This window comes from Struthio camelus, chromosome 13 (assembly GCF_040807025.1).
Source record: "Struthio camelus isolate bStrCam1 chromosome 13, bStrCam1.hap1, whole genome shotgun sequence".
In the NCBI taxonomy this organism is placed as follows: Eukaryota; Metazoa; Chordata; class Aves; order Struthioniformes; family Struthionidae; genus Struthio; species Struthio camelus.
The window spans coordinates 20,828,815-21,396,369 of NC_090954.1; the positions used below are offsets into that span (position 1 = coordinate 20,828,815).

At 47.3% G+C, this 567,555-nt stretch overlaps 14 protein-coding genes, 2 long non-coding RNA genes and 1 other non-coding gene across 56 annotated transcripts; 8 read left to right on the forward strand and 9 right to left on the reverse strand.

Annotated features, from left to right (window-relative positions):
* Positions 1 to 80,484: 80,484 nt before the first annotated feature.
* On the forward strand, positions 80,485 to 200,499 carry CTNNA1 (catenin alpha 1). The gene is made up of 18 exons (XM_068959782.1): positions 80,485 to 80,653; positions 97,512 to 97,618; positions 99,740 to 99,935; positions 107,866 to 108,032; positions 108,816 to 108,935; positions 110,759 to 111,025; positions 113,711 to 113,914; positions 150,185 to 150,265; positions 151,077 to 151,229; positions 164,888 to 164,980; positions 176,047 to 176,203; positions 181,386 to 181,586; positions 182,851 to 183,002; positions 186,284 to 186,394; positions 187,903 to 188,084; positions 188,875 to 188,980; positions 195,499 to 195,633; positions 199,211 to 200,499. The coding sequence occupies exons 2-18, from the start codon at positions 97,514 to 97,516 to the stop codon at positions 199,496 to 199,498; spliced, it is 2,718 nt and encodes a 905-aa protein (XP_068815883.1). The 5' UTR covers positions 80,485 to 80,653; positions 97,512 to 97,513; the 3' UTR covers positions 199,499 to 200,499.
* LRRTM2 (leucine rich repeat transmembrane neuronal 2) lies at positions 138,662 to 141,813 on the reverse strand. Of its 3 annotated transcripts, none has more exons than XM_009690224.2 (2): positions 141,696 to 141,813; positions 138,662 to 140,933 (listed from the first exon to the last, which is right to left on the reverse strand). In XM_009690224.2, exons 1-2 carry the CDS (start codon positions 141,723 to 141,725, stop codon positions 139,815 to 139,817), a joined length of 1,149 nt encoding a protein of 382 aa, XP_009688519.1. In that variant the 5' UTR covers positions 141,726 to 141,813; the 3' UTR covers positions 138,662 to 139,814. The 3 variants fall into 3 exon arrangements, 2 of the variants coding, with proteins under 2 accessions (XP_009688519.1, XP_009688518.1); XM_009690223.2 differs by having other exon boundaries at positions 138,662 to 141,361; positions 141,696 to 141,778; XR_696370.2 differs by having other exon boundaries at positions 139,955 to 140,044; positions 141,696 to 141,785.
* Positions 200,500 to 207,771: 7,272 nt separating the features above from the next.
* On the reverse strand, positions 207,772 to 324,561 carry SIL1 (SIL1 nucleotide exchange factor). 11 transcript variants are annotated; one of them, XM_068959139.1, is made up of 11 exons: positions 324,459 to 324,547; positions 316,490 to 316,596; positions 292,933 to 293,047; positions 289,470 to 289,605; positions 258,737 to 258,857; positions 257,347 to 257,443; positions 253,665 to 253,856; positions 248,567 to 248,688; positions 213,029 to 213,125; positions 210,592 to 210,756; positions 207,772 to 208,289 (listed from the first exon to the last, which is right to left on the reverse strand). In XM_068959139.1, the coding sequence occupies exons 3-11, from the start codon at positions 293,041 to 293,043 to the stop codon at positions 207,933 to 207,935; spliced, it is 1,398 nt and encodes a 465-aa protein (XP_068815240.1). In that variant the 5' UTR covers positions 293,044 to 293,047; positions 316,490 to 316,596; positions 324,459 to 324,547; the 3' UTR covers positions 207,772 to 207,932. The 11 variants fall into 11 exon arrangements, with proteins under 11 accessions (XP_068815240.1, XP_068815241.1, XP_068815242.1 ...); XM_068959140.1 differs by having other exon boundaries at positions 324,446 to 324,466; XM_068959141.1 differs by lacking the exon at positions 324,459 to 324,547 and adding an exon at positions 320,501 to 320,621.
* A 26,156-nt stretch (positions 324,562 to 350,717) lies between these two features.
* Positions 350,718 to 352,720, forward strand: LOC104154032 (uncharacterized). The gene is made up of 3 exons (XR_011143939.1): positions 350,718 to 350,877; positions 351,365 to 351,473; positions 352,349 to 352,720. It is a non-coding gene; the product is annotated as an uncharacterized lncRNA (long non-coding RNA).
* On the forward strand, positions 351,972 to 352,175 carry LOC138069201 (small nucleolar RNA SNORA74). Its single transcript, XR_011144016.1, has one exon. It is a non-coding gene; the product is annotated as a small nucleolar RNA SNORA74 (small nucleolar RNA).
* A 3,100-nt stretch (positions 352,721 to 355,820) lies between the features above and the next one.
* MATR3 (matrin 3) lies at positions 355,821 to 384,767 on the forward strand. Of its 7 annotated transcripts, none has more exons than XM_068959969.1 (15): positions 355,894 to 355,974; positions 365,546 to 366,606; positions 371,089 to 371,150; positions 371,782 to 371,823; positions 372,167 to 372,270; positions 373,554 to 373,606; positions 374,092 to 374,217; positions 374,869 to 374,994; positions 375,239 to 375,409; positions 376,741 to 376,872; positions 378,326 to 378,369; positions 378,837 to 379,227; positions 380,907 to 381,300; positions 381,943 to 382,064; positions 383,701 to 384,767. In XM_068959969.1, the coding sequence occupies exons 2-15, from the start codon at positions 365,716 to 365,718 to the stop codon at positions 383,749 to 383,751; spliced, it is 2,709 nt and encodes a 902-aa protein (XP_068816070.1). In that variant the 5' UTR covers positions 355,894 to 355,974; positions 365,546 to 365,715; the 3' UTR covers positions 383,752 to 384,767. The 7 variants fall into 7 exon arrangements, with proteins under 7 accessions (XP_068816073.1, XP_068816070.1, XP_068816068.1 ...); XM_068959967.1 differs by lacking the exon at positions 355,894 to 355,974 and adding an exon at positions 356,791 to 357,069; XM_068959968.1 differs by lacking the exon at positions 355,894 to 355,974 and adding an exon at positions 356,812 to 356,924.
* Positions 384,768 to 389,642: 4,875 nt separating this feature from the next.
* PAIP2 (poly(A) binding protein interacting protein 2) lies at positions 389,643 to 399,670 on the forward strand. Of its 2 annotated transcripts, XM_068960228.1 has the most exons (5): positions 389,656 to 389,825; positions 393,608 to 393,718; positions 394,494 to 394,653; positions 397,138 to 397,317; positions 398,598 to 399,670. In XM_068960228.1, exons 3-5 carry the CDS (start codon positions 394,516 to 394,518, stop codon positions 398,652 to 398,654), a joined length of 375 nt encoding a protein of 124 aa, XP_068816329.1. In that variant the 5' UTR covers positions 389,656 to 389,825; positions 393,608 to 393,718; positions 394,494 to 394,515; the 3' UTR covers positions 398,655 to 399,670. The 2 variants fall into 2 exon arrangements, with proteins under 2 accessions (XP_068816330.1, XP_068816329.1); XM_068960229.1 differs by lacking the exon at positions 393,608 to 393,718 and having other exon boundaries at positions 389,643 to 389,825.
* Positions 399,671 to 401,833: 2,163 nt separating this feature from the next.
* Positions 401,834 to 409,555, reverse strand: SLC23A1 (solute carrier family 23 member 1). Of its 12 annotated transcripts, none has more exons than XM_068960215.1 (15): positions 409,296 to 409,555; positions 408,609 to 408,686; positions 408,398 to 408,508; positions 408,151 to 408,288; positions 407,967 to 408,055; positions 407,775 to 407,837; positions 407,476 to 407,657; positions 406,611 to 406,731; positions 406,218 to 406,374; positions 405,827 to 405,974; positions 405,412 to 405,517; positions 404,778 to 404,907; positions 403,854 to 403,997; positions 403,046 to 403,141; positions 401,834 to 402,312 (listed from the first exon to the last, which is right to left on the reverse strand). In XM_068960215.1, exons 1-15 carry the CDS (start codon positions 409,417 to 409,419, stop codon positions 402,065 to 402,067), a joined length of 1,935 nt encoding a protein of 644 aa, XP_068816316.1. In that variant the 5' UTR covers positions 409,420 to 409,555; the 3' UTR covers positions 401,834 to 402,064. The 12 variants fall into 12 exon arrangements, 11 of the variants coding, with proteins under 11 accessions (XP_068816316.1, XP_068816318.1, XP_068816317.1 ...); XM_068960217.1 differs by having other exon boundaries at positions 405,827 to 405,922; positions 407,469 to 407,657; XM_068960216.1 differs by having other exon boundaries at positions 405,827 to 405,922; positions 407,775 to 407,842; positions 408,151 to 408,308.
* An 874-nt stretch (positions 409,556 to 410,429) lies between these two features.
* MZB1 (marginal zone B and B1 cell specific protein) lies at positions 410,430 to 412,386 on the reverse strand. Of its 2 annotated transcripts, XM_068960227.1 has the most exons (5): positions 412,058 to 412,325; positions 411,322 to 411,443; positions 410,954 to 411,058; positions 410,639 to 410,752; positions 410,430 to 410,608 (listed from the first exon to the last, which is right to left on the reverse strand). In XM_068960227.1, the coding sequence occupies exons 1-5, from the start codon at positions 412,253 to 412,255 to the stop codon at positions 410,575 to 410,577; spliced, it is 573 nt and encodes a 190-aa protein (XP_068816328.1). In that variant the 5' UTR covers positions 412,256 to 412,325; the 3' UTR covers positions 410,430 to 410,574. The 2 variants fall into 2 exon arrangements, with proteins under 2 accessions (XP_068816328.1, XP_068816327.1); XM_068960226.1 differs by having other exon boundaries at positions 410,430 to 410,752; positions 412,058 to 412,386.
* A 2,159-nt stretch (positions 412,387 to 414,545) lies between these two features.
* PROB1 (proline rich basic protein 1) lies at positions 414,546 to 418,620 on the reverse strand. The gene has a single exon (XM_068959539.1). The coding sequence runs from the start codon at positions 418,556 to 418,558 to the stop codon at positions 414,665 to 414,667; it is 3,894 nt and encodes a 1,297-aa protein (XP_068815640.1). The 5' UTR covers positions 418,559 to 418,620; the 3' UTR covers positions 414,546 to 414,664.
* Positions 418,621 to 421,707: 3,087 nt separating this feature from the next.
* Positions 421,708 to 427,167, reverse strand: SPATA24 (spermatogenesis associated 24). 3 transcript variants are annotated; one of them, XM_068959543.1, is made up of 6 exons: positions 426,386 to 427,167; positions 425,932 to 425,997; positions 425,129 to 425,259; positions 424,182 to 424,252; positions 422,898 to 423,000; positions 421,708 to 422,224 (listed from the first exon to the last, which is right to left on the reverse strand). In XM_068959543.1, exons 1-6 carry the CDS (start codon positions 426,446 to 426,448, stop codon positions 422,134 to 422,136), a joined length of 525 nt encoding a protein of 174 aa, XP_068815644.1. In that variant the 5' UTR covers positions 426,449 to 427,167; the 3' UTR covers positions 421,708 to 422,133. The 3 variants fall into 3 exon arrangements, with proteins under 3 accessions (XP_068815644.1, XP_068815642.1, XP_068815643.1); XM_068959541.1 differs by having other exon boundaries at positions 422,768 to 423,000; XM_068959542.1 differs by lacking the exon at positions 425,932 to 425,997 and having other exon boundaries at positions 422,768 to 423,000.
* Positions 427,168 to 428,054: 887 nt separating this feature from the next.
* Positions 428,055 to 443,923, reverse strand: DNAJC18 (DnaJ heat shock protein family (Hsp40) member C18). The gene is made up of 7 exons (XM_068959540.1): positions 443,807 to 443,923; positions 443,484 to 443,629; positions 442,170 to 442,355; positions 438,930 to 439,042; positions 437,455 to 437,564; positions 435,235 to 435,407; positions 428,055 to 430,828 (listed from the first exon to the last, which is right to left on the reverse strand). The coding sequence occupies exons 1-7, from the start codon at positions 443,842 to 443,844 to the stop codon at positions 430,704 to 430,706; spliced, it is 891 nt and encodes a 296-aa protein (XP_068815641.1). The 5' UTR covers positions 443,845 to 443,923; the 3' UTR covers positions 428,055 to 430,703.
* Positions 443,924 to 444,089: 166 nt separating this feature from the next.
* On the forward strand, positions 444,090 to 481,498 carry SMIM33 (small integral membrane protein 33). 7 transcript variants are annotated; one of them, XM_068960234.1, is made up of 4 exons: positions 444,147 to 444,767; positions 457,644 to 457,724; positions 475,212 to 475,429; positions 478,104 to 478,542. In XM_068960234.1, exon 4 carries the CDS (start codon positions 478,120 to 478,122, stop codon positions 478,540 to 478,542), a length of 423 nt encoding a protein of 140 aa, XP_068816335.1. In that variant the 5' UTR covers positions 444,147 to 444,767; positions 457,644 to 457,724; positions 475,212 to 475,429; positions 478,104 to 478,119. The 7 variants fall into 7 exon arrangements, with proteins under 7 accessions (XP_068816332.1, XP_068816335.1, XP_068816336.1 ...); XM_068960232.1 differs by lacking the exons at positions 444,147 to 444,767; positions 475,212 to 475,429 and adding exons at positions 453,678 to 454,157; positions 457,490 to 457,549; XM_068960231.1 differs by lacking the exon at positions 475,212 to 475,429 and having other exon boundaries at positions 444,090 to 444,767; positions 478,104 to 481,498.
* ECSCR (endothelial cell surface expressed chemotaxis and apoptosis regulator) lies at positions 447,957 to 473,298 on the reverse strand. The gene is made up of 11 exons (XM_009690211.2): positions 472,422 to 473,298; positions 459,442 to 459,483; positions 458,729 to 458,779; positions 456,407 to 456,526; positions 455,807 to 455,854; positions 453,624 to 453,671; positions 452,955 to 453,053; positions 451,591 to 451,689; positions 450,733 to 450,769; positions 449,156 to 449,255; positions 447,957 to 448,617 (listed from the first exon to the last, which is right to left on the reverse strand). Exons 1-11 carry the CDS (start codon positions 472,477 to 472,479, stop codon positions 448,609 to 448,611), a joined length of 711 nt encoding a protein of 236 aa, XP_009688506.1. The 5' UTR covers positions 472,480 to 473,298; the 3' UTR covers positions 447,957 to 448,608.
* On the forward strand, positions 479,109 to 503,233 carry PCDH12 (protocadherin 12). Its single transcript, XM_009690210.2, has 5 exons — positions 479,109 to 479,213; positions 489,158 to 492,409; positions 493,144 to 493,238; positions 495,450 to 495,601; positions 500,987 to 503,233. Exons 2-5 carry the CDS (start codon positions 489,449 to 489,451, stop codon positions 501,349 to 501,351), a joined length of 3,573 nt encoding a protein of 1,190 aa, XP_009688505.1. The 5' UTR covers positions 479,109 to 479,213; positions 489,158 to 489,448; the 3' UTR covers positions 501,352 to 503,233.
* On the reverse strand, positions 498,813 to 521,054 carry DELE1 (DAP3 binding cell death enhancer 1). The gene is made up of 13 exons (XM_068960110.1): positions 521,000 to 521,054; positions 520,626 to 520,861; positions 520,324 to 520,450; positions 519,802 to 519,945; positions 513,074 to 513,129; positions 511,409 to 511,502; positions 510,578 to 510,720; positions 509,647 to 509,805; positions 508,642 to 508,881; positions 507,738 to 507,830; positions 505,393 to 505,549; positions 504,923 to 505,128; positions 498,813 to 501,363 (listed from the first exon to the last, which is right to left on the reverse strand). The coding sequence occupies exons 1-9, from the start codon at positions 521,052 to 521,054 to the stop codon at positions 508,861 to 508,863; spliced, it is 1,035 nt and encodes a 344-aa protein (XP_068816211.1). The 3' UTR covers positions 498,813 to 501,363; positions 504,923 to 505,128; positions 505,393 to 505,549; positions 507,738 to 507,830; positions 508,642 to 508,860.
* A 295-nt stretch (positions 521,055 to 521,349) lies between these two features.
* On the forward strand, positions 521,350 to 541,648 carry LOC104154025 (uncharacterized). Its single transcript, XR_696368.2, has 3 exons — positions 521,350 to 528,865; positions 534,720 to 534,844; positions 535,586 to 541,648. It is a non-coding gene; the product is annotated as an uncharacterized lncRNA (long non-coding RNA).
* The last annotated feature ends 25,907 nt before the right edge of the window (positions 541,649 to 567,555 follow it).

Below are 567,555 nucleotides of genomic sequence, written 5' to 3' on the forward strand. Positions count from 1 at the left end.
GACCCGAAAGGCTGCTCCTCTCTCTGGTGCTCTCTGGCAGCAGGATCGAGCCCTTGCTTCCCCAAGCGCTCAGCGGCAGGAGGCTGGTGCCCCCGTGCTCCCCGACCTCTGTCTTACACGCAGTCCGGCTGGAGGGGAGGCTGCTTTCCGGAGCGCCGAGCACGGCTGCTCTGGGCTTGACCTGCGCCGCTCGCAGCTAATTTAGCAGAGCTCCCCGGCGCATCCTTCACCATGACATTCCCACGGCACACGTGGGCCGGGGGGGTGCGGGCTTTCCTTGCCAGCACCCTTTCCAGCCCTTGCTGTCTGCAGCGAGGAAAGGGGAGCCGAGACTCCGCTTCCCTACGACGGACGGCGAGGACAGCGGGAGGGAGGCACAGCCCAACAGCACGAGCCGAAGGGAAGAGCGGCAGGAAACCGCGGTGGAGCAGCAGGCCAGGAGCCGGCCCCGTGGGCCAGCAGGGCTCCGGCGGCGAAGGCAGCGGGCTAGCCTCAGTGCTGGTGGCTATGCACTTGCACCGCCGGGCTAAGAAGGCAGGATGCCTACAAGCCTTATGTCAACAGGCAGCCAACAGCTTTAGACTGCTCTTAAAAATTAGGCTTGAAATTGCATTAAACACAATTCTAACCTTGGCATAGTCAGCTATGGCAAAGCATAATACACCTGTGTGCAAAGCCGTGCGCTGCCTCCGTTCCCTGCCGAGGCTGGTCCCCGCGACCAGGTCCTCTCTGTCCTTTGCTCGGTCCAGTGGACCGCTGGCTCTCTGCACCGAGCCAGAAGCTGACTGTGCTGCCAGCTCCCCCGCAGCGCTGCTTGTCCACCTTAAATTGCGTGTCGGGGCAATCCCCTGCCCAAAGCTCCCCTGTTGCTTCACCCGTCTGCCTCGGCACCTCTGCCCGACTCCTGGCCTCGTAACCCCTCTCCTCAGCCCTCTCTGCCTCGGGTGCATCAACCCTGAGAAAAAGCCGAGAGCAGAGGAGGGAGGAGCTGGGAGCCACCAGGAAGGCTGTCTGCAGGCACCTAGCTGGGACGGTGCGTGCACGTCTGCCTCTCTTAACGTTGGACTCCTGGAGTCATCTCCAGCTCTAACTTGATACTTGCATCATCTTTCAGGAGCACTTTTGTCTTTGCACTTTTCTGTTAGGGCCAGTGTTTATGAGGCAAACACTGCTATTTGTCCCAGCGCCTGATTCTGGGTGTTTCCTGGAGAGAAAGACGACAGCATGGCGGGAGGGAGGGGACTGCATACGCCACCGGGCTGCCTGGGCACAACCGCCCCGGTACAAGCCTGCGGGCGTTTGTCAACAAGTAATTACGTGGTTTCTGTGTGCAAATGTACAACTCACAGGGGAAATAGCTACAGAGTCCAGGACGGCTCCTCTTCTCCCTTTCCCCCAGGAACAGCGTGGCCCAGCCTGAAGGCAGCGCTGCTGCCAGCCCCCGTGGGTCGCGGGCACCACAGCGATCTAAAGCAGCAGCCTGCAGAAGCTGTCGTTACAGGGACTTACCTAAACACAGCATGGTTTTAATGCCTTGGACAAACTGAAAGAGGAGAAGATCTGGGCGGAGGGAGGACAGAGAGCCATCTCTGTTTTCCTGCCCTCGCAGAAACGAGCCTCCCTCCGAACACCCACAAAGCCAACAAAGAGCGCGTCTTTCTCCCTTTCCCCACTTCGCCCCGCACCACTGAAAGACCGCTTGTTTCAAGCAGAGCGTTCCCATAGCCCCCGGCCGCTGCTCTAAAGAGATGCCCAGCGCGAGTGAGCAACAGCAGCACGTATTTTGTTGCCAGCTGCTGGCAAGGCTCGTGTCAGGATGTGTACGCTCAGCTGCCTCGCTTGGGACTGCAGCTGTGCACCCCATCGCCCGCTGAGCTCCCGGGCTTCGCTCCCCCCTCGCCCACGTTCGTGCGAGGAACAACACGCCAGCCCTGCTGTGCAGCACCACAGGACGATGCTCCTTCTGCTTCCTTAGTGCTCAGTTGCTACTGTCAAGCTCCTTTTTACTTCTGCATGAATATTACTTTGACTGGACCAACCTGGCATGTATTTTGACCTGGCAATAGTAAATCAAAGCGGACTGCCACCAGGACTGCGGGTGTTAATCCCTGCCTGGAAGATGCGCAGGCAGCAGAGTTCCTGTAAATGGCATTTTACTGCTTCAGCATTTGCATGGGGGTGGATAGGAAGAACCTGGAGAGCCGGGGAGGAAGGTAGATACTTTGGGTGTACTCATGCCTAGGATTCAAAACAGTCGCATCTCTCAGAGGGGCAGCTTTGGCCTCCGAGGCTTGAAGGGCACCAGTTGCAAACTTGGAAATGTTTGTTATAAACCTCTACATGGCTGTTGCAGGATGATATGCCATAAGAAAATATTGTCTATCCTGTCCCAGATCAAGGCAGCGGCGGATCAGATGAGCCCTGACTCTGATCCAGCTGGCAATGCCTCTGATTGCCCCAGTCTGCAGCATGCAGCGGGTGTGAGAGGTTCACACCCCGCACACGACTCACTCGTTTGTCCTGTGGGACTCCGACACCGAATAGCTTTGGTACTGAACCTGCCTTGAGATGCTACTTTAAGACATATTATGCAGCAAGTTGGCTACACAGGGCAAAAGATGGCAAGGGACAGAAGCAGCAGCCAACCTCCGCCCCAACCCTGAAGCCCTCAGCCACGCAGTGTTAGTGAAATCTGGGGTCTCACCACAGACAGAAAAGCCTGGCACTGATGGACAGGGTGGGTGGCCCAGCTCTCAGCAGCCCCCGTCACCCGCTGTCACCCAGTTGTGCCACACACCATTTGTATCGCCAGCGCGGCTCGCTTATCGTCCTCACAGCAACGGGTCTTCCCTGAAGCTGGTCAAATGAGGTCAGCAGAGTAATTAGCCATTTCGGACCACTGGCCATCCTCCCGTCCCACAGGCCTGCATCACACCTTTGGCATGGTTCATTTCAACACCTTTCGTTCTCCCTGGTGGTACTGGAGACGCAGGAGCACAGGCTCCCATTTTCATGGAAGGACACACATGGGAAGGGCTTGGCCAAATTCGTTCCTGCTGAGACTTTGATCTTCTCGGCCTCTGCAGGTAGACCAAACAGTGGGCCTTGTGTGTGTGCGAGGGGCCTGTAGGATTGGTCCTCGCTTGCGGTAAGAAAAAAGCAAGTCCCAGGCACCATGTTCCCGGTATTTCAGTGTCTCGACTGCTGACGGCCTATCAGGAGGTACCTTACGCACACAGACCTGCTGTGCTCAAAGCAAGCAGGACACGCTGTGAAAGACAGAGCGTTTTTAACCTAACCTACGTCGAAGCAAACAGGCACCCAACGCACAGCTAAGAATATCAAACGAGCAGGGGACGGCAATGAGTGATAAATACCTGACAGAGAGAAATAGCAACGCTGCCTCCTTCCCTTAGCACGAAACAGGAGCGGCACCAGCTGAGTTTCCAATCCGGAGCTGCACTTCCAATTCCTGAAAGGTAAAAGCATCATATGGGAGGGCAGTCCATGAGCAGAGCAGGCACTTAGGTGTAGCAATAATGTAAGTCTTCCTCCAGGACTTAGGGACCGCAATTGCTTTTGCTTTGAGAGATTTCTTGCTTTTCAAGGAGAAATTGGCTTGGACAGGATCTCTGCCAGCCTTTGCTCGTGCATGGCTGCCTGGTGATCTATTATATATGGTTTTTCTTCTGGCTTTCTGTCTGATGGAGGCTACAGTGAATTTTCTGAACATACCTAGGGAAATGCTGCTTTTCCTTTGGCAGCCTGCACTGGCTTCTGCCTAGAAAAATTGTAAGAATCCAAACCTGACACTTTCACACACTGCAAAAAGCAGGTTTTTACAGTAGCCCTGCACCCCACTGACGTGGGGTGGCCAAACCTTGCTCCTCTGGAGGGACAGTGAAGGCCGCCTCCTCTCCCAGCCCAGCCAAGCCCTCGCGAAGCAAAGCTCTTCCCCAGAGGACGAGCGTGGTCCCCGAGCGTTCGGCACCCGGGCACACCTCCCTGCCGCAGCCCGGTGGGACCCTGCATGCCCCCGCTCAGCCCGCCACGGGCACGAGCAGGTGGCGCAGCCCACCCCCTGGGGGTAGCCCCTGGCAAACTTCTCGCCCTCGTGAATATTAATTGGCATCTCGAAGAGGCATCTATTTCATCTCCAACTATTGTGTTTTTTTGACATATTTATGAGTCCTCTGTCTCATTAATCTGGTAAGTATTCATAAGACATTCCTTTCATGCTAGAATAGCTGAGGGCAAAAGCCTCTATCTATCTATTCTGTGCCGAGCAACCTTTCTCAAGAGTCAACTGGATGAAAGGTTTTCACCTTTTAAAATTCTTAATAGAGTTTTCCCAGCAATATGTCTTATATATTTTAGAAAAAGCCAACTTCCTCTTTATGGCATGCCTAAGGTTCATTTCTTTTATTACCTTGACAAGATAACATTCAACTCCTCTTTCAATGCGTTCCTTTCTTTCCACAGCCCACATAACCCTCACACTATATTCTAGCTGAATAGTGATCTGTCATGGTAACAGCCTTATGGGAGGGTCTTTAAAAACTCAAAACAAAACACAACACAAAAGGTAGCCTGTGTTTTCCCTGTAACACATTCAAAGTGGTTTCGTGCTCAAATTGCCTTTGTTGCAATCAACCTTGATGCATTGGTGTTAGTGGGTGCGTTGCTGACCTCTCCCATATTTGAATCCACCTTGCTGTGCTAAAACTGTCATTTTTGAATGGGCACCCTTCCTTTCCACCACAAAGCAAGGCAGTGTTTTCCTCCTACCTCTAGCCGGTATTATTGCTGCTTTGGGTCAGCTCATATATCTCTCCATTGCTATTTGCTCAGCGGTAGTGAGCCCAGCTGCACGAAGCCTACCTGCAGCCACGGCAGAGAGAAGAGCTTTCCAAAGGCACAGGGGCAGCGACAGGGCTGTATGAGGCAAGCTCAGGCCCCGTTCCTGGCCCTGCCGAAGATGCCACCTGGGGCTTGTCCCAACGTCTCTGAACCTCATGAGCCCCAGCTGTAAAATGCGCTCATGCTGCTTCTCTTCCCCTCCCATTTCTTGTGTGCCTGTTTATATTGAAACTTTGCAAGTCACAGATTTCTGCCTAACGCAGGGCCACGAGACACCTCGGTGCCGGTTCCCTTTGCACTCGCCCAGCTCTTCTGGGATATGAAGTTCCTCCCCACCAGGTCCAACAGTACAGCACCTCCAGCGAGATGAAATTGGGCCCAGCTCTCTCCAAGCTGCCAAGGGGTTGTCAGGTGTCCCAACCAAAGGAGCCCTGGGGAGGGATGGAGCGAGGACAACGGAGGCAACAGGGGGAAGCGAGTTGAGAGAGCACTAGAAAGAGAGGCAGGACATACAGTGAAGTGCTTTGCAACACCCAGGTAGGTCTGGGGGGACAAGGGAGCACCCAGCAGCTCCAGCGCCAGGATGGACGCGGAGAGAGGACCAGGGCTGAGCTGATCTCCTGGCTGCACTGGAGCTGCCTGCACAGCTTCCAAGGGCATCAGGGTGACGTCAGGAAGTTTTTGGCATCTGGCCTTACCCGGTGGTCTGCGGCTATTTCTAGGTGTAAACTCTGCTCCATGCTTGAAGAGGAGCAGTATGAACCACAGGAAGACGACTTCTTACAGCCACTAGCTCCTCTGGGAGCTGCAGACCAAACTCCAGGGTCAGAATCAGGCCTGGGAAGGAGAAGACCAGCGAGTCTGCGTCTGCATGCGCTATGCGAACTTCTCAGTGTTTTATTGATAGAAACAGCCTGCCCATCTATTACTCTTCATGCCAGGATGGCCAAGTGCTTGTTTCCAGGGCTCTATAAATAATAATAACTGCTGAGGTCTGAGCTGATTCCCCACGTGAGGCTCCTTTCCATTAGAGCACTCTTTAGTAATTGCTTTTCATTAACTTTTTCAGGGGTCTTTTTAGCACCGTATCTAAATCAATATTGTAATTAAAACAAAAATATTTCAGAAAAGCCAAGGATAGGGAAAAACAGGGAAGCAATTATAGGAAACCTTCAAGCATTAGCAACGAAAAAGAAATAAAAGTATAAAAACCTTCAAAACCCCATTTGAAACGCTTACAAAAACATTTCGGTGCGGCAAATGGCTTTTTAAAGCATTCCCTTTTGGTTGGGCTGCATGGAGTTTGTATTTCATGCTATTTCATTGCAAATTGCACCGAATCAAATAAGGACTATTTCTCCCGGGTGTCTTCCCTCTGTTCCTCACTGCGAGCACATGTGCGTGCACAATTGCGAGGCATGCTGCGTACACGCGCGGACACGCACAGGCAGGTACTCATGCGCAGAGGTGTGGGTGCATGCTTTCTTTCCCCAAAGATTAAACCTGAGCCCAGCCACTCCTGAGAGCCAAAGGAGTCCACCTTTCCTCTTCCCTCGCTTCATCTGTCTGATCACCTCTGGTCTCTGACTTCGGACAAAACCGGAGGCCTGAAACAGCCTAAAAAGGTCCAGCTGAGAAGAAGCTGGCTGGAATTTGTGAAGAAAGAGCCCAGTGGTTCAGATAAGATCACAGCGCCAAACGGGATCCACGCGCAAGCCACAAGGCCAGCCGTCCTGTCACTGGTTTCCATGGCTTTATTGCTACCACGTATTTGCAGTTTGATCTCACGGCTGCTTTACAGCCAGCCTCAATTAGAGCCACAACATTATATTTCCCCTTCTGACACGCTGCAACTGCCCAAATAAAGAAAAGTGCCACTCTGTAAAACCCTACCCAATTATCTGATCAAGCAGAGAGAGCAAAAGCACAGAAAACAGATGGGGCTGGTGATGGCTTGAGAAGTCAATCTGTTTGTCTACTAATTATTTAATGTACGAGACAATTTCAATACTTAACCCCCTTGATCCCAGGAGTTGCTTTTCTGCTAAGTATGGGAGTCAGGCAACACATTCCTCATTAGCATTTAGTACTAGGAGCTCTGGATTAGCCAGCATTGAAGTTTTGAATAAAAAATGAACAAGAGTCAGACAGCTTATTCATCATCCATGAGGAAGATGTCAAGTTTGGATATCCCAGCCATTATCATAATTGCCAGCGATAGTCACCCATAAATGCACATCCAGCAACATTAGTCTCCTGTTGCCACTGCCCAAGCGATTTGCTCTACCCACCTTTCCCCTTTCCCTTGCAGTGCTCAGAAATCACAGCACCCATCACGCCCTCCACCTCCACAGAGGAGCACGCAACCCCTTGGCTCCACCTAATTCCCGTTGGCAAAGAGAAACCAGCAGGCCAGAGTTACTCCCACTGCCTTTAGGAAGTCACACTAGCGACAAATCCAGCCAGGTATTCAAAACCCATAGAGGAAGCAGTCAAGTTTACTGGTTAATCATAAAATCACACAATCCAAAATCTTGGTGCTAGGAGGAATTACCATGCCCAGAGCTGAAGCAGGAAGCTAGCACAGAGATTTCAAAGCAGCCTCCCAGAGTTAAGCACCCAAATCCCGCTGAGTTTACTTTGCCTTCGAACAAAGTGCAGCTCACTGCTTTGAGCTCTCCCAGCTGCCTCAGAAAGCCCTGGAGCAGCAGAGCTCTGCTCCCAGGGAGGCCTGCCGGTCGCCCAGCCCCATGACGTGAGGGGTGTATCCGAGGGGCATCTGGCTGCCAGGAGGCATTCTGGCACGAGGGGCATCTCTTCCTATGCAGAGCAGAGAGGACGTGTGGTTCCTACCATGACAGCAGCACCTCACCAGCTGGAAGCCAGAAGAGCAGGCAGACAGGCAGGCAAGGCGTGAACTGCTACTGGATGTGTGCATCCTCCTCACGATCTCACCTTGGCTGATCATCTCTCTTATTGCTAGTTTTTGATCGCCTCTACCCATCAGCTGCTCATTTATGACAAGCCAAATCATTGCTGTCTCCAGACCCTCCATGTGGGCTGGGGCCTGAGGCACAAGTACTCCTGGCCACGTGGAAGGCCCTGAAACACCCTGTGCAGTGAGTGGGTGCTCATTGCAACACACCTACACAGCAGCACCCCTGCTCCCAGTGCCCTGGCAGACAGAGCCATAATGGGGGCCAGTCTGCTCTGCAGATGCTGTTGGCCAGCATGTCTGAATGCTCCAACCCTATCTATAAAGTGTTGGCCTGGGAGGAGCCTTAGATTAAGCAATACAACACAAATCTTAGATGCAGTGATAAATAGGGCATGCAATAAATTAAAGCTATTTTGCCTGAAGGACGAAAGTAAGGTTCGATAGCCCCTCGGGTGAAATAGCTGTGATATTGGAAACTGGCAGTCTCTACAACCTGGCAGCTCTGTCCTACCTAGCACTTATCCTCTCCATGCCTCAACAGCCTGTGCTCTATCTAACTTTGGATGCTCTTGCCACTCTAGAGTAACTGTTACATGGGCTTTAATGGCATGTGAAAGGCAGGATCAGGACACAAGCGTTTGGAGATTCACAGGCACCTTCTTCCCCTAGCAGTGCTAAGAAGAAATACAAGATTTAAATAAACCATGAAAAAAGGCTGGGAATGAGCGTGTTGGCTGACTTGCACTGCAAGGTGCAAATAGAGCCTATCCATTAATAATACAGCTTACATGTGGCTTCTTGCATGAGATAAGTGGGGGGTTGCCAGGATCCTTGGCCTCTCTTCCTAGATCTGTTACAATCTTGGACATCAACGTGCAACTTGGCCACCCTGACAGCATTCAGCTCGTGCTGCCAGGGCAGAATAACCACCCGGGAGCGTCCCCCCCACCCATGGTGTGGCAGGTGGTGGGTGTGCAGCCCAAAGGCTGCCAGCTTCAGAGATAGCTTACTGGGAAAGGCTGAGCTAGGTGCCTACAACGGGTGCTCTCCATTTCCGAACCTGCTGCTTGAAGGCCTGGCTGGTTAGCGGGGACAGGGAGCTGCGGCCTGGAGCAGGCAGCACATTGAGGGGAGAAAGTTGAGGAGAGAGGACACGGGGCCCTGAGAGCCTAGAGGTCTTCAAGGTGAGGAGCAGCTAGTGGCCTGGCCAGCAAGCTCCTTCCAGGGAGTAGGAACCAGGGCCAGGGCAGAGCAGGCCCCACAGCTCCGGCTGGGGATTGCTGCAGAAAATGCAGCCTCCATGTATCTGGCAGTGCCTGCTCCCCTGCCTCCAGCTGAGTTCAAGGTGAAATGGGAGCAATTCAAGGGACAATGGAAAAAGCTGCAAAGTGCAAGGTGTGAAAACACTCCTGCTCTCTCTGACCCCTCTTCTTCTAGTGCTTTTCTGATTTCCCGCTACTGTGCTAGCCAGTTTTCATGCCAGCCTGACTTTCCTCGGGGATTTGAAAGAAACTGTGTTTTTCAAGAAGAATCTCTCCCTCTCGACCCCCATTGACAAGGAGAGCGTCCTTTGGGGAAGAGCTGAGCTCAGTTTCAGCATGGGCAGAACGTCTCCCCCGGGAGCGCGCAAGCTCTGTCCCACACCTGGGGACAGACACACACAGGAGGACACACATTCACCTCCTCGGCAAAACCTGGCAGCCCCATTCACCTGCCTGGCTGGAACAGCCCTTCCTCTTCCCCCATTGCCTTCCCCTCTTTCTGCTCTCTGTCCTTGTGCCAGGGCTGTTTCTCCACGGAGATCCCCAACAGGCACCGGTTTGCTTATCTCCCCTTCCTGCAGAGCTGGCCTGAAGGTGCAGCTTGTTGAGCTGCCTCGGAGCCAGGGAAGCAGCAGGTCTCAGAGAAGACGTGAGCTCAACCAACTACCACCCCCCAGGCAGGGAGCACAGCAGCAGAAGCGTGCAACGGGCCATTTTTATGATGACCCATAATTTTCTAGTACCCCCAGCGCTAACTCTTCCTGTTAGCTTTATAGCGACAGTATAATGTAAATCTCTATTATATTATTTATCATCCTGCCTGTGTTTCACTGCCTATGTGGCAAGCTTTGCAGGCGGGCACCTGTCACAGCGATAGGCTGTGTCAAACAGCAAGTCACCAGCAGAGCGGGGTTGGGCTCTGACCTCGTGCTACTTCTGAGGGAAGGCTGGAAACTGTTGCCATGATGAACCTGGCCTCCTTGACAGCTTCAAGAAGCCTCCTGAGGGTTCGGCCCGCTGCTGAAGGGGCAGCAGCAGGAGTAGGCACGCTCCTCCCATGCTGGCCTTCACAGAATCACAGAATGGCCAAGGTTGGAAGGCATGTCTGGAGATCATCTAGTCCAACCCCCCTGCTCAAGCACGATCATCTAGAGCACGTTGCACAGGATCATGCACACTGCACAGGCGAGTCCTCTCCTCCAGAGAAGGATACTCCACAGCCTCTCTGGGCAACCTGCTCCAGTGCTCTGTCACCTTCACAGTCAATAAGTTTCTCCTCATGTTGAGATGGAACTGCCTGTGTTTCAGTTTGTGCCCGTTGCCTCTTGTCCAGTCGCTGGGCACCACGGAGAAGAGTCCGGCTGCATCCTCTCGACACCCTCCCTTCAGATACTTGTACACATTGATGAGATCCCCTCTCAGTCTTCTCTTCTCCAGGCTCAACAGGCCCAGCTCTTTCCTCATAGGAGAGATGCTCCAGTCCCCTACTCATCTTCATAGCCCTCCGCTGGACTCGCTCCAGGAGCTCCATATTTCTCCTACATTGAGGAGCCCAGAAGTGGACACAATACTCCAGGTGTGACCTCACCAGGGCTGAGGAGAGGGGCAGGATCACCTCCCTCCACCTGCTGGCAACACTCTGCCTAATGCACCCCAGGATCCCATTGGCCTTCTTGGCCACAAGGGCACACTGCTGGCTCGTGTTTAACTTGTTGGCCACCAGGACTCCCAGGTCCTTCTTGGCAGAGCTGCTTTCCAGCAGGTCAACCCCCAGCCTGTCCTGGTGCCTGGGGTTATTTCTCCCTAGGTGCAGGACCCTGCACTTGTCTTTGTGGAGCTTCAGGAGGTTCCTCTCGGCCCAGCTCTCCAGCCTGTCCAGGTCCCTCTGAATGGCAGCACAGCCCTCTGGTGTGTCAGCCACTCCCCCCAGTTTAGCATCATCAGCAAACTTGCTGAGGGTGAGAACGCAGGAACGGTCTGGACGGCGCTGGACCTGCGTGTTGGATGAGTGCACAGCAGAGCCTTTCCCAGGCAATTCTTTCCCATTTTCTTGCCCTCGCTGAGCAGACCTGCTGGCCACACTACTGAAGTATGCTGAGCTCTAGGACACCCCTACACAAAACCTCAGCTCCCGCACTCCTGCAATATCTTCGTATCTTGCATTTAAAAGAAAAACGTTTCTTTGCCTCTTGCATATCCCAAAAAAGCTCAAAAATGCAAGAGAAGTGGCGCTCACCTGAGGCTGCAGCCAGTGCTCATAACCATGGAGAGAAGTCCTGCTCATCCAAACACTGCCACCCTCATGAAAGGCAGCAGGGAGAGCTATGTGAGCCCGTGCGGGCTGTGGTGGAGGCTCTGCGTCACCGGACTCGGATTTAGCCTGTGCAGGAAGGGCTGCAAGTGCCCCAGGAGTAACCCTCCACCAAGAAGAGCAGCCTTTGGTCTAGGGGCTGCATCCCATCCCACAGCTCCAGGATGCCTGTGCTCAGTTCCCCGGTTTGGGCTGCCTCTGGCACACCCAGTGCCAACCAGACCCCTGCCCCTCGCCCAGCCCACGGCCAGAAACGCTGAGGCACAGAGGAAAAACGCCTCGTGCATTCCCAAGTCTCCCCTGCATGTTGAGAGGAGCTATAACACGTCTGAGCCCAGCATCGCCCTGCTGCCGCAGCAGAAGCCGGCAGGGAACAGCTAACGTGAGCTATCAGCTGGCAGGCAGCGTCTTCTCCTCCTGAATACCAAACGGGGTCCCCGATCCGTGCGGGTTTGGAGGGACGGATTAGGCTTATGCTGATTTGATCTAGGCGGTGCATATGAAACCCTTGCTTCCTTTCTCCTGTGTTTTATTAAACTCAGCATATGGTTTTTATGAGAAAAGATAATTACAGGAGAAAAGGTCACTGTTATCTCTGCTCCATTATTAGGGGTCACCCCAGCTGTTTATTGCATCTCGCCTTAGCTGACCCAAACCTAGGCAGTTAGGAGAAAAGCTCAGAGATGCCTTGAGCGTATCAAAAACATTTGGGCTCTCCTTGCCCGGGCTCTGTCTGCCACTCAGTTTACACATTTCACAAATATTTTATCCCTCTGACCCCCCCCACAGGCTTCATTTTAAAAGGCTACCAGGCAAGGTCCTCTCCAGCCCGGGCCCTGGCGAGCGTGGCCGGAAGTCTGGCAGGCGGCTTTTCAGCCGTGCTGTTCTGACCTTAGCAACCTGAACCGGAAAGCAGCTCCTTTCTCCCTGATTTATGACCCCAGGATTTGAAAGGGTTCCCAGCCAAGCTCGTCAAGGGGAAGGGCAGTGCAGGAACAACGGGCTAGCCCAGGACTCGGGCAGAGCAGCTCAGCTCCTCGTCGCGTTACGGATATCGCCGATGAGGGCACGCTGCTGCGCGCCCGAGCTAGCGCAGGTCCAAAGCGGCCAAGAAACAGCACGAGCTCCCACCCGGAGCAGCCACCCAGCTCGTGCCCAGCCTCTAGGGTGAAGCCCCTGTGGACGGCCGTGCCCTGTCCCAGACGCAGGGCAGCTATCCTGGTCGCCTGCCACGGCGCCTAGCTGATACGCTGCGACACCGCCGGGCCCTCGGCAGCCCCGATCCCACACCTCAGCCGTGACCTTGTGCGCCAACCCGGCTTAGACCCCGCCGTGGTCAGAGCTCTCCACCTCCCAGGGACGTTATCAAGGAAAAGCCCCTCCAGACGCGGGCCGCGCGCTACCAGCTGGCAAAATCCAAAGGGAAGGAGCGCGGCCCCGGACGAGGGGCGCCGGGAGGCCGCCGGGCCGTCTCCCGGCCCTGCCCGCAGCCTGGCGCGGGGAGCAGCCGGCCGGCCACCGTGCTGCTGAGCGACGGTCGCCCTTTCGGAGCGGCCGGGGTGCAGCTCAACACCCGCCAGCTCGCCGCTCCCTTTGCGCCGGAGGCAGCGGGAGCCCCGAACGGGCTCGGCGCAGCCAGCTTGCAGCGCCGCCGCACCTCGGCCGCCTCCGCCGGCAGGCGAACCGGGCCTGAGGCTCTCCGGCAAAGCCCGGGCTAAGAGCTGCCTCTCGTCGTGCCGTCGTGTTGCCGGCTCCCTGCAGAGTCCCCGTGCTCCGGCTGGCCCCTGCCCTGTGCAAGATGCTGCTCGACAGCCGCGCTTACAGCTCTTCCAGCAGAGGATGGATTCCTGCACAGCTGAGCCGTGCCAGGAGGAGCAACGCTGAGAAGTGGGGTATCGCACCTGGGGGTCAGAGCGAGTCTCTCTCAGCCCTCCCTGGCAGAGCCTTGCAAACCTTGCTCGTCCTGCCCCGGCCACATAAGCTTTCGCTGTCCCGGTTGCTGAGGGCCCTGCAGGTATCTGTGCTGCCGCTGTAAGAGAAGCCGCCCGGGAGACCCGGAGGGGCAAGGGAGGCGTCCCGCGGCTGCCGCTCCGGGCGGCGTTCGCGTGGCCCTCGGTGGGCTGCCGGCCAGCGCCCCCAGCCTGCCTGCCCACCCGCAAACCACCTCCTGCGAGGGCATGGCTGTTTTGGGCACCGCTCCTCCCAGCCCTGCCTCTCCCGCGTGGAGGCAAGCGGAGCAGCAAGGAGCGATATAAAAGGGAAACGGAGTTTCTTTTTCGTCCCTGCTTTTCTCTTGCTGCTCCGTGGTCGGGGATTCGTGCCAGGGGCCTGGCTGCATTCCCTCCTCCCCTTCGTCCGGCTGTTCCTCTCTGCTGCCGCTCCTGAGGGGCTGCAGCTGAACGCTGGCGGATGGCTGCTGTGTCGGAGGCTCTTTCCCCAGCTCCCTCTCTCCCCCACACGCTCCCTTTTCTCCTCTGATCCAGCAGACCAGATTTCAGGCAGGTGAAAATTGATTTGCAATGAACTGGTGCCCTGCCAAAGCCTGACTCATCCATTCACTCCGCATATACCCCCCCCCCGCTGCTCCTAAACCAGCAGCGACCGAGCGGAGAGTGAGCGTAGCAAGAGAGCACAGAAACTCGGAGGTTTCAAAAGGGAGGGGAACAAAAAACCTGATGCAAAAGCAAGTCGCGAAGCCGGACTGATGAGAAGTCACAAGGCGCAACAGAGAACATCAAGGATTTACACAGCAGAAGGCAAGAAACAAAGGTGAAAATTAGGAACCGAAACCCACTAAGCAAGAGAATAGCATGAGACGGCGCGACTGGGGAAAGCAAGGCGTGATCCGACCCAGACCTAGAGCCGCGGGACATTACAGAAAAGTTACAGGCGCCTGGGCTCCCGCAGAGCTCGGAGCCCAGCCGCGTTTCCTCGTTTCCCCAGCAGCACGCCACAGGGCGCGCGGGGACACGCCAGCGGGCTGGGAACGGGGGCACGAAGGCATTTACGTTCAAGCATAACTCACGCCGGCTAGTCCCAGCGCAGCCCCCGAGGGCGACGGTGATTCGTCACCCAGGACAAGGAACAGCAGCTAGAGCTAGAGCCGCCGCCGCTCGCAGCCGCTGGCCCTGTCTCTGCGGCTGATTGGCACCAGCCTTTGGACCTTGCTCCTCTTGCTCGTTGGCTGTAACAGCTCGTTATTGTCTCTCCCGACGCTGGCTGGCTTTCCCGCTGCTCCCTGGGCGAGGGATTTGACGGCATAATTTTGTTGCCGTTGATTGATGGGGAACGGTTGGAACTCGCAAAGCCGCGTCCCTGCGCTTGAACCTCTGTCAGCAGGTCTCCCCCTTGGCGCATGGCCAGGCCCACCGCACGGGCCAAAACCCGCTCTCCGACTCCTCCCCTCCCCGCGAGCCCCCCGGCTGCCAGTGCTCCGACAGCCATGGCACGGGCTGGATTCAGCGCCTGCCAGCTACCAGCCCCAGGACTTCTGCAAGAGCAGGAGAAAGCTCTTGTTCTCTTGTTTCTGGGAGAACCCCCTGCCCAGATCTTCTCCCTCACGTCTTGGGGAACGAGGCTGCAGAGCCAGCATCGCTTTCCCAGAGGTAGACAGGGAAATGCTCTCCAGCAAGGAGAACACAGGCCAGGGCACCAGCCTCAAAGCCTTCAGGCTTCATCCTGGCCCAAAGGAAGTTCCCAGTGCCTCTCTGCCCATCATTCAAACACAGAAAGGTCATTAGCTCCTTTACATAGACCAGTCTGGGATGAAGCTTAAATGAATCTTGTCCAAGCTTTTCAACATGCTCCCAGACATTTTTGGGTGCTGCCCAGCAGAACATGCAGTACGGGTATCTGAATGGGGAGAAGGGCCTTTCCAGACTCAGTCCCATCTCTACCTCAATCCAAATGTGCTTGGCTCCATGTTTCTGCTCTTCCCTGCCCCTCCTCAGCTCAAGGCTGAGGACCGCTTCACTTTGCATAGCCTCCACCCGCAGAACACGCTGAAAGTATTATGGGTCCAGAGATGGCCCAGATCAGACACACATGGGTGCAAGTGAGAAGGATCCCCGAGACCAGTCTCAGGGTGCCTGAGGGTAGAGGGCATATGCCAAGGAGGGAATTGCAGACCTGCATAAGGGGGTTGGGACAGTGCCATAGGGCACCTGGTGAAGGAGAGGTGGAGGAGATGTCAGGAATGGCAAGTGGGCAACAGTTGAGGTCAGGTGCATAGCTGGAGAGCTGGGAGCCAGCAGGGCAGGAAGCTAAGAAACTAGAGTCAAATCACCCTCTAAGCCAACGCAAAGGTGTGAAATCTGCTGAGGATTTACACACTCTTCAAAAAGCCTCTGGAGGCTGATGAGGGATAGGATAGGAGCTGTTCTACTGGACTTGGAGACCAGAAGCTGTAGCAGGCTGACAAAGATGTGAGCTTTAGAGACAGGACAGATAACTGTCCCCAGGGAGGAAAGAGAGGGAGAGGAACCGAACACCACTGCTGTGGTACGGCTTCCCCAGCCTGCTCCGAGGACATAAATGGCTCGTGACCGCATACATCCCCTGACACGCAGCAGCTTCTGTCTGCACTGTCTGGCTCTCCGTAAGTTCAGAGCAGCTTCATTTCAAATACACCTCCAGATGATCAGCATTCAAAGTCGGGCAAAGAAAAAACAGAAATCTGACTCTGAGGAGTTAATACACCCACACTGCTCTGCAAAAAAGATAGTCCCTCAACAGGCCTGTTCCAAATAATTCAAGTTCTTCAGAAAGCAGGTCAGCAGCACTGAGTAATAAGTTCATTATAATCTAATAAAGTTCATTAGTCCTTGAAAAGCCTGAAATGCAAAAGCGATATTACCGACGAAATCACCCTCTGGTGGGATCATTTCTGGGTGGGGAAAAAAGGATTTGAGATAAAAGGAAATAAAAATAGGCAGTAAGAATTTGAAATAGGAGAAGACTTTGCTGGGAGAATTGGAAACAACTAAAGTATATCTAAAGAGTATTGCAGGCTTTTCGCCTGCAATAAAAGTGCTGGGCCTCACACATGAAAGAGAAACGCAGCTATTAATACCAGGGCAGTCAGGACAGCGGCTCGCTTGTAAGGGCTTGCATAGCCAGCGCTCTTCGGAGAACAGTCTGAAAAAGAAAAATCTCTGCACAAGTGATAATAAAAGCCCTTAAATTCACTGTCAGCAGGGTTTCAGTTTGAAGAAAAAGGAGCCAATCAGCTTATTGTGTAAAGTGTGATTCAGTCCCCAGCCTCGCAGGGACATCTGTATTCAGGTCCCCCGCGCACACACATTGCTCCTGCAAAGTCAACAAGAGCAAGGAAACAAAGCAAACAAATCCCGCGGAGCCGAGGCCGTGAGCGGGTGTAAGCGCCGCTGGCCGCTCCGACAGCTCGTCTGGCCCAGCCAGGCCTCCCTCCGCCATCCCCTGCGCTCCCTCATCATCTCATCCAAGCCCAGTTGTTGCATGCACTTCCAAGACACCAATAACCCTGTGCCCGTGTATTTGCAGACAGGGCTGACGTGTACAAAGTCATACATATGCATGTGTTCGCAGGATGGGACCTGCTCTTGCAACAGCTTTGGGGCAGCAACCAAGTTGCACCTTGTGCTGTGTAATAATAAAATAGGACATGCAAACAGCTCCTCCTTGTCACAGCACACCTCCGCTACATGGCACGAGGAGTTGCCAAGCTCTCCGGGGTCGCAAGAGGCTGCATTCAAACACAGCTACTGAATAAGTGTAATTCACAGTCCTGCTTTTCCTGGATCCAAATAAGAAACAGGCAACGAGCTCTGAACAAGGCTCATTTCTTACAGGGCTTTTCTTCCCAAGCTGGCAGAGCCAAAAAGCTGCTCGGAATCGTGGAAGGCACTCGAGTGCCGTGGGGTCCCCTCCGCAGAGCTGCGTGGTCCCACGGCACAGCTCCCCACGCGGACACTACACTGCCACCGTTCCTCGCACGGTTCTGGAAAGGAGGGGGTAGGACAGGACCACACGCATCTCACAACGTGGTCAGCTAACCCACAGGGCTAGCTACATGAATAAATCTGTATTAATGAGAGCTCGGGACAGTGAAGATAAGGGCTGGCACGCAAATAAGAAGGTTAGGAAGACGTGTCCTCTACCGCAGGTTCTGATCCACTGGGATTTTGCACTCTGCAGAAAAACTAGTCTGTCCAAATTTGGACATGTCAGCAGCATGTCCAATTGGGGATGCCCAGCAGCTTTGAGAGTGAGCTGGTGAGAGTCATGGGGACAGAAGAAGGGAAGCTGGGCTGCTCCTCCTGAGGAAGGAGAGCAGGGGCTGGCAGTAAGACCTTCCCGGCAGAGCTGCCACCTTGCTGCTCCCAGGGACCCTGTGACACCCTATCACCTGCCTGGCCGGACCAAGGCACAGGGGGAGAGTGGCTGCTGCTGGACCTTGCCCAAGGCAAGGTCCAGCAGAGCAGAAATTTGTCCTCCTGTAAGGAAGAGCCAGAGCCAGACAGAGACGCTCCCACCGCTGCTCTTCCTCTGTTCTGAGTGTCTTGTGCTTGTCCTCAGCGAATGAGGATCAGACACCCAGAAGAAGAGCAGCAATTTCTCCAGCATATATTGAGTAATTTTTTCCTCTTTTTCCCCGGAAAAGACAGCGATCACCATCCTTAACACCATCTAAACAATGGCCAAACAGGTTACAAAAACTCCCTTTGTTTGAAAGAAGCAAGGAAAAGGAATGTTAAAATAAAGACTTCACTTGAGATTTCATGCTTCAAGTCTTTCAACTATTTTTCCTCCTTTTCCTGTGTCGCTAATGAAAGCGCAACACATTTTTTGAAAAGAATTGTCTGCAGTTGCAGACAGCCTTTCACTAGATGCTGAACTTGGACAAGCCCACAGACTTGCTGCCCCACCCGTGACTGCAGTCTGGGGGACACAAAAGGCTTCCCAGCACCCTATAGTGAACTGAAGGACTGTAGGATAAAGTTGTGCCACTGAAAAAAAACAGAAAAGATCAAGCTCTGAACAACCTGCAGGATATGAAGCCCCAGGCATTCCTCGTGCTGTATAACGCCAGGGTCCTGCTAACCCCAAGGTCTCTGCAGCCACTGAAATAAAAATAGCAGCCATACCAGCTGTGGCCTCGTGGTCTATAGCATCCTTCTGCACAGGGCTGAAGCTACCAGAGGGTGGAAGAGCAATAAGACTCCTATGGGATTCATGGGAACAGTTAAGGTACAGCTATGTTTTAGGCCAAAACAGTTTGTCTGAGCCATTATACATTAAAGTATTGATAAGTGATATTTGAAATTCTGAAGAGTTTTCTCTCGATATGAACAGAGCCTTGTGCAGCATTACTATCCACTGGGGATGCTGAGATACTGAGGAAAGCTTCAGAGCTTCAGCTTTCACAGGTAGCATTCAGTATTGAGAAGTGATTTATAGTCAGCACACAGGAGTGAAAACTCTTTCCATATACAGCACTATTTTGCTGTGCAGCTATAATTGTATATTACATTGAACTGCCCTTGCTACATATTGAAGGGCAGAGGAAATGAAAAGCCATATCACATTTTTTCTGACATTCCCCACATCTTATATCCTGCTGGTGTCACGTCAGGACCACGTGCTGCAACGTCCACATGGCACTGGGAAGCCCAAGCACTTTTTACAGATCAAATTGACCCACGACAGCTAACATCTCCTCGTTTGCTTTGCCATTGGGATCACACCACACCGATAAGATAAAGTGAATTTCCTTGGGGATACAGACACATCTGTCTGGCTAAACAAAAAAAAAAAGAAAAAAGGAAAAAAAAAATCAATGGCAGCATATCCCCCCTGCTGGCCCCACTGATTTCACAAGTGGGTGTAATGAGTTGATGCACAGCCCTGAGGGCAGAGATGTGCACAAGGGAGGACTAGAGTCATTCAGCTCTCCCAGGAGCATGGCTGTAGTCCTTTTCCTTAAAGAGGCAAGGCTGTGGTGGGCAGGGAACAGTCCCAATGGGATGGCATCGTTCCTTCTGTATTTGTTCCCTGGGCAGAGGACGTGTGCTCTTTTCCCCTCCATGGGTTTTACTTTCAAAATAAAGCAGAGAGGGAGAACAAAAACTCCTTATGGAGGAGAGACTAGATGGCGAGAGTTTCCAAAGCTGATCTCAGGCTCCCCTTGCTGCCTTACCGCATCTCCTGCGGAGATCTCTGCTCTTACATTCTGCACCTTGTCTGAAAAACAAAGCGGAGCAGGACCCGAGCTGGGCTGCCAGCATCCGTCCCTCCGCCATTACAGGGGAGGCATGGTGGCCACGGCTCCCTCCAGCCTGGGCACACAGGTGCAGCGTCACTTGGTCCTTCCATCCTCCTGGGTCTTGCAAGATGCTGGAAGATGGGGTCAAACTAGTAGGATGGCAGACCAGGAGAGGTGCTGAGGACACAGCACAGAGAAAGGGAGAGTGAAGCAGGAGATACTGTTTCCTCGGTTTTTCACAGGAAAAGACATGCAAAATCCCACGTGGTCAACCCAATTGTAGAGGAGGGGTGACTGCTACCTTTGTAAGTACTTCTGGCAGGAGGACTTTGGTGTCCTGACCACCATGTTGCTCAGTATTTTTTGGCGCTTCCCGGGCTCCAGCTTAGGGATACCTCCTTGCAGTTACCAAAATACTGAATCCCCTTATGGAGCTGGAGTGAGAGATACCACAATATTATTACCAGAAATCTTTGGTAACACTCCAGAGGGCATGTTTTTGTGCTTGCTAGAGCCAACCCTGGTGATGTTCAGTGTCGAGGACATTGCATCAGGCTTGTTCCTCACCAGGGGTAATTTGTCTCAATCAGACACGGAGGAGAAAAATAAAGATCTGAAGGAAGAACACTACAATCTATTCAAGCTACAGGAGAACATATTGGGAAAAAGCTTGTGGTAATGACCCTAAAGATTGATTCTCTTAACCAACATTGTGATGGGCTGCAAATTAAAGCTAAAGGGATAGGGAAAAGACTGCAATGATTGGAATATATTGTGAAGCTGAGAGGAAAATATGAAGTACCAGAGAAAAAATTATAATTAGAGTGGCTCAGATTCTGTGTTTAGTGACACTGTGAAAATTCAGAATAATTCCAGATCAATGAGTTGTATTTCTTCCAAGGTATCCCAGCATCCTGAATTCAGCAGCCCTGGCTGGTTCACAGATGTCTTAATGGGCAAGGGAGGAAGTTCTATTTCTCTGTCATTTGCTGAGGTTCAAGTATCAGTGGTATCCAGAAGAATTCAGAACCAACCCATCTCCTAGCGGCAATTAGGAATTTGTCAAAACTGGAAAGTTCTGTGGAGATATTGGTTAAGTCCACCTAGAAACCAGGCAGGTTTGACAGTTGTCTTTGAAACAGATTCCCTGGCCTCCAAGGGCCCATAGTGCCAGGGCTAGAACTGAATTTCACTCCTATCTATGGAAAGGAATAATATGGTGTTTTTACAAGTCAGAACAAATCTAAATTCCAGAACAGAAAAAAAAAATCTCAAAGGGCATGACTGATGCCTTCACAGACATCTGCTCTCAGAGCAGCTCTGTAGCTCCTTACAGGAAACACATCCTACACGGCACATGAGCATGACATGGCCCCTTTCTTTACAAGGGATGCAAAACCCAGTTTGGAACTGCTCATCAAAAGATGTTAAGGGGCAAACACAACTTCTTCCAACCTAAATATAGCCCCAGACTGTACAAATCTAGAGTTAAAGGAGAAGAATATCTAAAGGTCCAGGAGTGGGATCTGAAGAACAAGAGGACAGGAGATACAGACTCAGCATGAAATTCTTGTGTCTTTGAAGTTGACAGAAGTTTGGTCTTTGACTTCAACAAAGTGAGGATTTCACAGGTGTCTATAAACAGATCTGAAGCAGCTCTTAAAAAAAGGGGAAACATGGACAACATAGTTATGTTATATCCTGGTTTAGTTCCCAGGAAATGGGCAGTGGCATTCATGAGGCCAGCAGACGGAGCTGGACCCATGCCTGAGCCAGCCAAAGCAGCTCCCACTGCTGCACATACCCTGGTGCAACACAAGGCATGATCACCATCTGTGACATTTGTGCTACTTCCAGCACTTTCCAATGACTAAGGATCACATTTAAGTTGTGGGTTCTCTGGCTACATTCATCAGCAAGGAAGCTCTCTTCAGCAGTGTTATGCCACCCAGTCCAGGGGACACCATGCAGTTGGCAAACAGGTGACAGGCTGGAGGGCAGCATCCCACAGCAGAGAGGGGCCATCCTTCAAGTCCAGTCTTGGTCATGGGGACATGGCAGGGACGCTTGGCGCTAGGTTTGTAGCACTGAAATGCCTGCTCAGCTATGAGATAAGAGATTGAGTAAGGTCGAGAGCAGAGGTGGGAAACACTGAATGCTTGCAGATCTGACCACAGGTGGGCAGCACTGCAAAGTACTCAGCAAAATCCCCACTTGGCCCTGAGAAAACACACAGGCTGCTGTGAGAAAGCACAGCCTCATACAGGCTGCCGGACCCAGTTTGGAGATAGCATTTCAAAATCTGAGAAAAGGTGTTCTCCTAGTACAGCCAGATTGTAGGTGAAAGATTTCTCGGAAGTGGGCACTTAAATTTTTGCATTGATTCTCCAAACTGGAGAGATTTGGCAGAGTCTACATTAGGATCTTTTGCTGCTGTAGTAACAACAGGTATGTGTGCAGAAGTAGAGGGAGAATTTTATCTGTCATTATGATATTGGCAGAAATTCTTGCACGTTTAAACCAGCAATAAGTGCTTCTAGTACAGCTTATGTCAGAGAGGACTGGCATAAGCCATGGAACAAAAATGCCTCCAGCTGGTGTAAGGTGAATCTATGCCAGGAGGGCTTGCAGGTCTAGCACTACCTTGTCTAGCATGGATGATGCTTTTGTTGTGAGTAGGACAGATGTGGCATGTCACATCAAATTAGTATGAAGCCAAAACACTCATACAGACCTGCCTGAGTGGTGACTTGCAACAAGATTGTGAAGGATTCTAGAGCCTGGAAACTACCATAGAAATGATCCCACTGCCGCCTGCTTGAAGGAGAGCAGAGCAACAGGATGCAACTGGATTTTTAATCATGTATCTAGGGGCTGTTGCTTTCCTGGAGCTCCATCTTGTTTCCCAGTGGGCAGAGCTACGGATGCATCACCCAGCCCTTCAGCCAAAATAATCTTTTTTCCAACAAAGTTTCCAGGGACTGAGATCTTGGCTTTCTGCACTGATATTTCTTCCTCAAAACTTTCCAGTACCAAAGGAGTTACAGTAATGAGATATAGTCTTTCCATGGCTCTTCAGCTCCAGGCAACAGGAAAGAGACATTTACAGTTTGAGATCAATAATAAATTTGAGATGAAAGGAAAAAAGTCTCACAGTACCAAAATGCTGGACCAGATGGCAGTCTGCAGAGATCCTGTGCAGAATGGGAGAAAGCACAGTCCAGCAGCTATGGCAGTAGCCTGGGGATCCTGAAACCCAGCTCCGCTAACAACTGTCTTCTGCAATGAGTACATTCATCAGGTAACAGCATCCCTGGCCTTGAGGAGCAGTGTCTCACCTCTGAGTAAGCGCCACCAGCAGGGGATACTGTTCTTCCTGGCTTTGCATACCTCTGTTTACTTAGTTTAGTAACAGTTTAAGAGTGATTTGAAGGTTAAAAGCAGCACCTTTTCTAGTACCTTTGTTGCAAGCAGTCATGTTCCCTGGTGTTGGGCAGGAGTGACTCTGCTTGGAGATGCTGTCCATAGGACCAGGAAGGTAGCGTAGGACTATCCTGGGCTCATACCCTGCTTTTCTAGATCCTTTTGAACTTCAGTGCTTGAGAAGAATCTGAGCTCTGCTGAGAAATTGCCAACAGATGCTGCCACTTGCTTGTCTGAACACCCATAGGCCAGAGAGAAAAGCCAGTCCCAGCATAGGAGCAGTGTGGATAGAGAGCCTGCCCCAGCCTTTGGGCTGTCTGCTCCCAGGATGACAGGCAAAGCAAAGTCAGGAATTGCCCAGGTGCTCCTGCAGAAGACTGATGGTACTGCTGCCACAACAGAAGCTACCCGCACAAGGGGATGGGACAGGCACAGACTTTCCCAGCAGCTCTGACCCCAGCCTCTCAACAGTCCTGACATACCAACCACTTTGCAGGAGGATACCACGAGCCTTGGAGTCTGCCCCATGCCCAGGGCCAGCAGTGCCACATTGACTAGAGCCCAAAGAGCCAAACAGGGAGCCAGCTGCTCAAATATCCCGGGGGCATTTCATTGCAATAGCAAGCCTCTACAGACAGCACAGTAGAAAACACATCCCTTGCTTTATAACTCCTGGTGTACAGCCAACACTTGGCCTCAGATTCTCTTATGTTCTTCACACTCTTCAATTTTGTTTTCCATGTTCAGGACCAAAACTGATTTGATGTATTATACCCCTTTGCATTATGCTACTAAGGAACATCTTCCCCCACCCTTACTCTCTGCCTTACCTGCTTGGATTTTTTAAACACTGCCTTTTATTTGCATTTTTCAAAGAGTAATAACATTTCTCAAACACTAACAAACTCAAGACTAAGTAGTATTTGTAGCAGGTAGGTTGTCCTAGAGATGGGTTTCTGCAAGAAAGAGGGGGACCTTGTTAGATCTGGGCAATTGGTCAAGGAGCTTGAATTTTTATTGCTGTTTTCCATCTCTACCCTCCCTCCCTGAAGGAATTCAGCAGCTTTTAGTAACAGTGCTGGACCTAGCAATCAGGAGCAAGTTTTAGAGGTCCAGGTTAGAGGCAAGGAGAGCACCTGTGCCTGGAGCTACCACAAGGCAAATGACTAATGACAACATTTCACACCCCTTTGCCACCTGCAACACAGGAGCTCAACACACCTCCCAAACACTCATTGCAACACCCCTCTGTGCTAGGTGTTGTGAGCCCCACTTCACAGACAGCTTAACAGGGGTGCAGAGAGGTGAAACAGCTGGACAAAGGTCCCTTGATGAGTTGGGAACAGAGCCTGGGACTGAATGGCTTGCCATATGTTGTGTTGACCACTAGATCACACAGTTGCCTTACACCTCCATCTTGAACCTCAGTTTATCACTTTGCCTGTGCTAGTTCACACTCAGCACAGAGCATTTTATAGGGTTGAAAACAGTGAAGAAAGAGTGAGCATTTAAAGTAGGAAACAGTGTGGGAGTTTGATGTGAAGGCAGGAACGGAGCGGTGTCAGGATTCATGACTCCACCATAATTGCAGCAGAACAATATCGCCTCTTGGAAGAATAAACACCAGTGGAGTTTGGACCCCCGTTAGCCACGTGCCTCCAAAAGCGCTCCTGCGTTTTGTGAGCCCCGCTGCAGAGCCTGGAGGTCTCTGCTGCATCACACAGATGTTTACAGGCCACATGGGAGGGCAGCAATGCCCAGGCGCAGGCCCCCTCTGCAAGGGCTGGCAGCAGACCAGCTGCCTCTCCCACCACAAGCCAAGAGCTTAACACGGGCACACATTGTGCCAACAGCTGGCACCACCACAGCAAACCAAGGAGAAAAAGTCAGTCCACTGGCCTGAGTGACATCAAACAAGTGACAAATCACTCATCTTTGCACAAATGGCTAGCATACAAGGTCAAACCAGACCACTACCAGCCCCAAGAGCTTCTCTGCAAGGGACTCCAGCCTTTCTGAGACACTTTGCGTACAGCCCAGGACATAGACGCATATAAAGTGACCTGCAAAGAGCCAGCCCCTCAGCAGCACTCCTGTGAGGGCCAGACATCGCTTGCAAAGCTTTCCTGGAGGGGCCGTGGTCAGCAGTGGAGGAACCACGCCACCAGCCCCAACAGCTCCTGCTCTGGCTGGGAGGCAACAAAGAGCCAGGGGTCTCAGCCAGGGTCTCCCCTCCAGATACATTCCTGAGCTAGCCTACCTTCAGGTGCCAGCCCAATTTTGGGGCAGATGCTAAATAGCTTCCACAGAGATAGGGTTGTTGGCTCCCTTCATCTCGCCTCACTGACCTCCCCATCCCTGCAGGGCTGCTTGGTCACAGCCTCCCAGGGCTCACCTTGGGGCCTGGCCCACTCAGGGCCTCTGTGGACCATCCACAGCAACCCTGAGATGACCAGCACGGCTTGGGGTCCTAAGATCCCTTGTGGCCTCAGAAACCTCCCATGATACTTAGAGCCAACACACACAGGAACAGCAGCCACATTGCTCAGATCTGCATCAGATGGACTAAAGCCCTGGCAGCAGCCAGGAGAACAGTAGCCCAAGGAGCACATCATATCAGTTCTGACAACTGAGCAACCTGGCCACCACATCCAAGCACAGCTCTGAGGGCTGGTATTGGGACAGCCAGGACCAGGGATTTGTTTTTGAAGGCATGGAAAGCTTCCTACCAGAGCTTGCCCTTGAGGAGGCACTTGGTAAGGATCTGTGCAACTGAAGTACACACACTAGCAACAAACTTTTATTAACCAGTGACTCAGTCCTGGAGTTTGTTTATCCTAGTACTTAACACAACAGCAAAAGCTGAATTTCTGCTACTCAGTTCTAATGCCGTATACAGAGGCAAACTCTGTCCCAAGAGCCGAGGAGCCACATCGGATGTGCGCAGAAAACCCACCACAATAAAATAGTCTCAGATCTGGCCTCTACTCACAGGAAGGGAAAGGACATTTGACCTGGCAGGCTCCTACCACCCCTGCCTATAGCACCAGTGCTGACAGAGCTGTTCTGCACACTGTCCTTTTCCCCATCACCCAATTGCCCTCCCCCGAGGTAGAGGAACAGAAGAATCATAACATTTCTGTTATAAAAGTGTCAAATATCATTTGGCCACCGGAATGAACAGGATGGAGTATTTGGACAAATGGAAAAGGTTTTTTGATTTTTGTTTTGCACTGCTGCAGGACACGGACCCCGTGCTGTTGGTGGAGGAGCTCCCTAGGCACAAGCCAGCCCTTCGCCTCCGACTTCATCTCCCTGCAGAGGCCAGCCAAGAGATCTTGTAATCCCCTAATGGACGGCTCAGCATAAGTGCCTTTGAAAGCACAATACAAAGCAGGAAGCAGAGGCAAATTCTTATTCCATGCCTGTGCTCTCATCTGTGCCAACATGTTAACAGCCTCACTACAGCTAGGTGACAAGGCTGGAAATCCCAGCATGGCCCATACTGGCAGCCACTGTCTCAGCCAGCTCAGAGCTGGGATTATACACGCTCACTGGCACAAAAACAGATTTTGTTGTAAGTGACCAGGAGTCCAATTACCCCACTCCAATTAGCATAAGATTTCAGACAGATGCCCCTTGCAGGGCTGACAAATGGAGCTAAGGTTAAAGAGAAAGAGGGCACCAAGGTTGGCCTTGGTTACACCCACACAACCTCACCCAGCCCCGAGTGCAAAGGAAAAATGGATGGAGCAAATTAGCAGCTGTGGATATGCAGCATGAATGCAATGAACCTGATCATGTCAAGCTTGGCACTTCTAGATTGTATTAGAAGACAATAATTCCACTTGGCATTGTTTGCTGAGGAGAACAGAGCCAAACTTCTGGAAAAATCTGCAAATAAGCCCTGAAGGCAGGACTTTGCAAAAGTGTCCGTGACATAGGAGCAAACCTCCCATGATTTTAAGATGCTCCTTGCCCCCTGAAATGATTACATGCTCTCCAAATCCCTAGCCCATCATTTGCAGGTGCATTAGCAATAATCAAGCATGCAAAGCTATGAAAATTCAGTCTCTTCCTACTTACTGCATCAGATCATCACTTGAGCAGGGACTGCGCCTTCCTTTGAGCCAAGCCCTACGCTTTGTCCCAAACATTACCCTATTTAACCACCACTTGTGTTTCAAGACTGCCCTGAAGCTTATTATTTCTTTATAATTTGTACTCTGCCACACATTAAAATATGTGCCTGCAAACCTTAGGATGTCACAGAGGACATCAAGGCAGTGACATAAAGGAGGGAGCCTGCCAGCCTGTCAATACTGAGCCTAACTCATTATTTATGTGTGCTCACTCTGGAGCCTCCTCAGACACAGGGAGAATCTTAATGCCACATCCAGGGACACAGCCTTCGTTAGAGGGGGCTTACTGCACTGCCAATGCAAACTCCCGCAGACAATAGGTTTGTTACTAAATATGAGCTTATTATATGATTGCAGGTTGCCACAATAAGTCAGAGAGCCAAAAACAGATATTCATGCAGGGGGAGCAGACCCAACAAACCAAAAAAATTAGTGTCCAATCTAGGACATAATGTACCAGCACTCGGATCTGATCAACACCCCTTTTGCCTGCGTGAGATGTGCTGCTGTGAGAAGGTCTCAGCTCCCTTGGGCAGAAGTGCCCAGTGGTGTGAGCAGCTTACGTTTCACTGGCCACCTTTGTCTCAGTTCATCTCGCTCTTTCTGATTTAAATAGCGATTTACAGCTCTAAGCAGGTATTTGAAGCAATTCGAGTACTGTTATCTATGGAAAAGAGTAATCCCAAAGCATTCTCCTCTGGAAAAAAGGACAGATTTTCTTTATTAAGTCAGAATCATACTTTGGACTTGCTTCTACATTGTGTTTTATGTTTTCCAAGCACTGCATAGGATTAGCTAATTAATACTTAGTATTATCCTCACAGATGGGGAAAGCTTCTAAGAACTTAAGGTAAAATATTTTAGCAATACAGATTTGTGCCAACCTAAATTTACACTCCTAAACATAATGCGATTAGGAACAAAAAAAACAGAGTTGGAGTAATAATACATATCCTATTCATGCATATGCTGGGTTTTCTTTTGGCCTTTAAGAGTCCCATTTTCCAGCTATGCTATACAGTGAGAAGAGGTTTAGACTCATTCTTTTTCAGTTTAATAGAAGCGGAGATTCTCAGTCACAGGTAAAGGACCTTGCAAGAGCTGCAAAACAGTAAGTGACACACGGCAAAGGACTGGTCACCTACTGCAGCCCCCTCTGCAGAGGGGACTCAGGCAAGGCAACCCCCAGCACAGTTGGGCAGGTCTGGGTGCTCGCCCTTTGCATTCCCCAGCTCACTATTCAAGGTAACCCATTTCACACAGGGGTCTCAACACAAAGGCATGTCATGGAGGTGTGGACAGGGACGAGCTCAGCCCTCCGGGGCACTCCGTACCATGATCCAGCACCTGGTGCCTGCTGCAGCCTTGCAAGTTACCTCCTCACAGAGCAGCTTCTGAATCCCACACACTCGTGACTGGGAAGGAATAAAGAGTATATGGTTGTCTGTGCCTTTGAGGCATTATCTACAAATCAAATACACCTCCAGGCAGGCTGGGACACACTGCTGGTGAGCCTAATTCACACCTTTCCACCAGCATCTTCCTCCAACCAGAACAGCACCTTGCTTAGAGTATGAAGCCAAAGCATTTGCATTTCCAACTAATGCTGCCCGGGTGGCAAGACTCCTCCTTGCTACAAGTGCCCACCTGTGCCACTGTCACTGGCCAGTCAGCTACCAAAACAGCCAGCAGTGAGACCGCTCCGTACAGCAGAGGTGCCAGGCGAAAGCAACTCAGCCACGGATGATTCCCAGATGGCCAACCTCCCCCTCCCCAGCTCCAGACTTCAAGATTAAAATATTTTCCTGCTCAAAGCAGGCTGAAAAGTCAAAATAGAGGGCTCTCTGAAAAAGAATCCATACCAGGTCGTTAAATGATTTGTTTTGAAATACTTGTTTTCACAGCAGCCTTTTCAACTATTAAAGCCTGTAACCAGATATCTGCTGAAAATAGAGATTAACACAGATTTTGATGGTTCCTTCAAAATGAAAAAGTTTGCATTCAAAAATGTAAAAATAACATGCAAATTCAAAGTTGCAGCCAACTGAGGCTGGCCCTGTGGTGGGTATTTGGACAGATGATCTCCAGAGATCCTTCCAGCCTAAGTTACTCCACATTCCTAAGCAGACTATTTAAAAGCATTTTCAAATATTTAAGACCTTTCTCAGAAAGAGCTTTTTGGTAAACTGTTGAATCTCAACCATAAAAAAGCATTTCACTTGAACTCCATTCAGCTCAGAGTAGGCTCTGCAACTTTATATGCTCACAGCTCAAGTCAAACTCAACAGCAACTTGCTCCCTAGTTTGGCAGCTCAATTTTTGGGGCTGAATTTTAGACTTCTGTATGTTTTATGTGCAATTTGGCTAGCACAGGATAGAAAAAAGCCCAAGTACAGTGAGGATGGCAGCACACTAAGGTGATTTAAGACTTGGCTGGCTCTCCAGACATGCTTTTCAGCATACACACTCCAGTCCACAGGCCCTAGCTGCTCTGGTATTTGCACCATCTGGCACTTGTGTCTTGCCCAGCCTCCTGTTAGCAAGTGGCCTGAGCTGAGACAGCAGCACTCAGCTCCACAGAAGTTAGTCTCCGAATCAAAAATCTCCCCACCCCGCATCTCCTGCATGCATGCGGCATTTTGAAGGCCCCAACTCCAAGCCTGTCCTAGCTGAAGCATACAGTATCACTTTTTTGTCTACTACATAGATACATGAATCACTGCTGTCCTTTCAGGCTCTATTTCTGGCTCCCAACATGCACAACCAGATCAATAGTTAGTTTGTCAACATCCCCTTTTTTCTTTCCCAGAACATCATCCTGGTTATTTGTGGGCAAAGACAAGCTCACAGTGCTGCAGCTCACCTGCCACCCAGCTGGACCAGCTCAGAGGAGCCTCTCTTCAATCTCTCATGGCAACACAGCTCCAAGGCCATTTGCTTTACAGATGTTTTGTTTATGGGGAGATGCAGCTTGTACAGTTTTGGGGGTCAAGGCCAGGAGGAAGCATGGATGGAGGGAGAGCTGCTCATCGCCCTTGGCCTGGTGTGTTTGCTTGGCACAGCCAGCTTGAAGGGCAGCAAGCAGCCTGCTGTGTCCCATCAGGAGTTAGCAAAAACAACTCACCTATGCTATGGCGTGTTATTTGCCAGCATTTATTGTTCCCTGTGAAAAATCAGCAATCTAGCAAGAGCTAGAAAGAACCAAAGAACCAAACTCTCTGGGGACTTCACTGGAGAATTGCCTAAGCAAGCACTGGAGAATTACCTAAGCAAGGCCATGGGAAGGCCTCCTTGCCCACCCTGGGTCTGGCTAACACCAATGGGCCATGACTCTGGAGAAGTCTGGTCCCTCTCACCACCTGGCAGGGGCTCCCATCACTAGTTCAGTCCTTCTGCCCTATCCCAGCTGAGAAGGGAGCATCCCCTTGGCTGCAGCCCCCAGCTCCCCACCAGACCCCAAAGCCTACACACAGCACAGGCTCACACGCACCACTGAGCCATGCCCTGGCATCCAGCTCACACCAAGCATCACGCAAGGACCTGTCATGCCACGTTCAGGAAGGGGCTGTTGGGACAGTCATATGGGGACCAGTAGCAAAGACCAGAATTTGAGTCTAGCCATCATCAGTTTCTGCCTAGGCCAGGGGAAAAATGAGGCTGCTCTGTGCTGTGACAGCCTGGCTAAGTTTTGCCCATGCAGTTTCCCTCCCTGGTTGGGCCAGGTACACATCTCCTTTCCCCAGGGCGTTTCCAACAAAGCAGCTACAGCTTTTATTCTGGGCAAGGAAAGATGATCCTCTGAGCAAAAGCTTCCTGCAGACTTCCCAGCTGTGCAGGATTATCATCTCAGTTACACCTTAAAATAGACTAGAGAATTTGCCTTATTCACTTTGTGGGGAGACAGCAATAATTAGAACAAAGAGGAGACTGAACTTAGCTGTGATATGAACTTCAGTGGGGAAAGATCACATTGGCAGGAAAATCAATTCACTGCGAAAAGGGAAAAGAAAAAAAAAATCAAGCTGCAAGGCTGGAGCTGCTTCAATAAGACTAGCAGCATGTTCAGCTGAATTAAGGCCCCCCAATTAGACAGCTCAGATTAAACAAAGACTGGCAGAAGATCTGCTCGCAAAAAAATCTGACCTAAATAAAGCATTCTTCCTATTTTTTGCCGAGATGACATTAGTGTGAAGAGCAGCTGCAGCCCAGAGAACCACCCAGAGCCCGTGCAAGGAGGAGCAACATGACTTCGGCTCAGACCGAAGCCAAGCAGGGTCCCATCCTGCTCTTACCACCTGCCAAGGCAGCCCTGAGCTCAGTGGAAGGGCCAGACTTGCACAGAGTCATTAGGTGCGAAGCCCCTGAAAGAGTTAACACACCACACTGCTGAGACCAACAGCAGGAGTGTTAATTCAGACCTCTCTTGTTTGTAATCTAGAAGATTTAATTTTAGAAATTACAGCTCATCATGAATTACTCACTGAACCTAGAAAAAAAGAAGTCCTTTCATGACAACAGACTGAAAGAAAGAAGTACAAACACTCCTGCCGGTAACTTATCAAAAACAGCAGGAAATGAGAGCCAGCCCATCCAGAGAAGAGAACCACCACATCCAAAGCAATCAAATGCCAGGGTCAGGGTGAACCGCCCGGAGCAGCAATAGTCCTGGGCACCAGACACCGCTCCTCAACTCAACAAGACTCTGCCCAACTATGACCAGCTCACTAAGGGTATGGTGCATGCTTTAGCATAGGGCACGGGGAGGCAGCTGCTGCTCACAGCTTCCTAGCAGAGGGGATGAGGAGGGCAACTGTTAAAGGACTCCGTGAAGACATCACCATCCAGCCATGAATTTGCTTGTCAGCCAGAAGTTCGAGAAAACAAGGCAATGTGGAAAGCACCAGGGCAGAGCGCCAAGCTGTGACAGAGCTGGTCTCACCAGCGTGGAGACATGGCCATTAGGTCCACTCACCCCACACAGCCGTATAAAGTGTTTGTGAGCTCCAGGCCATACTGTGCAAGGAAGGGGATGCCCAGCAGCAACCAGATAAATCACAGGCCCAGGTAGCACTGGCTGAGGCATGAGTAGTTTGCTTGCACTTTCAGGCTGCCAGATGCCCCAAGTGTAGCCCTGTTGCCAACTTCAGCCACACGAGCCCTGGGAAGCCAGGCTAGCTGCCACCACCGCAGGGGACAGGGCTGGGGAGCCTCTGTGCAGGACACGGCCTGCTAGACTGAACCATCCAGCACCTCGCTGCCCTCAGGTCTGCCCAGCTCTTCCCGGCTCCCTCTCTGCCCCCATTCTTCCGGAGAGGAAAACTTAGTCTCACCTAAAGAGCAGAAAAGCCTAACGTCAGCTTTAGATCAGATGGGCAGAGTATCCCCAAAACCTGCACTACAGGCACAGTTAGGAATTGCTAGGAGCCGCTTGGTGAGGGGTGGGTATTTGGCTGGTCCCGGCTCTGTCACAGGGAACTCTGGTACAGGAAAAAACCTGTACCCTGGTTTTTCTGCTTCAAAACACCTTTTCTCCCTGCAGCACGCACAAAGGCTTAGGCAGCAAGGCCTGATTTCCCTCAGAGCCTCAAATCCTTCTGCCAGTGTGTGGGAGTCAGGAGCTTTGAGAAATAATCAGCGATGAGCAGCTAGCTGGGAAATTAGAGTACAATGGAGTTATGATTTAGAAGACAGACATGTAAGCTCCTCTCAGCCTCCTGTCATACCGCAGTGCCCCAGCCAGCTGCAGCACAAAGCCCTTCAGAGGCCGGACGTGAGCGGTGCAAGCAGGGCCGGATCCTTGCCTGGTGCAAATCAGCATCCCCCCTGCTGCTTGCAGGAGTCCTCTGCCACAGCGGACAGCCAGTGAGCCCAGCAAATCCCCCGAGCGGAGCAACTTGGCCTGTGAGCGCTTGCAACCTGGGAGCGGGTTTCTGCAGAAGAGCTGCTGCTGTGCTTGAGCCGTGGGGCTTTGCAGGGGGCCATCACACAGGTAAGCTGCCCCCACGTAGCTCTGCTGTGGCAGCTTGGTCCTGCCGTGCCATTCCTGGAGCAGAGCCCATCAGACCCGCAGTGGTTCAGGGACACAAGTACCTGGAGGCCAGCAGTGTCCTGCCAAGCGGGTGCTTGGGTATCACAGAGGTGCATTGCCATGCACCACCTTACACATCTGTTCTACACAGGAGACTGTTGGGGTGGAGCCACCCACCCCACCATCACCTTCATATCCATCTGATTGCATTTGCAACCTTTGGGAAGCAAGACCGGACCAGATCTCAGAGAGAAGCAACCGAGACCCAAACTGCTGCCAGAGCAGCCAGGAAAGCCAGCCTCAGGCTGCGATCGCCACCTTCCCTTGGGAAGCTGCCTGCCAGTGCAAAGCCCCTCATCTCTGCAGCTGTAGCACAGGGAAAGTCATATTTGTAGAGTGCCTTCAGGGCCCCGAAACCTCTAAGTACTGCATTTAGCTGAGTTCTTGCTTTTAGAAGAGCATCATTTGGCTTCGTAACGGTATTTATGAAGACCATTACATTTGTTTCTGCAGTGCATTTTAAAAAGGCAGAACTTACTCCAGACTTTGCAGCCCACCTTGCCCCTCTCTGGTGAGCACATAGCCACAGGGATCTCCTGACATTGTTTCCAGGGCCACACTCCGTCTTTATTTATGCCCTTGGCACCCCCAGGAAATTATAGAGCATTATTCAACAACCTTGTCCTGACCCAGTTGTCAGACTCCAAGACAACACTGGCCACACATGCAGCAGTCACTGTAACAAACAGTTATGCTTTCATTCATTGCCTCCACCATTGCTCGGTGCCTAGAAACCCCCTGCCTCAGCTTCCAGCCCGCCTCCAAACAAGCATCAGAATAAACACCCCCCTCCCCACCACTGCAGACCGCCATCTGCATTCCCAGTCCAAGATTCAACTAAAGCAAACATTTGCTGTCATCCGGTCAGACAGAATTGCAATACATGGCACACTGGATCCAGTTGGAGGTAGAACAACTCCTGTTGAGGAGGAGGGTCTCCCTGGGCACGTGCTCTAAACACCAGTTCAGAGCAGCTTTTGAGTTAGTGTTTAAACTCAAAGTGTTATTTACATAAGCAGCTAAATGGCACTGCCGGCCTCTGAGGCCTCCAGAAGTTCACCAGAAGGTAAAGCCTTGTGAGTTAGATAATCTGATAAGATACCCAGCCAGTGGTTAGTACCAGCCTTGCATGTCCCAGACCCTCAGCCTCCTGCTCCCGAGGAGGAAGCTGCACCACGAGGGCACCCAGCCCCACTGAAAGCCTTCCCAGCCAGCACAGAGCAACAGCGCAGCCTTCCCTCCCACCTGCATCCCATTTTTATACTCTAATTTTTGCAAAATGATAAGTTTAATTTGAAAGGGCATAATTCTTAATTTATGTGTTGTCATGAACAAAGACAGCAAAAGTAGGTCACTTCATTATCTGCTGCCTGAGTATTTCACCAAGAAGCCAAGACATAAAGCTAAACAAAATCATCACCTAAGGTTCTGGATTCATTTGTAAAAAAAATATTATGGTTATTTTTCTACTTGCTTGATTTGCACATCTTGGATTGCAGAGCATATTTAGTTCAGCTTTATAGCATGCATTTATTGTGACTGTCATATTCGATAATGCTGCCTATAGTCAAAGAGCAATCTTTCACGGATACAGTGTCTCAATTTATAATTCACTATTGTACAAATTCTTGAAGCTGTGATAAGTCAGACAACAAGAAAAAAGCCTAAAACATCTCTGTGCAAATAAACATGTCACTGCATGAATGAACACCTTCCAGAGAAAGGTACAGGCCACATTCATTTCTCGCTTCATACTTGTGCGGCCAGTAGAAAGGCATGAGGGATGGAGGAGTTCAACCTGGGGAGCAATGCCCACACCCCACTAGTCGGGGCCCGAGTTTCGGGAGATGCTGCCAGGGCAGGGAGAACAGCCCCAGAGGGACAGGGGCTGCTCCTTAAAGGAGCCTGCCTGACCTGCTCACTCACCCCTACCACCGCAACATCACACCATTATAGCACACACATCCCCACTTCCTAATAGCAGCCAGGAAAATTTGCCCACAGAGGCTAACAAAGCAGAAAGGCGTCCCACTGCTTCTGCATTTTGAAGACAAGCACACCAAAACTTTAGAAATGACCTAGCTATGCCTGGAGGCATAGCAAGGACCTGGCAAGAGCCCCACCTGCCCAAGCCCTGCAGCTCCCATGGGGAACAGGGACTCAGGCCCCGCTGCCTCAGGTAGTAGCAGAGCAACTCAGTTGCCAGAGCTCCAAGTGCCCCAAGGGGTCTTAATCACCCCAGCCAGCCCTACCTGGGACCCCCACACCTTTACCCAAGGACCCAGGAGCCCCACTTAAGCTCCTAGCCTAGACTGCATTGCAGTTGCACCTGTGCACAGCCCCATCCTCTGCTGTCCTGGCTCACTGATGAGTCTCCTGGGGGACTCCAGGCATGCTGTAGGCAGCTTCCTTTCCAGTACCCACCTCTCCTAGGGCCTTGTCTCCAGTCCCATCTCCTGCTGTTCCAGAGACTAGTGATTGCCATCACCGCACTGCTCAGATGCTGCAGGACTGTGCCCATGCAGTAAGCGGGCTGCCAGGACCACCCCAGCTCGACTACCTTTACAGAGCAGCCCTACCCTTATTGCTTCCTAGGGAGCTAGCTCAAACTAGGAGTGGGGGGCAGGGGCCCAGGCCTGAGCTTAAATAAAGCTGGAGGTCCCAGGTGAAGCTAGTCAGGGTAATTAAAACTCAATCCCTAGCAGCTGCTCTTTGCTCAGAGTTGTCGTTTTGCTGCAGCAGGCAGGGGCTCTGCATCCCTATGTGCCCAGAGGGGACCTCTGGGTGGGAGGGTGGCTGTTGGCTCCTGTACTCAGGAGCTACTGCTCTCCCTGTTGTGGCTCCTGGTCCTAGTGTCTATAGATGTGTCTGAGAGGTGGGCACAGCAGCCTGATCCCTCATTGTCCAGAGTTGAAACCTGGCTGGGTTGTGGCGTGGCTCCCACCTGGGCCACCAAAGCAGCCTTCCTCTGAGCGTCAGGCAGTGCAGCAACAAGGAAGAGGGGGAAGCTGATCCAAACCCAGCCCGGGATGGGGTCAGGAGAAGCAGGCTCCCAGAGCTGGGCGTTTGGAAGTGTATCTAGCTCTGCCTGCTGAGATGTACCTTCAGACACGTGCTCGGAGCTCTCGCCTGTTGGCAGAATCACGTCTGCAAAGGACAGGTTCCCCTTCCTCGCCAAGCAAAAGACTGCATCTCCACCTTGACCAGGATTAGCACCCAGCCCCTGGAGCCGAGCAATGTGGGGAGAATTGCAGTTCCTCCCTCTTTTCCCTTGGTAGGATTGTCTTTCTTGTGGCTAGGGAGAAAACTTCAAAATGTAACCTAAAAAAGCCTTAGAGGTTCAGAGGAGTAGGAAGGAAAAAGCAATTTTTATATTCCTTTTCAAGCAAAATTCATGATTATTGAAGGTTGCGTTCGTGTATTTTGAAGAGCTGACAACATTTGTGCTTTCTCAGAGCGCCATGTTTCCTGAAAGGCCTTCCAGCAAGAACAACAGAGAGTAAATCACAGGCCACCACTGAAATTAAGTGTGCTACGTGTTTTTGAGTGGGATCAGACGACGCAGTCGCCCCTGAGAGCACAGACCTGGCTCAGTGCCTTGGGAGACCCTCTTGATTCCTGTGCCCGGGCTAACAGCTTCCTTTTTAATCAGTCCTATGTGCCTGGTGGAGACCAGGCTTGACAGTCCCTTGCAGACTTGCAATTCTATTAGTTTTAGCAGGAGAGAAACATGTTCAGTCCTTGTGCCTGGTCTTAGAGCTGGAGGAGTGACAGAGTGGTGAGCTAAACAAGGTCTCACTGAAGGTTTAGCATCTACAACTGGTGTTAAAGAACCGGAAACTCCTCTGCGTGATTCTGCGCTCACTGCTATTCCTGGCAAAGGAGATCTCCTCCTCCTATTTCATCCTCTCCTGTCTGCTGGCCAAGCCACATTACGTTTGCACTTCATTCCCTGAGTGCCTGTGCCGAAGAGCAGAGATTAACCCCCTTCTCCCAGCCAGTCCTTACATTGCCTCACAACCACAGGACGGTGGTTTTGGAGGCTGAGCTTAAGCATAAGAGCAAAGTATCTCCTGCAGACAAGCGGCAAGTGTAAGCAGGGTCGCTTGCTCTGCGGCACTGGCGTACGGCAGGCAGCAGCCCAGCCTCCTCCTTCCCCAGCAGCTCGCATGGAAAAGGCAAGCGCTACCCCAAAGCAGCAGGAGCCGTCACAGAGCGTTTGGGAGGAACTGGCATGAGCCATTTACCTAATCACCAAGTGCAGTCGTTTCTGTGACCAGAGGCCTAACTGAGGCGTTATGCCAGAGAAGCACATGCAACAGGCAGGGTAGTGCTTGCACAATGCCAGCTCCCCAAGCTGTTCACTGGATCTCCTGGCACTGAAGTGGTTAACAGATCAGTCAACCTGACCAGACCCTTTGCACATGCAATTAATTTGTGGGAGTGAGACAAGGGAAAATTAAACTCTGCACCCAGGCAATCAATTCCACAGCCACTCAGCTGATAGCGAAAGAATGCCTAGAGGTAAATGCTTCGCGGCCGGAAGGGAGAAGGATTAGCCAGTGACACAAAGCCCTAATCGTGTTTATCTCTCCCAGCCCCTGAGCTATTCCAAGCTCCTGTAGCCGCCAGGAGACCCTCACTCAGCTACAGAAACTGCTCAGCAGGTCCTGCAAGAGCAAACCCAAGCGATTTACATGAGCATTCCCAGTTAATTCTGACTCTGGAGCATGGCACACTCGAGCAGACTGTGGCAGATTGTTTGCAATCAGTCAGTAAAGGGAAAAAAACAACATATTGAATAATTTCAGTTAGCAAGCACAATTGAGGAAATTGCGACATTCTCAGACAACAAGAGGCTAAATTCTTCGAGTACGTTGTGAATTATTGCCATAGCTTCAAGCTAGGAAGCCACCCGGACATCTCCTCCTTCTGCCAAGTAGCAATTGTGCCGTACATTGTGGCACACGCTGCGGTTTTTCCTTCTCCAGCGCTTGTTCTGACATCTATTGTCTTTGGTGGAAAGATTCCCATTCACTTTGAAGCTCTGAGCCAACTGCACCTTGTTGTTATTCTCCAGTTGCGAAAGCTTTTTGCCTGGGCACAGTCTGACTGAGCTCCGCCTGCCAAGCAGATCGGTAAATAAACTGCCGCCATAGGCAAGCCAGCTGTCCTCTGAGACCAACCCCAAGAAGCCCCCAAGTCTATGAGAATCTGTGCCTTCCACTTCGTCTTCATTGGACCTGCATTCCCTTAATACCCCTGAGAGATCATTTGAAAGAGGTTTCATAGCTTTCATGCAAGCCGGCCCATTAGCAGAGGAGAGACAGCCATCCTTTTTAAGCAACTGCTGCAGTGACGATCTGGCACAGCAAAAGACCCTATTGCTCAGACTCATAAAGGATAACCTGCAATCATTTTTTTTCCTGTAAGACATTAATTTCATTTCCAGAGGGCAGAATCCTGAACAATGCTGAGCACTTGCATTTTTTATAACAGATTGACCAATCTATAGAAATTAAATAAGACTGAACTGTTCTCCTTTTGCCCACTGACATATGAAATGGTTTTGCCTGAGGATTAGGGTGCAGAGGTGGGAAACATCTTTATCTGCTAATGATCCTGTGAATTATACATGTTTAGTATTCATGCGTCTGAAGAAGAGGCAAACATAGCCATTTTCTGTGGAATGACCTTTACCAGCAGCCAATACATTTACATTTAATTTAGAATTGCAATTATTAGGTCAACTTGGGAGCAAGTGGAACTTATATTTACTGAGAAGGAGGGAGAAAAATTGGTCTTTCTGTTTTCATCCAGTAAAATGCTATTTTTCTCTTAAAAAACACTCAAATACAATCTCTAGCAAGGAGCATCCCAGATGCATTTGAACAGCATTACTTGTGTATTTTGGCTGGATAAAGCTCTGCTCAATGGGGACCGCAGGTTTGATCCGGTGCCCACTGAAATCAATAGCAGGCTTTGCACTGGCTTCAGTGGGTATTGATCAACGGGCTTTCCATTAGTGACTGCTGTGCGTTGGATGATAGCAAAGGAAAGACCATATGGCCGAGGGGCTGCATCTCTATTTGGAAGCCGGGGTTATAGCCTTGGCTCTGGGGCTGGCCTTCTGGAGAGAGGCATTCCACATCCCAGTTTATTTAGGCAGCAATTTCACAGAGGCTAGGACCATTCCTATCCTTGTCCATAGAGTTACTAGCACCGAGGGGTTTGGTTTTAATGTCTGTCACTGACCTGGGGAGTTAGCAGCTGCGTGGGATGATCTGTGGGCAAACCTGGGGGCTGCCAGCTTTCCCGTTCTGACACGAACTGCCTCCCTTCCTGCTCTCTCCGGCTCATCAAAGGTGGTAGCGACACTGCAGCTCACGACAACAAAAGGAGGGCCAGGATCTGAGCGGATCATTTTAGGAGAGAACAGCCCTTCTTCTCCTTGATTAGGTTGCTTCAACTCAGTGTATTTGCCCTGGACCTTATTCTTTTCTGTCCTGTGCTGTGGGCAGCTGCTAGCAGAGTTGTAGGCCCATCTTTCCATGGGTATAAAACACTGTACTGGATGCAGGGCTCAGCAGAGTCAGGACGGTGGCTTGATGCATGGTGTAAGTCTCCTAGACACAGCTTAGCCTGCAGCTGTGCAAAGTGCAGAAGAGTGACAACGAACAGGCAGACCCGGCTCCTCTGTAGGCTGGCTCCCCACAGCCACGGTCCAGGTGAGCCATGCAGAAGGCAGAGTCCAGGTAGGGGCCAAGAGCCCAGCGCTCTGTCCTTGTCCCAGCTCCGGCTTTCTCTGTGAGCTTGAGCAAGCCACTTCACTCAAAACCTCCCTCGAGCTTCCCAGGGTCCCCTGGAGACATATCCCTGCTCTGTTGGAAAACGCTGACTTACTTTCTTTTATTCTCAGCTTCTCTTCTACCAAAATGAAGACAGCAAATCATCTACTGATCATCTGGAGGTGAGTAACTGAGTGAATGAGTAAATGAGAAAGAACGAAAGTGAATGAGTAAGATGAGTAAGTGGACAACCATGGCAGAAAACTGAGAGGGAGTCTCTTCTGTCTCATATGCTGTCTTGCTCAGCCCTATATTTCAAATCCATGCTCTGTCCCCAGTAACCTAGGACCCCCTTGTTTAGGTTGCACAGGGTCAGCTAGGGCACAGTTTGTATGTAGAAAGACTTCCTAGGGTCCAGCAAGGAAACATCCCATCCTTCCATTCACATGTGCCACGGGCCAGTTCAGACCAACCCCCAGCAAGACCGGCAGTGGAACTGCACAAGCAGCATCTAGAAGATGCTACTGAGAAAGTAGCTCCTAATGTGCTAAATTGGAACCCACCAAACAAAGTGGCATCTGCGCCGTGTGTTCAGTAGTCACACTTTGACCAAAGACATGCTACGACCAGTGGCAAGTTTTCAGCTGTGACCAGAAGATGGTGGTGACTGTTCTGCCTCCCCGCTGCCCACAGGAGGAAGCCCCTTCCCATTCCCAGCCCATCCGCAGGAACCACAGTGGCAGCTGCTGGGCTGGGCTCCACAGGGACACTGGCTTGTTGCCTTAGTCCACCAGGAAAAGCAGCAAGGTGAGCTGAGGTGTCTGTGGGTGAGAGGAACAAGGTGATGCTAATTGCTTCCAGGTCTGCACACAGCCAATTTCTGCTTGGTGAATTCACAGCACAGGCATTAGGAGAGGAGCCCACACTTTGAACTGCTCCATGGTAACCCCGTGCTGGGGAAGCTCTTGGTCCTTCATTAATGCTGTATTCAAAAGCTGCCGGCACTGCATGTGCAGCTATGAGTCAGAGCTGAGACTGGGTACGAAACCAGGAGGAAACTAAGGGCCTGAGACTAAGGGACCTTCCCTTCAGCGTGGGAGGGGAATGCATGAAGGTCCTCGCAGTCCAAGCCTGAAGGGAATGTTTTGAGAGGCGATGGGGAAACACGTGATGAGGACCGTGCACGGCCACACTGCGTCTGAAGCAGGAGCCAACGCCAAGGGTTGCTGCCTTGTGCACACTGCTCCGCTGCCACTTTAGCAAGAAAAGAGACCCCAGGGAAAATAGCATACAGTCATTTATACCTCTTGTGTCTGTCCTTTGTTCAGATGCCCCTTTTGCAAACATCTTTCCTTCTGTTCTTTTCCAGTCCAGCTCTCAGCCTCCCTTCTGCTAAACCCATATGAAGGCCCCGAGAGCTTCATCTTAGAGAGACCAACAGCCTTAGACTGCAGCTAGTGCTGAGAGATGAGACAGGACCTGGTCCCACCACAGCTGAAGGAGGCTTCAGGATGGATTAAATGCCCCATTCATACTGCACTTATCAGAGGGGACTGATAGTGCTAATCTGAACAAACGGTATTCATCACACAGAACAAACACAAGGGGACACGAATTACAGCCTCCAAGAGGCACAGCTGAAAGAGCAAAATGCAGCAGGCGACGCTGTTCAGGAGAAATGATAACACAGCCAAATCACCCGAGTTATTACCCTGAGCACAAAGATAATTAGGCAGGGACCCTATGGAAAGAGCATTGGTGGGCTCCGGAGAAAGCCAGCCACCCCTGGCAGCTTGGCAGGGCTGTTCAGGGATGCAGGCAGCCGCTGGAGGGACCCAGCAACAGAGGCATCTGGCCCTGGGCCACATCCCTCCTGTCCTGTCGAGGAAGTCTTCATCCTCCCAGTCGTCGTGCATGCGAGCACAGTTTGTCCAGGGAAGTCTCTCGTGGATAGACCATCTGCTTTTAGAGAAGGCTGACTCGCTTTTTCCTCTGCGCTGCAGGAGGCAGCAGGGCTTGCCTCTGACTGAGCTCGTGAGACAGCATGGACAAAAATACTGGGGTCTTCCTGATGTCCAGTTCTTCCAAAAAACCCTTTCTGTACATTCAGCCAGGTTTGACCCATTACTAGCTACATAGACGTTCACATGGAGTTTATTAGGGTAACCTTTGTGAAGCATTTGGAGATACCTGTAATAATTTATGAAAGCTCAGTCTTGACCGGGTTTTTGCAGGTATTACTCTGTGCATGGACTAAGTTAATGTAGTAGCCAGACTGCCAGGAAATAGGGAGGGCTCCTAGGCTAAGACTATTTTCTTAGTTCTGTTAACCCACCCCCACACAAAGCTCACCCAAACCAACTCCCTACTCTCATCAATTTGAATGAGATGGGAGGAGGCTGTCTAGAGGGACAGTCCGAGGTCTACAGCTAGGAGCAAGGAGGTCTGTGTGAGACACCAGGTAAGGCCTAAAGGTGTGTAGTGCTCAGTTTGTAAAATTTTACTCCTTAGTTTTTGTGCCTTCTGTGTGGACTGAACAATGCCTCGGCTTGAGAAGCTGCTTGGGGTCACTGTAATCTCCTTGTCACGCTCTCCTGTAAGAAGGAACCACTGATGCCCTGATCCAGGCAGCCGTGCTGGGTAAGCATACGTGCCATAGCCGGGGGCTGGCCAAAGAACAGGAGAATGGCAGGAGTCTGCAGAAAAAGGTTCAATTGCGGAGCACAGAGCAGGGTCAGAGCCGCAGGGAGCCCAGCAGCAGTGACAACTTCTCCCAGTTTAGCATGCTGGCTAAGTACTCATTTACAGGGTACTGGGATGCTACAGCCGCTCCAGACTGGCCTTGGGAGCGAGACACAGCACAGCACGTTCTTGGCACAGCGTCCTTTTCTTCAGTTGCCAGTGTGTCTGCTTCATAACCACGTGCCATAACCCGCGCCCCTGCCCATGCCGCTGAGAAGCTGCCTTCTGTTTGTCGTGCCGCAAAGACAGCCTGAGCCTTTGGGACGCGTTCAGGTTTCGCCCCGGCCTCCACCTCTCTTTGTACACAGCCAGTCTGCAGCGTGGCTTGTCACAGCCACAAGCTGCAGGACCTGGGCAAACACAGCCCTCCTGCTGCCCTCCCCAGCCCTGCCTTCTTGCGCTTCCTCAGCCTCCCGCATCCTAGCCCGCGCCGTACGTCACCGCTTGGCATTTCGCTCGCTTCTCCATCTCACCCTGCCGAGCCAGGCCCTGGCAGGGTGCCACACGTGCTGACAGCAGCACTAGCCCGGAGGCCGGGCTCCCCAGCTCAGAGCGACACATCCCTGCTGAGGCCCAGGAAAGCCCTGGCAGATGGCCCAGGAAAGTGGAACAGGGGGGAATTTGGCTGCACAACACGGTGGTCAACTTCAGTTTGGGGCAAAAGCTATAGGGTCGGCACAGCTCGGCCAGGAGGGGAAAACCTCACAGAGGAGGCACAAGCAAAACCAGAACACCTCACAGGATGGCTCTAACTAGCCCTACCTAATCTTACACCTCTTGGATCAGTCATAGGGGACTGCTAGTGGGGTTTTACCACACAGTCCACATCAGCAGAGCACTTATAGAGTGCAGTGTAAGAAAAAGCTCATGAAAGCAAAGTCATGACTTTGCCTGCAAATTATAAAACCCCTTGAGTGGACAGCATTTGTTAATGTTAAAAGTCACCAGAAGTCTGTCCCGTCCTTGCTAATCTGTTTCTACGGAAGCTGTCCTGGGGGAGGCAGTGGCTGATGAACACTGGCAAAGGTTCCTCTGAGCACACAGTTTCTGCAGAAATAAATCACGACCCCTCCCGTGGCCGACTCCAAGCACGCTGCTGCCCCGTGCTGTGCACCGGGAGCAGAAGGCGCTCACAGACTGGTCATGCAGCAGCACTCCACGCCAGTCGGCTGTGTTAACTGGCAGGCAGACCTCTGCTCTGCACGTGACAAGACCCTCCGATTGCTTTTCTGTTATGCAGCCACCAGCGTTTGATGAGCAGATCAGCTCTGCTCACTTCGAGCAGCTCCTTCCAGCAGCGGCTGGGAACACCAACTCTCCTTTGCCAGACCTCCCAAACGCGAGCTGTCAACACACTGCCCGAGCAGAGAAGCAAGCAACAGCTTCCAGCTGCTCGCTGAGACCCTGCAGGGTGTGCAGGGAGGGTTAGGGACGGTGGCAGGATCATCGTGTCATTGCAGCCAATTTTATGTCCTCCAAAACTGATGCAATGTTTTTAAAACCAACGTCCAAGGTGGACCTCAGCGTGAGGTTGCCCCTTCGTCGAGTTCCTCCTGCTAAACTGGGGAGTTAGAGGAGGAGGATGCATCAGAGCTGGCAAAGGCTGCAGCCTGGGGATCAGCATATCTGAAACTAAACAAAACTTCTCTTCAGTGCTGGTCATCAGGGCCTGAAAGCTTTCCACCCTCAAAGCCTGAGAACAGGGGGCACAGCAGTACAGGCTGAAAAGAAGGGGAGCTATGGACAACATCACAGAGAGGCTAGACACATGGGATTATCGAAGGAGGCAGTCGGTGAGGCTCATGGAGTGACACTTCGCACCTTTGGCCTCAGTACTCATTGAAACACCAGCAAGGAGGCCAATACCCACAGCTCCCTTTGCAAGGCTGCAGCAGATCCTGAGCACCAGCCACATTTCAGGGGAGCACCAGAAGCCAGCAATGATGTCTGGAGGGAGGAGGTACAGCAAAAGGACAGGTTCCTCTTGCTTTCTCTCTAAAAGCGCTTTCTAGACTGCAAAGCAGGGCCAAGGCACGCGCCCCTGCTCCTCACACCTTTTCAGCATGCAGATAGACCTTCCTGCTGGAGTCGTGTGAAAGGAGCGGTGGGAGGTAAGAAAACCAGAGAAGCCCAGCAGCCAAACCTCCCCAGCACATCTCGTTTGCAGTGAAGCTGCTGCAAACCTCTCTTCCACTTTCAGAAGCTGCCCTTTGTACTTTTGCGCTTCACCTCGTTCTGAAGTTTAAGTAACGGTAGAGCTAATGCCAAGAAATGAGCGGCCTGTTCTGTACTTCCCACCAGCACGCATGGGCTCAATGTTCCCTTAATCACCAGTAGTTCCCCACTCATTGTGAGGAAACAGGAGGCCACAGCTATAGCAAAAGGTTTTATTGAAGTGCAGAAGAAAAGAAGCGAACAATCTACACAAGGCAATAATGTGGCACCCTGTGACCCCAAACTAGCAAGCAGAAAGAATTACATTTCAGCTGATATCTAATTCACACACAAAAGACAAACCCACCATAGCCTGTGCAACCCCATGAGACAAAATACCCCTTGCAGATTAGCAGCCCCCTCATGCCGTAAACCTAAAGAATTGTCTGTTGTATTTATTTCTAAGCGCTGCAACACGTCAACAGAGTAAGTTCCACTGCAGTTTGATAATCACAAAGCACCACAAGCAGTTTCTCATTAAAATCACCGTGCGTGCCATGGATGGGAGCACATGAAGCACATAGCGCATCCCCCAGTTTCCTTTGCCTCCCTTGGCTCAGGGCTCATATGGTTTATACGGATGCCTTGGAGCTTCTTGACTCAGTTAAGAAGATTACCAGCTTTTAGGGGCTATTCTGAACTAAGATATTTACCTCTAGCTCTGCAGATGTTTGCAGTGCTCAACAGGCCGTAAAGATACATCCAGTTCTTGCAATGCTGGAATCCAAATGATATTGGAGGCAGGACTAGCCTGCCTTCAGCCCTATAGATATGTACTCTGCCAGCACGCCGCAACAGCTAGCAGGGAAACTGAGTATGTCCCTAAATGCTGTCTCAGTACAGCCTTATAAGAACAGCATCACCACTTTCTGTGAGTTCTTCAGAGACCCTGTGGGGCAGGGCAGCACCAGTGCTGTGTGTTACCTGCGTGTACGTTACCATGGCCTGCACAGCCAGCAGCACCACACCTTTCTGGGCTGACCGAAAGCCCTCCAGCATCCCTCTGAACAGCTGCCCTCCCTATAGTCAGCGGGACTGCAATGGGGAATCGAGACCCACGTGTCCATGGGTCTAATCACTGCCCCAACGCACAGGAACTGGGCTGTGCACTGGGCTGGCAAAGCTGCTTGCAATGGCAGGCGAAGACAGCTTCTGCCTTGGGTCATCAAAGGCGGAGAGGTGTCCTGCAGGCTCCATAGCCCCGTTTCTGAGAGGGCCTTGTGCCGGCAGGGCAGGGAACGGGGGTCAGCCCCCGAGATCCTAGGACGCCTCGCCAACGCCAGGAAACACGGTGACGAAGCCAGGGAGAGAGCTGGGCACGCGCCAAAGCCATCGCGGTCAGCAGAAGGGCGCTTTTCACTCCCTGAATCCAGAAGCACGCAGCGCTCACCTGCCTGTAGAGCTGAAGCTCGCTGGGGCAGCGGGTGGGTTTTGTACAGCCTCGAGCGCGACGGAGGCTGGAGCCCGGCTGCGGCGCCGCGTGCTGCTCCGGCCGCTGCGCTAAAGCCACGCACGACCCGTTCTCCTGAAGGCCGCTTCCCAGTACTGAATATGTCCTTTTCTGCCTATAAATCACATCAAGGTAAACAATACAAAGTTTATACGCGCTCAGCTGGACGATCCACCCCCCCCAGCCCCGACAGCGCAACACTGCTAACGCGACGGCAAACGGCCCACCCGTACGGAGCGGGCGCTGCAGAAAGAGGCACGCGCTGCAAACCGCCAGCGCTTCCCCTCCATCGCCCCGGCCCCCCAAGCCCCCGGCGGCGGCCCAGGCACAGGCTCGCTGAATCCATCCCATGCCTCGGCCCCGGCCGGCCCTTTTTGCTGGGGAGAGCGACTCCCCGTTGCGGCAGGACACTGAAGGGTCCATCCCGCTCGGCGCCGGCTTGAGCCGGGCTGCCAGGGGCCGATTCAGCGGGAATTGCGCGGGGAGGGGAGCGGCGTAGGAAATTGCACGGGGCAGGCAGCGAAAGGCAGCTTTCTCTTTCAGCGAGTTTCTAGGCCGATCTGTCCTGGCCCTTCTTGTTGTTTACAAGGCGGAAAATAGTGGCTCCTTTTCTCCCCGAGGCCCTTTAAAGAGGCTCCCGGCCGCCCTGGAGACGGGTCGAGGCTTTTGCAACCCTCCGAGCCCCCTCCGGCGCGCTGCGGGCGCCCTGCCGGCCCCCCACGCCGGCACCTCACGGCGCCCCCCGAAACGGGGCGCGAGGCGCAAACCCCCCCGGCGTCGCCCACCCCGTTTCCCTCCGCCACGAGCGGCCGGCGCGGGGCCGGCTTCCCCTGCTCGTGGATCCGGCCGGAGCCCCCCTCCAAAACAAAGGGGCGCCCCGAGGTGGTGCCGCCCCGGCCCCGCTCACCGCCGCCGCCGGCCCACCGTGGGCAGGGCGCCCTCGCCCCCGCCGGCCGCCTCGCCAGCCGCGGCCTCCCCCTTCCTCGGCTGGCGAGGCCTAATGGCGGCGCAGCGGCCACGGCCGCCCTCACAACCGGGGCAGAAAAATCCTCGCCCAGCAAGCCTCGTAATGTCGTTGTTGGAGGAGTTTCCTGTTTCCTCCAGGAAGACACAAGCCCCGGGCGCTGCTAGCTGTGCGGGTTACCCCCGATTCCCTCCCACGGTCCCTCCGAAATGCTGCGAGTTCGCTGGTCACGGCACCTCGACAAAGAGGGGCGGTTGAGGCAGGCGAGCGGCTCCGTGTCCGCGCAGCCGGGGAGAGGCGGGAGCGAGGCGCGGCGGCCGCGGCGGCCCGGCCGGCCGGCCGGCGGAGCCCTAGGGACGTCTCCGTCTCGCGTCGGAAAGCCCAAGCGGAGGGTAACGGCCTTAACGTAGCGGTGAGGTTGGCGGCACTGAAGGGGAAAGAAAGCGCGTTTGAATATAATCTTAAAGGATGTGTGACTGACAGTCAGGAAAATAAAGACGACTGCGTCCCAGAGAGATGGCTGATACTGTCACAGAGGCGTGGAAGGGTCCCCGGAGGGAGCTGGCATGAGGACAGATGTGAGCGCTCGGTTATATGGTTATATCGCTGACCTTCATCACCAGCCTTGGATGGAGCCGGGCCCGGTCCTCAGCCCCGGACCCCTCCGCCGGCCCCGCTCCCTTGGCTCCGCGAGCGGCGTTGCACCGGTTTTTACACGCGCTACACAACACAGCTCCTTCGTGCTTTACGCCATAAAAAAGTATAGCACAGAAATTAAGCCGGTGACGTGACTGAAATGGTAAAGGGATTGTTCTCCTAAAAGATGCAGCATAAACTTTCCTGGTAGGAAAAGATTTCTGTGGGAAGCTAGTGACAGCCACGAGCGCGAAAAGCCCCTCTGGGGATGACTGCCCCACCGCCAGCCCTGATGGTCCAGCGCCTTCCCCCCCACCCCTACCTCCAGGCCAGGGCCTTCTGGTGGGACGTCCCCAAGGCCCTTCACGTGCTAGAATAAGACTGCGAGGGAAGAAAAGACCACATTTTATACATACATAGGGATGGTGATTCTTACCTAGCTGCTTGCTGTCTGAGATGCGTCATCTTGTTGCACAGAAAGTGTATCTCCATGGTGAGAAGGTGGACGTTACTGTCACAGTGTCATGAGATCAGAGAGAGGGTATCATGCCTACTCACCTGAGCAGGAAAGGGAAGAGCAGCCATCAGCAGGTCCTGCTCAAATAGGCTCTGGAGACGTGGGTGCCTGGGTGATCTGCTAGGAGGCTCCAACTCTTAGTTATGCCCAAGCATTTAAGCATGTAGGAGACTTCTGACTGAACCTTTAATGTCCTTTCAGACACGGAACTGGCTGAGTTTCTCATTCACAAGAGGAGCTTTTAAGAGAAAAATATGCTATTTTTACTACTTCCTCAGCTTTGAGCAGAGATTCAAGTACTGCAATAAATGTGCATCTCTGCTTAACTCTTCTTTCTGAGAGCAGCAAAGTCTCTGGCTTGTGCTTTCCCCTGCTAATTGAAAAGAGATGAAGGCAGGCTGAGATGCTCCCTGGCAGCTTCTCCATCACGGCATGTGCACCAGAGATCATTGGCTCCTGAGGCCTCAGCCTGCCCTCTCTGAAATCTCTCTTCCTACCTGAGATTGCAGCCCAGGGGCTGGTGGCACCTGCTCATCTGTCAGGACCGGGCTAGGCCACAAATCCTTGGCTGCTGGCATCTTGTCCAGCTCCTGGCAAATCTGCGGGTCCTGCTTGCAGAACTTGAACCCGAGCTGTGGTGGTCGCGGGGTGCAATCAGCCAGGCCGACCACCTTCCCAAGGAAACAGGCAGCGGCATTAGCCTCAGAGCAGACGTCCCTGAGGAAGAGGAGCAAGCACAGTGTGTCTGACTAGGCCACGTGAGGAAGGTGCAGAGTGCCCCAGGATGCCCATCCCAGCTCCTCTTCCACCCTTGTTCCTCCCCCTCTCCCCCTCTGCACAGGTTACCCACTTTCACTGCCTGTATCACCCGGGAGCCGGGAGCTGAGTGTAGCTGGAGCCACTCAGATGAGGGGAGTGTAGGACTGAGCCACCCTTTTCCTGAGGATGAATATTCACAGGGGGGCTATAATACTGCAGTCACCTCTACAGAGATGCGTAAATGCACACACGCACAGCACAAATAACCAAGGTCTTTTTCTTGTTTTGGGCCGATCCTGGTATTGCCCGGAAATGCAGGCTGGGGCAACGGGGAGGAATTGCGGCACAGTCCCACCTTACTGCACTTTTGCTTTCTCGTAGCCGGTTGCTTCTCTTGCTGCAGCTCCTCTTTGCTCCTTACCTCTCTCCTGACGCTGGCAAGTCACTCAGCCTCGAGGAGCACGGGCCCATTTCCCTCTCCCTCCTTGCTGGCTGCGATGGGTATGTTGCGGTGACACTTCCCTCAGCAGGCACGGGTCTCCCTCAGCATAAAGCTCTGGAGTAAGAAATAGCCACAGATATTTTGGGGCTATGCAGAGGTCTTTCTCCAGGAGGCAGCTCAGCCCCAGGTCCAGGTGCCCAGCCTTGGTGCCGAGGGCTCTCTTGGCCTGCGCTGGTGGCAGTAAGTCATGCAGCACAGGGGGACAGGCTTCGCCCTGCTCTGCGGAGCACCCGAGCCCCCTGCGCCCCTCTGCCACACATAACTTGCCTTTGGCCCTGCTGTCCTGGAGGGGATGCAGGGCAGATGTCCAGCATCACCTTGCCCACTCTGTGGGTTCTCAAATGTTGTAACCGCTCATCATGACCACTGAGATACCCAAGGGGCAGGGCGTCACCTCTGCTCTCCATTTTCCTTGGCTGAGAGCCCTGCAGCAAATGGGAGCCGGGACGCTTTGCTACCGATACGCAACAAAACTGCCTGTAAATTTGTCTCAATTAGCCAGCAAGCAGAGAGAGTGCACCATGCATCAAACAGGACTGGAGCCCAGAGCCACCGCTCTGCTCCACTGCCTTCCTGGAGGCTGGGGCGGCCCAGGTATGACAGATGCCAGCCCACCACCACCCAGATTGGCACAGCGTGGGTCTCTCCCCCTCCTGCCGGCCCCTGCACGCAAATTTGTACCCACACTTCCCTGCTCACCTGGCGCAAGGACGGCACATTTGATCTCTGCGCTTTCATTCTCCGCTTAGTGGGAATGTACGTACCTGCGCGAGGGCTAATTGAAAGAAACATCAGAACAAGGGACAGGCAACTGAAAGCAGCACACTGCTATTTAATCATCCTGCCTGACAAAGACACACTCGCTTGAATCCATTTCTGGAATCTTATTTTAAAGCTCATGGCAGCGCTGAAAAGGTTATTGAAGCTGTTTGGACACAGTCCCACAGGGGCATTTATCTGAAGAGCTCTTTTCTGTAATCCGTGTGCGATGCCAGCACCTTTATCTCAAGTCCTCTATGATCAAATCAGCTACTACAGCTGAGTAAAAGTTTGTCATCTTGCTGCCGAAAGCCATCTCGCAGGATGGCCAAGCTGAGTATCAGCAGCTCTATGTCTTGCACGGGTCATTCCTTTGCGCCTGTGATGTCCTGACAGGGTAGCCGATTCCCTTTAGATGCCATCAGAAACCTAGCTACGATTGGGACGGCAGATGAAAGTGCCAAGAAACAGCTTTACAACATCTTGAAGGCTTTTTATTGCTATTAACTTGACTGTTGCTCTCATTTCTATCAATCTAAATTCAGAGCGGCTCCAGGGATTTCTGGAACGCCACTTTGGATTTTGGCCTGGTGTTAAACATGGGTTTGAAACATTCGCCCTTTCTGCTGTGCTTTGGAGAGAGTATTTTTATAAGCAAATGACCCGACAGTCTCCTGTGAAGCACATCAAAGCTGACTTCAGTGTATTTTTGACTAGGCCAGTAGCCAGCCTGCTAGACTGCAGCTGCAAACCGCTCCATGCCTCCGTTACCCGTTACAGAGCAGCCACGAGGCCACCTATTCTATGGCAGCGGCAGGGGCCTTAGAGAGATTAGATTGCAAAGTGCATCAAGAAGCAGAGCTGAAAAGCTCTCTTGCTGCAAAGAACTAGTGGTTTTCAGCAAAGTACTCAACAAAGGAATTGCCATGATTTCATGAAGGAGTGAGGAAACGTTACAGGAGGAGAAAGGTCTGGGTGAGATAAAGGAAGGGTGAATTCTAACCTGGAGAATGGGGTCACACGTCCAGGCTGATATGAGTCTCTTATCTGGGATGGGAGGAGAACGGGAACACCTCTGTCTTACAAATAATATCCCAATGCATTTAAGAAAGGAGGAAATGTCACAATATCAAATAATCCATGGACTGACCTAGACACAGCAGGGAGTTTTTAGCAGGAGTCGTCGGCTTGAGGCTCTAGTTCTCAGGATCACCGTAATTCAGCACTCACACAGTGCTAAGAGCACGCAAGCATTTTCCTCCGGATTTCTCATCAGTGTTTTAGCCAGGGCAGCTCTGCCAGCAGAGGTGGTAGTGGGAGCTGTAGCGTAGTGAGGTGCTGGTGGGAGAGCTCATGCTGGGTAGACCTGCACAAATGGGACTGATCTGATGCCAAGGTAGATATGCTGCTTTCCACCAGTAGAGCTGTACTGAGGCTGCTACAAGGTGGGACATGCTGGTGGACCTTCCTGAGTGGGAGCACCCACAGCCAGGCCTGGAAGGGGAGGAGCAAAGGAGGAGCCATGCTGATACCTGTCCCTAGGCTCCAAGTTCAGCCGTTACTGCAGTATGGGGCTAACACTGCAAGATGCTGAGTATTTTCTGGAAAATCCTTAGTCAAATATTCATTCCTTGTGCTAAAGCCACCAGATGCCAGAAGGGAAACATAGCTGCAAGCTTTGTTTCAGCAAATATTCCATGGTCCTAAATATTTTCTTACAGTTGTTGGGACTTCAGTTGTCTTTCCAAAGCAGAGTAAAAAGTGGCACTGGCAGCGCTGAACTCCCAGGATCAGCCTGGGGCATGTTGTACCAATCCCTGCTGAAGCATAAATAGGAGCCTAGAAGGACCAAGCTTTGCTCTTCAGGAGGACAGACCATGTTCTTCCTCCCAGAACATTCTCACAAGCGGCCTGTGTTCAGCTAAGCACCACAAGATGTTCTGCAAAGAAGGGTTTACCAAACCTGCTCAGCTGGACCCAAAAGCACCTGTGACTTGCCTGGCTCCTCTAAAAAGGCTAATTAGCCCTCTGGCAGTGCTGGTTCCTCCTCTGGAAGGAGTTACGGAGCCTGTGGGAAGCCACAAGGAGGCTCTTAAAAACCTTTTGCGGAGTTCATTGAAGTCGATGGAAAGAAGCCCAGCATCTGCAAGGAACCATGGATGCAGCTGCAATTGCAAAGACAAAAATACACGTAGGAAGGGCCGTTCCTCTCTGAACTCCTATTTCAACAGCCAGTGCCCTAGCAGAGGGTGCCAAGCTGGCAGGGAAAGTCTTTGTTTCCCTGTGGGCAAAACAACGTCCTGGAGCTGCCCGCGGGGCTGGCTGCTCCACAGCTCCTCCATCTCTGTGAGTCACACGTGGCTCAGAGGACCGAGCCCGATGCCAATGCGCCCATTACTGTGTCCACCTCTAATATCTGCTGGCTCTAAGGTCTCCCACCCAAGCATGTGCTCCTGCCAAGACAACGTGACAGAAAATATATATCAATTTAAAAGCTTTTAAAAACCCAAACAAACCCCCAAACTATTCATCTCCTTAAATACACTGATTGGAATAGCTCCAGCTGGGCCATTAGCTCAGGTAAGTTCTCCACTCTCCAGACATGTTGCTTTTCTGCCTCATAAAAATAAATACATTAAAAATATGTATTTACTCCTGAAAGTGGCTCAGCAGCATTGAGCATCCCTGGAGTGATGCGTTTTGCTCCGCACACCCGGAAGCTTCCCGCAGAAAAACTTATTTTAAATTAAAAAAATAAAAGAGATAAAGGGTTTAATTCTGTTGGTGTGCTCTTAACCCTTGTCTACCACTCAGCGCTAGACTCCAGCCGCTCAGAAAAGCCTCTCTGTCTTCGTGTATGTTAAACACTGTGCTTGTTGGTGATGATTCGGCTAAAGAGATCTCCAAGGGCCTGTACGCTATCCCAACTAAAAGAATTTCTTCTTGACAAACTGTGTTGAAAGAACATCACTGGGCTGCCAAAGGCGAGCACTGCAAAATGGCGAAATGTCAGAATTAGGGGGTCCCTCCAGCATCATCCAGCCCTTCACGCACGGCTGCTCTTCCTGCCACGTTGCGAAGGACTTGCCGCATTTCCAGAGGGCCATGGCCCCGCGAAGCAAAGCGTGCTGTTTAGCGAACATCGCTTCAGTATCGCGTTTTCTTACTGCCCCATGCGGGCGCTGTGCTCTAAGAGCGAGGGTATTGATTTGCGCCTGGGCTGCCACGTGGCGCTCGTCGTTACTCTCTGAGCGCTCCTCACACATCGCACTTATTTTCCCCGCTGCCTTGCGATGCGCTGAGGCGTTATCATCTCCCTTTTGCAGGTGGGGAACTGAGGGGCAGAGATTAAGGGGGAAAGCATCAACTGATATTGCGTGCCCAGTCTGAGATGTCTAGGAGCGGATCTGTCCGGCAGGCTGTGCCCTCCCCGGGCTCTGCGGCCTTTCCTCGTCGAGCACCGGCCGCGCGGCCTGGGACACGCATCCCTCACAAGCAGAAGTCGTCTCCACGAGCAAGCCCAAAGAATCGCTGCTCCCCGCTCGGGGGACAACTGCTTTTAAGAGGCAAATCCCCCCCGGGGTGATGCGGGGACGACAGCTCCTCAGTATCCCTCTGGGGCTGGCAGAGATTTGCGGCCGGGGGCCAAGGCCCTGCTCGCCCTTTGCTTCTTGCGCTGCCACCCTCCCTCCCTCGGTGGCTCCTTCTCAGGTCACCCATGAACAGGGACATTTCACGCTCAGTGCCTGCCGAGGGTTCGGGGAGGCCGGGTGAGCGTCGCCCCGGGGCTCCTCCGTTTCCCTCAGCCTCGCTTGCACGGGGAGTTTCGTTTCAGCCACATCGTGAGCACGAAAAACACATCTCCGAGGGAAAGACGTGGAAAGCCGAGGGGGCGTGCGCGGGCGTGCAGGTCCCCCGCAGCCGGACCCCCCGCGGCACACAGCCAGCATCTCCTGCCTCGCAGAAGAGGCAACAGGCCCCTCGCACCAAGCCTGGCATCGTTCGAAGCAAACGGCGGGGACCTCCAGGCCGTCCAGCCAGCCCAGAAAGCGCGAGAGACGCTCGTCCGCTCAGGACTGAGAGCTAATAAAGGGGAGGGATCAGACGGATAAACCGGCAATTTAACTAGGTCTCTCGGTGCTACAGAGATACTATTAGCAACTGATTGTATGCAGGCATTGTAGAAAAGAAATAATCTTCTTATGATTTGAGTTTTAACCACCGCTTTGGGTTTCGTGAAAGCAGATAGAGATTCAAAGGAGCATAACCAGCAGGGCTTATTGTCGGTTTTCTGGGTTAGCTGGGAAGAAGGATATTTTCTCACAAGTAGCTGCTCCAAAGCCGCCAGCCCGGACCCCTGGCAGCCACGCGAACCAGCCGTGCCCTCTTGCTCCCTGTTGCTTTTTATCTTGTCGTGGCTTCATCAGAGGAGCAACAAGATCTGACTCCCAAGCAGAACTACAAAAATAAGGCGAAGCAGTGACTCGCGCCTTTGGGATGACTCATGAAATTACTAATAAGCTGCAGCTTTTCCGTCTTTTGGACGGAGCCAAAGGCCGTTCCTGACCCTTCGTGGCCATAAATGGTCTCGCGGCCCTTCTGGGAGGAAAGGGCACGTCGCCGGAGCCCGCGCCCCGCGCTGTCCGGAGCTGGGCGCAGGGCTTTTCACCGCCTGCCGCTCGACGGCACGCAGCGGCCGTGCCCTGCCGCGAAACGTGGCGCCGAGGCGATGCCTGGGAACGCCGTTGCTTGGGCGAAGCTCTCGCCGCGGCCCTGGGCGCCCGGGGGCTGCGGCGCTGCGGCTCGGGGCCGGTTTCCCAGTTGGTGCTTTTGGGGTCTCCTTTCTCTGCTTGTTTTTCGTGAGCCCCGGCTGGTGCCCGGGCAGCGGCGCTCCTCCCGGCGTTTCCCAGGCACGGATTCAGCCCTCTCCTTCAGCAGCGACTCCTGAAACATGAACTTTGGCTTGTTTTCCCCCAGGCTGCCCGGCCGTTTTATCCCGCGGCAGCTCGGTGGCCGCCTTAGCCCAGGAAGGCAGAGCCGCGGCTCCTGCTCCCCGCGCTAAGGAGCGAGTTGGGAGGTAATCGGTTCGGAGGGGCCTCGCGGACCTCGCTGCTAACGATGCTGCGGAGAGGCCGGCTTTTCAGGTGCGTAAGCCGTGGGCTGTCTGCTTAAACGCGCCTGACGCTCGGTAATGCAGAGGGAGGTTTCTCGCCGAGTCCCCTCTTCCCCCAGCAGCCCCGGGGCCTCGGATTTCGTGCAGGTTATCGGACAACGCCTTTTCCTGGGACAGGACCTTTGAGGGGGTGTAATGCAGCCAAAAAAGACAGCAAAACACGTGAGCCTGTATAACTTCTTCTTGACCATCAATCGAGGTGGCTGGCCCGGAGCATCTCCTCCGTTGGAGCGGAGACGCTGCAGCCACCTGGAAGCGAAGGGATTTAAGCGCAGGCAATGCGTGCAATGAAACGCTCCCCCGCGCCTCGACTAGGCGAGGTAGGACGCTGGGAGACCCAGCGGATCGCCACTGCTGGTGCAAATTAGTAGAGGATGGAGCAAGAGTGACCACAAGTAGCATTTTTATTTCAGGTCGTCCGTTCTCAGTGGTTTATTTTATGGGGCTCGTAAGGGCTGCAGCTTAGCTGCGGTCGTGTTTCCAAATTAGGCAGATTAAAGCAAAGGTTTAGCCTCTGGCTTTTGTGCCCTGATTTAGCCCTGTCGTTACAGGGTAGCGAGACTCAAGCAGACAGCCAGGGAGTTTCGTAGGTTTGCGGCCAAGCGGCGGCCGGTCCCGGCGCTCGAGACCTCACCGGCTGCGCGGAAATCGCCGCTGGCGCGGCGGGATCGCGCCAGCGCCTGGCAGCAAACGTTCATCTCCCCGCCGGGGCGAAGAGGCATCACTGCGCGCTCACGTCCTGCATGAATTGCGTTAGACGCTGGCAGAAAATAAGGAGCTCTGAAGAGCTGGCACCGGAGAGGCAGGCTGGCGCTGCCCGGGGAAGCGAGGCCGGTTTTACGCTCTCCGTCGGAAACAGCCGAAACACTGAGTCGTCCCCCCTTTGCTGTCTCTCCCGTCACACCTCCCTTCCCCGGGGGCTGCCAAATGCACCAGGGGGCCGCGGACAGCCCTGCAGACGGGGGGAAGCGGAGGCTGGGAGCTCACCTGGTCTGGAGCGCCCCGGCTGAGGGGTCTGGGGGCCGGACGCCCTCCTGGACGGTCAGCGATGGGAATATGGGAATTTTGTGCAGTGGATTTTTCCAGCCCTTTCCCAAAAGGGACCTCACTGCCAGTTCAAAAATATAGTTTCCAAGCAAGACATTCTTCACCTTGCCTTCGGGCATGGCTCCGGCTTCGATTAGTCCACCGAGCCTCCTGGCGTCTTCTCTGGCGTCCCTCCACGGCTCCGTGGCTGATCTGCTCCCAAGGGCACGGCCCGCCGCAGCCGCCAGGGCAGAAGTTACACAAACTCGTTCTCCTTTTACCTCTGCGTGATTGATTGTCTCCCTGATGTTTGGAGACGAATGATTAATTCCTGGTGGGACGCCGGGCTCCGCACAGGGGTTAGTCCGGGCGGGAACCGCAGTGAAGTAGTTGAAGAGTGGGAAAATTGCGGCTGATGGAGGAAGCTGCAGCTGCACCGGCGAACGATGGCACCATCCTCTTGTTTAGAAAAGGTATTGAAACCTTTTGTACCGCATTTAGTTTGATAGCTGCGCGATGGATTAAGCAAAGCCCTTTACACCTGGCATTTAATAAGGGCCTGTCTGAGTCTTTCCTTCATAATAAAATACCAGGCTCTTGGTAGAAGATAACCAGGGAAAAATAAGGTCTCATTTGTTTTATTGCCTAAATTTTCCTTCCTCCCGGATACTTCGTCCCGCGCCGCTATGGGGGTTGCTTTCCGACCACTTCTCACGGCTGCGACGTGTTGCCTGTACTGAGCCTCGCTCCTTCCGCTCCTCTCCCTTTGCTCATCCTTAATCTGTTTTTCCGCAGGGAAAAAATAGGCAAAGGGGGAGCAGAAGGAACAGGGGAAGGTGTTGGGAATGAGCAACATTGCCAAAAATGGGTATTATTTTTGAACTTTTCCCTTTCCTCGACAAAATTGGAAACGGCAAAAAGCCGAGCATTCATCTCAAAATTGCTCGTTTCCAAAGAAAAGGCCATTTCCGAAAGGAAAATGAAGCTAATTCGGAAACGGCCCCCCCTGGGCGTGCGTGTGGCTGTTCCCGGCCCGCGGCCCCGGGACGCCGGGAGGGGACGGGCGGCCGGCTGCGACGCGGGGCCCCGCGGCGGCGCTGCAGGCGGGCGCCCGGCGCTCGCTCTCGCCGCCGGCACCTTGCAGAGCCGCCGGGGCCGAAGGCCTTCGCTGTTTGACCCGGCTTTGCGGCCAGGCCAGATGGCTGATGCTAATAAGCCCGACACACTGAGCCCGAATTAATATTTCAGAGAAAGTTGTCGAAACGACTCGCTAGCGGCTTGACACCCGTCGCCTGCGGCTAACTCGTTCGAAGTGCTTCAGCGAGCAAACCGCGACGGGCCGAGACCCGTCGGGCTGGGCAGCGCCGGGGCGCCGGCAGCAGCCGAGCCGCGGTCCCGGGACGTGCGGCGCCGGCGGCCCCGGGGCAGGGCAGCCTCGCGCCCCGTCTCGTGACGCCAGCTGCGCACCTCGCGCCCGCCAGTCCGGACGTGCCGGCTCCGCTTCCCGCCGCAGCGCTGGCTGCCTCGAGGCACCGCTGCTTTTCCTGGGGACTGTCCTGGCCTGGCCAGTTGTGCCGGGTCTAGGTGTGTTTTTGGCGAGCGCTGGTCAGCTCTTGAAGGATCAAAGCCCCCGCCCGGCCGCTCCCTGCCAGCAGCTTCTTTAGCGCTAACGAGCTCCCAGCTCGGGCTTTGCCGCGGCTCTGACGAGCTCTTGGGCGGTCTCGCAGGTGTCTCGCGAAGCCTGGGCTTCACCCGGTTTCTAAGAAGCCACCGTCTTTCCGCGGCCGCTTGCCGGTTCTTCGGGCGCGTTTCGCTTCGCCTTGGCGGCGCCGGGGGCCGCAGCCCGGCTTCGTCGCGGGCGAGCGCAAACGCTCGGGGCGCCTCCGTCCTGCCTGCCGCCCTGGCCGCCGCCTCCGCGTCCTCGTCCCGTGGCCCCGCGGGTCTCCAAACCCCCTTCCGCCTTCAGCTGCTCCAGCCCGGTGGCCTGCGCTGGCTCTGTCTCGCTGCCCCGTCCCGGCCAGGCCGCAGCCCCGGGGCCACGGGGAGGCGCGAGGAGGCCCCGGGTGCCGGCGCGGGGCTGGGGAGGGCCAGGCCGCGCGGAGGGACGGGGGACGGGGACCGCCAGCGCTGGGCTCGGGAGCCCACCGCCCAGGCAGCCACCTTGGCGCGGGAGCCGGGGGCCGCACGCGGCTCGGACGGGGACGCCGGCAGGGCGCCAACGGCCAGCTCGGCTGCCGGCGGCGGGAGGAAGGAGCCGGCGGCGGGCTGCGCCGCCGGGGCCCGCAGGAGTGGCACCGGAGAGGGGCGCAAGTGAGCGGAAGCGGCGCCTGGAGCGAGTCGTTAGCCTCGCGCGGCCGCTCGCCGCGGCGGGAGCAACCCGGGGCGAAAAGCATGGGGCGATTGTCCGGCTGAGCCTGGGAACAGAAGGTTTCCAAGCGATCCGGGCTCCCTGGGACACTAAGACGAATCCCTTGCTGCCTGTTTTGACGTCACCCTTTCCGCCCGTTTCGGTTTTCCCGCTGAGGGAGGTAAAGTCCCCAGCTCACAGCCAAGCTGTGGTCTAATTTCAGTAGAAAACAGCAGGATTATAAAGCGGGGTGCTGCCCGGGCTCCGGAGCCGGCCGCGGGCGCCGGCGGGGACCCCAGCGGCCGGCGTTGCCCCCAGCCGCCTTGCGGGCGGAAGCAGCCCACGAAGAGGCGCTGGCCGTTTGCCTTGTGCCCCGTTTCCGTCGGAGAGGAGGCGGGCCGTGCCGCGCGCGCGGGGACCTGCGCTCGAGCCGGCTCCGAGCCCGGCTGCAGCGGGCCAGGAGCTCCCACGCGGACCCTTTTGGGGGCCAGCCCTTGGAAGAGAGCCGCTCTGGCTGCCAGTTTGGGCTCAGGTTCCCCGCGCTGCGGCATACAGCCCTCGCCCAGGGCAGAAGGCTTCGTCCCCTCCTTACCAAACTCCTCCGAGCAGCGCGTGGTGTTTACTTGGGTTTGATTTTCATTTTTGTAGCAGGATTAATCTCTTGCCTCCCCTTCTCTGAGCTCAGCCCAAAGCAAACCGGCCGACCGATGAGGCTCGGAGGCCTTACTGGAAGCTGCTGCCTCCAGTAGCACGACACTCAGCTCGCTCTAAGCAGCAGGTTGAGCTGCCGCGCCTGGCAATGGGACCGCCGAGTCCCAGGCCCGGGATGGCCTCAGGACGGCAGGCGGGTGCCAAGCTCCACCGAGCTGACCCCCCACTGCAGGCGCTGCGCTGGGCTGGGGCGGCTGCAGCCCTGAAACCTGGTGGCACGGGACCGCCGGCAGCGATGGTCCTGCCAACTGCAACCCGAACGGTCGCCCTGTCCCTGGCTGCCTTCCTTCTCTTCGTGGGAAAGCGGAGAGGTTGCTCCGTGTTCTTGCACGTCTGCGAGGTCTAAACCCACCCCTCTTACTTGAGGCCAGTGGACGAGGGGAGCTGGAGAGGAGGCTGCACCCTGAATGCGCCAAACCTCAGCTCTTTCACCTTCGCGTGCTTCCGCGTCCAGGCGCCTGTGGCCAGACCTTTCTCCTCTCCCAGGCTATTCCGGCTGGCACTAAAACCACGTGAACAATTCATATTGATTTCAGCCGGGCAGACTGCAGCCCTGAAGCAGGAGTCAACATCGCCTGGAAGCGGCGGTAACAGCCGGCAGCCCTGGAGCGCAACACCTCCCCTCGTAGCCCTCCGCCTCCGGCAGCAACGCACAACCTGAAATGCCCGCTCGGAAGTAAAGCCAAAGTAACAAGAGGAAGGTTTTCCAAACTGTACTTCAACCATTCTCCGTTACTTGCGGAAAGCGAGCTGGGCCCGGTCTGGGGACTTGCACGTTTAGGACCTGCTGCAAGGGCAGACTGGCAGCGTGAGTTCGCGTGGCGTCTGCACGGACTGGCCGGGTATCGGCATCGGGGCATTAGTCCTATCTGCCTAACAGACCTTCCTCGAGCAAGCCATTGAGCTGTGCTGTGCCTCAGTTTCCCTGTCTGTTAAGATGGGCATAAAGTTATTTATTCACCCTTGCCAGGTATGTCTAGGATGTCTGCGTGAAAATGCATGGTACCATTACAGTGAGAAGACTCGGCCACATCTTTCCCCAAGGTGTCTTCTTTGAGTTCTGGTATGTACCCAAAAATCAGGGAACTTTGCAAATCCTGCTGTATATTTGGACTTCAGTGCAACCCAAGATCCCCTTCGAAGTCAGGACCTGCTCATGCAAGACGCGCGTGGAGAGCCCCATCCCCAGCACGCCGTTTCGGCTGCCTGGAGAAGGGAGGCACGAGGCAGACTTGGGCCTTGGGGCAGCAAAGCTGCAGCGGGCGCCTGGAGGGGACCGGGCTGCCGCGCACGGGAGATGGTGTCCCCGTGCGAAGGACGACTGGTCCCACCACGGCGCCCAGGCGCCAGGGCTGGTCCCGCTGGGGAAAGCAACGACGGCGCCGCTGCGCGGCGATGCGCGCCCCGGCTTGCGGAGCTGCCGTGTCCTCACGCGGGCGGGAGCCGGGCGGCGGGGTCAGCGCCCTGTAGCGCTCACGGGCCCGGTTTGAAACCTCATATAGTTTATTTTCAGCTTTATGACTTTTTTTTTTTTTTTCCAGAAGTCATGGGCCAGTTTGATGGTCTGGAGCCAGGTCGCGCTGCGGAAGAGCGGAGGCAGGGCAGCCGGGCCGGCAGCCCGCGGTGCCGCCGGCCCTCGGTCCGAGCGGCGCTGGGGCCCGTGCGCCTCTTTTCGCTTCGCTGGCTTCTTATGAAGTCGTCTCTGCCGCGTTCAAGGCAGCGAAAAGCGCTGCAGGCGTACGAAGGATTCTCCACGCAACGCTGATAAGCTGAAGGCTCGTTATCATCCGGCACAGCGATTATCTTTACTTGATGAAGGCTCGTGTGTGCCCAGTTTGCGATTGAGAGTTTCCCCTTCTCAAGTTGAGACTACTTCGTTCCTTGACTCCTGGTTACAGCGCAAGATATCAGACGCTGCCGGCCTCCGCCGCGGCTGATTTATACCGTTAAGAATCATTTATTCGCAATTAACATGAGCCTTGAGGGCTTTGGCAAACGGGCTGGATTAGCGACCAGTAAAACACTTGCTTTTTCGTGAGCAGCGACAGCAGGGCAGGACGCAGCGCAGAGGGGCGCGCGCCGGCGCTGCCTGAGGTCCGGCGGCGAACGCCGGAGGGGCCGGGCTGGGCGAACGGGCGCCGCCACGGGCTCGGCTCCGGGGACCCCGGCGGCCTCTGGCCCGGCGGGCTCCCCCCGCCCCGGCTCCCCTCCATCCGCAGCCCGTCGCCCTCGGGACCTCGGCCTTGCAGCTTAGGTCGCCGGTGCAAACCTCCGCTAGCAGCTTACTGTGCACGACTGAAATAATCACCAGGGGGGTCGCGCGGTTGGCAAAACCCCCCGCTCGCGGCCCCCTTCACAGCTGCTCGGGGTCCTGCAGAGCGACGGGGCAAAGCCAGCCCGGTTCGCCGTGGCAGGTCGCTTCGACGCCCTCTTAAAACCTTACCGTAGCCGAATACGGGGGATTGAGGACGAGAATACCCCAAATCCCGATATCAACAGGCAGCGCCGCCTGCGTTTCGAAAAACCGATAAGGCAAAACGGGACGAAGGGCGACGCTAGGGAAGGCGTCCTGGTGGAGCAGACCCAGCGGGCGCCTTGTTCCCAGTGAGCAGCTTTACCTCCAGTTTTATCAGCCCGGTTTGGGCTGGGTGACACCCGGCCAGGCCAGGCGCAGAGCCCAGGCCTCGCTCGCCTCCCGCCAGGCCGCCGCCGAGCTCTCTGCGCCCGGGTTTCTGGGGGCGCCTCGTGCCCTGGGGCGGGGAGCGAAGGGTCCCCGGCGGCGGCGGGCGCTCTGCAGCAGGCACCGAGCACGCTTCAAACCGGAGATAAGTTAGAGCAGGATCCATGAACGGGGTTGAACATTTCCCCTTATTAAAAGCCAGAGCGATTTGGGAGGGTGTCTAAGGGGCGCGGGGGCGCCCGAGGCCAGGCCGGCCCCGCAAAATAGGGGATTGTCACCGGGGCGCAGGGCAGCTTCTGCCTCCGAATAGCCCTCCCTGGGTTACCGCAGCGTCCCAAGCTTGGCAAAGAGCAGTGGCTTCGCAGATCGCGTAGCCGGGAGTTATTTGTGGTGTTCAGGTTAGATTTCCCCTTAGGTACCAGTTACCCGACCCCGAGCCGGGCAGCGGGGCCCAGCGCATCTGGGGGACGCCTGCGCTTCCTCGCCAGTCGCACCGTCTCTGATGCCTCGTCCAGACTTTCCTGTTGCTGGAAGGCCAGTTTTTAAGGTTTTTTTTTTTTTTCCTCCTTGTGCCAGTTAAACACAGGATTTCGGAAGTCCCGCCAAGGAGGCTGCCGGGGCCCCCCGGGCAGAGCGCCGCTGCGAGTGCCCGGGGCCGTTCCTCACGGCCTTGGGACGAGCCTGCAGCGCGGCCCCGGCTTCCCCTTGCCCAACGGGCAGCTTTCCTTGGATACCCAAGGGCAAAACCCCCGCCTGCTGCCAGCAAACCTCCTGTACGCTTCGTCTGCACAAACAGTTAAGCTTATTCTTTTCCTCGGGTACTGAAGCCGGGAAAAGCTTTCTTTTTTTTCCCCCCCCCTATTGTCGTGCACCCAGAAGAGCTTTGTTGTTGCCAATCGCGCCGCTTCCTCTCTTTATCTGCACAAATAAATTGCGTTTTGGCAGGGAGGTTGTCATTTCCGGACTTCTACGGAGCGCTGCGGCCCAGGCCCTGCGCGGCAGCGGAGACGGCGGCCCGCGGGGCTCGGCAGCCGAGGGCCGGCCAGAGCCCTCCCGTAGGCCAGCGGCGGAGCGGCGGGGGGCCGGGGCTGCCGCGCGGCGGCTCCGGAGGCAGCCGAGCTGGAGGCGAGGCGAGGCAGGCCGCCGGCCCGCTGCCCTCCTCGCCGCCGCCTTCGGCCTTGCAAGCCAGGGCTGCTGGTCCTCCAGCGCCACAGCGAGCCGCGGCTCAATTGATCTATCTCTTCAAGCCGCTGCCTAGCAACAGGTGGAAGCGCTCCCCCGGCGCTGCTCGCGCACAGGCGAGGTTGGCCAAATCGCGCTTTAAGAGACCAAAAGCAGCTGCCTCTCGCCCCTCCGGATGTGACAGCGGAGTTAATGACTTGTCCCCAGCTGGCAGCTGGGGTGAAAAACTCCCGGCGTGTGTTTACCCACCGGCGGCTGAGCGCGAGGCCCGGGAGCCGGCCCAGCCCGGACCGCCGACCAGGGAGAGGAGCGTGGTGATTTATGGCCTCAAACGAGCCAGGGCGCTCGTGCGGCGCCCGCCGGGCTCTGCCGCGCTGCCGGCAGCCCCCAAAGCCCCGCGGGGTCGAGGGAGGTATTCGCAGGGCCACCGCCTTCCCCGTGCCGCTCCGGCCCGCCCGCCGTCGGGCGCGGCGCCGGCGGGCGGCGGATGGGGCCGGCGTCGGCCGCCCGTGCCCTTCGCCCGGCCGCGGGGGCGCGCCAGCCGCGGGAGCCGGCAGTGCGGGGTAAGCGGGCGAGCGAGCCCGCAAGCGCGACCTCTGCTAGCTGCAGCTGAGCCAGTATTTGTCCTTTCGAAGCCTGTTTGTTTTGCTGCTTAGGCCGCCCGGCGGAAACCTCAAAATCTGTGTCAAAGCCGTTTGCGTCTGCTCTAATCAGGAAGCCCGAGGACGCTGCAACGCCGTTTTGAGCCCGTCAGCGTTGTCCTCCCTCCAGGCTGCCGAGCTGGAAGCAAACCTAGCAGAAAAAGCCCAGCCAGGAGAAAAACCAAATCACGTCCTGCCCGTTTCCAGGCAAACGGCCCGAGGTCGAGCGCGCGGCGCGTGCCCGCCGGTCGCGCCAGCCTGCCGGCGTGTCCCCGCGGGAAGCAGGGGGCTGCGCGGGGCACGCGGGGCGCAGCCAGCCGAGACGCTCGGTGAAAAGGGAAAAGGTCTCTTTTCAAGGAAAACGCCCGCCGTGTTGGGCAGAGGGCTCCTCTGCACACGCATCCGTGGCCACATCTTCCTGTTTTTTGGTCTACCAAGAGAAATAGGACGTGTTCCCGGGGCCAGGGACACCTGGCTGCCTGTGCGGACAGCCACGTCTTTCTCTGGTCTCCAAGAGCCGCCCAGCCTTGAGGAGGCAGTCAGCAAGCACATGGAGGTTTTGTACGTTCCTTTACCCAAAATTCAGATGTAATTCAGATGGTCTCCCAGCATGGTATCTGGTCCTCAGCAGCATCCTGGAGGGGATGCACAGGGAGCAAGTGAGGGTCTCCTTCCATGTGTGTCACCCCAATTTCACATAACTGATGCTCTGGAGATTTCTGGAGCTGGGGTTGCAAGGAGAACCCAGGTCTCTGTGGGCGTTAACGATCCTTTTCTCTCCCCAAATTTTTCCAATCTCTTCTGAGCCCACTGATGCTTTTTGACTTCCAGAAATCTTGTGGCCATGCGTTCCACAATTTAATGATGGACTACATGGAAAAAGCCCTTCCTTCGCTCAAGGTCCCCGATGTGACTGTGAATCAGGTCTCTTTAGCAGGACGGGGAGGGCTGGGGTAAGGGGCTTTTTTTCCTTGGCCAAGTCCATCTCTCGCAGCCCGGAGAGGCCGGGCTCCCCTCGAGGCCTCTGTTGGGCTTAGCCACCTGCCATAGCGGTGTCCTTGAAGGCTGTGCCAATGAAGTCTCTTGAGAGTTAGGTGGCAATCACTTTTCTCCTTCTTCTTCTGCATTAAGGCAACACCTGAGAAATGGCAAGGCTTTATATGAAAAAGCGGTGTGAGACACAGCAGAAGCTCGGCAAGATGTGCGGGGAAGCTCTTGGGCTATCGGGGAGCCATGCTCCAGCCTTTCCTCTGCCAAGCCAAAGGCGGCTCCGTCCTGCAGCCAAACAGTGCTTTTCTCCGGTAGCAAAGCGAGCGGCTGGTGTGGTTTGGGCAGACGCAGGCATTTTTCCCAAGGAGGTTTCTCGCGGCTGGTGGGGAGTGGGCAGGTGGTGAATGATGCCTGGGCTCCACCAAGCAGCTACATCTGTTGGTGCTTGTTATGGTACAACCAGGCAAGTGATTAGAGTGCTGTGAAAATTAACATCCTGTCCTTGCACCGTCAAGGGAAGGTGGTTTTTCTTGCTGCTGGTTCCAGCTCTTGGCAGCGCTGTCACCTGTGCCTTGGCGGCGACGGCACGCACAGGGGACCTGCATCTCGCCCAGCCTCAGCGAAGGCAGCCGAGGGCGAGTTTCACCTGCTGCCAGGCAGCCGTAAGAGGATGGAGCTGCTGGGACACAAATCCGCCAGGCTCTGCTACTCACTGACTCCTTTGATGTTGCTTTAAAGTGATTGAAGCAGAGCTACAATATCTTTGCCTGCTGCCATCCTGGGGGGGCCGAGCCCTGCCACGTGGATCCTGACCTTCCCTGCCTTCAGCACCGGTGTCCCTGGCCAGGCGTGGTGTGGCCAGGCCACACCGAGCTGTTGGAGCAGCGTCCCTGCCTGGCCCTGTACGCTGCGAGTGTGAGTTGGCCTGGGAAACTGCTAATTAACTTCAGTCTCATAAAGAAGCAATCTCCTTTTATATTTTAGGTTAAAAGCTATTGGAACACTTTATAAGCTCATATTAAACTCCCCACTCTTTGTTGATCTAAGAAAACCAAACCTGGGATATTTGAAGAAATGTTCAAAATGTTGAAATGGCTAAAAAAAAAAAAAGGAACCGCTGAATGGAAAGAAAATAGGGACATGATCTCTGCTGGTGGTACGCTCATTACTGAGGAGGTGGGGATCAAAGCCCTCTTGCACATCCTGCGTTTCCCATCTTGGCGGATAATCCAGCTATAGGTTACAATTTGAGTTTGCCGAGGCCGTGTGAAAGGAAGGCAAATTTATCATTCATTCTGCTGCTGTAAGAAGCAGCCAAATGCACAGATTTGTCCTTTACCCGGTTGCCCCATCTAAGAAGGAAAAGGTGACAACTCGAGTCACTGGTGAAGGCACTCCAAGCAGCCCAAGACCTGCTGGAGACCCCGGGTGTGTTACCAGCCCCAACTCCATGCCTCAGTCCCAGATAACGTATGCCAGAAATCTGTGGAGTTCAGGTCACCAGGAAGAAAGCAGAAGTTATCAAGTCCTCATTTTCCACACGACTTTGCTGGAGGGACGTCTCCAGTTCTTTTACCTCGAGCGAGCTGGGCGAGAGGAGGAGGAGGAGGCTGAAGCGAGGAAAGGAACAACGGTTTCATTTGCATCCGGGAAGGAAAACACCATCCTATCCCCAGACTCTCGGAGATGTATTTGGATTGACAAGTACTGCCGTGCAGAAGCTGCTACTGTATATGATTTAGCTGCCCCTCACGTGTGAAGCCTGCAGAAGGCGCTGGGCTTATCGTGAGCAAGAAGTGCAGCCCCCCGCAATTGGGATTGCAGTGGGGGCTGAAGAGGAAGAGGGAAAACAGGGTTGCAGAGCCCAGTGAACCCCTTCAAGGGAACAACTCCGGGACCTGCAGACACTGAAGTCTTAGAAATGTGGTGTCCTCGCTAGCAAGGTCAACGAACCGTAGCAGTGCGCTGAGCTCATTGCTCAAAAAGTAGCTAGTGCCTCCATAAAGCCTCTTGACAGGACACTAATTCCCTCAGGTTATCAGACCTGGCTTCCTCTGATTACAGGTGGTTTTTATTTGGTGCCTGGATAATTTGAACCTATAGAATTATTAATTGTGACCTTAATCTGATCATTCCTTTGTTCCATTTTTAATTAGCTTAGTAAAACCGAAGTAATTTAACCTGGTAATATACTTGCTTAAGTGCACATCTGATTGCATATCCTTTTTATATGTGTCAAAAGTACCGAGGACTGGCTTACTCCATCAAACTGCAACGCCGGGGCATGACCTCTGAGGCAACCTCAAGTAACATTATGAGCAGAGCTTTGCAAGTTGCCTGGCTCTGCTCCTGAGCAGATGAATAGCTGAGCCCTTCACGGGTCTGTTAAACCTGCGTTACAGTTGGCGGCAGGAGCCACGGGGCGGAGAGGGCCATGGCACCAGGCAGAGGGTGACAAATTAATGAATTTCTTAGGTGCTGGCTGCTCTGCACTAGCTCTCGGTGCTGTCTCAGCCCTGCTGGTGCGGCAGGTCGGAGAGCAGCAGGCCGGTGTAGCTCCGTTGACCTGCGGTGCTGCCAGCTGCGTCCCTGGCACAGGTCCCTGCTCTTCCAGGGAGCTCGGGCTCTGCTCCCCTCCGGTTTGGTGGCTGCCCAGCCTCCTTGCAGCTCCTTTGGGAGTGTTTCATACAGGCTGACATGGGGAACTAACCCTTCACTATGTGCTTGCTGTAACCCCGGGAACGTGTCATTGAGAATCAGTCTTTTGTACGCAGCCCGAGGGACTACTACTAGGAACTCCACTGCTACCCCTGAGCTGAGGGAGCTCAAACCTGTACAACTCTCTGGACTATTAGTTGGTGGAGATTTGCAAGCAGATGGACGGTTTGGCGTTATCTGCTCTAAACGTTCTTAGCGATGCTCATGGGAAACTTTTATCCTGCTATCTTGGAAGGAAGCTCAAGCTGCTAGCAGAGGGCATGGGGCTAGTCAGCCCTGACGGCATTGCAGACTTGCCAACGCCAAGACGTCCCCTGGGCAGCAGGAGCCAAGGATTTTATAGCCTTTGACATTGACATCCAAGGACTGTTTTATGGTCCAAGGGATGAGATTCCTCCAGTCTAAGACCTTGCTGCGTTCCTGGCTATCCTGGGTAACGTAAAGTAAAGCGTTTCTCTGGTTCCCCCATCTGTAGGAAGGGAATAACGGTACAGACCTCCTTGGTTGAGTTCTTAGAGGTCTGTGGGTTTGGAATGGGTTTACTAGTGCTGTTCCCAATTTCTCTACGTTTAGAGTCATATGGAGTTTCAAATGGCTTCTGCAAATGTAATGAGGTACTGTGGCGCTCTGCCTGCCCTAAAAATGTGCACCGCTGCTCTGCACTGCAAAGTATCCATTGCGCTATCCCCCCAGGGCTGTATGCACGGCTGGTGGCAACTGGTGACGCCGATACAGCTACGGCGGTTTAGAGGAGTCACATCGCTGGAGATGAGTATGCGTGGCACAAATGTGTTTTTTAAACATAAAGAGTATTTGCATAGGAGAGCAGCACTGATTTGATAAGAAGTATTTTTGTTTTGCCTCTTTTTCCCCTCCTGATTGCGTTGCAAACCCTTGCAGGAGCACTTGTGCTGGTTCGAGAGTGCCTTACTCGGATTAGCTGAAATGGGCCCAGAGCCGCTGAAGCTGGATTGCAGCAAGGCTAGCATAAGTGGAGACAAGTGTCTGCGCAGGTTTACTGAAATCAGCCTGCAATCACACCTTAAGCTAAATGGCACAGCCCTCTCCTGAGGGCAGAGGTAAGGGGATCATTAGGCACGAGGGGGGCTAATGGAACAGAACCACTTTCCCACCGTGTTTTTCACTCTCTCCAGCTTCATTGCCTCGTTTGCAGCAGGGCAGCTCCACATCCGTTCTCTTGGGACCAAATTTAACCGGAGCTGTCTTTAATCACCAGTCTCATTAATCCCTAATATTCTATCTGCAGACCCCGCTAACACATGGAGAGTTGCGCAGGAGGACGGTGCTTAGGTGGGGAAGGCTTAAGGAACAGCTTAATCCTGGCGGAGAGCCAAACCAGCAGTTCCTCGGCTGGTGCCAAGCGCCGTGACCCTGCTGCTTTCCCTGCAGGACGTGGCCCAAAATCCCCGCGGTGCCAGAGAGCCCTGGCAGAGGCTGCGGAGGAAGGACAAGAAACCTTGAGAAGCTGGAGCAGGGAACGCTCGCCCGGCGACGGGGCAGAGCCCTTGTCGGAAATGCGCTCAAAGGCCTTGTGCCGGGGAGGGATGCTGCGCTGCGCTCGCGGCACGCGAAGGGCACGGCGGCAGAGGGAGCTGGGAGATTGCCATGGTTACAGGCACTTTTCTGATCATCCTTGGGGTTTTTTTTTTTTTGCCGCTGCTCAGAGTGCTGCATTGCAAAGCAGCCAAACGGACGGTGCCGGCACTTCCCACCCCTGCAAAAGGCCCTGCTTCAGGCCGAGTCCTCGCCGACAGGGAGGACGCGGCCCCTTTTTTCTCGCTGAAGCGTGGCCTAAGTCAGCGGCTCGCTGACAAGACGGCGGCCCGTGGCACGGCCCGAGCGGCGAGCGGGGACGAAGAACAAGGCAACGGCACCCTGCGCCCGCTCCGCCGTGGCCCTGCAGGGTGAGGAAGGGGCCGCGCTACGGAGCTGCCTCCCCTGCCGCTCGGTGTCCACGTTGCTGCCCGCCAGCCCGGCCTCCAAGTCACAAGGAGGGCATCTCGGGGGCTTGCCAAGGGCCTGTCCCCACCGGTGCGGGGTGACGCAGCGAGGCAGCGAGGCAGCGAGGCAGCGAGCAGGAGTCCCCCGGCTGCACGTCCCGCGAGGCCGGGCGAGGACTCACGCGCGGGCAGCGCAGAGGCCCGGCACCCGCGCACGGGGCTGGGAGCCGGCGTGCCGCCATCCCCTGGGCACGCCTGCGGGCTCAGCCGGGCGCCGGCGGTAGGTCGCACCCGCTCAGGCCAGTTTGCAGCCAGGGAGACGGCAGCTGGCGGGATCGCCCTTTCTTCCTCCCGCCCGGCAGGGACAGACGGCATGAGGGCGGCGTTTCCCAGCTCGGCTTCATCGCCGCCAGCTTGCTGGCGGCCGCTGTGACGTCTCGGAGAGCCCGACGGTGCCAGCTGTCTCGGCAGGGCCTGGGCAGTCCCTTGTGGGCTCAGGTGCCGGCGTTGCCGCCCTGGCACCCCGTCAGCTCCCTTGTCCTCTGCTAAATTAGATAAGTGAAGCATCTCCGCTCGTTTTCTCACCCGCCCCTCCTCGTCCTTCTCCCCGCGTCCCCGCTTGCTGGCGAGCACCAGGCAAGACCCACGAGGAGCGCAGCAAGAGAGAGAACCTGCTCAGCCATAACTAGCAGCTGGTCTTCCAAGCCACCCAGAGTTACCAAAACCCGGCAGCCCCGAGCCCCCTCCAGCCCCTGCCCAGCAGTCATCGACGTCTGTCCGTCCTGCAAAAGGTCTCTCACCTTTGCCCCTTTCCTCTCTTCTTGCTGCTCACCGAGTCATTCTTCAGCTCGGGCCGCAGTCTCGTCGGGACGGGGGCTGCCTTGCGTTTGCTCTCGGAAGGGCTGTGCGCGGCCCTCCGCCGCGCCAGTGATAACACCCGACGGGCAGCGATTCGACCTCGGGGCGGCTGGTGCTCCCTCACCACGGCCCGCTGCCGCACGGCCCGCTCCCCACGCTGCTAATTCGCGGGGCGCTGGGTCCCGGGCAAATTGCACCTGTTCCAAAACATTTAACGCGGGCAGGAAAAAGGCGAGCTTCGGCGGACGATCCTTCTGTGCAGGCTCTCCCCCAGGCTCCCTCCCGAAAGCTGTTACATCCCGGAGAGCATCCCTGCGCCGCGGCCTTCCGCTCGGCTGCGACGGCCCCGGCGGGCCGCAGGCGCCCCGGCGCCTTTCCCCAGGCTCCCAGTTGCAAGAGGCGGGTTGGGGCTGCTCCTGCCAGGCGGGAGCCCGCGTTTGGTCGCCCAGAAAAGGCTCCGTTCTGTAAGGAGGAGAAATTCGTGGCCGCTGCGCGGCCCTGTTGCATGCAACGCCCTGGGACCGGCTCCTCGCTTCAGCCCTCGGCGGAGGAGCCGCCTCTGCGGCGCTGGCCCCCGGGAGGCAGGAGCAGGCGCGTGTCCCCGGTCCCACGGGATCCCTCCGCCCTGTTGTTTCTGTGCCTTTGACTGTGGCTCGTTTCCAGGGAGGAGTGACAGCTCTGAGCCTCCAGGACTTTTTAACCGGCTCTTCCTGTTGCCGATTCCTGCAAACCACAATAGTGGGAGGTTTCTGTTCCTGCTCTTCTTCCCTAATGCAATCATTTCCATGACGTCAACAATTGTTTAAGCGGAGCGTCCCCTGACATGATGTCAGGGTAAACTGTGTGGCAAAATTACAGCCATCTGCATTCCTGCCGCCTCTTCTTGCTGCTCTCCAGAGCGTTTGCAACACTTATCAGTCCCCCGGAGCGCCTGAGCGGGTGGAGCGTAACCCCTCACCAGCGTCGGACACGTCCCTCCGTGCTCTGGGCTGCACCAGCCCTGTCCGAGGGGCAGCCCAAGCTCTTGGTGTCATCTGAAGCGCCTGACATCGCTGCCTGCACCTGCCCTCTCCGGAGCACTGCCACCTACAGATACTGCCAACCAGCTGGCAAATATTCCCTCAGGTTCCCTAAAGCCAATATTTCCTTGGAAAGATGCAAAAATAAAGCAATTGCCAGGGATGTAGACTTTCTTTCTTTCGGGTTTGGTCTCATACAGCTGTACGCACAACCCAGGTGAGACCCTGCCTCCCACCCCCAGTGGCCCATTGGCCCCTTGCAGCACCCGTGAGCTGGGCTGGGAGGAGGCCATCCGTCCTGCCAACGTTTTAAAGCGGTGTAACGGACCCAAGGTAACTCGATGCACATATAGCCTTGTCCCAGAACTGGCATTTCTCTAAATTTGGGTAAGCCACGTTACAAAGTGGGTTGAGATCAACAGGGAAAGGAGGGGAGAGGAGACATGTTCTCTTCACTCTGCAACTTAAAACTAGATGGACAGGTTGAAACAGAGAGATGAGACTGAAGCTCCCATTTGCCGCATTTGTGCCAAACGTGTAGAAAAACATCCTGTGTCACGACCAAGTTTCTGGAGGTTCAGGAACCGCCCCTCAGAGGCACGGGAGAGCCTTACAGGTATCAAGCAGGCGTTGACACAGGCAGCCGGCAGGATACTTTGTAAGTCCGCGTTGTAAGCTTTTTTCTCTGGTACAGGAAAGAGAAGAGACCAGCGGATGAACGTGCCGGCTGTGGTGCTGCAGTACGAGAGCGCCTGCTGTTTTCCCCTGCTTGAGAAGGATCCTGGTGAAGGGATTTATTCAGGCCCTGCTAGGACAACCTACGGGCTGCAGTTCGAGAGCCGCACAGCCACCGTTTGAATAGCCGCCCGACCGCACGCGGCTGCTGCCTCCCCGCTGCCCTCGTGGCAGGGCTGGATGCGCAGGCAGAGGCTGGCAGGCACGGCGGGGACGCGAGCGGCCCCGGGGCCCCGAGGATGCCACCCCGCACGCTCACCCCGGCGCCTGCGGGGTGGAGGACCCAAGCCTGCCCCGGCTGGGCGATCCGCAGCGTGCAGGATTGCCGACGGTGTTAGCGGCACCTGACACCCCCGAGGATTTGTCTGGAGCGCTGCTCTCCTCCCAACGCTGCGGTGCACCCGGGGGAAACGTCACCCAGTCCTCCCCCAGCCCGGGGCAGGAGGACAGCGCTGGCTGAAGACCGGACCCGCGGCCTCTTTCCCATGCAGACAAGCTCAAAGACGAGGAGGAAATGTGATTTTTTTTTTTTCCCCTGATGATTTTCTTCCCAGTAATCTCAGGTGTTATTTGTAACGGCAGCAGATACTGCGCCCTCAGACAAAATCTGCTTTTCAAGTGATGATGTCCCTTCTTATAATAAATGCTGCCAACTCCTAGAAGCGATAGCTCACAAACAATGAGCCGGAGGACAACAGAGACGCCAGGTAGAATAGATCTTCCACTGTACAGCAACAAATCAAATTTAGGGAGAAAGAATTTGAAAACAAATTACCAGCAAGATATTTCAAGCTGGCAGCAATTTGGAGCAACTTAGGGCTGCCTGGTAAGAATTGTATTCCTTTTATTTCCCTGTCAATAGCAGCTACCTTATAAGATTGGTTTCTCGTTGATAATTCTCTTGTCTGAAACCGAAACTCAGGAGTATACTTAAGGTGATAACTCTCTCTTTGATCACACTTTGATGGCGATACTTTTCACTCTGACAACAGGATTTCATCCTTCGGATGAAGCTTTGGTGCCTGAATAGCTGCACAATTGCAAAATTTCCAGCCACGGTGAGAAGGCCCTGCAGCATGGTGCATGTTTCCAGCAAGGTATCTTGATCCTGAGAGCTTGAACTTGGAGCCAAGAGGATCTGAGCTCTGGCTCCCTGTCTGCTGTCTACTTCTGCGAGTGGCACCAGCCTACCCTGCCTCAGTTTCCCTGCTTGTACACTGGGGTGAAAAGCGCTCGTATGTATTTCTTTCTTCATGGGAGCGCTGACAAGAGGCAATTAGTATCTTCTAGTAATATCTTCCAGCGCTGCTGCAGCTGGGAAATCTCCCCCTTGTAGGTCTCCAGCAGTCCACTGAGCCACTTAGCCCGAGCATCCAACTAAAGGCTTGCCTCGTGGGGAACGTGATGCTGTATGTACTAATTACAGAGGCACATCATTAATATTCATCAGGAAGCACAAAGGGGACACAGCGGTGAGGTATGCCTTGGGGGGAGAGGGGTGAGGAAGGAGCTCCGTAGTGCTGACGTGCCCCAAGCAGCAGGAGGCATAAAGAGAGTGTGCTAGTCTGTAATTTGCCTGCAATTTCTCCTTGGGAAGCAATGAAAGTTTACGACTAGCTGTGGCAATGCCCATGTATCTCTTCCAGAAAGCGTCAGATAAAAATAGGCCGGAATTACACAGAGAAAAAGAGAATTTTGACATTCTTTAGAAACCTCTTTGCATCCAAGCGTGCCCAGCGTTTTTGGCCAAGTGCTTAACAAGAGGGACATAGTGTGCAGCTGGCGGCCACTCCTCTCCTTGTGCTTGGAGCCAGCTTTTACCCTGCTTAAGCTTTGTGCAAGGCTCCCGTTCGAGTTTCAGGGGTGTGACAGAGGAGGTTGGTGCCCTGAATGCAGGGTTATGTGCTGTCAGTGGGACATCGGTTTCCTCCACCGACTTCTGCCCCATGTCTGGCATTTGGGGCTAACTTCTTCCTCAGGAAGGAGGCAAGCCTCAATCCAGTAAAGGTTCAATTTTGTAGGTTAACTTGGGGTCCTCTAATAACTTAAAATAAATCGGTGTTTGTTTCGCACCGCACCCGCCCTGGGTAAAGAAAACAATCTGTGATGTTTATTTATTCGAGTGATGCCTCAGAAGCTAAAATCTTCTTATCTATTCTCCATGGATATGGAATACCTCAGTGATCTAACAACTGCTCAGTTTAAAAGTAAGGACTTCTTTTCCTGGTGCCCTTGGCTAAACTTTCCTTTCCTGCATAGTCCCACATCTCCGGGAACCGCATTTCAATAGTGCTGTATGACCTTAATCTTCACAGCATTTTAGGATCTTTCCAGATGGAAAGTGCCGTGGAACTGTAAAACCTTATTAATTAAAGGCAAATAGATGCAGTGTGTGGAGGTCAGTGACTCATGCAGTAGGACTCTTAGGCTTCTGCTATGCATTGCCTCAGGACTTTTTTTTGAATGTTCCCTTCTCTGAGGCTGTGACAGTTTTTTATAGAAAGGCTGCGTGAACTTGAGGTGAATGCTAACTGCTCTAGCAATGCTGTTTGCTAATCGGTAAAGCAGCAGCTAGTGAACCTAGTTCATGCCGAGCATTTTGGGACAGCATGATAATTTCTGCTCATTACGTTTTCTGCCTGTTTTTTCAGGCTGACTGTGCCATCGGAAGCAGGGGAGGATGCTGCTGGGGGCCCTCGTCTCCCGTGCTTGTGGTTGCACCAGCATTATAGATGGCTTCTGCGCCCCGGGCGCTCTCTTTCCGGAGGCCCGAGGAGCGCTCAGCAGCTGAGGGAGAGCCAGTCTGCTTAGGTTAGGATCCAGTGCTTGCTTGAGAAGGAATTGTGGCATGTTTCTCGTAGACCATTTTTACTTTGAGGGCAGCACGGGCAGCACTGGTGAACAGTGTAGTTGTAAGTAGGGGATCAGCGAGTCACACTGTGAGGACAAGCATCCCGCGGCTGCAGCCCTGCGGGACATACGGGCTGTGCCGGCCCTGCAGACCCCGGAGGAGAAGAGAGAGGTCCAGTCCCAGGCCTAGCAGCGCCAGCAGGAGCCCCCTGCGTAGGTGCAGATGCACTGGCAAATCCGCTGTCTTCCTGGTTGTGGTTTGTTTAATCGAAGGTGTTTTAACTACACCTGAGAAGAGGTAGCTGCAGTCCCACCAGAAACATTTTTCTGGCAGAATGTACCAGGGTTTCCATCGTGCTAAAGCTGTCCTGAGGCATATGTAGCCCTAGGACACTTGGATTCTCTTCCTGGTTACACAAAAGTTGATGCATAACTGGATCTTGGGCAAGTTACTTGTTCTTTCTCTATCTGAACCCCTAAGAGAAATGCTGATGCTTCCCTACCGGATGGGAATGCTGACCCTGATGCTGGGGAGCACCTCAGGACATCATGCTGTGGCATGCAGGAGATGTCGTCAGATGTCCCAGACCCTGCATTGTGCCACTCCGTGCTACATTGTTGGCGTTATCAGAGCCAGCAGCTGCTAAAACCAGTCCTTAGAGGACCCCTGTGCTTCAGGGTAGCCCTCACACGCAAAGCAAAGCACACGCAGCTGAGATGTTCCTACCTGTATCCCTTCTGCCAGCAGGCAGGGATGGGGCGCCAAAGCAGGGAAGGGGAGAGGTGATAAGGCTGTGACTTGTAAGCCCCCGCTGCAGCTCGTGCAGCCTGAGGCACTGGGGGGGCCGCCCCGCAGCTGTGCTCGCTGCAAGGCAGGAGATCCGCCTGCAGAAAGCTTCCGTTCCCTGATATTTGGACCCTGAGATTCCTTTATCTTATTTGTATTTGTTCTCTTACTATGGGTTCCCCAGCACGCAGCCAGCCTCTACTGCAGTGATTTCTGCCCCCTGCCAATGACACTGCTCTTCATCTTTTCCACTTACCTTCCTCATTCCTTTTATCTCCTGCCCTCTGGGATTCCATCTTAATTTTCCCATTACCGTCTCTCACCACAGCAGTCCTATCTCAATAGTCCTTACTTCTGCTTCAACCCTGAGTCAGCCTCACAAATAACAAAACTAAAATGCCTCTATTAAAATATAAAAAGATCAAATATGCATTCCAAAACAAGGCAGGCATGCACGTATGCATGGCGTACCTATTTTATTTTCAGCATTGTTGTCCCAGAAATAGAAAATCCAATTCCTGCCAAAAGTACAGCATTTAGACCCGGTGTGTGCTGGGAAGAACAAAAAACATGGTCATGCCAGGTGCTATATGAACCAACCACCTCCTTGGCTGGCATATAAGTCTCCCCCAGGTTACAATAGCAAAAGGGCAACTTTTCTACAGCGACTACACCTGAACTAGTATCTTTAAGTGGCAATATCAGGGATTGCCCTTCCGCATACTGCTGACTAACACAGACATGCTGCCCAAGGTGTGCAATCACAAACCACTTTGTACCCTTACGGACTAGGCGCAGAGTTGCCGTCACAGAGCGAAGAATGAAAGCATTTGTTTGTTTTGTGTGCTTAACAACATACACGCAGCACCACTGTAACAGTCTCCCCTCATTGCTTGTCCTTTTCCCTGGTTTACGTTTGGTTTTCATCCAGCAAAAAGGGAAACTTTTTAAAACCAGGAAAATGGGATTACAAAACCACAGACACTGTTAAAAGGGAGATTCAGGGTCAGGTGGAAAACTTCTAATTCATTTCAAAAAAGGGACTGGTTTTCAGGTTGCCAGCACAGCCTGATGCTGTCTTAATGACAGTCACTGGATTGGAAGTGTTAGCTACTGTTCCGGGTGCCTGTCTAAACAACACCTTGCATTTCTGTCTCCTTGACAGAGCCTGCTACCGTGTTCCAGACAGAGCTGTTAATTAAGAGACAAAGTCCAATCTAAGCCTAGCCGACTCTGTTTTTACATAATTTTGTTTTTTATTTGCTGAGTCTTTTAACTTGATGATCCATGAACTGACGGAGCTGCCAGCTAATTTTCTACTTTTTGCTTCGCGTTTCAACAGTGCGGTACAGAAAGTGCGATTCTCCAGAACGCCAGGCCTTCTACCTTTGAGTTTGTAGTTTGAAAAGGGATTTTTTTTTTTTTAATCTGACATTTTGCCCTGAAAGGATGTGAGACGTGCAAAACTGCTGAATGTGGAAGCCACCACAGGAGGCCAAGGCATGATATTAAACGGAGTAATGAAAGAAAGCAAGCTATTGAAGTGTAAACTCAATTTTATTGAGAGTATGCTGCAGATCAGAAATGAGTAGTTTGAATCCCTGGTGCAACTGACACCAAAATATTAATGGTTTGGTACAAGCAGGAAATACAAAAATCTTTAAAAAAATCCATGTTTTCTCTGCACTTATAGAGAGGAGCATCTGTTTAAAAAGTCTGTTTGCTGAGACACTGAATACTCTATATTATTTTAATAACTTATATCTCAGCCAGCATCATAATTACAGACTTCACTTTCTTTCGATTAACTTCTCTCATAACAGGGCTGGACTCTTGATCCCTATTTTCTTTACGGATTGTAAAACAATGGCACTATGCTTATTTCTCTGGCTTGCTAACCTCTTGGATTAAACCGGTGGGGAGAACAAAATGCAATCTAAGATGCTGCAGGCCACAGTCCGTCTTCCCGCAGGACAGGCTTGTAGCGGCAGGGCAAAAATAGGAAGCATGGTCTTGCTGACTTTACGGAGCCAAGACCTGGAAGAAAATCATAGTCCTAAAGCATTGCATTCCTCCGCGATGGCACTAGCCTGATTGCACGGCCCCTGGAGAGCCAGCATGGGTTGCTTTGTCTACCTTAACTAGATTAGATAGCTCCAGTATATACTCTTTGCTAGGCTTTCCCAGTCTCTCTAGATTTTGACTAATATCAAAGGAAGGAGCAAGTAGATTCAGGCATCTTAGAAATGTTGGCAAATGAGTCACGAAACATATTGACTTTATTTGACTGGTTTTGCAATCCAGTACAAGCACAAGTTCTGTGGAGACCTTTGTATTAAAAGTAATCTCAAAGTGTACTACAAAAAAAACCCCCAAGTCGTTGGGTATAGAATGAAAGCGGCCAGTTCCTCACACAAGAGACTCAGTGACACTTTGAAAAAAGAAACCTTTGAAATAAATTACTGTGTAAAGACAACTTCCAGATCTACAGATTGACCTCAATTCGATTAATGTTAAGTTTCTAAAATCTCCTCCTTTTCTGATGGAGGCTCTGGCATTTGGATTCCAGGAGACATTTAAAATAGCATACATCCGTTTCTGAAATCTCCCACACTTGCATTATCACAGCTTGACAGCCCTTTTATGTCATGGATTTCCCCTATTGCTTTTCCTCTGTATGCTTGTTATTAGAGACATTTGCATGAAAACAAGACATTTTTTGAAAAGCGACAACTCTCAGAAATGTTAAGATACAACATTAGGTTTTCATAAGAAAACAGCAATTTATAAAACCCAAGAGGAACCGAGCTGTCATTTTTTCCCTTTTCCCAGCGAAGCTGATATCACGTATCCACCCGTTTCCAATAGATTTGCTACCTTGTATCTTGCGATAGCCCGGAAGACTAAAGGCTGTATCAGACTTTGGTTAGGGACCATCAGCGGGGTCCGTATGGCATGGTCTGTATCTCCATTTCTGATTTACACAAATCAGATGTCGAAAGATTAATTATAGCTCGTTAATATCCCAGTCAACGGACACGGCATGGATTTTGAACGTCTCTGCGATTTCCCGTCGTAAACCTGGGGGACTACGCAGTTCTTCTAAGTTTCACTGATGGCAGCTAGAAGATTTTTGATTCCTGGAAGTGTTTTGACCTAAAACGTTCATTTTACCTTAGAAGGAAGTTGACCAAAGGTGCCAGAAGTATGGGCCAGTGGGGGAGGAACACAAGAAGCAGCTGGGAAACCTGCCCTTTTGCCCTGTGCTGCTAGGAAAGGCTGTGGTTTCGAGCAAGTTCACGCTTCCGGCGTGCAGAAATCACAGCGAGCGCGAGGCGGGCTGGTTGTGCAACCACTGAAACCAAAAAAGCGGAAGACCGGTTTAAACCCCACGGCCTGGCCACTGAGAAACCGCAGCGATACCGCTGCAGGCCCGTAGCGGAGCCGGCAGGGCCGCAAACCGCGCGGCGCCCGGCGGGCAGCGCAGCGGGGGGAGGGCTGGGGGCGCCCTGCTTGGGGTCCCGGCAGCGCCCGAGGAGCGGGGTCGGGGCACGAGGACGGCTCCGTTCGGGGGGGGGCTGGCAGAGGCCTGAGGCGGGGACAGGCCGCCCGCAGCCCCCTCGGCCCCGGGCGCGGCCGTTGGGGCCCTCACATGCGGCCGTTGGGGCTCGCGCGTGGCTGTTGGGGCCCTCGCGCGCGGCTGTTGGGGCCCCTCGCACGCGGCCGTCGGGGCCCTCGCGCGCGGCCGTCGGGGCCCAGGCGTGGCCATTGGGCCCTCGCGTGTGGCCACTGGGGGCCGGGCGCGCAGCCGTTGGGGCCCTTGCACAGCCGTTAGGCCCCTCGCGCGCGGCCGTTGGGGCTTGGGCGCGGCCGTTGGGGCCCTCGCGGGCGGCCATTCGGGCACGGGCACGGCCGCTGGGGCTCGGGCGCAGCCGTTGGGGCCCTCGGGCACGGCCGCTGGGCCCCTTGCGCGGCCGCTGGGGTTCGGGCGCGGCCGTCGGGCCCCTTGCACGGCCGTTGGGGCTCGGGCGCAGCCGTTGGGCCCCTTGCACGGCCGTTGGGGCTCGGGCGCAGCCGTTGGGCCCCTCGCGCGGCCGGCGGGCCCCTCGCGCGCGCGCGCGGCCGCTGGGGCCGGCGCCCAGCGCCTCACCTGGCGGCGGGCGGTGCCGCCAAGGGCGGCAGGGGCGGCGCGCGGCAGCGGGCGGGCGGCGCCGGGAAGAGCCGGCCGGACCCGTGCGGGGCGGGGAGGCGGGAGGTGCCCGGAAGAGCCGATTTCCTCTCTCCGGCTCGGGACGGGAGCGGCGTCGAGCGAGACAAAGCGGCCGCGGCGGCTCCGGGCCCGGGATCCAGCGGCGGGTGCCCCCCTCCTCCCCTCCCGGTAACTTCGGCGGCGGCGCTGCCCGCTCCCCTGCCCTCCCCCCGCCCCGCTCCTCCGACTTGGGAAACTTTTCGCGGCGCCGCGGCCGGGCCTGGCCGCGCCGAGCCGGGCCGGGCCGGGCTGGGCTGGGCGAGCTCGGCCGGGGCCCAGGCCCGGCTCTGGCCCCCGCGACGGGCGGCCGGGAGGGGCCCCCGGGCGGCGGTGGGGGCTGGCGGCGGGGCCCGGCGCCCCGTGGCGGCCCCGTCCCGGCGCGGGCGGCGGCGGCGGCCCGGAGCGCGGAGCGGAGGGGAGGGAGCGCGGCCCGGCCCGGCCCTGCCCGCCTGGCTTCCGGGCGCCGCGGAGCGGAGCGGAGCGGGCCGCGCCGCCTCCCCGCCGGCGGCGGGGCGTGGGCCGGGGCTGCCTGCCGGGCCGCGGCGGGGCTCCGCGTGGCTGCGCCCGGGCGGTGCGGCCCTGCCCGGCACCGGGGCGGGGGCAGAGCCAGCTGCCGGGCGCGGCGGGGGCGGGAGGCTCCTGTGGGGAGAGCGGCCAGGCGGCGGGTGGCTTTTTTGGGCACGAGTAGATTAATGTTATCTTGCTGTTCAAAGAAGAGCTCTCTGCTTCCAGCAGCAGTACGGATCGGGCTGGAAGACTGTCAGCCGCAGTTACCGGACTGGTTCGGGTGGGAGCAGGGATTTTGCTTTAATAAAAAAAACGCACCAAAAAAAAACTTTCCACAGCTGCTGGGCACGGCTAGGTGAACCTGTCCGGTCCCTGCCATGGCAGCAGTCAGGTACAGGCATCTTCTACGTGGTTCCCCAGGCAACTATTTGCAGAGTTGAATCTTGCTGCTTGGCATGGGTTACCGAAAGCGTTGCTTGATTGCTTCAGTTTTGTGATGAGTTGATTTTTTTTTTGGTTGTTGGTTTTTTGGGGTTTGGTGCTGACAACACTGGTATGCTCTTCCTTCTCTGTTCTACCTGCAGATTTTTTTGTGATGCAGCTAAAACAAGCTTATGCAGTTCTCCCCCAAACTGGTGTTTGTGTTTGAATACGTAAAGTGCAACTTCTCTTCATCCCAGAACACCCCGTTTCCCTTAACTTAGCCATGTCACATTTTTTGATAGCCACCTATAATGCCATAAGACAAGTACCCTTTCTCTGCTGACCAGAAGTTTCATGCCACTTCTTACATCTAAACAATAGAGAGACTGCATCAATGCTTTCAGTCACTGTTTTATCCTCAACTCTCATCCCTGCAGCCTGTGGGCTACTGACTAATACATATTGGCCTGCTATTCTTGGTTAGTCCCTTTCACATTAGTTCAATGGGTGTGAAATATTTTAGGCTGAAAATACGTGGAGGACAAAAAAGTATGTTAGTCTCTTATATTTAGGCAAGAATTAGATGTGGTCGAAGCTTACTTCCCTGTTCCTCTCACGTTGGTCTGCCTGCCTTACCCGCAAGGCAGTGTGTATGTTATCGCTATGTCAGCGTGAGTGATCAATAATCCACTTGCCTCGTCTGAGTTATGCGCGTCCATTATTGTGTTCTCATTCCAGCATTCACAATTATGACTCAAGGCATGTTTATGGTTATTTCTATTGAAATAGTCTAGGATCTCCCTGCAGTCTTTTGTCGGTCCTGTTGTACTTCTTGTTTTGTTTTGTTTTTGGTTGTATTTTTTGTTTTGTTTTTAAACTGCATTGTGAGTAGGGAAGTGGGGGCGGTAGGAGAGGCTCTGCTAACTGTAGCTTTGATTCTAACCTACATCCTTAGTCATGCTGGCTAGATCAGACTTACAGCACTTTCAAACCCAGCTGAAGGTGCTAGTTTATTTTCAGCTCTTGGGCTAGTTTGTGGGGATGTTAGTCTGGGTTTCAATGTAGGTGAAAGGCTAAGCTTACTTTGCAGTATATGTGTGGTCTTTCAGGTACAAGGCAGATTGCCACGTATCTGTCTGGAGCACGCTAAGCTGTTTGGTTTGCCTTTGTGTGCTCAGGCAGCGTTAAGTGTTTAGAAGACTTGTTTCTCTCTTCCTGCTGAACTGAATCTTCTTGCTTGAAAGGGCATTATTTTAAGTTGAGTCATTTTCTGTTTTTTTCTTTAGTGGAAAACAGTTTTGAAAACATAAAGGAAATATCTTTGGCTCTTCTTAAGAGAAACAGATGAAAGTTCAGTTTTTGTTTTAGAAACACTTTGCTGTAATGTATTTGATAATAAACAAAATGCCGTCAGGTTTTTTTTTTTTGTCAGCTGGCTCTAATAATAGGTGTCTGCATCAGAGATTAAAGGTTTACCCACGGTGACAGGGAGGAGTACACTAGGTCAAGATTAGAAATACTGCACCCAAACTGATGACTTTAAATACCAAAGCAAATATTTACCTCTGATAAAATTTTCAAACTTTGTAAAGCATCAGCCTTTGAGATGGTGTTAAAACGTGTATAATGGCAAGTGTTAATATGCAGTTTATTCGTAGGACTTCCGTTAGTCAGATCAAGTTAACTGAAAGCTATAAAAGAAAAGTAATTTGTGTATTTCAGCTTCATAAATTTCTTCCTTCTGCAGCTGTAAGATCCAGAAACTGATCTTGCAAAAGAGTCCGCCTTAGTAGAGATATTTATGAGCTGAAAATAAGCTTTAGTAGAACTTTGGCCTGTGTGGAAGTTATACATACTGTTGCTCTATAATATCCTTTCTTATGAAAAGAATTAGTTAAACTCACAAAAATATTTAGCAGAGAACCCGATCTACTAAGCATAGATATTAAGGTTAGTCTAGAGCGAGGACATACATGGCTGAGATAGTCCGTTGAAGGACTTGCAGCTTCTGTTTTACTGGCATCTCTTGACTGTACGGGATGCTAAACGAAATGTGATGAATAAAAGAGGACTGACTTTTTAAGGACGGCAGCCTGTTGAGGTAAAGTAAGGCAAAGTTGTCTAACATAATGATAAATACCTGTTGTTGTTGTTTTCTGCTACTGTGCCTTAACTGGAAATCACTTACATTCTTCCTCTGCGAAACTTTAATGTATATAACCTTGAGAATTTGGATTTTTTACTACTCCGGGAATGCACCCTAATTTAGTTTTATAGCTCATCTGGAATAGCTCCACTCGGTGTGTTTATAGCTCGTGGATTGGTTTAACAGGGTTGCAGCTTTAGAGCAAGTACAGATGTTTGATAATTACTCCTTCATAGTGTTTTAATCCAGTGTATGAAACTTAAAACCTACCCACAAAATTGTTTACTAATACATCTTATTGGAGGAACTAAACTGAAAAGACAAGCAGTTGAGAATGAGCTGCTGCACTACAAAGCAACATGGAAAAACTGACCTCAGTGCAAATATATTTTACTCTATTGAGGTAAACATATCCCAGGAAGAATACAGTCCCTGCAACTGTAAGTGAGATCTCTCTCCTTGAATAATTGAGCCTTGTTATCTTCCATTTAGGGGAAGAGTGGGTGTTTTCCTGTCTGTGCTGGGCTAGTAGAGATTCTCCTATTAGCAAATCTGATACTTAAACAGGAGATATTATGAATCATATTTAAAGTGCCAGCTACCTTTTCTCTAAACGTGGATTACATATTTTTGTTAATCCCAGATGTACTACATAAAGCCTCTGGTAGTCCTTCTATATATGTTAATAAATAGCTCTGGTGGAATTAGAGAGGAATAACCATTTTTCCATGCTTTGTAGAGTGACAGAAACTTATTAAATACATAGGTCTTAACTACCACAGTTGTGCAAAGGGAAGTTCTCCCCAAATCTACTGATGTTCCCTTGCTTCTGTTGTAATTCTTCTAATTTATAAGACAACTGCTTGATTAATCATTTAAACTCATCAGAATCTCTTTGAAAGGCTTACTTTTTCTACTTATAAATGCTTAAGTTTAAAGAAAAATTAAGGTTGAGGTGACAGTTATCGGGATAGAGAGTGGAACAGTATCTGAGAACCTGAAACCAAGCTGGGTGTCAAATGGTTCCCCAATAATCTATTTTAATATTTTAAATGACCCAGAATGAGGAGGAGCATTGATGCACATTATAATCTACATGACAGTTCAACTCTAATTCTGCAAAGGCATTGAGGGGTTTGAGAGTAAATAAACTAGGGAACAAGTAGCAATGTGGCAGGTAGAACTTCACTGTTGATAGTATAAGATGCAGCTTAAGCTCTCAGCGTGCCTTTTTCGAAGAAACGTTCGGCTTTCTGAGCTGTCCATGTCCTGTTATGGAGCAGATCTGTGCGTCCGTCTGTATACTTTAGGATGGATTTCTGGTCAGTGCAGAGCCGAGGTCAGGGAGTAAATGATATGTTAGTGTAAGTTAGGATAGAAGATACTCCAAGACCATTGGTGCACCCTGCTCTGGAATAGCCTACAACAGCTATTGGGGAGGGGGGGAAAAAAAAAGTTCTGTGAAATTAGAGAGCTTGTGGATAGCTGATGAAAGGTCTGCAGAATCAGATTTTGTTTTTTTCCTCTCTCCCGGAGACTAACTGGAGGAAACTAGGAATACCTAAATAGGAAGGAGTAGACACATATGTAAAAGTGACTAGGCACTTCTCTCCTTTCTGTTGTCCAGCATAAGAGCCAGAGAGCATTTAGGAAAATGGCAAGTTTGCTCCTTTTCAGTTAACAAAATGAAGCATGTCGATAAGAAGTCATGCTACTAGAAACCTTGATAGTATGTGGTCTGTGTTCTTCCCCCCCCCCACCCCCCCAATTTAGGTTGCAGAGAGGTTTTCATTCGTTCTTTTATTCTGGATACTTTTATGGATGATATCCGTGTAGATCAAAGGCTATAAGGTAGGATTCTTCTTGCCATATCTATTTCTGCAGGATAGAGACACAGCCAAAACCAACTGTTCAAATAGTCTATACAAGGGATGCACTAGCAATAATAACTTGACATACCCCAAAGGGTCCGTTTAATTTTTTTCATGTAAAAGAGGATGAACTGTGTGCCTGCAAAATGGTATTTAACCTGCATAACACTGAGCAAGTCAGGATTAATCTTTATAAAGTGCTTTTGAGGTCTCCAGCTAAAGCTATAGAAAATTAAGTATTTTTATTGAGCTGAATAATCCAATTCAGAAAAGGTGGTGGAGAAGAGCAGAAGATAAGATTGGTGATATGCTCACTGAGAAGCAAGAAGATGCAAGTAGGCTTTACTCCTGCTTAAACTTGCCTAATAAAAACTTGCAAGCTGCTTGTTCTGTACCTGCTTTCTTGCAAGTATATTATTGTACTGTAAACTTGAGAAAAGTGTTTTCTTTAGTGTGACTTAAATCTAGACTCTTACTACTCAATGTTGAAGAGTTGCGTAAGATTTTGGATAATTCATAAAACAGTATTTCATGATGAATTCTGGACGTGTATGCAAGTGAAAAGTGCTGTATAAACTTAGCATACACTTTACCATTTGTTGTGAAATAAAGTTCCAGTTCAACCAATACCTGATGTCCAGGTGTTTGTGAATCTCGGTATCTTAAAATTAAATGATCCCTTAAATAAAGGGATGAGAAGTCAGAACAGTGAACTGGATGGAAATAGGGAGGGAGGTCCATCCAGCCTAGTGTCCTGTCTCCATGACCCCTTGTCAGGAGGCTTGATTGTACTTCTCCCATCACCTTCTTGTTAGTCTAGTCCTTGTCTGAGGCCTAAAGCTGTGAGACCTTCTCCTGGCCTTGGCCAAGCTGGCTGTTAACACCAGGAGGAGGAAGTACGACAGGAGAGGGACCCCAGGTACAATAGAGGACCCTACTTCCATTGTCACGCATGGACCAGTATCTGCTGTCTCCTTTGCCTTTGAGGAGTGATGGATGCTGTTGGGTAGTCTTTGGTGTCCCCCCACTGGTTCCCTGTTCATAGTTTTTGAGGCTTACCCCCTTTCTTTTCAGCTTGTTTTTCCTTGCAGTCATTTGCCTCTCTTCTCTCTGCGTGCTTTTCCCACCTCCCTAGTCCTTTTTCTTGGGTGGTGGGAGTGTATAAAGCCATCTCTAATAGGGAAAGCAGCAGGAACAGTAAGCAGTGGTGAAAGCCTTGAGCAAAACATAAGAAAAGGCCAAACAAGTAGCATTACTTCCCCACAGTGCTCTGCCAATCTCCTCCAGCTTAAGAACTTCTGAGCCAGGAGTTCTAGCTCTGCTTTTAATAGCCTTTGACAGACTCCTGTGAGTTTGTCCAGTTACTTTCATGGCCAGTGACCAGCGCTTGGTGAAGTGCTATTCAGCTTTTGACACTAGCAGTCTCTTCTGCAGGTGCAGAGAGTCTGTCACTTGATTGTATTCAATAGGCTCAGTTCAATGACTTTATTCCATTCAAATTGACAAACCTGACTGAGAGTTGAAAAGCTTCATACAAACTACAAGTGAAATGAATAACGTGACGTATTTTCCGAGAGACTAAAAAATGAGGATCTGGATTAGATGGATGAAAAGGTCTGGAACGGTTTAAGTTTCTATACAAAATAGGGCCTTGTAGTTCCTGCTATTTAGTACTTCTTGGAAGATGCGTTTAATTACAGACCGCTGCTGTTGCATCTAAAAACACATTTTGTAACTAACGTTAAACAATACATCGTGAAAATAGAGATGTGAGGAAGGCTTTTGGGAAAATAGGCATCGCCCTTATTTGTTAGTCCATGGCCCTTCCACTGCTGGTGAGATCTTTAATCAAAATGTTCTTATTTTTGTCCTGATACCAAAAAAAAAAAAAAGAGTGAAACGTGATTGTTTTTGTTTTCCTAGCTGCGCTTAGAGAGAAAAAAAATCAAAGAAATAGGATGCAACAAACAGTAGCCAAAAAAAAAAAAGCTACTAATTAGTGGCAAAACAGAGCAAGAGAAATTAATTGTACAGCGTTAAAAGCTTATAACCTAAAAAACAAGTACTAAATTAATTCCCAGTCTGTATGCATCAGTATTTTGTGTCAGGTGTTTAAAATTATTTAGCTTGTAAGCATAATCAAATTGTCTTAACCAATTCTTAACAGAATATTATGGGCCTAATACAAAGTTCGTTGTTACCAGTGAAAGACGGCATTCGTCAGAACCGGAGAATGAGACCGTCAGTGTAAAGCCAATTAAACAGCATTTCTTGGCTTGTCTGTTCTTTCTTCCTTATCACTATCTAGTTTCCTGTTCTTGGGGTGAGAAGTAGGGAGTGAGAGGAAGTACATTTGCACATGTATGCATGCACAATTTTTTGGGGGTGTTTAATCTGGTATAAATTGGTGTCCAGGCCGTATACGGCCAAGTTATCAGCGTAAAAATCCTGTTTTCTCCTTTTTCTAACAAGAAGAACTAAGCACCGACTCCTTCTTCTTGAACCTTCTAATTACTTTCTATTGCCTTTTTAGGAAATATGGGTGAGTGGTGATGGTGGGGGTGTGTGTGGTGGTGTTTTTTTTTTTTTTTAATTCAATTTATTTTAATCGTACCTCCATGTTTTAAGGTGGTGTTTCTCAAATTTCTTGGCCAGATGGGTCCTTGCTAGCTCCGATTCTGATGGAGCACTATACCCTTAGCAAATCTGTACTTGCTAATTCTGGAAAGGTGGTTATGGCTTTGCAGATAACTGGTGCGCATCCACAAGTTAATTGCACCTTTGGTTTTAAAGTTATTTTCCTTTTTGAAGAAACTGCAACATTGTCATCAGTCTGTCCCCTCTGTTTTCTCGGCTAGCATCCTCAGCTTTGTGGCAGTTTGTGGGGAGGGGAAGGTTAAAACACCTTACCTCACACACTCTGATGGATAAATTTAAAAGCTACTTAACTCTTCCCACTAACCCTTATGCGTTACATTCCTGTTGACTCTTTTTCCTGAGGTTTGCTTTTGTGTTTCTCCTTCTTCACTAGTAGTGTATGTTGGTAGAGCTGCAAGTTGAAGGTTGTCTGAAGGCATGCAGCGACGGTGCGGTTCTTTTTCCTATATAACTCATATATATACTCATTGCTTGTATTTAAAAGATGTTGTGAAGGCTGCTCTTTGCGTGAAGTGAAATTCTTGGCCTTCTCACTTTTGACTTTTTTTTTTTTAAATAGTTGCTTTATTCTTTTTTAGATAAGACTGTCAGACTGTTCCTGAATGAAAGTAGAGGGCTGGAAAAAGAATTCTAAATAACTTTTTCTAATAACTTTAGAAAACGCTTCACTCTGAGGAACCCTTGAGCCCATGTTCTCCTCTTTTGCTTCAGCGGATACGCTTCTTTTAGTAGCTTATGCAATTCAAAAGAACTATCTGGTTTTTCACTCTTTTAATGTGATTGAATCTTTTTTCTTGTTATATAGTCTTTAATTGATACTGTACTAGGCGTGCAACTGAGAAAGAATGAGATATTTAACCTCTGTTAATACATACTGACCACTTCATCATTGTTTCAGCAAATTGTCTTTTATCAAACCTCTAATTATAGTGCTCTCTCATTCGTCAAAATATGACTGTCAGCTCAAAGAACTCCGGTATCTGTGCATTTCTGTTTAAAAATGGTCAGTGAAGGTCTAGATTTAGGAGATGTGGTCAGCTAAAGAAACTGCAGGGTATTGCATAACAACCTACCAATTTAGGAATGAAAATGTGGTTTGAGTGGGGTCAGATCCTGGTTATTTCTGACTGTATAGCTTAAACTGCCCTTTTTATTGCACATTGAGTGCTGAAGAAGATCAGAGCGAAAATGCCCAGGTTTTTTTTGCCCTTTATTGCCAGCAATCACATTTTCTTGCAAGCTAAGCAAGAATCGGTTTTGCAACACTGGTAAATTCTTGTACCAACTGATAAAACAGACTAATTTATAACAAACTCTTTTATTTCAGGAATATTTGCAGTAAAATCAATTTGTTGAAAGGTTGCCCCTTTCTGCTTATGTATTCATTGCTAACTTGAGTTTGGTAATTCAATTCTGCGTTAGCATAATTTGAGGTTTGAAGAGCCATGCTCTGTAGCCACAGCCTAGTTACTCTATCTTCCCTTACAGCGTGCATCCCTGGAGCCTGAAATGTGTACTGTGGTTCTGTAAGTGGCAGTAAGCTAAGCTGTTCTTGGATGTTGTTTTGAGCCTCAAGGGTAGGAAGACACCGTGAGGTTAGCAGGGTTCTCAGTAGTTGATTAAAAGTGGCCCAGCAGAGGTAGTCTCACCTGGGCTCTGAAGCGCCCCCCCCGCCTCAGCCGGGCTGAGCCCACTTGTTTTGTTTGAAGCTGTCACCGGTTTAAGCTTAAATGTGAGAAATGTGGCTGTGAGAGGGCTGGAGCTTGGGGGTTGGACGTTATCTTCACTGTTTATTGTTCCTCTTGCTGCTGTTGTCTTAAAATGCAGGCGTGTTGCCTTTCAGCTGGATGATGAGAATGCTGCACTCCAGAGAGCAGACGGCTAAAATATGTCAGTTCAAAATCTAGTGATTAGTCCCTTTGGTGGTGTTAGTACCGCCGGTTTTAGGCATAAAATGCACCAGTCTTGTTGTGAAGACAAAATGAGTGGTTTTATTATTTGTAGTAAAAGCTCGCCTGAAATACTTCTCATGACATGCCATCTCCCTTTGCCCAATTTGAAATCTTGCAGCTAGAACGTTAAAATCATCTTCGTTATGTAGGATATGTATATCCGATGTATGTTTATAGTTTAGAAAAAGCACGTGCATCTGGTAAAGCATTGTCTTGATACCCCACCAGTTTTTCTTGTGTGTAGTTACAGTCCTGCTTGAATTTTGTTGGAAGCTGGTAACTGTGCAGAAATAAATGGGAGGCTTGTTCTGACATACCATAATCTCCATCTGGACAGTTAAATGGATACAAGCATGAGTTTGGTTCTTGCATCCTTTTAGGATATCATCCATGAATTGAAGCCTTAACGTGGCATCAATAAACCACAAATTGCTCGTGCTTGCTGTGATTTGGCTTGCCACGCACCTCCACTCTAGCTCTTTTGAGGCAAAACATTCATGCCAAAATAAGATGATCAAAGCATAATGCTTGTGTAACTGAAGGCAGGAGGCTGCTGTTAGCAGTGGCTTCTCTGAAAATGTTTCATTTGTTGTGAAATTACTGCAGTGATCCCAAGAACACTATGCTAAAGTTGTTTCCCCAAAGTATGCCTTCCATCCTTCTAATGATGGCTAGACCGAAACGAAGACTTGACAAACCTATTTAAAACAAAATAGTTTTCTTTTTATGTTTTACTTTTGTGCTGTGTTTTTACAAAATGTGTTCTCTTTGGAAATGAAAGCAAGTTACTTGTATCTACAATAGAACATCATTTAAGTAGGGGTTAGGAGCTATCTCATACTCCTTTGAAAAGTGTGGAGTATATTAATTTGGTCACGTGTCACGCATGGTTTCATGGGACAAGGCATGGTATATGAAGGTCTTCATTCCAGAAGGAAATAGGTAGCAGGCTTTTTATGGGAGACCGCTAGCTTTGGTAACAAGTCTCAGTGTAATAGCGCAGCTGGCAAAACATAACTCCCATGTAAGAAGAGAAACGAGTTATAAACTTCATTGCTTTCTGTAGGGACACCAGATTAGATTGCATTTCTTAACAGCAGAATCTAAAGATGTGCTAAATAAAAGGATAAATAAAGAAGCATTTGTTTATTGCTGTCAGCAGAATGCTTTCTGACCGGCGGTTTCAGGTTACTCCGTACAGGCCTTCTACAGCAGCAGAGAGAAAAACCTATAAAGACAGACTCTGAGCATTTGATCTGAATGGTAATTGTTCCACCCTTGAAACGGGTGAGAAACATGCTTATCTGAACGTGAATTTTATTCTTTTAGTTTGGCTGGTTACTACAGCCTGTATAGAAGTATTTGGGAGAGCTGAATGCACGCAGGTGACATATTTTAATAATTCAAGAATATGATCCATGCATTATCTGTAATTTGTATTTATGTTTAAGATTGTGACTCCTGAATACTAAAACTTTCTAAGGAAAAACTTCCTTGCATTTATGGTGGAGAAGAAGATTTGGTAGCTGAGCAGAAGTTTAAGATTGAAAGTTGTGTTAGAAGAGGGTGACCAGCTATTTTTAGCTGCATAGACTTGACATTAAATCAAAACTGCCTAAATCCTTTCTGAAAAGCATCATTTATGCCAAACACCCTTGACTAGCAGCTGTTCAACCATTAAGTACTTCTTTAGTTGTGGAACAAGGCTAATAAATTAATTTGGGAGCTGTGAAGGGAAAGAGCAAAGAATGAAAATGGTTCTTTCTGAGTACTCTTAGTTATATGGAAAACAGTCTTGAACTGTCAGTAGAACATAACCAAACCCCTGAACGTGCAGATGAACTGGGCTTAAAATGCAATGTCCCTTAGACATCTTCAGAACAAAATGTTCAGAAGGTTCATACTTAGTGTGTTAGATACCCAGTCTTTCTGTTCTGCCTTGTTCTCCTCCTTCAGCAGGGTTAAAAAGTCCCTGCAGATTATCAGATGGGTTAGGGACCTAGGTTAAGAAAAGAAAACAAGAGAGTCTTCTCAGGAGTAGATACGTGTGGTTCATTTTCTGTCTGGAAGATAAAACTGAATCATCTTGTCATGAATTCCACCGTATTCCGTGCTCATGCCTTGGATGGTGGAATAAGGGATACATTCATTGCATTTGCACAGAGTATCGGAAGACAGTCTGCAAGTGTGTTACAGGACGGAATTATAATTCGAAAGAGCTGTGACTACTTAGAGAAATACAAGAAGAAAAAATAGGCTGCCAAATAATGCAGTCAAATACATATTAACTGTGCCTGAGCAAAATCAGCTGCACTAAATGGGCAACAACTAGCTGGGTAGCAGGAAGGGAGTTAATATGGAAGATGTTCTCCCAGATATATACTAAGTATTATGTTCAAAATGTTTTTGTACAGTACTCTTGTTTGTTTTTGAATACTATGATGCTCAAGTTCAGCATGCAGTGTATTGTGGTTGGCCCCCCACTGCGATACTAAGACCATTGGTTGAATACCACTTTTCCTCAAGCATACCAAAAGAGAACGGCAAGTGTAGTTAAAGGCTTTTAGAAAGCAGCCTGTCAGGATAGTTAAAATTTGAAGACTGGTCAAAGATGGTATGTTAAAAGACTGTTGCAAAGAGGGAATGTTATTGTTTGCTGCAGATAACATGAGGTGGTGGGCTTAAGTTGTAGCACAGGAGACCAGCAGTTCGATCTTCCGCTGTGTCTAAGTGAAAGAGGTTGGATCCAGTCCAGCTAGGGAGACTGAGATCTCCTGGTACAGAAGAGGTTGAACTTACTGTACTGTTCAGCAGGGCCAAAGAGAAAGGGAGTGTGCATGGGAGTGGAACTTGGGAAAACAGGACCATGCGCACTAGACCTCTCAGTGATACTGTAACTTGGGTGGTGCGTAGAGCTCATTGTTGAAATAGTGGCTCCTTCATGGGTTGAAAAATCTTGGAGGCCTTCAGGATGCTTCTGTAAGGAAACAATATAAATGCATTCTTATACGTACCAAAGTCTAGAAATTATTTGCATGCCAGTATTCGGGAAGAGCGCGTGTCTTAAGTTATTCTTAAAACCTTGAAGTACCAGTTTTTGAAAACACTACGGTCTTTAGTTGCTCTTTTCAGAAAGACCACTGTATGCATATCACCTTCAGTGCATTCAAGGTATGTCAGCTATTTCTGGGTGGTATGCAAATGCAGCCGCAGCAGCTTAATGCATCCTGCTGCTCAGATAAGGAGCTGCTGCTAGCTGTATCCTAACCTCTGCTCAAAAAGCCTGGGAAGTGTCTAGGGGTGCAGTTTCATGGCAGAGCTGACTTTAGTCGGGGCTGCTGCCATCCCACCCTCTTCCCTGTGCAGTCTCATCTCCCTCTTCAGGAAAGCGCACTGCCAAGGGAACTGCTATGGTTACTGCATTACTCAGAGACCATTTTAGTTCCCTAAACCATATCAGGTAAGTGCCAATGTTGGTGTCAGTTTGAGGCAGGTTTTTGGCAGGGGAAGGAGTGGTAGGACTGCAGCAACGCTTTCTTAAATTAGTTTAAAGTATAATGGAAACCTGTTCTTAATCTTTAGGTGTTGATGGGACTTTGATTTGTTGTAGAAAGCAGAAGGTAGGTTGTCCTGGAGTAGCAGGTTTTTCCTGCTTACAGAGCTGCTAGTTGGCTGGAACCTATGAAGTTTCTGGAAACAAAAGAGGACTCTGAAAATGACTTCTTTAAACTCAAATTCTTCCCCATGCTCCTCATGTTGGGTTTTAGCATGCTTACGAGAACAAGCTATAACTGCCTTACTTTGGAATGCCTGCTGAAGTAATCGGCACCGTCACAACCAGTGTGATAACCGCAAGAGCTCAGAGTTAACCTGCTGCACTGAGTGTGGCTTAACGTTGCAGCCTCGCATGTCTAACAGTTGGATAGGCTGAAAGGACGTTCCCACTCTTTGCAGCGGCTTCACTTGACACTGCAGTTTCAGTGGGCACAACTTAGGTGAAACAACAAACTTTACCCTGTCTTTTCGCTTGAATGCCTTTGGTGACAATGCTGGCTTAGCAGCCATCTTCTCTCACCGTTGGTGCTTCTGCTAGTGGAAGTATTTGTGGTAGCATGGTGAACCAGATGGAGATCTGATCCCACCATGCAAAAATGGATTTTTTTTCCCTCCAGGCAATTCAGTTCTCCCCCATCTGGTTAATCATTCAGCCATGAGAAAAGCTGTGCCAGTGCAAAGGGGGTGTGATGTGAAGATGGGAATGAGCTCCTAGAGGAGTGTAGGAGGATGAGCATGGGTTTCTAAGCAGCTTTGCTGCTGATTATGAAACCGCAGTCTGGGCAAATGCAACTTCTTGAGTGGTGGTGTCTTGCTATATATTCCAGCACTTTAGATTCAGCGTTGCCAGCTCTCTTCCGCTTTTTGGTATATGCTGGTTTGTCCTTGAAATTCCTGCTGCAAGTACATGTACTGCAATATGTACAGTTCGTTGTAATTCTGTGCTGTGGAAAACCTGTTTCTGGATGAGATCGTTTCAAAGACGTGGGATAATCCAATGTTATACTGGCCTTCATTTGGGTCCATCTTTCTGAAGAATGTCATCACTCTTTATTACGTGTTACAGTTAATGAGGTTGCCAGGGGAATCATTTCATGCTCTCAGAGAGAGAACAATTAATCACTCTGCTGCAAAATCCTCTGACTTTGTTTACTAGATGTTATCATATTTAATTCAGTGAGGTAAAAACTTGAACAGTCACAAGAATAAAACAAGTGTCAGAATTAGAGATTTCTTATCTTGAGAAAGCAGCCCTGCTTTAACTTGGCCCTGAGAGTCACTTTTATCCCCTAAACCCACCCAATTCACATTTGCATTTGTAAGTTATCCTATTTTTGTATTCTTCAAAAGCATTTAATTGAATAAACATTATATTCAATGCAGTGTACAAATGATATCCAAGTCATTGCCGCTAAACAATATACTTGATATCGAACCACGTTTTCAAGGTAAACTTCAATAAAGTTCATATTAAATAGTCTCACAGACCATTACTTTTGGCCGGGTTAGAAGATTTGTGAACTATCATATTAACAAGTTAGTGGTTGAATTGCTTTCATTATCCTACCAGTACAACAAAACGCATCTTTTTACAGTCTTCTCCACAGCCCTGTACTTTGTCTCTATAAGAGGCATAACAACACTAAATATGTAGAAATAACTTTCAGCTATAAACTAGGTGGGTTTTCCAGATATCTGTGGGTAGATCTCAGAAGCCATAAGGCTTTCAACATATTTTTATCGGCTACTTACGTAGCCGGCGCTTAAACCAGCTACTCAAGAGGGAATAAAACAGTGAAATAACTTGCTCAGAGCAGGACAACTCTCACAAGAGTTACAAGAGTAACTGGTAAGCGCTAGCCCTGGTGCAAGAGTGAGGAAGAGGAGTCCATGCCTCCTGCAGCAAATCAGCGGTCAGCTGGCCGCCCTGTTGGGGACTGCCGCCTGGCATGCCTTCTGCTGCTAGAATTGGAACCATTCATTTCCATTTTTAAGCTTTTGATTTAAAACCATCAGAAATATTGTATGCTAAAAGATTCTACTTGTTTTTCTTTTATAAGCTTTCAGCTTTTTCAAGTTTTCTTTAGTCTTCAGCAGCGTGGGCATTGTGAGCATGGGAGTGAGGGGAATGACAAAAGGGCAAAAGTGTATTTTCACACTTTTCACCCTTTTTCACACTTTTAGGGCAAACGTGTGTTTTAGTACTGTCTCAAGTACTTAATCTGTTGCGTTGTATTGTATCCTTTGAGAAAGCATAAGGCTCTGATGATGCTGGAACATTACACCTGGTGAAGGTGCTAGTGATCAAAGCCAGGTGATGTTAAGCCCCGCTTTGTCAGACTTCTCTCAGTCCTGAGCTTCTCAAGTGCCTCAGAGTGTGGGTGGTGGTGGTGGCTGTTGTTTTTTAAGGGAAGGAGGGAACCACGTCTGTGCTGTTTCTGCATGTTTGAGTTCAGTTGTCAGTGTCGGAGTATAAAGTGGTCAGTTGTTGGTGTGTGTTGCGAACAGCATTTGTTACTAACCTTAGTGGCTTGCATCCTGCTTCTCAAAAATAATGGAAGACTGGGCTTATCTAGCAGTGTAGGGGTATCTGGTGCTGCTAGAGCATCTGTAAGATGCCATTCAGACAACGCCCTGTCCAGAGTAAGTTTTAAAAAATATCAGCTACTAAGCTTTTGAAAGAGCTCTGACAGCAATTGCTTAGGTGGGAAGGAGACCTTAAACTTCTCTTCTTGACTTCCTTGGAGATTCAAAGTTACAGACTTGTGCCCAGTGTAATCTTGCATTTTGAGGACAACCCTTAGCATGAAAAGCTGGAATAAAAGCAATACAAACTGATTCTGTGGACTTGTAAATATTTTAAATCCTGTTTTGTTTTTTTTCCTCTGAAATTGCAGGTCTAATCATCTGGCTATTTCTTGGTTGCGCTATTCAGTATCCTGGTGTTAATCTAAAGATCTGTTTTAGTTGATTCTTCAAACTTTTTTAGACTATTGGTTTCAAAATCAAAACTATTTTAGCTTCTAACAGATTTCTTCATGTCAATCTGCTTTTTGTTCCTATGTAAATGTTAAGGGAAAGCGGAATAGATATGTAAGTCGTTAAATACGAACCAGCTCGGTATTCTGGCTTTATAAGACATACATTCCGTTATTTTACCTCTGTACTTCCGAAAGTTGAATTGGAATAGACTGGTAGCTCAAATTACTTGAGTTAAAACCCAGCTCTGTGTTTGACAGAGTACTTAAAGTAGTGGCTTGCGGTGGAGCTGAGTAATGCTTGAGAAAACAGGGCATTTTTTCCTGTCTTTGAAGCTCAGAGGTTCCCTCCTTCTCCCCCAAGGCTGCATGCCGTCTCTCAAAGCCCAGCTCTGGCAGCGCAGGAGAGCCAGCCCAGCTTGCAGTCAGCAGAAACCTGGAAGAGTTTAGCCCCTTTCCCTCTGTGCTTCATGGCTGAAGTGCCCACATTGCCCATGAGGTCCTTTTTCATTGCTTGGGAACCAGCCGGGAATAGATTAAGCGTTACCTACGTACTTCCTTGTTCTGAATAAGTGTCCCAACGCCTTGATTGGCATCTGATAGACTATTGCAGCTTTCGGATAGTTTGTTTCTTTGTTTATTTTTTTTTTTAAATTTCCTAACAGAGCCATGCAGATAATGTCTGTATATTTTATAGAAAGCACTTTTTTTATATTTATTATCACAAGTTAAACAAAAACTGTTATTTCCAGAAACTGTGTAAACTTAAATTATGCAAAACAGCTGTGTTCTGTGTTTTGTATTCTCTGGTTTCGTTTTGGTTTTTCACACAAAGTCCAATCGGGTTCCTTGAAACAAAGTTATATTAATATATCTCTCTTTTTCTTCTTCCTTTAGAAATGACTACTGTTACTGCAGGCAATGTTAACTTCAAATGGGACCCCAAAAGCTTGGAGATAAGAACACTGGCAGTTGAAAGACTACTTGAGCCTCTTGTCACACAGGTAAAAACCAAACAACCCCCACAACATAAGATTATTACCTACTTTGATAAATTATTTCAATTAAATAACTTTCAGAGCTTAAATTCTGCAAGTAAAAACACTACAGAGCTAGTGATGGCAAGTATGTAAACAAGCCATTTTTTGTTCATCTTTTATTTTAACAGTGTTATTGGGCCCAGCTCTAGAGAGCTTGTGCTTTTTCAGCTCCTGATAAGACACAGTATTTCACTTCTGCAGAAGTGGATTTAAGAACTTATGTTTCGTTGCTGATAGGTTGTTTCTCACCTGTATTTTAAGGGCTGTACTACTTGCTTGCCTTCTCTTTTAAAAAGTTGTGTTATATGTCATTTACAAACTGTGATATTCAGGAATTCTTAGGGTTTGGTTCTTATGTGACAAAAGCCCTTGCAGTGAAGCCATTAGTACTTGCTACAAGTAAGCTCTCATAAATTTTCTTGGAGATTGCCTGCTAGAACATAGAGTTCCCTTTGGAGAGAGCTCCAGATAAATGGTGACATGTCTGATACATTGTTGTGTTCGTTATAAGGCAGTGAAGCAACATTTTTCTATTTGCTATGAAGAGTGCAACATGTCTAGAGCAGCCAATAGTTAGGAGACGTCCACAAGAGAAGTATGCTTTTGTGGCATCGGTTACAGTTGTAGTATATCTTTTAAAAGAAGATGTACGTGTCTCTCTCTTTCTTTTAATTCCTGCCTATGCTTTATGCTAGCTTTATGTGTTTAAAAAAAAAAAACACAACACCACCCTTTTTCTGCATGGTGTGTGTTGCCCAGTGAAATGTACTTAAGAACGTAGGAAAGGCTAGAATAAGTCTTCTAAATATAACCTATATGTATTGAGCATTTTGAAGATTCTTGGAGGAGACTCTTACAAGCTGCTTAAAGTGCATTGGAGAGAGCTAACTTAGTTTTCTAGCATAGTTGCCCTGAGGTATGGAATTTTTAAATTGACAGTATGAACCAGACACCACTCTTGCAAAGTGAGAACTGTAAATGGTCAAGTTCGTTTCCAGTATTAACATCCTTTTAATCACCAGGCCACAGATATTTCCCCTGAAATAACTTGCCATTTTTTCCCTTCAGGTGCATAGATGAGCAGTGGTTTGTCCTACTGTACAACTTTGAAGTTATTGATGGAATCTTTCCTTCAAAGAAGTTGTCCTAATAGACATACTTGTTTTTAGGACCTTTTGGTCGAAGCTTAGGACCTGTCACTTATTCCTCAAGTAGCACAACTGCCTGTAATGGCAATCCTAAATTTTGTGAATGATGTGACTGGCAAAATATCTAGAGAAAGGCTGGATACGTTGCCTTGTTGCAACTACTTCTGTATTTGTAATGCGTGATGAGCTGAGACTACCAGCTGCAAATGCTCCCCATTAAAAGACAGTGATATTCCCTGCTGAGGGTTTTCCTGCTCAGGATAACTGGTGGTCAGCTGGCCTGTGGTGACTGGCCGCTAACAGGGTTTTGGACTAAACCATGAATAGTTGTAAATATTTGTTGGTTGCAGGAGGATTGTGAGAGTTCAGTTTGGGTTGTTTTATGGAAACACTGGGCTCTAGGAAGTGCTTTGCTTTGCATTTAGGACATTGGCTGTTATATTCGCTGTTTTTGGACTGAAAAGAAGCTGTGTTGCTAGATTTCTGTAGATAATCACGTCAAGCCTGTTTTGTGTCTTTTATGTCCAAAGTCATTAGCTATCACAAGCTAATTATCCTAAACTGCAATTCTTCTTATGGTGGTGCTAAATAGCTCTGGCCTATTACTGGGATTGCAGTTTATCAATACACAAATACATCTCAATTTTTAACATCAAGTTTTCAGGTCTGTGCTGCTAAGAAAAATCTCTGGGCAGTTTAGCTGTGTTTATAATGCTTATATAATGAATCAAGAAGCACAGTAATGTTTAAAGAGACATAAAAAATATTTGAGTTGTTTGCCATCAGTTTAAAGTATTTCTTGCCTTTGGAACTGGCAATAGTGCAGGCTTTGCGAGCATGCTGTCTGGAAAAAATGCGTGCATGTTGTCCAACTGTCCAATTGATGAACTTCTCATTTGTTTTGTGTTTTGTTTTTTTCCTCCATCTGCACCTTCAGGTTACAACCTTGGTTAATACTAGTAACAAGGGCCCCTCTAATAAAAAAAGAGGGCGTTCTAAAAAGGCCCATGTTTTGGCTGCTTCAGTTGAACAAGCAACAGAGAATTTCCTGGAGAAAGGAGACAAAATTGCAAAAGAGAGTCAGTTTCTTAAAGAGGAGCTAGTAGCGGCTGTGGAAGATGTTCGCAAGCAAGGTAAGAGAGATGTATTTCATAGCTTTTACAACTATAAATTCTCATAGTAAATAGAACTACTCCCATGTCCCTTAGTTATTGTTCCTAATGACTGTGTGTTCTTCCTTATTTGTGTAGATTTTTGTATTGCCTCAGTGCGTTCTCTTAGCAAAGATGTTAACTGGGCAGATTAGGAAATAAGATGTCCCAAGAAGAGATTCAGAAGAGAGAGACAGGCTGATTCTTTTAAGGTCATTTAAAGCTCAGTTTAAGCTAAAAAGTAAACTCCTCCTCCATCCAAACACGATATGTAAACATGTCTCAAATATTTGTCAATAACTTGTTCGAAATTTGGATTATATTTAAAACAGCATTGTCAGAGGAAGAGCTGAGTATCCTTGACTGAGCTAGGTGTTTTGAATATGCCAAGTAGAAAAAGCAATAAACAGAATGCATGGATCTTGGTGAAATCTTCTATGCTTTCTCTGCTACGTCTAATCTTGGAGAAGACCTGTGAGAAAAGCCTGTGGAGCTGACTTACTGTAAAACTTGAACCAGTAAATGTTGTTGCTCATAAATCATTTATCATTCTTCCACTCATGAGCCTTTTCTATGCTTCAATGAAACCCAGTCAACTGGTATTAATGGTGGCTGCTGCAGGAAAAAAGGAAAAACTCATTAGCATTAATTACTTGTTTGTAGCTGAAATTGCACAGTGCTGAAATATTAGTTAAAAATGGTTCTAAGTTCAGGAATAGCGTGGTTGACAGACCAAAGAAACATAAGGCTGCCATGTAAGGGGCTGAGCTGACTTAAATTAAGAACAATAACAACAACCGACAACAAAGATCCCTTTGACTTCAAGGCCTTCAATTCTTGACGCTTGCTTGATTACTACTCAGCACTGAGGATCAGAGTTCAACTGTGACTATTTTCAAGTGACTCTTAGTGGTATTTACGAGTGAGGAGCTGTACTCAATCCTCAAGATTGTGAAATTCCTAAGGTTGTCAATTAGCTGAATTTGTAGTTGCATGTTACAGTGAGAAGCTGATAGGAAAGAAAAGACTGATAGAAAAGCTTTAGTACAACACTTTCATTTGTTTCTTATTGTTGAAATCAAGTGGAGACTATACCGGCTTGTTGCCAAAACTTCCCCTGCCCTGTAGATCTTTGACGGAAGAAGTAGGATTCATAGCTGAAAGGTTCAAGAGTGAAATAACTTCCACCTTAACGTTGTTTCACTTCTTCTGTACTACTTACAACTTGCATGAAATCTGGAACCTAGAGATGATAACTATATCCATTTTCTGAATGCGAGAGTAGACTTAACTGATTCACCCGAATACAATTGGCACACGCTGCCTTTTGTGGCAATGCAATCGCAGGATGGCTAGGCTGCTGGGACAGCGCGACCAGTGGGTAGAAGCCTGTATGTCTGTCACGGTGTGAATATTTAGTCAGATTTAGCGGTGGAGCAGCCCTTCCTAAGGGGAGAAGAGGAGGAGAGGAAGAAAATGTGGAGGTAATTAGAAGCAACTGGTGGAAAATGAGATACAACAGACTAGAGGGAAGGGTTATTGCCAATACCCAGGGATCTGTTTTGGGAGGATTGCTGTTTTCAGCAGTGCTAATGCCAGTGAGGAGATGCAAAGTTGCAAAGTACACAGTTATATTCTGCGAACTTCAGGAGTGTTTCCAGTGCTGTGGTAGACCAGCTGAATTCATGAACTGGGGAAATGGCAGTGTAATATAGAGCCTAGTCATGTGTTTAGCAAAACTTCCTGCTATTTGTGCATTTATCTGCAAAAGTGAAGAGGAAATTCTGGCTGCCTTGGTTAGCAGGAGGATGGTTGTGAATGGCCAGCAACTATGTGGCTGTGAAGGCAGCAGGGGAATTAGAGATGGACAGCACAGTGTATTTTCCTGTCTTCTGCTGAACAGAATTAATAATGCATCTATTTAGAGTAGCGAGAGGTTTAGTTACCATGATAAAAAGAGATGAATGAATGCAGACAGAGATTGTGATGATGATTAGCACAACAGCTAACTTGTCTCATCAGAGAAAATTGAAAGTGTGTCTGGCTAAATGGCAGAGCTCAGAGGGTTGTGGTCAGTGGCACAGAGTCTGGTTGGAGGCCTGTAGCTAACGATGTCCCCCAGGGGTCAGTCCTGGGTCCAGTCTTGTTCAATGTATTCATCAGTGACCTGGAGGAAGGGACAGAGTGCCCCCTCAGCAAGTTTGCTGATGATGCTAAACTGGGGGGAGTGGCTGACACACCAGAGGGCTGTGCTGCCATTCAGAGGGACCTGGACAGGCTGGAGAGCTGGGCCGAGAGGAACCTCCTGAAGCTCCACAAAGACAAGTGCAGGGTCCTGCACCTAGGGAGGAATAACCCCATGCACCAGGACAGGCTGGGGGTTGACCTGCTGGAAAGCAGCTCTGCCGAGAAGGACCTGGGAGTCCTGGTGGACAACAAGTTAAACGTGAGCCAGCAGTGTGCCCTTGTGGCCAAGAAGGCCAATGGTATCCCGGGGTGCATTAGGCAGAGTGTTGCCAGCAGGTGGAGGGAGGTGATCCTGCCCCTCTCCTCAGCCCTGGTGAGGTCACACCTGGAGTATTGTGTCCACTTCTGGGCTCCCCAGGACAAGAGAGATATGGCGCTACTGGAGAGAGTCCAGCGGAGGGCTATGAAGATGAGTAGGGGACTGGAGCATCTCTCCTATGAGGAAAGACTGCGAGAGCTGGGCCTGTTGAGCCTGGAGAAGAGAAGACTGAGAGGGGATCTCATCAATGTGTACAAGTATCTGAAGGGAGGGTGTCGAGAGGATGCAGCCGGACTCTTCTCCGTGGTGCCCAGCGACAGGACAAGAGGCAACGGGCACAAACTGAAACACAGGAAGCTGCATCTCAACATGAGGAGAAACTTATTGACTGTGAAGGTGACAGAGCACTGGAGCAGGTTGCCCAGAGAGGCTGTGGAGTCTCCATCCTTGGAGAAGGATCCTTATTCAGAAGCCGTCTGGATGCAATCCTGGGTTACCCTGTTTGAGCAGGGGGGTTGGACTAGTTGATCTCCAGAGGTCCCTTGCAACCTCAACCGTTCCGTGATTTTGTCTGTGTGTGTTTGTGGTTTTAGCCAGGCCAAAGCCTATTGAGAGGGTACATGATTTTTGTGAGTGCACTTATTTGTAAAAATCTTATTTGTTGGCATAAAAACGAAGTGAAAACAGCTATTTAGAATGAAGGATAGTATGGCTACGTATTAAATCAGTATAAGTGCATCATTTAAGTGTTTCTGATTTTAGAATGAAAAAATAAAAAATAAAACCACAACTTGCTTTCAGTATTAGTAATAATTTATTAATCATTAATAATTGATATGTAAATATCTTGATATTAAATCTATTGTGAAATATCCTAAAGTAGGCTTTCTGGCCCTTTAAGGCTTTGGACTCTTGACTTCTGCTGGTTCAAAAAAGGGACAAGATTTATCTTATCTTACTACTCCCTTCCTATAAGCACGCCCTCCAGCTTTATGTAGGGCTTTGCTTTCTTCTGCCGCATTGGAGATTGGTTGTACCCTGAAGCCTTTAGCTGTTTTGGTACTGTGAGAAGTATTTTGCGACTGAACTGTTTTCTTACCCACGTGCTTGACGTTGAGACTGACTGCAAAGTCTGGGGTCGAGAAGAAACTTTCCTTCAGGTCAGATGGACAAGGGCAGCTATTTTCTATTCCTGTTCTCTTCAAGTATGACCATAGTTCACTTCCTGGATATATCTGTATACTGGTCTGAAGACCCAAGGTATTAGCTGTGTTCTTACTGTTGCATTTCTTCCCGTGGGACACTTACCATAAGGGATGAAAAATTAAAGCTTAAAATTAAAAAGCGTAAACCGATGTGTGGGGGTTGAGGTGAGAAAATGAATGGTTTTATGGATCCCGTGGATTTAGGGTGTGTTTCATGGTGACCTCTAGTTCCAGGGAGTGGACCTGCTAATACACCACTATCTCTTTCAGTCCTATGCTTCTGTGAATAAAGTTGTCTAAAACTGAACAAAAGAGCAAATTATAAAAGGAGAAAAAAGCTTTTCAGCTGTACTTTATACATGTGATGCATTTCTTAAGGATTTCAAAGGAACATAAGAAAGCCGGTTTCTTGAGTAACAAAGTTAAACACCGCATTCTTCTTGGAAAGCTCAGATTAAAATTCTGCTGTGATTAATTAGTGATTCTCACTTGCTTCCCCGCAAGAAAAAAGTTTTAGGAGTGTACCACTTACAAGTAGTCCCCTGTCTCAGACTTGGGAGCTTTGAAAAGCCCCACCTAGGGGAACTCTTGGTGAGCTGGTGAGTGTTACTACCCAGCAGATGGGTGTAACTGCAGGCAAGATTAAGGAATCCATTAATGGAAGCTTTTGTTTCCATAACTATCAACTCCCATGTTGATAAGGCAAAAGGAAATCCAGAACAGGGTCTTGAGTAAAGAAGTGGCAAATGTCTGCCAGAGCGCAGTAGAAACCTTATCTTTTACAGCAGAAAGCTGTAAAGCTTTGCAGCGTGCTCTCACTCTCGGATCGGACACTGAGGGTGGCAGTAGTGGGAAGATAGAAGGACTTATGTATCTGAGATGATATAGCCTTTAAACTCTGCTTTCATCCTTACCTTCATTTAATGGGGAATAGCCAGCCGTTAGGGAAATCTGATATGGTATTATGAGCAGAGGGAAGTATGGCCTGGGTAAGAATGGACGATGAATTGTAAAATCACTGAATGGGAGCACTGCTATGTGAGGTAACCAAAGCAAGGTGTAATTGGTGCATGCCCAAATATTTGTGAGGTCAGTAAAAATGACTCTTTAAAATGCTGACAAAGCATATGCGAGAAGTGGCACGCTCATGGAGTTCTTCGCATTTCTGATATATCCCTCAAGTGAAGCAGCCTGGACACAGGCTTTAAACTGGAAGGTGCTGATCAGTAGGAGATGATAGATGCATGGGCACAAATTTATGCCTTGAAAAATTGCACCTGTGCCTGTGTGCGTCCTGAATGCATGTTGGTTGTCTTTGCATTGCCTGTGCCAAACTCCTCTACCATTTTCTAGTAAGGTGTTCATATAAAGAAAATCTCTTTTGTCGTGGTCATCGTTTACCACGCTGCTGCGGAGGGTTAATAGTGCTGTCTGAAACTGCTGTCAGACCCCGTGGGCATAGTGACAATGCGATTAGAAAACGGTAATTTTCTTTTGATGGACTAAAATCTTAGTATTTCTGAAATGAGCTTTGTTCCATTAGTTTTAATTGAATTCTTAGTGTTTTATTGATAAGATTGTAATATGGCTACTTTTGCCTTTTTTTCTTGACTCTATTTTTTTTCCCCTGTGCATTATCTAGTGGAAATCTGAGGTTATATGAATAATTTGTCTTTCCAATATAGGAAGTCATACCCGTTGTGTACTCAGAGTCACATAGTCTGACCCTTTTGCGCGGTAACTTTTGAAATTCCGCTGGCTAGCTGACTTTGTTACCTCTGGTTCAAATCTGAAAAGGTTATATGGGCTCAACTCTCATCTCCTAATGCGTGCACATAATGCAGTAACCGTGCGCTTAAGCTGGGGCAGAGTTCCTTGTTTCCCTTGGTATCTTTGAATCTAGTTGAAGTTACCATACAGCGTTGCTTTTTCTTTCTAAAAGCAGTCTGAAAACTAGTTTTCTTTAATTTGCAGAAAAATATGTATGCAACAACTTTAAATGTAATCTTCTATTATGAGAAGCTGGTTGTCTTTTAACATTTTGACATGCTGTTTGAAGCTTACAGAATTTTTTTTAAAACCTCTCACTAAAATAAAAAAGAGATTTTGAGATTCAAACAAAGCGAGTGGCCACCTCTGAGTTGTCTTGGGTAGGAAAGTAATGAAAACAACGCTGCTCTACTTCAGAGGTTTAGGAAGCGAGAATTTCACGTTTATTTAAACGAAGGAGGGAGCGTATGTCATGAACCTTGTTTCTGGCGTGTGTCTTAAATGCTGATATTGTTAATTTTTTATAGCTTGTAATGAAATTAATTTCGCTATTGTTCGTCTCTTACAGAAGGAACAAGGAAGAGTCATGTCAATTATAACTTGGCACTTACGGCTTTTATAGTCTCATTGCTGGTTGCAGGTATTTGGCATCAGAATAGGTGCTCTTTCATCCATTCGGGAAGCTAAGACTTCTAGCGCTCATTAAATTAATGAGTCATGTTCCTCAAAAAGTTGTGTAAGGGTTAGTTTGATATTTAGAGTTGGTCTGTACTTGCACGGAAACCTTTCTGTTACGTGTTGCAGTGCTGAAGTAGCAACTTCTTTACCTCAATATTATATGTCATTCGTCATTCTTACTATTTAAGATGACGGAGGAGTGTGGCACATGAGGGAGCATTTGAACAAAACTGAGAGTCTTAACGTGGTTTCTTGGACGGGCGAGCGACTGTGTTTGAGCTATGTTCCTCTATGAAGCTGTTGAACGTGTGGGTATTAATCTTCCAGAGTAAGGTATTAATTGCTTAGTGGCAGGCGTGTGAATGATTAATCTCTGTCTCTTCAATTGCAGGTGATTTTTGAGCAGCTAAAGTACACTTCCTAGACTGGGGATGTGTCGTACTGGGTTACTTGGCTGTGGGAGTAGGCAAGGCATTGGCAGGGCGCTGCTGCTTCATCGTTTTGGGATTTAGGTGCGAATCTAGCCCAGCTCCATTTGCTAGTGGATCACTGGGAGTTATTGTCAGCTTCTGCTTGTGAAGTGCTATTTGAAATTCTTTTCTTATCTGTGAGACGTGTGCTATTTGTGTTTTGGCATTTGGCCTTGCAGACACTTTTTCGTACAGGTTTGGGAAGCCCCTGACACAGCAGTTTAGTCATAAGAGTTCTTGTATGCTTTCTGGTCATCTCCACTAAGCCACAAATCTTTGGCCTTGAGTACCTTCCGTTTTCTAAACTAAATTCTAGCTGTTCACCAAACGTTTTTGATGTACAGAGAAATCGAAGAACAACAATCTCGATTCCAAAACCTGTTCCTGTGTAAGAAATGTGGTACTGAAAGCAAAATGCTACTTCAGAAAGGGAAAAAATCCAGAATTTGCTGCTCTGAGTATATGCGGAAATTATTCTTAGGCTTTCTGAATGCCTTCTGGATGAATTTCTCTAATTGTTTAAAGTGACCTTTGCCTTCCATAGCTAACCAATTGCGTTGTTACCATGTGAAATCCAGATTCTCTCCTCCTACAGATGCTGACCCCCAGGCTATAAAATGTTCAAGTATTTCAGTAGACAGTGCATTGCCTTGTGTGCAAGCGGCTGAGTTGTATAGCTGGTTTTTTTGTAGCCCTTCACACCTGTAAAGGATACAATCGGCATGAAATCTAGCTGGCTCGTTGATCAGAGTTGTTTTACTCTCTGATGAATTTGTGGCACTTCCTTATATGTCTGTAGTACTTTCTGCTGCTTTTTACTTAATTGTCACACACCCAGGAATTGAAGCTTTCACTTAATTTTTAAAACTATTGTAGTCTTACATAGAAGGGAGTGAAACTTCTCCATAGTTGTATTTAAATATTTATATGAAATAACTAGAGACTGCGGTCTTGCATTTCATAGCAATGCCATGCTGTATTCGCCTCTCCAGGGGCAAATGTGTCAGATACAATTCTGACATATTGAAATACCTGTATAATTTGAAATAAAGACCAAAGTATCAATTCAAAGTCGTCGTTGTTGTTTCCCCCGAGCCCCCTCTCCCGCAATGCCATGTGATAAAAATACTTAAAGGCGGCTATATGTAATCTTAATTACTGGTTGTGTTTAGGCAAATGTATTTTGTTTTCAAGACTTACGACTGGCTTATCTAGGAATCCTTAGAACCCCTTCAGAAATGATGTGGGACATTAAAGTAATCCAGTCTTCTCCTCCTGTGCAGGTGACTTGATGAAGAGTGCTTCTGGGGAGTTTGCAGATGACCCCTGCTCTTCGGTGAAGCGCGGGAACATGGTCCGAGCAGCCCGTGCCCTCCTCTCTGCTGTTACCCGATTGCTTATTTTGGCTGACATGGCAGATGTCTACAAGCTGCTTGTTCAACTTAAAGTAGTAAGTGTAGTTCTTGTCCGTAACTCACTTTCCAGTGCCCAACATGCTAGGCTTACTGTCAAATGGTCTTTGTTTTATGCATGTGTGCTGACCCCAGCATACATGCTGCCAGCAGCTCGCTTGCAGAGGAGGACTTTTTCCGTTAGCAGAATGCGTGTATCTGATGTTCATCAGTTGTTTTTACCCTGTCACTTGCTTTTGACAGTGTTGCACTTTATTCTGAACTTTTAGTATTGAAACTAGATGTACTGTGATCTACAAACTGCATGTGTTAACCTGCTTTCTTAAGGAAGAAATTTGGTTTTCTTATTAGTACTTGCTTACAGCTGGTAGGTGTGCCTAGTTGCTAGTAGAAATGAGTAGCTTCACTTGACTAAATAAAGTGGATAGGGAATATTTGAAGAAGCTTTTTTATGAGGAGGCGGGCGAGTAATTAGTACAGAATTTGAAGTGAAATGAGGCTATGTGCTAGGCCCACTTAGCAGTGGAGATTTGAGGGATCTCCCTTCCTCCTCTATGGCTACTGCCTCAGGTCCACGAGGCCTCTGGGCTCTTTTGTGCTCTTTCAAACACGTGTAATTGGCTGTCTCTGTAGCTGGTGAGCGTGAAGTAGTAGCGAAGCCTAAAGTACCATTAGCCTTTGAAGTGCATCTTTCCAAAAAAATAAAAGGGAAAAGGGGAAGATTGCTTTCTGTCTGCTATAAAGTATATCTTAAATTATTTTATCTGAATTGTAAACTGGATTACTTGGGAAAAAAAATATATGAATGTATACTCTTCTAGGTGGAAGAAGGCATCCTGAAATTAAGGAATGCTGGCACGGAACAGGATTTGGGTATACAATACAAAGCCCTCAAACCAGAAGTCGATAAACTTAATATAATGGCAGCCAAAAGACAACAGGTATAGTGATGGCAGCACTTTGTTCTGTATACTGTTTCTCTTTTTTTTTTTTTTTTTTTTTCCTCTTTCAAAATAAGAATGTAAGGTAGGCTTGCTAAATTTTTAGGGGTACCAGGTGCTACTAGTAACTTTCTTGCTGCTGAGTAATTTGTGTTGCACTCAACAGTGTTGAGGAAATTGAACTAATCTTGCACTCTAAGCAGAAACTGTTCAGCTGTAGTATACTGCTTCTGATACAGTACATTATTAGTAAAAACACATTATTTATACAGCACATGTAACTTGGCAGCACTAAGCAGTGTGGCTTTAGTAGCTTAATGGGATGCTGCTTCTGTAGAAGTGCATCGGTGCATCTCAGAACTCACTTTCCCAATTTTGAAGCAGTGTTGGCGTGGGTAAAGAAAGAATGAGACATGAGCGAGTACCTCGTGCTCTCACTGCTAGGCCACACGGCCTTTATGGTTCACGCAGATGTGCTATACAGTGCGTTTAAACAATTTAAACAGGGAACAAAAGTCACTGCTGATGGTAAAATTACAACTGTTTCTGAGAAGTGAGTACCAATGCAGCATGGCTGGTTAGTCTTGCACAGAAATGCCCATTTGGGAAGGGATTTACCGTCCTTTTTGTTAGGTGTATGTGCTGTATTTTTATAGCTAGTGGTTAATCTTAAATTGCATGTAAAATTTGTTTGCTTCAATGCCACTGTTGTGACTCATTCTTATGTAGGTAAGTTTTAAACAAAAAGCAGAGGTGTGGGCAGTGTGATTTATCTGAAATAGTGTAATCCTGTAGAGCTTTTTTTTCTTTTATTCTGCTGATCTGTACAAACTGAAACTGCTAATGTACCTCTGACGCTGCCTGTTTTTGTATGGATTCATCTTTGAAAATAAACAGGGTACATTTTTAAAAGATTGCCAGTTGTTTATGTATCTAAAATCTGATGGTAGTAGAGGGGAGTAAGGTTGTGTTGGCAATGCAGTAAACGCTCTTAAACTGCTTGTAATTCCCTTCATTGAATTGCTCCATATAGAACAAGTATTTGGGTTTCTTACTAAAGATCTCTGTGCCAGTTGCACAAATTAATTGAATTAATCACTTGTGAAATAGAACCAATAGACTAATATGCCAAAGGTTGTTAGTGATTGCCTTCCCCTCCTTCCCCCCCCCCCCACCCCAGTTAAATGAAGCTTGTCACTTATGTCTAGGCACCTTAAAGCATGTTTTACATAAGACAGTGACAACTTAGATGGATCTTGTGTTGTTTTTTTTTTTTCGTGTGTGTTACTTGATTTACAAAACACAGTTGTTCCCAGGGGAAGCCTCCTGCATTTAGTCTAGTTGTTCATTTGATAGTTAAAAATCAGCTTGGTTTTTCAGTCACCTAAAAATGTAAAAACATCCTATTCTGAGGAGCTGAGATTCCTTGTAACTCTGTAGGCGTAAAGCAAACTTGAGAAGGGGAAAAAACGGAGGAAGAAAAATGTGCTTGCAACTTCTGCATCCTCCTGATTTACAGGTATTACCTGCTCTCAGAATGCTAGTCCTCTACTGTGGCAAGAGGTAAACGTCCTACCTCAGATTTTGAAACGTGAAGTTGTGAACTGCCCTTCAGAGTGTGTGTGTTATCTTTATGAGCTGTTGTGTTCTGAAGTTAGCTGAGCTCTTAAGAATAGAGATGTGGGAAAGCTCAAGGCTGCATTAGATTTGAGCGTTTTAGGCAAAGAACTCTTCCCCTCTTTTGAGGGTGCAGGGGGATAGCATATGGCTATAAAATGTGGGAAATATTCTCAAATGCTTCTTTTTTTAAATTTTCCTGATAGGAACTGAAAGATGTGGGTCACCGTGATCAAATGGCAGCAGCCAGAGGAATTCTGCAGAAGAACGTTCCGATTCTTTACACTGCTTCGCAGGCCTGTCTGCAGCACCCCGATGTAGCCGCCTATAAAGCGAACAGGGACTTGATCTACAAACAGCTTCAGCAAGCGGTCACTGGCATCTCAAATGCAGCTCAGGCAACTGCCTCAGATGATGCTGCTCAACAGCAAGGTGGAGGTGGAGAACTGGCCTATGCTCTAAACAACTTTGACGTAAGTTTTGAATCTGCACATAAAAAGTGGTAACTCCAAGTTTCAGTCACGTGGTTTACTAGCAATGCCTGGCTTTTAAATACTACCTGAGAGGTTTTTTTTTTTTTTTTTCTATTGAAACAAAACAAGTGCCAGGTGGCTCAGGCTTTTGGTTTTAAAAAAATATATGTTTCCAAAATGAGACTGATAGTATCATTCCTTTCTGTATTCTCTCAGTGACCGAGAGTTGTCAAATTAAACCAGCTCCAAAATAGCAGTTACTCTGCTCTCCAATAGGTGCAAGCCCTTGGTTTATTTGGAATTGATTATTTCATAATGTAGTCTAGTTGGTGACAGAAATGACTTATTAAAAGTGAATAATGTACTTGGAATTGTCCAGGCTACCTATTGGGAGGAACACGAGGTGGGAGGTTTAATATGATCTTTGGTTGGGAATGAAGTCATTTCAAACAGATGTGTTGCACTGATCTGTCAAATACTTTATCTTACATTCAGTAGGTAACTGAGGATAGCCATGCATCTTCAATGAGAATGCTTTGCTTTTGAAGCAAGCATTCTGTGTCTACCGCTGATTCAATCTCTGAATTTTAAACAACTTGGCACTAACATGCTTCTGAAACTTTGTTTAGTGTAAACATTTTCTGAATGAGAGTTTACTTCTGTTTTTGCCAGGTATTGTTCACTCTCCTTTTTGTTCTTAAGACGCTAGGTCCCCTATGTTACTTTGTCCGTCATGTTTCTTGACTTCTTTTACCCTCTCCTGAATGGAAAAATGCTGTTGACTTCTCCCTGTGCCCTGTCTGAAGTGTTTCTACAGGAACTCCTGGGTAATAAGAGAATGTCGTGATTAGCTTGATCTTTTACTATAGTTTCTGTTTGAAGCTTATTTTTCTTAAATTCCATTGGTTATGTGTTTAGCTACATAAATTTTAAGCATGTGCATCTGCTTAGCCCTCAAAGGCTCAGAGGTTCAGGCAGGTGTCCGTGGAACGGGAAGGCAGTCTCAGTACACAACGTTAAGCGCTGGCTTTGGTGTTTAAACTGGAAGAAACAATTCAGGCAAGCTCATGCATTGGCTAATCTAGGCCATTTCATCATTTAATATGGTGTCTAATCTATGGCCATATTTTACTATGTGAACTCTACAATACGTGGCCAGAGGTGTGTTGGGTTTTTTGTTTGTTTTTTTTTTGCTTTGTGTCTTGTCTTTTTGAGTGTTGCCGTTCACATGGAGCTTTTGAGCTTTTGCTGTTATCTGTGAAGCTCCCTCATAGTGGCGTGGCTTGTTCAGCAGGCCAGCCTGCGTGGGCACGGTGTGATAGCTTGGTCTGCTTGTCCTTGCCAAAAGAGTTAGACAAAGCAAATACGTTGAATTGTTTTGCAGGTGTTGTTCCTGCACCTCCTCTCCTGTTAACATTCAAGTATTACTGGACTCTTGTGAGAGAGGTTCCCAGCTCCCTCCACCACTTTCCCCAATGCCCCAATGTTTTTACTGGGATGGTTAAATATTAGAGTGGCTACCCGAGGATATCAAGCTAGTCGTTACCTCTGCATCTCTTTCATACAGCGGGGTTTTGGAATTGTAGCATGTTACACCTGTATTTGAGTCTTCATGGCTCAAAAGTTCCAGCAAAAATAGGGAGAATATTGGAAGAATATGCGCTGTATTTTAAACTGGCTGTGAATGCTGCGTAGTTCATTAGGGAGACCAATTGTGCCATCTGGGAAGGGAAGTAGTGGTTGGGACATTAACGTGAAGTTAGCTGGTGTACAAACTGACTGTGAAAACTACTATTTCAAAAGTTTGGGACCTCTTTTATAAAGAGTTAGCAACATCCTCCTTCTCTCCTTGGCGTGGGGAGGGGGGAGCCAAAACCTAAACAAACTACCAAACCTTGAAATGGCTAAATCCTTTTCCATGATAAATTGCAGAAGCTATTTAAATAAACCACTGGAAAATCCTCTGAAAGTGTTGTATACTGCACAGTTTCTTCCTGCAAAATTTTTGTGGGTGGTATTATTGGCCCCTTGAAATTCCTCAGAATTGCTGATTCAGCCTTAACTCTCAGTATGACCTGTGTCTACTCACACACTCTGCTAAGATAAACCTGTGATGTTTTTCTGCCTTGAAGAAATTGATTTCTGTGCTATTTTAAACATTCATTCTGACGTTTCACTCAAAATTTTTGAGAATACCGTTGTATTTACCTTCATAAATGCATAATGGTAGAGAGAGACAAAGACTGGAAAAACTAGGACAACAGAGCATTATGTATCAGGCTGATTTTGGATGTTTGTTTTTCTTCGTGATGCAGTAATTATATTTGACAACTTAAATAGTTAAGGCATGTCCAGATTGACATATAGTTAAGAGGGAGTTCCATACTTTGAACCTTATTTATGCTGGCACATTTGATTTTGCCATTTATGTAATGAGACTTCTTGTGGCCAAGTTTTGCTTAGCTGTCAAAGCAGCATAAGAAATGACTAGCAACTTAATCTGTTGGGAAACCTTTTAGTAATTTTACTAAACTGCTCAAGAAAATCGGCCTCAGTGCCAAAACTGTGTTTTGTTTTCGTTTATGCCTAACCAAGGGTTTGCTGTAAATGTTGGTCTTTTTGATGACCTAACAGTAACTAACTTCTGAGTTCAGTTGCTAATTTCTAAAACCTTTCTTTTACTAGAAACAAATTATTGTGGATCCATCAACCTTCAGCGAAGAACGTTTTAGGCCTTCCCTGGAAGAGCGCCTGGAGAGCATCATTAGTGGAGCAGCCTTAATGGCTGATTCATCCTGCACACGTGATGACCGAAGGGAACGTATCGTTGCCGAGTGTAATGCAGTGCGACAGGCCTTGCAGGATCTGCTTTCAGAATACATGGGGAACGTGAGTATCTCCCGTTATGTCTATTTAGTTTTTCTGTTTTTAACTTTGTGTGATTATCTAAAATGTGAAATCAAAGCTGTGTGTCTTGAAGCTGGTTTGTCCTGTTCCTGAACAGAATTTGAACAACAAGCTGTTGTCCCAAAAGGTATGTCAGAAGGCCAGCATGGAAGCAGGATCAAACGTTTAAATCGTCCATGGTACTTATCCTAAAACTGGTCTCTGTTCTTCAGAGAAACTGTTATCATCGAAATGAGTAATCCGTCAGTACTGTGTTTTAAGTTTGTCCCTTAAATTTTGTATAGGAATTATATAGAATTATATAGTCTGTCTTTTACCTGAGTTTTTATAAGGTAACTCTGCTTATGGAAAATTACCGCTTTGTCACTTATTTTGAAGCTTAGAAACTTTAAATGCATGACCTTTTTTGCTAAAGGCATAGATTTTCAGAATCAGGTTCCTTACTGTTGCTACTCCATTTGAACAAAAGCGGTGTACAAAGTTAAACCTTAAATGTTTAGTAAGTCCTGAAAACAGCTTGGTATAAATATTGGACTCGGAGCAGTCCTCTTCCAGGGTTTAGGCAACCTATATTTAATATATATGCCGTACTCAAAGCTCAAGAGTGTTTCTATAGTTGCAGTGCCATGCACGTAAGCCCCTGCATTTGAGGGCACCGTGATGCCTTATTGCACTTCTTGTTTTGACCCTGTCGTCTCTTTATTTTTAGCCCAGTGGACTTTAACCTGAATAACTTTTGCTGTGTTGAGAGATGAACTGGGATACCATAAGATTTAGAATATATCTTTCAACTTAAATACTGTAGAAGTGAATAAATACCAGGTGAAAAGTTGCAGGAAGGGCAACAGCTTAGCAAAGCCAACTAAAAGGATGGCCGCACCATGGCAAGTAAAACGGGACGAAGACGTCCTAATGGGATGAGAGGAAGTGTTGTTTAAACTTTTGAGCGTGTTTGAGGTAAAATTTAGCTCAGAAATACTGTCCTTAGACAGTAGGGTTTATTCAGGAACGTTGCGATATTACGTTCCCTTAACTTCAAATATGTTCTCTTTTGGTCAAAACTACTTCAACTTGAAGTAAAAATGGTCCCGAGGCTGCCAGGTGTGAATTAGGGTGGTGTAATTTAGAGAACAGAGGCATGCAGTGAATTATAGATAGATAAATAAGAATTTCTGTTTACCAGTAAAAGACAAGGACAGAGTAATTGAACAGAAGTGGAAGACAAGTCCTGTGTAACCTGCAGGCTGAGCTAGGTACCTCGTGTAGTTTGTCTTAATTGCTTGTGAAAGCAGCTTGCTCTCAGCACTGACATTATATAGAACTTAGGGCTGCAGCCTGGAAGCAAACCACTCAGTTGTCCTCTAGAATTCCTTTCGGATCGGGATGTTTTATTAGAATATGATGCATGTATAATAATTGCTCAAACAAATGGGCTGCTGGATTGGATGAATCCCTATTAGCATGATTGAGAATAAAACATCTACTAAATGCTGATTAAAAATGTGAAAGAGGTAGATGCTCAGTCTTGCACCTAAGAGATTTTCTTGTGTTTTTCTCATTGATAGTTGGTCAACACCTATGTAAGATTTCAGAGCTTTGAATCCCTTTTGCCTGAATGCATATCTTACTCCTCTAGCTGTATACTGTTGTCTCTGATATGCAAGCTGAAGTAATCACCCTGAGCTGAAAATAACGTATTCCCTCTGTTATCTCTTTTAACACATTGTGAAATTAGTGAAGCATATTGAATTTTTAAAGTCACTGCTATGTTATGATTGTAGACAGTGTAGTCGGGAAAATGAGATTAGAAATTCAGGGAAATGGAGTGGAAAAAGCAATTGATAAATTATGGCGAAAATATGGGATGGTGGGTAAAAAGTCTATTCGGAAGACAGAAAAATCTCAAAATGATTAAACTGAAGAATGGATAATAGCCAGGGACCTAAACAGTGAAAAAGGATTGATATGTGTACAAGAAAGGTGGGGATGTGCTGACTTACAGTGTGGTAGAGGAAGCATTATATCATGTATATGTAGGATATACCCACAGCTACAGAATCCAGCCTTCTCCTGTTGTGCTTTTCTCCAACCTCCCCTTGAAGAGGGAGATGAACCAGGCATTAAATCTGTTAATCGCACAGTACTTGCAGTGCATCATAAATCTCGTTCGAGTGCTAGAATAAGAGGTATTTATTGGCCAAGTGTAAAAATCCAAACAGAAGATTGGATGAGGAACGTGCTGAAAAGGTTGAAGCGCTGGCATGTCTTGAGGCAGATCCCTTCTTAGTTTTGAATGCCTTCTGTTTTAGTGACTTCCTCTAGCTTCTGTATGTGTGATTTCTTTGTTTGTTTGTTTGTTTGTTTTTTCCCCTCCATATCTGTGGCAAAAGAAAAACTTTTACCTACATAGTTTATAACTCAAAATCTAGTGGTTTGGACCCACAGATTAACTGTCTTTTGGCCTGTCGCTAAGGGACAGCATTGCAGACCGTCTTGCAACGTGCGGTAGAAGTTTCTATCTGAACATTGTTTTCAGTAATAAAGATCCTGAATTGTAGGGTCTCTTGACCCGTGCATCTGCTGGCATAGTGATGAACCCTGTGATTGTATCACTAAAAGGAGAGCAAGAGTTGCTTGTTCAGTAGTTCATTACAAAACTCTGCGTCCCCTTTTCTTAGATTCCTGTGCGTTTTATTCCCTTCCCCATCTGACACACCTCTCACCGTTTTCAGAACAGAAGAGTAGCCAGGCTTGGTCAGACTGAATGATGTAAACTTCATCTAGTATTTTATTACCTAGTCTCTTGGTTTATAAGCCACACGCAGAAAATAGGTTTTCTTTTTAAACCGGTGTTGCAGATCCCTCCCTGATTCAAATACCCAATGTGAGTCTCTATATGGGAGTGATTTGGTTACAGCGTGTAAGCTTTCTTTTTATTGGTAGTGCTGGACGGCAGAGCAAGCATGGGAAGGCTGAACAAAATTCATTATCGATCCCGTCTAACATTGTAAAAGCAGAGTAGTCCAAGGTCTTGAACCTGAGATCAACTGCCTAGAATGCAATAAATTGACCACATCAGTCACAGCAAAGTTTGTAGCATGACTTATCTATGGCAAGATTTAGATGTTTGTGCGATGTTGCATTTGGGCGTGCTTGGTGTGCGTTTTACTAATTAAACGAACAAATTTCAACGCATATTTGAGTTTTGTTGGGCATTGATATCGGGCTTTGTTCTGTCCTCTTCTCCTATCTCAAAGGGTCAACTTCCATGATATTCAAGATTAAGTTTAATCTAACAAAGAATTTATGAAAACTAGGTTCCCGAGTTCAGCAACGTAACAAAATTTAACAAAAACTACCTTTTTGTCTGACTTGATAATCTAACGTAGGTAAACGTTGACTCGTTACAATTTGCCCCAGAGCAAATCCATGAAGTGGCGTATTTTTGGACAATACTTCCAATTTATCCCGATTTTGCCTTCACACAAGCAAATAGTATAATACCTTTCTCAGTACGGTGGGTGGATACAATTCTTGCCGACTTCTTTCCTTCGTGTACTGTACCAGTCTACTCTGCCTCAGTTTTATACATGTAGTTTTTATTGCCGTTAAATAATCTAAACTAGTTGAAGTGGATGCATGAAAAAAATAGTGGGTAAATAGAGCTGAAGCGTTTCTGCGTTTCTAAGCCAAAGTACAGAATGGAGAGGTTTTTTTAAAAAATAAAAATAAAAAAATCCTACAAACGTTAAGCCATAACACACTGTGTACTTTGGGTATAACTCTCCATGATGTTATTGCTGTAGAACTGGAACAGCTTGATGTTATCTGCTTTGTTAATCAGAATAAACATAGGAGATCGTGCTTTTTGAGATTGGGGTTTAGCAGGTTAGAAAGCAGGCTGCAGGACGTGAGCTGGAATCTAAAACACAAGTTTTCAGTCTGTGCTCAGTTTGACTACATTGAACTTGCAGAAGATATCAATTTGCTGTGCCAGTTTATCTGATTGACATGTAAGTCTGGAAAGAAAGGCTTCCTTAAGCTTTTGAAAATCTGTTTTGTTACTTGATGCCAATGCCCTAAGGGATTGGGACAGTTAGGTTTCTTTCCATAAATGTTGTTTTGGAGGCATGCAACAGTGATCAGAGGTGTCCAGCTTTATTTAGTGTGCACAGCAGCATAGAAAAAGCTCTCATTTTCAGATATATTCTGTATCCTACCAATTTCTAATGCCTATAACCTAGCCTTTCATACACGCGGAGGTACCTAAGACTTTGTACTACCATAAACGCTGTCAAAAAATCTGGATTGGCTGGTGTGCAATGCAAACCCAAAGCTCGTTTGTGTACAACATGCTCTTGTAAAATAAAATCCCTTGTTACTACGCTTGGAAATAATAAATCACGTTACATAAAGTGGCTTGACAGGTCCTATTTCAATGGGAATTTTAGTGCTTTCATATTAATATTCTGACTGGGTCCACGACTGTCTGGATTGCATTAGAGGTGCTTGGCAGCTAGCGCAGAGAAACCATTTGGGGCCAGCTTTAGAGCAGGCAGGCCAGGCACAGATTATTTCAACTGATTTTCCCAGTTTGCATCCTGTGTTTGGCCTCAGGTGGTTGAGTACTGTGGTTGGGTGGGGGGGGGCGCGGTTGTGTTTCTTCTAATACCAGTTTTTAATCTGATTTACAAGTTGCGTAGCCTACCTCAGAGGTGACTGAAGCAGTTGAATCCAAAACACATCAGGACCTATTGGAGTGTTACGTGGTACTGCACTGCCTAATAGGAGCTCTTGCGTTACTGGACAGTGGTCTTGGCTCTCTGAATATATGATGTACGTCTCCAAATTTCTGGGGTTGGTCCTCCTAGTCTCATAATTTGGTAAACACTTGGAGCTGTACTATTCTGAGCAAGTAAGCTTTTTTAGATATTGCTTGCTCTAGTATGCCTTCTTTTCCCAAGTTTCCTTGAGCATCTCTGTGGTACTTGAAAATGAATGAGCGAGGAAGTACTTAGGTTACGTCTCCCGTTTCTTTTGGGAGAAGTAATTCTGTATTCAGAACTACCGGCGAAGGATGTTTTTATTCCCGACGCACGTGTCAGGCGCAGCCTGGAGAAGTGTTCTGAGTTTGTCCATTAATAATGGTGACCCGTGACTTTGCATCCCCATCGGGGATCCAAGCGCAGAAGGGAACGCACGTAAATTTTCACGGGACTGTTAAACTTATTTACAGCGAGTACCTATGTCTTTGAAATGGGATTTTGCACAGCCCTTTTAATGAAAGCGACTGTTTCTTGGAAATATATATGAATTAAAACGGCAGACTGATCTGTATTTATCTCTGCACTGATTAAAAAAAAAAAAAAACGTAGTGGAGAGACCTTCTGCTTTCGGATAACGTGCCCTCCCTTTTCTGATACTGTGTTTCTGTCAGTTGGAGATGCTTGGATACAGAAGTGAAGGACACGGGGAAAATCCACCTGGGCTTTCAAACTGTCATGGGCTGTGCTGCTCACTGAAGAGAGCAACGCTGTATTAAGCTGGGCACTAATTTCCATAGACGTTATCAATTTGTCAAAGCTACCGCTTTTAAAAACATTAAATTGCTGAAGTAATGCACTCTAAGTGGTTAATGCTTACGGGGCGACCCACAGTAAATAATTCAGCACGCTTTGAGTAAAGCCAAATGAATATTATTAGAATTTAAAACTGTATCAATTGGGCATTTGGGGGCTGTAGAAACTAGCTGACAGTTGCTTAGCCACAGAACATCATCCTGGTTTTGGACTTAGTGGGGGTGTGTTTTTAGAAGACCTTCTAGGAAGTTTTATTTCTTAGGCAGTAATACAAAGCCTGTGGAAATAAATGGAAGCCAATCCGTGCAAAACTTGCCGTGCCTTGTCGAGCGTTGGGTTTTAAAGCTTTCCAAATCTCCCTGTCATCCCAGTGGAGCGCATCCCAACGCACGGCCGGAGATGCTGGTTTAGAGGTGACAAACGCAGCTGCGATGATGAGGGCGCTCGGCCACGGAGGGGAGGGAGAGCGACCCAGGAGCATTGAAACAAATCTTGTCAGTCCTGTCGCCGTTCGTCACGGTTGGCGGTAAATCCTAGCGCAGCCCGTCTCGGCTGAGGCTAGGATTTCGTTTAAAGATGTAGCACGATTTGAAAGTCCCAAAATACTTTGCCAAGCCCAGGGCAGCCTTTCCGCTCTGCAGTGCCTTTAATAAAGAAGAGTATGGCTGCCTTAATTCCCACTTAGGGAAACCCAGCGAAGCACAGCTCTCCTCCCTGAAGTCTAGTTTAGGAATGGGCTCAGCAGTCCCTTTAAATCCTACATCATTTCCTTAGGCCTATACCAGCGTTTTTATGCTAAACAAGAAGCAATAACTTTTAAACTTGAAAGATTTGACGGGAGGTGGGATTTAGTCTAAAGAGTCTTACTTAGCTGTGCTCCATTTGAGCCTTTCCACGCTTTTCAGGATTTTTGTTGCAGATTTTTACCGCATGTCAAAGAGCAAAGGTCGCTGCCCTCGTGCGAAACGCTTACGCGATGAGCGTGAACGTGTGCGTAGCAGAAACGAACTCTCTAATGCTCTCCTTAAACATGAGAGTCGCATACTGAGCGTACCTTGTGCAACAGCGAAGGCTTCCATCCTGCTTGATCTCTCCTTCCCTTCCCACCCCTTCTATTTTTTTAATGATGAAACATCTCCTTTTCATTTTTTGTTAGATGTATGGTATCCAATGTTAACGCCTATATTGTATTTTCTAGTATTACATTGTGAATCCAGACTTTTAATTTAATAGTGGCTAAAGGACGTTGAAGGTTTGTGGAAGACAGACCTGAAATAATAAGCTGCATGCCCTCGTTTGGGAAATGACATCTGGCATTTTGTAGCATTTTTGTTTTTGTTGAGCCGCAAAACATTTTGCGTGAATATGCCAGAATGTTGCAAATAGAGTCTGCTTCAAAATTCTGTATCTTGTGACATAATCTGTTGGAACTCCAGCATCTGGTAGGAAAATGCTTGGACTTTGCATGCTGGCGTTAAGATTATTTGGTCACCCCCTAACGAAGCTCCGTTTGGTGATACTCGAGTACGCTCTCAAAACCAAAATCAAGGCGTATGGATGGAAGAGGGCATGTAAGTTTGCACAGTGGTTAGTGATCTGTAGCTAAACAGCGTTTTAGCCTCCAGCGGGATCGTGCTCTCAGCCTGCAAAAGTATTACACACACAACTTGGCTTTTTAATCCTCCTCTTGTTGGAGGAAGGGGATGGTGGAGTTACTGCAAAGTTGGAACACTGCAATTTTTGCATTACAACGAATACTTTCATCTTTAGTCCTAGGTCCCCCCCACCCCTTTTTTTTCTTTAGCCTTGATCTGGGAGAAACTTTGGATTACATCCCAATCTTGCAGAATGGGAAGGGGAAGGTACTGAAAGGAGAGAATGAGGGTAGTCTGTGCACACTTGCCTCTCTGTTACCGTCTGATAACACTAATATCCTCTCCAGTTATCTGGTGATACGTGAAACTGTTGTGCTCCATCCTTTTTTTTTTTTTTTTTTTGGCCATCTAATATCTCTTTAATTGTTTTCTTTAACTTTTAAGATCTCATTGCAAGTGGTAAATGTCTTGATGAGAACCCAAAGTTTCTATTCCAGTTACTGCATTTAACATCTAGCATGCTCCTAGCATGCTTAAGCTGTTTTATCCCATTTCAATTACATCTTCTGTAATGTTCCTACTGTGTCCTGGAGCTTGAGGCCTCCTTTTTCCCAGAAAAGCAACTGAATCAATAGAGAATAATTAGCATTTGTGCCTTATTCAGGTAATGGCAGCCCTCTTAAATGGAAGTAAAGCCAGAAGGCTGGCTTAATCCTCCTCTTGTCTGAGGAAAAGATGAGGGTTAAGCTGTGTCACGAAAGACGGTTCAAAGGGAGGAGAAGGCTTGAGCTGCTTCTGGCCTGTGTAGGGACGTGTTTCTCCAGCGCTTGTTTTCCGAGAGCTCTCAGCGGGACTTTGGGGCCCGTCTCCTGTAGCGAAACGGTGTCTCTGCCCGTTGCAGAACGCTTACAGTGCTGGACCTCTACTTGTTCAATGAGCGGTTTAGGGAAGACTGGGAGTGAGGGGAAATACAGATAAATGGGCAGATGAGAAAAAGAGCAGAGAAAACTGTATATGCCAGAGTTCACAAATCTTCTACTTAAAACTGTTTGAAAAGACTTGCTTCGTGACTCTGGAAATTGTATATTTGAAAAGTCAAGGTCATTGCTGCTGAATTGATACCCTAAAAGAAAGGTTTCTTTAAAACAACAACAAAACCCTAGGCTCTCAGGCCAAGAGCTTCCTTGCAAAGGCATGCTAAGAGATGTGTTTTTTCTTGGTGCAAATTAATAAAAAAGTATTTTCCTTGGGCATCAGGCCACCGGGGGGAAAAATAGGGCCTTTGCAATATTAGCTGTTGTCAGTGAAAAGGCAAAGTAACATCCATCTAAGCTTGCTTTCACAAATAGCTCTGCCTTTAATAAATTGAATGTATTTTTCTTTAACTTCTGTATGTCTCAGGTTGAAGTTAAATGTTGCGTGATGTGCAGCCATTTGTGGGTATTGACTCATGTTGCATATGTGTTAACCTTTGACTGTCAAGACAAACTGATTTTGTCATTCATTGGGTGCTTTGCTGCTTCCATATGTGGCCAGAAAAAAAAAATCACTTCTCTGCTCTGAATCTCTTTCTGTACGCTGTAGGCCCGAGGTCCTGTCATCTTTGTTTTACTGAATATAGTAATTTGAATTGATGTTCTCCGTTACTTCAGAAAACCTATGGAAAGAACTTGCAGAATGAGGTCTGGTAGTTCTCTGAAAAATGGAAAAGGTTTTGAAAGCAAATTTTTTTTAATTTTGTTTTGTTTCTCTGATTTGGTAGATAGTGTCATAAGAGTTAAATATCTGTGGAGCAAAGGAAATTCTCAGGAGACGGGGGAGTGTGTGCTTGAATAATTTGATGGAAATGAGTTACAGTTCTTGTGGATGCAGACAAGTTAGTCTTGGTGTTTGCAGACCAATTTGTTAGTTCTGGTAGGCGAATATGTTCGGACAACAAGGAAGTATACTGGGTGGGGAGCTCTTCTGGCCATCTAGTCCTTTCTGCTTCTTGCTTGATCCATATTTTTATTTTTAGCTTGTCTTTGATCTGCTTGATTTTATGGAATATATTTTGGTCTCTTATTTAAAAGATGGACTCCTTAAAAATAAAAAAAGATGTGTTTTTTATTGCCTTTGTGCTAAATTAACTGAATTTTAGACTTGAGATTCCCACCTTGCAGCAAGGCAGGTACTTTTTTGTTTCATTTTTATAATGATGAACTTAAGATCTGACCAGACAGAGCTGGTCTGTACATAGCAACAATTCAGGGGAGTGAACGCATTTATTATCTGTAACTATACAAAAATGCGAGTATTTCTGATATTGTTAGATTTTTCTATGTTGTCTTGGTGTACGAACGTAGTTGCATCATTATTTATGTGTGTGCGCCTTATAATTTTAGGGAAAATATTAAGGAATGCTGGACATCCTGAAGGATCTTTTTGTAACTTCTTCCAAACACCTCTCATTTATGCACTTGAGACTTATCTATATTTTGAAACTTATTTTCTTTCCTGATATTAACTTGTGACCATTCTCACTGGCAGGTCTCAGATTCATTGCAGAAGAAGTTAATGAGTAACACTGGTATACAATGCTTTAAATAAAAAGAAAAAAAAAAGAAAAGAAAAGGAAAAAAAAAGTTTCCTAAATAGGAAGATAATCCCGGGACTTGTTTGTGGTGTGCATAGTCTGTCCTATATCTATGTTAGAAAGATTTTGATAGATGTTTTTCCTTCTCTACTTTCCCAGGAGCTGAAGTACAGCTGTGAATGCCAGGGATGGCCCCCAAGTCATAATGCTTCCTTTTATGTGATAGCCCCAGGTTTTTCAGCCTGATACGGTACATGGCTTTTAAGTAGGCATTAGTTTTATTCAAAACATCCTCTTTGATAGGAGTTGGGCCATGCCACTTAAACCCTAGCATTTAATCCACTCGTGTGGAGGCTGAGCAACTGCTTATGTTCTCTTGGCTTTATTAGCAGCCCTTTGAAACCAGGGGGCTTCTGTGTCCACGTGGTTTGAATATCACTTCTTTTTCCAAGAAAGAGTCCATGTGTGGGTGTTGCCCTCCTCAACAGTCAACAACTTCTGGCCCCGACAGTCTAAAAATTTTCCTGAGCCTCCTCCCAAGACTCTGTGTAGTTTTGTGTTCCCCTGATAGCTTGTGGGCCCGTCTTGCTCTTTTCTCCACTACATCTTTGAACCTTTACTTTAAGAACAACTTGTGAAAACGGTCTTTATTGATTCATCTAGGGGGAACAGGGTGACATGAGAGCTCTGATGTCAAGAACGAAATAGGACTGCAGCTATATCATTTGATACTGTTCTCTTTTAAGTGCCAAACTGTGAATTTCCTAGAGGCAGTATGAGTTTTTGGGCACCTCTCCAGGAGTCCAAAAATCCCAATTCGAGGGGTCAGTGAACTGAAAAAAGCCAAGAAATGAGAATTTAATGCAGAAATAACTGAAATGAAGTAAGAAAACAAAGTTCAAAGCTATTCTGCCTTGCACCTGAACCCTCTTGCAGCTGGTGGCCCACAAGACAGTCACTTTGCTTTCTGTTGGATCTTTTAAATTAGGCCAATAATTGAGGAGGACAGAGTCTTCACAAACTTAAAAGTTTATGGTCTTATACTGGTTACACAAATGCTGTTGAGTTTGACTGTGGAAACCACTACTAAAATGAATGAGGAGATCAAATGAGGGATACACGCATAGACCAAAACGGTGGTAACTGAGCAGTAAATCTTCGTAGCCTGAGCCAACCCCACATGGTCTCACGAAGACGTTACTCGCAGATAGTGTAAAACTGACGATTTCGAGGCTCGTCACCAACAAGCCAAGCTACTTGTAAATTTTCACCAGAATGAATTTTATAGTGGAGATGACATCTTGTTATTGTCAGGTGTTTGGAGAGTGTGTGTGGGCGGGGAGGGCCGGGTCGCCCTTTAAATCACAGATTTGACCAGGTGAAGTTTAGGAAATGTTTGTGGAAGGGCAAGACTGTATCATGTTGCCTGTATCCTGGGAGTATGTCTGGTATAATTTCTAGTAAACAGTTTAACTTTTTTGCTTTCCGTAGCCTTGCTCTCTGGCTTTGGTTGTATTACCCACTTCTGGAGTGGTGCATGTGTAAAGGGAAAGGTTGTTTTCGGTACTGGACTGTAGTGAACCTTATATTCAGTTAAAACTTGGTTTTTTTGTGTAAGACTGAATTGAACAGACTGGGTTTTTCAGATTACTGTCAGCTTGAGTGCATTTTATTTCTGTATTTCTATGCACAGGATTGCTTCTGTACATGATTTTCTTGTTTTGAACGGCTGTTTGTTTATCATCTATCTAGCGGTTTCTTTACCAGTAGTGGCTGATACAATAAAAATGTAAGGTTGCTCTGCATCACATATTGCCCTTTCCTTTACTTCCCTTTTTTGAGCATTTATCTTACAGACGCTGCTGCTTTGCTGCTCCACCTCACCTCTACTGACAACTCCTGAATGGTTTATTTCCTTTGACATTCATCTTCTTGCAGAGAAGGGCAGCCACTTTGTATGTGTCAAGCTTATGCTCGTATTCCAAATACTTTAATGCTTTCTCATTATCTGCAACAGTGGCTGGCTAATTAGTTAGCTTAGTAAATAATGGCTTGATAGGGTCTCTGTAAAGTATGATGTTACGCATGGCACATTGGAGTGCCTTTTTAATCCCGTACAGCTGAAGGTAAAAGGAGCCGATAGAAATGCTGTCGCTGGCTTTCTGTAACCGAAAGCCAATATGGCCAGCCTCCCGGCCGCTGCTGCTTAATTTTTTGTTGTAATTCCAGGCACGTTTGGGGGGCAGGAGGGGAGTTATCAAGATTTGTGTGCGGGAGGCAGAGGAGATGCTTGTCCCTTACTTCTTAGCCCTGGTGAGGCTGGAGGGGCTTGTTAACTAGTCCCTAGACAGTTGGTCAGCTTTTGATGCTACCTCCAGTTTGCAGTGCCTTTTGCTTCCTGTTGAAGGCAACTTTGTATCCAATTTTCTTTGCTGTGTTGCAAGTTAAGGCTGCTGAATCCCTTTCTGTAGGAAATACATAAAAATGTCACAAACTGAAGCTATTTATATGTCTAATAAGGAATAAAGGATACATTAATTCTAGCTTTGAATGTCTTATGACTGTGCTGGTAGGATTGTTTTATTATCTGTTTCTCCAAGCTGTCTTGCCAGGAGTTAGGTGGCTTTCTTCCCAGATTCATAATGCGTTCCCTTCCTCTTGGAAAGGGCATATGCTGTCTTGGCTCATTCTTTTTAATTTGAGTTTTGCAGGGGTCTGCGTTCTTCCAATTTTAGTTGTTCTATTTCTAAAAGCCCTTCACATGCATGTAAAGTATGATGAAACCGAAATATTTTAGGGCTTTTACAATTACCTCAGGTCTAAGCTTGAGACATGCTTTTCATATTTCTTGATATATCTACTTGTTCGTGTAATTTACAGAGAAAAAACTCGAGATGTTCTTTAGATTAGGGTACCAATTAACATCAAAGGGGAAAATTAAGCATAAAAAGAGACTCTGCAAGAGTGCATTACTCACCAGCCCGAGCAGCTGGCTCGTGGATCCTGCAGAACTGCGTTTTGTCCCTCTCGTTGGTATTCCGAGACGTTCCCCCATCCAGCCTCGCAGGCTGCTCTCCTCCTAGCTACGGAAAGGGAGTCGAATTGACCTGTATCCAACTTTGTTTAACTAGTTGTAATTCAACAAAATTTGTTTTGTGAGGAAACAGCTGCAAGTATTGACAAAATATTATGCTGTCCTTCCTGAGCTTGTCAGTTGTCATTCAGGAGTGGTTTGGATTTGGTGGTTTGGATTTTGGATTAGGCCTCACCTGCTTGCTCTGCAATCAGCAGTAACCCAGCCTCGTCTTCATCTGCCTGTAGGAAAAAGGAACACTGTATATTTAAAATTGGGCTTTTATCAGCAATTCGGTTACTTCTGTGGGTTTTAAATAGACTCATGCCTTAAGGCTGCGAGGGAACTGTTGGTTGCAGCATATGCAGTTGGGGCAAACTCACCAATTTTACACTGTGCATTTTGGTTTGCTCTTTGTGTGGATTAAATGAAGAGCTGGGGGTTGCGTGTCTCTGTCCCTGAGTAGCCCAGGGAGAGAGATCTAACTCATTCAGCTTTTGCACCCTGGACTGTCCAGCTAGCTGCAGCAGAGCAGCCTGGCGCGGATTGCCTGCAGCAGTGCGCTGAGTCCTTACGGCAGAGACAACCCAAGGAAAGGGCGAGAGAGGCAGATGAAGGGAGGAATCGAGTCTGCAAACTCACCGGAGGTTAAGCAGGGCGCTGGGCCTCCTGAAAAGCAACCCCTTTCCAGTTGGTGCTCTTTCATGATGTGAGACTAGGAGGAGGGCGAGAAGTGCATGTCAGCTAGGGTAAGGGGGAAGCTTTGCAGGTTTAAGCGATTGCAAGCCAAAGCTCTTCAACTTGCCTCTCAAAGGGCTCAACTAGAAAACCTCTTTTGACTGTTTACTAGTCTCAGTGGTGGCAAGCCTTTGGACATCCAGTGTTATATTACTTTAAAACTTGCAGTTTGATAATTGCGTTCACTCAAACTTTCAGTCGTTCCAAAGCTGCCTGCAATCCTGAAGTTTGCAGCTGCCAAGCTCGGCCGAGCTTTTCTGAAGATCTGAACAAAGAACTCAAGATGCTCTCTGAAACTTTATCCTTAGTTCTAGTTTGACATGTTCAAACCAATAAGAACTAGAAGTCTCTTGCAATTTGTGAAAGATTTCAGGTGTACTTGCTTTGTTAATGCTGTATTAAAATCTGTTGTCTAGTGGTTATCCTAACTTTGTCCCTGCGTGATCATGATGACTTAACATAAACTAGGAGAAGTTAGCAATTTGTAAAGCATACGTGGTTTAGTGGAAACTAGTGTCAGTTTTGGAGTATGTTATATTGCCAGTTTCAGTTTTCCGGTATTTTTTGTATCTCTTACTGAAAAGATGCACGCTGTGCAGTTTTAACGGTTCGGTTCCGCTGTTGCCTAAAAGAAGACGAGCTCAGTTTTTTTACTGAAGCCTGTGAAGATACCTGCATCAAACTGCTAGTTCCTCATGCAATTAGAGCAGATTAGGAGTGCTGTGTGCGTGTGTATGTCTATTCAACCGAGGTATTTAGTAACTGGATTCCTGTGTGGGCTGGAAATGAAACGTAACACTTCATATTGTCTTGATTTGATAGTCGTCAGGATGTTAACTGATTACAAACCAGACCCAGCGTTCACCAGGAGATTAGGTGGCAGTTCTGGAGCGATTTGTGTGGTATTGGGAATGTGTTTTAGGCTGGAGTAGTCCTGAATACTTTGGAGAGCTGCCAATAAAGCCAGACGATGTCATGAAATTTGGAAGAAGAAAAACTTGTGTGTTCTTCTGATTTCTCGTTTCTGTTAGGAAATAAACACTTTCTGTGCAAGAGGAAAGCTGCAAATTACAGCTCTCACACGTGAGCAAGTATGACTTTGAATATTGCTAGTGAAAAGACTGGAAATATGTCAAAAATCTGCTTCAGAGGCAGTAGAATGCTTTTGATAGTAGATATTGGTAAACTAGGTCTTTTCCATTTATAACTGCATTACATAAGAAAAAACTTGTCAAAATGAGAAACCAGCTTGCGTAATGGCCTTGGCAGAATCTTTTTTTAATAATCACTAAGAAGTGATATCTATATTTTTTTACTCGCCGCATATGTATGCATGATCAAGTGTTTTAGAGGAATGGGGGTTGTTTTGTTGTAGTTTACGTATCTCGTCTCTCTGGAGTGGGTTCCTTGCGTTTGCATGGCTCCCAGTTGATACCTGGTTGTTAGTGTCAGTAAGTATATTTATTTATATATATAAAGTTTTTCATTGACTATTACAGCATAAACGGAAGCTGGTGGAGTTTCAGGGAACAGAATGTAATTCAATGTAGCTGGGTATGTGTGAACACTTGAAACCTTCTTTTTTTTTTTTTTTTTTTTTTTAAGGCTGGTGATTGCTTACTAATTTGCCTAATGAAGATTACTGTTTTTGAATAAATGGACATGAAAAATAGGTGTCAAAAACTTCCTGTTTTGAGGATGCAGCTTTGCTTTGGTTTATTCAGATGATGAAGCGCCCAATGCGCTGAAGAAAGCGGTCTGATAGTTTTGGCTCATTTAAATCTAGCATAAAATGTTTTCATGTGTGTCTGGATGCAATCTCACTGGCATGCTTTGTCAAATTAATCGTTTTCCAAAGACAGATGAAGGGGTAATATCCCTGAAATTTATCTGCGTAGTGCACTAGAGTGGTTCTCCACTTTGTCAGCGCTTTCCATTTGTCTGCGGTGTTTTATGGTGTGCTCTCAGACAGCTGTTAGTCTTGCCAAAGTCCTGGACTAGCCTTGAGCTGTGTTGAGGTACTGAACGCACTCACGTTCCAAACCTCCCTATAGCAGTACTGCTTTTGTGCGTGCATCTGAAGCGCATAGAAACTTCCTTGCTTTTCTTGTGTTATCTGGTGTTCTGGTTCCTGCTGGGTAGAGCACTTCTCTGAAGCGTGGGGGCTTTGCGTAAGAGCTTTGAATTCTTTCCGTAAACACTTCTCAGTTTTGGAACAAAGTGGTGGTTTTCTCCAAATTCCAGATTTGTCAACAGATGTCTAAATTGCTAAATAATCCCAAACTTGGAGTGGAAGAGACATTGCAACTCGTTTGGCAATTCTCGGTGCTGAAAGACCATGCAAGTTGCAGCATGTACTTTGTGGATATCTGAACTACATTAAGTCCTGATTTCACTGTTATGTTATGTTTTGCGGTGGACAACGTGGATATTCAATTATTTTAGCTGTGGGCAGCAAATGTCCCTTATCCAGAAGATTGACATATTTTAGCTGGTCTAAGATGGAGGCTTGCTCTCCACTCGTCAGGTATGTTACTCTGCTTATAAAAGTTTGTTTCATATATGACATTTATGATATGAGTGTTCTACTTAGTAGTATCAGGAAAGAATTGTCAATCTTTACTTTTTTGTATATAGTGGAAATTAAATGGTATTCCTGCATCTCCAGTAAAGACACCTGTATATTCCCATGAATGACCTCTGGAAACAGCGTTTTCAAAAAGTACAGGGACGTGTACAGGCATGGCAAGCAGTGTGAGCCAGCGATGTATCTAGCTAGGAGAGTATTCCAGTGACTGCCAGATAGCTGTTTAAATATCTTTTTAGTGCCCAAACCCAATACTCATTTGTTATTCTTGATATGGCAAGCATATACTAGAAGGTGCCTTGGCTTCAGCTGTACTAGAAGGCTTCGGAGAACCACAGGCGGTCCCCACGCTGCCTTCCGCTGAGTCTGTGATGCTGGGCTGGGCTCAAGCCTAAGTGCAAATGACCCTCTGCTCTCCTCTTGGGTCGTGGGAAACTGGAGCCTGTACCTGAGAAAGTCATTGGTGTAAGACCCTGCAGAAATACCTGGAGTGGAAACTCTGACCTTGAGAATATATAGACTTCTCTTAAAAGTTAACTGTCGCTATTACAGTGTAATAACTTGTCTAAGGTATCTGTTATTATTTCTTTTGCTCAGGAGTGTGGTGTCATGTTAGAGATGTAATACCTGCCAAAGCTTACTGTATTTTTTCAGTAGTCCAATCTAATCAAAGGTCTAACCTTAACCTCTTTGAAGTTTCTGGTGTCTTAGGACTGGATGCTAGTTGCAGGAGAAGGGCATCTGTCATGTAGTCAATGCTCCCTTATTTCGAAGTTTCACAGCTGCCTACTGCTGATGGATGTCCCTGAGCTAAACTGGTCATCTATGGAGAAGTACATAAACTAGAGGCACTTTTCTTCCTGTCTAGCTTGTGGCTTTTAAATGCTTAGATCTGAACCCTGAAGATGCACTTGATATCCATACAGCTTCCAGGAGGAAGCTCCTACTCCTGTAGGAGTTATGAGTTAGCAAACTCTTGCCTGCCTACGCTTGGTCTCTTTTTATCCATTGCCCAGTATGGCTTATGACTGTCTGCTGTTTCCCGTGGATAACAAACCTGCAGTCTTACCTGTGCAGCTGAGTTTCTAGATTTTTCCACCTTCAGAACTGTCTGGAAAGATGAGGAGGAACCCTGTAACATTTAAATTATTCAGCCAGTTCAGAGTAGATCTTAAGTCTCTGTAGACCTTGCTACAGCAGATGTTGCTGCTCATTTGGGGATGGTTAGCTTCAGGGCTAGATTAGACTGATAAGTAGTTCCACATCTTTGCTGAAGCATGTTCTCCTATCCTAAGGACGATGTGGAGTATGCTTTAATGTCTCTGTCCTTTAAATGAGGGGTATGTAGTTTGACATGGGGCTTGCAGAATGGCCCACTATGTGGTTTTCCCCAGTTATTAGTTCGTTCCTGGCATGTATCCTGTGAGAGGTGCATGCTAAAGATGTACCTGGTACAAGTCCCTTCTGGAGCTGACTTGCAGTTTGGCTAGCTAAACTTTGATTCTATCACTCTTGTGTGATGCCCTTAGTGATGGAAACTCATTAATATTCTGTGTCCTTGCCTCCTTTCCCATGTTCTTGCTATTAACAGATTGTGTCATTATTAGCTTTAGTAAGAGCTCTATTAATTTTACAGTTTTTCTTCTCTGAAAGATTAAGAACTAAAGGTTATATCAAGGTTGAAGGAATCTCTTTGAGAGCACAAATTCATAGTCCCAGTTACTCAGCGTATGGCTTTCGAAGCAGAGGTTCTGGATACGTGATGGATTATTTAGGAGTTTGTTGCAGGAAAGAGAGCAAGTACATCATAATAAAATACTGTAGCATTGAGCTGGATTTCGCATTCACAGTCGTCTCAATGTTTTTAGTTCTTTGCAATCATGAAATTAAACGCTAGCTTTTGCAATAAGCTTTTCTGGAGTATTTTGTACGCTTAGAATGTTTCAAGATTTTTGTAGCACAGTTGAGAAGTATCTTGGAAAGATCTTTGTATTTGAAATGCATTTCCTGTATCTAGTGCTGTCTTTAATCTCATGTGGTCTAGCAAAGCCTGTTCTACCAATTAAATATGTAGTAAGGCTGTTCTGTTTGGTAAAAGATTGTATGTTTAAATGGCAGAAGTCCTTACTGCTCCTGTATTTTAAAAGTAACAACTCAGTTGTAGCGCTGCCTTCAGATTCAGAGCCATTAGAATGGATTTTTCAGATTTATCCTCCTGATTAGAGTACAGAAAATTAATTGCCTTTGACTGCAGAGTTATGACCCATTCATTATTTAAGAACTTTCTTTTACCTACTTCCAGAGGTTTTGTGAGATAAGGCTACTTTTACACTGGTATAGGGCATAATGCATGTATCTCAAATGGTGAATGTTCTGCACCTCTTTCGGGGTGAAGGAAATAGAAAGAGAGAGGAAGAGGCCTTTTAAGTTTGTGCAAGGATTCAAAATATAAGTAGCAAAGCCTGCTGAGAGAGAACAGGGGCACCTACCTGAGCTTCCTTTAAAATAATGAAGTACCCTTTGTTTAAAAGGAGAATTTATTAGAGTTTCTTAAACTTCCTAGGAAGTAGAGACTATCACCTTAGATTTGCTTGTGCGTGTGTTGGAAGTGTTTGGGTTACGCTTTGGGAAGAAAACCTTACGTTTAACTCAAGGTAGATGGCCAAATACTCCCGCTCTGATCGCTGTTCAGCTCCTAGCTCCTGCTCCTGCTGTTTCTTGTGCTACCAGTTCAGTTGTTCTCAAGTGATCTTTGTGTGTATTTGTCTTTGGACTCTTCCTTTTGGCAAACTGAGAAAGAAGAAGAAGTTATATTTCTTGGACCTGGTTGATTAAAAACGGCAGAAGAACTAAAATAACATTTTGGTTACCTTTAACCCCAGGAGTGTTTGCTGAATGCCCTCCGTATCCAAACCTCTTCAGTCATTCATGGCAAAAAGAAATGTGAAGTTTGGTGAATGAATCAATTGTAGTCGTCAAGTCTTTCCTGTTTCATGGGATAAATCCCAGAATACGTGGTTCATGATGTCAAGTATGTCAGAGCTTTAATATGTTACAGTGTAATTGTTTTCCTAGTATCTAATGGTAATGAAGCTGTTAAATGGACAGTGATGACTTCATAACAACTCTTAAGGGTGTTTTGGGGGTTTTTTTGTTTTTGTTTGTTTTTGAATAAAACAAACATTTGTTTTAAAGTAAATATTACCTTTAAGATTTTCTGGTGAATGAACGCTTAGATTGAATTTTGTTCCTTAGCCTATATACTTAGGAGAGGATCAGCACTTTCCCAGGTGTACTACAATTTTCAATTCGTTCGTGTAGTCTTTTCTGATCAGATTCTTGAGTCCATCTGTCTTTTTTTTTTTGGCAGTTGTCCTAATGTTACCTAGTTTCAAAAGTATGTTGCTAGTGATGTTGACACTTTCTTGGTACTAACTGGACTTAAAAGATTGGATTTGCCTAATATTTTCAGAATATCATTTTTTTCCTCTTATGTGTCTTACCTTTGCTTGTGAAAACAAAACTAAATTTGCATTTCAAAAAGATACTTTTTTTTTAATTCTTAAAATGACCCTGTTTTAAAGTTTGTCTAAAATAGATTTATCATGTATTTCTTTTGAAGCATTAGAAAGGTTTGAGAAACAGTTAGCCAGCTGGCATTTAAAACCCTTGAGGACTTGTTTTAACTAAACCTTTGGAAAAAAAAGTAGGTGCAACTAAAGCTTAGTTACTGAAATTATTTTAGCTGGCTGTTCAGATGGGTGTAATCATCTTAGGGCATTCTGAAACTTGTTCTTTTTATCAACCTATATCAAGCCTTTTGGGTTTTGTCTGGGAACTCGCCACCTCTCTAAATCAGAAACTTCTTTCTCATCTTATTAAAGCACAGTGGTTTTCATCATTACATTCATTGCAGTAGCCCGCATAGAGGACACTTATACAGGGATGTATTTCTCTGACATTTTCTAGTTGGTTATTAATTCCAAGTCGAGGTCATGTGTTGGTGGCCTGACATCTTTAAATGACATGGACCATTTGTCCTCGCTGAAATCTTGGCGAGGCAGTCCTGTTGGAAATGCCGTGCTCCCAGCTGGCACTGTAACCGACAGTTGGTCTACTAAGCGACCTAAGGAGGGGAGGGAAAAACACAAGTAGAGAGCCAACCCGCATGAGCGATGCAGGTAGCCTCTGCTAGGTCCCTGCCGAGGCCCACAGCCAGCGGGTTGGAGAAGATGCTACTGATTCTGCTCTTCCTGATGCAGGTAGTTACAAGGGCTCAGTCTGCAGAGCCAAGAGCTTGGGTTTGGTTTGATTTTCGTTCTGTTACTACCACCTTGCTATGTGAATGACCTGTGGTTGTCAAGAGGCACCTCATCTGAGAAGAGTTCACGCAGAATGGTTCGTTTCTTGTAGAATAATTGAAAGTGCTATCTTTTGGTGTGGGTATAGTAAATGGCCTGGCCCAAACTGCACTTTTGTTGTCTAGGTGATGTGCTTTGAATAGTGTTGTTGCACTCTTAAAACATAATGGATGTAGGCTGGTCCTTGTGTATTTTGAAACTTTTGACGCTTCTGTTTGAAAAAGGAGCAAGAAAGAGTCAAATTCAGCTTTACAGTATACACAGTTTTAATACCAAAATTTTTATGTACACTGCACTTCAATTTACTCCTTTACTTATCCCTCCCCTCCATCAGAAATTGGCTCTTTAAACATAATCTAGATACAATGAATCTAGGACTTTTCCTTTTAATCTCTGGTTGCTAAGCTGGTAGAATAGTTCACTCACTAATGTTTTCATGATGCTAGAAAGAAAAACAGGCTTCTTTTTTTACAAAAGAGTAGTTGAAAAATAGCAGGTGGAGCTTTTCAATGCCTAAATCGCAGGTGCACAAGCTGTATGTTGTTTTGCCCGTAGATAGCATGAATTTTGCCCTGTCTGAGATGAGGTTTGATTATATCCATCAAAGCTTCTGTTACCTTTCCCTAGATGCATCTCACAGAAGGGTTTTATACAAGATGTGACATGCTGGATTACCAGCTGGCTATGAAATGGCCTTTAAATGTACTGCTAGTGTGATGGCTTAAAAAGCAAGACGTGGCATCAGTTTGGGTATAGGGGCCCCTTTGGAAGGGAGAAGGACATTGGGAGGGAGCAGCCTGCTGCTGCTGTGAAACTGCCTTTCGTTTTCGTTGTTTGTTAAAACACTTTTTTTTTTTTTTTTTTTCCTGGAGAGGAGGAATACTGTGTTCCTCTCTGAAGTCTAATTTTTATGGAAAAATTCATAAGAAAGATGAAATCTAGCTTTCTGGGTAGATTTCGTAGGTCTGAACAGATGGATCTTAATAGCTATGCAGATCACAAACTTGCATCAACTTTATTTCCATTGAAGTAGTTCAGAAATTAACTTTGACACATTTGAGGGAAAAAAAAAAAAAGCATTTAGCACAGATTTCTGGTTTAAAGCCACTGGATATTTTCTGTTTTCACATGCTAGCAATGGGCTGCTGTCTTCTAAGCGGCATAACTGGGCATAAGCACAAACACATGGATTTGCATACAGGCTGGGTTTACCTGTGAAAAATCAGATAGTTTCTACTTAGGGGAAAAGCAAAACACAGGCAGTTGAAGCAGCGGCCCTCCTACGCCCGCGCCTGAGAGGAAGCGGGGAGTGCTGCTGCTGCTGTGCAAAGGAACGCTGCAGTCGGAGACGAAACGCCAGTCCATCCTACTCCTTATCAAGGAACTTCTAGCTGTGCGCGTTTCGCCAGTGATCTAACGCCGAGCGAGTAGCTAGGGTGGAACCGAATGCGTTAATTCAGACCTGCTCCAATACGGTGACTCAGAAATTGAACTTTGGCTGCTGGGTTTGTATTTCAGTGGCGCTGGTGCGGGGAGGGGGGTTTGGTGGAAAAGCCGGGTGCGAGTTAGTGAGGCTGGATGAGGTCTCTGAGCGGGGGGAGAACCTGAAGAGCAGTAGCAGAAATCCTCGGTTTTCGAAGCCCTTGACCGTTTGCGTGGGATTGCAGGTGGTGAAGCACCTGTCATTGCACTCGCTATCTGTCGGAATTGAGGCTGTGTGAGACAGCTGGTGTTTTGGGAGAGCACCTTCACAACCCCTTGGCATGGGTGTTCAGGCTGAAATGCAGTCAATTTAAAGCAAACCGTCTCGGTTTGTGCTCCATCAGAAACTTAATCGGAGACTGCCAAATAAGGCAATTATTTCTGTTTTTAAGGAAGAGTTGCAAACAGTCGAGAGCGGAAGACAGAGCAACTCGGGAGGAAAAAAAAAAGAACAGCCTCTGGTTGTGTCCTCGCGCAGAGTGATGGCTTAGCCTGCAGTTTAGCGTCCCTCTTCAGGGAATTCAAGTTGACTTCACTGCCAGTGTTTGACATCCTGCAAGTTTTATGGTACCCGTTCCCCTAAACGTAGTGCTTAGTGAATGCTTCGCTTACGCCTGGAACCTGGCAACACACGGCTTTGCAAATGGCAGGCGTAAACCGAGGCGTTTGGAAGATTGGCCGTATATTAGTGCGTAGTAGGGATTGTCAAAGGAAAATTTAACAATACGGCGCTAGGCAGGGTCCGGCGCCTTACTGCTGTGCCGTCTGTAAGCCAAGCCTGTATCGCAGAACCAGTTGAAAATGGGGATGCTGCGGGGAAGAGATGTTGGGCGTTTGGGTTTGTTTTGAGACCCTGTGGAGCAATGCTGTTTGGCTGGATAAGGTTGGTATGAGTGGATTATAGTTGGGACTAGGAGGTGGGGCAGAGAAGAGGTTTAAGTCCAGCATTGCCAATCAGCTGGACCGTCTGTCTTTGCTCTTGTTGGGCATAATTATAAGCTAATGAAGTAGCTTCTGTGCAGAGCGGGAACTGTTGGGAAGACATGCTCCTCAACAGTAGTCTCACTGCTTCGGGCAAGCTGCCGCTTCTCCCTACCGTCCTCTGTCGTGGAAGACTGCCCTGTTAGCTTTTGAACTACTGTACAGCTAGAGCTTGTACTGGATAGCAAGGATAAATGGGGAACTCCTCCTCACAAGTGTGGCTGAGGACACCAAAGTTCAGTTTTGACATCTGATAGTTGGTGACAGTATAGCAAAATTATTTGACTGCCAGTGCCAGCAGAATTAACGAGCTCAGCTATAACTTCATCTCTGTTGCTACCCACGGTTGTACATGAAAACCGTTCCTAAAAGTAGTGTGCCTTTCAACGCACAGCCCTGTGGACCACTGTTGGTCAGACCAAGGTAAGGGAAGTGCCTGGGCAGGTGCAGGTTTTTGTCGAAACAGTGGTCGCGCTAATCTGCCTGAGAGCGGTGCCAAAGCCTGGGTGCGAGTGAAGGTGGTGAGCTTTGCTACTTGCAGGGGATGAAGCAAGTCTTTCTACAAGCAGCTAAATACACTTGGGTACCACTATGTGTTTTTTTTTAATTCTCATCTTAGGTCTGGCTTTCTTGTTCAGGTGGGCTTTAATTATATGGAACATTCACTCACTGTCCGCTTGCCTCGCAGGCTTTATTGTAGCCAGCTAAAAGTGACCGCCGTTTCCTAGAAGAGGTGTAAGTTGACTTTTCATGTCATAAACCGTTACACGGGTTAAAGGTGTTTTTAGGGAAAACCACAGTCTTGACCGAATCTCTTCCATTCAAGTATAGTGTCACAGGGAATAAACAAGAAAATATTAGCTTTATAAGGGCGCTGTATGTAAAACGGTGGAGGGCAAAATTAATATCTTCAAAACCAGAAACTGAAAAACCTTTATGTAAAATCTGAACAGAAGTCACACTTATCTTGCTATAATTGTCTTGGACGAATTCATTTCACAATAAAACATCAAACTGTTGTATAATTGCACCCGAAATACCTCACTAAGTGGTAATACAGATATATAAAAGCAGAGTGAAATAGCAAACAGATTTTTATGCAGTGATTTTCTGTTTGAAAAGTTTGCAGAATAGTTTGGTACGACACATAATTAGCATACTGTAATTACTGATTTGTTCAAGGTATGTCGACACTGTGAGGAATTTCTTTTCTTCATCTGTGTGTGCTGGTAGTCGTTTAACACTGCAGCATTTGACACGACACATTTTTTAAATATACATACATGTACATCTATATATATATATATTAAAAAAAATCTATCCCTCTGGTCCTTTTGACTTTGGTTAGAATGTTTACAATATTTGAACAGCTGACTTAAAAAATAATGTAATCCTTTGCGACCCCCCCCACCCCCCCCACCCCGTGGCATCTTAGTACCACCATCGCTGCATAGATCTGCAAATATTTACATATAATTTCATAATATAGTATAAATAACAATATGGTATTTCTAGGTAAAGAAATCAAATTACTCCTTAAAAGCAAGGGGGATGTGTGAAATATATATATATATATATATTTATATATGTTTTTTTTAAATGGCATACTAGTTCAGGTTATGTCCCACATGAAGAAACAAAACATTTTTCAGTGAACTAGTCTATAAATTGGTTATATTATACTCTCTTATCGGAAGGTATGTACTTTCGAACTGGCAACTACCTCGAATTTTGGAAGATTTGACGCTTTCAGAGGCGTCGGGCAAGTGAAAGCTTACAGGGGCGAATTCTGTCTCCCGAGAAACCAGTGGGGTTAGTGCATGAAAATAGCTTCCAGGCAAGAGGAAGCTCAGCTGGAGGGAGGAGGGAGGGCAGGCAGAGGGGGGACAAAGAGACGCTTCTTCCTTCCTCCTCTCTTCTTTCTTTTTCTTTAACCCCGCACTTGATAATTTTTTTTTTCTTAATTAAAAGCAAACCTGCATTCAGGGTATTTACACATGAAAAGGTGTTGAAAGAATGTTTGTTCCGAGTCGTTCAGTAATTAGCCTGAATTCATGAAAAGCATTATCAAGGCAAAGCAGAGATTCAGCAGGAACGGAATACGTGGAATATCTCGGAATCGATCACGTTGAGCTGAGCCTTCTTAAATAAGCAAGCTGTGCTGGCTACTTTGTAAGCGTTGGGAGAGCCGTCCTGATTAAATCAGTGATTGTGTGAACTGCTCCGTTCTGTGTTTTATTTTTGTGGGCTTTAGCGAGGTACGCTTAGGCAAGCCAAACTATCGTTATGGAGGTAGGAAAACTATCGGAAAATAAATTCACTGGTCCCCAATGCACTTAAATCCCAAATCCCCTTCCTGCACCTCCGTTACTTTTCTTTTCCTCCCGTTTTTGCTCAAGTCAAACGATCACGGAAGGAAAAGCATCCTCCAAGCCTGCCTTTAAAGTGAGCTGAGCCAGCTGGAATGTGTGGGGTCATATAGCTGCAGTGGAACAAATGGAGGGTATGTTCCCTCGCAGATCTCTGTCCAGACATCTAATATCCTTTCCCTCAGACTATTTTCATTAGAAAAAGTAGAATATGGAGACTTCGGTATAAACGTTTACACACAGTCTTATAATTACATAACATGAAACATTTTACATAGTGAGGTGAGCATCCCTTTAGACTTTTAAACAGTGGGAGTGCAAATTTAATGTAACCATTGCTTTTTTAACACTGAAAATAGTATGGTTTTATTTTTTAAAAAAAACTTAAAAATACGGCACCACTCCATAAACAATGTTTCCATTAAGTAGCTTGGAAAATTAGGCTTTATGTCAACATTTGTAAAAATTAGAATCTGATGTCGGTCCCCTACAATTTTAAAATAGGTTACTTATCTGATTTAATTTGTGATGGCATGTAGGTATTATACTTCACATTCTTTATATGGCAGCTGCTGACACTTGCATTGTCCATAGCCATTAATGATGATGAAGGGTCCTTCATGGGTGGGTTCGTATTCATTGTATGGTCCTTGGTCTGACATGTTTGCCATGTGTAGCCGTGTTTGGGAGCGGAGTTGCCTGTGGTTTTGAATCATTGAGCACTGCCTAATTCTTCTTAATGTGGGAGGGCAGCATTTCCTGGAGATGAACACTATAAAAATGATAAAAAAGAAAGAAAATAATAAAGCCATTGTTCCTGTAATTACCCTTTGAGTGAAGATGGCATTGTTTGGCTCGGGGAAATGTTCTTCAGTGGTAACGACCATGCCTGCCGTAGTTGGCATTTCTTTGTCTCCCGCATGGAAATTAGAAGAGCTTATTCTTTTTGTGTACTCAGTAGTTGGAACTCTGTATGTCGTAGCCATGGATGTAACAACAGTTGATAAATTCCAGCAAAGCTGAAAACCATAAACTGCATCTAGAATATCCTCGCCCTGGGTGTGGTCTGGGCTGTGGCAGAGGATGGAGTGCTCCCACCGACCTTGGAAGCCACTCAACCAGGTGGCTAGTGCACATATCTTTGGGCTGCATTCCCACAGATTGCCGGAGAGGCCCACTGTAGTTATGGATGTGAGTGAATTTAAGATCTTGGAATCCAGAGTGGTTAGCTTGTTGTTATCCATTAGGAGTATTTTAAGGTTAGGCATAGTTTCAAAAACTGTTAGATCGATGGCTTTGATTTCATTTCCAGTCAAATCTAGCTTTTCTAAGGTGCCCCAGGTCCACTCCATCCCACATGTCAAGTTGCTAATTTTGTTCCACTGCAAGAAGAGTGTGTGCAGGCTGCTGAGCCGGAGGAAATGAGCAAAATTAATCTTTGTCAGCTGGTTGTGCTCTAGGTGAAGTTCCCTCAGTTTGATTAATCCCGCAAATCCATTGCGAGCCAAACTTCGCAAGCGATTTGTGCTCAAATCCAGGAACTCCAAGCTACGACAGTCCCAGAAAAGGCGGACTGGGATAGTCCGCAGGGAGTTGGAACGTAAATGCAAGGTTTGTAGTTTGCGAAGGCCATAGAACAGCTCAGGATGCAGAGAGGATAACTGATTAAAAGAGAGGTCCAAATTTTGCAGGTTAAGCAGCTGGCTAAAAGTTGTGTTTGGCAAATGAAAGATTTTGTTGGAACTTAAGACTAATTCCTTAAGTTTATACAGTCCTTGAAAAGAATCTTCTCTTACTGTTGAAATTTGATTATGATCTAAGTGAAGCCAAGTAAGTTGACTGAAGCTTGCAAATTGATCCCTCTCAAGTTCAGTAATGTAATTGTGCCTCAATGACAAACCTAGAGAGCCCTTTTCAGTGGTGTTTGGCACTGAGTGAAACCCCTGAGAGTCACAGTAAAAGAGCAGCTTCTCACAGCGACATTTTGGTGGACAAGCCATGCCCAAGGCAGGCAGCATTTTTAAAACCATGCTCATTGCATATAGTGCTGCCAGCATACGAGCCCCTAATGGCCACTTGAAATGTAAGCCTGCAGAATATAATTTAGGAAAACAACAAGATAGGATATCCTTATCAGTATACTTTGAACATCACGATGGAAGATTTCACTGCAGATAACATTGCCATGCATTTCTGAAAAGCTAATTCTAAATGCAAGAAACAACTTTATGCTAAAAACAGAATACTTGGATATTATACTTAGGATGAGCCTTTATCTGTATTACGGAGGATTACGGTCTCACAATGTGAAGACATTTTTCAATTAGGTTCAGTTCAGAAAAATTTGCTTTAGTACCTAACTGCTTCTTTAAAACATAGCTGTTCATTCATTATACAAGATACATAGAAATGTATGGACTTACCCATTCTTTTGAGTACATTGGAGGTTGCATTCAGTCGTAGTTTTAGACTCAACGCAGTGAGTCTGTGAAAGGCTCTAATGTAAGATAGCCTCTGAATAATTTACTGGTTTTAGTGTCCTTTGATATTAGTGCAAAATTGAATCCACGATCCTCCCTTCAAGTATTCCGTTTGAAATCGCTGGCTTGATCTCCTGTGACAGGTCGGTAATTTTTCAGTCGATGCTTAATACAAGTTTTCTTCCTCTGTGACTGCTCGGCTCTTTAACTGAAGCTCACGTTTTCGTTTTCCGCAGCTGTGGCTTCCTTTAGTCCTAACTTGTTGATGGCAGATGGGTGGCTTATTGCTGAGAGAAGCTCCTGTAGTAGCATGAGTGCATTTACTGAAAAGCTTTTCAGGGAAGCGGTACAAGAATGGATTTGCTTATGCGCTGCGACCACGCAGGACTGTATATAGGCTGACGTCACCTGGTGACGTTCCTTTTGTTTGGGTTTTCCAGAAGCTTTGCTGTTTTAAAGCATTGTGGTGCATACTGTGATCGTGTTAAAGACCACTGAGAGAGGAGGGGGAACAAATCCCCCGTCGGAGTCCTTCGTCCCCGCAGTTTGAGGAGCAGGAATGACTTGTAACCGCCCCACGCTTCCCCCTCCCCGCTAGATCTTTGCTAGTTTTGTTCGGATAACATTAAAAGCAGTACAGAGCTGCAGTTGGAAGCGTCTTTTAACGCGAGCTGCTGCCAATTTTCTGTTACCTTTTGCTGCATAAAAGGAACTTTAGGACGTAAAGTGTGCGCGGCTTGAATAGCCCGAAATGCTTGAATGCTGATTAGCACCAGCTTCTCGCGGAGGTGAGAATGATGTGGCAGTTTAAAGCCACGCAGCACAACTGTGCGCGTCCGGGGTCCCTGCAAAGGTGCTCGAGGGAGTGCTCGTTTAGGTGGAGCTGGTATGTCGGAAAGTATAGCCAGCCCCTTCCCACGTCCCGGAAACGGAGCACCGTGAGCTCTCGTTTAAAGCGAGGAGAAATTTCTGGAAAAAGTAAAGCTTGCATAAGAGCACGGAAAAAATTTCATTGGACTCCAGCTTGACAGCCTGCAGTTATGAAACCAGAAAAATCTTTTTTTTTTTTTTTTCCTCCAAAAAAACCCTTGCTTTTGTACTTACTAATTTATTCCTGGGGGCTGGAGTGTAGGAGATGAAGCTGCGAGTTTGGCATTTACAATTGGGGCTCGGAGCAGTTGGAAGGCTTCGTTATGGTTATATTGCCGTGCTCCTTGGAAAAAGGTGGGCATCGCTTCCGCTAGGATCTCACGACAGCGTCGGTCCGGGCTGTAATCGCGATCTAGCAGGTTTTTAGAGGGGAGACCCGTTTGTAGCAGGGGTGACGCAGCGACCCTGCCAAGCCGTGGGCTTGCCCAGCCGTGCTGCCTGGGCGCGTGCGCGCGCACCCCAGTTTAGAGGAGAGCGTGCTGCCCTGGCTGCTGGTCTCTTAAGTTCAGTTGTCCTTTTATCCAGAGCAAACACTTCTGAATTTTTGCCTGTGGGTTTTTTCTGGTGTGCATGCAGGAGACCATCCGGTGAGGCTGCTCTGGCCTTGACTCTGACGGGAGCGAGATCTGGGGCGGGTGTTTGCTCCCTCCCTTGAGCTCCTTGCATAAGCGCTTGTGTCTTATTTTCCCTGCAAGACATAAAGGAATAACGTATGATTAGAAAATACTGTGCAACAGCGAGGTGTCGTTTATGGTCTCAAGATATGGAATGAACTCAGAAGAATAAACTGCCCCCTCTAACGGGAGGTAAAGATGAACTGTGCCAAAAAGAGGTTTTGGCCGTCTACCAAGACCGTCTACCTTTGTGATTAGACTTTGGTCCCCTAGAGGTAGTCGCATTTCAGCTAAGACTTGTTTTCTGCCCATTTCTCCCTTCTCTCTTTCCTTCGGTTAAGTTGTAACGCTGATTGCAGTAACTCATTTCTGCAGTGGATTGTCCTTTCCAGAGCAGAGCTATAACTTAAGTATGAAGCGGCAAGTAAAGGGATGGAGAAGGTGAACTGCAGAAGAACACACTAAGGACGTAACTGTCTTTAATGATAAAGCAAATGAGCTAAATTTGTTAAACTACTTTGTCATAATAAATATTCTCACATATGCTCTAGGTTGAAAGAAATACACGCAAATAAATTACGCTTTAAAGAGTTTCTTCATAGTCACTATGCACTGTACCAAAAAAGTATAGAAGCAAAACTGCAGCCTAAGCCATCGGTTGCCAGTTGCCTTCTGGAACTGCTCTGGCAACGTACCTGGAGCTATGCTTATTGTAGCAGCTGGTCTGACACACAAACCTGTTCTCGAGTGTTGATTCGAATTTTAGTAACTTTTAAAAGCAGTGCTTCAAGGGCATAATTAATCAAATGAAACAAGCTGTAAGATCATGTGTTACTACTGTCTTGTGCTACCTCTTTACGTTATCACCAGGAGTCTGAATGTAGATTTTGGTGGGGGGTGGTTTTGCCTTTTAGCATCGGTATCTGCTGGTACGTTCCTCCCACCTTAAGATTGTATAATCTGACCCAGAGTTAAGAGTTAATGTTCAAACACAGCAAGCTGCTCCCTTTCTGAAGCCCTGAATACTTTGGCTCTTCACCGAATAAGGGTAGCTATTTAGCACCTTGCCAGGGAGTCTCTGTTTGGGAAACTGTTAACGTGAACTTTCTGGATACTTTTCTTAGTGAAACATGTTTTTATGTGTACTAGTTGTGAAATAACAGAGATCTTTCCAAAAGCATGCATCAGATCCCTTTTTAGATCTGGAACTCTGCACTAATATTCAGGTTGTTCCCTGGGAACTGTCTGGGGTGTTGAGATGTAATAGGCAGGGAATAAACTCCAGCTGTTTGCAAAATTCACAATATTGCATTTCTTCTGAGGCTGAAAACTTGCTTGCATGCGGAGGAAAAACATGTAACAGTGCCATCTGGAGACTTGTCCCAGAACAGGCATGTTGAGGTAAAGACCAAAACCATCACGTGCGCCATAGAGGAGGAGGAGAATGGCGGGTCCCCTTCAAGAATGAAACTGCTGCTAGAACCAAATAACCGTCTTGGGGACTTCTTCCTTCCCCCACTCCTTGCACAGCAAAAGGGCTGGTTTTCCTGGTAAATGCACGCACTAGGAAAGTAAAATTGGACCCTAAGGGTAGTGTTGTCGTTTAGCTAGGCTGACATCTTGTGGAAGGCTTCCTAGTGTATTCAGAACAAATAAGCTAATTTTGCATGATGTGGCTGAGAGTTGAGCGACTTTCTCGTGCTTTCAGCTTGGAGGATGCTGGCTCCCCGTGTTGCACGCGAGACTGGCACGCGGGATTTGCATCCGTATGTACGGTATCACACGAACAGAGAGAACTTCACCTTCTGCACAGAAAAAGACTGTCAATTTTCGCCGGACGTTAGCACTTCAGGAATCATGAAAGTATTAGCTGCTGCTTTTTTTTGCCAAAAGACAGACTTCTTGCTGTGCTATTAAGGCTGCGAGGCAAAGGAAGCTAGCACAGACGTGTGGCAGCAGCGTTATTATGCGCGTAGCGTCACTTGGATGTCCTACAGTGAAATGGGATTAGCAAGGAGCCCCTTTAGAAGGAAATAGGGAAATGGACATATGAAAAAAAAAAAATGTATCGTCAACAGATGTGGGCAAGCTGCAGAGGTTCCTGAAGGAAGAGAGTAGGAGTGATGGAGGAGGGCACAGTCAGTCTAATTGCATTGTCTTGCTGGGAGCAAAGCCCGCCCAGGCGAGTTTGGCTGCAGCGCAACGAATGTCACCTACGCTTCTGACAGCTCTCTCTACCTGGCGGTGGCTGCACGTTTGCGTCCTCCTCTTACCGGCCCACGCAGAGGAATTGGCCTTTCTCTCTCAGCAGTTCTTCAGCAGAACACAAACCGCCGTGACTGTAGCCCAACGCTCGGGAAGAGGCGCTTGCTCAACCAGCAGACCTCCGATGTGGAGGCGCTGCCGAAATGCCTGCATGCTGCTGTTTGCTTATCCTTCCTGGCCGTGAATCGGCGCTATTGCATCTGGAATTTGTTTGCCATCCTCACAGCAGGGAAACGAAAGAGCACAGAAGGTTGTCCTTTGTAGACATAAAATTAAGCAAGATGTCAAAGAAAAAAATTAAGCATGCAGCAAACTGAATCTGAGCACTAACATCTTAATGCTTCGCTGCGGAGTACTGCATCAGTAGATATACGTTGATAGACAGCTTTCTTTATTACTGGCTGGCCAACAGCAAAGCATGGCAAACACTCATTCTTCATTTATTAAATGCCCATCCTTAACCATGGTATTGTTTGCCGTACCAACAGAGGGGAAGACAACTCGCAGACTACCTGAAGCGAAAAACCCTTTCCGAAAGATCTTTTTTTAGGTGGTTGTGCGTTAGACTGCGGTCAGGGCTGCACGTTCCCACCGCGGAGACGGTGGTGGCTCCAGTCGCGCAGCCGTGGCCTAGGTGACATTGAGCGAGTGGGAGAAGGAGCCTTGGCTATGCGTGGCATCAGCGAGCTGACTCGTGTCCCACTGAATGGCTTAGAGTAATGGGAGGGCTGGATGCCGGGCGAGAGGGCCCCGTTTCTTTCAAAAGCTCTGTGATCTTAGGTTGCCTTAAATGGATGAAACGTCAAGATTTGTGATGAAGGCTTTGGAATTTATATTAATTTGCTTAATTTCTGTTCTGTTTTCTGGACTTTATAGATAAACTCTTCCACCGTGAAATATTTCCGAGTTTATAAAGAGAATTCCAGCTACAAGAACATTGTTTTCTGGGTGACTGTTTTGTAATATATGCCATGCTGAACCTAGTTTCTTTAAGATAACATTCATTCACTTATCAGCACCATTCTCTATTTTCTTATAAATATAAATTAGTTGGCATTTAGACTTGAGCATCAATAGCTGTAGGAAAACTTGGTTGACTTTTTTTTTTTTTTTTAATTCAGAAGGCAGGTCTACAACTGGTATGCTTTTTTGACTGAGATGGTAATTCCACTTGCCTCCTTGTGTACAAATCTCCTTTCTTTGCTTTAAGGCATTAAAAAAAAAAAAAAAGGATGAGGATAGCTATGTGAGCTGGAAAAGCAAGGATGTGACAACGACTGTTTGTATCGATTTCCAAGCAGGGCAGTAACGATGGTGGGAGAGCAAAGATTCTAGGGGTAGGGAAAGGGATCAATTTTTAACACCAATTCTAACCCATTTTATAAAGATCTTATTTAATCTTTAAGTAAATTTGTGCTATGGCTAAGTTTTTATTATTCATGATACTGGACAGAGCTGTGATATCTTAATAGAAAATGATAGGCATGGGCAATGTGACTGCATTAGCCGCTTGCTGTACAAGCGCCTGCAAAGCTTGTGATTTTTCTCCAAGATAGCTGAGTTTTGTGCTGAATATCTGGAAATCCTATTAGGAGTGTTTGAATATTTAGAATTCACTATTGTCAGTCCTCCTAATCCCAGCCGTAGGAGTAACTGATAGCTGGGATGTATTATGCTGCTGCGTCATTAGTATATTTGGCTTTTCCCTGAAAGTTTGATCTAGAAATAAGGACTTTTTTTTTTTAATAACAATAATAAAGGTAATTGATTACTAGAGCAGATTACCCAGTGGGTGGTATGCTGTCACTTTGAGCCTTGAGAAATGATTTATTATTTTAGAAACTAGCTCAAACGTTGTTGAGCTGTAATGAGGAACTGGTGGGTAAAATCCACGGGGATTGAACATGTAGGAACTTGGACAAAGTGATCGTTGTGGGTCTAGGAAGATCGGCACCATTTTTGTATGGTTTACCTGGCTTGAGCAGTTAGAGGCTGCACTGCTCCTTCATGTGAGTGTGCTCCAGCAGCCCCTGTCCCACCAGCTAGCTAACTGTGCTAGTCCCACAGTTAAGGTATTGTGTTTCGTTTTATGCAAAAATAGGGTCAAGAGACTTGAGGGTAACCTTCAGACTGTCAAAACTTGACCTCTGTGTCTCGGGGCCAGGACAGGTAGCTGCTGAAGTGCAGGTGTTGGTGGTCTCCTACCCCACTGGGCCAGCTACAGCCCTTACCAAGAGCCAGGTGAGCAGCTGTATGGGGGAAGGTGTTAAATTACTGCAGCTAAATTAGCAGGACATTTTCTGCTGCAACCTTCAGAGAAAATTCTGTTAATACTTTTTTTGGGACGAACTTCTGTACTAGAATTTCCGAATGCCAACAAGATGGAAATAAATCGGAGCTGCCTTGCTAAAATTCAGTGGGTTTAGGCTATATAGCTATTTCTGCGTTAGTACATGGTGTGGCTTAATAGAAGCAGCTCAACAGTGTGACATCATTGCTGCTTAGGCCCTAAATGTACACAATATATGCTTTTCTGGCCGTTATACTTTGGAGTAGCTGTGGTCTGGTCCCATGGACTGAACAGGCATTAGTGGAAATCACGGTTGTGGTTTTCCTTTCAGACGAAAGGATTCCCATTCACATGTACCAAGACTGTTTTTGCTGTGAGCTGCAGGACAGCAAAGTGGAAGCGATGGGTAGATTGGCTTTAAAAGCCTACTCCTGGTTCACATTAAAATGGTAATGTAGGTGCACCCAGGGAGAAGTAAAATGGCACTTCTTGGAATAGCTGACTGTTTGGCTTTCTACCTGATAGATGAATATATATCCTATACCCAGATGTATTCCTGGAAAAAACGTGCACGTGTATGTGGAGGAGAGCGCTAAAATTTCATTAAATGATCACGTTGCAATAGGTGAATACGATGCGAGTGTCGGAAAGCATCCGAAACTGAAATTGTAGATTTATGTCTCATAACAGGACCAACGACAGCTGGCAAACGTTAGTGGTCTTGGTGACTTCCCTCCTGTGAATAGCCTATTATTTGCTTTGGGAGTCTAATGACTGCAAACAGGCGAAAAAACCCTACCACCACCGCTGTCACAACTGCAGCTTGAGAGAAAGGGAAGATCGTGTTTGGTACAATCTGAATGAATGCTCTCTAGCCCACGTGGATTTTTATTTGTTTCTTTTTTTGTACCAACCAAGCATGGGAACAACAAACTGTTCAAAAAAATAAGTAGCAGTAATTTTCACTTTATCTAGAGACTTCTGCTTTGTGGGGTTTTTTTTTTGTTTGCTTTTTTTTGTGTGTGTGGAGCGGAACAACAGAACAACTCGGGGTCTGCCGAAAAGCCTGGCATAGTTGCAACTGTCTTGGGTTTTTCATTTCAGGCAGTTCCCAGTTGCATTTTGTGATGAGAATCAAATTTCTTGATCAGGGAATAACAGATCTTCAATAATTTATTTAACTATGATGACTTCAGAGGCTCCTAATTGTTGTTTCCAGTTTTGTTTAATTTTTATTTCAGCTATGTGCTGGACTCCGCATTTGGGATTCGAAGCTGTCCATCCAAGTAGTTCAAATCAATGTGTCACCTGGAGAACCGATAATTAGCGTACCTCACTGTAGTGCTGTTAACTAGGTTTCTTTCTCAACAGGCTGATTATATTGGTTGTGTCTTTGTTGGTTTGCAGTTGCATAAAGCATTTTTCAAAATTCTCATATGAGGAATATAAAGAAAAAGCTCCCAGTGAAACTGTAAGGACATCATTGCTTTATCTGGTGCTCCCAAACTGATACAAATTAGGATATTTTGGGACCAATATCTGCTTATGAAGAGAGAAGTCATTGCTGCTTTCTTATCCCTCTTTCCCTCTTCAACAACGTTCCTAATAGGAGACTCACTGCATCGAACCTTGGGGAAATCCAACACTTGGCGGGTGGGCCTTGATACCCTTGATAACGGTGGATTTCATCCCCGACAAACTTTTTGTAAGGATTTTGCTTTTTAATATGGATTTTTTTTGGTTTAGACCTGTGACCACTCAAGAACAATCTTCAGTGACAGTTGCAGAGTATAAAACTCTAAGGGAGCGCCATCGTGTCCGCTGTGGATGGTGCACGCCTCTGTCGGCGCAGGGTAGCGCATCGGGTGTTTGTGCGCAAACCGTAGGCTTTGGGTGATCTCGGTAGAGGAGGTCACAGAAGGCTCAGGTTTTAAGCAGGGCTGCTCTGTGGTGGGGAGTGAGCTGCTTCAGGCTGGAGGTTCAGTGCAAACCATGTAATCCTTGATAGATCTCCTGGAGGAGAGAAATCTAAAATTCAGAGTTTAAATAAGGTCTCTAAGGCTGACTTATGAAAGCATCATCTTTCTTTGAAAAGAAGCTAACAAACGTTAAGGATAGAAATCTTCCATTGTAAGATGCCTCCGTACTGCCCAAACCTGCCACTAGTAGTAGTGCTTTATTAGGGACGTGGAGAGTGTCTTTTTAACTTGCATAGTTGGTTTAAAAAGAAGGGGAGGCGGGGGGAGAGCTGAAAATGTATTTGAAATAAATAATACTGGCTTTACCTTGAGACCCTGAACACGCTGTTTACCCTTCTGTCTCTTGTTTTCCAGGCTGGACGCAAAGAGAGAAGTGATGCACTGAATTCTGCAATTGATAAAATGACCAAAAAGACCAGAGACTTGCGTAGACAGGTAGTTAATGTTTCAAGTTGATGCTTGTTGAGGCAAACGAATGCATTTCTGCGTGTATTCCCCCTTGGAAATATTTTGGCCGTTGATTTGTTTCCAGTTGGCTTTAGGCTTGCCTGCTTGTAGTTAGTGAATTAAATGCTTGAAGCTTCTAGTGCCTGCTTCATGTGGCAGCCTGGGGATTGGAAATGTAAACCCTCTGATAACCATATAATAAACATGTTTGATCCTTAATTGTCCTGATGGCAAAAATGAGTTTAAAAAAACGGAGGGCGACAGATTTCGTGGAGTTCAAACGCAATTGGTTGTGTGTTATAATTCTGCTGGTCTTCATTTCAGAGAGGCTGATTGTGAAGGCCTGTGTGTCTTGTATTTATGTAATGTTAATTTTCTTGGTTTTTTTTTTTTTTAAAGCAACGCATTCCCCTTTACAAGTAAAAGTGGGATCAAGTTTGTTCAAAAATGATTTTATTCTGGTAGAAAAATAAAAGAAGTTAAATCAGCATGTTATTTAATCAGCTGAGAGAAAGCAGCAAATTTACTTAGGCAAAGCCAATATGAGCTGCTAAATCAATATTTGTGGCCAAACTGGTGACTTGCGCTCACGTAACTAATCCATTTTTTTTTAAGGAGATTTAATTTAAATTGAAGCAAGAACTGTATAGACAAGACTTAGTACAGGGAAAGCCTTGGTCACACAAAGGAAAAAGGATCAACGACAGAACGATTTTAGCTTTGCATATTAATACAGTGAAAGGAAAGTAGCATTGGAACGCTAGTGAAAGAGTAACTCATTCGTTTATTTTTATTTTAGCTCCGCAAAGCTGTTATGGACCATGTATCAGATTCTTTTCTGGAAACAAATGTTCCACTTTTAGTATTGATTGAAGCTGCCAAGAATGGGAATGAAAAAGAAGTTAAAGAATATGCCCAGGTTTTCCGTGAACATGCCAATAAATTGATTGAGGTAAGATGGTACAAATTAAAATTAAATTAGCACTTGCTAAATTAAAGGAAAGCTAGGCAAAACACGTTTTTCAGTTGTGTTGGAAGAAACAGCAAACTTTGTAACGAATTTCTGTTTAGACACCTTTTAAATGATTAAAATTGCAGGATTATTAAAAAGCAGCAACTACTGTTACATAGCTCATGTGACCGTAGAGGTTATGTAGCATGAGAGTGTTATTATGCTCTTACCTCTACTTGCTGTGTTAATTGGAGATGGAAAAAGGTATGGAGGAAGGGAGACTGGCATCCGTTTGCTGCTGTACGGTCTGACCTGTTGCTTGAAGTTTGGAGTGGGTTTTTTTTTATTTATTTGTTTATTTTTTCCTTCAGTAAAATAACAGTGCATATGAGCAGGACTTTAGTGTGAGGCTTTCTAGAATGAACACCTGCTGGCATATGTGTCGAGCAAACAAATGTGCAAACGGAAAAAAATTCCAGTAACAACCAAAATCAGTCCTCACCATCTTTTTCTAACAAAGGTCATCAAACTGAATTTACTCCAAACTATAAAAGTAATCTCTAGGAAGATTAATGTAAATGAGACTGACCTATCTTTAATTAAAATCCATTAGTCAGCCATTAAAGTTAATCGTTTTGCAGCCGATACTGCATTTATGAAGAGAGCCTTAAGTTCGTGCCATGTGTTTATGAACACGTCTTGGTAACCTTGTCCTATTGCCATAGTTTTCACGTTATGGATTTCGTGCATGTTTATGCTAAATTTGATGAACAAACTGCTGCAGTTCTTGTGTAAGAAAAGTGACGTTAAGAATGAACTTCAGAAATTCTTTCTGTGCACTTAAATGCACTTTGAGGAATCAGCTGACTTTAACCCCAGTAGCCATCTGTAAGGAGTCAGATACTGGTTAAAATTTTGTTGCTCTCCTAGTGTTACTGTTTTTGGGCTATAATTGAATCCATGCATCTGTTGAGCTCATCTTGAATGCTTTCACACAACCTGACAGATTTAAATGACTTCAAGAATAAGTCTTATCAAGCATCAGTAAAAGGTTTTTTTTTTCTTGCTGTAATTATGGTTGCACCTCTTTAGTGCACACAGAGTCCGCACAAGGCTTTTATTGGCGTAGGTGCAAAGGAGGAATTGCACTACTGCATGTTGGAGCAGCTGGCTTCCCTCCCACCCTCAGTAGATGAGCTAATATTCCCTGTGTTGTGCACCTGCCTTCTGAAGAGCAGTGGAGAGCTGTCATTGGCATGTAAGAAGAGTGTTGCCTGACCTCACCTTGTGCGTAAAATACCGAGCGGCCAATTAATTTTCCAGAACTGCTCCTCTGCCAAACATCCTATCTTTCAAGAAGGAAGATTCCCAGGAAAGTACGCATTAAGCAGTATTTTTGCCTGGCATCAAAGGGTTCTGCTAAAATGATATGCTGCTGCAACAACTTTTTGGAGGCTTGCTTATTGTTTTTGCTGTCTAAAATGTAATTCTAGCTATAGACTAGTGTGATCTAGATGGCTTATAAGCCTCTTCCATGAATACAGATGGATTAATACGTATGTCTAGCCTCTGTCTCTAGGCAGAAGGGGAATAGAGAGCTTTATCCATCTCCTGCAGAGCCCCTGTCTCTAGGGGGTGGAGAGCCACTGAAGAGTCATATGTGATGTCAAATTCACTGTAAAGGAAGACAGGTTAGGGCTGGGTTGCACTTACAATGTTTCTCTATACCTCTGTCAGAATGGCAAATGATTTCTCTGAGTTCCCATGCGATTCTGCTCTTGACCAGAAAACTCAGCTGCGGGTGTCTGGAGAAGCAGTGAAGATGGTGGACGAGCAGAGCAGAAGCTGTGATACTTAGTGAGATTAGGAGTGATTGCTTCCACCTGCTTTCAGTGTAACAGAAGCGTGCCTGGTAGTTTATCATAACTACCCTCAGAAATACTGCGGAGTGAGTCAAGACATCAAATGTGACAAAACAGCTGCGGTGCAGAGTGGAGTTGTGTTGTGTATCAGGGTGTGATTGACAAACCGCTGTGTTTTAAATGTAGAGCAGAACGTGCCCTTTCCCGTATGCTAAGAAGAGGGAGGAAATGCGCGGAGGAGCTGTGCTCTGCAGCGGGTAACTCAGAGGTTCTCCGTCTGAACTAGCAAATAGCTTTACCCCTTGGATTTAGTGCAGACCTCTGTCCTTTGACCTGAAGGAGTAAGTGCTGCTTTCCTTGTAAACCAGCCACTAGAGGGGACTGCAATATGTTCTTTGGCACTGAGCTACTGCAAATGTTCACTAGACAGGAGCCGTGGTAGTGCCAGGCCAGGGATCGATGCTCCTGCGCTTGGGTTAGCGTGAAGAGTTCTTGCTCCTGGACTGAGCAGGGTATTTATGGGCCCTCCAAGCATTAATAAGCTGCACAGGCAAGCACATGATTTGGGCATTTTTATTTTGAATGTTCCCTTCTTGACAGAAACCTAAGCCTTGACAGAAAGCTGTCTACCTCTGTAGTGCCTAAAACCTAGACAGTTGGGTTTGACTGAAAAGTGTAACGGCCACAGAAATCAGATTTGCTGAGTGAGTCCGTATCTCCTAGATAAACCATATGGAATCGATGTCTCAAAGGGCTTCCATGCGATTTGTTTCTCTCTCAGTAAAGTACTGGCGCCCTTATCCTCCTCTTGAAAACTGAAAAACAGTAAATAGTAAAATGAAACATGTCGTGGCTCTTCTGTGTTAAATAATACATTTCAAAGAGCTTTCAAAATTGCTAGGTACTAACAGTCCATTAAGTAGCTAGCACTCTCTCTTCCTGTGTTTTGCTAAAGGAGCTTAATTCAGGAAGAGAGAAGCCAATTTCAATGTGTGCACAAGATTAGCAAAAGTTGCAGCATTTTGGGAACCAGTGCAGGAGAAAGTTAAATTTACTTGTGAACTATGAAAGTGTTGCTAACTGCAACTGTAAGCTACATACTCATGTCCCAGCATTTTTTATGATGCTGTTATATGCTGGATAAAGTTGCCCTGGCTTTCAAACCTGTAACTTTGTGTGCTTTTGAGGAAAGACATGGTATCTTTAGGTTTAAGGTCTCTCCTCAGAAACTAGACTGACCTGAAACTTTGTGTTCGTTTTCCATCATCTTACTCAGCACCTCAGTGACTTTTCACTCGTCCTGGTCTTTGAAGGGTGCTTCACGTACAGGCTGTCTTCAGAGACCTTGCAGTAGCCACTATAATGGTGCTTGTAGCGCTTCCCTGAAAAGGAAAAAAACCATAAACGTTGAGCAGAAACTTGCAGCTACACTATTGAATGCTTTAGCAAAAGTAGAAATTAGGTTGTTGACTTGTCATCATCTTGTACTGTGCAGATTTAATTAGGTTTCTCAGACCTTGAAGGAAAAAAATGACATGGCTAAAGGCAGATGAGAGTCCAGATAAAAGCTTGCCATAGCTGTTTGCTTGCTGAAGAACTTTTTGGAAAGGAGGAATTTGTAACTACTTTTAAAGTAAATATTCTTGTCTTACAGGAACGAGTCCAGTGTTAACTGTTTCTCTCAAATTTTTATTTTTAAGTCTCTCTCTCTCTCTCTCTCTCTCTCTCTCTCTCTCTCTCTCACACTCTCACACTCTCTCAGAGAAATCAGAAAGCTGAAAGCTCTCAATGATGTTTCATGAGCATCAATTTTTACAGTTGCTTAAATTTATCGGAAAAGACTACTCTGTGCCTTTTTTTATGCACTAAGTTGTATCTTGTGTATAGAGAGATGGTTTTTCCCATCTTCAGTGAAAACCCTTGAACAGATGCAGACTGCAAATTTGCTTGGAAAGAATCACATTTGGGCACTTACAACTCCGTAAGTTGTTTGTAGCCTCTCTCATTGACATTTTCCCCTTCTGTTACCCTAACTGTTTAGCCCTGTATTCCAGAATAATTCTTCAGACCTCAGTCTAAAAATATCACTCTCCAGAAGCTAAAAGCTTTGCATAGGTGGACACTTTCATTACAGTTGATCATGATTTGCCCATACTTGCAGCCTATATGTTGTTCAGTGAGCCTAACTGCTGCAGTTTTTTGCATGTGAAAGGCTTTTAAAACATCTGAAATGGATAAAACATAGCTTGGGGTTTACAATTATAGCTAGCTTTTGGGTGCCTAGAGAATGGCTTCAAACGAAAAAAAAGCTTTTGAATAACTGAGGCTTGCCAATCCTGTGGGTTTTTTGAGATATAGCTTACTTGGGCATAGACAATTATCTGCCTTATAAAGGTGTGCACTTAGTTTTTCTGTCTCTTACATAGTTATGAAAAATGAAGGACAGGATGAAAGCATTCAGAAGTAATTTGGTCTCCCAAGATCATCCTGCCTTTGCGGTATCTGTTATTCAACTAATGGCCAAAGTTTTTTATGAACTTTATAAAACTAGCATTTTTGAAGGTGGGAGCAGACTGGTTTTGCTCGCTCCTTAAATATTCTTTCTTCATCTTTAATATCAAAGGTACTGTGGAGGGGCTTAAAATGTGAAGTAAGGTATGTATTAATACAGAAAGGCAGGGATGCCTCTTGGGTGGAAAGCACACAGAGAAAGCATAGCGCTTGACATCAGAACCAAATTTTGACTTGGAATGCTCTTCTGCATCTTTGGTACGTAAGTCTCTCTAAAGTTGGCAGTTACCAGACCGGAGTCATTGTGAGTCGTTACTATCCTGCCTCAGCACCTGTTTTTCCAGTTCCATAAGCTAATTCAGAAGAACCACCCCCCCGCCTTTGCAAACCAAAGTTTCTTTTACTTGCTTTTATTTTGAAGATAACCATGTATTACAGTGGAAAGTGACCTTGCACTGTGGTCTGGAGAGGAGAAGCAGAATTAGTCCAGCTCAAGAATAGTTTCCCATTTTAAGATGCATAGCAAAGTATCTCTTCCAAAGAACAGGCACGTTTTTCGTAATTTGTCTATGGATAACCCAGGCAGCAATTTAAAACAAATGTCTTCAACAAATGACCAGTATAATTCTAATATGCCCTCTACAATCTGACACTTCTCGAGAAGTGATGCACTTTCCTTGCAAGTTCATTTTATTAGTCAGCTAATTCATAAATAAATAAAGTTCTGCTCGTAGAATGTGCTCTCCTTACGCACATTCATAATCAGTAAAGTAGGAAAGCCTCAGCAAATAACATTCATCCATTTTCCAACAAAACTGGATATACTTATTTAATACATCGTACATAAATAAAAGCAAGTGACCTTTTAATAGGATAACTTTTGTTCTTGTAAGTTTTTTGAGGCCAATGTTCTAATACTCTGCCAAATTATGTATGACAGGGTCCATAAAGTGGTGGTATAGATTAAAAATCAGGGAGTAAGAGGAGTAGGAACACAAACGTAAGGATATTCTTTCTTTCTAGATTTCACAGTAAACATGCATGGAGCGACCGAGGCAATTAGTAATCTGACACGGAAAGTAATGGAGAAATGGTCAAAGATGGAGCCAAACCTTGACATATGGATAGCGATTGCAGTGTTTGGGGATGTTATTTGAAAATCGCTTGGGTTAACGACTGCAATCAAATGAAGGAAAGGGATCTCTGCACCCTCTTTTCCATAGAGGCAGTTGTTATATCACTGTTTCGTGTGACTTGAGTATGTGGCACTTGGTCTTTAAACGCTTGGGCCAAGGGAGATGCCAAGGCTGTAGAAGTTGGAGATTGTAGTACTAGACTGGTAGGAGTTGGAGGCTAGGGTTTGGCAAATGTATTAATGTCTTTCTCTCATCCCAGTTATTTCTTCTGTTCCTTTTTCCTTTGGAAAGCAGATGGAAGCATTTGGTAGGGAAGGGGAAAGAGGTGTCAGAAATATTAAGTACAGTTGGGTATTGGTGCTGTTGATGTGATGTTTTTAGAGGTTGGTTAAAAAGCCTGAGCTACTTTCTCTTGCAGACATTTGAATCTTTTAATTTTAACAGCATTTTCTAAGTAGCTTTTTGGATACAACATTTATAGATGTGGCGTAAATGTTTTAATTTTCAATAGTGTAAGTAACTGCCTTGGTGCATGTCCGGATTTTCATCATCTTATTCATTAGCAATATTGGAATATTAGTCATGGAATGTCGTGAAGGAGTTGCCTGAAGCCTGTGTAGCGCTCCTTTTACTACTTTGTTGCCTTCTTCAAGAGCATAATGTACTTATAATTCCCATTAAACTTGCCACGGACAGTTGTCTGAACCACCAGAAACTCTTTTAAACAACTAATGGTAGGCACCAAATTGGAAGCCCTTGGGAAGATCATAACACAATATGATCTATGAGAGAGTTCCGATTTCTTTTTTGTCTGATTATGTACATGGAGGCTTTTTCTGATAAGGATTTTTTTTCAGACACCATCCAAATATTGCTGTTAGGAACACTTATTTTAAAGAAGAGTGTTTGTGTTAAGAAGCATCTAGCATGCGGATTCGCTTTGGAAGTTTTTGCCTGATATCAGATCTAATCTAAGTATCACAGGTGTGATTTCTGTCATGGTAGCTAAGGTAGACTTGTGTTAACTAGTGTGTTTTGTTGTTATAACACCATTTTATCAGTTTAGCTTCTTTGAGGGAAGAATAATTACTACGCCACAGAGACATCTGCTGCTACGGCAGCTTCCACGAGGAGCACATTGCCCATGGGATGCACTGATGCTCCTTTGCTAGCTATGTCCTCTAGGTCAAGTTGATATAAAGGATAATCTACCAATCCAGAAATAAAGATATTCCTGGACGGGTAGGACTCTCCTACTGTGGATATATTTTATGGTACTGATATACTGGTCCCCTTCAAACACTGCCCTACTCCTTTTTTGAGACGAACACCTTCCTGTTGGCAAAGAGCTAGAAGTACTGTGGCTTCTCTGCTCTGGCTTCTCAGCAAATGGGACCCAGTTCAATTTGTTACGACGTGCAAACACTGATTTTGCCCAACTACTTGGAAAATTGCCTTTCTCTAAGAAGCTCTGACAACACTTGAGGTTTGCGCTCCGTCGGAGAAAGAATTCCTCTCCAGGCATTGGAGGAACTCAGCAGCGTTGAACAGAGCTTTTGCAGGACAGGTATACCTAGACTAGCACACAATAGCTGGAGAGTTATTTGTAGACAGCTTGTTTATGCTGACAGACTGAAAGCTTTCTTCCTTAGCTAGACGTGTGCGCATACAGACACAGCTTACCAGGTATAAATTCTGAGACTTGATCATCCAAAAAGAATGTTACCTATGAACGTATTAAGCCCTTACTTGAATATTGTAAGGAAGCAGAAAATAGCCAGTGTCTTATATCTGTGATACCTGTTCTTTCAGTTGTCAGTCTATTGAAATAAAAAACACCTAACTCCCTGTTTCTCATTGTCTCTAATCTTTTGAAGCCTGAAAACATTTTGCATGTCAATTTTGTTCCATCTGGCTGAAAATTTCCCCTCTGTGCTTTTATAAGGAAGCTTGAAATTAAAATTGCTCTTGTCTTCTGCATACGAATAATCATAAGTTTGCAGAGTTCTATGAATAGTGGTTATTTCAGTTTTAGTCCATAGATCCCCTCAGTCTTTATGTCTGGAGTTTTTCTGCGTGTGTGCCCACAAGCTTTTGAAAGGTACCTTCTGTGGACTGCAGCTGCTTGCAGCTCCTGAAGTCGCAGGACGACACCCAAAAACTTGCTCCAAAGTCCCCATGCACTTGAACCAGAAGTTCTCCTTGCCATCCCTCAATACATTAAAGCATTGAAGCAGTTTTGTGTAATTCATAAATGGCAAAGCTGCTCCAAAGCTAGTGATTTTATAGAACAGCATTTTATATGATGCAGATTTTTCTACCTGCTCGTGTGATACCTAGTAGTACTGGACTTTAAAATGGTCACATGTCTCTTGAATATTATAGTCAATGAGTGAATTAATAAATATAGGGACTTACGGAATAACAAAAGCCTCTCTTTCAAGAGAGATGGAAATTACAGGGTTGATGCATCTTTTCTGAGAGTCTTCAGTTGCCACTCACTTTTGCTGGGACATTCATTTCTGCCAGCAAATGGACCTTCATGGGCTTTGACCATCATGAAGTGAATGTGGACCTCTTTCTTAGTACAGGGCAAGAAGAAACTAGATGTGCTGTTGAATTTTATGAGGCTATTGGATACAATTTCTTCAGTAGACCATCAAGAGGAAGATGTTGAGTGGTTGCTTGTCCATTCCCTTTTTTTTTTTTTTTTTTTGCATTTAAAATGGGCAATTTTACCTGCTCAAAAGTGAGAATTTCCATTCCTAGAGAAACTGTGATATTAAAAACAAAAACAAAAAACAAAAAAAAAACAAAATAGAGCAGGAAGATAACATTTTGAAGTTTCATTGGAAATTTAAAAGCCAGAAACTAGCACCTTTGAAAATCTTTGTTTCCATGTTGTTGAAATTCCCAAATTGTCTATGTATAATGAAACAGTATGTTTTCATGTTGTTTTTGTGTAAAGATTTGTGAGCATTAATTGGGAGGATCCTGGGTCACGTTAAACTGAACTGTTATATGGTTATGGTTTTCCTATTGAAAAACTTAAAAGCTCATGTCCTTTTGGAATGCTGGTTTTACATCTGCAGTTGTAACAGTAGTAGTCAGACTCTTAGAATTCAGTTAACATATGTTTGTCTTCTGCGTAGTAAAATATAATCTTTATTTACAATTATGCTGTGTGGTGGAGACAGGCTTGGACATTGCTAAATAAACCATGCAATAATAAAGAATTACAGAACCTGCTTTTTTGGATTATTCCATTGCTGGGTGGTTGTGTCCAGCACCCATCCAAAAGAGGGCTTTACGCGTTTGACTTTTTGAAGAAGCTCTCCTAAAGTTGACTGTTAAACACGGTGGAAAAACTTGGTGTTGCTTCTTTGAAGTCAATCCAGGTAAACAATGCAAAAATTCTAACACAACCTACAGTGTCACCCTTGGAAATCCTTAGAAAGGAAGATTTCATGTGTTGGAGACTCTAGTTCATTTTTTTTCTCATGGTTGGTCTTTTATTGAATGACGTAGCTGGTCTTTTATTGAAAAAGCAATTTGTCCATCCTTTAATAGATACTTCCATGTAAAATAAGTCCTTTCCCAAAGCTAAGATGTTCAGTACAAAGAGAAGGTTTTAACAACTACAAACGGGTAGCACTACTTCGTGATTATTTTCAAAAGTATAATCTAGCGAGTTTAATGGTGACCCCAACTCGTGTAGTTGAGGCTGCTGTAGTTTTGGAATCGATGGAAAGCACTGCTCTTTATTCGTTATCCGAACAAATTTCAAGTAGAGGGGAAAAAAAAAATTTCAGGTTAAGAAGGTTAAAAACTGCCTAATGCCAAAGAGCCCAGTATGTTTAGAACAGCAAACAATAAAAATGTAGGTTGACAAATTGTTGCTAATTGAGGAAAAAATTTCTTCAGAAATATCGAGACTTATCCCTATTAAATCAGTAAATTCAGAAGAAGCAAAATAACTAGAATTTGAGATGAAGTCTCTCTCAGTGGCAGATGATACAAAAACCTTCTCCGTTTTTTTTGTATTGGAATCGTACCTTCTCATTAATACCTTATTCCCAATTGACTCTTCGCACGGAGGTGGTGCCTACTTTAGAGAGAAGCAGTGAGGTGCTGCCTCCTCTGAAGGCATCATCATCTCATCTTGCAGTATTCTGATGTCATTGTTAAAATAAATCAAATATGAGTTTCCAAAACTGATTTGTTTGTGTGAAAGCCACTTCCCAGATAAGTTCATCCGGCTTTGAGTTTTACTTGGCACCAGTTTGTTAATTCAGTTTATAGCAAGGATCTATGTAGAAATGGTTGCATCTCTGCCTTTCTCACTAAGACTTGGTGGATTTGTCGCTGGGGGGTAAATTTAAGCTCATTCATCCGAACGCTGGCAGCAGCCTTGGGCCAGTCCTGCCTTTTTGGATATATGAAGCAGTTTCTGGGAGATGGCTGTATACTCCATAAAAGAAAAGGGCCTTGATATTGCATCAAAAAGATACTTTTAATTTGGCCTGTCTGTACCACAAGAGATGTTTGTAACTTGAGTCGGTCTCGTTTCTCTAGTCTCTCTCTTCATCTCTCTGTGTATTTGTAACTTCTTTTTTTCAAGAAATTGGTCACTACGGTTGATTGCATTGTTTGCGGGGTTTTTTTTTTGTCTCCGGTGGTGTCTGTGCCAGTAGTACTTGCGAAAGGGAACTTGATGATAATTGAAGGGCAAGAATAATGAACAAATGGAGTGGGAATTCAATTGCTCCTTTGCTCTCGAACACAAGTGTTCTTTCTAAATTAAATCTGACCTCTTATTATGTCAGTCAGCTACTTTGTTGGAAAGATGGAGAAACTATTTCATTTACATTTGATTTACATGCAACTTCTGTTTGCTTGAGGTATTGCCTTTATATAAGAGAGTTTCAGAAAAGTATGTGATTTCCCAGTGCCTATTTAAAAAAAAAAAAAAATCACATTTGATCTTCTTCTTCAACTACAAAATACCACATATTATGTGTACATGCCAAAAAACTGGGCAGGAGTACTGTATCCTTCTCTCATAGATAAGAGCTTCAAGTGGTTTGTCAAATATCACACAGGAGCTGTTGATGAACTGCGCTTTCTGATACTTCTAAAGTTCAGTTTCTTCATCATACAACCATCCACCTCACCTGTTAAATGCAGTTTTAAGAGTTGATGCTATAGAGCACCCACTAATTAATGACATTTCGAAATGCGTAATTGTAATGTGGTTTACTGCTTGATTAAGAAGTTGACATACAATTTATTAAATGTTGAATTTCAAGAGGACTGTGGGTTATTGTCCACAGTTTGAAACAGCCTGCAGATGGGTGCCGTGAATGCTTTATTGCTGTGACTTCAGGCTGTGTCCCATAGCTTGCTGAAGTAATCTCTGCTGCTGCCACATTCCTGCTTTGGTCTGCTGTTCAGCAAATCACTGGAAAGTTTGCGTGCTAAACTGGCGGAAAAAACTAATCTGTCAAAGCAAATAGCTTTCTTCTGGACGAGCATACTGAAATGAAGTGTTGAGTTTTGGAGAACCAGAGGTAGGATGCAACACGGCAGCCAGCACTTGGGTTGTGTTAAACTGCCAAAGAGCCTCAGTCACAGAGGTCATACAGGTTGGCAGTCCCAGCTGGGTAATTCCTAAAGAAGAATTGCCATCAGTGAAGTATTCAGAAGAAAAATAACTGTACCAAAATGACTGTGCAAAAGTCCAAAATTGTATAATAGCGTGGAGAGGACACTCAATTATAAACTTCTTCTCTGTCAGTATTCAGACAGTACTAGTACTGAATGCTCTTGATTGATTGGATTTGGCTTGAGAGAGAACGCAACATCTCCAGATGTTGGAGGGACTGGTTTTGTAAGCGCTTCAACAAGCTTTTGCTTGGTTCGTGCTCAGCAGAGCTTTGTATTCTTCTCACTTCTAGAAACTGTAGCTGCTGCCATGGATGCAGAAACCACATGAAAATATGGGCCATAAAAATACTGGCAAACTGATATTTCTCAAATACAGCCTTTACTTAAAACAGCAACAGAATCTCTGTTTGACTTTTAAATCATGGCATCAATTTATTGTCTTTTCATTTCTGAGCCTCTAAACAGCAAAAGTACGATACAGCACAGTTGACTGTAAACTAGAGATTGAACATATGGCAAATCTATGGGGGGGAAAAACCCATATTTAAAATAAAATCCCTTTCTGATAAGGCGTTACCAAGAGTAAGCAGTTTGAGGTTTAACCAACGTCCCCATGGAAGTGCCTTGCAGAAGAGAACCGTGTTTGAGGCAGTTGTGGTGAATGTGGTAACAGAAGAGAGAGCGAAATCGGCCTCTGCCAAGCTGGATTTAAACTTCGCAACCTTGCAATCAACTGGAGACTTAAGATAACTTCAGCCTTAGATACTGATATGTAGCTCTTTCCTGTGAAGACTAGTGGGGAGAAAAAGTTGAGGAGTAAGACACCAATACTTCTGAAAGCTGGCACAGTTTTATCTGTGGTGTATTGGTGTTGCACGGCCTTTCTCCTAACTGCAGTTTATTTTCATCCAAATACACGCAATTGCATCTGTTTGTTTAGTAAGTCAATGTTTGAAACATACTTCTCTTCTTGAGAGCTCACAGTTTTATATGCTTTATAACTTGCTTTGGAGCTGAGGGGAGGAAGATACTGTATACTTTGTAGTGGGAAGTTGCTTTGGTCCTAAAACTAATAAGGGAATTGAGGAAACGCTCCATTTGAGTACGCTGGCATGTGATTGATGGTTTCTGGGGCAGTAACGTCGTCTCTATGTGGTAAGTTCTATTTTAAGGTAGTGGTTTGGGCAGGAGGGCAAAAAAGCATAATATCTAGCTGCAGATAGTCTTTCAAAATGATTCACATGCAACTGCGTAGGATAGTTTAATTAAAGAGCGAATAGAATTTTTCTAGCTTTTAGAGGAAAGTATAAGGAGAAAAATGGTTCCTTGGTGTTACTGGGCATATGCTGGTTTATGATGATGCTTTTACAGCACGTTTACTGGTTTCTTTTTTGGAGGTTGCTCTGTCTCTGAAAGGACAGTACTCAGTGTTCATCTTAGTGCTCTTGGTACTATTTTTACAGCTTGCAGTGTTCAAATGGCTCAGAATAACATGCTTGTCATTCACCTGTCAACTAAGAAATGTAGCTTGCTTTAGACTTCCTTCCCCTGAGAGTAGCTCCAATATGAGGATTATCTTCAATTACTGAAAAATTCTGTGCTGTCCCCTTCCTGTGTACTCTTAAAAGGCAGTTGTTAATACAAGGTCTTCTGTTTCAAGATGACCTACTTAAGGATGCTGCTGTGCAGCAGGTCAAGGTTTCAGAGTAAAGTTTTACCATTGTGAGATGCTGTTCAAATTTTGGGGAATTGTGGGCGGAACTTCAAGACCACTGACGTCAATAAATATTTTTGTTCGGAGAATCGTGGCACCAATGGAGGGCTGGGGGGTCGCCTGCCTGATGCTGCAGTGATTGACTAAATGAGAAGTACATCAAGTAGTTTAAGCCATTGCATTCAAATAGTTGTATCCAGTAGCTAAGACACACTCCGTGCATATCAAGAATACAGCTTGAGCTTTTCTATGCCATTGTGCCGCTTGTAGGCATGAATTACTCTCTAAGCCTGTCACCAAGTTCTTCAGTGTTCAGATGAAGAATGATTAAAAAAAAATGCTTTAAGAGAGTACATACTATTACCAGCATTAGAAGACTCAATCCTCAGGTGCTTGGGAGTTAGGTTTTTTTTTTTTTTAATTGTGTGATTGCTGCTTTCTCACCCTTGCGCTGGAATGAACATTTTAATTGTTACTTAAAGTGCTGCTAACGATGCTCTTGAATGTTCTTCTGGCCAGAACTTAACTAAATCAATGGTAACAAGGACCTGTCTGTCTGGTTTGAACGACTCTTATGATATGTTGGCTAGAGACAGGTCAAATATCGTTAGTGGTCACAGACATTTGTTAGAACTAAACAAATGTGGGAAGCTTGCATTTCTCGAAGGGTTACGGGTCATTGTGTGAGGAGGGTTAAAAACCTTCTTACAGTGGGAAATAGAAATCAATTTTAACAGTTCTGTTTTGTTTTTCTCCCACCTGTTACAGGTTGCCAACTTGGCCTGTTCCATCTCAAATAATGAAGAAGGTGTGAAACTGGTTCGCATGTCAGCCAGCCAGCTTGAAGCCCTCTGTCCCCAGGTAACGAAGAGTATAAATACATAAGAGATGCCTGAGGAAGCTGGGCAAGTGGTCCACTTTAGCACAGTACTCTGTACCAGTAGCAATAGGAGATGCTCTTGAAAGAGCGCCTGAGAGCCCGGCCTCTTTTCGTGGTCCATTCCCCTGGTAGTCCCCCAGCAGCCAGAACTGTTATTTTAGGGATATTGGAGGGTATATCTCTGGCTGGTCCTTTTAGCATCCTTTTATGACGTTATCCGCAAAATCTGGCTTTAACAGAAATACATAGAGAGTGAAATTCAGTGCAGAAAACAATGTAGACATCAGAACTTAAAAAAGAACACATGGCAGAAAGTAATTAATAGTATGGATGGCACCTCAGGCTTGTTACATAATGGCTCTAATTTCACTTGGCCTTCTCTCGCTGACCTGCTAGACAATAAACCAGTGAAGCTTCCTTCACTGGTTTACTCTGCGTTCATGTTGCAGGAAGATCGCTACTGTGAAGTCACTGCTGCTGCTCTTGGATATGTTATAAGATGAATTATATAATTGCTTTTTGCCTGAGCATAATATAAATATGTCAAAAAATCTCTTTGACAGACTAGAATCGGATAAAACTAGCTATGCACGTGGAGTTTGAATCTCGCTAAGACACCATTTAATAACTTTTTAATGCAAGAAAATTAGGTTAAAATAAGCGCTAGACTATCTTCTTCTGTTGTGGCAGTCCTGATCTTTTAAATGTCCACAACTAAGATATTTGAATGAGCCACAGAAGACTGCAGTGCATTATTAATCCTTGTGATACATTTTTAAAGCAACAGGAAATTCAGATCTAAAACATGCATTGCTCTTCTTTAAGAGTACACTAAATGTCATTCTAGTGGAGCCTGCTGTAATGTAAGTCATAGTTGCAGAGCTGCCTGCTTTCATCTCTTTACCAGCTTATTCTGCTGCCTGCTGGGTGGGACCTTCTCTCATCCTAGGGGGAACTTCTGCAGTTCCCCCTCTTGGATCAGACCCTGGAGCCTGTGCATCATAATTTTGTGGTTATCCCCAAGAATACGAATGTCTGATGCGTGTTCCCTCAAACGAATAATCACATTTTTGAAATTATCGTTTTAAGATGGTTAGGATTTCTTTGAATTTAATGTTTTTAGTAGTCTTCCAAGCTTGCTGAGCTTTTTCGCCTCCCTTTAACTGAAATAACATTTATTTCAAACTATTCCTTTCTTTGCTTTGCTTTTCCAACAAATTCTTATTTAAATAAACCCTCACATTTATAAAATAAAATTCATGATAGTCAAGCGAACCTGAAATAACTAATAAACTATAGTCAATGAGTAACTCCCTCTCAAAAAACTGAGGCAGAGTTGTGATACCCATTTTTTCCAAGGATTAAGGATAATGTATTTTACATACGTTTGAAGTTCTGATTTGATGTTATCTATGAGTTGATAAGGGCTGTAATTGAAGGATTTTAGCCTTACATGAGTGAGTTACTTAAACTGCCAAGCCTACAGTTCTGATGCTCCAACAGGCAGTTTGCCTTAATTTTTAGGCTAGTCACCAAGAGATTAGTAAACGACACTATAGATGTTCAGAGCACTTGAAAGAGTGCTTTTATATTACATTACATGCTCTTTGGTTGATTCTTTAATGCTCTGAGTATTTATGCATGTTGTGAATCCTGAGAGATAATTAGGGGCACTTGTTTAAACTGTTTTACAAATGGCATCTGTGTTTTCTCCTAACAGTACGTAAGTTTGTCTTATGCCAGGCTAAGCAGTGCAGCACACTTTTATCTTCATATACTGTGTTGCTGAACAGCCCCCAAATGCTGACTATTCTGGAGAATCTCTAAATGCCTGTATAAAGAATAGCATTGCATATATATTTTTAAGGCAATTATCTGATAATTTCACAGTTTATTCCTGATGAGATGCGCTGCTTATTCTTGCATCCTTTTAGGTGATTGGGCTGAACAAACCTGTGAGTTAGGCATAAAATAGAAATTTACTCCAACATTACCTGCATTTAAGTTTTATTGCTTAGATAGTTTTTTTTTTCCCCCAGGAAGATACTGGGCTCAGAATAAGTGAAATCAATCAGTAATTACAACAGTCTCTGAAACTGAAGTGAATATATCAATGCCACACTGAAATATGGTGTATGAAATTTAATTCAAGGCATTGCTGTTATTGGAAGGATCAAACTGAAGTATAATGGACTTGAGTAAGTCTCCAGATAACCTCTTAAAGAGTTTAGCTATGTAGAGGCCATTTTGGGAGGAGGGAACTCCTGGTTAAAGAACGATTTCTGCAGAAATCAGTCTACACAGTTAATTATAAAAGCTGTATCTCAAATAGAGCAATTATTTAGTCCCTTGCCATAACTAGCCTTTTTGAACAGGCTGTGAGAATAAGAAACGTGCAACACTTTGAACTATTTGGCTAGGCTAAACTTGGAAAATATTGTCAGTATGGGAAAAAAAAATTACTCGTTGCCAATGTCAGTTTGAAATGTCAGTCCTTTGGAGGGGGGAAAAAAAGGGCAGAAAATTGCTCATCTGAAAGCACTCTACAAAAGAGAGCAATTAAATTTGCTGTGTGTGGATACGTTACTGAAAAACAGCTCTTCCTCAAGAGAAGTCGTTAGAGTGACGTCATCTTTACTGTTTGTGAATCCCCAATTAATGCAAAGTTGAAGACCAATGTAATATTGAGAACTTCCTTTTGATGGTTCAGGGAAAGCTGTTAGATAGGACTGCACATACTGACTCAGGAGTAGGCCAGCTGAGTCACTTGTGCTGGCCTTGACTTACAGGGGAGAGAGAACTCAGTGTTAGGGGGCCACCGGTGCGCTGAAAGACCTACAGAACCACGTCAACCTTCTTCATGAAACCTTGATTTAGGAGCTTGCCTGAATCCTTCATTGATTGATTGATTGATTTTTTCTTGAGGGCGTATGTTGCTGAAAATCTGCGTATTGAAGTGAAATCTTTCTCCAGAATCTAGCAACATTCATGCAGCTTCGTGTCTTAGCAGACGGTAGGGGAAAAGGAGACAAGTTTGTGGCCTGTCAAGGTGAAGGAACAGAAGTCCTCAGTCGCTACAATTAACTGTTAAAACAGCTTAAGATACCTTTGATAATGGAAATGGAAGAGGGAGAAGTACTTCTGTGAAATATTTGAAATAATTGGTAGTGCTTCCATTTGACTAAGAGCTCTGGGGGAGGTTTTTCTTTGCCTTCTGAGACTGCTAAACGCAGAGCTTGCCAATGGTAAATTAGGGGAAATTTTTATTTATTTCACCCTGAAAACCTGGATCATCTCTTGTAACTTTGGCTCCTGAATTCTATTTCTAAGAAGTGTTTGCTTTAGGAGCCTGTGAAAGCTGTTTTGTAACAGCGTTTTGAGTTACAGTTGCCTGAGAAGGGAATTTAACCATACCAATGTTTCTGATTGTACAAGCTGTAGGTGTTTAGAAAGCAACAGTAAAAAGACACCCTAGTGTAGCTCTTGAAAGGAAAGAATACTGCTCCAGTCTTTTGATGTGACAGTCTGCTGTCACTTGCAGCTGCTTTTAGCAGCTAAAAGTTGATTTTCTAGTTCTTTAAAGGTTCAGTAAAGTTCATCTGTAGGCTTTTAACCAAATTGTAGCCAGACTGGGAGTTTGAGAAAATAACTGTGAACGTAGAATTTCCAGCAAGCTAAGTGTCTGCTTCTGCCAGTAAAATCGAGCCCGTTGCCCTTGCGGCAGAATATCTCCTGGGAAGCAGATACATCAGGATATGCTGGGCCCCTTCCTGATGTGGGTGACTCTGAGTCTGTTCTGCCGTCTGTAAGGCAGGCCTTGCTTTGAGTCAGCGCGCGTTACTTTTCCCTCTCTGCGGACATTTCCGTTCTGCCTTTAGAAGCTTCTACTGTCAAAGTTGCTTTCCTCTTTAGTAACTTTGGGAGGCAACAGACAGCGGCACCACATGTCCGTTCCATGTTAACTCCATGCTTACCTTCTTAGTACGGAAGTGTTTGGCGTAGGCCAGCATCCCCTGTGCAGTCAAGTGAATGTTACCCATTAAACGGACTTCAGATAGTTCTTGGATTAAATTACTGTTTTAAAAAATAGCTCTTCTCATATTAACATCTTGTTTCAGTAATTCCTGTTCCACATCCTTACATTCCAATTTTCAAATGCTTGAAAAGCAATTTACTGCTTGCAGGTTTTTGGAGAGGCAGATGGTTATGTATGCTGATCACACCTACTGACACAGCAGACAAGACGCAAAAGCACAAGGCATCCCTTGTAGAGGTTCTAAGTTCCAAGAAAACTTTGTTCAGAAGTTTCAGTATCTTAAAAAACAACAACAACAAACCAAACTCCAGTCCCCCCAGCTGAACCAAACCCAAACATGACCTGCAGACTGTCTCTTCCTTGACCACCACTTTGCTGGTGGCTGTTGGTGGAGATGGCTTCATTTTCCTTGCAGCACAGACTTCATATCAAGCAATGCATTCCCTTTTTCCTTCTCTTTGAAAGGCTATAAGATTTTTCTGAATGACTAAATAGCAGATATATCTCCAAACTGTTTAGTTGCAGGTGGTTGAGGCGGTTTTCTGGCTTTGAGTAGAAATATTTAAAAGGAAAAAATTAACGCTTGGGTTGCAGTTCTGTGTCATGTAGGCTCACTATGAAGAAGAGCCAGTAGAGAACAGGAGTGGTCATCAAAAAGACAATATTAGAAATTTGTGCAGACGTTGATGCTCTGGATCTACAAAAGAAGAATCAAAGACCAGGAAAAAGGGATTCAGTTCTGTAGGAAGAGGTATGTTAGTGCATAAGGACTGTCCGTTTTCATCGCAGGCGCAAAGTGATCTGGGGACTGCAGCAGCAGAACAGCTTCTGGACAAGATACAAACAGAATCCCCCAGGCCCCGGCCCCTAAAAGCTTCATTGCTTCAGTTCAGTGAAATACAAAACCAAGTAACACAAATGGAAACCAAAACAAATGGTTGAAAAGTTCTTCCAGCTTCTGCATTGAGGGGTACTATAATACTAATCCTCAGGTACAAAAGAGAATTCCATATATATATATTCCATTTATCATTCCATAAAATGATAGTATAATTATCCCTACACAATATGTAAATAGTCTATCACTTGGAAAGTAGTATAAGCTAAACTGGAAAAAGTCTGGAAAAGTTATTCCAGTAAAAGCGTGCATCTGTTGCTCATTAGAGCATTGTAACAAGAGCGAATACCCTCTGCAGAGACACCGGAAGTAACTCTGCCAGCAAGTTGCAGGAAAAGAAAGAACCTTTTTGATGTGGTCAAAGTACATTTTGATACTGGAACGAAGAATTGGAAATTCAGGCAATCTTTTTTCCTTCTCCCTTTGGTGCATCGGCCTTGATACACTTGCTGGTCACTGCCATTATATCTAGAGAACAAGTACAAAAAAAACCTTTTGTATGTTTTGCTTCCAGCCATTTCAGCTCGTCAGCGTCCGCAGAGTGCTTTTAGCTGTATTTCAGTACAGCACATGTACACGTGTGAATGCAAACCTGGGATTGAGTGTAACTGGAAGTGACTTAAATGTCTCAGAGTAAAATGGAATGGGGAGCAGAGAAGGAGACACGAGTAGGGTAGATGCTAGGGATAACTTTGCCACGTAGAATATGTAAAACTAAATTGTGGGCGGCTTCCTACAAAGTGTTAGTAGGCAAGCTATGTTTTCTTTAATACAAAAAAACCACAGGCGTTAAAATCCACCTGAGCAAAGGGAGAGCTGGGTTCACTTGGGCTCAGCTGGTATAGCACCTTTAGGTTCTAGGATCATGAATTCATTTGCTGACCATTTGCAAACCCGTGATCTGTGACTATGCTCCCTTTGTTTTTATTTTCTCCTCTAACCAGTTCTGGACTGACAGGAAGGATGGCGAGGGCTGCATCACATCCCTTTCCTGTAAGGCAGCAATAAAATAGGGCAGATGAGGGGGAAGTGTGTGGGGGGCCGTTGCCAGTTTGGACAATTGGAGTAAGACTATTTCCATTAAGCCTTACACTTAAATTACTTATCCTGAAGAAGTAACATGGCCATCCGTCAGAACTGGATGGTTTTTTTCATGCCCCAAGTTGTCGCCCCCTCCTGAGCGGATAACTTCTTCGCCGCCGCCTTCTCCAGCAGTCAGGTCGGCGCAAAGCCGTGCAAGGTGCTACTCGCTAAGTCAGGCGCTGTCTGCTAGGAAGTGCAAGAAGTAAGAGAGTAGATATACAACAGAAAGCAGCAGCATTTAGGTTGTTCCAAAAGTAAAAAGTGAGAGCGCTGCTTTTGCCATTGCTCGGTCTCAAATACTATTTAAACCGTTCTTGGAGATTTGCAAGTAGCAAGCTTTACCCTGAAGTTTGCTTGACAAATTCCAATTTCAACCACTCCAAAGTAAAACTATGATTTTCGTGTTGCAGCTGGGAGTTGGTTTGTGCACATGCCTTTTCCCTCTGCCCCTCACATGATAGCTGATGGATGGGTGCTTGTTTTCCTAGAGGTTTGGTTTTGTTTGTTTGTTTTTTAACAAATGTAAAATATCATGTGTTTTGAAGGCCACGTAGCTGCCCTTCCAGTTCATAACCCGAATGCCGCAGGAAAGCTCATATAGAAAGATCTTTTTTAAAAAAAAAAAAAAAGAAAGAAAGAAAGAAAAAAGGAAAGAAAAAACCTGAAGAGTTATTTAATAACACCCTTTTTTTTGATTGTAAAGAAAAGGTGTGTAGTAAAGAGAGGGGATCTAGGTGGGTGTTTGCTTTAGAGTTTTTGAAACTGGAAGTCTTCCTTCTAGCATAGTAGCATCCTGAAGCTGAACATGAGGACACAAGGCAAAATTAAGCCAGAAATAAGAGTGTCAGAGTTAGAAACTCCTTATCAAAAAAACGAAGCAAAAAAAAAATGCTGGTTATAGCCACTGAGATGGAGAGTTATGCGACTATGGCACTGTATGCACTGAGCCTGTATTAACTGCAGTGGGTAAGTGTTGCAGGGCAAACTAAGTAGTTAGTAGTAATAGTTGTCTTCTCCCAAGGAGGTTTCTTCCTTGACTGTGTAAACTAATTGGTCAAAACTGTCCTTTGTTAAGAGCAACAAAACAAAGCAAGAGATTTCTTCTGACTTTCATGTCAGTCTTTCAAACTGGTGGACATAAATATGAGGTTAGAAGCCATCCTAAGCTGACCCTCAAGAAATTAATGCTAGGTAACCAAGTGTAGTGGGTTTGATTTACCCACAAATGTATTTAAGGTTATAAATGTTTTCTGTTTTGGGATAGCTGTGCTTTTTAAGAGAGCTTCTGGGCGAAACAGCTGCAGGCATGTTTTTTAGGCAGAAAACACTCTTTAGCGAACCTTGGAGAGTCCCATCCTGCAAAGACACATAAATTCAGTGAGACTAAACTTTTAGTTTTGCATCATCAGTTTCAATAGGCGAAGGAGCAGGTTCTTCCCATGAACGACAAGGGAACGGGATTTGAAGTACAGATTGAGACATCAATTGCAAACCTTTTAAATCGGGAGCGTCGTAGCTCCCAGGAGGCGCGTGTTGCCGAGCCCTGGCTGCTGCTGTGAGAAGCTGAGAGGCAGAGGGAGGATGTCTCCAAGAAACTTGGTGGAGCTGCGTTACTGAGTGTTGGACTTTCCCACTTGAACGTTAGAATAGCTGCATGAAACAAAGCACCGACAGAGACGGTGTGTTTTCCTGTTGTACTTCGTTTCCTTCACAGTAACCTGCAACCATCAGCGTTTTGATTCTTTTCTTTGTACAACGTCAGTGAGTCGTCGTGATCACAGTTCTCTGGGAGAATTTTGGAAAACTCTGAAATAGAAAATGTTTCTCCGAAGTTGCCAAATGTTTTACATGGAAGTTTCCTACATGTCAAGTACTCTTGCAATGTTCTTCCTATTTTGGGGGCTATGTATATCCTACCTGTAAGAGGTATTTGCATTTTAAAGGAATTCTTGTGATTCAGGTGTCCAGTGCTTTGTACTCTTTGGAGAGGCAATGGTGTGTTTTAATCAGTCCCTGAACCACCTCCCGCTCCCTCTCCCCCTAAAAGTGTTCATTTTTGAATAATAAAGGAATCATAGCGCCTACCAGCCACCATATACAAGCATATGTAAGATCCAGTGTTCCCATCCTTTTGTCATCTCTAAGCACTGTCAGAAAAGAAATCAGTCCCTCTGCACTAGATACCAGGCACCATGAAAGAGCATATTTACTTGAATAGGTAGTTTGCAGGATTGTATTGATAATCCCTGAGCCATTTCCCCCAAACGAATGTGTTAGACCTGTCCAGGTCAACTTGCCCATTTAAATCCTAAGCGGTACATATTTGGCCGAGTGACAAGTTTGATCAGCCCTGGTGGAACTGTATGTTGTAACCACTTTGCACATGGAGATAGAATCTGTGCTATAAAAGATGCCTGTAGAGCTACATCTGGTGTCTTGAGCTTCCTCTTGGGCATGTGGAGCTGTATGGGTTTCCTGTACTGCAGGCAGTTCTGTCTTAAGCTCCACACGGATACTTGAGAGCCTTCGATTTCCTTGCTGCTGCTTTATTCTCATCTCTGCCACTGCTGGCTACTTTCCAGATGCAAGCCATATCTGTTGGTAAGGGAGACCTTACCTGCTGGTTTTGCTCAACAGTTCTTTTTAGGATCCGTTTGACCTGGTCAGCCCTTTTTGCTGGTGTGATGTGCAAAATGAATTCCATTTGCTTCTGGTTGTATAAGCTGCCTGTTTGAGGATGATCGCGGCTTGTGTTTCCTGCCTTTTGTATTTGACGAAGACGTCCCATTTCAACGTTTTCGGAACTTGCAAAGCCCCCTTTCAGTGTCAACTCCAGCTACTGCCATTATGTATGAAGGATTGCTTAATGCGGGCATCTGGGGTTGGATACGTGCTGCTGACAGAGAGTAATTGTTCAGGCAGCTGCTGCTGTCCAGATATGCATCATTCCCCTACACAAGCTGTACATTTCTTTGGTGTTAGTGGTGACCTGTCTCAGCGCTTAAAGTATGTTTTCATGTCTCGTACCAGAAGAGAGGAGGATAAAGTGTCCCAAGCCTTGGTATCACTGTCTTCTCTATCTCAATAGTTACAGTTACTAGTAGAATAAAAGCTGAGAGCAGATTTTTGAAAGGTTGTCTGTTTTACCCTTTCTGTTTCCAGGACACTCATTATTTGGATTCATCTTCGTAGAGCTTTGAGAATCCAGATTTTGAGTGATAAATGGTTGATGTGTTATATAAATCAGGCTCAGAAAAACAAATGATGTTGCCTAGACTTAGGAACAGAGATCTTAATCAGAGGACAGGTTTCCCTTTTTAAAACAGTTATCTCCAACTGATCTTAAGTTTTTGAACTTCCTTTTCTCGTGTATTCTAAGGCTTTGTTCAGAGCTTTCAGGACTCGCAAGCCGCGGTCGTAACACCTGACAGTTCCCAGCAGCGTGCACCGTAGCTGGGAGCGATTATCTGCCTCAAAGGAGGTGCCGATTGCTGCAGGTGCTTACCCAGAAAGTGTTGAGTTCATCATATGTTTTGAGGAAGGGGGAAGCGGAAGAGAACCCGCAAGTTATACTTGAAAGACAGGGAGAGTGTTGGTTATTGCCGAGATTCAAAGGTATGGCTCATGCCTACAGTTCTCCTGAGCAGATTGCCATTCATGCCAAATTGTTTTTCACATTTGTCTGCCTTATAAAATCTATGAAGCTCATTTTGATTTGTGACTAAAAGTTTCAGCCTCTGTCTCTGTTGGCAGGCCAGTAGCAGAGACATGCTAGCTATCCCAATATAACTTTTCTGTAGATGCTTCTCAGTTGCTGCTGATTTCTAACATCCCTACAGGGTGAAACAGCCTACTTCTCCTGTCTGATTCATTCAGTGCTGTCATGGTATGTTTGACATCACCATCATTTCCATGTTTAGTGAGTTACATATTTTTTTAAAAATGGATTGTGACACTTTTAAATGAATCGGGTGGAAAAAGTAGATTTTGTAAAACCAGGAACATCTGCCTCTTGCATACTTTTATTCAGCAACTTTGTGAAATTAATACAGTCCTTAGTAGAGAGGAAAAATTACACTTTGAATTTGCGAGTTAATTAGCCCTGCTCTCAGGTGCTTGAAAACAAGATGCGGGTTGTCATCTTTGTCCTGATTGTAGCTGGTTTCTGGTGGCTAATGTGCTTCCAGGTCATTTTGCTAGGGCATAGCCAAGCAAGACTGAGAGCTGGCACTGAAATAAGAGAAGATTTTGTAACTGCTCTCTTCCCACACCTGATGAGGCTTTCTTCGGTCTTTAGACTGACCAGTTAGTTGGTGTGGCATAAACTTCGTTACGCTGTAGTGTTTCTAATGTTTCTTCTGCTTTGAAAAACAAAGTAGAATGCGAAGCCGACTGCAATGTAGCAGAGGGTGTGAAGACAGCTGGAGGGAGAGTGTTCAGGAGCAGCATCAAACAAAGAGCGCTGAGTACCCTTTCTTTTGCCTGTTTTCTGACTAATCCAGGTCTTCCATGGCCATAATTTGTAACAATCTTAGGTTACTTTGAAAATTACTGGCGAGGTATGGAGTAAAATTTTAAGGAAAAGAAAATAAATACGAAATTTCACATGTCATTTCTACTTCAAACTGTGGAAACCTAATCCATTTTTGACCTTCTTTTTCAGGTTCTGGCAAGTAGCTTAGGAAACGCAGCCTCCAGTGTACTAAGTGACTTCCTGTCTAAAATATTTAACGCAACCTACTCTCAGAAAACTGCACCTTTTTCTCACGAGCTGTTTAAAAAAAGAGATGAAGCTAGCTTGTGTGAATACTCGCAAGGTGTTCCTGCCGTGTGATAGCTAGTCATAAGAAATGTGGAAGCAGCTATGAGCTGGATGTGAGAATAACAGAATAAACACCCTTGTGTTTAAACATCGAGTTCCCCCAAAGTTATCAAAGCAGCTTTGTTTGCTGTCAGGTTCATTGGATAAACATACAGAAAATAATTGTTTGGTTTAAGATATGTTTTAAAAATACGGAGGTGTTTTACAGGTTATTAACGCTGCCCTGGCTCTGGCTGCTAAACCACAAAGCAAACTAGCCCAAGAAAACATGGATCTCTTCAAAGAGCAATGGGAGAAGCAAGTCCGGGTGCTGACAGATGCTGTGGATGACATTACTTCCATCGATGACTTCCTGGCTGTGTCAGGTAATAAAGAGGTTTGATCTGAGAAATACTGGTGCTCATAACTGAGCTGATTCCCAGAAAAGTGCTGGAGTCTTCTGCGTCCTTTGGAAAGGATGGCGTTGGTACGCTCCACCTGACAAGCGTGATCTTCTGCAGAGCGTAGTACAAAAATAGAGCAGGAGTTTCTGGCACAAGGAGAAAAGGTATTTTTACACTGTGAAAACAGTAATAGTTTAGTGCAGCGAGTACCGTGGAAACCTGTCATTACACTTAGGGAATGTGCACGCATAAATGTATATGTATATTTACGTGTCAGTCGACAGAGCAGTTTAAACATAGTAAAAGACACTTTATGTCTCTATATTTTGAACTGCTATCTGAACTATAGACGAGCTACCATTTAGTTGTTGTAGACCAGCCTCGCTAGGCAAAGCTAGCAAAAAAGATGATCCACTCGTTTCACTTCAGGCTCTTATGTAAAGAAAAGTTAATATCAACCTCAGTTCATATGGGTTTATTAAAATAAGACTGTTCATATAGAAAATGTTTGAACGTTTTTAATCAAGTCAGTTTTAGTCAAGTTTTAAAAGTTGTAAAATAAATAAATTAAAATAAAACTTAAAAAAAAAAGGATTATCCTAATAGAGTCATAATAACATTTGGCAAAGTGTTTGCCGAGACGATCTGTTTTGTCAGAATCGATGATAAAGACCTACTAATAGTTGGTGTGACCTAGAAAGGATGGGGGATTTTTATTTTCATCTCCTCCAATTCAGCTAGTATGTAGTTAGAGGACAAAAGTGATATAGTCACTTGAATTCTGTCTGCGTTGGCTTTCTCAAATTACCTCTACAAACTGAGGATCTAATTTTCTTAGTGCAAACAGACTTGAGCATCTCAAGTGGTCTGAAAGCTCCAGTAGTAAAAAGATATTTCACAGCAAGATGTGTGGACTTGGGAATACCAGGTGAACGTGTCTGGAAAAGGTAGAAGAAAAAATGCGATCCTGAACTGAAAGACAGGTGTTGTTGTTGTTTTTAATTAAGAAAACATAAAGCTGTGCTTCTGCTAAGAGTCAGCTGTATTCAGACCTGTTGTATTGTGGTTCCTCGGATTCTTAATAAAAATTTCTCTGAAATGAGTTAGCATAAACTTATTGGGCAATTGAGCGTCCTAGTTCTTTCTGCCTGTTCTCTGTTGTATCAGTAGTTGAAATTGCAAAGCTGTGAGGAGCCTGTTTTGGGGAAGTATTTTTAGAGAGGATTGTGCGTGGAAGTTCGTGTCTCCATCTGGAGTTTGCCCAATAAGTGTGCAGAGCTTGTTTTAAAGAGAAAAAAGGTGTTACTCGGTCCATGCAAATGCGTTCTGCATAAAGCTGTCTTACTGTACTTCAGTTGCAGATATGGCTCAAACTGTGTCGAGGCACAGGAGTTGACAGGTCTCCTTCCTCCTAGGGCTCATTCAAGGAGAGGGGCAGTCTGCTTTTGAGGAGGCAGGTTACGGCCTTGGTCCACTGTTAAATTTGCTCTGAAAAGCTCCTAGGGCTTGGCCGTAAACAGGGAACGCTTCTGTGCTGAGGCAGTGGCAGGCTGACTCAGGAGAGACGGTTTACCTCCAGCATGTGCTTGCCACCCAAAACGATGCCATGGAAATGCTATAATTTGAGAGTACTTCAGATGCTCAAGTGCGTTCAGCAAATGGGCTGTGTATTTGTAGAGTTACCAAAGAGATGTGTGGAAAATATTAAAGCAATAAAGGTTTTTTGATTCGTTTGAATTTTGATAAATGTTTTCTGTATACATGCCAGATCTTTTATTCTCTGCTAAAATTCTAAATTTCTCTTTGGGTAAAGTAGTGACAGGTATGATTTATACCAAGTACCACTGGAGGTTATTAAGAAGTTCATGCCTAGCAGGGTTTGCACCAGCTACTAAGTTGTGTTGTAAGCAGAAATAAAAGTGTTCTTGCATAGATATGTGGCATTCCTACAACACGTTGCACTGTCCAGCAAAGAAGCGTATGCTGCTTTGGTCAGATTAAGAATAAAGATACTTAAAACCCCAGGGTTGAATACTGCAGAGAAGCTTAGAGGCTACAATGTTTTATTAAGAGCGTAACACAAAAAAGGCCCTCTTGAGGTAGGACAACAGTTTGGCAGTGGCTAATCGGGGGAGCAGATGGAATTAATAACAAAGGAGTCCTGCAGACTAAAGGTCCTTCTTATACGTTACCAACTGTGAGCAATTTGCAGCTTGGGGAGTTTCAGCATCTGAGATGGTGTCTTTACTGAACAGTCCTTGACAGATTTTTCTCAGTTAAGCCTTTCTAGTTGCTCTTTCAATCATTATAAATCTCTTGCATCTGCAGCATCCTGTGCAAAATCCACCACTTACCTATGCTCTGCGTGAAGTTCTTGTTTTTGAAATGTTACCCGTTTGCTTTGTTTGGCCCTAATTGTATTAAGAGGTGGTGAACGTTTTTTTTTTTTTCCCTCTGCTCACATTCTTCACGCTGTTTGTAAATGTACAGACTTCATTTCTTCAGTCATTCCTGATCTGAAAACTCTTCCGTGCTTTCTGTAATTCTTATTGCCCTTATCAAGCCCGTCCTTCATACTCTGCATCTGTTAGTGCGCCTTTGTTCCTCAGAACAGTGGCCGCTAGCACCACTAGTAATTGTCAAATTTAATGTTCTCTAACTATCTGTATTTCCTTTCAAACTCTTTAAAAATTACTTCATTTGCTGCCCTCTCTTTCTCTGGTGCTAAAAGAGGTTTAAGCTAGAGGTTACCCATCACAGTTGAGCTGTTTCATCCGTAAGAGCCTCTGAACGAATACCGCGTGGTCCCAGTGATCGTACTTGTTCATTACAAAATTAATAACGTATTTCGAAGTGTATATAAGCACACAAGTATTTTTTTTCTAACCTCATCTATGACAATTCAGTTTGACCCAGTTTATGTGCTCTTAAATTTATTTTTTTTGAAAAATGTTTGTCTTTCCTCTTATCATCTCCTACCTTGTCGTTAAACCCCACCGTTTTTTCCCTGTACTTATTTTGGCAGGCTCTGAACAACCAGTATACCATCTCCAGTAGTCTCCAAGCTATGTTCAAACATTTGATCCTGTTGGCTACCTTTATTGGTCTTTTTTTTTTTTTTTGTCCCTCCGCCTCAAGATACCTTAGCAAACGAGGGTATGTGCATCAGCCCCATCAAATGTTGGCCCTGGCCGCAAGATCGCTTCCCCATCGACTAGGTTACGTTCTGTTGCTGTGAGATTTTTCTCCTTCTCAGCAGCCTGAGGGCCATCGGCTTTGATGACCGACGGCTCTGTAGTGTCCCTGAAGGCGTATCGGCGCTGAACCTCCGTGTCAGCAGTTCTCCGGCTTTGCCACCCTGGCCTCAACAGACGGCACTTTGTGCCAGGCGCTCGTGCTCCATATGCCTGTGGGACGGGTAGTAGTGTGGGTGTATGTAAGCACTCAGACCGGTGTCAAATCTTATTTGTTACCATCCAGCTGGAGAATATAAACAGAGTAGATCTACCTGACAGTCCCACGCTTCCCTGGGGGGCACCTTGCAGGCTGCCTGTGCAGGCTAAGCCTTCCAGAGAGCTGTCCTTCTGGCCACTTTGCCTCTGTAAAAGGCGCTAAACGATCAGCGGGCGTTGAAATATTCAGCCTTGTTTTGTCCGTGCCTTTTATTAAAGTTCATATAATGCAAAGAGGCTTTTAAATGGCCTGTGACTTAATTTATTCAGTGAGGAGTTCAAGCAATAAACAGGCTGTTTTGGCCTGACAGTCATGTTTTTCTTTTTACTGTTCTAATTTGCAAGGATGTCTGTCTCTTACTTGAAATACGGAAACTGCATGTGCTCTTTGCTGGAGCTCTTGTACCTTGGCTGCCTGCTCACTGAATTGTCAAGTCACTAATGAACCTGCACTTTTCTCTCTCAGGGCCTCATTCTGCCCTCAGCTGAACTTGCTCAGGCTGAGTTGTTTCAGAGGTTTTTCACAAGTGTATTTTTGATCCAGGTTGCTTACAGAGGTCTTGCGATATTGCATCTGGCTCTGTGTTAATTGTATGTAATTTAAGCATAACTCTTCCATCAAGAATCCTTCCAGCCACTTTATAAAAATCCTCTCACAGTCAACTCTCGTCTACTACTCATCTCTACAAAACTTGTGCAAAATGGCTCTTTTATTACTTGTGTGGGGAATAAAAACAACTTCAGTAGCACAAGTTGGCAGTGTAGCATGATTAAGTCAGTGGTAAGTAACGCTGGAAGCTATATTAAGTGACAGAGCAGAGATGTTTCCAAGTTGTTTTCTTACATAGCAGCACAAATGTTGATGTTGGATTGCAGTATCACATCACTGGTACTGACATCCGAAAGAGCTATCTGACGGAGTTTGGAAGACTTTATGTGCAAGCTTTCCCAGATGAGTACGCAAATCTGTTTGGGCATCTTTGGAAACCTCCAAAGGGTTTTTTACTCGATTTAGGCCCCTTGGACTTGGTCAATTAGAGAAAATATCTCTGTATAAAAAGAAAATGCATATTCTAAAAGTGAATTACAAACATGTTTTGGCTTCATTTTCCATTTTCTTAAAGAGACAATGAGTACTGTCGTTGCTGGATCTCCTTCTGCATAAATCACTGCATGTATTGTATATCTTAAACTTTCAGGGAAGATTAACAGCTTGAATAATCTCTCCTAGCACGTGTATAGTTGCATGAAAACACTATGCAGGAAGCTAGAAATGTGCTAGAAGTGCCCTATTCCATTAGTATTCAGTGGGTTGGGTGTGTCGCTGAGGCCGGTGGCTCGTTGCCCCACTCACGTGTAATGAAAGAGGGAGCGGCTTACCGGTATTTGAATTAAGGGTTTTGGTAGTCAAGGGGAGGAATATGGAAAGAAACAAGTTTGGGGAGAATTCAGCTGGACTCCATTTTTCTAATGGTAAAATCAAGTACAAAAAAAGAGGCAAGAAGTTTGGATGCCACGAGGTGCGTGGACTGACGGGTTTTTTGACAACCGATCTGGACGGGCAGCTGTTCCCTGGTTATAATGAGCTGTCTTAAAAATTAATGCTTTCCAGCGTGTTGCTGGAGCAGGTCACAAACTGGGAAATTGCCATGCTGATGTATGCAGTAGAAAAGAAGATATTGCTGTCTAAGTCCTCCTTCTTTTACCACCAGAGAACCATATTTTAGAAGATGTAAACAAATGTGTCATTGCTCTCCAAGAAAAAGATGTTGACGGTTTAGACCGCACAGCTGGTGCAATTCGAGGACGTGCGGCTAGAGTCATTCATGTTGTCACTTCTGAAATGGATAACTATGAACCTGGAGTCTACACAGAAAAGGTGTTGGAAGCAACAAAGTTACTGTCCAATACAGGTGAGAGTCAGTTATTCCAAGATCTGTGAAGTTACCTGAATTCATATTGCTTATGAGTGAATGGGCAAATGGATACTAATGCACCTGTGAAATCTGTTAAAGACTCAATTTATATACAATAAGGAAAATTAGTGGGAGTTATTTGCAGAGTTAATGCAAGACGCGAAACGTAATTTTACTTTGTTGACTGGCTTAAAGTTGAGCAATGCTGAAGGTCTACCTGAATGTGATTGCCGTTTCATTGACTGGTCTGTAAAAAGTTAAAATACTGGGGAACGAGTCCCAAAGAGTGAGCCTGGGTTTAAAAGTTAGGCTGATCATACTGCATTATTGTACGGAGCTATGGAGCTGTACAAGATCAGAGAATAACATTGCTGCTGCGTTGGTCCACTGCTAGCAGAACTTGGTTGCTAGTAAAGTAACTCAGACCTGCCTTGGGAAGGCAGCGGGAGGGCGATGCTGGCAATCAAAATCAACATGGTGTTTGGTAAAAATGAAAGGATGTAGATCAGACTAATGTTTTTGGGTAAACTTTGTAAAAATGTTTTAATAACTTTTAAAGAATCATCATAGGTAGTAGTGCCATGCCTTCTCCTCCCCCATCCCCCCTGCCCCCAAACAATAAATCCTTTGGATGTTTCCTTTGGATGAGCTGTTAACACTCATAAGGGGAAGGAATGATTCTGGTTGCTTCAAAGAGGGCTGTTCCAAGGATAAGTAGTTTTGTTTTGTGTTTTGTTTTAATTACAACGTTGAAAACCAAGGGTGACGCTGAAGAAACGAACAGACTGTAAATGGTTCTGTGAGGTTCTTCCTGTGTCTGCAGTGGGTCACTGAAATACAAAAAATACAAACTGCCCTATTCAGTGACTTCTTAAATCTAGGCTGGATGGTGATAATGTTGCGGGGAATATTGAATAAACAGTTCATATTTTATTCCGTGGAGTCTAACTGCTTCCCCAGGTGTTTTCTCCTTGCCTGCTAGAAGTATATGATACAATTAAAAGCTCTTCACTGTGTAAAGGGAGCCAAAAAAACCCAAACCAAAACAGCAATAAACAAATAGCAGCACAGTGGCAGTAGTTGAAATGCAGGTAAGACTTGAGCTACGACATTGGTGGTCTTTTATAACAAATGTTTTGAAACTGTTGCACAATTTCCAGGAATAGTTAATAATGCGGAATACATATATCTTTTGTGGGAGTGCATAGCAAAAAATATTATTGGAGTGGGGACTGACTGCTATTTTGCATTCTTAATTCAGTTATGCCACGTTTTACTGAGCAAGTGGAAGCTGCTGTAGAAGCGCTGAGTTCCGACCCTGCTCAGCCAATGGATGAGAACGAATTCATTGACGCTTCGCGACTGGTATATGATGGAATTCGAGATATCAGGAAAGCTGTATTGATGATCCGAGTGAGTTTCACTTACTTCAAGCTCTTTCTGTTTTTCCACTCACTTTGCCTCCTTTTTATTGAACTAAAATGCATCAGTTCTGCTCTGAGCAGACAGTGTAAGAATTTCAGTTAGTTCATCTTAATGTTCTAAATCTTAAAAAGTGCTAATCACTCAGTGGAGTATTTCAGAAGTATGTTTTGACTCAAATTCGTTCAATAAATCTGAGCATCGGTGATGCCCGGAGCTGTGATGCTCAGTACCCTTCGTGCATCTCTTATAATATCATGTTAATGCCTTGCTTATTAATGTGCTAAAATTAGTGACTCCTGATTTAACAACAGTAAATGGATTCTTACTGTGGATGCTTTCTGATAGTTTGAGAGCTTAGAAATAAAATCTAATTTTTCTTTCATAAGTAAACTTTCAGAATTAACAGTCGCAAACAGGTTTGGAGGCGTTCAGTCTGTAGTCCTCTCCTTGTTACTGGAGCACGTGGTGAGTTGGGTAACCTGGGTAAATAGGGCTTATTTCAGAGAAGCTCTCTCTCTTCCATGCTTGCGGCTTTCGGGTGCAGTCAGTGCAGCTTGGAAGTCCTACTTTCCGGTAGGCCAGGCAGCGTTAACCATGCAGCGGGTGTTATGTGAAGATGCAGAAAGGCTCCTGCAGTTATCTGAGGGGATGCAGAAAAAGAAATTTTGGTTGAGGCAGACCTGTGGGCATACTTAATGAATCTTTAGCATGATAAAAAAGTTCAGGGGCCAGACACAGCAAAAACAAGGTTGGGGGTTTATTCTCCGCAGCCCCATACGCCTCTGCCTCAACCGTAAATGCTTTTCAAATAAATAGTCTCAGAATGTTAACCATTGCACATGCATTTTGATGATAAGTAAACGGACAACATATATCCCCAGGATGTACGCGACTACAGTAACCATTGCAGTATTATCTTCCACGTTTGCTGCTTAAAGCAGTGAATCGGATAAAGAAAAGTTGAAAAACACATATGTGCTCCCCAGAGAATTTGATACTTTAACTCGGGGGTGATAGACAACCAATGTTAGATGAAGATATCAGTAGTCTCCTGCTATGTAGGCAAACTAATTTCCTTTACCCCCTGCTAAAATTCTTGTTATGCAGAACATGAAAGTATGACTGCCAACTCCATGTTGTCAGTACTTAGCAGCACTGAGGATGCCAGGAAGCCTTGACGTTTCCCCTTGTGCCACGTGTGTGATGTCAGGGTGCCATAGCTTTACTGCAGCTGCCAAGAGCTAACGGATGCTCGCTTGTGACACATCAGTGACTAAAAAAAAAAAAGGGGGGGGGGGAAGGAAAAGTTAAAATGTTAGTATTTGTTGATTTGTTGCCCAAAGGGTTTTAAGTTGTGGAACCTATTCAGAATAAAACTGAGATATCAGACCATCACTTCTGCATGGCACTGTCTCAAATGGGAACGTAGAAGGAAGCACGCTCTCAAAGGAAAGCTGCTAAGCACGGCCGGTGTAAAGCAGCTGTTTCAGTTGAAACTGTGTGTGATGGCACTTGCTCTTTGTAGAGGTTGGAAGGAAAAGTCACTCAGGTGGTTAATTGTTGTGGTTCTGTAGTATATTTTCAAAACTAGAAGCGTAATATATCTGCAGATTATTAAAATAAAGCTACTTCCCCCCTCGTCCCCAGGCAATCTCTCATCAAACCCCAGTGGAGTTTTTGCTCTTGATTACAGATTGAAAGGCAAAATTACACTTTGTGTACCTCAGGCTGTTTGTGGTTTGGGATGGATGGGAAAAGAAGGGGGCTTGAATATCATCAACAGGTCCTAAAGGTGCAGCAGAACTGATTTTTTTTTTCTTTTTTTTTCTTCTTCTTCTTTTTTTTTTTTTAACGTCTCGGTATTTCGATGTGAAAGAGCAGTTGGTAGTGGTTAACAGCATTATGCAGTGGTTACCAAATGATGCCAAAAAAAGGATGACAAATTGGGAGATAAATTTTGAAGGAAAAAATCCTTCATTGTTGCTTCAGAGGCTCCTGCAGAGCATTAAACTTTGCATATTGCTTGCATGTTATTTACCTGTGTCAGGTATTTAGGTGCTTTAGGACTTTTTTTTTTTTTCCATAACATGGGTCTGTTTTCCAAATCAGCCTGCTCTGGGTGCCCCGGTGTGCTCATATCGGGCTCCGTTTCGCAAGTGGAAAGCAGCTGTGCAATGAGAACTTGCACCACGAAGGTTAAGCCGTGGTCTGTGCCCCAGGTCCTGCTCTCCCTGCTTCAGGAGGCAAGAGAACGAGAGTGGGTGTCCTTGTGCTGATTTCGTGGCTATCCTACTCCTCGTAGAGACACGGAGAAGAGGCAGTGGCCGAAATACCCTAGGTTTGATTGTCAGTGTGCTTAGCCATCTTTGTTTTTTTGGCAACTATTTTGTGTAACCATCTTTAATTTCATTTCTATTGCAAGATGTCTATATTGGAAAACATATTTGTAAAATTTAAGTGGCAGGAAAGAAGTCTGTAGAACAGGGAGTTTACTTGCATCTTATCTATTAATCAGAATTTACTGCGTTTATCATCCAAGTTCTTTGTTGATCCAGCTCTGCAAAATTGTTGTGAAGTGCCACTCTAGGCAAGGATGTCATCGCATTTTAACAAACAGATGTTGTTTAAGCTTGATAAGCTTTACAAAAATTTTGCCAGCTATAGACTGGCAGTAGCAAAAATAAAATCTAGGCGAGCAGGAACTAGGTCAGCTGAGTTTAGCCTACAGCTTAAAGGCTGGCTCTTCCTAGCTAAAATTTTAAACTTTTCCTGGGGGATAAGAGTAAATTTTGATCTACTCTATCTGTTGTTAATTCAGTAGATGCTTTGATTCGTAGTTGTCCCAAAGAGTACATCTGTGGTTGTGAACCAGGCCTTAAAGTTGTATGTAATTTGAGCTTCAGGGTCTCAAGTGAAGCTATTACACTTAACCCAATTTGCAAAAGATGATCGTTTGTTATGTTAAAAAAAGAAAAAACTGCCTTGCAGTTCCTGAGGCCATTAGCATCATCTGACAAATCTCAAATGTTCAGTTAGAGGTGTGTAATTTGGGGGGATCCCTGTCACGTTTAATGTGAGCAATCAGGCCTCTATAATCTCATGTTTTTGTAAGCTGGATACAGCGCTGATTTACCTCTTTGTTGAAAATACTGAATAACGTTTTAATTCACTTATTTTCATTCTCTCTATTCACAAACCATCAGTCTTGTTTGATTCCTAAAGTCATAAAATCCATTCTTTGACTCCTACTGAATTATTCTTATACCTAGACTCCTGAAGAGTTGGACGATTCTGACTTTGAGACTGAGGATTTTGACGTCCGAAGCAGAACAAGTATTCAGACTGAAGATGATCAACTCATTGCTGGACAAAGTGCAAGGGTAAGGAGAAAATCTATACATTGTAAAACTGAGCCTCCCCTTCCCACCAAGAGACAGTTCAACTTGCTTTGGAAGTCCACTTTAAGTTTTACTTCCTTTTTAGTGAAAATGTTAAGTTGGAAAACTGACATTCTTTGTTTCCTGTTTTCTTCTGACATCCATGTTTTGGGTGTTCTGAAAGATGACAATTCTTTTAATACTGATGATACTTTTGTATCACAGATGATGTAGACACAGCCATTTGGTTAGGCAGATGAGTTTCTGCAGGGAGATACGGGGAAAATAATTCCGTTGCGCTAACATTATTTTCAACAGGCAAAGAGTAAATGTGCAGGTAAAAAATAGATGTTGCTAGCTTCTTTTTTTTTTTTTTTTACAAAATGTCTTTTCATGCCCATGTTTGTGCGTGTTAGGCCACTGAACATTCAATCAAGAGGCTGGTGAAACTAGCTTCAAAATAAAATAATTTAACTTCATTTCCTATGACTGTTAAAAATGAAACCATTGATATGCAATATGTAATCGTTAATAGGTGAAAACTTACAATAGATAAGGCCTGGTTTTACTTTAATATATCAGTTTTATTTATTTGACGTGTTCCATTTGAGATCAATAGCAATTTATACTCTTGGGAGAACGCCATGAATGATTTTTTGTGAAGGCTCTTCTAGCCTGAAACCGGGCAAGAGGCAGTTAGTCCTTATTTATCAAATGTCTGGCACATTGGCTCTGGAATTACACTTGCCGAGAATATTTTTTATGCTCTCTTTTCTTGTACAAGGGAGCTCTGTTCCTGCATTCCCTTCTCCCCGCTTTTATTTAAATGCAAACATTTCTAATTCACCTCTTAGCACGGCTGCTACCAGATGCTTTTTCTTGCTGAAGACTCCTTTTCACCTGCTCCTGGAGGCTTGAATGCTCCTTGTATTAATGAAAGGAAGGGCATTGAGTCTCCCATATAGGCTGTAAAGCTAGTCTAATAGATCTTATTCCGGAGTAAGAGCACACATTCTTTCTTCTTATTTTGCCTTACTCTTTCCTCAGGAGCATTTTTCAAAATAGTGCATTTAGCTTTTTGCACGAAAGACTCTGGTAATATTGGTTCTGTTTGTTGGAACGATGGAAGATACCTATGTGGAGCTTCCTTTTAAAAATCATACATTTGAAAGAAATGGCAAGTCCCTCTTCTTCATGCAGTTTTTGTTTGAGGGAGGATCAATGTGGCAAGCTTGTTTGGAGTCTTAACAATTTTATTATGCAACTGCATGTGTTTCAGGTATCAACCTGTCTTTCTGGGGACTCTGCGTCTTCTAACGTTAATAATAATTCATGCAGCATAAGCTTTGGGTTGAGGGAAGAAAATGGTTCTGTAAACCCTCTAGATATAAAGATTGCTATTAAAGTTTTATCTCCATCTACATGACTTAAATCGTTTATTAGTGAAAATGTTCCAAAAAGCCATATACAGGTGATGGAATAAGGCTACGTGAGAAAATTCTGTCTTTCAGGCTATCATGGCTCAGCTCCCTCAAGAGCAAAAAGCTAAGATTGCTGAGCAAGTAGCAAGCTTCCAGGAGGAAAAGAGTAAATTGGATGCCGAAGTGTCAAAATGGGATGACAGTGGTAATGATATAATCGTTCTGGCCAAACAGATGTGTATGATTATGATGGAAATGACAGACTTCACCAGGTGAGCCTTTTTAATTTGTGCATACATTACCTTCTCTCAAAATTGGCTGAGATGATGATCTTTCAGTGAAATATGTTGTACTCTTAAGAGTCTTATTTCTTATAATTTCTATTTAAATGTTACACTATTAAAGTCTGTGTGTTTGCTCAGAAGGTGCTTTACTGTACGGTGGCTAGGTGGTAATAACTGTTTAAATTGATCTACAAATACACAGTGACTATTGCCTGTCATTCTTTCTTTCCTAAGGGTGATTCTTGTCCCAAAGAATATACAGTTTTGTTCAGGTCTTTGTAGCGTGAAATTCTATGGGCTTCTCGGTACTGCTCTGCCATAGAAATAGTTCCTAGTGCTGTTATTTGCCAGAGGAAGAGAGGTTTGTTAATGCCTTTTGAAATCCATTTACAAGACTTCATACGAGACTGGCTTTGGGGGGTGGCTTTGTTTTGTTTTTAAACGTGATATTGCATTCCATGAAAATTACAGGTCTGGCTTCTAAAATATTACCTTTTATAATTACTAGGTAGCTTGAAGCAGTAAATTTTAAGGTGTTTTTATTTCTACATTTAACTTAAATATGGGGAGGGAGCTAAAGGGGAATTTACTTTAAAATGAAGGTGCTACAATGGTTATATCAGTGACCTGCTTATTTCTGGGCAAGAGTCCACCTTATCCATGCCGTTAGGGTAAGGAATCACTTGCAATACGATATCAAATGGAACGAGAACAGCGATATATTGCTCACTCTTCTGTCTGTTTAGTGCTAGAAGGTAGACTTTGCTCTGTTTTGCAGAGGTAAAGGTCCACTAAAAAATACGTCAGATGTGATTAGTGCGGCCAAGAAAATTGCAGAGGCTGGATCAAGGATGGACAAGCTGGGACGAACTATTGCTGACCACGTAAGTGACAATTCGTTTTCTTAGGTCTCCAGCGCAAAAGAGTGGTAGGAGATCTTTTAGTGCTGCAGACATGATGAATGCAAGCATATTTAGTTTTGAGGACTGCTGCCCTTTTTTTTCTTTTTTAACTGATTTTTCCAGAATTGTTTGCTCAAAAACTCTTAGCCTCTTCTTTCTTGCGTGCTCTCCTGGCACCCTAACAGTGTAAGCAGTTAAATATGTTCAGTAGTAACACTAAGAGCTCCTTGGCTTAAATTGAGGACCTGGCATTTTGCAGTAGCAATGTGACAACACTGCTTCATGTCACATAGTATCTAGGCCAGTTTCTTTAACTGAACAGGACTGAAACTGAATTCATGTAGCTCTTGTCATGCTCAGGATATGCCCGAGCACTTTGCAAAGCAATGACAGCGCTGTGTAGGCAAGCCAGTAATTACTGCATGTGACCTATTGCACAACCTTTAACCATTGCTTTTGTGAGGAAACTTTGAAATATTACTGATTTGTAAATGCTTCGTAGACTGAACAGTGAGACTGTCAAAAGTCTCCAGTATTTTGTTGTTGTCCAGGCCTAGTTGCCTCCGTTCTTGTTGAGGTGGTGCTCCCGTGATACCGTTGCAGAGGAGACTTGGAACAAGGCACGCGGTGACCCAAGGACTCTCTACGTTGTCACAAGCAATAGTGCATGTTATTAAGCGTTATGTGCAAAGCCTATTTGAGAGGAGTTCTGTAGGATTGAATGAGTATTGACAGCTCGGGTTTTCCTGTTGTACATCTGCCTGTCCTGTGCCACTTCTGAAACTGGGTTGGGCCAAACGGAAGTGCCTTTGGTCACACTCTGCACCCAAATTGCAGAGAAACAGCAGCATTAGTAATGTTGTTCTGTATTCAGGAGAGACCCTGAAATGCAAGTGTGTCAAGTCTGAGGTACATAATTGACTAAACTTTTTTTGATAGAGCTGTAGCTTGCTTTTCAGTCTTTCTCTGAATGTAAATTCATAATGCAAGTTTTCAAATGAAACCATTTCAGTGTGGAAGTAAATCTTTGTAATGCAGATCTCTCTTAAATGTTTCATCCAGAGGATGTTGTGTTCGCCTTAATTTATTAATGATACAGGGAGAAATCTTCTAGGAGGAGATAAAGTTGAAAAGCGTTTTGAAAATGGATTTACTTGCTGTAGCATTATGAAACCCGTATTTCTGGAGGAATCAAGTGCCACTGCTGGCTTAGGTGAATCAAGCAAGGGTTAGCTTTCATTGTAGATCTTGGGGGATCTTAGGGTAAAGGTCTAGAGTACAATGTGGGGTGTTTTGGGGTTCTTTGAGTTCATGTGCTTTATGCAAACTCAGTGTAAAGATTTTTCAGCCTGGAGCCATGCCAAAATATGGATGAAAGTGCAACGCTTGTTCTTAGTGAAGTCCTTAAAGAGTAAGCACAGGTTTGAAGACAAATACGATCAGGGAAGTAGAGTCAGTCATTTAGATGAGAGTATAGCTTTTTTTTTTTTTTTCCCAAACTCCATACTTTGAGCTTGTGTATTTCATTAGATAAGCTTACGTACTCTTCAGAAACTTGTAGTCACCTGCTAATGCAGAACAGGCGCAACAGGAGACTTGCAATGCAAGCGTTGCAGTGCGACACTAATACTTTTCTATGCCAAATAGGGAGTTTTAACAAAAGGATGTGTTTTCATGTTCTGTTAACCACGGGACAGTAGGTGAATCGTGACCTCTCCCGTTAGTGTGTCAGGAAATCCCAGCTCCTCCAGTCAGACAGTTTTATAACATGTTTCCTTTGAAACCATAAAAGCTATTATCCAAGGTATTTCAAGTCTGTTGAAAAGTGTCTAGCCATCAGCCTTCAAATTTTCCCAAAGGTATTCCATCATTTGCTCAGAGTAGCAGTCTGCTTATTTTGAAGGGGGGGGGGGGGAGGAGACGATGAAGAAGTTGCGAGTGCTGCAAAAGTGGAAATGATTTGCTGCCAGACAGTGATTCTCGATGTTTTTTTCTTCTATGTTGAAATGCTTACAAAGCGAAAGAAACGTTTCTGTTGCTTTTGGCCTTTGATAGGGGTAGGAGGTTACTTCGGTATCTGATTGTAAAACTGAAATGAGCTAGGGGAGGAAGCTTAGGGATTGCCCCGTTTCCCAGTGAAATGTCCCAGGAGCCTCTCCTGCCTGGGCTGCTCGTGGTGGTGGTAGGCTGGGAAGGCTGCTCCGAGGACGCGGTCCGCATATAGGCTCAGCTCCTTGACAGCCGCGGATCCGCATTGCCGCTTGGCTGTCCTGCAGCAAGAGATGTTTTGACGTCTTTTGGCCTCTATACCCAAGCGGTGCCAGGGCCAGCCGTTACATATGGCTGGTCGGGTCGTTGGGCTGTGCCGTATTGTCACAGTGATACTCGTGTTCCGAACTGGAGACAGCGGGAGAAAGGAAAGTCTCCGCGGTTGCTCGCTTACCCCTACCGAACGTGCGGGTGGGGGTTGTCTGCTGGTTTTTAGTGAGCAAACACTGGGGGGAGAGCTCTTTTTGCCTCTTCCTGCCCTTATTCTTTGCAAAAAGGGGGGAAAGGGTGGCCCTGCTCTTCTGGAGGCTCAGCTGCGGGAAGTGGGAAGCGTCTGCGCGTTCGGCGTCCCGCCCAATGTCAAGGGTTGATCTGGGATTTGAATCGGAGCAACCAACTTGGCAACAAGCAACCCGGAGATTTTTATGAGAGCCTCAGCAAGATTTCTAGGTACGGGCGATGGGAGGCAGCTGATGAATGTGAACGGCTGCGCAGCCCTGGGACGGTTCCTCACCAGTTGGAGCCCGACCAGCTCCTTGGGCACGGGAAACTGGGCAGCAGCCAATGCTGCACATCCAGGGAAGTGCAAGAAGTGCTCCTGCGGAAGGGCATAAAGCACCTGCTCGCAGATATTTCTCATGCCGCCTTTGCTTTTGGTGGGGGGGGGGTGGGGGGGTGTTGGGGCATGTCCCCCGTTGCATGCTTATTTCCATCAATAATGCAGCTACCTGCTGTTTTCCTGTTCTGGGAATCCCCCTAAGCTAGCTCGAAATACCGGGTTTTGTGGCTATGACTGTCATAGGTTAATACAGTAACGTAACCTTTTTTTAATCAGCGTTGAACTCGGCATTTTTTTTTCCTAAATGTTTTTATATAGGAAATGACAGGGATCAGGCAGGCCTATGCAGTGCCTTTTGTTGATGCTATTTTTTATCTTGTGTTACATCTCTGCTCGACCTTCATCTCGACTGGAGACTTAGAACGGAAATCTCTATTCTGCTTGTATAAACAGCGTGGGATGTGGTTTTCCAAGTCGTGGCATATGGATAAATACAACAGAATAGTATTTCCTATTCCATTTCTTACACCACTAATGTTTCGTTGCCTTCTTCAGCCATGGGTAAATACACAGCAGTCTCTTTCCTTGAAAATGTCTTTCCTTAAATGATTTCAGTAAACTCAGGAACCGTAAAGTACCTCGGATTGTTTCGCGTTCCTTCTGAGGGGTGGTATTGTGCATTTGTCAACGTTCAATTCAATCTGCTGTTGTGCTGCTCATTCACTTTGCTAGATGAGCTTGTGGGGCGACGGAAAGCATTTTCCGAAATGCTAATTTCAGCTTTTCATTAGCGCTTTGGACAGCGTTATTTGTGGACTTTCTCTAAAGCATCTTGCACTGCTGACTAATATTGATTAGCTTAAAAAATTAAGCTGCAAACTTTGCTGCTTTGTTATGCACACTTTTCACTTCACCGATGGAAACAACTTACCTCTGTAAGAGTTGCAGACAGTTTGTTGGGTGGTTTTATTTTTTTTTTTCCCATTAACCTTGGGAATAAGGAGATGACTTCTGTTAGTTTCTGGACTAGGTCAGACACCCGTAAAGCTACCTAGATCTCCGCAGCCTGTTTTACACAGCCTGGTGTTCTCCTGACCGCGTGCCAAAAATCCTATTGTAATGCATCGCACCTGTCTCTGTGTACTGCTTTAAATAACAGCTCGTCAGCTTGCACGCACAGGCGTCCCTCTGCGCAGCGCCGTGCGGCTGCTTTATCTTCGCGGGGCTGCAAACCCAGTTGGGCTCCCCCCCCCCCCCAAAAAAAAAAACTTCCGGCCCTGGAGAAAAGCAGCGAACGCTCCTCATTTGTGACGCCCGTTTCCGCGCGTCGGTGCGCGCAGCACCGTGTTCTGTCCTGGTAGATTCACTTGTTGTGGGTTTTGTATTTAGGGGAGCGGGTGCCTACTTCCAGCTTGTGCAGCTAGACCTGTCGCTCACGAGGGCCGGTCTGGGACGAGAAGTAGGGAATTAGGGGTCCGACTGTACCGCTGATGCGGGAGGGTCCTTACCCTCCTCTGGAAAGGAGAGGAGAGGCGATGTACCCGTGCACAATAAACCTAGATTTGAGTGGCGTATTAAGCGAGCCGCTGCCCCTTTGGGGTTATTCCTCCAAACATACTGTGTCCATTATGAATCTTCACTAGACCCTCCTGTGTCCTGGGACAGAGAGTGTTAGGTGAGGTGGGATTGTGCCGTGGAAGGGAGTGTTTGTAGGGCCGTTCGCAGCGACTGGACAGATCTCTGAATTTCAGAGAAATCTGCTCCTCTGCAGCAGCAAGTCCCTGCCGGGGCGAAGTGAAGAGAAGTGAATGCTGCCTGCAGTAAGGCTTTGCTGTCTCGTTTGTATCTAGCGCTGGGCAAGTCACTGTAGCGGCTTGTGGTTTCTGTGGAGTTTTTGGTGCCAGGCTTGGGACAGGCCTGCGGTTAAACTGCTCAGCGCCTCTGTCCCCCCGTGGCATAGCCAGGAGGAGAAAACCCAAGGACGGTGTGTCCTGCTTGCTCCTGGGTCCCGTGCGCGAGTGCGTGTGGGTACTGGGGCGCAGGAAAGCCTGCGTTCAGCTATCCAGGGGCTGCGTGCAAAGACCCCGAGTGCTAGAGCCCTTAAGAGTTTCTGGATGAGGTGCAGAGACCCAGAAAAGGTGCAGGCCAAGATCTGGCTTGATTTCTCTGCCTTTCTTTCATCTACCCCCACCCAGTTTAATTCCTGATCTGCTGTGAGAGTGCACAAGGTGAGGTAATATTTAATACACTATTGCAAACCTTAGAGGAGAAAACTAACATTCATTGTGAGGCCGATTTGTGCTTTGTATGGAAGACCTGCGAATGCACAGGGGGATGACGATAAGATGAGCTAAGTGGCCATTTCAGAGGAGGAAAGTAGCACGTGAACTTGTAGTGCAATGTGACAACTAGTCACGTTTGCTCCAGGGTTCAGATCAGGCTTTAAGCAATGGTTAGTTCAACACAATACAACGTTGGGCACGTTCACCCTAAAGCTTGAGGCATTCTTGGTGTGCAAGTAGTAACTGGCTCTAAACTTGGTGCTTTTGTCAGCAGATGTGGATGCTATCAATCGTGGGGTCTGGTACCTGTAGGACACCAGAACATAACCTATCAGACCTTAATAGCCCATCTGTATATAGTATAGAGCATCTCTGTTGCTCTGTAGCTTCCGACGTTGGGAATATACCCAGACTCGTCTTCGCTTTGTTGCTTTGGGCACTGCTTGCAGCACAGCCAGCAAAGTCCGGAGGTCAGGACGGACCTCCTGTGCAAGCACTTGCCCAGTCGTGCGATGTGCTTGGCTGCCCACGCTCGGTAGCTGCCCGGCTAGCGCTTCGCCTGCATGGCAGGAGCACAGCACGCGGGTCCTCTAGTTTCCTTATCATCCACGCGAGAGGCCGGTGGGCAAAAGATTTGCAGAGTTTAATGCAGGAGCTGCTTCTCCTTCGTTCACTGGTCTTGATGCACGCCAGATCTGCGATGGCCTTTTTATACCTTGCAGAAGCAATGCTGGCTGCCGTGCTTGTTGCCGTTTTTAAAGATCCTGCAGGGCTGGCATGTGTAGTAGGAGACTTCCCATAGCCTTTTTGTCTTACGTTTGCAGAGCCCATTCTGGGCTGTAGCTGCCCCTCAGCTGGGCTCCTCTTGTTTCGATATGCAGTGTGAGACTGACTCGTTAATCACGTTACCGCTCTGTTCTGCAGAGCAAGGGATGTTCCTTCATTTCTGCCTGAACAAGATTTGTGAGAGCAGGTTACTGAACTGTAGTACAGTCTCTGGTACCTATGTAGCCTTTCAATTCCAAAGCTAGCAAAGTTACTTTTATCTTATGGATAAGTGCTTCAGCAAGCACTTGAAAGATTTTTATTTCTTGCCTGGTGAGGAATCTAGTTCCCGCGCTGCTAAGAAATGTGCAGCAGAAGTCACGAATACTTATTCTGCAAATCTGTTTTGCAGGGTATAACTGAGTAACTGTTGGGCTTATCATATGCTAGTTTAAGATGATAGATGTATTTAGTTATGATCATGTTGTCTTATGAAAAGCAAAACTTAGCAGAAAGTAAAATGATCTCTGAGCTCATTCAGTGTTATAAAACATAGTTGTCCAGTTTATCAGTAAATGGCTTCTGTTCCATTACTACGAAGTAAAACTTCACCCTTGTATTTTCAGTGTCCGGATTCTGCATGCAAGCAGGATCTTCTAGCCTACCTGCAGCGCATCGCTTTGTATTGCCATCAGCTGAATATCTGCAGCAAAGTGAAGGCCGAAGTTCAAAACCTCGGAGGGGAGCTGGTTGTGTCTGGGGTACGTATGAGCTCTCCATTTCATGTGCTTTGTTGTCCAAGGGAAACGATTGTTCCACTCTTAAGCTTTCATGCTAAATGTCACAGAAGATAGATAAGGTCTAATGGCTTTCAGTCGAAGTTTTAATGCATGCAAACTTTATAATAGTGCCAACCCTACATGCATGGCTGGTTGTTTTGGGAGGAAATGCTTATTGCTTGAAAGGGTGGGGAAAAAAATACAGACTTTCAGTTTTTCTTCCTCAGCAGTATTTGTAGACAGGTTCACTCTATGTAACCAACCATTCTTTTTTCAAAGACTGATTTAACCTCATTAAAAGGAAAAAACACTTTAATCAGCATACCTAAACCCACCCCATGTTTCTGCACAGACTCTGAACATGTTGGGTATCAGGCCCTGTAGTTCTCCAGGGATGTTAATATTTCAAAATAGCTATGCCCTGAAGAACATAGGGGTTTCTTCAGGGGCTGCGCTATTTTGTGACAGCTGAAAGCTGCCGTAGGCCAGCCTACTTCCTTACTTCAGCCATTCCTTGGCAAATAATTTTTTTGTCTGCGCTGTCCTTCATGAAATGGTTCATGCTACGGAGAATCTGTATGATGGATATTTAGGGGGGAAGAGGAGAGAATAGAGCTAAGTTCTTGATTTCTTTTGACATGTTCTTCCTTGCGCTAGACAGTTGTGTTTGATCACTTGTGCTTTTCCCCATCCATGTGATGACTGAGGCAGGGAGTTTGAAGAAGGGACAAAAATGTTTGATAGCCCAGTATTGCAATCTGAATCCTTAAAAGCCGTTTAGATATTTCAAATACTTAAACTGTTAGCCCCCCCCCCCTTTTTTTTTATGAACAATCCAGAGTTTAGTATTAGCAGGAACACTTCAGAAGAGGAATAGCTGCGGGACGTCTGAAACAACCTGCTGCAGAAGCGACAACAGTCGTATACCGCACTTGCGTAAGCTTAGCTCCTTGGCAGGGGAGATGGGCTGCTCTGCTCCCCCTCCTCCCGCTGCCGGTCCCCACGCTCAGCTTCCCAGCGCCCAGGAGCGGAGCAGCGAGATACATAGCAACACATGTTCCCGCACATCTCCGTTGCATGCCTGATGTCCTATTATCTGGAAGGCTGAAGGCATCATGCTGTCAAAGTAGTAGATGTGTCATTATGCAGTAATGTGTACTCTAGGGTTTTACTGCAGTTATTCAGTGTCTTCGGAATTTACATACCCTTCTGCCATAAATTAGTTATATGAACAGGCTAGCATCTGTATTGTAATCTGCTGTTTTTATCTGTTCGCTGTGAATCTGCCCGCTGGGGGTGAATATTGCAAGTAGTAGTATTACGCTTCTATCAGAGCATCAGATGAGGTTTATCAAATGAAGACCTCTGCTTGTTTAGGCTAGTCCAGGGATTTCATCTGTTTACGAGTAAAATTCTCCCACTGCGCTGAGTGTTAACATCCTCCCCCGTATACAGCAAAAATTTTGTCAAAACAGGGACTATATAGCTGAGGCAGTAAGAGCTTGCACCCTAGGCAGTCTGACAATTTGTGTAGAAATGCACCTTCTTGCTTTCATTGCTGTTAATACGATTCTTCCTGCTGTGAAGAGCCATGGAAATAGTAAAATGCAATGAAAGTGTTTTCCAGTGCGGTGGCTTGGGCAAGGAAAGCAGATGAGCCTGGTTTGCAGGAGGGCACACTGCAGCTCCCAAGGACCTACCAGACCTGCCCCCTGAGGCTGTTTTGGTACTCAAAAACAACTTGGAAAGGGAGATAACAGCACCAGAAGGAAAGCAACCAAAGCCCCTGCTGCTAGAGAAGCAACAGCTTGGAGATTTTCCCCCAGATCCTTCTTAGATGTGTGCAGCACTGGAATTTAGGTGTATAGAGGCAGCTCAGTTCAAGCCGAATACAGAGAAAGCTGAAATCCTGCCAAAAATCATTTGGCATTCGCAAGAGAGGTTCTTGTCTGCGGCGGGTGAAATGATGCCAAACACGCATAAAAGGGCGACAGCGGCCACTTCCGTTCGGAAGTGGTGCCCACCGCTGGCATCAGAGGTTGAAACGTTTCCTAAGTGGGACGGGGCTTCAGCCCCTTCTTTGCCTGCGAGCGTTTAAACCCCAAACTCCCCTTTGGCCAGGAGGACGCTGCAGTCACTAGGCTGCAGCCCAGTCTCGGTGGAAGTGTCCTGTGCCGTTTCGGTTGGGGCCGGACTGTTCAGCCAGGGCCAGAAATCATCAAGCAGGAAAACAGGTAACAGAGTGGGGAAATAATTTTGCAGCCTCATGGTTAAGGTTTTGAGCTGGGAGGAAATAGTTTGGGTGCTAGCCCTCCCCCCCTTGAACCATTGATGCATTTTACCTTTCTGCAGCCCTTGGTTTAAAAAGGGGAATCCTGTGAGCAGGTTTCATGCTTGCAAATTCATGCCAGAACTCAGCAGTTGGTAGTGTCATAACGCACAGGCAGCGAGTAATAAATTTAAGTTGACTTAACGTTCAGTTTTACAACTTACGTTGCTAATTCAATTGCATAGATGCGAGTTACAACATTTGGCTCAAAGCAGACTCCCACCAGCACGTGGGAATCGAGGGTTATTAAACCAGTAGTATAGCAAATCCGTAAGGTGTTGGTTTCCCTGGCTGGCTGTAACTCCCAGAGCTGGTATCTTCCCTCGCTATTGCAAGTCTCATTCAGTCTTTTCTTTTTCCTTTTCCATTGCATTTCCACATGCTCTTAATTCAGCTGTTACCTCTCCAAATTGCAATCCCAAAATGCCAAAAAACAGCTTAGCGTTCACGTGAGAAATGGGCATTAATGGTGCAAGACTTTACTGGGTAAACCCTCGGGGTCCGTCTGGTTTTTCGGCTTTGAAGGGGTGTCTCGATGCCGTCGTAGGCGTCCAGTGCACGGCACCGGCATCCGCCAGCTTTCCAGGGAAGTGCTGCACCGCTCGGGCTCACTTCAGTGATTCTCCTGTCTTTCCTGTGCCCCTTCCTGCCTCCTCCGCCGCTTCTGGCACTTCCTCTTGGCCATGGCCTGGAGCTTCGGAAAAGGCACTTTTTCCTCACGTTCGTGCTCCTGTCGATCCAGAACCACCTCTGAAATTGCTTCAGCCCTGTCTAAAGATACAACTCCACTGCTTCCTTTTTATTACAACTTAATATTCTAGTATGATTTAAATATTTATTAATCAGTGATTAAGATGTTACCACGGCTTTATAAATTTCATTAGCGAATGAGCTGCTGTTAAAGCTTAGCCACTAAAGCAGAGAGTGGTATACAAATCTTTTAGATTACCATTAATATGGAAACGGCACCGATAAAGTGCAAGTGCTGTTCGGGTTTCCCCCCCCCACCCCCCCGCCTTAGGACGCAAGTCATTTTTTTACCACTTAGTGTCAAAAGAAAAATGTGGCCTCGATTTTGAAATATCCGATTACAAAAAAAAAGGGGGAAAAGCAGTTTTCAAGTACTCTTATGAAATAAGCTCCAGGGCTATCATGCTTTCTGGAACACTGTCTTTGGTTTGTCTCGTTTTTGTGGTACATGACACTCGTGCGTGTGTTCCTGTTTTTCAGGTGGACAGTGCTATGTCTCTTATCCAAGCAGCCAAGAACCTGATGAACGCTGTGGTGCAAACGGTGAAGGCTTCCTACGTGGCATCTACGAAGTACCAGAAGTCGCAGGGAATGGCTTCGCTCAACCTCCCTGCCGTGTCCTGGAAAATGAAGGCTCCAGAGAAGAAACCCCTGGTCAAGCGAGAGAAACAAGATGAAACTCAAACGAAAATCAAAAGAGCATCCCAGAAGAAACATGTTAATCCAGTGCAGGCTCTCAGTGAATTCAAGGCTATGGAAAGTATTTAAAGAGGTTTCTGTGTTGGTTATTTTTTCCTTTAGTCCACTACTGCTACTTCCAGAACTCTACTTTTAATATTCTAAGGATTTTCCAAAGTTTACTATTCCTTAAAATGTATTTACTTAATATAATTTTGATAACTTTGTTTAGATTACGTGGGGAAACGCTCAAATTTATAAGTCCTATCAATATAACTTCAGCCTGCAAAAGTGTGTTAATTTAGACTGCTTTTAGATTTCTGGGGCATATTTCTAGCTGAAAATTATTTTGTATAATCTTGCTTTAAACAAACTATTCTATAACCAAAGAGGATTTTACAGTAACACTAATGGTTAACGTTGTTAGTTGAATCATGCTACACATCCAGTGACTGCAGTTTTGCATTGTGATCAAGAGGGAGAAATTAGACCTTTTCACTCGATAACTAAAGAATTGCTGTATGTAATAGTGTATTCCTGCTGGCGGTGGAGAGGGAATGAGCTGTACGTGCTAAAACGAAAATGAAAATAGAGCAAGTGCTAGGTGCGCTGCCACCACCTTACGATCACAACTGAAAACCATCTGGAAAAGTAAAATACTACAGCGGGCTTTCCTAAGCTGAGGGAGCGTGATGGGGTTCGGGTTGGTTTGGGGGTTGCTGGAGGTGGGGAGGTTTCCAGGGGAAGGGGCCGAGGCAGGAGGAGGTTGGATTTGGGTAGTGCTTCGTGGTGCATTAGCTGCGTCTTGCTGCTTTTCCAGACCCCTACTTGGGCTGTGATGGGTCATTTCCAGCTAAGCTTTGTGTGTGGAGTATCTTCAGGTGACTTTGCAGCAGGTCAAGGTCAAGGCTAAGGGTTTTCGCGTACCTTTCTGAAGTGGGATTACCGGGAGCAAATCCAGTAAAACCTAGAACGCATCATGAAGAAAACTGATTACTTTTGTATGACACAAGACAAGAATTTTAATGCCTGGTTACAAATTACTAATGTATTTTGCTGCAGGACACTAATAAAGTTGCTTTTACCAGCCAGTGTATTGTGGCGCTGTGAATGTAGTGGCGCTGTGAATGTAGCGTGTTTCCAACCCACCCGTCCCCTCCTGCCACCCCGCATTCAAATGCAAATTGTCATTGTAGCTCACTGCTAATAATTGCTCTGCATCCTGCCTTGGGCTTGCAAAGAAACCCAGCAAATAATGTTTATTCAGGCTGCAATTTAGACTATACATTATTTGTGATAACTATAGCTACAAGGTATAATTTTGCTGTCTTATTTAAATTTTATGAATTCCAGTGTGTTTTACACTTACCAATAAAAAGTCCAGTATTCAAGAAGAAGCATCTGGGCAGGTCAAAGTCTCATTTGCTGTTTTTATAAAGCATACATTAAAAATGGAAAGCGGCCTGTTCTGTATTTAATGTTTTTAACTGCGAGTAAATTTGAGAGCCAATCATTGGTTGTGCTTAAGTTGTAATGTGATTTATCTTGATCAGCTTACGATATAGTCCAGCTTTTTGAAAAAATAATTTGAGCTATAAATATATTCAAAATTATTAGTGTCACGCTACAAAAATGCTGATCAGAATTCCTAGGATATTTTTGCAGAGGTTATTGCATTTTCAAGCATTTTAGTCTCTTGAGTATAAAAGATAAACAGCTGAATTATATAATCGTTTTTATGTGCCTGTAACATCTAAACATGCATCTGCTTGGAGGGCAAGCTAATGTGCTCGTCCCAGTGGCTTTCAGGGGCTATTGAAAGAGGTGTGTTGTATATCTGTATATAACTGATGTCCAGTTTTATACAGCACAGTTCTTTTTCTCTCTTGCTATTAAAATAACTGTTTCAAATGTTACACACCTTGGGCTGCTCAACGGCTCTCTTCCCAATAAGTGCATTACTCCAAAAAAAGCCCAAGAAGCATAAAAAAAACCCCAAACTCAAAAAAATTGTTAGCTTGAAAAAAAGTATATTAAGATGTACAGAAAAATTTCTCTCCCTTACCTTTTAGGTAAACATTAGTGTATTTTATGCTATGAACTTTTCAAGCCCATCAAGTCAGCAACAAATTAAAACACAGTTTCACTTGATTGAAAGATCACTTGGACACCCGGATGAAAGCCAGAAGGATGTTGCAAGTGAGTCCGTCGCGCAGAGGAAGAAGGGACCCTCCTTGCTTCAGGAGGGCGACGCCGCCCTCAAGACTCCCATGCGAGAGAGGAAGAGTTAAGACCTGGATCTTAAGTGCCTGAACAGAGATTTAAGGGGCTGCCCAAAATGTCAGTCTTTTAAAAAAATAAAAATAAGTAAAATAAATAAAATAAACCCACTCGGCTGCAGTCTAGCCCAGAGGCTGCCTGAGCACTTGCTGCGCGGTGGCAAAGTGGCTGGAGACTCGCGTTAAGGAAGAAGGGGTTCAGCCAGGGCTTTGCCCGCAGAAGGTGCTCGCGGCTCCCGCGCGAGCACGGAGGCGCCTTGTTGGTGCCCGGTGGCTTTGGCGGCTCCGGTCGTCTGCGTGGGGCCTCTGAGCGAGGACGCGAGCCGGAGGAGAGCGCCTCCGGCTGCCTGGGGATCGGGGCAGTCCCTTACCTGGACCACAAGGCTCAGCTTTCAACCATCTCCTTTCAATGGGGACTGTGACCTGCTCTAAACCCAGGCTCCTCCGCAGCGACCGGGGGAGCGGGCTGCTGCTCCGGCGAGAACTGCGTTCGATGGATAGGGGAGAGGCACATCAAGGTGAAAACTACAATGGATGTAACTTAATTGCTGAGGTTGGAAATGCATTGTCGCTGGCTGATGGGGAAGCAAAGCCCGATCCGGCCGAAGCAGGGGGGAATTCAGAGTAGCAGTAAATGGGATGTTCAGTTTCTGTGCTGCAATATAAATAGCTACGTGGTGCTCGATACCTAGCTCTTGTACTACCGCCCTTCACCCTAACAAGCCTTGTCTGAACAGGCGCGCCATGCCCCGGCTTAGCAAAGGCCTGGTTTTAAACCCCGTGCAAATTCCTTGTTCATAAACTGGCTTTACATCAGCCAAGCGCGTGAACTTCATAGTTGCCTGTTGTGAATCATTTTTAACTGTATAAATCAGTGGATGGCTCGGCATCACTCAGCAAGGCTTTTTCCGGCTGTTTAAACGCGGGTAACTTTTCTGAATAGACTGAAGCCTGATGCGGAAGGCCTGGAGGAAGGCTGATAACGAAGGAATCGCTGCTCTTTGGGAGCGAAACAGTTGGTGTTTCTGCTTCGGCCTCTCGGTGGAGCGAGAAGGGCCGCCAGCTCCGCAGAGCCGCCCGGCGCGGAGCCCCAGGCGAGCCCGGCCGCCAGGTCCCGCCAAGGCGCGGGCAGCGCGCAGCTCCCCCGGGCTGGGGGTGCGGGCGGGAGCCCGGCCGTAACGCAGCGTCGGGGAAGGGCCTGTGCGGCCGGCTGCGCTGCGGCTGCCGGGGGGGGCGTGCGCGTCCTCTGGCCGAAGCGGGGAACGAGCACAGCGGCAGAGCCCTCCCCGCCGGGTCGCGCGGGCGACGGAGAGCAGCTGCCGGGCGACAGCTGGGCCTAAACCGGCGCCGCCGCCGCCGCTCGGAGAACAACCTGCCTTTCGCTTGACGCCACCTCGCCCGAGGGCGGGCGGCGCCTCCGGCCGCGGTGGAAGCTGTTAACCTCACGGCGCCGTGAGGGGCCGCGCGCTGGTGCCCCTTGGCTGCTCGCGGCCTGAGCCACGCACGCGTTGCCCACGGGCAGAGGAGGAAATTCAGCGGCGCTTAATCACCGATGTCCCCCCGCCACCGTCTAACACACACTGACATGAGTGTTGAACAGCAAGGATTTGGGCGGTCCCCCCCAGCCCCTTTTCGCCCCCAACTGTGGCAGGCTAAGGACCCGGGGGGGCCGGGGGGGGGGGGCACCATGGCTTCCCGGCGCCGCTCGCGGCTTTGGGGACGGTCCCGCTGTGCCGGTCGGAGGGGCGCGAGGGCCGGGGGGGGCGCCAGCTGCTGCACTGCCTTTCTCCGCCGGCCCCCGCAGGGCAACCAGCCCTAACTGTCTTCACGGCGTGTTAGTTAAACCACGCTAAAGCCCTGAGTCGCTCCTCTTGCTCAGCCTATAAAGTGGTCTTAATTCAATTCGGCAGTGAATTAAGCCGCGTTGAATTTCTGCCGCCTTAATGGCTTGTGAAGGGCTCCAGGCCGAGGTTGAACCGCCGCCGCCGTTCAGGCTCAGCCCTGTCCGCGTGTCCACGCCAGCTGCGCCCACCGCGGGGACGGGGACGCCGGCCCGCGTCTGCGCCCCCCCCCACCCCGGGAGCCGGTTCGTCCCCGCGGGCCGGAGGGGCGGAGGGACGGGGCCGCCTTTCCGGGGGTCGTGGCGAAGGGCGCCGGCCGGGCCCGTCTCCCCGGGCTCACGCGCTCGCTAACGGCTGGAGCGAAGCTGCCTGGGTGATTGGCCATGTCGTGGTTGAGGCGCTCGGCCTTTGCGTTAATTTGTTGTATTCGTCTTCTCCACCAAAGGGGTTTTTTAACTGGAAAACCAGCAAGTGGGAGCGCGGCGGCACCGGCGCGGGGGCAGCACCCTCCCCGGGGCCGAGCGGGGGCTACGCCGGGGGGGGGGGGACCAGCCGCTCGCTGCAGCAAAGGCTTCAAACTGCAAACGCGCCTTCCTGCGGGCGACGTGGCCACCGGCTCACCCCCCCCCGCCCCCAGCTGATGACTTTTCCTAGCAGATTTAGTTATTAAAAAACAAACCCCCCCCCCCCCCCCCCAAACAAAACTCAGCCAGGGCCAGCTGGGAAACGCAGGTCTGAAAAGGAAGAAAGCAAAAACCAACCAACCACTTTTTAAGTCCCAGCCTGAAACCAATCCCCCCAAAAAAGACTATTTAAAAAAACACACACACACACACACTATTTATAATCATCAGCCCTACTTCTTAACAATGACAATTGACAAGCTGTAAAAAATAGCCAGAAGTATTTTAGCGCCCAGAAGGGTTAATGGCCCTGAAGGAGCCCGATGGATCGCGCTGGTCGGTGCGCTGCACTTTCGCCACGGGAAGGAGGCTGTCCCTTTTATCAGGGACGGGTCTAAATCACATTTCCCCTGCCAACAAATCATGTAGGTGGGAGGGGTTTTTTTTTTGGTTTTTGTGTGTGGGGTTTTTTGTTTTTTTTCCTTGCAATTGCACCCATAACATTAGCGCATCAACCGCCTGCCGCCGCCCCAGAGAGGGAGTAGCCGTGATGGAAACAGCTGCTCTTGCCACACAGCCGTGCTGAAACCAAACGCAGCCAGTAAAGCAATAGGTGCGTCCCTGCTCAGAGAGGGACCTGTAGGTACCGGTTGCCTGTAGCTCCCTGCTAATGCCAGGCCATGCTAGCACACATCTCACACCTGGCTAGCAGCTGAGCACTCGCGGCTGCCGAGCCGGCACGAGTCCCGAGCCCACGTCTCTGCTCCGGGCTTGAGGCTGCTGCGGGAGTCTCACCCTTGCACCATTGCTGCTCGGTAGGAATAGTAATGCGCTGCTGAGGCGCCAGGGCCCGTGCCTAAAGAGCGGCCGTGCCGCCTGCAAAGATGCCCTTCCAAAAAAGGGCTTCCAAAAGAGTTCAGTAGAAAAATTGCTAGAAAACCACCCAATTCAGTGATGACCATCAGGCCGCCAAGGCTGCACTGAGCCTCGAGGCTTTAAGGCAGTCATTAAAGGGCAGAGGAGAGGCCCATGCCCCAGGCCAGTCGCTGGATGGGGCCATATCTGGACAAGTCAAAGCTCCTGGCTTACAGCGCTGGGCGCTGCACCATGGGCTGGGCAGTTCCCGGCTCGCAGGACAACGAAGGGGTATCAGACCCATCCCTTCCCCATTGCACCTTATGGCTTTGGCAAAGCAGCTGGGCCAGCGCAGGGGCCCTTGCTTGCTGCTGCAAGACCCTCCTGGTGCCGAAGGCCTTGGGCATCTCCGTTCCTCCTGTTAGCACTGTCTCCGCAAAGCAGTGGCAGATGGCTGCCATAGAAATACAACTATTTATTATTATTATTATATCATCATTAGGGAGTCCCGGTGGGGAAAGGCAGCAGGAGCCACTGTGATTACAGAGCAGCCATGGAGCTGGAGCATGCCCTGCAAACACACCAGCCGCGCGAGCAGGCGCTAATGAGCTGGTATGGGAGCACCCGAGGAGCTGCCTTCAGGGCTGATCCAGGCACAGCGACATGTGGCATCGAGGCCTCTGTGTGCCAAGAGAAAACTAAAAGCCTAGTGTTCAAGGCTTCCCCAATATATGCATTATAAATGGGCGTGACAGGCAAGCAGGGTGAACTGGAGGATAAAGCGTTGGGTCTCTCCTCTTAGGTCTGGTGGCTACAGCAGAGATGGAATTGGTGGCCTTCGTCCAGCCTTCAAAGGACACTTATCTGCAATGTGAAAGCACCAAGAGCGTGTGTAGTGGCATCAGCTCGGGTGAGCCCTGCCCTGGCACGGGGACGGCTCTGGTCAGGGTGGGCAAGGTGCAGTGGGCAGCTGGAAAGCTGCAGATGCTTCACTATTAGGCCCCGAAGGCAATGTGCCATCTCCAGGCTCCTGTCACCATCTCACCAGGGCTGTCGCTCCCAGGCGCCTGCAAAACTTGCCCTGCAGTAAGTGCCCTTCAGCCAGGAACGTGCAGAAAGGCTTGTGCTGGCCTCCCATCTCCAACCACGGCATGTGGTCGTGGAAATGCCTCTGCACAGCCATGACCTGTGCATGAGGGGCCCTGGAGCAGGCAGCCTCGCAGGTGCTGGGTGGGCAGCTGCCTCTCTCCAGGCCTGCACCGAGTACATGTAGCAGGAAACGGCAGCTGGCATGAAAGCATCCCTGCTGAGCAGGAGACCTCAGGAAGGAAGGGAAGGACTCGCATCCCCTCCTGCTTCCCTCTGCCTGGCCGTGGCAGGCACCTACCGAGCAGGAAGTGGGGGCTCAACCCCACCTCCAGGTGCTCATCTCAAGAACATGTTCAGAGCCCTGGTGACAGAGGAGGATGAACATGACTGTTGGAGAAGGGGGTCAGGCTGGACACCCCAAGTCGTCTCATTAAGACCAGCACTACCAAGAGGAAGGGACAAGCGTCAGCAGCTGGTGACTCCCTCCTGCACTGGACAGACACCCACATGTATCATCCAGAAGATTTGCCGCGCACCTGGACCTGAAATGCTGCAGCCTTTGCCAGGGCTCGTCTGGCCTCCCCACTCCTGCTTCTTGCTGCTCGCCCATGGGGTGCCAACGGCATAGACAGGGCAAAGCCGGAACAGCTCGGGGTGACTGCAGGGCTCTGCAGCAAGGGAAGGGGGACAGGCCTGGGGACAGGGGCACAGGTAATGTTGTCCTCAGTCCTTCCAGGCAAGGGAGAGGCCTAGGAGCTGTGCAGCCAGCATCACGAGCAAGACTTTGGTTTCTTCCATAGCAGTGCCTCATCTGAGGAAGGCCTACCTGCGAAGGGACAGAACCAACCTCACAAGAAGGGCACAGAACATCTTCCCAAAAAGACAGTCTCTAAGGCGGCACGGAGGACTCGTGTGTAGAGCACATCATCTTGGAACCCATCTCCAAAGACAAAGAGGACAAGAACAGAAGCTGAAAGCATCAGTGGGGCTTTTTGTAGGGTGAAGTGTGCTTCACCAGGGGGTTATCTGTTATGGAACGAGTGGTTTCGTGGCTGTACCGCACTAGGGCTTGAATAGACACTTTGCCTCCCAGAACGATCTTACTTGGCTGGCCTCCACGTGGAGATTGCCCAGAGGAGGGCTGCCATGACGGAGCGGGTCCTAGCAAACATGACCCACACAGAGGGTTGGTGGAGCTGAGCTTCTCAGAGGCAGCCAAAACTCAGCAGCACAAAACCATGCTGACCTGATGGAGGGATAGCCCTGCTCTGAGCGAAGCCTGGACTGGAGACCTCCAAAGGGTGCCTCCAACCAGCATTTCAATGATATGTCACTCAGTCTTCCCCACACATCTCAAGTTAAGCAGAAGCGCAAAACAAAACATACAGCAAACTGCACTTTTTGAATGCTATGATACATTATAGAGAAGCAAATACAAGATTACAGTTGGTTCTGCAGATTGGCCCCAGGAAAAAGAAAAGGCAGGTCAGAGCTGCACAAGGACAGTCCCACATCTCTCTGTCCTTCCCACTCCAGTGAATCTCTGTGTTCCTCCAGATGGACTGAAAACAATTCAGTCATTGGCACTACTTGCATTAGTGATGTAAGCTGAAATGTTACCTCTATACCTCTTAGTACCTCTATTTATCCAGAAGAACTTCACGCAAAGGAAAATATGCCCCCAAACACTTGTGCTTTAATCAAGAAGCTACTGGGACACTTGCATGGTGGAGAGATCTCATTTAGTCCAGCAGTTTATTCAAAAGTGCATTTACACAAGTGCCATCAAAATTCATGCTGTTGTCTGGAGTTACTTGAAATTTAAGTGAAATTACACCTATTCTGATCTTAATTCCTGAATGATGGTATTTACAGAGCCAAGGAGTTCCTTGAAATAGCCATCTTTGTCACCTTCCCTTTGTTCCTCTGCTGCCAGCTCTTCGTACTCACTGCGCAGCAGGCTGAGCGTGGTGCCAAGGGTCTGGTCACCCTGGTAGCGCTCCTTGCAGAAGGCCATCAGCACACTCACCGTCTTGAGGACCTTCTCCCGAGTGTCATGCTCCGGCATGGCCAACAGGTTGGAAACAATCACACACCAGTCCTGCTCAACCACTGCTGGCACCAGCTTGACTTGCTGGTACTGCTGAATTTTCTCTTCCATTTGATCTCCGTTCTGAGATTCCTCAAGCAGCACCTGTGGGAAATCATGTTACATTGATTAAGGACAAAGGAGCACAGAGAGAGGAAGCCAAACCAGACACACTGATCCACGCGGTAGCTGTCTAAGGACGAGCTCTGACAGCGATGGAGCAAGACACACTCGATCGACTGCAAATCCTGGGCAATTCAACATCTGCCCCCTTCCACTCTATTAAGGAAACAGGGGGAGGGGGACATGCAGGAAAAGTTGCCGTGAAGTCAGTTCCCGGCATTGCACTTCTTCCAGGCAGTTGTTTGATGATTCACCCTGGCTCCATAGCTGCTGGGCGCTGCTGCACTGGGGCAGTACGGATGATGCTTAGAGCACAAACGGGCCCACGAGGACCAGGCTGCTCAGTGCTGGCTGGCTCCCTTGCTAGAGAGAAATGCCTGATCCCAGCAGTGCTGCTGGGGCAAGGTGAGGAGCTGTCTTTACCAGGAAGGAAAACCCTCCCACCACGGCACCGCAGGGAACACAAAGCCAAACGCCCTTTACAGCTTAGGTGGAGGAGCTGCTGCTGACAGCGTCAAATTCCCTAAACGGGCTCCGCTTCCCTTACGGAGTATTCCTCCCGGCTTGGCTGGTGGCCCCCTGTGATAATTACTATGTATGTGCTTCATTAATTAGCTCTGAATAACAGCAGCCTGCCTGCTTCGGCGTTATCGTTAAGGGAAGATCGGGGCTTCGGCAGGGCTGACGAGCAGACACGCGGAGCTGCGGCACAAAGCGAAGGCAGTCGGTGGCGAGCGTGCCAAGGAGCCTGTTGCGAGGAGGCAGCTCATCGACACGCCTGTCTTCAGGGGCCATTCGGGCCCCTGAGGACTCCCGTGACATTTTCTCTGACCTTTACTTAGGAGCCCAGCTCAGCTTGGCAACTGCCTTCTGCCGGTGCCTTGGGCAGTTGCTGCCAGGAGCTTCATCCTACTATGTTGCATTGCTGATTTACCGGACAGAGGGAGAAAAGGAGGAATAATGCCGGTGCTATCTGCCCTCTCCCGCTCCCCCAGGAAGGCTACCTGCAAAACTCTCATTTGCACACTGGCTACGCAGTATTTGGGGTGAAAGGGAAAGAACGAGGCCAAAAAAAGCTGTTCAAAAGCACTGCTCTTTGTGCTTCAGTTCAGAGAGCTGGCTCTAGCCACGTCTGATGTTAGTTTATGCTTTTAAAAACAGACTGTTTGACTTTCACTCAGCCTCCCCCCAGTGCGTTGACCTCATTCGGAGCAGCTCTGCACCTCCCCAGGTACTGAGCTTTCTCCCATTTTCTGTGCAGACTCAGAAAGAGAGTGTGCTGTGATTTATACGCTGGGAGGTGGCTTTCGCAATCAGAAGGGCAGTGAAAATCATTGTTTTAACATAAAACCGAGAATCTGTAGGGTCTGCAGATTGCCTCCAGTTAGAACGGAGCTGGGAACAGATGGGACTGCTAGAGGTACAGCAGTAAAACGTGGAACATGAGTAAATGGAAACCGTTACGATAAAAGGCCCAGGCACATTCCCTTTCGGTGCAACTAGATAAACAGGTTTGTTGTATATTAGAGCCAACACCTGATAAAATTCCAGACCAAGCAAAACAATTCGCACCTTTACGAAATCTCCTGCAAAACAACTGTTTTAAACACAGGCATTTCTCTGCAGTGCCTGAAATCCAAGTATTACAGCCGCAATAATCTGCAGGACAAATTGGCCATAAACAGAGCGAAAGTGGATTTAATTCCCATTCTCTGGAGTAAGAGAAACACACAAACTAAATAACAAACGGTGGTGAGGAAACAGGATTTTTAAGCTGACATTTACAGCAGTAATCCAAGGTATTCTACAATACAACAGCTAAAGCTGCGGGCTTGCCTCCGATGTAAGACTAACAGATAGGCAACGGCCCTCTAAAACAGGCAGGATCACAGAAACCTGTCTCTAGGCAGTTTGTTAACGGTCTGCATTTCACAACAGCTGGACGGTGAAACCAAGCTGACGGCAGGTCCACCTCCTGTTTTTCCTACTCGTGTCCTCGTCTTTTCTTTTTTTAAGCACCCTAGGGTAGAAACGGCAACACTGGTTTAACGAAAAAACAAGGTTCAAGCTAATCCAGGGCGCTCCCAGCCACTCTGCAGCAGTGCCCAAGATGCTGGGAGGTGCTCAGCACCCTGATCCAAACTGCAGGATCCAGCCCTTCTTGCCCTGTTCCCACAGAGAGGCTCCACTGCCCCTCGGGCCCTGGCTGCAGTGGAGGGGGAAGCGTGCAGACCGGCATGCGGTGCCTCCACCCTGCCTCGCGCCAGCACGGCTCGTTCCTCACCTTCTCCATGATGAGATCGTAGAGGAGCGTCACCACGCGGATGTAGAGGGCCTCCATGCCTTTCTCCCTGAAGAGGTTCCTGAGGACCTGAAGGCCACCAAGCTTGAGGAACTGCTGCTGGGCATAGGGGAAGTGTCTCAGCATCGAGGACAGGGCGAAGAGAGCCTGGTGAGAAGAATGGTCCGTCTTTACCTCTGTACCTCAGACCCTTCTGCACCAATCTATAACCAGTCAAACACTGGTTTCGCGGAGCTCAGACTTGGTCGATAGGGATGCAAAGCAGCATGACCTCTGCTGGCTTTGGTGACGGGGCCCTCCTGTCCTTCCCAGTGCTGTGAGACCACTTGGACCAGCCACAGGCCAAGCCTGCAAGCAGCCCTGCCCTGTGCTCACTGTGGGACAGTTTGCCACCTGCAGGTAAGCTTCCCTTGGTGATGTCTACCCAATCTTCTTCACAGACACTCGATACATTCACTAAAATAGTAACCCATAAGGGCTTGTGGCTACCACTTGGACTGAACCCAGGCAAACATCTCCCCTTGCAGCTCTCTCCTTCCAGTCTCAAGGACGGGCTGAGCCAGGCCAGGCTGGGGTGAAGCAGGGTCTGGCATTGCTTAACAGAGCCCTTCCCCCTTGAGATGATTGGGGTAACTGGGAACTTGCCTTTTAGGCTTTTGAAGGCATGGGGTTGACACTGAGGAGGCCATTAGGGGCCAACAAACTGATTTTTCCACTTGCCTGCCTGACAAACATGGGTCTTGCAAGCGATACGTTAAGAGCTGAGCGAGCCGCCCGGGCTGATATTCTGCCCTTTGGGCAAGGCTTTTGCCGAAGCAGGATGGGGGATGCTCATCTCAGGGCCTGCCGACGATCTGAACTGACTCCTTTGAGAGCAATGGTGGGCCACGTTTCCTGCGCTCTTCCTGGACACATCAGAACTGACAGCAATTTTTTGCCCTGATCCAGTTTGTTTCTACTCTACGACTACTGAGTTGCCTCTGGTCAATTAGTGGATGTTGCCATCTCCTTTTTACCGCAGGTCAAAGGACTGGTGGGGGGGAGGGGGGGGGTGAAGAAACACGCTTTGGGCCTCTGCGCCCCGCTCCGCGCTGGACGGGGAACGCAGCTATCTGCACTTCGCTGCCACGACCGGCTGCCTCTGTCCAGGAAGGGGCTCAGGCACCAGCCTCCGTCGGGCTCCTGACCTGGAGCGGGCCCTCCGCAACCGCCCCTCCACACCACGGGAACCAGCAGTGGCGAGTAAAATCTTTGTCCTACTGGGAAAAGGGGGGTTGCAGCTCTTGGGGGCTCTAGTAAGACCGTGTGCAAACGCGGGGGACGCTGAACTCGGCCCTGTCCTGCTGCGGGGGGTCTCCCTATCCCTAGCTGTGCCAGCGCGGCTCAATTCAGGCTCTCTGCAAGGAATCGGATTGTAGTCGCCAACGTGGGTTTCAGATGAAGTTGCTGAGGGAGTCTGTACTCCCAGCCGCCCTTCCCACCCCAAACCCAGCGCCGGACCAAGACAAAGGCGTTCTCAGGACGAGTCTCTGAGCAAGGAGCTTCCTGCAGAGCGTTCCTCTGGCAGGGGCTTCCTCCCACCTGGGCATCGAGGAAGCATTTCCATGAAAGCGCAGTGATTCCTCAGTCCCTCCTCCCTCTCCTTTCGCTGGGTCGAGGACTTTTAGCACGGGCTAAGGGCACACGTGTTTGTGGGAGCGCCTCGTCAAAATTTCGGCAGCACATCACCGTTGGCCTAATGGCAGGTACGTTAAAGAAGAATAGAGAGAGCTGCTAGTTCTCTCACCCTGCAGAATTCCCTCTCGCAGGAGGTCACTGTGTTAAACGCTGGGGCTGGATTTTTAGAAGAAGCTAGATAATTTTATAGCCGATAAACAGTCGCAGCATTGCATGCTAAAGCGAGGGTAATTAGATCTCATGCTCCAGGGAGTATGCCAATGCGGGAGGGAGGCAGTGAGGAATCCCCCTACCCCAACAGACAGCGCTGCACATTTAGCTAGGGGCTCTCCCAGTTTTTCATCTTGCTCTAAAGCCTCCGCTGTTGGCCAGTGCCAGAGGCAGGATGCGGGGCTGGCTACAGCAATTATCTCCTTCCAAATGTCAACTTCTATGCTGGTTAGTCTCTGATCTTTATGCCTGCTACCACTATCCACGCCTTTCCTCCCAGACAATCTGCAGCATCAAGCGCTGTCACCCAAGGGGTTTTCGGTGCTGCTCTGTGAGCCTTGCTTTCCTTGCAATTAAGGCAAAACCACAGTGCCAGGAGACCAGCAGGACCCAGCCGGCAAGGGACCCAGAGCAATGGGGTGGTCTAGGGGGTGCACCCTGAGGAATACTTGCATTTAGTCCGGCACAGAAATGGCTTTACCCAGAGGTACTGTAAGAAGGAAACAAGGTACATGCCCCTTTGCCGTCTTACCTTCTTCTTGACAGCCAAGGGTTGTTCTGTAGCCAAAGTAACCAGGAGCTTCTGTAGCGCACCCCCTTCGATTGCTTCTATCTGGACTTTGGGGTTGCTGCAGGAAAAGAACAAAAATGTATGTCAAAAACCACATGGAAATGTGCCACTGGGGGACAGACCACAGGTCTGTCTGGGCCAACACAGTGCAGCAGACATTAATGAGAAATGTAGGAGACACCAGGTAAAATACAGCCTCGTCCCTGGAGCAAGTTCCCCCAGCTTCCCCTGAGCACAGCTCACAGCTGCAAACGTGCCCCGGGTGCACGCGGTGCGTGGCCACGCACCTCCTGTCCTGCCAGCGAGAGCTCAGCCCGTGCGAGGTGCAGGCAGGCTTGGCTCCAGTCCTCAGCACGAGCACGCAATCCTCTACGGAGTACTTCCCAACCCAAACGAGCCACCCTAAGTACAGGCAGTGCCTAAACGCAAGGCAGAGCTGGCGTTTCCTGGAGGAGCCAGGTGCTCCCAGGACTGCAGCGCCGCCACCAAAACAGGCAGGATGGTGTGAAGGCGCTCAGCACTTTCCACCTGGGACACTGTGCTCCTTCCCACCCTGCAGAGCGGAAAGCTGCCTTCTGCATGCCAGGACAGCCAAAGCCCCGCTGCCACCCTGACCGTGCATCGCCCCAGCCCCACGGAGCTGGCAGCCCTGGCCCTGGGTCGCTCTGCTAAGGAAGAAGCAGCAGCTCAGCTCCATGGGGTTGGCACCAGGAGGTGCAGCGTTTGGCCAGTTAGACACCAGCAGATCTTCTCCTGTGCTCCTGCCAAAGAAGGCAGCAGCAGAGGTGAGCGGGGCCTGCAGCGCCGGCCTCGTGCCAGCATGGAAACGCGCCCTCCACCGCGGCCCGGTGGGCACGCTGCCAAGTGCTTGCCCGTCCGGAGGCATAGCAAACGTCTCAGCTCTGCAGCCACATACCTGACAGACAGGGGCCGAGGAGACCAGTCTAACCAGTGGCACAAGGAAAATGAAATGCGACTGATGTAACCTGAAGTGATGGCAACGCAGCTCGGGAAGGGCACGCCAGGCTGTCCATGCCAACCCTGTCTTACTTATGAGCATCTTCCCCTGGCCACAGGTGCTAACTCCGCCAGGCTTCCTCCCCTCACCCTCACTTGCATTTCACTCGCAGCAATTGCTCCATTAATCCTTTCACTTTATATTGCATCTATTCCTTAATGGCCTTTTATTTCAGTTCTCAGTTTCCACCTCTCCTGTGTTCCTCACTTTGGGTTAACGTGCTGATTTATTTAAACACTTCTCTGCCATCGCACTGCCTGCGCTGCAGCATCAGTCTTTCAGCTCACCTGGAAAAAGGACCTGTTTGTCCCCAGGGCCTCTGAATCACGAATTCCACCTGGTCTCACCACCCACACACCTCTCGCATCATGCCTTTTTCTTCAAGGACTATAAATGGCTAAATTCCTTTCTCTGTCTGAAAGAACTAGGCTACAACTCTCTTTCTGGATGTGAATGGCCACCCCAGGTTCTCAGGGCCAGCTGATGCCACTCCTAGTCCTCAGCGCAGCCCTCCGGCGCCGGCATTGTGCAGGGATTTCCATCCTCATGGCCAGTGTTATGGTAGCTGTATTTGCTGCTAGAAAGGGACCGACACAAGGCCAGTCCTCCTGCGAGCAATGCGTGGAGACAGGAGACTCTGGGCAAAGCAAGTCCATCAGATACGGCGCAGGACAGATTGGGTAAGGCTGATACTGGGGCTGGAGAAGTGGCTGATGTCCTCCTGGATCTCTTTTAATGCACAGTTTGCTGCCTCTAAGGCCTCTGCTGACTTCACAGAGAGCTCCTGGGGTGCCCTGTGGTTCTTGCATCAGCTTATTATAACTTGTAGAAAATCTACATGCAGTCAGATCCCAGCATAAAAAACAGTAGGGCTCTGCAAGATCATGGCCTACGCATCCCTCCTTGCTGCAGGTCAGCAGCAAGCGCGCAGCCAAGCAAGGACGCCGGGGCCAGCTCCTGGCAGCACTGATGTGAGCTTCTCCTGGGCAACGGTGCTTCTGGCCGGCCGGCTCCCAAAGCCATGATTTTGCCATTCAAACAACGGAGCTCATATTGTCCACAAGCCAGAAAAGGAGGCAGAGTTAGGCCCTCCTCTAATGTTCAAGAAGAGTCTAGCCACCCTGGGCTGCTTGAGAGATTTTCAGCAATGACCTGGTGTAATACAAAGAATAAAATAACCCTTGACGTAAGCACAAGTGCAAGCAGACAGGGCTGCCACCCTGTGCCTCCATGCACCCGAAAACATGCCTTTCCCCACCTCTGGGCTGCACCTGGGCGCTGGCTGCCCTGGAAAGGGCTACTCAGCCTCTCAGACCCTTTGCAAGGACGCTTCTAGTGTATTTTGAAGGCGGGAGAGAGGCTACATGCTACAGGCTGGCTCTCTGGCAGGGCTGAAGCTGAGACAGAGCTTCCGCGTTCAGACCACAACGCACCGAACGCCTTCATCCCTGATGCTGGGTCTCTCGTGCTCCGAGGAAGAGCTCCAGGTCTTCAGCCTTTGCCTGCCTTTGAAGCAGCTATTGCACTGCAGTTAGCTAAAGGTCACGCGTCTCTGCTACAATAGAGCTGTTACTATTACCAGCAAGCTGCCGGAGCAGCCAGTGCCAAGAATCGTACAAGAAATAAGAAAAAGACAGGCAGACAGGGTCATAAAAAAAAAATGCAGAAGACAAATGGACTCGGGCAGGGAGCAGCTTCGAATTAAACTGATGGCTTAATATTAGCTTATAAAAATGTAGCAAAACAGAAAACTCGCCCGTGTCAATCGAGGTGCCAGGCACTCTCTCCCGTTGCCTTTGCAGGGAGGGCAGCAGCCGCCTCCGTCCAGGCTTTGTTTCTCGCACCAGCAGGAGGAGACCGTGGCTCGGAGGTGGCAGATCCGGTGCGCGGATTCCCACTGTAATTACCAGGCTGACCTCAATGCAGAAAAGCACGGCTTGTCGAAAGCCTCCTAACGGCTCCCTTTGATTTCTCCTTCCTCATCTGATCGCTGCGTTACTCAGGGACTCTCTTAATAACAGGCCAGATCTCAGAGGCTGAGCTGCGGCAGCACGATGCAGGAACAGCCCCCGTTGTGCATGGAAAACGGGGACAGAAGATCCAGGTCCCTCTGTTGCGAGCCCGGCTCTCTGCGTGCAAAGCTATGGAGGAAACGGAGAGGAGATGGGAGGATTCGGGGGGTGAAGCCGCAACATCTAGAAAGCTCCATTTCCAAGGAATAACATGCCCTTTGGCTCACAGGTCAAAACCGTCACGCAGGACCTGAATATGGGCTGTGGTACGGTAAAAGAAATAACACCGGCAGACCAAAGCTCGTGATGGGAGACTGGTGAGCCGTCCAAGAAGGACGGCGGTAGGAAGAGAGTTAGGTACCTGGACTTTCCGCCTATGTGTTAAAACGTTGTGCCAGCCAGGGAGGACCAGCCTGGAGTCCTCCCCAAGCCAAGCAAAAACTCTCAGGAGACAGAAACAATGAAATTCCCTTTGCAGGGAGGGCTCACTCATTTCCCCTAACAGCTCCAGGGCAAATCGAGGAGGAACCACCTGCAGCAACAAAGGAGCAAGTCCTTATCCCAGGAAAGCTCAAAAGGCTGATCAAAAACATTTTCAACCTTTGGATTAAGATCCTAGGCTGGTTATCAGGGACAGTTTAAATTATCAGCAGGACTTGGTGGAACCAGGGGGAAGAGCCTGCTGGACTAATAAAGGCAACTGCCTTTATTAGTGTCCCGTTTCGTGTCTGGAAGGCAACTGTTTGTTGCTAATCCTGTACACAAAGTTAAATCAACCCCAGGCTTCCTGGTTGCTTAGCTGTCGGCCAGAACAAAGACGGTCAGAAGAACAGGATCACCCAAACAAATGCCAGCTGTCCCCAGGAACACGCAACCCCTGCACCCAAAGCAAATCACTTCTCCCCAGATCAAATAACTGCTTTGGAAACAACTGCTCTCATCTCCAGAGAGGATCTTAGGCACAGAAACAGCCACGATACCGCCGGAAGGGGAATACGCAGGGACAATACTTCAGCCAAGGGGCATCACGGTGAACTGGCCAGCCTTGGCAACTTCCCTCACTTCCCCAGGGCAGGGACCGTAAGAGTACAGCTGTGGGATAGATGAAGAACAGCTCCCAGAGCATCCAGAGCTTGGCCAATAGCTTCTCTAACATATCCTGGCAGACTGAAAGGTACCACGTGTGACGCTCGCCTCCAGAGAGCTGGAGATAGGTGCTATCAACCCTACAGAAGGGAATGAATCCCACATCTCCTTTCTATCCAGACAGATTTGTAAGTCAGACATATTCAGGGTTATTGCGATTACACTTCTTTAGGGGTCCAGAGAGACAAAAGTCAGAACATAGCAAGGAGACGCAGTGGTGAGAAGCAATACGTGTCTCAAAGTCACTACAGCTGCACTCAGCAATGTTCATGATGACTGGAGAAGACCCGGTACTTACGCACTGCTGAGCCCTCTTGCATGTAACCAGTGCCATGGCAGCATGAAACCTTCCTCTCCGGAGGCCAGGCAGCGTGAACACTGCCTCCAGGACCACAGCGAGAGTCCTGCGCATCTCCAAAACACATCTAGCAGCTACAGGAGATGCACAGACGAAAGCCCGCCTGCTGCGAGAGGCTCCTCTGCGAGGCAGGCAGGAGGAGGAAGCACTGCTTCTCCAGCTCGGTTTTTGCAGCAGCGACAGCTTTGGTCTCTACCTTGCTATGTGTACAGTTTGGTTTTGTTTGTTTCTGCTTTGAGCTTTTCTAGCAGCAGCAGTGAACGTCACAACGCTGAATGTCAGGTTCTGCCTGGCACATCAGCAGCAACGCTGTCAGCTCCGTTTTAAGCATTGCAGCTCTGTTACCAGTGAAAATAAGAGAGCTGAGAACAGAGCTGCGTTTTTCACGCTCCAAGTTGGAGTTTGCAGCTCCGACGCTAAAAAAATTCAACTTCTCATCTGAAAATCTGATCAACTCTCACATGAAAGTTACTCTGGACAAGGGAGACCAGAGGAAGCACAGAACAAGTTTGCAGACAGGCACTTTTCTGATTATAACTGCGCTGCCAGGAGCATCTCTTATGCTGGAGACCTCTTACTGCCATTCAAGCAAAATATTAAGTTTGAGATATTGAAGTTCTTTTGTCACAGCTATCTCAAATAAATAACAAAAACTCTACAGCAAGGGATCTAACTGAAAAATTCCTCTGTCTCTTAATGCTTCACTGATCACCTGGAGTATTAGATCTAATTAAAATCTCTGAACCATGGAGCTTTGGTAAGGAGAACCTGTAGAGGTTAGGAAGCTTTCCCGGGTGGAAGGTGTGCTGCTCACTTTTCAATGTTCCTATTGTTTAACGCCTCTACTATTGATAGCCCTATACACGCACTAACAAAAAGCTCATTTAAGGGTTTTGAAAACTCAGCACAGATCTGTACAAATTGCACTGTCAAGCCCAGGGAAAAGCAGCCTGGACAAAATAAATACAGTGAGACAGACTGTGGACTACAATCGTACGAAACTCAACCTGTGCTAATCTGTTAACAGATAAGGGGATGCTGGCATCAGCAAGGAAATTTGCTGAAATGAAACTCTGAGGCTGGTACAGAGACTGAACACAGCCTACGATGCCACTTCCCTTCCCCCCGGAAACCCTACTGTGATGGCAGAGATTGGAGTGCACTGAGCAGAAGAGATTCACCAGCCTCAAATCTGGGTAAGGGATAGCCACAAAAATAGGGGGACTCAACACAGTGCTGCTCTTGGGTTCAAGCAGCTTCTTGAGCTTAGGGCACTTGCATATACTCAACACAACCCCAGAGTGCCCTGGCAAGATGAAGGTGCAAAGAGGAGCACTGACTGCAGGGCCACACCACATCCCCTCCCAGTACGGTCTGCTCCTGAGACTGGGTCTGGGACTGGGGCTACCAGGCACGCTGGTGTTCATGCTGGACAAGATGCATTAGGCAGAGGTGAAGAACTCGGGGCGACTGGCAGGAGCGTCTCTTGCCCACAGGTGTCCATGGCACAGTCTCTGAGAAGCTCCTACCCTTGCCTAGATGGGTTTTATGCTAGGGCAGAAATCATAAACTTGAGACACGGGTCATCTATCCCAGAGCATGAGATGACCTTTGAAAAACACTGGACACAGGCCACGAGACCTTTATAATGAAGATTTTGGACAAAATATCCTATTTCACAGGGCAGAGTAAGGTCTACGCCTCTCTTTGCTTTCAAACCTCGGCCCAGGCCGAGTCAACCTATGAAGACTGAACATGGCCCTGCTGCCTGGAGACCTTGGTGTTTCTTCTCATCTCTTACATGGACCCCCACCCAACATTGCACCACGCTTTCACAAGCGCACCATACCTACTGGATCGTTTTGACCACAAGACAAAGAATAATGTTTTCTACTGCTGCTTCCGTCCTAAACTCCTGGAATTGTAGCTTTGCCTAGAATAAATTTAATGTGCTATTTTATCAGTCCAGCACATTTTTTTCTCTTTGTAGCTGGATGAGGGTGACTGTGCCCTTCAGTGGAGAGGGGAAAAACAAAAGCAAGGGAGATGAAGAGAACAGAAAACCACCATCTGAGCTGTCTGCTGCAGCTCACAATGGCAGAAGAGAATACTCCATTTTCCTCCAGTTTATATTTCACTGCGTTAGACTTGCAATTCCCTACACGGGGCCAGAGGTTATTACAGTCAAGGACTGCTCATCTGAACACCGCAAGCCTCAACAGCACAAGGACAAGGGAGCAAAAGTAATAAAAACAAGTGCTGAACCACTGTGATCAGTGATATCGTAACTCCGTAACTGGTATCACGCAGTAACATGGAAATGAAGTAAGTTGCTCCAGTGCCCAGTGACTGGCATGAGTCCTGCCCAGGGCAGGCCATGAAGGTGGAGAGACAGCAACTTGTGCAGAGGCAGCACATGGCCCACCAGGATGAGCATCTTCCACCAGCTGCCTCGTTAGACAGGGCACATCTCTTTGCTTTGTTTTTGCCTTTTTTCCTTCTATTAAAACCGTTCGTGGGAACGGCAAGGCCTTAGTACTGGGATGAACTGCTGGAAGAGCTGCCAGCACGGCCGGCCGGCGTGGCAGAGGTTGCACGTGTGACCTCATGAGCAAAACTGGCAGATACCTCCAGACAGCTTCCCCACGCACTGCTGGGTCACTAACAGCCTAGACCACGCTCTGGCGAGTAATTTGGCTGTTACAGATCTGCTCATGGGATTGCTGCGGTTTCTCCCTAAACGGCATTTTGGGAATACTTTGGACCAGCTACTAGAAGCACAGTCAACTACCACAGCTCATCCCTGGGGCTGGCGGGACGTGGCTGTTATGCCTTTTCTAAAACACAAGTTTTTAGAGTACCATCATCTTGCACAGCTGTACTCCTAGGATGACCCAAAGTATAAATGGGAAACTTTGAGAGAGACTTTTAAAGTTCTCAGGAGTTTTTAAGAGAGACTTTTGAAGTTTTTAAGAGCGACTTTTAAAGGACTTTTACAAGACCGCACATTCAAGGGCCATGGGAAGACTGCAAAGCAGCAACACAGCCCTGAGGCGACAGTGGAGCTTGAATTAAGATGGGAACTTGCAGTGCAATACAGCAGCAAAATTAGATTTAAATAAATTTAAAAGAAAAGCAGCGTGGAGGGATTTGGGGACTCAGGAGCCCAGAGCAGGACAGGGAGAAAAGCAAATAACCTCACCTCTATTACTTCCCGGTACACGGGAAGTTAAGGCCAGAGAGAGCTCACGCTTTGATGACAGCTCAGTGTGCCGGCGAAAAGGCATGATAATCACAGGGCTAGACAAGCTTTAATGGGTCTCTTCTCTCTTCAGAACCAGAGGTCTGCGGTACCACATGGGAAATCAAAGCCTCCGATCAAAGCCTGTACGCCTGTGAAACAGCCTAAAAAATTTAGTACAGTCTAGCTTGTGCTCTAACCTAAGGATCAGAAACGGGCAAGCAAGGCAGCACAGCTTAATTCGTCCTTCCCTTCCTGCTACCCCCGCGCTGGCGTTCACCGGAAAGGTCGGCTAATGAAGAAAATGACACCATCTAGGATGATATTATAGGAGTCCTTAAAAACAATTCCAAGCCTTGTGGGGCTCCTTGGGCCTTTCAGACTTTCGCATGTGGGTAGGAATTTGGAAGGCACCTGGAAAAGGGCATTTTTCACAGCACTGGAAACCAGAAGCAATACAAGCAAGGTCGCACCCAAACAGGCCGGGAACTTTTTCCAGAGAGGCCTCTGTATATGGAGAATTTCTGATAGACCTTGTAAGCGCGCTGATTATCTGACAAATAAGAGATACAGTGATAAAACCAATCATTACAATGTCAGCATTTGAAGGTTTGACTGGAATTCAATAATGCCACCATCCTTGAGCGTAGCTGTAAATCCGTGTCTCTGAATAAGGACAGAAACAATACGCAGGATGATCGACAGCTTGTTAATACTTGTATGGTTGAATTTTAGATCCCAGGTTTAAGGAAAAAAAAGCATTAAAATAGCTCAAGTGAGAAGTATGCACAGAATATGCTTTCCTGTTGCACTCAAAATACCGGCTACAGTGCAAAAAAAATTACTATCAGAAATGACTGCACGGCAGTGCAACGAGCCCTACCATCAAAAGCAACTCTTTCGTTCACAAACCGCAGGAGTGGAAACGGCCTCTTCATCAAATTGAGGCATGTGTAAGGAGCACTCCCGAGTCATTTCCACAACCCATTATAACAACTTTGCCTGCTGCATGTATAAATTTACCATTGCTGCGAAATGTCGAGCAGCACCTGCAGACCATGCCAAAGCTGTGACTTTGCAGGTGAACTGCACAAAATAAGCACAAGTTAGCTATGTCTCTTTCTGAATTTTCTTCTTAAGATTGCCTGGAATGGGATAACTGGGACAATTCAATGCACATAATTCTGCAGCCCCTCCCAGCTCCTGCGATACAACCCCCCCCCACCCCGACTCCATCCATCCCTGGGACGCTATCTCAGCAGGCTGCTTCTGGGATATCACAAAGCAAACGTGCTTATGCACACAGTTGCTGAATCTCTTACGGAAATACATATTTAACACAGAAGCTTTCCATTACTGTAGAATATCACATTATCGAAAAGGAGATGGGTCATTTGCACACGGAACAGAAGATAGGCTGGGTAATAATAAAGCTACAGCTCTTACCAAAAAAAAAAGTTAAAAATACAAACCAAACAAGGCCAACTGACTAATCAGATTTAAAAGGAATAGGTATGAAGCACATGCACCCCCAAGGCCCACACCAAGGTCAACCAGAACTGGCTTAAAAAAACTATTCTCTGAGCATCATCTCAAAACCCAGTTTATCATAGAGAAAGGACTTCAGAGCTACACCTAAGGAGATTAAAAACTACCCAGTAAAATGGAGCCTTAAATAGTTGTGCCGATCAAAATATAGTAAGGAAGAAAATAGGGGTGAAGGGGGAAAACCTGACAAAAGGAAAACGAGGTTTCGCTAGGCAACACAATACAACAATTTTGTATGAAAGATGTGAAGCATAAAAGAGATGTTAGATGTTCAAAAGCACAGAATAGAGGAGAGACATTAAAAAAAAAAAAAAAGAACTGAGAAGATGAAAATCTTCACTTCAATGCAATACTGCCTTCTCACTTTCTACCAAGCCAGGCACTCATCACAGTCGCAGGGGAACAGCAGCATCCCTGTGCGAGCAAAACGTCTCAATGGGAAATAAGGGATGACATAGATATAAGCATGGTTTTTAATGAGCATCCAGATTATTGAGTATTTTTTGCTAAGAGGAGAAAAGAATTGCAGAGAACAAGTTGGACTCGAGTAAACGATTCTGTGATTTGGATGGGCTAACGCGATACAGAGGCGATTTAAGCCAAGGGAGCGTGATTCACCCCCTAAGCATACAAACGGCACAGAAGAGACTGGTAAAAGCTAGAAAAACCGTTGCTCGCTACAGACCACGTAACCCTGTCGCAGACAGCAGCAGGAGATGGGACAGCTTGTTACAAGTCCTGCAATGTCCCTGCTGAGACGGGGATGGCTGTCAGGTCAGCCCTTTCCCTATGGACATCATCACCACCCTGAGCTCCCTGGGAGCATACTGGCATCGGGTTTAGCTGGGGCAAATTCTGCTCTCAGATATCTAAGTGGGTATTAGCTAACGCTCTTTGGAGAGAGTTTCTTCAAGGACAGCCACCATCACTTCAGCCCCATACAGCTGTCGAGGGCACCGTGCTGGGAAACACGAGCACACAGGGGAATTGGAGGGAGCGGGGTTGCACTGCGCGGCGGGGGGCCAACGAGCATCCGTAGCAGGCAGCTCTGCCCAAGAGAGCTCAGTTGAAAAGCCCCTGTTTAGCTGGGGAGGAATGAGTCAAGAGTGCCTCGAGTTCAAAGCGCTCAGCTCCTGGCACTAGGATGGCAAGCTCAGCCCAGGTCAAACGCGGGTGCAACCAGGCACTGCTGCTGGATGGGGCAGAGCTCGCCAGGGACGCTCACAGCGCACAACCCAGCTAGCATCCCGCTCCCAGAGACATCTCTGGGAGCCTAGCAGCTGCAAAGCAGAGCTACTTTCCCCGGGGCTTCCAGGGTGAAGAGCCATCGAGAGCCCTGCATGCCCCACTCTTGCCCTTGGAGAGAAAAACCCGGCTCGCGCAAGCTCAAAGAGGGCAAAGTCAAGGCGGCTAATATTTTGGAACGAGAATGACACGAGCTGCAGTGCCATAACGTAGCATAACAGATGGATAATTAGATTTATACTAAGAGCCGTAAAACTAGGTAATTAAATAAAAATATGGAATAATGAATCTGCCACAGAAAGACACCTAACAGAAGCCCAGAAAGCCCCTTAAGCTGGGATCCAACATCGGAGTAACAGGGGAGTGGACAGCAGAGCCAGAACGCAATACTAATTCAGCTCAGCATGAAATGTGGAATCACACAAACATAACCACTTCAGCGTGGAACGATATGAACAGAAAAACCAAGTCTGTGGCAAGGAAGAATTGCAGTTAAGCAGTGAAAGCCTTTTTCCTCCTCACCTCACTGTGAAGCAGATTAGAAAAGTGAATACCAGATCTGGACAATAAAATCTTAGGTGCCATAATAAAACCAACCATGCCAGATTGTTCTGCTAAACACATACAAACAACAAACCGACAGGCTGTATTTATATCTGCAGAAAAAGAAGTATCATAAAAACGGGCCAGAGATCTTGCACAGTAACAAACCAAGCCAAGGCAGGAAGCCCAACGTCTTGGCACACATGAGGCTCCTGAGGACAACCTGGAGAGCCTCTCTTTTTCTCACCCCCAGCTATGCTTAATATGAGCTCTTTTTTTTTTTGATGTCAGCACATACCTTCATCTACGCGACCATCAGTGCTAAGCCCAGCATGCTGCCAGCTGTGTGGCTCGATGATCTGCTTTGAAGGGTGTTGAGCACCCAAAGCTCCCCTTGACTCGGGGGCAAGTGGGGCACTGCAGCTTTCAAGAGCCTCAAATGTGAGCTCAGCTTCCATGAGTTTATTCAAAGACCTACAAACAATTTTATGATTAAAAGCAAAGATACTCCGGATTCTCAGGGGCTATCAACTTTATCCTGTCAGCTGAAGCACAGAGCTGGCGGAGCCTGCAGAGAAGAGGATATGAAATAGCACTGTAAACGTTAGACCATCTTATCTGTTTTCCTGACAGTGAAGGATTGTCCTGTACAGTCCATTCTGGAGTGTTTTGGCAACCCATTATGATTTAAGGGGTGGACTAGGTGACTCATGCCCCATCTGCAATGATCAAGGAAACTGTGCTAGCTCTTTGCCAACACAACGGATGAAATACTGATCCTCCTAGGTAGGTACGAGCAAGTGCTCCATGGTGCATGGAGAAGGACATCACTGAAACTCCCCTCAGTGCTAAATCACCAAAAACAATGTTTTATTTTGAGGTGTAAATCAACCGTAAGGCCAGATGTGCTATGCTTATGAAACACTCAATATGCATTTCTCAAAGACTGTTATTTTACTGTAGGTCAAACACATCTCGTCATCTAAGGATGGGTTTTTGTTTCATCAGATGCTGCATTAATAACATGTGAACATTTCTCTATGAGTGCAAGCAGAATTCATTTATTTCCATGTACTTCTAGCTGTAGCCCACAAAAATTGTGTTGGTTTCGTCTCAAAATCACAAAACAGCAAGAGACAAGAACAATGTTGCAGGACTGGTACCATGCCTGTGAGTTCATCCCATGTTTTTCATCAGTAAGGCTTCAAAACGTTCCATGATTTATAGCTGGGGAAACTAAGGCACCAGAGAGGCAGGAGATTTGCCCCCAGTCACGTCGAGATGGAGGCGCTGAGGGAGGCAGCTTGACATGGTGCACAGCCACAAGCAGATGGTGCAGGGGGGCACACGCTGGGCTCTCACAGCTGCGTCCCACGAGAGCTTCCTCTCCGGGTGGACCCATTCCCTCCCAGGCTGCACAGAGGGGAACAACCTGCCTGGCAGATCCTAACCAAACCCCTGGAGGAACAGGAAAGGCAACTCTGCCGCTTTGCACATGAAGGAGCTGAAAGCAGTGCTGCCCGGAGAGCGAGCATCAGCCCTAGGACGGGAGCGTTTGGCTCCTGGGCGTGCACTAGGGTCGCCGCTCACCCCCAGCAGTGCCTAGCTGTTCTTGCCCATCTCCACGCTCTCGTTCTCCCTCTGCACGGCTCAGATGTGACAAATAACCAGCGTGCAAACCAGTGACAAGGGTGCCAGCCGCCGGCTAAGCTGGATTTGTGAGGCTGCCATTCCAAGTTCCTGTTCCTGAGCCACGTGCCGGCCCTAGGGCAGCTCTCTGCATGACTCCATCTTCCTGGCTCCAAAACGTAGCTAGCCTAGGATGGCGACAAAAGCAGGAACGCGAGGTCTGATCTAGCTCCCCGCTGCTGCTGCTGCTGCTGCTGCAGGGCCCCTGAGCGAGTCCCTTCTGCAACAGCAGCCTCAGTGGGACAGCTTTGCACAGCAGCATCCACTCAAGCTCTGCCACGTCGCATTGCATGCCTAAAATTATGCCTGAAATTACACAACTATTCAAACAGAACCTATTCACTTGCCTTAGGTAACATATAAAACAGTGTACAAAGCTGTCTGAAAGCACCACAAGAAGAAAGCTTCAGTGCAAACTGCTGGGCTCCTGACACTTCGGCTCGTATTCCCGAGTGGTAGCGAGTGCCTATATCACACATCAGCACTAATAATCTTGAGAGATGTTAAAAGGTAGCCTGAGGCTAAGACCTTTGATTGTCATTCACTTTACTTGTTTGCTTGCTCATTTGAGTTGATTTTCCTTTAATATAAGCGCTAATAATAATAATAAAAAAAGCAGCGTTGGCCTGCCTTGTCCCTGTCGGGATGCGGGAGGAAGGCACAGGCACTCTTTAGCTCTGCCACGAGACACGATGCAAAGTGTGAGAACAGGCACTTCACTTTCTTTTCTAGCAGCATCTTTGAGATGCAACGTCCTATTTTAACCCTGCCATCTGTTTCTCAACTCTCTGCATTCCTCTCGTAACTGAGGAAGATATTACACTTCATCAAGCAAACCCTTCTATCTCCTACCACCGATTTTGTTTACGGACATACCCCAGAGCACCTCTAAAAGCCACAATGCAAGGTACTGCTCTTAAAGAAATGATCCGCTGATCGTTTACAAATCTTATTTACATCTATACCACTCACTCTAAATGCAAGGAAAGATGCTATTTCACAAAAGAGAATCACACCCAGAGCAATTGTCATATTTCAAACTTTGGCTGTTTCTAGTCCCGCTGGTTTAAGAGTGCTATTAGAATCGTTCAGAACTAGAAAAGTAGGTTTGTTTCACTGACTCATAATTCAAAAATGAGACTTTGCTCCATTTACAAAAGCAAATCACCATCTCACAAATGCCAAGCAGAGAATTTCAGCTCCAAAAGAGAAGCCTGTGGAATGTTTCCAGCTGGGGAAAATGGAGACAGAATTAAAAAGATGTATTTGCAAAACTCGGGAAACTTTTTTGTTTTGGTTAACCGAAAGGTATGACCTGTAGAATACCAATTCCTCAAGAAACCTAAGGAACCAATTAGGGACCAAGCAACTTCCCTGCATCGTAGACAGAAGAGCATTAGCTGGAGTCCTTCTGTAGCTTGCTACCACAACACCAAGGACTGTGACCTGCAACACAAATCATACACCGTTCGAGTCAGTTCTTGCGGGGAGAGCCCCGGAGAAAAACTTGGGGAGTCACAGAAAGCCCCAGTAATTATTTCTGCTTTTTGATTCATCCCTACTTGAACACCCACATACCATGGCAGAGGAGGCTAGGATGACATTTAAAATCAAGGTTGTACTGCTGATGGTCATTAAAAATCCAAGAGCACTTTTCAGAAACAAGCAGGTACAAGCACCAGTGTTCCTGTCAAATATCAGCACAGCAGTAATTTTTCTAGTAGCTTCCCTTGAAAAATAAGGAAAATTGCACCCACCTGTAATTGCTGCTATTATTGTTGCTGTTGTATTTTTTTTTTTAGCAGTAGCAATGTACCTTTATATTTTCCAATTATAAAATAAGACAGAAACATTTCCCCAAATCTTTCCAAGTGTGCGATTCATCTTACTTAACATCAGACACCTAAAATTAAGGCATCCAGCCTAGGCTAGCTGTCTGGGCTCCCTCAGTAACATCTTCCAATCTCAGGCCTGTATATCCTTGGAGACCCAAGCACTATTCCCATATTTCTGTAGGACCTGCCTAAGGTAATCCAGAAAAGCAAGCCTGCAGTCAAAGGGTCCAGATTTGTTATAAAGGGGTCCACATCTACTTTGAAATAAATTTCTGTGGCATTCAGAATCAGTGGTAGCAAGCAGAAACTGATCTGACGATATGCCCTGAGGGACAGGAGGCTATCTTTGACTCCTGCCTTAGGATGTGATGATTTGTCTTTTGGAGGCATCTCTCTCCCCTGGTTGGGGATGGAGTTTAGGTAGGTAGCTTAGATGGATACTCACGTAGGAAGACTGTGGGTGACACAGATCCCATCTGCAGAGGAAGGGTGCAGGATATAGCCACAAACATGCAAGGAGTTCAAATGACCAAGCTAGGTAATAAAATATGTGAATAATACAATGAGTTGAGGAATAAGGCTACAGCAGGTTCTACAGCTAAACTGAACACTCAGAAAAGGCTGGAGCAAGCAGAGGAAGCGCCTTCAGGAAGGAATGTCTTGCATGAAAGAGGCAGTGGAAGAGCTGTGCAAGAAGAGGGGGAGATTCAGCAGCATGTCCTGCATCACTGATGGGATGGAGAGAGCGGATATCTTGATAAAGAAAGTTGACATGCCAATCAAGCTTAAATGACCTTAAAGGCAAAGAGAAAAAGCTCTCATCTGCCATGGTGGTGGAGGGAGCCAACAGACAGATTTAACAGGGGAATGAAACGGTAAGAACAAGCCAGAAGGATCTTGAGAGGAACACTGTTTGTGTCCAGAAGAGCAGTAATATAGCCTCATCACAGGGACGTTCTCTGAGACAGATGATATGGGCTTAATCATCAGGACAGAAGCAAGCTATCAGAGCCGAGAGATGCAGTGGAAGATGAAATGCCTGGATTTAGAAACAGCTTGAAAGTGAAGGGTGAAGAAAGAAGTGGGGTTCCATTTATTCAACCCTTTAGAACTGCGGAAAGACACACACTATCCAAATGTTAGTTGTGATGATCACCTCCCACTGTCAGACATAGTTAAGGGAGGACAGAAAGGTGACACAATCAGAAGTTCACACATGTGCTGCTAAGGCACAGAAGGAAGGAACACTTGCCAGTAATTGCCGTGATGTAAACTCCCAGTTGATCACAGCCTAGTAAACAAATCTGGGTTTGCATTTCCATCTGTTTTTACTGCGTCACAGGTCACAGAAGGAGAAAAGAAAGCAAGTGCCCAACGCTGTTGGCACTGCGTGGAAGAAGCAGGCCCAGTGCATACAGCCAGGCAGCCTGCCTACCCTCGGGGAGCCTTGTCTACATGCAGAAGCTGTAGACACTTAAGAAAATCACTTCAGAAACTGATGGTCCTAAACCGATGCTTCCTCCCAAGACAGATATTCATAAATCAGCGTAGGAACGCCCTACGCTGAGCGAGTGTAAAGTATCTCCTGGCCAACGTAAATCAGCTCAGCACAGCAGTCAAATTGATTTCAGACCATTTACACAAAGGAGGTTGCTACAGCCTCCAGCTGAGTACACAAACCCTACGAGACGAAAAGCCGCCCGCTCTGCGCTAATGACTAATAACACTAGCGCATCATCCTCCCTTGGACATCACCTAAAGTGTGAAAATATGGCCTCCTTCCCAACTGGAGCTGCTAGTACTTCCTGCAGACAATATCCATTACTGCTCCGTTTAGTCTGGAAAGGGATGACGAGATCGGCACCCACAAACTTCCTGCCTTCTCGCTTTACTCCCCCCTCCTACCCTCGCTACTTCCCTCAGCAAGACAGACCCCAGTCTCCTTGCCAATCCAAGAAGAATCTGAGCTGGATGATCAGACAAGACCCCACTCTCGCCTCACCGCCTTCAGCTACAGCTCTTCCACCCAGCCCGTGGAGCAAAGACCAGGCAGACTGGGATGGCAAGGCAGAGACCAGATCAAGCGTTGTGCTGACCTGACCAGTCAAGAGCAGCTGAATGTAAACCATCAACCACCTGGAGAAGCAGCCTCTACTGCGTTTCCCCACCTTTCACTGACCAATCTCTCTCACTTTTTTCTATTTTGCAAAAGTAATAAAAGTCACGGAGATCAATGTGAAATCCAGCAACGGATCTAACTGATTCTTAGGAGACAAACCACTTATCTTGTTGGTGAATAGGACTTTGATAGGATTTGATTAAGTCCGTCTTGCAGAATTGCTATGTTTTGTTCAAATTCTCTCTCTTCTGTGCGCTCCCTCAGTAAACTCCCCAAATACAGCATGAATCTTCTGGCATGTTTGCCATGGGATAAATCTGGGCAAGTTCCCGCTCTTAAACGCTGATCTGTGTTTATGTGCTTCGTGCAGTGCTGTGACAACATATGTCACATACTGCCTTTGTCAATTTGGGCCCACTTATTTATTGAAATGAACCTCCAAGTTTCATGGCACAGGTTTGGGGATCTGTAGCTAACTGTGGACACATTGCTTGTTCTTGAAACGTAGGCCACAAAGCCACTTTAGTTCTGCTTTTGCTTGTAAATCAGGGGCTTACAAGTGTAATTGGCCTAAACCGTAAGAGCAAACAACAGCAGTGGTAACATACTGCCAGCAATTATTCATGCCTGTAATAAATGTCTGTAAAACGGAATGCAAGCCTTTAAAAATCTGGCTCCTAACTGTATGCATGAAAAAAAACAAAAACTCATTTACAGGGCCTGGCCAGCAGGGTTTTTTGTTTTGGGAGAAGGCTGAGGAAGGGGCAGGATTTTTTTTCTTTTTTAAACTATTTAAAAGCGCTGCTCATGCCAATGTTCAGGTCACAGACTCTCCTGGCCACATTTCAGAGTTTTGCAATAAACCCAGTGACACGCACAGAGGATAAATTTGCCCTGTGTACGAACAGAGCAGTTCTTTGGAAAAAACTGCAGCAGATCCCTATCCCTTGGCATGCAGGAAATGGAGTAAAAGGTTTATAGATGGCCCTGTCTCCCCTGCCTGTGTGCTGTGCCAGCAGTGAACCTGCAGATGAGACGTCACCTGCTGGAGATGACAAACAAGCACAGGCCCTACCACTTCTGGGCAAAGCACCGTACAGCCCTATTCCGTGCAGGAGGATGCAGGCTGACCCCAGGGTCCTGGACATTCAGCGATGGTATCCCTGCTGTCTAAATCTTCGGGTCGGGCTGCAAACGGCGTTCTTTGTTTCACTGTGCACTCTTCAACGAATCAGAGCTACGTCTCACTGCAGCAGGACAAATGAACAGCAATGGAGGTGGCAATTCCCGTCAACACTTTGCACATCAGCCTGTCAAGCTTGTGATCAGCTTAAGGACTTCCAGGATGAAAGGTGGTATGAGATCGTTATCTTTTTGGTATATACATTTCTTAACCACAGTGCCAGAGCAACCCCGACACAACTATGATGGCGCATTGCTGAAAAGCAGCATGAGCATCCTCACTGGCAGACACCTGGCAACAGAAATCTGCCCACAGGGTGGTCCTCACAAGCCCAGGAGACAACCCTGTGCTGAGACACAATTACTTTTAGTCCTTGAATCGCTTTAAAGATTGGCAATGTTGAAAGGCGTTAAGACAGCTGAGTGGCTCTCCGAGAGCAGACCTGCCACCGGACGCACTGCAAGGCCTCACAACAGATGGGGGTTACTAAAGCACACCTTCACGCAGCAAGCAAGGGCAGGTCACTGCATTACTAGTGCGAGATTCATCCCAGGCTCCCACTTCAAGTTTTCTCCTTGGTCACTGCCTGGGAAACACAAGGTCATCTCTCACAAGGACCCTACTGATCCTCTTCCAGGCATATCTTCTCCTCAGCACCTGTTTTCCAAGGGCTTCAGAGTTCCTACATCCAGCAGCTTTGTTGGCATCTGGTTTCTCCAGCATCGTGTCTGCTCTTTGCTTCCTCAAACGCTCATCAGTTAGAAGCAGATTTCTCCCCCTCCAGCAGCAATTTGGAGTATGACACCTCAGTAGTATGACACCTTTCACAGGCTTTGGACCTCCAAAGCTAGAAGGTCAGAGGTACTGACAGACTTCATTAAAGATGAATCCTCTGTTTTACATTTTCCTGCGGCAAACCTGTTTCACCCCCCCCGCCCCCCAGCTGAAGTGGTGGCTAAGCATGAACGGAAAGGGCTCTGTAAGGACTGCAGTCCCTCTCTCTGCTCTGTGAAGCTTCCCTCTTCAGAAACTGCCTGTAACTACTACGTTTTAGGACCTTCTGAAGGAAGCAGCATTCATCACAGTTTGGAAGGGACCTTTTGGCCTAAACCCCACTAGAAAAACTGCCAAGACGATCCTCCCATCTCACAATTAACAGCGGCAGAGACTTCATGATGCCAGGATATGCAGTGCTGCTATGACAACACGAAGGGGAGACTTGTTAAGGGTCTTGTCTAGAGACATAACGAGCAACCACGGCTCACAGAGAAGCCTGATACCAATGAGAGTTGTTGATACCGCAACATTGTTCTGGATCAGGTTGGATACTTGGCAAGCTCTGAAAGACTGGCATACATTGTTAACAGCACAGTCACTGCAAGTACAACTTCTGAGGACAGGCAAAGATTCCTAGGGAGTACAGATGAATATTCATGAAGGAACTCAGTTTGGGAGAGGAAATGAATCAAGTATGACAAATGCTGCCTATTAGAAAAAGAGGGTGGTGTCTATTTTTAGTGGAGTTAGGCAAACATTAAAGCTCACTCTCTAAGAACTCCAAATAATGCCACTCGCTGGCTATGCCACTCCACCGCTAGATAAGAGTTTAGCAGCATGTTGCCACAGCCAAAAACTGCTCGTCTGAACAGAAGTTTTCCGATTCAGCCCCCGTATGTGTTTCATAAAAATAAAAGTTTTAATCTCTAATCTGCATAGGAGGATGTGACAGTTTCCACTAGGATTCCCCCCCCCCCCCACCAGAATCATAAGGCTCGAAGGAATCTTTTTAAGACGGAAGAAAACGCTGCATTCAAATCTCCTAAAAGAGCACTCACGCGGAGCTGTAATCACTTCAGATGCACAGAATTATCAGGAGGAGAAAATTCATCTCACTTAGAATCAAGACCCAATTTGAAGCAGAAAGGAAGAGGCTTGGTTTGCTGCGATGCCAAGCACTCAGACTTTTCACTGAAGTCAAAGAAGCCCCAGCTGCTCAGAGCTATTGAAAATCATGCCCAGAACCTCCAGTGAAACTTGTTTGTGGAGATTACAGCACTGCTGATAAGGATATTGACTATTCCAAATAGGCTCAAAGTATCTTATATTTTTAGAGATACTTAGCCTGGGTAGTATTATTATTAAACAGAGGTGAAGTAGTCACTGCCTCCATCTCAGAAATCAGTAACACTGCTGCCTTTCAGCAGGCTGTTCTTTTCTTCTCGTTAATATTGAAGAGTTTCCCTCTCTTACTTTTCAGGCTTATAAAATGTGCCAATTAAATAAGACAAGAGATAGAGAATATTGACAGATAGACTATTGAAAGGACTTGATATCGTAACCTAAGGTGCTCCAAACCTGAGATGAACACCAGCGTGTTTGGAGGGGACGTCCCATTGCTGTCCTGACAATGGGCACTTGGAAGATCCCCTGGGCAAGGGGATGGATCGTGTCCCAGGGTGAAGGACCCTCCCAGAAAATTCTCTGTTGGATCAATTCAGACTCCTGGCTCAGTTGGCTGCCTGCCTTCTCCCCTGTCACACACCAAGCAGGAAAGGACCAACTCTTTCAAATCAAAACATCCCATTTCATACTGATTCTTCCACCTGAGCACATGGCTTCTGTCCCAGTTTCTTGTGGAGTTTCATTTGTGGTCTTAAAAGGCCTAAAACAAAAAAGCTCTGAAATTAGACGCATCAAGTGTTTATTACCGATCATCCGTCTGCGGCATTCAGAGGCCACAAATGAGACTGAGTCAGAGCTCACCGTGCTGGTCTCACTGCATGCAGAGCAGGAACCCTACAGGCATACCTCAGCTTTGCCTCAAAAGGACAAGGACAACTGTTTCAAGAGAAACAAAGTAACTTGGGAGCTTGAGGCCTCTTGACACTCAAAGCAGGTGATGCAGCAGATCAAGGTACTTTTCTTACCTAAATTTTGCTCCCAGCAAGAGAGAGAGAGATCTACTGGCAGCTACTTAATACTGAATCTACCCAAACCCAAAGCATTTCCTAGAGACTTGAATGAAAGTCTAGAGACTTGGGCTGGACAGGCTTTTGAGGGAAGGATTTCTGGAGAGTCACCTGCATAGTGGGGGACCAAAAGCAAGCTGAAAATCAACAGCAGAAAGATGCAGTCTTTCCCAAAGTTGTCATCCAAATAAGATCTGTGTTTTGGGGATCTGCTATTGCACGTGAGGTGGGTCACAGAGATTGTGCCACCTCTCCTCAGATTTCCTTCTTGGCCTCTCCCTCCTGATGGAGTACCTCCATCATTCCCCCGGTCTGTTGGGTTATGAGTTCCCCTTTCCTCTGTCGGAGAACTCGCTCACCTTTAGCGAAGTGTGCCTCGTTAGTGGGTCCATTGGAACAGCTTGCACTGAGGCAGTGGTGCACCTGGATGGGTCTCCAGCAGGGCCAGGAAGACTGGCCAGGTGGCCAGCTCGCAGGGCTCGGCCCACGTTATCTCCTTGGCGCATTACAATGTCATTTGTCAGCAAAGTTGCGTCCGTTGTCCTTTAGAAAACACAGCATTGTCCCCTGTCGCAGCCAGCCCTCGGCAACTGTTGCCATGGTTATTACATTTGAATGCTTTTCATCAAGAAGATGCTGCAACTGCTGAATTGTCTCTAGCACGAGTTATTTAGGAATAACTAGTTACAAATAGCAAGCAGGAATAATGGGCTCAAACTACCCACAGAAGCCAGCGATCCCTATCATTTTTGGTTTAATCCTGTCTCCCTTCTGGTCTTTTCAGGTTCAGATTTAAAGTACGGGTTAGCAGATATGCAGAAAAGAATAAATGCTTCCTGAAGAGAAACACAGCTGTCTATGCGAGTACAGGAAAGATGTCTCTTTCTACCAAGCCTCTGCTTTTCAGTCAGTCATAAAGAGGCTATAACGAGGCACAGCAATAAACTGGAAAACATATCTTCACCTGTTGGACTCAGGAGAAGAAGTGAGAGGTATTTTCCAGCTGTATCATGTTAATTGTTCATCAAGGTATTACGAGCAAAACCCAAAATACATATATCAGGGAAGGGGAGTAACTAACGTCCCAGCGCTTGCATTCAGTGACATGTGGGTTGCGCTGGGTGTACGTGCTCTCCTTGGCAGACAAACCGCTGGGCTGCTCCTACCCCTGAAGGCGAGAGCTGCTTTCATGGCGGCCGTGAGGCCATGGCTCCAGGAGGGGTGCTGGGAATCTGTGTTGAAAGGCGGACACTTTGAGCCAGATTTCAGACCCACTTTGGAGATCACACAGTAAATTAATAAAGCCTGCTCCAGAAAGTAAAATCCTCTCATTTAAAGCTCTGAAAAGTGACTGAGTAATAACGGCACTGGTCTCCTCCTGCAGATCTGGTCCCACAGTGCATTCAGTCAGGCATTTAATGACACAAATGTCCTTTTCTACTCTGTTATCACTAGCTCTACAGAGCCAGCCCGGTACAGAGTTTGGGTAGAGAGGCCCGTGCCATAAGACCCAAAGAAGCAGTGCAGCTAAAGGAGAGGCAGCTGGAGTTGACTGCAGCTTGTATCTCCATCAGCAGCAGGATTTCCCAAATCTCAGTCTGTCATGGCTTAGGATGTGCAGCGCGGTTGCTACCCAAGGCAACGGGGCCCTCACCCTGGGGCAACCTCAAAAGGGAGGAAGCCCTCAGCTTAATTGAGGAGCTAGTGTTTATGAGACTAAAGGCAAGAAACATATGCACAAGCTGTAAGCCAAGTATATCGCACGCTATGCCATGGTGCCACCCAGCAGAGCAGGGCTGGGTTTTGAAAGGGTATCTACCAGAGATAACCGGGGCTGGCTCCGGCTCTGAAAATAGGGAGCCACAAGCCTGACTCCAAACCTGCTGTAATGCCTGCTTCTGCAGCTTCATGTCCACCCATTTCTGCTGCCAATCCCGTATATCGCCAGGGGAGAGCTGCAGCCCACTATGCAGCACTACCTCCACGGCACGCTGCAGTGCTCCTGCAAGCACGCCGCAGCACTGCCTGCTGACCACCTGCAGAAGATGATGTCCTCCTCGCAAGAGTTAGAATATCTTTTCCTAAGAGCAACTTGCTAAAGTCAAATAACTGAATTTATATTATGCCAAGCCCAAAGAAATCTTGATTCGGCTTTTTTTTGAGTTACCAAAAGAGACAAAAAAAGACTTCACTTATTCTAGCTAAACTAGTCGGATTTAAAGAAATTAAATTTGTCAGTTCATTAGTGTGCAACAAAAAAAGGAAACATACATTTCTAATTCCTGATCCACTAATCCACAATTCGCTGATCTGCATTCCCCCAAATCTCCAGGGAAAGAAAAGAAAATCCACAGAAGCCTCACACTATTTCCCAAAGATTTCTCAGTCAGGTCCTGCAGAAAGAGCTCACATTACGGAGCCTTCCTCCCTTTACAAAATACACCACAGCACATTTGCTGCCGTGCTAGAGGGTCTCATGAATAATGAAAACCAAATTGCACTTGTCAGAATAAAGGAAAAATTGATGTTTTGTGAGGTGCCAGGCTTGATGCTTAGCATGTTTGCTCAACCCCCATTGATCTGCAATATCAGCTCATTTGCAGCAGCCCTCCCACTCATTAGGAACAATTAGCAAGGTCCTATTCAAGTTTGTAACTCGGAAGGGCTGCCACTGCATTGCAGGAAAGGGTGCTGGGTGCCTGTGAAAATGCAGCCCTGGCTGGGCCTAAGGCGGTACCACAAGGATGCTCAAGATGAGTCCATCTGCACCTTTCTCCAGCTCGTGCTAGCATCCATGGAAGTTGCTCCTCATCAATTTTGCCCAGGAAGATTGGTTCAAAGCACCCCTGCTCTAAGGGAAAGGGAATGGCAAGCAGACAGTTCTCTCTGGAGTACATACCTGCCAAGCACGCTCGCAGTAATCAGCTACTTGGCCAGATTGCAGACCTTAAACCACGACCTATACGAGCAACGTCAGCCATCTACACCAAATCCTTCTCTGCCTCGTTCAACTAGGTAAGGTGGAGGCGCCCAAAATCCTCTCTTCTGTAAGCATGGGAACCTATGCCCCATGCCAGCCCAATCCACAGTTCCCGTACACAGAGGGAAAAATCAACTGTGAACAGTGAGCCATGGACTAGGAAGCGGGGCTGCCTCCCGGGGACCCCACTATTGCGCTTAGCCTTGCCCTTCCTACCTTCTCCAGACAGACCTGCTGACGTAACCCCAGGTGCTGGCCTGTTCCGGCCTCTGCAGAGAGTCTCTGCCTTTGCTCGCTGCTTCCCCCAAGCTCTGTTGCTGCTGAGGATCGCAGGAGCAGGCAGCACCACTAGCGTGTGCGGGCTTGCTCGTGATCTGAGCTGCAAGGGTTATGCAGCCTGGTTTGTACGGGGAGGACTTGTTCCCAAAATATGGTGTGGGGATCCTTTGTATAACATCTCATTCTCCCCTCCAGCAGATATTTTAGAAAAGCTGTAAAGGTGCGTAGCTGCAGACTCCAAAAATAGCCACTAATACCAAAGCCAATGCAGATAAAGCCACCTTGTACTTCTCCACTACGGCCTTTTGACGGTGTGGGATCACTTAGGCCTGGTGTCACACACACCCCTTCCACACCCTGGGGCAGATTCACCTGCCGCATTTCACAAAGACGTGAATCCACAGGACCCAAGGGAGCTTGCTCAGGTCACCTGAGGAACACGAGTCCATGGCAGCCCTGAAGCAGCTGGCCCCTGGCCCGCGTTAACCACACATCACTTCCATATCTCAACATTTCCGTTCCCATATTCACAGAACATCCCCTCGAAATATCCCACCCCCTCAGCAGCTCTGCTCCAGACCTCTGCGGTTGCACAAGGGCCATCAATGCACAGCTGTGGGGAGCTCGAGACTAGAAATAGCAGCTCATTAATAAAGCAGGCCGTCACACGCGAGGGACCCTGATAGGCCTTTTGATTTCTCTACCTGTTACCCTGAGCCTGCACACTGCTTTCACATCTGTACCAACTGTTATTCCTCTTCCAGGAATAACACAAAGTGACACTCAGCACATCATTTCTTCCAGTATCACGTGGCAACCTGGAAGGTGACCACCCAGGACCAATTCTATCAAATGACGTCTGCATTTCTTACACTGAGCTCCCCAGTCTGGACCTTGTGGAGATTCAAGTTGGCTGGATTGCTCTCAGGACACTCACTGGGTAAGGCCGAGCCCTGACTCCATTCAGCTCTAAAAGGATTCAATTAATCATAAAGCCAATTCCATTTTGGGCTCCATCTGTCTTTATGCCTTCAGGGACTAATAATGCCTCACTGTGTGTTTTCACACACTAGCTGAACTGAAATTAAGAAAAGATTTCAATATGAAGCGCTCAAGAAGAAAATGCATTTTTGAAACAAAAATTTTTAGAGTCGTTACCTTTCTCAGTTTGGAGAAAGAGGTTGTTAAATAAAAAGAGCAGCTGGGTATTAGTTTGGAAAAAACTCTGGTGAATTCCTGCTTGTTGCAAGACATGCAAACACGGTGAGGTCGTATTTATGGGCTTCCATGACAGAATATGTATGGAAATGTAATACAATCTACTTCCAAGGGGACGTGAGAAACATGCAGAGGGAGATTAGAAACACTCACTTGTGCAGAAGCTTCCAAAACGGATTCTTGCATTAGCCACCTTGCCGCATTACGCACAGACAGAATTCTGAAACCCATTTACGCGCTCTCTGTTGTATAGACAGAATTAGATAAAAAAAACAACGACCCTTGTGTTTCAGGACATGAGGTAGTTTCTAGCTGCTTAAGGCTAGGGGAGCCTCATCTGCATTTTACTGTAGCAGTACCACTCCACATGTTTTTGTTCTTCCCTCTGCAAAATCCAGCCACAGGGGCCTTTAGACTAGACTGCACATCCACTTTAATAAGGCAATTCCTATGTTGACCTAGCAGTTTATACAAAGCAACAGCCCTAATCGTTGACCTCAGCAGTTGGAGCTAAGGATTAATGGCTCGTCCCTGGAAAGAGCTGCTGTGGAGCCCCGCACAGCCATGCTACCCGCGCTGCGGGGTTCTGCCACATCCCCGAGGCGTCACTCCAGCAGCTCCTCCTTCACACACCAAGGTGCCCTCTCACCAAAGGCCCACTTTGGTGATAGCCGAGACTGACACGTGAAAGGATACTCAAAATTCAGGTCGGCCCTGGGACTATTAACAGAATCACATAGGTACAGCCGGGCTTCAGGACAGGAAGAACTGAGAAAGAATCATGAAAGTGGAAGAAAAGAAGTAGGATTTAGAGTATTTACCATACCCCATATATATTTCATGGGGGTCCACCTAATACCCATTTGACCGCTGGAAGAGTCCTTTATCCCTCTCATCCTGTATTTTCAGGGCATCCTAAAAAAATAAAAGGAGAGACTGTCCGGAAAGGAAAGTCGCAGGAAATTATACGATGCGCTCCACGTTAAATTCATTAGAGACAAACCCAGAGAGAATCTGTGAGCAATGAAGAGCACTGGAGGGACAGCTAGACACTCATGACACAAGCAGAGGCAGAACGCTTTGATGGCTGCCTCCTGGAACTGGCTGCAGTACCTAGGAAATGAATTCAGTGCGGCAGAAAGGACCAGAGACATGGAGCATCTAGAGAACCAGATTCGTCTTAAAATCTGTTCAGCTCTCAGACAGTCAGGTGTCAAGGAAGGGGTCACGACTTTGTGGGAAGCGGCTGTGCCAACATTTCTCAAACTTATGAACTGACTCCGAGGCAACTTGCGGGGAGGGGGCTGCCTACCTGTAGAGCTCCCGGGAGATGTTTCTCCACAACAGATTTGATCCCCTGACCAGCAGGTCTCAAATGCCTGAGTTGCAGCTCATACAGTCAAGAGAGTGAGTCGTCCCCTTCAAAACATGCGAGGCAGCTCTGAGGGCCTCTGATGGACAATTCCTTTTAAGCAGAAACAGGATCATACAAAAACAAAGAGCAAATCAAAATCCAGTGCACAAGAAGACGCGGAAGACAGGCACCTGAGGGAAGCGCAAGTAATCAACAGTGGTAATGAATTTCTTCAGAGAAAGATCATTTTGGATAAGCTGCTGGGTTTTCTCCACAGACAGTCACCCTTTTCAGATATTTGGCAAACCTTGAGGGGTGACGATGGAAGCGGCCTGGTGGAAGGCCTGAGGAACTGTCTTGGAGGACGAATAACCAAACTGTTTCAATGGTGGAAGCATATCTTTTTAAATCTTAAATCTTTTAAAATTAATTATTATTAATTTAATTAATTTTTTAAATCTTAAAACTCAGGAACAGACAGAAGAAAAAAAAAAAATTATCAAAGCCCTGAAATCTAGAGGGTAGGCAGGCTGAAAGAGGCCAACCTGGGAATGAGGTCACCTGCCTCGACCTGATCTCTGACCCTCCTTCAGTCAGGACAGGTAAGGGCCAGTCTTAAGACACACGGAAAGCCTATGGCTGCTGGCTCCTATTAGTTTGCCTCTTATGCAAGCTCTGGGTCCAGCATCCCTGCTTTGCTCCCCCTCAACCCAAAGGGGAACAGCAGAGGGCCAGTGAGTAACTGAAGCTACACCCACCACTGCAGAAGACACGTGGAACCCCACAAGAGCTAAGGGCAGCCCCTCAGGACCTCTCTGAAAGCCTGATCCTGCCATCATCATTCACGCTGCAAACTTGGATTCATCTGCATTTGCATGCTTGCAGCATACAGCCTGCCAGCAATTAAATCCAACAAAAGCAGCAATCAGGAAAGAAGTAGAAGGGTGCGCACAGCAGGGTCTTCACAGAAAAAGATGGAATCTGGATCCTCCTATGTATCTATTCAGAGCATTGACGTAATCTCTAGGTCAGCTCTGTCCACCCCAAACTCCGCTCAGAACAGGTACGTAATTGAGGGTAGATCCTGCATTTCTTTCTTTCATTGTTCACCTTTCTTCCACTCTTAGCTTCTTTGTTCTGTTCAATGCACTTTTTCAACTTCGTTTCTGAAACACATTAACAATGGGCTGCTACAGCATCCTGTACAACGTGATTAAAGAGTAGACCCAGATGCCACTTCTTTGTGGAGCATTTTGCACCTATTACTTGGAGAGAATGCAGGGAACATGCGAAGTGGAAAAGTCACAGCAGGTCAGGAAAATAATGTAGGAGTTATGTAGGAAAATCTTTGAAGCTTGTGAAGCCATTAACTGAATGCACAGGCTGTAGTAAAAAGAATAAACAGAAAACATGGATGAAGAATAAATAATGGGTGAGGAGACAAAGGAATACACATTCAGTGATGAAACTGGTCTACGCTGGAACCAGTAAGTTTGGGCTTTTTTTTTTTTTTTTTTTTTTTTTTTTAAAGAAAGTGATTAGGTAACCAGTCTGAATACCCATTTTAAGTGGAAACCGCAATAAGTAGAACACTTTGGTGGAGAGCACACATTATGCACTTCCTAAATGAGGAGAGACAGAAACAACATGTTTTATATAATGCATGACCGGGCTGCGATGATTTTTTTTCTGCAGGTTGTGACACCAATCTCCCTGCTAAAGACACAGCACAGCTAGAGCGGCTTCCCATCGCTCTCAACCTCTGCCATTTCCCCCGGCAGCATCAGCTCTCCTGCCAGAGCTGTGCTTTCAGGATAGGGAGTAGGGGCGCTTCACCCAAGTTTTACAACAGTGAGAGGCTCAGGAAGAAACGACCTGTGTCATCACAGCTGAGCACCATAAAAACTAGCAAATGCAATGGATAGGCATGACCAACCTCAGCAGTGCAGGCCGCCTACCCAACATACTTAGCCCCCATGGGGAGTTTCAAGACCCGTGCCATGAAGAGCAGAGGACCATGGTCTGAGATTGCTCCGTGGTAGGACAAGAGCTGGGCACGCTGCAGGGCTCAGGCAGGGGCCTAACATCACGTAGCAGCCCCTGGGTTAGCACAGCCCAAATGTCAGCAAATCCAGCCCTGCCTGCAACATGCCGGCAGCAGGCACCCCGGGCTCCCCGGGTCCAGGAGGTGACCAGGTCCACAGCACACTTCCTTGCCAGACATCCAAGCTCTCCAGTATTGAGGAAAACCTTGTCCAGTTAAAGGAAGTTCGGAAACCAGCAAAGCTGAGTAATGCTGGGAGGGAAACTGCAGGTTTTCTCATTGCTGAAACGTGAGGCGAGACCAAGCACGCTGCCAGTAGACCTGGCTCCAGCCTCAGCCACCTGCAACGCAACTTAAATCACTTCACTTCTGTCCTCCTCGCTTGCACCACCAGCGCTGTAACCCAACTTCAAAATTGAGGACTGGAAACATCCTCAACCTAAAACCAATCCTAATTAGGCTAAAATGTCCAGCTAATCTAGTAAACTTGCCAGCAATAGCACTCGCAGACCCATGGGGACAAGCGCACAACCCTCCTGTTAGCTTCCCAAAACCAGTGCTCTATCTAGCATTTAAGTTATCAAAATATTTATGAAAATGAAAATACAACCAAACCTTTGATTCTAGATATTTCTCATGGGGTTGCTCTCCCTTTCTTCCTGAGAGTACAAAAATGGCAGATTCCTATTTAATTGTTAATTACACTTTCTTGTTATATTTCAGGCACCGAAAAACGTTTAGGGATTTATTCTTCTGTGTAATTAAACACAATGATGAAACACAGTTTTATACTGCACTGCAGTTTTTGTTAAGGTTATTTATAATGGGGAAAGGCTAAATAGTTTGAGTTCATTATCATTACAGAAAAAAAATGAGGTGACCCAATCAAATTAATTTGAAACTAAGCGCAGTGAGGCTGCTAACTCCGCACAAGTCAGGAGTTCAAATAAAAACAGAAGAGACGGTCTACATAGCAAGAAGTTACAAGTGAGCAGGGAATCGAGGTAGAATTGTCTGAAAGGTGGCAAACATAAGAAGTTGTCAAAGAAGCCCACTGAAGCAAACAGTGAAAATGAATAAAAAGATAGGAAAAGATTAGAGCATGCAAAAAGAGAAGTTGGAGGAAGAAGGGACAAACACGAAGATGGATTTGAAATAAATGGGCAGGGACAGTGCTTGTTAAGCTAACTAGATTTATTTTTCTGCCCAGAAATTCTTATGTCCTTAAGAGACTGGGTCGAAGTGAGGTCTTCAATTTTAATTTTCTTGCCTTTATTGCTTTACACTAGGCCTTAATGTTATTTAACAGGAGCGAGTGTCAACCAGTTTCATTGCAAAGACTGACTTATTTCAAAATTGTTAAATCTGGGGGAAACTTCTTCCTCTTGGCAAATACATCCTGAAGAAGCTGGCGCTTCTCCAACAAAACACAGAAATCACACGAGCTAGAAAAGTTGACACCACTGAAACGTTGACGGACGTGGTAGGGGAGACAGCATTCCCTTCTTTCTCCTTCTCCAAAGGAAAGGAGATGAAAAAGCAGACGGACGAGAGCCTAGACCTACGACAAGCAGGCATCACGGTGCTGAGCAGTATCTAGACGCCACAGTACAGCTCCCCGCTGCAAGGCACGGGGGGGAGCGGAGCCTACCTGAGCTTTTCTTTTAAGCTCATCTTGAAAAGCGGATACATCTTTCATGTCTCTCTTTGCCTTGCCAAAGCTGTGAAAGTTCTAAACGTGCCTCAGGGTTGGCTGGTAACATATGAATAATGGTTATTGGGACGTTCATGACACGCACTGCCATAGTTTAAGGGGTTTTGTCTCATGGGAAACGGAGAAGACAAACGAGCAAGAAGCAAGACAACGGCCTGACACGAGCCATCTCTAGTAAACTCTAGAGGGTGGTTACGAGACATTGCCTAAGTTTAGCTGTTATGAGTTTACTTCCAAATCTTTGCCGAGTCTCATATGTGTATGTATGTATGTGTATATATATATGTCAATCTCTATATTTTTAATCCGTCAAGGTCACAATTGGGAACAGAGAGATCCCAATAGCTTTGGGCTCATTGGAAAGGCTGTCTCCCCCTGAAGAGGCTGTGCCAGGGAGCTGCTGCAATGGCACCGCAGCCAGTTGATGCCTGGGGTGCCAGGCCGGCCCAGCTGCTGGTGGGATGCAAGATGGATGCAAGCCCCAGCTGTCAGATGGAAATCCTTTCCCCCACTACTCACTTTGAACATGGCTTGGGTTTTTAAGAGACTGGCCCAAATGCCACAAAGTCCGCAAGGGTCACCAGCAGGTGTCGTGTGCAGCTAGTCCAGCTGTGGTGCCTGCCAAAGGGCAGCCCAGGCTCCTCTTGAGACTAAATCCGCTACTGGCAAAGACAGTGCCCTGCGGGCCTGGCTGAGGAAAGACAGAGAAGGGCCACGTGACACACACAAGATTTAACTTCTGAAAGGGTTTCCCGCAGAGCCCAGTGAGGAGGAAGGAGGTCACTGAGCCCCACCATCTCCCGCTGCTAAGCAAGAGGCTGGGGGCTGCTGCAGCTAACAGAGCACCAGGGACATGGCAAGAAGCGCTGAGGTCACCTCTTGCAATGAGATCCTGCTGAGCAAAAAAGCCAGACCTAGCAGGCCGTTAGGCTCTTTGAGTCGTCCTGAGGATCTGCACCACAGTGCTTTATCCTCTAAAGGTTTTGAATCCTGTTGGACGCGACAGAACAAAAACACAGAAGTCTTTGAGAGCCCTGCCAAGACCAATCATCCTTCGTTCAATTGTAATCTCTTCCTCCCCAGCTCTGAATGCTGCTTTCTGCCACATTTAGCTCCTCTCAAAGAAAGAGCTGCTGTACGGCTGAGTTTCTGGCTCCCCATTTGGGCCATGCCAGAATCTCAGTTTTTGCTCTCTTCCCTGTTCCCATAAAACATAAACTGCTCCTCTTTGCTTGAAGGCCTCACAGCTTATCTTCTCTCCATTCTCATCTCTAATTCACCCCTACGCATATGGGGACCATGTGGGATAAAGCTTCAAGAGTACATTTGATGTAATTATTTTCCCCTTGTAAACGGATTACAAAAATCCTTTTATAACCAAATATGAAAATGTTTAAATTATTGGTGTGGAAAAATGTTTCCTGGTGGCAAATTATTTTAAAAAGTGGAGATTTTAACATTACAAACATAATCCTTTCTGGCTAACGTTTCCAGTCTCGTGAAACATCTAGTTACATATTGCGCACAGGGGCCTTGCTGTGCTAAGAACAAAGGAAAATACTGCCTGTAAATAGCTTAGAGGACATCAGAAGACACTTCTCTCATCAGCAATCTTTTTAGCTTAATATAGCTCCTCTTTGCATAAAACATTGACATTTTTGCAATGTTTAGGCCCAATGGTGCGAATGCTGATTGTCATCCTAAGATACTAGAGCGTATCTTCAAAAATATGCAAGAACATTTTACAGACAGTAGTTCTACTTGCCTCCAAAATGTTGTATCTTAATATTTCATACTTGTATATATTTAAATGTTAGTACCACTGGATAAATGCTAACATGCTTTTATGCTAATGCAATCACTGAAAATCCAGATAATGTTGTGTATTGGCATATACTGTTAGTGAATTATGGATACCTAAATGTACAATCCCACATGCCTAGCAATTATTTTTGTTAGTGCATTTAACTTTTATTTGCAATCAGAGCACTTGAGGATTGTTCAAAATGCAGTTTACTTTTGCAAAGTGCTGAATGGAAAACATTTTGTTAAAGGTTTAAAAACAGTAAGGCTGTGAGGACGTTGCAGAGTTACAGTAAGGGCACCGCTCAGAAAACCCTAGCAGATGGAACTATGTTTGATTTGGTCACAGACTCGGTGATTAAGCCCAAAAATGCCTAAAATGAAGGACAGTCAAGACAAACAAGAGATGAAGTCTTGATTTCTCCTGTACCCTGTCAGCCTCTTCCCAGCCAGAAGTACACAAATACATAGGCAGGTGAAGATGGGTAGGACTGCACTCATTCAGGTGACCAGAACCTGGGACCCTCTGCTTCAAGGACCAGATTCCCCTGTGCTATGGCTGCTTTTCACCACTAGTTGAAGTCAATGAAGCAAGAGCCGTATCAGGAGGGAGAAGTCCTGACCTGCTTTTGCTGATTCTGCAACCTGGCCAGCCACATGGCCTGCTCAAGGAGCCGATCCACATGAAAGTTTTCTTCTCCCCAGCCTGGTCTGGCCCAGCATGACCACCCTTTTTATAGCAGCTGCATGTAAATCCACCATGAAACTATTGCCTGAAAGAAAGGAAGAAACCCTTGGCTTTGAGCCAGCCTGGCTGGTTTTACTTGAAGACACTGAGGAGGTGGCCACAAACCCATCTGGCTAGTGGGAGGTCATCACCCCCTGCACACACACAGCTCAGTTCTGATGCCACTGGTGGTCACAGCATGCCCAGGACACAATCAAAGTCTCACGGGCAGAAGAAACCGCCCGCTGCGAACTGCCTCGTCCTTTGCTTGCGTTCCTTCCTCTCCCTGCTGCTTTGTCTTTTACTAAAAGATCTCATCCACTTACATGTAAGTTCTCATGTCTAAATCACTCAGAGTTAAAAAAAAAAAAAAAAAAAGTATAGCACCTTGTGCATAAGTGAAAGTTTAGGGCAAATTTGTGCTTATTCCAGCATCCTTAATCACCACATAGGAAGGGGAATACCTTTGGGAGCATATATGGTACATCCGCATCCAAAGTAGGACCTGGTACCAGCACCAGGCACGTGAGTACAGATTAGATCATGTCCCCATAACCCAATGAGCTGTGGCACCCTCTGGGCATTTACTCAAAGTCCTACTGCTGGACTGAGGCTCCTCGGAACAACCATGATGGAAGGAAATAACAACAGCCCCCTCAGAAGAACACAACAGAAAACATGTAGAGCGAAGCACTCGAAATGCCTCTGGCAGTTGATATGGAACACAGAATAAGCTGAGAAAATGTATGAACAAACAAATTAACCAGATAGCACAAAGTAGACAAGTTGGCATGTAGGTGTCTATTGAATAAGAAACCTTAAGCACAGCACGAAAAGAAACCAAGCATAATATTCCTCACATTTTGGAACCGAGCTCTCAGACAACGCATCATCTGAACCACTTAATATTACCATCTGTCAGAATGTCCTCTAAAGAAAAGAGGCCTAAAAGCTTCCAAAGCAGAATTCTAATATTTTCATATTAGAAAAGAAACAGTTTCTGTCCAAACAAAGGCATTTGCAATTATGTGAGGAAACACTACCCAAAAGCACTAGTTAAGGCCACTGATACATGTTTATATTATGAGACGGTGACTTTCTTGAGTCCCGATCGTGTCACATTACCTAAATCAGGAAAGACGTGACCTAAGACTCCCCTTTATTTTGCAGGTCGCCTCTAAATGTTTCCAGAGTTTCTGCATGATTTTTCTCTTTATGAAGAACATAATTAAGAGTCTACATGCCATCAAAGAACCTTACAAAAGGATTACAGATATTGCTTCAAATGTTAAGGTATGTCAGAATATGAAGAAAGGGTCTGTGTTTCTGATATGAAAGAATGTATCCTACTGTGACCAGTAAGTCAAGCTCTGTTTCAAACTATGAGCTGGATCCTTTTCTGGTGTAGATCAGTGTAACTGCTGCTGACAGTGAAGCCATACTAATTTACACATGCTGAGCACCAACAGCATTCTATATACGACTGCAAAAGAAATGCAGATTTTTAGACTGTATATTAGACTTAGCAATAAATAATTTATAACGGTGGAGAAAACGATCATATTTTTAGGCACAGAAATAGGCAGATATAATGGTCGAGGTTTCCAATCTTCACTCTGCACTTCTGACTTTGAATTTTGGGCCCGTCCAATGCCTTTCTAAAGTCCCTGTGCATGTGACTGCACAACACATAGATACATACAAACACATACATGGGCACACAACAAAACCTCAAAGCTAGTGAAACAAAAAGGGCACCGATAAAACCCTATCAGCCTACAAGCACAGCCTGTGCCACTGCATACCACCACCAAGCACAAGGGAAACCGGCCCCTCGAGGCCATCGTTCCATGAATACCAAACACCCCTCAGATCAGTCGGTTCTTGGCTCAGCTTGTTGACACCCATTCCTTCCCAGCCTAATTGCACCCCTCGAGGTTATGCCTGAGGGGTAGAGACATGTGTTTGTGGGGTAAAAAAAAAAAAAAAAAAAAAAAAAAAACCTTGAAAGACCAACAGTAGTTGCCGTGTCTCTGAAATCACCATTGCGCTATTCTGAAGCGGGCTGGGCACAGGGTGGGAGCTCTCTGCAGCGCTCGTAACTGCATCATCCTTGTTGAAACCTTCCCTGAGGAAGGGCTGCTGAGAGGAGGGGAGGCAGAATTATTCCCCTTGGACTTTGTAAAAGTGAGGAGTTGGGGGGGGGGGGGGGGAGAAAAATCAAGAAGCAATCACCGATTTCTACGCTGAGCTATTTCCAGCTAAGTCCAATGAGCAGGCTGAGGACGCACTGAAGAGCAGAGTGGAGGAAGCGATGGGCTGCAAGGAAAGGCCTAGGCGGTGGGGAAAACATTTTGTCTGGTTTTGTTGTCACCAATCAAGCCACCAGAGAGCCGAAGAGAAGCACACAGCCTGCCTGCTCTCCTGAGGCTCCTTTTCCCTTTCCACCCAACCCTGCAGGACACACAGCTCACCTGGACAGCGCAGCTCCCAGAACGAAGGCGGCATGTTCCTTGAGCACGGCCTCGGTGCTATTCAATCCGTTAATCACCAGCTGAAGTCCACCCAAGGAAAGGAAGTCTTTAGCGTTGTCCACCTGGGAAACAGCAGGTCTCCCTATCAGAATGAAGCTTAACACACCGACAAATGCCTCATCGATTTTTCAAGGCCGTCTGGTTTCAGAAGGAACAACATCAATTCTTTTTAAAAGCAATTCGAAATTAGCAGAAAAAGAGCTTGGCTCACATTTCATACAATCCTGCCTGCGAGCGATGCATGTCATGTTTGCAGAAACACTGTCTACTGACAGGTGGCTATTAGCAAATGCAGAAGGCATCACTGAAAATTCAAATACTTTGATTAGCTATCAAAACTTGCCTTGACGCATGTTGCAGCAATGCAGGAAATCTGACAGTGTTAGAACCAAAAAAACCCAGTTCTCTGCTCTCTCACCTGAGAAGACCATTACTGTGAACCCGGGGAGCTGTTGTGTTTTACAAATGCAAAAACAGAGCTGTAATTGCGGCGCCAGGAGTTAGAAGCCCGTCAGCAGCAATGGTACCTCAACATCATCACCTCAGCTTCCGCTCGCAGCGAGGGGCCCGGGCTACTCCAGGCATTTGTCATTACTACGGTCCACAGCTTCACGGGAAGGCAAAAAGTAAAAAAGCCAGTCCCTATTTGAAAGGGTTAGCAAGAAGTTGTGCCTGAGGGCAGACTATCCCATCAATTTGCTAGAGTAGACAACATTGGACTAGCTGCCACTAGGGAAAAGCTTAAGCACTAGTGGGAATTCCTCCAGTAAATTCATTGTACTTTAACTTTAAACAGACTCAGGGCTAGCCAGACAAAATCACAGCGGACATCTGTTCTTCGAGAGAACATCAGAAAAGGGCTCCGAGTGGTTTGCAAACAAAATTTAGAGAAACAGTGCAAAGTGCTTCAAGTACAAAATTCAGTCCAAAGTCAAATGATGCATTTTGTTTTTAAAGGGTTGGTTTTTTTTTTTAAATAAGCTTAAAAGGGAATCACTAAAGAATTTTCAAAATTGCTCGTGCAAAGTTTGTTTTTTTTTTTTTTTTTTTTTTTTTAAGAATTTCAACATTTCTCTTTCATGAAAAACATGAAGACAACAGCATATGTCGCAGATGGAAATGGAATATAAAAATGAGTATCAGCTGGGTAAAACGACCTTTCCAGTTTTAGTACACAGACTGAAGTAATGGGGTAATACAGAATAAACACCACAAATGGTGCAGAATATGTCAGACTAACATATTTTCCAAGTTTGAACGATCTCTCTTTTAGTAAACAGTGATTTTTATGCTTAGAGTTATTTTTATCTTGACTGCGTACCTTCCCCAAAATTGGCTACGAGTCAGGTATTTAAGACGCTCAAGAAAACGAAGAAACTATTTAGCTTTACGGCCTAGGGGTCTTTAGCAAAGTACAAACTGGGGAGCTACAGCTCACCTGTTGTTCACAACGGGACAACACTTGAGCGTCCTCCAGCCACTTGCTGTCCCTCTGCAAAGCTGAGTCGGTAGAAAACGGGTCCGTCAAGGTCTGCTCCAGATCATTCAGGATTTGCAGCAGCATTTTCAGCCTTTGAGAGCCTATTCTTTTAACTGTCCCTATAAATTGGCTCTGAGACACCTCCTGCCTTTCTGCAGGTCAGTCTTTGTCTATACGGAAATTTATGCAGCAATCTAAATTAATCTACCAGGGCTGCTTTTATTGCTCAACTCACAGTAAAAAAAAAAAAAAAAAACCCTGAGGCTGTTTTAAAACTGGATTTAGAAGTTTATTTCCGCTCATGATGAAAAAAGCCTAGTTAGCCGACACTGTATCTGTCTGGTTTATGAGAAAACACTGGGCCACGGAGAATTTTGCTGTATCCTCATCAGAAACCAGGTCCTTTCGGCTAGCCCTAGTTCCCGGGGAGACCCTTCTCCATTGCAGAATATAAATCCCAATGTAAAACACATTTTTGAGATGTATTTCTTTTTTTAAATCTCACTTTTTCGTTGGCTGGAGTCTGTTGCGAGAGCTACTTCTTCTCACTCACCGTTAAAAACCCCCCAGCAAACCCCACAACTTGAAAGCATGAACCTCCCTGGGGAGCGGGGAAGGTGCCGCAGAGCTGCTGGGAAGCAGTCAGCCTGCGCCTCGCTGCAGTCCACTGAAAGCAGCTCAAAAGAAAGCCAAAGATCAAAGGAGCTCCTGAGTAAAGCACACATGCAAGGGCGGAGAGGAGAGGGACGGAAGAAGAGCAAATATGACAGCAGCTATTCAGGGGGCAGCTTCAAACTTGGAGAAGGAAAACGGGGAGAGGAGACGAGAGAGAAAACGTCAGAAAACGAGAGAGGAAAAGCGGCATGTCACCCATACGGAGCGGAGAGGGAAACTAGCAGTGAGAAATGGCGCAGCGTGTCAACGGAGGGGGGAGAGAGAGATAAGGAGAGTAAATAATTGAGAGAAAGAGCCTGCAAAGCGCACGAAGGGGCCTGGGCTCCGCACGCTGCTGCGCAAGCACCGTGAGCTCTGCTTATAAATGAGTTATGCTCTGGCCTCTTCATATTTACGTTTGTTTTTCACGCGTTACAGACAACCTAGCAAGCCAAGCCTCCCCGCTCTTTCTCCAAAACGGGCTCCCCAAACACGCCAAGCTGAATCGCGACCGACGAGGAGCGAAGCAGAGCTGGCGACCAAAAACCGAGCAAACGCCGAGCCCCTGGGCTGACGCCTCGAGAGCCAGGGAGCGCGTCTGCCCCCGGTCCGAGCGCTGAGCGGGGCCTCCTCTGCGCGCGCCCGGGCCTCAGAGGTGCACGCGCCTCTGCCTCCCAGCGCCCCGCGGCCCCCCGGCTTCCTCCTCGGAGCCGGGGGCAATCCTTCGCTAGCAGCCCCGGGAGGGCCGACGTTTCCCGCCGGGCAGGGCGTTTCGTGCCTCGGAGGCCTGGAGCCGAGCTATTAGCAGAGGCGGGGGCTTCTTACCGTTCGGGGGGAGGCCGGCAGGCTTGCCGCGTCCCCCAGGGGAGAGGGAGCCGTCACGGGCCCCCGCGTAGGGGCGCGCGGCCCGGCCGCCGGGGCCCCCTCCGCCCGCGGCTGGGGCTGAGCACACAGCGCTGCCGACAAACTCGGTCCTTCCAGCATCACGCGGCACTAGCGTGTTTGGCTGCCGTTCAGTAATTACATTAAGCCAGCGCTGCTAAAGTCAGTAGCACGCAGAGATAACGCTCTGGATGCGTTCAGCTAGCTGGAAGGAGGAAGAGGAGGAAAGGCCACGCTGGCTAAGGCACAAGCCGTATTTCTCCCCAGCTTCCCGCCTGCGGAGAAGGTGCTGGCCGGCCATCTGCCCTGGCAGCGCGGGCACTGAACAACGCTGCGACCGATGCACCCAGGAGTCTGTCTTCTGGGCCAGCCTCCCTGTGCCATTTCCCTCTTTCTCACCCATGTGATGCCGGATACGGTTCTCTCCGACGCTGCAGGCCCAGGGCACAGGGAGCAGGGGCCGTTTCCCTGCCATAGCAGCCTGTCTGAGCTACAGCACCTCAAATTGTCCCATCCTACGCTGTACGTAGGCTGGACTTTATGCTGGAACGGTCCAGAACATTACGCTGAAATCCAAGTCATCGCAGGGCTGCTTTTTAGCATGCTGGCCTGCTGCTCTGGCACCCTTAACCAGAATTAGCCCCGAGTATAAATATTAAGCTCTTTGGGCGACCATTGTTCACACTTATTTTGAGTCAGACAGATGCCTTCAGAGAAACAAAAGTGTTTCGAACAAACAGCAAGGAACCCTCTGCATGTATATGATAGAGATTGAGCGTGGAAACCCAAGACAAAGAGCCCTGGAAAAAAAACCCTTTTATTAACTGATACACAGACTCCAGCTTTCATCAGCTCGTCCCTTCAGCTAACTTCTCAAGAAACACATCTGTTTTTTAATAAATGTCATTCCAGTGAAAGGTCTTTGTGCTATCATCTCTCAAGAATTACCTCTTTTATGCACCATCTGAAACGATAAAGTTACCAGCAGCAACAGTGGCAACTCTCCTGCTCCACCTCTCTGCCTGCTGAACGCAGCAGGCCCACACCTCCAGCTGATGCAGGAGCGCAGTCAGTCTCCAAGCAGAGACCACCACCAAGCCAGCCCTAGGCTGGGGAAACATTTTGGGAACAAGGGTACACGTCAGCCGGGAAGGGGGAAAACGCCAGTCCTTTCACACGAGGCGGAACGCAGCCGCGAGCCTCGAGGCTGAGCCACACAACCGAGTTCCCGCACCGTGACAAGCGACCGAGCACAACCGAGGAGAGCTTGTGTGCCTGGCCAGCCCGCAACAAACTGGAGGTAAAAATGTGCAAGCTTAAAACAGAGCAAGAGAGATTTTAGGGGAGAGGGGAAAAAAGCGTGAGCATAAAACAGCAAGAGAGATTTCAAGAAATATATTCAACCTCACACACAGTCAATTAGCATGGCTCAGCTGATGCTCAGCAGCTTTCCACGTGCCTGAGCCTTCAGTCATTTCTGACATCGGCCCAGCTGTGAGAGAGGCTCTGCATGCTGTTTCTTAGTCACCCTGAGACAAAATATAGGCTTTTGGGTGTCTGTCATCTTGCAGGCATTCTCTGAATTTGATGCAATGAGACCTACCTCCAATCACGGATGCCTTTCACAGAAGAAGAGAGAAAAAAATAGATAGATTTTTATAAAGCAGCCACCTCTTGCCTGTAATGGCAATTACATACTTGCCTAAAAATGGCAACTGAAACCCATGTTCATAAAATAACAAGCATGTAAAAGAAGAAAAAGAGAAGAGGAAAAAAAAGCTGAGAACAGACAACAGATCAGGGAATGCTAACCCACTGGCAATAGCTCACTACTGTTAAGAGTAATGATATATTAGAACTTGGGCATAAAATAAGCTTGCAGTAGCCCTCCGATATCTCTTATTGTCCCAAAATTATGATAATTAAGCAACTTATATTGATACTAATAAGAAAAATAAGACTACATTTATGATTCCGTATTCCCTGGATTTTACATGGTAGTTATTCATGCTTTTTGGTTACCTGATGAACATAATATTCAAGATCATAAAGCGCCGCTACTTTTTCATCCAGCGTAGAAGCAGAGCTGTTGAATTTGCCAATTAATTTAACCATGATTTCATAATCGGTTTCCAACTTCACGTTCAGCTTTTCAAACTCCTCCTTCAGCTCCTCTATGGGACGGAACTTCTTCCTCACCTCTTCCTCGTGGGCCTTGGAAACAGCAGACAAAAACCAGATATGAAGGCAGGTGAGAAACAGTCCTGAGGGAACAAGTCATCTCAGAAACAACCCCCAGCCCCTACATTATTTACAAGGTGAATGTGGCTGTCTCGGCAAATGGATTTACTGCTGTGCTTTGGAGATGCAGGGGCACAGCTGGAAGGTACCTAGACTCTCCTGGGAGAACATGTCAGATGCAAAGCCTGAGAGGACTTCTGCTCAGGTCAAGACTCTCGGCTGCTTGTGATGCTTCCTACTGCCTGACTTGCCACCTCCGGTTCAACTGAGTGGCTGCTGTAGATCCCACTGCACTTAGGCATTAACTCAGGGCCGCGGCCTGCACGCCGCAGCCCAGACACCTGGAGGTTATGCACTGCGGCACTAAGCACTGCAACATTTAAGGCAGATCCTTCTGAATGCAGCCCTAACAAGAGCAGAACAGCCTGCTGGGTGCTTTGGCACTTCTAAGAAGCCCATCAACCTAGTTATCTCTAAAATAATGCCCTTGGTTATCAGCATGAAATCCCCAAGAAGTTTAGCCTGCACCTATTTGTACACCATTTCTACATCCTATACGCCTTTCAAAAGGACATAAAGCACAAAAGCAGGAAGCACTGCTGTGCTCATTTTGCTTGGAAGTGGATGTTTTCAAGACCTGACTGGATAAAGCCCTGAGCAAACCTCCTCTGATCTTACAGACATCCCTGCTTTGAGCAGGAAGTTGGACTGGAGACCTCTGGGGGTCCCTTCCAACCTGAATTATTTTGTGATTCAATGCCACAATGTTTAGCCTAGCCAGCGGTGACATCAACATCTCCTCGGATGCGGGTAAAGCATCTTTCCTCATCCCAATCACTTAACACGTTTCAGAATCACTTTCTCTCTCACTGAAACATATGTATTTGCTATCGGGGCCAGAAGACAGAAGCTGTCAGAAAGCAAAGTCGAAGGACTAGCTGCGAGATGGCAAATGGCTGAAGTACAGGGCCAAGGGGCTTCTGCTGGCAGCTTGTTGAGCAGCGCTGCCTGTCTCCCTTATACAAAGGGTACCCTCAGGGGCTTGACAGAGCGCGAGAGCTGAGCAAAGGCATGCAGTAAGCAAGGAAAAGGCTCTCCCAGAGAAGGCTGCAGAGACCAATGCTCCAGCATCACTGCCAAAGACACCGGGTCAGGCAGGGAGTGGACCTGGCACAGCATGAGGAAAGAGAAAGCAGAGAGACCAGGCTGAAGATGGGCTACCCCAAGGGCAGGAGAAAGCAGCAAGGAAGTCTGTTCAGAAAAGGATTCTGTCACAAACAGAAATACTACGGGATGTTTTTACAGGTGATCCCCAACGAGAAGGTATGCATGGGCAGTGCTCCTTCCTGCCTAACACGCTCCGGTGACAACCACTGCCCCTTTTTGGTACGTGTGAATGAAACCTGAGGACTCCAACCACACAAGCAGAACTGTTTTTGCAATAGCATATACAGGAACATGCCTAGCGTACCACAATTTGCTTTGACATAGTTACTTCAATTTGTTCCCTGCAGGAGTGAGTTTAAATGGAGTACTTTGCATCCATTAGACGTAGCTGTTTTTAGCTCAGTTGCTGGGACAATAACTACTTTAACAATTTTATTTTAAAATAAGGCTTATTTTCACGTAATAAGGTATCACTAATTTTTGCATTTAAATGATACCCCTTTCAAAAAGTCCTGCTATCAGTATTGCTGGCTGCTACATAAATAATCTTCTGGAAAATAAAATGCTGCCCAGGAACTGGATAAGGAAAAAAAGACCTTCTGGGACTCAAAGACTTCGTGGCCTTGACTCTTACCTCAGTTTTACTCCAGCTGAGGCAATGTCAAGGTACCAGGAGGAGCTAAGGCTCAGGGAAATATTCTTAAGTGGCAGAGGAGGAAAAAGGCTGTGATCAACCTGATGGGTCATCTGTCATCCAACCAGTACAATGCCAGGGACTACTACTGTCCTGGGGACCAGCTCCAAGCCCGAAGGGCGCTGAAGGAGCACAAGTAATTCATTTTATTTTAGATTGTGGGCTCTTTGTAACTAAACAGGCAAGAGCTGACAACCACGGTTCAAAGTCTACGTTAAACTAGTTGAGAAGTAAGTCTTATTCACAAAATTCCTTGGTGTTCTTTTCATGACTTTTCTGAAACAGGACTGCATCCCAGGCTTTATGCCGCCCTCGGTACCATCTCTGGCAGATTTGTCCCTGACTCCAGTAGAATAAGAACGAACCCAGGAGACATCCTCCTGATCAAGACAACCCCAAGTAACTACCGTACACTCGCCAATTTGCTGAGAACAGAATAATGAAACAACAGTGCTCTTTTTCTGCAAGCCATTCAAGTCCAATTCTTACTCACTGATTTACTATTTCAAAGTATTCACCCAGTAGCTGATATAAATAAACTTCAGCCTAGGCTTCACCAGAGCCATTTATTTTTCACTACCCAGGGCACGAGATTAGACACTTAAACCATGAGATCTCTCCTGGATCCTGCTGTGCCACTGAAAGGGGGTGTTATGTCCGATGGCTTGTCACCACCACTGAATCCAAAACGGAGTCTTAGCTGCACAATACTTTTTGTACTTTTTCATTCTAAGGAGAATAATGAAAAGAAAGTAACTTCCCAGACAAACAACCGCCATGCTGAAATTCATTCCACTTTAGGGTTTTGCAGACATTTTTTTGAACCAAGCAGCAGTTGAACAAATAAATCAAAACAATGGATAAAGAGATAATGCAAACAATGGAAAGGCAGTCAGCCCATGGGTTCACAGAAGCGTTTGCAAGAAATTCTTTGTATGACTAATTCGGGTCTAATCACACTGGTACCTGAACAGAAAACTTAGGGGAGAAGCAACTCAGCATAGAGCTTACTGATTGCAGCTGCTTTTGGTTCATAGGAAAGATCCCATGGTTTCCCTTTAGCATTGATACGTCAAGGAAGAAATCTGGTGTTTGGATGGTTATGTGAAGACTCTGTGTCTAGTTTGCTGGTTAAGATCCCCCTCGCTTGAGTAAAAACTAGAAAGTATCGTCATCTGATGGCTGACCCGTTGGTAAACTGCTGGTCCCAGCCCATTCCATCACTGCAGCCCCTCTTCCACTGACAGACCATGGAATAATTATTACTGAGAAACACTGAACTATGGGGGTATATTTAAGTAATTACAGACAAAAGAATCAGCTTGCAACACAAGGCCCTTAAGCCTAAAATGAATAAAAGTGGTCTAAAGTTTTCCATTTTTACAAAAATCCCAGAATTAATAACAAAAGGGATGAAAGTTGTCCAAGAAATATGTAACTGGCAGAGCAGGGAAAGTATTTTAGGCACGCGTTCACCAGATTAGTCGGTGTAGTATTAGTCGGTGAGCAACTTCTTTAACCATCACATTTCCAGGACGTGCTACACAGGGCATTTGCACTAGTGTGTTGTACATTGATTTAGAATTAGGGAACTATCTTTACCATTCTTTCCATCTTCTCACTTTCCTTCATTTTAGCCAAAGCCTTTTTGAGCTCCTGTGATGTGAATGAACTTGAGTCAATATCCACCTTGCCCAGCCTTGCAGAGGAAAGAAAACAAAACGTTGTATGAGTGAACAATTTTATCTGTCTGATTTTCATGGCAATACAGTAACAATGGATAATATCAGGAAGAAAGAAGCTAAAAGCACTATATTTCCACATATCTCATCTACCATATAAAGAAAAACTCCATGCTCAACAGAAGATTAGGCTGAGTGCTACATTTCTTGTGTGGTTTGTAGACATCTCACCCTGACAATCATAAAAGGCTTCATAATCTGCATGCATGATCCAGAATCTCAACTCCTAACACACAATAAAAATAGCCAATTTATTTAGGCTTCTGAGTTGCATGTAGGAATATAAAAAAGAGGAAATGGGACACAGCGGTGTTTTTTTGCCTGTGAAACTAGAACAGCGCCAAGGACTTCCAAGCTTTAACATGGATGCACGGAGACCTACAGCTGAAGTGCTCATGATCGTTATACACAGATCAAGTTAGGGAAAGGGTAATTCCAAAGAGAAATTAAACGGAAATGCTAAGCAGCACATTGTGCTCCTCTTTACATTGACCTCATTGGTTTGGGGAACTTATCTTGGCCTGTAACACTCTTGCACAGGCAGAAGGAAAGCCAAAGATTGGAGCACTGTTAAGAGCTTCTTCCTACCTTGAATGTAAGTAAACAGGGGGAGGGAAGGAGGGAAGGGGGGAGGGAAGCAATGGCAGATCTCATGCACTTTGGGAAAGAAAGCTCCCCACAGTTATTAAGCCTCTTTGTTGTGAACATACCAGGAGGAAGGTCAGCGCAAGTGAAATTTTTTTTTTTAAACAAACTAAAAAATCTGGGTACAGCAAAGGCTGTGAGATCTGAGGAGAACAGCAGCAACAACTGATGTGCAAATGAATGCTCTAAGCCCAATAACAACAGCAAGTTAAACCTACAACTAAGGCCAACAGAAACAAAGCCCTCACAACTGCTCTGGTGGCTTCAGTGCAGAGAATCGTTTCAGACTGACTGCTGCAGATGTTTCCAAGGAGCACGTGTCCTTCACAGCACCATGCTGCACGTTTAGTTTCAGAATCACGGCATGCGAAGCTATGAAGACCTCTACGAATATGCGCTCAGAGCACTTCTACCGCTGTGCCAAAAGGGAAAGCAAAGGATAGGGCCCAGTTTTCAGAACTGCTCAACACCTAAACCTGCAATTAAGTCTCTGGAAGAGATAGCAATTCAGCACACCAGGGAACCTGGCTTCTAATAAAAGACACAAAACCTACAGCCCATCTATCTCTGCAGAGCAAGAAAGCAAGTACTTAACATGACTGTACCTTTTTCTTCTTTTCTCTTCTCTCCTGCCACTTTTTCCATTTTCACTGTCTGAGAGTTTGGCTTCTCTTTCTCCTGTCTGCAGATTTAATCGTACATGTGACCCTGCAGGAACAGCTTGACCTACAAACAAAGGTTAGATTATTTTAGGCCACACGCATTATTTCAGGTTTGCACGCACAGGGAAGTCACACACTTCTATTTGAGAGAAAGGGAATCAAAGCCGCATAAAAGCCTTGGCCTGTATTGTGAAAAAGAGCAGGGCTTTTCACTCTGACCACTCTTCCTTTCAGCCCTCCAGCAATGCCCCTTTGACACAGGGGCCACTTCAGTCTTTCAGAAATACCATGCCCATCTGCCTGAGCACTTCTTCCCCAGCTGCATGCCCTTCCAGCCAGGCTGCTGACTTCATTACAAAGCATGTTAGGGGAGGAGAGCCCCTGAGCCAGGCAGAGCTCCCATGAAGAACACAGGCTCCCATCTTCATAAAGCAGTGATTTGACCTTAGCGCGCCAGTGCCTAAGAAACCACTACAAAGCTTCATCAGGAGTTGATTTTGAGATTCTATGGACACGGGTAAAGGGCATAAAACACACAGCCACCAAGATGAAGTCAGAGCAGACATCAATTGTTCCTTCAGCCACATACACTGAATATCAAGTGGACCACTATGAGGTTGTATTGCTTTGGAAACTTGTATTAAAAGAAATAGTTGATCACTGTTATATGCCAACGAAAATACATGGAATACAACATTAAGGTCTTATTTTAAATAAACGAAAGATGTGAAATTCAGACCGTTTTTCTTGGTCATTTCTTGGAGAATGCCACAATTGCATCAAAAACATGTCATGAGGGACAACCACTGCACAGGGATGGAGAGATGGCAACATTTAATTCCATTGTCTTGAGTTGGCTCCTCTCTTTTTAATGCAAGAAATCTGCCTGCTTAAGAGAGTAGGGTCACAGCTGAGCGGATGTGGAGATCTCGGCTGTATACACACAGCAGTACCCAGGCAGACACGCGGTTGCTCTTGCTCCCCGCTATGAGAATTCCCTATCCAGTCCTCCCCTTTTCTGTTTCCTTTTTGCCTAAAAAGATGTCTAGAATAAAATAACACAGCTTGTATGAGACAGATAGCATTTCCTACCAAAGGGAAATGAAAGCGAGGATAATAAAGGATTTCTTGCAAGAAATACGACGTGTTCTCATAAAACAAAATCCTCTCGTCTAGGGAACATCCAGACCGACTCCACCTACTCAAGACTAAAGAGACTTTTTACTAATCATAGGATTTAGCGTTTCCTACATAAGACTAGAATGTTTGCTACAATTTAGACAAAAACATTTCAAAGCCTAAAGACTCACAACAGGTACAAATTCATTTACAGACTCCAGAGAAACCCAACTTAGAGGATTTCCTATTAAAACAAGCCATATTTCTGATAGCCTTTCTCTCCACCATACCCTTTCAGCAGAAAGTAGCATCTGTTATGGAGAAGGACAGACACGATTACCTATCTCCTTAAAGTGTGCAGGGACAAGTTAAACGTGCCATTTCTGTGTGTCAGTGAAGAAGCACATATATACTCCTTGGTAAGCTTTCCACTGGTGATCCTCCTGCCCCAGCTTTTCTGTGGCTCCATAAGCCACAGAGGCTTTAATCTATATGTCTAGAGACGAGCATCTTCCCATCTTCAAAAGGTGAGCTGTGCAGAAATTTGCTGTGATAGCTGAGATGTTCCCCTTGCAGGCAATCTGGCTGGAGCAGCTACGATTTGCCTTGCAAAAATGAGTTTGTAAAAATTCAGTGCAAAGGATGACACCTCATCTCCTTTCTGTGTTTCAGGAGACGCCAAGACAGGAGACTCCCGGCAAAATAAAACGCATAAAACAGTGTTACATGCTGAACATACAAATACATTAGGATGTCTTCCTCTTCCACAGGTATGAACACCACTTAGCCTAAGAGAAAGAGGGGAGAAAGCTAGGTTCTTCCGATCCCAAAGCGAGTGCCTTTCCTCGCCAGGTCAAAAGCATTCAGCCAGCCACAGTTACAAACACATTATTTTCTGAAGCAATTCCTGAATTGTCAAATGTAGCCAGAAATAAATGTCCCTGTTAGAATAGTACTGTATATTCTAGCTTTCATGTTCCTTGTGCATCTGGACACATTAGTTCACTCTGTTGCCAGGGGAGAGGAACAAGGCTGATGGGCTTTACTTAAAAGAAACATAAAAAGGGAAGGAAACCGAGCAGCCTCCAGTAGCCTGAATGACTCCCATGTGACCAGTTCTCCGAGCTTCTATTTTCAGCAAGCAGTAAATAAAAGAGAATGTGAATCCCAGCGTGTACGAGCTTACAAACGCAGCACAATTGAATTAAGGACGTTACTATCAGAGAAGACACAAACCTTTCCTCCTTCACCTTCTTCATACTTTCCCAAACGGAATTTGACTAAGACTGCGCCAAACCCACGAGCAGAAATCTCAGCATGGACGTGCTTAAACGGCAGTCGCTCCAACAACCACCTCTTCTTGCCACTGCGCGCAGCAGCGCAGGTTCATGCCACAGCAGGACAAACATACTGCTTTATTAAATAAATTAAGAACGACATCCCTGTTTTCAGGAACAAGATTTCGGTAGTCACTTAAAACATGCAAGGTATTTGAGACAGGATGAGGCCTCCGCTCTTGTTTAGTTTGGGAGATTTTTAACTACTATTTGTAAAGTGTGCTTCAGGTTGGATTGACATGAATAATGTGATTAAAATCACTAATTTAAATGAGCAAGCTGAAAAACCTGAATTCTAATCTTGTTTCAATATGTAGCTCCTAGACATTACCCTTAAAAAATAGTTGATTCTCTTTGATTCCTATAATTTGATACTATTCAACAACTAGGAGTACACACCAGATCTATACATATGTAAGCAGTTATATAGCTTCCCATTCTATTGATATAGAATTGTATTCTTAACAGGTTTTTTTACTAGAGAATTTCATTTTTCCTTATTTGTATCAAGTTGCATTTGGGAACTGAAATTCAATTTAAAAATGCATAAACAATCTTAGATTTCAGCAATTTTAGCACCTTTTACCTCCTCCTTGATACATAAGGAAAATAAAAGCATGCTCATCAAGTTTCGCATTGTAAGTGGAGGCACTGAGGTTATGGAAATTAACCTGTTATTGAATGGTAACATAGAAACAAGGGGTAATAACAGAAAAATTAATAAATCCATTTCATTTAAAATAAAAAAAAAAAAATCTGAGCACCTATTTTTCCCCCACGCTAGCCAGAGCAGAGCTGCTGATGGGCTTCCCCACCGCAGGGCTGCTAGGAGAGCGGAAGGGACGCTGGCCGGCGTCTCTGTCCGCGCCACCCTCGGGGCCAAGACTGCTGTCACAGAAACTCAACCCCTGGTTTGGTTTCAGTTGTCCGAGGCGAATCGAACTGAGCCAGACTGGCGGGTTTCAGCAGGATGCCCAAATCCACCCGGTGGCAACGTGCTCCCGGGGCCAGATGCGAGCCGGGCTCCGGCTCAGCGGCTGCTGCCTGCCGGTCCCCTCCATCAGTCAGCCCTGAGCCTCGCAGCCAGAAAAAACAGACAACGTCCAACAGGCAGAAGAGGATAGCAAACGCTGACTCTGCACGAATGACAAGGTATTTATCGGAAATAAATGTCAAAGCAAAGTATGACTTATTTTCAAAGCAGGAGACACTGATCCTGTGGCAATGCACTACCACAGTGTTATTCTCACTGTCGATTTAATCCCTTTATCTATCGGAGCTGGCTGCGAGGCTCGAGCCTCGCCTGCACGCGGCTTTGGGCATCTGGACAGGCTTTCCTCTCGGACCGAGGTGCGTGGAGTCCCGATGGAGACCAGCACCCACGTGAAACGGGGCACGACCGCTTTACCACCCGTGCTCCTCCCCGAATAAAGCGTCCCGCTCGCCGGCTCCCACGAGCCCTCCGAGGCACAAAGTATCGGCATGCGAAAACCACACGGTGCTTCTAAGGTCTTTCTGGCCTATTTGCATTCATCCGATTTGGACGTATCCCGTCTGTCTTGAAAGCTGCTTAAAGCGACACCAAGGAAGAATTTAATTTATAGCCCTATTCTTTTAATCTTGGTCAGCCAGATTTTTTTCAGACATCCGTTTATTTCTTCTTATAATATATTAGATGGAATAACAGCACCGGAGTCAGCTTCAAGGCACCAACTCGCTCTCAGGGGTTCTGTTGACATTTATAAACTGATCCTATTTCTCTCTTGTGTTTTATGTTATCAGCTAAACCTGTCGACTTAAATTATTGCCTTGTAACCAAATCACAGTTATCTATTATTCTGCTATGTGTACATTTCTGGAGCTTTGCGCCTATATCAAGTTTTGCAGAGGGTGAAAACAAGACTATAAATAAATAAACAAATGGAAAACAGCATTCACTCCCATTACGTTGACGGGAAAGAGCCGGGCGCATTATGCACAAAACGATCACAATTAGAGGGCTCCTGGGCTGAAGATGTATCACGCAGTAATATTCAAGTAACTCTACCCTTTTTTCAGCAAGGATCAAACGGCCAAGCATGTTACCTCATTAAACGAGAAAGGTCTAATCCCACGCAGCACACTTCCAGTACGTCACTTCATTTAGTGCTGGCCACAGTTGGCTGCTGGTTTTGTGGAGACACACAGGGGCAAGGCTGAGCCCCAATTCATTATATATAGCAACAGGAAGGCATTAAAACAGCGAGGAAGGTTTTACCTCATGCATATTCATGCATATAGCAGCTTTACAACATGGGTTATATGTGCTAAGTCACACAGAGATCAAGTAATAACTTACTCTGCTGCTGTGATGAGTTTCCCCATCTCCTATCCACTACTCATCCCTCTAACTTGCCCAATTCCCAATCGCAACCCGCCAAGCTGCCGAGTAAGGGCTGCGCGGCACGGCCACAAGATTCTCCTCCTCCAGAAACACCTCCAGGCACCGCTTTGGCCCCTGCGGCCGAGGAGGGCCCTTCTGGGAAGGCTTCTGCAACCAGAAAAAGGGGTGACCCAGTTCTCCAGCTCCCCGAGGCAGACCCCTCCGCTCCCACACCTGCCCAGCCCCCTGCCCACCTTCTCCCCAAGTGAGTATCCTCATTCGGTCTTGAGGAAGGAAAACAAACAAACAAACAATTAACAGTGTGAAAATCCCATTTGTGAGTCAGTAACTGGCTCTGCAGTTCTCAGAGATAATCTCCATACCTGAGCAAGTGTCAGATAACATCTTCTTTTCTTCACTTTGTTTCTTTCAGCACAGGAGAACGAGGCAAAAGGGACTTTCTTTTTAATATAGGCAACAAAAAAATAGGCAAGTCAATACGTGAATGTTCCCAGCAAAACAAACTGGCAGTGCTGCAATATTAAAAATAATAAGGCTGTACAAGACTGACAGTTAGAGCATCCTCGAGAAGTTATCTGATGACAGTATACCTATTCCTTTAATAAAATAATGATTAAAAAAAAAAAAAAAAAAAGAGGAGACAAATCCCAGGAAGCAGCGCAGCTCCTCTTTGCTGGCACAGAGTCAGATCCTGATGGCTACGTGCCAGGGCACAAGACGAGAGGTGCACCGATGCCCCAGCAAGCGCTGGGGAGAGGCTGGGACATGTCCACGTCCTCCGGAGCTCCAAAGTGCCGTAACCAATCGACCAGCAATAGCAAGGCTAGGCCCCGGGCACGGAGCCCAAGAAGGCTCAGATCAGAAACATCTCTCAGTGGCACAGGGCTGGGGACAAGCACCCAGGCAGCGAGGTGCGTGTTGGGCTGCGGGAGGGTAGTACAACTGCCTTGGCACACCACCAGCCTTCCTCCTCCTCCAGCGGGCTCTGGCTGGGGAGCGCATGGGGTTTTACGCAAGCAACCTCGCCGGCCCTGTGCTCCGGCTGCATGACAACGCCGTCCCTTTCTCACGTGTAACGCCGTGCTCGATGGAAAACAGAGGGACCGGCCTTAATCTGAAGGGGGTCGGCATGTGCTCCGAGTCTGGCCTCTCCGGTTAGTACTGTCGAGCAAGGAAGAGGCAGCCAAAGCCCGAGTTTTTATGAGGGTGAGTCATTACACTCCTTGGATTGTTCATTATTTCTAAACAGAATATTTTTACATATAAAAGGAAGAGGAGAAGGCACAGGTCAGGAAGAGATGGGTTATTGATGGGAAGAGGAAGCACAGAGCCTGAATCTCATTTTACTATTTCATGCCACTTTTTTTTTTTTTTTTTTTAAAAACTCATCTAGAGCCTTTCATATGATTTCTCTATCTGGCACTCACAGCTCCTCCCAATTAAGTACCATCTGAGACGGTAATTAGTATGCTATGTATCACCTCTTCCAGATAGCTACTGGGGAGGTTTAACTGCATCAAGCCTAAAAGTCCTCTGCTGAACCCACCCCACCAACCACCCAGCAAGCCAACACGTTTCCTTTTACCTCATTTGCAGCACGCAGTCCCTTAGAAAACTCATGCTCAACATCATCTCCATTCACATTTCAAGTACAAATTCCTATGATACTGTACCAAATGCTTTACTAAGATCTCCTGGCAACTTCCAGCGCATCTCTTACTTCAATTAATGCCGTGCTACTGGGAAATCAGCCTCGCCTGTTGAGCACAACGCATCCTTTATGAAACACTATGAGGTATTCGCTGCCCATTGCTCCCTGATTTCTCCGGACCGCGCAGGCTGTGACAGCAGGAGCTGTAATTAGCTACGTAATTAAGTACAGAGAAAACTCTCTTTTATTATCGCTATATGTTTGCCATGTTCATAAACCTGTTTCCTAAGCACGTGCTTTTGGTATCTGCAGGGGACAGGACGTAGGATGAACTCTTGGTATGACCCACTACGGCCATTCGCATAATGCCATTTCTGCCACCAGCTGCTTGCCTTGGGAGCCAACGGCATCGCCGTGTTGTCTCTGTCTGCAAATGAAAAGTCCTGGTAGTGCAAGACTTGTTTTTATCGTTATTATTTTGTGTTATCGTTGCACCTAGGAGACACTGATACGGACAACGATCCCGCTGTGCTATCTGTAGTACAAACAGAGAGATGTCCCTTCCTGGGATTACGGAAGAAGCTGTGATACAGGACTTTTGTCATTACAGGAAAAGCAAACAATTCAAACTGCTGTTTTGTTTTACTTTCCAGAGTACATAGACAAACACAGAAATATCTCTAAGAGCAGCAATACTCAGGCTCGACAATACTGATGGGATCCTACCAGCGGGGCTGAGCAACGGCAGAGTTCAGTGAGTACATCTCTGCCTGTGTCCGCTATGTGGACTTAACAGACCTCACATAAGGTAGCATTACCCCGGTATAAGGCTACAAAACCCCCAGATTGCAATATTTTGCCTATCCTTATTAAAAATAAGGAAAGCCATTCTAAATTGCATATGCATAAACAAAATATTATGACAGAGTCATGAGCATCACTGCCCCAGAAATCCCCAAAGGAGAGGGTTACACTCCCCCTAAAGAAATAGCCAGCTCTCAGCAGTAACTCACACTAGTGTCTTCCAGAAATGACTGAATCTGATCAATTATTGAGGGACTGAATGAAGAGCTGAGAGGAGGGGAGGGAAAAAAAAAAAAAAGGTAACAAACCTAAGGATGTTTCATATTAAACGCACCTTAGTTGATCAGTTTATTTGACAAACCTTTTATGTAACACTCCACGCTATGCTAAAAAAATATCCTACAGTTCAGCCTGTCAAAATGGTGATGTCTGAGTAAGAAATCTCCAGCACGATTTTGCCCAGCACCCTGCAGTGCTGCAGGGACGGAAGCCATTGGAAATGCTTGAAGTTAGCCAAGGGTGAATTAGCTCCCAGTCTGAGCCCTCCTGATGTTGCTGGCAGCAAAGCCACCCGCAGGAGGGGGCGCACCCCAGGGAAAGCCCCAAATTCCTGCACTGTGATACATCCCACCACGACGTGCCATAGACTCGTGTCTTTGCCCAGGGACTCCTCCTGCGTCTGAAAGAAGGAACACTCCACTGATTTCAGCCGCGCTTGAATCATACTCTGAACAGAGCACTGAGAAAGCACCATTTTCCATTCCAGTCTCTCATCAAGTTAGAGACGAGTTATTTACTGGTGCTTGCTGGGCTATTATTTTCCTTTGACCGATGCCACAAGCATCACTGAGTGGACTCAAAGCGCCAAGGGCTCGGTAAACTCAAGATTAAGGGGAGACAACTCCCCACAGTACACTTTGGGGGAACTTTATCTTTTTTGCATAAGACTTTAAAGCCAACAGCTAGGTTACTGCAATAATGACGATGTCTTCAAACGCCATCCAGGGCTACTGCTCTAACATTTGTTTATCAGAAAAGAGTTTTAAAGCCACTCTTTTGTTCTAGCGCTAAGAGGTCTCCTCTGCAATTTGTTTTTCCCAGCAGATATAATGAAAACATTTAAAAAAATGATTTTGGAATGAAATCTCTCCTTCCGTGATTTGATCTGCAGCTAACAGAGAACAAAGCCTCTCAAGAAGTGTGCTTTCCAATACGTAACACTTAATTAGACATGCAAGCGCATCAGTTAAATTTGGACACTCAGCTGGACAACCACTTATGTCAACGACATGACTGCCAATTTAAACAGATCCAGTGCTCTCCCACTGCACCACTATTTCTGCTCTCTCAATTGATCAGCAAGTGCTAGGGGCCACCAACCTGGTTATTCAGTCCTGTGCCATGTGAGCACTGGGCTCAGGCTCCCAAACGCCTCTTTAACTTGCTAAATATACCTGCTGCCTCTGCATGGCTCTGCCTCCTCTCCTCCTCAGGCTCTGGCAGTGGGAGAGCAAACGTGGGAGGGAGAGGAAGGCAGAGCAGCAAACAGGTACCCTGCATTTAACTCCCATCTACCATCACTGGTGGTTATTTGCCTACTTCTCCCAAAGGCATCTCCTTCCCCTTTCTTCCCCCCTCTCTCTCTCTCTCCTCACTCTCAGCTTCACTTTCCAAGCTGAAAATGCTCCTGCAGTGGCCACAGCAAGAGTCAAAAGACTATTTTCCGTGCATGTCACCCTCATGCAGGAGCATATGCACAGAGCTGAGCTAAATGCCACCTAAAAACTAATCTAAAACTCATCCCTGTCTTGGTAGGGTAACCAAGTTGGCTATCACGCTCCAGGGCAGAGCACGTGTCTTCTGCAATGTGCCTGCCACTTTCCTGGATGCTCTAAAATAGTAAACAAGGGAAGCGAAGGCGGATGCTAGCGAGCTGCTCGGGGAGAAAGACTCTTCAGGAAGGAGAGATGGGACACACAGTGCCTCTCTGACGAGAGTTACTGCTGTAGCATCTGTTGAGGTATCTTCTGCTGCTGCCAGCAGAGAAAAGCTTCATATGGCAAAGAGCTCTTTGCAACAAGTACTTCGCCCTTCCACCTCCCTCTCTGCAAAGGCTTCTTTTTCACTTGCTCTAAAACAGGAGAAAATATACCAGGGAAAAAAAAAAATATAGCAGGAAGGAAGGAAGAAGAGTTGTCCTTTTGTGAAATTGGCAAAAACCGGTTTTCACTTACAAGCAAAACCTTATCTCCAGCTTCTAGCCAGTCATTTCTTATGCGTTACCACACACCCTTGCTTACAGCATGATGCACGCGCTTAGTGATTAAATACGAAGCACTTAATCTATTTTCTGTTCTCATATTGGGCTCCATTCTGTGAACTCTAGCACAGCTTCACTGTTTAGAGAGTTTAATCCCACAAAGGTCTGGGCAGCAGAAGCAAAGAGGGGATTGAAGGTGCCCAGTCCCATAGTGAACTGCTTGGCCGTATCTCCGATTGTTTCAGCTACGAAGCGATATGCCAGGCTGCATGGACGTTGTAATGACCTCTGTCTCACCATGCTGCCAAGTCAACATCAAACACAAATGTTATTTACACAAGCCAGCTGTACTCCCTCTCCAGCTAAGTTATTTATCCCTAAGCCTAAACTACTTTATAATGTCACCACAACCTGTTAAATAATTGCCATCCCACAGGTATACTTGTTATACTTGAAAGCCCATCTGGAGTGCTGCAAGCTGTCCTGCTCATCCATGTTTGGAGAAGATCAGTGCAGAACACAGGCAGAGAAGGACAACTAGGATGATCAGGACAAGCAAGAACAAAAGGGTCTAAAGACGGAATTTATCCTGCCTCATTTTTGGTATCTAACAGTTAAGGTATTTTTTCTGATTTAGGTAGGCACTACTGGCTTCTTTGTAGTCTAAGAAAAAGCCTAGCACCTCCAGAACATCATCCATCACAGCTGTCTTCAACGTTTGTCCTAGAGAGGAAAAAACGGCTCTCAAAGAGCCTCTCTTTCTCTCTCCACAGACTGCTCAGATGATCAAAACAAACATAAGGGCAGAGAAAACTACCCTGGAAGAACCTGCAAAGTGGAGGCATTGTGTCTCCAGGGAGGGAGAATCAGTCTAGACCAACACTGGTGTGAGAACCAAGGGGCCTAAGCTGGCCACGGTTAATCTGCGGTTGGAATGCAAAGTTGAAGCCTAAGATTCTGCAACAGGAGGAGAGAGAGGCAAAAAAGATGCTGTTTTCAAGGGGAAGGCTGGTAAGTTTGTGAAGGGTTTCTGACAGGGCCTCAGGGATATCTGTTCTGTATTTATAAAGCACTCTAGGTTGAAACTGAGAAAACATACACGCGCCACAGAGGAGAAACAAACTCCCTCCTCACAGCTCCAAATATTACAGAGAGCGTTTCAGGACATGTGGTACTGCTGGCAGTGAAAGCGTGCAGCTTATTGACTTGAATTGTATCTCAACTAGATGTGTGTCAGTTGGCTCATCTCAAGCTTTTGCCTAAGTCGTCACACTAACACCCGAGCACCCAAATTTCCACAAGCCTACAGCATCTACCAGAGCCAAGAGACTCCAGGTCTGTCGAGAGTTGGACAACCATTTCCCCCACTAATGCTGAAAGGTGGCTGATCTGAAACTTCTGGCTGGGAGACTAGCAAAACATATTGAATAAAAACGTCTGCCAGCTATGCTGCCAAGCTACAGTGAGAATTAATTTGAATAATAAAAGCTGGAATAAGAAGTTGCCTTAGAGAATGCATTGGTATAGTACTTTCCTAAGCTTCAATTTAAGGCCTCAGTTCTATAGCTAATGCAGTCGTAAGGGACATTAGCCTAATTTTTGTTGGGAGAACTTGTCAGCACTGCAGTATTTAAGACAGACGCTAAGGACTTCTTTTATCTCAAAGACAGATCACAAAGAAAGAAAATAATTGTGCCACACTCAGTTCACAGAAGAATAAATCCATGTTTTCCCTGGGTCTAATCATGGAGTGCTTTTTTATAATAACGCGTGTGTGAGCAGCCTCCGATTTTACCAGGTGCGCAGTGCCCACGCTGCAGCTGAGACCAGGTCCAAACGCACAGTGCTGTACATGGAAACTTTGTATGATTTCAGTGCTATGTAAAGAAAACTCGTGGTGGAAATGGAGAATTGGCTTTGCCTTCTCAGGGATTCAAGCAGGAGGTTGAAATCAAAATTGCCTGGCCTGGTTGTTAGAGATACTCCATAGGTGAGTCAGCAGAGTAAAGAAAAGAGAAGCTGTATCCTGCATTTTCAGAAAAAGAGTTTGCATGATCCAGCTCCCCCCATATCCCCTTTAATAACTTTGGTATCCACCACGACAGAGTTGTTCAGTGACAGAAGTTGCAAGTTTCTCAATATACGCTAGCCCACCACCCCTGGCATGTGCTCTCTTTGGGCAAGGCTGCTCCCATCCCGTTCCTCCTTCCTGCTTCCTCAACAGCTCACTGTCTTGAGTCAGAAGCTAAGCCTTGACCTTTCCTCTTCAGCTTCAGCATCCTGGCAGCAAAAGTAGCCCTGACAACAGGCATCTTCCCCCATGAGCCACCCTCAATATACAGGCCTGAATCTGATCCTCCAGCTGTACAGCACCATCAAACAGGAGCCTTTTTAAAGAACTAAAATGCACAAAAGCTATGTTCCCGCAAACCCATAGCTTGCCCATCGCTTACCTTAATACCAGCATGGCTTCCTGCTTTCCATGTGCCAGCCTGAGACCTCTATGCACAAGTCTAAAATAATAATGTTGGTGCTGTGACATAAACATCACTCTAAGACTTGTAGCTTCCACAAGTGCAAAGTTGAAAATCCCTTTTTATTTGCAATTGTTGCGCTGAAGTAACAGAAGTACGACCTTGCCCTGGCTTTGGAATGGAAAATCTTATTGCAAAGGAAGTCCTACAGCAGTGTGATACTGGACTGCAGATTCCAAAGCAGGACGGTGGCTCTGCTCTGCTAAGAAATCTGCACTCACACTAGAACTAAATCATTACAATAGCCAGTAATGTCCCTTGGGACGGAAATCCTCTCAAAGATAAATCAATAACTCAGTGTAATTTTAGCATGCGGTCAGGTGAATTTACATCGCCAGTAAGGCCGAGAGCTCTGCCACAGAGACAGAGCTACAGCGTCATCAAATGGCCATGAAGTGGTCCTCGGAGTTCAAGCTCTCTCTGTATTTATTGCAACGCCAGGAACCTCACGAGGAGGCCTGGACTCCAGGGTGCTGGGACCTGCAGGGACCCAGAACAAAACAGCAGCCGGCAGGGATGCGGTGCAGCAGAGCTGCCTCGTAGCAAACCTACCTTTCCCCAGCTGTGCTCTAGCTGCCCTCCTTGCACCGGAGATGGCTGCACCTCCACAGCCACAGGCAGAACTGGCAAATACGCTCAAGTCTTACACAATAAAAAGCATACAAAGATGAAGTGCAAGTTAAAACAGGCACAGATCACTGGAGCACAGGGGAAGCGCCACAGTCTTCAACCTCTCACTAGGGCTACAGTGGTTCCCACCAGCCAAGCCGTCAGCAAAATAAGGCGACAGTGATATGCTGCAGAACATGCTATGATTAATGAGACTGCAATTTTTGTAATTATATTAAGGTAAAGTATGCTTAGACCAATAAGTTCAAGGAAACTAATGACACCTTCCAGTTGTGGTTCAACACTCAGCAGTAACTCTGGCAAAAAAATAAAATAAAAGTCCCTAATTATTCAGTAGTTGTTCTCCTCACAGATTCTCAGGGTCAGCTTGGAGGAGAAGGTGGCCTGAATTATATTTTCGTTTCCAGAACATCAACAGAATTGTTAACTAAGTTCCAACGGCAAGGTCGAAGCCTGCCCGTAGTTACGTATGCCATCCCCCTCCTAACTGCTGGCTCGCACAAGCGCTGGTCCTGCTATAACCAGGAAGATCTCAGCCTGGGAGTGTCCTCTATTTGTATATTTAAAATAGCCGTACTCTGTGATAGCCCTCTGAGAGGCATGATACCAGCGTCTTTTTGCCACCCTTTTCTGTAGCAGATGGAAAGTTCCCAGCATACGTAAAGAACCTACAGTAAATAATTCCTTAGAAGCTAAAATTGGCCTCCATAAGACAAAGAACATTTTCTCTCAAGCGTCTAGGACCTGATGCTCAGTGAATACAAGCCTTACAAGCAAACACCTCAGTCTGCCTAGCAGCAATTCACTGTATCCCCCAAGCCACGTACATCTTGTATACTGTTGCAACCAAATCAGCTTGCTTACGTCCCACCTCAAGCAAGACAACTAGTCTGACCCCAGCACTCAGCTTCTGAGGCTTGCTAGGCCAGGAGGACATAAAGCCAGTGATGCTAACACACAGAGATCTTGGGAAGAGGCTCCCTGCAAGCAGGTCAAACACACCTGCCTCCAGAGACCTGGAGCAGGGGAGCTCACACCACCCTGCTTCACAGGAGCCCGAGGCATATGCGCTCGGCACTCCTTACGCAGCTAGCTTATATTGCTGCTTTTTTTTTCCTTTCATGCTTTTAGGGTCTCCAGCACTACCTGGAGTTTACACCTGGAGTTATTACACCTGTAAACACATGCAGTCTTTTGTCCTGTTGTAAAATTCACCTCGAGTAACGGTTGCACTTTGGAGCCCCTGTGCTGTTGCACATGCAGTGCGACCAAACAGTGAAATCCTCCTTCTGTCAGCCCACGATCAACTGTGGCACTGGTCCACATTCATGTCATTCCTCACACACTTCCTCGGTCTCATCCTGCTCTCAAACAAACGTGCCCAAACTACATAAACGCTGATGCACTCTGAGTGCCTACATCTGCAAATTCAAATTTGCAATAACTTCAGATGTGGCCTGTTTCCGCACTACTTCATCGAGACTCTGGACTTTGCCCCTCCTTTTCCTAAAAGACTCTACCATGCCAACATCTGTGAGCAGAGCTGGTTCCAGCAGCAGCACTAGGGTTCATGGCAGTGCTGATCCAAAGGGCTGGAGAAGCACTACCAACACCCTAGGCAGAGCCAGGCCATCCCATCATGCTCCCAGTGTGCAGGACTCCTGCCTCAGAAGCCACAGCAGAACCATCTGCGATGATACCACAAAGCAGAAACCTCACAAATGCACCTCTGCGTCCGATACAAAACCAAAGTCAAACCCAACCAAAAAACCTGAAATGAATGGCCATATATCATCCCAGCTCTTGTGATGCTAAGCTGCTAACAAACCATAAAAGCCATTGCCCCTGTTCTTATGGCAGCTCAGCACAAGATGTTCAGTGCCTTAGGACTGCGCTCCTGGGTTAGGAGCGGGCAAAGATTTCCAAGTAGCGTCCAGGCTCAACAGCAGCATCCTACAAGAGGGAACATGCAAAAAGTTAACTTAGTGATCATCAGGAAGACATAAATAAAGTATTTTGTCACACAGCAATTTGTGTGCACTCAAACGTTCTGCAATACAATTAGAAATCAATAGCAAGAAGCAGAAACCCTCAGCCACACAGTAAAATACAAAGAACACTTGTAACATTGATTTTAAAAGAGCCTAAGAGAAGACAGTTGCAGAGCAACCTGAGAAAGCAAAGTAAAACGCCTGAATTGAAGCATTTTTTTTTTTTCTTAAAAAGACATTAATAATGGATTTTCAATACAAGAAGAAAAACTGAAACCCACACCAAATTCTACTGGTAATAACAGCTTTCTGCACAGCCCAACTATTAATGTACCGGGGATGTCCATCAATCCAGCACAAAGAAAGTACTTTCTGAGCTAAAAAAAAAAAAAAAAACGGAGCAAGCAAACATCTGCTTTTTTGTAACTTAAATTTTGCCCTTAAATGAAAGGAATACAATAAATTATCGGAAGGTTGGGCTTCAACCAATTTTCTTCCATCCTGGACAAGTAAATGCTGAGCATGGGGGTACAGGTACATAAACATCTTGCCGTAATGATTTGTGCCTGACAAGAAATGGGAGAAGCAAGCAGAATTTTATCTGCAGACTGAGCAACGCTTGAAAAAATCCCTGTATCACTCTCAGCACCAACACCACACAAGTGGTAACGCACACAGCAGGTGACAGCGGGTTGCAATTTGAACAAGTCTTTGAGCCAGGGGTTTTAGCGGCTACCTTTTATAATTAAGGAAGTTCTTGTAAACTCTTTCCTACCTTCAGCCATCCTAAACCTGTCTAACACTCTGTTTACACGCTGAAGTGATACTAGGGTAGGATTAAAAGGAAAAAAAACTTGCTCCAAGATGATAGTCATATCCCTCCTCATTATAGCTCTCTTTTTTCAGTTTCCTCATGCTCCCTGCAGGCAGTAACAGTTATTAGGTGAATTTTTGTTGCCTGCATTTCTCAGCGCTCTCATCTCTAGGTCCATCCTCTTAGATGAGCATTGCCTGGCTATGGTGTTAGGAGTAAACCTGACAACTGCTGAATTTACACCAAAAAAACCCAGCCAGCAAAGACAGTAACTGGGGCACCACTATGCCTCCAATACTTCCTCTTTCTTTAAACGTTCTAGGTGAAAACAGTGCTGGAGATAACGAAGAGAATTTACAGATTCAACTAGAAGAAGCTGCAGGCATCACGGCATCTAAGTCTTGACATATTCTGAAGAGTGACACTATAAAATGACATTATAGAAGTCTGTATTTACTGTCTCTCAATGCTTTCTGTATCCAAGGTGCCGTGTTACATTTAATAACAGTTCTTCTCCCCAGCTGCCAGCGTTGCAAATCCTGCCAGATACCTGACAAACTAACTCTTGGGATTAACCCCCCAACATGAATGCACACATCTTCACCCAACTTAAAGCTTTGGCAGTGCGTACAGGGATAAACGATTAAAACAACACTGCTCAGGCGATGCATGTGAAAGAACAGACCGTCTCCTTATTTCTCTACAATACAATAGGAGAAACACCTTCTTGTCCATATTCAGAGTGAACTGATGCAGACAAGAAATAGAACCATTGGTAAGAAGCTACATTTACACACAGACGTTTATCAGAACAGAATCACACCGTGAAAACGGCAGAAGCATCACTATTGCGCCAGCCACAGTACCAGGGGCACTGGCACCCGCAGACCAGCGTGGGAGGATGCTGGTTTACACCACAACCTCCACCCAACAGCACCGATCCATAGGTGAGCAGCTGCCGCGTGACAGGGCGGTACAGCGCGCTCCATGTAATGCGCTCTGTGGACATTAGGGGAGAGAAAACTCTTCCCTTTCAGAGTTTGTTCCTAGTTCAGTTACCACTGCCACATGCACTTCAATGACTCCATATTTGCCTTTTAGATGTGGGATACAATCTTTCTTGAAGTGTGGTCTTTACAGAGTGTCTTGTTTTCACGGTATAGTATTCCTAATAGTAATGCTCTATAAGAGGATCATCTTTGCTAACAGGCTGCACATGGGCAGTTTCTTGGGTTGAGAATGGACACAAGATGCTATCATCTCACTCTTGTTTGCATCACCTGCACTGCAGAGCAGCCAGAAGAGGTCAGTCAACTTCAGAAAAAACACAGATCAGTAAAGGCAGACAGAGATTTAATTTTCTGTCTTGCATGGACGAGTAGGACAGTGAAATCAGCCAATACACGTGGTTTGACCTACTCTCAGGAACTTTATGAGATTCGATGAAGAACACGTACGTTCCCTTCTCACAGAGCAGCATTAACATCTGAATAACACAAGTTGATTTGGAAGAGCCTTGGCTTTTCTTCCTCCTCTTTGGCAAGGCTTTGGCTCTGGCTTTCTTGACAGGCAGCAGAGGTACAAGCTCTCCCTCATCTGCAGCCTCGCTCTGCTCTTCTTCCAGGACAGGTTCCTGACACTTAAGAATGTACTTAAGATTTGGAAAGGGGTGCCTGAGGAGATCAAAGTGGGTGCAAGTTGGCACAAGATGATAAAACAGGACCCAGCAAGAGAGAAGTGAAAAGCCCCTTGCCTTATCTTTCAGAAAAGGCTCTAGCCCCCACAGGGTGGCTTTACTCCAGCCTTTGGCTCCTGGCTCCAGCCCTGCTGTGCCCCACGTCTCCCCAACAGCTGGTCTCAGGCATCAGGTTCTGCTGCCTCTTTAGAGAGCTCTCTAGTAGCTCTTCCCATGTTTATTCCTTTCAGGTTTCAGTTGATGTTAGCAAGAAGGAACAGCCAGCATCACCACCAGGAGCTAGAGCTCTCTATGGAGCTCAGCATGAGATCCTCTGTCTCAAAAAAGGTACTGTCATTTAGACTGATAGAATAGCTGCAGTAGGAAGGGACCTCTGGAGATCACGTAGTCCAGCCCCCTATTCAAAGCAGGGGCAACTTGAGCAGGGAGCCCAGGATCGTATTCGGACAAGTTCTGAGCATCTCCAAGGATGGAGACTCCACAACCTCTCTGGGCAACTCGTTCCAGAGCTCAGTCATCCTCACAGTGAATTAGTTTTTTCCAATGTTTAAAGACAACTTCTCACATTCCAGTTTGTGCCCACTGCTTCTTGTCCTATCGCAGGGCACTACCGAGAAGACCCTGGCCCTGTCCTCTTCACACCCTGCCATCAGATATTTATACACATTGATAAGATCTCCCTGAACCTTCTCTTCTCCAGGCTGAAGAGTCTCAGCTCTCAACCTTTCCTCATATGAGAGATGCTCTAGTCCTTTAATCATCTTCGTGGCCCTTCACTGGACTCACTCCAGTATGTCCGTGTCTTTCTTGTCCTGGGGAGCCCAGCACTGGACCTAGCGCTCCAGATGTGTCTCAGCAGGGCTGAGCAGAGGGGAAGGATCACCTCCCTCTGTCTGCTGGAGATGCTCTTCCTAGTGTAGCTCAGGATGCCACTGGCCTTCTTTGCCACAAGGGCAAACTGCTGGCTCATGGTCAACTTGGTGTCCACCAGGACCCCTAGGGCCGCCTTCTCTGCGAAGCTGCTCTCCAATCAGCTGACCTCCAGCCTGTACAGGTGCATGTGGTTATTCCTTCCCCAGGGCAGGACTTTGCACCTCTCTTTATTGAGCTTCAGGAGGCTCCTCTCTGCCCATTTCTCCAGCCTGTTGAGGTCCCTCTGAGGGGCAGCACAACCACCTGGTGTATCAACCACTCCTCCCCAGTTTTTGTATCATGTAGTCTGTAAATATCAAGCCTTCATAATTTGCCACCTCATTAGCGCTCTAGTTAATCAAGATACAGAGAGGTCTAACCATTTCTGCATGTTATCAAGTGCAGAACAGTGAGATAACTAATTAGTAGTAACCTGGCTAGCAGGATAAATGGTATCATAATTAATGAGGATCAGGTGGGCTTTGTTCCAAATAAGCAGAGTAGCAGATTATATCAAAATATAAATGCATCTTAAAATACAATCCCAAAGATAACTAGAAGGATAATTTAAAGGTGCTTTCAGAAACATTACCAGACACAAATGGAAAGGTTTCACTTGGGCTGAATGACAAATCCTAAAAATAAAACCTGGTCTGAGGTTAAAATGTAAAATGTTGATTAGATCTATTTATTCACACCCTGCAGTGATGGTGGAGACATACAGCTTAATGTTTTCTCTTTTACTTTGCAGGAGCATAGGCACATTGCTCTTATTGCCATTGCCGCTTGCAAGGTCTTTACAACCCTGGGAGATCTCTAGCAGAAGAACAGAAGAAATACCAAGTGACAGACTGCATACATTAATTCGGTATTCCGATAACATCCTGTTGCAAACGAATGACCCAAGCAAAACTTCTTGCAGTCTTAAATAGTATGCGGAAAATCAGGAGAGAGAAAAAAGAATATCTGAATTTAAGTAAGATATTTTGAATGAGAAATGTTATCCTTAATTAGGATTTCCAGCATAACCATGCTTACTCCTTCCAAAAATGTAAGCACATAATAAAAAATTAAATTTGAATATAGGTTTGGTAAGAATTCTTGCAATAAATGGGAATTAGTTTTACAAAATGTCAAAACAGATCCAAAGAGATTAAATTTCCTTTCCGAGCTTATACTGGTAGAGTAGAGCTGGAAAAACAGATAAATATATATACACATATATATATATATATATATTTTTTTTTTTTTATCTCAGAAGCTTCTTTGAGATGCTAAAGGAAGCTGTTTTAGTAAAGTGGAGACATTTGTTTCCGTGAGCATCTGAGTAAGAATAAATGCAAAACAAGCTTCTAGACCTCGAGAAACATCAAATAGCTTTTTTTAATTTACATCACAGACAAATTCATTGTCAATTCTAAAATGAACAGAGGGCAGAGATCAGAGCAAATAACTCACTAAATCAGGACAGCAGGATGGATATTTTCCTCAGAAGAGCAAGGTGCTTTTAAGCCAGAATGGAGGATGTAGAGCAGAGGGCTCTGAAAAGGTTTTGTGGAAAAAGAGGCTCTGTTGTTAGTTTGACCTTATAAATAAATTTATGGAAAAATTAAAAAAAAAAAAAAAGCTACAGTCACATCGGGGCAGGAACACTAATTGCAGCCATGAATTGTGAAGGACCAGGATAAAAAATTCCTTGCAGAAACCACCGATTGCATGTTGACTGCCTGACTGAGAAAAATCTGATTTTCTGCTCACCCATCTAACTAAAATTAGTTTCTAACAAATTTTCATAAGCAGAGTCTTAGTGCACGTACCGCCCATGTAGGAGACAACAGAAAGAAACAGTTAGAGCAAGACCATGGGGAAAACACTGCTTCCTACTTATGAAAAAGATACATCATGAAAGTATGTTTTAGCGATGTAAATGATCTAGATTAACTCCAGAGAAAAGTGAGCGTTCAGCTCCAAGAGCCATGCATTTTTGTGACAACTCACACACATACAGCCAGCACCAAAGCCACAAACTCTTGGACCAGGCGGCCACAAATAGGTCTTGGGAAAAAGGGTTCAGAAACGATCCTTCTGGCCCCAGGCTGTAGCGTACCCAAGTTGCTTGAGGGCTAAACAATCCTTCTGCTTTAAGAAACATTTAATCAAGATAGGCAGTCTAGCACTGTGGACTCTGCATCTAAAGAGAGTAACGTGAGCAGGATTGGAAAGACAGTACTTCCCCCCCAAGGACAGAACGAACCACCTGCCTTAATCAGAGCCAACCTTGCTGAGCAAATTCGATAAAGTGCAACAAAGCAGTCAGAAGATACAATTCCTGGATTGTATCAATAGGTCAGGGACTCAGTTGTGCAACTATGTGATACAATTGAAAAAGTGGAAAACACAACTCTGCAGGAGGGCCTCACGTCCATGGCTAACTGCCAATCTCTGCAGGAGAGCGCATGGTTAAACACAGCGCAGAAACAAACGTAGACACACGTCACAAAAAGGCCAGGGATCCACAGCACAGACCTTTACATTCCCATACCAGGAAAATAATTGCTCTCGGATCCTTACATTGCCAAAGGAGAGAGAAGGACCTCCCCAGAAGGTGACCATGAGGAGCTAAAACTCTACAGCAGAAAGGAGGTTCAACTGACAGCTCAGACCTCAGCAGTTTATGAACATATATGGAGTTGCATCTTCCTCCAGCAACACCCTCCATCTTCTGAGGCTGCTCACAGCAAGAAAGCAAGAACCGGAGCCTGATGAAAACTCACAGCAAAGGATCGGCCCCAGAGCCTGATCCCCAATCTCCTCTCACCAGCAGCAGTCTTTCCACCAACTGACTGCAACAGGTACCGGGTGATTTGCTTGATCCCCAGCATCTATGACCCTGCTCTAGCGGGAATTTGATACGTTCATGGACATGGAAGCAATGTCCAGGACTTTACAGGGATGCAGGTCCATCTGCAGTTAAGCGAGCGTGCACTGGGATGCCCGGAAAGCTTTTCCTGCAAAACAAGACCATGTGATTGAAGAGGGCAGGGGCTTGCTCTGATTATATTTGATCAAACCTTCAAAAACTACTTAAATTACTCTGGAACCCAGTTTACACTTTTTGGGGACATTTTCCCATATTATCTGATTCCATATCTTTGGAACCAAGTTCCTGCTATGACTTCAAAGTAGGAGGGAAGATACTCAAACTGGAAATTCAAGATCACCAAAAGCTGGATGCACTCCCAAAACAAACTGGGAAGGTGCACAGCCTCATGCACTTTCCTCCCTCATACGGACAGGAGAGCGCTCACAGCCAGGACTAACGTGCCTACCACAGGTCCTCATCTTCCCAGTATATCCGAAGCTCAAACTGAACTCTGTGGTACAGTCTCGTGCGTTCCAGGAAGGAAAATATTTTTCTTCCAAAGCACTGTTACAAGCTTAAAATAAACGTGCAGACTGTTAGATAAAGGCAGAGGTAAAAATAGGCCAAATGAATACCTCTTCTTTAACGAAGTTCATCCTTCTAAACAGTCACACGAAGGTTATTAACGTTATTACAGAAAATATTATATGCTTGCACATAAAAACCATGGCAAGATAGTCCTGATCACTCAGCACGCATTTAAGAATCTCTCAGCAGCTCACATGCTCACAGCATCCCTGGCTTGGAAGAAACAAGATAAAAGAGGCATGAGCGATCTCCTTTGGAAACAATCGCTCTTCTTTCTAAGGGTTTTTTTATTTTTTTTACCCCTCCAAACAATGCAAATTTAACAATGTGAATGATATCCACTGCTTACATCTATTGCAATACAGCTAATATACTTATTCTCTTAGCTAACATTAAACTTGTATTATAATAACACCAGTCAGAGCATCATTAAAGCTAACTTTGAAAATATTTTGAAAAAATGCAGCCCAACTTCCTAAACTCGTACAAAAAGAAACCCACTTGATTCTAAAACACCTCTATTACCTGCTTTATAAATGTTTCAAACTAACACATAACAGACTGCAAGGGTAATGGAATACTACAAGCAGCTAGCAGGAATCATGTGGCCTGTCTTATGCAAAAATAGATCATTACATACTTATTTCAGTTATGTCCAATGTTCAAATCCACTGCCAGGTGTTACAGAAGCTAACAAGCGCTTATCTAAGCTGCCCAGAAGTGTAATCAGTTTCTGGCTGTACACACATTATCATGGAAGACTTTGTGTAATCAAAATTTTTAATGAAACGAGTAACATCATGTCCACTAAGAGATAGTCAACAGTATTCCCCCCCGCAACCCGCGACACACTGAAAGCCCATCTCAGCCCCCCCGTTCCAGACCTGAACAATCCAAGGAGTAAATTTAGAGTTTTTTCTGATTAAAAGCCACTAAATGCTTCCATCGCCAGGTGATCCCAACAATCTTTGAAGTGCCAGAAAACAATGGAAGTTTTGTCCAAGTTTAAAAAAAAAGGAAGAAAAAAAAACAAGCAAAGGGAAGGGCCCCAGAAGCGGGCTCGCCGTTCATTTCACAAATGATAAACTTGGCACGATCACCATCGCGGCCCCGTTGGCAAGGACAGCGGCCGCAGAACTTAGCAGCTCGCAAGGAAGCGGATAAGAAGCGCAGGCAAACAAACGTGCTGAGCCATTATGGGTGTCTGACCGAGCTGAACGTGATCCAGTTGAGCAGCAGTCGTCCTACCTGTCCTGCAGTACTACGCTTGCATAGACCCAGAGGAGTTTAGGCTGAGCCTGGACCTCGCAACCAACCACTGGAACGCTGCTTGACCAGACTTGGCTAAAACATTATTAATGTAACTAGACAAAACACTCAATTTCTGCCTATTTTCCAGGAGAGATCTAATAGCAGGAGCTATACATTTCTGATATCTCACGTTATTAATATTTTAAAAATATATACAGCATTTACAATGCATGATGTAAAATTTAATCAAAACTGCATAACTACCCTTGCCAAATTAGAGAAGGAGAGCGTCTTTTATATTGTGACTGTCTTGGAGCTTTTTAATGTGTGTGTGTGTTCAGTTACTAGTCTCTACAGTTCAGTTATTTGCTATGGTTTCCCGTTTCTTGGTGCGAGTCCAAGAGGTTCTGCTGGAGCTCTGTTCTCTTCTGGAAAAGGACAGCATGGTGCATTAGTACCTGGGGTCCAGTGACATTCATGACTGTTGTTTCAACTGTGTGTGTCCGAGACTATGACACTCCCAGCATCACCTCCATCAAGCGGCTGTGCTGGCACCTCATCAGGAGCCCAAAAGCTGCTCCCAATCTGCACAACATGTAGCAGGCGACCAGCAGCCTCCATACTGAGACATGTGCCTAACAGACGGGAAACCACTCTGATCAGCGTGCAAAACCGCACGCCCTTGTCTGCGCATCAGAGACAGGTTGACAAAGACCAGGCGCGCATCCCTGTTGGGTGCCCTTTGACTTCCCAGCTCAGGGAAACTGCCAGGAAATAAATCAAAGCAAGCAAGCAGATAACTACGATTCAGGCTGGAGACAGATAATACTGTTGCCTCCCTTCATCCGCACAGCAAAACCAGAGGGAAAGACACTTTTACAAACAACATCTCCATGTCCAAAAGCTGGAGTCCCTCAAACACTACCTATTTTAACAGAGGTTTACATACCTCCTTATCAACCTGCTGTCCAGGTGTCTCTCAAGCCCTCATGTCAACGCAAGATAGGGACACACTGTTATCCCTCCTACACGGATCAGGATTAAGGCACTGACAGTCTACTTTGTTTTATAATTCTATGCTACAAGGCATCACACTAGAGCCAGAAGCATCACATGGAGTTTCAGCCCTGACACTCTTGCCAGAAAAAGCTCCTCTTCTTTTAACGTAAGGCAGAATTAAGCATCAGCCCCAAAGCAGCTAGCACTAGGGAGAGGTAACAGGTTCTTTTTTAAAAAATCTGGAAAAGCAGCATTTCATCTAGCGTAAATGGGGTATTTAAAATTCCATTTGCCTTCACTGTTCATGCAAATCTGTGGCGATCTGATGAAATGGATACAACTTTATTTCCCAGATTGCGCCCACTCAGCTTTGCAAAAATGAGCGTACCCTTATGGTTTAACAATGCGTTTCGTGGCCCTCTCCATCCTTGGAGACATTCAAAAGCTGCCTGGACAGGGTCCTGGGCAACTTGCTCTAGCAGGAGATTGGACTAGATGATCTCTAAAGGTCCCTTCCAACCTCAGCTGTTCTGTGATTCTGTGAGGGAGATAATCCATCTTGTGAGGTTAAGATGAGGAGGCAAGAAAGGAAAGTGAGGATCAGGAAGCTGTGAGAAGAGAGCATGAAGGCACACGGTAATAAACAGGAGGAAAGACATGAAGGACATCTAAGAGACGAAGAGCTTCATACGATAGAGGTCAAACGAAGAAACAAGCAGAGAGAGCACTTCTAGTGGCCATCACCCTAACTCTCCTTCTCCAAGCACTGAACATTTGCATTTGAGACTGTCTGGGGCTTTTTTATCTGCTGTAATCAGCCTGAAGCCCTCCCTGTTGCTGACCGTAAGAGATTATGGTAATTCTACAGTCAAAATTGTTCTTCTCTGCAGAGAGGTAACAGCTTCTTTTTTTTTTTTAAAAAAACCTGGAAAAGAAGCATTTCATCTAGCATAAATGACGTTTTTAAAATTCCATTTGTCTTCACTGTTGCTGCAAATCTGTGGCGATCTGATGAGATGGATGCAACTGGATTGCGCACATCCAGCTTTGCAAAAATGAGCATACCCTTGTGGTTTAATGATGTATTTCATGGACTTCTATTGCCAGTGCTGACATAAATATTTCAGAGACCTGCACACAAATGTTTCAGAGTTAGGTCTGGGTCATGAAGAAGCCACAGATTCAGCAGATTCATTAATTCAGCCCAGAAATTAGAAAGAGGGGGCTAACCTCTGGACATCCTGGTGAGCAGCGCAAGCAAGACACCCACCTGGCAGCTGTAATTAAATCCCCACAGGCTTACCACACCAGCCAGCCTTGCGCCCACCAAACTAGCTGCCTGGCACCGGTTTCCTTAGCCAAAAGGAAGCCCTTTGGGTCAGCAGGAGAATGACACAGAGAGTGGTAGTGGAGCTCCTGCCATTACCTTCTCCTCCACTTTAAAATCCTCTTCTTCACAGGTTAGAACAGCACTGGCTCACTTGGCCACCTAAATCTCTTGAAAGACCTACAGACTGACAGCTGAACCGGACTGAGTTATTCCCTATCCTCAGTCTTCCTCTTTTGAGGAAAAAAAGAAAAAAAAAAAAAAAACACACACGCATGCACTCAAAGGAAGTCTTTCAAAATCAGCTTCAGAAATTATCTTCGCAACGTGAATGCATTCTTTCAGAACTGTTTCTGTATGTGTAAAACCTTGCCCATGGAGCAAATGAGACAGTGGAAGACCTGGGACAAGAATGAACAGCTAAGATAGCTACCAACAGAGAAAGCAGCCTGAAGACCCTTGGTGGCTGCGGTCATAGATATTTAAATACTAAGCAACGTTATCATCAGCTCCCTGCTGAACTTAAGATGGTTTCATCTTTACAGAAGTAGCCAACAGCAGCATGCTCCCCATCAACTTCTCCCTTGCAGTTTGAGCAACAGCGGCAGTCATGGCTTTCTATTTTTTATTTTTAACTGCAATATAATTAGGCACTTAGGAAAATGACTCTGAACAGTACAAAAGCTATAGAGTAACTGCGGGTATCAGCGTGGCGCTCTGCAAGCCAAAAGTTTAACCACAGCTTAAGGCACAAGCCAAACTAGCTTCTGTAACGTATGCTGAATCTGGCCAGACACTGAGACGTGCTAGTCCAACCTGAGAGAGAGATTCAGGGCTGTAAGATTTCAATCACAAACAGAAGATTTTGCTCCTTTTCTCCGGTCTGTAGGCTGCTGCTCTGTGCCAAAGGAAGCCTTCCTGTGCCCCCATGCTAGTTCCTCTCAGTTGGAAAGTATGCATAGTAGAGCGTAGATGTTTTGCGCAGGCAAGGCTTGTTCGGTCCATCTGGACTGGAAAACTGGACACATTAACTCCTAATTTTAAGCTGGCAGCTGAGAAACCTGTCAGCCAGTTTTTGTGGCTTAAGGAGCATAAAAGTGTTGTTGTCACAGAGGTGGACAGAGCCCATTTGCAGAGGCGCCATACAGCCTGAGCTCCCTGCAGCGCTGGTCACAGCTAATGAGGAGAAGACGATTAACTCCCTTTTTTTCTTTCCCAATTAAATACATGTCTCTTCTGCTTCCTAGGAAGCAGCAGGAGAATTAGGCAGAGGAACAGCCAAAGAAGAAACACGTCGGCTGAGAACGTCAACCTGACTGTTAGTGAACACAGAAAGAGCAGAGATGACAAAGGAGCGAACCACTGAAACCAGCCCTGAATGATCTCAACCCTGCTTTGCAAGGCCCCTGAGCTGGGGACTGCAACAGGCAGAGCAGGTGAGCAGCATTGCACACTTCCACTACCCTTAGACTAGGAGTTCCCCAGGCACTCCTCCCACTTGCCATGGTCAAGGCAAGACACTGGACTAGATGGGCCTTTCGTATAAACCAGCTGGTCATTCTTACACTCTTATGTTAAGTTTCTGGGCTTTTAGGATGTCTAATAATTTGTTTCTTTTGCTTTTGCTTGTTCTTCACGGTAATGTATCCTCAGAGGAGCAATTTCTGATCTTAATGTCAGACAGAAAATCTGCTGGTCAATAACGTGATTAGAGCTAGCTGATTTTCAGTCATCATGAGGAATGTCTCTTACCCTATGGTAAAAGAAAGAGAGGGAAACAAGGCGCCCAAGTGATGAAGACAGACAATTCTCCTACAATGAAACATTAACGTGCTCTGGGGTGTCATGTGGCAAGATAAGGCAGATTTGAGGTCATCTGAAAACAGGCAAGTAAGGCTTTTACATTTTGACAGCCTTGGGGAATCCAAAGAAAATCGTGTCCATTTGAAGCAGAAGACCAGAACGTCCACGAGTGCAGTAATCTCAAGGACAATCTTTCTCATCAAGGCCATCCAAACAATCACAAACAGCATGAGCATTTAAATCCTCAACTCAGGGCTTCCTCAGCTCTTCAATACCAACACCATCCAATGCCTCCACTCTTCTCTGTCACCCAAAAGACTAAGGATTGATCTTTACTTACCATAACTGACAGGCAAAGACTGTCACGAAAAGCAATGGGGTGTTTTTGTGTTGTGATAGCATCACCTCTACACACTACAAAAGGATTAACTTTAAGAAACAACAAAAGCAGGTCACCTCTGATATGTTTCTCCAAGAGAGCTTTCAACTCACAAAAGTACTACCATATGCTAAGAGTGAATTTAGAATGGAAAAACAATTATAGAAAGCACCACTTAAAAATAATTCTGCATCTGTGATGGAATACAGTTTTCTGATCATGGCGGGAGAAATGATCTGATAACAGGCATAAACATCCATTCAGAGAAAGATGCAATCCTGCTCATTAGAACACAAGTAGCCTGCAAGTTCCTAAAGGTGCTAACCAGGAACACAGAGAGAAAAGTACTGCAGACGTCTTCATCGTTTCCTCAGGTGATACAAAACAAAACAAAACAAAACAGAAAAGAAAGAGAAAATGGGAGACTTTCCAAAGCGAACCTGTCCTCTACATCTAACCCAGTAGTGCCGGCTGCATTGCTTAATGCTAACTGAGAAAGACGCACTCCCTAGCAAAGCATTAAAGTGTTGTGGAGTTTCACAAACCTCTCCACAGTCCCTGTCAGCTTCCTGGCTGGCTCGCAGAAAAGACAACTGATCATTCAGTTTCCAGACTACATGCAGCAGTGCTCTTAGGGTAACTGTCTCTCTGTGTTTGCATCCAGCTACCTTATGCAGCTTGAAACGTGCACAAAGCACAAGGAAGAACTTGATCAAAATACAGCTCATATTTTAGGCAGTGATGGAACAACTGTACGAAGCCGCATTACGCATACAGTAGCGACTGAATTTTTTGGAGGGATTTGCCAGACCACAGACTGATGATACTGCTGCAGTCTCAGTGGAAATCTAGTTTGATGCAATTAGCAGCAATGAACTGAAAAATAGCAGAATAAAACTGCAAATATATATATAAAATATGAGCAACTGTAGAACCGACACAAGCCTAGAGGTCCTATGTGGAGCTCAGAACAGGAATAAGATGAAATCGTAGTGCGAGGGAAACAATTCTGAATTCCCTTCTACTATTTAAAATTAAAGAACCAGATTCTGAATCAAAACAATCGCTTCCCCAGCAGAGATTGGCATCATCTGTTACACAGATACAACAGAAGACAAGTGTGAGGGCATCCCAGAGAGCCAGGCAGCAGGAAGCCAACCCCTGTACTCTTTTGGAAGACTTGCAACTCTGCCTGCAGTTTACTGTTGCCTGAATGTGTTGTATTGAGCACAGATCAGTCAGTTCAGCCAGAATTTTGCTCCGAAAAAGCTGCAAGCAGGTAAAGGAGCATCAGAGTATAAGAGGCAAAGCAATCAGATTAGTTACGCTGCCAACACGCATTTCTCTGTTAAACGACAGAAACGCACGGCCCTCATTTAGTTAGCGTGAGAAGAACTTCAGGGGACGGCCGAACAGGCTGCGTTGCTCTCCCAGCAGGACGCACAGTAAACTCCCTCCCCAGCACAAACCCATATTAGCAGAGGGGCAAAAACTCAAGGCCAGGGGTCACAGTGGAGCAATAGTGGAGGCTGCAGGTTCCCCAACCTTGCTTCGTGGGTTACACAGTCCATGCTCATGACTTGGCTTCAAAGAAACCTGCAGGAGAGGAAAAAATGGGCCAGCAGGGAGAGGCTACAGAAGAACCCTCTTTCTCAGATGTTTCTAACCAAATCCCATGCTCACCTGAAATGAGGATCTGCACTCGCTAGACTACGAGGCAAGCTGCCATTTAAGCCTTTTACAACGGTAATTTGAAATTATTTTCTTACAGCATGCTGTGAATGCTGACAAGCTTGCCACTTCCACAAGCCCTTTACTGCATACGCCTAAGGTGGAAATGCTACAAAAATAAAGCAGAACAAAACGCCCAAGCAACAAAGTTACTTCTAAACAAACACGCCAATGACATTTATAATTTTGTTCAGTAAAGGTGATGGGAGATCTGACAGTCTGAACACTGAGTAGTGAAACAACACACCTTCTACACATAATGGTACAAAAATGGAATATAAATATATACTGCAGCTTTGTGGAGTTTAGGGGCTTTTGCAAGACATTTACGTTATAGAAAGATTTACATTTGGGAAAGTCATCTAGTATATCTGAAATTTCAAGACAAATGGATCTCATAATTACTCTTCAGATAATAATACTGAGCATTGACAGAGCTCTTTTAAAGTCAGAGCACTTTACAAAAATTAATTACTACTTAGTTCACCCTTCTGAAGTGGAAAGGTATAATACCTGCACATACACATGGTCACCAAACACAAACAGATTAAATTCCTTGTCCAAGACCACAGAGGCAGGCTTATTGGCCCTCCTAGCTACTAAAACGTGTGTGCACATGTGCATCCAGGTCTATGTTTAAATAGGCTTATCCTCTTCAGAGCCCTTCCTAGGGTATGGGGCTTTGGCAGTGCAGCCAACCTATTAAATGGGTGTCGACTCATCATGCACGCCCCATGTCAAACCCTGGGTTACAACTGCACTGCAGAATCAGGGAGAGACCACCCTGAGTCTGGGGGAGAAGAGAGCACCTGGCTTTCTTCTAACCGACTGCAGAAGGAGCTGGAGCTAGTTTCCTCCGGAAGTGCTTCTTTCTGAAACGTGCTCCAGAGCTTGGAAGCAGACTAAACACAGTGCCTAGCGTAAATGCTCTTCGCTTGGGCTGCTGGAGACATCTGTGCCCATAAGTGCCAAGAGGCTGTTTTGAAAAACATACGAGATAATTAACAAACGCTCAGCCATTCTGATCAAACATATCAACCGCCAAAAAGGCGACAGACTTTTTGTAGGATGTATAGCTTTAGGTTTGAGGAATAAAAACTGGACTTCATATAGCTAAGGATTAGAAACCCCATTGGTTTAAAAAAAAAAAAAAAAAAACACACACACACAAAAACTGGGTAGCATTAACATTGATGATTCTTGATCAGATTGCCACTGAGTCGTCCCATTAATCCACAATGGAGCACAGCATACCTGAGACACTGTGTGTCACCAAATGTTACAAAATCTGTCCTTTGACAAGCGTACAAAGAGAGAAAGGTCTTCTGAGCTAGTGACAGAGACACATTATCACCTATAATTTGACTGGCAGCCCTACTCCAGTGAACTGAAAGCACTTTAGCAACCATTCCTGTTGCCACCTGGTTTGGTGATGGTTTCATTTCCCTGTACTGGGTCATTGGTTTCTACTTCTTTATCCGAACGCCAACAAAAGCATACATTGTCATGGGAACAAACAGGTATTTTTAGATTCTGCAAGGCTTCTGTCAGTGGTGTCAGATGTGGTTTCAGAGGGACACTATAATTAGTCATCAGCATGTTACCTGGATGGAGAGTTTGCCATTGATGTGTTGGGTAAAACACTTCTAAGTCTTCAGGATCAGCTTCATCTTCTGTTACTGGCTCTTTCCCGCTGTCATCTTTTATGTCGCTCTCTTCTGTTTTCGTAAGGGCAAACTCCTTTTGGATAGAAGAGATTCAGCTCATTAGCAATTGCATCTGAGTAATTTAATGCCGGCTGAGAATACAAAATTTTTCCCTCGCCAGCAGATTTTTTTTTGACATCCGAGATTCTTTCCACATGGTTAAACTTAGATTTAAAGTATATTAAAGGTTAAACATGCATAACTAGCATGACATTTGTGCTGAACAAAGCAATGCAGCTTATTTCCTATTCCAGTGCAGGCAACTGGAGGCTTTAAACAAGCTTTTGCAGAGCCTCACCTATATTACACTCAGAGAGCCAATAGCCCTGACTATTATTAGGCTTGTGTAACATTGTAAGACCCTGTTTTCCCTTGCCTAGAAATATGTCAAACTTTAAACTTTTTTAGCTGAAATTTTCCACACTAGTCTCTTCTGCCTCAAGCGTTTTTTTCTTAAATGTACTTATTTTAGGGCTTGGAGAGAATTTAAGCTAAAATAGTTCAGCTATTTCCAAAATAGAACACGGGAAAAACACATTGTTTTGCCCACATTATAAAAATCTTAGCATCCTTTTCTTTATGCGTTCTGCTGCCTAGAAGTCTTTTAAAACAATGAGGTAGCGCTCTAATCACCACCCACGTTATAATTGCTGCATGCAAATACCAGAGAGGCAGCAGAACAGATAAAACTAATGGTATGACATTAAACAAAGGAAAAACAAAGATGAAACGCAGGAAAAATTCCTTGCTCCTAGTGAAACCTCATTGTTCACTAAAAAGTTTCCCCAGGGAGCTGATGGGGAGAGTTGCTTAAAACCACAATGGACAAAACTATTGCTATTGCATAACAAGTAGCAATCTCATACTCGGGGGAGACTATTAGTTGGTTGGGAACCAGAAGGTCTTTCTTATTTTGGTTTTCACAGAAACTGATAAGCTGGTCCAGGATAACAGTTCAGACAGTTCAGTTTCTACTGGAGGGAGTACTACCAGTTTCTGATATTGCCAAGAAAGCCACCACTGAACCATTTCAAATAACCAGCCAATAGGGAAAGATTATTCCTAACTGTTGGCAATTTTAATAAGATCTATAGCTTAGAACACAAAGTGTTCCAATATTCATCTTTAGAATATTTTCAAAGGCAAAAAAAGAAGTCAATTCAGAGGTGAACTGAAAATTTTAGGCCATGTTCTGCCTTCGCTTCTCCCAACAACTTCACTGGAAAAAATGCATGCCTATTTACCGGCAGAATCTGGACGCTTTGCACTTAAATATCTCTTGTCCAGTCTAGGGGACTGTTTCTGAGCAAAAGAAATGTCAGCCTGAGCAAAACATGCACAATTAGGAACAATATGATAACATATTAAGATGCTTGACAAAGCCATCGGATGTTTTTATTTTATATGTTAACAGGGATCAAAATTTCCAAAATACATTAAAAAATGGAGCTTAACAACTCCTATTTTCGCTTAGTACATTAGAGGCTTGAAATTGTTAAAATTATGACAAACGGTTAAAGCTCAGTAACAATCATAAACATAAAAAGGCAGGTCCTACTGATGAAAATCAATGGTTGCATTTTCTGAGCCAAGGCTCAACAGGACTAAAATAAATGAGTCAGAGCAGTTATTACTTAGCTTATTTGCGCTGTTATATTATTATCCAAGAGGGACTTAATGATACAGTCCATTGTAAATTTACCAGCGTGCCTCCGAGTATTATATCTTTTGAAATACATAATGGAGACGGCTGATGTTTACAGTCTCCGTTCAAGAGAAGTGCTGTGGTCTAAATGTTCTGTAAGGGTAAAAGGATGCGACTTGCTTCATTTAAATGATGCTTCCACTGCTTGGCCCACAGTTGCATTGCAATACTCCGTTTCCATTAGTAGGTTTGATGTCGTTGCCCATTTTCATCACTACGGAAATGCCAGCGATACACAAACCCTTCTTCTTTTATGCAGAAAGTGACAAACTGCATCATTAAGCAGAACCCTTTCTCTTCTATCGTTTCCATAATTAAAACAGTAGAAAGAAAAATGTTTCCTAAAAAAAAATGGAAATTTCCTTAAAGGCAAAAAGACTCCTTGGTTTATTATTCTGAAATCAACCACAATAAACTGAAAAGGCTCAAAAGGGATGGTCTGAAACAGTCTGCAGTCTGTTTCCAATACAGGAAGGATTTGGCTGCCACAAAGTCTGAAAGGCCGTTGTATGCAGCGTGCAAGAAAAGGCGGTGATCTGAGAGCTACCTACCTACTGAATTCCTCACTTGCCTTTTTCCCAGCTACTCTGCCAGGCTGTCTGCCAGTTCAAGTGGAAGTCACTGGATGGTTGTCCCAGCACTTGTTTTCAAGCTTTTTCCTACAACTGAGGTGACTAACATCTATTTCCAGCCCCCCTCCACCCCCAAATAAAGATAGATTATAACATCATTACTTGACTCCAGGTGGGCTCTAGGCACTGGCCTACAGTGCTTATTCTTTATTCTGTCCCTTACACTTGCTCAGGTAAACAGCACAGCCCACAGTTGTATCGGCAGGACAGCAGGCTACAATGCAAAGGCAGGAGTGTCCCAGGACATGGTGGGCCAGTAACCCCCAAGCCAGTACTGCATTGGAAGCCCCTGTTTTAAGCCATAGCACAAATTAAACAAAACTGCACTGCCGCAGAGCGCATTTAAGGAAAAAAGCTTCCTTGAGGAAGTTTTTCAGAAATGCTAATCTAGCGGGGCCTGGCACCTGGCGTTCAAAAGTAAAAACCAGTTCTGCACACCTGCACGAGTGCAAACGACAGAGAGCGCCTACTCCCTTCAAGTGCGGTTTGAAAACTGCACTGCAAGCAGCTAAATCCATGCCTGTGGGATTCGAGGGCCCAAGAGGGTGCTTTTTCGAGCCTGGGTCTAAGTGACTCACTCGTGGTGAGTCAACAGAGGCACAGAAAGAAACATAATCAAGGCCATCTCTTTTCCTCTTCTTGCCACTAGACCACATAATTCGCTTTGCCTCTTGCCATGGGGGAGCGTGCTACTACTCAAAATAGAAGAGGTGACACCTAGTGAACAGGAGAGCTGGCTGGGTTACACCGCTCCTTTTGCGAACCCTTTGGGTGGAATGTTTTCTGGATATCCTGGGATTAGACAAAGAGTCTTAAGAAATAAGCCTTTCCAAAATGTCATTACTGAGAACCCACTGTTGAAAGGCGAAGAGGCGGTTCATCACTTGGTATAATGGCATTATACCAAGGGTTAGGTAAGGCTCTCACCCCCCTACTCCCTCCCCCCCCGGAGACAGGTGACAGGTTTAAGTGGCTGAATGGCCCCGGAGGGGTAAGGCTCACTGCTAGGGCAGCTCACACTTACGGGAACTCTGTCACTTAAGCCCGACCACGAAAACACTGCAGAGATCACTAAAACCAGCAGGTTGACTTTAGCAGCTGTGGAGAGGAGACCAGGGCAGTGAGACATTGCCATCAGCCTGAAAGACAAGGGAAAACAAAACCAACATTTTAGTATGAATTTTCAGTTTTCGGCATCCTTTATGCTACGTTTTTTGACACAGCACAAGTTTAGGGGTATGATACAGCAGGACACAGACTCTCCCTACTGGTTTCATCGAAGGGCATCGGATGTTAAGGGGTGCTGATTATACTGCTAATGGTGTTAATGACAGTTAACGATGGAAAGTAGCTTCACCACACAGGGGCTTAAATCTGTAAAATATGTAGAGATTTGCAAGTCTTGTTTAAAATCACTGTGTTAGCGGCATGGATGACAACTACAGAAAAAAAATAAAATTCAGTTCAAGTCCTGCTTTGAAGCTTTTATGCGTGTGCTTCATTTTAAGCACAGAAATAACCAAGTTAATTCAAATTACACAAAACCATAAGCCTTCTCAAGATCAGGGCTTCATCTAAATCCATACGTATGTTTTGCTTGAGGAAAAACATTTGCAGAGTTGAGCGAGATTTATTCAGCAGCTTCCGCAGCGAAAGTCTTTCCCTTCCAGCTCAGACCACCGGTTCCCCAGACTCATGCATTCAGGAGCCAGCGCTGCCCAAGGTTGCAGCAGACCACGAAGCAGCCTTCTCGCATCCGACCAGTAACACACCGGAGCACAGAGGAAAAAAGAAAGGTCCTGCTCTTGTGTCTGCCAGTCACCTCGTTATGGAACCAGGGGTTTAACTATCCTCATTGCTACGTGCATAGCTACACTCGCATACATACATACCCCCACCGCCCTGCAACATGAGGCACTAAATCACTCTACAGCATTCAGCTCACTTATTCCCACACTAGGGTAGCGAATTGAACAGCCTGCCAGCACACAGAGTGGAGAAATATTTCCTTTGATTGGCTCTAAATTTACACGCTGCTAAATTAAACTAAATGAAGTCTTTTGAAAGAAGATGGGACTGATTAGTTCCGTTCAAACACTCCTTCGTTACTCATCCCTCCATCAAGCCTGCTCCAACTCCCCTCCAGGATTTAAAGATTTTCCTCCCATATATGCAGTCCTAAATATCTGTCTATCTCTAGTGTGCATTAGGATGGTGCATCACATCTCAGATTTCTTCCTTCCTTGAAGCAACCATCTTCTACTCCCACAAAGCAGGAAACACGCTTTAAGAAGAGTTGTCATGATACTCTCTGAATAAAACCCATCCGTTTTTTTCTTTGGACAAACTTCCCCTGGTGCTAGGAAGGATTTAGCCTAAATTACCAACTGCAAGAAGCCTCGTCGCGTGAAAACTCTGAAAAAAGCCAGGATCCCAAACACACTCCCAGACACACTCGGTTCTTGCAAAACGGGGAAGCTCTGCTCAGCGCTGTCTCTGGACACGAGTTTGCAAAGCCCCACAAGAACAGCTATCCTGGATCCACTCAAAGGTCTACCCAGCCCAGCATCTCTGCTCTAGTGACCAGTAAATGGAGAAAGATTGGTCCTACTTGCTCCCTGAAAGCTAGCGGGCACAGCACAAAGACACAGAGCAGAGCAGGCACTCTTTTCCTGCCCTCTCCCGAGGACCAGGAGAAGCAGACAAGGCTCAGGGCCTGCCAGCATCACTAACACTTGCACCGACACCATCACCTTAGGGCTGGATCACACAACCACTATCCCACACAGGAACCAGGGACTCTGAGGAGTCACAGATGCACCTGCCGCCAACTCCTGCCACCCTAGGACATCACCCCCACAAGGACGGGCTTTGGAGATGAGGAGTAAATGGAGGCTCCTCCTTCCACCCCTTACTGCTATCCTATTTCTCCACTCTTTTCATTACTGCTTCCTCTCCCTGCTTTTTTTTTTTTTTAATGTGGCCAAAAAAAAAAAAAAAGTAGTGTTGGGGGGTGAAGGGTGCAAAACACTCCACCACAATGATCAGTGGTGGATGCCCAGGAAAACGCAGAGGAACAGGGAAAACACCTGGCAATACTTTTCTGATGTATTCTTGCAGCTTCCAAAAGAGCCTGACCCAGAGTCTTCCTGAGCAGCAGCTTGCATCTTGGAGCTCATCAATCCTCAGCGGATGTATTTTTTAATTTTAAAAAACAAAAACGAAAAAGGGTTCTCTTTCATGAATTTGTGTAATTGCTTTTCGAATGGATCTGAACTTCTGACACCCACATCATCCTCTAGCAAGGAGTTCCACAGTTTAGTTTACACTGTGTGTTGAAGCAACATCTTTTGGTTTCTGATCTGGCACCAGATACCTTCCTTTGATGTCCTCCTTTTTTCTAAAGGGTCAAAGAACCAACTCAAGAACCTACAAGCCCTACTGAACCACAACCAGAATAAAACAGCAGCTCTCCATTATTAGAAGACAGACAAAGGAAGTCTTTGGACAAAGCCTCCATCTCTCATTTAGGACACACTGCCAAGCGCAACATGGCTACAACCGACCCCTGGGTTTCTAAGCTGCAAAACAAAAGTGTTACTAATGGGCTCAAACTCCATCCATTCTCAAAGAACGTAAGTGCCTTTCTGGCTAATGGCACAGTCAGGACCTCAAACTTAAGCGCAAGACATATGACTGCCGTTCCCAACTGATCTCAGAGCACACTGATGCTTTTTCCATAGGAAACAGATTTTCTTCAGTGATAAAACAAAGGACAAAACTGGGATAATGAAAAATAAATGCACCCCTAAAACTTGAACCGTAAGCCTGGAAACAAAAAGAGAACAGAAGAAAGAAATTTAACAAAGCAGTGGCTGAAAGAAAATTCACACTTCCATAAAAATAGAGCTCACGTGTACTGAGAAGGCTGTTGCAGATCACAATACAGCCTCTTTAAAGCCTACAACCTCATGCCTGTCTGGAATATGACATCTGCACAACAATTAGCAGTTTGCTTAGGTCCCAGGTAGGTAGGAAGAGCTAACATGTGAAAAAAGGGGGGTAGGGGGGAGGAGGGTTTGAAGCTCTTGGAGAGAAGCCTGTGCGGGCTGACATCTTTTGTAACAAGATAGACAAATGCAGAGGGCGGAGATGATTTTCAAATCAAACGTTATATGCTCATTAAGTGTTTTTGGAAACGACCCTCCAGCTTGCAAAGCAAAAAGAAGAATAACTGTGCCCCTCACCTGCACGGAGAGCATTTGCACTCGTTTACGACCTCAAATTGGGACGCAGCAGCACCCGTGCATTGCCGCAGCCTGCCAGCACCAGAGCCCCAACGGGCCGACTGCCAATGCAAATTCCCCTTGTGTTGAAAGGGACGTCGTTTTCAGTAATCCTCTTTTGTTAAAGAAAATCAAGTACTCGGGAAAGTGCAAAGGGTCAAATTCAAAGAAGCTTCTGCTCCCGGCAGCAATCCTCCTGGTAGCGTAAGCTATGTTCTCGCGGCGTGGTGCGGCGCATTATCAGCATCTCGATACAGGAAAGTTCTGCTCCACAGTTCCAGAAACCCCCCTGCATACCAGTGGCTACGGAAACAATAGCATTTGCCATGATGTTCTCTATTAGCAGAGACATTTTACTGATTTTACCAGCTGCGCATCAGTAAGTGCTGCACAGCTCCCTGAATGCAGTTGCTGTAGTCATAGGTGACAGTTCAAAGGAATTCAGTAACAGGAACATATTTCATTAATGCCTTCTGCTGCTGGGAACACACCATTCTTTCATGTCCCAACTCAAAGTGCGGCTGTGTATATTATGTCACTCCAATAAATCTATCTGCAACCTCATCTGAATTCTGATCAGCTACTCTACAAGAACGCACAAACATCCCAGTGAATTCTCTAGCCCCCGCCATGCTCTTTTTCTTACAGCCAACAGGAAGAAATAACAATAAGCTAATCCCTGTTCTCATCTACGGATCAGGGGAGCAGTACCGGAATTACAGCAGTCTTGCAAAATCACCTGAAAATTTACTAGTTCAGGCATGGTATCTGTTCAGCCACCCTTCATCGAGGTGACCGACAATAACAAAAGCACCAACGGCGCCATGTTTGTCTACAAGCACAAATTCTTCACAAAGTTCCCCTTGCTGAGCATAAGGCAGTACTAGAGAACAATCAAATGATGAAAGAAATTGAGGAATGCGTTCCCAAACACTCTTCTGCTGAGCTGGTGACAAGACCTCCAAGTACTCACAGCCTCTTCGGTTCAGGCCAGAGTTTGATACTACTACTTTAGAAAACTGTTGTAAAAATACATGGGTAAACCCGGATGCTGTACTGAAGAGACGCAGGCAGGACATGACCTTTAAAGCCCATACTACCATCAGTATTAAGTCAAGATCCTATATCCGGCACTCCCTCCATCTCTGATGGATTCTACTGTCAGCGTAGCAGCACAAAGAGGAAGGTTTGATCTGAAATTCAGTCCGAGTACAAGAGAAGAGACAACTGGAGGACAAACAGAGAGAGGATTACTAGGAGCCCCCAGGACATAATTTGCCAGCACCGCTCAGTTCCCCAGTGCATTACAACTGGGTTTTCACAGCCCTATTTTTCCAACAGAGAAGCAGGACCATTCTGCAGCAATCATCCTCTCCTCTTCCCAGAGGCACAGAGACACAGAGGCTCCCATAAAGCACAAAACAAGCTAAAAAAAAAAGCCAGCCCGGGAATACTGTTATTTTGGTGGAAACAGGCAGAGGTGACCATACATCTGCTCAGCAGATCTCAGTCTTGAAGATCTGCCTCAAGTCTTCCCTGCCCTGACACCCGATGGAGACTACACCTTGGTTTCTGGCATGAAGCATAGAATTGCTTCAATCTCCTCTAGAAACGGGAGCCACGGGAATGCAACTTGCCCATCCTAAAAGCCCAGTAATGGCTCTCATAAGAGAGAGCGCAGGTCCTGTCTTTCCAAACGTGACTAGCTAGTTACCTGCAGCACGTTTTAATGCAGAGGATTCAGTAGAAAGATACCAGCTGAAGGGCAAGATGCTGCAAGAACCACAATGAGCTACCAAAGGTTGCTCGCTACCTTTGCGAGACTCCTGCGATTCATACAAAACCTCCCTTTCTTGTGCATACTGAATGTTACAGAACAGTGACTTCAACTTCTCTTTCACTTGCCACTCATCCCCACAAAAACCTTCCTGAAGGAATTTGAAGTTGTGCTTCACATGTTTAATGAGGTCGTTAAAGCAGGGTCTCAGTTTCAGGTGGTCAGACAAGCTCTATTTGTTGACTTCTTTCAAGAAGCCAGAGAGCGATAACCTGCTGTCCACGCTGAAACCACCCAGGGCTGGACAGGGGACTGTTTGTGCAACAACAGGCTTCACCTGTATGGCAGAGGTACTAGATGAGCCTTAATAAGGTATGAAAATCTGCTGCTCTTTTAGCTAGTAAAAACAAACATACATACAAGAGTGTTCCCCACTGGCTTCATTAAGAACAGGATTTGAGAGTCTCCGATACCTCTTTTTCCCCTTTACAGCCATCTTCATCTTCCATTAATGCTTTTTCCTTCCGGAGATGAGACCTAACAATTAATTAAATTTGTCCTCAGTGCAAGCCCACGATTAGCTCCTGTAGCTCTGCACAACCGATTGGTAGGCGCCCGAGAAGCACCAGGGACCCTGTCGTGTAATCCCCCCCGTCCCGTACATTTGTTTGAGCTCCTCCCTCCCTCTATGGGCAAAGTTCTGATCAGCAACACTTCCAAAAAGAGGTAGCAGTGAATTTTCCTCTTAATTAAAGCCAATATTGAAACTACAAAGATGCTGCAAGAGACTCAAATGCACTTGATAGATCAAATAACTGGATCTGAATAAAAATCAATAATAAAAATAGAATAATGAATAATAAAGCAGCTATCACTTCGTGCAAAGCAGAAGAGCAGCCCTGAATGGCAAAACAAAACATAAAGAGGAACTTCCTTTAGGGACTTGTGCAAACGTTCCAGAAGGAGCCCTGACACGTTGGTCCTCGATTCTCGCAGGACAGAAATAGGGCAGGGAACAGACCTCGCTGGGGAACGGACACGCTGCACCGAGCTGACACAGACCGCGCACGGTTTAACTCAAGTTCGGATGCTTCAATGTGCCACTTGTGGCAAGAACAGCACAAATGCTGACCTGGTACCTGCGGGTCAGCCACCACGCAGGGAACCGTAAAACCTGCCCAAGGCACAACGAGAGCAGTGACCAACTAAGCAACCTGCCGCCGTTACCCAGTCAACGGCATCCACTCTTGTTGCGTTCAGGGTGCTTTCGCCTGGCCTGCTCCTCTTTCTGTCCTGCCTGGCAGCAAAGCACGCGCACATCTCCAGCAAAAACTGCAAACAGCCCCAGCTCTCCACGAAGCACGGTACCCCGATAAGGGCCAGCACAGCGCTAAGAGCCAGGAACTGATCTGCTGGAGGGGCTGACCTCAGCAAGAGGCCTCACATACATGTTTGAAAGAGAAGACAGCAAACACAATCTTTTTGGAAGCACCCTCACACTACGCAAGACTTCAGTGGAGAAGGTGCACAACTGCAGTACGGACCATCCTGCTAACACTGCTTATAAAAGCACCTGTAAAACGTTCATTCTTATTACTTGCTCCTCCTCATTTATTCCTACCAGGACTGGGCTGTGGCATATTAAAAGCACCCCTACACAAGGAAAAAGTTGTAGGAATGTCCTCCCATACTCGGCTGCTTATAAAAAAAACCCACAGAGCGAGGAGGCCGTGCTTTTAGGTTTACATGAATAAGTAATTGCTAGAGCTGTGCTGGTTAGGAACGTCATGTCCTCAGTCAGCAGGTCTTGCTCTGACCTTCAGCAGAAGCGCCACCTGGAACTTGGACCCGTGCACAGAGAGAAATTTCTAGTCCAAGAGGCTAAAGAGTAGCCAACGAATCAGTCATTTGGATAAGCGCCTTTCTCTCTCTCTCTCCTTATTCCACAGCCAACCACTCCTGGAAGATGATGGAAAAACAGTGAGGCCCAGCAAAGCACAGCAATAACTATGAGCAATACCCTGGACATTACGGATTGGTGCCCCTTTAGGGGCTGGGGAGGAAACTCATGTCCCAAAGACTTGGCTGCTCCAAGTTCTCCCTTCTCCAAGCTACCTGGAAAGGACAGCTCTGGCAAAACAGTGATCCCACGACCCTGATCGAGAGTCAGCTCTCTGGTTTTACACCATTCTTACAAGCCCTTCACCCTGGACTGCTTGATGATGTACGTGCCAGGAGGAGGACAGCGAGGGCGCACACACAGCCCCTTTTGAGGGACGGGGCAGCCTATGAGGGCAACGGGTGCTCTGCATGGAGCACCCTGTCCCACGCTGTGCTCCGGAGGCGGCAAGGCCGAGAGGCTGCTGTTTGTAATTCCCAGCACAGGGAAACGTTGCCTCTGCCGGTTCGTCCCCCTTCGTCACACAGCCTAGGCAGTGCACCCGCTTTGGCTTGTAAAGGATCAGGGCTGAAACGTGAGGCAGTAATAATCAAACAGAAGGCATGGAGGAGGGAGGACAAGGATAACTGTGGAAGAAACGTGCTCATGGAGCCCGGTTAGAGCTTGGCAGCTAGTGTTGCATCATGCAACTTTTATAACTGTCAGTAACAAATAATAACAATAAGTATTAACAACCCCCACAGGCTACCTGCTTAGCCTTCAGCTAACGTCAGCGTTCAGCCTGTCTAACAGTGGCTCAGCTAAGATGCTGCCCGGTGTCTTTCTTCCACGCAAGCGCTGCCAGATGCCAAAGATGCACGGTGAAGCCACCTGCGTCTCCGGCAACAGGAGGTGCCATAACCGACACGTCAGCAAGGCAAGGGGGGCTGTCAGCAGCTCAGGCCTCCTTGCCACCAGCTCCTTGCTCTGCTCCAGTGTGCCTGACCCGTGTGGGCCAGCAGTGTCCAACGAGCACAGCAAAGCTTCTCAAGTGCACCAAAAGCCTCCTCACCAGTTTATTTTTCTTCTTAGACATCAGAATGAAATCACATCCCCTACTTCTGCTGTTTTGACGCCTGTTAAACAGTATTTATGGACGTCTGCGTTGCCCTAGTCTAACTGACCACAGTGTTTTGGCCCTGTATAATCGCTAGGTGAACAAGCTCCCTTGTGCAGAGCAGCACAACTTCTCTGACACACGCGCCCTCTGCCCAAGCTGCGAATGACAGAGTTCACTGGAGGTAGCGTGTTTCCTCCGTTATTCACGGCTATTTATTTTTTGTATTGCCATGGCACCTCTGCCTACGTCTCCCATGCATCTATAACAAAGGCCACTGGACAGATGAGTTGACTATATAGGGCATATCACAGATTAAAAAGTGACCCCGAGTACCTAACGTCTGTGACGGCGGCAGTTTGTCTCAAGCCGAGCTGCTTGAAGGCTGCTGCAGTCCACAGTAGAGCAGACACGAGCGTTACCCTAACACCACTGGCCTCCCCAATGCTTCCCTTGCATCACCACTACCTGATCACGATGCAGGCCCGAAGCACGCGTGAGCCCTAAGCACAGGCCAGAGTCCCTTCCCACACGAGCTCCTGCCCAGACATAGCCTCTTCGAAGAGCTCATGTCCATGGAAGAGGAAGAACTGCAATCTGGTGTTGACCACAGCAAGAAGTAGGGCCCAAGGGGCACCAGCTGGGCCCAGCTGCCGTCCAGAGGGGTGCGAATGTCATGAAAAAGTTTCCAGGAGGAACATGAAGGAGAGCAGAAGCAGCAAAAGACCTCGCATTGCTGCTCTCTCTCCCCACAAAGCGAATCAGAGAAGCATTAGAAAGGTTGTTCCTTGCAAGGCTGAAGAAACACCCTGTCCAGAGGCAAGCTGAGTCCAAGTAGGGCCACCGGCAGCTACTGCAAGGTTGCCCGTGGCACACGTCCTTGTTGACCTGGAGACACGCTCAGGTGGGTGTGACATCAGACCTGACTATTACCTCAGCAGTCACAGCAGGATGCAAGCCCCAGCCCAGAACTCATCTAGCAAGCCTGATTCTGGAGGAACAGCCCTTACTAAACGCATGAGTCCAGTTTCCTGCACGACTGCTTGTATAAACAAGGCTCTGCTAACTCAGGTCATAAAGAATATTTCCAAAGCTGATTTTCAAGTCAGGCTTCAATGGGAAATGTTGATGCCAGACCGTAGCTAGCCCCGTTCCCTTACGCAAACCCCAAGCAGCATGCCGAGGCAGCGGGGTGACCAGGGCACCGCAAATGCACAGGATTGCTCCCGACGCCTGTCAGCAGCCCCTTGTCGAGAGCAAGGAACGGCATGAAGAAAGCGGCTGCCTTGTTTCAGCAGCTGTTGAGTGCTTCATCTTTTTGATATTCCTGGCAGACATGTCAGTGGCACTGACAGTCACGACCAGGCCTTCGGAGCATTATTCCAAACCTAATTAGTTATTTAAATAACACTGTTTATACAAACAGCCTCACAGTTTAACATTAAACATCGTTTAGCCTATTAATTAAATGTACTTAATAAATTCCTTCAGAAACTTCAGCATTCACAGAAAACACTATTCTCCAGAGGACAAGAGCATCACTTTATTCTTCAGCGGTTTGAAGCCTGAACAAGACAGCTCTGGCTGCAGAACAGGAGAGCGCTCCGCCGTCTCCGTCCTCTAATCCGCTGTCTCGGCCCTGCCCAGCAGCTCATTAGGAAGGATCTCCGAGGTGCCCGTTTTCTGGCTGCTCTTAAGCCTGCTTTTGCCAGCGTCCAGCTGCCCGAGGGCCACAGCCAACTTAAAGTGGTCTAAGTATCCACAGCACGGGAAAGCGCCAGATCCAGGAAAGGGGGATTTTCTGCTCTGCTCAAGATGGAGCACAGAAAAATCAGGCCATGCCTCAGAGATCAGAAGACTGAATTTATCATTCATTATTTATAAATAATTTATTCATCTGAATTTATGAAGGCCTGCAAGAGAAGCTGTCAACACACGACATCCTCACTTTGCAGACAGCCCCCAGCTCTGGGGCTAACAAGTGCATTCAATTTTGTACCACAGCACAGGAGCTCAGATTTGTCCCAATTTAGGACTTGCCTGGGGAGAGGAGATGCACAGAGATCTGCAGGACAAACATCTTTGAAAATGAGCATGGGAGGAGTTGTGTCTTACGCCGTGCAGCCCTTTCTGAGGCCTGTTCCTTGACCAGCTCTACTGCCCGACCGCTGCATGGGTGGAAATCCTCTCTGCAGCCTCAGCCGTGTGAAACGGCTTTCCTTCTCTCTGCCCCGTCAGCTCGCCATCGTTCCAAACCTCAGCTGGAAATGCCTCTCCTCTTGCCTGTACCTATTACCTTCTCCCGCTCCTTGCTGCAATTTACCATGTATAATATATAAAACCAAATGATTTTTTTCCTCACACATATCCATCGTTTCTATCGGCCTCTATTTCCTAGGTGATGCTGTGGCTCTCACTAACCTGGGAGTCTGCCAGGGTTCGGAGTACTTTTAGTCCCCCCCAACAACGAAGGGCTATTTCTCCAAGCATGAAGAGGTGCCAGTGGCCTGCAGGCGCTTTCTGAAGAATTTGGGCTCTAATAGGAAAGAAAATGTACACCAGTACTCAGGTCTCAGGAACCCCAATGTCCTGATCTATTTGGGCCTACAAAGAGCCAAAGATTTAACTGGCATAATCCCAGCCTCTATGGAAAAAGAGCCTTTTGTACTTTCCAGGTTTCTGCTGTTCACTCATGGCTCTCGTACCAAATAATCACCTCCTTCCCCCCTTCAGGTACTTATTTCCCTGCTTCCAGGCCTATAAAGAGAGTCAATTAAGAGAAAAAAAACACATGCAAAATTCAGGCTCGGTATTCTAAAAATACTTATCGCCCTGCACGCTCGCTGATGTATCATGTACACAACTCCCCCACCGGCGCGCACACGCTTCCTCCACGCACGTCCACGCTCACCGCACCACCTGCCCTGACACCTGCAGCCTCACGCCAGCTATACCCCCCCCACACACACTCGTGTGCACTGTGCACGGCCACAATACGCCCGCCGACCACCTCCTGGGGCACGGCGCTCAGGATGCCAAGTCTGTCATTGGAGTCTCTGCTCTGCAAGACCTTAAACTCTCTCGTGACTCCTGCTCTTGAGAAAATAGCCCGTTTTACCATTCCCGACTCTCCTTCTCCTTCCTGCTGCCCCTCTGCAGACCTCTGTATTGCAGCATTGACTCAGCAAGGGCTAAGCACTAAACATTCACATGCTCACTGTAGTTACGTGGCAGCTACTTTGGTGCTGCTCCTGTCCCCGCCAAGAGTTTACCGTCTCAAAGCGTTCATCTTAGGCCACTGGCTTTCTGCCATGGCCCTCCTCTGCTTACCTCTGTGAGCATTTTTCCTCAAGGCTGGTCCAGGTTTGGTACAACATTTTATACTACTAAATCAAATGCCCTTAAAAAAAAAAGGCTAGACAGCACAACAGGAGGAAAAAAACCATATACACTCCATTTACCCCTATGGGCACTAGGCCCAATTTCTAAAAGCAGGCACACTCCCAGTCAAGTCAGCTAGAGCACATAAGTAGAGCATTCAGTTTGAAAAAAGCATTACTTAACATTTATTACTCACCACGCTGCCCCAGTGCCACCAGCATGTGTACTCGCATTAAACGCAAAAGCCCCAACACCGACCTATGCCTCAGCGCAAGAGAGGAGTCCAACAGCTCTCCCACAGCACGAGCGCAGCCCACCGAGCCCCCATGCCCAAAAACTTGTATTTCAGCCCATCCCTGCTAACATCCTTGCAGGTGGGTCCATCCGAGAGCAGAGATTTCTTTTGTGAACTGTTGTCTCTCCTGAGCTAAGGAAACCTACTGTTTCAGCAGCGCTGCGTGAGTCACCATGCAACCAGCTCAAAAACCACCTGTGAAAGTGGGCAAGCAAAGGACCTCTCCAAATAGCTCTATCGATCTGTGAGAAACAGTTAGCTGTGAAGTTTATGAAAAATGCATTTCCTCACTTCTTTATAGTACATGTGGCTGAGGTGACAGCTCTTATTCAAAGGCAATCCATGGGCATCAGTCACAGCAGGCACCTGCATGCAGCACTGGGAGCAAACATGTCTAACCACATTCAAGCTATTCAGTGCTGCAAAAAAGGCAGTCACCGGTCATGATTAACATGGAATTGCAGAGTACAGGATTAATGGTACAGGGCAGCTGGCTGGATGCCAGTTGGGGACCTCCCTTTCAAGTGGGTTGGGCTCCCTCAACGTTTACAGTTTTGCGGCAAGATCCCAGTTCAAAAGCTGGAGGGCCACAGGATGTGTCTCGTGAGCCAAACCCACCCAGAAGCTGCCAGATCAGCCACTTGCAGCAAAACTCGCGTGAAGCCGTAACAAGAAAAACTCAGACTCTCATTTGAAGTGATGCAACAAGCTGTCTGCGGATTAGAGTCAGTCACTGCAAACCAGGCTTCCTCAGGACCGTTGCTGGCTTTGCTCCCTGCAGAAGTCTGGGCAAATCATTCACCTCTCTGGGGCTCAGATTCTCCACTTATAACGTAGGCACCATATTTATCAACAAGGTTATCGTGGGGCTTCTTCCACTGAGGTCTGCTGCAATATTATCACGCTTAGACAAAAGGCATTATCAAGTTAACTTACTTTTTTCCCCAGTACTAGCAAGTTTTAATGTGATACCAGAGCATGCTTTTCATAGCATACTGAAAAAAAACACCTCGGGCAGCTATGAGCACAAAGCAAAAACGGAAAGGCTATCAGTATGACCGACATAAAACTGACTCTCATGATGATTTTCCATTCTTTTACCTAGGCGTTTCACTCCCAAGAGTAAAGATGGAGACATGTTGCTCAAGCACAAGGGCCTCCACAACCCGAAATGAAAGTAGGAGAACAGCTAGCCAGCAGCAGACAGCATTCGTTTAGCATTTTTTTTCCTAAGGAAATTTAAAATAGCAAAGGGCTCCAAAGACTGCAAATGCAGAACTTAAAACACACGGGCACAGGAAGCTAAAAGAGAACATGATTTTTCCCCTCTGCTGTACTCTGTCATCTGCCATCTCTACATTACAGAAATGTTTTTTTGCCATTCTGCTTGTGACGTGCTTACAGACAGACTGACAGAAGTCTCTCCTTATGCGTTCATCTCTTCCTAGAATCAAGGTGCTCCATTCTTAGTCGGCCCTTGGGCACTATTTTAAGCTTAATATCAGAGAAGACAGGAAATTGCCTGCATTGTAAAGCACCACCAATTGCAGAGAGTCCACAATTTAAAAAGGTACTTCTCCTCTACTCTCTTCTCAGATGGAGCTATTTTAGGTGTTACTTCTAGCAATGTATAGAAAAAACAATTCAAAAAGAGACAGTGCAGTGTTCCTTTAGTTATAGCGATCGCTGCATCCCAGCTATAGTGTAGCCCATTAAGTTTCTCTTGAAAAACGTTTGAAACAATCGCCCAGTCAATACTAACTACAGAATTGCTCTGGCCAAGCACTCTCACATGTCTACTTTTTAAGGGGTAGATGCAGGCCAAAGTCCCCAAGCAGATAAGAAGGTTTTTACAGATCCCTCTGAAGGCTCGACTCTTCCATTATTAGATGGCCCTGATCACCCGCACAGGTTGTGACCTTCCTGGTGTAATCCTGCCTTTTGCCTTATCAGCCTCCACTAGGCAGAGCTTTGATCCACCAAGTTACTCCAGGTTCACAGACCTTCTTTCCTTTTACTGCCTAGACATGAAGGACGAGCTTGAGTTCCTGAGCATCTCTGCCTCAACATGCACACTTTGATGTTCCACAGAAAGCCAGTCTGTGACTCTTCTGGTCTCTTCAAACAAAGGTAGAACCATGGCTTGTGATCTGTGAAAAAGAGCATTTTCCTTGGGGAAGAAAAGTCATACTAGCATTCATCTCCACCTTGTCATTGCAGAACAGACAGCACTGATACTTTAAAGAGCTTTGCGATCTTAAATTCTTATGACATGGTGACAAATTAGGGACTGTGTCTTACAAATTCCAACAGAGGTTATGAAATGGCATTTCAGTGAGTGCCTTAGCGACCACGAGATCCTCTGTGTGCTGTTAGGGCTGCATCAAACCCCTCACCTGCACTCGAGAGCAGCTAACCGTGGATGGCTCCACTCAAAAGGGAAGACTGAGCTGACTGCATTGTTACAGCCAGTTTAACTGCGAGTTCAGGACATAGCCAGCTGTGCAACATGAAAGGTCCATGGAGAGAAATCCTGTGCAGAAAAAGCAACCCTAGGGTACTCCAGTCATAGCCCAAAGGGTGCTTACAAGTGAAAACTGAAGCAAGAAACTGCTTTAATGGGGCCACAAGATCCAAGCTCATGCCCCTGGTGGTTCTGCTTCTGACTGTTTCTAGCTCCCTGCAGCACAGGGACTGCACCCATCAGCAGGTGCTGCCTGGGAAGGAGCAAGCCAGCTGGCCCGTACCTAACAAACGTCCTGTAAGAACCAAGAAGAGACACTCTGCAGTGGCTTGCTCCAAAAAGAAAGCTGGTGCATATCCAACCAAGAGGAGGCTCGACCGGAGCTGTGTGAGGCAGGTATGATCTTTGACAAAAACACCTGTACTGGCGAGGAAGCAACCTGGAGTTTCAGGCCAGGAGCTGGCGGAAACACCAGAGCGCAAGAAAATGGTCAGCAATCCACCAGTCCTGTGTCTCTGTAAACCCCTTACGTAGTGAGTCTAGACAGGATAACATTTGCCCCTAAAGGAACTGACAAGGTTACAAGCTAGATCTGGACTAAGGCCTTCAGACTCCCAGCAATTCCATTTTTAAAAAGCAGTAGTATCTTGCAGAGAACTTGGAAAGCCAGTTCTCCATTGGCCAAGGACTGGGAAGCTCCTGAAGAGGAACAAGCAAGCAGACGCTTCTCTAATCCCTGTAACCTTTTTTTTTTTTTTTTTGTAAAGTCCGGGAGGCAGGAAGGAAGGAAGGGAAAAGAAAAATAAGTTTCTAACTCAAAGGAGAAGTAGCCCTGCCAAGCAGTAGGACTGCTCCAAGACTTCAGGTCTCATCTGAGCCTATGACTGTGCTCACAGCTCTTCAAAGTACTGTTTATGGGGTTCAGTGAGGAGCAGTCAGTCCACTTAGCTTCATCAGGCTAGCAAAGGCAGGAACCCAAAAACAAGACTGAGGGAGGAGGAAAGCAGAGGGCAATCAGCAGCAACTGTTGTTCCTCTGCGATTTTCTCTTCCTAGTGACAACAGCTGTGTTTCTATCCTCAGCATCTTCTGATCCAGACAGAAAAGACCCACTGTTTCTCCTCTTGAGCTTGGACCCACAGCAAGAGACCCAGTCACTTAAAAGTGATGCATGCTAGGCAGCAGGAAGCAGCAGCCAAAAGATACAGTGAATTTTTCTCTCCGTTTCTTGGCCTTTGCTGCATGGCTATGCATTTTTTATGGCTACACTGCACCCTCCTTGCCTGCCATAAGGGCTAACAGCAGATTTTTAGCCACTTACTCTCTTTAAGCTCTAAAGAAAGAGGCATCTGCAGCACCTTGAGCTCTACTCTGAAACATGAGACCATCCTGAAGAACTTTCTCTGCATCCTGTTGGTGCCACAGACTCCTTCTGCCATATCAGAGGGGGAGGTGGAAGTCCATCACAAGACTGCTAGAAGGACACATTTATGCTATGGGACTTCTCCCATGAAGACTACAGATTTCAACTGTTCCCTCCTGCAAGTAGATGTCATCATGTGAAGAATAAAATATTCTGCAGAGCTTTTAGAACAGCTGAATTGCCAAATATAGCTGCTACATGAATCAAGGTTGTTTCAACAACAGCCTCCATGCTGACTTTCAGTACCTACAGCTGTCACGTGTCAAAGACAGTATTGGTGAGGCCCTAATCCAGGGAACAATTAGGGAAGTGATATATCTCAGTGCGCCCACAAGAACCACCCAGGGAGGCAGTTACTCACCTACGTAAGAGTTTGCAACATCAGGGTCAGATAGTACATTTTTTCCAGGGCAAAGACCCCACCATTCACGCATTAAATGTCACATTTATGCCACTGCACAATAAAAATAATAATTGTAGTGGCCTCCAGTCTCCAAGTCTTTCAGTCTACACTAAAAAAGAAGTTTTTAAAAAAAAATCCAAATAAATAGCACTTCCACAAAAAGTCCTGAATTGGCTTTTAGTATCTGTACAAAACAGGGCCACGTGATGAACTGCTTCCCTTGTTGTCATGTCTAGCTTCTATTTCATAATAGCACTGAGGCATTGCAGGCAAAGCACTCCAGCAGAATTCCTGCACTGCTCGGGTGGTTAAGCAGCCCTGACCTTCAGTCTCCTGCCTCATCACAGTGCCTGAGGTGTGCCACAACTGCCCAGAAACGTGCTCCCTGCTGGTGCCGCCTTCTTTAATTGTAGGGTTAGGAGAGGAAGTTAAGCCAGCCTCAGCATACGGTCAGCTCCACGTGGCCGAACACTTTCGAACAGCTCTGAAGGAGCCAGCGCACTCAACTGCGAGAGTCCATGCATGATGCTGGGAGATGCTCTCTCATAAACACATTTCGAGAATAGATGAACTCTCCTTGTAATCAAGCAGTCAGTTCTGTTTAGGGGAGATTTACTGAGAGTTTTTTTTGTTCCCCCTCTTGGAAGCAACAATAGGTGGACAGAAAGAAAGAAGAAATTAATGAACATAGTAATTACTCCCAAAGTTGCAAATAGGAGTGATTCTTCACCCTGAGACAAGTCTGGAAAACAAGATTAAAATGCTTAGGGGACATATTCTTGAAACAGCAGGTAATAGAACAGATAAAACATATTTACAGTATCTCACAGGGGACACGTACTTTTTCGGCAACAGCTATAATTCTGCTGTGAAAAATAATATTCTTCCATTCTTCACTACAGAGTTAAAAGGGTGCCCTAAAAAACAAAAACAAACCCAAACAACAGAACAAAGTGTCTTTAATGGCAATTCGGTCTGGTTCCAGAAATGAGGGCTCTTCTCTCCTGCCCTGCACAAAGTGCAACAAGGAACAGAGAGAGCATCTGCAGGAACACCCAGCACATAAACAACATTAATAATCTATGCAAATAGCACAATTTAACAAACAGCAAAAGGAGGGCTGGAACGGGAGATGGGCTGAAACAACACTCCTTCAGCTGATGCTTTCTAAGAGGAGGACAGCAGCCTTGCCTTCTCCAGCTTCCCTGGCGCCCGCAAAGCCAAGGCTGCCAACTAACAGACTGTGCCTGAAGTAGCCACCAGCAGAAACAATTTGTCATGTGTCAGATCAAATAAACTCTTATGTGACCACTGTACTCCCTTAAGCAGACGGCTGCCAAACTCCAAAGGAAAAATCCAAGAAACCTAGCTGGCTGGTGTTAAACCCGAGCGCTTACAAAGACCAAAAACACTTTTCATTTTTAAAACACATCAGTACAACGCAATCTGTTCCTATGCAGCACCTTCCATGCAAGGCAGCCATCAACAATCTCCATTAAACCCCACGTTCATCTTAGTAAATTACCACTCTGGGCTGAAACTCCACATAGTCCAGAAACTTCACATTCTTTATCTAGCGATGCAGCATCTCACTCATCCTAGGGAGGCATTAAGAAAGCTAATGTTTGTAAAAGAGCCTTGAAGACGTGAAGTGCTGCCTAGCTGCAATGGATTGTCATCCTTTCACTGTATCTTTTCTTTAGTTTGGTTCCTTTTAACTAAAGGGATAAAATTCCATAAAGAAAGAATTGTAGACCCTGTCCCCTGAGCACTGCTAGGGCAGGAACTACCTTATGAGATATCTGGATCATAAGCTTTCTGCAGGAGGGCCATCTTTGTGCTGTATGTTTGTATACAGGTTATCATCATAGGGCCTCAACCCTTCACTGAGGCCTTGCAGCATTGCCACCAAACAGCTCCTGGCAAAGCAACACCACTCAAGTGGTCCTCCTGTCCCAGACGGCCTTGTGTTCTTCCTCACTTCATCCTATCTCCTCTGCCCTCCTCTCTCATCCTTATTTTCTTCCTAGTCAGGATCTGTTTTCCTCTCTCCTGTCTTTACACGCTCTCACTGCGGTCACAGCAGGGTCTAGCAAGCTACACCAACACCCTGACGAGGTGGTGGCGGCACGTTCCCTGCTGAGACGCTGAACGTACTCCAGCACGGCATTTGAGACGGGTTTCTGCCAGAAGTGCCAAAGAACACAGCAATTACAAAGCCAAAATCTAGACCTGAAACATTTTCTGGGGCTTTTCTGCTCCACTTCATTGGCCAAAAGTGAACTTGGAAAGTGCAATCCTGCCTACTTTACCACTCAGAGAAGGTCAACACCAAATGCTGTGTCCCATACAAGATAGGCGTAGCACCCAGCCGGTTTGATTTAAGGAGGCATTGCCCATCAAAGCAGCATAAGCGCAACCAGGACTGCCTGGGCAGCAACCCTGCAAGCAGACAGCTCAGAAAAGCCCAAGCCCTTCATCAGTATTGCATATACCAACTCCATGAGCAAAATAAACCAAGGGGAAAAAAATAAATAAATAAAAGATGCTGCTTTGCTAGTATAAATACAATCAAGAGAGAAATAATAAGAAACAGAGTAAATTAGCACATATTAAAGCTTGAAAGAGTCACACTAAAAACAAATTCACTAAAAATGAATTACTTATTTAAAAATAAACAAATTAAAAAAACCACAGTACTAGAACCCTTTTCTGGTTCATTCCTGAGCATTATCAGAGTTTCCCATACCCAGTTCTCCTGTCGTTTCAGCACTTGTGTTGAAGCCCCTTACAAGTTCCCTGCTCCCTGCGTGGTCCCACAAGATTCTTTGTAAATTCCTGCTACAATCTCACATGCCCATTTTGCAACCAGCTCCAGGCAGCAGAAGCACTGCCACAAACAACTCCAGGACAAAAATCTAATCCTTTCCAGAAAGGGGACAGCAGCACCGAGGTTTAAAGCGGAGGGAAGAGCCTCATCCATTAAAGCCCAGGTCTTGGACTTCCAAGCACTGCTCTGCCACTAGGCAAGTTGCTTCATCTCTTTGCTATCCATGCTGGGTGGGAGAATGAGCCCCAAACATGCTCTGAGCATATCTGCGTAATTCAGTCATGCTGGCTAGCACTGACCTTCAGCAAACACCTTCTCTGCCAAGATAGGTCAAATGTATTTTCCGCTGCCAGCCCTCAAAGAAAAGCATAGAAAGATTCTGAAAGTCCAAGGAGACTGTATGAGCCAGATCTCCTTGATCGACATCCTGACCTCCTCCTGAGGCCCCTCCCCCAAGATGTTTGAAGGCCAGGACTCCTTTTCAAAGGAGTGACTTTGAGACCCCACGTGAACTGCATTCTCATGCAGACACCTGTTAATTCTACTCTTCCCTAGTACTATTTGCCTGCAGTTCCCTGGATCCCGCCTGGAGTATTTTTGAAGACCCTCATCCCATTTGCTACATTCCAGTCACAGGTACTGAAGAAGTTAAGTGAGAGGTTATGCTGCCATTCCCAGTTCAGCTGCTTTGTCCATGAGTTCACCCAGAACCCGGCACAGTGCTTTCCACAAGCCTTTCAGTTATTTCCACACCACCACTACCGCAGCTCTCCAAGCCACCCCTGTTAGCTTTTTTAAACAAGGCTTGTCATTGTTGCTTCATTCCCCTTTTTGACTGAATACAGCCATCACGGGTATTTTAACCTTTCCAGCTTCTGCAGGAAGCCCCTATTCTCTGTTGATACCACGCTGTCAGAAGTTCACCGCTACCTAGAAGCGAGCAGCGCTCAGAATTCACAGGCTCCCCTTTCAAGACTTCAGGACTTCGCAACCAACCTGCGCTTCCAGAGCTTGGCTACTGCAGCCTTTCCAGAAGCTAGGAGAGACCAAATACTCACCTGCTCAGGCAAAGATCAGACTTCAGCACTTATTGGTCATCACAGAAGGCAAATCCCTCAGCCCAGGACTCATCTGTCAGCTCCAGATGTTCCAGTAGCCAGAGTCCTTCAACTTCTACTAGCCGTCTGAGATCAGTGGCAGCCCCAAAAACCTCTCTTTCTGTAGAGGATGAACAACAGCCCCAGAAAAGTTTGTCTACAAAAGACCTGAGGCTCTTGGATGCTTAGAGGCTTTCTAAACCAACAAAGGGTTAGATGATTTCAAAGTGACAGTGCACCGGAAAAAAGGTAAGAGATCTAAAGGAAGGATGAGAGAAATAGGAAACGCTGCCTGAAGTCATCAAAAAGCAACTGCCTGCCCCAAAACCCAGCACAACCTTGAATGACACTACATAAAAACAAGAAGTGAGAAAAGGAAAAAACACCCTCAAGCAAAGAACAAGGAAAGAAGAAGGAAGGCACAGAGCATTCCCCTCTGTATTGGTAGCCACCTGCACAAACCTCAGCCCTCAGCAGCATTTTTTTTTTTCAGAATTTATTTAAAGAGCAACTGATGCCTCATGACAAGTTATATTTAGACACAGTAACGTCTGCACCAGGATTTCTCTCCAGCCACAGGGACTGGCGTCAAACATAGGACGCCATCTCACCATCCTTACTTGGACAGCATTGCTGTTTCCTATCTCGGCCAGTGCACAAAACACAATCAGCAGGTACACGTACCAAGAGAATTGTAAAGTATTCATGGCAAAACACACAGCGTCACCATAGCGCAGAAAGTGTTAGACTGAGTCCTCGTGGAGGAGGAGGTAGCAGACACAAGTCTCTATCGTTTACAGTGATGCTTTACAAGCATTTACAGCCACAAAAATGCAAGTCAAAAGCCAGGTCCTCACAGATCTTTCTCTGGTGGAAATCAGGTTGTGCAAGGTCAAATAGTTCTTTGGACTGCAACCTACTCTAGGTCAGCCAGCCGTTACCCCGAGCCAGGGTACCACAGGAAGATAGGGTACAGCTATCACTCTCATCCAGCCACTGCACTTCCCCAGCCCAGATGGCCGGGGAACCATCTGCAGCCAGGTTAAGTAGGCAAAGCTTTGGGCATAAATCCAGAATTAGGCTCAAACTCACATCTCTGAACAGAGGACAGAAGGCTCTATCCACTGCTTACCACTCCCCTGTGAGGCTTCAGAAGTCTTTTAAAGCCGCTAACAAATTTATTACCCACTTCATTCTTAATTTTTTTTTTCAGATCTTTGACTTAAATGTATTTCAAAGAGAAATCAAATAGTCACAGAACTGAAGACCTCTAGGGCATCCACACTGATTCTCTCAACAAATTCTGATTGTTTTTGAACAGTGGAAAATTGCCCAAACTAAGAGAACAAAAACGACGCTAGCTACCAGAAAATGAGCTTCCACTCAAAGAAAGCTCCAGACAACAATCTCGCTCTGCCCCTACAGCGATGCTCTGCAAACCCCTAAACAAAGGAACTCATTTACAATGCTTAGCAAAGAACTCTTTAGCCCCATAAAACTTGTAAAAAGCTCACCTTTGGGAGCACCATTATGATTTCCAAAGACCTCCCACTGCCGTAGAACAAACTTTTCAAGCATCTCTGTATGCACTTTGTACTTGTCAACCCCAAGCTTGCTGTAAGAAAAGGGAAGATAACGACCACTTGCTTATCCCTAATTTGAGGGCAACACAACAATATTACTTTCACCTCCCTGCAATCTACCTACATGAGGGATAACCCACCCTCCAGATACAGGTATTTCCAATCATGTAGCCTTCCCACCGAAGAAATGAGCAGGCTACCTCATAAGCAGTTCTTCAGTTTTGTAACCTTGCCAGGAATCCATCTCCACGAGCTGCAGTGCGTTAAGCAACAAGACAATATTCAAAACCCTGGACCTTTGAAGCTCAGAACTTCCAGTAGAATCTAATTCTTCAAGGCTCCCCCTGGAAATTTTGCATAATGCAACAGTGTATTTTGTGGGCAGGAAGAGATCAAGAAAATTAATTAAGTTAGAGTAAGAAATAGCCTCCCCAAAAGTGAGTAACAGCACTAAAATAGCTATCATGAACTGGCCAAACACATTTTAAGGGCTATCCATTTTCACTTTTACGTTGTCTTGGAAAAGAAAATGGAGTGAATTTGTTCTGTATGCATATTGTCCACTATTTGTTATTGTCTATCTATTGAAGCCTATTTGAAAAACAAAATTTAATTAAAACCCACAGTACTGCTTAGCCTTCCTTTGAAATATGCCCGCATTAGCAGATCATTACAGTAAATGAAATACAGCTTCATATCCTATTTTTCAAATAACGTCCTGAAACACTTACAAATTAATTTCTCTCTTCAAGAGTATTATTTAAGAGACATGGTGTTTAGCAAGGGCAAAGACATGTTTACAGACACGGAGCCAGTGAGGCAGAGAGGCACGGGATGGCCTTTCCAGACTAAGTTGTTGTCAAGAAGGTTCTCCTAACCCAGAAACTACGGGAAGACACAGAGTACGCCAGTGCCAGACAAGGACAAAGAGCAGCATCCCCGAACCCCAGAGGAGGTCAGCATGAGTTAATACAGGGTTTGGCATGCACTGGTCCAGCCTGTCGAGGCCCGGGACATGCCTGTGCTTCTCTGCACGCATGGAAGTCCAGCACTAGAGCCACAAGGAGCAGGAAGTCAGAGAGGTAAGAGAACGATGACAATGTAAGCAGTGCAAAGGGGAGGATTTGTTCCTCCAGCACTATTAACGTGCTTCCCACGTAGTGAAGTTAGAATGGCAAATATGCATGCAAACAGCAGAAGACCAACACAAGACCAACTGCAGAATACATGTAACTAGAGATAGTGAAGATGCAGCGCAAACGAGCTTAACAAATGGACCCGTACACAAAAACACTCTTCCGTCCATCAAATTTGTAGGAACCCAGCATCTCTGAGAACTCCTCGGAGAGCTGAAGTCGGTCGGTGTACAAAAAGCACTGGGGGGGAGCAGGGAGCGAGAGACAGAGGAAGTCAACACAAGTACGTAACCTTAGTGTCCTCTGGGAACCAGGCCAAAGCCGCAACAGCCCTAGGCAATGGAATGCTTGCAACCGATTCAGACGAGTGGAGAACACAGTGCTCTCGACAGACTGAGAAAAAGGATGCAGAAAGGTGCTCTTGTGGCAGCATGAGAAATACAGTACCAATATTTACACAGAGCAGAAAAGCAAAGGGAGCTTTAGTTTCTCAGGGTAAGTAAAAGCGCAAACAGGTTAACAGTGAGCCAGTCTGGGTCACAACAGTCACACCTAACAGTAAGCCCAGCAAAGAAGCATGTTAAAAAGCAAGTGAATATTACATGAGCCTTATAGCTCAGGCCTGAAGAGATTCAAGATCTGTCTCCTCCTTAATAGCACCTGGGGCAACGCCAAGCATCCTTTGGCATATTATCTGTTCAGTCACAGAAATCATTCTCCCTAAACAAGGGTAACCCGTTACAGTGTCCTTCTTAACACGTCTGGAAAAAGCTGTGCCCTGCAGTTCCTAAGGCCCTATCTCCATGGTGATAAACTGGCTCGCAGTCAGAAGGAGCCTACAGAGATCTCAACTTGAGCAAGAAAGCAAGCCTTCCCACATAAAAACCTGAAGAAGATAGCAGAGCTCTCACCAGAGTTAACCCAGGAGAAAGGCAGGCTGCGGTGTGCTGAGGAAGTACGTGGTAACGGCAGACAGGGCTTTCACAAGAAAAAGAGCATGCCAGCCAGAAGCATGGGCCTGAAATGAAGAAGAGGAGTTTGTGAGGGCCCCTCCAGATCCATCTTGCAGGGAGAGGGTAAAAGATTCACAGCTGCTGCCCATGCCAGGGATCAGCAACCAACAACTGAATTCCCCTGGCTCCTGCTGAGTTCCTACCAGCAAGCTAAATCTCTCAGAGGAAAAAAGGTCCAGTCTGGTATATAATTACGGAAAGCTCTCAACTTCTAGCTTATCCTGCACGCCCTCTGCGAAAAGAATCCTTCTCTGTGAATCATGGACTTCTCCAAAACTTTACAGTCGGAAAATTAAAATGAACAGCTGTGGCAAGGGGTGACCCATTATGCATTGCCTCATCAGCCTTACAACAATAATGAGCACAGGGCCCCAAGACGCTATCCAGCACATAGCAAGGCTGGGCAAAAACCACCAGAATATATGAAATGCAGCCCAAAGATCCTTCCTGAAGGAAAAATAGGGTGGTAGAGATGCATGGGGAGTTGCATAAAGAGAGGTGACACACAAAGCATCCTTCCTGCACTGGGGAAGAGACCCCACCAGGGCTGGCAGCGGTTTCTGTTATCGAAGGCAAAGCAAGTGCAAAAACCTTGCGCCCAGGAACACGTGCGGTGGCACCCAGCGACACAGTGCGCTCCTATCTGCTAACAGTCCCTGCTCACTTCCCATTCCACAAGCTCACTCCTGAGCATTAACGTCCGCTCACCTGCACCTCACACACACGCTTCTCTATCAGCAGACAGCACGAGACCTACACGGTAGCACTACTGCAGAGGTGCCCTGGCTTTGTGCTTCTCAGGCTTTGTCCAAGGCTGACACCTAAAAGAAGCCCAACTGACGTGCATAAAAGATAAAAATTGCTGAGCCTTCTGTAGCCTTCCCAAGGTGAAAGCAGTCTGTGTGCACTGCAATCATCAGGCAGTGAGAGCACCTCCAAACCAAAGTGGTTACTATCACAGTAGGAGTTTAAAAAAAATGACCAGGCTTCACATTTACAGGTATTTGAAGAAACCTGCTCACCTACAGTTTGCCAGCACTGTTCTGCCACTGTTCTGAACATACTGAGAATGAGTTCAACATTTAAAATGGACCACACTGTTACTCCTGGTTTGTTTGAGGAAACAAAGAGAACGGGATGTCTAACATGGAAGAGGGGGGCAGCCAAAATATCTACAAAAGTGCACATTTTACACTTCTGCAGTTCAAGGTTAAACATTTCATTTGCACAAATTTCTGAGTCTGCCTCTCTCAAAAGCTGTGCTAGGTAATTAGAATCATTATAACTATTATTAGACCATAATATTATTATAGCATTTTTGCTACACTTGACATCTGTTGGCTGATAGATTTAACTGGTACATAAGAAATAATTATGCATAGATTTCTTGCAAATGAGCACCAACACGGAAGGCATTAAAATGTTCTGCGTTGAAAAAGTTAATTTTATGGAGGTATTCTTGAAATAAAAATTCTAAAATTAACAGTTGAACCTTTAAAAACTCCTGTTAAACAAACCACCGGTTTTAAATAGGCAGCTGTTAAAAATCACGACTTTTCTTTAGAGGTTTAATGATAGATACCTGGCTAGGTATCTCCTTCAGATCAACACATGCATCTTCATCCCACCTATCGCAGCGATACAAAGGTTTCTAAAACACTTTCATGTTTCCTTTCCTCTCTGTGCAGCAGATTTTTGAACTCGCAAAGATTCTGAATGTGCAGAGAACCAATATAATCAGGGCTCTTCTAACCTGCTCACTGAAAATCCTACAGAGTTATCAACACACACACATCTAGAATAAAATATAGCTTCTTTCATCCCACAGAGCCCAAAGAGCTTCACAAACTGGACTCAGGATGCAATTTATCCATCACCGACATTCAACCATACCCAGAGTGGAACACAGCCTTTCTACCAGTATTTAATTACAGCACGTAGCCCCCAGAGAGGAGAAGAATCCAACAGAAACCACAGGAATGATTTATGGAAGCAGAATTTTCTCCCTTCAAACTTAACTCTGGTGAGGGCACGCCACGTTTGTATAAAAGTACTACTGGACTTTTCAGTAAAAATGGTCCAGACCCCAGCATCACCTCTCCCCACAAATACTGCACCACAGCACACCCTGCACCCACCATCAGCCGTGGACCAATACAGGAGAACAAACAGGGCACGGTTGCTCCAGCACATTGAGGATGTCCTTGAAGTGCAGCCTCAACCGGGCCAGGCACCTCAAGTTATCAGTCTTGACAGATAGAAGAGATGAAAGCAGAGGAATCCTGACTGCACAACAGTTGTCCTTGAATTCAGAGGGGCCCAAGTTTTACCCCAGTCACACAGGCATGCCATAACAGATGTATGTGCAAGGAAAGAAGATACAGGGGATGGAACTGCATTGCAGGAAAGGACCAGCCTCTTAAAATTCAAGGAACTGAACACAGCAGCTCAGGACTGACAAAACTTGGGGGCTGTCAGAGCTACTCACAGTTGGACAGTGATGTTTTCTCTGGTTAAATGTATTGCACTTAAAGCAATTCCTCCCATTAAAGCTTACTTTGTACTGAGCAAGCGATCAGCAGAGCTCTGGTAGAACAAGGTATTCTGGAATTGCTCCCACAGGGAGACCCTATCATAAAAGTGATTGTAATTATTTATTCCAGAGCACCTCATTTTTAGTCCAGAGCAGAGTAACCACCCAAGGAGCTTTCTTAGAATTGCTTGAGCAGAATAATTTTTACAACCTTAGTCACATATAGACAAACCTAACTCTCACTGTGGACAGACTTTGGGAGAATGAAAAGGGAGTAGGGCACTATGGATACAAATTCCCTCTACACATGCCCTTGCAAAGGTCATACTGAGGTGCAAGAACGCCAAATTCTAGCAAAGACAGAAATGAACAGCTTTTGAGACAGGCTTCAGCACCTTGTATGCTGCTGCTGTAATGAAGCATGCCTCGAAAGCTGTTCGTTTCTCTCTCCCTCCCTTTCTTTGACCACCTCACAGCTGGACCCAACAGCTAGAATTTGCCTGTTGACTAGGGAGTCTGCTGAGCAGCATCCCACCCTAAAGGCTGCAACTGGCTTTCTGGAGTGACAACGAAGGCTCAGAGCACAGCAGATAGGGGCCAACTGCAGCGTTGAGTCACCTCCTTGCAGCACCGTAACCACAGCCTGCTGCGTGGCCCCCAGAAAGGACTGCTCCCGGGGGAACTCGTGGTGGACAGTAGGGCACAAGGCAGGCTGAGGGACTGGAGGATTGGCTCTGAGTGAAATTACACCAGGAGAAGCTTCCTAGTGAGAAGCCCGGCTCACAGAACACAACACCTGCTTGAATTAGATTAATGGCAGCTCTTTAAAACCAACTGAGTCTTCAGAAACAGGGCATAAGTCCTCCTCTACAGAGATCTGTCCATCTCACCTCCAGACTAGCAGAGGAACTAGCCAGGCTTTTCACTGTATCTGCCACTCTCTAAAACAAGCCAGAGGAAATCAGACTAGGCGAGCTCACCTTAATGAGGCATTGTGCTGGCTAGAGAAAAAAATAAAGCAATTTCCACCCCCTTCACCACCTGTTAGGAGTAGCTACCACTGATTCCCTGTCCAAAAAAGAACATTTCAAGTAGGGGCTCTGGAGGCTCTGTCCAGGTCTGCTTCTATTCAACTTTTTCATTAATGGCCTGAACAATGAAAGAGAAAGCATTTTTATAAAATCTGCAATGATGCCCAGAAGTTAAGAGCTGGAAGCACTCTGGAGGTCAGGATGAGAATTGATAAACTGAAGAAAAGGTCAAAAAAAAATCAATAAGAAGAAAAGCAATAAAGACAATAAAGACAATGCAAAGTACTACACTTAGAAAGGGGGGAAAAAAATCAAATGCACAAATACAGCATGAGGAAAAACTACCTCCACCGAGTTAACGCTGAAGAAAATCACCGACTGGAGTGGACTAAGAACGCAACGTGTGTTAGCATTGTGACACCATTGCTCCAGCTGCAAAAAGCTAAATACCATTTGGGAATTTAATAACATCTGTAAGACAAGAAAAGAAATTATTCCACTCTACTCAGCAGGGCAGAGCTGCAAGGCAACGCTGAGTGTTGGGCACCACCTCTCAAAAAGACACAAACTGCCGAGACTGGGGAAGAACAGGAGCAGGCAGCGGTGTAGAACAGGCAGCTTCATTAGAAGCTGTGGAAGGCTTTCTCCATCCCTGCTTCCCTCCAGACTTGTTAACAGCTCTCAGCATGTAACCACTGTTTACAAGGACAACAATCAACTCTGTCTCCTTCCTTCAGTGAACAAGGAGAAAAGTAGTCTGCTCAATTCGCTGCAGGGAAGAGTTAGGTAAGATGTCAGGCAGGCTACGACCAGGGAGAGCATGGAATCACCCTAATCGGAGGTCACAGGGCGATGCACCAGGGCTAGCCCAAGACAAGTCTTATCAACCTATGTTGCCAAGGCCCACTTCCGCCCAACCAGGCCCGCTGCGGGCTCTTCCTGCCTTCAGGAAAGTACAGCAGTGCATCACAGCTCATCTCAAGTGTTACTGCCCAGGACCTGTCCCTGGAGACATAGGAGCAGTGGTTGAGCACTCCAGGAACCCACAAAGGCACTGAGAGCTGAACGTGGGAGATCCTGTGCTTGGGGTTTTGTCAAGGCCCAGAGAAAACTTCCCCACGGATCTGCACAAGCATCCACTCACTACTGGGCAGTCTGGATTTGAATATGTATCACCTGGCCTCAAAACAGGGGTACGAAGAAGACTCTTCCAGCCTTGCACTTGACTTCAGCATCCTCGATCTGGCCACTCCTACACCACTACAGCAGTGACTTTTAGAACTAAGTTAACAGCCTTCCCTTCCCCAAAATACAACAGGGCTCTCTATTCTGCTGAAAAGGCACCCACACAACAACACAGAACAAGCACGGCCATACCAATTTCAATTCCTATCTTCATTAGCTTTTAGGAAGAAAACTCTTCAGCTCAACTTGCCACCAACTTATCCTGGCAGTGAAGAGAGTCTTCCTGCACGCTGCAAAGGGAGGAGATGCTGGCCCTATCTGCCAGTGAGGAAGGGTGAGATTTTTTCCACCTTTTACTGTCTAATAGCTCCACTGATGTGCAGAATAGGCTAGAGCCTTTAAGGATCATCACCCAATCTAGCAGGGAATCCTTTACTACTTCAGATAAAATAATCTGAGGTAAGGGTTACTGGATGTAAGTGCTCCTTGAAACAAGGCGTTTCAAAGCCCAACAGAGCAGCTGTGCCCGAGGAGCTGATGTAACACGCTCACAGCTGCACCAGCCGCACAAGCACAGCACAAAACCTCGACTGACGGCTCTGAAGCAAATCCTGGAAGAGGAACAAGATCTAGAAGCCTCATGCAAAATTTGCGCTTAACTTACAGGAACATTAGTGCATTTAAGATCTCATGCTGCCTTGAGAGGATTTTTTTTTTTAATCAGAAATTTAGGAACAAGCTGCCTTTTGAACCACAGCCAGAAGAGATGTTACAAAACCTCTGTGAGACGCACCGTCTCCTTTCACATGGCTATTTCCCAGAAGATCCCTCGTGTTGTGTCATTACCGATTTCAGGTGCTAAGAAACTCTCCATGTTTATAATAAATAACAACTAGCTTTATACAGAACTTACCAACAAAATGTTTGACAAATCTAAATTGAAGCTGATTCACCTGCTTTAAAAGTGAAAGTCAAACATTATTTTTCAGAGGGGAAACTGAGTGGCAAGAGGTCTGAAGCAGGTTAGGAAAGGCCACAGAGGGAGTTAGCACCAGAGAGGATAAGCACATAGAAGGTCTATTATCCCTAAATTTATCTCATTAATCTACTGCCTTGCAAATTTTCAGGGTACAGTTGACATGCTTTCAATCACACCTGCCCAGCTTGATCAAGTCTGTATTTAAGTAGTCTTCAAATTCCTTGAGAGATAAGAGCAGCCAGAAAGAGGACTTGGGAGTGCTAGAGAGGTTTTTTTTTTGTTTTTTTTTTTTTTGAGTGCTTTACTGTTCACACTAAAGAATTTCTCAGCAGTGAGAAAGAAGGTGGCAATACCTGTCTTCCATTTCTTTAGGGTGTGGGGCAGCTTTGCATGGTTAAGGGCTGCTCTGACAACTCAGGAATTGGCAGTTTCTAGCTTATTTCCACGAAAAGGAACATATTTGTATGCCTTCAAATCTAGTAAATACAGGCCATCTAGTCATCAAATCTAGTATATCAGGTCATAAAGAGCACAGACCCCAGGACCTGGCAGAAACCGTTCTCATCCCTAGTAGCTTCGCTTCTACATTGAAGCGTGTGGCAGCTGTGCCCTAAGTCTCTGGGACAGTCCTCTGAACGCTTCCACCCCAGAAACACCTCGGAGGCTGCTGAAAAAATACCAGTGTGGTCCAGCCTGGTCATTTTAAAGTAAGGTTGGAAAAAAAATGGAGGAAAGAATGAAAAACATCCCTTAAGAATGCTACTCCCAGAGCGGAAATGAATTCAAAAGGATCATGCAGACCAGAAACACAGTGCCACCACGTTCAGCAAAAGACAGGGTGTATCATCTCCTTCTAACACTTTAGAGACTTATCTGCACTTAAAAGCTGTCCTACCACAGCTATGCACTGGAACAGCCTCCTAACGTAGACAGCTCTGGCAACAGGAATTCCTTTGCCTCTGCAGATTATACTAGTTTGGCAAGCAATTAAATAGCCTCAGTGAAGTCATACATTCCACCTCTAAACCCAACTCGTACTAGGCTAGTTTTATCAGCAAAACGCTGAAAAATAAATAACTTGCTACTAAGATATCAAGCCTAAAAAAAACTTGTTAGTGTAAACCTAGGCCATCCCGAGAGGTGACTGGTGTTGATTATTCGTGTAAGACTTCTAATAAGAGTGTTAGTCAACTGCTGAAGTTAAAATGTTAAGTCAATATTCACTGTTTGTACACAAAAATCTCATTTGCTCAGTTTTCACTCTCTTGCTTGGTGCAACATATAATTTCACCCGTTCTCCAGTAAAAGGGCCATACGCAAGCTTGTAGCAAGTTAATTAAACTGTATTAACTCAGCCCTCTGAGTACTGAGCAGATAATCTGGACACAAAAATCCGTTTTAATAGCCTTGAACCACAGCAAAGGTGCAAGGGCTCGAGGTCATCAAGCCTGCCGCGGCACCCTGGACAGACCCCGAACTGTTTCTGTGCGTTGAACCTGTACTTAAAAACCGTCTGCGGACGGGATGCGAGTCTCCGCAGACACGCCGCTCCCGTGCCCAACTCACTCTGTTACGCAGACAGACCCGCAGGCGAGCTGTGCGGGCCGGCTAAGCTCGCAGGCAGGCAGAGGAAGCCTTCCCGGCCGCTCAGGGCCTACACAGACGAGCAATAACCTCCCCCCGGCCCCAGCAGCTTTTCTGGCACCATCGCTGCCACACACCTCAGAGGGCGCCGCGGCCTACGTTTTTGGCTCAAAAAGAACAAAAAGCGGCTGCGTTTATTCCCCCGAGGACGGGCCACAAACCCCACTGAACTCACGCCAAGTTCCTTTATTCCCGCCCCGGCCGCCAGCACCGGCGCTGCGCCCCGCGCCCCACGGCGGCCCGCGGCCGGGCCCGGGCCCCACCACGGCCGGACCCGGCTCCCGGCAACCGCCGCCGCCGCCGCCGCCGCCGCCGCGGCAACGGGCGCCGCGCGCGCGCGCCCGGGGGAGGGGTGGGGAGCGGGGGCGGCTGCGCGCGCGCGCTGCGCCGCGCGGGGCCCGGCAGCCACCCCCGGCCCACGCCAGAGGGCACCGGCAGAGCCCACGTGCCCCCCGCAGCGCGCCAACCCCCCCCCCCCCCACCTCCCGCACTCACCGCTCCTCACTGCGCACGCTCCGCTCCCCCCCTCCCCCGGCACGACCGGAACGCCCCGCAGCGCCAATCCGCGCTCGCCGCATCGCCGCGGCTCCGCCCCCGCCCCGCCCCGCCCACGCGCCGGGCGGCCGTTGGGGCCGTTGGGGCGGAGCCGCGCCCACGCCCCGCCCACCGCGCGGCCGTCCCGCCTGAGGGGGGGGGAGCGCGTGCGCACGGAGGTGCCGGGCGCGGAGCGCTGTTGGCGCCGTCACGGCGCTGCCTCGCGGCTCCGTGGCGGGGTCCGGCGTGGGGCAGGCGCCGCCGCCGCGGGCCCCCGCGGGGAACCGTGCTGCCCTGCCCTGGTGCCCTGGCCGGCCGGCAGACGGGCACCGCTGGCCTGGCCGAGTGCCCGGGGGCCCCGCAGGCCCCGGCCGGCAGCGCCCTGGGACACCCTGCAGCACACCCCGGAGGGCAGCGCGGCCCAGCGCCGGGCGGGGGTCTGGCCCTGCTTTGGCTGGGCGTAGATACCTCGGGACTTGGTGTGATGTCCGTCCAGGGCCGTAAAACAGGCAACAGGCAGGACGGTTCCCCCAGGGCTCAGTAATGACCCCAGAGAAATTAAGAAATAGTCAACAAGTGTTCAGCGTAAGGAGCAGGAGGGTGAGAGGACTACGTAGGGTGACAGGAGAAACGGGATGGGGAGTGGTGGTAGGACGCAGGCTTAAACGTTTTGTTTGTCCCGAGATGTGACACAGCTCTTCGCATTTCTGTCTTGACGTCTGCTAAAGGAACGCAAACGCAGCCCCACGTGCCATGGCCGTTTTGCCAGAGTTCCCAGTGAGACAGCCTAGCAGGGATTTTACCCAACAGAAAATCTCTCTTTCACAGCCCTCTTCAACCCAGGGCAGCGGGGAGTAGAAACTTAAGATGCTGCTTGAGCAGTCAGTGGCAGCTGGTCTCGCTGCTGCTTGGTATTCAAGAGACACCTTTGCTTTGGGCGAATGGCCTGTTCCTGACAACAAATATCAATCCCGTTAAAGTAGTGTCAGGCCATAAAGAAACCCAGTCAGACTGGAAATGATTGACTAATTACATTTCAGTATTAATTGCAGGGAAACGGTTAAATAAATTGCTTTTCCAAATGATGTCTGTGTTCTCCTGGGGACAGGATGGTGGCCTGATGCCGCAGCTAGCTGCTTGCTGACAGATTTTTGCCTGTTGGTTTAGCACTCAGAGTTTTCCCCTTTCACAGTGTCCGTGCTGACTCTAAACACTCAGAGTTTTGCTTTGGTCATCTTGCATCGTCCCACTGACTGATATTAGACCACAGAGATCACTCTTTTTTCGTCATCTTTGGGCACCAGCTGTGCAACAGCTCATCCTAAATCTGCTTAACCAGCAGAAGGGGAGGGAGGGAGGCAAATAAAAGACCTAGTATTTGCTCTTTGCAGACATCATCACTTTGCCACGACACGGCAAGCATCGGTGAGCGCAGTATTGCGGAGCACACTGCTGAAGGACAGCTGAAGGCATTACCCATTAGCCTCTATATGCTTACTGCTGTCAAAGAAAGAAAGAAAAGGATTACAGGAGCAATTAGGAGCCAGAAAAACTCCTCCACGGCTGCTGACTTACTTCAGCAGATCATTCCGGCGTCATCTTGCAAAACAGGCAGGGCTGAAGTGGGGCATGAGTTGGGAAGGAGAGGTACCATTGACCTCTGCGTCAGAGTGAAGGACAGCGTTCAGAGTCAATGGCTTCTGCCACTGGATCGTGTCGTGGGTTGACTGCCGGCCCCTCACATTCTTGGTCTCACAGAGATCACATGCTCAGTGTCTCCCCAGTATAAGAACTGAGGGCATCGCATGAAACGTAGAGACTAAGTTTACAGGGGCTCAGAAAGTGACCGGACAAATTCACAGGATAAAATTCTGCTGAGGGCATTTAAATAAATGTTCAAACTCAAGGCTGCCTCCTCCATCTCAGGCAGTCCTTCAGCTCAGATCACAGGAGGCTGGAGGAGAGCCTGGGGAAGCACCACTACGTGTTTCTCTGGTTCTTATGCCCTTACCGACCGTGGCCGCACTCAAAGCACAATGCTGGGCTACCAGGACCTTTGGGCTGAGCTAGAGTAGCCTCAAGGACCTGGCTGGGCAGCCAGGCAGCGGTGCGTGGGGCTCTCTCCAGCACCAAGCCAGCCAGCGAAGTTACGGAGGAGAGTCAGGGTTCCTGGCTTCCACAAAGACCCTGCAGTGATATTTCTTACGCATGAGACAGTTTCGGAGTTGCCCTGCCTTTGTTTCACCACTGTCCTTTTCACACAGCTCCCCAGCAATGGGATGCACTGCTAGGAGGGAAGCTGGAGGGGAACAGAGATAGCCACAATCCCCCCGACACTAGCAATGCAGCTACAAAAGGGTGCGTGGGCCAGTGGCTGTGGTGACCCTTCCGTCCTATGCTAGCAGAGCTTCCAGGAGGCCTGGTGCAGTGTAAACTCTGCTCTGGGGCAGGGCCCTGGGGCAGCAGGGATCTCAAGTCTCTTGCCGTTCCCTGTGGTCAGCAGGCTGCGGGGAAAGGAGAAGGTGGCATTTGCACATCTGTGTATCAGATGCAGTCAGCTTGGCCCATCATGTCTTGCCTGCTGCTGGCTGCTTTCACCTCAGATCTGTCCCCTTTATTTTTCACACTTTTTGAGGGAGATGCTAAAGTTTCAGGTAAATACAAGGGTGTTAATTCACAGTCTTGGCACCTAAGGTCCCCTGGACCACACTGAAGAAGAGGTGAGAAAGTCAGACTGGAAAGCATACAAACTGCTTCTCCTCTGCCTTCCCCACACAGGGCCTCAAAAGATGTGAGCTTGCAGGACGCCTAAAGGTACCTCCTGCTGCAGGATCACTGCTCCTAACGTCGTAGCAAGGCACTGACTCATGAACGATGGCAGATTAAAATCAGGTGGCCAAAGCATTTCCCATCCCTCTCTCTCCGAGGGTGCCTGTGGGGAGAATCTGAGCCACGGATCTGAAACGGGCCAGCCTGAATCCTCCGTGCACCAGGGTGTTCCCTTCCAGCAATGGGGAAACCGGAATGCATAAGACAGCAGAAAAGCCACAGCCGTGAGCTCCATAAACCTCTTCCCAGCCAGTGTCTGCGAGGAACTGTCTGGTGCCCGGGTACCTGTGGCTGCTTGAGGCCACAAGAAGGTACTGCACACCAGTAAATATCCAAAGATGCCCTCCCAGTTCCAAAATTACTACTGCAACACTCATAATGGCTGCACCTTGATTGTGTGCTTAATAGCTGGCTATGGGAATTATCCAGTGAAGGATGCACACCACCACCACCACCACCACAACAAGCAACAGCCGACCAGACAGCGTGCTGTGACATGGTATAGTGAGAATCACCAGGTACTTCACGAGGGAAGCTGTGTGCTTTGTCATTTGGGCTGATGGGCAGTAGGACTCCTCTGAAGAGTGCAAGAGTCACCCGTGCACCGTGCTTTGCTGCTGGTACCCACAAAGAGACCCAGGAAGAAAGGCAGCAATTGTTTTCTCTCCTTATCCACCTTTCTCCACCTCTCCAGCCTTTCTTACTCCGTGTGTTCCTGCACAGCCCAAGCACTGAGTTCTTGAGCTGGGCTGCCTGCTGGCATCTAGCAATTGCATTTTGTTTTATTTTTACAGTGTTGCTCATGCAGAGCCTTTATGGATGAGACTGGATTTGCAGCATTAGTGTCTCAGACTTCAGCACCACCATCAGCACCTCCGAGCTCTCCAAGATTTCCTTGCAACCTCGGCCTTTGGGAGGGCTCTTTTCCTCTTTATTACATAAGGTGCATAAGCAGACAGAGATGTGAGGGGAAAGCAGCGCCTTCCGGAGCCGAGACTGTTACATTTTCTGGCACCCTTATTATATCGGCGCAGTAAAAATAAGGACAGAATGGATTCAGGCATAAGAGAGGTGAGAAAGCTGCGCAAGGGATTTATGAGCAAGCTTGACCAAGGAATAAGCTTCCGAGTTGCCACTAAACACCAAAAAGGCCAGAAGCAAGGCTGAGATGCTTTGGCAAGTGCACTGCAGGCAGGATTCCAGTCCTCATCATTTTCTCTCAAACCTCCCGTGTTTTGTGCCTCCAGTTCCTGGAGTCAGGTGATGGATTGTATTAAAATCTCAACTTTCATTTAAAGAAAATGAAATGTTTTCAATCTTTCCTGGTTGGATATAAACACCTCAAAATCAGAATCCTGAAGGCTCAAAACACAGAAAGCACATAAAAAGTTCTCCACAGATTTATTGAGTTTTAATGCCATGATTTTTCAGGCAGCTGCGTGATTGTTGGCAGGACATAACTCCTGATTTTTGAGTGCTCGGGGCTGAAAATACTGTGATACTCAAGCCTTTTCCTCCCATTCACTTTGACACTCTCAGCTCCCGTGGCTCATCAGAGCTGTGAGCATTGCCATCAGCTCAGGACGGGGCTGTTGTTCCTCATTGGCAGCAGCACATCTGAGGACCAGGGCTGAGAAAGAGTCGAGACCTCTCTTTTAGGCACAAAAGAAGGAGCAATGAAACCTCTTCATCCAACCAAGCCTCCAGGCAGATGGCACTGGCAGGCTCCTAGTGGCCCTGGGCTTCCCAGTAGGGCAGAGCTGGCCTGTCCCTCTCTGCTTACAGACCCAAGAACTGGGATGCCGCTTGCAGATGTGGAAGCAGAGACCCTTGTGGTAGTGGTCACAAGGAGGACCCCTGTGGAAAGCAAGGGGAAAGGCTGTTTGTGGCACTGCGTTTGCTAGCGTGGCGAACTAAGGGTTTCTGAGCAAGGCAAACCGGACTTAAGGCATGCTCTTGGTGTAAGTAAACCTGATCACGTCACAGATACACGTGCCTTGCCTCTCTGATTTCTCAGCCAAAAGCAAGTAGCCCTGCAAGGCCTCACATGTTGGCTCAGGCACAAGAAGAGCTTCTCCGCAGCGTCTTACCTGTTTTGCAGCCTAGCTGCGATGCAGCAGTGCTCTGCTGCTCTGACCTTGCAGCTCGCAGAGGAGCTGTGAGCTTCTGCTTTCTTGACAGTTTTCCTCATTGACCTGGAGACCTGGGACATCTTCTCTCCTGTGAGATGGTGGATCTCAAGTTAGTTTGGCAGCTGACCCTTTTCATGATGGCTGCTGAGCTTATTCCATGCCTGTTAGAGACAATTTGTACCAGACAGGTAGCATGACACAGCTAGATCTGGTGGCCAGACACAGGATCTGACACTCTTTCATCCCGCCCATACAGTTCAAAGGAGCACTATTCCCCATCCTTGGGCAGGAGAGAGCCTTGGCCACAAGATATAATTGCTCTGTTGCGGATGGGAGGTAAAAGTAAAATTTGAGCAGCAGGTGTTGCAGGAATATCAGCAGGAGGCGACGAGCTTCTTTGCACAGGCTCTGCCTCAGCTCTCCTATTTATTAGTGTTTTCCTGGAAATCTTTTGGAGTGTTAAGAATAACAAAGTTCCCCTCCTCCCCAGCGGGGACAGGTCTAACATAAAACATGGATGCAGCTATCCCTGAGCTTTCAGGGAAGGGAAGGTGCTGCAGCGACTGCTGCCCTTGGGGTGTCTAAGCTCAGCCTTTGAGTCTGGCCCCTGTAGAAGGAGCCTAAACACAACCACCAAGCCCTGGGGTACCAGGCCTAATCCTGCAGATCATCCCAGCTGCCTTGCAGACCTGCAGCCCATTCTGGGGCTGTGGGGCCAGGCTCTGTATGTGCACACGGCTCTGCGCCTGCAGCATTGCTCTTTGCTGGGGCCTCCTCCCAGAACTACTTGTTTAAAATATGGATCTTCCAAATGCCACCAATTAAAATGGTCAGCAGTCATTTGCCGGGGTAACGCACACCGTCAAAGTCATCAGATATTTCTTAAGACCAAATTCCATCTTCATCAATTCCATCTGCCACAGGGTGCAGCATCATCCAGTGCCATATTCTCCAGGGAGGTGTTGCCATCTCTGTTTGCCAGACATGGCCACCTAAGAGCTCTGCCCTTTCCCCAACCTCTCCTCCTCGCCCATGTCTGTCTGCTCCAGGTTTTGATGGAGATTTCGGGCCCACACTGTGCTCCCTCTGCTCCCCTGGTACCCTGGGGGAGACAAGGACGTCCAGGCCAGATACTCTTGGATGTTGCATGTCCAAAAGCAGAGCTTTGCTTTGAGTCGATAGCTGCAGGAAAAGGTTTGTGTTGAAAAATATCAAATCCAGCATCCAGTAAATGGCTGCTAGGGTCAGGGGTTGGTCTGATTTCCTTCCCCTTGAGGAGAAAGCATGGTCCTGTGCTGGGCTAAAAGAGCAGGAAGATGTTCCTCCCCCTCAGGCGGCGTAGCAGAGCTGAGCCCCATCCCACGGTGCAGGGCAAGGCATGCAGCGCAGGGCGGTAGAGCAATGGCTGCAGCAGCAGGGTGCCGGGGTGATGCTGCAGGCAGGCGTTCACCTGAGAAACATTTCCCTCTCTCCCCAGAAAGCTCCTGTGTCGGCGTGGTGGACTGTGCAGACCCCTGGGCTTGTTCCCATCACAGGAGAAGAGCATTACCACGTTCTCTGGCAACACCGGACTAACCTCCTCGTCTGGAAATTACTCCACCATGAAAGAGGTTTAAAAATACGCTCTGTACTTCATTATCTTCTGCATTTTGTGATCAAGTTCTTCAGCAATAACAGTTTGATCTGATGGGACAGAGTTTTTTTCCAGAGGTATTGAAGAAGATGGGTATGCAATAGTAATTTAGGTCTGGGAGTAATTTTTCATCAATGTACTTAAAGACGATCACAGCACTAGGAGGGAGGCCTAATTGTGGAGTTGTGTAATTAGTTTTTATGTCACTGCAATTATTCTGTTGGCTACATATAAAGAACATAGCAAAATGCAGCACTTAATTTTAAATCAAGACTTGATTCTCTTTTAGTAGGTAATTGATGTTGATCACATCACTTAAGAGTGACTGTAAAACGTGCTATTTAGATTGTAAAAAGATGGAGAAAGGGACTAACCGCATAGGTAATTGAAGAATCACGGGCTGGATTGGTGGGAGGCAGCATTAATCCATCAGACGTCCGTTGTCTCTATTTATAGGCGCTGTGGGGGCAACGTTAGTGGCCCCGAGTGCTAATGAATGCTGAGCCACTGATCCATGCAGCCCCAGCATCACACGCCGCGGTGAGCAGCCACTCTTCCTCCACCAGGAGGATCAACAGAAGAATTTGCACTTAATGCAATTGACTCCTCGTGTTTAAAAACCTTCTTTTAAGGGCAAGCTTTGCCCTCTGCTGCTCAGTGCTGGGGGAAGAGCTGCTCCTTCATCACCTTCACCCTGGAGCTTGCTGCTTTCTTCAGTGCCCAGGCTCGGGGCGGATAAGCGCCGGATTCACAGTGCTAGGAGGTTGTTACAGCTCAGCACCGCTCCGTGCCCCCAGGCAGTGTGGAAAGCTTGGTTCCCTACTCAAAATAATGGTATGAAACTTCACCTACTCAGTACCTGCCCCCATCAATAGCTTAATAGGAGCATAGGCCAAGGCTGGTGATACAGTCCCCAGTGCTGGCAGCACTGCATGATTTACTGTCGCACCCTGCATTTCACTTTGCATTTTGGGCAAAAGTGACAAGAAATTTTCCACAAAAGCCTCAGTGGAAATTGAAACAATTCCCATAAAAGCTGCGTAAGGCCTGGAAGTGGCTAAGTGCCATAACTCATTTCAGGGTCGCTCACAAGAGCAGCTTTCTTTGGCAATGCCCTGCAACAGGGGATTATTAGAGGCTCTTTCCAGTTTGTTTCATGGGCCTCAGCCACATTCCCCACATTTCCCAGTGCCACTCGCCCCATTTTGCGTGGGCCGTGAGGACAGCGGCCGGCGTTCCTCCCGGAGCAAGCTTTGCGACTCGGGGCTTTGCCTCTTCATTTCACAATTGACAAGAAGAAAAGTTGAGTCAATAAAACTTTTCCTTGTCTTTACAAGCAGCCGTAATTACTTGATTTCAATGAATATTTGCAAGTAGTTTCATTGATTGCACGAGGGCGAAGTGCTGCTCCCCTCTGGTCTGCTCCACTCTGCAGCAGGGTGAGCCCGCGCCGCCGGCCGAGCTGCAGCAGCACCTCAGGACCAACCCAGCACCCTCTGCACCATGTATCCAGCTCCCTCATCAACCGAGACATGGTAATTTGCCCTGAATTTGGTCTGAAATTGAAATATTCAGCTGGTTCTGGATTCCCCAAGCACTTAATTAGAGACTCGATTTTACTTCAAAAGCAAAACAAAAATAATCAGTTAAGAAACACTTAGTGGTAGTAGGTAGCTGGTCTTTTCTTCCTGCTAAAGTACTTGCAAGTAATTTTTCTTGTGAGGATACCAGGAGGAACCCCACGTACAGCGAGGGCAGGTGCGTGCCCTTGCATTTGAAGCACATCTCCACGCGCCTGATGTGCACCGAGGAAGAGAAGGGCTTTGTGTCCATTTTGTATCTGAAATTATCAATGAAACAATTTTTGGCTGAGGTCAGAATTAATTAATTCTGGGGCAGTGGGACCAGGTCTAGCGTCCCCACGTCCTGCTGAGCTCTGCTCGCTGGCTCCACCCCCAAGGCAGTGCTGCTCATCCTCCATGATCTCCCTGCCACATCTGCAGTGCTCACGTGCTCATCACTGGGAGGATTTCATGGTGGTTTTCCTCCTGGAAAGACTCAAGAAGAGGCCACTGTTCAATGATGGGAGCCTTTTGCAGGGAGGAGACGCTGCCAACCTTCCTGAAGGTCTGCCCTGATCTTCACTGGAGGTTCGATCTCCAGCCAAACCCCTTGGACTGCCGGGCCCGTCCTAGGCAAAGCGCACAGAGTAGCTAAGAAGGGATGATAGCAGTGAAATAATTGCTGTTTTTCTGTGTTCAGGAAGGTTACACGCTCAGGGTGCGGTGGAGCCGAGTGCTTGGAGCTGTGCCTATAAATCACCTCTGAGCGCGCAGGGTGTCCGGCTGGTGCAGCGCGGCATGGTGAGCGAGCGTTGATTCGCTCTGATCCTCCAGGCTGCGGCGGGCAGGAGAGCAGAGCTGCGCAGCATGAAATGTGGTGTTCTCCCAAATAATAAGTAATCTCAACAAGCTTAAGGCAATTCATTACTTCAAGTTTCCAGGTGACAGGTTGGGGGTTTCAGTGTGAACTTGCACCAAGATAAACGGATTCGTGGCCAGCCTCCGGAGAGCCTTTCCCAAGAGCAGCTCTGCTATCCAAGAGGAGGCTGAGAGCAGAGCATAGATGTTTCGGCACATGCTGGCTTCAGCGATGTGCTGCCAGTCCACCAACCTTCCTGTCTCCCTTCCCCTCAGCCTTTTCTGTCTTGCTCTAGCTCAAAAAATTAGACTAAATTCAGGTTCAAGGTGGTATAATTGTTTAATGACCTGCGACTCCAGAACAGCTTGATGAATTGCCTTCCCGGCTTCACACAACTGATCTGTGCTGTCAGAGCAGATCTGGCGACGTCCAAGGCAAGCCAGTTTCCACAATGAGATGATGAAATACATCTTCACAAAGAAGGGAGTTGTGACCCCTCCTGAGCACAGAACGGACTATTTTTGTAGCGTAGATGAATCCAGAGAGGGCAAAAGGGAGATGAACACCAAGACCTAGCAGCATCCCAACTATGGCAAAGGCAGGTTTTTGGGCAGTCGTGGCTCTTCGTACTGGGGTGACTGTATCCCACTGGGGCAGCACTTGTCCCAAGGCATCGCTCCCATTTGTGGGCTGAATCTCCATTTTTGGAGGTTTCTGGTGCAATCCTCACTGGGCTGCAGGTCTCAAGGAGAGCAGGAGGCATCGCCAGGGCTCCGCTCACCCTGCACAGGACCTTTCGGGTGCTCGGGAGCTGTGCACGGCTGGAAAAGCAGCCGGCAGTCAGGGCACCGGTTGTCGGGACCCTGACAGGGTGACTGCTGCTGTGCCCCGCTCTCCGGGGCCCCGTGGCATAAGCACAGGTCGCTGCAGCGAGGCTGCTCGCTCGCTCGCTGTATGCAGGCTCTAGAGCATTGCTAGAGCTCGGCAATGCTAGATGAGTTCAGCTTTTCATTACGGGTTATTACAGTGTTATTCATCACAGCAAAGTGGTTAGCCATATGCAGGCTTTGCACTGCATGCCAGGGCTTCCCTCGCTCGCTGCCATTTGATATCAATTTTTGATTAAATTAGATCAGGCAGCAAAGGTGATCAATTCAAAGCCGATTTCCTACGAGGCCATACCCAAATGATTTATAAAGAGAGAGGCAAATAAAGTCTGTAACAAGAAGAAAGGGAGCTGGCAGCTCTTGTGCGGAGAGAACATAAAACTTTTGCATAAAGCATCCATTTTTACTGGAAACGGGGCTGGGGTTGTACGGGCCGAAGCCCCGCCACGGTGGGGCCAGCTCTTTCCGGTGCCCCGTTGCAGAAGTAGCCCCCACTAATGACTCCAGGAGGAGCCTTTCCAGGTGTCCAGGTGTCAAAATAGAGGAGCTGGTCACCAGAGAGGTGTCCCTGGGCTGGCGGGGGTCCCCAGCAGGCGTAGGATGGGTTGCCGCACGGGCAGCAGAGACGGCGAGCTGCCCCCAGCAGGGCCCCCGGCAGTGCTTCCCTGCTGCATCGGAGGCAGCCAAGAGGCAGCATCTCAGGTGGGAGAGGAAAGCCTGGCTCTGGCTGGGAAAAAAAAGTGTGGTCTGTGGTGAAAATACTGCAGAGCAAGCCTCCTGGTGAGGCAGAGCCATGAGGCCAGCCACCCCACGGCAGGATGACACCCAGGACCTCCTGGCAGAGCCTGGTTTAGCAGAGGGTGTGCCACAGGCTGGAGTGGCGAGGGCTTTCCTCCCTGGGGGAGAGGTGGCCACCCCGTGCTGCAGTTTGCCCAAAAAGCAGGAGTGGGATGAGTCTTCTGAAGGGTATAGGGTGTCCGAAGGAGATAGGGTGCCCAAGGAGGACGGGTGCTGTAGCGGGATGGGGTGCCTGAGAAGCATAGGGTGCTGGAACAGAAGGTGTGCTGTGGTGGGATGAGGCGTCTAAGGAGGATGGGATGCTCGAGTGGGATGGGGCGTCCAAAGGAGGTGGGCGCTGGTACAGGACGGGGTGTCCGAAGGAGGTGGGTGCTGGTGCAGGATATGGTGCCCAAAGGGATCGCTACCCAGAGAGCTCCCATCCCTGCCTCAGCCCTGGGGCCACAGCACAGGGGCCGTGGGCCAGCCAGCCTGCACCTATCGCTGCCATCTCCTCTTCCCCACGCTTGGAAACATCCCTGTGCCATAGCACCCCCAAGGCTTGGGAGTAAGTGCAGGGACAATTAATAAAACACGTGGCATGAGGAGACCATAAATCATGGCAGTGCCACACACTTACAGGAGAGGGGATGGTTATGAGCAGTTATTCCCTGCAAAAATGGACTTGAAATCATCATCTATCACCAGTGCCCAGCACTGGATGCTCTTAAGTTGTCCGGCAGCGTCTTTGTGACTCCTTTCCATCACAGTGCAAGCAAGTAACCCCGGTGCTTATTACCTGGAGGTATTTATTGCTCGTCTGGTACCTACATTCTGCTTCTGCTCGCTGGGCAATTTTTCACAGTGTCAAATATCAGTTACAAACGGTGACCAGCTCCCACGCAGCATTTCCATGATACTGTGCAACAAAACACTGCTGTGGAAGCATACCAGTTTCAGCTACGTTACACCACTGGGCTGCTGAGGTGGCCCCTGCGAGCACAAATCCGTCCTCCCTGGATGCTGCTGCGCAGCCCGGTGGCACCAGCCCATGGGAGCTGCCAGGGAGAAACCAGCTGAGCGGCCGGACGCCTGCTCCAGCGCATGGCCTGGACCGGGGTGCAGCCCTGAGCGTCCCCGAGACGGCCCTGGGAGGGCAGAGCTCAAGCGACGGAGGCACTCGACAGGGTGACGTGGGCACTGCCGGAGCTCGGGTTGCTCTGGGCTTGGCAACGTGGGACGGACAGCCTGCCGCTTACTCACCCACAGCCTGTAGATGCCCCCGGTGTGGGCAGGGTGCTGCTGGGAGCGTGGGCCAACAACAGCCTGCCCCACTGCTCGCGAGGGCACCCGTAACCCCAGAGGTGCAGGGCGATCCTTCCGGGTGCCGTGGGACGGGCAGTGCAGCCGAGCCGTGCCGAGCCCCAAGCTGAGCTTTCGAGGACAGGTTGCCCCCACCACCCCACACTAGCCACGAACACCAGTGTGCTCTGCTCCAGGCCGCCATGGCGCGGTCCCACGGAAGCAAGGCTGCAGCAGAAACAGGCCAGGCCATGAAGGCGCTAACCGTGGCAGGGCTGCGGGGAGGTGATCGGGACATGTGGTCAGTGAGGACCCCGCTGCTGCAACCCCCCAGCACCACTGGGGAGGGGAAGATGTTGTCCAGCAGGATGGAGGAGCAGTAGCAGAAAGCCTTTGAGGGTCGAGGGGAAGTGGGTGTCAAGCAGGTGCTGCCGCCGCAGAGCAAGGCAGTGACAATGGCCTTCTTCCAGTCCTCAGGCACCTCTCCTGATCTCTAGGACCTTTCCAAGATGATGGAGAGTGGCCTAGCAATAACATCTGCCAGCCCCCTCAGCACTCGTGGGTGCATCCCATCAGGGCCCATGGATTTATGGATGTCAAATTTGGACAAAAGATCTCTAACCTGATCCTCCTCCACCAAGGGAGAGTCTTCCTTTCTCCAGCCTTCCTCTCTTGTCCCCAGGCTCTGGAATTCCTGAGGACTGGCCTTAGCAGTGAAGACTGAAGCAAAGGCAGCATTCAGCAACTCTGCCTTCTCCGTATCCTTTGTCACCAGGGCACCCGCCCCATTCAGCGGCAGGCCCACGTTTTCCCTAGTCTTCCTTTTGCTATTGATGTATTTGAAGAAGGCCTTCTTGTTGTCCTTGACATCCCTTGACAGATTTAATTCCAACTGGGCCTTAGCCTTCCTTGTCGCATCCCTGCACACTCTGACAACGTCCCTGTATTCCTCTCAAGTGTCCTGTCCCCTTTTCCACATTCTGTAGACTTCCTTCTTCTGTTGGAGTTTGGCCAGGAGTTCCTTGCTCATCCAGGCAGGTCTCCTGCCCACTTTGCTGGACTTCTTACTCAGAGGGATGCACCGATCTTGAGCCTGGAGGAGGTGACGCTTGAATATTAACCAGCTCTCCTAGACTCCTCTTCCTTCTAGGGCCCTACCCCATGAGATTCCTCCAAGTAGGTCCCTGAAGAGGCCAAAGTTAGCTCTCCTGAAGTCCAGGGTTGCGATCTTAGTTATTGCCCTGCTTCCTCCTTACAGGATCCTGAACTCCACCATCTCATGGTCACTGCAGCCAAAGCTGCCCCTAACCTTCAGATCTTCAACCAGACCTTTTGTTTGTTAGTACAAGGTCTAGCAGCACACTTCTTGTTGGCCTCTCCACCACCTGTGTCAGAAAGTTATCATCAGTGCTCTGCAGGAACCTCCTGGACTGGTTGTGCCTAGCTGTACTCTTTCTAGCAGATGTCAGGGTGGTTGAAGTCCCCCAAGAGAACCAGGGCCTGTGGTTGTGAAGCTACTTCCAGCTCTCTGTAGAAGGCCTCACTGACTTCCTCTTCTGATCAGGTGGCCTGCAGTAAACCCTCATGACAGTGTCACCCGTGTTAGCCTGCCCTTTAATCCTTACCCGTAAGCTCTCAACCTGCTCTTCATCCACCCCTAGGCAGTTGCTCTTCCACATAAAGAGCAACTCCACCACCTTGTCTTCCTGGCCTGTTTTTCCTAAAAAGCACGTAGCCATCCATGACAGCATTCCAGTCATGTGAGCTGTCCCACCATGTCTCTAACTGCAACAAAATCATGGTCCTGCAACTGCACACAGACTTCTAATTCTTCCTGCTTAGTCCCCATGCTGCATGCATTGGTGTACAGGCATTTCAGAGAGCCAATTGAGTATTCAGATTTCTCAGGAGGGGTGCAAGAGGATCCTTCATAGCCATGTCTCATGTGCACAACCCTAGCTGCATGCACCCGCTGGAGGCATCCCAACTTCAGCAGCATTTTACTGACTACCCTGTCTCTATAATTCTCCCCTTCCCCCATCTTTCCTAGTGTAAAGCCCTCCTTACCAGGCTGGTCAACCTGTTGGCAAAGACACACATGCCCTGCTTAGTGAGGTGGAACCCATCTCTCCCCATCAGCTGTCGATCTTCAAACAGGGTCCCATGGTCATAGAAACCACAACCCTGTTGCCAACACCAGCAGTACAGCTAGATGTTAACTTGGAAGATCCATCTACTCCTCCTCCCGTCCTTCCCCCCCACTAGCAGGATTGAGGAGAAAATGACCTGGGCTCCCAGACCCTTGGCCACCATCCCCACAGCTCTGAAATCCTGTTTGATGGTATCCAATTTGCCCTTTGTGTCATTAGTGCCCACATGGAAGAACAGCAGAAGGTAATAGTCCAATGCACAGATAAGCCTTGGCAGTCTTTCCACGACATCTCTTCTTCGAGCCCCTGACGGGCAACAAACATCTCTAGACAAGAGGTCAGGTTGGCAGATAGGTGCTTCTGTCCCCTGCAGCAGGGAGTCACCCACAACAATCACTCACCACTTCTTCCAGCTGCTCCCACGTGGCACAGGGAGTGTCAGGCCAGTTGCTTCCCTTGAAGCCATGCCCACCTCCTCCTCAGCCTGGAGGACGCTAAACCTGTTCCTCAAAGGCAAGTCTTCACAAGGAGCAAGAACTTTTCTCCTTCTATGAGAAGTGACCAGTTTCCAGCCTTCTTCTATGATGTACTATTTCACACAGCACAGAGCCCTCCAGCAACTCCACTACTGTGGGAAGCTGGGACTCCTGCAGTTGCACTGTCTCCAAGAATACCCTCTCTCTTGCTCATTTTCTGAGATGCTATGCAGCCTACTGACTTCCTCCCGTAACTCCTTTACCTGGCAGCACAACTCATCAACAGCACACCTTCTACAGGAGAGCTGACTGTCAGCCCAGGCCTCACAAAGAGACCCTAGGCACTCCCTGCAGCCTGACACCTGAAGAGCTGCATCTGATGTCAGAAGGCCTGTCTGGATGAAAAATCTCAGACAGAGCTGATGCAGCAACTCTAACAGCTACTGAGGCTTGAGCTCTGCAGCATGTCATGACCATTCCTGAAGAAGTAAGTATACACTGCTACAAGAAATGAAGGTGCCTCCTGGCACCCTCCTGCACAAACTGCTGTATGTGTTTGCTACCTTTGGCAGCTGTATTCCAGGCCTGGCTCTTATATAGGCCTCTGCCTAGCACTGGCTCACAGGGTGCTTGGCCCACCCTAATCAAGGGCCACCTGGATCAACAGCCCCAACTCCCTCTGATCAGGGGCAACCAAGAGAGCTCGTTAGCAGCAGCAACACCTAGCTAGAACTTCCCTGGAGAAGTTAAGGCCTCCTGTAGCTGTCCTTGCCTAGATCTTTCCTGCTAGCAGCAAGCGCTGTCTTGTTCCTCAGGGGTCCCCAGAAAGCCTCCACAACTTCCAACAAGGTCCTCCAAAGGTCCAAGCAGAGCCTAGATGCTGCTGTGCAAACTGCTGCGTCTGTTTGCTGCCTCTGTTAGCTGCACTCAGCACCACCCAAAGATTGTCAAGGTAGCACTAACAGTTTGGGGTGGGGGGAAGGAGGAGGAGCGCCCTGGACTGGCCAGGCTGAAGCTGGGGTTTCATCTCCAGGAAGAGGAGATCAGCCCATTAAAGCCATACGCCAAGTTCACGTGGGAGCCGTGGTGAAAAGTGCCGTGCCAGCTGCTGAAGGCTGGCGCCTTTCCTGGGGGTTTGGGCCCCCCCGAGGTCACCAAGGCCATAACAAACCCAGAACCCCTCCAAATAACTGCTGGGACTTCGTATTCTTCTCTTATCTCCTCTATTGAACTTCAGCACCAGCCTAATAGCAAGGGGTGAGAGACCCCATAAATCTCCAAGGCAGTAGAATTAATATAGTGGAAACATTGCTTTATTATTTTGCTGATGTTCAAATATGAGGAGAAAGGGAGGAGGAAAGGAGCAAGGCTGGCGCGTGGAGCGGGGGCGGGATCGCAGCCCGCAGCCCACGGGGATCCTGGGAACAGCGGCGCGGGCAGCAGGCTCCCGGGTTCCCTCACGGCCCTTCGCTCCTGCTGCGCCGCGATACCTGCCTCTGTGCCCATCTTTTTATTCAGGTTTTGCTGAAGGGATGCATAAAACAAGGACTGCAGCTCACCTACGCCCAGCAAATAAATATTTATGGATGCAGCGTATTTGGTGTTATTCTCTCGCTAATGTCACTGCTGGTAACGATCCTTCTGTCGGAGATATCCCGGCTGTAGAGTGAATAGTTCTGTGGGGTTAAATATATTAGAAATGTAATAATAGCTCTATCTGCCAAAAAAAAGTCTCCAGTCCAGGCCCCCCTGACGAGGAACAACTGTGGTGTGTTTCCATGAGAAAGGTCCCAGTGTGATCACAGATGAGAAAAGGTTTGTCTTAACACATAGTCTGACAAACGTGGGTGGCCTGGGGCACTGTCCAGCAGAAAGGACTTTCCAGGCTGCAGCAGGAAGGGGACTGGATACTGGATGCTTGATCCATGGAGCTGGATCAGGACTTGAACACTGCCGTGGCAGACGGCGGGTGATTTCTTCTGCTAACCCAAGCCCAGCTAAGATATACAGGAGACCCAAATGCATTTGGAAAATCTAGCGTAGCAAGCGAATGATGTGGAAAGCAGGCCAGCAGAAAAAGGATTTGAAGGCTGGTTCAATGAGTTGTGCTGCACCTCTGCAGACACCCATGGAGCCACACATCTGGGGTGACCCCAGAACACGGCTTTAGTCAACACAACGTCATAGGGCCAAAAAAAATAAGTGAGACTGACCCTTGAGCCAGCAGCCGGGGTGATTAGTTGGGAGGTAGGGTGTCTGTGGGCCAGTGCCCACAAGGGTTAAGTGAAATAACATCTGCACAACAGCCCATCTTGGGAGCACTGTGCAGAAATGCAATGGGTTCTCACTTCAGAAACACTCAAACGGACTGCTTTAGTATTTCTTCTCTTCTTTGACGTTGTTAGAGAAACTCAGACCCAGTCATGAAATAGATCTGGGTTAAATAACACTTTTTTCCCCTCCCTTTATATTAACTGTCTACTAAAAAAAAAAATTGCGTCCGACTAATTGATAGCAGTGGTTTGCCAGGGCAGAAAGACACAGACCGCAACCGAGCTCACAGAAGGACCACTCCTGCAGCTGTGTTGCACCTTACGAGCCTTTGGGAGTTCCTCTGGGTTTAGGTTCTCCCATTTGGACTAGACTTCAGCCCCAGCCTTGGCCAGCTGAGGTGCTTGCCGGTTGGGGGAACTTGCAAGACGAAATAATGTTATTCATGACCCAATTAATAATTTTATTCATGACCCATTTTATTCAAGACCCTCATGAGAGCTGGGAGTGAGTCACAGCTGCTGAAGAGTGCCGACGGCTGGAGCCAGCGGCACCTTCCAGGTCTTGTTCAGGTCTTGTTCACCTCTAACTCTTCTTCTGAGAGGTGCAGAGCCAGTAATCACCCCTTCTCAGGGGTGAAAATATGCAATACTGGCGCCATGGTATGTGCGTGCCATGACAGACTGATTTTCTAAAAAATGGAGACCCTTTTATGTGCCATTAGTGTAACTTACAGTAAATATATATCAAAAGAGATGCCAAAGCAGGGAAATCCCCAGCTCAGTCCTTCCACATGTCTTCGTGATGCCTTCTATCCCCTTCTTCATGCATTACCCCAGGGAGTTCATGCGACGCAGACCCTACCCTGCACCCTTGGATGAGACACTGACAGCAAGGGGAGCTGTGCTTTGCAGAGTGCCCCCCTCTGTCACAGACATCGCTGAGGTCTTGGTCTTGGTCTCCCGCGAGAAGGGTGCTCCCAAGTGACATTCAGGGAGGATCAGGCCTTTTGGGGCTGGAGACTTCTGCAGGGTCTTTTGGAGACCTGTGGATTTGACTCTTTGCCCTTGTCACTGATTATTCTGAGCTGAAGGGAGGTTTTTGTCCTGCAGAAGTGTTAAGGACTTGGGCTAAGGGAGTGCGGGCTGCTCTCCTTCTGCTGTTGCCCGGAGGCTCCTGGAGCTGCTGCCTAGAGCGAACATCACACTGTGCATGACAAGCAAGGATTCTCCAGTGCCCGGTGGCAGATCTTGCTTCAGCAGGATCTCTGTCAGCACAGCCTTGGCCAGACCATGGATTGATCCATGCCTAATGCTCATCTCAGACTTAAAAGATGGTGCATGAATCCCAAATGCGTTCACTTTGCCAGCAATGCTAGCTTCCTCGTAGAAGCTGTGTCAGCCCAGCCAGGATTTCCTTCTTCCTTGTGACGGTTGCGCAGACCTCAGACTTTCCTGTCATCTATTAGGTGAACATAATGTCTACAAATACAGCTAAAACAAGCTGCCTTTCTGGAGCTGTTACCTTTTTTTTTTCCTCAAGGGAGGAAAATAGGAAGAATTAGTATGCAGCTTCTTCCTCAATAAATCAATGTGATTTCAAGTCGCTGTGAAGTTCCCTGACTCTGTTTGACATGCTGCACTGGTAAAAACTAATCCTCAGAGGAGAAAAGAAGAGTGGAAGACAAAAAGAAAATTCAATGGCTAGACAAGGCTAAAAAGTTGCAGAGGGCTCAACTCTTGCCAGTGCTAGAGTTGGTTTTGAAGTCCCATAGCGGAGAGGGCTGGGCAGTGCATACAGTCCAGCTGTGTATCACACGGCTAAAAATCAGCTGTAATTGTTAATTCTAATTAAAGCTGTTGAAAAAAATGTAATCGAGGCCGTTTCCTTTCAGAAAAAGACATTGCAGCTAAATTAAAAATTTTATTTTCAAAAAAAAAGCAGCAAAATGGTGAACATTTTGAAACAACCCATTTCAGTATTTTCAAGATGAAAAGGGATATATTTTTGTTGAGAAATGCCTCATCAACTCAAATGTACTTTATCTCACAGCCTGAAGAGTAAAAATAGCTTTCAAATCAAAGCAAAACGATGTTTTTAGATTTTCTCTTCTTTAAAAAAAACTATTTGGGGGTTTCTATTCTAATTAAGAATGAAGTTTTCTTTCTTTCTTTCTTTTATTTTTAATCAAATGGAATAATCTGTTTCTAGCTCGCTGTACTGCACAATACTGGCTTGGGCTTTTCTCGGCGTGTCCATTCTCATCTTCACCAGGCACGTGACCCCGGTGGCTCAGGCTACATCAGCAGCGCTAGGTACCAACCTTGCTCTAGGTGCCAGCACCAGCAAAACTCTCCTGGGACTTGAGTCAGGCTTTGCAAGACCTCACAGAATTAAACCAGCACCAAAAAAATGGCACTGCAAGTAACTGGGTTTTGTGTTATTGTAACTCAGAGCACTTTAAGCATTTCTGTGCAGCCGCTGTCTGTCATCTTGGCCCTGCACTCCCAAAAGAGCCCTCTCATATGCTCGGGTCGGCGCCACGCAAGCGCCCAGACACCAGCCCCGCAGAGCCTTTCGCTTGCCGGCCGGAGACTGGGCAACCCTCTGGAAGGGGCAAGATCTGCTTTGGTTAGTCTTGCTGCGCGCTAGAGCCGGTTTTGCCACGGAGGGAACAGCAGCAGCCGTGGTACATCCCTGCCAAGGGCAGGATGGTGCCTGCCGGGTGCTTTCCTCCCAGCCTTGCCCTTGCCTTCTGCCAAGACGGGACGGGGAAGGGCCGAGCTCCGGGCTGCGAGGGAGCTGGGCCAACCCAGATGCAGCGATTCCCATGCTCGGGGCAAAGCCATCTACTTCACCGCTGGTAACTCCGCTGCTGAGACAGGCCTGGCAACTTGTCGCTGTGATGTTTGCAACAGATGCCCAAAGCGGCTCGTGCTAGCACCTTCTGCATGGTGAGCAGACACACCTAGCACGCCGGGAAAGGGGTTTGGGATCTGCTTAGATGAACGGTGCTGAGTAATTATTAGCGCACAATCTGGCAGTTTGCAATCTGCCTTCTGGGTAGGAGCACGGAAGGGAGAGAAGAGAAAAATCGGGAAAACCAGAATCGAGAAAGGAGAAGGTCATCAGGGAAGGAGAATCAGCTAAGGGGGAACTCACTAAGAGGAAGGGATGGATGAGAGAGGAAAGGGAGCAGGGCATTTCCAGGGGTCTGTCAGAGAGCAAAGGGGGAAAACAGAAGAAAAAAAACCACCCCGCAGCAATTACGAACGAGACAGAGGGCCGACCGCACAGATTTCCCTGTGCTGCCTGAGTACGTTTTGAACTACGCAAGACCAGGACACTGGTGGTGCGATAAAACCCCGGTGAGCCCGAACGGCGGGCAGCCGGGGGAGAGCCCGCTTGCAGGGCGAGGGTATGTCCAGCCCTCGGGCAGGGGTTTTTTACTTCATATAACCTCTTCTGATTGCTCTCTCCTCCAGGCCCGGAGAAGCTGCTCAGCAGCCCTGCAGTGAAGGGAACGGCCTGAGTTACGTTTCCTTCTCTGCAGCCTGACCCTCTGCACTGCCCAGAGGGTCACATCCGGCTCCGGCTCAGAGCCAGCCCAGCAATGGATCTCACCCTGTTGCTACCCCCAGGGCAGCTGCACACAGGGCAGAGCTGTCACCCCAGAAGACAGCACAGCCACTGGTCTTTCAGAAGAAAAAAATACATGTGTATAAATACACGCACATGCACACACACATATATATAAAGCTCCCGTGGGAGGCTGTGGGGCCCTTCACTCCCCCAGCTCCTTAGGCAGGGAGGGAGATAGAGGTAGATTGTGGCAGCTCCTTGCTCTGTTGCTGCCACGAGAAGGGACTGGGGAATGAAGCCCGCAGCTGCTGGCCGGAGCACGCACGCGCTTGCAAGGACAGCGAGCCTCACACTGACGCAGCCCAGCATTTTCTGCTCCTGCTCGAGCCCCTGAACGCCATGCCAGGACAACTCCTTCCTGCTGAGCCCCAGGGAGGCCCACGGCGGAGTGGGGTCAGTGCAGAGACTAGCAGTTTTTGCACCTACGCTCTCACAACGAGATGGCAGGCCTGTCCGGGAGCAGGGCCAGGAGCGACCCCGGCAGAGGCAGTGCCCTCACAAGCGGATGCTGTCCCAGGGGGCTGCACACAGCGGGCAGAGCCGAGCCACAGCACTGGGAACGGCGTCCGTTGGTCCTAGACGCAGCAAGCAACAATGCAGGTCCACAGTCCACCCAGAGGGTCTAGTCAGGAGCAAGAGGAGATGGGGCCAAAGCCAGGGCTGGAGACACTGCTCCAACACGGGTCCAAAGTCCATCTAGGAAACAGGGCCAAAGACACAGTTACAAAATATGTCCAAGGGGTCCAGCCAAGAGAAAAGCTACTAGCAAGGGGTCCAGCCGTGAGGTGGGGGCAGAGCCAGGGCGGGAGCCAGGGACACCTACAGCAGCTCAGGTAGGGACTCAAAGCCCAGGGCTCGGGCCAGGCAGCCAAGCTGGGCACTGCGTCCTGGGGAGGGCACTGTCAGCAGGGGACACAGAGGAGATATCGCACTGCGGCTTTATCTAACTCTAAATAAGCATAACTCTAAATAAGCTTTGATTTTTAAAAAGATCCAGACTTCCGAAAGGAGCAATTTTTCTCATTTCGTTTTTTTTTTATTTTAACGCTGTAAGTTATTGAAAGACATATTATTACCCTCCCAAGTCACTCTCAGGCGAACAAAAGACTGTTTTAATTGTGCTTCTCAACTAAAAGGATCCAGCTACGTTTTGCTCATGATTCACCCTTGCCTCCATTTAGCCACATCATAAACTCCTTCACCATTTGGTCTGATTAGCAGTGTCTACTCAGGGGCAGAGGATGCACTGGAAGAGCCTGAGGTCTTGCAGGTCAAGATTAAAGTGCTGTGCGTGGCATTAACTGTCAACACTGTAACTAGCTTAAATCAGTGCAATTAGATTGCTCACAGATTACAGGAGCAACCGCTGCAGCTATTCATTCCACATATAGCACGTCTGTGTGCTTAAACCACAGCCTTGACATTAACGTGACATGATTAAAAGAAAGCGTCTGAGGCTCAAATCTATTGGAAGAGCTCAGCAGGCAGGGTTAAATCCACAGCTTCTTTAAAAGCCTTCTGGGGTTGGACACGTCAGGCTGTGGGAAAGCTCTCCAACCTGTTATCAGAGCTGGCTCAGCTTTTAAGTCTGCAATGCCATCTTGTGATCATCCTCAGGAAGTGGAAACTGCAGCGTCCTCTCCATGGACTTTGATGGCTTCTCAAAGGGGCTTGAAACGCACGGCTCTTGTTCAGATGGATCGAAATCCCAGAAGTACCCCAACTTAACAAGTCAAGGGCTAAGAGAAAATCTGTCGCTGACCGAACAGCCCGTCTTCTTGCTATGAGCGAGTGAAAATGATTCATTTCGTAATGATGTCTCTTCCTCACATCGTTATCTGCCTAAGGCAGCAATTTCTTCCAACTTGAAGGATGTGATTCGAGTCTCTCCTTGGATTTGGGGGCCCAATTTTCTTTGTCAGCATGGAAGAATGCAGTTTCACCTGTGTGATGAGCTGCAGCGGAAGGACCTCGGGTTTAAAATACCATACTCAAGCAGTAAAAGTACTTTTCTTCCCTGATTGAAACGGGAGAGTTCAGCATGATCAACTTCATGGTAAGCAGCCCCAAAAAATCCATGCTGGGCTGCACCCAGAAGGGTGTGGAGGACTAGCACAGGAAACACTGGATTTTGAGGGCTGGGAAAACGAAAGCAAGCACCGGCTGCATCAGCAAATGGGAAACAGCCCGCAGGTTAGCAAGTTTTCTGCTTACCCTTTTTACTGCACTTGAGACACACTAGGAAGGAAGATTCATCTTAGAAACGGCAAGGGTCTGCCAAGAGCAAAAAGCCCAGCCGTAAACCAAGCAGGGCAAGCATGTGGTCCTGCCATGTCACTCACTGGGGGGGAGACAGTTACTCCTTCTCCAGCCTCTGTAGGACGCTAGCTTTGAGCTCCACGTCACCATGGCCAGTCTACTGCCGGCTGCACAGGCTTAGACGGGGGCCAGGCATGGCAATGTAGCTATAACCTCACGCAGGATCCATTTGAAGGCCATCTGGAAAGTTTTTTGCTGCAGGCTTTGGGCTCCAATGAGATATTTCAAACTTATCTCAGAAAAGGCTGGACTGCCTCCCACACGCTCCTTCTCTTAGCTTAGGCGCTCACAGTGTGGGGATGCGACCGGAGCTCTTCAAAGCACACTGATGACGCCTGCTGCAGAGAGGCAGCTGGAGCTGCTCTCTTGCCCTAGGCAATCATCTGCTCCCGTGTCTGCCTTCTTGATACGCTTTTTGGGTTTTATTTCTGTCCAAGGGGGGCAGCTGTTCTTCCTGGATGCAGCAGAACCTGCCATTATGTGTGGAGGGCTCCTCTTCAAAGCAGCCTGTCCTTGCCTTGCTCCAGGCAGCGCTGGGCTTGTTCTGCTCTCCAAGGCTGGGAGACCCTGTTGGCAGCTGAGTGGAAGAAAACGGTAAGTGAGTTCCCATATAATAATGAAGCTAGTGACTTTCATTAACTTTCCCCACTCAGTCCCTCAAATATCCCAGCAAGACAGTGGGCATTACAGAAAACTCAACTCCTCTCCTCCACAGAGCTGCCTCACAGGCCAGCACTGCCTGCGGATGGAGGCAGTGGTTCTCAGTCTTGTCACCTGAGAGGTGCCTCAGCGTGGTTTTCTCACCATAAGATGGCCTGCAGGGCAAAGACAGTGACATGAGGCAGTAGGTGCCCAGAAGAGATCCTCCCAGCACCTGCTGCCAGCAGTGCAGATCACAACTGCCCAAACACAAACCAGCCCAAGATGGTGGGGTCATACTGGAAAGGGGCTATAGGGTGGATGCCAAGGGAGGGGCTCTGGCAACGCAGGACAGCAGTTTCTTGGTTATGCTCCAGTGCTACAGGTCCAGGCTTATTGCCGAGGGTTTTGCAGATGAAAAGCTACTGGTGGAGGCACAGGTAATAGCAAACACAGAGAGCATTTCATGATTTTGTTTCTTGGGGCACAATTGGAACCCACATCTGGCTGGGCAACAGGTCCTCCTGCGTCACTGAGCTGGGCTAGCACCCCTCTTGCCTGGATCCAGGCTTGGGGTTGGAGATGCTGGCTGTTGCCTGTGGCAACACCAAAGCAGTGTCTACAACATTTGCCACCTGGCTGTCCTGACTGCTTGACCGTTCAAGAGCTGGTTTCATGAAGGCCGGGTTTCAAGAGGGCTGGAGCATCTCTCCTATGAAGAAAGACTGCAAGAGCTGGGCCTGTTCAGCCTGGAGAAGAGAAGATTGAGAGGGGATCTCATCAACGTGTACAAGTATCTGAAGGGGGAGTGTCAAGAGAATGAGGCCAGCCTCTTCTCCGTGGTGCCCAGCAACGGGACAAGAGGCAGCGGGCAGAAACTGAACCACAGGAAGTTCCATCTGAACCTGAGAAAGAACTTCTTCCCTGTGAGGGTGACAGAGCATTGGAACAGGTTGCCCAGAGAGGTGGTGGAGTCTCCTTCGCTGGAGATATTCAAAACCCGTCTGGATGTGATCCTGGGCAATGTGCTCTAGGTGACCCTGCTTGAACAGGGAGGTTGGACTAGATGATCTCCAGAGGTCCCATCCAACCTAAACGATTCTGTGATTCTGTGATTCTGTTTCATCCGCTTACCTGTGCTGTCCTTCTCCCATCTCCCACAGAAGGTTTCAGGCAGGTCTGACATCAGCAAATAGCACATTATTGCTTCCTACTGAGACACCCACTTGGCCTGTGTTCGTCTTAGCTCCAGCTTGATGCAAGCTAAATACATGCTCATTTTCTCCTGCAAGTGCAGTATTGGGGACTGAAGAGCCTGAGATGCTTTGTTTCAAGCCAGGTTAGAGATATAAGCTACCACAAAACAAAACAAAAGCACGACCAGCCTCAGAAGGGCTCCTCTTGCCTAGGCAGAGAACAAAGACAGCTTCCCTAAAGTCCCTACATCCCAGCACAGCTCTGCAGTTTGGGCTCCCACAAACGCAACAGGGTCTGGAAGCCTCTTCCACCCTAGAGCTACAGAACCAGAACAAAGGAGGGATCATATCCGTGAGATTTTGCTCCCATAATTAGCAGGGTGAGCTGAATCAGGGCACGAAGCTCCCTCTACTGACACAGCGCATCCGCTTGAGGCACTTGTACTACCACCAAGCTATAACGCTGCAAAAATATCTATGCAATGGTCGACCTCTAGGGAAAGTCCATCTCCTGCACTGAGTGATGCTGTTGATTACTAGGGCAATATTCATCCTGACAAATCACTTAATAGAATTTAAAGCCAGAAGGGATCGCTAGTTCCCTCGCCCCCATCTCTGTGGTGTCAGGCTCTGCCCACGCTGAGCCAAGTAACGTGTGTGAGATTAAAACATTTCAACCGTCAGGAGGTGAAACACCTGGTGTGGGATGTAGGAGGGGAGAGACCACGGTGTAACCAACGTCTGAAGCTCCTGCAATGGCAAGAGCGGTGCATCGTGCTGCAGGAAGAAAACGTCTGCAGCTATAGCTACGGAAGTAGCTGCCTCTCTCTCTATACCACCCTTGGGCCCCTCTGGCCTGGCAGAAATCCTTCCCAACACGAGTTCATCGGGACTTGTGGCCCGGGAGGCCACCTCCCAAGCCGCCGGCGCGGCGGGCACTGGCTGCCTCCCCCGGGCCCGCTCGCCCTTGTCCAGCTCACGCCCCTTCGGGCCCGGTACCGCGCTGCGCACGCACCCCTTCGACCCTGCGTCGAGACCCTTCGTGCGGCGCAGCGCACCCCCGCAATAAAAAGAGCCCAGTGTTGCGGCAAGAGGAGGAAAGCTGAGTAAATGGTGGAAAGAGAAACCGCGCGAGCCGCCCGGGGCCCGCCGAAGAGCACGCGTGACCTGCACCGCGGAGTGGCAGCTGCTGCGAACACGTTTCCTCTTGAAGCGCTACATGATTAGACAAAATCTAACGCTAGGTATCAGTATTATTATTATTTTTTGTTCCCCCACAGGCTTTGTAGAAAACAAGTTAACGGAGCCTGCCAGCCCCCCCTCCCCTCCCCGGGAGGCAGCTCTCGCACGGCCCCCCTCGCCGGTGCGGCGGGAGGGGGGGTCTGCGCGGCAGCCCTGGCAGCCGGGAGCTGCCGCTGGTGCTGCCGCCGCCGGTGCTGCCGCTGCCGCCGCCGCTCCGCCTCCTCCTCCTCCTCCTCCTCCTCCTCCCCGCCCCTGCCGGCCCTCGGCGACACCCGGCAGCCCCGCCGCTTCCGAGAGTGCGCCCGCCCCGAGGGGCGAGGCCGAGGCGGGGCCTGCGGAGCCACCTCGGCGGCCCGCCGGCGCCCGGCCTCTCTCGGGGCCGCTAGCCGTGAGGGGCGGTCGGGCCGGGCTGGCTTCCCCCGCCGCCATGAGGCGAGGCGCGGCGCCCTCCTGGCCGCCGTGAGGTGAGGCGAGGCGAGGTGAGGCGAGGTGACGCGCGGCGCCGTCCTGGCCGCCGTGAGGCGAGGCGCGGCGAGGCGCGGCGCCGTCCTGGCCACCATGAGGCGCGGCGCGGCGCGGCGCGGCAGATTTCGGGGCTCCGGACTTGCCACGCGCACTTCGCCTCAGGGGCCTGAGCGCCTCATCGCCTCCCTGGGCTCCTCAGGGAGTGGAAAACACCACTGAGATGTTATTATTACTATTCTTCATGGCCGGACTACTAAAATCGCCTCGCAGTTGCTGTGCCCGGCGGCCTGTTTTGATAACCGATGAGGCCGTGGGATTGGGGGGGGGGGGGGTAATTTGTCCAGGCTGTGCCGTTTAAAAGATTTCTCAGTGTGTTACTCGGTTTGAATTTTTTTCCCCCTTCCACAAGTCAGATCCCAGCTGTTAGCAATCTAACTATATTAATACCTACCTAATTGAATATTGGAAGTGATGTTTCTCCTACAGTCCCTTTAGGGCTTCAGGCTGACACGCAGCTTAAGCATCTGCAGAGGGATCGCTGCAAGTCGGAGGTCTCAGGTGGCAAAGAGCTCCCTGGAAGATAAAACCTTTACAGGTAACTGTTCTTCGTTAAAGACCTTCCCTTCCGAAAGCTCCCACGTTTTGCCAGATGTGGAGGCGGCCAGCTAAGGCACGTGCAGCTTTTCCGAAGGGAACCGCTTCTCTTGTATCTGCCCTGGGGAGGGTCTCCCCGGGGTAGAGCAGTGGATGTGTGAAACAGTAAGCTGCACATCTGGGATGTGGAAACCGTAGAAGCTCTTAACGTTTTACGGGTGAACTTTCCAAGAGCTGAAAGTGGAGAGGGGCAAAAAGACTATTTATTTTGCGTATTTAGTAAGTAAATGGTACCTGCTAGCCTATGAATGAACTGCTTTGGTGGCCTTTGGTGCTCCATGGTGGAAATAACAGGAGTTCTTCTAACGAAGCGGGCAGTTTGTCCAGCTGCTAGAGAGGAGGTGTTGGTACTAAGGCCTGCATAACCACAGGGATGTACTTTGGGGCTTCCAATTTCTTCTGCTCTTTCTACAATTCAGAATGGACCTTCTTTATTTAATCCAGCAGTAGTCAGCTACCCATTGCTGTTCAGTGCCTGTGATAGTGTTATGCTGCTGGGAGAGAAATGTGCTGGCAAGTCACCCCTGGTACCACTGGTGCTGTTCTAGTGCTAGATGGTGCCAGGTTTTGGCAGCACTCTGCATACTTGAGAGTGGACTAACTCTTTCTCAGTAGAGTTAATCCTAGATTGGATGCAGACAAAGCATAGTCAGAAAATTTAAAAAAAAAAAAAAGTCTTGCAGACATTTTGTTTAATACTGTGTCTTTCATGTAAAACTGAAGGTCAGGTAATTAACTGGTCAATCTTAAGGGGGGAATTTGGGGTCTTTAGAGATGTTCCTGTTAACTCCATTTGTATTTTTTTTTTTATTACAGGCAAATGGGTGTGCAGGTTTCACTGCAGGCAGAGGCTTGCTGGGGCAGCAGCAATTGTCTGAGGAAATCGAATAAGCTGTTGGTGCTGCTTTGAAGATCCCCGTTTGAAAGGGATTGAGGAGATGGACACTCATAATTCACAATTTAAATGAGACTACTTCTTGAGGAAAAGTTTGTCTTCAGGATTTGGATATAGTAACTCGAAACATCAAAGGTAGTGGGGGACAAGATGTAACTAACAAATTGTATAAAATATTTCTTGTAGTATGTTAATCCCCTCTCACTGCTTGCTTAAAGTTGTGGATCTTTTTTAGTGAACTATTTATTACCTATGTATTAAATCTATATTTATTAAACCTATATTTAAACTTGCTTATTCTGTTTCTTATTATATCATAAATGTACCTGGTTGAAATTACTTGTTTTGGAAATTGTACTTTGACTGCACTGCAGTCTACTTGCCACTTTCTCTCCTCAGAGTGGTGAGGAGCTCTAGTTGCTTTGGGAGAGTAGGAGTCCTGGTTCTGAGGCTGCCAAGTACAGCAGGATTCAAAAGTCACCTTGAATTCTTGTCTGCGGGAGACTCTGGAGAGGCAGGAATGTGACACTGGGAGACTGGTGCCTCCCCTGCAACACATGTGCACACCCACTGTCTAGCATAGCTTCTGCTGCAAGGAGAGTTTTTTTTAAGTGTTGCATTTCCTCCTGCACAAGTTCATAAGGTAACCTTTCTATTCTTCAGTTCTTGACTTGAAAGAACTTCCTAATTATCTCCATTCCCTGGGCCTGGAGGAAGTCCACAAAAGCTAGAGAAGTTAGAAAAGGCTGCCAAATACATAAAATAAATTGAAACTGGTAGGGAGGGGAAAGAAGGCCATCTTGGCTTCAGACAAAATTCTGTCAAATATTTTAACTCAAAAGTGATTCTTCTTGTCAGTGTAAAGGAGTATATTGCTCTCGCCAAGATGCCTGACCCATTTGGATTTGATACAGCCTTCTAGAAAACCCCGTGTTCTCTGAAATGTTTGGGAAATGGTCCAGACTTAGAGGGTTATTTTTTTTTAAGCTGAAACTTTTGTTTAGTTTTCAGCTTTTAAAAAATGTAATAGTCTTCAATCAAACTATAATACAACGGTTGCCCTACCATATATCCTACTATCGCTCTAGTGCTCTCTATATACAAACTAAACTCTGAGAAGTATTGGTACTAGACTGCTGTCGTACACCATGCTGAAACTTACCAATGTGAATGTATATAGGTTGTCGGTGAAAGGAGTTTGATAAAAGAAAAAATAGCACATTGCAGGTTAGTACCTTTGTTATTCATGGTTTATAGCTAGATAGACACTTCTGCCACAGAGTTCTATATAAATGGATTACAGTACTTCATTTTTTTAGGACTCCTATTTTTTAAATGGCCCTGACATTACGCATTTGTCTGTTAGCCCTTCTGCCCCTCTGAAAAACAGCGATCTTGAATATGTATTTGATAATCTTTATGCAAAAATATTCATAGAAATACTCAAACAGTATTGGGAAAAAAGCTTTTCCGCAGTGGAAGTATATGACATACACGGTTCTGATTTGACTGGCTATATATGAGTAAGTCTTGCATGTAAAACTAATAACCTGGTTTCCTATGGATTTACGTTTTGCATCTAGTACTTTTTTTCCCTGGTACTCAAGCGTCCTCACACTGCTTCCATGGGCAAGATGCATGGACTCCCGAGCCAGGAGGGAAACAATGGGTGCACTTAGGCTCTCTGGCTGTCTGCTGCCCTCAGGGTGGACGTGGGTTTCAGTTCTCAATTCAAAGACTTCCCTGTATCTACCCACTGATTGCCAAGAAACAAACTTCCTGTGTCAGGGATCTCTGCTTCTGTGTCAGATATTTCAAATTAGGATTAAAAGTCACTGAAAAAGGAACAAATCACTTGATTTCCTGAGCAGGCTAAAACACAATACATGCACTACTGTCAGTCATAATGTATGTGCTATATGGATACTAAGTACGTGCTGACTGGTGTGTTTCCCTGAAAACCTGTTTCTGTGATAAACTCTAGTACATTCTTCTCAGAGGTGAACTCAAGACTTCTAGGACTGCTTGTACTGTAACAAAAAGGCAGTAAAAAAGGACAGAGAAAGTCTGTGTTGGGGTAACCTCAAATCACAGCTGCTGCTGATGGCACTGATTATCTCATCCCAGTGCCCTTGGGAAAGACTGCAGAGCTCTTCTCCATACATATGCTTTGTATGCTGAGGCCTCTTTCCAGGCCCTGCAACTCAGCCTCAGGCCGTCTCTCTCCTTTTTCACCCAGTTAGAGGGGCACCACTCTTTTTGTGGATCCACCAGGCTTCGTCCACACATTGGAAAAGGAGAAAAGAAAGCAGAAACATCAGTTAAACATCCTCTGACGACCAACGAGAGTACAGGCTTACAGAACTGGGGGCCAGAAAGAGTTTTCAAAGGATCCACTGGAGTTTTGTGTGTTACCTTAGTAGCTGTGTTAGCTGGGTATTGCCAGCCAATGCTTTATGGCTCGTTTTGCAGTGCAGATCAAATCAATAAAGGTCAAAATCATTCACCTCACTGGCAATTCGGTGCCTTGACCTAAGGACAGAGAAGGAAAATGAGAGAACCCATGTGGTCTAAGAGGAAGAAAATACTGGGGTTGAAAGAAAGCTAGGAAAATGGAGTAAGGTTTACTTTTATGCTCAGGGAACGCTAGTGTGATTTATGGTTGCTTATTGTACGCTTGTGATAATGCTGCAGAGAGATGTTTCCTATCCTAAAGATTTTGAAATCTAAATACAATTTTTGCTGGGCAAAAGCGGCTTTACATTTCGTCTCGGAGCTTTGCTCGGCTTTCACTGCTCTGCAGCACTGGAACATAGAAAGTCTTATTAACTTAGATTTATGTGTTTGTTTTTGAGGATTTAAAGATTTTTTTTCTGAGCTTGTTAAGAGAGCTGTATTTTTGGTGATTGCTCTCTGAACACTTTCATATTATTTCAACATGTATTTCATATCAAACCTGGTTTTTTTTCCAAATACCTTCTGCATTAGTGTTTCATTGTGCTTCTCAGCCACATACAGGGAAGAAAAATCAGCCTGTGATGAATTCAAAAGAGAGATTTTTCTTTTCCCCCAGAGAGCGAATTCAGGTACACACTCTCCCCCTTAGTAAAGCAGATTCAAAGATGCTGGAGAAATTGATTGTTTGGCCAGAAAATTAAGTCGTAAAGAAAGATACTGACCGTGAAGTAATTTTAAATCATAAATCTTCGCCCAATTCAGCAAATTTTGGTTATAAAATAGAGCAAAGGAAAGGTGAACTTTCCTGGTGTGAGCACAAGGTGGCAACGCAGGCTTAGATAAAAGGGAATAGCTTGAATCAAAAAAAAAACCCTTGCTGAGGTTTTTTTTTTTTTTTGCCAGAATCTTCTAATGAACCTAAATAGGCATCGAGGGCCCATTGTCTTAAATATTTTAGCGATGGTAACGTCTTCGTTCTGCTGACGAAAGCCCCCCTTAGGTCCGAGCTGACGGAGGATGCCTGCGTGGGCTGCCGGCAGCCCGGCCCGGGCAGCGGCAGGGAGCCATGCGGGTCTGCCCCAGCGCCAAGGTAACGCCGCCGCGGGCCCAGAGCGGCGCCCCTCAATCCCCGTCCTCCCAGGCAGGCGCGTGCTGAAGCGCTCGGCTGGCGCGAGTGGGCCGGAGCCCCTTCCAGGCCAGGCCGCTGTGGTTGGGCCCGAGGCGGTGTTTGTGGGGGGCCGCGGGCCGGCAGCGGGGCCGCTCTGGGCCCGAGGCGGTGTTTGCGGGGGGCCGCGGGCCGGCAGCGGGGCCGCTCTGGGCCCGAGGCGGTGTTTGCGGGGGGCCGCGGGCCGGCAGCGGGGCCGCTCTGGGCCCGAGGCGGTGTTTGCGGGGGGCCGCGGGCCGGCAGCGGGGCCGCTCTGGGCCCGAGGCGGTGTTTGTGGGGGGCCGCGGGCCGGCAGCGGGGTCGCTCTGGGCCCGAGGCGGTGTTTGCGGGGGGCCGCAGGCCGGCAGCAGGCAGGCGGGTTCGCCTGCGCCGCGGCGGTGTTTCTGTGCGGCCGAGAGCCGGGGGCAGGGAGGAGGGGAGGCGGCGCGGGCCGCTGCTCGGGAGCAGCCCGCCTTCCTCGTGCGTGCGGAAACGCAGGTGTTTCTCTGCCCGCTGCGGCCGCGGCCCGCCGCGAACCCGCGGCCCGCCGCGGGCGAGGGGCGGGGACATGCAAATCTAGGCGAGGCCCCGCCTCTGCGAGCTCTTCCCGGCCGCCCCCGCGGACGCGCCCAGACAATGGGCGGGTATCGCGAGGCTGCGGCGCAACGGCTCGGCGGGGGCAGGCGCGGCGCGTCGGGCCTCTCGCGAGAGCACGGTGAGCTGGCGGGCGGGGCCGGGGCGGGGCTCGGCCCTGCGTCTCGCGAGACGTGGGGCGGCGGCCGCCTCCTCTGCCCATCCACATCCCCACACGGAGGGCGGGGCGGGGCGCCGTCGCCTGCGAGCGGAGCGGAGCGGGCGGGCGGGCAGCGGGGCGGGCGTGTTCTCGCGAGCTCTGGGTGAGCCGTGCGGCGCGGTCGCGCGTGAGGCTCGCGCAGCCGCCTCCCTCCCTCCCTCCCCCCCCGCCCCCCGCCGTGTGGAGCCGTTGGTGCGACAGCGAACGGGAGGCGCGGCGGCCCCTTCCCTCCAGCCGCGGGCCCGGAGGTAGGAGCGGCGCTGGGGTCCGCCCCCGTTCCGCCGCCATGTTAGGAAGCGGCCTCGGCGGCCGCCGCTCCGCGGAATCGGGGGGGGTGGGGGTGGCCGGGAGGGGCCGTTAGGAACGGCCGCGGGGCCCTGCCCTGCCCGCGGCCGCGCTCCGCGCCGGGGGGGGGGCGGGGGGCGGGGGCCGGCAGCGGCGGGCCTGGCGCGCGGCAGCAGCGCGCATGCGGGCCCGGCCGGCGCTGCCGCGGTCGGCCCGCGAGGCCCGGCGGCGCGGGCCGCGAGCGCCCCCGCCCGCCGCCTGGCGGTGCTGCGGCGCGCTGCGCGAGGCCGCGCGGCCCGGCCGGCCGCGAACAAAGCCCCGGGGCGCCGCGCCCGGCCGCGGCTCCCCCCGCCGCCCGCCCCGCCCCGCCGCGGCGGCCTTCTGCCGCCTCCCCGGCCGCGGCGGCCCCGCGTCGCCATGTGGTCGGCGCGCGCTGGCTGGCGGCTGCCTGCTGAGCATAACGGAATGCTTTTGCTGTCGGCTCCTTGGTTTTTTTAGGCGTGTGAAATGTGTCTTCAGCGGTGCCCCCAGCTAAATACACGCCTACCGTACGCGTTGAAAGCGTACGTGGCTGCCCGGCCGTCATTTCTGGCTCCCGTTTAGGCCTCGTGTAAAGTCAGCAGCTTTCTTCCCCGATGTGAGCGTTTGCCAGCCTCACAAACGTCCATTCAGAAGCTAAGCAGCACGTTAATACGTGGGCCCTGTTAACATCTCTGAAGGCTGTTACTTTTGAAAACTCCCGTTTGTGATAATTATCCGTCATTAAGTATTAATGAATTAAGCATTAGGAGTGCTGATAGTGGAAGCATCAATTTGACTCCTCTTTCTACTCAGTTTCACTTTCATATAATTTGGGCTGTGGATACAAGTCATGCTGCAGGGATTTTTTTTTTCTCCTGTGGTGAGATAATAACATTCTCCATTTTTTATGTACATACTTTGTATCCAGAGTCAAAGTAATGCTATATAAGTTCATCTGTGCTTAAAGTGAAATTTAGAAGAGCTCTCTGGTTACTTTAAAGATTGCTTTGTTTAAATAAATGAAACATTTATGACACAGAAAGCTGAAAATCCTACTTTAGTATCTTAAATGTATGTCTCTTCTTATCCACAGAGCATACTTCTGGGGGAAAATGATCTTAATAGTTTTAAAACAGTTAGCTAGTCTCCCTTTTTTGCCCTTTTATTCTTAAAACTCTTGAGTTTTTTTTTTTTGAACTGTAGATGAAATAGGTGGTACTGAGTTCCTAAAGCAAGATAGATAGCGGGAAACTCCTGTTCAAAACTTGACAGTCATACTTAAAACAGAATGTGTGTGTTCTGTGCTTGAGAAGACAAAAAGGAAATGTCTTCTGATGTTTGTTTATAAAGATTCTGTTGAAACGTGGTAAAACGTTGAAAAATGTAATATATTAAAACATATATTAATTTATTAAGAAATATTAAAACTTATATTAGAATTTTTAATGTGTTACCCAGAAATTAATGAACTTCTATCTTCAGTTTTCTTTAAAAACACACAAAAATTTCATTGCTTAATTACATGGAATAATTAAAATAAATTCACTCTAGGGTATTAGCTGTTAAGCCTGATGCGTACGCTTGTTCAGCGATAACCTAATATCCATACTTCTGTAGAGTGCACTAGAATAGTTAAGGCAGTGAAATCTGAACAACAAATTGAAGAACTTTGGTTGCTTACTCATGATTCTGGTTAAATTCAGAATGTCATGAGGCTTTTCTGTGTGTTTGTTTTTGAGAAGTTATCTGAAGTTAACTGTTTATTGAAAACTTCCCGATTTCTGGTGTTTTGAAAGTACCCAGGTGCTATATGCATCCCAGCATGAAGGACGAGAGGAATAACTAACAGAAATTGAGTTAAGAAATTCCTAAATGGATCCTTAGAATGTGAATACGCACATTCCTAAAGATAAAAACTAAATAAATGAAGAGGAGGGAAAAATCAGTCTGTGAGGCACCAAACTAAATTAAAGATGCAAGGTATCCTGATCCATGTAACTAAAATACCTTTGCCACCTAGCTTGTTGAGGATTGCACTTAAATAAAAAGGCTCATTAACTTGGCGGAGGAGAAGTAAATGTTGTCTGCTCCCCTTCTCTGTGATACATGTACATCTGTACTGAGAATTCTGTTGTTGAATGCTAAGATATTTGTGATACAGCATTTGACAGCGTTCTGGGTAGTTCAGCAAATCTGGGAAGAAGTTGTTGTAAGCAAACCTGGAAAGAAATGACTTTCATACAGTTCATTTGTGAGTTTATTCTATAAGTGTATTTATGTAGCCTTTGTGCTGCTTGCGTTCTCCCTTAACCCTCTGTAAGTCAACCAATAAATCTTGAAAATAAGTGCAAATGCCTTACAGTATTTCTGAACTAACCTAGTTTGCAAGTGTTTAAATGCAGCATTGTGTAGTCATAACTTAAACAAGGCAGCTTTTACTTTGGGTACAAAAACAGTCAAACAGTCCATTGATTCTTCTCTGCAGCTAGAACACATGTTGACGGACTCATGAGCAAGATTTCAGTCAGGAAAGAACACTATTTTATCCCAGCTCTAGAAATGCCCAGAGGCAGACTTGTGTATGCTGATTAGTCAGAAGGCTTTTAATCGCTTAGCAGATCACAATACAGAAGTTAAAAAATGAGGTGAAATTGGTTCTGTATTACACTAGTGCATTCTCTGATTTAGTCTATTTTTGGATCACTTTGTGTATGAATATTCATTTTAAAGAAATGTTCTATGCTTTTGTAAAAGTTTCAGTTCCTGTAAGACTATTCATCCCCAGATGTGAATCGTGAATGAATAGTGATTGTCTCCTCATTTTGGCAAGTGCGTGAACATGTGGTCGTTATTGCAAGAGCTTCCAGTCTAAGATCCTAAACCATTCTGCGATGTCTTTGTTGCTGGCAGACACTTTCTATTGAAAAAAGGCTTAACGGCTTCCTGGAACTTTGCATAGGTACAGGAATCTGTATGTTTGCATCTTATTGTAGGTTTGGAGCACTGAAGTTAGCTATAAAGAGCGGATTTACATACAGTAGGGAGGAGTTCACGAAAGTCACAGATGTAATTAAGAATAGAGACCATTAGAGTCAATGCATATGACTCTATGTGTGTGTGTACATACACATGGCAAGAGATATATATATATATACACACACACACACAAATATATATATTTCTGATCACTTACATTCTCGCTTTCTGAAAATACACATTTTTGTCCCTCTACTCTTTCTGTACTGTTCCTAGGATCCTTGTTTTTTAAACTATTGTTTCTGTAAAGGAATAAATTTTTTTTTTTACATGCAACTTTGTCACAAAAAGAGGGGATGTTTGAATGTATTAAAATATATAACGTGTAGAAATAGGAAGTCAGCATCTTATTTTTATAGTACTCTTTTAGACATTCAAATATTGAACATCGTGTAAATTTTTGTAATAATTGCTAAACTAATTATCTTTTCATTTGTAAATAAGTCTTTGCTTCAAAACAGCTAAATATTACATGTTACAATCTTCAGTTACTGTAATTTCAAATCTTAAACTATGATGAGCTCCTTTGATCAAGCAAGTCACTGAGGTGAACCTAAATATAATTGTCAGAAATCAAAACTCTTAGTTTTGCAAGGCCTATAACCGATTGTCTGATGTATGCATTTACATGCATTGACAGTGGCAGGTTCTGGTTACGTTTTTCAAGTTGTGACTGTTGAAGCTCATAGACTGAACAAGATGAGTTGTTTTCTTATGTGTAAAACAGCAGTATTAAATATGGTGCTCTGAAGAAATACTAGTCTCTGAAATAGGTGATGGTCGTGTTTTCTGTGTGCAAGGTTGCTTGATGATTTGATCTTGCTCCTTTGCCTTCAGGAAAAACAGCAGCCTTTCAGTATTGTGCAAGTTACAGCAATCCCACAGGCTTGAAATGCAGTACACTTGTACATTCAGCAGCTAGGTAACATCTGCTCCTAATTTTCTTGCAAGTTCTTGTCTTTTTAGTACCATTATTTTTCAGAGCCGTACAGGGAGTTATCTAAGATATTTGTCATATGAACTCCTAGTAGCTAGGTGAATTGTTGCAAAATGAATTGGCGCACTGAGAATAACTCACAAGGGTAGGAGAAGAAAAATCTGTAGATTGTTACCCAGAAAAGCAAGGATTGTGGATGTGAGGCAGTTCTGAGGCGTTTATTTCAAAGGTGTATAGTCTTCAAGAATTTTATGCCCTTACAACTAAGGGAGTATTTTTCAGCTTGTAGATTACTACGTTTCAAGTCACTGTTTGAATTAACTCGATTAAATTTAATGTGTTTTGAGTAATTTATTTTTTGAGGTGAAAGTGAAACTGACTAGAAAGTGAGAACTTAGTTCTTTTTCACGCTTGAGACTTTTAAGTAGCGGAAGAGAAGAATATAAAAGATGCCTTGTTATAAAACAAGGTATTAGAGATCTAATACGCACACACAGGTAAAGAAACTAAGGGTGGTGGCAGGAATAGGAAACAAAAATATTTTCAGCCTACTGACGCTCCATAAAGGGTGGTAATGTAAGATTGTTACAGCCGACCTGATCAATATATCCCAAGAATTTTCTGAACTAAACTATTTTCGGAAACGAAACTAATATTTACAAAGAGCATCCTCTAAGGGTGAATGGCATGATGTGGTGGTTGACACATTTCTAAACATATTCAAGAGTTATATCTGTTTTATTAAAAACAATTTATTATCAGTTTTATGTAAAAAGAAAATCCTTCTATAGTGTTTGAAATGTAGCATTATTTTTTGCCTTTGTTTGGCAGCTCTATATTCTGTAGGATTCGAATTTCTTATTATGTTGCCTGCCTTTACAGAAAACTCTTGTGCAACTTTTAGAAATAAAGTGTTTTTTCATTGTTCACGTTTGTCTGTAAATCTAGTAACATTTTAACTTTCAACTTATTTCAAAATAGCTTTTTATTATATATTTTCAAATCTTAATATGGCCAAATTTCTGACCACAGATCTTAGAAATGTATATCTGAAAGCCTGTCTGTTCCCAGTGTAGCTGAAATTGTATGAAGGAAGTTTAGCATGACACTTTCAACTGAGCTAAATCATATCTGGATCTTTACACTGCTTTATTCAGTCGTAGTCATCTTGTTGCTGTGACTCAGTGGATGGCACATTTGCTTAAAAGCCAGCAGACTTTGGTCCATGGGAACCTGTCTCTATCAGATACTGACATCAAGTTGCAATGTTTCGTAAGAAATGTGATCTTAGAATTACATGTTAAACTTGACCATGTGGAAGTTAAAAATTCTTTGGTATGATTTTAGAGCTTTTCCCTCCGCTCCCATGCACACCTTGTTTTGTTGTCATCTTGATCTGATGTTAAAGAATGGGGAGATTCAGGGGAAGAATATGGTAGCAATCGCAAGATGGCAGCGATATGACAGACGGTGAATTTCTGAAGATAACCGTCCAGAAGCTTAACTTCACTAAGTACGCTACCTAATTAGGTACCTAATTAGGTTTAGGGCAACTTACTGGTTAGTACACCAACTGCTAAGATAACATTTTGTCATCATCATTTAAATGCATTACTGTCCCCCTTCATGCTTTTTCATAAGATTGTCCCTATTTGTTCCTTTGTCTTGTTTCCTGCCCCTTCTTCCTCCCTCTCCTCCCCCCCCCCCCAATCTCTCTCTTGTTTTTGTTTTTTCCTGACTGACTTCTTTCTTCTACCAGGGTTTGCAGCAGCATGGTAACGTTATGTAAAAACTCCTTTGGTAACTGGAGTTAAACCATAGTATGTAATCAGTTTCTCTGCAGCAGGGTTCTCTGTGAGACTGGGATGTGTTGGTTTTTGTTCTGTGATAATCTCTCCAAAGCGGTGGACGCTGAACTGCCAATTGAAGGACTGACAAGAGGATTAGTGAGCGTCTGCTCTGAGAGAAATGGTATTTTTGAAGTGTAGAGAACTTTCCTGATTTACTGAAAACTTGAATAGTGCAGGTCCTAGCAGCACACACCACACACACCTTTCCTGTCCACGTGGTTGTCTGCTGCACCACTGGCAGGGTCTGGTTTGTAAAGCCTTCTGGTATATCTGAGTTTATAAAGGGCTTGGTAAACCCAGTTTCAAATCATTCTGTAATAGTGTGTGAATGAACTAGAAGGAAATTTATACATAAAAATAGAATAAGGTTAACTTGTATAACTGTTCATAGAGTACTGTGAAGACTGCTGAATGTATGCTGAAGATATCAAAAAGATAAAAACATAGTGCCCAGGTGAATGTGAATATTTCTCTCATGTTTGAACTGGAATAAGTCTTCATTTTACAGTGTAGTTCTTAAATGCTTTCTATTTAAAAGCTCTTTAGTATATTCCGTTTGTCTTCGACATCTTGTTTAGTAATTGCCTCCTCCGCTCTCCCTATATTCTCGTCTCACTAACTGTTCTCTGAAGCTTTCTGCAGCACTTTTCTATCAACTTTTCTGCCTTGGATACTTTTAAACTTATTTTTGTTCCCATGTTTCTCAATCTCTTCTTCCTAACTGAATCCTGCACAATTAAATTTGCTTTACGTGACTCCAAAACATGTATTTTAAAAGCGTAGATGAAATATGAGTTTAGAATGTACTGATAACAGGATACATAGAAAATTGCACAAGGCAATTACCTTTCAAAGATGGCCTTCTAGGTGGGTTTTGTGTACTTCATGCATCTCTTATAGAATCCATATTTTTTCTTACTGTGAACGTCATGTTGTAACACCTTGCTATCCTTACAAGCAGTATATAGGATCTTTCACCCTAGAGAATACCTAAGTGCTTTACAAATTGCAAAAAGTAGAAAAAAACCCTCTGCTTTATGCACCCTGGAAACAGGGCTTTGGATTTGGTAGGCACTTGGGAGATAAATGCACTCATAACCCTGGCCTTTTTTCCTCTGTTTCCAGTACAAGAGAAAATGTTCTTGCCCCAGCTTGTCTCTTCGAGGAGAGATCCTTGCTTCCGTTTTGTCCCTTTTCCATTCTTCCCCAAGTGTACCTGTTCTCTTAGAAGTTGATTTTGTTTTGAGCTATGCAATTTGTGCCTGTTATTTTTTCAAGCCGTTGCGTGTTCTGTGTGTGTCCGAGTGGCGGTGCTGGAGAAGCAAAACAGTTCTGCAGAGATTTGAGAGGGCTTTACTGCCTCTGGGACCCCAGAACAGCCTATTCCTGGTGGAATGTTTCTGTGTGTACTGAATTGCTTTACATTTTGTGTATCCCAAGGCTGAAGGAGTATGGAGGAGGAGTATTACAGCTTATTTCCCGTCTGCCCCAAAAAAATGAACTTTTCTTAAAATATGTCCATTCTACCGTGACAAAAAATACTGTGGGCACTGATGTATTGTTTAGTTAAAACTTCAAGTAAATGCAGTTGGGCCGAGTATTTAAATACTGGGTTGGGATTTAAATGTGGGACGCAGGCCTGATACCCATCTCTTGTGAGTATTGTTTTTACAGTCTTTAACTACCACATGCGGTCATGGTGTCAAAGTCAAGTCTGAAACAAGCAAATAGTGTGCTGGTAAGAGACGTGAATACTGCTGCCTTGGAGAACTGGCTGGGGGGGCACAGTGCCATCTACTGACTTACTAGTACCTCTTTCTGCAGCGGTAGGGTTTTCCTTGTTTTCCCATCCGAGTACTGACTAAGCCTGACTTTGTTTAGCTTGAGGTCTGAAAGTACAGGCTGTTGTCATGGCTGCCAAATAATGGAATAAAGATTCACTTCATATGTGGTATTATCCATATAATTGCAATTTGAGCAAGAGGTCTTATTTACTTCCTGCAAATTTAAAACTTATTTTTCTTGTTCACATCTGTCTTCACATCAGTAATTTGATTTTGCTGCATAAAGATTGAATGTTATGTTTGGTCTTATTTACCAGATCTTACAGCAGACACTTGTTGCCCAAACTTCAGTTACTTTTAACTTCCTTTCGTCCTATCCTGTGGTGGTATAGGTTTCATTTTCAGATATGTATTATATGCCAAAGTCATCTTGGATTCTGTGGACTTATGTTTTTTGTGGTCTTCTCCTAGAATGTAGTATAGTAATGTAGGGTATATACCAAAATCATTAACCAGAGATCGAGGCTTATATACTAGTAAACTTTCGGACATCCCAAACTTCTGAAACTCACTTGTCTTCGGTATGAAAGTAGCTTTTTGTAGAAGAGGAGTAGTATGCATAGGAAACCCTACTGTATTTTTATCTGAAGTAATATATGTAGGTTCTGGGTACATCTTGAATCTGTTAAGTTATGTAATAAAAGCCTTGTAAGATTGAGTTCTTTAATGTTTTTAGATCAACATGATGCATAAGTTTAAAACGGCATCTGTGTAAAGGGATTTATGACTAAAACTGCTTGTTTTTCTACAGAATTGTCTGGTGTTTCTCAGCTTGAAGAAGATCTGCAGTCATTATTGATCCTCTTTCTTGGCGTTACCATTTTCGAAGTGAAGTTTGCCTAGCTTTCTAGTGTGAGCTTTCTTTTCAGCCATCTTTAAAAAAATTTTGATCCGTAAAGTAGACAAGCTAATAGTTCTACAATGTCCAAGTCATTCCAGCAGTCATCTCTAAGTAGGGATTCACAAGGTCATGGGCGTGACCTCTCTGCAGGAATAGGCCTTCTTGCTGCTGCTACCCAGTCTTTAAATATGCCAGCATCTCTTGGAAGGATGAACCAGGGTACTGCACGCCTTGCTAGCTTAATGAATCTTGGAATGAGTTCTTCATTGAACCAACAAGGATCTCATAGTGCACTGTCTTCTGGTAGTACCTCTTCCCATAATTTGCAGTCTATATTTAACATTGGAAGTAGAGGTCCGCTCCCTTTGTCTTCTCAGCACCGTGGAGATGCAGACCAGGCCACTAATATTTTGGCCAGCTTTGGTCTGTCTGCTAGAGACTTAGATGAACTGAGTCGCTATCCAGAGGACAAGATTACTCCTGAAAACTTGCCTCAGATCCTTCTACAACTTAAAAGGAGGAGAGCTGAAGAAGGTTATGGTAGAGATGGCAGATCATCCACACGGGAACCACCGTACAGAGTACCTAGGGATGATTGGGAAGAAAAAAGGCATTTTAGAAGAGATAGTTTTGATGATCGTGGTCCTAGTCTCAACCCAGTGGTTGACTATGACCATGGAAGTCGTTCTCAAGAATCTGGTTATTATGACAGAATGGATTATGAAGATGACAGATTAAGAGATGGAGAAAGGTGTAGGGATGAATCTTTTTATGGCGAGACTTCGCATAACTATCATAAATTTGACAGTGAGTATGACAGAATGGGTCGTGGTCCTGGTCCTGAGAGATCTCTCTTTGAGAAAAAGAGAGGTGCTCCTCCAAATAGCAATATTGAAGACTTCCATGGATTCTTACCGAAGGGTTATCCCCATCTGTGCTCTATATGTGATATGCCAGTTCATTCTAATAAGGTGAGTTATGCACCAGATACTTCTATTTTCCTTTACGTTGTAGTATCTGTTCTGTTTTTACCTTTTTCTTTAATTATTTCTATAGCCTGGTTGCTTTTAAAATGATCTGAAAGTTTGTTTGAGAGTGAAAAAGGCACTTGGTTTATTTACAAGGTAATTGTTAACAAACGTTTTAAACCAGGGCTTTACATTAATGTATTTTTTTTGCCCAGATTGCTTAACTTCAGGTCAAACAGCTATCATCTACTGGGATATCTTATTTATATTTTACATCTACATGTTCTCTTAACCACAAACATCTGGCATTTAACTAGTTTTTTGGTGGGTTTTTTATTTTTTGTTGGTTTGGGGGTTTTGTTTTGGGAATATTTTTTGGTTTGTTTGGCTTTTTTGCAGTGTATCTACTGTGCTATTCAGGAAGCTAGTTTCAGCTCTCCTCCACATCTGTCTTGATTGCTGATTTATATGTAGTTGAGATGCGTTCTTGCACAGTTCTGCTTTTTCCCTGTCCAGAGGGAAAGAGTTAATGTAGAGCCCTGGAACTTATTTGCAAAAGTTAAATTCACATTTTAGATTAGCTCATTCTTGCCTTTTTAATTTCACTTTAACACTCTATCTCATACTATGGCTGAAATTTGTCGTCATTTTTCTCCTTTTTCACAACTTTCTTAGACACTTCAGACTCACTTTTTATTGTCACATGTTGCATCTATCCCTATAGAATCTCCGAAAAATCAGTCTGCTGCTGCAGTATCCTGCTCTGTGTTCCTAGTAGCGTTCTTTACTTGACTCGCAAGTAGAGTGGATCTTCTGGTATTTTCAGTTATGCTGAGACTTCCCTCTTAGTTTGTTCGTAATTAGTTCAATTCTCTGAAAAGGTAGCAGTTTACTGAAAATGGCGTGTTTACTCAGACGTTACTTGCAGAGCCTTCTCACTTTGAGCTTTTTCAATTTTACTCATCTTGCTGATTTTTTAGTATACTAGGCAATTTACCTTTAAAATTGGCTAATAACAGTGCCCCCCTCATCACAGTTAATAACTTACTAGCTTGGAGGCCTTCAAATGAAAAATGTGATACATGCTGTTACTATAAAATTGACACAATTTAGAATTATTGTTACTAACCATTCCTTTACAGTTACCTCTCAAAGTACTGGTTCTAGATCTCTGATCTTTTTGAAACATATGAAAACAGTGTTCAGTCCTTAAAAGGAGACTATCAAAACAGGTTTAGAACATATATACTATATTATACCAACTGATCTGACAGTTTATAAACTTGTGTTGCTTTAACTACTTTTATATAAAAATTAATCACAGTAATTCGGGTTTCTTGTCTCCCATATATTTGAAGTTTATTTTCATAAAAGGTTTAAGTATTAACAAATTAGATGCCACGCTCAATTCTGTAGAAGGACTTCATTTGGTGGTTAGCTTGAAAACATTAACTTCTGAGGCCCTCGAAGATGGCAACCAGTAATCCTGTAAGTAGGGTTCTTTTTAGCACTTTATTTAAAAACCTTGTTGTTCTTAGTTTGCTTTGGTATGAAGATGTGTTTGAAGGATATCAAACCTGAAATATCTTTCCTAATATGAGAAATGTCAAATTCTTTTAACAGCATACCTCTTCTGTAACACGTAAAACCATCTTTTTTAGAAACGTGCTTTGACTTAAACTGCTAGTACACCATACGATATTTGAGATTAGATCTTGTTTCTTATGACCCGAGTTTGGGCTTTGCTTCTAATTTTAGAGATCGTGTCACAGCAAGAATTTTTCTCTTCCTCTCCTTTTTTCCTCCGCTTTGCACACCTAACAGTTACAGAATTTCCTATTCTGTATCCCGCAAAACTGAATCAAGTAGAACTTCTAAAGTAATCTGATTAGAATCAAAATTTATGGAAAGCAGAAAGGGAATGCTTTTTTCGCTGGGACGATATAAACTTATAACTACAGTATCAAAATCTCCTTTTCCCCGTTCCCAAATAAAAACATCAGAGAAGACAGGAAAAAAGAGTGTATGAATAAAGTGTTTAAGGCCAAGCAAGGGGACGAACACTTTTAACGTGACTTAACCTGGCAGACAGCTCCTATTTTTCTTTTTAGTATTCTTAATTGCTTCTTTGAATTGATGTGTAATAATTTTGACCCAGTTAGTTTTCTGTCTAATTGTGAAGTATATTCTACCCAAATTTTCTTAGGCATTCTGTCAGTCTTGATCCCTTCCTTAATCAAGGAATGGGATGTTTAGGGATTGTTCTCCCTGCCAAAGAAAAAGGCTGATGCAACATGAGCAGATGAATTTGGAGGTTAAACGCTTGAGAAACTGTGATATACCTCAAAGGGAAAACACGGCCGTGTCTCTAATAAAGGGATATCTAAAATTAGTGCTCAAGTTTGGCCTGATTTTCTAAAGAACAGTGTGTCCTTTCACTTGAATCAATTCAAGTGAAAGGTAATCTCAGTTTTAAGAAACTCGATTCTGAATTTCTTTAGGAGTTTTACTCTGGCATCCTTGTTAATTAGTGCCTGTAAATGTCTAGTGCCCTGAAACCTCAGAAGAGTGATGCTTCAGACTGGGGAGAGGAAAGGACTAAAGGGAAGTCTAGGTTAAGAATTGTTATTAACAAAAAGTTAACGAAGAAAGTAGGCAAGCCATTCTTTTGAAAACTTTTCCTGGGAGGAGAAAAAAAACCAAACTTGTTTATACATTAGATCTCCTTTTTGCCAACTTAAGGGCATTTAAAGTATTTAGATCCCCAAACTTGGCTCTAGTTAGTAGATGCCGTCATTTATTTGCAGTGCCCTCATTTTACATTCAGTTGATAAAATGCGTGAGGGTTTCAACCTGCTCCACGTTACCTTTTGTGTATCATGGAAGAACTTTGTAGTCTAGGTTAATGACAGTTGTTTTTTTTTTTCCCCCCTCCTCCTCCTCCTCTCTTTTTTAGAGAGACCAAGATAGGCATTCAGTGTATGGCACTCTACAGCAAGCTTCAGGAATGTCTCACTTAGGGAGGAGAATGGCTATAGCACTGCAGAAATTAAAAATCAGGAAAGACCAGAGGTTAGGAAAAATCACTTGCCAGCGTCAAGTAGAAAATATACATGAAATAAGAGATAATATACATGAAATAAGAGATGTATAAAACAGGCAGCCTGTGCAGTACATGTGTTCACATTTGAAAATACAGAAAAAGAACCTTCCGTTGCCAAAACCTTTCCCTGAAAGGTTTGTAATTACTTTCCCCTTCATTTCCCTCTGTAAACCTAAACTATTCCATGTAGTCTGCTCACTTGCTTCCTGAATAGCAGAAGAGTGGAAATAAGACCGTAGCTCACAATTGTGTAGCAGGAAACCTGGAGAAGTTTTGTCACTTCTTCCCATGCCCTTTACATATGTGAATATAGCACAGACTAATGCTGCTTTTCGTAGGAATGTGAGACTATTAAGTTCAGGCGCTCAGTACTTTGATAAAAGCGGAGTTAGTCCCCTAGCCTGCTCTCCTCATTACATGTATTGGGAGGTGAGCTCCCTTTGCAGTCAAAATAGTGTGCAGGGAAAGAGAGAAGCAAAAGAGTAGAAAGACCTCATTCCTTTCTAGCAATAGAGCCAGAACTGGAAGGAAGTGTACATTTATTAGACGTCAGCGAGCCTCAGGCTGATAAGAAGGATGGAGCTCAGGTAGCTTGCAGGGAGCAGTTACAGTCCTTTCTCATTAGCTGAGATGTTGGCTCTTCTGCAGTTGCTTCTGAACTTGCCCAGTGCACCCTTTATGCTACTGACCACTCCAACTGCAGTTTAGTCCGTTTTATATACAGTGGATCTTTCCATTACAAACTTTACACTGATACCGAGGTAATTTGGTATAATTCCATTATTTCTGCTCTGTGCCATCTTGAACAGATCTCCTTTTCTTCTTGATACTTATTCCCCTCAAATGCTGATACATTTTTATATTTTGTGTGTAATTGTAGTTTGTCCTAGCTACATTCTTTCATTTCTTTTAGTCTTTCCTTTCTGAATTCCTTGCAATTTCTTGGCTTCTTTCTGGCTCTAAAAACATGAGTGTTTAGTGCATATTAATCTTCGAAAATCTGAGGAATGAAGCAGAGAGAGTAGAGGAAATTCCAAAATTATTGAAGAGAAAAAAAATCTCAGCATCCTGTTCTAAAGCTGAAATCATGCTGATACACATGTATACCGTAGCAGTCTTCCCTGGCAAGCTTTGCATGTCTGAGGTAGGATCAAGCCCATAGATTACAAACAGTCTTCATCAGACACTTTTTCACCCAGGTTGAAAGTTAAGAGGTAGGTCCAATTTCAGTTTCTCTTTCAAGTGCTGCAAACACAGTTCAGTATCTATATGCATCTTAGATACTTCAGCTTAGAAGAGATTATGCTATGCAACCACATTATTTTGTTAAAGATGGTTTATCATATGTGGCTGTTAATTTTTAATTATTTACTTTGCTACAGGAGTGGAACCATCATATCAATGGAGCGACTCACAGTCGGCGTTGTCAGCTGCTTCTTGAAATGTATGAATTTGAAATACGTTAAGCATTGTTGTGGCATGAGGGCGTGTACAACTAAATGTGAATTACGTTGCACAAAGCAGGCTTAAAACGATGCTGTGCGTTGTAGGGGATTAAAACATGCAACTTAATTAAAAGAGCATCTTCAGGAGAAAAAAGGGATCTTAGTTTAGACTATGGGTAGAGAAGCAGTTCATAACTTCTAAATTCTTCTGATTTATATGTAAAGTTTTAAAGAGAATCGGCTCTTAAGCGTTGAAAACGTGGTGTGTTTTTTACAGCACCCTACTAAGACTTGTGCCAACATCTACGTTTTTTTTATAAAAAAGAATCTGCTTATATGCAAATTATGTTGCAAAATTGCTGGATGTGTTATATTTCGTGTAGGAAGTTTCTCGTTAAGAATAACGCTCCCTTTTACTCAAATTGTCATTAGATTCTTCTCATTTCTCTGGTGCTCCTGTAGTGGATGGTGTTACTAAACGTGTTATATGGGTATATTATGTAAAGGTATTGCTGCTTGTATGGAAAAACAGGTATGCAAGTTATTATGTATATAGAGAATCAGAATTAGAAAGATGGTATTTTATTTTTCTTACTGCTTTCTTTTTTTTTATTTTTTTTATTTTTTAAGATACCCAGAATGGAATCCTGATAGTGATTCAGGACATGGAATGTAAGTAGCAATGAATGATAGAAAATACAGATTGTATTACTGTTCTTCCAGTTTGAACAGTCCAGTTATTCCAAATCAAAATTTTGGTTGATGTTTAATTGATACTTTAAAGTACTTGTAGCTTTTCATTTGAAGGAGAGTAAGTTCTTAGCATTTGATGTAGAACAGCACTCCTCCATGTCTTTGAATGGGTAACTGCCTTTGTTTTCTGCTAGCTGAAGAGCAACAGTAAAAGTAATTAAAGTGGTTGCCCTACGGGATGCTGTGCAGGAATTACATTTTTGGAGAATGAAGGCTTTGCAGTTTTTATCTAAAAATTTGTTTGTTTGTTTTCTCTTTCTAGGGGTGATCCTTTTATGTTGCAGCAGTCCACAAACCCTGCACCAGGTATTCTGGGACCCCCACCACCTCCATTTCACCTTGGAGGACCCCCTGTTGGGCCAAGAGGTAATATAAGCAGGCATTCTGAATGTCCATTTCTTTAATTTCTGCTCACCTTAAGTATTAGATGCCAATAAATTGTGTTCCTAAGTATTTTAGTATATTGTGATTATGTTAAAGCAGCTAGACAGTAGGTGGTTCCACGAGCAACACCAGACTTTCCTTGTTACCCTTGGGGGTTTAGTTCATCCCCTCTCCTGTGTTGTTACAATAAAGCAAAGTGTGGGGTGTTCAGTTCAGAGCAGTGAAACTGAAGTATTTCTTTTTCCATACATACTTGTACTTTTACTTCCACGCTTCCACCCTTCCCTATCCCCTAACTACCAGCCACATTATTATGGCTGGTTTTTAGCTGTGTTTGACTAGCAGCGTGTATTTTGGGGCCTTTCTTTTTCCCCCGCTTAGAATTTTTCTGCATCTGTCTTCTGTTTAGCTATGTGTTGGTGTGGAGTTTTTGTAAAACTTGAAAGAATTCAATCTCCTGAGTCTTTCCCTCTTAGTTGACTTCAAATGAATTTGACAAATACATTTGGATATTGACTGGGAAATGGGAAGACAGATCATGCCATAGGAAAGCAGGCAAAAATCTGATCTTGCCTGAAGTTTTTATTTTCTCCCTCTTTAATAGTTTTGCTCTTTTAGTCACTCAAACTATTTCATTTATCTAGGTATCCTGACAGAATGCAAGCCTTTCAGACACTTCAAAAGGAATTTTAAATGACAAATGCTTTTTTTAGTTAATTTCTTTAAAATGCTGCTGTTAATATTTCAAAACATTTCTAACTCAATTTTGAATCAATGGGAAAGCTTGCTTTTTTTAATTTTTTTTTTTTAAGGAATTTCCTAATAAAATAGGTATTACAGTAGAACTAGAGTTGTTTTAGAACTATAATTAAGATTCTTCTTGTGCACATACAAGCTAAATTGTAAGAAACATGCCTTCTTACTGAGAAATTTCTGCTATAAAACTTTTTTTTTTTTTTAAGTGGGCTTTACTTATTCTCTGGTATTTCTAGATGTCAGGAAGTACAGATCTTTGCAAATGTTCCTGTAATGTTGAATTGAACAGGATGCTCAGGAAGGACCTCAAGTTGCAAGAGCTTTTAAGTACCCAAATTGACTGCTTTTTCAGATTGTTAAAAATGAAATAATTAAAGCAGTTGTTAAAACTTGACATTGTTTCATTTTGGTATTGCAAGTTTTATCTCTGAAGAATTTCCAGAGGGACGCATGTTAATAGGAATCTTACTGGTTGAACTAAGCTTGCTTATTCTTTTAATGTCTTAAAGGAGCTGGAAATGGAAATATGCAAGGACCGAGACACATGCAAAAAGGCAGAGTGGTTAGTATTAAACATTTATTTCAAGAAACATCTCTGAAGGTCATTAGGGTTTTTGTGCAAATATACTTTTTTAGTGAATAGAATATTCTCTAAATAGTGAGATTTTAGGATTTATTTGTTTGGAAACATTGAGTTTTGGAGTAAGATGGGGGTTTAACAGTGCCAAATACTGTACAAAATAACTTATTCCAAAACTGTACAGTTCCTATTCTGATGAAGCTGTGGGGCATGCACATACAGAAAGGAGGCTTAGGCACAGCAGACATCTTCCACTGTGAGCGTTCTTGGAGATTCTGTGCCTTTTCTTTATGCATCTGGTGTTAGTTACTGCTGAAGACTTTTTATTTATTTAAAAAAAAAAAAAAAGCAGAGCCTTGAAAGGCTTTCCTTTTAAGATAGCTGATACACATTTTGCATTTATGCTATACGTACATACATATATATACATATATACATAAACACCCCCCCCCTTCTGTCTTCAACAGGAAACCAGCAGAGTTGTTCACATCATGGATTTCCAGAGAGGGAAGAACCTGAGATATCAGCTGCTTCAGCTTGTTGAACCGTTTGGAATAATTACAAACCATCTGATTCTAAACAAAATTAATGAGGTAAGATTAGACCCTTTTGCAGTATAGTTGGTACTAGTTGGTGTCTTTAGTGTGCTTACTGTCTGCGCTTAAATTTTTGTAAAAGAACTTACTTGACTTTTAAGTCGTTTGTCACTAAGACGGTGCTTCGAAGGAAGAGCAACTTGTGTATTTCTTTTCACAAATGTTGTAATACTACATGTTAACTTTAAAATACTGTTAAAAATCATTCTTGTCAGCTCCTAGCTTTCTTCAAAATACACCAAACTTGCCAATAACGTTCTTGTTTTGATATTCTGTGAAAGTCGTAGTTCATACTAGGTGTCATGTTTGGAAGTGTGAAGAAAGCCAATATATAACTCTGAGGAGAAAGACCTTGAAAGGACAGGAGGAAACTGTTGAATATTCTAAATCCGAGCATGAGTGTAGTATAGCCTAACTTGAACTCATTTTGAATGTCCCGTAATGGTTCTATTTGTGCATCTAAATAAAGTAGTATGTCTAATTTATGCTTTAATTCTACAGATCAGTTAATTTTGTAATCAAAAATTCATTTTGATTTTGTTTTTAATGCAAATACTTAAAGCAAAGCAAGGAATAGCTTGAGATTTTAAACAACATACTGATTTTTGAAAGAGCTGTGATTTAAATCCTTCTTTTGTATGATTTCAGGCATTTATTGAAATGTCAACCACTGAAGATGCCCAGGCTGCGGTAGAATACTACTCAACAACACCAGCCCTAGTATTTGGCAAACCAGTAAGAGTCCACTTATCACAGAAATACAAAAGAATAAAGGTAAGTCACTTTTACTTTTAACGTTGCCTTCTTTTAAGCTGGGGCAGTCAGTGTTATGAGGATGTTGTGTTAAAATTATTGTAATTTCTTAATTTTATGTACATTTCAGCTGTACCAAATTGGTCAGGGGAAGGATGTCCATATAATTTATTTGGTTGCTTTAAGTGGTACAGTGTTAAGTGTATTTTATGTAATATGGACCTCAAAACAAAACAAAAACTTCATTAGCTCCTCTTCATTTTAGAAACCGGAGGGGAAACCTGACCAAAAAACTGAGCCACCAAAACCAGAACTTGGTCGTGTGATTCACCTCAGCAATTTACCGCATTCAGGATACTCTGACAACGCAGTACTCAAACTAGCTGAACCATATGGAAAAATAAAGAACTATATTCTCATGAGAATGAAGAGTCAGGTAACTGACCCTGGAAATATACCTAACTATCAGAAGTATACCTAACTACCAGAAGTGTGAATATTTGAAACTCATGTTTTTAACTCTGAAGAAATACCATACATTCAATAAGTGTATCTGTAGACTGTTTCTGCTCTAGTATAGAAATGAAAATTATTAGAGGATTATGTAGGTTGTGTTCTGCTATCTAGCTTACCTTGAAATGTTAACTGTAAAATGAGCTTCTTCAGTAAAAGAATAAACTTGTAAAAAACAGGCTTCATCTGTGAGTGGTCAGGCTTAATTTTCTGTTATTATGGAGATCTCTACGTGTCTTGGACTTGTTTTTAAAAACCTTAAAAAATGCTGACTGAAAAACATTAAGAAATATAGTGTAGTATTAAACATACTTCTGTCACTTACCTTTTAAAACACTCTTTTCATTCTTTAAAACAAATATGATTCTGCTGTTGCTCGCTGTGGCTTTTAAATAATATTTGAAAAACATATTGCATGTGTATAGTAAAAAACTAGTGTTCATGTACATGATTTGTGTGAATGCATAAGAATTTTAAGTATTTAACCTCCGGTTTGTTGTTAAATAATAAGAAATTCCAAGGCTTTTCAGAGATCGGTGCCGGAATCCAGTAACGCCACGCTTCTGTGTGGAGTTAAAAATGACTAGAATCTATTGTATGACCTGTTTTTTAAAAAAAAAAAAAAAAAAAAAACTCTGACCTTATTTCACTGGGAAAATAGAAATCCTTTCCCTCTGGGTTTGACGTGGAAACAGCTTTGCTTCATCTGCTGCTGATACTGTTGTCCAAACGTGTTTTGAAAGGTTTGTGCAGCAAACTTAGCGTGTCTTAGAGACTTGATTTTTGGAGAAGCAGCTGACGAAGCACTGCTTTTGGACCAGCAGTTGCTGCCTTCCTGTTTCAGACTTGTCTTTCTTTTCTCTCTCTCTCTCGAAAAAAGGAGTAGTTTCCCAATTATCCCGGAATTCCCAACAACTTAGCACCAAATAACTGAGAGGAGTTTCATATTCAAGATGCTCTTTATTTTGAAATCTTATGTCACCTTAGGATGGTGTTTTTTGCAGATTATTTAAATACCTGTTATTTAATTTCAGAACTTTCTACAGGACAGACGTTACTTAATTCAAAACCTAGGGACTTCAGAGCACTTTGGTAAATTATTAAAACACAGTTAGTTTGGAGAGCATGGATACAGCTGAACCTCATGATTTGGTTTTGACATTTCCAAATATTATGTTCAAAGTCAAATAGTGTTGCCTGTGGAAGTGCTGTGCATACCATGGGTAATTTGACTGTGTATTTTAATATTTTCAGGCTTTTATTGAGATGGAGACCAGAGAAGATGCTTTAGCTATGGTTGAGCATTGTGCCAACAAAGCTCTTTGGTTCCAAGGCAGATGTGTGAAGGTGGATTTATCTGAAAAATACAAGAAACTGGTGTTAAGGGTAAGTGAGTCTTTTTAGTTGGAAACTGATTTTTGGTTGTAGGTAAATGTGTAAAGTGAATTAAAAAGCAACTGTCACTTTCTGATTCAAAGCCACTTGTAAATTACAAGCTCAGTTTAATATTTTCTAGCTCTTTAAATGCAGTTGTTGAGTGTTCTGAGCCTTAGAACAAAATAAAAGAATTTCCCTTCCATATATCTTAAAAACTATAGAATTCGGATTATAGAGTACTCAGACAGTGCAATTTTTAATTTAAAAGGTGATCTGTGCAGAATATCCTGTAATGTGGATTTTTTCTCACCCTCTTCTGGAAACGACTTAGGATAAAATCAGAAGCTGGGTGGCAGGACTATGTACTCATCCACTTGTTCACTTAATTCTTGATTTCTTTCTTCCTTTTCACAGTAGGTGATTGGTTTATTCATTTTGTTGTGCACTTGCTCTCGTTTAAAGACAAAAAAATTTATTAGGGATTTTTAAACTACAAAGTGTTAAAACAGAATACAAGTTTCTTGTGTTGGATGTGATCCAAAGCTTTAGTACCAGAAAGCTTTTCCATCACCGGTGTTGTTGCCGCTAACCCCAGTTACCTACATAGATATTTATTCTCACAGTTTAATCTCTAAGAATATGTTTTGTCAAAACTTATGCTGTAACTGCACTCCTGTATGTGCAGTTCATTTTCTATACTGACGAGGAGGTTTGGCTGAATTTTTTTAACCCACAATTGCAATTTTGTTATGGCATAGCATACTTTCATTTGAAAGCTAACACCGTTGCAATTTTAAGACCTCCTCCATTGGACTAGGACGCTTAAGGTACAAAAGTGGGAGAAATCTGAACTGTCAAGCTGTCTCATCAACCACAATTGAAAAGAAAAACTTTCCATTGCAGAGTATGGAGAATTCTTATTATTGCACATCATCGTGTACCAAAACCAAATAGTTTGTGGCAAGTTCGAATACTTAACCAATGCATGAACTTGTTTTCTGTGTTAATACTTTGTGTAAGTGAAAGTTTCTATTCTGTAATTCCTAATGAAGTGAGACGTCTTCAATCTTTAGAAGCTTTCCTTGTAGCCCGCTCTTAGCAACAGGGAGAAGAGTATAGATTAAGATGAGGTTTGTGCCATTACTTGCACCACCACCATTGAATCAGTTTATAAACAGAAGATTTGTTGTATTGATTTTCTGCTGCATGATTTATTTTTGTATTGGGCAACTGCTATTTTTGGCGAAGAAAGAGAACTAGTTTCTAGGTTAGTAAGGCTTCTGACAGCTAACAGCGAATTATTCAGTTGGTAGTGCGCATGGTATAATAGTACTTGTGGAATAACGTAATTGGAAGTGCTTGGCTAGAGTGTACTGTCCTGTCTGAATTAATGGGGTAACGCTTGTATAAATAATGCTCTGCTGTGAATTATGAATGTTATTTATTTATCTGTTTATTTTAGATTCCAAACAAAGGAGTTGAACTACTGAAAAAGGATAAAACTAGGTAATTCCTATTACTATTAAAACATAGTGTTGTTTAAAAGAAACATGAAAATACCTTATCCAGAATACAGAAATGACAGAAGAGAGGTCTGGCAAGCTCTGAGATCATCTTGTCCACTGTTTTGTGCTCTGAGATATTTCTGTTCCTGATGTGTAGTTGCCTGCCCTCTTCCTCTAGTGATGGAGATTTCGCAGCCTCTTCAGGCTCCTCGAGAAATCTGTTCCAGTCTTTAGTTAGCCTTGCCTTCCTGCAATTTAAATCCACTAGCAGTTGTTCTGTCTTGTAAGGATAGTTTCTCCTTACGGCAGCCTTTTGCGTATTTGAAGAATGGTATCCTATTTCCCTCAACCTTCCCTTTTCTAAACTTAAACAAACATAGCGGTCAGACTTGACTAAAAAACATAACCTACTTTTTTTAGTTGTTTCTGGGCTCTCTTCAGATCTACAGCAAGTATTTTTCTTTTCAGAAAGAGAACCTATTCTCCAGACAGCAAAGATTCTCCAAGCGATAAGAAGTCTAAAACAGATGGTACTCAGAAACCTGAAAGTGGCGGTGCGGAAGATAAAGTGAAAGAGGAGAAGCAGGATGATGCTGCTGAGACATCGGGCGCTAAAAGTAGCGAACAGGCAGACCAAGATGAGCCTAGTTTACTCCTTGAATCTGAAGATGAGCTGCTAGTGGATGAGGAAGAAGCAGCAGCACTGTTGGAAAGTGGCAGCTCAGCAGGAGATGATGCAGATGTTGCCAATTTAGCTGAAGTGACTACTGAAGAAAAAAAGGATGCAGCTGATGATGTGACCATAAAAACAGAAGGAAATGTTGTGGCAAATCCAGCAACAAAGAAAAAGCTTAAAAAGGTAATCATATGGCAAGTTACCCGAGTTTGGGAAAACAGTTTAACTTGAATAACATGCCACAGTATTCTATTTCAGATCTCTTTCTGCAGGTCTGTAGAATACCTGCGTGTCACACTTCTCTGAAGAGAAGCAGGTGTTAAAACTTCCTGTGAAGAAAATGAAAGATCCCATTGGCTGCAACTTGCACATGAAATCACTTATAAATCAGTCTTTCTCTTTTGACAGAAACTAATATAATTGGTGGGCTTCCACTCATGTCGGTTCCCTGGGTATTTGGCTTTCTTTTTGCTCCTTGTTGGACTAATACTAGGCAGCACCCAGGAACTATTTTCTCTCTAGCAGTTTCTCTTAAGACTGGAGGTAGTTGGCTTTTTGAGCGAAAGCAGAATGATAACATTTAAGAAATTATTTATTTGGGACTACAGGCTGTGTTAGACTGGACAATATCATAGGTGTATCTAGTCTTAGCTGGCTAGAAAGCTAGATAAGTACATTTTGGGTTAGCCAAAACCTGTTTTCAAATGAAAAAAAAAAAAGAGTTTCAAGATCTTTCCAGTCATGTGCCGTTTATTGTAATCTCCCTTTCTCTCACCAAATGTTCACACACGTTGCCATGGTTGTTTATCTCCTACCAGCTGCTTTTTTTTCTGTTTGAAGTATACCCGCTATGTGGAATAGCATGCAAAATGGCCAGTATGCAAAGTGTCAGTAATTTTAAACATTATCTGGAATATTTTTCTGTAAAACAAGTAAGGCACAGTCCTTACTCTAATGACTGCAGTGTGCGTGGTTTTCAATTTTGGGGATCCTTTTATCGGGAAGCTAGTTAAATGGTGTTGGGATTAATACTATCTGGTGAAACTGCAGTTGTTACTACTTGTTATGTGGTTATCCTTTATGATAAACTGTCTTGAGCCAAACCTTTTTTCCTTGAAGACCTATGTTCTTAAAGCATAGTTTTAAAGCTAGTGCTACTTCTTGTCATGTCTATTCGTGGTTACTGTTAAACATGTGAAATATGTCTGTCCATATCAGCAGGAACATTGCAAAAAAAAAAAAAAAGGAGAATTTAGACTTACCCACTGTCTTTCAAGGAAGTTGGATTTTTAAGAGACCTGCACAGTTCTTTGATGATGGGGTTGGTTTAGGGGGAGTGTTTTTAATGGGTGGGGGGAAATCCAAATGGTTGAAAAGGGTTTCCTAAATTTTCTCTTTAAAAAAAAATCATGTTATTAAGTTGGAACAGAAATATTCTGTATGGGCTTGAATTTCAGGATCTTTTAGGCTTGTCAGGAAAAAAACCAAAACTTCTGCGTTCCAAAATTACATCCACTTAATTTTAATTAAAATACTCATGAAAGTAAGAACAGACCAAAAAGGCACTGAAACTTTCAATTTGAGTGTCGCATGTTGACCTGGTAAAACAGTGGGCATTCTAGTGGTGCTAAAATGTTTACTCTGAATTGAATGTCTGATTCCTGGACAGGGTGGTACCTTTAAAACGAACTTGTAGCACTTCTGCATGTTTGAATAACATTTAGAATGAGTGAGATAAGTTTTGAAGGAAGAATTTCAGGATTTTTCCAGGGAGTTTAGAGATGTTTCTCTTCTGCAATTTAAGCCAGTTTGAGGGAAACATTTAAGAATAAGCTGACATAAAGAAAACATTTTCTCAACAGCGATACGTGGGTGGCTTTCCACGGAGCATGGAAGGTTTTGTCACTCTAGATGAGGTTGGTGATGAAGAAGACTCGGATCATCAGAAACTTCGCAAGTCAGGTTTGGCAGTAAAATCTGCTGGCAAAAATGATGATAGCTTGGCAGAAATCAAGGTAGACAAGATTGAGGAGCCAGAGCAGGAAAATGAAACATTAGAAAATGGAACCAAAACTGAAGATAATTTGAAGACCGAAACTGTTGAAGCTTCTGATATCACAACGCCACAGGAAACTGAGAAAAACGTCCATGAAAATACAGACACTCAGGATGAACAGGAAACAAAGAATATTCAGGAGAAACCTGTTGTCCCAGATGAATTTAGGATTGGGCCATACCAACCAAACATTCCTGTCGGTAAGGCTGTTTTCATTTATTTTCAAATACATCTCTGTGCATTGCACTAGCTTTTCTCATTTCATTTAACTTTTCTTTCTGGCAGTGCATTGGCTCTGAGCATTTGAAGCAAGGGAAGAGCTTACCATTTCATTTTAGGGCTTCCTGCTCATCTCCTCTTCACTCCTCCTCTGTCCCCAGTGTTTTCTTTTTTCTTTTCTTTTCTTTTATTTTCATACAGTTTTCCATAACACTTTCCTTAGCCAGAGTTTAAACTGGAAGAGGTATATTTTTAGCAACACAAGTTTAATTAATAGCACAAATCACAATAGCGATAGTAGTTTAGATGCATACTAAACATAGAAAGCAAACTGATCACGGGACATTGTTAGTTCTCTTGAAGGAACCAATAAAATGGACCCTTAATCTGAGAGGTTGATTTTAAAAAAAAAAAAAAAAAAAAAAAAAAAGTCTGCACATATTTAGTTTATTACTAGATCCCTGGCTTGAGAAACTAAAACAAGGACACTTAAAGACAAAGCAGCTTTTAATGTAAAGTGAATTATGGTTTTAAGATTTAGCTTGAAATGACATATGACATTTAAAAAAAAAAATGATGTAGAGTAGATCTCTTAGTTTATTTTGTGGTGTTTACTTCTCTAGGTGTGAATTATGTGGTACCCAAAACAGGGTTTTATTGCAAATTGTGTTCCCTGTTCTACACAAATGAAGATGTTGCAAAAAAGACCCATTGCAGCAGCCTTCCTCATTATCAAAAGTTGAAGGTAAGGCAAAAACTTGTTCATTTTAAGTGGCGTGATTCTTTCCTGGGGAATAGATCTGAATAAGACTGGACTGAAAGGAGGAGGAAAAAAAAAAAAAAAAGAGCTTTCAGGCAGTGGAAATTGGCATATACTATAATTCTTAGTTCAAGTTCTCCAAAATTTCATCTTTTGAAAATATTACAGAAGATAGACATTTTAAAAGATGGGCTTTAGGATTTTTTCCATAGATTTGGATTCGAGAGAGCATTCTGATTTGAGTAGAGGCCAACCTTAGAATTAGTGGTGCAGAGTAAATACAAATGACTCAGCTCTTTTCCTTTTGTCCCTTTGAGGGTATTTTTAATCAGTCAACAGAGCTTAAGCTGAAATCTTAAATATTTATCTATTTAAAAAAAAACATATTTGCAACTTCTGATTTTGTGAGCATGTTTAACAGTTTCAAATTGGATTAGGTATCACATGATTGCATGGCATGAATGATTATGCTGCTGCTGTATTTTTGTGTATTGTGAGCTGCTTTTAAATATCACCTCTGAGAAAGGGAAATCCTAAACAAAGCTGTAATAATGCATTGTTCACATCGACTGATTTCATTTCAGTTGATTACTGAGCTGAAAACTAGGCCTGGGGACTCCACAGAGAGGAAGAAGCAGGCATCTCAGACTAGAAAATTTGCTGCCTTTTTGCAATAGGGAAGCCTGAAACAAATACAGGGCCCCTGAAAGCAGATGGCACAAATGACTGTCACAAAGCCAAAAACATCAGCAAGGAGGAACTAGATCAGAAAATCAACTACCATGCAGAACCCTGTAGTAAAAAAACCACCTCATCCATCACCCATAGCTTTTTTTTTTCTTTTTTCCATTGAGGTACCTGTTTACGGGATTTGAAATACTTGATGTAAACAGGGGAAGTGGGGGAAACGATCCAGGGAGTTGTTAGCAATTTATTAGTTGTATCACTTACTTAAATGTGATTTGATTTGCTTTTTCCTGGCACAAGTGACTAGTAACATTAGCATTGTGTTTGTAGAATTGGGGGAGGAATGGGACAAATTCAGCTTTGGTTTCACAAGGGCAAGGCATTTCTCTATCTGGCAATCTATTTTAGCTCACTTTGAGAGCAATAAGAAAAATAGATGACTTGGTTATTACTATCAGATATTATTAAAATTATAACAAATTCCTCTAATTTCTACAATAACCCTTCTAAGAGAGAGAAGTGTTTTGTTCCTGGCTCTATACATGGCAAACGTAGACCAGGTAAGTGGCCCAACCGCTGTCAAAAGTCCATGACAAAAGGGAAAGTGATTTCTCTTAGCTTGCCAGGTCGTGTAACCTCTTAGGATGGCAGAACGGCAGGGCTGGGTAAATGCTTGTAGAGGCTGCTGTTTTGGTGTTTACTGTTGGTAAGCTGTATGTTCAATGACTTAGTGATGAGGCTAATGCTTCAAAGGAGCTCCGCGTAATTTCTGCATGTGGAATGTGGAGAAGTGCCAGTCTTGTTTGTTAAGACCGTTGCAATTAATATTCAGAAATTTTAAAACTTGAAAATGGGGTTTATGTTTAAAGTGTTAACGTTGCAACTGCAAGAAACTGCTTAATATATCCAAAATATGGTGGTTTTCTTTCAACAGAAAATTCTGGATAAAATGGCAGAAGACCACAGACAAAAGAAAGAAGCTTAAAAGGAAAGAAGGATGTAAGGAAAACAGTGGCTTTGTTTTTAATGTTAATCTTTTTTAAAAGCAGTACAAGTAGTAGATGGAGATACTGTATTCTTTTTTTTTTGTTTTAGTGAAATACAGTAGGCGTTATAGGTCTGTTCATGTGTTAAATGTTGTAGCAAAAAGCATATGCAGTTAAGTTAATGACAAAAATTTGTTCTTAATGTGGGAATGGCAACAAGTTTTCGTTTTGACACTTCAAGCTATTAAAGAAAAAATCTTGCACCCTTGTGGAAAGCTCATTTATGAAAAGTAAAGTTCATTTAAGTGAAAATTACTACTTTCAAGCTTCAAAAATTGTCTTTCAGTCCCATTCTCAATAAAAAATAAAAAGTAACACTGTATTTTTATTTCATCTAGAACATTCCATATCTCAGTCTGAGCCTAGCAGATATTTAATTTGGAACGTAAGGCTGTCATAGCATTTCACTTTTGAAAAGTCTTTAAATGTAAGTTGCATTTTTAAATGTTGAATTGCAGTTTCTTTTAATGTCATTGCTGTTATCTAGCATATAGGAAAATTAGTGATTAGTCAGCTTTACAACTTTGTGATTTTTTTCTAAGCTCTTGATAGACTTTCCTATTCAGCTATTCTGTGTATTTTTAGTGAAAAGTAAACGCCCATTCTCCTCTGACCAGTATTATTTCCTTGAGCTCTTCCTGCTTTTACTTGAATCTTGTAGCTGTCGTACACCTCTGGTATATTCAAAAGCAGCATTTGAGTCCTGAAATGTAAAAAGGTATCTTTATATTCTTTACATGTAATTTTCATACCTGCATTTTAAAACTGTTTTTGTTAAAATCTGGTTTCGTCAGAATCTTTAGAACCGTGCTCTTAATGTACCTGCACATGTGACATGTGAACAGGAATTTGCATGTGTAACCTGTGTTTATCTGTAGTTTTTGTTATTTACTGCTTATTTGTGAATTCAGGTTACTAAAGTGATTTACCAATAAACAAAGCTAGGCAACAGTGATTTGTTCTAGATGTTTGGCATGTTAACCAATGTGTTCACTGAACTTTTGACTCCTGTGTTCATGGTACCACACTGAAAGCCTAGCTCTCTCTTTAAAATTTGCATGTTTTAACACCTATGATTTAGCAGCTTACTACATAACTTTTCTTTCTCTTTTCTAAAAACCCTTCCCTTTCTAAACAAATTAAAATAACACTTGTTAAAACAGTTAGGTATATTCTGCTGATGGTTTCATTTTTGTAGATTTTGTGGCATTTTCATGTAAGCTAAGTTCAAGCTGCATCACATTCTGTCGGACAAAAATGATTTGGGACAGTAGTTTCACCCTGACCCTCTTTGCCTACCAATGAGTCGTCAATGCTAAGAAGGGCTTACAAATGTAGGAGTCTGAATCCTGATGAAGTTGATTCACTGAAACAAGCAGACGCATCTAGCAGACAAAAGATGGTGTATTTTGTAAAGTCAGGTCCTAATAACTTAACTCCACAGTATGCTACTTTCACGGTTAAATCTTCAGAAAAAGAAGGGGTGCAGTCGCTCTCATGTGAGAATTAAGTAAAAATGTAAATGTTTTCTGCACTGGTTGTAGCAGTTTCTCTGAGGACTGACTATATGTAGTAGTGAAATGCTAATAAGCAGCTAATGCACAGATTTTGTATTTAAACAGCAGATCCAAATTTTTAAACTGAAATATTTAATGTGCAGGGATTCATTCTTGCACTACTTTTAACAACCTAAGTTACTGCTTTATCCATGGCGTTCCTTAGTATGTAAAGTACTGGTTGTGTTTTTACAAAACTGATGAACAACGAAACAATTAAACATAATGTGGTGAAGGTGTTTAGTCTTAGAACTACTCTGCTGCTTATTTCCAAAAGAAATTTGGAGTACACGCAACAGAAGTCCTGCAAGAGGACAATTTTGGCTGCTAGTCACAAGGAGGTACTTGGACCTGCTTGCACAGAATGACATTTCTCATTCATCCATCTCCAAGAGGCTGTTTAGTTCATCAGTCAAGCAGAGGACTTGACTTCAAAGCGTTCATTTAATGTTTGGCACTCATCCTACTTCTCTAAAGATGGTAGATAGGAGTTTATTTTGAAGGGAGAAAGGCAGAATTACAAGGTTCCCGTTCTCTCCCTCTCCACCCCAAGCAATTTAACAATATTTCCTTACGACATATGCACTTAAGATTAATCTATTAAGACATACAGAGCTTTAGTAGTATTTTATTTCCAAAGTAGCCTTTACTTACCTATTAAGCACATCTTAAATAGCTATGCAGTTCAGTGATCTTGCATCTAGTGTCCTCAGTCTGTGGTAAATTTTAACCTGTATAACTGTCAGGGATTAAACTGAAGATAATGCATCATGTAAAGTATCTAAACATAAGGAATCAGGCCTAAAGCAATTAGGGCATAGTCCAAATCGAGAGATCAAAAATCGTTTGCTCACATCAACTTTAACTCAGTTGCTGAAATCAGTGGAAGCTAGATGCCCAACACGTGCACTTTCAAAGCCTTGGCAGGCTGTATAGAAAAGCCTTCACAGCTACGCACGTGTAAGATGACATTTGCATACATAAGGAAATAAGTCACAACTAATCTACCATTGATAAGTGTCTTCTGTTTACATGTTAAGGATATGGAATGAATGCATGTATTACACTTATTTCTGATGGAAAGAAGGCTTCAGCAGAACTTAATCTTGAGGGCAGATCTTGCTGTGGGTTACCAAGTCTTTGGAAATAATTGTATCAGTTTGCATCTTTAAGGAGGTGAGGGAGAAATCGAGTAGAACATGAGATCCTTCAGCATGAAATATTAGATGTTGGCTGTGTAATTCAGATGCCAGCTTTCACATATGAATTTCAGCTTCTCGGAAAACAACTACAGACGCTGTCGTTTCTTTGCGTAGGGTATGTTTCAGCAGAGATGCAACTAGGCCCTGGGCCTGCCGAGTCTAGGGGAAATGAATAGGAGAAGGCTCCGCTATAGCTCAAAAGGCCGCATGTAACGCTGGATTTACTAAGATGTAGTTGGACATCGTAGAAGCTAAGAACAGAGCGGGTTTGATTTTAGAGTATCCCCGGTACTTGCCAGGGATGTTTTAAGGTCATGCTTAGCTAGAAGGCAAGCATTTAGTGAGCCTAAGAATGATGGGCTGTGGAGAGAGCTCACAGGCAAGCCCTGTAAAGAAGTTACTAACAGTGACTGAAGGACCAGTGAAGTCATTAGAAATGTTTGATTCAACGGAGAAATTTAACCCACAGAAAATCCAAGAAACCCCAGATTTTAAATCCACTCTGGGAGACCAACTATTTATGAGGAATTAGTTATTCCCTTGCTCAGATTTGGAAGGGAGGAAGTAAGGGGCAGAGCAAAGGTAATGAAATTGCGTTGTTTTCAAACAGCTTCTTTCCTCCTTGTAAAGCAGCCCACAAGAACGTTTTGATAGCGCAAGAGGCTTTCCAGCCTAACAGGTGGTAAGGCAAAGAGCTAAGTTTATCTGGCTAGTCTGTACATTGCTAGCTCACTAAATGGTCTTGCTGCCTGACAAATTCTGTTCGTGTTGGTAACTTTTTAACCACCTTAATGGCAGTTTTCCTGTTAGTGCAGAATGACTTTGTAGTTTCTGTGCAATTTAGTCCTCAGTTACATACACTTCGGGGCTTTGCTGTTGTGAGCAGAAACGTTCTCTGCCATGTATTTCCTAATTTGTTGTTGGGCAGGCAGTCTGCTTTTTACAGCAGTTAGTTTATGAGTCTGCAGTACCAAGACTGATGTTGAGTGGAGATTGTTTTCCTGCATTGTATTTTGATTCCAGATCAAGTTAGAGTATATTAGGTTTGTATCAGTGACTTAATTGGCAGTCTTAACATTGGGACAAAGAGTCTTTAACTCAATTGGTGGTCCAGTTTCTTTGATGATTCTTTGATTTTGATGATTGGGAAGGCTAGGGGACAGCAAAAGGCTGTACTGTAAAGGGTGGGAAACACCACTAGAAGCACAGCGTGGCTCTGATCTTTGTTGAAATGTCTGTGCCCTCTGTAAGCAGCAAGTGTTTGAAGGGGAGTCATTTCTTCCTGTAGAAAATTTTCCACCTACCTTTAAAAAAGAAGGGGAGGGAGGTAAGGGAAGATAGGGTTGAAGGTCAGGCGCTTAATGGAGGTTCCTGAAAAAAGATTTCTGATGAAGTTGATTATCTCCTCGTTCCTTAACCTAAGGCCTTAAAACTCATGAGTCTTGTGCAGAAGGATTGGTTTTTTAAACAGCCATCATGTTAAAAAAGTGTTTAAAAAGTATTAAATTTCTATGCTCTCTGTGAAACCCAGGGATCAGTTCTTTGCTGAAGTGGCCTGATGTCCCCAAGCAGACTGAAAAAGGTTTGAGAATAGTTAAGGTGCAACCTGGCAACTTTTTCTAGTTCATGTTCCCCAAAAGTCTTTTCCCATCCCCGTTCTTCAGTATACATGCCCTCTATGCTTAGCCAAATCGAGAGATCAAAAATTGTTTGCTCGCATCAACTCTAACTCAGTTGCTTAAGCTGCTGCGTTGCTTAAGCTGCTGCTTAAGCTACTGCGTTGGTCCCTGTGTTACAGCAACACTGTACAAGACCCCTTGCAAACAGAGCAGCTTGGCAGGTTTGCCCTGAACTGGAAGAGTTTTTAAGGACTACTTGTTTCTTAGCATGATTGATACCAGATTAGATCCTCGGTGCTTGCCTAGACACTCGCAGCCTTTTCTTTCTCAGCAGCCTCTCATCTTTCAGGCAGTAATAGGAGCTGCAAGTTATTTACAGTAAGGAACAAGAGAGCAGCGTGTGATAAACCAGCCCAACGTGGCCAACGCCTGGCCTGGGCGAGTAAACTTGAGACAGGAGGCAGAGCGCCAAATTCGGCTCTAGCAAAACTGCAGCCTTAGGAAAGGAGATCCTGCAGCCTCCGAGGCGCGAAGCTCCTGTAACCAGCGGGGATTTCACACCGTCCCAGGCCCCGAGCGCGCAGCTGGAGCCGGGGCAGAGGCAGCTCGCCTGGCCTCGGCTGCCCGGCGCCGCTGCTGGCTGCGCGTGGGAGGCTGCCTCGAGCGGGGCCGGGCCGGACGGAGCTGCCCGCCGCCCCAGGCGCCGGGGCACTTCCTAGGGCTCTGCCTGCGGGGTCACCCTGAAACGCAGGGAGAAGAGCTCCCGTCTGGAGCAGCGCCCTGGGGTGGCAGGTTCCTTAGACGCAGTGTGCTTTTTGGGCACGTTTTTCTTGGAATGGTTCTGCTCCAACATTTATTTTAGAAACATACGTATGGGAGGATCGTTACAGATCAAGCCAGAGTCTCTATGGTGGAAATAAATTTTAGGGGAAGTTCTGACCCTGTATTTTAATTATACCTTATTAGCGCCATGTCCGTGCAAAGCCGGCGTGGGGACAAGCTGCCAGTGGCAGCTCTGCAGGACAAGCCTGTGCTGGCCGCCTGCCTTCGGCCCGGACCGGGGCCGCTGGTCGGGACCGCTGAGGCGGGCGGGCCGCGGGGGAAGCGTGTGCGGCAGCGGGGCCTGCACCGCGCCGCCTCCATCCTAACCTGGCGCTACAAGATGGAGGCTCGCCGCCCTCCTCCGGGACTACGAGTCCCGGCATGCCTCACGCCAACGCTCAAAATGGCAGGTAGCGCCGCCAGCCGTTCCCCAAGAACTACGAGGTCCAGCATGCAGCGCGGCCCTGCATTCGCGACCAGCCCGAATTTCCAAGATGGCGGCAGCGCTCGCGAAGGACTACAGCTCCCAGCGTGCAGCGCGCCCCCCCCGCCCCGCCCCAGGCCGGCGGCCGGGCGCTCCGCACGCTCGGCGGGCCGGCCTCGGTCCTCCGTCTGGTTCCGGGGGAGCGGGGGGCGGGGCTTGTGCGGTCACACAGGTAGCGGAAGTGACTTCACGTCCGGCCAGGCTGTTGTGTTTGGAGGGGGAGCGGGGTGGAGAGAGCGGAGCCCGAGCGAGAGCGGCGACGAGGCGGCGGCGGCGGCAGAGCAGCTCGGAGCCGGCGTGCGCACCCGCGGCCCTTCGCTCTCCGCGCAGGTAGGCCCGAGCGGCGGCGGCGGGCGCGCTGGGGGCCGGGCGGCGGCGGCGGCGGGGGCGGCCCCTCCCCGGCGGCGGGGGGGGGGCCGGGCGGGCGGCGCGGCGGCGGGGACGGCCTTGTTCAGCAGCGGGCCGCGCGGCTGGGCCGCCCCGCGCGCCCGCCCGCCTCCATTGTTTCCAGTCTCCATCCGGGTCCCTCGGAGGGAGGGGGGGGGGAGCTGCTGGCAGCCGCGGGGGCCGACGGGATAGCACCCCCCCACCGCGGCGCGGGGGCGGGCGCTGGTGGCGAACAAAGCGCGGGGGGGAGCCGGCCTCGGCCCCGGCCCGACCGGCCCCGGCCCCGCGGGCCCTCCGCCCCGGGGCGGGACGCGCCGCCGAGCCGTGTGCTGCGCGGGGGGGGCGGCCCGCGGCCTGGGGCCGCCCGTGACGCCCCCACCTCCCCCGGGCCGCAGCTCGGTAACGGCGCTGATAGCCGCCAAGAGGCGGCTGCCGAGCTCGGTGCAGCCCCGCGTCAAAAAGCGGGTTTTCCCTGTGCGGCCTTAGGGGGTACATGCTATTCGTGCCATTGCTCAGTGTTACCTGAAAACATAGACGCTGGGAACAGCTTTACGTGCTTTTTAGGAAGTAAAGTTTCTCCGCTTTCAAGAGATTTAATTAACCGAGTCGACTGTCCGGTTCTCAGCAGAAGTTGTCGTAGCTGCAGCAGCTGTGCTGCTTACCACCGACTTGGTTTTGGAGTTAGTCCTGGCGTGCTGTGAAATGAATGGGCTTAAACGTGAAACTCTGAAGTGCTTGTGCGAGGTTGCCTTGGCATCCTTCATGAATTTGATTAAGGAAACTATTAAACACAATATAATCAGTTGATAACTGCCTGTTGCTAATCTAATTAGATAACGAGAGACTTGGCCAGCACCCCTGAGTCAGAAGAGTGTTCACCACTGAGTAAACAAATAACGCTTATCTTCCGCAGGTGTGCAAAGTATTCCCTACTCTACTAATACAGCTTTGCTTAAACTTCAGCTGCTGCTAAAATCTTAATGTGCTGCTTGCTGGTCTGCCTTGCTTTGGGATGCTGGTGGGGAATTACTTTTTTAAGGGTAAGGAGACCTTTGTTTTGCCAAATGGAGTTAGACCCATTGACCTTACCTTCCGAAGGAGGTGTTAATAATCCTCTTCTGTGGTTGGCACTTAAACACCAAGTCTTCAATCGCAGAGCTTTGTATATTGATGGTGGTTGGTCTAGGTCTTTTCCTTGCTATAAACATAACAAAATTCAGAAAAGCAGATAAATTAATGGAACTTAATGATATTCTAGAATAACGGGTTCCTCCCTTTATTTTGTAGCGAAAGCACTTTTCTTTCACTTCATTCACCTGGAAGTTCTGTTGGTATGGGTATGAGATGCTTAGCTTCTGACTTTGTTCCTAAGATAAATCCTGTTTTTCAGTCTTTCGTTATGCGCTTACCCTGTTTTTTTCTGCTCTCTCCTCGCTTGTTCACATTCCCCCACTTCCCCCTTCCTGCCCCCCAAATCCTGGAATAGTTTGAGACTGAGTGAGCACCAAAAGCCAGGCCAGTGTTCAAAAAGAAGATATCATTATGGTAGTATATTTTCTCCATATCCTCTATTTCCCAGCACTGCTAATGTTGTATTGCTTGTTTTACTGGAAGGAACCTCGAGGCCCTCTACTCCCCATCTGTTCCCAGATAGAAAATTGCTTATTTTTATTCTTGACTGTAGTGTTGCCTTTCACTGTGTCTTGTTTTCCACAGCAACCTTGGCTTGGGATTGTGACTTTTTGCGAGACTAAACTGGCCTTTGACTCTCCTTCTTTGGAATTGCCTGTAGCTCACCACTAAAAGGACTGTATCAGATGCTGGTGAAGCAGTTGAGACTAATTTTATTCTCACAAACATAGCATAGAAGGCAGGCTGATTTGTATCTTGAAACGGTGAAATGAAAAACTCCCTATGCAGTATGTTTTATTACAAGCTGCAAAAAATCAAATTACAAGGAGTGCTGTGACTAATGCACTGGCCTGGGGCTTGCTTAGTATTAATGCAGAATAAATGTTTGTTTACACGTTTGCCTAGGGAAAAACATTAGCAGACTTAGCGTTTCATCAGATATCTTTCTGGTGGCATAAATGTCATATGTTCAGGTTAAAGCCTCATATATTTTTTTTGAAAATAATGATCAGCATCATTCTTGAGCAGTAATGGAAAAAGTTATTTTAGTCCAAGAGTGAAATACTGCACTTCCCTTCCCTTCCTTATAAATAAAATAGCTTGGGTTCTGCTTTAATGCCTGGTAACTGGGAAAACTAGCCCATGATTCAACAGATCAACCTTTCAGACTTTTACAAAAACAAGGCTTTTTCACCTTTATGGAATTGTCTGGATACAGTGTTTTCTATACAGAACTTCCCTGCAACTTGGCCTGAGTGCCTTGCCCTGTTCATGCAGAGTTAATCACCTGTGCTGTAAATTGTTGATGTGCAGAAAGCCCAGTGGAATATTAATATTCCCTCCACAAAAGAAACAGTGAATACACTTGCCAATAAAAGAAGAAATTAATTAGGCATTTTAGACTTTGAAGTCTTTTATTTCGTTCAGTCCTGTTGGTAAGCTTGTGAACATCTGCAGGTGTTAAAAAGAATTTCAAGCTTGAATTGGGATGTCAAATGCAATGTCTTTTCCTGTTTTATGTTAAATGCTAGCTGTACTCCTTTGCAAGTTTGTTTTGAAAGAACATCAAAAATAACCTGTTATCTGTTACTAGAGTACTCTAGTTTCTGATCTCATTTTTGATATTTCCTAGGGAGTTAAACTGACTTCCGTACTTGGTTTTGCCTTTGATTGAAAACCTTAAATAGAATAAACCAGGGAAGTTCCTTTTTTCTTCACTGTGTTTTTCTTAATTGATCATTTGGATGTAGCAGGTTTTTGACCTGGCATTATCAAGAACAAGATATTGAACCAAAACTTACATGCATCCCATAGATAATAGGGTCAACTGGCACGTGAAGAGGAAAACAGGAGCTGCCCTGTGTTAAGCACTGGTGTCGTAGTAACCATGGAGGCTGTATTTTGATATCCTCTTCTACTGCAGTTTGACAAGTGGAGTACTAGCTACAAAGTTGACTCGGTAATGAAACAAAAATATTTTGCTCACTGCTGCATTGTTTCATTGCAAATCTTTGGCCATCTTCAGTCCTAAATTTGAAATTGCTATCAATTGCAAATGAGTAATGTTACAGAACAAACCTGACTTCATGAAGACATGGCGTAGGAAAAGTTGGGCTTCTGGAAGCTATCACTGCCCCTTCTTCCTCCCCCTCCCCCCCCCAAAAAAAATACCGAAAGATAAAAGAAGCATTCAAGTTGTGGGATGTATGTGATTTTTATTATTATTTTAGGTCATTGCCTCACACTTTGCATTCTGTAGTCAAAATATTCTCCAACGTTAGTATCTGTACTTAAACGTGGTATGGGAGGGAAGAAAAGCTATGACATTTGGATTACAACATAGAGAGGGTTTTTTAATGTATACGTATGTATATGTGGGGGTGTGTGTATATATATAAAAATAATCACGCCTTGGATATGAACGGACTTGGGTATCTGAACTTGTACGGCTTACTACGCCTTAAGGAAAGGCTGCAATACCATTGTTCTGACAAAGATTCAGACTACGCTTGAGATTTGTCCTGCTTTGTTGTAGTTGTGGTTAGGTGGAACAAAACACTCTTACCAACTGTACCTTCATTCCTTGAGTTCAGGACGTTGTGGTATGACATATTGTGGACACGCAGGAAAGTTGAGCGTTCTCCAGACGTGACTCAGTCCATGTTAATGAAGTGGGATGAGAGGCAAGCACGTACTGTCTTCTGGTTCGTTCTGGTGTTGCCTTTATCTGAAACTTCCCAATCAGTGGGCTTTTGCTAATGGACTAGCTACAAGAACTGTAGTGCCAAATTGCCTCTATGAAGAATCACTGCATCATAGCTTCTGCCTCTGAGGGCTTGCAGGGTTTCTGAGCAATGAAATGGCCATGCAAGTTGGTTCATGCAACCACATATAAGATCTTGCAGCTGAACTTGGATAGTCTAAAAGTTACACTGAAGTTTTCCCAATCATGGCTTTCCTTGGAAAAATCCCGCCGAGTGTTGCATGCTGTCTCTGTAACAGTATGGACACTGGGCAGTTTATTTCCAGGGAAGCTTGGTAAAAATGCAGGTGAGAGTTTTAAATGTATTTAGGAAAGCAAATTTTCCTTTGTTTCCTGAATGTTGCCTCAAATACTCTCCTCCTCTTGGCAGGTATGCATGCTTTCTTTTTTTTTTTTTTTTTTTTTTTCTCTTTTCCTGGCCCCTTTTCATCAGCCTTGGTGCTTGGCTCTTGTTGATTTGGGGAAGTTTAATTCGGGGAAGTCTCTCTAATCTGTATACGATAAACACAGAGCTTCTGATGTTCTTCCGCTTGTTATGATGGTGGCTTATTATCAGAACTCAATTTTATGTGTTTTTTACACACCCTACTACCACCATGTTAAGGCTATCTGGAGCCCTGAAATATAGGTGCAGCTTTCCCTTGGGCAGGATCTGTGCAGAAGTAGGGTGATGAGTGAACGTGCACATCTTTAATTACTGCATTTCTTAATTGTAGACTTCAGATCAAAGACGCAGCCATGAAAGATCCAAGTCGCAGCAGTACTAGCCCAAGCATCATCAATGAAGATGTGATTATAAATGGTCATTCTCATGAAGATGACAATCCCTTTGCGGAGTACATGTGGATGGAAAACGAAGAGGAATTTAACAGGCAGGCAAGTTGTTTTCCTGTACAGATGTGTTGTGGTGTGCTTTGCTATTTTCTAGCTTAAAGGAGAGGTGCTGTGGCCTAACAACCAGTGTACAGGACTGGGAACCCTTTAGAGCCAGAGTTTTTAGATAGGCTTGCTAGAACGATTCTGGGGACAAATATGGTTTCTCTACCAATAAATATTTATTTTCTGTGAATTTGTTGGAAAATAGAAGTAGTGCAGAATGTTCTCACACATCTGTTAATTCCGTACTTCTGCAGGAGGGAGCAAAAAATATATAGTTGACAGACTTGACCAGTGGCCCGTTGGAAGGCCCTGATCTTGTTAGGGTACTGAGTTGTTGAGACTCTTAGCTTGTGAAAGCATGCCAGGTGTGGTAGCTGCAAACTGGATAAGTTCAGGTGCAAATGTGCCTTGTCAACAGGGCTGTTATTAAGGGAGTTGGTGAGCATAGTTATTTGGTGACGGTTCTGTTCGGGTTGCTTAATACTTACGGAAAGTACCTTAAAGCTGGCCTTTGCGATCTGATTGGAAGGAAGCTTTGATTTCATCTTCCACCTTGTATCTGGGTGCAGTTTTGCTTCCTGTGGAGTTGAGGACAGCCCCCCCCTTTCCATTCTCCTTTTCATAGTAATCGTTGCTTGGTCTTGTTGCTCAAATTGCTTGCTTTCTCTGTACTGCAGTAGTGTGGCAGTGCTGAAGGCTCAGAAGCGTAAGCTTGTGAAACACGTCTCCTGCTCTCTCCTTAGAGTTCTTTATTGGGTGCAAGTAGGTACAAAGCTAATCTCAAATTCAGGCTGCTCACGAAGTCTATATTCTCTTGTGCGGATGCCAGGATGGTCTCAACGTTGTATCCTGTTTGGTGGGTTTCTTCCTCCTCAGGGACTCTGCTCTACTTAGCATACAGGATGTGCAGTACTTGGGGAATGAACTGAGAGTTGTGCAGTGAATTAACTATTTATCACATACAGACTCCATTTTGAGAGAACAAGGATGGGAGCATGAGAGGAGATTGCTTTTATTCAGGCAGGCAAATACCATGCGAGATCCTGTTATCTTGTCCCTGTAGGCACATCCCTCTGTGAAGCTGAACAAGTCAAAACTTTGAATGGAGAATACAAACTGTGCCGATATTACTTTCAAGCCATTTGGGGAATGAAGTGTTTTTTAGTACTTCTGGAACTGCCATTGGAGGCACCTGTAGATGTGCAGCAATGTAACAAAACACCTGGAGTTGGGCAACCCCTGTTGTAATACTGACTTGTGACTGTGTGCCCACGGTTTCCTTTACCCACGCACAGGAAGGAGACAGTACATCAAAAGAAGGATTGGAAGCTGGAGTACTAATCTGCCCATGCAGGGTGCTTTTGCACTGGGTTATCTGAAGAAATTAGTAAGTCACTGTTTCATGCAGGGTTTGAATTGTCTGGACAGTCACTTGGAGCATATGGTAATGAGTCCTTGTTCCCCAAGAGCTGTGTACCATGTCCCTTTAGTACTAAGGGAGCTGGTGACCGCGCTTGCCTCAAGGATAGAGGGCCTGGATTTTATGGGAATCCCGAGTTCCGATGCTAACTTTTTTGAGTTTGTGTTTCTCGCGTGTAGCTCTACTTCCATCACAGGATCTAGTGCACGTTTGATTTTTCAGGGTGGAGGATAGATGGAAAAACTTGTTGAAGCTTCCATTAAATGCACTTAATCTGGTCTGAATTCCACCTCCCCCACCTAATGTCTGGCAAGTCATTCATGTCAGCTTCTATTTCCATGCTCTCCCATCCAAGTACTGTGATGTAGGACGCACAAAACTTGTCAGGATCATCTCCTTCCAAAGCTTGTTTACTGAACAACCAAGCAAAACTTTCCTTTAATCTGTGTTCAGCAGCGCATGTCAGTTCTGCGTCAGCTGATTTGTACTGCAGGTCAACGTTCTTAATGACTGCTATGATCATGTGGAGTTTCTTATGAGAACTACATTGTGTGAAAATGTAAAGTACAGCCTAGGAGATGCTTGTTATTCCCCGCTCCTAGGGAGAGGCAGTAATTTTTTTCAAGGGTCTTACGGGGCATTTTTCTTTTGAGTGCATGAGTTGCACGGCTGCACAAATCATCCCTGGTTCCCTTCCTCCTACTTCTCCTAAGTTAAATGGTGGGTTCCATCCGAACTAGGTGGCACAGCTGAAATTTGACTTGGAACCTATGTTCTGCTTCTCCTTGAGCTGGTAGCAAGCTCTCTGCAGTAAGCACGTGGGCTAGACTGCTAGGACTGATGGGTTGTCCTGCCGTCCTCATCTGCAGCGTGAGTTCCTGGGACAATGCACTTTTACGTGTGAAAGAATCAAAGCTGCTTGCCTTCTTACAGCAGAAATATGTTGTTCTGTCAGAAGTCCTAGTGCAGTGCTAGGAAGACGGTCAGTGGGTGCACGGACCCTGAAATAAAGGCACAGCCTCTCAATAGCTTTGATAAAGCTGTTTCTTCTCATTGTGTAGATTGAAGAGGAATTGTGGGAAGAAGAATTTATTGAGCGCTGTTTCCAAGAGATGCTGGAAGAAGAAGAAGAGCACGAATGGTTTATTCCAGCTCGTGATCTCCCACAAACAATGGATCAAATCCAGGACCAGTTCAATGACCTTGTTATCAGTGACAGCTCATCACTGGAGGATCTGGTGGTAAATTCAGTTTCTCACCATATTTCTAAAACTTGACAACTCTCCATGGCCAAGGCTGATTTCTGTTTCTGGTAATGGCAGTAGAAAATCCTTTATAGGTAGGCCAGTGACTCTTATACCATGCATAGCGATGGTGGAGGGGGAAATGTGGAACAGTTGAGTAAGGTATGTTTCGTCAAATGACGTGACTAGTTCAGTAGTTTTGTTCGTGACTGCATGATGCCTTTCCTCGGCCATGGCATAAATTCAGGTGTGTTTGGGTATGCCTGCTCTATTATGAATGGAGGGCAATGAGCAAATCATGCTGACTTCATGAAGTGCAATTCAGTGGCAGGACCGCAAGACTTTAATCCAGCAACTTTCAACATTTGCACGTCCTGGGTAGATGCAAGTCATGTTCTCAGATCTGATGTTGATCGTGTAAGCTACAACAGATTTTTTTGGTAGCAACTCTAGGAAGAGGAAACCAGCTAAACTGTGATTATATCGCTGATTCTTGCTGTATGGCTTCTCAGTCCAGAGCTCAATTAAAAGGAAAGGGTAGTCTGTACATTGTTGCCTAACAGAACGTGTAATGGAGTTATTGATAGATAAGTCACATAACTGCTGTAAAAAGTCAGATGCAGAACTCTCTTTTCCAAGCTTAAGGAGATGCAGGTAGCAGTTTCTAACTCAGTTAAGAACATAAAAGCCTAACCCTCCTTTTCTCTCTTAACAATAAATAGCTCATTTTGGAGATACTGGCTGCCCACCTGTAACTGCTACCAAAATAACTGCAGAAGTTTGTAGAGCTTGCCAACTGGGTAGAAAGGGTACTCGCGGGCACAGAAGAATTTAACGTATGAGCATTGTATTTTTTTTTAATTGCCAGAAGTGGCTTAACTTCCTTGAACAAAAATCTCTTCTTGCTCAAATAAGCAAGAACTAAAAACCTTGTGACATACTTAAACAGTTCAACTTCAGGAAGGGCTTTCAACAATAATCAAAGTTGCTGTATGTGATGCGTATATCCGTGTTCTTGTTTCTTACTCACTGAGCCCTCAGTTGTATGAAAACCTCCAGGGTGGTGCTAATGAAGGGTGAATAGTGCAGGTACAAACATAGAGTGGGCTTTTTAATGAGTATGGAGACCTTCAGCACATGTAAAACCCTGTTACATGCCTCGATGTGTTCTAAATCTGTAAGCGCGTAGTAGTGGTGTCCACCTAGAATTGTATTCAGCTTAAAAGTGGAAGATGAAAATAATGATTCAACTAGACTTCTGTTTTTCCCTTCCTTAGGTCAAGAGTAATCTGAATCCAAACGCAAAGGAGTTTGTTCCTGGGGTGAAGTACTAAATATTTGAGTAGACTGGGCCCTCTTTTGGTGGATGTAGCACAATTTCCACACTGTGAAGCCAGTATTAGAAGATTTAATTGTAAAAGCTCTCTTCTTGTCACTGTGTTACACTTATGCATTGCCAAAGTTTTGTTAGTCTTGCATGCTCAATAAAAGTGCTGAGACTGTTACTAAGTAAATCTGTCAAAAGTTTAATGAAAACGTGATTGGACCCTGGCTCTTTGCAAAGGAGACAGTGAGGTAAGAAGCACCAGTCAAGTTGAGACAAAGTACCACATATAAAAACTTCTGCAGACTCTGTCTTTTTAATAGGAATTTGCTAAGGATGGTCTGTTTTTAGCTAAAGATGTGTTAACTGGTGCTAGTTTGCACCTGATAATGCCTTAACTTTAAAATGAAAGCAAGGTTATCTGATTGTTATGCAAATTAGCTAACTTTCCTTTGAATATCAGTATTGTTACTAATGTTAATTTTTCCCCTTAAAAAAAACAAAAAAACTTGATGCTGCTTTTAAGCAGCATGAGCTTTAACAGAAATTTTGCAGACCTGTACAGAGTCCTAGATCTCAGCTACTGAACTAACATCCAAGTGATTGGAAGGAAATTTCCTATATTTACAGTATGTTATCATGTTAGAAATGTTTCACTTCCTGATTACATTAAAGGAGATGTGAGTTTCATCACAATTTCTTCCAAGAACCCAGATACATAGCCCTGTCTATGTAACTTTTAGCATACAACTTTAATATAGCTGGATTTAACCAAGAAAACCCTAGCATTAGTGATTTGAGTGGTGCTTTTCCCTTGCTTTGTTTAATCATCACTACACAATAGTCTACAGCACAACAACTTTTTTCTTTTAATAAAGCTAGAACAGTTTTGGCTTCTTAAACTTCATATTTGGGTAGGTTAAGCTGCCATACGTGTTCAGTGTGAATAGTGTTTAAGTTGAAAATATTGTAAAAAAATTATATTTTTTCAAAAATATTTAAAAAAATAAATAATAGTAGAACTGACTTGTGACTGTCTCATGAATATGCATCTTACATGGCAACCCTCATTTGGCTGCGTCAGGAGGTAAGGGATGATGTTAACGCTTCAGGGCACATACGGTGCCTATAGTGCTGCTTGTAACAAGCTCATCCAAAATAGCAGTCTCAGACTGGGCTCTGACTGCTCGTTTTTCCTCCTATGAAGTCTTACTGCTCTATGTGTTTCCCTGAGCATGATTTGCTGGAATGCTATTTCTCGCTGCTGCTAAAGCTAGGTCAGCTCCGCTGCTTCCGGCAGCACAAGAGGTCCTAGCTAACAGCTGATGGCACCATATAAAGCCCACAGCCTGAATCAGGCTTCCAGAGGCTTTGGCAGGGTGGCTGTTGGAGCTGGGGCGCTCTGACTGTTCTTGCCTGCATAAACTTGACAGGGCTACAGGGAGATGTGGGTAAGCTGCATGTTGGATACACTTTAATGGCCCCCAGCAGTCCTTCGAAACAAGTTTGCTCCAGTCGTACTTCATAATTTTGCCTAGCCTCCCTGTTAGCGTGTTCTGTTCAGCTCTGGGTAAACCACGTGGAAACACTTCAGAAATTACGTGGTACTTCAGTACAGGAAGACCGAGATGAAGTCTTTACACGGATGTTAGTCTACAACATACCGCTTTGTTTTTGGCAGTCTTATTTTGGAATGGAAACTTCTAGGTCTTCCTAGAAGCGGCCAAACTATTGTGGTGTTTCTGCTGGCTTTGAAATAGTTTAAACTTGAGCACCTTGAGACAGGAGGTCAGGAAATGACCTGCTACCATGTTACAGCTTATTCTTAGCTGGAGGGAGAGTTTCACCAGGGTTCCCTCTGTCTTGCTGCCTTGGCCCTTGCAATGAACTTTCTCTTGGAGTTTTAAGCCCAGGCGTGATGAACTTGGGATGACTGGCAACTAAGTGCCTTAGCTAGGGGCCAGCCAATTGTGAAACAGCCAAAGTTCCCACACTTTTCCTGGCCTACTGTAGCTAACCATATACTATGGAGAGGTTTTAATACTTAAGAGGTGAACTTACTGAGAGCGATGGTGGGGTGATCTCTGAAGGTCACAAATAAGATGGTATAATAGGAAGGTGCCTTTCTTCTGCAGGAGAAGTTTGCTTAATGAGGTGTTTTGCCTGATCCTTTGCTAGGCATCTGTTCCTGTGTGGGAATCGGTGCAAAAAAACTGGAACCGGTGAGCCCTTGCTTTTTAGGGGTTCCTAGGTGTGAATTATTTCCTGCCCAGTGCTTGCAGACTAGGATGGGGTAATACAGCGCTTGCTTCAGCTTTGGCTGTTGCTGCTAATCCCCCAAGCCAGAGCCGTTGCAGCCCAGAAAACGGGCTTGATTCTGTTAGCCCTCGTGTTGAGGCCATCAGCTGTTTTCTGTGCGTACTACTGAAGACTTGTCTGGCTGCTCAAGCCGTGAGGCAGCGCTTAACTGGAGCGGCTGGGGGTAGAGCCAACTTTCTGGCATCCTCAGCAGCAGAACTGGTTTGCCAAATGCTCTTGCTTTCTACCTCACCCTCTGTATCAGTTCAGAGAAGCTCGCTGAACAGCAAGGGTCAGCTAGAACTGAACAAACTTCAGCTGTGTTGTGTGTCTTGGTGTTCGGCCGTCTAGAAGGGAGGATGTCTGCTGTGAACTATGCTGTGCGGCAGTCTCTGTCTAAGTTTCTGAAGCCTTCAAAAATGCTGAAGGGGTGAGGAAATGATCCAGGAGACACCAGTGAAAATGAAAGTGGCAAATAGTTTTTTTTTTTTTCTTTTTAATGCAAAATCTTAAAGTAGACATCCTAATGCTCTGTAGTGCTTGGTCTGAACACTGTACCCTGCACAGAACCAACTTAATCCACAGAGTAACCTTGCTGAAATCTAGGGTATTGTATGAAAATTCTTGGCTCTGGGTGGCTATTCGTTATTCTGGCTGGTACTAGTGGCCTCACAAGTTCTAGCTAGCTCTGACCACAGTTAATGAGCTTCAGCACAGCTTTGAACAAGTCTTAAACCAGTTTAAGCGGGAGTGAGAAGTTACACAGTGGTGGTAGTGGTTCTGAGGCCAGCACCAGGGGAGCTCTGCTGTTTGTAGGGGTTCGCATTGTGGAGTTTGTGCTCTGGTTTTAGCTAAAACGGGCTAATGATGTTCCCAGAAGGCAATTGAATGTCCTAATCTTGTTGTGGAGCCAAGCAGAAGAAGCCTTGGCTTTGGACTTGCTGGGTTCTAGAAACCCTGCAGCAATGCTGCTAGGATGTGACCTGTGGGGAGCTCTGCACCGGTCCCTCTCAGGAGTTTGGCTTGGCTTTTCTGTCCTGGCTTTTCTTATAGCTACTCGTGGGAGAACTGAGATGCGAGTCTAGTGACAGTCCAGTAGGAGGTGTTCATCCTACCCTACGTTCAGACCTTCGTACATACAGAGAGGTTGTCTGTGTTGTCTTGCGTGTTTTCGGTTGAATCACAATTTCTCTTTGTTTTTGAGTTAAATCCTCTGAAGATTGGGCAAATTGGCACGTACTTCAGCCACCGGATTCTTCTCACAACGTTCATCCCAAAAGGAAAATCGTAGCTTTTCAAGCTTGCCGTTGTCGCGCTGTCTGAGCGCGCTCCGGCCTTCCACTGAATCAGGCCCCGCTCTTCTTGCGTCCCTGTGAGAGGAGATAAAGCTTTGGCTGGCGCAGGGCCGCACGGCACCGCTGCCAGTGCGGGTGCAGGACAGCAACATCAGTTCTTGTAAAGTAATAAACTGCTGGCTGCTCCTCAAGTCCCTTACAAAGGCACGACTGTGGAGACAGGACTCTCCCCTTCCAGTACTGAATGCTGATGTGTTTGCAAGGCCGCATTTGGCGTGCAGCCTCAGCAACTAGTGTTTATAAATGCTTCGTCTTCCTTAAAAGATTAAAAAAACCTCTCATGGCATTGACCTGACCGACCTGTGGTAGTGACCTGCTAATGCTTAGCCATCTGCTGTGATTGCTGAGGTCTCTGCTTACTACAAACCCCAGTGCTGTTTCACTTTGTGACCTCTGGTTGTCCCAGTGCAAGGGCTTAGAGCAGGGAGCACGAATTAGCAAAACAGCCAGTTGTTGGAGATGCTCGCTGGAAACCTACCCCCTACTTACACCTGCTGAAGCCTATGTGTTAGGGGCTCTCTGTGGTAGGGCTTTGCTGACTATGAGGGTACTTGCTGCGCGTGCCACCCCTGCAGCCCTGCAATGGTCTCTTGCAGCATTTAAAAAAAAATGTAAAAAAGGCAAAAAAGCTGGCTCCAAGTACACTAGAAGGGGAGGGAGCTGGATGCCAGCTGGTCTGGCAACAGCTTAGTGCGCTATAAAACCCAACTGTTTTGTCCCTGTGGCTCAGGGGGGGCGGGCGAGTTACCCGGAACAGTGTTGTCCAATATGAAGGCGATGGTCCCCCCAACAAACATCTCCGTTGTTAATAGCACCGTCAAGATTTGGTCCAGTTCAGGGACACCTATGAGAGTTCAGATAAGCCACTTACTGCAGAGCAGAGGAGGAGGAGGAGAAGGTGGCGGCACTGTGTGAAAAGGAGAAATGAGAAACAGGGCTTTGCAGAGAGGGCTCGCTCTTCCTCGGTGCTTGACCTCAGTGGTGCTGTTAGGGTCCTCACCAAGGCGTGTTCGTGTTTAGTCTCAGATCAATCAAATGATTATTGAAGGTGTCATTACCTCCTTGCAGGATCTTCCTTACCGTGTGTATCAGGTGAGTTTTCAGGCTCAATAACTCACTGTGAACCTCACATTGTAGCGGCTGTCCCAATTTAACTGGCATTCTGCTTTATAAATGTTCTTAAAAGTGTAGTTTACTGGGCATGGCCTTTGCTCAACAGTGCTGTTAAAGGCAGGCATCAAAGGGGGGGGAAACCAACAGCTGCTAACAAAAACCATCTGAGGAGGGTTTACACCTAATACCGGCCATGGCAAGAGCCTTAAATCCCCATGGTGTTCACATGGAAGCAGTGTGTTATTCCTAAAGTAATTCTATCATAATTAAAATTTGCCTTATTAATCATTGCTTACCCAAGGTGCTCTCATAGCGCCTGAGAGATCTGCATTCCTCTCTCGCTAAACATTATCGAACCAAGAATTTGGTAGAGGAGGAGATTCCTGCAGTGGCAACTGAAAATGTAAAATACATCCTGAGGCTCCTGAGCAAAGGGGGTGTACCTGTGTTAATGGCGTTGGGGTGAGAATCCAAGTAGTTTGGCAGTGTCAGCCCAAAAAACATTGCAAATCCCAGAACGAAAAGGTTGCGGGAGGAGTTCATGTCAACAAACTGCAGGTTGGAAAGGCCAACAGCTGTGATCATGCCTGCAAGCAGAGAAAATTCAGCCTCATCGCAGCTGTGCAAGGGAGGGCAGAGCATGCATCCTAGAGAAGGCTGACGCGGCTGTCTACTGATCTCTTGAGACCGGAGCCAGCCTCTGCCTCTGAGGTTGTGCTGATTGAAACAAGGCTGCAGCTGGGCAGTTGTCGCAGAAATAGCGTGTAGTCGTGGCCTGCTCCCCTCCACGGCTGTGTGTTACCAGCTCTCCGCTGGAGCTGAACGTGCCGTGGTGGTTCTGGCAGCCAGACGGTGCGAGCGCTGCTTGTCTGCTCCGGTACAAAGTCTGCAAAGTTCGTTCCAAGCCCTGCGGGTGCCCGGAGCCCAGTCCAGGGTGCCGTCCCCTCTGGCTGCGGGTATTGCCTCGAGCCACACGTGCAGTGTGGCAGCACAGCAACAAAAACCAGCTTCTGCTAACGAGAATGTCTCTGAAGTCAGGAGATAAACTTGAGTGGAGAGGTATGTATGGACCTACCTGCCCTCGCCTGTCCCGAGGAGGAAGAGCAGTTCTGCAGAGCAGTTCCAGTGACTGATTAGGGAAGGCAATAGCTAAACCTAAGACCCTCCCTGGCAATTTGAATGGGTGTCAGACGGACAAATCTCAAGTGCAGCTTTGCAACTCCTTGGGCTTTTTGTACAGGGCTGCTCTGTTGCTTACCAGCGTGGCCCAGCAGTGCCTGTATCCCAGGGGAAGTGACCCGTCAGAGCACTGGGATTTGATGGCGGTTTGGGTTTGACGTGCAAACAGGTACTTGTGGAGGGGTTACCGAATAACGTGCAGAACATCCCTCCGAGGATGGGGTCCGGGAGCGAGGCAAACAGAGCGGTGAACTTGCCAACGGTTCCCAAAACAAGCATGATCCCAGCTCCGTACTGTATCACTCTTCTGCTTCCCACCTGCACAGAAAAATCTGCAGTGAACTGAGGCGAGCTGGCTGCTGGCGTCCACACTTCATCGCTGGCAGCTGGCTCCTGCAGAGCACTGCTGATCCCTGGATTTCAAAGCACTCTGTGAAGAAAGAAGGTCTTGTAGAAAGACTTCGGCCGGGGTCGGGACACTCGGTGTTCATTGTCTGCTTAGCGTGTGAGTGAGGGTGCAGAGGGCTGTCCTTTTGTTGCTTCTACTCTGATGTCCTTCAAACGAGAAAAGTCTGGTGCTTGGAGAGCAGGCAGCTCCTCTCTGTGCTGGCCGAGCGCCCATACAGCTCTGGATGAGAAAGGCCTAAACTCTCCCGACAATGTAAAGAGCAGCAGCAGCAGCAGCAACAGGCCAGCCCCAGGGAGAACCATGTCTCGGCCCAGGCGCCGAGCGGGAAGCAGTCTCCCCACCCCGGAGAGTTAGCTCTGAGCAAGCGTCCTGGGGCCAGGGGGGACGCAGCAGCCGCCCGGGCCCAGCAGTACCTTCGTGATGGCCAGGACGCCGATGTTGGGGCTGGAGGAGGTGGAGCCGTTGCCTGTGCCCAGCAGCCCGGCTATGATGCAGGAGATCCCTTCTGTGAAAATGCCCCTGGAAAACAGATCAGACGGGCACGTCCAGGCCACTGTTTTTCCACGGCACGAGCGATGACAACGGACGCGTTTTAGGGCTGGTAGGTGGGTGGTCAAGGATGCCGTGGCTGCCTGGCCGAGCAGCTCGTGGGCTGCTGCGCTCACTGTGAGCGCCTCCAGCCAGGCTTGCTCAGGCAGCAGCCAGGCCCTGGCCGTCCGGAGAGGAGACCCAGGCGTCCTGCTCCCGGAGCGGTGCCCTGCGGGCGAGCAAAGCGCCGTTGCCCCGTCCCTGCGGGGAGCGCAGGCTGGCGGGGGCGCTTGCCCGTACCTGTTAATGGCGTGCACAGGAGGGGCCGGCGCTCCCGCCAGCCGTGCGCAGGAGTAGTAATCCCCGATGGACTCGACGATGCCCGCCAGGGTGGCACTGAACATGCCCAGCACGGCCGCGGCGGTCACCGTGGGCAGGCCCCACTGACCTGGCGGGGGAGCAGAGCGGGCCGTGAGCTGGGGGGCACCTGCGGGACCCTGCTCCGCTGCCCCGCGGCCTGGCTGCGCTCAGCGTCGCCGCTGGGGAACCCCGTGCCCCAAAGCACCCATGGGTGCCCCCGAGCCCAGGCCGTGTGCACCCCTGCGTGTGGCTGGGCGCAGGGCTCGTTCCCGCGGCCGGGCAGGGGACAGGGTGGCGGGGAGAGAGCGGGGCGCCCGCGGGTGGCACTCACACGGGTAGGGGACGCGGAACCAGGGCGCGACGGACAGGATCTCCCCCCGCGCGTCCGTCCGCGCCTTGTAGCCGTACACCTCGGGCTGCCTGGGGAAGACGTCGGCGCGCGTCAGCAGGTAGCAGAGCAGCCACACCACCATGATGGCCAGGATGATCTGCGGGGAGAGGCCGGGGCTGAGCTGCTGCCGTTGCCCCCGCGCCGGCCGGCAACTCCCCCCCGGCTCCGCAGTCGGCAGCCTCCGCATCCAGCCCGGTGGATCCATCCGGCCCCGGGATGCAGCCGGCATCGCCTGGCGCGAGGCCGCTGCGTGCCGGGGCGCCTCGGGCACGGCCGAGCCATCGAGCCCCTCAGGTGCCGGCCGGGGCAGCCGGACCAGGCGTCGTTCCTTACCGGAAACATCTTGAAGATCTGTACGCGGAACAGGACGAAGCCTCTGCCCCAGCGGTACCCGGGCAGGCGGAGGGTGACGTTTCGCAGGTACTGGGCAAACAACACGATCAGAAAGATGGACCTGGGAAGAGAAGACGTCCCTGAGGGCTGCTCAGCCGCCACCTCCGCGCGGAGCGGGGCGAGGGCGCCAGGGGGGAGCCTCAGCGGGAGGACTGGGATGGCGCCTAAATTTGGAGCCAAACTCAGGGAAGAGTTTCGGCAGGAAAAGCTGGTTCAAAGCAAGGGGAGTCGGTGCCTTTCTCGTGGGCTGTTTCTTTAAACGCGTGGCATTTGCCGATCTCTGCCTGCAACACGTTTTTATCGTGAGCTGCAGCGCTCGCAGAAGAAAAAAGGGTTAAAAAACCGTCAGGAAAGCAAAACTAGTTTGGAGCGGCAGGAAATGAAGTTGTTTGCACCGGTTGCTCCAGCAGCGCGCACGGACGCGCTCGCCCGCGCACGTGCAGAGCCCAGGAAAACTGGCGCTTCTCCCGACGCGGCGGGGGAGCGGGGAGCTGCGGCGTTGGCGGGGGCGTCGCGGGCCGTTGGGCTCCTGCCGATTATTCAGCGAGCTGCTTTTTGGCAGGGAGACGGTGGTTTCGGCCGGCTGGGGGGATCGGGGTGGGAGAGGGGCTGGCGCGCGCCGGGGGCTGCACTCGCAGCCGCCCCGGTGGGCAACCCAGCCTCGCTCTGCCGCTGCCCCACTGCCCCCGGCCAGCCGGGATTTCGCGCCTCGTCCCCCTTTCCCCGCCCGCGGCGGCGCCCCGCCGGCCCCCGGCGCCCTCCGGGGAGAGCGGGCCGGGCGCCGCACGTGCCGCCCACCGCGTACAGCGCCGCGATGCCCCAGTGCGATCCTGCCCGCTCGCCGGCCGCCTGGAAGACCGAGAGCCCGATGAGCGACACCGTGGGGGTGACGGTCAGCGGCCCGATGTAGTTGAGCAGCGCCCCGGGCAGCCCCAGCAGCCCGATGGCCACCTCCACCAGGCTGGACACGATGATGGCCCCTTGGATCTGGCGGGCGGAGGGAGAGCGGCGAGGCGGTGAGGCGGCCGGGGCGCCCCGACGGCACCCGCAGCCCGCGACGCCGGCCGCGGGGGCGGCCCGGGCCCGCCGGCACCTCGGCCCTACCTCTCTCATCCGCGGCTGCCAGATGTGGGAGGTGTTCAGCGGCAAAGCCCAGTTGCCGTAGATCTGCTCTGGGGACCGAGGCGGGGACGTAAGCGCCCGGCCCGCCGGCTGCACCCCGAGACGGGGCCGCCGCCGAGGTCCCCCGGCGCCCGCCACCCCGCGGCCCCGGCCCTCCCCGCGGGCTCGGCTTACCCTCCGGCGGACACTTCCACTTCTCCAGGGCCAGGATGGACTTGGCGGGGACGAGGAAGGCCAGCGCGCTGGCCTGGAACAGGGGCAGCCTGGGGAGGCGAGAGGGGAAGCCGTGCGCCGGCCCCGCGGCCCCCGGGGCGCCGTGTCGGGTCCCCCCCACCGCCGCCTCCCGACCCGGCCCTACCTGATGCCCACGGTGGTCTGCACGAGCGTGGTGATGCCGACGCAGGTGAAGATGGTGCCGATGAGCTGGCTGACGGTGAACTGGTCCTTGCCCACGCACAGGCTCTCGGCCAGGAGGAAGGGCACCGCGATGGTGCCGCTGAAGCAGGTCAGGTAGTGCTGGGGACGGCGGGGCGGCTGAGGGGGGGGGGCCGGGGTTCGGCTGCTTTTGGGGGCCGCCCGCCGCAGCCTCCCGCCCGGCGCCTTACCTGGAAGCCGAGCAAAACGCAGAGGTACCAGGGCGGCACGTCCTCGATCTTGTAGATCATGTCGAACGCCGTCCTTCCCGGCCCGGGGCGGGTCGCGTCCGCGGCGGGGCCCTGGGCGCGCGGGCGAAGGGCTCAGCCCCGGGGCGGCCGGCCCGGCCGCTGCCCCCCCGGCCCCCCGCGGCGGGGAGCGCCGCCTCGCCGCCGTACTCACCCTGCCCGCCGCAGGCGGCTCCTTCCCGCGGGGACGCTGCGGGCCGGCGGGGGCGCGGGCGGCAGCCGTGTCGCCGTTCTGGCGCCCGGGGGAGAGGTGGCAGCTTGAGCCCGTGTTGTGCCGGGCACGCTATGGGAACGGGGCCGGGCTCCGCCGGCTCCGGTGACACGAGGGCCACCGGCCCGGCCCCCTGGCTGCCCCGCCACATCCCGGCCCGCCCGCTGGCGGGCACCAGGGCCGCGGCCGGGCGCAGAGCCAGACCGCCCGGACCGTCAGCCCCGGCCGGCGCTGGCTGCGCGGCCCCGTCGCGGGGAAGGCCGCGCGCATCCCTCCGGCCGGAAAGGCGGCTCGCCCCCTAAACCCGCCGGCCCGGAGCCCCCGTGCGTGGCGCCCGGGACGCTCTCGCGCAGCCGCGCGGCGGCCCTCGGCGACGCGGCCCGGCCGCCCCGACGGTGGCGGCCTCCCGCTCCCAGCCTTGCCGCGGGCCGGCCCCTTCGTGCCAGCGGCGCCCCGCTCGCCGTGCGGTTCCACAGTGCCTTTATTTGGGGGCCGATATCCCACTTTCTGCCGGGGCTGCCAGCCTCCCTTCCCGCCGCCCGGCGGTGCCCTCCCGCCCCGTCCCGGGCGTCCTGGCCGTGGGGAGGCGGATGCGGGTCAGGGGGCCGGGGCCGGGCGCTCCCGGTTCACCTGAGGCTGCGGCAGGTCTCCCGAGCTGGTCCCCATGCTGCGGCGGAGCGGCCCGGGCCGGGGGATGTCGCCGAGTGGCGGGTTTTATGGCCGCGTGGAGGACTTTAGTCAACACCTCGGACATCGTTCGGGGAGTCAATCTGTAACGCGGCCATTGGCTGCCGGTTGTGAAACAGGGAGCGCTCGGCCTCTCGGAGAGATCATCTATTAACCGCTTTAATTAGGGCTGGCAGCAGCCGGAGGGCTGGGGCTCTCCCCGCACCTCGCGGCACGGTCGGTCGGTCGTAAAACATTAGAGCGGCCGCCTGGCAGAGTAATTAATTGATGAGCCGGGGGCGTGGGTCGGCGGTGGCACGCCACCACCCGCGGCCGCCGCCGCCGGGAGGGCCGGGCGCCAGGGAGGCGGAGGGCCTGCGGCCCCTCGCCGGGCGCCGTGGCCCACCCGCCGGTGCCGGGCCAGGCCGGAGGGGGACGGGGCACGGGGACAGCACGGGCGGTCAGCCCGGCCTCCCCGGCCCAGCTGCGGCGGTTGCGGGCGCCGCTGGGAAGGCGCCCACCGCCCGGGGTGGGGGACGACCTCCGCGCGCCCGGCCCCGCTCGCGCCTGTCCTCCCTCAGCAGCTACGAAGGCGGCTCCAAAGGTCGCTGGGGCATTAAGCATTAACCGCGCGGGCAGAGGCGCCGGCGGCACGCTCGCTGGGGGGTGAGCCGCCCCGGGGCCTGGCGCCCGGCCCGGGCAGCGGCGCGGCGCTGCGCAGGGCCGAAGGGCGGCCCGGCGAGCTGCCCCCGCATCCGGGATGCTGCAGGGAGAGGGGGCGGCCCCGACGGCGGGCTGCGCGTCCCCGGCGCCGGCGGGACAGCCGGTGGTGCCGGCACCGCCACGCCGAGCGGGGCACGTGGCTCAGGCCTGGCGGGGTGGGGGGCGGGGGGGGGGGGCCAAGGTCGCAGCTTTCCACGTGCCGCCCGGGAGAAATCCCCGCCAGCGCGGCTGCGGGGCGGGTGACGCCGCTGAGACGCCCTTGGGGCTGGGGCAGGGACCCGGGGACGCGGCGGGACGGGGAAGCGCCCAGGCTGCCTGCGCAGCGAGGGGGTGCGGGCTGGTGCGGGGGGCACCACGGTTTGCCAGCTGGCCCGTAGCCCCCCAGGGCTCCCCTGGAGCCGCGCTGAGCCCTGGCGCTCCCGAAAGAGTCAGGCGTGGGCCGAAGGAGCAGGGACACCGTTGTTTGCCATGCCCGCGCGGCGGCGGGCTGGGAGCCCCCTCGCCGGGGGCCGGCGCGGGGCTACAGCTCGTTCTGCAGCGACTTGGCGGGGCGGCCCTTGGCGCCGGGCAGCCCGGCGCAGGCACCCTTGGCGCCGCGGCAGAGGAGCTCCTCCAGGGTGGCGGGCCCGCTCCGGTGCGCCCGGTAGAGCCGCTCCTCGCCCAGGTCGCCCACGTAGCTGTGGCACATCTTGTGCAACCTGCAGGAAGGGGAGGAGGGGGGTGAGGCGAGCTCGGGAGCGCCGCGCCGCGGCGGCGCTCGCCCGGCAGCCGCGGGGCCACGCGGGCCGGCCGCAGCGGCGGGCGCCCGTGGCGGAGCCGCCTGCGGGCCAGCGTCCGGCCAGCCCGGCCCGGAGCGGTGCGTGCGCCGCCCCGCGCCGTCGCCCCCCGCCCCGTCTTACCTGCCCGGCCACGGTCCGCCCGTCACCATCACGCTCAGGGGCTCCTGGCTCAGCAGCCCCGGCCCCGCAAGGCGCTTCGCCCCGTTCACCTCCAACACGCCGTAGCTGGGGAGAGGACGCGCGGTTGGCGTCCGGCCACCCCAGGGACGCCCGCGTCCCCGCCGGAGCCGCAGCCCAAACCGGCCTCGCGCCCGGTGCCCATCCCCGCGGCTCTGCCCTGTCCCCCCTCCCCGCTGCTCCGCTCCGCCGGCCGCCCCGGGGCCTCGCTCTCCTCCCGGCCCTGCCGGCACCGAGGCGGGGCCCAGGAGTCCGGCAGCGGGAGGCAGCTGCCGGCGCGGCGGGCGAGCGGCCGCGCTTCGCCCACTCACTTGTCCCAGCTCTGCGAGCAGCTCTTCTCCAGCGCCTCCAGGTACTCGGACTCGCGCAGCTCGGCGCCCGCCTTCCTGCTGGGCGACCGCTTGGACTCGGCCTTGCCCAGGTGCTCCCGGATCTTGGACGCCAACGAGAGAGGAAACGGGTCAACGCAGGCCGCGGGGGGCCCCCTCCGGGCGCTGCCGGCTCCCGTTCCCCCACCGCCTCGCTGGGCCGGCCGTGCCCCGGCAGCGGGGCCGGGCGCCGAAGGGGGCACGCGCCTCCCCCCGGCTTTTTCCCTGGACCGGCTGCCGGACCCGAATACCCGGCTCTGCCCCCATGCCGGCGGCAGCGGGTCCTGCCCCGACCATCGCTGCGCCGGTCCCAGCGGCGCGTGCCACGGGCGGCCCGCCGCCTGCCGGGGCGCCGGCGAGAGGAACCAGAGGAGCCGTCGGCCGCAGCACGGCTCGCTGGAGGCCACCGGTGGCCGGGGCTTTTCGGGTGGCTGTGCACCCATGGGTGCCGGCCCCTGCTGCTTTGCATGGCTCCGTTTTTACCCTCCAGCGGGAGGCAGCCGGGCGCCTCCTCCCCGCTGTGCCCCGTCCGCCCGCGCCGTGGCCCCGAGCCGGGCGGGATGCAGCAGCGGGGGTGGCCAGCCGGCCCCACGGGGCTGCCCATGGCGGTCCTCTGGCGGGACCCGGCTGGGGGGCGCGTGGGGGTGGCCCTTGGCCCGCCGCGGCGCCCGGAGCCCACCTGAAAGGCGATGGCGCGGCAGGCGTCGCAGCGCAGGTGCTCGGGCATGTGGGCCGAGTGGGTCTCCTCGGCGCTGAGCCGCGGCGAGGATGCCGAGAGGGCCGGCTCCGCGGGCGCCGGCGGGCCGCCGCACCTGTCCTCGGCCTTCCTCCCCGCGAGGAAGCTCAGGGCCACGTAGGCTGCCAGCAGCGGCCTCATCCTGCCTCGCCGAGGAGCCCGGCGCGGCTGCGAGCGGCTCCGAAAGCGCCGGCGGCGGGAAGGCGCGCCGCCCCTATAAAGCCCCGCGGGGCCGGCGGGCAGGCGGCGATGCGCGGCGGCGGCACCTGCATCCGGCCGCCTCGGCCCGCGCTCCTCCCCTGCCGGCCCCGGCGGGTCCCGGGGCACCGCGCCGGGGGCGTTCGTCCCGTCCCGCCCCGCCGGCCGGGCGAGGGCCGGCCGAGGGTCCAGCGCCGCGCCGCTGCCCAAACCGGGGGCCGCAGCTCTGCATTTGGACACGTTATTCCCCTGCCAACTGCTCTCCCGCTCCGGAAGGGTTTTTTTTCGGTTTAATTCAATCCTGCGACGCCTACCGGTGTCCTTGTGGCCGGCCAAATCCTTCCTCCGCCATCGCTTCCAGCCTGCAGGGGCTCGGGGGCTGCCTCCCCGCCGCTGGCAGCCCGCCGCCTCCCTCTCGGCGCGGGACAGACGGCGGCGCGGGGCTGGGCGCCGCGCGAGCCCCCTGCCTCGGTTTCCCTGGCAGCGCGTGAGCTAACGGCGCGGGGGCGTCAGGGCTGCAGGGCTCTGCAGAGAGGCCTGATCCTGCGTGGCTCGGGCTCCCCAGGGGCTCCCCAGAGGCAGGAGGAAGGCAGAGGGGTGCCAGGGGAGCCAGCTGCGGTTTGGGTTGGCGCCTGCGGTCTCCTGCAGCGGCCGTTTCCTGCCGCCGGCGGGTCCCTCATGCCAAGGGGCCGTGGCCGAAGGCTGGAGCAGGCCGCCCCGGGGCCGCGCGCTCCTGCCCCTCGGCAGCCCCCCGAAGGGAACGAGGGCCCGGGGCCCCCCTGCTGCCGCCTTTACAGGCAACCCAGACGCCCGACGAATAACATCTTTCAAAGGTGTCTCATGGCTTTTATTGCTATTTTTTTTGCAAGTCCGTGTTTTATCCGCGGCAGAGAAAGGGTCCTTTGTTCGAAGGGGCTGGCAGCGGCCGGGGCAGCGATACAGCCGTGCCAGCGCGTTCCCTGGATAACCTTGGCGTTACAAAGCAAACAGCGGCGCAGCAGCATTGCTGCCTGGCTGGGGTTTTTTTTTTCCTCTCTCTTTTTAAAGTGCGTTCACCTTTCCCAGCGGTCCGACGCATTTCCTCCGCACACGAGAAAAAAAAAAACCCAGCAGCGCAGCTGGAGGCGGCGACGGGTTTTTGCCCAGCCAAGCGGCGCCTTCGATGCCCCGCTCGCGGGCGAAGCCCCTCTCCCGGCTCGCCCACCCCTCCCCGGCCGCCGGGCACCCGCGCTGCCCCCGGCCGCTCTCCCCAGCCCTGCGGAGGTGCCGGGGTCCCGGGGCAGCGCTGCCCAGTAACGCACGAGCGGGGGACGAGAGCACGCCGGGGAGCGGGGGAGAAAAGCGGTGCCGAGTGGGGCGAGAGGCTGCCACGTCTGGGGGCCGGGCACCCTCGGGGTGGCGGGACACCTGCAGGTCCCCGGCTCGCCCCGTCCCTCAGACCCCCCCGAAGACAGCCCTGGGAGGCGCCCAGCTGCCCCGGCCGGGGGCTGGCGAGCCGAGCCGAGCTTGCCGCCGTAGCGCTGCGGCGGCTTTGCAAACAGGCTCCCCCCGAGGGAGTTCAGGGCTGAGCTATGTTCGAGGTGAAGCTCTGCCGATCTCGCCGGGCGCAGGCGTTTCCTGGCGAAGGGAGGCTGTACGGCGGCAGCCCGGGCCGTGGGGGTTTGTTTTTTTCTTTCGGCCTTCCCTTCTCCCGTGCACCCCCTCGCCGAGCTCTGCGATGCGTTTCCAAAGGCTCATGCATGAAGGGTTATTTTCGCCAGCAAGCCACCAGGCTTCCTCCGGGAGCAGCTCTTAGCAGGGAGCAAGCAAACATGCAGCACCCAGCCACCCCCCCCGCACCCCGCCTGGTGGCCCCGGCCCCCACCCATGGGTGCTCAGCATGCAGCGCTCAGCCCGCGGCAGTCCACACATCCCGGACCAGCCCAGCCCAGCGCGGGGAGCCCTTGGGAGGCGATCGCAGGCTGGGTCGTTCTTGGGAGGGGATCACAACTTGTGTCACCCCTCGGGAGGCGATGGCGGACAGCGGGTGCCGTGCATCCTGGTCCCTTTGCTGGCAGTAGCCGAGCGCCCATGACATTAGGACCCCCCCCACCCCCCCAGACTTCCAGGTGCTCATGCTGTAATAGCTTGGAAAAATACCTTTTTTTCCCTGTTCTTATTAGAAATCGGTCAGGTCCAGCCGGTGGCCTGTGCCCCCCCTTGGGTGTTCTGCGAGCTCGAGCACAGGGTTTCTCCCTCCACGGCATTTCCAACCACAGCTCGGGGACAGATGCTGACTTGCATCGGGGTTAAGTTTTAACGTACAGGTACTCGAGAGCGAACGGGCCACCTCTGTCCCAGAGCCGCAGGCCGTCACATCCGGAGCAGCGGTCCCTTCTCGAGCCCGGCCGAGGTGCTGCTGGCAGTGGGCTGGCCGGGGCTGGGGCCAGGGCCGGGGCTGGCCCGCATCCCCGTGGGGATGTAATACAGGCTGTCCAGGTAGCCGCAGTCGGGGCCCACTGCAGCTGGAGGCCCCTCGCCCTTGGGAGCTGGGCTGAAGGCCGTGGGGAAGGTGGTGTTTTCGGCCGCTGTGGGCTGGCTCTGTGGGTCAGGGTGTGCCGGAGAGGTGGCAGTGGGCAGCACGGGTGGCGGGAGCCCTGGGAAGCCAGTGTAGGGCATGTAGGGCGGCCCGTAAACCCCTGGTGCCATGACCAGCGGGTTGAAAGGAGCCTGGTAGAGCCCAGCGTGGGACGCCAAGGGCACTGGTGGGATCAGTACCTCAAGGTACTGCCCCGTCTCGGGGTCGTAGAGCATTTTCAGCTGGGGCTGCCTCGGTGGCTCCATGTAATAGCATTTCCCGCTGTCAGGATCGACAAGCATTTTTCGGTGTGTTGACAGATGGGGAGCAGAGGGCCTCGGTGGACTTGGCGTGCTCTTACTGCTCGGCGATGCACCGTCGGTCCTCCTTAGGCAATGGGGAGCATCCTCAAGGCGAGCCTGGGGCGGGGTCCCCAGACGCTCTGCAGTGGCCTGGCCTTCAGGAGCCTGGGGCAGGGGCGGCTTCGGGCTGGCTTTGCTCCCCGGGGCTTCCCCAGCAGGCAAGAGGGACACACTGCCCACCGATGCAGGGCTGGCTGGGTTGGGGATCAAGGGGGACCCAAAGGAAGCAGCGGCTGGGTTGGGTACCAAAGGGGACCCAAATGAAGAGCTGGCTGGGTTGGAGACTGATGGGTGCCCAAGGGAAGCAGGGACTGGGTTTGTGACCAAGGGGATCCCGAAGGATGTACTGGATGGGTTGGGCACCAATGGGGCCCCAAAGGATGTGCTGGAGGGGTTGGAGACCAGGGGGGTCCCAAAGGCCGTGCTGGCTGGGTTGGACACTGATGGGTGCCTGAACAGCTTGTTGGCTCGGTTGGGCACCAAGGGGGTCCCGAAGGATGCACTGGCTGGGTTGGAGACTGAAGGCAGCTTTGGTGCTGGAGTGGATTTTGGGGCTTTCACGGGAATTGTTAAGTAGTTTGTATTCTCCACTGGGGAAGCTGTAAAATACTGTTCATTGGGTCCTGGCCACTTTGTTAAATGCTCCCAGGTCTCCCTCCTGTCCGGCAGCCTGCTAGTGAGCAGCGCTGGGGTGACAGAGGGACCTTTGGGCACCCTGCCCTCTTCGCTGACCTCCCTTGCTTGAAACGTGGTGGCGGGGCTGACGCCACCTGGAGACACGGCGGTCCCTGCTGAAACCACCCAGCTGCCCGGCTGCTTTGCTGCGTCAGGCCTTTCCCTCTCGGCCTCCCTGGGGCCCGTGCTGCTCACGAGATGCTCATTTGTGAACGGCTTTGGGGTGCTTATTGCTGCTGGTTTCATGGGCTGCAGCTGTGTGCTGCCTCCAGGGGGTGGTCCCAGTTCGGACACCCCACTGGCCCCAGGCGACCCAAAACGGCCCTCGCTGCTGAGGGGCTGCTGCAGTGGTGCTTCGGGCCCTTTGGCTGAGGTTGCTGCCTTGCGGTGTCCCTCAGCTTCCTCCATGGCACTTGCTGGAGGTGGGAAGAGGATGGTCTTCTCCGTCAGCAGAACTGTGCTGCTCGCTATGGAGCTGGGAGCAGCCTGAGCCGCGGGGTCGTCCCGGCGCGGTGCAGCACCCCGTGGGGCTGGGCTGGGACCCGTCGCAGGGCTGGGCGCCTGCGCCGCCGCCGGTGGGCTGACTTGGATGTGGAGGTGGGACTCCAGGTGCGGGGCCGCCCTGGCCACCGGCGGCAGGGTCAGCTCGCTCCGCTCGCAGTGTGCGGGGGGGTCTCCGTCGCGGCGCGGGCGCCCCTCCTGCCCGGCGGCAATCCGCCGCGTGGAGTGGATTTTCGTGATGTGCATCGGGGAGTCCCTCGCTGCCGAGCGCTGGCTTTCGGGAGGCTTTGCGGGGCCATCGGCACGTGCCTCGGCTGGCTCTTGGCCGGGAACTGTCAACACGTCTCCGTCCTCCGGCTGTTGTGGGCTTTTTTTATGTGCGCAGCTCATCGTTGGAATGGGCTCTCTGCGGCAGACTGAAGTGCAGTGTATGAAGAGGGGGGAGGCTGCGGCGGGCTCCCCCGCTGAGGGGCTCGGGCCCCCGGCGCTCCTGCCCTGGGGGCCGGCTGGGGGGGTGCCCACGGGCTTGAAGCAGAGGCTGTAGGTGTTCTTCACCAGCTTCCGGACGTCCCGGGGCTGCAGGATTTGCCCCTTCCCTTTATTTCCAGGCTGGGCTGTCCCCTCCGGGGAGCGGGCGGCGGGGGGCTGGTGGGGGACTGGCGGTGCCCCCCGGGGTGCCCCCGCCGTGGGATGCCTCTCGGAGCTGCCCTCCGGCGGCTTCTCCTCCTGCCGGCTCTGCGGGACCAGCTTCAGCTCCTGCGTCCTGGAGGTGAAGACGCTCCGGGGCGCCGCCTCGGGGATCAGCAGGCTCTTTGGCTTGAAAGGGATCGTTTCGGGCTTGCTCGGCCAGATGGCTCGCTGCTTTAAGCTGGGCCACGGCTTTTGCGGTTTCTCAAATTTCGGGGCGGCGTCCAGCGCCTTCCCGTCACCTTGCTGCAGTTCAAAGAAGGCGCGGGCTCTCCTGTACTCCTTCCTCTCTGCCGCGGGCTCCCTCCTGCCGCCAGGCGCCTCCTCCGCGGGGCCGGCCGCCGCGGCCGGCAGCCGCTGGCGCTGCATCACCTCCTGGTACTTCATTCGCTCGTCGAGCTCGTTGAAAGTGGTCTTCAGTTTGCAGACTTTTTCCCTGGTCTGCTCGTTGAGCACCACCCCCTTGGCGGGCCGGGCGGCATCGGGGCCCGCTGGCCGCACGGGCCGCTCGCCGCCCGGGTGGCTCCGCACGTCCTTGGCCGAGTAGCTGCAGTCCGACTTGGACAGCGAGCTCGACTTTCCCTCCAGGCAGTCGCCCGCCAGGTCGGTGCCCACGGATGAAGGTCCCGAAGAAGTCGAGCTGCCCCACAGCGCTTTCTGCTCCATCTTAATCCTTTGCTCGTACTGCATTTTTTTGGCCAGCACATTTTTAACCAGGCAAGAGGCCATCCGGGTTTTGCTGCAGGCATCGTCCAGCGACGCGGTCTTCATGAACTGCTTGTAGTTTATCCTGAACTCGTCGCTGATGGTCCTGCCTTTCGCCGGGGGCTCCTTTCTGGCTGGGGGCAAAGGCTGGTGGGCCGAGCAGTCGCCGCAGGGGAAGAAACCTGCCTCCTTCCTCTCCTTCCTCTTGAGCTGGATCTGGCGCTTGGGGACGGTCCTTTTTTTGCAGTGACCCTTCTTAGCGTCGTTGCTCTCTAACTCCACGTCGACGCACTCGAACTGCTCCTTGCCCAGCAAGCTGCCGAGGAGCTCCTTGTCCGGGGCCTGGCCGGCGGCCGGGAAGGGCCGGGCGGCCCTGGCGTGGAAGGCCGGCGGGGCCGCCCGCGGCTCACCGCACGTCGGCCACCGCTTCATGGCGCCGCTGTCCTCCGACAAGGAGTTGGAGAGGCTGGAGGAGGTGTGGGAGCTGTACATGTCGAGGTAGCCACCGTGGGGGCCTGAGAGGCTCCGGAAGGACAGCGCCGTGAGCTTCTGCACTTCGTTGTCGGCCTCGTCCGAGTCGCTGAGGGCGCCGCGCTGGGCGCGCGCCGCCTTGCCGGCCCCGGGAGCCCGGCCGCTCTTTTTTGCTTTGTGCGCATCGCAGAACATCCCCCCGGCTCCCTCCGCGGTGAACGGGGACGGCTGAGCCAAGTACTCCGAGGCAGCGGCGGCGGGCTGCCGTTCCCCTCGGCCGGGGCACATCCTGCCCCCGTGCCCGGCAGCCGCGCTATTCTTAGCCGTGACTGACAGCTGAACCTGTCGGGTCCTCTCCTCCCGCGGGCGGCCGCCGTCCCCACCACCGGCACCGCCGGCCGGGCTGGCGGCACGACCGGCTGGAGCCCGGTGCCCCGGGGCGGCCCCGGGGCGGCCCGGTGGCCCCTCCGCGGGAGTGGGGTAGCCGGTGTCCTCGAGGGGCGGCCGGGCCGGCGGGACCTCTGCCTCCTCTTCCAGAAACTCCAGGCAGTCCTTGAAGGTCTCCGTCCCCTCCGAGCACAGGGCGGAGTGGTAGGAGGAGACGGAGGAGTCGGACATGCTCTTGGGGACGTCGTCCCTGGAGAGGCCCAAGAGGTGGCTGTCCTCCTCGGCGCCGGAGCGGGGGCGCTCGCAGGCGCTGCACAGCCCCTCGCCGTCGCAGCCGGGCGGCCGGGCGACCTGGCCCGCGCAGCAGAGCGCGCCCGCCTTTCCCTTCCCGCAGCCGATCATCCACGTGGAGCCCGGCGCGCGGCGCTGAGCCTCCTCCGCCCCGCCGTGCCGCTTCCCCCGGGCCGGCCGACGGGCCCTTCTGCTTCGCTATCCGTCACCACGGCTTGACGCCGCCGTCATCCCGCAGAGCACCCCCCCCCCCCCCGCCCCGGCCATCGGTCACATGCGCCTTGGCCAGCGCCAGCCCCGGAGCGGAGGGATGCCAAGCGCCCGGCGCCCCGCCGCGCCACCCCCCCGCCGCCGCCTGCCCCAACATCCCACCCAGGCGCTGGGATTAAAGGAGCAAATACTAAACCGGGGCGGGGGGGGGGGGGGACGCCGGCTCGGCGGGCAGCCCGGCCCCGCTCCCCGCCGGAGGAGCGACGTGGGGCTCGCCGCCGTACCCGCTGGCGGCCCCCCCGCAGACACCCTCCGCTCCCCCTCGCCCCCAGCCCCGGGCGTCCCCGGGGCCGGGCCGTCCCCCGGCTCTCACCGTCCTCGGGCCGCCGCCAGCCCGGCCCCGAGCCGCAGCCACCCGGGGCCTCCCCAAAACTAACAGCAAGCTGCCAGGAGCGAATTTAAGGCTTGAAATCAAACCGGGCAGCGACTGCTCTCCGGGTCTGGCGGGAGTTGAGCGACGGACGCTTACGTTTTTGCCTTTTTCGGGGCTGGAGGGGGCCCCAAAGGAAGGGGCCGGCAGGCTGAGCGCGGCGCGAGGGTCCCCGCGCGCCGCCGGCCCCGACGGCTGGCGGTGCAGCTCACCGCCTGCCTTCGGCGGGCTTTTTTTTTTTTTACTTTTCCTAAGCGGGAGGCAGTGAAGTATCAGCGGCAGGTGCTCCGCCGCGCTGCCAGCCCCAGAGCAACTTGATGCCCGAGTCGTTTGGGTTCATCCAGAGACTAAAATTAAACCTTGGCAAGGAAAAGAAAGGCATGAAAAACCTTTCCTGATACCCGCCCTGCCGTTTAACCCTTTGCCGCCGCACGCTAGTGCCTTTGGTGCCGCGCTTGCCACGCAGCGCTTGCGGCCTCGGCGACGCCAGCGCGCCCCGCCACGGTGGCCAGCGTCCGCCGGCGCGGTGGCTTTGCGCAGCTCCCCGCGAGCGGCGGCGGGTCTTGCGGCGCGATCGCCCGTTGCAGAAGGGCTTTTCCAAGCAGCCCCGCGCGGCTTGGGAGCGGGGCTGCCTGTACGGGCAGGCTCAGCCGGCGCGACGTCCTGTGCCGCGTTGCAGGCGTGCAGCGAGCAAGAGGGATATCGCAGCCCTCGATCCGAGCAGGGTCACAGACGCCCAGCGGGGAAGCGGAGGAGCAGAGGTGCCCTCTGTGCCAGGAGGGGCGCTCCCAAAGCCCTACGGTCCGGCTTCGCAAGGAGCCACGCGGCATCGTCTCCTGCACCCGCACCCCGCGGAGGAGCTCGCGCCCCGCCTGCCGCCACGCTGCCCGGGAGCAGGGACATCAAAACCGCAGCCGCCCCGCAGCCCCCATCTCGGGGTGGGGGGGGCGGCCGAGATGGGGGCTGCTGGCTCGGAGCGCGCCAGCTCTCAGCCGGCGGCTCGCCGCCATCCCCCAGCCCTGCGGGGCCATGGCGGCGCGGGCCCGGCCATGCTGGCAGGCGCCTGCTGAGTCACTGCTCGCTCCGGCCTTGACACGGCGCCAGCCGGGACGCGCGCTGGGCGGGCAGCGGGCCGAGCTGCCTGCGCCGCCGCGGCCTCGTCCTGCAGTGGGATTTGCGCTCGGCGGGGGGGCAGAGGGGGGCGGCAGGCCCTGCTGCTGCCTCCGCTTGCCTGCACCAGTCTCCCCGCTGAGCTGTTCTGCAGCCATGTTAAAGCGCAGGCTGCGGCGGCGGGCGAGGGGCCGGTGGCGAGCGGAGCGCAGCGCCAGCTGCCAGCTCGCTGCCCGCCAGCCCAGCTCACCCAGCCCAGGCAGGGGTCGGCGCACAGACCAGACCACGCTTTCCTACAAAGCTCGGGCAGCAAAGTGTCCCAAGCCAGCCCAGACCCCGCCTGGCAGGACAAACTGTGTTTGGGGCACTGAGCACTGCTTGGAGTGGAGGGACCCTCTCTTGGGAGGGGTCATAGCAGTGGGGTGTGCGGCGCTGTCTCCGGCAGAGCTGGGGCGAGGAGGGCAGACCTGCTGCCAAGTTTGCGTTCCCCCTGCGTTTGGGGCGCGGGAGTCGTCGATGCTGCTGAATCAGTGGCCTGCAGATGTTTGTGGAGCTGCTGGGGGGTAAAGGGGTCATAGGGGCAGGCACCCCCTTCCTTACCCCAGGGACAGGCAGCACAGCTGGTGTCCTACAGGGCCTTCAGCCTCCGTGGGGTGCAAGGAGGGTGCACGTTTAGCTGAATACCTTCAGCGGGTCTGGGGTACCACTACTGAGGGCGAGGGAGGGGCGGAAGGGAGCAAATTGCTGAGAAGGTACAAGGGAACCAGGCTGTGGGGGGCTGCCGAAGGAGAAGCTGCTCTGGATAAGGTAAAACCATCAATCTGCGTCTGGTCTACGTGGCCTGTACTCCCCGCAGAGGGGGCAGAGCTTTGGCAAGGCTCTGCCACGCAGCAGACCGGCTTTGATGCTGTGGTGAGGGAAAGCGCGGCACAAGCAGCCCTGCTGTGAGACTGCGGGGGCTTTTCTCTCCCAGCTGACATCCCCGATGTAAGCAACAGCCCTGTCGCTTAGCGCAAACCCGTTCTTATTGCAAGCTTGACCCAGGCACCACTAGACCTGGTGGCGCGTGCTAAGCCCTGCAGCCAGCCGGGCTCTGTCCAGGACAGTGTCAGAGGTGAAATACTCGACCTCTGTCTTCAGTGCCTCGCAGGGGAGTCACGGCCGCAGGGGGAATGAACGTGCTGTGACTGAAGATCAGGTCTCACTGGACGTGACGCAGCTGGAGGGAAGACCTCTAGGGACGGGTGCCTCCAGCATGCGTACGTAGCTGGCTGGTCCGCACAGCTTGTTGGAGTACGACGCTGTTGCAGCACAGTCAGCTGTGGACTGCTGGGAGAAAGGAAAGGTCCTTGCGTTGTCAGCTACAGGCCCTGGCGTCCTGACAGCGGGTGCATGTATTTCAAGCTATGTAGATTTAGGTTAACTTCTTGTGTAATCACTTGAAACCTTTCCTCTGCTTCTTCTCCAGCACTTGTGCTATGTACAATTCTTGCTGCTTCTGTATCTTTAACTCTGACACTTGGGTCCTGCCAAAAATGAAACAGTCAAAACAGCTGCCACAAGCGGCAAGAAAATACTGAAGGCTGCTAGGGTAGCTAGAAGGTACCACTGCATGCTCAGACTTTTTTATCTGCTTCCCAGGCACCCACTCTCAGCACTGATGGAGACAGGATACAGACTGCCTGGCCCAGTACACTCCAGGGCTCATTCTTTGCTCCACACACCGACTCTAAGGAAAAACTTGGTTTTTCCTACCAATATGGCAAGGAATTTACCTGGGGAGCCATTTGCTACTGCATTGCTGCCTTTCAGACTTGGCCTGGGATGAGAGTTGCTAGCCCTTCTGACTTGTAAGGATTAAGCAAGTGGGTGGGGATCAAGGGGGCTCAGCACCCAAACCCACTCCCTCCCCTGTGTTCTGCTGATCTGTGACACTTTTTGCTCAGCTGGAGAGAAAAAAGCATCCTTCTCTAACAAGGCTGATGTGCCCCTGTCCAGAGAAGCAGTTTCAGTGAGGATTGCTGGGTTAGCCGGTTTCTTAAAACAACCCAAAGGCTGCCACAACCCACCTTTCTGGGCATGCTGTTAAAACATGGACCAAACAGGCTGTACAGTCTTGTGCAACTGCTCTGGCACCCAGGACAAACAGCTGCTGGCTGCAGCATGAGGCTGCCAACAACCCACTGGCAAGATACGCACTCGAGCGTCTGTTTCTGCTGAGCGACGCAGCGCTGCAGCGCCTGGATCTCGTTCTCCTTGTCCTTCAGCACATCTTCCTGCTTCACAATGCGGCTTTTGATTTCTACAGAGAAAAGAGAGTGGAAGCCATGGCTGAGATCCTTGGGGTCTCACCAACTTAGCAGCTCATCCTCCTACAAAACCACTAAACTTTTCAGGGTAAGAGCCTGTAAAACTGCAGCAGAACAGTTGGGGGTGGGGTGTATGTTTGCCCTGGCTTTCAGTGGAGATTAAACCCACAGATGGCACAGCACATGCCGTCCGCTCTAGTCCTGCAGTTTGCACGTTCAGGTCCACACCTGAATTACTACTACTGTTTCTGTCTTCAAGCACAGCTGTTTGCGGGCCCCACATGAAGCACATATCAGGGTGCGGAGGGGAGCAGCCTGTTAAGCGCACAGTAGAACAACAGATGGATCAAGGCCGAGCTCTCCTGCCACCAGTCTCGTCCTGGTGGGAGCTGGTTGCGTGGCTCCTCCTGCAGAAGGCAGGGCTGCGTGCCCTGCAGCCCGGGCAGGCAGGCTGACAGAGGTGGTATTGAAGAGGTAGATCATGGCTGAAACCTCTTGGCTTCAGAGCACCTCCGAGCAGCTGCCAAGCAGGGCCTTTCCTTCTCTCGATAAGCCCTGGGACTGCACATCACAGGCAGAGCTGAAGCGGGGAATCCTGGCAGTAAGCCCTGGGTCCTCACTGCTGGGTCTTTGACACTTTGCTGGGTGTTTAGAAACCTGCCCTGGAGAGCAGAGCACGGCTTTGCCCGGAACAAAGCACGCAGCTCAGTTTGCCTGACCTGGAGCCTTGACATCTCACAATGTCTTCACTGGAGTCAGAGACGCTACGTGTCATGTTGTTGCCTCGTGAGGCCCGCTCTCACCAGCTGCAACAGCAGAGCTGGCTCAGCCTCCGTGAAGCTTTCTTCCCAAACAGAGAAGAGCAACCAGCCTTCTCCTACCTGCTGGCCTTCGTACTGGTTGGCCTGGGAAGCCAGACCACATCTCCACCTTGCACTTTCCCTGGGAAGGAGGTGGTGATCTGAGATGTGGTGGCCTCAGGCAGAGAAGCATGCCCACATGCAGCCTGCCCTGTCTACACCAGCTGCTGGAGGCCTGCTAAGGAAAATGTCTGCATGCGATCCTTTTTTTGGGCAGGATGCAGCTAAATCAAAGAGTCGGACTTGCTCATCCTGATTTAAATCCTGATTTACATTTACACTTAAGCCAGTGTGACAGCGCCTGGTAGACTTACCATTACATTTGTTTATTAACTTGTCCTTTTGTGTCAGTTCCTCAAGCGCTTTCCTCTTCATGCTGTCAAGGCTGAAACAGAGGCAACGAAGATGAAGGCTATCAGTGGCTGCTGAAGGCAGAATTTGTATCTCCCAAGGTGGAGCGACTTTTTGCAACTCCAGAAGAGTAGGAAATACAGGCCAAACTTGGCAGAGGCTTTCAAAGCTGCCTCCGAGATTCAGAGGGGAACTGGACATCCGAAACATGCCAGCAGCTTTGAAAAAAATCTCAAGCACTTTGATACCCAAGTATTTAACGTGCACTCCTAGGGCAGATACCGATAGCCAGCCTGACCCTGCAAAATAATCTGTCTGGGCAGGCCTCTAAGTCCATGTAAGCACTCAAGGACTTCACAGTGATGCCTTCCTGCCCACCGCCTTGATCACGTTACAAGGCAGCGGCACTGGAAAGATGCCCAAGCCATGTGCAGACTCAAGAGGATGTGCTTCAGAGGAAACCCAACAGCTCCGATCTTCTGAGACTTCAGTTTCAACCTCCAGCTCTCAGAGCATGGGCCTAGGTTCAGCACACCCTCGAGCAGGAGGAGTCCTGCCAGCAGCAGCATCTGGCCTGCTGAGGATGAACGTGCTTTTTACCTGCCATAACACACGGGGAGTCTAGTCCTACTCTGAAGATCCCTTAGTGCAGGGGCTGGTAGAGAGAGAGACAGTGAAATACAGACTCTGCCTGCAAGCTGTTTTCTGAAACTGAGCCCAAACCCCACATAGCTGCGCTCAGTCTGAAACCTCCTCTGATCTCTGCTAAGTTCAGGTTAAGGCGGTTTGCTCTGTCACTAGTTCTTTTGTGTGTGCCACCTCCCCACGCCCAGCTGCAGGCAAGGCAGCGCTCGCTGTCTCTGTTAAACAACCAGGGACAATTTTGGCTTGTCCCAGCCCCCGAGCTCACGTTTTCTCAAAGATCTCTTTTTCTCTCTTGAGCTGCCGGGACAAAACCTCCACTTCTCCCAGCGCAAAGTCCAGCTTCTCCGATTCCTTGGTGAGCAGGTCTTTGGTCCTTGCGTGCGCCTTCTCCTCTTCCTGTAACACACATACCAGCCTCACGTGCCAGCCCGGCTTTACGTGCTTTCCTCACTCAAGGCACGCACATGAGCAAGGTTTCAGCTTCCTCTCCGTTTCGCTGGAGGGGCCCGGCAGCACCCTGCCTACACCTAACTCCAGCAGCAGCTGACTGTGCCCCCCCACCCTGCAGGCAGAGCAGATGGGCTCCTAAATCCCCGTCTCCTGGCAGCTGGCTCACTCAGAGGTCCGACCCACGGTCCCTGGAGACCCTCCACCCACGATACCTACCCACAAAGCAGAGAGCCGGCCCAGACACCGGGAGGGTGAACCGCAGAGAGGCTGAGCGAGAAACAACCTTCACAAAGCTGCTGCACGAGCAGTTAGCCAGCCCAGACAAGATCCTCCGGCTTACTTGGCCCACCACAGCAGCGTCTTTCCAGAAACGTTTGTTTCGATGACCCTCAAAAGCCCCAAGTTCCTTTAGAAAGTTGTTACACAGAAACAAAACTAATCCCAACGCACCGCTACAGCTTTGGGCTATTTCATGAGGCAGACGGGCTGCTTTGCGCTAATTTCTGAAGGAAATCTGCCCCCTCAAACCAGATCCCACGCTGCCGGGGCGGACCAGGGCCCCGCCAGGCCGCCGCGCGGCTCGCAGGGAAACGCCACGGCTCAGCGGAGACGTTATACCTGCAGCTTCCTCGCCACAGCTTCGTAATCCTGCCTGCTAACGAAGTTCTCCTCCTGGAAGGCGAGCTGCAGAAAGGCGTCGCCGCCGGCCAGGTCGCGCTGGCGCGCCGGCTGCCCGCGCCGGCACCCCTGGGCGGCCCCCGGCGGGAGGCCGCTCTGTTCGGGCGCCTGGCGCCCAGCCCGGCCCCGGCTACCGAAACGCCGCCCTGGGGCTTCGTCTGCCGTGCGGGGGGCCCAGCGCCACGGTGAGGGCACCCAGGGGGCAACGTCCAGACAGGCCCCTCCCCCTCACACCAAACCCCGCCCCCTGTCCCAGAAGGGGCGTGGCCTCCCAAGCCCCTCCCTCCAACGACCCCCCCCGCGCGCCGGTGCCCCTCCGGCCCCTCCCACCCGCACACCCCGCCCCCGCGGGCGGCGCACTGCCCGTGCCGGGCCCGGCTCTGGCCCGCCGCACCCGCCGCCGCAGCCGCTCCAGGAGGGCCGCCTGCGCCTCGGCCCCCGCCGCCTCGGCCGCCATCTCCTCCCGCAGCCCCGCGGGAAATGGCCGCCGCCGGGCCCGCGCCCGTCTCCTAGCAACGGAAGCTCCCCCCCCCACCCCCGCTCCTTAAAGGGGCCGCCCGCAGGACCCCACCACCACCCCCGCAGCGAGCACAGACGTCACGTTGAATACAATTGATTTTCTCGTTAAAAGCCGGCGGGCTGGCCGGAGCCACGCACGGGGCCGGCTGCACCGCGGCGACCCCAACGCAGGGCGGCGCCAACGCTTTCGGCTCGCCCCGGAGCTGAGAGCCTTCCAGAAACGCTGTGGCTAACTCGGGCCCTGAGGACCCGGCCTGCGCCAGCGTCCCTGCGGCTCGCGAGGGGCCGAGGCGCGAAGGCCCGGCCTCGCCTTGCCCGCCGGCGGCGGAGGCCGAGGCGCCCGGCTGCGCTGGGCCATGCGGCGCAGCGGCGGCGGCCCCTGCCCTAACAGGCGCTCTTCGCGGGGCGTCGCGAGGACGGCCTTCGCGTCTGGGTTGTTCGGGAGGCGGCGAGAACGCCGGCACGCTTCAAGCGGCTCACGAAGGCGGAGGCCGGCTCGGTCGGGGGCGGCGCGGCATGGCCGCCGCCGCAGCATGGCCGCCGCCGCCAGGCCTCGGCCCTCCCCGGGAGGCCGCTGCCTTCGGTTCCTCGTCACCACTGGGGCCGTAATTAAATCGTCATTACACTATCTCTGCGGAAGCTGCTGCACGTTGATTTCACATTAAACAAACAAAAAAAATTCCCAGGCTGCACAATTATTTCTGTTTCATGTTCAGTCTTTTTACCACAGTACAGACAGGCAGAGAAGTGTCAAATCTTTCATTTCAAAAAAAAAAAATATATAAACCTACTTGCAAGTCTACTGATATTCCCAAAGAAATAACAGCACACTACAAAGATTCAAGCACTCTCATAAAATAATGAATATTCTTGGACAAAAAGCACTGATATGGCAGGAACCAGCGGAAGCCTGGATCGAAGTGAGTAAGACCTACACTGCGAGCTCAGAGAACGTATTTTCTCCCTTTGGAGACCAGGAAATAATTAGAAGTGAATCCTTCTGGCAAGTAACTTTTGGTTAATAACAGTAATGCATTTTTAACAGTCATGGGTATGGTTTTTTTCTCTTCTTTTTTCTTAATAATTAGGATGCCAGTGCTTTACAAAGTATTAGTGTCCATCACTAAAGACATTTTAGAGAATCAAACGTCCCTATTCGCAGCCTACAAAACTAGCACTGAAAGATTCATCTGTAACATCATTGACCATGATTACTCATAAAGAACATCTTATTGCTTTTCGAAATATTCTTACTTTTTGATCTCATTTTCCACCTAATCCTGGCCTCTTTCCTAGTCCCAAAGAAGTCGCTTAACATTATTGTGCTTCTCACAGGTAGCCTCCCACCTCTCTAAAGCACATGGAGATCTTTGGATGAAAGGTGCAATATATTGTAAGTGCAAAATACAGGTATTCAAGTTCTATACAGTACATCGTAGGTTCAATAAAGTCATAATGCTTGGTCCCCCCCCCCATTTCACTTTATAGTAATGGGAGTCAAACAGAAATGACAGGGAAGGGAAGGAAAAATAACAAACCTGGAATGAAGTCCAACCACTTTAATATAACTGAAATATATTCTACAGACTATTTAATATATAAAAAGCAACATTAAAAGAATGCTGCTTTTTATACAGACACATATTAAGCACTCAAAATCGGTAAATACCAGAATTAGAGCTGCCTAGCCTACTTTCAGCCACGTTATCAATCTGGAACAGCAAAATTGAACATTTTGGTCCTTACAGACTCTCACATCTATGCCTTACTAAACATGATTCACAACAACTCACTATTCAAACCCTTAAAAAGTGCCTTCTTTTAATGGCACTCTTCCTGTCTTGAGTGGTTGACGAGCAGTGCCAAACTTACCCACGTGCTCCTACAAAAGTTCCCAGTGGGGAGCTGGGGTGCAAATATTAACACCAAAGCACTTGCTATTTTAAGGGGCCTCCGTGTAAATATTTTTCTAATTTTATTTTTTTAAACCTCATTACTGTTTCATAGCAGCAATGTTGCTGTAGTTGTGATGGTCTGAACATATATGGGACGTGCGTATATGGGTGTTTCTGCCAAACTTTTGCGTTTAAAGCACCTATCTGTCTGCAGAGAGGAATTCACACCACAGCTTCAAAACCCAAAAGAAGCACCAACCCACTGTTCTTGATCACCGGAAAAGCTTCTCCTCCTGCAAATGCCAGCTTCGTTTTTATACAACTTCCAACCGCTGTAATAAATGTGACAAGTATACCAAGGGGACAGGTTTTGGTACCTACAGTCCCAATCCGCTCTTTCTCAGTACCAGCTATCTTGTACACTATGCCAAAAGGATGTCCTCAGCACATGCAGGGAGTACTAGTATGTGATTGCACCTTGCCCAGGCACATGGAGACTGAAGTCTAAGTTTTAAAGGCAGTTTTAATTCTGGCTCTCGTTTTTTTTTTTTTTTTTTAAAAACCTTTGAGCACTTTATTTCCTAGGTTTAAGCAAAGGCAATTTGTGGCTTCCTCCACTATTTGTAGGGAGTTTTAGAAAGAGGGGCAGCAACAGATACGTGTTCAGTTCACGTACTTACATGTCACAGAGGTAAATACTGCTTCTGCTACTACTATGCTAAATCCTCAGATTAGGGAGGGAGGGAGGGAGGGCAAAAGCCTGTCCCACCGGTGCCTCTATTGCTTGGAGATGTCATTCCTTAGAATACTTCATTCCACAAGTTTTACAGGTATCTCGTACATCAAAAATGTAAAAAACAAAAGTGCCTTCCTCCTACTATTTTGAAAAGAAGTAGTATAGAGAGTGAAGTTTAGGGTACAGCTACGTGTGTGTGTGTGCGCGTTCAGAAACAGAACAGGTTGAAGCTTCCCTGCGCAGAGCCCTGATCTTCCTGTGCTCTGTACAGGCTTGCCTACTGGAACGGGCAGAACTAGGACTTCTCTAAGTTATGCCCAAGTAAAAGGAATCAAAAATTCAATTGTTGCACAGGATCCCGGCCATGCCCATTTTCTTCTGATCTCACTGGCAAGAGCACGACTGAAGAATCTCCACAAGCAGGTTTGTTCAGGTGGGTTTAATCTGAGCCAGGTAAACCAGATGCTGCTGCTGGTGTGGTACACGCTAGTGACACAGCATCAGAGACACTGGCTCAGGAGCTTAACGATGCTCAACTGGAGTAATACCCTGCTCTCTGCTGCTTACGAGCATAACCCATCCTCAACCTTCCTGAAACGTCTGGTTTTGTAAAGGAGGATTCAGAAAAAACAGGAAACTACTACACAGATCTTTTTCTTTGCAATACTAATCTCTACAGTGAAACATTCATAACTGCTCAGAGTAAAAATATGCTACATCGAAACTGTACCAGCAAGCAGAAACTCTGTAACAGCTGGAGAAGAGTTTGCAAATAAAATCAGAACTGAACAGCCAGCTTAAAAATATGCCACTGAGAACACATGAGAAAATAAATACGGTGTCCTTTCTCTACAGTTGGCAGACATCGGAATCGGTCCAATTCACAGACTCTCCTCTTCTTGTTCAGTTTTCCTGTTGCAATCTCAGCTTGCTTCCTCATTAAGGAATCGGACACGTGTGGATCTTCAGTCAGACAAGCATACGGTCAAGTGCCTTTGACGTTAATGAGAGCTAGAAACGTGCTCCAAAGCTTACCTGCAGCAGGTACCTGATACTTCTCAATTAAGCATTAGACTAGAACAAGAAATACACCCTCTTTCAATCTAAATTCTCATTACAAACCACTGTAGAAGCAAGGACAACCACTTGAGATCATTATGAAAAGGCTAGCACACTTTAATGCTGAGAACTATACTGTATGATCGAGTGAACTGCGGGTCCATATAAAATACAGAAAGCATGGGACAGTATCGCTACTCTCCTGGGAAGTATACACTGTTTGGATGGCAGACAAACTACCATGAAGACAGGTTTCAAACGGAATAGCATTTCCCAGGGAATTAATTTACACTAAGTGCCACTGGTCCTTAGAACCAAACGTAACGTACAGTATGTTAAAGCAAACACTAGCTGTGCAGCTCCTGTTTGCCCATCTCTGCACTATATGAAGGAATCAAGTATTCAGACTCTTTACAACAGACTCCTTCCCTTCTTATACAAAGGAAAATAAAAACATAAGTTAAAACAGCAATAAATAAAACCACAGAACGTGTATGTCCTGGTCAGCCCCCTTTGTGCATTCCAATCAGACTGGAGAGCTTCTCACAGTGCTCAAGTTTCAGTGATTCTGCTTTCTGTTTTAATCGTTCATCTCTGTATAACTTGGCCAAATTTGACAAATCAGATTCTGAAAGATGAAAAGAAAAAAAAAATATTAGGACAAACTGTGAGCCTACTTTAAATACCTGTTTCTCAAAGCTTTATAATCCTTATGACGTGCTTTTTTATTCACCTTATTTCAATGACAGGGGGCATGTTAAAAACCTTCCTTAACGAGAGGCCACGAGGTTTAACCAAGCTAGCCACCTAAGAAAACAGTATATTCATAATTGCTTGCAAATTGAAACAATTAAAATAACTCAGTTAAAATAACACAAACACGCTACCAGTAAAATGGAACAACCGCTGAAAATAAAAATGAAACTGATTACTCTATCATTGGCTACAAAGAAAACAAACTATAAATATATATCCTAGCGGAAGTCGCATAAGATATAAAGTTATGTATTAATAATCTAAAAATAATTATTTTAAAATATATGTATATATTTAAAGTAACTGTGAGTAAAAGGCGGGTGAGTCAGATACTATTTGGCCTGCTCAACACCACTTGTCTTAGATGATACCAATATTTACATGTGAATTACATCTCATCGTGCATTTACCCTTACTTGATGTTAATCTCTCACCAGGCACAGACACAGACTGATGGACAAGAGGGGGTTACTCTGTGTGTATCAGTGGAACTTAAGTGAGAAGCCAGAAAGAAAGTAGAGCCTCATGACTACTTTTCCTGTTGTCTCCTTGGGGTTGACAGCTGTTGGGAGCGTAATAAGCCAAGACATGCAGAAACCCCATAGCTCTCCCTGCCCACGTAACTGAGAAATACAATTCTTCCAGCAGATCCATTCTGCGAGGGCCCAGAATACCCATCCAAATACTACAGTAAAACTCCTCAAAGTTGTATGTACGGATTTTGGGGGCGGAAGGGGGGGGGGGTGCTTCTTAAATTAAGATCTCTCTGGCAAGAGTTTTGCCCATCAGGCATTGTAAATTAGGGTTGGTTGTTTTTAGAGGAAGGTGAGCAGCTAGGTCAGGGGCTTGTTTGAAAGGGCTGTCTGCTCTTTCGTTAACAATGTAGTCTCAAGTGTACTCCACTCATTTTTTCCCCCTTCTTCTCAAAAGCAACATATATAACTGAAAGAAACCCATTGTTTGAATGTAACTCAGTAACTCAGAGAAGTTTCTTTTGCTGATTAGCTAAGGATATCTTAATACAGCTTTCTCCCTAAAGAATAATTCAGATACGGGATTAGATGCGCCGATGAGAACAGCAGTAATTCATTTCTAAAAAGGTCAAAATCTCCCCAAGCGCAAGCTATCTGATGAAAGGTGTATGAAAGCTCTTAGAAAAATTAAACGTCAAGTCCCTCATTTCAAGTTCATCATTCAGAGTGGGAAGAACATGTCAATAGGACAAACAATAGGACATCGCAACAGATCCTTTCAAGCCATTTGTCCTCTGTTCCACTGAAATATAAAAGCATTTGACCCTCTGTCTATTTATTGAAAAGCTTTAAAAACTGACAAGCATGAACATTTTATTTTAGAATCAGGAATCAGTTTCCCTGTCCTTATAACTAAGACACCACTCAAGTAGTCTTTCTGTCATGTTAGTTTCTTATATTTTTCAATTTTTGACACAGAGTTGTTCCTTCATCCTTATTTGATTGAACCTTTTCTCTTTAAGGAACTCTTTCTGATTCAGAGTTCTTTGCAGAAGTCAGTCTTACTTCACGATTTTGCTACCACAACCGAACAATCATTTTTATCTGTAGATCTGGGACTTGCCTTCTGTGTTGAACTGTGTCAAAGACCTCAGGAAACCACAGAAAAACAATAGTGTAAGCAGCTTTTACACTGTATTCTGCTGTGAAGGGAAAAACACTGTCTACAGTAGCACTACAGTAGCTGTAGAAAAGTCATGGGCTGAACAAAATACTGACGTACTAGTTACTTTTGAAGTTCTCAGTAAGATAGCTGGACATCAGGTAATACTTTAAAAATCATCAAATCAGTGGTTGTAAACCCAACGTTTTGCTGGTGCTGAAGAGAAATGCAACTCCAGTAAAAAAACAAACATACTGTTAATAGGCATTCAACTGACAGGGAAAAAAAAAAAAAAAAAAGCTGACCACATGAACCTAAGCACTTAAAAAAGAATTAATGGACCAAAGTTATGAAACAGCAGCTGATTAAGAAGTGTCTCAAGGTCTCCAAAGAACTTTTTCACCATCACTCCATCTCGCATTCAAAGTTTATTTTTACAGACGTAGCTGTACTAAAGTTAGCATGGTCTCAGCTGTACTCATTACTGGCTTGCTGGCCCAGATGGTAATCATTCTGAAAACGTTTTTTCAGTTGCAGTGGTATCCTCAGGCTACCGCTAACTGTGGGCATTGCAAATGTATTTGCAGATGTGTTACTAATATATACAACAGTTAACTTTGTGAGCGTGGATTTCTGACCCTTAGTTAACTTAGAACCTGAAGTGACAGCATCATCATAGGTTCATTTGCTAGACACACAGGGGGTTTTGAGAGCAGCGTTGCTTCATGTCATTATATGTGGATTATGCAGGATGTAGAAATAGAAATCTGCATCTGGTGGCCTGCATGAAGCACTCAGCTGTGTGAGGGCACATTTACCAGAGCAGTCAGTGGCATGAGAGTCAGCCGAGGATGTAGCTCCAAAGAAGCAACCTTTGCTGTCTTGTGAGACATGCAGAACTACCGGGTATTACAGCCCCTGATGTGCATGCAGTGGGTGGCCACTGCTGCTAGCGCCTGTGTTCACTGTCCCTCCCTACCTGTCCTCGCACTTGTGCGGACAAGGATGCTCTCATCCACTGCCACCCGCAGTGAGGGCTTCTTTGGCACGTACCGTAACTGCATTTGCATGCACATGATAAATGAAGCAACTCGGGCTGAAAGTTTTTAAATATAAACATCTGAAGAGGAGCACTATCTTGCAGGCATTGCATTCAATGCTGGATTGTTTCCTTCTGACTCTCAGCCTCTTTAGACTTGCAAACCCTGCTGCCCTTTTTAGGGCACGGCACTCCTTAGCTCAAAGTCTGCATGAAAGAGACAACATAGCAGTTTTTAGCAGCACTAGGTCAATTACCAGGGGTTTTTCTTTAAGAAAAAAATCTAACCACGTAGCCAGCCTACACATGAAGCCTAGATTTATGCTTTTTAACAGTCATATTGCATCTAGAGACTGCTACTGTCAGCTGCAGATGCTCAGAGATCACAAGTCAAGCACACCAAAAATTAAGGGATTGTTTGGATTTTTCTGGTTTTATGTTTTGGGTTCTTTTCTTTTTATAACTTCACAGTCTGCGTTTGTATATCGGTCTTCAAAAGCACGATTGCTAACTTTTATGTAAAATAAACCGTCTTTAGACGAAAACAAAAACACCCTTCTCATCAAAAATCTGCAAATAGTTTGCAGTCAGCAACACTGTTGTTACCTCTCGCACTGGATTAAGCCAATCTTGTTCAGACAAGACGCACGTTACCACATTTAAACTATAATGATCTGACTGGTAGAGAAACTGCAAAGAAGTGCAAAGTCAGTTTTTAATAGTGTGCTGAGGAGTGTTTTACACAGAGTGTTTTACAATTTAAAAAGCCCTGCTCATGTGTGAAAGCAACTTACCTCCTATTATAATAATATTTACACAGAAAACAACTTCTTCCAGTTTCCTTCATGCACAACAGCATTTTGTGTTTACTCATTGTAAGGTGATGAGAACTTCAGCTGAAAAAAAGCCTTTATATGTGAAACTGATGGCATTACAATTGACATGACAGCAATGATTTTTGAATACTCAGATTTTTGTGTTCTCTCTTTCTGCATTCAATTCTTGTTTTTAAAAGACAATCTTGACTATGGTGAAACACATGATCTCAAATGCAACTACAGATAGAAAATGCAAATAAGTGCATTAAATAACCACAAAGTACCCTCTCTGAAAACTGATACCAGTAACAGAGTCCACTGCAAGATTTCCAAAAAACACCTGAATAGGCTATGGACTCTCTTTCTCTGAAGTTTTGAGGAAGAATTAGATAAATTTATCACAGAGATGGTCCAAGGCACATATGCTTCTGCCTCAGTGAAGAAAGGGTGGAATACGTGATCCCTCAAGATCTTTTCCAGCCCTAACAATCTGTCAGAGAGTGTGGTGAATTATATGTTTAAAACATCATCAACTAAGAGTTATTCAAGCATAAAAACTCAGTGGAAAAAAATGTCTCAAATGGTGAAATCCACTTTCCACTTCTCTCTCAGAATCACCTAAAATGAACTCTGATAGACTCTTAAGAATAACAAATTCTGCGTTAAGACCAGATGTGAGCGCAAGGTTTCTTTAAAAAGTTACATGTTTCGGAAAATAAGGCTAAAAATGGCAGTGCTTTGCAAAGCATAGCCATGATGCACACGCCTGTAACAAAGATAACTTACTTTGCTGTTTCTCCTTCCAGCAGCTGGTCTGAATATAGTCTATGTAATCTTTTTCAACAGTTTTTTCTAGCTCTTGAAGCTCTACTCCTTGATAATTCTTTTCAAAGTTTTTATCAACATAGTAAGGCACCTGCAAGTTCTCTGTTTCTCTACTAATAACATGGCCTATGGACCTGTGAAAACAGCATAGAGAAAGAGATTTTTAGGCAGCTCAAAAAAAAAAAAAGAAAGAAAAAAAAGAGAGATTTCCTCATATTAGTATTTCCAGTAGACGATATTTACAACTTCTCTACAGTAACTTTCTGCAGACTATAGCTCCCTCAGCCATCCAAAAAAGCCATTACAAGCCTCAGGCACAGCAAACTTTTCACTACAAACAGAATTCACTCAAAAACAACATGGTGAAAATATCTAATACTTAGAGACACTTATAGAGAACTGATTCAGAGTTGACACTGTTCTTTCTAAATACTGTGTTTGTTCGCAACAGCTCAGTCAAGGCACTTCCAAAGCATAAGAGCAAATTTTATCTATAAAAAGAAGCTGCACGCACTTTGTTTATTGGTAATTTCTGACAAGCTATGTACAGAAATCCATGGGAAATTATGACAAATATAGAGATTATAGGAAAGGCACATGGCCCAATATTGCTTAGGGTACAGTGCAATTAGACTTGTTTTTTTCCTGATTTCTGGATCCTTTAACAGCAACAGCAATTTGCAGGGGAGATTCTAGCTGCACTTTCTTCTAGGGTTTGATAATCATCGAGTAAGCAAAGTGGTACATGGCATATCCCAAAGTATATCCTGCATGTAGAACTAGCCACTCTGACTCAGTCCCTGGATTAAACTACTCTTTTCTACTGAATTTCCTTATTTGAGTGAAGATATCCAGGCATTTTTCAAATCACTGCCCAGAGAAAGAGGCAGGCAGCCAAAAAGCAAAGGTTGCACTCTATCCAATGGAACTCGGTTTGCCCCTTCATCTTCCATTTGATGGTCTCTCTTCCTTCTCTCTCACTGTGTCACAGAGCTCCATACACTCGTTTTATAAAAATATTTTGTTAGTGGGGCTGGTTCTTCAAGGATATGATTTAGAGAAACAGCATCTGTTACTGTACGCCAGGCTCAGGCCTGACCGTCTCAAATCAACAGGACAAAGGGAGGTAGTCCAGAAGGAGACGCTCAGGGGCAGTGTGAGACATTTCGCTTGGGACTGGCAGATCTCAAAACACTGGCTGAAAAAGATGTCGTGTTATTATGCTAGGCCTACACACTGACATCTTGTGGTAAAAACAATAAAGGGCACTGGGCCAATTAAACTGTATGGCACTGGACAGTATATGGGCCTAAACCTAGACAGTTTTGCCCCTCAGAGGGAGCAAGGAGAGTTTCTAGAGCACTCCGCTTACTGCTGTCGGTGGCCTACTAGAGCAGGCCCCTACCCTACGGTTATTCAACAGCTGCCAACTACCATTCCTATCTCAGTAAGAACCAGGGAAGATGACAAAACCGGTCAGCCCTCTCCCCCAAAAAGCTTCTGCATGCTTCCCTCCTCCCAACATTGGATGCTGAACAGAGGAGCAAGTGGGTTTCCCTCTGTCCCACAAACTCAGATCACAGCAGTCCTGGTACTCCTTCTACTTCCGGAGCTGACCAATTTAACGTGCTCGTGGCAAACCTGGAGATCCTGCTCCTTTACAGATGTCAAACCAGGACATTTCAAGACTAACGATTAGTGGAGCTCTGCAATTCTTCCAGTGGAATTCAGGCCCCAGTGCACATAATTAATACTGCAAACAACAGGCCCGATTTCTTAATTACTGTACATGGGAACCTCAGAAGTTGTCCACGGATCCTTTGGGACTGCAGACAAGAGGCTGATAACTACTGTAGCTGAGCTACACCCACATTCCTGCTACTATGCCGCTATGCAAAAATATTTCACAGCCGTTGGGAGGGCTCTCTGGCTCCATGCGTCTGTTTGCTCAGCACAGAGCACAATAAAGCTCGCTATAGTAATTTCATAATGATAATGCTTAGGACAACTTGTCAATATAAAAGGGACTGTGAGTATTTCCTTATTTACAAATTGGTAACAAATTGTTCAGTCCTACTCTTCCTAGAAAGTAACATGCATTTTTGTATCAAGTCCAACTTCCATCTACCTCCTTAACATAAACACCAAAGACCAGAAAAGATTAGTTTTTAAACGACTTACGATTTGTAAAATAGACTGTAGGGTGGGTTAGTTGCCATCAGCTGAGTTATAACAGACACTATTATTATTATGAAAACTGGCATCAACTGAATAAATGCAGAATATGAGTTCTGAAAAGGACAACAATAATTAGCGGACAAGAAAAGATACAGGTGGAAAAAAGATACATTTGTTCACAGAAGCCAGGCTATGATAGGCAGATCAACAATGTATTAAATATAAAACCGAAAAGAAGAAAAATGAGGAAGTACTTTTGAATTTTGAGAGGGATGGTATTTGAATTTTAAAATAACCTTTACTAATAATCTTAGAAAACTCTTTAAAGCCATTTTCTTCTAATTGCATTTTCACAACAATTCTTTAACCTGCAGCTTCCTTCACAAGGCGGTAGATGCCCAGGGCACTGGGCCTGTCACGTGACTGGCTGACAATCCAAACTGAAGGAACACTGTGCAATCCTCATCTGGGCCTATAGCTTTCTTTGCAGTTTCCAAAGGTCACTACATATATTTTTAAAATCCTAATCTCTGTACAATCACCGGATAAAACTGCTTAAATGTAAAGGGTTAAGAAACCAGGGACAGGAGGTAGGCACTTCGTTTTTGTCGTTTGCAGGAATTTAGCAGAGCAAAAGAGTGAAAAAAGGCTCTAAGGACCAAAGAGTTCTGCTAGTCATGGAACAAAAACAGACCCTTCTGCTCTTCTTTTATTAACTGCCTTACTAAAATTCCTTTTCTAATCAGGAGTAAAATAAAATACATAGCTATTTAGGTTTTCCTTTACGTCCTTGGATAGCAACAAGGACACCTGATTTGCAGTAGGTGGGGTCCATTTGCCATTGTTCAGCTGTCTGAAAGCTTACGGTCTTAAGCCCATCATCTCTTCTCAGCTCTTTTCAGAGCTTGCGTTTAAAAACTCACGAGCAAGAAATTATCTCCCCTGGAGAAAGATCTTGTTAGGTTAGACGAACTGCCTCCAGAAGAGTATTTTTCCAAAGGTAGGTGGCGTGTGTGTACGCGGGTGTGCTAGCAATAAATGACACATTGTGTCTCCTCTAGGGGTTTCAGCGGGTAGAACTACATCCCAGGCCCATCCTGCCCTGTCTGTCTTCGGCTGGAAAAAGCCTGCGCAGCGCCTGGGCAGAAACTGTGTGCCAGTTTACTGAAGGACTGAATACACCACAAGGACAAGCCAGTACTTCCATATTTAATATCAGTCCACATTTGGACTAATAGCTGTTGCATTACCAACCAGCAAAAAACTTGATGGGAGAAACGCTAGGGCCTGTGACCCTACCAGTATAATGTATTTTAAAGGTAGTGATTAATAAGAGACAGATAACACGGTTATTTTTGAAATCATTCACCATGGTTACAGCATTGCTGACACGGATGGAAACATCTGTACTGACTTCAGATGTAAAACCTCTCACTCTGGTGACATATTCAAGCCCACAGATCCCTTCTCCTGGCTACCTGTGGCCTGTTTTCTTCCTCCTCTTGCTCCTGTGTCCATGCTCTCTCATTTCGGTGCCGCCGTGGATAATAGTGAGCATCTCTAGCTACATTTGAGAACATGTGGATATTTCCTGTTAAAAGAAACCAAGACAGAGTCATGATTTCCATCCAATTACTGGTACTCACCTATATTTCTCAGTTTCTGGTTGATTATCCACACTTACACTACACAGATTGATTTAGGTATGAGACCTCAAATTGAAAAGAATAAACACACCTCAGATTTAAATACCAAAATAACATGACATGCCAAAAATAACGTTCCGGGGAAACTCTAAGATTTGCTCCGCGTCCATCTGAATTTACACTGAACGTCAGAAATCTGCTAACATTTTTATTATTGTAGGTCACGCTTTAGTATTAGTTTAATCATATCCATCTGCAAGACTATAGTTTGCGTTGCATCCCAGGCTTTAAGCAGGAAAATTATTCTGCCTCACCAAACGCAGTCCATGAATTATGGCTTCCCATAACTACTAAATATGCTCTTCTATACTCATTTCTACTTCTTCTTCCTTCAAGCTCTTCATGCAGTCATTCACTTAATGATTTTATAAAGAGGAAAGTGTTTTTTTCTTTTTTTCCCCCCCCAAAGGAAGAAGTACAATTCAGGATTTCCTTTCTTGCATACTGGATGTAGCTGATTTTTAAAAATTCTAAAATGAGGGAAGAACTGCAAATGCTATTTTCATTTGAAGCTTAAACTCTGACTATATCATCATATGAATATCTTAATAATAGCTATGCCCTCCTCTTTTGAAATTCAGAACTTCTTTGTAGTAGAGAATTGAAATGTACAGCCTTATGGCTGCAGAAATGCAAGTCTATTTTTAAGCCTTGGGGAAAATGACACAGTATTTTACGCTCTTACAGCATCCTTTATCTGACTTTCTCAAATAATTTTGCCAGCATTGTCAAATTACCATTATATCAAGAAACTTGGGGGAAAAAGTGTAAAAATACGTCTCTTTGCTTGTTTAATGACAATACCAAGGATCTAAGCATGTTAGCAATCAGAGCTCCAACTGTATTAGCACTCTAACAAATTACAGCTAAAGTAAAAGGAAGTTTCTTTCTATCATCCAATTCTGCTCAGACTATATTCTATAAAGCTGTGACAAAACAGGAGTGAGTGTGGGAGGGTAGGAATGGCTTTTGCAAGAGTGCCTAGAAAAGAGTTTCCCAAGTACTAAGCTTCGCAAAGAATTTCTGCCAGCAGTTTCTTTCCTTCCATGCACACTCTTTTATGAGAAAGGAGGCCAACTTGTAGCCTCTACCAATTAGAACTGCAACAGCATGCCATGCGGAGCGTCTCCTTTTAGACTTAGCCGACGTTTACAGATACAAGTTTTAATGCTTTTTTTCACTGAATTCCCACAGAAAAATGTAGGATAAAAATATATCAACAACAAGCCACAAACATGCCCATAAGCTATTTAAATGAGTCTAACCCAACACCAACGTTTTCCATTGAGAGTTCCAGAAAGCCGGAAGGAAGGTGATAGGAAGGTGTCATGAAATGGACAACAGCACAACACTGCAGCTTAACACAAACTTCAGTGTACACACACAAGTCCTACTTACCATTATGACAGTTTAAAAAACATTCTCTTTATATTAACCATCTGTGCACTCTCTTACTAGTAATTCTCTTGCTAAGTAGAAACCGCGGACTTTGCTTACTCAGAAAACTACTGAACTGATTTTCAATAATTAAAAAGTCACTTTGAGGTTAAGAAAATGAGTATAAATTCAGACCAAACATTTTTGGAGAGGGAAACTATTGTTCACTATTAATAGCTACTACTATGAAATTCTCGTTCGTTCTTTGCCACAGCGATAAAAATTTCCGTTTATTTCTTTATGGCATTCTACCTGCTAGTCCTGCCATCCCTACTACCCAAATTCCTCCTGCAATTTCCTGTCCTCAACTCCAAGCGTCCCCACAGCCGGCAGCAGCAGCACATTCCACCAGAGGCCACATCTCATCAGTAGCTGTGCCTCATACGCAGGTGCAACTTCTTGCAAAGTCAGAGGGAACGATGTTAGGCTGGTTTCGGCCCACTTTGCACATTTACTGGTAACACTTTTAGATCGATTTCAGATCCTCTTAGCTGCAGGATGCTATCACACAGACTGAGGTCATGAAGTGCTTATCTCTTGCTTAAGGTTTTAGTAATTGGCGTGCGTGTTGGTTTATACTACACCTTGGAGGCGTGAAACAGTATTCAAGAGTACTAAAGCAATCTGTCATCAAAGATTGCCGAACAAAAATACTGACAAGGAAGATGCTTAGGGCTCACCATACCTTTCAGAGGTACTTTTAATCCAAACCAGCATTCCATTAATCATGCAACATCTTGTTATTTTTATTACAAACCCAAAAGCCAAGGCTGAACTGAGACATGCATAGGGCTGCTACAGATAGACTCTACTGTTCTGCATAATCAGTAATAGATAAAAGTGATGCCTGTCAATAAAGGCTAAGTTTAAAAGTTTTAATTTCTTTACGGTACACAAGTTGGTGCAAGCCAAATAAACTCATAGGCATTTCTGGTTATAGGGGCACTGAGACCGCAATGCCAAGAACTGCTGCCGTTCAGTGCTGGAACACAGTAAGGTGGCTCAAGTACAACACCACGAGCACAGATACCTCTGGTCTCTTCCCATTCACTTTTTTTTTTTTTTTAAACTCCTCAAACCACTTCTGGCTTCAGAAAACAGACAGCAGAAAAGGAAGAAAAAAAAATGTCAGCTACAGCTGGTGTTAAAATGTGGCCCACTCAAGAATCACACTGCCTAAACCCTTGCTGAATTAAAATGTTCTTACCTCTAACCAGGTCTGTCAAAAATTCTCAAGAGAGGCTGGGAGGTTAGGAACTCGCCCCAGCAGCAGCAGCCATTACCCCACAGATACCTTTCTCCTGTAGTAGCATTCTTGGACAGCAAGGCTGTTTTTTGAGCTTTTTCAAGGAGCTGGAGTTATCAAAATCTTACTAAATCAAAGTTAATAAACTGCATTAAAGGAGATCCTCCAGGCATAAAAGCTAGGGAGGGAGAAAAGCCTAAATCCAAACAGGTTTTCGCTCTTTACAAAGGTATAATTAGCTCCCTGAGCAGTATCAAGAAAAACTAAACTTCATTTGTGGTTTAGTATCAGTTCCTTACATTTCAAGAACACCGCAGACAGATACTAACCTGTAGGAAAGTGCCCACCAAAAAAAACATTGAATATTTCTTCTGGTGTGATATCTGCTTCAAATTCTGTGTAATAATTATAGTGCCTGGCCTGGCCAGCGTTGACATTCTCTTGGTCGCTTCCAAATTCATCATACCGCAGTCGTTTTTCAGGGTTGCTCAAAACTGCAAAAGCATTGCCTATTGCTGCAGGATGAATAAGAGAAATGTTATGCACGCATACAATGCAATATTTCCAGACCTAGTGACTTTTACAAGCAGAGTAGCAAAAATTAACAATTTATTTTTGAAAACTGCCTTTGCAAAAGACACGTTACAATACTGACATTAGCTGTGATGGAACCTATTTCCTACTATTACTGACAGCAGAAGGAAGACAAAATGTTCAAGTATATGGAGAGAGTTCAACTACTTAGAAAATTGAGGCAAGCGAGTCCGTTTCAGAAATCTGTCAAGAGACTGAGCGAGAACTTGACTTTTTATCCCATCAAACTAAAAACAGACATCGAAGGAGAAGCGCATCGCCTAATACAAAGTTAATAGCTGCAAAGGTTGATTAAGACGCAGAACCATATTGCAAGTTTTTCTGTCAGCAGAGATTTCAAAGCTGTACCAGCATATTTATTTTACACTGTGAACCTCAAACCACGCCAAAATAGTTTGTTTGTCTTCTTCCTTGGTCTTTGAAAGAGCAGAGCTCTAAGCAAGATTATACAGAAATACAACCCTAACAGAAGAATAAAGAAAAACACTTCACAAACTCCTTATTCTAAGATACAATGACTGCAAACCTTGCTTTCCTAGATCTGCCTTACAGCGTGTGCTGCAACACAGCAAGGAGAAAGCAAAAGATGTAGTTACAATTTACATGCTAACACTGTTGATACAGATTTAGACTGCAACGTTACTGGAAAATCCAGAATATTAGACTACATTTTCACAGGTTTGCATTTTTTTGTGTTTTAATTATGGCCCAGAGCTGTTACTGGCTGCACAACAACGCGCTCTCCTACATGGCCAAGGCTGTTTGCAAGCGTTATTCTGAAGCAGCAGTGGGAGCTAGGAACGGGTCGGGGATGCCTCCCCCTTGGCTTCTAATGGAAGTCTGCATCTTGCAAACCTGCCTCCAAAAGGCAAAGCCTGCTGAGTAGCTGCAAGAGGTCATGAGCGCAACGCGTGCCTGTCTAAAAAGCGGCCGAGTTAGGCGAGCTCGTCCGAAGCTTTCGCGCACGGTGCAAAACTGCGAGCCTGAAGCAGTCCTGGCTTATTGCAATCTCCCTTCGTCGCTTCACAGCCGGACTACGCCTCGCCTACCTTTAAAAGCCTCCGTTGCTCCGGGAGCTCGGTTCTTGTCAGGGTGGAACTTCAGGGCCAGTTTCCGGTAGGCTTTCTTCAGGTCCTCCTCGCTGGCATCTCTCTCAACTCCCAGAATTTCGTAATAATTCCTGCACCGCTTTATTCTGCAAACGAGCACGAGACCGCCGTTACTGCCCGCCCCGCTCCAGGCCCCGCCGGGCACCGGCCGCAGGGGGCCGCAGCCCGCAAGGCCGGGCCGGGGCCCCGCGGCTCCCCCGGCAGCCGGGCCCCTCGCGGGGCCGGGCTGCCGCCTGCCCAGGGCCCGGCCGCCCCGCGCTCACCGCCGCACGCCGTCCAGCTGCTCCGCCGTGTAGGTCATGCCGGCCGCGCCGGGCCCCGCGGGGCCGCTCGGCCGCCACCCGCCGCGCCGCGCCGCCTCACCGCCCACCGCCCGGGCCCCGCCGCGCCGCCATGTTGTGCGCGGCGGCGGCGGCGGCGGCCGTGGGCTGTTGTGGCGGCGCGGGGCCCTCTGGGTACGGGAGTCCTCCGCCGGCCTGCGGGTGCTGCGCCGGCCCCGCCGCGGACTACACTACCCAGAGGGCCCCGCGCGGCGGGCCGGCCGCGGCGGCGGCGGCGGCTCAGGGGTGCCATGGCGATGCGTGACGCAACGCAGGCGGCGCCTAGTGACGTCATAGCGAGCACCCCGTGATGTCATAGGCAACTTCCCGGGGCGGGGCAGAGTGGCTGGAGGAGACAGAGGAGAGCAGGGCAGGGGGCTGAGCGCAGCCTGGGTGCCTGCTGTCCCTTGGGAGGGAGCTGGGCCGCGCTGGTGCCAGGGCCTGCCGAGCGGGTGGCCTTGCCGCGCGTGGGACTCAGCGCCCTCGTCCTGGCCGCGCTGTCCCCGGGGCAGCGCGCGCTCTGGCGCGACCTGGTCAGCCGGTCCCGGGCACCCGGGGCTGGCGGCGCCGCTTCCCTGGTGCCTCGGCCTCAGCAGGGGCGGGATGGTCCGCGGCAGCCGAGCAGCAGCACCGACCTCCTGGCCGTTCACCAGGTCACTGTTTTTGTGGTCTCTTGCTGCTGAGAGCAAAAGTCCAAGTAGGATGATCTTTACGAAGGGGAATAGAGTACGGAGTTGAGACTAAGGCAGATGGATTGCTCATATGCCCCTATCGCGGGTGCCGCGGCGAAGCGGACGCAGCTGTAGCGTGGAGGGGAGCGATGCAGGCCGGTGCTGCTGCATCGTGAGACCCAGCAGCGACTCCACCAGCTCTGGCACTTAAAGCTCCTGCGCCTTTTTGCCTGGTAAGTCTGTGCTGCGTGCAACAACCAACTTGCGTTTTTGATGACCCGGAAAGGGGATGCAGAGGGCAAATTTCAGCTGTCGCCCTGCTGGGTTTGAATGACGAGGCTGGTGGCTGTATTTGACAAAGCTTAGAGGCCCCCTGAGTACTGGGGGAGGTGGCAGGGTCGGTAATATTCTGGCAGCCCCTTCAGCTCTTGTAGGCTGGTCGCATCTGACCGCTACTTTTGCCAGAGTCACGCAGGATCCGTTTCTTCTTGCAGACCTTCAGGCCTCGTTGCACGCTTGCGAAAGCTGGTTCTTAGCTGCATATTCAAGTGATGGGTGGTTCATGGGAGGCAGCGATAAAACGAAACAGCCTTTTCTTTGTTGTTGTTTTGTGCCTGAAAGGCTTTCTATGGCTAAGTGAACAAAGGACATTAAATGCTGGAAAGAATATTAAACGCTAGTGAGAACATGCTAATTTGCCTTGTACATTTTGTCTTGTTTTCAGGAAAAATCATGAAGGCCTTGTGCTACTCTGGAAGCTGTGGGTGTTTTGTGTGGGCCAGGTCTCAGTCAGCTGGTTGTCCCTCTATGTCAGCATGTTACAGGCCAAACCACTATGAGGTCAAACCTATAAACGGCGACAGAACAATAGGTTCAGTGAGTGATAACGCTGTATCAACGCTGCAGGCTTCCTTCTGCCAGCAGTGCTGTGTTGGCAGAGTCGCAGGGGGCTCTGGTCTCCAACCAGTGCTGTTAAACTGGTAGAAACCTGAAGAAAAGAGTGCTCTGCATCTGTTGACCGAACCTCGTAGCCCAGACCTTGTGGCTGGCACTCCCTCAGTTGGCTCGTATCTCCGTTCCTTACAGCTGGGCTCGTATCACTGTATTCATCTATTAGTAACGCTGGGGCTTGTTTTCCTTGATCCCACATGCCAATTAAAATTGGGCTAACGAGCTGTGGGAGAGGCATCATGGCGTGCCATGGCAGCTGATAGTGTGAGGGAGTTAGAAGAAAGTCTTCCACCCGCATGATGTGTAGGAACAGTGCTTGGCACGTGCACGTACACAGCAGGGTTGAGATCTATCTCTCATTTATGTGAGCACTTGCAATTGGAAGCTGGCAGTCGCATCATTTCCACTGTTTATTATAATTCAGTCTTCCTTCTGAACAAGGTCAGAGTCAGAGTTTTTGTTTGCTTGTGAGCGTGGATCAGTTTTGGAGTGGAACAGGGTCAAGCTTTGTCAAGATCCTAAAAAGGATATGGGAAGAAGGACAGGGTAAGCCAGGGGGCTGAAAAGCACGGGAAAGGGAAGATGTCAAGAAGAGCAGACGATGCTGAACAACAGTCTAGAAAGGTGAGAATGGAATAAAGGCCCTGAGCCCTATCTAGAGGTTATTTAAGGCACTAGTAAGACTAACTTCAGCTGAGTAGAAAGGAGTCATAATAGGGGGGCTCAGAGCTGGAGGAGAGAGTTAATGCCCTCATTGTAGACTTTGCTCAATGAGTTCAGAGAAGAAAAGTTACAGCAGCGACGAGATCCTGGGGACAGTCTTTTAGAGGTCAGTATGGCTTGTCTGGAGGAGGGAGGCTGGTTAAAGCTTGGCACTCACTGATATTGTTGGCATTGCAAGTGCTCACAAGCTGTTTTAAGTCTCAGCGGTGCATCATAAAAACCTGCTAGAGGGACTCCTCACTGAGTCACAGGTTTGTGAGACTTGGAGCTATTTGGACACAGCTAGCTGGGAAGCTTGTGGAAACCTGTGCTTATGTGAGCTCACCAGTCTGGTGTGTTGGGCATGGAGGGAGGGATTGCGGAGAGGTATCATGTCTTACTTTTTAGGAATTTCAGCAGAAAGTTTAATAGGCTGTTTAAAAAATGAGGCTTACCTGGTGTATATGTTAAAGATAGAAAGCCTATTTAGGATCTTAGCAAGACTTGTGAAAAAGTTGCATTTATTATCCCATACTCTTCATTGCCTGCTGCAAAACACAGCTAGCTTTAGCACTGCACATTCCAGCAAACATCTCTTATCCATCCTATAAAATTAAATCAAGAAATTACTGTATTTGATTGAACTGTGCAGAGGAATGTGTGCAATATTTTGAGTGCATATTTTGAGTGCTTGGGTCAATAAGGTCTGTTTTTCCTTGACTTCACAGTTTTATCTTCAGGGTTGATAGATTTTGATGCTCATCTTAGAAGTCAGTATCTCATTGTGGTGTGCCTCATAAGTGAGGTGCTTTGGAAGTCTGTCTTGACTCTGGAGCTGGTGAAGTTTGCAAGCAGGGATTATGGTGAAGATAGGCAGGGAGGAAGATAGTTGTGGAGTTAGGGCTTCGGTATATTATGCTGCTGAATAAGGCAGCTGAGACCTCCAAAAGTATCCAATAGAGCTAGTGTTCAGGTTTCTATTCCAGTCACATGGGAACTGGGTATTGATGTCTCCATCCTCCTCAGCTCCTTCATAGCTCAGCTTATGAGAGTGTATTTGCTGTCAGTGACTTAAGTAGCTGGCAGCTGGGGCTCAACCAGCTTGGGTTTTGAACCAGCTGGGTCTAGGTGTGAACTGTTGCCCGGCACAGCCTAACAGGGGACTGTGTCTTTGTTATAGTGGTGACTAGGAGACGCATTCATAGTTCTTGGTACTCCAGTAAGGCAGACTGCTCGGTCTGAACAAGGTGATCTGCTTTTTTGGTGCATCAGAAAGCTATGGGAAAGCAGTAGAACAAATGCCTGAAGCTCTCCCAACAAACTCAGACTACCAGCCCTTAGGAAAGTGGCTTGTGAGCTCCAGCTGTTATCCCAGAGGGGGTTGCCTAGCTGCTGCTGAAGATATCATTATGCATCTAGGATAGAATGAAAGTCAGGGCAGTAAGAGCATCAGAGTTAATGACACCTTGAAGACTGAATATGATAGGTTATTTAAAAAAAAAAAAAGAAAAAAAGGTAAGATCTAGTGGTCATGTGAGCTTGTGCTATTCCAGGTGGCTGTCTTTTCTGAGATGCTGTTGCAGTAGAACAGAAGTAGCTCAATATTGGCTTTGCTTGCGACCACTCCCATTTGCAGTCAATCCAAGCCCTATCTAGGCAGAGACTTTGTTCTTTTTACTTAAAACAGTGAGTCTTCCTTATTGTGAACATGCTGGACCTGTGGAGAGTTTATCTGTCTGGCTGAAGTTCAGTTGTTCATAACAAAGCACTTAAGAGGGCAGTTTGCATTTCAGCAGCACCTTTAATTCATGACTCTCCAAATGCTCTACAGACATTGATTAACGTAGCCTCACAACACCCCTGTGAGGTAGGTGAATATGATTATCCCCACCTCTGTGGGGGCACCGAGGATAAAAGACTCTGAGCAACTGAGCTTTGATTTGACCCAGTACTTGGGCATATAAATCCCGTTAGGCCTTCAGCTTCAGATCATGCTTTTTAATGCATGGGTTTAGCTCAGTCAGGAGCTATACTGAATGGCTATATGGCAAGACTGTGACTGTCTGGCACAGACTATAATGGCCGTTAATCAAGGGCAGCAGTTTGTCAGCTAAGTAGATGGTTCCTGGGTGCTCCTTTCTGCTGGGATAATCTGAGAGTTTGAATGCATATCAAAAATACAGTTAGATATCAACCATTGAGCGTGGCAGGCTGTAGCTAGAGCAATCCCTTAGACCCCAGATGGGTAAGCTATGTGGGATGATACAGTAAATGTATTGATCAGAAAGGGCAGAATAACTTATATATTTAAAAAAAAAAAAAAAAAAAAGCCCACCACTGCTCTTTCCCCGAAGGAAAACAAGAACCTAGAAAGTCACTGCTGGCTGTCAAATGTCAGCTTCTAGCTCTGGGTCGTTGTCTTCATAGCACCTGCAAAAGGAACAAAACATGATGCATCGGTAGCTTGTTTGGGCTGGCAAAAGAACTTAAACAAAGTGTTCCCTCAAACCGAATCAGATTATTAGTTTACCTTTAATACAACTTAAAGTGATGCGAATTACTTTTTTGGAATGGATCTGAGAGTACTGACAGGAGTGTACTGCAACATCACCAGCAGCTCTACAGAGCAAGAACACAGGAAGCTTGGACTAGAAAAGGAGACATTGAATCTAGCTTATTTACCTATTAATTTAATGGCAACTAATAGCTCTAGCTCTGGCTAGCCCTGGATGATGGCACTTGTATGCATGAGGTATACTTCACCCCTTCAGAGTTCAGGCAGCTTGGATAAGCTTGATAGGCCATCAAACTTTAACCAGGCTCACTGGAACCAGTTTGAGTCTCTAGAATTTTGGTGACTGTTTTTGAATACTTTTCTGAAGGAATAAGGGAGCAAAGGATCCTCAAAGGTAAGCAAGAGAAACAGTCCCCAGCTAAGTCTGTAAAAAGCAAGATTTAAAAGGGAAACCTTTTCTGATGGTGGGTAACTTATGCTGTTGTTCATGTTGATGTTCTTCATGGAGATCAGAGTGATGCTGTTATCCTTCTCACATGTGCCTGCAGAGCAGCTGTCAACAAGAGAAGGTATTAAGAGATCTGGAAAATCAGAGAAGGGAGTCTCTTCACACACAATTGCCCAAAAAGATTTGGGAGCTTTCTGGCTCCAGGTGCCTGGCTCAGGTGTGGCCCACGAGCAGATATGGGCCCATCCAAGGCCTACAATAGCATTGTCTCCAGCTCTGGATTCATGTTCCTGACTGCACCCTCTGAGACAGAAAATCTAGACTTGCTCTTTGATCTGTTGCCATGATCCGGGCACAGCCCTAGTAGTTAAATTCCCCATGCAATATCTGTGTTCATGGCCTCTGGGGAAACGAGGAGCGTGTTCAGATGAATTCTGATACAGAGCCAGTTTGCCTAATGGAAAGCACTGTTGTCACTAGTGTCATTACTTGTAGGCAGAATCAAAGGAGCAGTTCTGGATCCAGTGCTCAGATTAAATTACTCTCTTGCTTTGTAGCCATTTCTGGTATAGAAATAACAAGAAGAAAGTCTTGCTGTGTCCCTCTGTCCCTCTGCTTGTGCTGTGCCTTTAAACTTGCAACAATTGTCATATAAAGGGAGCCATGGATATTTTTAGATGACCTGTAGCATATGATGTGTTGCCAGTACCTCTTCCACTGGGGATTAGAAATGTTGGAAAGGTGGGATTCCCCTTACCCCTGTGCCTAAGGGCTGGGATTTGCATTTAGTGCCAATGGAGAGTGGAAGATCTTGGAGATTAGGGTGCCTCTGGGCAAAGTCCTCTGCTGATATATCCTGCCTGAGTGGCTGCAGGTCGCTTAGGCCATGATCACTAAAGGTATTTAGGAACCTCTGTGCGAATTTAGCACCTACGGACTTCCTCCCTGTATCCGTTCACCCTTTCTAAAGCCGGATTGCCACCTTAGTAGGAAGTTATCAGATAGAAGAGCAGGAGCAAGAGCTTTTGGCACTTGGGTACCCCTTGCGCTCATTTTAGTTTCCTTCCGACTTCTGTTTTCTTCTGCTTTCCCACCTGTAGCCCCTTCTCCTGGGTAGTGGTGATGGGCTGTGAGGTTCAGGGAGACCATCCTCCATTTGGTGTTTCTCTTCCAAAGGCCTCTGGAGTGCGATCCCCCCTTCTCCCACATTTGCTAATAACAGGAATAGAGATCTTGGAAGATGTTTTGGGGGGACCTGATCTCATCTCGCTGGGACTGCTTTGAGATTCAGAAGTCGAGTCTGCATCTAGGCAAAGCAATGCAGGCGAACTGCTCTTTTGGAAGGTGATGAGCCCTCACAGTTATCAGTGCAGCTCTGAAGTCAGGTCCTTAAATAAGTGACTGAACTTCTGGCTTTGACTCCATCAGACATGGGACAAGGCTGTCAGCACTCATTTTTTACCCTTCTCAAAGAAGTCCTGAAACACTTCCTTCCACCTGCAATAACCAAAGCTGCCTCCTATTGCTAAAACTAGTTCTGGAATAAAATACATGCTTTCAGTAGGTCACCAGGCAGCCTTACCTCTCTGATACCATGGAGCTCCCTGGCTTCTGCTTATCTGGAGGGAGAAAAGTAGTTGATATGTAGGTGAGAACATCACAGCTAAGCAATAAAACAAGTCAAGTCAGCTATATTCAGAATTGCATTGTACAGGACTATAAATGACATCCAAATGAGATTCGAGCCACCATCGGATACTTGAGAGTTGGTTAGAGAAACTACTTCAACTAATTTTGCATTTTTACAGGCAGGACTGAATGATTTGCTGCTTATTTAATTGCTGGCTTCCTTTGGGCTCTTGGTGGTTCTCTGTCTTGTCATAGAGCAGCCTTGCCCTCTAGTGGGCAGTGCTTAATGAGAACAAGGATGCTGGGGAAAGCGAGTACCAAACTCCATGACCGTTTTGCTGAAAGCACCACATATGTGTGGGAATCTGCACTCTTGAACTGCAGCAGGCGCAGCAACCTGCTTTCTGCCTCCTTGTGCAGATGGGTCTGGACGGGGACTCTAATGAGCTGGTCACACACTTCTAATTGCTAAATCTGTGTTCTAGTTTGGCTTTAAACCTGTCCCCCAGCCCCAACACATTTCATAAAATTTTAAAAAGGAACTCTTTCACCTTTTAAAAATCGTCAAATCAGCGTAGAAACTGATAGCTTGTTGCCTAGGAAAGGAAAGACAGCCGTAGAATATAATCTAGTGTGAAGAGTTCTGGCTCGGGTATAATTCTGGTGTAGAAATTATTTTTGTACCTCCTTTTTAAGCCCTTTAAGCCCAGCTGAAAAGAGGAGCGTGAAGTAGTAAAGCCTGCTGCCTCCTAAATGAATGGCACAAGGATGTACCTGAAGTTCCTAGAACCCAAAATGGGCAGGCAAATACCTTCCGAGTCCTTTGAGCGGTTACACTTGAACCTCAGGCTGACCACGCTGACAAGGATGATCACAACCACTACCAGGATGACTATGAAGCTGATGACACCTGGAGATAGAGGAAAGAGTCATCTGCTGTTGATATGGTAGTGTGCCTGCTCTTGGCCTCTGGGGTAGCGGAGAGACTTTGACTCAGTGACAATTTGGGTAGGAGAACAATAAATCATTCAATTCTGTTAAAATGAACATGGCATGTAATATCCAGAGAAGTAAATAATGGCTAGAGTGAATGGCTTCATCATCTTAAGTTTTAGCCTAAAAGGGCTTTTGATGAATATTTACTTGATAATAAAGTGCCAAGAGAGCAGAAGTCAACTGGATTACACGAGGGGTTGATTTGGGTCAGTATGCCTCTAAGTTGAGGAATCTTATCTTAAACACTTCTAAAGTTAAATAAATACATAACGTGAAAGGGAGAGACAAGCTAGAGACTCTGAACAATTTGTTATCACTCTCATAAACCAGTGGCCAAACACAGATTCGATCCTGATATCTGGCCTCTATAAATCAAACTGTTATTTGCACAGGAACCTTACTTGAGGACTCTTTTGGCTCCCCTTGGAGGATATAAACAAATGAGATTTATGAATTTAACACTTGATTTTTTTTTTAATGTTTCCGAAATAAGATTTTCCTATAGTGTAACGGAAATGTGCAAATTGTTTTTGCTCTTTGGGGAGGCAGGAGGGCCCAGGGAAGAGTGGGTATGCCCCATGCCTATCTTCAAAGCTATTGTCATATTAAGGTATGGCATCTCTTGCTCCATCCTTGCACAATCTCTGAAGGATGCAGAGGACTTGGTTGCTCTCTGCCAAGCAGGACATAAAATGTATGGGTAAAAGCAGTAAGGCAGGGCTGAGAATGCAGTCCCAGCAGGTTTGCAGGGGAAAAAAGATTGTCTGAGCTTCAGGGCAGGTAGTATAATTATTCTACACCCTGCTAGGGAAACCAGGGCATGGCATGGGATAATTTGTGCCTCTTGTTGCAACACGGAGCTGCAAAGTAGCTGGGACAAATACTGGTGCTGGGAGCAAGATCCCAAGTTCAGGCATGCCATGATAGACTTTCAAAATGCCTATCTGTAGTATTTTAGGCATGAATGGGAGTAATTGTTACTTAGGTTCTTTACTGCCTGATGACAAATCTTTTTGGTTTTTTTGGAGGGTTTTCCCTTGCACTCAAACCCCAGAATTGGGCATGCTGAGGAGGAAAACCGTTCCCCAAGGAAGCCTAACTACTGAAGCTGTGTGTCCAAAACTGGGTGTCTTGGCAAAACAGAACTCCCTCCTCTCCCCAGATTACAAAAGACCTTACCAAAAGCTGCCACCGTCAGTGGTGATTTACCATCTGTAGGAGTAGGTGTGGGCAGGTAGCCAGAGGACTCTGCTGTTGGGGTAACTGTTTGTGAGGTGCCTATGAGGGAGGGGAAAAAATAGCTTTATATCGAGGTTTTCTTCCAAGGTGAGAAGACAATTGCTAGCAAAGTTACAGGGCTTATTCTCTTCCATGAAGTGGAACAGCAAAGTGACCAAGACCTAAGCGGGCATCAGAGATTGCCTTAGTGGGGCTCCTTTTATCAGCAGTCTCTGTGAGCAAGTGCTATTCCCACCCTTAGTTTCTTCTGCTGGGTAGCAATGAGGAAGCTGAGCATGGTAAGTAGAGGGATTGATCTGGTGGTGTAATTGAGAATGAGGTCTGTCCTGTCTCCCTTCGTTTATAAACTCTAACCATACTAGCAGCTTTCCTGCCTTGACTAGCAACCAGTCTTCTCAGATTGGATAGATTGCCCAATTGAAGTGCTGTTTCTGTGGAGCTTTACAAACTTTTTGAGGACTAGATGGAGCAGCCAGTAGCCCTCAGGTGTTCTGGTTAGCTCTTCACCATGCTGCCTTGAAGACGGCAGTGTGATGGCATTGTTGTTGGCTGTGAGAAGGGCTATAAGACATCCAGTGTTAGTTATTCCTCTGTGAGATGAGAGAGCACCTTGGATTACTGATGTTGTAGTAGTCTTGCTGCTCTTGGGCTCTTGACCTGGACAGAGGAAACACAGAGCTTGAGATTTGTCCTTGAAGGTAGTGTAACAACCAAAAGAATGAATGGATGTGCTAGAGAGAACAGATTCACACTAATGGTGGGGATATCCAGGGAAATCGGCATTCATTTTCAGAGGGAAACCTTCCCACAAAACATGCTTTGTTCTATTTACCCTATCTAAAGAAAACTCAGGGAAACAACAGTTTAAAATCTCTGTCGCTGTCCAGATTCAGTTTCTGCAATCCCAAAAGTTTTCAGGCAAATACAACAATTAAATACTGGAATAGTAAACTGAGAAGGTTATGGACTTGCTGTTTCTCATAAATTTTGGGTGAGACTGGGCTTTCTCCTCCCCTTTATATTTTCAGAAGTTCCACAGAATATGGATGTGGGTTGACTGGATGGCTTGCCTTGGACTTGGATTTACTGAATATGCATATCTGCAGGCTGCGTATTATGAGGAAATATTTAAGCTATCTTGAGGTGAGCTGATTTGGACACCATATGTAGTCTAGCTGTGGCAGTGTAGAGGCTTGTTCAATCAAGGACTCCAGTTCCCCCAGGGATGAACTGGCTTATTTGAAGCTCTTTGGTTTGTGATAGCTGCTTCCGATAGCTATGTAAGCAATTTTAAAGCCAGCCTATGTATTTCACTTGTACAATGATACATCCTTTGCTTTTTTGGATGAGTAGTTGAAAAGCCAGAACTAATTATCTGCCTTGACCTTACTGAACAGCTACAAACATTGTCAGGATGCTAAAATTGATACTTCAGGACTTAAGGAGATCATCTATAGGTCAAGTAGGATCTTCTTTCTTCCATTCCCATTCCCTCCCTTCCAAAAGCAAAACTGGCCACAAGTACGTGCTACTGAAGAACTGTAAAACAGCTACTGCCGTTCTGAACAACAGTGCAGCTGTCCTATGGGCTCCCACAGAGCTGACTTGAAACTAGAGTTCCCATCTTGCAGAAAATATCAGTGTTTTAAAACCTCATTTTGTACAAAGGCAGAAAAAAAGGTGGAAATATGAAATCAATATGTGGAAGAAAACTACTTGCAAATATAGGAATAAAGCCTTTCAGCACATTTAAGTAAAACATGGATTTGAATTGACTTCACTTTGAGTATGTGGAAAAAAAAAATTTTTGCAGTTAATGAAGAATCTTGGCATAGATGAAGCATGTTCTCAAACGTTTTTTTTTTTTCCCCAATAGAACAAATTTAACTTGTTCAGAAACCAGTAACCGCATGGAGCAGAACAGCCCTGAAAAATGGTGGCTGGTTATAGCTACTGCTGTATAACTTTTTTTTTTTTTTTAACAGCTATCGAAACCCTTTGCTTCATTCTGAAGTTATTTTTGTTTAGCTACGCTGAGTAGATAGAAGCTGCAGCCTGAGCCTGGCATGGATACCCAGTTCTTGGGAAGTGTTGGGCCTCACTCAGCAGGCAGCCTCACTTCTGGAGGCATCAGCAGCATTTTTGTGGTCAAAGATGTATTGTGCTTTTCCAGAAAAGCAAGGTTACAGTATTAATCTGCTCTAATTAAAGGACTCTTGGCTTAGCTGGGCACAGACATGCTGGTTGGACATCTGTGCGAGCAGAGCTGACCCCAGGATTTTAACCTTGCATGAGTGAGACTTGGAGAAGGTCTGGGAGGTAGGTAGAGAGGCAGAAGAGTTTCTTACTCTTGACCAGCGCAGATTCTTGAGTCTGAATCTTTAAAATGAAGGATCAGTCCAGTTATCAGTCTTCCCACTGACTTTCCTGGATTGTGCCTTTATTCTGAGAAAACTCTTACTGAATTATCTATTTTTTGTTTATGAGCACTATCAAACTATCAAAAACAAAAGAAGAATTTTTTTTTGAGGGTGTTAAAAAGGGCCACCTTCTTTCTAAATGTAGATTAGTCTCTCAGCTGTTCAAGTTCATCCCAGGCAGAGGATGTTAAATGGGCTTAGTCTTCTGTTTTATTGACTGCTTTTGAGGATACTAGAGACGAATTTGAGTGTTTCTGATCTCTCAACCCAAGATAAACACTAGTGCTTAACTTACTTCATTTACATGGTGCAGGTTATTTAATTGCAATGAAACCTTGTCTAAATTTATCCTTCTATAAGAAAATGGAGTACCTTGAGTTGGTGGGGCTCCTGTGTTTCTGCTTCCACTAGACTTTTCATCTGGATAAAGAAAACACAGGAAAGGAGACTTAGCATAATTAATAACAATTTCAAGAGTTTTGGAGAGCTATTGGGTTCCTTGGCAAAGAACTTTGTTTCTAGGCATGAAACTTCCCCTCCAAGCATAAATAAAGCCATCTGGCTCGCAAGCCACGTCCTGTTCACGCAGTCGTCGGAGAGCGTGCACGAGAGGTGAGCTTTGGGAGAGCTGTACCGGGGAGACTGTGGGTGCCTGTAACTCCTCCTGAAAGCATTACCTGGTGCAGAGTGCCATCTGGCTTTCCTGATACAGGCTTGCTCCACATCATGGCTGCTTCCAGCCCTGTGCTTTTGGTGCCACTAGGACGAGCAGCTCCCATCAGCAAAGACGGCGAGACAGCTTCAAAAGATTGCCGCTACTGAGCGGTTTGTGTGGCGTGAAGCAGCCCGGGCTTTCTGATGCCCCCAGGCTCACTTGGATGAGGGAGGACTCACAATCAGGAGCACTGGTCCTGCATGAGCAAAAATTCATTGGTTTTCCATAGTTGTGTGAAGGCAGTGGCAGACACTTGCCTGGCACAGACGATGTTAGTGTTGTCGGAGAGGCGGTAGAGCATTTGGTTGTAGTAGCCTGGTCCAAAGAGGTGAGATTTGAGTCAGCTGTTGTTGCTGACTGTACTGAAATCGAAGGCACTGTAGAGTAAGCACAGGGTTATTTGAAATAGCTCTACGCACCATTGGTTCTGTTCAGAAACAGCTTGGAGGAAGACTTTTTTTTTTTTTTTTGAAGTGAATTCTCAGGCCCCTTGGGGATTATGGAAAATCTGCTAGGAGAAGCATTGAGCTGAGCAGACAAGGAAATATCCTTAGTCCTGCTCAAGGAGACAGCTTTGGTACTTTGGCATTAACTCTTTGCCTTTTTGGCAAAGCCAGTCAGTGGCGTAGAGAGGTGCTGAGCTGACAGCTCAAGAGGTGCACGACAAAAGTTCAATCTAGCATTGCCACCACTTTTTTCACTTTTAAAATAAATATTGTAATTGCTTTTATCACTGTACCACTTCAGCTAGCTATAGCTGCCTGGCACCCATATGCTGACTTGCTTGTTATGTCATGCTAGCTTTTCTGTTTCGTTTCACTGGCAGTCCCTAATGATTAAGCACAAATAATTAATTTCTTGCAATGGACCAGAGGCTTTGGCATCTTTTTCAACCTGATGTTCAAGGCAACATTGTGAGGACATGAACTCCGTGCATCTAGAACAACATGGTGGGGGGGAAGCTTTCAATAAACCCACTGCAAGGAAGAGTGGCTCACCGGGTTTGGGTTTACAGGCAAGTTGTTTGTCTTGACTTCTCATGGCTTTCCAGTAAAAATGAGAATGGAGTGAAGCCAGTTTTAAGTTTTTTACTTTTTAGTTTTTTTCTCCTTCCCTTCAACCAAATGTTTCACCAAAATATTTGCGTTTAGGAGTACTTTTTTTCTTTTTTTCTTTCTTTTTTTTTTTTTTTGCAATGCATAGGAGCAGAATCTCAAACCTGTCAAGTGCTGGGCAGATTTTTGGGAACTTAACTTTTACCTTTATATTTTGGGGTCTCTTTGAAGGGCAAGTTATGTTTAGAACAGAATTTTTTTTTTTTTTTTTTTTTTTTTTTTTAGACAGAGCAAGAATTACATCTCCAAAGATCTCTCAGTGGAAGAACAGATAGGAGTTTGGAGGTGAAGAGATCCCATTGTGTATTATTTGGGTTTGGTATATTTGCAGGCTGAAACATGTAACTTTTTGCTAACAACTCACTGCTCCCGCTTCCAGGGCTCCTGTGTGACCATGGACATATGGTGGTATCTAGAAGCCAGCTTCAGCAGAGCAGGAGAGCAGAAAAATGAGAATAAGGTAAAGGAACTCTGCAGAGGTTCATACTACTTTTTAAATGTTGCCTGCCATTATGAGTGATTTGACTGCTGTTTCCATGGAAATAGATAACAAAGCAAAACCCTCATCATTAATGACTGGATTAAACCTAAGGCTTGCACTGTCACAAGCATCATGCTGTTTAGGGCAAGCCTCTTTGTTCCTCCTTTTCTCTCTTAGAAGAACGGAGAACGCATTGGCCTGCTTCGTATGTGGGGTGTGCAAAGCACTGGAAATTGGTAGTTATTTAAAAAAAAAATGTAGTCGGACTTATCAAGAAATCAGTAACAGTAAATGAGCAGTAAATGTTATGTGGGGAAACTCATAACAATGGCTTTATTACTGTTGCTTCCGTTACAGCAACGCTCAAGAACCAAGGCCAGACCTGGTGCATGAGGTGCTGTGCGTGCTCATACTGCACTCGGACCAAACAGTCCTTGCGCTAAAGAGCTGCTAAGCAAAGTGTGTGATGACAGGATGCAGTGATGCAGATGCAGCCCAACCTATCTTCTTGGCTGGGCTTGGGGGTGTGCACCCTTTATGCACATAAGGCAGTAGCTCCAAACCCAGGGTTTGTCCCTCTCCATGAGGATCCTACGTTGTGACCTGCTGACCCTGCTGCTCCCCACTCAGTTTGGTGATTTCCCGCATTCTTACTCCTGTCCCTCAATCCTTTTGGGGTAAGCTGGCTGGATAGGAATCCTTTGCACCACAAAATCCACTGCTCCCTCCCTGTGACAAAATATTCTTCCTCCCCACCACTATCCTCTTCCAATCTGCTGCTAGACAGCCCAAAAGTACTGATGTACAGACCGTTTACAAGCTTCCCAGGATGCTTTCAGGGCCCAAAAGCAGTGTAGCTGCACTGTCTGCTCTTCAGAAGAGCTCTGATAGTCCTGTTACCATCCACTGTCACAGGGTGCCTGAAATGGCCCTTGGAGGGAGGAAGAGGAAGGCACAGGGTTTTCTCCTTTGGTCTGCATTACCTGAGGTATGGTTCTTTACTTCAGGGTTGGATGTTGTTGATTGAGGCTGACCTGTAATGCAAACAGTCACGGAGGTGACGGAGGTGACGTCTTCTGTGTGTGTTCTCCTTGTTGGTGGGGTCCCCTCAGGGAGGTTTGAAGGGTGGGGTAGAAAGAGGCTGTTATACTCAAAAGAGCTGAGAGGGTGACAGGAGCAAGAGGTGCTGAGGAGAGCATTTGTCACTGATGCAGATTTTAGGAGCCCATGGGCAAAGGGAGCATGACTCTGAGGATCCCCAGAGGAAGGCATGCCACCAGAGAATGGCTAGGAAACATCTGAGAGGAAAAAGGGAAACAAAGGCAAGACAGGATTCCTGCCTCATCTTCCTCCCTTCACTCCCTCTGCTTTTGAGAGGCCTCCTGAAATGGAGCACTCCTCTTCCAGACAAGGCTGGGCAGAGAGCAGAAAATGGGGAGCATCCAGGGTCTTGTATCTGGGGTCAAGTGTTTTCTCCACAGGCCCCGGAGACGGGGGGTGGGGTGTGGGGGGGAAACACTGCTTATAAATGTGGCACGCAGAACTGGGCAATGCAGGGTCCCATGAAAAAGGTATTTAGCAGATGGGAGTGTTTTGAGTCTGGTTCCCGTTTGTGAACTCTCCATCTGCATCCACACATGGGCATGCACACACACATCCAATGGACTTTTTAATAAGATCAAAACCGAGGTGGTACCTGCTACAACATGGGCAGAGGGTTCTTTGGAGGTTGCAGTACCTGAAATGAAAAAACAACAGTTTTAACAGGGCTAGTGTGTGATGGTCTAGCACACATCATTCGTCAGTGTTCTTGCTGGATGTGTGGTTTGGGTCTTCTCCATTTTCTGCAGGGATTGACTTTGATATATGTCAATTTTCCTGAACGTATTAACTAAGTAGTAGTAATAAACACATTGACAGCATCAAGCTACTTGGTTAAATATGAGATATTAGGTTTGCTCTGAGCAAGTTACTACTGGAGTTTATTCAGCCAGGATAAATGCCCTCGTCCGCCCATCCTCTCCCCAGAGCAGAGCAGGGTGGAGAAAATCTGCATCTGAGAGCCAGGCTAGCTGGACAGGGGAAGAGTGGTCAAGGGTGCCTCAAATGAAGCGAAACCCTTCAGGCAACCTTCATTCGCTCCTATGGGAAAATGCAAGGCGATACAAGTGATGTCATTCCTTCCCTATGAGCCTGTTGCTCTTTCTTGGCAGAGAAAGGCGTTTTGAACTGCTTTCTGAAGCTGGGTAAAGAGTTAAGACACTTCTGAATGCTTTGTTTCATTGAGGCCTTGATGGATGAGATTTGTAAAGGGCTCTAGACTGTTTTTCTTCCTGTCTCCTGCCTTCTGTCCCATGCAATTTCCTCCTAAGGAAATTTTCCTCCTAAGGTTTTTTGTTTGTTTATTTTTGTTCTGGATTTGTGCTGAGGCATCCCTGCACCAATCTTCCGTTTTGTCAACTCTTAGGATATCTGATCCCTTTCTTTAAGCCTCAGCTCCTGGAAGCCTGTGGTAAGCTGGGATGCCATTTAAAAATGTTGCCATCTGAAAAGGAAAAAGAAATGTCCAGTTCCCATAGCCGGGGACAAAAGCTGGAAAATGTGAGCAAGATATACTTTAAATGCTCAGAAATCGAGACCAGCTGGTTTAATTGTGAAAATGTGACTTTGAGTTTGTCTTTTTAATGCACATCGAATTAGCATTTTGAGGGTTATTGCTGGTGATGCTGACACTGCCTGAAGTTTAGAAGATGCTTCAAAGAAACTATCCTGGAGCTAAAGAAAGTGGTTGAAACTGATCCCTGCTAGTGATCTGTCTGACTGGAGTACCATGCAAGCTGAGAGGTCCGAAATGGTTCAGACAAAAAGGAACAGCAAGAAACGCTGGATCCTTCCAGCTCGCTATCCCCTTGTAAGCCGTATAGCACTGAGTGTTTGAACCGGTGGGCTCATCAGGTGCGGTGCCTTTGCAAGGGGCCCGGGGGGTAAGAGGAGGGAGAGATCCAGCACAGCAACGCCAGCTGTAGCGATGGGCTAGGCTCTGCTACCCAGAACAGCGCTTACCCTCCTGTTGTTTTACAGCCTGATTTTGCGGTCTCTACGCGAGATTTGCATCTGCTACTGTTACACCTCTGTCATGAGCAGGCTTGCAAGAGAGCTAATCTCCAGGCTGCCTTTCTCCTCAAAGAGAGGGTGAGGCACTTCTAAAACCCTATTGCTCTGAGACAGTGAAAAGAGCCACAGCCCCGCAACATCCTGTTGCTCACCAGGAGCTATAGAGGTAATGTAAATAAGCTTAGTGGCAGGTGCCTACGTGATACTGTGGATGTCTGAAAAAGGTCGGACGAGTCCCACCCTGACAGTGGCATAGATCGGGAACGAGAGATTGCTGCTGCTGTGAGCTAAGGCTTGTTTGCCAGTGTAAGCAAAAGCAGGCTCTGACTGCAGGAGCTGTTGAACTCGAGGCTGGTTTTGCCCCTGTAGCCCACGCGAGGGAGCAGTAGAAGTCCTTAGTGCACAGTGTGTGCGGGTTATTGCAGCTTGGCTCGGAGCCCACCCCTCAGGGCACTGTCTGAGTCTAGTGAGCTCCTGATTGATGTCATCTTTCTCGTGTAACTTATCTTGGGGCCCTAATTGTTTTTTTCCTCTAAGGCTTTATGAAAAGGATCCCAGCCCAGCCAGAATCAAAATGGTATGTAAACCACAGTGAATGAATAACAAAACAATCTCTTTCCAAATAGGATTTGCCTGTAAAAATCACACCTGACTGGAAAACTCTTCCGTGCTTTTCTGTCCTAGCTTACTGGGCAATAGGCTGGCAAAACCTGCTTGCATAGCAGCACTGGTACTGGGAAATATCCTATCTGTGGATCTCTCCCGGGCCGTGCTCTAGATAGCTTTCACTCAGACAGCTGCAGAGAGGAAAGAATGAAAGGATGGGACTTGTTTCACCCATAGATAAGACTGAGAGGCGACGTGGCGGCAGTCTTTAGTAACCTAGTAACCTCTTTAGTAACCTCTAGTAACCATTGTGAATGGGACAAGAGAAAAGTGAGCTAAACCTGCAGCAAGAGAAAGGGAGGTTGGACAATAGGCAACTTTCACGTGAGGATAGTGAGTTGCTAGGTGTGACTCTGTAGGAGAACTCTGGGACGTCCTCCTTTGGCGGTCTTAAAGAGCAGGTTAAATGTACCTCAGTCTAAAAACAGGCAGGGTTGCGGAGAGAGGCAACATCACTTAGTGAATCAGCTAGTATGACTGAAAGAGAGTCTTTTGGCCACACAGTCTTCCTTCTTAAAAAGGTAGAGATGCTTCTTTTGAGAAAGAGGAGTGCAGCCCTGTCACGTAGGATGCTGTGGGGCACTGTCGGCTCCCCAGAAGCCTAGCTGGCTCAGGGATGAGTGTACGGTAGCTTGGACAGTTTGCATCGGTTTGCCGAGTTTTCTCTCTTGCTTTGTCACTGGCCTTCCTCGTCTCAAACGGCATGACAGCACAAACGTTCTGGATGTAGGTTTGTGAGTGCCTTGAAAAATACTCTGTATATGTTCAGCACACAATGTATCAAAATAATCACTAGGCAAATATCCTCTAGCAGCTGCGGAATTGGAGCAGCCCCTCTGTCTCCAAAGTTCCCTTACAGAACCTGAAGCCATCATCCTGTTGCTTCATCGGGAGAAGTAACTGCCTGTAACAGTGTATTTTCGTCTCAAAATTGTCATAGCTTTTTGTAGTATACGTGTCACATAAAAGTATCAAGAATCAGTCAAACAACTATTGTCTGGACTCAGTAACTTCCAGACAGCTTAGCTGGTGCTTGATATACTTCTGCAGAGGAAAAAGAGAGATAAAGAGACTTCTCAGCTGGCAGTTTATTCATCCTTTTTTTGGTGTAATTGAGGAGAAATCTGAAAGCTTGACTTGGGCCTCTGAGGAACGGAGGAAGCTAGAGAAAGGAAGATGATGGCATTGACTGCTGCCTCGTGCTGTTAGACCTAGATAGGAATCATCCCTGGACGAGACTATCGCATGAGGCAGCTCAGGTACCCCCAGAACTAGTACAAGAGGAGGAAGATCCCACTCGAAGCTCTTCCACCACAGCTTAGCCCTTTGCTGAAGGCCAGACCAGAGCACTGGCTTATAAGGAGATTGCACAAAACAATTTGCAAAATTAAACCCGGCGGTTATTATAAATAAAACAGTTAAGGAGGTGTTCTCCATGCCCAGTCTGCTGAGGCTTGTTCAACAGCCCTGCTGCTGTATCCTCTCTTGTGCTAGCATAAACCTCCTTGGGCACATGGTGCTCTGGATCATGGCATAAACGGGACCAAAGAATGGTTCAGTGAAGATGTTTATTTTTTCAGCGCTCCCTGTGCAGCTGGCACAGCAGGAGGGGCCACAGTGGGGAACAGGAAGAGCCTTGAGGAGGCACTGCTGCCCTGGAAAGGGGTTGTGGAGCAGGATGCCTGGCCCCTCTGAGCCGGCTCTGCTGGGCAGGCAGGACCGGGAGGGATTTCTTCCCTCGCTGCTGACCAGAACTCACTGATCAGCCCAGCTCCTGCTGGAGGGCAGCAGCTCCCTCTCCCTGGGGAGAGAGGGGATGCGGGAGGAATAGGAAGGTCTGAGAAAACACGATGTCAACGAAGACATCGGGTCTCCCCCATGTTTTAGCATCTGGACTCCATCTGGCCAAGCAGGCGTGGGCCCCAGTCTGCTGCCTTTGTGCTTTGTATCCGTTGCAGACAAGTGATCAGTCTTGCTGTGAAGAGGCCAAGGGATGGAGATTCCTCCCTTTTGGGTCTTTGGTCTCTAATAAATTACTTTGGCTTCTATAAACACAGCAGCACATTATTTCTAAGCGGAGCATGTCTGGCTCTGACTCCTGGCCGCTGCTTCTTGTTATGCCTTCTCTGCCAACTTAAATAATCGAGTCCTGTTGTGTCAGGTATTTTATTTGGAGAAGGTGCTTAGCTACCCCAGCTGAATTACAGCTGAGAGGGATAAACATGCACAAAACAGGAAGAGACTCGACTCGTGTTTCGTGAGGCTGGGCAGCAGGATGGGTAAGTACCAAAAAAAAAAAAAAAAAAAAAAAAGCCACGTGTCGCAGCTCCCTGCGGGCTTTCCCAGGGGACTCTTGTGCCGATAGTGCCATGATGCTGACAGTGGCCCCTGGCCATAGCGCCGTTTCCTCCCTGCGCTTTTGGCAGCCCAGCCCTGGTCCCTGTCTGGTGGGCTGCAGCCGTGGCTGCTGTATAAACAAGTAACAATAATACTCAGGACACAGCCAGCACGACTGTAATTGCAATAAACATCAAAGCCATTTAAACGGCTTGCCCTTGGGTGTAAGCACTGCCAAGCTATTTGTTCTTGACTCTTTGGGTGCAAGTGATTTACAGTCAGATTGTGCAGTTTTTTAGGTGGAGACTGGGAGCTTGCTGAGGGATTTATGGTAGGAAATACTGCTTTATGCTCTCGTTGGAATGGGAAACTCCTGATAACCGATCAGAGCAATAGGGGCTAAGAGAAACGTATCAGAACCGCAGATGCATTTCAGTTCTCTGACTCCGAACTGGGATCTCTTTCAGTTAATTTTTTCCAGAGGATGAGGGACAGGGGAATTTTGGATTTCTGTTATTTGTAATATTCCTTTTCCGGTGTTAGGTGCGAGTGTCACATTTGAAAGGAGAGGGGACCTTCCACATAGCCTTTTCTCAGGGGCCTCAGCAGCTGAGAAGTTCCCAGAGCCGGCATCTCGCCCTGCTCTGTGCACCACCCCTCAGTGTAAAATGAAGAGATACTAAATGAGTTTTAGATATTTCTGCTTTGGTATCTTATTTCTGGCAGTTTTAGACGTTTAAAGCTTGGTTTCTTCAGCTCCTGACCAGAGGGGCACTTATTTTAAAAAAAGCTTTATGGCATGGCCTCAGTATAACAGCATAGCTGCACATTCTCCTTGCTGCAGGAGACACCTGGGCCAACTGCTGAAATTGTTTCAACAGGTTTGTGCTGGGCAGTCTGTGTTGATAGCTAGATCCTCCCTTGTGAATCCGTCACTGGGACCAGTGTGAAGGCTCAGAAAATGGGACTTATCCCATTGCATTCAGCACTGGTGGTGGGGGGGGGGGGGACCGTCTAACCCTTGTAACATGTAATGCTGGACTCGCTGTCCTCTTCTCCTTCCCCAACAGCCTCTGAAGGAGAAGTGATGATGTTCTACTTGTATCTGCATAGCATATTCCCTGGCAGGGAGCTCTAAAGCCTGCACCAGCATCACCCTTTGCTATTAGGATGTATAAACAAATACTTTCAGAAAAGAGATGGATAAAGGAATTTTCTTCCTGTAGTACCTTCCAGCTCAGCCTCCCAGAAACGCTTTAGCTAATATTCTCCTAACAACCTAAAATCAGATTTTTCAATTCATATATTTCCACTTCAGTACAATGACCAATGACAGAAATCTGTTGACCACTTAACACGACTTGTAGCTATTTCCTGGGTGGAATGCAGCAGCTGTTGAAACAGTGATAGCAGCAACACCACATTTGACTTTTGCCTGAAGGAAAACCCTGGGTTAGGAACTCTGGAGAGCAGTGAATCTTGCAGAAGTCTCGATCCCATTTTATTAGGCATCTGACCGGCACAAAAGAAAAGACGCCTCTGCCCAGAGGGTCTCACAGCAGAGCAGGTAAGGCAGAAGATGGCAGGGGAAAGAAAGGAGACGTCACTGTTCTTTCTATACAGAATTGATAACTGACAGTCTAAATTAGTTCCCAGATCGACAGAGGTATTTAAACACCTAATTCTCCAGCAACATCAAGGCATTTGGCAGCTCACTGCTGTGGTTCTAGATTGAAATGATTTGGCCAAAGTTTTGTGGAAAGTTTAGAGAGAGCCAGGAATTAAATCCGGACCTCCTCAATGATTAAAAACAATCTTATCCTTCCTCTGCCCCTCAAGGGCTGAGCCCAGGTCTGGGCATCCTCTGAGCATCGTGCTCTGTTCTCTCTGGTGAGCTGTTCTGGAAGCAGAGCGCTGTTCTATCGGAAGTCAATTAAAAACTCCTTGAATTTAAAAAAACAAGCCAGAAGACAAACAATGTGGGGAAACCACATGCACAGAATGGGCCCTGCCACATCACGGTGCGTGCTGAAGTCCTGTTTTCTTACAAACAATGCAGTCACCCCGAAAGAGTGAAATGGTATAGTTTTCTCCTGAGCGCAACCCCGAGCCTGGGCCAACACTGCTCCATAGTGTGTGGGGAGTAAATACATGCTCCAAATAGGCTGCTGTCCCAGCTGCTGCACTGCCAGCCTCCCAGCTGTTTGCTGGTTCCAGTTTCCTCCAGAACCTGGTGGTTTAGAGCTGTACGTCTGCTGTACTCTATAGCACAGGTGCTGTGGATCCTGCCATTCTCCTAGCTGTGCTGCTCTTAGGGTTTGATGGTCTGTCTGGGAGCTTGGTGAAAGAATTGTTCCGTGCCGACTTCAAATGAAATACCTTGCTCCCCTCAAGCTATCCAGGCTGCCTTCTGGGACCCAGAGCCCAGGATGTGCTTTTTGCCTGCCTGTTGTTCTCGTGCTTTTTTTTTTTTTGGTTAATAGTCGTTTTCACCAGGAGATCTCAAAGCACTTTACAGAGAAGTGGGATGGTGTTAGCTCTGTTCTGGTTTTGTTTATACATGGAGAAACTGAGGTACTGGATAAGTGCCACGAGCTGCAGGCTGGTTCAGGAGTGCTACTGTCACATCTTAATTAGGCCACCGGCCAAGCTTCTGCCATTGTGCAGGTCACGCTGCAAGTGGTCCTCACTATTTTGTAAGATTTTTGTTCCTCACCAAATGTAGTGTGCTTTAGGTGCTACAGGAGATCTGCTACTGAATTTGCTTATACAGTACACGTCTGGACAAGCATCCGCACAGCCGTAGGACAGCACACAAATTACTTCCCCCTGCAGCAGTACAACCAAAGTGATAGATTGGTGGTAAGGTGTCTCTGGCAGATACATTTATCACTTCTCCTGAAGTCATGGGTACTCTTTGCCTCAGTTTTCATGTTTCTGAGATTCCCCAAGTTTACTTGGGTGGAGTGGATATTGCTGTGTGGTGTTCATGATATACCCTGCCGGGATCTGGTCTGCTCCTACCTAGTGACTGAGGAGAAGAAGGTTTGTAAAGAGCCAGTGGTGTGGGTACGGTATTCTTATAATTCTGGTTCTTTTCATTTTCTTAAGTCTCTTAGCTTGAATGGAGAGTGGGTGGAGGAACAAGTGAAATAGTCCCTGCTTGAATACATTCATTTCGTACAGCATCGCTGGAGAGGTATTTTACAGCGTGCTCCCTAAAATACTGAGTCTCACAAAAGAAGCTGTTAAAACTTCTTGATCTAACAAACTTCATCTGGCTTCAGATTTTAGGTGAATTACCCCACAGGTATCACCTAGGTTTTATCCACAGATTTCAAATCACGCTGCAGAGCAGCCCATTTCATTAGCTCTGTTTCACATACAGGGAGGCTGACGCATGGGAGCGTTATGTGACTGTCTCGGTGTTAGGTGGCAGACACAGAAGGCAGGAGGCTGACAAGCCAGTGGTCCTGTGTCCCCCTCCAGCACACCAGCTATGACGTGCTGCTTCCCTGATTTCTCTTCACACTAGTTTCAGTGTGATTCTGAGGCTCCTTAGCAGCTCCAAGAGCCACCTCTAGTCAACATGTTAGAGGAGCTTGTTGAGTCAGATGTTTTGCATCAGTATGTTACAGTTATTAGTGCTGGGATGGGTTGGCAATGCTAGATTCATGGCTGGAGCTGGGCTGGTTCCTCTGCATTAGGTCAAGTTGCTGGTATTTGTCAAAATTAGGACCGATGTTTTACAAGCCTCTTTACAAACCATTTCTCAGTGCAGGACTGAGGCTGGGTCTTCTCACACTGTGACCGAAGTCATGCTGTGGGGGCCATGAAGCGTCTTAGCAAGCAACACTTCTCTGTGCTGCTCATGTGTCCCTTGCATGTTCCTTTTCTCTGCTGGGCAAAACAGGGCCTGAGAGAGTTCGGAGTGAAGTTCTAGCTTTGTGGAGATCAGGGAGGCAAGACCCAGGCTGTCCTGTGCATGCCCAGGGAGCCTGCAAGGCTTTGGGAGAGCACAGCTGTTGTGTCAGACCTTGGCTGGGTGTCACAGCTGAGCACCAGTGTTGGGCCAGATCAGGCCCCAGCCTTTGCCTCCTTCCCCCTCTTATGTGGGGAGCTGTTTGCTTGGAGCTGTGCTGCCTCGGGGAACTTGCAAAGCCTGCAGTTGTGCCTGATCTCAGTGTGGTGGGAAAGGCAGGGAAAGTGCTGAGACAAAGAACTGCTTTCATCTCCTTCCTCACCTAGTGATGGCTGACCCTACCACCAGAGAGGTTTGCCTAGCTCGCTCTGGAGATGGGTGGACATGTTCTGCACACCTGCAGCCTCCGGTTCCACGTTGCTGCAACAAGCAGTTCAGCATGAGTGCTCTCTGCCTCCTCTTTGTATGGTAATCCATAGCTGTTAGCTTGACTGCCCGGAGAATGAGATCTGCAGTATCCCAGTGGACCTGAGGGCATTTGAGCTTGTTGCTAATGGGGACCATGACTTCCCCCCGCTGTCTGTACGTGATGTGGAAAACGGGGCTCGACACTTGAGATTTTCAAGGTGGGTCTAAGCTGATGTCCTACTATTCCCTACTATGATGTCCCTGCCCCTTCCCTGTGTCCGAGATAAACCCCTTTGGTCTTGGTGAAATGGGTCCCAAACCGATGAGTTGCAAGTAGTCAGAAAATTATTCTGAACTGTGAAATCCAACTGTTAGGCAGTGGCATTTAACCACATCCATGGTTTCACCAGGTTTCTAGCAAGTTTCACCATCTAGAGGCATTAGGGGGCAAAGTTTCCTTGAAACTTCTACACCTCTAAACACCACTACAGCCAGAGATACTGCAAAGGGCCTGGCTCTTCATAATCCCTTATCCTATACTGGAGTGATTCAGTGGAAAGGTAAAAACAGGCCCCGCCTGAGTCTACTAAGCAGACTAAATGGGAAGTTCCTTCTCATTGTGGTGGTTGGATCATGCTAAAGGGGCTCATCTGGGAAGCAGGCTCATTTTCATGTCCCTTGCATTTGGAGTAACTAGACCTTCTAGCTGAGGCTTGGCAGTGATGATGCCCTTTGCTACTGTTAAACAAAGCATTTTCCAGCCTTGGCTTAAGAACCAATATTCACTTTTCAGGCAGTAGCATCTTCCATGTTGCATTACCAGCACTGTCTCCTCCAAAGACACCTGCTGTTGACTCACCTATTGTAAGAGAGCATAATTCCTGGAAACAGCCCCCAGCCACTTGTATCAGCTCTGCAGACAATTCTCTGCAGAGTACGTTTTCCTAGAAGTGAGGCATTTGCTTTGTGAGCAAACATTTCTCCTAAGCACCTCCTCCTTTGCCTTTCTCTTGTACACTAGATCAGGATCAAACTAGCCTCTCCTATTTGATCGAGGAGAGTCGGGGAAGGGTCTTGGGGTTCCCCTCAGGCATCATCTGGTATTGTCGGGGACTAGCAAAGGAAACGTCTGCCCATTCGGGCAGAGGAGACTTGTGCTGCAACTTAGTAGAGTAAGAGGCAGGATCTGAATGAGATGCCTTCTCTGGCACTGCAGTGAGCACTCAAGCTGCTGAAGAGCAGTGCTCCATCACTTTGGACTTCTCTGGCCATGAGCTTTGTCTGGTGAACAAGAAAGGGGTGAAGCTACCCTGGCATTGCACCCTGCTGCCATCAGGAGGATTTCCTTTGTGACTGTAGTTCCTCCTGACACCCAAGGCACTAGTGATTTTATTGCCAACCTTTTACTGAGAATACAAACCAAAACGGTCTGCACTACGGTCTCTGCCACTACGGACATCTAATGTCTCCTGTCACGTATTTTTAAAAGCACTGTACTTTGTTGTTATCGGTGCTGGCATAATTTTTAGTGTAATTTTTGCAACTCCCTGAGTGCCTCGAGAAGCTGTATTCTGTCCTCATCTTCTGAGGAACACAGACAGAGAAGCAGCAGGAGTCAGTTTTAGGATGCACTGGTGTGTAAATACTGTGTCTGGAAAGTCTCCTGTTAGCTGGATGTCTGTCCTCTAGCAGCATCTTATGTTCTCAGTTGCATGTACATCATACTTCTTGTGGCATTATCCAGTCACTCCTGCTAGTGCAGATAAGGAAAGTAGTAGATGGACTGGCCATGGGAAAAGCATGTGAGATTCTCATTAGCTCCCCTTGAGGACATTTTCAGTGGAAATCATTTATCTGGAAAACAGCAGTCCATTGTAATGGAAACTGTTCATAGGAAAAGGTTTGTATGGACAAATATTTTGTCAAGCATTTATGGGGCGGGGGGGGAAAGGTTGGAAACTTCCAAGACAGCAATTTCCAAATGACATTATTTGATCTTTCCCTTTGAAATAACTCTGAGCTTAGAAATTTAAAATAATAACAAAACCTGCAAAAAATAGAAAAGGCCTGTGCTGAAACGGACAAGTACTAGTTTTTAGCCAGCTATTCAGGCCAGCTTTGGGACTACTGGCTTGTGATATTATTTGTGACTTTTGGCTTTTCATTTTGGTGCAGTTTGGAAGTTCTCAGTGTGTCCTGCATCAGCAGAGTTTTCCTCATCCTGCTCTGGTCCTTGTCTTTCCCTGCTGTTCTACTACTGTCTTTCACTGCTCTTACAGTACCGACCTAGTTTGTAATAGCTGCTCCAGCTCTGGCCTAGAAGATTGTGCTGCCACATCAACACAGTCTTCATGGCCTTACAGGTGTTTTGACTGTACCCTGTTGTGCTCCAAAGCAAATTCTGTCTCTGCACCAAGGCTACTTCCATCTATCTGATGCATAAGGAGACCACTGAGCTCTTATGTCATGTGTGAGCCCCTAGCTCCCTCCTTCAGTTACTTATGTATCGGGTAACCAGGAGCATCACTGATCAGTCCTCTGCCCCTTGCACCCAACCTTGTGCTTTCCGTTGTGCAGAAACATTTCCCCCAGGTAGTGGACCACTGTTAAGAAGTGAAATTCAACATGTACACCTGGGTGACTTTGCTCTAAAGCCATTTTGGAACTTCCTATAAGTGGCAGTACAAAAACCAGACAAAATCCGTGGAAGTACTGAAGTCCAGTTGATGTCGGGATTGAACCCAGAGTAGCTACGAATGTAGCACAGCAAGCAGTAGTAATGCTGTTACCATAGACTGTAGGCAGTGGCCCCACTGGGATAATCGCTAGCTATTATGCACACAGCTAGTGAAAACAGTCCCTGCTGCAAAATTTTAAGCAGAATGCAGGGGACAATTATGGACAGGCAAAGTGAGTCACTGAGGGCTGACAGCCAGGACAGTGGCAGACTGTCCCGATGACATCCTTGCCACCTGATCCTTGCCAACTGCAGAGGTTAAACTGCAAGGTAGATCTCCTGGGACACGATGCAGTCAGCCAAAAGTCCCGCATGCAGGCGGGAGGGAGTGGATCTCAGTATAGTTCAGGTGATCCAGAAAAGGTACCTGAAAACCTGTGTGGCACGCCCATCCCATGCAAACCATAGCAAGTATTTTTACAGGAAAAGTAGCGTTTTGGCCAGGCATTAAAAAGCCTTGTGGCATGGCAAAGGGGCCTCAAAGCCCTTCTCTGATACTGGGCAAAATTTGCCCCTCTGCTGAAGCCAGCAGTATTGCCCCCTACTAGAAGAGAAATTTTCCAATGTATGCGCTCTTGCTCCTGACAATTATACCACTAGTAATTGAAGAGTCAATAGCACTATTTTTGGTTGTATAGATTGATTTGATTTTTGCTTTCTGTGGCATTTAAAAACCCAGTTATTACCAACAAAGTGACTCTAATCCTTGTGCAATTTCTGTGGTTTAATGATAAGAACACATGGTATCACATCCAAGACACATGGTATCATTATTTTTAGATTGCTATCTATTAGAAGCAGCAATAGTCACAGTCTATTCCTTCAACTGCTTTTAAACTCATAGCTACTACAGCCATCACCAACACAAGACATGCCTTAAAATGAAAGAAAAAAGAACTGTCATACTTCAGAACAGGAGACTGATTCCGTGTAGGTACATTTACTTTATCCCACATCATAACTCATATGTGAAAGAAAAGTTAGAATCAGAACTATCACAGATTCATCTTCAGTAAGAATGATAAATGTACTGCGTGCAGAGTCTTTCACATTGCTGTATGTTCTCTGTATTTACATCAACAAGAGGAAAAATTAAACCCAATCAAGGAACAAAACACTTTCCAGGAATACTCTTGTACATTTGAAAGTGCTATAGTTCTACCTTTACCTATGTTTGCAAAAATGCCGCTTAGTACAAAAACGTCAGTATCTTAATACCCCAACAGAAACAATCCTTGTTAACCAGGAGACTGCTTGTTTTGTTCCACCGCAGTCCTTCTCAATAAACTTTGCCAAAGCTAATATGGCCAGATATTTCCAAATAGCCTCCTGCCACCGGCTCCAAATTTAAAGACTGAGCTTTCCGATGGCAGCTACTACAAACATGAACCTCTGGCCAGTTCTCTTTGGTCCATACGTGGAAGAAAAGCTCTGAAAACCTGCCTGCTCTGCACCGCTGAGCCTTGCTTGGGATGCGACTGAAGCACCTTACCTCTGAAAAGAACACAGCCAAATAGCCACAAGAGCGGATGGAGAGACGCAGCCAGCATCTTCTCGGTAGCTTATAACCATACAGCCCTGCTAGGGCTCTGTCCATACTGAGAGCGAAAAAAGGGTGAGGAGAGATTTGCCTGCCTGGGTTGATTCTTTCAGAGCTTCCTGTTAAAGAATAGAAGGAAACAGATTGAATCCACAAGGGAACTCACGCCACGGAACTGTGTTTTTAGCCCATTATGGTTGAAAAGGATATGAGACATAGTTTACCGAATGCAAAGGAAACCTTAGCATCATTTAGTTAGGGAATTCTGTTCTCATAGTGGGGGAGAATGGCAACGCAATGTGCACAACGGTTCTGCCTTGCTTTGGGCCTCGGTTGCTTCTTTACGGTGCTAGTTTTATTGGAAACGGTATACGTGTGTTGAGGGTGTGCTGAGCACAAGGCCAGCACCTTGGGTTCAGCTCTGCTCCTGGCCTGGAGCAACTCACTGCTCTGCTCTGCGCAGAGTAGTGAGGGCTATAGGCTGGCCTGGTCCTTCCTGGGCGAAAAGCTGCTCCTGGGTGCTGTCGGAGGAGGCCACCTCCCCTCTCATGGGAGAGGGGACTTTCTTAAACCCCCTGAGAGAGGTTAGAAACGGCTGTTGGAGTATCTGCTCCTGGTGGGTACCCAGGACATGTCGTTTTTGGATGCAGCAGCAACATCATTTCCTAGCAGGACATCTAGGCTTCGAATAACCCTAACCCCAGCCTAAATACCACTCCCTACCACAAGGACTAGGGGGCTGTGCCTAAATTTGTGCTGCTCTTTTGCAAAGGGTTTATCACCTTCCATGGCGTGGAAGCCCGTAGCTGAAATGAAGGCAGGCAGCACGCGTGGCTGGGCAGCTGACACCCTGTGGCAGCTTCAAGCGCGTAGAAAACGAGAGCGCTTTTATGAATTAAATCTGATGGGGAACACTGTAATTAGAGGAAAAACTCGTCTGGCCTTTGTGTGGATATTAAGTTCAGCCTAACTAGTGGGGATTAGGGGGAGCCTGGGGGGCTGGGGTTGATTATCTTCTGTCTGCTAGGAGAGGAGGGAGACACCTCTGCTTTCCTCCGAGGCAGCTGGTCTGGCTGTTACTGGGGGCTGAGCTGGGTCGTGCCCAGGGCACCTCAGGCTGCAGGGATTTCCTTCCCACCTGAAACAGAGAGAAGTGCTGATTTAGACATGAAAAAGGAAGAGAAACTCCAGAGTCTAGCTCTTCGATGAGGGGAGGAATTGAAAAATATGTTTGGTCCTGCCCCACGTTCAGCTCTGCTAGCAAAGGGATTCGGCGTGCTTGGTTTCTTGGCCCTGATTTTGTGACTGAGTGGTGGCAGGAGCAGAGCCTTCGGCTGTTAGCGTGGTTTCCCCTGAGAAGAGACCCAGGCTGTCACGTTTTCTGTGTCTGTGCGTGTTCTGGTCTGTCTGTTTGTCCCCTGCTGGTATATTTTGAACTTCAAGGATAAGGATCTGCCGTATGTGTGATGGAAATAGGTGGCTGGGGAGAGGAAGGAGGCTGTCTTAGTGCTCCCGCGATGGAAGACTACAGTATTGGCCCATCTCAGAGGGTCCGTGCTGCAGTTCCAGGTACGAATCCACAGGCATGTCAGCTTTACTGCTGACACAACTGCTTGTTAATGTGGCCAGGTCTGAGCTTTCAGCCCAAACACTGTGAGTTTACTTCGAATTTCAGGGTATTTCCATATTATTCGTTGCTGTGCCCTCTGGAATCGCTGCAGCACTCCAAAGCTGGAGGCCGGTGCACGGTGGCGAGACGGTCCCAGCTGGGGCTGACTGGTCAGACTGGTCAGCTCTCCTGGCCCGTGTCTGTCCTGCAGGGGTGGCTGCTAGCAGGCGCTGCTTCTCCCACCCCTAGGCTCTTCGAAGGCTGCCTGGACCCTCTCCACACTCACTGTGGTATCTCTCTGGGCAAGGAGCAGAGCCTTTAATTTACTTAAAAGATATTTTGGGGGTGGGGGGATTCCCTTTGGCAGCCTTGGGGTGGGAGAGGAGGCTGTATCGCAGAGGGGCAGGTGTTTGCACCCACCTGCCCTGGGCTGTTCCATGCTCCGTGGTCAAGACCCATGGGTGCAGAACTGTGTTCTGCACCAAGGTGACATTGAGGTGACAGCTGTGAGTAACACATCCCTCTCATGCGGCGTTGTCATCTCTCCTCCTCCAGAACACCCCTCTGGCCCTCTCCAGCAAACTGACATGATCCACAGCCTGTTTGCCACCTGCGTCCAGCATATTAGAGGTGTGGAGGATGTCACAGAGCAGGGACGCTGTCATACCACGTTGTGGTTGATGTGCACCTCCATGAGCTCACAAGGGCCCCACTGGAAAGCATGTGGCCAAGCCCAGCTGTGCCACAGCCCCTTCCCTGACTTCCAGACTCAAGAGGATGCATCCAGCCCCTGGGCAGGGGGAGCCTGGAACAGCAGGCAGAGCCCTGGCAGGTAGCAGTGGAGCTGCTCCTTCTACGTTACTGTCACTGCATGGATCACATCAAGGGGATGGTCTTGTGCTGCTTGCAAGGTCCTTGCTTTCCGTGGCTGGGAAGAGGCTGCAGGAATGGAGGCAGAGGTCTCTAATGCACTGTGCAACTTGTTACATGTCAGCAGGTCTCTTCAAGAACCTCCAAAAACCTAAGCAAAGCATCAAGCCAAAAGGAGCTGGCTTCTCACAGCAGCCTTTGCTTTTACAAACCCTTTCTTAGCAGCACCTCCCCTCCCCCCTTTTCTTTTGTCTTTTGCACAGATGTGATGCCCAGAGATTATGCTATAGATTAAGGCTTTACTGAATCCTGAAATGAGTACAAATTCCCAGTTGCAGCAGCCCTATCGTACAGCCAAATCTCTTCTCAGCTTGTTTGGCTAAAGGGAGAAAGAGGCATTTCCAGTCCCATCCTCCCCATATGCATGACAGACGGATCCCAAACATTCACCTAAGTTTGTCTGCTGAGAGGCAGCCCCAAGGTAAGAGCAGTTTTGTTCTGGGGAGGAAAGATGGGGAGAGATGGGAGAAGTTGGGGTGGTTTCGTAAATGGCTTTCCAGAGAGAGAGAGAAAGCTGCAGATAATCCATCTTTACTGTAGCTGTGACGTGCTCAGGGTTGCACCGGGTTGCAGAGGCTGCCTTATTCTGAAAGGAAATTGTAGTCATCCAAACTTTCATCCATCTGACGCTGTGCAGTGCTCTACCCTGGTCCTGACCCTGCTCCAACTGTGCACCCTTCCAGAGCCCCCATGGGAGCAGGGCTGGTGGGGAATCAGGCCTGCCAGACAGGGGCAGCAGCAGTTGCAAGGTGGGCGGGAGGGAAGACAGCAGCGGGCCTGTGCTTTCAGGGCTGGGTTACACCAGATATGTCTGTGGCTGCTTGGAAGAGACACTTTCCCTTCTGCTGCGGTGGGGGCTGCTGTTGTGCTGGGTCTCTGTGTCCTAGAGGCATCAACAAAGGTTCAAAATAGCTGCAGTGTGGAGTCACACTGCTGCTGGTGATAGCACTGCTGCCAAATGATCTCCTTGCAAGAGCCAGGGACACTCGTCCCCCTTTGATATACATCTCTTCTATAACTCCTGCATAGTAAAGGTGTGTGTTTGAAGCGTACGCTCACCCTCGCAGGATATGCCCTTCTGGTGCCGTGGAGGCACTGCTGGGAACTATTGTTAGCAGCCAGGTACTTAGCTGTCTCCTAAACAGTCTCCTGCGGCAGCGGCTAGGATCCTCGGCAGAAAAAGAGATCAACCTGTAGCTCCTGCGGCTGCCGTGTTTCACCAGGCAAGGGTCCTTCCAGCTCAGAGCATTGCGCATATATGTATTACTGGATTTTGCAAGCAGCTCACACACATGCGTATTTTTACACTAATTTCTTACGCTCAATAAATTTTAAAGACAAGTCAAGAAGAGAAGGGGGTGGTGAAAAGATTTCCTCAGAGCAGGAAAGCTGGTGGCTTGTGTGTGTGTGTGCCTGCGCGCACTAAGGGGCAGTTAGGTGTTTTCTCCCTGAACAAAGGGCCCTTGTGTTGCAGCAGGCGTGAGTGAGGAGCGTTTCCTGCGTGACAGCGAGGGAGGGGGAGGCGCAGATGATGTGGCACTTGGCTAGGTAAGGGAGCACCTCTCGAGAGCATGGGTGGGATGAGCAGGCATTTCCTCTTTCTCTGCCCAGAGGGGAATCCCTGGGGGTGTGGGTCTAAAGCCTGACGTGGCGGTTTCCGAGGTGAGTCGAATTGCACTACAGCCTTTCCAGCCCCCAGATAACCTTCCAGGAGTCTTTTCTGCTGGTTCTACTCTGAACTTCACATCACCCTTGGAAATAAAGATTCCTATGGAGCTGGGATACTGAGGTACTACTGCCTGTGCCCCTCTGTGGCTGGGGAAGGCTCTTTCTCTTTCCTTTCCCTCTTTTCCTCCTACTACCCCCCTGCCTCCCAGCTCTCAGCTGTCCTTCCCCTCGTGGCTCACGCTGGATTTCACTGCTGTATTCAGCACCAGCCTGAATCACAAATACCTTCTGGTGTATTTTGGCAAGGTTTGAGCTTTCCAGGAAGTTGCCTGCAAGGTTTGATATTGGATTAGCACTGTGGTACTGATAGGAGGAAGGGAAAGTTGAGGTCTCCCCTTGAGGAACTCTTAGTTCATGTAACGCTGTAGCGAAGGGGCATGGTGTGGTGGGAAGGAAGCCCCACGACTCTGAAGGTGTCCAGGACAAGGGAACACAGGGAACAGCTTCCCTGGCTGTGCTCTGATTGTCACCTGATTGAATGTGTCTAGGGCACCATCCCTACAACGTCAGATATAACCCCCAAATTTTGCCAGTGGCTCAACCCCACTCCAGCCCTGCTAGTGGAGACAGATAGCCTGGCCCAGGTGGCTTCTGCAGTGCTTCGCTCTCCTTTTTGGTCATTAACTCTTTGTGGAGTAAGCTGAAGCAGGGTTATCATGATGGGGACCTTATAGGATGCTCCTGCAGATCACTGTGGCCGGATTCAGTGCAAACAGGCTACTTTGCTGGCAGCTGCCGATGATGAGGGGTGTGATTTCAACCAAAGTCCTGCTGTCCCTTGAACCAGGCTCCATCAGTGTTTGCAGCTGTCATGTGTTTGCCCTGCTCTGTCTGGAGAGCCTGAGGGGGTGACTGCATACAGGACAGTCTCATTCACCCAGGGCCTGCTGGTGTGTGTTCTTGCCTGTTGAAAGCACTTGCTTAGCCTCCCCTCTAGCCCCAAAGTCATCGTACCAGGCACTTAAGTTTGGTCTAGTTTAACCCAAATAGCTGTCTGGGCACCTGTGCTCCCCACGCTGGGGGTCTGCAGAGTGCCTTTCCCGCTGCAGGGAGACTCCTACCCTTGTGCAGGGCACTCAAGAAGGATAAGTGCTCATCGGACCCATTCTCAGCCCAGAGAACTGCGAGTCATTCAGGACGGTTTGCCCAATGCTCAGAGTCCTCGACCCAGGCCTGATCTTTTCCCTAGCTCACATGCAGAAGAAACTGCATCCAGGGCCTCCCCCTGAGTCTCTGCAACTGGGAAGCTGCAAGTGCAGATGGGTGACAGGCAGGAGCTGCATAATCAAGGACAGAAGATGAGGGCGCACATGAGACAGCCTCTGCTTGGTGATAACCCATTTCCAACTGGCGTTTCTCTGTCACAGGTTAGCCTGCTGCGCCATGAACATCTCTGCCCCCAGCAGCCAGCTGAGACAGCCCGAGCCCCAGGACTCAGCCGAGTTCACTCCCATCTCTGTTGTTAAGAGTGTAACAAAGAAGTCTGATGCCCTGCCCACGATCTCTGTAATCGTTGTCATCTTTGTCCTCTTGGCTATCTTCATTATCATTGTGGTGCACTATGGCCCTCATCTCCGCACCATCCAAATCACCCTTTACCATGAGCCCATGCCGCAGGACTTGGATGTTGGCGTGCATCTCACAGACTGGAAGAAGCTGGGCTCCCAGAAGAAGCAGTCAGCTCAGTACTGCCAGCAAGAGCTGGACAGCAGGGACGTGGCTGGGGTAAGCTACCAGTGCTCATGCAAGCACCACCTTCCCTGTAGGAACGCTGAGCCTAACGTCATAGAGATCACATACTTGTGACCAGACGATGGGCCACCCAGTGCAGGTGGGGCTCAAGGGACCATAGGCCTGTTGGAAAAATAGTGACTGTGACTGGAAAGCTGGCTTGGCTGGAGACTCACCAGTAGTGCACACTGAGGTTTTAGCATCCCAGAATTTGTGTCTCTCTCCAGGTAGACTCACCGAGGAAGCTGTGAATGTCAGTGGAATGACCCATCCTCTGTAGGTTAAAGGTACCTTCAGAATAAAGAGGCTTGGGTGCTGCTGAAGTGCGTGTCTGTGACTGGATCGGAAGAAGCTGCTGTGTGTGGGGCTGCTACAACATTGGAGGAAGCCTGGGGCAGACATTCAGCATTTGCCCACGCAAACTGAGCCACCTCCTGTCCCCTCTCCACCCCCAGAGCACAGCTCGAACTCAGAGGGCAGCTGGCTAGATCCTCAGTCAGCTCCTAGAAAATGGGGAAACTGAGGCATGGAGCAGCAGGTGGAGCAGCTTGACCAGCGGCAGAGCTGGGTGCACAGCCTTTGCCCAGTGGTCACGTCGAGGCATGGCCAGTGGCAGGCTCTGCCGCAGCCTCTGGCAACTCCTGGACATCTGGCCACGGGGCTGCCATCCCCTGCACTGTGCACAGCTCCCACCAGGCAACGGCACTGAGCAGCAACTGGATCCCCAGCCCAGGCTCTGTAGCCAGGTCAGTCTATGTAGGACAGCTTTAAGGTTTCTTCTACCTGTGTGGAGGTTCTGTGTACCAGAACCACGCACTGCCTGGGGATGCTCAGGAGCTGTCTCCGGCCCTTGCTGCCTGTGGCTGGGGAGTGCTGAGCGTAGGATCAGCCCCTTGGCAGGAGCTGAAGGTTGCATTGTCTGGAATCACTTTCCACGTTACAGATGTTTCCACACACACTGTCCTCGTTATTCTGTTTATATGGCCCAGAAAAGCTTCCCAGGGCCTCCAGCTCCTTTCCCTCCCTCAAGGGCTGAAACACCATCTTCCCTCTGGACGGGCCCCATCCAGCTGAGACAGCGGGGCACAACCCAAATGCTGGCAAACAGCTTGAAGAGATGAGGCAGGACTTGAAACCCTTGGTGTTTCAGCAGTGCAGCTAGCAGTAGAGGACGAAGTATCTGGCCCCCCCATCCCAAAAGAGAGCCCTTAACGGGGTGACAGCCTGGAGCTCCCCGTTGGAGCAGGGCGACAGCTGGACTCGGAGGCAAGAGGCAGCACATCGCTCTGCTACTGTGTGGTCATACAGCAAAGCCGGCCTGATGCTGTGGCCAAAGCTTTCCTGCAGCTGCCCTTGCCTCGAGGCTGGCAGTGCGGGTTCAGGCAGGGATTGCTCTCTGACGTGCGCAGAGGCCTCACCAGAAATAACAAATCTGCAGCTCTCCGAGTCTTTCCTGCCTGTGGGAAAACAGGAAAGGAGCACTGACTCTAGGAAAGTGGAGACCATCCCGCAAAACAGGGCCGGTCCTCCGCTGAGCAGACATGCACTGAGGGGGAAGAGCCAAATGGGAAGAGAAGCGCGGTGGAGGACGGCAAAAGATGAGCGAGGGCACTTGCAGAGATAGGGTAAAAGCAGGAGGGACAGTAACTGCCTGTTAACCACTGTGTGGCATTAGCCCTTGCTCCTCTTTGAGATGTATGGGAGCGGGGGATGCTGGCGGAGAAACGTGTGCACCTCTGGATCTGCCAGAGCATGGATGGGGCATGGGGAGACCTGAGGTCGCCCACGTCGTCCCCATCCTTGTCTGCTGTTCCTAGGGACTCGCGGGCCTCTAGCAGCAAAGGAGCAGGGCGCAGCCCAGCCAAGAAGGGAGTGGTGGTGGGAGTGGGGAAGCTAGTGACGTTATGGTGGACGTTCACGTGGCTCGGTTGCCCTGGGCAAAAGCTGGTTGAGGAAGCACGTAGGCAGCAGGTTGCAGAGGTGAGACGTTAATCTGTATCGCAGCAAAGCTCCTTGTGACAACAGCCCCTGGTGACTGTATTTGCTCAGTGCTAGGAGTTTCTCTGCCGCCCGAGGCGCTGGGGAATCTCTTTGGACAAGAAGCTGGTCTTGTTTTCTCCTGCCTCCATGAAAGATGGAAATCGAAACCCATCTTCAGCGCATAGGCCCTGGGGGAAGTCCCATGGGGAGACACAGCCTCTGGGACAGGCCTCAAGGTTTATACTGCAGAAAGGCCTGAGATGTGGGTCTCACCTCTCCCTTCCCCATGTGAGAACAGAAAAAATCAACAGGGAACACAGGAGGAATGGTGAAGTACAGGCACCATTTGCTGGGTTCCTCTCATGGTGCTTGTGATGAAAAACACCGTGTTGGGTGCAAATTCTTCCCTTCAGCAGGGGAGAACATGGACTTTTTTGAAAAACAGAGAGATTAATTTCAGTGGAAAAGCAGAATACTGTTTTGAATCCCTTCTGGGTGCCACGAGGGTGCTGTGACCTGTGCCCATGCTGGGCAGGGGGTGGATGACGTGAGGCCACAAGCAGCCCACCTGCATGTCCCCCGCCTGCAGCAACCTGGCTGTACTGACGGAGGGTGCCTGGGTGTCCTGTGCCCGGGAACGAGCGCTGGGTCCCGGTACGGATGGCCAAAGCCTCGCACCCATCTCCTGCAGCAGGAGGGGCTCAATCGCGTCCTCCCGCTGGCGCTAAGCCCCTGCGCAGGCCCCCGTCCGGCCTAAGCTGCATCCCAAGCGCCGTTTCCTCCCAATCCTGCGCTGTCCCGCAAAACGAATTGGGTTCTTTTACAGGCGAAATGGATTCTTTTACAAAGGAAATGGATTGTTTTACAAATGAAATGTGTTCTTTTACAAATTCCTCCAGCTGTCCAAAGGCAATTCTGACACTGCTGATGCTCCAGCTTCCTTCCTTCATCTCATTTCTTTCCAGCTTGTTTGCTCAATTACTCTAGAGCTAAGTAACAGTTGGCCTTGCAAGAAAGTTTTGGTCTCTGCAATAAATGTAATTTATATTACATTTTTTTGTTACTTTCTGTTTTCCTTCCCCCCCCCCATTTTTTTTTCCCCAGAGGTTATAGTGCATTTCCAGCTTTCCCACTCCTATGTTAGGGGGGATGAAGTGTGTCGTTTGAATTGAAAAATCTTTGAGATTCTCATCTCCCTTTCTATTTTAACACATGCTTAAAAAAAAAGGTAACACCATGTTTAGTTTTGATTTTATACATCTGTAATTAGCTAACAACATCTGAAGAGGTGCTGACTTGACAGGGACCCTCTCTTTAAATCATGGCTTTAGGTTGTGATAACCCCGCCAGCCACCCACTTCATAGGGGAGAAGTCAAAGCTGAGGAAAAAAACATGACGATGATAACAAGATTTGGACTAAAATCACAGGAATGGAGAAATAGTACTTTGGCTACACTGTGTTTTGAGGCATGTGCGCCTGTCCAAGCACAGCTGTGCGGGGAGGTGGTGTCACCCAGCCAGGGTAAATGAGCTAAGTCAGCAGTCAGCTTGCATGAGCTCATTGCTTCAAAAAGTAACAGCTTTGTTAAAGACTCAGCAGCTGAATCTTTAATGAAAGAAACCAGCAGCTTTCATTTTAGCATCCTCTAAAGGACAACAGCAACAGGGAGACGTCATGTTTGCAAAGAAAAAGATTAAAAACATCTAAATATTAATAAGAAGGAAGATAAAGCAGGTAACTAATACTAAAACTCATTGATTTTCAGCCACTCAGGACTTTTAGAGGTCTAATTTATGTTACAGCATGCTTTGGCCTAGATATATCAATCATATAGTTCAGGAGCTGGGGAAACGCCACTTTTTCAACATGTTTTGCCATTGTGGAGATATTTCAAAACTGTCAGTGAGCCGCGGTGCTACGGAGGCTCCGTTTTCTTCGGTATTTGTCCCGTGCTCCGGTCCCTCCAGGACGGCGGAGGAGCTGCTGGTGGTCCCCTCTCTGGGGGACCTCCTCCCGCCGGCCTCTCTGTTCCCCTGCACACAAGCCCCCAGCACCTTCCCGCCGCCCCGCCAGGCCTGGCAGCCACAACCCGTGGCCGGCGTACGGACGTCACTGCTAGGCTGTTCCCTCTCTGGGTTGTTTGCACATTACAGATGTAGAATGTGAAAATAAGCCCGGTGTTACCATTTTATGAGTAGGTTGGCCTGATCGCGTGTGTCCCGGCTCACAGTTAAGGTGGGGAGGAAGCGAGTAAGAGTGACCTGTTCTGGAAAGATCTAGTATCGGCGCGTATTTCATTTGTGAACAGATATTTACATACAGGTTGTTGAAATACAGGAAAAAATTATTGCTGTACAACTCACAAACCAGCCCCTATAAATACAAACAAATGACAATCTTTTGCCAACTTTCTTCTTCAGAAGGGCACCAAGAATTAATTTTAACTCGGCTTCTCATTGCTTTCTCCTACGTGATAAAATGTATTTTAACAGATTTTTCTCTTTTATATGTGGCCAGCTTTACTGTTATCTGCTTTAAAGGTTTGCTCTTTGCAGCGCAAGCCTTTAAAAAAATACATTAGGATTCTTGGGTGGCAGAGGCTCTGCAGGCAGGTTATCACAACATTATTACTCCTGTTCAAACACTGAGCTCGTTCCAATTTAGTCCACGTTTTCCCATGCCTAATAATAATCTTTTTGTGAACGCAGAGCAGCACTAGCTCTGCTCCTTGCGCCACGTACACCGGGGAGCTCCTGGAGCCTGGCAGACGGGAGCAGCTGGCAGAGCCCTTGCAGTTAGCCTCCTAGACGGTTGTTCTTCTCAAAGCTGGACTTCTGCTTTAAGTAGCCTTTCAACACTACCATGTCTCCTATCTCCTGGTAGCTGTGTCCGGATTAGGGACTGCCCACACTTCTTCCCTTCTCCTGCTTCCTGATGAGGAGATATTTGCCTGCTGCAGGGGGGAAACCTATGTAGCTCCCCGGCAGGAGCAGAGGTCCCAGCAGCAGTGAATGGGGACTTCATAGGTAGTGGTGTAGGGGGGCTGGAAAGCCTGGTCAGGACACTGCAACTGCTTAAAATGGTGCAATCATGGTGGATGGAGATGTGCTGTGAGGGAGGAATGAGCACTGGCCAGAGCATCTCCTGTGGCCATATCAGAGGCTGAGCCCCGGAGGGAGGGTGCTGCTGCCCAGTCTGGGGCTACTGGGTTGCCCTGTGCCTCTCCCTTGACGGTTGACGGTGGCCCCACGGGCTAGCAGGAGGCAAGGCCAGGACGTGGGGTCACCAGGAACTGTGGAAGGGGCAAGCACGCTGCTAGTGCTGGGGAGGATGAACAGGAGGATGGGGCCGGGAAGGAGGGACAGCGAGGTGCCAGGCCCAGTGAGCTGTATATGGGCCTTCAGGCTGGGAGAAGCTGGGGGCTGGTGACTTCTGGCCACGGGCAGGGCTCTCGCTGCACCTGCAGAGCTGCAGTTACAGATCTGTGTTGTGCCCTGAAAAAATAAGCCCTGCGAAAGAGAGCATCAGAGCCAGCTGAGCCTGAACTGAGCATCCATGTCGAGGGGAAGCGGGGGTAAGACGCCATTGGCTGGAGACCCTCCCGCGAGGGACGGGGATCCCCTCTACCTGTCTGCCCTGGGAGGTTGGTTGCTTGCAGAGGGCTTGCTCTGGGGGGTTGCAGAGCGTTTACCGAGGCTTGTCACGTTTTTGCACCGTGCAGATGAACCTCAAGAGGTAATGGGCACCAGCGATGGTGTCAGGGATGCTGAGCGTGTCAGCAGTGCCTACAGCAGCAAGCTTAACGTGAACCAGCAGTGTGCTCTGGTGGCGAAGGAGGCCAACTGCACATTGGCTGCGCAGGAGGGCCGCCAGCAGCTCAGGGAAGTGATTTTTTTTTCCCACCCTCCCCATTCAGCGTCAGTGAGACTGCGTCTGGAGTAAACTTGCATTTGCAGTCATGTGCCCGGTTTTGGGCTCCCCGGTACAAGGAAGGCATCGGTAGACTGGAGCAAGTTCAAAGGGTGCTGCTGAAGGGGTTGGGAGCTGGAGCCAGGGATATGCAGACAGAGGGGGGAAGGTCGGGGTTTGGCCAGCCTGACAGGTCCTGTCCCCTCCTACCTCAAGCGAGTCTGCAGGAGCGATTGAACCAGGCTCTTCTTGGAGGCATCTGGAGAAGGAAAAGAAGCAGTGAGCGCAAGCTGCAGCAAGGGATGTTCCAGTTAAATAGTAAGAAGGAGGGAAAAAAATCACTCTTGAGGGGTATGAAGCGCTGGGAAAGGCTACCAGGAGAGGTGGCAAAGTCTCCAACAGCAGAGAGAGTCAAAACAGGGAAGGACAAGATCTTGAACAACCCAATCTAAAATGGACCTGATCGGAGCGGGAGACTGGACCAGGTAGCACGTGGAGGTCCCTTTCAACCAGTATCATTTATTTATTTTTATTATGTTTTATTTAGTGGAGAAAATGACCACAGAGAAAGGCAGTGGTCTCCCACAAGAGGGCCCCGAAAGAAGGGCCAAGCCACCTCGAGCAGTTTTTTGTGCTTGCCCATGAATGGTTTGAGGCAAGTCGATGGCTCTTCTCCTTCCTCCCAAGGCAGACGGTCCCCATGTGCTCTCCTGCAGGAGCCTCCCTGGTCCCCGTGGCCAGCCGAGGGCTGAGGGCAGGTCCTAGGCCTTCTTGTGCTCCTTGTATAGAGCTCTGCATCTCCTAGTGCGAATCACAAAATTCGTGGATGGAGCTGAATTTCAGAAATGGATTTTTCTCTGAGAAAGGCGTGCTACTTCTAGCAAAGCACAACCTGGCTGGGCTGCTTCTGCAGCTCTTCCCAAGCAGGTCAGATATCACCCCTATTACAGCAGTCAGGAAACAGCTGTGCTTCCATCAGCTTCTTCTTTAGTCTGGCACCGTGCTTCTAAATTTTAATGCGAACTGAACTCGATGCAATTTCAGTGCATTGACAAGGCTGAAAATTGCGACTGACCAAGAAAGAAGCAAGATCGGCGATGCAAGGAAACTAGCTAGCAGGGCTTTCTTTGACCCGTCTAAACCTGCCCATGTACAGCTCTGGGACAGGAGAGAAAAAGCAAAATGCAGCCCCAGTGCTCCTTGGGGCCATGCGCTCCCAGATGTCCCCTCCGGAGAGGGTGCTTCGGGCCGCAGGGCGGGCACAGATGACAGGGTGCATCCCACCCCTGGGTGCCTGTCACTGCACCAACACCCTGGAGAAGATGGGCATCAGGAGCCGTCACTGGCGTCCCCGCTCAGCATGGGGTCACGGTGCTGCCACTGCCCTGCTTCATCACCGGTCTCTGCATCCGGCCCCCACCTTGGCCCTTGGGGAGGCTGAGCTCCATGTCCCCGGGGGCTCCTGCTGCACTGGCTCCCCAGGGAGACATGGCCCTCAGGCAGACCCAGAGGGATGGAGCCACCTCAGAGCTAGAGGAGAACAAGCCCCGCTTTCCTGCACAGTCATGGAGCAAGGTAAGCTGTGAATATGCTACTGAGACCAAATATTGGCACAGACTCATTGGTCATGTTCATGCTAAACTCTTCTCTTTTGACATGATTTTTCACTATTAAATTTTAAAATATTTCTTTTCTCTTCCCGTATCTTCTATTCCCTTATTAGTAATTGTAACAAAAATTAGTCGTGAGACTGATACTAGCTTTTCTTTACCTGCTTGCTGCCCCAGAGCAGTACAAATCCTGTCTCTGCGATCTGAATTGGTGCTGTGCATGGCAACAAATATGCATAACCAAGGAATGGGGCAAAAGCAGCTTTCAAGCTCTTCCTCGTTTTTCTAGCCAAGCCGGACTTGCTGTATCATTTCTCTACGTCATAAATCTGCAAAGCTGGCGACTGCCCAGAAACGGCTTCCTCTTCCCAGGGGAGGAGTTAACATGGTTGGGCTGGGAAAGGGGCCAATATTTCCAGCTCCCTGCTGCCGTATGCTACCCGCCAGCGGTGTACAATGCAGTTCAGAGTGGTTCACAGCTCGGCAAAAAAAACCCCAAATGCAATCTGAAAATCTGGGGCCGTGCAGCGGCTGATGCTCCACAGGCCTTAGAGCCTCCTAGGGGAGCAATCTTGCGTTATGGCAGAGGCAACGGTTTCTATGAAGGTCTTGGAGCACCCACAGGCTGGGGGACCTGCCTGTGTGCGAAAAGGAAGTGAAAGCCGCAGGAAACCTACTTTGTTATTAGCATCCAAGCTTATTTTACTGTCGGTGCTTCTTGCAGATCTCAGCTGGTCTCCCACCTTTTCTGTCTTTCTACTAGTACTTTGCTTATCTTACGTCAAGGTGCAGCCTTGCACCTCAGCTTGCAGCTCAGAAATACTTGCTCTGTACCCTGCAGCCCCGATCCGCTCACTTCCTGAAGGTGCGGAGTCACAGCTCCAGCCAAGAGGAGCGCCGTAATTCTTAATGCATTCGTTCCTCCAGCTCCTTTTCCCGTGGGCCGTCCAGGTCTGTCACCGGTGGCCGTAGCCGTGCAGACGTTCGGGGCCCAGGGCCAGCCCTCGGCGGAGGCAGCCGCGCTCGCCCCGGGGGCCGGCCCCGTTCTCCCCCCGGCACGGGGCTGCCACATCCGCGTTTTCCTGCGGCGGCTCAGCCAGCTGGCGCTCGGTCGCCTTCACCTCTTAGTCGTCAGTGCGGAAAAGGAACCTTTTGGGGCCGCGGCAGCCTAAACAGGAGGTGATGGGGAGGAAAAGGATGTGCCTTTTACGGCTTTCGGTGGGGGGAGAACTTCCAAACCCAACCTTCTTCAGGGACTGTATTTCTTCCTTTCTTTCCATGAGATTGCCGTGCGGGTCTCCATTCCCCTGCCTCACGGTCCCTGGAAGGAGGGAGGTGTAACGAAGAAGGTGGAAGGATGAGATCCCTCCGGAAGAAAGCACCTACCCACCTGCAAACAGAGCCTGTGCGGTGACCCACCCGTGTTCGCAGCCCCAGGGCCTTAGCCAAGCTGCAGACGCGAGCGTGCCGGGGGCCGCGCGAGCCCACCGAGTCCCTTTGTTTAGCCGAGGAGGAAGCGATAGCACAAAGAAGGGAAACGACTTGGCACGCGTGCCCTGGAGCAGGTTCCCCCGAATCCAGGAGCAGCCCCGCGGCTCCCCCTGCCCCGCCGGTGCCGCCCCCGGCAGCGGAGCGGGCAGGAGGGACAGGAGCCGCCGTGCCGAGTGGTGGCACTCACCCTGCCAGGGCGACGCGGCCCATCCGCACCGGGCTGCTCTGCCACCCGTGTCCTTCTGCCGCGTTCGTTGGGGCGTTAAAATGTGCCGTAAAGGACAGCAGCTGACGGGAGCCGGGAGTGGGGGGGAGGCAGGTTAAGGGGAGCCTGAACTGGGCAAAATCGGGGGGGCTGTGAGGTGCTGGGAAGGTCGGGAAGGCAGACGGGGAGGGCAGGGGCCAGGCGCTCCGGACACGGGCAGCAATAGCAGCTGCGGGGTCGTCGGAGGCTTCCTGCTGGCTTTGGGGACCAAGACGAAGCTGCGGCCGGCGGGACTCGAGCTGGTCTCACCTATCTCGCCCCAGAAGCGCGTTTCTCGCCGTCGGCTGAAAGGCGCGCGGCCAGCGGGACTGAACGGGAACGCGCCGAGCGAGCAGCGCGGCTCGAGGGGGGGCAGCGAGGGCAGCAGGCCGGGCCGGCCGCGGCGGCTTCGTCCGGACGCTCCGCTCGCAGAAACGGCCGAGGAGACTTTCACCATAACGTCCCGCAGTCTGAACGCCGTCTGTGGCCTCGACACCCAAAATGCAGCCCCGTTCAAAGCACTTGGCCCTGCAGCCGGCTGCTGCCTGCTGCCCTGCTTGCCCGCATAGCTGGGGTTAACCTAGGAGCAATAACCGAAACAATTGTTAATTGCACGCGGTGCAACGCGCACACGCGCACAACCAGCCAGCGAATGGGTGGTGTGGCTGTACAGCCCCGTGGGCGACTGTACACAGGCCACATGCGGGCGGGAGCTCGGGGTAAGAGGCCGAAACGAAGCAGAGCCGGGATTTGGGCAAAGCCGGCACAAAACCTGTGCTGGGTGAGAAGCAGCACTGGGGAAACGAAGGCAGAGCTGAACGCGAGGCAGCGCGCGCAGAGCCAGCGCAGCTGGGCAGGGGGAGCGGACGCGGGGGGCTGGCAGCTCGGCGTCTGCCGTCGCTGAATCTCTCTCCTTGTGCCCTGTGTCCACCTGCCCTTGTTTTAAGTGGCAGCTTTCCCAGTGATTCATTGAGGCACTGAAAGTCATTTTGGCTTGCCCAGGCAAAAGTGTGACGTAATCAAAAGCTGTGAACTGAAGAAGACAGTGTGCGGACGTTGCCCTCAAAACCAACAGCAACAGGCAGAACAAGGCCAGGATTTACAGGCTGGATTTAGACTAAATTAAAATAAAGAATAGGAAATTTAACAGCGCGGGGAACAAGCCTTCAGGATAAACACAGGAGCAGTAGTTCATCATCATTTCTAGTCTTTACAGGCATCTTTCTGAGACACGCATGTGAGTTTGGAAAATGAATTAAGGACTTTCTGCAAGCGTTGCAGGTCCTGTGAAATGCATTTTGCAGATCGCATCAGACAGTTGTGACGGTTCCTTTAGGTTTGAAATCAAGGGCATTGCCATACCTTTCTCAGAGCTGGGGAAGCATGCTGCTCCACAAGCCCCCACCCCCCGGGACGGCATTGTACCAAGGCCCCGGTCCTCCCTTTTCCTGTAGGTGGGGTTTCCATAGGAAACACCAGCTTGTCCACCTCCCAGCCCTGGCTGGCGGCCGGCCGGACACGGCGCTCCCCGACTGAAACTGCTTTGGTGGCGGTCCTCTTCTCTCGTGCCGGTCCTCTTCTCCTCTGGCGCCGAGGCTCTTCAGCCCAGCAATCGCCCGCACCTTCTGCCTGTCCTCCGGCAATGGTAGGGAAGAGGAGAACTGCTGCTCAGCACAGCTGGACTTGCAATTTCTTTTCCTTTCCAACTGGTAACGTGCGCCTATGGGATTTGGAAATGGGAGAAGATGCCAAGGATTTGCACATACTGTAAGCTTTGTTTGGGTATGCAGAGATACATAGACAAATCCGCTGACCTGGGACAGAGCGGCAGCGCGGTTGGCTTTCTCAGAAGCATGCTTTTGCTGTGCCGCTTTACTCTTCAGATCCCAGCCTTGTGGTGGTACCTTTTTCTCTCTGTGGATGCCCAGGAGGTGGCCACGTTCACAGTGCAATACAAAGTGTTTGAAGAAGTACCGAATGGAACGGTAATAGGAAAATTATCGGAGCATTTTGGTTGGGGTGAGGGAAGTAAAACAGCGGAAACCTTCCAACTGATGCAGTTTCCAAGGAGGTTCCCTCTCCGGATGGGAAGTGGGGATGGCTTGCTCAGCACTGCCGGGCGGGTGGACAGGGAACAGCTCTGCAGGCATAACGATCCATGCTTGGTCTCTTTTGATGTGCTGACTGCCCGAAATTCGGCTCTAATCCATGTGGAGATTCAAGTATTAGATATCAATGATAATAAGCCTCAATTTCCAACCCCTGAACTGGAGCTGGAGATTTCAGAGAGCGCATCTTTACGGACACGGATCCCGCTGGACCGAGCCTTGGATCCGGACGCTGGCCGCAATGCGCTCTGCTCCTACTCGCTTTCTCCCAGCGAACACTTTGCTCTGGAGGTTGTCTCAGGCTCTGATGGAACAAAACATGCAGAGCTTGTTGTTGTTAAAGAAGTAGACCGAGAGCTGCACTCTTCTTTTGATCTAATATTGACAGCTGTTGATCATGGGGAACCGCCAAAATCAGGTACCGCTCTAATTAAAGTCATAGTTCTTGACTCCAATGATAACAGCCCTGTCTTTGCAGAGAGCTCTTTGACAGTAGAGATTTGGGAAGATGCTCTACCTGGGACTCGTCTCATAACAGTCACAGCCACCGACCCTGACCAGGGTCCAAACGGAGAAATAGAGTACTGCCTCAGCAAGCACGCTCCCCTGGAGGTGCTGAGCACCTTCAGCATCGATACCCGGACTGGCAGCGTTGTCCTGAAGCACCCCCTGGACTACGAGGAAATCCACGCCTATGAGCTGGATGTACAGGCCAGAGATCTGGGCGCCAATCCCATTCCAGCACACTGCAAGATCCTCATCAAAGTGCTGGATGTCAACGACAACGCCCCCGATGTTCACATCACCTGGGCTGCTCGAGTGCCTGTGCTCTCCGAGGCCCTTCCCAAAGACAGCTTTGTGGCTCTGGTGACCGCTAGTGACCCCGATTCAGGAAACAATGGACAAGTGCATTGCTCTCTTAGTCAAGGATATGAACACTTCAGGCTGAAAAGGACCACCAGCCACAGTTTCGTGCTGATGACCAATGCCACCCTGGACAGAGAGCTGTGTGCTGAATACAACCTGACCTTGCTGGTGCAAGACCAGGGCAATCTCTCCTTAACTGTGTTCAAGTACCTCACTATTTGTATCAGTGATGTTAATGACAACGCCCCAGAATTTGAAAAGGGTACCTACGATACTGCCATTGCTGAGAACAGTCAATCACCTTTTTACTTGATTACTGTCAGTGCCAATGATCCTGACTTAGATTTCAACGGAAAAATCACCTACAGCATCCAGGATTCCTTTGTTTCAGGTCTGGTCTCTATTGACCCTAGCACTGGGGATATTTTTGCCCTCCAAGCTTTTGATCACGAGCAAATGAGCAGCCTCGAGTTCTTGGTGACCGCAGAAGACGGCGGTCACCCCAAACTCGTGTCAAACGTCTCTGTGAGGTTGGCTGTGCTTGATGAGAACGACAATGCCCCCGTCATCACTGAGCCGGCGCTGGTGGGAGGCGCTGCAACGATTTCCGTTCTCGTCAGCCCACAGACGGGGTGCTTCTGCACAGCCCCCGGGAACTGGAGTGCCCCCGGGGCAGCACCTGTGAACATGACACGCGTGTCCTGCTCAGACGCTCCCCTGCTCTTTACCATCACAGCCAGGGACATGGACTCTGGCCGGAACGGAGCTCTCCAGTATGTCATTGTGGGTGGGAACGAAGCCCAGCTGTTTGTCCTCGATCCACTCTCAGGGCAGGTGTTCCTCAACTCCAGCAATGCCAGTAGCCTGGCCGGGAGCCAGAGGGAGCTGGTGATACGTGTGAGTGACAGAGGAGACGTGCCCCTGCACACCCAGGCCTGCATGCGGTTAGTTTTCAGAAATCATGGTGCTTTCTCCAAAATCTCAGCCCAGGGGTCGCAGAGGCTGAGCCCGTCAGTAGTCACTGTTATCTGCCTGGCTGCTCTCTTAGGCATGTTCCTTCTTATTCTGGTTTTAATTGTGTCTTTGTGCAAAAAAGAGAAGAAGGATAGCATGGCTTACAACTGCAGGGAGGCAGAGGACGCCTACAGGCAGCAGCAGCTCAAGAAGCCACACAGGCAGATTCAGAAGACAGACATACACCTAGTCCCGGTGCTCAGGAGCAGGTCGGAGGGGCCCAGAGAAGCTGAGCTCTTGCGTCCCTGCGAGGAGGCTCTGCTGAGCGAGAGTGCCATGGACCCTGAGTACGGGGGCTCCCTGCAGGCTCCTTTCCACCTGACCCCCACTCTCTATCGGACCCTGAGAAACCAGAGGAACCAGAGAGACTCAGATGAGCAGCAGGATGCTTTTAACCTCACTCTAATGCAGCGTCGGCCCTGCCAGCCTCACAAACTGAAAAATTCAGCCAAAGAGCCTGCGAGCTCTCTGGACGCACTGCCTCATTGCAAGAGCTTGGTGAAGCCACAGCTGAGGCCAGTGGGAGACTCCTTGCCACCAGCTAGCCAGCCCACGGGCACAGCTCTGAAGGGGCGGAGTGGTGCCGAGGTGGACGGGGCGCCTGGCGAGGCCCAGCCCCACCAGCACATCCTCAGGAGCCTGGTCCGGCTCTCCCTGGTGGCGCTTGCAGAGCAGAGCCCCACGGGGGAATTCGCCATGGAGTCGCCCCCAGTTCAGGTAGGAGCTGCCCCGTGGGTTACTGGAGGTGGGAAAACCCCCAAATCCTGCCTCATCAGGTTCTAATAGAGCACTGGAACAGGTTGCCCAGAGAGGTTGTGGAATCTCCATCCCTGGAGATATTCAAAAGCTACCTGGATAGGGTCCTGGGCAACATGCTTTAGGTGACCCTGCTTGAGCAGGAGGGTTGTACTAGGTGATCTCCAGGGGTCCCTTCCAACCTCAGCTGTTCTGTGATTCTGTGACTGTGCGATTCTTGCGCACCCTGGGGTTGTGGGAATGCACCCTAAAGGCAAAAATCAACCTGGAAGTATGCAGTGTGGTCTCTTTCCCAGGCCCTGGGCAGCTACAGTTTGGGTTGGCTGAATGGCCTCTCTGCCATGAGAATGGTCTCTCGACACCCACGGGGACATCTTGGGAGTGGGGATGGAGAACGGCTGTCACACAGAGACGGGGATGGGCTTGCATTAGCTTCCCCCAGCCAAGGGGAAAGGGTGCGTGCTGGGAGGACACGACATGCAGAAGCAGCACCATGGATGGAGGGGAAGTGCTGGGGCCAGGTGGGCTGCTTGATCTCTTGTTTTTCCACTGCAAAACCTCCAAGTGGGGATGCCTAACCATCTGCAGAAGGAGGAAACGCTATAAAAAGGTAGCGCAGTTTAGAGGGGACATCCTGGCAGGAAGCATCTTGAGTGGTGATTGCATGGGCTCAATAGGCTTTTCCTGTCTTACAGCAAATCTCTCAGCTGCTGTCCCTGCTGCACCAGGGCCAGTTCCAGCCCAAAACAAATCACAGGGGAAACAAATACACGACCAAGAACGGTAGCAGGTAAGGTTTGCTCTCAGCCCATCCCTTTTCTCACCCACTATCCCTTAGAGTCTCTGCCTGTTTCTTCTTCAACCTTGCTAGCCTTAAAGGCCTCCAGAACAAGACATCAGCTTGTCCACAGTTTCCCTGACCTGAGCCTTGGAAAATGGCTGGTCAGGAAGGTACATAGCACAGAACCTGTTACCTGGCACAGAAGCTGGTACCTGGCACAGAAGCTGTTGCTGGCACGGCTTCCCTGTAGAGGATGATGGCTCCTCTGGGCCCATGTCCACACTGACACAGCTATGCGGCTCCCTGCTCCTGCTGTGCTTCGCCTCCTCCCTGCAGCACCTTCATCTCCTAGCTACTTCCGTCTCCATCTGAGCTTCCCCTGCTGCCAGGAACCATCTGCTTGCCTTTGCTGGGTAAAAAAACAATGTGTTCAAAGGCAATGAAACAGTGCATTGAAGAGGGTACTGAGCCACAGCTTTGGAGGCAGCAGGCACAAGGGCAAGCTTGCTCACTGCTCTGGACTTGCTCTAGGTAATTTCTTGGAGCTGTCATTGCCTGTTGATATGAGTTAAGTGCATCTATCCCTGTGCCAGGAGGTCAGAGAGGAGAGCAGAGATGAGAATGACTTGAGATATCCCAGCTGTGTATTGACGACATCCCCAGAGAGAGAGGAACTTTAAAGTGGTCCCATTAAATTATGGTGCTTACATCACTGGGTGAATGCTCCTGGTGATGGAGGGAGGTGTCTTTCTCTGTGCCCCCACCGCTGCCAGCTGGCTGTTGATGAAGGAGTGAGCGGCAGCGCTTGGAGAAGCTGTGAGGCTGATAAGGCCACCAGCAGGCATGTTGGGGAGGATCGCGCTAGTCTGCACTGCCCAGGAGTAGGAGCCCTCCTCCAGTGCAGCTGGCTCCATGCATGACTGCAAGCTTGCAAGGTGTCAGTCTGACCTGAGGGCCCCAGAGAGGCCAGGACACTGCGGGCTATGGGCCCAGGAGGGAACAGCAAGCAAGGCCTCATCACTGCCTTACCTCGTCCTCCTCATCTGCCAAAATAGGGAAGAGGGGAAAGGACTTGGCTAAGGAAAAAACAGCAGGTAGACACAGTTTTCTCCACCTTTCTCATCGTCACTCCCCCATGCCCAAACTGCCCTCTCCTTCCACCTGCTCTGTGGTGCACTGTGCTTGCCACTAAGGCCTTGCCGCCCCACTCCATGGACACGAAGGTGCAAGCCGCAGGGAGGCAAACTGCATGGCCCTGCTGTGCTGCTGAAGGACTGCGAGAAGCCTGGCTCTGCTCCGGCTTCTGATGAGCAGGTGGGAACCCGGCGCAGCATAGCGTAGGCACTACCACCTACACGGGAGCTGTGGGAGTCTCGCTGCCCCGGAGCCTGGCATTAGTCCCTCCTTGTCTGGAGACTGGTGCCTTGCAGGTTCACAAATAGTCTCTACTTGAGAGCATGCGTGTTAGGGAGCGGGAGCGACCCAGCGCTGGAGATGTTGGTGCAAGATCATGCTGAGAGGCTCCGTGCACAAGTAGCTCCTCTGGATTCACTAGGAAGAGCCAGCAGCTCCCTATTGGTTCAGGGCAGTGTCTCAGTGCAAAAGGCAAAACTCTCTCCAGTGAGAAATGTGGGGAAGGCCCACATCTAGCCCAGCACCCAGCCAGAGCCCAGTTTTCAGAGGGTTCATGTCACTGCAGTGCCCAGTGCTTGGCTTACATGATTATTAAAAAATATAACAGACAAATGAATTGGTGGGAACTAAAATGATGGCAAAAGTGGTGATTAAGAAAACCCCTGTAAGCTTTCCCATCTCCTGAGGGCTCCTCTTAGCTGACTCATCTGGGGGGCCATTTGCAAATGGATGGGGTGCAAGGAGCCTGCAGGTTGCTGCACTGGAGGGCTGGAGCTGAGCCTGCCCCCCGGGAATCAAAGGAGCAGTGTGCAAGTGACTGGTGAGGCTTTTCAGGATCGTGAACCTACTTTTGAGGTGACAGAAAATCACATCCCATTGGCAAGCTCTGTATGCAAAACTGGGGAAAACCCCAATTGAATGAGACAGAATTTGACTAGTTAGCCTCTAAGAGCACCCAAGGTTTTGTGTCATTTTATGAGGGATAAAGACAGCCACCTTCAAAATAATAGACCAGGTGGGGACAAGGCAGGCTGGTGCTGACGGTTCAGGTGAGATTTCAGTGTTTTGCGCTTGGCCTCCCTGCAGGGCTGCAGGGCTGGATGCCGACTGCCTGAGTACGAAGGACAGTGGCCATGGAGAGAGCGAGGCAGAAGACCGTGATTCAGAGAATGGGTTTGATCTTTCCATGCAGCAACTGGTGGGAGAAGAACTTGAGACCCTTCTGGAACCGCAGGCAGGTGAGGCTGACTTGCTGCGTATGATACACGCAGGGGCCCTTCCAGTAGGCGTGCTGGGATTGGCAGTGGGCTCAGGCAGTGGGATCGCCTTGCTAACACACTAGCCCCATGTAGAAGATGAAACTGGCAGGCCTATGGCAGACCTGAGGACGTCTAGCCTCGTCGGGTGGGTCTGACAGTGGCAGACGCTCGGCAAGGCGTGTGAGAACAGGCCAGCCTATGATACCGGTCCCAAGCAAGCTACAGCGAAGGGACTTGCTGAGCTTTACATTGGCTTTTTCATGTGTTTGATTACCCTTGGTAGACCCTGCTTGGATTTGTCTCCTCTGCTATTGAGCTTATTTGTAAAACTGGTCTCCTTGTCATTGCAGCAGTGAATCCCAGTTTATGCACTACACAAAAACTCCACTTCCCATGCTGACGTGAGCCCACTCGTTTCATGTCTCCTAGTCCTTGCAGTGTGAGATAGGGTGAAGCGTCGTGCTTCTAGCCCTTGGCAAGCCCCTCACAACTTTATAGACCTCTCGATCTCCATCAGGCAGTGCTTTTCCACCACGCTGAAGGGGTCCAGTCTAGTCTCCTGTTATCACCCCTGTTATTTGCTACGTTGTTTTCTAGTTTTAGTATACTTTTATTGAGATGTGGCGACTGAAACTATGCAGAGTGCTTAAGATACACTTACACCAGTGGTACAAAGAACTTTTGCTGGTTTGTTTTTCATTCCTTTCCTGCCCAAGCTCTGTCATTAGAATGGGTCATGGCAACTCCAGAACCTCTCCTCTGTGTGGTGGGAGAGTCGTCAATACGGGAAGTGTTCTCCATGCCACTCATTCAATAGCTATTGACACAGAAAGCCACCAGCCATTTTTTTTCCTGAAGTCACTCAGTATCAGCAGGTCCTTCAGCAACTCCCTGCAGTCACTTTGGCTTTTACCCTTCTTGAATAATTTTAGTAGAAACAACACCAATGCCATCCACTTTTCTACACCATTTATGTTGAATAGACCAGCATAGATCTCGCATACTCTGGTGAGATTCCACTAATGATTTCTCTTTTGGGGGAAGATTATTTATTCCTACCCTTGTTTCTTAGCTTTTAACATGTATTAGTCCCTGCCAGAGACTTGCTGCTAATTCTGGGACAGCTTAGGTCCTTTGAGAGTCTGTCTTGGTGCTCTTCTGGAAGCCCAAGCGCACCAGGACTCTTTGTCTGCCTCCTTCAAAGACTCCAAGAAATTGGCAAAGCAGAATTCCTCACCCCGCAAATGTCCTGTCAGTTCTTGTCCATATAGCAGGTATTCAGCTCTCTACGGAGTCTCAGATATAATGATTTCTGTGAATTTGCCCAGACTAGATCCACCTTTATGCACTTAAAAACTCGTCACAATTTCTACCTTCCATCCTTCTGATACCATATTCATTTTAAGCAGCAGTTAACGAACAACAGTTAATAAATGAAGCAATTTCATATTTGAGTTCTTTTAACACTCTTGGATGAATACCATCTGGGCCTGACATTTTCTACATGTTCATTTTACTGATTTATTCTAAAAATCTCTTCTACTGGCATTTCAATTTGAAGGAGTTAGTCTGACTCATGTCCTGTAGCAAAAATTTCATTGTGGAGCCTCTGCACTCCTCCATAGCAAGCGGAAGCACGAAGAATTCATTTAGGTTTTCTGCTGTGGCTGTAGCTTCTTTGAATGATCCTTTTACACCCCAGTCAGCTCTTGCTCCTACTGCACAACATACTCTCCACATCCACTGATTTGAAAAAAGGGTATTAGCAGCCTTTGGCAAGGATGTTCAGCCTGTAACTCTGCATTTTGAGTAGTCTCTGTATCACCTGGAAGTAGGCTTTTAGCATCCAGTGAAGTAAACTGGGGAGCAACTGCAGTAAATTCTGCTTTAGCTCCAGACTTGAGGGTTTTCTGTGCTCTTGTCCTGGTAGGGGGGGGGGACCATGCTCGTTTTAGTCTCTTTGCCTTCCTGTCCTAATGAGTAAGCGAAAGAAAGGCTGGGTGAAATGAGAGCAAAGTTACTGTGGGGAAGATGAACGGAGAAAGACCGAGTGGAAAAGCTACTTGGAAAGGCCTTCAGTCCAGCTTAGCTGTCTGTGCCAGGCTATGGCATGTGGTCCTATAGTCAGGCTACTTTCCACTTCTGAAGACAAATTAAGATCTATTTGGTGTTCTGTCCATCTTTGGCTGCCAACATACCAGCAGGGGAGGGCATCTGTGTCTTCCTTCTGCCCCGCACAGACACAAGCTTCCCCAACTCCATGTGCTCACCCAAGGCCCCAGGCTGCTGACTTCACGAGGACTCACGTGTCATCCCACCCTTGCCAAGCATCAAAACGCTCCCTGGTTTGCCTGTTCCTTACAATGCTTATTGCTGATGAAGGTGCAGAGGATCTGCCCCATGGGGTCAGTGCAGAGCACCAGTGGAGGCATTAGATAACAGCCTCCCATTTTGTGGGCACGGCTGGAGCTGCCAGCCTCCTCAGATTTAAAGGTCTTCAGCAAAGAGCAGGGAGTGAACAGGCTACCTAACTCCAGCCCATAGGTGTACCGAGGTGCTGACATTTGCCAGTCCCAGTAAGGCCCTAGTAGACCTACTCAACAAAGAAAGCTGTCCAGATCCAGTCCTGCCCAGACAGGTAGCACCTGATATGACCCCAGCCAGCAAATCTGTGCTACAGTGAGACATATCCACGTCCTTCATGCTGCTTGGATGAGATGGGAAAAAGCCTGTGCTAAATTATTGATTTTGCAGTAAGCACCAAAAGCATGTGTTGAGACTGTAGCCTCCTGCCTCTGCAGTAGTGCTGGACATGACAAATAAGGCCTAGCTAGCTTTCTGTGATGAAAAATAATGATGTTATCCATGAGCCCAAACCTTCCTACGAAGGCAGCAGAGCACAGACCTGGACTCCTTCCTCCTCTCCCAAACACAGAGAAGTGGACTTGCATCCTGAGTTAGGGAGGAAGGAAGCATTGCTTGTGCTCAAAAGTATCAAAACAGCTGGCTGAGGCTTGGCTGGGCCTTTGTGTTATTCACAGTGGGGGGAAAAGCGAGTGAATAATCTGCCCTAGCCAGTGATTTGTTTGTTTATACATTGAGCAGCATTGAGCAGCAGGCTGAACTCTTAGCCCTAAGGACTATGTATCAACACCTATCCCATACCAGGGAAACAGAGAGCAGTCACAGCAACAGACAAGATACAGCTTTATTGATTAAAAAAAAGCCCAAAATGCCCATTAAAATGAGGCAGTAAAGAGCTATGGGTCAAATTAAACATACCTAATTGTAATATTTCATGGCCACAGGGGCCAGGAAGATCAGCACAAGTTCCAGCTCTCTGCCAAAACCAGACTACCATTCTAACTTGTTTCGGAGCTGAAGTACCAAAATATTCAGAAAAGATGTACAGTAACTCTCTTGCCATTCCTGATATGCTCCTAGGCAGTTTCTCTGGAGTACTGTGTTAGCATTTAGCACACCCTGGGCACTGTGCCTTTTCACAAACTGAGGAGGACAGAACTGTGGATGTTTTAAAGCAAATACATGGGACTTCATCACACTTGGGCCATCTCTTAAGGGACAATAGCTGAGGCAGAAAATACTGCAATTGCAAAAAAAAAAAAAAAAAAAAACCACCTGAAAATTAAGTAACATGAAAGAAATTTGGAGCTTTAACTGAAACAAAATCTACGTAATATATCCACCTTTCTCTTCTCACCATGCTTTCAACAGGTTTTGAATACTAAACTTTCCCCACTCTGGGACACAATTCTGTTTCAGAGGAAAAGGACTAATCGCTTAGTAGACTGAGGACAAAGACTTATCTTGGGAATTGGCCAGCCACTGATTGAAGACCAGGATGTCCCAGGCTGTGGCAGGTTATTGATCAGTCTGTCTTCTGGAAGCAGCATGATTAAGTGTATGAGAATAGGGACCATCCTTTCAGAGATCACTTTAATAAAGTAAGTCAGTGTGAGCCACATAATTATGACACAAACTCTTGCTATCTGATTGGGACTGTCATGGAATTTGATGTTTTATTATCAGATATGAGTTACTCGTTTTGCTGCTCTCTGACTCAAGAAGTGTTTCACTGACTTGGCTGTCACCTCAAACCTTCCAGCTTTTGTGGTTCTAGTGCACGCTTTGGAAATGAAAAAACGTGGGGCTAGAAGGGAGCTTCTGTGTACCACACCACAGAGTCTCTTCATCAACTGCTAAGCTCTACCTTAAAAACAAGAATTCCTGTTTCCTTTCCTGCTGTCTGTTGAGGAAGCTATTCCAGGCTCACGCTGCTATGGGGCCCTTCCTTTAATTTCCAGTATGTATTTATTCACGGACAGTTTATAATCACTTCTTCTTGTGCCAATACTATTTTGAGCATAAATATTTCCTTTGTCGGTGCTTACCTCATCAAAATAACAACAGGTTGCAGTAAGATCCCCTATAAGCATTTGCTTTCTTAGGCTAAACAACCCTGTCTCTTGGGGTCTCCATCTTGTAGGCTTAGACTCATTGCTGTTTTCATCTCAACAGTTTTCTCTGCAGTTCTGTCATTTCAGATTCTCTTTCCGAGGGATGGATGATCAGATTTGTGTGTGATACTCCTAATCAGGTCTTACCAGACCTAATAACAATACCATAGATTTTTTTTTTTTATGTCAATAGGGAATACCTTGACCAACACATTTTATGATTTCATGTGCCCATTTCAGGGCAGAACCACATCAGTGGTGCATTAATGAGCCTGCAATCAACACCCACACCAGGCTCCCACTGCTCCTCATCTGTTTCCAATTGATGAACAACTACTTTATAGCTCAATTTTTCGTTGCTAGTCCTCAGCCACCCAGCTGTGCATTTTATAATCCAGAATTTCATTCCACTTCTGTTATTACTGTTTTCACAATAATCCATTTCTTTTTGGTCTCAATCTGCCTGTTTATCAGCAAATTCCCACTTCTAAAGTGACCCTTGAGGAAGTCCACTAGTGACCTTTTCTCTGTCTGATACTTCCCCGCTTTGAAAGCTTTCCATTGTTGTCTCCCCTTTAGCCAGTCCTACACCCTCACTTTCTCTGGCTTTGCTAACAATTTATTGAAGAGCCACTTGAAACTACAATAATTGAGAAAGCAAAATGATCCTAACAGTTATTATATTACAGGAATTTCAAATCAATTCTGTTTTTTTTTCTTAAGCTGCTAGTGTGAATAACCCCACTGGTAGCTTATCCTTAGACTTGCTTACAAAGTTACTCCTCTCGCAGTTGATCTCAATAAGTCTCCTCCTTTCTCATTTTTTTCTGCTGTGGTCTCCCCTGCTACACATCTCACCAAAAGTTCTTGTTTTCACTCCCTCCAGAGCTGGCCCTCAAGAGGCTGACGGCTGCTGACCCAGAATGGGTGGCTCGGCTCTCCTTGCCGCTCACCAGTAGTTACAAGGACAATGTCTTCTCCCCTGATTCTCTGCATTCACCTCAGGACCAGGAAGCTGCAAGGCAGGAGAAACCAAGGACCTTTGAGACATTTGGCAAAGTTACTGAGTCTGACTCGAGTGCCGCTGGGACAAAACTGGCCAGCACTTTCCTTTCAGAAATGAGCACCCTCTTTGAAATGATTTTGTCCCAGAAGGTCCAAGCCCACAATGAAACAGGCTCAGGGCTTCTGCGGCAGCTGTCAGCACGTGGGAAGAGCCTTGGACTGGATGACAGTGCTCCTGTTCCGTAGGCAGCTTGGCAGCTGTGAGAAGGAGAGGAGAGTCAAACAGAGCTTTCTGTAAAATTTAGGGTGCACAAGCGTGTGTCATAACAGGTCCAACAGAATCATAGCAAGATCCACGTCTAGACTGATCATGACAGGCATATTTCTCCCTTTGCCAAGTCCCATCAAATTTCTCCATGACTGATTTCACCTTTAGTGTTTCTCCAACTGCCTGTTCTTGCCTCTCTATCTTTCCTTTTCTTCCATCCCCATCTTACAATCACACTCAAGCCATAAAACAGAAGAGCCAGAGCAGGTAGATTAACAGAGGGGGTTTGTTAGATTAACCACAAGTACAACACAATCACATATATCCATGTGATCATGGACTGTGCACCACAGATACTGTACTACCAGTCATGGACTTTGCAACATGCTGCAGAATTAGCCTGAAGGATCTCAGTTCTTATTTAAAATAAAATTTTTTTTTCTAACATTAACATCTCTGGGACAAAGTCCAATATAACTGAGATAATGATGTATCTGCAGAAAGCCTGAAATGGCAACTTAGAAAGGGGAGAGCTGTGTGTTTTCTTACAGTGAGCGTTTCGGCTTTGTGACTGCACTGCTGTGAACTCTGCTTTTTGTCAAATACCCCAAATGCAGTACTTCTGCTTTGGAATCTGTGCTATGGCTGCACTAAGGGCCCACAATTTCTTTCTCCACGCTCTTTTGTGAGACCCCTGAATTACGGATCATTTCCCTTGCCCAGCAGCAGACAGCAGATGGATGGAGTCTATCAAGGTAATCTGGGAAAAGGGAAGCATGAAAACACTGTCTTTAAATATTCAATCACACGCTTCACCCATATTACTGTTTTCCACTTTGATCTGAAGGTATGTGAGCTGTAAGACTGTTTTGGGATAATAGCACATGTGGAAAAACTTATTTACAGATATTAATAATAGAGGGGGGAGTAATAGGTGTTGTTAAACATGGGGATTTGTACTCGCAAAGAATGGAAAGACAACAGCGGCATAAGCAGCTGGCATAGAATCGCAGGCTTGCACAGCAGCGCGTGGATAGGACTTGTGTATGGGGTGAACAGCAGAGGAGTTGTGAGAGAACAGAGACCACCGATAAATCCTTCTGGATCATGCACATATGGGGCTCTGCTTTCCCTACCATGGTTTTTGCCTTGCAACTATGATACGAAGCATCAGAACAAAATTTGGAGCATGCCGGCAAAGTGGCTGGTGGCTATATAGGTGAGGGGAGAGTCATGCTGTGGGAACGAGGGTAAGCCATCACCTCCGCTGCCAACAATGCACAGCACCATTGCTTGCTAACTGACCACAAAAGACAAGGCTGAAAAGAGTTTGAAAAATTGCCAACAGCACAGGGTCAGCAGTAGTTTATATGTATTGCTTTCTTTGCTTTGCCATCTTTGTTACCAATACTGCACCGATTTCTCCCCACAGATACCGCAGTTCACAACACAGGTTTCTCTAAAGCTAATTTGCTGACGGTGGGGCCATTGAATCAGAAGTCTAGGTCATATCTGTGGCTCTCATCTGTACTGCAGGGCCATCCCACAGACACGGTCCTGAGCGTCTCACCAGTGTCCTACCCATCATCCTTTCCTGGGCGCTTGGAGGTGACAGTGTCCTGCTTTTAGTGTGTACGCACACAAGCCACAGAAGCAGAGAATCATACATGCAATTTAAAGCAGAGAAAACGAAAAAGCTGTATGTCTATGTTACTCTTGGGACCAAATGGCAAAAGCAACAGAGTAAGATCCTCTCAGATGGACTCTTTAATATCCAAATTACTCACTGTTATAGCTGGAGTCTCCCAAAGTGCTTTACGGATGACCCCATGTCTAGCAATAAACTACAGCGATGGGTTTAACCCAGTCTGCTTACACTACCGCACTGCTATCAGAAATGTCTTGGTGTTTTGTTTCACAAACAGAACAGGCTTTTGCACCAAAACAATGACAGCGAGCCAAATTCTAACTGAGATGCAGCTGTGCAAATTGTGAGGGAGGCATATCTGTGACTAGGAGGAACTGCAGCCCTGTAGGATTCTCCTGCAGCTTGGGAATACACATGGAGGACAAACACACAGTACAACCTCACATCTTCCTCTGGAGCATTACTTTGATGTCCCTGTCAAAGGACAATCTTGATACAAAAATACACCATAAAAAGTAGATTTAAAAGGAGACTAATTCCTCTCTCTTGGTTCAGTTTCCTGATTCTGCAAACTGCTTTCAACCCCCCCCGATCCCCTACCCCTGTCCTGTCCTTACCAATACGTAAGCATGCCATGGATTATCATAGAATAGGAAATCCACCCGAGGAATTTCCTGCTGATTGTATCCTGCTTGATAAAGGAAACGGTCTAAGAAAGCCTGCTCTGAACAGTAGGAAAGATCAGACTATAAGAACAAGTTTGAGCTTTCAGCTGTGTTGAGCCAGGGCTGTGCCCCTCCCTTGCTGAATGGAGACCACAGCAAGTTCAGGATAAGGCCATTGCCTTTGTTTTTCAGAGCCTCATCTCCACAAAGCACCAGAGCAACATGGCTACAGGAAGCTGGACAGTTTGCACAGATATCCTTGAACCAGTTTAAACTTGCATGGACAAATGTCTTTTTCTGGATTGAGCTTCCCTAGGGAAGAATAACATTATTGCATCAGCTGCTTGCCTCTGTCTCCCTGACAGTGGTTACTGCCCACTGGGAGCACCCCTTGTCCACTTCAGTGAAAATAAGCTGGCTTGCTTAGCAAAGTTGCACAATATAAATTTTGAAGCAAACCCTGCTCATTGTGACCAAAAGGGGCTGTGGTGTACCCACGGGAGTGGCTCACTGTCAGATCTGAAGGAATAATAACTGCTGGCTAAAGGGCCCTGACAAAGTTGCAGGACAGCTGATGACATCCATTACTTTCACCAATGCAGGTGGACCCATAAGCCATATTCCACAAAACCTGTGACCTAATAATCAGAATCCACCCTTCTGCTTGCACCTCTTGGACAAGGTTTTAAAGCAGATTAAATTGCTACAATGTCAGTGTATAGAGAAACCCAGATTGTGCTGGCAGCAGAACCACTGTGGGAACAGTAAGCCCTAAAGTGAGATCAAACTGCCTGAGAGGGTGCAAGCCAGGCCTGTCATAGAGCTAGCTGCCAACACCAGCGTGGTGGCTTGTAAACCATAGTGGGGAACCCGTTTGCAAGATGTGCATGACTACTGGGATTACAGCCCCAAATCGTATCCTTAGGGCATGGTGTGGGTCAGAGTAATTCTGGAGGAAGTGTAGGAGCATAGGGAGACTCCTTGTGTTTGCAGGCAGAGGGTCAGTCTGTGTGGCTGGATGGGAGATACTGCAAGATTTATTTGAAAACCACTCTGTTTCAAAATTGCTCCTGTTCCATTAACGGAAAGCTTTCTCTTTCCATTCACTACTAGCCTGCTTCCAGTCCCACACAGACTGAGAAGGTCCATCTTCCCTTCTGCCTCCTTGTTTCACTCACCGACTGCTCTCAACAGCAGCGGCTGGCTCTCCAAACTCTGCAATTCCAGTGGACTTGCCTTATTTTCTGGAGTATGGCTCCAGCCTGGACTTCTGAGTGTCATCCTGTGGAGTCTGTCTGCGCTCCAGGAGTGGGGCAGGGTAAGGGCAGATTGTCTTGTCTGGGAGGCTTGGAGACCTGCAGGCACATGCTCAATAGCCCAGAAACAGGGACTAGAGGAAGATGCTCTTAACCCAGAAGAGGATGGATGCTTTCTTTCCACATCTGAAAGTACATTAAAAACAAGATATTAATGGAGCGTCATACTAAGGGAATGGCTTTGCCTCTTCAGCTTGACTGGAAACAGCTGGTAAAAAGTGAAAAGAATCGAGAAAGAAAAAGTACTCCCAGCCACACTGCCCTTCCCTTCAGTAAAAAAGACTCCCATGGGCCTGTGCTGTCCTTCCTCTGGCAATATGGGCCCCACTCTTATGGGAGCACAACATGATGCAGTCCCACACGCCCCTCTTCCCCTGTTGCCTGTGGTACCTTCCATCTCCTTTTCTATCGCTTGCACTCTCTGCTGAGCGTTCCTGTTCCCTGCAGCGGCGGACTGTCGATAGTGTCTCATCGCTTCTGCCAGGTCCTGTTGCACTCCAAGGCCCGTCTCATAGCAAACGCCAACGTGATACCTGCTTTGGGAATCCTAGCCACAGAAAACAACACAGCAATCAGACCCACAGGATGGAAAAGTGAGGACAGTAGGTGAAAGGAGAACAGACACTCTTTAACACCTCCTTTAAGTTTACTCCTCTATCTTTGGTCCCTCAGACTATATCTTCAGTCATTTAGTTCGTTCTCTGAGTACGTTCTCAAACAGACTCTCTCACCAGGTATCTCCAACTCCATTCCTTTACCATCCCTTTCCAGTTAAATTCACTGATTTCCCTTCAACACCCAGGCCTGTGGCACAGGAACAATTAAGCAGTTGTCTCCACAGAGCATCCAGATTGCGTCAGGGGTCAAAGCTAAGGGGACTCAGGCAGCCTTGACTGCACCCATATCCTGATCACACCCAAACTGTGAGCACGCCCTGTGGAGTGCCCTATTACAGTTCACACACAAGTCTTTTAAAAAGATAACGAATATCACAGAGGTGTTTGTTGCCAAGGTTGGAAGATTCCCCTTGGCAACCCTGTGATGCATCAGGGCTGCAACAGAACAGCCCACCAGTATCCTGCTCAGCCCCACCCAGTTATACTTCCAAAGAAATCTCAAGCAGCGGAAATGAAGTCAAACAAACAAGCAATCCAGAGAAAGAATCAACGCTACTCAGATGTACACAGCTGCTGAGAATGAACTAGAAAATAGCGGATGTCACTGCAAATGGCTCGGTAAAGCCAAATCCAAACAACAATATGGTCTTGTGTGGGCCGGGCACTTTATCTTTGAGATTCATTGGGAGTAAAACGGTCCCACCCAAGAGCTAAAAAGTAAGAACAAAGATCTAGCGTAGGCTAGTGGTCACACAGACCTTTTCCTAACATTGGAACAAGGGAATATTAAGACCTCAGCCCAAAATTTGACTAATGGGAAAAACCGAGCAAGCTATTTTTCCATTGAAATGCTGTATATGATTTCTTAAAAGAAGAAAAAAAGAAAAAAAGAAAAAAAGAAAAAAAGAAAAAAAGAAAAAAGAAAAAAGAAAAAAGAAAAAAGAAAAAAGAAAAAAGAAAAAAGAAAAAAGAAAAAAGAAAAAAGAAAAAAGAAAAAAAGAAAAAAAGAAAAAAAGAAAAAAAGAAAAAAAGAAAAACAGAAAAACAGAAAAACAGAAAAACAGAAAAGAGAAAAGAGAAAAGAGAAAAGAGAAAAGAGAAAAGAGAAAAAAAGAAGAAAAAAGAAAAAAAGGAAAAAAAAGAAAAAAGAAAAAAAGAAAAAAAAGAAAAAAAGAAAAAAAAGAAAAAAAAAGAAAAAAAAAGAAAAAAAAGGCCAGCAATATAACTTGAACTGTATGACTGCCAGAAATGCCATCTAAACAAGGCTTTGCAAAAAAAGTAAGTAGCAAGTTTTAATAAAGCCATGAGAAAGGAACATATTGCAAATGTTGCTGTCTGGGATGTAGCTGGTGGAAGAAAGCAACGAACTCAATGAGTGGGCGCTTTGCAAAATGTTGTAGTTCTCAGTTTGTGACGGCAAGGAACTTCTTGAGAGATGAGATAAACAAGTTGAAGGATTGGCACTTCAGACATGACAAAATATAGGGTTAAATAAATATGAAGTATTCGCTACTGTTTCACACATGAGGAACACCTTAAAGACAAGACTGCCAGGAGAAGATATCCCCAAACTAGTATGGCATAAGAGGTTGTGACATACTTTGAAATCTGAAGTCAGCCACAGTCCTCTGAGAACGCTGTTTGATATGCTGTTTATATTCTGTGGTTGCTCCCCAAAAGTAAGGGAGGACAAAACAGAAAATGGCAATCAAAGAAAGACATAGTTCTCTGAAGCGCCACTGTGTTTGGAACAACGTTTGTCAAGAGTTACCTCTCTTGGCTGTAGCACAGAGCAGCAACCTGAGAGAAACCCTGTGCACACACCTGCCATCAAAGTTTAGGCAAACCGTTAAAATGAAGTGAGATGAGTATTTGTCAGAAATGGTATAAGCGCTGGTCCTGTAAGACCTGGTCCAACCCAATATAGCTGCTTTTACATTCACATTTTGTACGGTCTGTGCCCCACAGCCTGTTTCCTCCCCAAGGTGCACCAAGGCTCCATCCTGTCCTTTCAGACAGTGCAGGAAATTCCTGACACTTGCTCCCACTTCCAAGAAGCCCTGAAACCTGCCACCTGTAACCTGCAGAACAATCATAGCTTACAAAGGGACTACTTACGCCATTCTTGGCTGCCAGCAACAAGTACTTCAGACCTCTCTTTTCCTTAGGTTGTAGCCCCCTCATGTAGAACACTCCAAGATACGCCTGTGCCTGCAGCAAAACCACACAATATAAATCAGCCAGGATTTTCCACCTTAATTATTCCAGTTCTTTTACTTATTTTACCAGTTATCTAAATTCCTGGGCAACTGCTCCTGCGTGGGCAATCCATAATTTCTGGCATCTCAGCAGGGACACCTGCAAGACTGGCGCGCAACATTATCTTGTTTGCTGCAGGGTCTGCTGGAAGGGGGACTGACTAAGAAAATTAGTCTGACATGGCAAACATGAAAACTCACATTCAGTCTATAAAATTCTACTATGAATGCTGTAATGCTATTGTATCAACACTGCAAGACCTAGAACATCCTTTCAACTTGCACTGCAGAAATCAGAACCAGATAATAGCTCCTAGTCTGAGTTGTCCGTAAGATGCCTACTGACTGCTATCTACAGTGGCTACAGTTCCTGGAACAGTGTGCTAGGTGAGATACAGTCACTGCCAGAATGACTGGCCTTCACAACACAAGATAGCACATGCCTAAACGCATCTCCTAAAGAGTGGGAAAAGGAGCGCAGAGTGCACAGGTCCATGTAGATGGATCATCTTGAAAAGCCATGACTACCATATGAGGATCTGTTCTTACTGCAAGCATCTCATGGCATTTCCTTCACCAAACCGTCCTGTACCCTTGAAATTGAAAGGAGATGAAATATAAAGCTACAATTTCAACCGCAGGTCAGTTTTCCTAAAATCATGGTCTAATCTAGATATTGAGTCTGGAGAGAACAGTCATGGGCATGTTTGGCTCCAGTTTCAGAGCTGAGGCAATTCCAAAAGAGACACTCAAATGGCACATACCCTAATACTTTCTATCAGGTGCATGCTTGCTGAGCAGGGTGAACGATTAGTCTGACTGGGCAAAAGTGGTAGTCCTAAACGATAGGAACAGAAGATACTTTGGAAAGCCACTTCCACTTAAGAGAGCAGGAATTTCTGGTGGAAGTCTCCTGTTCTCTGCTGAACCTTGGCTAGTGGCTGTAAGCATGACAGAAATCTGGTGTTTCCTTCCTGCTGAAGTCATCTGAACAGCTCTTTACCCTGAGAAGACAGAGAGGTGTGAATTGTGTTTAGTGACACGATATGTCAAAACACGTTTGACCCAAATACAGATGATGTGGTAACCTGTGGTAACAAAGCATACACTTTGCTTTCTGGGAATGTTAAATCTGCTTTGGTGGAGACCCCATCTGTTGGATATGGCTGCTTCCATTCACTGAAAGCTGATGTCTCCGTGCTGCAGATTCTCTGGGCATGAAACATGAAAGGCTGTCCCTCTTGGACTAGACAGAGCAGACCTTAGGAAACGGAAAAGAGATGACCTGACAGGTTTTGTAAGAACTGGTGCTTCTGAGCTCTCTCCTCATCTGTGAGGTGAGAAAGAGCCTTATGTGGAGGGTATTGGTTATGGCTGCATCCCTTCCTTAATCAGGAAAGCCAAGAAGGGAATATCTTTACCACAACACTATGGTGGGACCTGGAGCTTGCATTTAATAATATGCTAAGAATCCTGTAAGCACGTGGAAGAGGTTTTGGGTATGGGCAAAAAGAGTCGCATTAAATAGCTCTACAACAAACCAGAAAACCAATACTGTTGACATGCTGGGTATCTAGTTGCCTCTCACATACAGGTGGCGGGGGGTGGGGGAGAGCTGTCCCATACACTGACAGAGGTACGTAGGAAGAATTTTGCTTCCAGTCCCATAGATGCTGCTTCCTAGAATGTCTTGTGGTTTAAATCCTAAAGAAGGGGTTCTCTGCTGGCTCTCCCCTATTAATATGTTCAGCTTTTATGTGGACACTAACCTCTGTGATCCCAGCCATCGCTGCCTGCTCCAGAAAAGTCACTGCCTTCTGAAGACTATCCCATTCACTTTCAGGTCTGTGGCATAAGAGGCATCTAGCATAGCGGTACTGTGCCATGGGGTGACAGCTGCTGGCTGCATGGTAGTAATAAAAAGCTGCCTGGAAACACAGAAACGCATGTGTGATTCAGGTGAACGCGTGATTCAAACGTGATGCGACGGTCTTCTGCCAAGAGCACCACAATTCAGTCCTCAGGCTTAAACTCTCTTTCCAGTTCTATTATAAATTGCACACATTTCCCTGCTGAAGTACATGCGATTGCTCAAGTGAGACAGTGGACTACCACTGTATGAGAGCCTTCTAACCAGCCCTGCCATCTCTAGTCAAAACTCCTGCTTAAAGGGGGGCCAACAGTACCAAAGCTTACCCTCTGCCAACAGGGATCTGCACAGTTTCTCAAAACGAGCAGCCCTTACAGATCTTTTGCGTGAGCAGACTTGTCAGAAACAACTACAGAAAGATGCTGACTATGGCCAGTATGCACTAGGGGGCAGGCTGTGGTTGAGGTACCTGAACTGGACGACTCGTAGATCTAAAGCAATATTTGGATGTGCAGTGGTGTTTCAAATACAGTAACATGACAGTTTCTCCTCGGTACCTCCCAGCTGCTAGTGGCACAGCACGCGTACCTGGGACAGGACCTCAGTAGGTGTATGTGAAAGGGGATTTCAGAAGCATATCTCCAAGGCTATCTGTGGCATTGAAGCCAGTAGGGCAAACCTGCCGTTTGTTTTGAAATGTCCATTTTTTTCCAGCCAAGACTTCAGAGATTGTCGCATACATCCAAAAGGAGTAAAGTGCTTGTGCATCCAACAAAGACCACTCTCCTGGTCCGAGCAGGAGCTTGTACAACTCTACAAGCTGTAGATACCTTTTCCAGGTCTTTTTCCGTGCCTCTGCCATGCTCATAACACAGACCCACATTGAACTGGGCTTTGCTGTAGCCTCGATCTGCTGCCAGTTTGAAGCAGGTATAGGCTGTCCTGTAGCGGCCTGCTCTCATACTTTCAATCCCTGAGAAGAAAGCAACGTAAAAAGAGAGGAAAAGAAAATGGACAAAAAGAATTGGAACCTCAAACACAGCAACCTCCCCGACAGCTAGTGGGCCTTCCTTGTCCCATGCCAAGTGGTCTGGTCCACTTTCACTGGGCTCACCAACCCTCACCCCGGATTTAAAAGTCTCCATAGGACCAACGGCAAGGCTGTGTTTTAGGAATGTTTTTCTAGTCTCACTGCAAAGAAGGAACAAGGGCTTGCAAGATGTATGGTTCATACAGAAGTGGCTCCCTTTTCTACTGCTGCAACTTTTTTCTTTCTTCTTAGATTGCTGCATCTTACTTCAGTTCTTCTTAGAACTGCAGTTCTGCATCTGCTTTTTCACCTTGCCAGGATGATTGAGATCTCAGACAGTGAAAAAGGAGCTATGAAAATATGACGGCTCATGTTGCAAAAAGACAGAGATGACAATTTCCAACTACAGATGTCAGGATAACAGTGCAGGCTTCAACCAAGCCTGGATTTAAATATGCTGATATAAATCAGGTGGCAGAATGGGACAAAGGGCAATAAATCTCTCAAAGCACAGGTGAAATTACTGAAAGGAGGCTTCAGCTTTGGGTATATGCCATCCGCAACAATTTGGAGGTCCTCCAAAAAGAGAAAAGTGTGGTTTAAGGACACAACAAACCCAAATCCACATTACCAAGGATGTTGAATGCAATGGAAATATCAATCCGGAAAATCTGCTGCAACTGGAAAGCAGCTTCCTCTAAATGCCCTTGCCGTGCTACGTCACCCTGAGGAGTCAAAAAAGAAAGTTATTAGACAGCAAAAACACAAAAACACTATAGGAGGTCCTTTCTAGGAAACAGAGTTGTCTGACACGTTTGTATTGTCCTACAGTAATCAAGGGGGTGAGGTAATCTGGTGTCACGTGTCCACAAAAAGTCTCCCTGTCCTATACATATATCTGGTTAGGGAAGCTGTGTGGACATTGCTCACCTCCCCTCTGGCCAGGAAGGTGGTGTAGCCGCTCAGATACCATCAGACTGCCTGACACCATGCACAGCTCCCCCCCTCAAAAGAAATGTCAGCCCTTGCTCGGCCTCCCATATCATGTTCAACAACACAAACGGGATTTCTCTCTGCCAAACAGGCACTGACCTATTCCTATATGCTTTACCTGATTCAAACTGTGCCTAAACTGTCAGCTTACTGAACACTGCACACTCCTAATCCACTGTCTCTGCTGTGCAGAATTTTCTTTTCTTCCTCCATAATGAACAGTATTTTTTACTTTGCCACAGCTCTGGGAGGTAGGGGGATTAGCCAGGCCTGCAGCTTTAGTTTCCAAGCTTGCATACAAATTTAGTGCCATCGAGTGGCAACAGTGCACACTGCATACAACCTGAGATACCTCCATACTTGAGAAGTCACCTTACCAAAATGCCCCCTGTCATCCAACAGCTTTACTGTCCGGCCAGCACTCACAGCTGCTCATAGGAGGATAAAACATGGGTTGACTCATAATCTCTCCTGAGAGACCAGATCCACTACCCCAGATTGAACCAGACACTATTGCTATGGGCCCTGCAGAAGCAGCCCCTCCTAGGACGGGGAACTGAGCTTACACCCCAGTGGCACACCACAGGCAACACCTTACTGTCTGGGGATCAGAGGTCACTTCCGTGTTACAGAGAGGATCCCATTCTGTTAAATACTGGAATTCTATCCCCGTTCTGTTCAGCATCCTTGAGCAGTTGCTCAGCTGACTTCTTTGTAAAACAGGGAATCGTCCACACCTAAGACTGTGAATTGCAAGGAATTAACAGGCTTAATCGTAACAAGAATCTGATTTATGGTCTCATGACTCTCAACCTGATGTATCCTCCTCAAGCACAGCGTGTTTCTCTCCTTTTCTCTAACAGACAAGACTCAGTCCCAATTTGCAGCCTCGGGAGGACTGACGCCACCTTCTGCAGTCATAGGTTGTCTGCTGAAAACCAAAATAGCAACAGTATATAGCGCCCTAGTGAAAGACGGCATTGAAACACCAATACGCAAGAACAGACTGGTGCTACTGGATTGTTGGGTGTTTTTCTTTTTGTTTTTCAGGTTTCCTCCAGTGCCTCTCTCCTAGCATCCCTGTTACACAGGCATCTTAAAGGATGGGGATGCCACTTTAGAGTTCCTGGCGTTTTGCTCTGACTAAAGTGGAGGGAAGCGTATCATATCTCTGTGCAGGGCGGAAGAGAGTCTTGCCTGGGAGTGGATTGCTCAGGCTGTGCTTGGGCTTGCACTGAGATGCCCTCCTGCAGTCCAGGCGCCTCACGGGCAGACTAGGGGAGGGAAAGGTGAGCGCGTGTACCTGTGCACTGTGGGGGGCCGGCCCCAGGCTGGAGCCCTCAGGAATCTGGAACTCTCCTACAATAAAAAAAGAATCAAAAGGCAGGGTTAAACAACACTGTATCTTCACCCCATCCTGTCCACTCCATAGCTCTTTCCTAGAGGATTAATAAACTGCCCATTCAGAGATATTAAAGACAGAAGAAACTCTGAGCAACATGACCCCTGTACCATAAGCAACACAGTGCCTTGTGAGTACGTCCTGTCGAGGCCTGCAACCTGCATCTGGCTAACGCATCTCTTCCAGAAAGGCCCCAAGTCTTGATTTGAAGCCACCAAAAGGTACAGAATCCTTCACTTCTTTCGGGAGTTTGTTCCAGTATCTAGCAATCACCTCTAAAAACCTGTGCTTCATTCCAAATTAAAATAGATCTGGTTTCTGCTCCCAGGCACTGGCTCTTTCTAGGCTTTTTCTCTCTTTACTAAAAAGCCCATTCTCCTTTTGAAAGTCCTGATATAACTAATCAATCCCTCTTGATTCTTTTTTGTGATTCTAAACAGACTGAACCGCTCATGTCTTTCAACTGAAGTACTTTTCTCCTTGAGTTGATTAATTTTATGACTTTCTTTGCTGCTATTTCTGAATTTTCAACATCGTTACTACAGTGTGGACACTATATTAGTCTCACCAGTGTCACAGGAAGGATAAAATTGCCTCCTCGTTAGTATTTATAACTGCTTCATTTGCATGCCTCAGAACTGTATTCCTATTCCTCTGGGTAAAGCATCACGTTGAGATCTTATGCTTAGGTGCTTGCCTATCCTAACTCCTAAATCCTTTTCTGGGTAACTTCTTACCATGGTACAGTGCTAAACCTGTAAGGGGATGAACAGACATGCTATTCTGGCTGCATCAGATCCAGGCTTAGGTTACCACCCCAGTGTCCCAGTTGCTCATCGTCACCCTCTTGGATATGCTGGCACAGCCACATGTTTAGACACTGTCTAACCAGGTTCAGTCAAAGTTATTCAACTAAAACATCTAGAGCAAAAGCTAAGCCAGTTCACTCAGACAGTATTGTGTTGGAAGTGATTACACAGGCATTTACACCAGCCAGTCCAAGAGGATGGTAACCTCCTGTAAAGGGGACCAACACCTAGGACAGGCTGAGACCAATTATTTTGTAACCTGAATCATAAGCAGCTAGATCCTATCAGGCACTAAACACTATCGTTCCAGGATCAGCTTAAGCCAATACTGCTAACAGAAGTAGCTTTGCCTTCCTGTGTCTCCCTATCTCCCTTGCAAGCTTTGCGGCTGCTGAGCAGGGAACTAATCTAGGTGAAAACCAGTCCTTTCGGGGGCCCAGTTCCTTGGTTCCCTTCACCGAACGCAGTCATGGGTTGCTTGTGCTGGCACAGGGACAGAAATGAGTGTGCGACAGGCAGGATTGCTTCTTCTCGTGGCTGCACCATCTTGCAGTGCACATAAAGCTGTGGCCTATGTTCCAAGTGCAGCCTCGTTACTCCTAGATAAACAATTTGCCTTCTGGCAGTATTAAAATATATTTTATCTGAATAAGCCCCACTCATCAAACAAGCAAGACTACTACGGCACACACAATTTCTATTTATCATTCCACCAAAAGTAATATAATCTCCAAATTTATTAGTTGTACTTTACATTCATTTTCAGATCATACACATAAAATCATCTGATCGTTGTCACCGCAAATCTTTGTCTCTTGTTCAGGTACCTCCCTCACGATGCAATTTGTTTTTAACATATATAAAACAGCAAATTTTAAAAAGGTCTGTATTAAAAATTCTTCCAAGTGTTTGTTAAGAAGCATTATTACTTTCATGCCCTCAAGGATCTTTCTATTTGGCAGAGACATCTACTCCTAAATCAGAGATTTGTCTTTTACTGTTACTGGGAAAACATGCTGTAATTTGGACAAGTTATTACCCTACAAAAAATCAACAGAAATTAATTCTGAATTCTGTCAGCCCTCAGAACCGTCCCGTGTTCCTCTCCTACTGCAAATCCCTGCTCCCTCAACTCCCAGTAATCTCCTCAGATTAGAGTTACTAATCCTAGAGAGCAGAAGATCCTTTGCAAGATGACACAGGGATCAAACAACTCTCATACCACGTCCCATTCCTACTTCCTGAAGGACCAGATTAAAGAATTCTCTCAGAATTCACATCTGAAGCTGGGCAAGCCCCAAATCAAAAATTTTCAAAGAGATCATCACTTTTAAAACTTCTCTTGTCTCCCAGCAGCTGTCTCAAAACTAGACACACAACCTAAACACATCACTTGCATTGCTTCGACAGTAAATGGAGAAATAAAAGCACCTCCAGCAGCAAAGAATCCCTTTCTATTGCAGCAGAATGAAAAGACCAGTTTATATTAACCTTCAGGCTAACATTAGGTAATACAAATTCATCCAACTTGTTTGTTTCTCATTTCCCAATGTAAGGTCACAGGCCAGCATGTGAAGACTGGGCAAGCTTCTGCAGAACTTCACAGGCACTGTGTTTTGAACAAATTCATTGCTATATTGCGCCCATGGAACTATGCTAAATTATTTTTAAGGTATCGTATGGTTGTATGTTCAAAGCACACAAAAGGAAATACTACAGTTAAAGTTTTCTGAACAACTTTAATTCTACCTCTTTAAATATGCATTGTAATACAACATGACTACACATACTTTTCTCCATGTTATCTTACAGCTTTCAGTGCAACGCATGCACAATGCTTACATATTCAGCAGCTAATAAATATTTCGTATTTCCTCACTGTTCACCCCGTACTTATCAAATGTTACCGAAACCTAGCTCCAAATGCAGAGTTATTAAGCTCCTCATAGACTGTCTACATTGCTTATCCCAGAACAACCAAATGCTTCACAAGAATGAATTCACAACTGAAGCTGGCCAAAATCCAGGATTTGCGGCTCATGGAAAAACTTAGTGTTTCCAATTGGTTTCATTGTGCTTTGAAATGAAAATACATTTTTGAAATGTCTGTAATCTCAGAACTGAAATAAGAAATTTTACAGTTCTGCCAGGGGTAAAATACAGCTCCCCAGGGCAGCATTCAGTTTCTTTAACACTGAGACTGCCTGTAATCACCTGCTTGTTCACAATGCGCCTTTAACTTTCTGCAAAGAGAGCTTTGAATGAGGCATGAATCCCATGAAAAAAATAGGATGCCATCATGCAGCCGAAGTCTCATTCATGGTAATATCCAGAATGCTATTTAAAGCAACTTTTAAATGAATTTCCTGAAGTTTTCTTTTTAAACACACCAGAAGTAATATATTCTATCACATTGTGTTATGTTAAAGCTGGGATGGCTCATCTGCAAAGCGGGGATGTTTGGATCCATCACAAAAATCTTTGCTGCTTGAGATAATGAAGTAGCTGACAGCAATAGCAGATTGTAGACCAGAACAAGCAACTCTGGAAACCCACTGAACAATTGCAAGAAAGTGTGAGGACATGTCATTCCCTCCAGAAGGTCCTTTGCCACTGCTGGCAACAGCAAACTGGAGAAGTGAAGGTACATTCAGCTCCACTCCAAGTTCTGGAGGTCTGTTCTCTAAAGGCCAGACTTTTCTACCAGATTCCTTTAAGTGACCTGCCAGGCATCTTGTCCTTCCCTTGCTTCTGCTTAGCTGGCCTCACTTTCACTCGGTAGCTAAATAACTACTGGGGAGGGAAAAAACAAAAACAAAAAAAACCTTAAAACGTGGGAAAGATTTTCCTGCAGAAAGCAAAACATACTCGGAGAGAAAGGTAACTCATCAACCATCCCCAAACGTCACATCTAAAACTTTACAAGAAGAGGTTCACAGGACTTCAAGACTACAACGCTGTGTCTTTTTTTCCATACTCCTTAGTGAAAATTGCTGAATCTCTTTATGCTGACTTTTCTTAGTAAGTTCCCACAAAACGGATAGATAGCATACTGTGACAACGTAACGTGAGGACTGATATGCCGAGCGAAAGCAAATTATTTCTGACGTATCTGACATCGCTGACAACTGACAGTAGCAGATGCTTGGGCAGAAAGTATAACAAAGAGGCATTAGAAAGTGATGCTTTCCCTCACAGAACTTTCCAGCAATCAGCTGTTCTGCAGCCTCCTGAGCAGGAGAGTTTAGTTGAACCAATTAAACTTAATTTGGATGTGTGATTTTAACCTAATTCTTTTCTGGAACCCATTTATACTTCTGACCTGCAGCAACGAGTTCCACAATTTACCTGTGCAGTGGGCAAGCAGGTACTGCCTTTGGTCTTTTTTCAGACTTAATACCTGACCTTTTTTGTGTTACCTATCTGTACAGGTACTAAGATATTCCTATTCGCTATCACTTTCCCCCAATTTTTTTTTTTAAGTTTCAAAGACCACTGGCATACCCTCTTTAAGTCACTTCTTTCCAAGCTGAAGAGTCAGTCCCTTTGTGTGTGATTGCATCCTTGTCCTTTTCTGTAACATTTTTGTTACTGCTTTTAAGACAGGATGTCTTTACTTTCATTAAGCATTCAAGACGTGGCTGCATCACAGGCGCAGATCTACAAACGGCAGACGTACAGTACTGTTTTGTTCTTAGTCCCCTCTTTTATAATAACTAACATTTTGTTTGTCTGACTGCTGTTAAGCACTGACTTAACATTTTCAAGAACATATGCACAGTGACTTTAAAGGTCCCTTCTTCAAGACCTTCTTCAAGATTAATTTGACACCCCTCATTCTGTATGTCTATTTACAGCTATTCTCCCCTGCGCATACTACTTTGACCTACCTTGGGACTGCCATCTTGCTAGTTCTTGCACAATCTTTTGCAGTGACTTTCCAGTTTGACTGTCCTGAACAATTTTGTATCACTTGCTTCCTCTGTCACCTCATTTGTCACCTCCTTTTTCCAAATCACTGCTGACTGCACTGAACAGAAAGGGTGCCAACAAAGTACTTAGGGGAATTCACTGGTAACGCCTCTCCATTGTGAAAACTATTTCCTATTCTTTAATGACTGACTATCCCGAGAGCGGTGGTCTGTCCCTCTTCCCTCGCATCAGCCTCCTTTCTCCAGATGGCTTTGACGTAGCTCCTCGTTGAAAGGTTTTCAGAAAGCTAAAAACTGCATAGTCTTGCTCCGTGTAACTGTTGACTTCTCCAAAAAACTAACAGATTTACAAAACCTGACCCTCTGTTAACTCTTATGTACTGGAGCAAGCAGGTCGGAGAAATGGCTTCCTAAGCCCCTCCAGACCTACGATTCTGATACAGCATGTTCATCCAGGTATCCAGCAGTTCTAGTCTATGGTACAATTTCTATCAACTTAGAATTACTTTTCTGTAGTTCTGCAGCTCAATCAAAACCGCTTTTTAAAGGTCAGCGTCTAATTTGTCAGTCTTTGTTTTTCTAGTCATACAGCAGATTTAAGCACTGGACTACATACCATCATCAGAGGCTCAGCGATTTCATAGCGTTTGGAGAATATTTGAATAAAGAGCACACGGCCTTAGTGACTTGTCACTGTTCAATTGATCAGTTTGCCTGAAAGCTTTTCCTATTGCCTCTCAATACGAAACTGTTCGTCAGACAGAGACGCACAACCACTTCCGGATGCTCCGCTGTGCCAGTTGAGGACAGCACTGTCTCCACTTATTCCCCACCACTTCTCCCAAAGGTCCCTGTCCAGTAATCTGCCGGCAGTGTTTTTGAGTACTTCTTAATCTGCTTCAGGCAAAAGCAGATGGGTTAAACAGTCTAATTGGCAGTTTAGGTAAATTAACCTGGCTGTTTTCCTAGAGCTCATTAGGAAAAATGGAAACAAAATGCTCCATTTGCCAACTGATGGGAATGTTAACCTCTGGCAGGAGATGGGTTTGATAAGCAGTTACGGGCAGTAGCTTAAATCAGCACAGAAGCAAGCCAAAAATCTGGGAGAAAGCAAAGACCTGGGAACCCCTCTGACCTTCTCTGGAACACCTTACATGGTCTACATAGCAGCAGTGGATTGGCTTCTTTATGTGCCTCTTCTGCACTCTGATCCTATGTCATCCCCCCTTCCACCTGCTCCGGCAGGCTTCCCGCGTCAAACAGTTTTCCTAAAGCTGAACTAACAGGGCTATACATCTAGTGAGCAACCCTGTTGTACGCCTTATCTGATCTTGTTCAGTAGAACTTTAAATTTACCATATTAGGACATGCTTTCCTGGATTTCCTTCCATTTTTTTGAAGTATATCTTTCTATTTCTGCACGACTTATTTTAATAAGAAAGCCTTTGATGCCTCCTCCCACTCTCTTATCCACAGCATAAGCGCTCATAAATACATCTTATTCTTCTAGGAAGAAACAAATTCCCTTAGTTTCACGCTATGAGGCATATCTTCCAGATCACTGTTGCATTAGTCTCCTGAACCCTCTTGACTGCAAACATCTGTCCACACTGAAAGACAGAAAACGGATGCTGTATCCTGGTAGCTAAGGCAGACCAGTATTGGCAAAGCCAGTTTTACCTGCACAATTATACTACAGGCTTCCCCTTGACTTCAGGAACTCCCAGCTCTGAACTCCTCACTCATCTCACTGAAGTTCCCTCTTTCCACTCTAACTTCCCTCCTCTAGCTCTCAAGACATGACTGCACATCTCTTGCTTCTAGCTTTGCCTTGGGGAAACTCAGAAGTCTTTTTGTCACAAGTATCCTGTAGCGCATCAACACATACCTACGTCTGCACAGGGCTGGCTCTCTCCTTGCTCTGAGGGGATACGCGAGGATGAGTTCTCTGGTACTACATCTGGACCTGCTTCCTGCAGGAAGTGAGACTGCAGCTGCCTCCTGGGACAGCTGGTTGAGGCTTCAGTAGCCACTGAAATATAGAGCACAAATGAGCTGCACAACATTTTTTGTAGGAGACATCACAGAACCATCTATCTACCCAGGTTCCTTCTCTGCTCTGAGCACAAAGCCAAGCAGGAGGAAAATCCACTGAGCAGAATCCAGCACAAAAACCAGAAGTAACTGGATGTGAGATGCAAAGGGAGAGTGCACCATACCAGTGTGAAATAGCGAGTTTCCCCTGACAGATACCAGCCCTCACTCTCTTCAGAGGGCTTTTAAGCTGTTGTTAGCTTTACACACCAGCTCTCTGCCAGCCACAGTAAAGATGTTAAATGTTATGTGGCAGAAATCCTGTTTGACAGCTGGGCCCTCCCAAATCCCTTTCTCATAAGGCAGAGCTGCTAACCTGACTGCTGAGAAGGTAGCGGAGAACGTAGCAGCCAGGGAGACCTGCGCTCCCTCCAGGTCTCTGGCAGGGATCTCAGCCAGGAGATCTGTCTGGCCAGCTGCAGAAGCAGCGCAGCAAGCGCCCCCTGAGCGAAAGGAGGCACAAGTGAGAATGGCCGCCCTTCCTCCCCCTTTTCGTCCCGTTCCCGCACCTCGCTGCACCCCACCTCCTCCGCCCGCACCCTCCTTCCCCGGGGAGCCCCCTGCCAGGGGCTCCGCAGCGCCCGCCGGCCCTGCCCTCCCGACACCGCCTCTCCTCACCCAAGTGACGGCGTCCAGAACGGAGTAGCGGGGAACCAGGCGGGGAAGGGACCGCGCCGTCTGCTCCTGCTTCCAGCCATCCCGCTGCCGCCCTTTCTGCCACCCGGGTGGGCTAAAAACACTGAGAAGGAGCAACGATGTGCAGCCGCGCTGCACTCCCCCCCTGCCCGCCCCCAGCCGCCGGGCCGCGGCGGCGCGGGCCGCTGCCCCTTGGGGGGCCCCCAGAGCGGCCACGGCTGCCCCGCGGCCCGCCGGCCCCGCGCCGGCCGGGCGCACTCACCGCTCGGCGCCGCCGCCCTGGGGCGGCCCCGCGGCGGGGCCGGGGCCGGGGCCGGGGCCGGGGCCGGGGGGCGGCGGCGGGCAGGAGGCCAGGCCGCTGCCGCCGCCCCCGGCCCGCGCCCCGCCGCGGCCCAGCACCAGGCGCCACATCGCGCCGCCTAGAGCGGCTCCGACGGGAACCATAGAGAGGGCGCGTTGCCGAGCGACGGAGGCGTTTGCCGCAGAGCGCCGGCGGAACAACCACGCGGCCACTGAGAGGACAACGGCGCCGCCAGGAGCAGCCGACCAGCCTCGGCCCCCGCAAGGACGGGGGCGGCTCCCGCACCGGACCGCAGGGAGCGCGGAGCCCCCACGGCCAGAGCGGGCCGCGGGCACCGAGAAGAGGCCGCGGGCGACCGGAGCGCAACAGGCGGGTGTGGGTAGAGCGGCGCACACCATAGAGAGGAGCTAGAGAGGCCCCTGAGCGGAGCGCGGGAAAAGCGCGGGAGCCGGCTTAGGCGCGAGCCATAGAGAGGCGGCCGCTGGCTAGAGGGGTCTCAGGCGGCGGCGGCCGGGCGCGCCACCGCCGGCTGTCTGTGAAGACCGCGCCCTCTTGTGTGGCCGTGCGAGGGCTGGCGGGCAGCGGTGGCCGCCCCGGGAAGGGCTTTGCCTGTGGGGCGGGGGAGAGGGAAGGGGTCGAGAAACGCCTCGTCGGCCTCCTGCAGGGTCGGGCTGTCCTCTCAGTGCTGCTGGTCCCCTCGCCTGGGGGCCCCGGGGGTCCTTTGTGGGTCTGAGGCGTCCTGGGGTGTAGGGTCTGTGTGTGTGTGTGTTCGTGTGTCACTTTTAGCTCTGGGGGATAAACCCCCAAGGGAAAGCCCCTGGGGCCTCTGTGAGAAGTGCCTGGGATCCTCGCTGTCAGACTGGCCGGCACTTACAGCGTAAGGCTCGCTGGGTGGTGGGAAGTACTGACCTGTGCTCGTGTCCGTCCTAAAACCTGAAACCTGGTAGAGTTTCTTTTCCTGGTCCAGAACGGCCTGGAAAGGCAGGTTAGATGGACAGCTGAGCATTTGACAATTGGGTTACAAAAGGAGAAGTCAGCATTATCAGAAAGGACTTTTCTTACAGCAAGAAGTAAGTTCAGGTGTGATGAGAAGCACCGCTGGTTAACGTTGCTGTGATCAGGGAGGTGATTAAAGACATTCACAAATGGGAAATGAGTGAAAATGTGCATGAAGCGTTTGTGAACGAAAAGCCATTATGGTTGGGTTTGTGTATAAACCTGCCTCCATCTCTGTTGCCAGTCAGCCCGATTGCATGACTGATAGGGTTCGTAGAAGACTTCCTCGGTTTATATTCGCTGTATGTCTGCGTATTTGTTTCAGCTGTGTTGCAACAGGAGATGGCAGAGTTCCCAACCAAGAGCGTGGCATGCCAGTATGAGAATAGACGTGTTTTATAGTCTCCTTATCCTAGTGATTTCCTTCACAACTGTGAGTGTTACTGCCCTCCTGCTTGTTCCAGCTGAACAGTGTACTTACGTGTTTATTTCCTACTTCTATGGGTAGAGAAATTCTTGGTCTTTCTGATAATTTGTCTCTTTTTCCAGGATACGGTCTTCCTTTTGCTGGTAATTCTTGCTAAGAACTCTTAGCTCTTGCTCAGTGTTGTTCCTTTTTTCTTCTTGGCTGGCTGCGAGTCTGAGCTCCAAATGCAGCTTTCCAGGAGCTACCTAACTGCTCTGTCTTCTGTCGGCCTGCAAGCTTGCCCTAACTACTGAATTTCTCTTGATTTTCAATAGATTTTTTTTTTTTTTGGTAGCGATGTGTGCGACACAAATTGTTTTTCCTTTTCAACTCTAGATTTGTCTTAAAAACCTTAATTACAAAACCATTTAGTTTTCTGTCTTAGTAAATTTGTCTGTACAAAACAACAGCTATTATGATTGTCTCAATAGATTGGTATTTTCCAAGCAGCTACAATTTGTTTGAGGATGAAAATTACCTGCAGAATAGAAATATCAGCATCCCCACTCAATTCTCCTGCCTTCATTTTCTCTCTCATCAACTTTATATCAACTTAAACTGCATTTATTGGTATTGGTTCATCCAAGATCATCTCAGCTGATCACTGTATCTTCACTGCTGTTAGACCTGTTTTTCTTTTCCCTAGCCACTTGATATGCTATACTTCCTCTCTTCTCTGCAATAGCCAAGTCGATAGCAGAGCTAATCTGTTTTGATTGATATTATGAGGATGCCACAGTAGTTGAACAACTTCAGCTGAGCAATTGCTGTGAATTTATGTGATTTACTCTGGAGGAGGAAAGTAGCTGAATGAAGACAAGAAGAGAGGCAGGCTCTGAGAGATGAGGAAGCAGATGGTCCAAAGCAGGACTAAAACCGAGATAGCAGGAATTGGAGAAGTGGGTGGTTGTGGAGTGACATGGCTAAAGGAATAAATGTCAGAGAGAGATGTGACTCAAGAGTTATGTGGACAGGAGGACAGTGCGTTCTGCATGAGGGCTGCTTCTTGTGTCTTTTCAGCTCACCTACTTTGCATCCTTGTGGCTTGCAGTCAGAGAGTTGAAGGGGCATGGAGAAGGAAGAGCTGATAAGCCGTGAAGAATTGCCACAGGTCCCAGTGCATCTTGATTCAGTTTTCCTGATAGCTGGGAAGGCAGTTTGTTCCATGCATCTGGGGGTGCTGCGGGAGCTGGCTGATGTCATTGCAAGTCCCGTATCTGTAGTCTTTGAAAGGTCATGGTTAATAAGGGAAGGTTTCTGATGATTAGAAAAGAGCAAATGTCTCACACCCATTCAAAAGGGCAAGAAGAAGGATTGGGAACTATAAAACAGTTAATTGAACCTCAGAATCTGGGAAGCTGATGGCACGCATCCTCCTGGGAAGTTTTTTCTAAGCCCACGAAGGTCACTGCGAACAGCTGGTGCGGATTTTACAAGGGCAGATTGTGCCTAACCAACCTGATTGCCTTCTGTGATGAGATTGGCTCAGTGACCAAGGAGAGACCAGTGGATGTGTTTTACCTTGGCTTTAGCCAGGCCTCTGACATGATCTGCCATAGTACCCTTGTCCCCAGTTGGTGAGATATGGATTTGAGAAGTAGACTGTAAGTTGGATGGAAAATTGCCTGATCTGCGGGCTAAATGATGCTGGTCTGTGGGCTGGTGCACTTAGCATACAGGAAGAGGCTGAGCGAACTGGGTTGGTTCAGCCTTAAGAAGAGAAGTCTAAGGGGAATCTTACCGTTGCCTACAACCACCCAATGGGAAGGTTAGAGAAGACAGAGCCAGCTTCTTCTCAGAGTCACTCAGGCATAGGATGAGCAGTAACAGGCACAAGTTGCAGCATGGGAGGTTCAGATTAGAGTGGCTAGACACTGGAAGAGGGGGCAGAGGGGCTCTGGGATGTCTCATGTTGGAGATATTCAAAACTTGACTGGGTAAGGTGGCCCAGCTTTGAGCTCCCTTGAGCAGGGATTAAATAACCTTCAGAGGACCTTCCAACCTAAATTGTTCTGCCAACCTTCCAACCTAAATTATTCTGTATATCGACATACCAGCCTTGGACCACTGATACCTGTTTCCCTGTCCAAGCCAGCTGATACCTGTTTCCCTGCCAGCTCAACAGGCAGCTGTCTATTAGCCCTAGGTGATACACAAGCAATGGTATGCAGCCGCAGCTGCGACAGTCAGCTAGGGCCAAAGCTCCACCAGTGTTGCTAGTTTGACCACCTCCGCATACATCATCTCTAATGGCCAAGGCTACTTCCTTCTGTCCAAGAGCTACAAGAAAGTGTCTAGTGAGGATTGGGGCAGGGGAGTTGGGGAGAGGGGCCCTTGGACGTGGTGGTAGCTTCTAGTAGAGACTGGAAGAGAAGTTTCTTCTTGGCATCAGAGACTGTTGGTTAGGAAACAGTGAAAAGAGAATATTGGTGGAGGCTTTCCTCTTGAGTCCTTGAAAGACATTGCTGTACCTATTTTCCTCATCCCCTTCCCCACTGGTGTCATTCTGCCTCGTTTGCCTGTGTCCGACAGACTACTCTACCTCATCAGACCTTTACCACCTTGATTCAAACGCTGTGCAGTCTATTATGTGCTCTTCTTCTGCTGGAAAGTCTCTGTCCAGATGCTGGTGATGGGAAAAGCGTAAAGACTGGAGGGGTCCTTCGTTATTCACTACCAGTGGTCCACCTATTCTTCACGTTTTCCAGCAAAGTGCAAGAAGCAAAGTGTTTTAAACGTTCAGAAAGATGACAAAGTTTGATGTTATTAATTTTTTGGGATAAATAAAACCAATAGCTGACAATGGAGAGCTGTAGAAAGCTCTCATGATAACGGGTTACTAGGTGATAAAATGGCAGATGAATTTCATTGCAATATGTGTGCAATATAATGTAAATGAGATAAAGCAAGCTTAACTATACGTACAGGGCAGTTACCTACTGCGGCTTGTAGGTTTTAAATTACCTATTAGTGCTGCAGAGGTTCTGGCATCAGTATGGGTTGTTTCATGAAAATATCAACTTGGGGCTCATGGCAGCCAGAAAGGCAAGTCAGTCTGTGAAGACTGCTAGGAAAGGATTAATGGGCAAAATGTAAAGCATGATTAACCCTTTGGATGAATCTATGGCATGCCCATATGCTCAGCGCTCTGAGGAGTTCTGGTCCTTAAATCTCAAAAGATACCATAGGACTAGGAAAGGTACAGAAGGAGCAACCAGTCGAGGTAAGATATGGAGCGTCTACGCAGAAGAAAAGACTAAACAGGTGATGACTTCAGCAAATAAGAAATTACTCTAACATTTATACGTATAGAAGCCCATAAAATATAGGGAATGGAGAAGGTGAAAAGAGAAAAATTATTTTCTGTTTCTCACAATTTGAGAACGGGGCTGTCAAGTTATCGCTAGTAATTTTAAGCAAATAAACACTTTACTGCTTAAGAAATATATTTATTTTAGTGGAAAGAGGAAACCAGACAGGTTGTAGAAAGCAAGTTAAAAACGGACATCTGAGGCTGTTTTCTAGGAGATTATATGAGCTCTTCTCAGGTCTTTCAAAAGCCTTGGAATTGAAAGCGCTCAGCTCTTCGTTGGCTTAAGCCCTTATTACTGCCAATCCCCCTTTAAAGCCTAGGCAAAATCAACTTATCCGCAAGTTCTTCATTATTTCTTTGAGGCGCATTTGCTGCTGGAATTTTATTCCCTAGATGCTGGAGCTGTTTCTTCCTCTTGTCTCTTAATGGTCTTCTGGCAAATTAGGTATTTCATCTGCTTTTTTCTTTTTCTGGATCTTGAACAAAGTAACTTATGGAGCATGTAAGGTTTGATACACATCAGATTTTCTCTAGCCAGAAATTTATGGCTAAAATAAAATAATGTGACTTTGACCGAGTACACTTGAAACATTATAATTATAGAAGATCCAGGTTCACAGCTCACAGACATAGAAAATAAGTTTGTTTTATTTTATTAGATTTCTTGTAATATGTTCAAACAAAAACAAATGTGCATATACACGCTCTGTCAATACTGCCAAGTACAATTTATTAAGGTTTATAAATTTATTCCACTAGGTCACTTTATTGTTAAACAGGCATTGAATGCAGGATCAATGCCAAAGCTGGGAAGGCTAAATTTCAGAGTTAACAATCTCATCTTTCTGTTAAATAAGTTTGTAAAGGACATTTCTTGAGGAAGTCCTAATTAATTGCAGACCTAAAACCTGGACTGTATTTCTGTTAATGCTATTGTATCGTTCTGATATATTCAAATATCTTCTTTTCCTTATTTGCATAAGCTGTAACTTGCACTGGCGTTTCACTCTTCCCTGACGGCTGCAAAGCCCCTCAGCCACAGTCATTGTAATCCAGAGCTGAGACTGGGAATGCGTTTTGGGGCTATCTCTTGGTGCTTTGTGATTAACTCGGAGGCCCAGGGAGAATCTCCTGGTGTTGACAGTGCCTGACAGTAGGTGTCACATGAATTGAGAGGGAGCTCAGAGCCTTCTGGTGACTGCTATGAGAAGAGACATCATGACAGAAAACCTGATTGATGAGCAATGCCACAAGTAGAAGGAGTGCTGTGTGGCGATTGCCTATAATTGAATGGTCCATGGAAGTTATTTCTGGATTTCCTCTGAATGGTGACATATACTTTCAAAGTGTTTTTCCTGTAGGAGACCTACAGATTTTAACCCGTTTACTCAGCAACTGCCTGTTAATGCAGCGTATTAACAGCCTTTAAAACGTAACAGACCATTTTTACTTCCTGCCTAGCATGGAGCCGTATCATAAATAATTAAATAAGTATCGACAACCAAAGATGGTCAGTCATGTAATTACCTTGAGAAACGTTTCTGTGTCAGCTTTTGCCTCTTCCTTTTAGTGCTTTCTCCTTATGGCTCAGTTCTGTGATCTGACAACAAAGAAACGTTGATTATCAGGGTTCTTCCTGATTCTGGTGGTACGCTCCTGTGACGCGGGCTTGTCGCAGCCGTGTTAAGCGCAGCCGTGATGCTTGTGGCAGTATATAGGATGTGAGAGGTTGTAGCCCCCTCGCCCAGCAAAGCATCTGCTCTCACCGGCCAATTAAATTGGCTGCTTTCTCATTAAAACCCTTGTGCAGATTCTAGTATGTCACAGATCTTTAAAATCTCCATTATGAATTCCACTTTCTTCTGGGTATTTTTAGCTTGTACTTGAAGAAATGATTATTGTCTCTTGCACTTAAATATATCAGTTTCAGCTCCGTGGACATCTCCTCTGGGCCACATTGAAAGACCTGAGCTGACTTTAACTGCTGAATCCTTAGGGAGGATTTCAACAGAGCTCTGAGTGCTTGGACGTTGGAGCTCTGGAAAAAGGAAGAGGGAGAGAAATCAAGCCCTCCCCTCTTCCCTTTGGGGAGGCAGAAGCACATCCGTTACAGATTTACTTGGTTGTGCCAATTTAATGTGATTTTTTTCTGAGGGCCAGGAACCACTCAAGGAAGGCTGACACGTTTTATCAACAGAATGGAAACTGCAGTGATAAGGTGAGAGTTATTGACCTGATAACTAACAAACAGAAAACTTCACTGTCCCTCAAGCTAAATATTGCACTCAGGAGGTAAGTAAAAGATGGCAACAGCTGTGGTCTTGACACTGAGTGAGAGTATGTTTTAGTGTGGAAGAGCAGGAGGTGAACTGTGAAAACAAACACATTCAGTTTGCTACAGACTGTTTCCCTCTATTACTTTTAATGAGAGCTAAAATCCAAAATGCACAATGGGACAATAATATTATGGATAGAAGAAACTGTTCATACAGCTCCTAATTTCTAGGCACCAGGATGCAATTAAAATGATTGCATAATATTAATAGTTCACCATTATCAGGTATGGGACCAATTGGTACTAGCCACTGCACAAACTGAAGCAAATGGTGTGCTGTCCTTGAAGAAGCTAAGCTAATAACCTGAATCTAAATGAGAGAAGAGTAAAAAGGTGAGAGGAGTTGTGATAAAATGCATCATTATATAGGCTGGTAAGTACATGGCTGGATTGTCATAGTTAAATGCTGGTAAATATTGCCTAAGGTTTTTTTTTTTCTTTCTTTTTTGGAATTCTAAAATTGTAGAATAGGGAGAGCAAATGGGAAAAGAAGGGGAGGCATCCACTGAATGAGGGTTTAGAAGTACCAGGAACAAAAAGCACTACAACAACAACAGGGTCTTTTTGTCCTGCCTTTTTTTTTCTCTTCTCATATATTTTTTTCTTTTTTTCTCTTTTCTTCTGAAGAACGTGCATGGGGTTGTGTCTGAAACCTGTCTGTCCTGGTTCTCACATGCCCCTTGAAGTTCTTGTGTGACAGAATATGAAGGATTCAGTGGCTGAACAAAAAGGCACAAGACAAAGCTCTCATACAATCTCCATTTCCCTCCTGTGGCACCTGGCCTACTCAGTGCAACTGGGAAAGACAAAGGCAAGCAAATCATCATTTCCTATTCGTTTTCTGCCTGCTAACTTTTTTTTTTTATATGAAAGCAGTTTTTTACTTCTTATCGTGTTCATCATCCTTCCATGCATCTCGTCTTTTTTCTGCTATGGCTTTCTGCTGAGGTGAGGGTCCCAGAGCTGTACTTGGTAGTCAAGCAGCAGCTGCACGATAAATTCATACAGTGGCATAGTCATATTTTTCTCTCTGCTGATGATCTTCTTCCATTGAGAAAACTCATCATTTACTCTTATCTTCTGTTTCCTCTATTTAACTGGTTATTTATCTCTGTGAGGTCCTTACCTCTAATCCATGGCTGTTTAGTTTACTTAAGAGCCTTTCATGAGGGATCTCCTTAAATCTGTGTGGTGTCTGGGAGCTTGGGGTAAGTTCGAAGTGCGTGGAAAATCTTTCACCTGGGACTCCCTTTTTCACATATTTTTGACTCCTTCAAAGAATTCCAGTGGATTTAAGAGGCTTAGATTCCTTTGACAAAAGTCATGTTTATGCTTCCTTAAAGTGTCACACTTACTCATATTAGTCACTCATTCAATTCTTTACTAGAGCTTCCACCAATATGACCAGTGTAGACATTAGACTTAGTGGTCTGTGGTTCCTAGATTCACCCTTGGGTTTATTTTTAAAAACCGTTTTCATATTAGTTACCTTCCGGTCCTCTGATAATCGTAGCAATTTTCAACAAAAGGTTACATACTATAGGTATTAGCTTGGATAATTCATATTTAACATTCTGTAAACATCTTAGATAAAATACCGTCCACTGCCAGTGATGTGTTATTGTTCGTATCTGTCTGATCTACTCTTAACAACATTTTATATTAAGACAAGCCTTCTGTGAGTCCCTAATAGGCAACGTGCTGTGTCAGAGTTTCTCCAAGATTGTCCAGGTGAATAGAGATGCAAGCCCCGTGTCTATTTAGATGTTTGGATTTTTTGCTATGGCAAAATCTCTTCTGAGTGCTTCTTTTATACCTGTGTAGGCCACTGGCTCTTGTAAGCTTCTTGCTCTTGATGTGTTCACAAAGGATTTATTACAATTTCTTTTTCTTTAGCAAACTGCTTCTAAACTCTTTCCTCAGTCTACGTTACTGTGCTTTTACATTTAGTCTGCCAGAATTTATGTTCTTTTTAGTTTTCCTTTTTCAGACACAACTTCAGCTTTTTGCAGGATACCTTTTAACTTCCAACAGCCTCCCTGATCCTGCTGTTTTATGATGCTAGCTTTTTGTTTTTCTCTCAAGTCTTTTTTGACAGGTTATATGCATTTGCTTTGAGCCTCCAATATAGAATCTTAAAATAGTCTACCTGCCATCTGAAAACATTTTACCTTTCTGGCTGCTACTCTGAGTATTTTTTTTAACAAAAGTTCCTCATTTTTGAATTTGCTCTTTCTGAAATCAAGCACAAGTACTTCAGTTGCCAACATTTCTTTACTTGGGAGTATGCAGTCATGAACTGGATATAAGGATTAAGGGTTTTGGCCTAGCCCACTTCCTAGAAAGGCTGGAGATACTAGCCATTAACATTTCGTCATTAACTGAGAACAGATAAAGAGGTAGTTTGCCAGGGCTGGAGATGGTGGAATTTTCTGCTCTGGAACATCAGCTTCTCTTTCCAACCTGCGATAGAAAAAATAACAACTGACACTTGGAATAAAAAGCAACCTGGGCTGATTTGTCACGACATGAAGTTTGATACTAGTTGTACTTGAGCATCTCTGATGTGGCTAGGAGCCTGCGCTTGTGGGAAGCAGAGTGAGGTGGCAGAGAGTCATGCTGACAGCATCCCTTCTTAGGTCAGTTGACATGGGAACAGTCTGATATACCAAGAAGTCTGGGGAGATAGTGGGTGAACGCAAATAGTTCTCCACTATGATAATGCTAGATAAACCAGACCTTTTGAGTGCTTCATGACTTCAGTTTGCATATAACAAAATCTTGGATAAAGCATGACAACAATAGGACAAAGATGGCAGATGGCTGAGGGTGGTTTGCTAGCTAATTCTCTTTGGGTCTCCACAATTCCAAACTGTGCCTTGCAGCAACTAGTGGCAGCTTACTAGCAGCTCCAAAGCTGCTCTGAAACTGGTGGGGATGAGCAGTCATTGCCAAGCAGGTGCTGCAGTCCAGCGTGGGAATGCAGCAACAGATTGGCTCATGTTTCCTTACTAAGGAAAAGCGTTTCCTCTGAGGTTAAGAGGAACCACTAGTTAGCGTCTGCAGAATACATTTCAAGCCAGAATAAACCAGCAACCCCAGCTGCTGGCTAGCACTGACTGCTTAGCAACAGTGAGAATGATATGGATACAGATAAATTAACTTTTCTTAGCAAGCTGGGTAAGAACAGAAGTAATTAGCTGCTAGCTGATGAAAAGCCATGCTAAATTATTAGTATAATTATAGATATAATAGACGAGGAATTATTCAGTGAGTGTAAGAGAGCCAATACATTACAAAGAAGGTGATCCGAATGGAAGAAAAATTGACAACAATGTGAATTTATGAGAAGGAGATGTAAAGAATTAAGATTAAAAAAAATCTTATGGCTGCAAGAGTTTCCACTCTTTGACACTCTCCCTCCAGCAGTACTACAGCACAACCATTTATTTGATGAGTCTAGTGGGAAATTGAGCTATAGCTGGTTTTAATCAATATTGGTAATTGATTATAATATTTTGATAAGGCATCACTGCTTCCCCTTGGCACCTTGGGTACGTAATCATGGCTAAGAAGCAGTCATGTCAGTCAGCTGCCCTGTCTGGCCACTGTATCTTAAACAGTTTTCCATATGGCTAGAGATAATAGGCTAAACTGTAGTAGCAGAGACATTAGGAATATGTTGTTAATATTGGATGAATAATCACTGGAATGGATACTCTGGAGAGGGTTTTAAGTACATCTTTGCATATGTCAGAACTGACATAAGTATTGCTGGCCCTGCTTTTGTGCTAGGGAATGGACCAGATGCTAATGGGAACAGTGATGATTGGTATCTTCTGTAAGAATCTGCACGTGGAGAGGACCAAGATATGTGCACTTTTTCTAAAGTTATCATAGCTATGGATGGCAGTGTATTGGGAGACTGTCACCAGGAGCTCTAATCCAGGTCTTAGGGGACTGAAGGTAGTGGTGCCAAGTGGTTACAGACCCTCTGCCCGTTGCACTGGTTAGAAAGGAAAATATAAATACAAATTTTCTGTTGAACTACAGTTTGAGGGCTAATTATTAAAATGGCGTTTGATTAATGAGTTGTAAGTCAAGCTAGTTTGGCAAATAGCACTTTGATAAGGTATTTGTAAGACTGACCATCTTAAAATGGTAAGATGAAGGTATGATGCTGTGACCTTAATGATGCCATTGATACAGCAACGATGTAAACGTGCATGAGCAGTTACTGTATGAAGTCACTAGGGTACATCAGGACGAATGGAGTAGTGACGAACTGATGCGCATCAGCTGAGCACAGAATCATGGAAGCTGGAAGAAATCTCAGCAGATCACTTAGTCCACCTACTTCGGCCTGTGACAAGCTTGGCATATGTTGAACTGTTCTTTGTCTTCCGTTTTGTAGCAGCCTTTTGTATACATCAAGACTGTCATTGCATCTCCCCTCAGTCTACTCTTTTTTGTAGCACCTATGTTCTCGGTCTTTTGATTCCAGTCATGTTTTTCAAACCTTTAACTGTTGATGTTCTTGCTGCTTGGCCTGTGAGCCTTTCTTGAAGAGGAATACCCAAGACTGGACATGCCTCTTCACTGAGGTCTTACTCATACATAGTATGGTGACAGGACTGCTTCAGATGTCTTGCAGTTGATTCTGATAATGCATCTGTGTAACGTTTTCTCTTTGCTCAAGAGAATGACCCTTGTTCAGCTTGTGATCTATCAGAACCTTCAGATCTATTTTTGGCGGATTGTTTTCTGCCCAGCTGATGTCCATCCAGTGTTTTCTCCTGACTAAGTTGAAATGCCCCACTTAGTACAATTGAGATGAGTTCTGATTTACAGATGACTTCTCCAAGTTGTTAAAAGTTTTTAATACTCCTATCCCCTATGCATTTGTAGCCTTTCTTAGCACATTTAATTTTGGCAGGTTTAATAAACAAGCTCCATTCCCTCTTTCGGGATATCAATAAAAAACGGAGTGGAACTGATGAACAGCTGAGGAACCATTCAATTCATCCTTTAAGTTTCACAGTGAACCTCTGGAAACTACTCTGTGTGTGGATTCCAGCCAGATTTGCTCAGTGACTTCATCCTGGGCGTTCTTGCACTGCCTCTTAGGAAATTGTCCTGTGAGACAACTGCAGAAGCCTCACTAATCTTGAGCTGTGTGCTATCTACTGCTTTTTCCCTACCCACAGAATCTCTCATCCCTCAGAGAGGGGAAATCAGATTGAATCAGCTTGAGTTGTTCGTGAGGAGTCCATATTGACAAGCACTCATCTCCTACAGTTTTTTGTGTGCTCAGACATCTTTCAGATCATCCTGGTGTGTTGTTTTGATGGAAATACGCTGTGAGGCCCATGTTTCCTGCCATCTCTCTTTGCCCCTTATTAAAGACATGTACTATGTTAGCCCTTCCAGTCTTTTGATATCCTGCTTACCCCGTTTGACTTGCAGAAGATGACTGCGAGTGATTCTAGTTGTTTGGATGTGTAGAAAGTTTGAGGGCTGTTGTGAAGAGAGCAGATACATATTGTCACCAGGAGAAACCCTGTGTCAGATGTGAAATTCCTGCACTAAACGTGGAGACACAGAAGCTTCTCAAGACGATGGTGGAAAGAACATTTTAACAACAACAAAAAATTACCTCGCTCTGAGAAATTACAGTACAAATTCATCTTAATTAAAAAAAAAAAAAAAGAAATTTGAAGCTAGCTTGGGAGACTTCTGGACAGTCTTGCAGAAGTATGATCAAGATCACAGGAAAAAAAGAAAGAAAGTTGGGAAACCTTAAATTTAGGTTGTACTAACTTCCTTGCCTATAAATGATTGGTAGTGAACAGCTAAGAAAATAGAAATAGAGATTAAACTAAATTTCATAACCTTTTAACCCGGGAACCCTAGATCTCCTTAGCAAAGTGTTTGCTGGGCTCTAATATATACTCACTGTTGACACGGGCTTATTCACAGAACAGAATGACCTTTGCACAGCTCGGTGATAAGTGTTTGTGTGTGTGGCAAGTTCTAGTAACTCCTATTCACCCACCTGACTGTATGTTTGATCTTACTGAAAAAATCTGTTGTACTCTGTCTGATGACACTTCTGCTGGAGTGTTTGGTACTGTCTGCATAGAAGGTGTGTATGTGTATTTATATGATCGGTCTAGTATATCAGTCAGAAAGGAGAGGCTATGCACTGCATTCGTATGAACTGTGTGCTTGTTTTCAGAAACCTTATTTGGCCTGAATTCAGTATTTTAAAGGGCAAAAAACACTACCCAGCACACTCTTAACTATGCGTTAGCAAGCCTTTTTGCCAGTAGTTTCCCGTGCGCTTCATTGTGTGGAATTATCATAACGCTTGTGCCTTGAAACGTTTGGAAGATGGAACTGCTGGTAGAGAAAGGAAATCAAAAATATTATCAAAGTCGAGAAATGTAGATGGATGTATTCTATGTTGGTCACAGGAATTTTAAAGCGTGTATGGGAGCCCTTTTATGGCTCTTTCTTCTTTCATCCTTTGTTTCATCATCTTCTGCCATATAAATCCCCTTTTCCTTCCTGGTCCTTCAAGCGTAAAGAGTTGTAGAAGCACTTTAGAAGTCATTAGTGTATGGAAAGTGTTTGTTGCTTTCTGGTATCCTTTGGTTTTGCAGGGACCCTCCACAGGCAGGTACTCGCTGGAAGGTCAGAAGTATTTGTGGTGGTGAAGCTGAGACATACAGGAATTTACTGAGGATAGGGGTGCAAGGCAATGCAATATGGATTTTATAACACAGAGGTGAGTAATTTTTTAAAATCATGAGCGTTTTTGAACGTTAACTATAGGGAGCCATTCACATCTTGCTAGGGACTGGTTTAAAAAGAAGATTTAATTAGCGTGAAAAATTTTTTAAACAGTCGGAAGTAAAAATGACATTAAATTGGTTGAAAGAACAGAGTTACAATAACAAAATAACATTTAACAAATAAACGAGTAGCTAGGAAAGGGTGCTAGGGAGACGTGCTTCTTGGAGATCGGAGAGGCACCTAAGCTTGTCCGTTTCTGTGACGGCAACTGAAACGAAGAAGCGGCCAAACCCCCGCTCTCTCCTAGCGTATTGTACTCCACAGTAATCAGGTTTAGTAACACATTGCTGAGAAAAAGACTCCCACTAGTTAGTATTCATTATAGACAACATTTTTCAGGTTGCAGTGCGGCAGTGTCTTCAGACAAGCTACACTGAAGAAGGTCGTTTGTCCAAGCTCTGATTTATTCTTGGTATTCGTTAACTACACAAACCAATGGTCCCACCAACTTTAAATAAGGAATTTTCCAGTACTTTTTCCAGGAGGCCAAAATTTTAGCGTAACCGTCTTCCTGCTGTAGGACAGGCTTCTTGTGGTTCCCTTGTGAGGCTGAAACATCTGGCAAATCTCACTTTTGTGAGTCATGGTAGATCTGTGTCCCTGCTTGGCTGCTGCTAGCTGTCTAGTTTCCATGTCCGTTTACACTGCACTTTGTATATGTTGTCTTCACTAGGAGGGAGCCCGTCCCTGCAGAGAGGCTGGTGTGTTAACTGCACGTGCTGTTGTGCTGGGACTCCAACAACCGTGAGCAGAAGGCTCCCTGGGCAGACCAGAGGGACCACCAGACCTGGACGCTACTTCTACTTCATGGGCTTTCACATGCAATATGTCCCTTCAGTGTGGGCCTGGTACTGCAACAGCTGACCAGTGCTGAGATATTTGATCATTAATTCCTGAAAGCTTGCAGGGTACTGAGCCCTGCAGCAGAGATGGGAGCCATGGCAGGGCAATGCCCACAGGCCTTGGCCCCAGGTTCCCTCTAGCCTAGCAGAGCTGGCCTAGCAGAAGCGATCTAACGCACTGAGGAGAGGCCTTGTGTTTGACAGCCGTGTTCCAATCAGGGGGCCTGTGTGAGTCTCTGGAGAGCTGTAGTAACGGGAGATCTCTCCAGCTCCCTTCCCTGAGCAAGGGAGTTTACCTTGTTCTGCCAGTAGAGGCTCTTGCCTTTAAACATGAATCTTCCTTCAGAACCTACTCCTTGAGGTTTCCTCCCTCTCTTCTACATAGGTCTGATAAAGCCTCCTTGCAGGCCCTTTTGAAAGCTCGGTGATAGAGACTCCTCTGACCCCCTTACCCTGGGTCCAGGGATCCCATTGTCTGCAGTGCAGTGGCAGAAGACCTCTCCATCCTTTCCTTCCAGCTGGAGGTGTTATGTGTCCTGCCCATCCCTCCTGTGCTTCCCTGGCTCCCCTCTTGGGAAACGCCTTGTGAATATCTGCCTTTTTTTCTGAGGGATCCGTGACAGAGGACCTTAGAGGATTTAATTCCTCCCCACAAGTATGCCATAATAATATCTAACTTTTAAAATAGGACTTCCTTAAATGTGTGGAAGCTTTTAAAAGGAAATTAAAGCAGCAGCTGTAAGCATGCAGTGCTAGCAGGAGATGAGAACTGATGAAAAAACTTTCATCTGAAGCTCAGAGCAATATATCACTAAGTGAAATAATTCTACAAGGGACCAGAAAGGCAATATGCTAACAGCCGAGTAGAAGAGAGTATTCAAAATCTGGGATTTCTGAGTAAATAAAGAAACTATATGAAAAAGAACGCATAAACTGTCAAACTAAACCTGTAGGAAAAGCAAGGAAAAAATTTAAGGTGCAAACTCACCAAAGGAGTAAGAACTACTTGTATCCATTTTTTCAAAACTGCCAGAGCAAGGTACTTAGCCAGAGATTTGGTGAACAGATGATCAAGCTCTGAAAGAAGTACTGCAACAGGAGAAAATTGTGGTTGAACAAGAAACTGAAGCTTTGCGTTGGTGCCAGCTATGGCTGAAGTAGGTTATTCTCCCATGAGAGCCAAACTTTATGGGGACAAATGTAAGGAACTGTCTCAAATTAAATGGCATTAAAATGCATTTTGGAACTAATTGATAAGATGAACAGTAAGAAATTGCCAGCACCATATGGTATTCAGTCAAGAGCTCTGAAGGAAAACAAATATGCAATTATGGAGCTACTATAGTGTGTAACCTGTCACTTAAATCAGCCTCACTACAGGAGGGATAGAGGATGGTAAATGTGACAGCAATCTCTGGGAAGGACCCCAGGAGCAACGCGGAGAATTGCAGACCGTCACGTTGGAGCCTGTACTGAGCAAATGAGTGGAAATTACAAGAATATAACGCAAATGGATAAAACCCAACGCTTTAGGGAAAGTTGTGTAGTGAGAAACCCCATTTCACAAATCCGTTACAACTCCTGAAAGACTTCTGAAGATGCAGCTAGCGTGATCTAGTCATAATGACAGAAGAAATGCTCCAGTGAGTCAGACCAGTGATCCATCTCCCTGATTATCTGCCCGTTGTCCCTATGACAATAGGATGTGCTGTTTCCAGGGAATAAACAAGCCTGGCCCCTCTCTGTAGTCCATTCCTCTCATGCTCCTCCAGCATCCACAGTTAGTGTGTTAGGGAAGATAAGAGAGGACATCCTCTGCCTAGTTCATTCAGTATCTGTTTACAGACCTGTGGTCCATGAGTTTGTCTCATCTCTTTTTGAACCTGTCTCTCTGCTTGACGTCCTGTAACAGCAAGCTGTAGAAGGTCACTATGCTCTGTGTAAAGAAATACTTTTTTTAAACCGATCTACAAGTTTCATTAAGTACCTGCTAGTTCTTATATCATAGGCTTTGGAGAACAACTGTTCTGCGTTCGGCTTATTCACCACCTTCATGATTTTATAAACCTCAGTTATATCCCCCTCAGCTGCCTTCTCTCCAAGCTGAGGAGTCCTTTTAGTATCACTTCCAAAGCAAGAACTAGAAATCAATTTAATCTGTCTGAAGGTTCTTCCTAGTACTGATAATTAAGCTGTAAAATGCTTTGCCATAGGATATTGTGGATGCTCAAAGTTTATATGTGCTCAGGGGAGTAACAGGAAAAGTAAATGGAGGGAAATTAAGTTAAAGTGTAATCTGCTAAATATTAAAATGAAGGATACTACTTCTCACTCAGAAAGTCTTAAGGAAACTGTTGGAAAACAGAATAATATTTCAAGAAAGCGTTGCTCTCTGCCTGCTATGTTCTTAGATGCTTTCCCCAGGTATCTGTATTGGAAACAACACGCTGTGTTAGACGAACCTTTGATCTGACCCAGTGCAACCTTTCTTACGCTTTGTTAAGTTCTATCAAAAGAAAATAAAATGTAGGTATGAATGTAAACGCTTCTGATAGTAACAACTTCCCAGTGAATGCTGAACTCATCTCCCCGCTATACAAGCAAACGGTGAATTTTTATTTGAATGCTAATGAAGATCTCACCAAGATGCTGCTAGGTCTCATCTAACAAAAAGAAAAGCTAAATGGGAAAATGAACAAAGGATCTTTAAGAAGGGATGAAAATGTGTTGCCAATATTGATATCATTAACCACTCATAGGTGAAAAATATGCTTGAACTTACTCATGTAATTTGAAATAGGTAAAGCAAATATTAAGAAGAATATTTTCTTACAATTAGTCCATCTCTTCTGTCCCTTGACCCGAAAAGATCCAGAGTTAATACTCAAAAGGTGGATCCTTCTACAGTGATGTAATATAGCCTAGATCTCTTCCAGTTTTTGAATCAGAGCTGAGGCAGGTTTCTTTTACAAAGTAGTGCAGCAGTCTAGTAAAAGAGTTGTTCCCTGCTAGAAGAATATTACATGCAGTTCTGAGAAAAATGAACATAGTCAGCTTGTTTGAGGGCTAACTGATGCTTGCCCACAGCACTGATTAGCTTGACGTTTACTGAGAAGTGCCACAATTCTCAGTCCAGTGAAAAATCCCAAGATGATGCTTTTTCAGTGATGTTTTACGATCTGTTGACTCAAGATAAGCTGAAGTCCTTCAAAGACTCAAAAATAAGCAGAGGAGTTAGGTTCCACATTAATTACGTGCAGACGTACTAGCCTTCCTTGGTATCTTTGTTAACTATCATGGTCTGTCTACTGATGCTTTGCAAGTTGTCTATGCCTTATGTGTCATATTTCATTCCTGTAATACATGAAAACCACTTATGCAAGAGTTCTTGGTGCTTTGATTGCAATTACACAAATTATACTTGGAATAATGCCACTTAGCACCACTACATAAAACCAAAAGCTAGCAGTCATCTTAGGTAGTGTTCTGGGTCTTATTATGATCTTTGCGTGTGGTCTATGTTCTGGCTTTATGTGGCATCCATGATATCTAGTGATAAAGGACTCTTCAGGAATAGACCTGAAAAAGACTGGTGCCAAAGGCTTTTGAATGTCCAAGTAGATTATGTCAAGCGATTCCCTTTTGATCATTACTGTAGAAATATGTTCAAATAAATCTAAAATATTAGTGAGGCAAAATTTTCGTTGCAGGCACTGCGATAATTAGCTTTTACTATATCACATTCCTTATCTAGGAACTCCATTACTCTGCTCTTAATTATCATTTTGACCAACTTTCAGTGTGCAGAGCTATTTCTCTGGCTCATCTTATTTTCTTTCTAAATAGACATGTAACTCAAATAGTGAGTATGAATTTTCTGACAAAATTTTTTTTCAGGGGGAAAAAAAATTCTTATTTATCAAAACTTGAACTTTTCACAGGAACATATATTCCAGATGTCAGAAGTTGCAAAGTCTATGACTTCGGGTGGTAGTTTGTTCTCAAATGTAATCATCACTGCTGTTAAAAAATGTGTGTTTCATTTCTGGTTTGAATCACTTTCATTTTTCAGCCCTTAGTCTTTCTTCTGTCTCTGTTAGATTAAAAAGTGTTGGTTGATATTTTCCCCTTGTGAAGACATTTATCGAATCACTTCTCAACTGAGCTGTTTAAGTTTCTCAGTTACACATGTTCTTCTGTCCTCATATACTTTTTATGGCTCTTTTTCTGCCCCCAATCTAATTTTTCAACATCCTTAAATGTGAACATCAGTATTAGATATACTAGTGGTTTCAGTGATGCGGTATCCAGAGGTTGAACTGATTCTTTATTTCTAATCACTTCTCCCATTTTATCGTGCTTTTACCGAGAGCATTTGTGGTGAGGTCCTTGTCCATTAAGACCTCCTAAATCGTAATAATTGCACTCAAAGATACAGTTTTCTGTTCTGTAAGAATAGCCCATATTCACTGTCTCTAGGTGGTTGGTTCACTGACTACTACTTCTCGAACATACTCCTCTTGCATGTTGCATGATATTAAGCTGAGAGCAGCCTCTGTTCTGGGATGTTCGGGATCTAATAGTTCTGAAAAGCACTGTTTTATTAAATTGATTCTGTAAACTTTTTTCCCGTTATACCATTATATCAGTCAATTTATGGATAGTTAAGGTCCCTGCGTTTAGTTTTTCTCCTCTCAGCACTAAATGCTGTCGTCTTTCTCTGGTGACCGATGAGATAACCCTACTCATATATTTACATTCATACAGCTCAGGAAATGCAGCCAGACACTTTTAGCTGTGTAGTCTTTTCCAGTAAGAATTTTAGTCTCACTGGATTCCATGAAAAAAATTTTGATATAAGATAAATTATTTCACTTTTATGACTTACACTCACTTTCCATAGTTTATGGCCACGTACTATAGTATACCATTGGTTTTGTCACTGGGATTTACTATATTATGCTACGTCAAAATCCGATTTTATTATCGAATTTTACTTCATCTACTTCATCATTTACTTCATCTTCTTTAAGCTTTTGCCTGTATATACACAAATTTATAGTTCTGAATTTTTGGTGTGCACCTGTATTTAAATTGTTAGTCCAATGTCTTCTTGGTGTAATACAATTTCACCTGTGAACTATTCCCAACCACATTCTAACTATTCCTAACCCTGTTCAACTTGGTTGTTATACCAACCCTTAGCAATCTGTTTGCTTTACCTGGTGACAGATTTCCCCAAGCTCCTGCTTAATTAAACACATCCTATACGGTTTCCTTGTGAGCAGTCTGGTTTCACTTTTGAGTTTTGACGGAGACCGTCACCTCTGGATAGCACCTTCTTTCTCTCTGCCTAATTGGGGTTGTGCGTGTAACTGGAAGAGTTTCAGAGAAACTGTCAATAGTACCCTGGGGCTAAATCTTCTAGCCAGCAATCTGATTTTACCTTCCAGGATCTTCTGCTTGCATTTCACTTTAAAATTCATGACAAGTAGTGTGACCGCATGCTCCTCCCCAGCACTCACTAGCATCCACCTCAGTGTCTCATGAAAGTCTTGTTCATATTCTGCCTACCAGTCAGCAAGTTCCTGTCATCACATCCACAGCTGCTGTTGATCCTGGTATTTAGGTTCCCATCAGCGCAGTAGACTGAAAAGTTCTCAGCTAAAATGTATTTTCAGATATAGCCTTCCTGGAGTTATCAGTTTACCTTTCTTCAGCTGGAAGGCAGACCCCATCTTCGCTATGTTACGCTGTGCTACCCTACTCTACCCTATGCTGTCCGTTGTGAGAGGAGCCTCAGCCTCCTTGAAGTGGGGGTGAGAGCAACCAATTTGAGCTTGGCCTCGTCTCTAATGTCCTTTTGCAGTGTTTTGTGTCCTATTTTTTCCTCTCTTTGCTCCTCCAGATCCGAACCTCTGGCCTCAGACTGCTCTGTGCATGTGCTATGAGAACCATATGGGTAATGAAGACACTAGCTGAAGCAATTACTAAAGTATTAGTGACTATCATGGAAGACAGTTAAGATCACTGAGCACTACAGAAGAGCAAACACAGTTTACACTTTTGAAAAAGAGAAACTGGGGAACTAGAGACCAGTCTGCCTAGAAATAAGTCTGAAAAAATATTAAATGATCAGTTTAAAGCGAGATAAGATAAAAAGGAAAACAAAAAGGCCAAATAGATCTGCCAAGAATAAATCATGCAATCTCAATCTAATTTCCATCTTTGAGAAAATAATGTCTACTAGATGAAGAGGAAGAAGCAGATGGGACATATTTTGCTTTAGGAAAGCTTTTGAAACTGTTCCATATGATTCTCTCGGAAGCAGACCAAAAAAATATGGTCGATATCAGTGTGCCCAGTATTTCTGGCTAGGTGAATCACTTACCTTCTTTCTCTATCAGGGAGAGACCATATGTTGCAGCCATTCCTCTAATGCCTAAGTGCATTGTGCAAGTGCAGAGAAGCCAGTGCTTCCTGGGGCAATGAGATTTATTGCGTATGTGCAGACAGATCCACATATTGCCATAATCAGAGGCATGAATTCGGCTCCTAGAGAAGATGGCCTGCAGTGTACCCAAAAAGCCCATCTGGTGGGCAGTCCTGCTCCCTGTAGACTCTAGTCTGGATCCAGAAAACAGTAGGGGAGATGGTGCCCAAATTAATTGTCCTGGCAAGCCATGCACAGTTCGTAGCTTTAGGTTCATCATTTAGAATGTATGTGATACTACTGTAATGTGGGTGGCAATGGTGCACTGTCAGATTGGGAGGCTATTTGGACTGGAGTCTTGCTGGAGTTATGTCCTGGGCCTAGTTCTGCCCTGTATTTTAATTAATGACTTAGATGATAGAACAGAGAACTCGCTTATAAAATGTGTGGATAATACTGAGATGCACTATGAAGGTCAGAATCAAAGTTCTAATGATCTTGAGAAGCTGGGGAATGTGATCCAAAAATCAACTGAAAGAAAATAGAAAGAGATAAGTGCAAAGCGCCACATTTATGAAAGAGAAGATAAATGCCAAAATATGAAAAAGGGGTAGCTGATTAGGCAGCAGTATTGCAGGGAAGGATATGGGAATTGGAGAAAATCAAAAACTAAACATGAGTGAGCAATCACAAAAGTGTCATACTGGGAGGTCTTAACAAAATGTTTTATTACAACATGGGAGGAAGTCGTATTTTCCTCAGTGCTGGAGTGCTGGCCTTTTCTGGAATTTTGTATCCACATGTAGTGCAAGGGAAAGCTGTTCTTGTATCATGTGGATACCAATGACAGAGGAATGAGGAGGGAGGAAATTCTGAAAGTAAAATCACAGTACTGTAAACTCTCCCAGTACCATGTTGGCCAGCCAGACAGGCAGATTCTCAGTCACTGATGAGGTAGATTTTACAGGAGAGGTAAGCTATATAAATTAGTATAAAAACTAGACTGCAGGGATTTCACATTCCAAAGTGGTGAAGTATTTCTATACTTGCATTTGGGCAAACTCACCAAACGTGCAAGTGAACTTAGTTCAAGGTGGCATCTCCTCATCAGGAGAAATAAGAAAATTCTTGTAATGTAGAAAAATGGAAAGAACTGAAATCAATAACATTGAGGAAGGAAATAGCAAAGAATGATCTCAGCAATTAAAGTCCCAGTTAAGCAGGCCACGTGAAAAATGAGCAACTAGATCAATAAAAAATGTTGAAACGTATCTATACAAATGCTGAAGGCTAAAAGAGGTGAACTAGAAAGTCTGATTTTAAAGGAAGTTATTGACATAATAAATGCCTCAGAAGCTTGGCAGAAGGATGGGAAACTGTAATAATAGGGAACAATTATAGAGGAAGGATGAAAAGGGGTACATTAGTGGTGAAGCAGTGGAGAGCATGAGGAATTGTCCCTAAGTGAAGTTTCAAGTAGAGAACATTTTGGAACAAATCAATAAAATGAACAGTAAGAAAGCATCAAGATAAGATGATACTTAGTCAAGAGTTCTGAAAGACCTCGCACACCAGATCAAGAGAAGGCTAAACGTAGCATGAAAAGTGTCATTTAAGTTGACCGCACCGCAAGAAGAATGGAAAGTGGTGAATGTATCTCCAGCCTTGAGAAAAAGGACTACAGGAGTAAAGTGGAAAACTGTAGATCAGTAAATCTCACTTCCAAACTGAATAAATGGGGAAAAAGTATAGTAATAAAGAAGAAAACTGGTAGACAATTTCATAAATGTGATTTATTTGGAAAAAGTCATTATGGTTCTTGTAGAAGGAGACCATGTCTCATAAATCTATTCAAACTCTTTGGAGATGTGAACAAGTTTGTAGGTAAGGCTAATCTCGTTGATAAGGTGTGTAGAGACTTTCAAACAAATGTCAGTAAGTTTTTCTGCAGAGACCTTTGAAGTACTTGAGCTGAGATAGTAAGGAGTCCTCTTGTAAATAAGTAGATGGAGAGAAAATGAGAGAAAAAGTAGGAGAAAATGGTCAGTTTTCACAATGGGAGGAGCTCTGCAGTTCCCTCGTGCAGCTGCTTGAAGGAGAACCTTTGCTATTCAACATCCTTGTAAATGGTCCGTAAAGGGAGGTGAATACTGCAGTGACATAGTTTGTGGATGACCTAAAATTAGTTGAGATAATCATCTAACCCTGAGAAGAGAGGCAGAAGGTTCTCACGGTAGTGAGTGACTGAGCCAGAAATGCCATGTGAAAGCCAATGCTGATAAATGCAAAGTAGTTTGTCTGGGAAGAATTAACCCTAAATATACACATTTAATTATGGGTTGAACATTAAATTATTAGCACTTGTAAAAGAAATAGAGTTAGAGTTGCTGTAGGATAATTTTCTGAAAACCTTGATGCAATGGCCAGCAGCAGGCAAAAATTCAAGCTGGATGACAGAGATTTTTAGAAAAGGAAAAGAGAGAAAGGAAAACATGATTATGTCACTGTATAAATGTTTGGCAAACCCACATATTGATTAATACATGCAGTTCTGTTCATCCTGTCTCACAGAGGATAAAAAAGAACTAAAAAGGATGTGTGGGAGTTATTTAGCTCTGAGATTTAGACACCTAAATTTAGGTTTCTACCTGAGGGTGTCAGTCTGTGAGGTAGATATCTAAACTACACCACTAAATCAAAGTGTCTTAGTCTGAATTCCACCCACAGAGAGCAGATGAGAAAGACAGAATGCTTTTCATATCAGGTGAGAGAAAACAGTGGGGCGTGGGGCAGAGATCCTGAGAATCATAGTCAATTAGGAAACAGAGAGGAGGGGATGGTTATTATTTTTCACAATAGGAGAAGTAAAGGATATCCCATGAAATTATCAGGGATCAGGTCTGAAACAGGAAGTTATACATTCTCACATAACACATTATTAAGTTGTAGAACTTTTTGCCACAGGCTGTTGTGTACGTCAAAGGTATAAATGATTTAAAATTTTCTGGAAGGCTGATGAGAAGCCAGTGTGCCACCAAATAGAGCAAGATTCATTCAACTGTCAAAAGCAATAGAAGCCCTGACCTTACTCGTCCAGGTAAGACAGAAGAGCACTTCAGCCTCCCACATCTATGTGAAGTGTTATGCTTTATTAATCACCTTAATTGAAGACCATGATTACAAGTAGATTTCTTCCAGTGCTGGTACAATGCTAAAGAGGTTCCCATCCCTTTCGGTCCCGAGTCCCTTGTGGTCATGATTGTTCATCTGAGAGGCTGCCCGGGAACCTTGAACAGAGAATGGGGCTACCTAAAAAAAACATTTTTCCCAAAAGAGGGCTGTTCTTAACTGGGGTCCACCGTGATCCACTTTGGGTTGTAGCCCCAACGCAGTTGTACTGTTACAACCATGGTGCTGTCACAGGAGCTTCTTACACTGGCACAGCCTCCGAAGGGAAAAGATTTGCAATTACACATAAAAAAGAGGGTGCTCTGAGTAACGTCAGAGCTTTAGCATGCGTGTGTGTCTTCCTCAGCCTCTGGATGGGAATGATCTACTTTATATCAGCAGATTTCCACCTGATATTCCATTTGAATGCTTTGACCACAGGACCATTCACAGCATCTTTTAACTTTCCTAACGGAGGAAGTAGTTACTTCTGTTTTTACAAATCAGAACTGCTATTATGGGAAAAATTAAATAAGATATTTTGGTGCCTGTCAGAGAGTTTCCAGTGGAAGTCAGGGTCAGAAGAGTAGCATGGCTCTGGGCTTCATTAGATAGGCAGCTTTTTGGGACACGTTATTTTAAAAAGTTGTACATGGGAATTTTCTACATTGAGTTAGGGAGAAGAGAGCTTTAAAATCTCTTTCCCTATTTCCTAGAGAATGAGTTTTCTACAAGGTTTTGGGTTGTTCAGCCAAATGTCTGTGTTTTTTCACGATATTTTTTACAAAATATTTGTTATGTCCAGACATAAAATATTAGAGTTAATAAAAAATGAAGCATTTATGGAGAAAGCCATTTCATGTCTGTCTCTGTCATAAGACTGGCTGCTTTGATAGGGATTAGAGGTTGTTAAACTAATGACTTAGATTTTTGTCTCATTGCCAGAACACAGTTTCCCAATTTAGAACCTTTTCTTCTGATTAATATTTGTATTCCTCCCACAATTCCTCTTCTTATAGGAACTTGTACTGGGAATTATTCCAGACCTACATAATGTCTCTGAAATCTTTTTATCCCTCTGTTTGCTGATCAGTGGAAAGGATTTTAATGCCAGGTTAGGTAATCGAGATAAATCCTAACTTCATCTAACTTTATCCCTTGGCCATGTCTTGGATATTGTAGAAACATTTTTTGTGATCCATATATAAATTCACATAGGATTTTGATTAATCTTTTTTTTTTTGCTTTTATTTTTTCAGTGAAGCCCTCATTACATTAAATGGGAGATCAAACACTGTATTAGAACTCCCACTATTCAACTTCCACTAGCTTGTTTACTGCAACACTCTCTTTTGTGGTTGAAAACATCAGTAAGTGCCAAAGTCAGTTTTATGCACAGCTGTAACTTCAGCTGGACACGTAGGATGTATTTGGGCACCCTCCTGACACAGCAGTCATTTTCAGTGTCTAATACTTTCTAGACCCACACAGTTCTTTGAATGAGCTTACACACTTGCTGCTGCAGTGAAGAACCCAGAAGTCAAAGCTTTCTTACCAAAAAGAAAACATTTTGGTTTGAGTAACTGCTGAGTGACAACTCGGTATCTCAGAGCCACCAGGTTCAATGAGCCCTGGAAGATGATGGCTCTACTTCCTTAGGAGAAATGGACTCCATGTTACGCTTGACAGTCTTAACGATATATACGATGGAAAGAAACCCTCCCTCCCTTTGGCCCAGAGTTGTTCTTTTCTCCGATGGATCATTGATTCCCTTTGCTTCCCTTCTTATTTAACAGAATGCATATGGATCTTCTCCTATTAACATTCAGCGCTAGCGGACCTGAGAGCTTCGCTGCCAACTGTTTCAGAGCTTCTGAGCCTGCTGATTTAAAAATGTTCATTGCTGATAGATTTTAACATCTTTCACAGTTACTAATAGACTGGAAAGTATTTCATCATCCTCAAGCAATGAAAGCAAATCATCCTTCTTTCCAAATACTGAATAAAAGTCTGTTTGAACACTTCTGCATTTTCTGCATAATCCTTCACAATTCTGCTGTCTGCACCGAACATTGACCCTGTACTGTTGCTAGGATTTCTTTTGCAAACACAACTGTCTTGCACTAAGCTCTGTCAGCCATGGATTTTATTCTGAGGTTTCTGTTTCATGCTTCTGTTCATGTAGGTCAAAAGTTTTCCCACCTATTGATTTGCAACCAGTTATAAGCAGTTCTGGTAGTTTGACATTTCTGCCTTTGTTTTTCTTTGCTTATACCACTACCAAACTGTAGCCATTTGAGTTAATTGTTTTAAGGTTTCATACTGAGTGTCTGACTCAGCCTGTTTATTTTCATGTTTTTTAGAGTGTCAGGTAAAATGCCAAAAGCATTAGGAAAAAATGCACCATTTTCTCAATGTTTAAATACATACATACCTATTTGCACTTTATGTTTAATATTGAATATACGTATAAACAAACCCAGTGATAAGAATCCCATACAGTCCATTTTTGAAAAGCTAGTCTTTTGATATTTGAAGTAAGAGTTTGAAATTTAGCAAAGGAATGACCTTGGAGAAAGAGGTACGCTTTTTCTTCTCCCTTGAAATCTGACCTGTTAGGAGTCCCTCACCATCTCACTCCACGTTGAGCAATATGTCCGTGGAGACTTGTCCAACAACAAGTGCCGCTCCTGGCTTCAGGCATAAGCAGGGTTTTATCTGCGACTGACAGCAGAGGGGCCACTCTTTGCTGGCAGGTCTGAGAAGCAAGGCAGATAGGAGGACTTGGCAGGTAAATAGATGTAAGGTAGGAAGAAAAGCAGGAGGACTTAGAAGGTAAATAGGTGTAAGGTAGGAAGCAAAGCAAAAATAGCTGAACAGGCACAGGTGAGGCCAAGGAGAGTCTACGGGATAGAGGTGAAAAGATCAGTGCCGATTAGAGCGCGTTCCCATCAGGAATGTGGAACAGAGCCCGGCACCACGCAGCATCCCGTGCAGCTCTGCCAGCAAAGACTGAAACCACCATCCTTTTTATAGAGGATGACAGCACCTTACTGTTATCAGTGGCCTCGTCATTTGTAGGCCACAGAAGGGAACAGAGGATACCAGATCATCTTGTCTTCACCTGTGGTGTTTTGGGAAGACCTTTGTCCGGGCAGGGTTGGTTACCTGTGCTCTTTCCACCTGGAGAGACCTCCTGATGCCACTTCAGCAGAGCTGGAGGAGAGGCAGGCGATAAGAGAGGGCTCACAGACTATGGCATGACCATGCGAGTTCAGGTGTAAAATCTGACCATTCCTTCACTTGCTATTCAGGCTCCCCAAACTCCTGTGTATATTCTATTTGCCACCACCTGTCAGAGATCCTCATTCCTTCATCAAAGCTGCTAACCTCATGTTCCTGCCTGCCTCCTCATCCCACTGCTGTTCCTAGACAGAACATATGTGCAGGTAAATCACAGAATCACAGAATGGTTGAGGTTGGAAGGGACCTCTGGAGATCATCTAGTCCAACCTCCCTGCTCAAGCATAGAGCATATTTCCCAGGATCACATCCAGACGGGTTTTGAATATCTCCAGGGAAGGAGACTCCACCACCTCTCTGGGCAACCTGGTCCAATGCTCTGTCACCCTCACAGGGAAGAAGTTCTTTCTCAGGTTCAGATGGAACTTCCTGTGGTTCAGTTTCTGCCCGTTGCCTCTTGTCCCGTTGCTGGGCACCACGGAGAACAGACTGGCCTCATCCTCTTGACACCCTCCCTTCAGATACTTATACACGTTGATCAGATCCCCTCTCAGACTTCTAAATACGTGCACAGACCTACTCCAGCATGGACTAACAAACCAGCCGTCAGTCTTACCCACTGCCTCAGTGCTGTATCCTCTGCCTCTGTTCACCTGTGTTTCCTTGGACTGTAAATTCCCATGACCACAGGCTATTAATTGACAATGGAGAAACTTGTCCAAGAAGAGAATGTATTTACCCTATATTTTTTTTCCGTAGCACCCACTGAAGGTCACAAGACATGAGCAGACAGCCCAGACAGCCCTTTGATTTGTGTGAATAAGATGTTTTTTATGGTGTTTGTGCCATAAAGCCCAGTGGCTTTGTTTTCTTATAACTGCATTTACAGCACTTGCAGTTTCAAGGCCTTTTCCTCACCGAACCTTTGTCTTTAGTAGCACCACTATATTTCTTCATTATCATTATTAGCAGATGGAGCATGAGTCCCAGTTCTTTCTTTCCATCCCTCCTGCCAGGATATATCTCGTGCCTAGGCATATTTTGTGGATGCTTAATCTTGTGCTAGTTTTCATCCAGTGATTTTGATTAATTTTATCCACATACGTAAAATTATTTTGTAGCTGACAACATTTCTTAAAAAACCCTGTTGAAAGTTTCTGGGTCAGTAAACCAGTAGCGAAAACATTCGATGCTCCCTTTTTTCAAATTGGAACCTCATTATTATTTTTCTGTAATCTGCTTTTAATTTTAAGTATGCAGCATTCTGCTAGTTCACATGGCACCAAATGACACAAGGTTGCTCTGGAGTGCTCCAGCAAGCATAATCTGGGGAATATTGAAATTCCATGGAAACAACACGAGAACCATTATCTGAAACAGCCTCTTCAGGCAAACCATATGGGGTGAAATATTCTGCGCTGCTTCAATAATCCAAGCACAGATATGTTTAACTCTGCAGTAAGCATCAGTCATTTGCTTTGTCTGTGTGGTATTAATGAGCCATTTCAATAGTCAGCAGGCTTTGGCTATGTTTGGTGCATATTCATGTTACTTCCTTCAAGTTACTTCAAAACTCCTTCCACTAGATTAATTAGGAAGTCTCAGTTTTGCTGTCAGGGGTTGGGGGCGACCAAAGTCACTGTCCTTGGCAGTCGTGGCTGAAGAGGGGGGCCACAGTTTGGAAGAGGGCTGGTTCGTGAGGCGTGCTGTCTGTGCCAAGCCTTCCTTCGGCTGCAAGGCTTTGCCGCCCCTTCCAGCACTGTTGGATGAGGCTACTTCTCTCCGTGCACATAGAAACTACCTTTTCTTTCGTGGGTCACGGGTTGTTCAGGGGTTGTGGTTGTTAGCAAGCAGTGGAGCCTTAAGACAATTTTGCATACGGGCATACGTTAGCATGGTGGAGGAGTGAGAATATGCAAAACGCAGAGCAGGGACACAAAGGGAAGAGTTGTGCTTTTTGCCTGTGCTGATTTGTGCTATGCTTGTAAGCATCTTTCTTTGATGCTGCTGTGATAAAGTCGGGCAGCCATGGGTCTAGGCGTTTACATGAATGTAACATCTTCCATGGGGCAGGCAAGTTCTAAGAAGCCCAGAGACTAAGTTTGAGAACCGTAAGGCACATGGAGGGCTCCTGGGGGTACATCAAAAGCCGAACGGAGGGCTCTGGGGAGTACTGAAGACCACACTGAGAGCCTCAGGAGGCACCAAGCATCACTTGAAGTTCAAGAAGTACTTTAAACTTCTCTCCCTTCTCCTTGCGAGCCTTCAGACATCCAGTCTTTATCTTAGTGCCCTGTTCTGACAGCTGTATGGGGCTCAACCTGGACAGCAGCTTAATAAGAATTGTACGTAGATTAATAGGATTACCTACGGGTCTTTCTAGGGAAAGACACTCACACCACAAGTGTTGAAAGAACCACATCCGAAGCAAGGGAACTCACACATTTAAACACCACCACAGGGATAATTGAAGGAGGCTGAGAGTTGCCAGCACTGAACTAGGTTGGCTCAGGTGTCTTCAGTGGAGGTAGGTGTGGAGGAGAGGAAAAGAGGGTTTTTAATTGCAGCTCTGTTTTTTTATACCACATCCATTTTACCAAAAGAAAAAAAATAGAGTAGAAAATGAAGACGCGACTTATCTGGCAGGACGGAGGCGGCGGCGCTGTGGCTGAGGGGAGGTGAAGGATGGCAGCTGGGGCTGGAGGCAGCAGCCGCTTCCTTGACCTGCAGCAGCTGAGTTTGTTGCTGTGATTGTGCCGGGGCGGCTGGGGGAAGAGCCGGAGCGGTTGGGTGCTGAGCTCTGAGTGCTGGGTTGCTCCTTGGGCTGATGGAAGAACTGCAGGTGAAGGGTTTCTTTCCCCCTCTTTTTTTTGGGGGGGGGGGGTGGGTGGGGAGTGAAGGAGCAAAGACCAGTGGCTAGCATGAATGGTCGTGAGTCTGTCCTTCACCCTTCTGAGACTTGGTGTCTAGATGCAACTTTACTCTATTTCCTTTTTCTCCTCTGTAAAAATGAGTGGATAATGTTGCACCTGCTCACCTCCGAGACCTCGCTGGCTGACCCCTTTTCTCACGAGACGCTTTGGGAGGGCCATGCTGGTCCTTTCCCTTCTGTCTCTGGGAACTGCAATAAGTTGCAGTAACGGCCCTTGGGGACAGGGTAGCTTCCCCATTCCCTGGGGCAGACAGCCCTCTTCCTTGCCCCAGGCTCTGCTCATCTCTGCCCCGGGGCTGCCAGGACCCAGGGCAGCTGCAGGGGCCTTTGCACCCTGTGCTGAAGAGTGGGGAATGCTCTCCCTTGCTGCGGGTCTTGGCCACCTCACGTTTTGCTCCAGGGCTTGTCTCCAGGTGCTGCAGAGGTGACTGGTCCCTGCAGCATGCACCAAATGGGCTGCTGCAGGGTGAGGGGGGCTCTTGGCCATAACGTCAGGGTTTTTGGAGGCTGTGAAGTGGTTGCCAGCGCGCTACTCTTCCAGCCTGGCTCAGGAGAGGAAGAGTTTCATTTGTGTGTGTGTGTGAGATCGCCTACTTTCCTGTTAGGGTCCGCGGGCATTTTTGGATTGAAGGGATGCGTGGAAGAGCAGACGTGGGGGATGCCTGTGCTGCTGTAAGCGCTCGCGCCGGGACTCTCAGCCACTGGCCCCGAAGGGCTGCAGACCCGGATGGTGAGTCGGCAGCCGAGTCGGGCAGACCGCGATCGCGCCGGGGCGGGAGAGCGCCCGTCTGCCGGGGCTGCGGCCCCGATCCCGTGGGCCACGAGCGGACGCTGCTCCCGATGGCAGCCTGCGCTGGGGGTGCTGTGGGATTGCTGGTTGGGGGCCCCTCTGCCCTGCTCCGGGTCGTACGGCTGGGGTGTCGCGAAGCATCCGCCCTGCGGCGCCGAGTTGCTGCGCAGGCGCCTGGGGCTTCTGGCTTTGGGCTGCGGAGATTCGCCCTTAAGCGCGGCCGTTTCAAGGCTCTCTGTTGAACGGTGGCTGGACAGTCGTGCCTAAAGCAGGCGTCTGGCCAGTAAGCAGAAAAACACATCCCGGGCACTTGCGTTTCTCAGCCTGTCCCTGCCCGGCCTCGGCCCTGCGCGGGGTGAAGGAAATGCTGCACCGTGCCCAGACCTTGCCCAGAACTTGTGTGGCTGCACCCGGTGCAGCTGCGCCTGGCTGAGCCTGTGGCTTGCTGGCGGGGTGCAGGTGCAGTCGGCTCCGGGTGCGCCTCATCCTGCTCCTAGCACCGGTCTCTAGGGCTGTGCCGTGCCCTTGGAGAAAGGCGTTTTGCATGGTAGAAAAGGGTCCAAAATGTGACCCAGGGGCCTTCTCCGAGCACCCTGGATGCCAGCCTGCTTTCCAGCTGCGTTTTCTGTGCACACTCCCTTACCCTCCCTTGGTCCGCTGACCTGAGATGCTAGCCGTGACTTTAGGCTTAAGGATGAGGCAGATGATTGCCTTGTGGTGGGCTTTTCACGGTCGTTCTCTTCTGCGCTATCATCTCTAACATGCTGCAGAGAGCACTGACGCATTTGGGTCTGAGATTCCCAGCAAACTTTGCAGTTTCAGTAACTTAAATTCTGGCTCAAGTCTCTTAAACCGAGTCAGTTAAGCCTGTTTGGCATGGGGTGGGGGACAGAGTGGGAAACACTCCCTGAATCCAGTTCGTGCAGCCGTGTCCTTCCAAAGCCGGCCTCTGCTGGCGTGAGTCTCGATGAAGCTGTGCTTGCAGCCCTGCTAGCGAGAGCTGCCATGAGGGTGTTTTGCTTGAGGGGATCTGGTGTTTGCTTCTCTCTTCCTCCCGCATTGGGGAGAGTGGCTGAAGCGGTGGCGTTGCCGGTCTGGTGGGGCAACAGGGATGGAGGGAGCTGGCTGGGACTGAGCCCTGCGCCCGGCCTGGCTCGTCCCTCGGTCCTGGCTGCGGAAGAGCCTTCTGAGGAGGGATTGAGGTTGCTGCCTGCACCGGGAGCTGCAGCTCCTCGGCACATTGGGGCCGAGCGACTTCATCTCTGCCCTGAACCTCCTGTGTCCCTGGGGGTGGCTGGGGAGCGCAGCTGGCGCCAAGTGGAGAGGTTTGGCGTCAACCCTCTGTGCAGCCATGTGAAACGTCCCCGTGCTGAGAGCCGGGTGCTCCTCTGGGCTCCCCCAGCTCTGCCTTTGCCACCGCCTTGGGGACCTGTGGTTGCTGCCCAGGATGAGCTGGCGCGGAAGAACGGCTCCATGGCCACCTTGAGGACAGCGGGGTGAGCAGGATGGGGACACCATGGCTGGTGCCTTGCTTCCTCCGATGACCTTGCAGGCGCTGGGGTGTCCCTGGTGGGGAGACATGCCCATCGCTGGGGGTCCCCTACCGCATGCTGCTCTCCCTGGCTTTGTTTTGGGGGGGCAGCGCTGTGCTTAGTGCACCACAGCAGCAGTTTGCTAGTGGTCTGGGGGTGGTGCAGAACATCGGGATGTATCGCCTGCTGTTGCCTTCTGGGTGCTGCTGGGCTGGGTTTTCTGGGGAGGTGCCGCGCTCCCCGTCTCCTCTGCGGCAGAGCATCAGTTCCCAGCCAGAGCTCGTTTGGCTGGAGTTTGCACGGCCAGAGTCTGACCTGGGCCACCAGAAAAGCCAGCTTTGTCTTGCCCCAATTCAGCTCTCAAGGGACTTTTTCTGCAGCACAAGTGATGCTGTGTCATTGCAATGAGGCGTCAGAAGTCCCCAGCAAGGAGCACAGCCTTGCCGCAATGGAGAGCGAGGGAGGATCCGGATGCGGCAAGACCTGTCGGGTAAGTGCCCCAAAGTGGCAAATGGCCAAAGCTAAACCCCGAGGTTTTGGGGGGGGGGTGAGGGGGGCTGAGCACCCTGTTCCTGGAGGGTCAGCTGTGCTCAGTGAGTCCAGGGAGGACGGCTTGGAGGAGCTCCCTTGCTGCCTGGCAGAGGTACAGCAATCCCGGGAGCGTCTGCAAGGCCCCCGTGATCGAGGTGGTCGGTGGGGGCTGTTTTCAGGGCTGTGCAACGGGTGCGCCGCAGGGGCAGCAGCTGGAGCGCGCTTTCCCCGCAGGAAAGCCTCATAGGGTCAAACAAGTAGGAGCACAGTTAAGTCTGAGCTCAAAAACCCATAGCTGGAGAGGTTTTATTAATGGCAAAGGCTGCCACTCTGGGTCAGCCCTTAGGCAAACCCCTCGTCCGGTCCATCCACCCCAAGAGCAGCTTGGAAAACCATGCTGCTTTCGTAAACCTGCTGGCAAGAACTGGCATCTCAGTGCTTTAACTGCAGCCCACGTGAGGCTGGGGAAGTTTTTCTGTTGATGCCCTGTGTTTTGGCTGGGCCTGGCTGTCGCTGCGGCTCCCGCTGTGCTTGCGTTAAGCACACAGCCCCGGGTTAGCTGCGGGAAACCGGCACCCGCTACGCTGTCGGCGCGGGGAAGTGATGCCCTAGGCTCTGCTGGCACTGGGGTCTGGGGCTGCTGGCGGTGGTGGTGGAGTTGGGGGGGCACCAAGCCCAGCGTGCGGAGCTGCACACCTTCCCCTTCTTGGGGAAAACAGGGCTTGAGCCCTATTGTTCATAGAGGGAAAGTGTCTTAGAGTTTCTAGTGCTGCTATATCTCTATTAAAATACGCATTTGCTTTTCCTAGGTGCTTGTTGCCGAGAATAACTGCTCTTTCACGTCTTGTCCGTGCCTCTTCCAGCTGGTTGGGGGCCACCATTTCAGACTCCAATTACAGCTGGAGTGAAAAGTAAGTGATCTTTTTTTTTTCCTGAGACCCAGTTCAAAGGGTCAGGAACTGGTTTTTGCCTTCATTTACCCCTCGAGGAGCTACCACAGAAGGAAGGGGCCTGCGTTTGCCGGCTCGCTCGGCTCCCTGCACCCCTCACCAGGGAGCCACGCTACAGGAAGAGCTGAGTGGGAATCGGACATAGGAGCACCACGCTGGGTTGTTTTTGCTCTTGGAAATAAAAATTGGAGCAAGCCGCAACTGAAACAAGGTGACATTTGGTTTGTTCAATGCATGTTTTTTTTTTTTTTTTAAACCCCTGCTGACAGCTCTGCAAAAGATGCATTGCCCCACTCCTCAGCTCCAGCTTGTCCTGCAGCTCTTGCGTTGAGAAGAGCTTGCTGCTGCTGCTGCACTGGAGCTAACAGTGGGCAGCGAACAGATGCAGTCGTCTTGCCGCAGCAGCTCTTATTTCCTTGCAGTGGGTAACGGCTTGTGCCAGAAAGGGCTGTTTCTCCTTCTTTACAGATACTCCCTTCATCCCAGCTTGATCTTTACTGCACTGTCGCAAGGAGCCAGCAAGTACAGTTATGAAACTAGCTGGAGTTGTACTCCAGCTTCCTATACCCTTCCGAAACATTTCCATTAAATAGATGGTGGAAAGCAATTCCTCAGGGAAGGAGAGCTAGAAGCAGGGCACCTGGAAAGATGAGGGCCACCCCAGCTTGACTGGAAGCTGAAGCAACAGCAGTCGCTGCAGAGACCAAGTTGTGCGGGGGCAGAAAACCCAAGTGGCTTTTTGAGCCCCGCACAAAGCACTTAAGCTCTGGAGCGAGGTCCAGCTGCCGCCGCCCCGTCCCTCGGCCGCTCCGGGTGGGCCTTGCCCCGCTCCAGCAGCCTCCCCGGCAGGGGCTTGGCCCTGCCACCCACCTCCCCGTTTAATGTGTCAGCTCATTACCCTTTAAAGGTAGTCTTTTTAAGTGTGACTTCAAGACTTCCCTTACAGACTAATGAGAAAAGGCATAAGTGCAGAGGTGGGTGGTGGGGCCAAGCCCCCGCCGGGGAGCAGGAGGGCTGCTTGGAGGAGGAACGGGGAGCTGGTGCCAGGGTTGACCTCTGCCACCCCTGGGATGCTGCTACCAACTGATGCAGCTGCAGCCGAAACGGGTCTTTTCCTTGTACCCAATCCAGCTGTTCAAGCTGAAACACCACTTTGCCATTGGGAAGAGATCAGACTTCTGAACGTCAGGAATTTCTTTGCGTCCTCCAGTACCTAAATTCCCCCAAGGGAGCAGCTGCTGCTTTAGCCACCTCCCTGTGGACAGGCTGCCACCTCTGCTGTATACGTTGGCCACGCACGGTTGGAAAAGCTTCTTCTCCGGCAGGGACACTGGAGAAGAGGCTGCTCTTCTCCATCTGCTGAGTGCTTGGGTCTCTGGAGAGAAGGTGGGCCATCTCACTGACTTTCTGATAATGCTTCTGCAGTACAGGACGTGCTACAGAGAAAACAAAACACAGCTCCATTGCTCCCATCCTGTGGCCCTTCCTCGGACACACGGCCCTAGGCCCAGTCCTTGCTCCAGGCTGCTCTCGGGACCGAAACAAGGAGCATCTCCTCTGTCCGCAGCCCCAGACTGTGCTGTAGGCATCAGCCAGCAATTTGCTTTTGCTGGAAGTGCTGCTGTACCAGTGCACAGCTCTGCTGGGAAAATGAGATTTGAGGGGCTCCAGCATCTCCCAGCAAACCTTCTCTGCTAGTACCTGCAGGGAACCCAAACTGATATGAATAACCTGGCCTCAGCTGCTGAGAACCATCAAAAAGAAAGAGGTGAAAAGCTGAGAGGAGATTCGGGGCAGCCTTCCTCTCCTCGCTTGGTCCCACAAACAAACACCAGCTACGTGGGCTTCAGAGCCTCCAGGAAACCTGCCCTGCCTGCGGAAAGCAGCCCCGGGGGTACCAAAAAACACACAGAGGGATGGGGGGGGGCACCATAAAATAAACAGAAGGATCTGGTGGGCACCAAAAGGGACCTGGAGGCCCCCAAGGTACTGAAAGGCACACGGAGGGTGCCCAAGGGGCACCAACAGCAAAGGAACGGCAGGCATAGATGAGACGCCTGCTTTTGCCAGCGGAAGGAGGCCAACGTCTCTCCTTTCCTGTCCATGCCCTGGCATCTAGATTGCAGATGAATTTTATGGGGCATAAGAAGCCCGGGAGAATTCCCCTCTCGTTCACCCTGTGAAAAGAAACGTCTCCTGTTTCCACTATGATCTTACAATGGCTTGTCAGTGACAAAACATTCCCAAATCCTCTCATTTATCAAATGGCCAATCCTGTTAACAGCTTAAGAAACATAATTACCTGCAATCTCTTCCGCTATTCATTTTATGCCTACACTTCCCCTCTCGCTGGCGGCTTACCAGCAGGCGAGTTAAGCGCCGAAGCACTGCTGCAGCCACGGCGAGCTTCAGCTGGTGGAAATGCAATTTCCTCTAATCACCTGCACAATAATCACAGAAATTTTGCCTCCCCATTTGCAGCAGCCAGAATCGGGAGAGGAAAGGCACATAGCCAAAAGCGTTTGCTAGCACACCATCGCTTGCATTTCGCTTTTCAAGCACGGCTACATGTTAAATGCTGGCTCACCCGTTCGGTGGGAAACGCACACACGGCAATTAGGAGCTGCTGGTAGGGCGCACAATATTGCGGTCATTGATAACGCGGCAGCCAGATTTACTTGCCTGGGAGCTACAGGTGGGCTCTGCGAGAAGCTGCGAGCGATGCCAGCTTGGACGCAGGTCTTGGAAATCGTTCTGAGAGTTTCATCGTGGAGAAAGTGGGGCCCAGCACCTCGGGGAGGTGGCAAAACAAGGGGCAAAGTGGGGTCAGCCGGAGACAGCGCAGGCTCCTAATCATTGCATTGTGAAAATAGACTTGGTTTATCTTATTTTATAACGCTTCTACAACTCGTAAGAGACTTTTACACTGGGTCACTTGGATAAAATCTCAAGGGAAGGGTGAAAAAGAAAGAGCTGAGGAGGTTTTTGCAGGCTGGGTAAGGGCTGGTCACATAGAGAACGCAGCTTGAGGCAGAGAGGCCTCTCTCTGTAGTACCCAGACAGCATCCTCTGCAACTTGGGGATTAGAAAATCCCTGGATTTGCTTAAAAAGCATACTGCCTGACAGTTTACGTTCAGAAATTTTGCATGAAATAAAGCAAAGCCTCACGTTTCAGAAGCTATGTTAAACTAGTCCCAGGGTTCATCTCACAAAGGCTGGATGTGGACATGCTGCACGTCCAAGTCCTGGCCCTGCACAGAGGTGCTAGCTGAGCAAGACGAACGAAAATCAAGCATATATCACCCGGGGGAGCCCTTCCTCATTACAAACAAAATGAACAAAAAGATCCCCGGCCTCTACCTAGCTATGTGGCCAATGTCTGCCGTGGTCCCACCAGTGCTGGGCTGGCCGAGGAGGCCACCTGGTCCTGCGAGGAACCTGGCGTGGAGCAAGGGGCTGAGCTGAGCGCTATCGAGAGCATGGATATCGCTTGGGAGCAGGGAGATTGTTATAGAGAAGGGGGAAGTTTCTGGGAAGGGAGGCAGGTTTGGTCCTCAGGCACCGCTGACGGCAGGCTCCCGTCCCTCCCCGGCTGCGGCGTGGTGCCACCTCCCCTGGGCACCATCGGAGGCAGCCTCTGCCGCCGGGTCGGTTGGATGCTGTTTCTGCAACTTCCCTCCCAAACACTTCTGCTGTGAGTATCAATGCCAATAATTTACTTTGCTTCTCTTCCCTGGGAGCTTCTTTTCCATCTCAGACACCTACTGGTACAACAGACTTCATGGTAGGTTTCCTGTTCCTTGCCATTCAGAAAGTGTTCATTGTGAGATTTTTTTTCTTTTTATTTTTTGGCAAGTTGTATCTTAAAATATTTTCCCAGTCTGATTTATTATCATTTTATATTTAACTTGTCAAGACTTATGCTTCTGTCTACTTTCTCCATTTAGACCTGAATTCAGTTTTTTGAAAAATTTTATTTTATACATCTGATTGATAGCTTCTTCTGCCCTTCTTTTCAACCATATCAGCTATTTCTGTTCCTTAAATTTTTGGATAAGTGATATACATTTCTTCTGAGGCTTCCATATGTTAATTTAAAACAGATTTTTATAGTGCTTGCAAACATTTTGTCTTTGTAGTTCTTACTTTGAAATTTTGTATTAAACCCCCTACAAACCAATTATATACCAATCAAGGTCTTTTTTTTAAGTTAGACATCATCTTAGGGAATTTCTGACTTTTTCATCCTTCTAAGATATTGAATTCAAGTATACTTTGGGCACTGTTACAGAATAACCCTTTCACAGTAGCAGTTCGAACCTCATACACGAAATTGTGTCAGAAGCAACTAAAGAACTGCTTTTCCTATTGAAAATACTTTAATTCGCTTCTCAAAATTCAGTCACATATGGTGACTAAATATTATGCTTTGACATCATATCCAAAATACTACTTGCATGGTTTCTGAAGTAGTAAATTGTGACTCATTATGTTTGTGTTTTCCACCGCCCTAATTTCTTTGATTTCCTGTAGTCAGACACGTTCCCTGTCAGCATCCCCGTTGTCAATATGGCCCTCACATCTCCCAAAGCCAGGAGCTGAAAAACTTGGATGGGTCTAGTTGTTTTTTAAGGATTTAAAGTTCCTTTTGCTGTTTCCAGTGCTCTCCAGACTTTCTAAAAAAGACTAAGTCTGCTTGCCCGGAGCTGTGTGCGACATATGAACAACCAGAAGTCAGAGAAGAAACTTTAACTGAGTTTTAAGGAGGGACTGAAGTGCAATAGAAATAGAAATAGACTTTTTGTATTTAATAAGATTTTACATACATGTATTAAAAATATATGTGTATATATATATATGGAAATCGGTAACTGCAGACTAATAAACCTTACCTAAAGAAAGTGAAAAATGCCCCAATCCAAAATGTAGGACTGCTGCACTTTCGTACAAGAACTTGCTATTTCTTTTATGACATTTATTTCAAACCAAGAAAACCTTTCAGAACAGCTCTAATGCCCAATGGAGTTCTCCAACATAAATGTCTTGTCATCAATGTAAGAAACAAAGATAATGTCATTTGGATGCTGGATGCAACAACATAGGCTGATCTCTAGCCCGATTCTATCTGCTCCAAATGAAAATGATGGTTCCAAACAAACTCACCAGGAAAAAAAAGAAAACCGGACATCTCATATGGCAATGGTCAATATCTCAATTTTTTTTCCCCTCTCCATTTGATTCTTCCTGCAAAAAACAGTTGCATAAAGATACTGATGTTTCAAAGCAAAATTTAAAACAATTTTTGATTAGCAAGTGACATTTCGGTATTTTCATGAAAATAAAATGCTACTCTAGTGCTGTATTTAAATATTTCATTTCAGCTTCCTGAACAAACTTAACATCTTTTTCTAAGTCATTTTGACATAAAAGTGCATTTCTTTGTGGTTCCTGTAGTTCAGACACCCCCTGCTCCAAATATGCCTGCAGGAGAACTTCCTGCTATTCCTCTGCTGCAATGCACTTCTGCCTTGATCAAAGGGAAACTACATTGCCACCTGGGAGCCGTGCTTTGTCCACACCACCCAGCCCATGAAAAAGAATGAATCATGAACCTCCTGAGCAGTTCTTCCTTGGAGGCTATGCTGTCTATTAAAAATACAGATTATTATTGTAATCACACAGTGAAAAGTTTGACTGAATTCAGCAAACAAAAATATTTTGATTTGGTTCAAATTGTGCTGAAGCAAAATGCCAGTCAGCTCCAATGGTTCAATTAAAGTTTCTAATGCAGTCTTTGAAGAGAAGGATGCTGGAAAAAAAAAAAAGATCTTCCTGGAGCATATGACACTGAGAAAACATTTCATTAGAAAACTCCCAAATCTCTCTACAACTGCCATGCACCAGCCATTCCCTCCCATGCGAAAAATTGCATTGCTCTCAAATTTGGAGGAAGGCTGCAGGTGCGCGACTTATGTTTTGACAATTACCTCGACTTACGGTGAACCAAGAGCTCTCCTTCAAGCACATGTGTCAGCAGTGAATGCCAGGTCCCTCGCGCTGCCGGGGGGCTCCACAAGGTCTCCAGGCCTGGTGGCATCTCCTCCTACCACTCTTCCCTGCGAGGCTTTCCATGTTCTGCACATGGAGACCAATGTTGGACTTTGAGACAGTGGGAGCCAGGACGGGATGGACCATCGCTGGGCCTGCCACAGCCCTTCTCATTTTCTTGAGGCAAATGGGTTAAGTGAGGACGTTCCCTTTACACTGACATTTTGTGTAGCATTTATAAATCCTACTTGTATCAGGCATAAAATATCCAAATACTGTAGCAGATACTGTGTATTTCTTCTGCTTTCTACTACTTCTACCAAAAGTGAAAACTCCTGCCGATGCAGTGTTGCTACAACCTTCGTTTTGGTGTCCTTGCTGTTCCAGAAAGATGCATTTTTAGACCAGTCATCTTCCCTCTGTTAATTCAAAATTACCTGCTCAGAAAGAGTAACGAAAGCCAAAATATACTCTTCTTGCTCAAACTGTTCAACTGACATTCCTATTTCTTTCCTGAACCCTGCCGTGGTTCAGCCCTTCCTGGCTGAGCAGTCCTCTCGAGAGCAGTCAAGGGAAAACAGCCTTTGCGGAGCGGATAGTGGACATCCTCGCCATCTGCTCACATATCAGCGCCTTCTCCCACTGCTTGCTCAGCAGAAAAGCACAGAGCTGCATATGTTCAGGAGGGCTTCCACACGAGGTTGCTGCACAGGGTGGCGAGTGAAGTGAGGAGAGCACAAGACCTGGCTTCTGGTACCTCGCCCCGTTGTGCTACCACGACCAACTTTTCTTATTGTGATTATTAATGCAGCATTTTGCAAGTGTGCTTCTTCATGTCAGTCATGAGCCTTTATGATCCAGAAGCTCTCAAAATATCAAGTTTTAGTTAATTCCACTTGTAGCCCATCAGTGGGAGCAAGGAGCCATTACTCCTCAGCTGGAAGATGGAGCGTATCTGGGGACATGCGGATTCTCCTCAGCATCGACAGGTACCCCAAAGTACTGGATTGTCGCCCTGCTTACGGCAGTGGTGCTGACTTTATGCTTCAGCATCTGCATTCCAGCCCTGAGAACTCTCCCACAAAGCTCCTATTTTATAAATTAAAATCATAATGCTGACCATGTGCAAAGATTTCCAGCTGCTTTTGTTTACTCCCCTTCTCCTCTCGTTTTGTGCCATGTTGGCTCTCCTCATCCAGCAAGCATAGCTTTCTCCCCGAGCCTCCGCTCATCGCTGCAGCTTGGGGCCTGAGGACCTGTTTTTTGTTCTCTGAGTATCACAGGACTCAACTTTGATGCCTTACTGCATGAGCCCATGCTTCCACTTGATGAGGCTCTTGGATGTTTCTGCTGGCGTCTCTGTCCTTGATAATACACTCGTCCATAGGGTGAACATAGGACTGAGCCTGCAGGCACCTGAGTCATGGCTGGGAGCATCCTAGAGAAGGACCTGCTGTAGGACACATTGTAGGACAGGACAGAAGTACTTGCTTGCTCACCACGTGGCTCCACCAAGCCACCAAACTCTGCCTTGCAGAGCCTCTTACAAGGACTAGCGTGTTTTGCATATCAGCCGTTCTCATTGACTAGTTTTGAAGGCTCTTGATACGTGCAAGTGAGGGCCTATCCAGCATGTGGGGAGGATACGAGCAAGTGGAAGTTAGTACTTATGTTTGCTACTGATAAATGTATTAGTCTTTAAACTGGAATTTAAACTACAAACCTTTTTCAGGCACCTCAGCACTCTGTTATTTTGCAGGCCTTGTAAAGGAATGTGATTTTGCCTTTTAACTGAAGTGTATCTTATGCTAAGCAGTGAGATTAAGCACAGGGATCCAAAAGAAATTGCTGAATGGCAGAATTGCCTTTATAAATAACATTAATAATTTATCCGATCCAGGGGTTTTTTGGTAAATGAAATACCTGCCTCTGTATAAAGCCCACTGAATAAGAACACATCTCTGCTTTTATGAGGCTTGGATTAAAGAAGGGAAATGCTAAGGGGCTTATCTTCGCTTCAATTTGCAGCCCTTCCGGCTAATGGCAAACTCATTTAAGAAGCTCCTGTGTTTGTGCCAACTCTGTCTTTATTCTCTTTGCTGGAGCTTGGCTGCGTTTCTTGCCTGCGGTACGGGAGAGGAGAATGAAGAGCAGAGAGGCAGCAGTCTGTTTTCTTGACCTCGGATTAACAGACAGAAGCTAATGAGAATAATTTTTGTTGTAGTCCTCCTTGCTGTTAGTTGTTTCGAACACATAGGCTGCAGCTGCTGAGAAGCTGGCAGTCTGAGGATAGGGGAGACTCACCCCCCACGTGAAAGAGGATGGGACTCTTGGCTGAACTAGGATTAGTCAAAAGAGCAACTGCTATAGCTCTTCTGGGACGCTTGCTTTCTCCAGCACAGGCGCTCGTGAAATGGCAAAATTCATCCTCAGCAAAGCCCACCAGCAGTCTCATTTTAGCTTTTCTTTTATGCCGGCAAAATCAATTGCTTCAAAGTTCATTGAAGGTGAATGCAACATTTGCTTTCCATTCAGGGCTAAGCAGGCCATCTTCAAGAGCAAACGTTCACAAAGAAGTGAGAATAGCAAAAATCAGCAGAAAAAAAAATTCACTGAATAATTTGGAATAAGAAAGGAAAAAGCAATTTGCACCCAGTTATTCCACAGACAAAAGCATGAGCTAAAAACTGAATGAAAGAATCATGAGTTATTTACCCTGCCCAGATTGATCTCTGTTCGGATGATGCTATTCCCCTCCAAAGTCCTTCTCACTGAATCCTCAAGGGACTTAAAAAGGCGTGCTTTTTTGCATGCTGGATCAGTAGGGACCAAAAGCAGAAAAAACTAAAGGGGACCTAAATCTGAACTGAGGAGATGCCTACGTGAGTATTGACCCGGATCAGAGACCTCGACTCTGGCCTGCTAACTCTGCTGGCACTGATATTTTGTTCAAAACGGTATTACAAGCTTGGGTACTTTGTATTCAGCTAGAGAAGATGTGGCAAAGGCACCCTGGATATTTACAATCTGCTTTAGGAAAACCCGATAAATGTCGTTAGCTATTCTGTTGCAAAGACCATTTATGTTATCCACATCTGCTGCTTTAGGTAGTCCAGCCGGACTGCTGACGCTGTTCAAAATGCCAAAGACTGTGCAGCTGTGGTGAGGAGAGGAAAAAGGAAGGAGGGCGAAGACTTTGTAAGCTATATCAAAAACCACCAAAAAGTCAGGATATTTAGAGATTACTCTGTGTAATTACATTATTTTAAAAAAAGTTTACTGAAAATTTCCTGTTTTGTGTTGCCAGCTCTTTTCAGCCATTAGCAACACATAACTTCCCCTCGTCTTATCCTGAGGCACAGATGGGCTAATTTCCAGCTACCTGATAGTTAGACATTGTTTGAAAGTGTATCGAAAGCTTCTGTTCCTGTATTTCTCGAGAGCAGCCGTTCTACAGCGCTCGCAGCGTGAGATGCTGCCCAGACTGTGGCCCGCGAGGTGGTGGGACGGGTCGCTCTCGGTCTGGAGGGCCGGCAGCGTAGCGGCAGGGCAGCAAAGCCTGCCCGCTCGCAGATCTGCTCGTGCTCATGCAGACTTAGCAGGCTGCTTTTACGGCTCTGCTCCCTTTCCAAACCAGCTGGAGTTACTGAAGCTCTACCAAAAGCATCTTCTTGGATTGATGCCAGTAGCTGGGATTAATATGAGATAATGCTGCATCAAAAAGATTCCACTTAAAATGGGCACGGGGATGCTGATATCATGGGGAAATTGGGAATAAATCATCAGAAGACTCTAGAAACCACCGTAACACAGAGTGGTAGGAGAGGCTGTTCTTGGGCAAAGCTGGTTCGTGGACACATCACAGGACACACACGTTTGAGAAATGTAGCACGTTGGCTGTAAGGAGAGGCATTGTTAAAGCCCTTCTTCAGAGAGAGGGTCAAGGCTGGAGAGGCATCCTCCTGGCACGGCCACGAGGCCACTGATCATTCCTCTTCAGGAGAGGTTACCAGTTGTGCTCTGATTGTTTCTAAAGAGCATTTTCTTAGCTTGTTTGAGGCTGTCCTGTGGGAAAATGCAAAAGGCCTCGCTAATATATTTACTGCTTCCCCAGAATCAAGTATGCCAGTTGCCTCATCAAAGAAGGAAATTAAATTGAGTTGACATGACTGGCTCTTGACAAACCCATGTTCTTTGATTTTATTCATCATTTTACATCTTACAAGTTGCTCATTTAATACTTTCTTCCAACCTCTTTCAGGGAATTAAGTTGATTATTCAATTTTTGTTTTATTTATTTATTTTTTTAAGTTTCCTCTCTAACGAGACGTGCTTCTCATCTCCGGGGACCTCTACACCGTCATACATTTTGAAGATAATCACCATGGGTTCAGTGTTGCAGGTGCATTTCATCAGATCCTATCATTCTGAACACATGTGACGTATCCAAATGGCTTTAAACGTTTTTCCATTTTCTGGCCTTCTCTACAGTCTCCTTTAAAGCCCGTTCCATTGAGTTCCATTCACAGTTAACCTTTTTATAAAAGCTGAAGCAAGGGAGACGATGCAAATTTCTGCTTTGAATGCACAGCCTGCGCTCTGCTCTTCCCTAGATAGCAATGCACCTATACGTTGTTTTCCTTTTACATCTAATTAATTTGGAGACTCTTGCTGGTTGCCTCTGAAACCTTGGTCACAGAGTCAGCCGGTCTCACGCCGTGAGCACGTACTATTCCTGCATTCTCCCCCTCAGTCATGTGCCCCCGCTTCCACTTTCCGTATGATTTCTTTCCAGCTTCCAGATCTTGATGCAGCTGTAATGCCATCTAATTATGCTTCTTATCTCCTTGCACGGGGGAACAGTGTGCTGTTGTGCACTATCTCTATTCTCTTCTGGGAACTGCCAGTTCTCTCGCATCTCTTTACCACACATTTCTAGCCAAGAGAGCGTCTCTGCGAGCTCCCTGATCTCTGCTTGTCAGACGCTCGTTATCCTTATTCTTCTGTCTTACCCATGTCTGTGCAGGTAGGAAAAGATACGCCAGTTTTGTGTAGCTTTTCCTTTTCCATCTGTCTCTTGGGGCTTGAATTAAGGACCAGCCTAGCAGTGATCCCAGCACAATTTCACAGCCTCAGAAACTGGAAAGCTGCTAAAATCCTTCCAAGAGGGGTTCCAGGTGGGGCCACGCGGACGTCCCGGCAGAGAAGAGCAGAGGCCTGATTTCTTAACAGGTATTTTTGACATTCTTCTCTCCACACACATGGGGACAGCGATGACAAAATCAGCTCAACTCATGTCTTACTTCTCAGGCAACGCTCATATCATAGGCTCAAGGGAACGACAGCGTTACCCATCTTCGTAGCTCAGTTTCTGGGCGTATTTGGCCAAGGCCTTCAGATAGCAGCATGACTCGTACCCCTGACATTTATTATGCTGGCCTGAATTTCTTCACATTTCTCCCATGGCCACTTAAAGCCAAGTGCCACTGGAAACCCATCTCCCTCAGGGACGGATTTCAGATGCATTCAGAGGTGTTTCCCGTTCAGATCCTAGAAATGTTTAAGTGTAATTTTGCTTCGGGTTTTACAACTATTCTTCCACTCACTTGCTTGCCTCAAATAATGAGGTAGTGAGATAATAGGCAGGGCCACAGAAGGCTGTTAAAAAATTACTTGCAAATTAATGTCAGGACAAAGTGTATGAGTTAATATCATATGAAGACCCTTGAAGTCAGCATACATGCACGCACCCTCCAAGCACTGACATTCGCAGACAGAACTACGCTGTTAAACTGAGCCCAAGGGGTTTGATTAACAGGAAATTTTCAGAATGCCAATTAGAGCAAAGTTTACCGAACAAATTGTTTGCACTTGTACCCTAGAACCATCATGAATTTTAATTCCGCATTGATTTATGTGGCTGAAACAATAATTAAAGATACATGAACGTCTCACATTCAGGAGACTCCCTCATAGCTACGCTTTAACTTTGGGAAAGGCGGTGGGAAAAGGGGTGAAGAGTCTGTTTGGGCTGGGCCTGCTCTTGCTCCTGTCCGTCTGCGAAGGTACAAGGCGGAGGAGCCTTTTCCCCACTGAGAGATGCACAGAGTTTCCTGAGCACTGAGCTCACTGATTTATGTTTAGCAACCGATTTTTTTGTTTGTTCTCAAATG

Excerpts from the sequence above, each read along its gene's own strand:
- CTNNA1 (XM_068959782.1), top strand. The coding sequence starts at position 97,514 with ATGACTACTGTTACTGCAGGCAATGTTAACTTCAAATGGGACCCCAAA. Across the intron at positions 176,204-181,385 it reads TGACTTCCTGGCTGTGTCAG|AGAACCATATTTTAGAAGAT; the intron begins GTAATAAAGAGG and ends TTTTACCACCAG. Across the intron at positions 195,634-199,210 it reads GGGAGCTGGTTGTGTCTGGG|GTGGACAGTGCTATGTCTCT; the intron begins GTACGTATGAGC and ends CCTGTTTTTCAG.
- SIL1 (XM_068959135.1), bottom strand. The coding sequence starts at position 324,541 with ATGCGGCGAGCGCGGATTGGCGCTGCGGGGCGTTCCGGTCGTGCCGGG. Across the intron at positions 293,048-324,458 it reads AGCGTGCGCAGTGAGGAGCG|GCTGATGGCAATGTCTCACT; the intron begins GTGAGTGCGGGA and ends CTTGTCTTTCAG. Across the intron at positions 289,606-292,932 it reads GCTTAAGTGACAGAGTTCCC|GAGTTTGCCCTTACGAAAAC; the intron begins GTAAGTGTGAGC and ends TCTATCCAAAAG.
- MATR3 (XM_068959969.1), top strand. The coding sequence starts at position 365,716 with ATGTCCAAGTCATTCCAGCAGTCATCTCTAAGTAGGGATTCACAAGGT. Across the intron at positions 371,151-371,781 it reads TGTCAGCTGCTTCTTGAAAT|ATACCCAGAATGGAATCCTG; the intron begins GTATGAATTTGA and ends TTATTTTTTAAG. Across the intron at positions 382,065-383,700 it reads CTCATTATCAAAAGTTGAAG|AAAATTCTGGATAAAATGGC; the intron begins GTAAGGCAAAAA and ends TTCTTTCAACAG.
- PAIP2 (XM_068960229.1), top strand. The coding sequence starts at position 394,516 with ATGAAAGATCCAAGTCGCAGCAGTACTAGCCCAAGCATCATCAATGAA. Across the intron at positions 394,654-397,137 it reads AAGAGGAATTTAACAGGCAG|ATTGAAGAGGAATTGTGGGA; the intron begins GCAAGTTGTTTT and ends CTCATTGTGTAG. Across the intron at positions 397,318-398,597 it reads CATCACTGGAGGATCTGGTG|GTCAAGAGTAATCTGAATCC; the intron begins GTAAATTCAGTT and ends TCCCTTCCTTAG.
- SLC23A1 (XM_068960215.1), bottom strand. The coding sequence starts at position 409,419 with ATGTCCGAGGTGTTGACTAAAGTCCTCCACGCGGCCATAAAACCCGCC. Across the intron at positions 408,687-409,295 it reads GAGACCTGCCGCAGCCTCAG|AACGGCGACACGGCTGCCGC; the intron begins GTGAACCGGGAG and ends CCCGGGCGCCAG. Across the intron at positions 408,056-408,150 it reads CAGACCACCGTGGGCATCAG|GCTGCCCCTGTTCCAGGCCA; the intron begins GTAGGGCCGGGT and ends TCGCCTCCCCAG.
- MZB1 (XM_068960226.1), bottom strand. The coding sequence starts at position 412,255 with ATGAGGCCGCTGCTGGCAGCCTACGTGGCCCTGAGCTTCCTCGCGGGG. Across the intron at positions 411,444-412,057 it reads GCCGCGCCATCGCCTTTCAG|ATCCGGGAGCACCTGGGCAA; the intron begins GTGGGCTCCGGG and ends TTGGCGTCCAAG. Across the intron at positions 410,753-410,953 it reads GGCGGACCGTGGCCGGGCAG|GTTGCACAAGATGTGCCACA; the intron begins GTAAGACGGGGC and ends CCCTTCCTGCAG.
- PROB1 (XM_068959539.1), bottom strand. The coding sequence starts at position 418,558 with ATGTGCCCCGGCCGAGGGGAACGGCAGCCCGCCGCCGCTGCCTCGGAG.
- SPATA24 (XM_068959541.1), bottom strand. The coding sequence starts at position 426,448 with ATGGCGGCCGAGGCGGCGGGGGCCGAGGCGCAGGCGGCCCTCCTGGAG. Across the intron at positions 425,998-426,385 it reads TGGAGCGGCTGCGGCGGCGG|CTCGCCTTCCAGGAGGAGAA; the intron begins GTGCGGCGGGCC and ends GCCTTTCTGCAG. Across the intron at positions 425,260-425,931 it reads CTGTGGCGAGGAAGCTGCAG|GAAGAGGAGAAGGCGCACGC; the intron begins GTATAACGTCTC and ends TGTGTGTTACAG.
- DNAJC18 (XM_068959540.1), bottom strand. The coding sequence starts at position 443,844 with ATGACCTACACGGCGGAGCAGCTGGACGGCGTGCGGCG. Across the intron at positions 443,630-443,806 it reads CAGCTGGACGGCGTGCGGCG|AATAAAGCGGTGCAGGAATT; the intron begins GTGAGCGCGGGG and ends GCTCGTTTGCAG. Across the intron at positions 437,565-438,929 it reads AGGAAGAAAACAGGCCACAG|AACTCATATTCTGCATTTAT; the intron begins GTAGCCAGGAGA and ends TGTCCTTTTCAG.
- ECSCR (XM_009690211.2), bottom strand. The coding sequence starts at position 472,479 with ATGCTGGCTGCGTCTCTCCATCCGCTCTTGTGGCTATTTGGCTGTGTT. Across the intron at positions 455,855-456,406 it reads ACTAACATCGTCTGTGCCAG|ATGAAAAGTCTAGTGGAAGC; the intron begins GCAAGTGTCTGC and ends TTCTTTATCCAG. Across the intron at positions 453,672-455,806 it reads AGGAGCCCCACCAACTCAAG|GTCAAGAGCCCAAGAGCAGC; the intron begins GTACTCCATTTT and ends TCCTCTGTCCAG.
- PCDH12 (XM_009690210.2), top strand. The coding sequence starts at position 489,449 with ATGCCAAGGATTTGCACATACTGTAAGCTTTGTTTGGGTATGCAGAGA. Across the intron at positions 492,410-493,143 it reads TGGAGTCGCCCCCAGTTCAG|CAAATCTCTCAGCTGCTGTC; the intron begins GTAGGAGCTGCC and ends CCTGTCTTACAG. Across the intron at positions 495,602-500,986 it reads CCTTCTGGAACCGCAGGCAG|AGCTGGCCCTCAAGAGGCTG; the intron begins GTGAGGCTGACT and ends CACTCCCTCCAG.
- DELE1 (XM_068960110.1), bottom strand. The coding sequence starts at position 521,054 with ATGTGGCGCCTGGTGCTGGGCCGCGGCGGGGCGCGGGCCGGGGGCGGC. Across the intron at positions 513,130-519,801 it reads CCAGCCCTGTGCAGACGTAG|GAGAGTTCCAGATTCCTGAG; the intron begins GTATGTGTTGAT and ends TTTTTATTGTAG. Across the intron at positions 510,721-511,408 it reads CATTGCATTCAACATCCTTG|GGATTGAAAGTATGAGAGCA; the intron begins GTAATGTGGATT and ends CTTTCTTCTCAG.